This window comes from Pongo abelii, chromosome 13 (genome assembly GCF_028885655.2).
Source record: "Pongo abelii isolate AG06213 chromosome 13, NHGRI_mPonAbe1-v2.0_pri, whole genome shotgun sequence".
Lineage (NCBI taxonomy): Eukaryota > Metazoa > Chordata > Mammalia > Primates > Hominidae > Pongo > Pongo abelii.
In genome coordinates this window covers 42,173,487-42,651,439 of record NC_071998.2, presented here as the reverse complement: position 1 = coordinate 42,651,439, position 477,953 = coordinate 42,173,487, and the positions used below count along the sequence as shown (strand labels likewise).

Here is a 477,953-nt window from a genome sequence, read left to right as displayed (position 1 = left end):
GGCTAATTTTGTATTTTTAGTAGAGACAGGGTTTCTCTATGTTGGTCAGGCTGGTCTCAAACTCCTGACCTCAGGTGATCCACCTGCCTCGGCCTCCCAAAGTGCTGGGATTACAGGTGTGAGCCACTGCGCCTGGCCAGATTAGCCCAATTTTTCAGGGTTCTAGGATTTTTGGAATGGTAAATAAGCACTGGCTTTAACTTAAATTACCAGTTGCATTGGTCCCTAACAAGAGTCAGCCTATTCTTGTAATCTCTGAAGCCAGGCATTCACTTCACCTCTGTAGGGATCATCTTCCGATAGAAGGCTGTTTTCTGTACATTGTAAATCTGTTGTTCAGAATAGTCATCTTCATCAATGATCTTAGCTAGATCTTCTGGATAACTTGTTGCAGCTGCTACATCAGCACTTGTTGGTTTACTTTGCACTTGAATGTTACAAAGAAGGCTTCTTTCTTTAACACTTATGAACCAATTTCTGCTAGCTTCCAACTTTTCTTCTGCAGCTTCTTCACCTCTTTCAACCTTCGCAGAATTTTTTAAGAGAGTTTGGGTCTTACTCTGAATTAAGCTTTGGCCTAATTCAGGGAGTGTTGCTGGTTTGATTTTCTACCTAGACACTACAACTTTCTTCATATCACTAATAAGGCTGTTTCACGTTCTTATAATTTGTGTGTTCACTGGAGTCTCACCCTGTCACCAAGGCTAGACTCAAATTCCTTGCCTCCCATTTTAGCCTCCCAAAGTGCTGGCATTCTCCTGCCTCAGCCTCCCAAAGTGCTGGGATTACAGGCTTGAGCCACCACACCTGGCCTAATTTCCTTCAAGAACTTTTCCTTTGCATTAACACCTTGGCTACCATTTGGCGCAAGAGGCCTAGCTTTCAGCCTGTCTTGGATTTTGACTTGCCTTCCTCACTAAGCTAATCATTTCTAGCTTTAGGTGTGTCTTCCTTTACTTTAACGCTTAGAATTAGAAGTCATTGTAATTTGGGGGACACATTCAAACCATAGCAAATGTGAAACCGCTTAGTATAGTGCTTGGCACATATTATATGTTCAATAATGTTATTTGGTTAAGAGTGGTGGTTCACACCTATAATCCCAGCACTTTGGGAGGCCAAGGTGGGCGGATCACTTGAGATCAGCCTAGGCAACATAATGAAACCCTGTCTCTGAAAATAAAAAACATATAAATTTAAAAAACAAACACAAAATAATATTATCTGGATTTAAATCTTGTATATTAACCTATGTATCTTAATACTTTTAATACAAGCCCATGCCTACCTCTTATTACATTTATTCCCAAACATTTTGTGTTTTCTATTGCTAATGTAGGAACAAGAAGGAAGATTTATTGCAAGGTCAGAAAAAGCAAGGCTGGAAAGGCGGGTAGGGAGATTAGGGCCCTTGACTGACAGCAGAAAATTTGGGTTTTATCCAGGCAGCAATTGAAAAGCCACCAAAAGAAATAATCAGTATAGTAACATAATCAGAGTTATGCTTTAGAAGGATATTTCCGTTTTAGCATATAGAAGGAGCATAGGACCAGAGCCAATGAGAGCAACAATTACGGCAAGGCCTTTCAGTTGTACAAATTGATACGAAGGCAGCATAATAATCAAGAAGCTGTGGGGTGGGGGGTGGGGGGTGGGAGACTAGGGGAGGGATAGCATTAGGAAAAATACCTAATGTAGATGACGGGTTGATGGGTGCAGCAAACCACCATGGCACATGTATAGCTATGTAATAAACCTGCACATTCTGCACATGTACCCCAGAACTTAAAGTATAATTAAAAAAAAATAATAATCAAAACCTGGTATTTAAACCTTCTAGGGGAGGTTACAGAAGGGTCAAAAGAATGTGGTTCATCTGGTGCTTTAAAACTCTGAGGCTCACATATGTACAATCAGTTTATTACACTCCCCTAGTTTCATAAAGATACAGGTGTTCTTAGACCTGCTTTTGATTTTTTTCTATTTTTTTGATCCTCTCTTCTTATATATGCCAGTTTCAAAATGCCCTAGATGTTAATGGTCAACTTCTAAAAATGTCAATAATTTGCACAGAAGGAGAAGGTGAGTGACTTGCATTGGGCCACAAGGAAGGTCTTAATTACGAGTGTCTCAATAGGAAGCAACAAGGAAACAGACAAATGAAGTTGCTTAGTACTAAGTAGGCACAGAAAGAAGACATGAGGTTTAGAGAAAAAGTAGGAATCCTGCATGCAGGAAGTGGGAGCTTGAGAGAGAAAGACGTAAACAAAATTTTTAGGGTTTTTCTTGCCTGGGTGTCTAGGAGATTAGAAGTTGTATAAACAGGTGGAAGAGTAGTTTAGAGGATTCCCACAAGAAGTCAGAAAGATAATTAAAATTTAGTTATATTAAATTAAGTATTGCCAGAAATTAGAGTGGCACTGTTCAAACCGGAGTTAAAAATTCAAAACTAGAGCTCAGGAGAGGTCAGAGATGGATATAAAGAGTTGAATATTGGGGATATGGAGTTCATACTTGCAGGAATGGTGACATCACTGAGGACGCTTATCTGGTACAAATGATGGGAAGGTTGAGGGCAGAAACTGAGAAAATATCACTTTGAGGGGCAGGAAGGGAAGAATGGTTTCCTGAGCAGCAGCAGAAAGTTCAGAGAGTTGGAGAAACAATGGAGTATAGAGTCTCACCTACGCTGGAGAGGCATCTGAGGATCAACATGAGTCAGCAAAGTCAAGGGGTCTCAGATTTGGCAATGAGGTCACTACTGACTTTGGAAGCTATTGGTAGAGTGGTGGGAATGAACAAATCTAATCATATCTCAAAAGGATTGGTAGAAAGGAGAGAAATGAAGTGATGTTGACGCCAAAAGATAAGTGGGTAGGAGAACATCTCTTTATATAGCTTTTCTCAAGTAGTAGCAGCATGTTAAGCAAATAAAAGACAACAGAGAATCTCCACGCATTTCGAAATGGTCTGATTTATTGTGTAATTTTTATATTTTTTCTGCTTAAAACCGTTCATTAGCTTCATTGCTTGATAAACTCCTAAGAATGATTTAGAAATTCCTCTGTGATCTGGGTTCTGCATATTTCTCTATGCAGAAATATTTCTCATCGCTCACACCTCCTTTGCACACACAGCTTTTTCCAGCTTTTCAAATGTCTGGTGCTCGTTCTTGTGCTGGTGTTTGCAGCTTCCACGTCTTCCTTCTAGTTCCTTGTTAGCTTCATAAATCTTTAACGGTCTTCTTAAACTAAAGTTCTTTTCTATGAATCATTTCTGGGTGCTCACGATTGATATCAACATTCCCCTGTATTTCTATCACCTAGCTCCATGTTGGGTACATAGTCTGTATTCTGTAAATGCTGAATGAACAAATAAATGAAAATGGGTCTTCACATCACATCCATTTTTCATTTCAAAAACATACAATATAGTACATAGCATTTATTCTTGCCATACAATATTCACTTTTGTGATTTTGTTAAAACACAAATAAAATTTTTTTTTTTTTTGACATGGAGTCTCGCTCTGTCGCCCAGGCTGGAGTGCAGTGACGCGATCTCGGCTCACTGTAAGCTCCGCCTCCCGGGTTCACGCCATTCTCCTGCCTCAGCCTCCTGAGTAGCTGCAACTACAGGCGCCCGCCACCACGCCCAGCTAATTTTTTTGTATTTTTAGTAGAGACAGGGTTTCACCGTGTTAGCCAGGATGGTCTCGTTCCCCTGACCTCATGATCCGCCCACCTCCGCCTCCCAAAGTGCTGGGATTACAGACGTGAGCCACCGCGCCCGGCCAACACAAATAAAATTTTAAGTAGCTCCAGCTACTCAGGAGGCTGAGGCAGGAGGATGGCTTGAGTCCTGAAGGTCGAGGCTGCGGTGAGGCGTGATTGTGCCACTGTACTCTAGTCTGGGCAACAGAGAACAACCCTGTTTCAAAAAAAAAGAGAAAGAAAAAAAAGAAAATTTAAAAATATTATTTAAAGCTTGTAACATAAAAGTTCTAATCTCATTAGTCAGTTGTAATTTTCCATTTCATTTCTAAACGTTAGAGTGGGCTATTTTTTCCCTTTATTTCCTTTGGAGCAATTGTCCTCTTTATGGATCTAGTAAAAAGAATCAGGGACATCCCTCTGTTTTAGATCTAAATGACTAAAATCAAACCAATTAAGGTTTCAGTGCTACAAGAATCAAGGAGGTTTTAATCTCAATTTGTGTTTGCATTTATGACCGTTGGCTCTTCCAAGGGAGAGAGAAGACTGCCCCTACACCTGTTTTCAGGTTGATTACAATCAACAAGGACCCAGTTTAGTATAGAAGGCTCGTTTTGCATTAAACACCTTTCTGTGCAGAGGAGGTGGTGGTTGTGAAGATAAAAATCTTTGACCAAATCCTGCCAATTTGCATTGTTCTCTGGGAGAAAAGGCTTTCAAAAGTTAAGGAACAAAAGAGGATTTGGTTTTCCAATCTCCCTTAGGCGGCAGCAGATTGTGAAACAGCCACCGGGAGAAACCAAAGTATAAATTATCAATAAGAGGACGGTGTGTGTGTGTGTGTGTGAGAGAGACAGACAGAAAAAGTGAGAGAAGCGAGGAAAGAGATAGGGAACACACATGCTAAGACTCCGAGGCGTTTTCCACGATGTGCCTGGTTATGTAATGTTGATAATGAAACGCACTGCAAGCAGCATCAATGCGTTCTTCCGACCCTGCTCACCACCCCAAGCTAGGATACAGTGGGGACGGGAAGAGAGGACAGGAAGCCCTGTGCAGGCAGAGAGCTGTCCAGAGGTAAACCAGGCAGCTGGGCAGAACCCGAGCCCAGAGAATTTCTCCCCAGGCCCCGGGACCAGCCCACCGTTGCTGTGGCTCTAAAGATGGGCAGAAGAACCAGTTTCAAAAAGCAGGATCTGGGATCCGACCTCTTAGGTTTTTATTCAGCAGGCAGGGAAAAGGGGTTAGAAGCTGGAAATCTGCATTTCCACTCGGCTCTGGCGACTGAGACAGGAACGCGGGCACCTCACGCTGAAAAGCCACAGCAGCGCGTGGGCAGGGCGCACCCTCGCGCGGGGACGCGGAGCTCCTGGAGCGAGAGCGCGTGCGGTCGCGAGCCCGCCGCTCCCCAGCAACGGCGCATGCGCCCGTTCATCCCTCAGCGAAGGCGCGCTGCTTGGCGGGCGGGATCTTCCAATCCGAGCCAGCGTTCTCGGAGTACGTATCCAGGAGCTGCAAGCTGAGGGCTGCGGGAGGCGGGAGGAAAAAGTGGGGCCGGGCCTGATTTGGGCTGACCTGTGAAAGTCTGGGAAGGTCTGCGAGAGAAGCCGAGTGTTTTCAGCTCCGGAAGTGGCAGTTGTAAACTTCACCTCCCGGGGGCTCTTCCCCTTCTGTCCCCCTTTGCTCTTTGTCCCCCTCCTCCCGGGTCCTAGAGTCCGTCGTGTTCCAACAGTTTTTGCTCTTATCCCCGTGGGCTGTCTGGGCCTCCTTCTACCCCTGAGACTTGGAGCGGCCCCTGGGGTCTTGGGTGTGCAGCATGGATCACGCGAGACCCCTGAGGTAACCGCACGGTGTGGGGGCTTCGAGGCGGACGACTTGGGAGGGAGGTGTTGAGAGGGTTGTAGGGGCCCCTGAGTGAGTTTGGGGCGGCCCTGGGGCTGTTGGCCTCGCTTTTGGGGCACGCCTCCCCCTCCCTGGGCTGGGTCTCCCCGCCCACCTGGAGGAAGATCTCCGTGGAGCATCCTAGCCAGAGATCGCTGCGGCTGTACCAGAGCGCCGGATGGGGACCAAAGGAGAGGCGGAGGACCGGGATTTGGAGCTTCTTAGGGTTACTGCTGCGGAGCGCTTTCCTTCCCGAGAATCAGTAAGCCCCTAGAGGATAGGGACCACGTCTTTCTGCGCCCTCTCCCCTTTTTATATGCCGGCCACACACTAGACACTCTACAGATGTTTGATAAACGGGAATGAGTTGTGCTAGACTGTCACCTGCAGCTTCTACCTACCCTCCAAGACTTTGAGAGACTTAGAATCTGAGTCAGCTGCGCGTTTTCCCGAAGCTGTACATTTTCTGCAGAAATGGAGCCGGCTTTTTGAATTTTTTTATTCCATTATGATATTGATCCTAGGAAAATACATATTTCATGTATACATTTTAGGTAAATGAGATAAATACGTCTTTATTTTGTTTATTAGAGTTGGTGTCCAGCTCTTTTGAATACATGACATACCGATGTTTTATGGTTTTCATAATATTGGAGAAAAGAACGTAACGATTTTGTCACTTTTTTTTTTTTTTTGAGATGGAGTCTTGCTCTGTCACCCAGGCTGGAGTGCAGTGGCGCGATCTCGGCTCACTGCAAGCTCCGCCTCCCGGGTTCACGCCATTCTCCTGCCTCAGCCTCCCCAGCAGCCGGGACAACAGGCGCCCGCTACCACGCCCGGCTAATTTTTTTGTATTTTTAGTAGAGACGGGGTTTCACTGTGTTAGCCAGGATGGTCTCGATCTCCTGACCTCGTGATCCGCCTGCCTCGGCCTCCCAAAGTTCTCGGATTACAGGCGTGAGCCACCGCGCCCGGCATGTCACTTATTTTATTTAACTGCTAGTTCCTACTCTCAACAAAACAGTGGTAGAGCAGAAGATGAACATGGTTTTTCATAAAATGCAGAGGAAACAAAGGCAGTGCAACCTGCTAAGAAGAAAGATGAAGGGCATAGTCTTAGTTTGTAGCTTTCTGTGTTAGTCTTGGCTCAGCCATTTATGAGCTGCGTCCCCGCAGGCAAACCACTTAACCTTCCTAGGCGTTAGGTTCCTTATCTGTCAGATAAGGAGGATGGACTTAGTCTCTAAAGTCTCATTTGATTCTAAAACGTTTTGGTTGTCTCAGTCCCTTGGTCTTGGTCTTGTTTGGATGTAAGAACCAAACTTTCCCTTTAAAGGTTGGTTATGTACCTATGCTGAGGAACACTTCCAACACAGGTGTGGTTACTAATGAAGACAGCAGTGTGTAGTGAAAGAGAATGGACTTAGCCAGATGTGGATTTGAATTCTCATTCTCCGGCTGAATATTTTTACACAAATTATTCAACATCTCCAAGCCTCAGTTTTCTTATCTGTGAAATGTGCATAATCTCATAGAGATGTTGGGATTCAATGAGATCAGGAATGCTCATCTCAGTATCTGGCATATAGTAAGTGGCTCAATAATAGGAATTTCTATCTTTTCATCCACCCATCCCTCGTTTTTCCTCTGATCTGTGCAGACACACTGAAAGATGAGTGCATTTGGGATGACCAACTGAAGGACTCAGATGTGAGGTAGAAAAATTTTTTACCAGTAGTGGCTCCGAAATCTAAAGTAGATTTGCCTTTCTGGCTGGCACCTCCTCTCAGGATGTCCGGATCACTGATCCCTTGGCCTCAATTACCCTTTTATCTATTTTTAAAAATGCTTCTCATTGATGAATGATACACATAATATCCCATCATCTATTTTAGTAGAAATGGTGAGATTAGTTCAACTCCACTATCAAAAAAAGATTAATCTATTAATACATTAACATAAAAAGCTAATTTGAACCTTGCGTTTCTTTATCTATTACTGCTACAGGATGGCCTGGTTTTGGTCCAGAACTGTGAAGGTGCTATCTGGATTGAGAATCGACTGAAGGTCTGAGTAATCTTTTGTTGAGAAGGCCATGGCTTGTCAGTTTGGATATGGGGAAAAATGATATTTTTAAGAAATCTCCAGCAAAGAGCAGAAATGCTTCCCTGATAAGTGAGGTCTTACATGCTTCCCTGGCTGGGATGAACTGTGTCTTGAGGGTCAATAGCAAGGCACACAGCAGAGCTCTGGAGTCAGCTAACTTGGGTGTAAATCCTGACCCTGTCACTAGAGATGTGAGAGATGTGACTTTAGTCAAGTGACTGAGTATCTTTTATTTTTATTTCTTTTATTATTATACTTTAAGTTATAGAGTACATGTGCACAACGTGCAGGTTTGTTACATATGTATACATGTGCCATGTTGGTGTGCTGCACCCGTTAACTCGTCATTTACATTAGGTATATCTCCTAATGCTATACCTCCTCCCTTCCCCCACTCCCTGCCAGGCCGCCATGTGTGATGTTCCCCACCCTGTGTCCAAGTATTCTCATTGTTCAATTCCCACCTAAGAGTGAGAACATGTGGTGTTTGGTTTTCTGTCCTTGCGATAGTTTGCTCAGAATGATGATTTCTAGCTTTATCCACGTCCCTACAAAGGATATGAACTCATCCGTTTTGTGGCTGCATAGTATTCCATGGTGTGTATGTGCTACATTTTCTCAATCCAGTCTATCATTGATGGACGTTTGGGTTGGTTCCAAGTCTTTGCTATTGTGAATAGTGCTGCAATAAACATATGTGTGCATGTGTCTTTATAGCAGCATGATTTAGAGTTTCTGCCGAGAGATCCACTGTTAGTCTGATGGGCTTCCCTTTGTGGGTAACCTGACCTTTCTCTCTGGCTGCCAGTGATGGGATGGCTGGGTCAAGTGGTATTTCTAGTTCTAGATCCTTGAGGAATCGCCATACTGTCTTCCACAATGGTTGAACTAGTTTACAGTCCCACCAACAGTGTAAAAGTGTTCCTATTTCTCCACATCCTCTCTAGCACCTGTTGTTTCCTGACTTTCTAATGATCGCCATTCTAACTGGTGTGAGATGGTATCTCATTGTGGTTTTGATTTGCATTTCTCTGATGGCCAGTGATGATGAGCATTTTTTCATGTGTCTGTTGGCTGCATAAATATCTTCTTTTGAGAAGTGTCTGTTCATATCCTTTGCCCACTTTTTGATGGGGTTGTTTGATTTTTTCTTGTAAATTTGTTTAAGTTCTTTATAGATTCTGGATATTAGCCCTTTGTCAGATGGGTAGATTGTAAAAAAATTTTCTCCCATTCTGTAGGTTGCCTATTCACCCTGATAGTAGTTTCTTTTGCTGTGCAGAAGCTCTTTAGTTTAATTAGATCTCATTTGTCAATTTTGGCTTTTGTTGCCATTGCTTTTGGTGTTTTAGTCATGAAGTCCTTGCCCATGCCTATGTCCTGAATGGTATTGCCTAGATTTTCTTCTAGGGTTTTTATGATTTTAGGTCTATCATTTAAGTCTTTAATCCATCTTGAATTAATTTTTTATAAGGTGTATGGAAGGGATCCAGTTTCAGCTTTCTACATATGGCTAGCCAGTTTTCCCAGCACCATTTATTAAATAAGGAATCCTTTCCCCATTTCTTGTTTTTATCAGGTTTGTCAAAGATCAGATGGTTGTAGATGTGTGGTATTATTTCCAAGGGCTCTATTCTGTTCCATTGGTCTATATCTCTGTTTTGGTACCAGTATCATGCTGTTTTTGTTACTGTAGCCTTGTAGTATAGTTTGAAGTCAGGTAGTGTGATGCTTCCAGCTTTGTTCTTTTTGCTTAGGATTGTCTTGGCGATGCGGGCTCTTTTTTGGTTCCATATGAACTTTAAAGTAGTTTTTTCCAATTCTGTGAAGAAAGTCATTGGTAGCTTGATGGGAGTGGCATTGAATCTATAAATTACCTTGGGGAGTATGGCCATTTTCACAATATTAATTCTTCCTATGCATGAGCATGGAATGTTCTTTCATTTGTTTGTGTCCTCTTTTATTTCGTTGAGCAGTGGTTTGTAGTTCTCCTTGAAGAGGTCCTTCACATCCCTTGTAAGTTGGATTCCTAGGTATTTTACTCTCTTTGTAGCAATTGTGAATGGGAATTCACTCATGATTTGGCTCTCTGTTTGTCTGTTATTGGTGTATAGGAATGCTTGTGATTTTTGCGCGTTGATTTTGTATCTTGAGACTTTGCTGAAGTTGCTTATCAGCTTAAGGAGATTTTGGGCTGAGACGATGGGGTTTTCTAAATATACAATCATGTCATCTACAAACAAGGACAATTTGACTTCCTCTTTTCCTAATTGAATACCCTTTATTTCTTTCTCCTGCCTGATTGCCCTGGCCAGAACTTCCAACACTATGTTGAATAGGAATGGTGAGAGAGGGTATCCCTGTCTTGTGCCAGTTTTCAAAGGGAATGTTTCCAGTTTTTGCCCATTCAGTATGATATTGGCTGTGGGTTTGTCATAAAGAGCTCTTATTATTTTGAGATACGTCCCATCAATACCTAGTTTATTGAGAGTTTTTAGCATGAAGTGCTGTTGAGTTCTGTCAGAGGCCTTTTCTGCATCTATTGAGATAATCATGTGGTTTTTGTCTTTGGTTCTGTTTATGTGATGGATTATGTTTATTGATTTGCATATGTTGAACCAGCCTTGCATCCCAGGGATGAAGCCAACTTGATCGTGGTGGATAAGCTTTTTGATGTGCTGTTGGATTCGGTTTGCCAGTATTTTATTGAGGATTTTTGCATCAATGTTCATCAGGGATATTGGTCTAAAATTCTCTTTTTTTGTTGTGTCTCTGCCAGGCTTTGGTATCAGGATGACGTTGGCCTCATAAACTGAATTGGGGAGGATTCCCTCTTTCTATTCATTGGAATAGTTTCAGAAGGAATGGTACCAGCTCCTCTTTGTACCTCTGGTAGAATTCGGCTGTGAATCTGTCTGGTCCTGGACATTTTTTGGTTGGTAGGCTATTAATTATTGCCTCAATTTCAGAGCCTGTTATTGGTCTTTTCAAGGATTCAGCTTCTTCCTGGTTTAGTCTTGGGAGGGTGTATGTGTCGAGGAATTTATCCATTTCTTCTAGATTTTCTACTTTATTTGCATAGAGGTGTTTATAGTATTCTGTGATGGTTGTTTGTATTTCTGTGGGATCGGTGGTGATATCCCCTTTATCATTTTTTATTTCATCTTTGATTCTTCTCTCTTTTCTTCTTTGTTAGTCTTGCTAGCAGTCTATTAATTTTGTTGATCTTTTCCAAAAACCAGCTCCTGGATTCACTGAGTTTTTGAAGGGTTTTTTTGTGTCTCTATCTCCTTCAGTTCTGCTCTGATCTTAGTTATTTCTTGCCTTCTACTAGCTTTTGAATGTGTTTGCTGTTGCTTCTCTAGTTCTTTTAATTGTGGTGTTATAGTGTGAATTTTAGATCTTTCCTGCTTTCTCTTGTGGGCATTTAGTGCTGTAAATTTCCCTCTACACACTGCTTTAAATGTGTCCCAGAGATTCTGGTATGTTGTATCTTTGCTCTCATTGGTTTCAAAAAACATCTTTATTTCTGCCTTCATTTCGTTATGTACCCAGTAGTCATTCAGGAGCAGGTTGTTCAGTTTCCATGTAGTTGAGCGGTTTTTATTGAGTTTCTGAATCCTGAGTTCTAGTTTGGTTGCACTGTGGTCTGAGAGACAGTTTGTTATAAGTTCCGTTCTCTTACATTTGCTGAGGAGTGCTTTACTTCCAACTATGTGGTCAGTTTTGGACTAAGTGGGATGTGGTGCTGAGAAGAACGTATATTGGGGTGGAGAGTTCTGTAGATATCTGTTAGGTCTGCTTGGTGCAGAGCTGAGTTCAATTCCTGCATATCCTTGTTAACTTTCTGTCTCGTTGATCTGTCTAATGTTGACAGTGGAGTGTTAAAGTCTCCCATTATTATTGTGTGGGTGTCTAAGTCTCTTTGTAGGTCTCTAAGACTTGCTTTATGAATCTGGGTGCTCCTGTATTGGGTGCATATATATTTAGGATAGTTAGCTCTTCTTGTTGAACTGATCCCTTTACCATTGTGTAATGGCCTTCTTTGTCTCTTTTGATCTTTGTTGGTTTAAAGTCTGTCTTATGAGAGATTAGGATTGCAACCCCTGCTTTTTTTTGTTTTCCATTTGCATGGCAGATCTTACTCCATCCCTTTATTTTAAGCCTATGTGTTTCTGCTCATGAGGTGGGTCTCCTGAATACAGCACACTGATGGGTCTTGACTGTTTATCCAATTTGCCAGTCTGTGTCTTTTAATTGGAGCATTTAGCCCATTTACATTTAAAGTTAATATTGTTATGTGTGAATTTGATCCTGTCATTATGATGTTAGCTGGTTATTTTGCTCGTTAGTTGATGCAGTTTTTTCCTAGCATCGATGGTCTTTACAATTTGGCATGTTTTTGCAGTGGCTGGTACCGGTTGTTCCTTTCCATGTTTAGTGCTTGCTTCAGGAGCTCTTGTAAGGCAGGCCTGGTGGTGACAAAATCTCTCAGCATTTGTGTGTCTGAAAAGGATTTTATTTCTCCTTCACTTATGAAGCTTAGTTTGGCTGGATATGAAATTCTGGGTTGAAAATTCTTTTCTTTAAGCATGTTGAATATTGGCCCCCACTCTCTTCTGGCTTGTAGAGTTTCTGCTGAGAGATCTGCTGTTAGTCTGATGGGCTTCCTTTTGTGGGTAACCTGACCTTTCTGGCTGCCTGTAACATTTTTTCCTTCATTTCAACTTTGGTGAATCTGACAATTATGTGTCTTGGAGTTGCTCTTCTCGAGGAGTATCTTTGTGGCGTTCTCTGTATTTCCTGAATTTGAATGTTGGCCTGCCTCGCTAGGTTGGGGAAGTTCTCCTGTATAATATCCTGAAGAGTGTTTTCCACTGGGTTCCATTCTCCCCATCACTTTCAGGTACACCAATCAGATGTAGATTTGGTCTTTTCACATAGTCCCATATTTCTTGGAGGCTTTGTTCATTTCTTTTTACTCTTTTTTCTCTAAATTTCTCTTCTCGTTTCATTTCATTCATTTATTCTTCAATCACTGATATCCTTTCTTCCACTTGATCAAATTGGCTACTGAAGCTTGTGCATTCGTCATGTAGTTCTTGTGCCATGGTTTTCAGCTCCGTCAGGTCATTCAGGGACTTCTCTACACTGTTTGTTCTAGTTAGCCATTCATCTAATCTTTTTTCAAGGTTTTTAGCTTCTTTGCGATGGGTTTGAACATCCTTCTTTAGCTCGGAGAAGTTTATTATTACCGATCGTCTGAAGCCTTCTTCTCTTAACTCATCAAAGTCATTCTCTGTCCAGCTTTGTTCCGTTGCTGGTGAGGAGCTGCGTTCTTTTGGGGGAGAAGAGATGCTCTGATTTTTAGAATTTTCAGCTTTTCTCCTCTGGTTTCTCCCATCTTTGTGGTTTTATCTACCTTTGGTCTTTGTTGATGGTGACGTACAGATGAGGTTTTGGTGTGGATGTCCTTTCTGTTTGTTCGTTTTCCTTCTAACAGTCAGGACCCTCAGCTGCAGGTCTGTTGGAGTTTGCTGGAGGTCCCCTCCAGACCCTGTTTGCCTGGGTATCACCAGCGGAAGCTCAGTTGGAAATGCAGAAATCACCCATATTCTGTGTCACTTATGCTGGGAGCTACAGACTGGAACTGTTCCTATTCGGCCATCTTGGAACCTCCTCTTTGACTGCTTATCTTTAAGCCCCAGTTTCCTCATGTATAAAGTATGGATATTAGCATTATCTTCCCTTTGGGGTTGGTGTAGAGTGAAATGAGACAATATGTAGAAAGTTTTTAGTACAGTGCCTGGAGAAGGAACTTTTGTGACAGTTGGAATGATGACAGCAGGGAATGACTTTGTATCATAGAGTTTGTTCACAAGTAATGATCAACTGAATGTTTTCAAATGGAAAGTAATATTTAGAGTTAAACAAATACTGAAGAAGAGAAAGGCTGATTTTGATTTCATGTCATAAGGAATTTTTAATCACTGACATAGTTTGGCCAAATTGTGTATTTTAACTTTGTGGAGTTTCACAGGGAAGTTCCAAGTAAAGCTAGAAATAAATACTCTTTAAGGGTACTGCAGTTCTTTAACTTAACTTCATATTCCATTGACATCTTCACTACTATCCTGTAACTCTGAACTTGACTGTCCTCATCATTCCTTGCCTTTTCACCTGGTGGAAGAAGAGGGAGGAGATTTTACTGCACCTTCTCTGCCATGCTCGACTGCATGGGAATCCCATCATAGTTCAAATTCAGCCACTGCCCGTATCAACTTTGGTCCTTCATTGATTTAGTCTTCTTAAAACACACAGAGAATAAATCCTTGTTCTCTGTGTCATCAGGAGCTGATATCAGCGAGGAAGATGAAGAATATTAAAAAAAAAAAGACTTGATAAAAGACACACAGGCAGAGCTGGTGTGGAAACCCATTTTCCTGTCTTACCGGTCTGTTACTCAAGATTTTTTCACCTTATGTCCAAGATGCTGCCTGCAGTTCTTTGCCATGTGGCCTCTTCCATGGGCAGTTCACAGCATGACATTTTGCTTCTTTTTTTTTTTTTTTTTTTTTTTTTAAGATGGAGTCTCACTCTGTAGCCCAGGCTGGAGTGCAGTGGTGCAGTCTCGGCTCACTGCAGTCTCCGCCTCCTGGGTTCAAGTGATTCTCCTATCTCAACCTCCTGAGTAGCTGGGATTACAGGCGCCCACCACCACACCCAGCTAATTTTCTTTATTTTTAGTAGAGTCGGAGTTTCACCATCTTAGCCAGACTGGTCTCGAGCTCCTGACCTCGTGATCCACCCACCTTGGCCTCCCTAAGTGTTGGGATTACAGGCGTGAGCCACCGCGCCTGGCCTGACACTTTGCTTCTTTAAGGTCAGCAGGAAATTGTCATTCAGTCTGCTAAGATAAAAGTCTTATATAATGTAATCATAAGAGTGGCATCCCTTCATCTTTGCTGTATTCTACTGGTTATATATCAGTGAGCTAGAAGTAGATGAAACTTGCTTCTGAGCTATGGAAGACGCCATCTCTCTAGAGGACCATTCAGATTTGAAGATGTTAGGTGCCAAAATAATGCACTGAAGTATGATGATTCTCTTTAACTTTATTGAAACAACTTTATTAAAAGCTTGGTAACTTCTTCTTCCCACACTTCTCTGCCCAATATACAAAAACATGATTAAGGCCCTAACTATCTGAAATTATTTTCCTAAGAGATAAATAGAAGTCTGTTTACGCCTGTTGTGCCACCTGTGCGTATGTGTATTTAAGCTTTTCAACAAAACAGGAACATTTCATGTATGTGTTTTTGTGCCTTGGACATTACTCTTATATACAGAAGGGTCCATTCCTTCTAGGTTCTAACTCACTTTCATTCTGAAGGAAGTTTTCCTGGGGTCTGACCTTCAGGAGCGTGGTGATAAGGTGACAAGATTTTGGGACAATATCTGAAGAGCTTGATAGAGACTCCTTGGTGCCCCCCACTTAATAGCTGAATGGCTTTGGGCAAGACAGTTGAGGCTCTCTCAATCAGATGAGTTTTCTTATAAAGTGAGGATAATAACCCTCAGGTAAGATAACTTATAGTTCAGCTTTATGTGTCATCAGTGGCCTTGTAGAAAGAACTTGGACTTCAGTGTCAGAGAGTTATGAATTGGAATCTTGGTTCTGTAACTATGTGACTTTTCCAAGTTACTTCTTTTTTTTTTTTTTTTTTTTTTGAGACGGAGTTTCTCTCTTGTTGGCCAGGCTTGAGTGCAGCGGTGCGATCTTGGCTCACTGCAACCTCTGCCTCCCAGGTTCAAGCAATTCTTCCGCCTCAGCCTCCTGAGTAGCTGGGATTACAGGCATGTGCCACCACGCCTGGCTAATTTTATATTTTTAGTAGAGACGGGGTTTCTCTATGTTGGTCAGGCTGGTTTAGAACTCCCGATCTCAGGTGATCTGCCTGCCTCCGCCTCCCAAAGTGCTGGGATTATAGGCGTGAGCCGCCACACCCGGCTCAAGTTACTTTTAATCTCAGTCTTGGTTTTCTTGGTAGAAAAATGGGATAATCCTTACATTGCAGTGTTGTAAGGGTCGCAATGCTATATATAAAATACCAGGTACAGTGCTTGACCCTGTAGTAGGTGCTCAGTAGATGAATGACGGTGGTATTCATTTGTCTACCACTATTTCCAACCTAGTCTTTCATGTCCCTGGAGAGATGGGATCTCCCCATTCCCACATCATCTTGGCCAAAATTTCAACCTCTGTCCTAGGTGAGACTGTTCAGTTAGCCACGTGAATCACTGTTGTAGAGATCATTTGGATCTATATGTAGGAGCTGTTAGTCAGTTCTCAGCACTGAGATACAGTCTCCATCTCAGTCTGCTTATTTGAGTTCGTTTTCTTTTGGTGATCTCCCTGAGGTCTAGGTATCTCTATACACCTACAATTTCACTTATCAATTATTACATCTTTCCCAAATAAGCCAAAAAACAAGAAAAATCTCCAATAGTATCAGGACTCAAACTGCTATTGTATCATTTACTGTTTTAACAGACCTCAAATCATCTAATCTGAAGCCATAGACATCTTGGGCAATTTTAATCATCAAGAAAGAAATATGTCATTAAGAAACAGGAGGGTATTTTGAAAGAGTTGGAAAACATCATGAATTTGAATACTTCAAGTAATGGTACTGGTGATACCCAAAGGTAAGCCTCTAGCTCTTCTTTTAGTTGATGAACGTTTTTAGTTGCAAGGAACAGGGAGAAGTCAGTGGTTGCAGAGCTAACTGTAAGAATTCTCATGGGATGGTAAGGGGAGTAGAAATTCTGTGGGACTGAAGGAGCATGAATGAAGCCTCGTAAGAAGTGGAACTGATTCTAGAGACTTTATGGGGATTTTGTGCTTCTGTGTTAATTTGGACCATAAAAGTCTGTGTGTCGGAACTTCGTTCTGTTACTAGAGACTTGCTTGTTCTTTTCCACTACTTTAAATCTTTCCCTTGTATTTTTTCTTATTTATATTTCTGTTTTGTTTTCTTTAACCTCTGTGGCTTTAATTCCTCTTTCTTCATTGGCCCAGCTCTAATTCATGGCTACTGTTTAAGCATTCATTTAGTCTTAGCTCCTGTTGCTGTTTCGCTTCCTTACTTGGTATCTCTCAGTTTACCTTCCAAGAAGTAACACCTAATTGCTGTTGCTCATCTTTTTCGTACCATTGATTTCTGCCTTTGGGTGTGGCGCCTACCTTTAGTTCATTCACCTTTGGTGGGTGGAGTCTATAATATAAAACTGGACCACATAGGGCAGTGCCACTCTCTCCTAAGTGTGCTTTACAAAGAAATAAGTACTGAAATTAAAAGTAAATGTTTAGAAACTTTTATAGTCATGTAACAGAGTAATATTCTGTCTGCTGAATCTAAGAATAAAACATTTGGGGTTGTATTGTCTGTTTTTAAAATTTCTTTAAAAATAATGCATTAAATATATTTTACAAAATCATCATGGGATGGGGTGAAGATAGTCCTTCCTCATATTTAGTTTGAGAAGGACTGATCTAGACTGCCTTTTCAGCAAGGACGTGTGGGTGGGACAAGTACCAAGACTAACATGTAATTTACCCGTAAATTTGCTATACAGATGTTTTCCACTTAGCTTTTGAAGCTACCCACCCCCCACTTTTTTTTTTTTTTTGAGACAGAGTCTTGCTCTGTCGCCCAGATTGGAGTGCAGTGGCATGATCTTGGTTCCCTGCAACGTCCGCCTCCTGAGTTCAAGTGATTCTCCTGCTTCAGCCTCCTAAGTAGCTGGGATTATAGGTGCCTGCCGCCACGCCTGGCTAATTTAAAATACGTATTTACAAATTAGAATATTTCACCTTATTTAGTATCCTGCTTTTTCAATTTTGGGGAAACTTCTTACCACATCAATATATCATAGTTTTAAAATTTTTCTTTAGTGGGGTCTTGTTATGTTGCCCAGGCTGTCTGAGAACTCCTGGCCTCAGGCAATCCTCCTGCATCAGCCTCCCAAGTAGCTGGAACTGTAGGCACACACCATTGCCCCGGCTTGTCATCATTTTTAATAGCTAAATTACTTTTTATAATTATAGAATCTGGATACAGTTATTTAAAATCTACTACTAATCTACTTTCTGTTTCTATAGATTTGCCTTTTCTGAACAATTCATGTGAATCGAATCACATAATAGATGGTCTTTTGTGGCTTCTTTTACAGGGCATATTCCTGAGGTTTGTCAAGTTGTAGCACGTAGCAGCACTTTGTTTCTTTTTATTGCTGATAGTATTCCATTGTATGGATATGCCACATTATGCCCATCTACCAGTTGACAGACATTTGAGTTGTTTCCACTTTTTGAGTACTATGAATAATGCTGCTGTGCACATTTGCATATGTCTTTGTGTTGACATATGTTTTTGTTTCCCTTAGGTAGATTCTTAGGAGCAGCAATGCTGTATCATATAGTAAATTTATGTTAAAATTTTCAAGAAACTGCCAAATTGTGTTCTAAAGTGGCTGGGTCATTTTATATTATCACTAGCAATAATTGAGGGTTTTAATTTCTCCATATCCTGACCAGTACTGGTTTTTATCTGACTATTTCAATTTAGCCATTTTGGTGAGTGTAAAGTTGTATGTTATTGTGGTTATAATTTGAATTTTCCTAATGATTAATGATTTGAACATCTTTGCATGTGCTTTTTGGTAATTCATGTATCTTCATTGGTGAAATGTCTCTTCAGATCTGTTTATTTTTAAATTGTGTTATTTATTTTGATGTTATTGAGCTTTAAGAGTGTTTGTATATTTGGAATGCAAGTCCTTTATCAGATACATGATTTGCTGGCCTGGTGGGCTGAGGTGGGTGGATTGCTTGAGCCCAGGAGTTCGAGACCAGCCTGGCCAACATGGCGAAACCCCATCTCTACAAAAAAATACAAAAATTAGCCAGGCGTGGTGGTGTGCCTGTGTGGTCCCAGCTACTCCAGAGGCTGAGGCACGAGAATTGTTTGAAGCTGGGAGGTGGAGATTGCAGTGAGCCAAGATCATGCCACTGTACTTGAGCCAGGGTCACAGACCGAGACCTTGTCTCAACAACAACAACAACAAAAAATAAGATATATGATATGCAAACATTTTTCTCCTGTTTAGTGGCTTGACTTTTCTTTTTCTTAATAATGTCTTTGGAAATGCACAAGTTTTTAACTTTGATGAAGTCCAGTTTATCAGTGCTTTTCCTATAGTTGTGCTTTTGGTTTTGCATATAAGAAATCTCTGACTAACTTAAGGTCATGAAGATTTTTCTTCTATGTTTTCTTCTAGAAGTTTTATAATTTTAGCTCTTATATTTAGTGCTCTATTTTAAGTTACTTTTTGTATGGGGTAAGGGTCTAAATTTGTCTCTTTGCATGTGCATAGCCAGTTGTTCCAGCAGCGTTGTTGATAAGAGTAACCTTTCCCCCTTGAATTGCCTTGGTACTTCTGTTGAAAATTACTTAACCATTTAAGTATAGGTTTATTTCTAGAGTCTTAACTCTGATACATTGATCTACATGTCTGTTCTTTTTTTTTTTTTTTTTTTTTGAGGCAGTCTCACTCTATTGTCAAGGCTGGAGTGCAGTGGCGTGATCTCACTGCAACCTCTGCCCCCCGGGTTCAGGTGATTCTCCTGCCTCAGCCTCCCGAGTAGCTGGGATTACAGGCACCTGTCACTGTGCCCAGCTAATTTTTGTATTTTTAGTAGAGACGGGGTTTCACCATCTTGGGCAGGCTGGTCTTGAACTCCTGACCTTGTGGTACACCGGCCTCAGCCTCCCACAGTGCTGGGGTTACAGGCATACATGTCTGTTCTTAATCCAATATCACATTGTCTTGATTACTGTAGCTTTATAGTAAGTTTTGAAATTAGGAATCAAAAGTTTTCCCATTTGTTCTTCAAGATTGTTTTGGCTATTTTGAATTCTTTGTCTTTCCATATGAATTTTAGGATCAGCTTTTCAGTTTCTGCAAAAATGTCTGTTGGGGTTTTAATAGAGATCATACTGAATATGTAGAATAATTTGGGGAGAATTGCCATTTTAATAATATTGAGTTTTCCTTACATGAATGTGAATAGTGGAATGTCTTTCCATTTGTTTAGCTTTTCAACTTCTTTGAACAACATTTTGTATTTTTCAGTGTAAAAATCTTTCACTTTTTTTTTTTTTGAGACAAGGTCTTGCTCTGTTGCCTAGGCTAGAGTACAGTGGCATGATCTTAGCTCACTGTGGCCTCAACTCCTGAGCTCAAGTGATCCTCCTGCCTCAGCCTCCTGAGTAGCTAGGACTACAGGCATGTACCACCATGCCTGGCCAATTTTTTTTATTTTTGTAGAGACAAGATCTTGCTATGTTTCTCAGGCTGGTCTTGAACTCCTGGCCTCAAGTGATCCTCCTGCCTTGGCTTCCCAAAGTGCTGGAATCAGGCATGAGCCACCACCCCTGGCCTTGCATTCCTTTTGTTAAATTTATTTTATTCCTTTTGATGCTGTTATAAATGGAATTGTTTTCTTAATTTTGTTTTTGGATTGTTCATTGCTAGTATATAGAAGTATAATTGATTTTTGTATATTGATCTTGTATTCTGTGACCTTGCTGAAATTGATTTTAGTTCTAGTCTGTTTTTTCTCAGTGGATTTCTAGAATTTTCTTTCAGAATCGTATCCTTTGTAATTAAAAAGTTTTACTTCTTCTTTTACAGTATGCATGCCTTTTATTTCTTTTGTGTTGCATGATTGCACCATCTACATCTCCAATACATTTTTTTTTTTTTTTTGAGGCGGAGTCTCGCTCTGTTGCCCAGGCTGGAGTACAGTGGCGCGATCTCGGCTCAGTGCAAGCTCCGCCTCCCGCGCTTACGCCATTCTCCTGCCTCAGCCTCTGGAGTAGCTGGGACTACAGGTGCCCGCCACCACGCCCGGAAAATTTTTTGTGTTTTTAGTAGAGACAGGGTTTCACCGTGTTAGCCAGAATGGTCTCGATCTCCTGACCTCGTGATCCACCCGCCTCGGCCTCTCAAAGTGCTGGGATTACAGGCGTGAGCCACCGCGCCTGGCCTTATTTTTTGACTTTTTAATAATGGCCTTTCTGACTGGTGTGAGACGGTATCTCATTGTGGTTTTGATTTGCGTTTCTCTAATGATCACTGATACTGAGCTTTGTTTCATATGCTTGTTGGCTGCGTGTATGTCTTCTCTTAAAAAGTGTCTTTTTATGTCCTTTGCCCACTTTTTAATGTTTTTTTTTTCTTGTAAATTTAAGTTGCTTATAGATGCTGGATATTAGACCTTTGTCAGTTGTATAATTTGCAAATTTTTTTTCCCATTCTCTAGGCTGTTTACACTGTTGATAGTTTCTTTTGCCATGAAGAAGCTCTTAAGTTTAATTAGATCCCATTTGTCAATTTTTGCTTTTGTTGTGATTGCTTTAGGCATCTTCATCATGACGTCTTTGCCCGTTCCTGTGTCCAGGATGGTATTGCCTAGATTGTCTTTCAGGGATTTTTATAGTCAAATATATTTCTTAGGCTTTTGTATGAAACCTATTTATTTCTCTCTAGACTTTGGAGGAACTACTTTTTTGTTCGTTGTTTTCTAAAATTTTCATGCATTTAATCTGGGCTCTTTTAATAGGCCCTTTCGGTTTGAAACTTACATCCTTCAGAATCTGCCTATTTCCATGGATTTGTTTCTATAATAGTTTCCTTCCCTTCAGAGAGACATTGTAGTGCAGTGGTTAAGAGGATATATCATGGAGCCAGGCTTTCAGGGTTTGAATTTCAGCTCTGCCCCTCACTAGCCCTGTGAACTTGGGTAATAGGGGGTCATAATAGTACCAATCTCATGAGATTATTGTGAAGAATAAATAAGTTTATATCTGTAAAATGCTTAGAACAATGCTTACAAAATAATAAGACTATTTAATGTTATAAATTTATTTTTTCTCATTCTGCACCTTTATTTAGATTTTGAACTTCTTGGTCAGTCTTCTAATTTAAAAATTTTTCTATTTTTAATCTCCATCTCTTTTTTTGCTTTATTTTCTGGGAGATTTTTTTTTTTAATTTTTATTTATTTAGTTTTTCGTTTTCTTAGTTTATGTTTTTGATTTCTTTTCTTTTCTTTTTTTTGAGATGGAGTTTTGCTCTTGTTGCCCAGGGTAGAGTGCAATGGTGTGATCTCTGCCCACTGCAACCTCTGCTTCCCGGGTTCACGGATTCTCCTGCCTTTGCCTCCCAAGTAGCTGGGATTACAAGCATGAGCCACCACACCCAGCTAATTTTTTGTATTTTTAGTAGAGGCAGGATTTCACTATGTTGGCCAGGCTGGTCTTGAACTCCTGGCCTCAAGTGATCTGCCCGCCACAGCCTCCCAAAGTGCTTGGAGGCCAGGCGTGAGCCACTGCACCCGGCTGTGTTTTTGATTTTTAAGAGCTGTTTTTTTTTTTCTCTGAATATTTCATTTCTTATTGCAGTCATGGATGTGACATATGGATGATATACTCTCTCCTGTTTTTTTTAGGAGACAATGTTAGGTTTTTTTTTTTTCCCCTCTTCTAAGTTGTCATCTTTCTGCATAGTCTTTCAAGGCATGCTTCTTTCCATGCACCATATTTTTGGTCTCTGTTTATCATATTAGATGCTTATTAAACTTTTGGTGATTGTTGGCTGTCTGCTTATATTGAGAAGTAGGGGCTTAACCTAAAAAGATGACTGGAAGCTCAGTGTGTGAGGCTTTGTGTTTGTAGTGTGCTCTGTGGGGTTATATGGTTAAGCTGTTTTGCTAGAGAACCACTGGCATCAGTATCTTTAGGTATTTTTCACCTGGTTGCTTAGGTTCTGTAGGGAAGACACTTCCAATCTCTGCTTGACTGCCATCTTTCTGGCAAGAACATTCTGGCAAGACAAGTAGTGTTAAAACTCTAGAGCACTCTTTCATTATGTAACTTTTAACTCAAGCTTCTTGTGTATAGTATGAAAAACTTAGGTCATTTATATCTAATGTCTTCTGATCCAGAGACCCTCTGTTTTATCCTCTCCAGGGAATAAACCCCTAGTGTTTTTCTGCCAGACTGGGAAAGAGATAGGTACCCAGTTGTGTGGTATAGGGGATAGGGGATCTGAGGATGTAATTATTTTGTTGGCAGACTTTCAAATAATTCTCCTGTTTTCTGCTGTACTTTTACCTCCATTTTCAAAGGTGTTGCCAATTACTGAGCTTTTGGGGGTTATCAGTTACCACTTGTCCACATGCATTTCAGCTTCCAGTAATTTGTTGCTATTATCTCATCTTTTGTGTTCTTTCTCTTGTGAGTTTATACCTCTAAATTCTGTTTGCTGTTATTTTAATTTTTAATTTTTATTTTTGGGAGAGAGTAGTGTGCTTTAGTCTGACATTTTTCTTTTTGTATTATGTATTACATTTGCAGTAAACAAAATGTATTATTTACAAAGAAAAAAACTGAGAGAACCCAGTCTCTTCCAAAATTACCCAGCTTGTGATATGATCAGACAGTTTAAGTAGCAATCTTGAATAATGTGGTAGTTTCCCATTAGACAGTGGTTTGTTGCTAGGTATCTGTCTTTATATACTACTTTGTATTTCTACATAGCTTTTGCAATGGACATCTTTTACTAGATTGTGAACTCTAAGTCAAGAAGCATGTCATGTTCTCTTTGTTTTTCGAAAAATAAGTTATGAGAAATATCAGAAATGCTCTGAAATGTGCTTTATGAGAAGCATATACATTTTACTGTAATCTCATTTTATAGGTTGAAGAGTGCCTCATTGGATGTAAAACAAGTACTTAAAAATGAAACAGAGTTGGATATTACTGCTGATCTCAGGAAGAAACTCCATCAGGCTAAAAAAGAAAAATTAGAAATAACAACCAAACACAATGCAGAGGTACGATTTATTTTCCTCTCAAATAATGTTAAAAGTTGAGTTTGATTTTTTAGATTTATTTCATATGAAAAACTCCATGTTTAACCTTTATAACTATACCATTCTTTGTCTTAAAAAGGAAATTGTAATAAAGAAAACATGATTTTAAAATGTAGTGTAATTGCATAAGTGTTAAAGTAGAACTTTAATGAATTATGTTTATTTGTATGTTATCTTAGATTTATTTTAATTAATGGGTTCAATTGATTAAAATTATTAATTTATGAACATGTTTGATGATTAAAGGATTTGTAAATCAGACATTTTTGAAATCATAATGTAGGTTCCTTTAAGGTCTCGATTATGGAGCAATCTCTGAAGTAAATTTGAGTATGGAATTTTCAATCATAGTTCAATTCATAAATTGTCTTAGTTTATAAGTCATTATTTCTTTTATTAGTATGTATGTGTGTGTATGTATATTTCATATGTATATGTATATATTCCAAGATAGTTTTCTTTCCCTTCTAAGATAATTCATGAGTCATATCTTTATGCCTCTTCTCTCTGCTGTGTTTTTTCTCGCTAAATCTTATTTATTCTTAAAACTCAGTTTAGGCCACCTGGTGTAGTGGGAAGAATATCAAATTACACAGAGCTCAATTCATTCCTGGCCTTTCCATTTACAAGATGCGTCATTTTCGGCTACTTATTTATCCTGTACACCATTGGTTTCTCATTGTGAAACCAAAGGGTTGTTGTGATAATTAAGTGAAATAAAATTTGGAAAGTGCTTGTGTACTGTAATAGTAGCTGTAATTTATTGACAGTTAAGTGTAAACAGTATGTTTTTCTTCCCTTGTTGCTAAGTTCTGCAGTTCTTATGTTGGGAAACCTTTTAATGTCTCTCTAAGTGAAACCAGCTACTACTTTGTTCTTCCACAACATGTTGCTGTTACAGATATTTTAGAACTAAAACATTTATATCATGCTTACCTGCTCTTCTTTAGTTTGTAAACCCCCTGAGAGCTGAAAACAGTGATCACACTTTGTCTCCATATAGCTCATGTTTACTGGCACATAGTAGGCCGTCAGTAGTTGTGTATTGAATAAATGTATGAAAAGGTCCAGGTGTGGTGGCTCATGCCTATAATCCAAGCACTTTGGGAGGCCAAGGTGGGTGGATCACTTGAAGTCAGGAGTTCAAGATCAGCCTGGCCAACATGGTGAAACCCCATTTCTACTAAAAATACAAAAATTAGCTGGGCGTAGTGGTGCACACCTGTAATCTCAGCTACTTGGGAGGCTGAGGCAGGAGAATCGCTTGAACCCTGGAGCTGGAAGGTTGCAGTGAGCTGAGATCGTGCCACTGCACTCCAGCCTGGGCAACAGAGGAGAGTATGAAAAGATGATTTTTTTCAGGGTATCTAAGGAGCAGTGGTATTGCTGATTGAAATAACAAGAGATGAATACATAATCATTCTCTTTGTATTTTTTAGTAGCAATTGAGGTAATATTATAATTTTTCTTTTTTTGAGACGAAGTCTCCCTCTGTCACCCAGGCTGGAGTCAGTGGAGTGATCTCGGCTCACTGCAACCACTGCCTCCAGGTTCAAGTGACTGTAGAATCACTTGCCTCAGCCTCCGCAGTAGCTGGGACTACAGGCACGTGCCACCATGCCTGGCTAATTTTTGTAGTTTTAGTAGAGATGGGGTTTTACCATGTTGGCTAGGCTGGTCTTGAACTCCTCACCTCAGGTGATCTGCCCACCTTGGCCTCCCAAAGTGCTGAGATTACAGGCATGAGCCACTGTGCCCAGCCCAATTGAGGTAATTTTTAAGTGATAATTGAAGTAATTGCTTCTATTTACATTGTAATAATCCATATAAAATGGTATGTGTTAAATATATGCTAATTATTTATAAATTCTAAAACTTATTTTTTAAAACCAAATGTACATTTCACTTGAGAGTATTAGTGTGATGATAATCATTCCTCTATTAAATAAATTCTCTCACAGCCAGGTGTGGTGGCTCATGCCTGTAATCCCAGCACTTTGGGAGGCCAAGGCAGGAGGATTGCTTGTGCCCAGGAGTTTGCGACCAGCCTGGGCAACAGAGTGAGACCCTGTATCTACAAAAAATAAAATAAAAATAAATATATTCTTTCATAATATGTTTATAGTTATCATTAGATTTCTCAGCAGAACACACTGTTCTCTTTTATTTGATCAAAATGTTTTGCAGTATATGTTCACATTAAAGAGACAGGAAATTATCTTAGGAAAGGAAGACAGTTTTCTTAAAACAGGAAATTATAATTGGTTCAACTCCAGATTTATGTTACTAATTATTATTATGTTTTCAATTATTTCTTTTCTTTTTCTTTTTCTTTTTTTTTTTTTTTTTTTGAGACAGAGTTTCACTCAGTCTGTTGTCAAGGCTGGAGTACAATGGTGCTATCTTGGCTCACTGCAACCTCTGCCTCCCAGGTTCAAGCGTTTCTCCTGCTTCAGCCTCCTGAGTAGCTGGGATTATAGGTGCCTGCCACTGTGCCTGGCTAATTTTTGTATTTTTAGTGGAGACGGGGTTTCACCATCTTGGCCAGGCTGGTCTTGAACTCCTGACTTTGTGATCCACCCGCCTTGGCCTCCCAAAGTACTGGGATTATAGGTGTGAGCCACCGCGCCTGGCCAAATTTTTGTATTTTTAGTGGAGACGGGGTTTTACCATGTTGGCCAGGCTGGTCTTGAACTCCTGACCTCAAGTGATCCACCTGCCTCGACCTCCCAAAGTGCTGGGATTACAGGTGTGAGCCAGTGAGCCACTGTGTCTGGCCTTCAATTATTTCTTTAGGTAATCATACTTGTATTATGTAGTTAAATTTTTTAGCCATATAATCTCCAAGTGTACCCATCAGGAAGCAAGGCAGAGAGGAATGCAGTGATCTAAAAACTAAGGCCATATTTGCCTTATCAGGTATTCCTAATGCGAACACAAATCATGCACGGTGATTGGCACAAAATATCTTTAAAGACTTCTCTAGGAGTTTTATTGTTGGGGGATCTTGGGCAAGTTAATTCATTTTTCTGAGCTACAGGTTTCTTTGATAGGTATTCAAATAATAGATTACTGTTGAAAGGATTTATTAATAGACATAGCATACGGGGAGAAGAATTGCTTATAGACTCATACGTTCCAGATGAGACTAAGTTGCATTGATGTAGATGATTGGGATGGGAAAATACTGTAAGGTTTTTAGAATCATTTGAGCGTAACAATAAAGTTGTGGAAAATAGGACAAGAAGCCTGTGAGGCTATTCAGATATCTCATTGGCCCAGATATTGATGATGGAGCAAGAAAATCCAGATAAATTAGAAAGAGAGAGGGTAAAGGAGAGTGACATAACTACTTTTTTTTTTTTTTTTTTGGAAACAGGGTCTTGCTCTGTCACCCAGGTTGGAGTGCAGTAGTGTGATCTTGGCTCACTGCAGCCTGGTCTTGAACTCCTGGACTCAAGTGATCTCCTACATCAGCCTCCTGAGGAGCTGGGACTACAGGCACGCACGTGCCACCATGCTTGGCTAATCTTTTTGTATTTTTATAGAGGTGTGGTTTTGCCATGTTGTCCAGGCTGGTCTTGAACTTCTGGGCTCAAGTGATCCACCCGCCTTGGCCTCCCAAAGTTCTGGAACAACAGGTGTGAGCCACTGTATCCGGCTGACATAACTTCTTTTAGCCAAAAGATACTGGAAACTTAGGACTAATCAGTAGGCTTTATGGCCTGAAGATATTGTCTGACCCAGCCAGTACTCTTGAGAGCAGGGATTCTTAAGCTGGAGTCCTCAGAAAGAGAAATCAGGGAATCTGTGAACATAGATGGGGAAAACTTAAAATTTTATTTTTATTAACCTCTAACTGATATTAAGCATTTCCTTCAGTTCTGAAGGGCTTGACCCAGCCATTTTAACAAGTCATAGTAGTGTTAGCAGTACTCTTCTGAGTATCATCAGTAGAAATCACAGATACATATCACATTTTAGAAATTATAGTTACAGGACAGGTGCCATGGCTCACGCCTGTAATCCCAGCACTTTAGAAGGCTGAGGTGGGCGAATCACTTGAGGTCAGGAGTTTGAGACCAGCCTGGCCAACATGGCGAAACCCTGTCTCTACTAAAAATGCAAAAATTAGCTGGGCATGGTGGTGCGCACCTATAATCCCAGCTACTTGGGTGGCTGAGGTGGGAGACTCACTTGAACCTGGGAGGCCGAGGTTGCAGTGAGCTGAGATCATGCCACTCCAGCTTGGGCAACAGAGCAAGACTCTGTCTCAAAAAAAAAAAAAATTATAGCTACATATCATATATCATATTTCAGTTATTGTGTGTGTGTGTGTGTGTGTGTGTGTGTGTGTATACATGTATATATATTTGTTGTTTTAAATCTTTTTTTTAGAGACAGGGTCTTGCTCTGTTGCCCAGGCTTGCGTGCAGTGATGTGATCATTGCTCCCTACAGCCTGGAACTCCTGGGCTCAAGTGATTTTATGCTGCAGCTTCCCAAGTAGCCAGGACTGTAGGTGTGTGCCATCACACCTGGCTAATTTATTATTATTATTATTTGTAGACATGGGGTCTTGCTTTGTTGCTCAGGTTGGTCTCAAACTCCTAGCCTCAAGCAACCCTCCCTCATCAGCCTCTCAAAGTGCTGGGATTGCAGGAGTGAGCCACCGCACCTGGCCAGCATTTTAATTTTAAGTAATGTACTTTGTGGCCTTGAAGAGGATGTAGTCAAGGAAAAGGGAGGCTTTGGTTTGCACAAAACTACTCCCATGTTCTTAAGTCTCTGTATTATGCCAGGGAAGTACTAGTATTTTGACCTTATGAAATGATTGTAGGCTAATGTCGAATTCAATTTTCAGTCAACCATCCAAGCAAAACTGTTAAGAGTTAACTTACGAAATCCACATCGGTCTTGTACATGTTCTCCAAGTTCCTGTGAATACCAGATTAGCAAGAGCTTTCAGTTCTTCTGCTATATAAGCTATTTCCTCCTGGAGCAGACTGCATTTTTCCTTCTGTAGCATACTGAGATCTGAGTCAATCTGTGGTGAACAGAGCGGTGTAGGTGGCTCTTGCAAATCCTCCTGCAAGGCAGCTGCTTCAGGTGTGGTCATTACTAAATCTTTCAGCAAGGAAAGGCTGGTTACCTCAGTCAGAGAGGAGAGGCTGCTTTTTTTTTTTGGTAAGGAATGTTCAAGGGGGAATTTGAGAGTTCATAGTTTTTAGGTTTGTTTAATTCTGAGAGTCCTCATCCTATGTTCTTCCTACTTAATATCCAGCTGATACCATCTTAACAGAAGAAACTTGGTGAAACTCTTCATTGAACTTGTAATTTTGCATTTCCCATAATTAGATTTTCAGGTTTGTTCATAACCTTATCTGCCCTGGGGCTGTACTAAATAAGCAATTATTTTAAAGTCACCATAAAAACGCTCTGGTTTTTCTGACTGTCTTGAACTGAGATTCTAAAGCTCTGAGATTATCATTTTGTTTTTGTAAATTCTCTAGTATAGTGAGATTTAGCCTTTCTATCCCTCAGGCCTTACAGTAAATCAATACTGGCATCATAGTTAAGTGCGTTCATTACTTCGTTTTCCGAAGGCTTGTTTTCAACTGGTACTTCATTCTAAACAACTGCACACCATAATTTAAAGAACTGTGATCCCACTGTATGCTGTAGATCACTAGAATCCCATTTCTACCTGCAAAGAGGCTTTCACTGTGTTCAGGCTTAAATATGTTAGCCATCCAATATTATAAACCCATCTTGAGACAGTTTCTGATACCAAGAGCAATATTACTGGGTGTTCAGTTAGGAAAACAGAAACCATTCTAAGTCTTACAACAAAGGGACATTAGTAGCGGGTATTAGTTACACAGGTACTAGAAAAGCGGAAAAGACAACTAGAGGAGATTAAGACAACCCAACATTAAGAACTGCTTCTATTCCCAAGGTTGATTAGAGCTAGAACTAGACAAAGCAAGGCCCATGGAAGGAGGGACTATCCATAAGGATTTGCAGCCACAGACAAGAGAGGGATAACTGCTCGAGGTAGATCTAGAAAGGCAGAAATAACTTGGCATCTTCACTTCTCCTGCCGTCAGTCATTCTACACGTGCCTCTCATTGATCAAGCCTATTGAGAAGCCAGTTGTCTCTGACCTTCTGTCATGCTACTTCAGAAGGATGACAAATTCGATATTCATTCATTTAAATCCCTGCAAAATTGGCACTTTTATTACTTTATGATCAGTGATATCATAATCAAGAGATAATCAGACAATATTTATTAAACTATACTTGATGCAATTTGTTTATTGGTTTCATTTAGAGAATAGAAGGAGGAGAAGAAAGAATGAATTTTTAAGTGCTTAGTATGTATCATGCATTTTTTTTTTGTTTTTTAGGTATGAATATTTTCTTTTCTTTCTTTTTCTTTTTTTTAGATGGTCTTGCTCTGTCCTTCAGGATGGAGTGCAGTGGCATGGTCTCTGCTCACTGCAACCTCTGCCTCCCAGGCTCAAGCAATCCTTCCATCTCAGCCTCCTGAATAGCTGGGACTACAGGCACACACCACCATGCCTGGTTAATTTTTGTATTATTGTTATTATTATTATTATTTTTATAGAGACAGGGTCTCCCCATGTGGCCCGGGCTGGTCTTGAACTCCTGGGCTTAAGTGATCCTCCTGCCTTGACCTCCCAAAGTGCTGGGATTACAGGAGTGAGCCACCGTGCCTGGCCAAGGTGTGACTATTTCTGATTAAAACATGTAATTTATCTTTAATTTTATAAAAAGTTCTTATAAGATTTTTTTTTGTTATTTTTTTTCCTCTAGTGGATTCTCTAAAATAAAAAACATAATGAGTGTCATTTTGTAAGGTAGTGCTTTCTTTCCAGTGATTCAGAATATATAAATTTATAAATTTTTGCCTTGTATGTATTATGGAAACAAGTTCCTCTAAGAAACTTAAATGTTTGGGTGTATCATCTCATAATCTTTGGACACATATTGATATCAGGAATCTGTTTTTAGCTGGCAAGCTATGAGAGCCAGATTGCCAAGCTACGGTCCGAGGTTGAAAAGGGAGAAGCATTGCGACAAAGTCTGGAATATGACCTAGCTGTTGCTAGAAAGGAAGCTGGTCTTGGAAGACGGGCTGCTGAACAAAGATTAGCCGAGGCACATAGGATCCAGGAAAAGCTCTGTGGTAAGACTGTTTGTATTTCTTCCCAAGTTTAGGGTTGTAACCTGATTGTATATCACTCCTCACTGTTGTGTGTACATCCCATACAGGGTCAGAGGTAAGATTTTGGTTCATTGACTGACTTTTGATGTACAGACTTAGCTGGGTATGTATAAAAAGTCTCCTGGCAATTTTGTGAACATTTATCTACTTTACATTAATTTTTTTATGCTGTGCATATATGGAAAAAGGAGTTCAGAATTCTCTTAGTCACTTTTTAGAAGCACTTCTTCCATGAATAATCAACAGAATCACAAAGGGATTTTTGTTTGTCTTAAACATATACTCCAGGCTCCCCATTACATATAATCTGAATCCAAATCTCTAGCTTGAGAATCTATATGTTCAAGAAGCACTGCCTCTTTCATTATTTTGCCAGGTTTAGAAATCACTGGGCTAGAGTGTGGTGCCTGGAAAAGAAAAAGTCACTGGATTTAATCTTCAAAAGCTATCTGTTATATAGCTCTTGGACTTAAATAAACCTGTCTATTTACATATAATATATAAAAACAAATGTGCCTAGATAGCTATATCACTCATAACAAGCACTCAGATCACGGAACAGAAAATGATCAAAAGCCCTTCTACATGGATAACTACTATACTGGTTTTTAATAGTGTAGATTAATTTTGCCACTTTTTTGTACTTTATATGAATGGAATCATGAAGTATATATTCTTTTGTTTCTGGCTTCTTTCCTCCAACATTATGTTTTTGAAATTCATGCATATTGTATGAGAGCTTTGTATTGATGTATAGTATTGTGTAAACATTCCACACTTATATTTATCCATTTATTATTGATGGGCATTTGAGAAGTGTCCAGTTTTTGATTATTAAAAATAATGTTGCTATGAACATTTTTGTACACAGCAGGTTTTAATTAAGAGAACACTGAATGTGAATTCAGATTTAGATTTAGGTCCTGGCTCCACATGGTACTGGTATAAAAATAGGCATGTAGACCGATGGAACAGAATAGAGTACCCAGAAATAAAGACAAATACTTACAGCCAACTGATCTTTGAGAAAGCAAACAAAAACATAAAGTGGGGAAAGGACTCCCTATTCACCAGTAGTGCTGGGATACTTGGCAAGCCACATGTAGAAGAGTGAAGCTGGATCCTTATCTCTTACCTTATATAAAAATCAATTTAAGATCAAAGACTTAAATCTAAGTCCTGAAACCATAAAAATTCTAGAAGATAACATTGAAAAAACTATTCTAGACATTGGCTTAGGCAAAGAGTTCATAACCAAGATCCCAAAAGCAAATGCAATAAAAACAAAGATAAATAGATCTTTAAACTAAAATTAAACTAAAAAACTAATTAAACTAAAAAGCTTTTGCACAGCAAAAGAATAGTCAGCAGAGTAAACAGACAACACACAGACTGGGAGAAAATATTCACAAACTATGCTGACAAAGGAGTAATATCCAGAATCTACGAGGAACTCAAATCAGCAAGAAAAAAACAAATAATCCCATCAAAAACTGGGCAAAGGACATGTATAGACAATTCTCAAAAGAAGATATACAAATGACCAAAAAACGTATGAAAAAATGTTCAATATCACTAATTATCAGGGACATGCAAGTCAAAACCGCAATGAGATACCACCTTACTCCTGCAAGAATGGCCATAATTTAAAAATAAAAAAATAACAGATGTTGCATGGATGTGGTAAAAAGGGAACACTTTTACACTGCTGGTGGGAATGTAAACTAGTACAATCACTATGGACAATAGTATGGAGATTCCTTAAAGAACTAAAACTGGAAGCATTCCCTTTGAAAACCGGCACAAGACAAGGGTGCCCTCTCTCACCACTCCTATTCAACATAGTATTGGAAGTTCTGGCCAGGGCAATCAGGCAAGAGAAAGAAATAAAGGGTATTCAAATAGGAAAAGAGGAAGTTACATTGTCTCTGTTTGCAGATAACATGATTGTATATTTAGAAAACCCCATTGTTTCAGCCCAAAATCTCCTTAAGGTGTTAAGCAACTTCAGCAAAGCCTCAGGATACAAAATCAGTGTGCAAAAATCGCAAGCATTCCTATACACCAATAACAGAGAGCTAAATCATGAGTTAACTCCCATTCACAATTGCTACAAACAGAATAAAATACCTAGAAATCAACTTACAAGGGATGTGAAGGACCTTTTCAAGGAGAACTACAAATCACTGCTCAAGGAAATAAGAGAGGACACAAGCAAATGGAAAAACATTTCATGCTCATGGATAGGAAGAATCAGTATTGTGAAAATGGCCATACTGCCCAAAGTAATTTATAGATTGAATGCTGTCCCCATCAAGCTACCACTGGCTTTCTTCACAGAATTGGAAAAAACTACTTTCAAGTTCATATGGAACCAAAAAAGAGCCCGCATTGTCAAGACATTCCTAAGCAAAAAGAACAAAGCTGGAGGTATCACGGTACCTGACTTCAAACTATACTACAAGAATACAGTAACCAAAACAGCATGGTACTGATACCAAAACAGATATATAGACCAATGGAACAGAACAGAGCCCTCAGAAATAACACCACACATCTACAACCATGTGATCTCTGACAAACCTGACAAAAACAAGCAATGGGGAAAGGATTCCCTATTTAATAAATGGTGTTGGGAAAACTGGCTAGCCATATGAAGAAAGCTGAAACTGGATCCCTTCCTTACACCTTATACAAAAATTAACTCAAGATGGATTAAAGACTTAAACATAAGACCTAAAACCATAAAAACGCTAGTAGAAAACCTAGGCAAAAGCATTCAGGATATAGGCATGGGCAAAGACTTCATGACTAACACACCAAAAGCAATGGCAACAAAAGCCAAAATAGACAAATGGGATCTAATTAAACTAAAGAGCTTCTGCACAGCAAAAGAAACTATCATCAGAGTGAACAGGGAACCTACAGAATGGGAGAAAACTTTTGCAATCTATCCATCTGACAAAGGGCTAATATCCAGAATCTACAAAGAACTTAAACAAATTTACAAGAAAAAAACAATCCCATCAAAAAGTGGGCAAAGGATATGAACAGACACTTCTCAAAAGAAGACAGTTATGCAGCCAAAAGACACATGAAAAAATGGTCATCATCACTGGTCATTAGAGAAATGCAAATCAAAACCACAATGAGTTATCATCTCACACCAGTTAGAATGGTGATTGTTAAAATGTCAGGAAACAACAGATGCTGGAGAGGATGTGGAGAAATAGCAACGCTTTTACACTGTTGGTGGGAGTGTAAATTAGTTAAACCGTTGTGGAAGACAGTGTGGCGATTCTTCAAGGATCTAGAACTAGAAATACCATTTGACCCAGCCATCCCATTACTGGGTATATACCCAAAGGACTATAAATCATGCTGCTGTAAAGACAAATGCACACGTATGTTTATTGTGGCACTGTTCACAATAGCAAAGACTTGGAACCAACCCAAATGGCCATCAATGATTGATTGGATAAAGAAAATATGGCACATATACACCATGGAATACTATGCAGCCATAAAAAAGGATGAGTTCATGTCCTTTGCAGGGACATGGATGAAGCTGGAAACCATCATTCTCCACAAACTAACACAAGAACAGAAAACCAAACACTGCATGTTCTCACTCGTAAGTGGGAGTTGAACAATGAGAACACATGGACACAGGGAGGGGAACATCACACACTGGGGCCTGGCAGGGGTTGGGGGCTGGGGGAGGGATAGCATCAGGAGAAATACTTAATGTAGATGATGGGTTGATGGGTGCAGCAAACCACCATGGCACATGTATACCTATGTAACAAACCTGCACATTCTGCACATGTATCTCGGAACTTAAAGTATTAAAAAAAAAAAACAAAACTAAAAGTAGAACTACCACTTGATCCTGCATTCCCACTACTGGGTATCTTCCCAGAGGAAAAGAAGTCATTGTATGAAAAAGACACATACACACGCATGTTTACAGCAGCACAATTCACAATTGCAAAAATATGGAACCAGCGTAGAAGCCCATCAGCCAAGGAGTGGATAAAGAAAGTGTGGTATAGGCTGGGTGCAGTGGCTCATGCCTGTAATCCCAGCACTTTGGGAGGCTGAGGAGGGCAGATCACCAGGTCAAGAGATTGAGACCATCCTGGCCAAGGTGGTGGAACCCCGTCTCTGCTAAAAATACAAAAATTAGCTGGGTGTGGTGGTGCACGCCTTTAGTCCCAGCTACCTGGGAGGCTGAGGCAGGAGAATAGCTTGAACCCTGGAGGCAGAGGTTTCAGTGAGCCAAAATCGTGCCACTGCAGTCCAGTCTGGTGACAGCGAGACTCCATCTCAGGAAAAAAAAAAAAAAAAAAAAGAAAATGTGGTATATATACACCAAGGAATAGTACTGAGCCGTAAAAAGAACGAAATAGTGGCATTTGCAGCAAGCTGGATCGAGTTGGAGGCCATTCTAATTGAAGTAACTCAGGAATAGAAAACCACTTATAAGTGGGAGCTAAGCTATGAGGATGCAAAGACATAAGAATGATATAATGGACTTTGGGGACTCTGGGGAAAGGACAGGATGGGGGTGAGGGATAAAAGACTACACATTGGTTACAGCGTACACTGCTTGGGTGATGAGTGCACCAGAATCTCAGAAATCACTACTAATGAACTTTTGCCTGCAACCGAACACCATCTGTTCCCCAAACTATTGAAATAAAAAATAAAATGTGAAAAAAATTGTCCTTGATCAAAAAAAAAAAAAAAAAAAGAAAGTACTTTGTTAACTTCATGGGGCTAAAGAAATGTTGAGATAATTTTCTTTTTTTTTTTTTTTTTTGAGATGTAGTCTCCCTCTTTTGCCCAGGCTGGAGTGCAGTGGTGCGATCTCAGCTCACTGCAGCCTCCGCCTCCCGAGTTCAAGCAATTCTCTGCCTCAGCCTCCCGAGTGCCTGGGATTACAGGCACCCACCATCACGCCCGGCTAATTTTTTTGTATTTTTAGTGGAGACGGGGTTTCACCACCTTGGCCAGGCTGGTCTTGAACTCCTGACCTTGTGATCCACCCGCCTCAGCCTCCCAAAGTGCTGGGATTACAGGCATGAGCCACCGCGCCTGGCATGTTAAGGTATAATTATTGTAACTGTTAAGATCCTTAGTTTTGTTCAGCTGTCTGGGGTTATTGACATTGGTCAGAAGTATTTTTGATTATGTAGAGAAGAAAAAGTAGTATCTTTTACTCACCCATGCAAGGTTTACAACTGACAACCCTGTAACAAAACACAGGTTAACAAGAGAAAAGCGTAACAAATTTATTTAACAAAGTTTTAGATGACATGGAGCCTCCAGAAATATGGTTTCCAGGGGAAACCATATTTTTGTGTTAAGTATGATGAAAGAAGTGGATAGTTGTGGAGAAATATGACTGGACAAAAGGATATGTTCCAATGTAATAAACTGAGTGGGAAACCCAGCAAGCCTGTTTGTTCAGTAGCATTTCTTTCTTCCAGGTGATAGATCACCTGAGGGCCCCATGACCTACTTTCAGAGGTAGTAGGTCAGAGAGGCGACCTTTCTAGATTTTATGTCTTGCTTTGGGGAGAAAGGGAGAAAGAGGGGTAGAAGACAGGAAGTCAGAGTAACCTTCCTTCTGAGGCCCTCCTGTCTTCTGCAGGTGAAAAATATTCAGCATACCAAGGCACCATAATTGGGGGTATTGTGTTCTGAGCCCCAGTAATTACCTTTGGTGTTTAATAATAGTTACACCACTACCTGGAATTTAGGAATATAAGAATTGGAAGGCACTAGATATGAAAGTTCATGACTTTCATTTAACTATGAGGAAAGTGAAATCCTGGAAAGATGGAAAGTTACTTGCTCAGCGTCAAACAATTTCAACAGACATTCTACAGAGTAAGATAAAGAGATGACTATTAATCACAGGAAAAATGCGTAACCTCACTTATTGTCAGGGAAATGCAAATGAAAACCATAGTAGATGTTATTAAACACCTATCAGATGGCTCTAATTGAAAAGATTGTCAATACCAAATATTGGTGAGGATATAGAGCAACAGGGACTCATACTTTTTGTTAATGGGAGTGTAAAATGATACAACCACTTTGGAAAAAAACCTGGCAGTTTCTTTTAAAATAAACATGCATTTATCTTATGAGCCAGCAGTTTCACTCTTTATTATTTCCCCATGAGAAAGAAAAACATTTGTCCAAAAAAGACTTGTAAAAGAATTTCATAGCAAATTTGGTGGTCCAAAGTTGGGGAAAAAGATATTCATTAACAAGGGAATGAAGAAACAATTTGTGTTATATAATGAAATGCTACTCAGCAATAAGAAGGAACCAACCACTAACGTATGCAGTAACATGAATGAATCTCCAAAACATGCTTAGTGAGAGAAACTTTACCCTCAAGAGGACATCCTATATGGTTCCATTAACATAAAGTTCTAGGATAGGAAAAACTAATCATTGGTGAAAAAAGAATCTAAACAGTGATTACCTCTGCAGGGTGGGTTGGCAGTGGATTTGACTGGGAGAGAGTATGAGGGTACTTTTTGGGTTGAAGGAAATGTTCTGTATTTTGATAGGTGTTTGGGTTACATGAATGTATTTATTCATAAAATCTCTTTGAACATTGGCTCACACCTGTAATCCCAGCACTTTGGGAGGTGGAGGTGGGTGGATCGCTTGAACCCAGGAGTTCAAGACCATCCTGGCCAACATAGTGAAACCCAGTCTCTACTAAAAACAAAAACTAGCCAGGCGTGGTGGTGCATGCCTGTAATCTCAGCTACTCAGGAGGCTGAGGCAGAAGGATCACTTGAACCCAGGAGACAGAGGTTGCAGTGAGCTGAAATCGTACTACTGCACTCTAGCATGGGTGACAGAGTGAGACCCTGTCTCAAAAAAACAAAACAAAAAACTCCTTGAACAGTACACTAAAGATTTGTGCATTCTACTAGATGTAAATTTTATCTGTAAAAAAATAAAACTATCCAGAATCTACAATGAACTCCAACAAATTTACAAGAAAAAAACAAACAACCCCATCAAAAAGTGGGCAAAGGCTATGAACAGACACTTCTCAAAAGAAGACATTTATGCAGCCAAAAGACACATGAAAAAATGCTCATCATCACTGGCCATCAGAGAAATGCAAATCAAAACCACAATGAGATACCATCTCATACCAGTTAGAATGGCAATCATTAAGAAGTCAGGAAACAACAGGTGCTGGAGAGGATGTGGAGAAATAGGAACACTTTTACACTGTTGGTGGGACTGTAAACTAGTTCAACCATTGTGGAAGTCAGTGTGGCGATTCCTCAGGGATCTAGAACTAGAAATACCATTTGACCCAACCATCCCATTACTGGGTATATACCCAAAGGACTATAAATCATGCTGCTATAAAGACACATGCACATGTATGTTTATTGAGGCACTATTCACAATAGCAAAGACTTGGAACCAACCCAAATGTCCAACAATGATAGACTGGATTCAGAAAATGTGGCACATATACACCATGGAATACTATGCAGCCATAAAAAATGATGAGTTTATGTCCTTTGTAGGGACATGGATGAAATTGGAAATCATCATTCTCAGTAAACTATCGCAAGGACAAAAAACCAAACACCACATGTTCTCACTCATAGATGGGAATTGAACAGTGAGAACACATGGGCACAGGAAGGGGAACATCACATTCTGGGGACTGTTGGGGGTGGGGGAAGGGGGGAGGGATAGCATTAGGAGATATACCTAATGCTAAATGACGAGTTAATGGGTGCAGCACACCAGCATGGCACATGTATACGTATGTAACTAACCTGCACTTTGTGCACATGTACCCTAAAACTTAAAGTATAATAAAAAATAAAAATAAAACTATATTAAATTCTAATTAATGATATACATGCTGAACTATTTAGGAGTGAAATGTCCTGGTGTTTGCAACTTGCTTTGAAATGCATAAAATGTATGATGGACTGCTGGGTGGATAAATGAATGCATGCATTGAAGGATGGATGAATATCTGATAAAGCAAATATGGCAAAATGTTAACAATCCTAGAGTCCAGGTTGTGGATATATGGGTGTTCACTGCACAATACTTTCAACTTTCTGTGTTTTTAAAATTTGTGTAATGAAATGTTGAGGGTAGTGTAAAAAGCCTAATGCAGTTATGAGATAATCCCATAACAATGGAGAGAATATGGGATGTGACAAGAGAGAAAATTTTGGAAGCTGGAAAGCAAATGGATGAGGAACAACTGAGCTAGAGAGACATTAAAATCCTAAGTCAGGAGTGGGGAAAACTGAAAGAGAAATTCTTAGTCAAAGGGCTTATAAACTGGAAGCACCAGATACCATTGGAATTTTGTATGGGAGTAGCAGTAGTGAGTAAAATAAGGAGGGTTAGATGAAAGCTATTTGAGAGGCAGATAGGTCCTTAGATTTCCTTCCAAGAGCATGCTATTCTGGGATTACTTAAGAATTGCTAGTGGAAGTCAGGAGGTTTAATCCCTGGAGATGGCGAAATAGAGAGTCTTTTGACTGGCAAAACCAGGAAGATTCTGAATGCTGCGTATTGAGGAGCCATTCCTTCCAGCTTCCCTTTAATTAATTAATTTATTATTATTATTATTTTTAGAGACAGAGTATCACTTTGTTACCCAGGCTGGAGGGCAGTGGTGTGGTCATAGCTCAGTGCAGCCTTGAACTCCTGGGCTTAAGCCATCCTCCCACCTCAGCCTCCTGAGTAGCTAGGACTATAGGTGTATGCCACCATACCTGACTAATTAAAAAAATTTTTTTTTTGTAGAGACTAGGACTTTCCATGTTGACTAGGCTGGTGTCAAACCCTTGGCCACAAGCAATCCTCCAAGCTTGGCCTCCCAAAATGCTGGGATTACACGTATGAGCCACCATGCTCAGCCCCCAGCTTCCTTTATATATTGACTTCCCCAAAAGCTAACACCTGGATTTCTACACTCTATGCCGGATGTTGGAGGACTCTTTTGTGTTATCACCTGACCAAGCTGATATAGTTTGGCTCTGTGTCCCCTCCCAAATGTCATCTTGTAACTCTCATAATTCCCATGTGTTATGGGAGGGACCCAGTGGGAGATGATTGAATCACTGGGGTGGGTCTTTCCCATGCTGTTCTTGTGATATGGGTCTCACGAGATCTGATGGTTTTAAAAATGAGAGTTGCTCTACACAAGCTCTCTTTTTGCCTGCTGCCATGCAGGTAAGATATGACTTGCTTCTCCTTGCCTTCCGCCATGATTGTGAGGCCTCCCCAGCCATGTGAAACTGTAAGTCCAATAAACCTCTTTCTTTTGTAAATTGCCCAGTCTCAGGTATGTCTTTATCAAAAAAACAGACTAATACAAAGCTAGGAGGAAGAACCTAATGATACTGATGTTGGAGATTTCCCAATAAATGAGCCATCCAGATCCTTCTCCAGTAAAAGTTGTTAACGTCCACCTTGAAGCTCAGGTTCTAGGTGGTGGGTATATTAATGTATAAACTGTATTATATTTATAGTTTCTCACTTTTAATGAGAGTAGACAACCAAGAGTTACCAGATATATGAGGAAACCCTCTAAAATGGAGAGAAGAAATCAACTTAGAAGAAACAGAGGCTCTGCAGGGAGAACATTTAAAACAAGTAACATTAATTTCCTCAGATCTGAAAGAATATATTTCATCTATGAAGTAAGAACCAGATGTTATAAAAGATGAAATCTCTTAGAAATTAAAAATATGAGGCCAGGCGCAGTGGCTCATGCCTGTAATCCCAGCACTTTGGGAGGCCGAGGCGGGTGGATCACGAGGTCAGAAGTTCAAGACCAGCCTGACCGATATGGTGAAACCCTGTCTCTACTAAAAATACAAAAATTAGCCACGCGTGGTGGCAAGTGCCTGTAATCCCAGCTACTTGGGAGGCTGAGGCAGGAGAATCGCTTGAACCTGGGCGGCAGAGGTTGCAGTGAGCCGAGATTGCACCACTGTACTCCAGCCTGGGTGACAGAGTGAGACTCTGTCTCAAAGAAATGAAAAATATAGAAGCAGCATGAAGAGGCAGGAAGGATCCCTGGTCTGATCAAAGCCCACACGCCATTGCATCCCTGCATCTGGTGCTACGTCTTACCAGCATCACCACCATGCCCAAGAGAAAGCCTGAAGGGGATGCTACAGGAGATAAAGCCAAGCTTCAGAGAAGATCCGCAAGGTTGTCTGCTAAACCTGCTCCTTCAAAGCCGGAGTGCAAGCCCGTAAAGCCTTCTTTGCCCCTGCAAAGAAGGGAGAAAAGGTACCCAAAGGGAAAAGCTGACGCTTACAAGCAGGGGAAGAATCCTGCAGGAAATGGAGATGCCAAAACAGACCAAGCACAAGAAGTTCAGGGTGCTGGAGACGCCAAGTGAAATGTATGCATTTTGATAACTGTGCACTTTTGGTGACTATACAGTTTGAAATATTTTTCAACCAAGTTTTATGAAAATGCAGACTTTTTTTTTTTTTTTTTAATGAGAGTCTCACTCTGTTGCCCAGGCTGGAGTGCAGTGGCATGACCTCGGCTCACTGCAAGCTCCACCTCCTGGGTTCACATCATTCTCCTGCCTCAGCCTCCTGAGTAGCTGGGACTACAGGCGCCCACCACCGTGCCCGGCTAATTTTTTGTATTTTTTTTTAGTAGAGACGGGGTTTCACCGTGTTAGCCAGGATGGTCTCGATCTCCTGACCTCATGATCCGCCCGCCTTGGCTTCCCAAAGTGCTAGGATTACAGCCGTGAGCCACTGTGCCCAGCTGTGTTTTCTTTTTAAAGTTATGTTGTTGAGCCACAGAAAACGTCGTTGTTTTTTGGGGAAGGGACATGTGTTACTACTAGAATGTCTCTGAAGTGGATTGATGGGGGGGAAAACACCTTTCCCTTCTAGTTTTGAGAGACTTCTTCTTGGCTCCCAGGAGGAGAGATTCCCTGATATTGACACACATAGCCACCTTGGCACAAACACCTTGTGGTGTGGAAAAACAAATTTGTTTTTATGTCCTCTTCTCCCTTCCACCCTCAGCATAGACTTAACTCCGTTAAGCCCAGACATCTCTTGGGATTGACTCCCGGTAATTGGTTGCCAGTGTATCAGGCAATCTGGACTTTCCAGTGACACCACTGAGATGGCACTCCTCAAAATAGCAGCGCTTCTGTTTCTAGATTGTAGATCTTTAGATAAATCCTGCCATTTTCATTTCACTTCCAAAAAGTCAGAGTCGGCTTGTGAAAAGTTGTTAAACAACATGTTAATGTGAAATGTCAACCCCCACTCTAAACTCCCTGTTCAGAACATCAAATGAGGACTTCATTGGGTTTATAGTGGCTTTCTGATTTTGGTAGTCCTTTGAAGAAGGGGGTTTGAAAGTTGTATACTGTTAACTGAAATACCTGCCTACAATACCATTATTGTTTGTGAAAAATATGGTTAATAAAGTTGGATACAGTTTGGCTTAAAAAAATTAACAAATTAAAAATATGAAGGCAGAAATGAAAAATGTCCCTAGAAGCACTGGAAGATGAAGATGGAAGAAACCTCCCAGAAATTAGAATTAAAAAGACAGAGGTAGAAAAATAGGAGAGAGGAGATGAAAAAATTTGAGGACCAATTTAAATAATAGGGAATAGTGAAAGATGTACGAGAGAAAACAGAAATGTATGATAAATCATCAATGAAAATAACTCAAGATAACATCTCAGAACTAAAGGACATGAATTGCCAGATTGAAAGAGTCTATTGAATATTTACCATTATGGAAAGAAGTAGACCTACTGCAGGCATAGCATTATGAAATTTCAGAAAAAGACAAAGAGAAGATTCTAAAGCTTTCACGAGAAAAGAAAAATAGGTCAAATGCAAAGAATCAGGAGTCAAAATGGCCTCAAACTACTTTCCTGCAATGCTGGATGAGAGACAATGGAAGAATGTCTTCTGGAGATGGCAGCTGAATGGGAGGGGGACTTTTAATGTATTTCCTTTTGTACCTTTTATACGTTTGTATTTTGAACGTTTTGAATGTATGATTGATTCAAAATGCAAAGAAATATAATTTAGAAATACTGCTAATGTAGCTGTGGCATCTTTTAACACGTGTTTTTATTGACATTTCCTCATTTTATCTTCACAAAAACTTAACTAGGGACATTCTTATTCCTAGTGAGAATCAGAGAATCAGGGAGGTTTAATAAGGTGGCAGGTGTTGGAGCCAGACCTGGGAGTATTTCCTTCTTTTCTAGGTGCTGAAACAGAGCAGCGGTGTGTGTTGATAGGTGTTGGTTATTGTTGAGGTAATAGGGTAGGAGGTGAGTTGCACCTAAATCTGGCAAAGTAAATAGCTACAGTTCTAAGGGTTGGGGTAGTGGTTTCCAGCCTCAGCTTTGTGACACTTGTGTAAGATGTGTTACAACTAGTGTTGTCAGTAGTCAAATATAAAAATTTGTAATCTACTGTTTTTAAAAACTTGCCCTATATATCACAGTCTTAAAAATTGATTTTTCTTTCTTCTTCTCCTTTTTCTTTCTTTCTTTCTTTCTTTTTTTTTTTTTTTTAATCTGAGAGGAGGTCTCCCTATGTTGCTCAGGCTGGTCTTGAACTCCTAGGCTCAAGTGATCCTCCCACCTCAGCCTCCAGAGTAGCTGGGATTACAGGTGTGCACCACCACACTCAGCTGGTTTGTTTTCTTGAATAGGACAAAAACCGATAGAGTTGCAGCTGGTGCTAGAAGTGCACCTAAACTTGGCTATGCCTTCAGAAATATGTCACACTATTTCATAGCAAAATCATCATTGTCTGAAGGGGAAGAAGAGATTGAAAATTATAGAATAGATTGGTTTAGAGACTGTGAGCTTTTCAAGAGTTTACTGGACTGGAAAGGTTTTCAAGAGTTTACTTTAATGGAAAAGTTAAATGTTTTATCCTAGGATCATGCTGTAAATGATGTCAACTCCAATGTCTAGGTTTTGGGGCTCCTTGTTACTTAATTCATGGTTGTAAATGTACCTATTATTCTATTCTTAATAGCACAGAATTCAGAACTTCAAGCAAAGACAAATGAGACTGAGAAAGCATTTCAGACTTCTCAGCAAAAATGGAAAGAAGAATGCAGAAGATTTGAACATGATTTGGAGGAAAGAGACAATATGATCCAAAATTGCAATCGAGAATATGATTTACTTATGAAAGAAAAAAGCAGACTAGAGAAAACTCTACAGGTAAAATAGTTTTTATAAAGGAATTTTCCAATATGTAATATTCACCGAGATGTGTTGTACATTACTTGAAGTTATCCTGGATTTCCTTCCTTCCTTTTTCCTTCCTCCTTCCTTCCTCCCTCCCATTTTTTCTTTTTTAGGGGCGTATTTGCTGGTCTCTTTTGGAGTATATTAATAGGTATACTTTTTGGGGTGAAAAATGGTTTGTGGTCACTAATCAAAATGTTAAAAGCCAACAAAGCACTTATATGGGCATATTGTAAGAAGGTAAGAATCTACAGCTCTTTTTGTCTAGCAATATGAAAATTTGGAATTTTAGAAATATGGGCCCTGGAGTTTGATCTGAATATACAATAAATATAGAAAAATATTTGTATGTTTGATGTGAGCTTCACTGTCTATGTAGAGCATGTTCTGTATAGACATGATATGTAACACATTTAACTTCTCCTAAAATTGCGAGCTATTTATTCCCTCATTTTTTGTTCCCTTTTTACTCCCTAAAGTAAAAGTGGTATAAGGTTGAAGTTGCCATTGACTTAAAAGGTAGATTTTGAGTTGTCTATATTTGCCATTTTTTTTTAAGTAACAGTTTAAATGAAAAAAAAAAAAATCATGACAAAGCCAGGTATGGTGGTGCACGCCTGTAGTTCCAGCTAGTAGGGAGGTTGAGGTGGGAGGATCACTTGAGGCCAGAAGTTTGAGGCCGCAGTGTACCATGATTGGGTCTATGAATAGCCACTGTACTCCAGCCTGAGCAATATAGTAAGACCCTGTCTCCCCGCAAAAAACAAAACAAAGAAAAAAAAACGGTGATAAAAATGTTCTACCTTTACCATTGGTGTAAATGGCTTTTTTGAATTCTGGAAATGTTTCTTTACTAAAAATTAATTACACAAAAGCATTTACAAACTGTAGAAGTTTTTGCACAGTCGTTCCCAGATGTTGTCTTTGTCAGCAAATTTACTTTTGATTTCTTCCACATCAGTAGTCATATATTGTTTCTTTTGTTTACTACTGTATTCTTAGACCCTGGAACAGTAGCTGGCATGCGGAAGGGCTCCATTAGTGTGTGAATGGGGGAGGTTTCCGTGGTAGCTGATATTACAAGTTCTTGGATGGGCCTGTATAACCTTCCCCACATAAAATGTTTTGGAGTTATGTGGAGAGGAGGGCGATGGTGGCAGTATTTCTTCAGCCAATCAGCTTGCACCTGAAGGTAGAAGATTTTGATCTGATCTCAATTAGCTGCTTAGGAGAATTGTGCTTTAATTTTAGGCTATTGGCTTTAAACTAATCTGCACAGAGACCCTTGGGACAGTTTGGAGTTGAATCTGAGTCACTATTTAGCCCTTGGGGGAAAAAAAGCCTCAAGGCTCTTTCTGAAAGCTTTCTTTCTATAAGTTAGGAGGGTAATATTTGTTATACAGATCTATGCTACCATTATGTGGACATGGGAGGCTTTCTTTCTCTCGCATGTAAACCGTAGACTTTTTCTTCTGTTAATGGGAACTTAATTTTAAACCCTATAGTTAGAAAATTGGGCTTCTCAGCAAATTGCATTTTATGTTTTTAAGATATTAAACCAAATTAGATCTTGCAGTACACCTCAGAAAACCCAAAAGGAAATGCATTTTTTCAAGTATTGTTTATCTATAGAACTAGAAATTAAAGTCCATACTTAAATTTTTTGTTTTTTGCTTTTCAAATTTTTAACATTCTAGAGTTTCCTTATCCTAATTTGTTGCACAGAATTCTTTTCTTTGCCCCTTTTTCCCTTTTGGAAATACATTGTTCTGTGTCAAATTTATATATAAATTATCAGGGATAATCCAAACATTTTGATCACAGGTAGAGATTTCCATATTAAATGGAATCTACTTTGTTTATATCTATCATATGATATCATATATTGATATTTTGTTCAAACCTCTGAAGTTACATTTTTCAGAAAAATTGGATCAAATATATCCCTATATAATCAGGTATATACAACCTGTTGCTTATATATACTTATATATAGGTAATAGGTAAATATATGCCTATATAAACAAGGTATAATCTGTTGTTTAAATAAACATAGTTTCTTACTCAGATCTACATTCTGTTGATCAAATTATAGTTTTATTAATGATTTTAACATGAATTATGATGAGTTTTAACATCTATAGGTAAGGAGAGCCTCTTTGTACATTTAAACTGGGGATGAAGGAAGAAAGATAACTTTTATTGATCTAATAGTAAAGCAAGATTTTATTTATATAAAGGAAGTGTTGGAAAAACATCAACAGGAGAAGAATGAGATGGAGTCTCATATCAGGGAGACAGCACTGGAGGATTTTAGATTACAAGAAGAACAATGGGAAGCAGAAAGAAGAGAATTACAATTTATAGTACAGGTATTTTAAAAATAATAATTCAGTTCCTTAAATATATATTTTTAGTGCTTATGATATTCAAAATTACATTAGTGGGATAATTGACTCTCTCAAAGGGAAAATAATTTCTAGTTTTGATTCTGGAAGGCCACATTTCATTTGCTGTTACATGACAATAGGGCAACTGTTACCCACAGATACCATTAGTGTTTAGAGTTCAGTGATTTCCATTGCATACCTTATGTGATTTTTAAGAAGGATGTATATATATTTGGTATTTTATTTTTCCAATTTAAAATTTGAGACTAATAGCTGTTTTGAATAGGAAAAATAAATAGAATAATAGGATTCTGGATGTTAAAGAATCCTTACAAATCATATAGTGTAGTAATTTTTGAACTCTTTTTAAGAAGTACGAATTCTTAATTATCCACTATTCCTCCACCCCTGAAACACGCAGAATCCCTGAGGCTTCTATAGTCCAATTTGAAAATTACTGATTACATCTAATCCCCTTTATACATGAGCAGTTGGAGATTTGGAAGTTACTGACTTAGGTTATAGACTGAATGATTAATCTGGGAAAAGGCTGCAGGCCTCTGGATTCTCACTCCAGTGTACTTTGCATTTTTTCAGGAGATTATATGTATTTATTTTGAAGGAGAGGTAGGAGAAACTCAAACTAGTGTGTTATTTTGTGTTTTAAAGGAAATTTGTGAAGGTAATCCTCTTTACCCATGAAAAAACTAACCATGAATCAACTAACCCATGAAAAAAAACCCGTGAATCAACTAACTTAAAACTTCAAATACATTTTCATCACTTCTTCTAGTTATTTTGTGATAACACAATGTGTTTTATGTATTTTTTCTACGCAGAATGACAAATTGAAATAACCTTTATATAGATGTAAAAGATATGCATTTTTCACAAGAATGAAAAATATCCACATATAATACATTTTGGAGTAATTGTGTGTCACAAACAACTTTGCAACACAGAAGTTGACCAAAAATATGCAGAGAATAGAAGCCACTTAATTTTTTGTTATTATACTTTAAGTTTTAGGGTACATGTGCACAACGTGCAGGTTTGTTACATATGTATACATGTGCCATGTTGGTGTGCTGCACCCATTCACTCGTCATTTAACGTTAGGTATATCCCCTAATGCTATCCCTCCCCGCTCCCCTGACCCCACAACAGGCCCTGGTGTGTGATATTCCCCTTCCTGTGCCCATGTGTTCTCATTGTTCAGTTCCCACCTATGAGTGAGAACATGCAGTGTTTGGTTTTTCTCCTTGTGATAGTTTGCTGACAATGATGGTTTCCAGCTTCATCCATGTCCCTACAGAGGACATGAAATTATCATTTTTTATGGCTGCATAGTATTCCATGGTGTATATGTGCCACATTTTCTTAATCCAGTCGATCATTGTTGGACATTTGGGTTGGTTCCAAGTCTTTGCTATTGAGAATAGTGCCACCATAAACATGTGTGCATGTGTCTTTATAGCAGCATGTTTTATAATCCTTTGGGTATATACCCAGTAATGGGATGGCTGGGTCAAATGGTATTTCTAGTTCTAGATCCCTGAGGAATCGCCACACTGACTTCCACAATGGTTGAACTAGTTTACAGTCCCACCAACAGTGTAAAAGTGTTTCTGTTTCTCCACATCCTCTCCAGCACCTGTTGTTTCCTGACTTTTTAGTGATTGCCATTCTAACTGGTGTGAGATGCTATCTCATTGTGGTTTTCATTTGCATTTCTTTGATGGCCAGTGATGATGAACATTTTTTTATGTGTCTTTTGGCTGCATAAATGTCTTCTTTTGAGAAGTGTCTATTCATATCCTTCGCCCACTTGTTGATGGGGTTGTTTGTTTTTTTCTTGTAAATTTGTTTGAGTTCTTTGTAGATTCTGGATATTAGCCCTTTGTCAGATGAGTAGATTGCAAAAATTTTCTCCCATTCTGTAGGTTGCCTGTTCACTCTGAGGGTAGTTTCTTTTGCTGTGCAGAAGCTCTTTAGTTTAATGAGATCCCATTTGTCAATTTTTGCTTTTGTTGCCATTGCTTTTGGTGTTTTAGACATGAAGTCCTTGCCCATGCCTGTGTCCTGAATGGTATTGCCTAGGTTTTCTTCTAGGGTTGTTATGGTTTCAGGTCTAACATGTAAGTCTTTAATCCATCTTGAATTAATTTTTGTATGAGGTGTAAGGAAGGGATCCAGTTTCAGCTTTCTACATATGGCTAGCCAGTTTTCCCAGCACCATTTATTAAATAGGGAATCCTTGCCCCATTTCTTGTTTTTGTCAGGTTTGTCAAAGATCAGATAGTTGTAGATATGTGGCATTATTTCTGAGGGCTCTGTTCTGTTCCATTGGTCTATATCTCTATTTTGGTACCAGTACCATGCTGTTTTGGTTACTGTACCCTTGTATTATAGTTTGAAGCCAGGTAGCGTGATGCCTCCAGCTTTGTTCTTTTGGCTTAGGATTGACTTGGCAAGGTGGGCTCTTTTTTGGTTCCATATAAACTTGAAAGTAGTTTTTTCCAATTCTGTGAAGAAAGTCATTGGTAGCTTGATGGGGATGGCATTGAATCTATAAATTACCCTGGGCAGTATGGCCAATTTCATGATATTGATTCTTCCTACCCATGAACATGGAATGTTCTTCCCTTTGTTTGTATCCTCTTTTATTTCGTTGAGCAGCGGTTTGTAGTTCTCCTTGAAGAGGTCCTTCACATCGCTTGTAAGTTGGATTCCTAGGTATTTTATTCTCTTTGAAGCAATTGTGAATGGGAGTTCACTCATGATTTGGCTCTCTGTCTGTTCTTGGTGTATATGAATGCTTGTGATTTTTGCACATTGATTTTGTATCCTGAGACTTTGCTGAAGTTGCTTATCAGCTTAAGGAGATTTTGGGCTGAGACAATGGGGTTTTCTAGATATACAATCATGTCGTCTGCAAACAGGGACAATTTTACTTCCTCTTTTCCTAATTAAATACCCTTGATTTCCTTCTCCTGCCTGACTGCCCTGGCCAGAACTTCCAACACTATGTTGTATAGGAGTGGTGAGAGGGGGCATCCCTGTCTTGTGCCAGTTTTCAAAGGGAATGCTTCTAGTTTTTGCCCATTGAGTATGATATTGGCTGTGGGTTTGTCATAAAGAGCTCTTATTATTTTGAGATACGTCCCATCAATACCTAGTTTATTGAGAGTTTTTAGCAGGAAGGAGTTGTTGAATTTTGTCAAAGTCCTTTTCTGCATCTATTGAGATAATATGTGGTCTTTGTCTTTGGTTCTGTTTATATGCTGGATTACGTTTATTGATTTGCATATGTTGAACCGGCCTTGCATCCCAGGGATGGAGCCCACTTGATCATGGTGGATAAGCTTTTTGGTGTGCTGCTGGATTCTGTTTGCCAGTATTTTATTGAGGATTTTTGCATCGATGTTCATCAAGGATATTGGTCTAAAATTCTCTTTTTTTTGTTGTGTCTCTGCCAGGCTTTGGTATCAGGATGACGCTGGCCTCATAAAATGAGTTAGGGAGGATTCTCTCTTTTTCTATTGATTGTAATAGTTTCAGAAGGAATGGTACCTGCCCCTCCTTGTACCTCTGGTAGAATTTGGCTGTGAATCCATCTGGTCCTGAACTTTTTTTGGTTGGTAAGCTATTAATTATTGCCTCAATTTCAGAGCCTGTTATTGGTCTATTCAGAGATTCAGCTTCTTCCTGGTTTAGTCATGGGAGGGTGTATGTGTCCAGGAATTTATCCATTTCTTCTAGATTTTCTAGTTTATTTGCGCAGAGGTGTTTATAGTATTTTCTGATGGTAGTTTGTATTTCTGTGGGATTGGTGGTGATATCCCCTTTATCATTTTTTATTGTGTCTATTTGATTCTTCTCTCTTTTCTTCTTTATTAGTCTTGCTAGTGGTCTATCAATTTTGTTGATCTTTTCAAAAAACCAGCTCCTGGATTCATTGATTTTTTGAAGGGTTTTTTTGTGTTTCTGTCTCCTTCGGTTCTGCTCTGATCTTAGTTATTTCTTGCCTTCTGCTAGCTTTTGAATGTGTTTGCTCTTGCTTCTCTAGTTCTTTTAATTGTGATGTTAGGGTGTCAATTTTAGATCTTTCCTGCTTTCTCTTGTGGGCATTTAGTGCTATAAATTTCCCTCTACACACTGCTTTGAATGTGTCCCAGAGATTCTGGTATGTTGTGTCTTTTTTATCATTGGTTTCAAAGAACATCTTTATTTCTGTCTTCATTTTGTTATGTACCCAGTAGTCATTCAGGAGCAGGTTGTTCAGTTTCCATGTAGTTGAGCGGTTTTGAGTGAGTTTCTTAATCCTGAGTTCTAGTTTGATTGCACTGTGGTCTGAGAGACAGTTTGTTATAATTTCTGTTCTCTTATATTTGCTGAGGAGTGCTTTACTTCCAACTGTGTGGTCAGTTTTGGAATAGGTGTGGTGTGGTGCTGAAAAGAATTTGTATTCTGTTGATTTGGGGTGGAGAGTTCTGTAGATGTCTATTAGGTCCACTTGGTGCAGAGCTGAGTTCAGTTCCTGGATATCCTTGTTAACTTTCTGTCTCGTTGATCTGTCTAATGTTGACAGCGGGGTGTTGAAGTCTCCCATTATTATTGTGTGGGAGTCTAAGTCTCTTTGTGGATCTCTAAGAGCTTGCTTTATGAATCTGGGTGCTCCTGTATTGGGTGCATATATATTTAGGATAGTTAGCTCTTCTTGTTGAATTGATCCCTTTACCATTATGTAATGGCCTTTTTTGTCTCTTTTGATCTTTGTTGATTTAAAGTCTGTTTTATCAGAGACTAGGATTGCAACCCCTGCCTTTTTTTGTTTTCCATTTGCTTGGTGGATCTTCCTCCATCCCTTTATTTTGTGCCTATGTGTGTCTCTGTACGTGAGATGGGTCTCCTGAATACAGCACACTGATGGGTCTTGACTCTTTATCCAGTTTGCCAGTCTGTGTCTCTTAATTGGAGCGTTTAACCCATTTACATTTAAGGTTAATATTATTATGTGTGAATTTGATCCTGTCATTGTGATGTTAGCTGGTTATTTTGCTCATTAGTTGATGCAGTTTCTTCCTAGGCTTGATGGTCTTTACAATTTGGCATGTTTTTGCAGTGGCTGGTACCGGTTGTTCCTTTCCATGTTTAGAGCTTCTTTCAGGAGCTCTTGCAGGGCAGGCCTGGTGGTGACAAAATCTCTCAGCATTTGCTGGTCTCTAAAGTATTTTATTTCTCCTTCACTTATGAAGCTTAGTTTGGCTGGATATGAAATTCTGGGTTGAAAATTCTTTTCTTCAAGAATGTTGAATATTGGCCCCCACTCTCTCCTGGCTTGTAGAGTTTCTGCTGAGAGATCCACTGTTAGTATGATGGGCTTTCCTTTGTGGGTAACCCGACCTTTCTCTCTGGCTGCCCTTAACATTTTTTCCTTCATTTTAACTTTGGTGAATCTGACAATTATGTGCCTTGGGAGTTGCTCTTCTCGGGGAGTATCTTTGTGGAGTTCTCTGTATTTCCTGAATCTGAATGTTGGCCTGCCTCGCTAGATTGGGGAAGTTCTCCTGGATAATATCCTGCAGAGTGTTTTCCACTTGGTTCCATTCTCCCCGTCACTTTCAGGTACAACATTCAGACGTATATTTGGTCTTTTCACATGGTCCCATATTTCTTGGAGACTTTGTTCATTTCTTTTTACTCTTTTTTCTCTTAACTTCTCTTCTCACTTCATTTCATTCATTTCATCTTCCATCACTGATACCCTTTCTTCCAGTTGATCGAATCGGCTACTGAAGCTTGTGCATTCATCTCGTAGTTCTCGTGCTGTGGTTTTCAGCTCCATCAGGTCCTTTAAGGACTTCTCTGCGTTGGTTATTCTAGTTAGCCATTCGTCTAATCTTTTTCAACTTCTTTGCCATGGGTTCTAACTTCCTCCTTTAGCTCAGAGTAGTTTGATTGTCTGAAGCCTTCTTCTCTCCACTCGTCAAAGTTATTCTCTGTCCAGGTTTGGTCCATTGATGGTGAGGAGCTGTGTTCCTTTAGAGGGGGAGAGGCACTCTGATTTTTAGAGTTTCCAGTGTTTCTGCTCTGTTTTTTCCCCATCTTTGTGGTTTTATCTACCTTTGGTCTTTGATGATGGTGACGTACAGATGGGGTTTTGGTGTAGATGTCCTTTTTATTTGTTAGTTTTCCTTCTAACAGGACACTCAGCTGAAGGTCTGTTGGTGTTTGCTGGAAGTGCACTCCAGACCCTGTTTGCCTGGGTATCAGAAGTGGAGGCTGCAGAACAGCGGATATTGGTGAACAGCCAATGTTGCTGCCTGATCGTTCCTCTGGAAGTTTTGTCTCACAGGAGTACCCGGCCGTGTGAGGTGTCAGTCTGCCCCTACTGGGGGATGCCTCCCAGTTAGGCTACTTGGGGGTCAGGGACCCACTTGAGGAGGCAGTCTGTCCATTCTCAGATCTCCAGCTGCCTGCTAGGAGAACCACTACTCTCTTCAAAGCTGTGAGACAGGGACATTTAAGTCTGCAGAGGTTTCTGCTGCCTTTTGTTTCGCTATGCCCTGCCCCCAGAAGTGGAGTCTACAGAGGCAGGCAGGCCTCCTTGAGCTGCGGTGGGCTCCACCCAGTTCGAGCTTCCTGGCCGCTTTGTTTACCTACTGAAGCCTCGGCAATGGCGGGCGCCCCTCCCCCAGCCTCGCTACTGTCTTGCAGTTTGATCTCAGACTGCTGTGCTAGCAATGAGGGAGGCTCTGTGGGTGTAGGACCCTCTGAGCCAGGCGCGGGATACAGTCTCCTGGCGTGCCGTTTGCTAAGACCATTGGAAAAGCACAGTATTAGGGTAGGAGTGACCTGATTTACAGGTGCTGTCTGTCACCCCTTTCCTTGGCTAGGAAAGGGAATTCCCTGACCCCTTGTGCTTCCTGGGTGAGGCGATGCCTCAGCCTGCTTTGGCTCACGCTTAGTGCGCTGTACCCACTGTCCTGCACCCACTGTCCGACAATCCCCAGTGAGATGAACCTGGTACCTCAGTTGGAAATGCTGAAATCATTCGTCTTCTGCGTCACTCACGCTGGGAGCTGTAGACTGGAGCTGTTCCTATTCGGCCATCTTGGCTCCACCGCCACTTAATTTTTTTTAAGAGTAAAAGCTGGTAGTGAACAGTAGAAATTCTGAATTTGTTATATATGTCAGTATTGAAAATACCAATGAAACCACAGCTTTTCTAAACCTTCGGTCTTTGTGCAGTGCTTTTCTCTGCATTCACCTCTTCTGTAGAATCTGGAAGGACAGTACAACCATGCTTTAGACCTCTTGTATTCTGTTTGTAGTTTGTGTAGTTTATTAGTTCATTAGTTCATTTGCTCGTTCATTCATTCTCTAAGTACTTACTGAGTTACTGCTCTGGATACTGAGGCTGTAAAACTGATTAAGACCTGTTTTCTGTCCTCGAAGATATTTCAGCGCAGAGACATGTAAAGAGAGAAAATATTGTTTGATAAAATTTTAAATAAAATGCTGTAGTACCACAAAAGAGAAGTTGATTAGCTGTCTGGGAGACTAAGGAAGACTTCACAGAGCACATGATATTTAAGTTGTTGATAAGTGTCTTAAAGGAATATACAAGCAAAATTAAGTAAATTAAAATAGCTCTTTTATTTCTAAACACTCAGCCAAAGGTCTAAATTTATAAAATATAATTCAAAGGCCTGTGTATAAATATGTGGATGATGTGATTTTGGTCTCATTTCCAGATCAGTCCTGTAAATCCTAAATGAAACATTGTGGTTATACCAAAGTTTATATATAAAGTACTAAAAGAATTTAAAATTAGGCATCTGTCTTTCATTGTGAGGTGTACAGAAAAATGCGGGAATATGCTCTCTAGTTACTGTGAGCAGTATCTTGCTTTGCTGCTTTTGTAAGGTAAATTTTATTGTATTTTGTAACTGGAATGTTTAGAACTCTGTTTCTCAATTTCTTGTCCTTTTTTTAATTAACAAAAGAAAATAGCTTTTCCTTTTATACATCAGTCTTAAGAAACTATTGTGACTTTATGTTAAAAAAAAGTTTTTTAAAAACAACCTGAAGGATGGAGTGAAATTTTCTTCTCTGTTGGCTGTTGATGGGTTTAGTTTTACATACTATAATTAGGTGTTAGTATCTTATAGTGATCTCTTTGTGTAGCTCTCTAAGAGAATTCAGTTTTTTAAATAAGTTTTTTTAATCCTTCTCAGTGAAACCTCATCTTTAATAGACAAAACTTGTTATAATATTTCTCTCATCTGGGCTTTAGAATTCAGACCCACTGTAAAAAGAAAATCTCAATTTTATGCCATATTCTTTTTCTTTCTCGGAGATTGGAGCACTAAATAGAGGTGTCCTCTGGAATATTAACATGAGTGAATTCTTATTGGTGTTACCCAAAAAGTTACCTCATTTTAAGATAGTGTTTCTCATTTCTTTTTTTTTTTTTTTTTTTGAGAGAGAGTCTCGCTCTGTTGTCCAGGCTGGAGTGCAGTGATGCGATCTCGGCTCACTGCAACCTCCATCTCCCGGGTTCAAGCGATTCTCCTGCCTCAGTCTCCTGAGTAGCTGGGATTACAGGCACGCACCACCAAGCCCACATAATTTTTGTATTTTTAGTAGAGATGGAGTTTTGCCAGGTTGGCAAGGCTGGTTTCAAACTCCGGACCTCAGGTGATCCGCCCGCCTCGGCCTCCCAAAGTGCTGAGATTACAGGCGTGAGCCATCCCGCCCAGCTTTATTTAATTTTTTAAATTTTTATTTATTTATTTATTTTTTTGAGATAGAGTCTCGCTCTGTCACCCAGACCAGAGTGCAGTGGCGCGATCTCGGCTCACTGCAACCTCCACCTCCCGGGTTCATGCCATTCTCCTGCCTCAGCCTCCCGAGTGGCTGGGACTACAGGCGCCCGTCACCACGCCCAGCTAAGTTTTTTTTTTTATTTTAGTAGAGACAGGGTTTCACCGTGTTAGCCAGGATGGTCTCGATCTCCTGACCTCCTGATCTTCCCGCCACAGCCTCCCAAAGTGCTGGGATTTATTTTAAGTTTTTGGGTACATATGCAGGATGTGCAGGTTAGTTACATAGGTACACATGTGCCATGGTGGTTCGCTGCTCCTGTCAACCCATCACCTAGGTATTAAGCTCAGCATGCATAGCTGTTTTTCCTAATGCTCTGCCTCCCCTCACTCCACCCCTGACAGGCCCCAGTGTGTGTTGTTCCCCTCTCTGTGTCCATGTGTTCTCACTGTTCAGTTCCCACTTACAAGTGAGAACACGCAGTGTTTGGTTTTCTGTCCCTGCATTAGTTTGCTGAGGATAATGGCTTCCAGCTCTATCCATGTGCCTGCAAAAGACATGATTTCGTTCATTTATGGCTGCGTAGTATTCTATGGTGTATATATACCACATTTTCTTTATCCAGCCTATCATTGATGGGCATTTGGGTTGATTCCATCTCTTTGCTATTGTGAATAGTGCTGCAGTGAGCATACATGTGCATGTGTCTTTATAGTAGAATGATTTATATTCCTTTGGGTATATACCTAGTAATGGGATTGCTGGGTCAATGGTATTTCTGGTTCTAGATCTTTGAGGAATTGCCACACTGTCTTCCACAATGGTTGAATTAATTTACATTCCCACCAACACTGTAAAAGCATTCCTCTTTCACTGCAACCTTGCCAGCATCTGTTGTTTCTTGGCTTTTTAATAATTGCCATTCTGACTGGCCTGAGATGGTATCTCATTGTGATTTTGACTTGCATTTCTTTGATGATCAGTGATGTTGAGCTTTTTTTCATGTTTGTTGGCTGCATGAATGTCTTTTTTCTGAGAAGTGTCTGTTCATGTCCTTTGCCCACTTTTTGATGGGGTTGTTTTTTTTCTTGTAGATTTGTTTAATTTCCTTGTAGATTCTGGATGTTAGACCTTTGTCAGATGGATAGATTGCAAAAATTTTCTCCCATTCTGTAGGTTGCCTGTTTGCTCTGATGATAGTTTATTTTGCTGTGCAGAAGCTCTTAAGTTTTTAATTAGATCCCATTTGTCAATTTTTGCTTCTGTTGCAATTGCTTATGGCGATATCATCATGAAATCTTTGCCCTGCCACAAGCTTTTCTATTGTGGGACAGGCGGTGGTAAAGCTTTGTTTCTAAACTATCATGCCCCTTCTTTGTCATTTTTCCAGTTAATTTCACTGTATACTTTATCAGTGGGATTGAAAACATTTAGAAGATGAATATATATGTTTTCATATTTATTTCATTTCCAAAATTGTATACCTTAACCAGGGAATACAGTTATCCTTTCCTTATTCATTGACTAAATTTGGTGTATGTATCTAGTGGTTGAAGCATGCGGGAGTTTGTGACGGTATGGGAAGTGTAGCTTGAAAATAATTCCATGAACTATAGAAAGAGGAGGAAGAGTAGGGAGGCAGTGAAGAAAGTTATCAGACCAGCCTTAGTAGGCGTGCTCTGATAGGCCTTAAGAGAATCTAGGGATTGGGGTGCAACATATCAAAAGCTGACCCAGTAAGTATGATTGTGATGTAGTGACAACTTGGAGGAAGTTACGTGAAAAGAAAGTGTTTTTAGGAATATCCACATAACAGAATACTATGCAAAGACACACAGAAATAAGATATGAACATAAACAGATGGATGTAAAATATTAGGAATATAATTTTATTTTGTTTTATTATTTTATATTTTTGAGACAAGGTCTCGCTCTGTTGCCCAGGTTGGAGTGCAGCGGGACTATTACAGCTCACTGCAGCTTTTACCTACCTCAGCCTCCTTTGTATCTGGGACCATAAGCATGTGCCATGAAGCCTGGTTAATTTTTAAAATTTTTGTAGAGATGGGGGTCTTCCTTTGTTGTCCAGGCTGGTCTTGAATTCCTGGGCTCAAGTGATCCTTCTGCCTCAGTCTCCCAAAGTATTGAGATTACAGAATTGAGCCACCACACCTGGCTTATAATTTTATTTATGTAACACATTAACATATGTTAACATGTATGACAGGTAAACACCTTAAGGAAGTTTACCTTAAATAATCAAAGGCAGCAAGGAGCATTTCTTTTCTTCTGGAAAACTATGTACTGGTATCCTATTAACAAATGGCATAGAAAAGGACTCTTGACACTGATAACTTTGTTATAAAAACGCCCCTAATTTGGCCGGGCGGAGTGGCTCATGCCTGTAATCCCAGCACTTTGGGAGGCTGAGGCGGGCAGATCATGAGGTCAGGAGATTGAGACCATCCTGGCTAACACCATGAAACCCCGTCTCTCCTTAAAAAAAAAAAAAAAAAAAAAAAAAAATTAGCCGGGTGTGGTGGCACGCACCTGTAATCCCAGCTACTCAGGAGGCTGAGGCAAGAGAATCGCTTGAACCCAGGAGGTGGAGGTGGCAGTGAGCCAAGGTCGCACCACTGCACTCCAGCCTGGGTGACAGAGTGAGACTCTGTCAAAAAAAAAAAAAAAAAAAAGTCCCTAATTTAGGGAAATTTAAAAGCAAGAAAGTAAGGGTCTTCCCCCTTTCACCTCTGATTTCACTCCTCATGTCAGGATATAGAAGCATTATGTTTTTACATAAATAAAATGATACACCTCAATAATATTTTGCATCCATCTTTTGATGTTCATACCTTATTCTTTTAGTATTTGCATGGCATTCTGTCATGTGGATTTTCCTAACATACTGTAGTCTCTCCCTTACCTATGGGGCATATGTTACATGACACCAGTGGATGCCTGAAACTGCAGATATGCTGTGTTTTTTTCTATACACACACATACCTATGATAAAGTTTAATTTATAAATTAGGCACAGTAAGAGATTAACAATGTAACTAATAATAGAACAATCATAACAAGATACTATAATAAAAGTAATGTGAGTGTGGTCTTTCTCGCACTCTAAATATCTTATTATACTGTATTCACTTATTTTTGGACCTCGGTTGACTCAGGGTAACTGAAAGGGTAGATGAAACCGCAGATAAGAGGGAATATTGTATTTCAGCAATCTCTTATTGATGCACATTTTATTTCTTTCAAAAGTTTTAGCTCTAATTAATGATTCACTAACATTCTTGTCCATATCTTTGAGCAGTCATACAAATGATTCTTCTATGTAAATGCCTAGAAATGTAATTGTTGCGTTTTCAAGCTTATGGATTCACAATTATGATACATGTTATACAAAGCACCAGTTTATACTGTACAGCAACAACACTTTGTAATTGTAGAACTTTGCTGGCCTTGGGGACTTAGAGAGGAGGAACTTGTTCTGGGTCTTTCAGGAGATAATAATGTAATAGATTAAGGTTGTAGTTAGCTATATTGATTTATTTTATAAGCTAGAAAAGAGGAGTACATTTAGCTCTGATACTTTTCTAACCAGTGTAATTCTTCAGAATTGGAACGGAACCGTATTTTGGATTCTGAGAAATGTTGTTTATATGAGTGTATATAAAGAATTATCCTTTTTGGGCTATGTTTCTGGAAGATGTGGAAAGAAAGCAATTATTTTCTAACAGCCAAATGTAGTTTCCTGTGATGTTAAATGTCAGTTCAAAAACAAGCCTCATTTTAAAATATTTTAAGTTCAACAACCCCCTCTAGTGGAAAAAAGAAGAAACTCCCTCAATTTCCAATGTCCTTAATATGATTTTATTTCACACACACAGACACACATAATAAAGATGCAGGTAGCTTTTGGTGTGATTAGAAAATATGTTCTGTAACAAAAATTTTTTTTTTTTTCTTTTATTATTATTATTATTATTATTATTATACTTTAGGTTTTATGGTACATGTGCGCAATGTGCAGGTAAGTTACATATGTATACATGTGCCATGCTGGTGCGCTGCACCCACCAACTTGTCATCTAGCATTAGGTATATCTCCCAATGCTATCCCTCCCCCCTCCCCCCACCCCACAACAGTCCCCAGAGTGTGATGTTCCCCTTCCTGTGTCCATCTGTTCTCATTGTTCAGTTCCCACCTATGAGTGAGAATATGTGGTGTTTGGTTTTTTGTTCTTGCGATAGTTTACTGAGAATGATGATTTCCAATTTTAAAGTTACATTTATTTGGGATGAGGGCAAGTTTTTCTGTAAATTGCATGAGGTATTTTTGTCGATTTTTTTTTGGATTTTCTTGTGTGTTACATTGCGTCTCAGAATTGGATGATACTGATAAAACCATAAACTTAAAGCAAATATTTGAACATACAACCCCCCCCAGGGATTTATATATACTCAATGCCCAATATAACCCAGCAATACCATTAATGTAACAAATGCTACCTAGATTATGTTAGTGTGTGTTATGTTTACTGGAACTGGAAACAAACAGTAAATTGTTATATTGTTGAAGACAATTCTGAATCACTTCCCCATCCTGCCACCACTTCAGCCCCAAAAGAATAACTGCCATTCTGAAGTTGGTGTTTAATTTTCTGTCTGTATACATTGACAGTATATTGTATTATTTTAGTATTTTTGTTTTAGGATATACATTAGAATATCATACAGGATGCTTCTTTGTCCAACTTATATTTTTCACTTTTTTTTTTCTTTTAGACAGGGTCTCACTCTGTCACCCAGGCTGGAGTGCAGTGGCACGATCTTGGTTCACTGCACCCTCTGCCTCCTGGGCTCAAGCAGTCCTCCCACCTCAGCCTCCTGAGTAGCTGAGACCACAGGCATGTGTCACCACACCTGGCTAATTTTTGCATTTTTAGTAGAGACAGGGTTTCGCCATGTTGGCCAATCTATTCTCGAACTCCTGAGTTCCAGTGATCCACCCGCCTTGGCCTATCAAAGTGCTGGTATTGCAAGTGTGAGCCACCACGCCTGGCCTACTTGTATTTTTGAGGTTTCTTAAAGTTAATAAAATAGCTTCTGTTCATTCAGTTTAACTGCTGTATAGTATTTTATCTTGTGCATGTGCCATAATTTACTCATTACCTGACTGCCTTGTCCATTTTCTGTTGTTTATAACAGAATATATGAAGCTGGTTAATTTATAAAGAAAAGGAATTTATTCTTGCAGTTCTGGAGGCTGAGACATCTAATGTCAAGGGACTGCATCTGATGAGGGCCTTCTTGCTGATGGGAACTCTGCAGAGGTCCAAGGTTGAACAGGGCATTGCATGCTGGTGGGCTGCGCGTGCCAGCTCAGGTCTCTCTTTATCTTCTTGTAAAGCCACCAGTTCTACTGCCATGATAACCCATTAATACATTAATCCATGATTGGATTAACCCATTCACGAGGGCAGAGCTGTCATGACCCAGTCCTCTCTTAAAGGCCCCACTTCTCAATACTGTCACATGGGGGATTACATTTCAACGTGAGTTTTGGAAGGGACATACATTCAAACCATAACACTGACACTGAGATTTAAGTTCTTTCCAAGTTTAAATTATTACAGACAGTGATTCCATGAACATCAGATCTTTTTATGTGGGTATGTGTTTAGTGTGTATAAAATATGTGCCAAATTGTTCTCTTAAGTGGGTATAGCAATTTCAAAGAAGAGTTTCTCTTCCTTTACAGCCTCTTGGTATTTTTCAGATTTAATTTCTTTTGAAATAGGGTATGTGTGAAATTGTATCTCATTCTTGCTTAAACTTCCACTTCCTTGACATTGACCATGTTATGTTTATTGGCCATTCATATTTCTTTTTTGTGAAGTGCCAGTTTATATTTTTTGCCTTTTTTCTTTTGGATTTTTGGGTATATTTTTACTGATTAATAGGCGCTTTTGGCTGGGGGTGGTGGCTCCTGCCTGTACTCCCAGCACTTTAGGAGTCTGAGGTGGGAGAATTGCTTGAGCCCAGGAGTTCGAGACCAGCCTGGGCAACAGAGACACTGTCTCTATGAAAAAAAAAAAAAAAAAAAAAAAATATATATATATATATATATATATATATATATGTGTGTATATATATATATATAAACCAGGCGTAGTTACATATACCTGTGATCCCGGCTACTAGGGAGGCTGAGGTAAGAGGATTGCTTGAGCCTGGGAGGTCAAGGCTGCATTGTCCTATGATCACAGCCTGGGCTACAGAGCAAGACCCTGTCTAAAATAAATAAATAAATAAATAAACAAACAAACAAAAGAGCTTTTTTTTTTTTAAATATATTTAGTAACTAACCCTTGGTTATGTATATTCCTTTTGCAAACATCTTTTTCTTCTTTGTAGAGACAGAGAGGCAGTTTACATTGTGTATGATGAACAGTTTAAAATTTTTTTTTTTTGGACACGGAGTCTCGCTCTGTCACCTAGGCTGGAGTGCAGTGGTGTGATCTTGGCTCACTGCAACCTCCGCCTCCTGGGTTCAAGCGATTCTCCTGCCTAAGCCTCCCGAGTAGCTGGGATTACAGGTGCCTGCTACCATGCCCAGCTAATTTTTTTTTGTATTTTTAGTAGAGACGGGGTTTCACCATGTTGGCCAGGCTGGTCTTGAACTCCTGACCTCAGGTGATCCACCCGCCTTGGCCTCCCAAAGTGCTGGGATTACAGGCGTGAGCCACCGCACTTGGCCTAGTTTTAAATTTCGATGTAGTTGAATGTATCAGTATATTTCTTTATAGTTGTGATTGTTTTGTCTTATATAACCCAAAATCATAAAGATAATATGTATATAGCATGAGATGGGATCTAATTTTGTTTTTCCAAATAGATAGCCAAGTGTCCCTGTACTAGTTATTCAATTGTCTGTTCTTTTACCACATATTGATTTATAATGTCATTTCCATTATACATCAAGTTCTTTCATATCTAAGACTTTGTTCTTGGGTACTCTGTTCTGTTTCACTTACATGTTTGTTTCTGCATCAGTACTAAATTGTTTTATTCACTATACCTTTAGAATAAGTCTTGATATCTGGTAGAGAACGTTCCTCTGTCTTTATTCTTAATATTTTTTAGGGGTGAGGGAGGGGTTATTCTTGGCCTTTTACTTCCCTATGTGAGTTTCAGGAATGGCTTATTATATTCCATCAAGAGACCTTCCTGTAATTTTGATTAAAATTGGATTGCATTTATAGATCATTTTGACATAAAGTTGACATCCTTATAATGCTTATCTCTTCTATTGTCCATCTTTTTATATTTTTACTCTTATTTTCTGAGAGATTTTCTCAATTTTATATTGCAGCCTTTCTATTACATTTTATTTCATCTTTTGGGTTTTTAATTTCTAAGCTCATTCTTGTTATTTGATGATACCTTTCTTAGTATATTCTCCTTGTTTCATGTTTGTAATGTCTTAATTTAACTCTTTGAGGCTATAAGTCATACTTATTTTGAAGGTGTTTTTCCCCCCACCCCTCCCTTGATGGTCTGGTCTTCTTTTCTTTTCTTTCTTCTTGTTTTTGAGACTGGATCTTGCTCTGCTGCATAGGCTGGAAATGCAGTGGCTCAATCATGGCTCACTGCAGCTTAAACCTCCTGGGCTCGGCTGGGTGTGGTGGCTCATGCCTGTAATCCCAGCACTTTGGGAGGCCAAGGCGGGTGGATCACCTGAGGTCAGGAGTTCAAGACCAGCCTGGCCAACATGGTGAAACCCCATCTCAACTAAAAATACAAAAAAAAAAAAAAAAAAAAAGCTAGGCGTGGTGGCAGGGGCCTGTAATCCCAGCTACTTCGGGAGGCTGAGGCAGGAGAATCACTTGAACCTGGGAGGTGGAGGTTGCAGTGAGCCGAGATGGTGCCATTGCACTCCAGCCTGGGTGACAAGAGTGAAACGCTGTCTAAAAAAAAAAACAAAAAACCTCCTGGGCTCAAGCCGTCTTCCCACCTCAGCCTCTCGAGTACCTGGGACTACAGGTGTGCACTACCGTACCTGGCTAATTTTTTCTGTTCTTTGTAGACACAGGGTCTCACTGTGTTGCCCAGTCTGGTCTTGAACTCCTGGACCCAAGTGGTCATCCCACCTTGGCCTCCCAAAATGCTGGGATTACAGGTGTGAGCCACTGTGCCCGGCGTGGTCTTTATTTTCTCTGAGTGTTTGGCTTCATTTTGTAGTAGCCTCTGAGTTTCACATGAGAAGTGATATAGTTTGGATATGTGTCTCTGCCCAAATCTCATATTGAAATGTAATCACCAGTGTTGGAAATAGGGCCTGGTGGGAGGAGATCACGGGGGCAGATTTCTCATGAATGGTTTAGCACCATTCCTCTTTGTACTATCCTTATAGTAGTGAATGAGCTCTCATGAGATCTGGTCATTTAAAAGTGTGTAGCGCCTCCTTCCTCTTGCTCTTGATCTGGCCATGTGACGTGCCTGCTCCCCCTTCACCTTCTACCATGATTGTAAGTTTCCTGAGGCCTCCCCAGAAGCCAAGCGATGCCAGCGTCATGCTTCCTGTACAGCCTGCAGAACTGTGAGCCAATTAAACCTCTTTTCTTTATAAATTACCCATTCTCACGTATTTCTTTATAGCCATGCAGGAACAGCCTAATACAAGAACCTTTCCGCAAATGTCCAGTGATTCTAGACTGTGTGTTTATATTTAAGAATGAGGCACTAAAAAGATGAGAAGAAGCTCTTTGGATGTGGAACTCTTGCATTGAATTGGGGAACCTTACGATGTCTTTTTTCTTGGCCTGGTAGTTTCCCTAGAAAGAAATCTTTTAGTCTCCTCCCTATATTGCTATGAGTGTAGGAGTCAGTGTTCAGGGCGCTGTGAGGTCTAACTGCCCACTATGCAGATGTTGCTTAATCTCCTTATTTTTAATAAGGTGTCTTACCCCGACCCCCAGTTGTGTTTGCTTTTCATGTCCTCAGAACCTCTTTTGATCAACCTCTAGTTTGTAAACTCCTTCCCTTTTACCAGGATATGGAGGGGGATTTTTCAGAGAGTGTAAAGTGCTGGTTATAGCGGCTTCCAACAATGCTCCTGTATTCATTTTTACTATATAGCTTGGCTTCAGGGGTAGCTGTTTTGCTAGGGTCTGGATGTTTGTGTCCCTCCTAAATTTGTATGTTGAAACCTAATCACCATTGTGACGGTATTAGGTGGTGGGGTCTTCAGGAAATTGTTTGGTCTTGATGGTGGAAACCTTAAGTAGAATTGGTGCCTTTATAAGGGACTGAAGAACCAGAGTTCTTCCCTTCCACCATGTTAGGACACAGCTAGAAAGCATCCTCTATAAACTAGAAAGTAGGCTCTTGCCAGACATTGAATCTGCCAACACCTTGATCTTGTATTTCCCATCTTCCAAACTGTGAGAAATACATTTCTGTTTTTTATAAACTACGTAGTTTATGGTATCTTGTTATGGCAGGCTGGATGGACTAAGACATTGTGCCTCCAATTTCTGAGCTTTTGTGGCTGTAAATCAGCTTGCTACTAGGCTTCTCCCTTTTTACACATTTAGAAAAGGTGAAAAAGCTGAAACCTAAGTCATTATCACTTGTCAGTTTGCTTTCTGTCTTCCAAATTTGCTTCTGACATCTTTTGTTGGCTGTCATTTTCTCCACCATTCATTGTTTCTGCCATTTGTTTTTATTTTTTACTTTCATTTAAGTGGCGTTTTAGGAGAGGTGATTAGCTATGTTTAATCAAATCTGTTTAGTGGTCCCCTGTTGGTGTTCTTTTTAACTTATGATCTTCTGATAGAACTGCAGTCTCACTTTTCATCTCATATTTGAATTCTGGTTTTACCAAGTGTTTTTAGTATTGAAAGTATTTTATAGGGTGAAACTGTTGTGTTGAATGTGCCCCTGTTCTTGAGTTTTGACTGTTTTCTTGGTTGGGCATGTTGTCTTTTGTGTGCTTTGTTCATTTCTACTTTTGTTATTTTTTCTTTTTCTTACTTTGGAATAGTTTGCATATTTGCATAGTTTCTATGCCATTCTTTGCAGTTCCTGATACTTCGGTGGCTTTATTTTGATCTTCTATTTATAAAAAGAGTTGGAGTTCTTACCTGTCTTACTAGTTTGTTTTTCCCACTGAACATCTGTTTGAGGACTGAACTTCTGTATTTCTTAACACTTCTGCAGGTTTATGTAATGGTGACAGGATGGTAGATGCTCAACTGATGTAGTGGGTGGTCCTAGGCTCTGTCGCCTATTGGAGATTCATTAAATGCCATAGAATATTTTGTTGGGGGTTCTATATACAAATTTTTGTGTTGACATAGATTTTCTGTTCTTTTGGGTATATACTCAGTATTAGAATTTCTGGGTCAAATAGTAACTTTATGGTTAGCTTTTTGAGGAACTGACGGACTGTTTTCTAATGCTGCTGAATGACAGTATGAGTAATGTTTGAGAGTTCCAGTTTCTCTACGTCTTTGCCATCACCTGTTATCATCAGTCTTTTTGATGATAACCATCTTAGTGGCATGAAATAGAAGTTCTCATTTAACATCATTCATAGGTTCTTGGGAATTGTGACTTTAAGTGAATGATGTAGAATGAAACCAGTTTTAGCATAGGTTAATTGATATAAATAAGTTAAGTTCTTGGAGCATATTTCTGGTAAAAAAAATCACTAAACTTCTAAACAAAGACTCAAAACACTCATATTAAACTGAAATAAATGTTGTCTATACATACATTTAAGAAAGCTTAATAAAAACAAGTGGTTTTGATGTGCATTTTTCTTTTTTTCTTTTCTTTTTTTTTCTTTTTTTCAGATGGAGTCTCGCTCTGTCGCCAGGCTGGAGTGCAGTGGCATGGTCTTGGCTAACTGCAGCCTCTGCCTCCTGGGTTCAAGCGGTTCTCCTGCCTCAGCCTCCCAAGTAGCTGGGATTACAGGCATGCACCACCATGCCCGGCTAATTTTTTTGTATATTTAGAGACGGGGTTTCACCATGTTGGCTAGGCTGGTCTTGAACTCCTGACCTCGTGATCTGCCCGCCTCGGCCTCCCAAAGTGCTGGGATTACAGGCATGAGCCACCGTGCCTGGACCTTGATTTGCATTTTTCTAATGACTAATGATGTGAATACCTTTTTATATTGTTGATTGTGACTTTTCTTTCTAAATCTATAAAGTGTGTATTCTTTGTCATGTGTGGCCAGTGAAATCTCTACTTGGTTTGTAGATGGTCAGCTAATGAATGACAGAAGATTTTCTTAAATGCTGTGAACAAATAAGTCTTCTAGCCTTTGCTGAGTGGTTCATTCTTTATGTTGGAGTATGCATTCAATGCTTTTGTGGGCTGATTAAAACTCTGCCTTAGCCTTTGCTTCCTACTTGCACAGAGCCTTAAGGTCAGCCAGAGATGAGAGACTGGGGCCTTCTCAGGGACTAGGCATATATATAGCCTTGCACTTGCATGGTTTTCTGGATGCCAGGAACATGTCAGAGCTTTTCAAAGGCTATATATATGCCTGGTTCTCTGTGGCTGGGGCTTTTGGGGAGCTCCAACCCTGTTCTTCTCTCCTTCCCCACAATGCTGGCTAGGCTGCTGGATTCCATAAACTACTACTATTCTGAGGCAGTTGATTTTTGAAGCTATCAGGAGCTGGTGGGGAGGGGATGAGAATAGTACAAGTTAAAATGCCACACATCTCACTATTCTTACTGAGATTCAATTGATTTCCCTGAATAAATGCTTTTTGGATTACTGCAAGTTTTTGGTTAAAGAGTTAATGAGAAATTAGATTCAGATAATTTTTGTGAGTGTTCTTGTTGCTTTTATGAAGGAAAGGATTTTTGGTGCTACCCTATTCTGGAGCTGCTTATGTTCTTTGAGGATATTTTGAAGTTTTCTTGTTTTTAAATATCTGTTTCTCTTAGGTTGCCCCTCCCCCTTTACCATTATTTGATTTAGATTTTATCTTCATGTTGGTTAATTTTTAAAAATATCATGTTTTCTCATTTTAAGAGTGAAGGACTAAAAAGTTTCCTAGAAACTTTGAGTGTCTGGGTGAGGCTTTTCAGCCATGATCTTTACTATAGGATTGTTTGGCTAGATATAATCCTTCCCCCTTCCCCATCTAACTTAAGAAGTAGAAAATAGAAAAGGTGAATAGTATGGTAATCATTAAATAGATTGAGTCAGTGTCAAAATTGCTGGCCCATATTGTTTTACCAATGAATAAAAAGAAACATTAAAGGAGCTAATAATTCTAGTTTTATGTAAACTCCTCTAGAGAATGGAAACATCTTGATAACATAATATTGATACCAAACTGACAAGGATATAAGAAAAGATAATTATAGCTAATCTCAGTTATGAATATATATGCAAAAATATTATACAAAATATTAGCTAACCAAATGTAGCAAGATTTTAAAAAGATAAAATATAAAAGACTTTATACAATTAATGTCAGGCGGGTTTAACATTAGAAAATCAATCAATGTAATTCTAACTCAATCAGTTAATTAATGTAATATAACTTTTCTTCATATAGAATTTCTAAGTATCTCTACTCTTGAGTAGAATTCCTAAACATCTCTACTATTTTAGGAAAACATCTTTTTCCATGAAAACATGTTTGTGTGTTTGTATGTGTCTATATCTGTATGTGTATTTATATTCATATGGAAGAATACAATAGAAATTATCATATAATATTAAGTGACTACCAGACCTCTGCATTGAAAATGTGATTGTTAGGTCAGAATTTTATCTAAATCTTGAAATACTGTTAAATAAAAGCTATTTGGCAAGTAATATTAAATATAGATCAACTATCATAGCAGTAATATAGTAATATATCACCAAAATAAACATCATAAGCCCTAACTGATTGGCCTTTGATTTTCCAGGTTCTTTTTTTAAAAAAAGGATTAAATTTAAACTTCGTGGAATAGTGGGCATATTATTTGTTTATTGTAATGGGATTTAAATGATTATGTGTTGTCTTTCTACACGATTTGTCAGTAGAATGGGAATCACGTGTGATTTTTTTTTTTTTTTTTCTTGAGACAGGGTCTCACTCTGTCACCCAGGCTGGAGTGCAGTGGCATGATCTCAGCTTGCTGCAGCCTCTGCCTCCTAGGCGCAAGTGATCCTCCCACCTCAGCCCTCCAAGTACTGGGGGACCACAGGCATGTGCCACAACACCAGCTAATTTTTGTTTATTTATTTATTATTTTGAGATGGAGTCTTGCTCTGTCGCCCAGGTTGGAGTGCAGTTGTGTGATCTTGGCTCACTGTAACCTCTGCCTTCTGGGTTCAAGCAATTCTCCTGCCTCAGCCTCGCGAATAGCCAGGATTACAGGTGTGTGCCACCACACCTGGCTAACTTTTGTACTTTCAGTAGAGACAAGTTTTCACCATGTTGGCCAGGTTGGTCTCGAACTCCTGACCTCAAGTGATCTGCCCCCCTTGGCCTCCCAAAGTGCTGGGATTACAGGTGTGAGCCACCATGCCCAGCCATTTTTGTTTATTTTTTAGGGATGATGTTTTGCCATGTTGCCCAGTGTGGTCTTGAACTCTTGAGTTCAAGGGATCTACCCACCTTGGCCTCCAAGTGCTGGGATTACAGGTGTGAGTCACTGTGCCTGGCCTATGATTTTCTTTTATAAATAAATCTCATGAGACTTCCTAAATAATTTATTTTACTATTTTATTTATTTTACTATATAAAATACTATATAAAATAGTTTCAATCAACTAGGATATAAGCATCTTTTGGTTATAGACTCCATTTTGTTATTATTTCAAATTATGTTTATGGTTAACCATGTAAATTGCTATTTATTTACTTTAAAGTAGACAAGTATCTAAGTCAATGACTGAAAGTTGGAGGTTATGTATTTGTAATTTAAGAAGGCATATAATTTAACAGTAACTGAATTAATACTGCTATTGAGTGATTGAAAGAGGAGGACCTATCATATAGAATAATAGTCTTTTATACTTGTGTAGTATAGTGCATAATGTTCTTAAAAGTGCTTTCATATATGAAAGTACTCTTATGAAAAAATGAGATTACATAAGGTTGTTCATAATACTATTTGTATTTGGCCGTTCTCACATTGCTATGAAGAAATACTTGAGACTGGGTAATTTATAAAGGAAAGAGATTTAATTAATTGGCTTATCATTCTGCATGCTTTACAGGAAGCACAGTGCTAACATCTGTTCGGCTTCTGGGGAGGCCTCAGGAAGCTTAAAATCATGGTGGAAGGCACAGGGGAAGCAGGCATGTCACATGGAATTTATGTTCCTCTCTATGCTGGTTATTCTAGTTAGCAGTTCCTGTAATAACCTTTTATCAACGTTCTTAGCTTCTTTGCGTTGTGTTAGAACATGTTCCTTTAGCTCAGAGGAGTTTGTTATTACCTACCTTCTGAAGCCTACTTCTGTCAATTCCTCAATCTCATTCTCCATCCAGTTTTGTGCCCTTGCTGGAGAGGTGTTGTGATCATTTGGAGGAGAAAAGTCATTCTGGCTTTTGGAATTTTCAGCATTTTTGTGCTGACTTTTCCTTATCTTCGTGGATTTATCTACCTTTGATCTTTGAGGCTGATGACCGTTGGATGGGGTTTTTGTCGGGGGGGCGGATTTTGAGATGGAGTCTTGCTCTGTCACCCAGGCTGGAGTGCAGTGGCGTGATCTCGGCTCACTGCAAGCTCTGCCTCCTGGGTTCATGCCATTCTCCTGCCTCAGCCTCCCGAGTAGCTGGCACTACAGGCGCCCGCCACCACACCCGCCTAATTTTTTGTATTTTTAGTAGAGACGGGGTTTCACCATATTAGCCAGGATAGTCTCGATCTCCTGACCTCCTGATCCACCTGCCTAGGCCTCCAAAAGTGCTGGGATTACAGGCGTGAGCCACCACGCCCGGCCTGTGGTGGGGGTTCTTGATGTTGATGTTGATGTTGTTGCTTTCTGTTTGTTAGTTTTTTTTCTAACAGGCCCCTCTTCTGATGGTCTGCTGCAGTTTGCTGGACTTCTGCAGGTCTGCTGCAGTTTGTAGAACCTGTTTGCCTGGGTATCACTAGTGGAGGCTGGAGAACGGCAAAGATTGCTTCCTGCTCCTTCCTCCGGAAGCTTTGTCCCAGAGGGGCACCAGCCTGATGCCAGCTGGAGCTCTCTTATATGAGGTGTCTGTCAACCCCTATTGGGAGGTCTCTCCCAGTCAGGAGGCAGGGGGGGTCAGGGACCCACTTGAGGAGGCAGTCTGTCCTTTAGCAGAGCTGGTGCCCTGTGCTGGGAGAATCCCCCTTGTCAGGATCAGCCGCTGTCTTCAGAGCTGACAGGCAGGAAAGATTTAAGTCCACTGAAGCTGCGACTGCAGCCGCCCCTTCCCCCAGGTGCTCTGTCCTACCAGGATGAGAGTTTTATCTGTAAGCTCCTGACTGAACTGCAGCATATCCTGCAGAGATGCCCTGCCCAGTGAGGAGGAATCCAGAGAAGCAGTCTGGCCACAGCCATTTTGCTGTGCTGTGGTGACTGTGCCCAGTCCAAACCTCCCAGTCTCCTTAGCACTATCAGGGGAAAACCACCTACGAAAGCCTCAGTAATGGCGGTCGCTGCTTCCCCCACCAAGCTCGATCATCCCATGTCGACTCCAGACTGCTGTGCTGACAGCAAGAATTTCAAGCCAGTGGTTCTTAGCTTACTAGACTTCGTGGGAGTGGGACCTGCTGAGCTAGACTTCTTGGGTTCCTGGCTTCAGCCCCCTTTCCAGAGGAGTGGACGGTTGTCCTTTCTCACTGGAGTTCCGGGTGCCACTGGCATACGAAAAAACTCCTGCAGCTCGGTGTTTGCCCAAACAGCCGCCCAGTTTTGTGCTTGAAACCCAGGGCCCTGGTGGTGTAGGGTCACGAGGGAATCTCCTGATCTGTGGATTGCAAAAATCCATGGGAAAAGCGTAGTACTCAGGGCGGGTAGCACAGTCCCTCCCCACTTCCCCTGGCTGGCAGGGAGAGGGCGTTCCCCCGGCTCCTTGCACTTCCAGGGTGAAGTGACGCCCCACCCTGCTTCTGCTTGCTCTCCGTGGGTTGCATCCAGTGCCTAACCAGTCCCAATGAGATGAACTGTGTACCTCAGTTGGAAATGCAGAAATCACCCACCTTCTGCGTTGGTCTCGCTGGGAGCTGCAGACTGCAGCTGTTTCTATTTGGCCATCTTGGCCCCTAACCCACCCTGGTCCAGTGGTCTTTATGTTACTGCTGCTATTGTAATTGTTTTGGGGCACCGTCAACCATGCCTGCATAAGGTGGTGATGTACTTAATTTATAAATGTATGTGTTCTCACTACTCCTCTGTCCAACCGTTCTTCCAACTCTCCCTCTCCTCTGGCCTCCCTACTCCTTGAGACACAACAATGTTGAAATGAGGCCAGTTAACTCTACAATGTCCTCTAAGTATTCAAGGGAAAGGAAGGCTCACACCTGTTTCATTTTAAATCAAAAGCTAGAAATGATTAAGCTTAGTGAGGAAGGAATGTTGAAAACCAGGACAGGCCAAACGCTATGTCTTTAGTGCCGAACAGCCAAGTTGTGAATGCAAAGGAAAAGTTCTTAAAGGAAATAAAAAGCGCTACTTCAGTGAACACGTAAGTGATAAGAGAGCCAGCCATTCTTATTGCTGACATGGAGAAAGTTGTAGTGGTCTGGATAGATCAAACCAGCCACAACATTCCCTTAAGCCAAATCCTAATTTAGAACAAGACCCTAACTCTCTTCAATTTGATGAAGGCTGAGAGAGGTGAGGAATTTGGAGAAGAAAAGTTGGAGGCTAGGAGAGATTGGTTCATGACGTTTAGGAAAATAAGACTTCTACATAACATAAAAATGCAAGGTGAAAGAAGTGCTGGTGTAGAAGCTGCAGCAAGTAATCCCAAAGATCTAGCTAAAATAATCGATGAAGGTGGCTACACTAAACAACAGATTTTCATTGCAGACAAAACAGTCTTCTATTGGAAGGTGTCATCTAGGTGTTTCAGAGCTAGAGAGGAGAAGTCAGTGCCCAGCTTTAATGCTTCAAAGGACAGGATGACTCTCTCGTTAGGGGCTAATATTGCTGGTGAGTTTAAGTTGAAGCCATTGCTCATTTACCATTCTCCAAATCCTAGGGCCCTTAAGAATTATGCTACATATACTCTGCCTGTGCTCTATAAATGGGACAACAAAGCCCAGATGACAGCTCATCTCTTTACAGAATATTTAACTGAGTATTTAAGCCCACTGTACCTGCTGCTCAGAAAAAAAAGATTCTTCTCAAAATATTATTGTTCGTTGACAATGCACTTGGTTACTGAAGAACTCTGATGGTTATGTACAAGCAAGTTAATGTTGTTTTCATCCTTGCTAACACAACATCCATTCTGCAGCACATGCGTCAATGAAGAATTTTGACTTTCAAGTCTTATTACTTAAGAAATACATTTCATAAGGCTATAGCTGACATCGATAGTGACTCCTCTGATGGATCTAGGCAAATTAAATTGAAAACTTTCTGGAAAGGATTTGCCATTCTAGATGCCCTTAAGACCGTTTGTGATTCATGTGAGGAGGTCAAAATGTCATCATTAACAGGAGTTTGGAGGAAGTTGGTTCCAGTCCTTATGGATAACTTCGGGGGGGTGGGGGCGAGTTTAGACTTCAGTGGAATAAGTTACTGTAGGTTGGAAATAGCAAGATAACTAGAATTAGAAGTGGAGCCTGAAGATGTGACTGAATTGCTGCAATCTCATGCATTCGTAAAACTTGAATGGGTGAGGAGTTGCTTCTTATAGATGACCAAAGAAAATAGTTTCTTGAGATGGAAACTTTCCTCCTGGATGCTGTGAACATTACTGAAATGACAGCAAAAGATTTAGAATATTACATAAACTTAGTTGCTAAAGCAGCCATAGGGTTTCAGTTTTGAAAGAGGTCTACTGCTGGTAAAATGCTATCAAGCAGCATTGCATGCTACAGAGAAACCTTTTTGAAGAAAGAGTCAACCAATGTAGCAAACTTCTTTGTTGCCTTATTTTAAGAAACTGCCACTGACCGCCCAGCCTTCAGCCACTACCACCCTCATCAGTCAACAGTCATCAACAAACATTGAGTTAGGACCTTCCACCATTAAAGATGATGACTTTCTGAAGGGCCAGATGATGGTTGGCATTTTTTTTTAGCAATAAAGTATTTTAATTTTATTTATATATTTTTGAGACAGAGTCTCGCTCTGTCGCCCAGGCTGGAGTGCAGTGGCGTGATCTCGACTCACTGCAATCTCTGCTTCTTGGGTTCAAGCGATTCTCCTGCCTCAGCCTCCCGGAGTAGCTGGGATTTCAGACGTGCGCCACCATACCTGGCTATGTTTTGTATTTTTAGTAGAGATTGGGTTTTGCCATGTTGGCCAGGCTTGTCTCGGACTCCTGGGCTCAAGTGATCCATCCGCCTTGGCCTCCCAAAGTTCCGGGATTACAGGCGTCAGCCGCTGTGCCTGACCTCAATAAAGTATTTTTAAATTAAAATAAATACGTTTTTATATATAATGCTATTGCACACTTAATAGATTACACTATAGTGCAAACATTACTTTTATTTGCAATTTTTTGGAAACCAAAAATTGATGTGACTCACTTTATTGCAATATTTGCTTTATGGCAGTGTTCAGGAACTGAACCAGCCATATCTCTAAGGTATGCCTATATTAAGAAGCCTATTACCTGAAGAAAGTAATTATTAAGAGTTCATGTATAGCCTGCTATAGAATAGTAATCTTATGAATAAGGGGATTCATAAGAATAAGAATAAGGAATTGGAATCTCAGACCAGTCAGAATGGCTATTATTAAAAAGTCAAAAAATAACAGATGCTGGCGGGGTTGTGGAGAAAAGGGAACACTTATGCATTATTGGTGGGAGTGTAAGTTCATTCAACCATTGTGGAAAACAATGTGGCGATTCCTTAAAGAACTAAAAACAGAACTATCTTTTGATCCAGCAATCCCATTTCTGGGTATATACTCAAAGGAAGAGAAATTGTCCTACCACAAAGACACATGGCATGCATATGTTCATTGCAGCACTATTCACAATAGCAAAGACATGGAGTCAACCTAAATGCTTATCAGTGTTAGACTAGATAAAGAAAATGTGGTATATATACACCATTAGATACTATGCAGCCATAAAAAAGAATGAGGTAATATCCTTTGCAGGAACATGGATGGAACTGGAGGCCATTATCCTTAGCAAACTAACACAGGAACAGAAAACCAAATACCACATGTTCTCACTTCTAAGTGGGAACCAAACAATGAGAACACATGGACACAAAGAGGGGAACAACATACACTGGGTCCTGCCTGAGGGTGGAGAGTGGGAGAAGGAAGAGGATCAGAAAAAATAACTTTGGGTTCTAGGCTTAGTACCTGGGTGATGAAATAATCTGTGCAACACAACCCTGTGACATGAGTTTACCTATATAACAAACCTACACATGTACCCATGAACCTAAAACAAAAGTTAAAAAAATAGAAATAAGAAATTGGAGATATGAAATAAAAATTGAATTGAAAATGTTTCCTCATCTCTTCACTGTGGACTTACGATGCTGGGTGTTTTTCAAACTAGAATCTTTGATAGAGAATTATATTTGATGTTTGCAACATACTCAGATTCTAATGGTATCTTTTGAGTGGCTAGGTATTGTTGGAAGCATATATAAATATTCATGTGTGTTTGTCCATGAATAACATTACTCTGGTGAGGGAAATGTGGGAAAGAGGGCTTTGTTAAAGGCCTTAAATGACAACAGTGAATCTAGATTAGTTACTGTGGAGAATGCTTTTGATATATGTGTTAACTTTATGTTTGAACTTTTTCAATAAAATTCAACTCCCATTTCTGTGTTTAGTTGGGAAAGGGTATTGAGAGATTTTAGTATAAGACTACCTGAAGTTATTTCTTTGTCAATAGCCAAGCAAAGATTTGAAAGCTTTTTGAAAATCTAAGAGGAAATGAAACACAGCCATCTAGTGGATGCAATTTTAAAAGCTGTAAGCATGTAATTTAAGTACCGTGAGCTCATGTAAGCATTATCAACATTACTAGGCATTCAAGTTAATCATTTCTTATTACACAAAGGGCAATATATATTTAAAAATTTTAATGGGAAAGGGAAACATTATATATGATAGTTGAACTACAGCATTATATAAATACCTTCAGAGGTCAGTTAAACTAATGTAACTTCCTCATATGCTATAACATTTTCCATTGTAATATTAATCAGAGTTTTTGAATTCTAAAACTTCAGTATTGCTTTTTAAACACATGGTCATTCTGAAACATTGATGGAAAATATCTAGGCCTGTATTGCCTATATAAATTAACCTATTATTATGGTTGAAGCACAGATTTAGTTACTCACTGTCTTCTATTGGAGTGACTCTTAGTCATTGATGGCTTATAAACTTTATTGATGCACAAATGAATTATTTTCCAGGAGCAAGATACTGCTGTGCAAAATATGCATAAGAAAGTAGAAAAATTAGAAACAGAACATATGGACTGCTCTGACCTTTTACGGCGACAAACAAGCGAACTTGAATTTAGCACTCAACGAGAGGAACGCCTTAGAAAGGAATTTGAGGTACATTTTCTCATTCGTTTATAATATATATGCATACAAACTTTCACACACACATACACACACACACACACACACACACACACACATAAAACCCATTCCGTGATTTAAGATTGGAGAGTTTTACTCTGTGATAATATGTAAAACTAATTTTAGGGGCACTTATTTATAATGTATATTTGGCTTCTTTGAAAATTTTTGTATCTGAATATTTTCTGTTTTGCCCTAGTTTAAAAAAATCTGTTCACTTTTGAACAATTAACTGTAATGGAATATTTGGGAAGTTTGAGAGTAATTGTTTACATTATTAGGTTGAGTAAGCAATACAGGAAAAGTTTTGATGTACGTAGGTTCTAAATCATAAAAGTAATATTACATTTTAATTTTGTAATTTGAATCATGTATGGTTTTGTGGAAGGCTTTTCAGATGAGACTTTACTTGGGAAAGGAGCATCAATTTACAGATGAAAAATAGGATTTTTATTCGTGAATGATACTGAAAATAACTTTAATCTTAAATCTAATTGATTTGTTAGTTCATCTTTTTAAAATTTCTCTTTGCTTTGTGGAAAATGAAATATTTAAACAGATAAAGAAGTTTTGTCCTAAACATAATTTGTAATCTTTATTAGGCAAATAAATACTTACGAAGAGTATTTAATAGTAAAGTGCTAGAGTTAACACTTATTAAACTCACTCTGTCACTTAACATTGTTAAGAACAGCAATAAGGATTATAACCTTTGGGAGGGCTCGAGGAGCCAAGATGGCCGAATAGGAACAGCTCCGGTCTACAGCTCCCAGCGTGAGCGACGCAGAAGACGGGTGATTTCTGCGTTTCCATCGGAGGTACCGTGTTCATCTCACTAGGGAGTGCCAGACAGTGGGCACAGGTCAGTGGGTGAGTGCACCGTGCGCCAGCCGAAGCAGGAGCAAGACATTGCCTCACTCGGGAAGCGCAAGGGGTCAGGGAGTTCCCTTTCCAGGGGTGACAGACGGCACCTGGAAAATCGGGCCACTCCCACCCGAATACTGTGCTTTTCCCACGGGCTTAGGAAACGGTGCCCCAGGAGATTATAGCCCGCACCTGGCTCAGAGGGTCCTACGCCCACGGAGTCTCGCTGATTGCTAGCACAGCAGTCTGAGATCAAACAGCAAGTCGGCAGCGAGGCTGGGGGAGGGGCGCCCACCATTGCCCAGGCTGGCTTAGGTAAACAAAGCAGCCGGGAAGCTTGAACTGGGTGGAGCCCACCACAGCTCAAGGAGGCCTGCCTGCCTCTGTAGGCTCCACTTCTGGGGGCAGGGCACAAACAAAAAGACAGCAGTAACCTCTGCAGACTTAAATGTCCCTGTCTGACAGCTTTGAGGAGAGCAGTGGTTCTCCCAGCACGCAGCTGGAGATCTGAGAACGGGCAGACTGCCTCCTCAAGTGGGTCCCTGACCCGTGACTCCCGAGCAGCCTAACTGGGAGGCAACCCCCAGCAGGGGCAGACTGACACCTCACATGGCCGGCCAGGTACTCCAACAGACCTGCAGCTGAGGGTCCTGTCTGTTAGAAGGAAAACTAACAGAAAGGACATCCACACCAAAAACCCATCTGTACATCACCATCATCAAAGACCAAAAGTAGATAAAACCACAAAGATGGGGAAAAAACAGAGCAGAAAAACTGGAAACTCTAAAAAGCAGAGTACCTCTCCTCCTCCAAAGGAACACAGTTCCTCACCAACAACGGCACAAAGCTGGATGGAGAATGACTTTGACGAGCTGAGAGAAGAAGGCTTCAGATGATCAAATTACTCTGAGCTACGGGAGGATATTCAAACCAAAGGCAAAGAAGTTGAAAACTTTGAAAAAAATTTAGAAGAATGTATAACTAGAATAACCAATACAGAGAAGTGCTTAAAGGAGCTGATGGAGCTGAAAACCAAGGCTCGAGAACTATGTGAAGAATGCAGAAGCCTCAGGAGCTGATGCGATCAAATGGAAGAAAGGATATCAGCCCTGGAAGATCAAATGAATGAAATGAAGCGAGAAGGGAAGTTTAGAGAAAAAAGAATAAAAAGAAATGAGCAAAGCCTCCAAGAAATATGGGACTATGTAAAAAGATCAAATCTACGTCTGATTGGTGTACCTGAAAGTGACGGGGAGAATGGAACCAAGTTGGAAAACACTCTGCAGGATATTATCCAGGAGAACTTCCCCAGTCTAGCAAGGCAGGCCAACATTCAGATTCAGGAAATACAGAGAACGCCACAAAGATACTCCTCGAGAAGAGCAACTCCAAGACACATAATTGTCAGATTCACCAAAGTTGAAATGAAGGAAAAAATGTTAAGGGCAGCCAGAGAGAAAGGTCGGGTTACCATCAAAGGGAAGCCCATCAGACTAACAGCGGATCTCTCGGCAGAAACCCTACAAGCCAGAAGAGAGTGGGGGCCAATATTCAACATTCTTAAAGAAAAGAATTTTCAACCCAGAATTTCATATCCAGCCAAACTAAGCTTCATAAGTGAAGGAGAAATAAAATCCTTTACAGACAAGCAAATGCTGAGAGATTTTGTCACCACCAGGCCTGCCCTGCAAGAGCTCCTGAAGGAAGTGCTAAACATGGAAAGGAACACCCGGTACCAGCCACTGCAAAATCATGCCAAAATGTAAAGACCATCGAGACTAGGAAGAGACTGCATCAACTAACGAGCAAAATAACCAGCTGACATCATAATGACAGGATCAAATTCACACATAACAATATTAAGTTTAAATGTAAATGGACTAAATGCTCCAATTAAAAGACACAGACTGGCAAATTGGATAAAGACTCAAGACCCATCAGTGTGCTGTATTCAGGAAACCCATCTCACGTGCAGAGACACACATAGGCTCACAATAAGAGGATGGAGGAAGATCCACCAAGCAAATGGAAAACAAAAAAAGGTAGGGGTTGCAATCCTAGTCTCTGATAAAACAGACTTTAAACCAACAAAGATCAAAAGAGACAAAGAAGGCCATTACATAATGGTAAAGGGATTAATTCAACAAGAAGAGCTAACTATCCTAAATATATATGCACCCAATACAGGAGCACCCAGATTCATAAAGCAAGTCCTGAGTGACCTACAAAGAGACTTAGACTCCCACACAATAATAATGGGAGACTTTAACACCCCACTGTCAACATCAGACAGATCAATGAGACAGAAAGTCAACAAGGATACCCAGGAATTGAACTCAGCTCTGCACCAAGCAGACCTAATAGACATCTACAGAACTCTCCACCCCAAATCAACAGAATATACATTTTTTTCAGCACCATACCACACCTATTCCAAAATTGACCACATACTTGGAAGTAAAGCTCTCCTCAATAAATGTAAAAGAACAGAAATTATAACAGACTATCTCTCAGATCACAGTGCAATCAAGCTAGAACTCAGGATTAAGAATCTCACTCAAAACCGCTCAACTACATGGAAACTGAACAACCTGCTCCTGAATGACTACTGGGTACATAACGAAATGAAGGCAGAAATAAAGATGTTCTTTGAAACCAACGAGAACCAAGACACAACATACCAGAATCTCTGGGATGCATTCAAAGCAGTGTGTAGAGGGAAATTTATAGCACTAAATGCCCACAAGAGAAAGCAGGAAAGATCCAAAATTGACACCCTAACATCACAATTAAAAGAACTAGAAAAGCAAGAGCAAACACATTCAAAAGCTAGCAGAAGGGAAGAAATAACTAAGATCAGAGCAGAACTGAAGGAAATAGAGACACAAAAAACCCTTCAAAAAATTAATGAATCCAGGAGCTGGTTTTTTGAAAGGATCAACAAAATTGATAGACTGCTAGCAAGATTAATAAAGAAAAAAAGAGAGAAGAATCAAATAGATGCAATAAAAAATGATAAAGGGGATATCACCACTGATCCCACAGAAATACAAACTACCATCAGAGAATACTACAAACACCTCTACGCAAATAAACTAGAAAATCTAGAAGAAATGGATAAATTCCTCAACACATACACCCTGCCAAGACTAAACCAGGAAGAAGTTGAATCTCTGAATAGACCAATAACAGGCTCTGAAATTGAGGCAATAATCAATAGCTTACCAACCAAAAAAAGTCCAGTACCAGATGGGTTCACAGCCGAATTCTACCAGAGGTACAAGGAGGAACTGGTACCATTCCTTCTGAAACTATTCCAATCAATAGAAAAAGAGGGAATCCTCCCTAACTCATTTTATGAGGCCAGCATCATCCTGATACCAAAGCCTGGCAGAGACACAACAAAAAAAGAGAATTTTAGACCAATATCCTTGATGAACATTGATGCAAAAATCCTCAATAAAATACTGGCAAACAGAATCCAGCAGCACATCAAAAAGCTTATCCACCATGATCAAGTGGGCTTCATCCCTGGGATGCAAGGCTGGTTCAATATACGCAAATCAATAAATGTAATGCAGCATATAAACAGAACCAAAGACAAAAACCACATGATTATCTCAATAGATGCAGAAAAGGCCTTTGACAAAATTCAACAACCCTTCATGCTAAAAACTCTCAATAAATTAGGTATTGATGGGACGTATCTCAAAATAATAAGAGCTATCTATGACAAACCCACAGCCAATATCATACTGAATGGGCAAAAACTGGAAGCATTCCCTTTGAAAACTGGCACAAGAGAGGGATGCCCTCTCTCACCACTTCTATTCAACATAGTGTTGGAAGTTCTGGCCAGGGCAATTAGGCAGGAGAAGGAAATAAAGGGTATTCAATTAGGAAAAGAGAAAGTCAAATTGTCCCTGTTTGCAGATGACATGATTGTATATCTAGAAAACCCCATTGTCTCAGCCCAAAATCTCCTTAAGCTGATAAGCAACTTCAGCAAAGTCTCAGGATACAAAATCAATGTGCAAAAATCACAAGCATTCTTATACACCAATAACAGACAAACAGAGAGCCAAATCATGAGTGAACTCCCATTCACAATTGCTTCAAAGAGAATAAAATACCTAGGAATCCAACTTACAAGGGAAGTGAAGGACCTCTTCAAGGAGAACTACAAACCACTGCTCAAGGAAATAAAAGAGGATACAAACAAATGGAAGAGCATTCCATGCTCATGGGTAGGAAGAATCAATATCGTGAAAATGGCCATCCTTCCCAAAGTAGTTTACAGATTCAATGCCATCCCCATCAAGCTACCAATGACTTTCTTCACAGAATTGGAAAAAACTACTTTAAAGTTCATATGGAACCAAAAAAGAGCCCGCATCGCCAAGTCAATCCTAAGCCAAAAGAACAAAGCTGGAGACATCACACTACCTGACTTCAAACTATACTACAAGGCTACAGTAACCAAAACAGCATGGTACTGGTACCAAAACAGAGATATAGATCAATGGAACAGAACAGAGCCCTCAGAAATAATGCCACATATCTACAACTATCTGATCTTTGACCAACCTGAGAAAAACAAGAAATGGGGAAAGGATTCCCTATTTAATAAATGGTGCTGGGAAAACTGGCTAGCCATATGTAGAAAGCTGAAACTGGATCCCTTCCTTACACCTTATACAAAAATCAATTCAAGATGGATTAAAGACTTAAATGTTAGACCTAAAACCATAAAAACCCTAGAAGAAAACCTAGGCATTACCATTCAGGACATAGGCATGGGCAAGGACTTCATGTCTAAAACACCAAAAGCAATGGCCACAAAAGCCAAAATTGACAAATGAGATCTAATTAAACTAAAGAGCTCCTGCACAGCAAAAGAAACTACCATCAGGGCTCCCTCTCCCTCTCGCTCTCCCTCTCCCCCTCCCCCTCCCCCTCCCTCTCCCCTTCCCCCTCCCCCTCCCCCTCCCCCTCCCCGTCCCCCTCCCCCTCCCCCTCCCCGTCTCCCTTCTTTGGTCTCCGTCTCCTTGTTTTTTCGGTCTCCCTCTGTTGCCGAAGCTGGACTGTGCTGCCGTGATGTCGGCTCGCTGCAACCTCCCTGCCTTGGGCTCCTGTGACTCTCCTGCCTCGGCCTGCCAAGTGCCTGGGATTGCAGGTGCGCGCCGCCACGCCTGAATGGTTTTTGTGTTTTTGGTGGAGACAGGGTTTCGCCGTGTTGCCTGGGCTGGTCTCCAGCTCCTGGCCTCGAGTGATCTGCCTGCCTCGGCCTCCCCAGGTGCTGGGATTGCAGACGGAGTCTCGCTTACTCAATGCTCAGTGGTGCTCAGGCTGGAGTGCAGTGGCGTGATCTCGGCTCGCTACAACCTCCACCTACCGGCCTCCTGCCTTGGCCTCTTAAAGTGCTAAGATTACAGCCTCTGCCCCGCCGCCACCCAGTCTAGGAAGTGAGGAGCGTCTCTGCCTGGCCGCCCATCGTCTGGGATGTGAGGAGCCCCTCTGCCCGGCCGCCCCATCTGGGAAGTGAGGAGTGCCTCTGCCCGGCCGCCATCCCATATGGGAAGTGAGGAACATCTCTGCCCGGCTGCCCATCGTCTGGGATGTGAGGAGCGCCTCTGCCTGGCTGCTCCGTCTGGGAAGTGAGGAGCGCCTCTGCCCAGTCGCCCAACGTCTGGGAAGTGAGGAGCGCCTCTGCCCGGCCGCCCCATCTGGGAGGTGAGGAGCGCCTCTGCCCGGCTGCCCCGTCTGGGAAGTGAGGAGTGCCTCTGCCCGGCCGTCCCCTCTGGGAGGTGAGGAGTGCCTCTACTCAGCTGCCACCCCGTCTGGGAGGAAGTGAGGAGCACCTCTGCCCGGCTGCCCCGTCTGGGAGATGAGGAGCACCTCTGCCCTGCCGCCCCATCTGGGAGATGAGGAGCACCTCTGCCCGGCTGCCCCATCTGGGAGATGAGGTGCACCTCTGCCCTGCCGCCCCGTCTGGGAGATGAGGAGCACCTCTGCCCGGCCGCCCCGTCTGGGAGGTGAGGAGCGCCTCTGCCTGGCCGCCACCCCGTATGGGAAGTGAGGAGCGCCTCTGCCCGGCCGCCCCGTCTGTGAAGTAAGGAGCACCTCTGCCTGGCCGCCGCATCTGGGAGGTGAGGGGTGCCTCTGCCCGGCTGCCACCCCGTCTGGGAGGAAGTGAGGAGCACCTCTGCCCGGCTGCCCCGTCTGGGAGATGAGGAGCACCTCTGCCTGGCCGCCCCATCTGGGAGGTGAGGAGTGCCTCTGCCTGGCCGCCACCCCGTCTGGGAGGAAGTGAGGAGCGCCTCTGCCTGGCTGCCCCATCTGAAAAGTGAGGAGCGCCTCTGCCCGGCCGCCACCCCATATGGGAAGTGAGGAGCACCTCTGCCTGGCCACCCCGTCTGGGAGGTGAGGAGTGCCTCTGCCCAGCCGCCACCCTGTCTGGGAGGAAATGAGGAGCACCTCTGCCCAGCTGCCCCGTCTGGGAGATGAGGAGCACCTCTGCCTGGCCGCCCCGTCTGGGAGGTGAGGAGCGCCTCTGCCTGGCCGCCACCCCGTCTGGGAGGAAGTGAGGAGCGCCTCTGCCCGGCTTCCCCATCTGGGAAGTGAGGAGGGCCTCTGCCTGGCCGCCACCCCGTATGGGAAGTGAGGAGCGCCTGTGCCTGGCCACCCCGTCTGGGAGGTGAGAAGCGCCTCTGCCCTGCCGCCCCGTCTGGGAGGTGAGGAGTGCCTCTGCCCGGCCGCCACCCCGTCTGGGAGGAAGTGAGGAGCACCTCTGCCCGGCCGCCCCTTCTGGGAAGTGAGGAGCGCCTCTGCCCGGCCACCCTGTCTGGGAAGTGAGGAGTGTCTCTGCCTGGCCGCCACCCCGTCTGGGAGGAAGTGAGGAGCGCCTCTGCCTGGCTGCCCCATCTGGGAAGTGAGGAGCGCCTCTGCGCAGCCGCCACACCGTCTGGGAAGTGAGGAGCGCCTCTGCCTGGCCGCCCCGTCTGGGAGGTGAGGAGCGCCACTGCCCGGCCGCCCAGTCTGGGAAGTGAGGAGTGCCTCTGCCCGGCTGCCCTGTCTGGGAGGTGAGGAGCGCCTCTGCCTGGCCACCACCCCGTCTGGGAGGAAGTGAGGAGCATCTCTGCCCGGCCGCCCCGTCTGGGAAGTGAGGAGTGCCTCTGCCCGGCCGCCCGGTCTGGGAAGTGAGGAGCGCCTCTGCCCGGCCGCCCCCTCTGGGAAGTGAGGAGCGCCTCTGCCCGGCCACCCCGTCTGGGAGGTGAGGAGCGCCTCTGCCTGGCTGCCACCCCGTCTGGGAGGAAGTGAGGAGTGTCTCTGCCCGGCCGCCCCGTCTGGGAAGTGAGGAGCGCCTCTGCCCGGCGGCCCCATCTGGGAAGTGAGGAGCGCCTCTGCCCGGCCGCCCTGTCTGGGAGGTGAGGAGCGCCTCTGCCCGGCTGCCCTGTCTGGGAGGTGTACCCAACAGCTCCGAAGAGACAGCGACCATCGGGAGCGGGCCATGAGGACGATGGTGGTTTTGTTGAAAAGAAGGGGGGGAAGTGTGGGGAAAGGAGGGAGAGATCAGATTGTTAATGTGTCTGTGTAGAAAGAGGTGGGCATAGGAGACTCCATTTTGTTCTGACTAGGAGAAATTCTTCTGCCTTGGGATGCTGTTGATCTATGGCCTTTCCCCCAGCCCCGTGCTCTCTGAAACATGTGCTGTGTCAACTCAGGGTTAAATGGATTAAGGGCGGTGCAAGATGTGCTTTGTTAAACAGATGCTTGAAGGCAGCATGCTCTTTAAGAGTCATCACCACTCCCTAATCTCAAGTGCCCAGGGGCACAAACACTGCAGAAGGCCGCAGGGACCTCTGCCTAGGAAAACCAGAGACCTTTGTTCATGTGTTAATCTGCTGACCTTCTCTCCACTATCATCCTATGACCCTGCCATATCCCCCTCTCCGAGAAACACCCAAGAATGATCAATAAATACTTCATAAATACAAAAAAAAAAAAAAAAAAAAAAAAGAAAGTACCATCAGAGTGAACAGGCAACCTACAAAATGGGAGAAAATTTTCGCAACCTACTCATCTGACAAAGGGCTAATATCCAGAATCTACAATGAACTCAAACAAATTTACAAGAAAAAAACAAACAACCCCATCAAAAAGTGGGCAAAGGACATGAACAGACATTTCTCAAAAGAAGACATTTATGCAGCCAAAAAACACATGAAAAAATGCTCACCATCACTGGCCATCAGAGAAATGCAAATCAAAACCACAATGAGATACCATCTCACACCAGTTAGAATGGCAATCATTAAAAAGTCAGGAAACAACAGGTGCTGGAGAGGATGTGGAGAAATAGGAACACTTTTACACTGTTGGTGGGACTGTAAACTAGTTCAACCCTTGTGGAAGTCAGTGTGGCGATTCCTCAGGGATCTAGAACTAGAAATTCCATTCGACCCAGCCATCCCATTACTGGGTATATACCCAAAGGACTATAAATCATGCTGCTGTAAAGACAAATGCACACGTATGTTTATTGCGGCATTATTCACAATAGCAAAGACTTGGAACCAACCCAAATGTCCAACAATGATAGACTGGATTAAGAAAATGTGGCACATATACACCATGGAATACTATGCAGCCATAAAAAATGATGAGTTCATGTCCTTTGTAGGGACATGGATGAAATTGGAAATCATCATTCTCAGTAAACTATCGCAAGAACAAAAAACCAAACACCGCATATTCTCACTCATAGGTGGGAATTGAACAATGAGAACACATGGACACAGGAAGGGGAACATCACACTTCGGGGACTGCTGTGAAGTGGGGGTAGCAGGCAGGGATAGCATTGGGAGATATAGCTAATGCTGGATGACGAGTTAGTGGGTGCAGTGCACCAGCATGGCACATGTATACATATGTAACTTACCTGGACATTGTGCACATGTACCATAAAACCTAAAGTATAATAATAATAAAAAACAAAACAAAAAAACTTTTGGGAGGAAGCAAGTGTGATTCCTAATATTTTTAGATGATGTGTAAATAAAATGAATAGTAAAATCAACCTTAAAATTATTGACACTAGTAAAAACATTCAATAAGGAGGCTAGACAGAAAATAATGTATGACAATTTTTTAAAATTATTTTTTATTATACTTTAAGTTCTAGGGTACATGTGCACAACATTCAGGCTTGTTACATATGTATACATGTGCCATGTTGGTGTGCTGCACCCATTAACTCATCATTTACATTAGGTATATCTCCTAATGCTATCCCTCCCCCCTCCCCCACCCCATGACAGGCCCCAGTGTGTGATGTTCCCCATCCTGTGTCCAAGTGTTCTCATTGTTCAATTCCCACCTATGAGTGAGAACATGCGGTGTTTGGTTTTATGTCCTTGCGATAGTTTGCTCAGAATGATGGTTTCCAGCTTCATCCATGTCCCTACAGAGGACATGAACTCATCATTTTTTATGGCTGCATAGTATTCCGTGGTGTATATGTGCCACATTTTCTTAATCCAGTCTATCATTGTTGGACATTTGGGTTGGTTCCAAGTCTTTTCTATTGTGAATAGTGCCACAATAAACATACGTGTGCATGTGTCTTTATAGTAGCATGATTTATAATCCTTTGGGTATATGCCCAGTAATGGGATGGCTGGGTCAAACAGTATTTCTAGTTCTAGATCCTTGAGGAATCGCCACACTGTCTTCCACAATGGTTAAACTAGTTTACACTCCCACCAAAAGTGTCAACACTCCCACCAAAAGTGTTCCTATTTCTTCACATCCTCTCCAGCACCTGTTGTTTCTTGACTTTTTAATGATCGCCATTCTAACTGGTGTGAGATGGTATCTCATTGTGGTTTTGATTTGCATTTCTTTGATGGCCAGTGATGATGAGCATTTTTTCATGTGTCTTTTGGCTGCATAAATGTCTTCTTTTGAGAAGTGTCTGTTCATATCCTTTGCCCACTTTTTGATGGAGTTGTTTGATTTTTTCTTGTAAATTTGTTTAAGTTCTTTGTAGATTCTGGATATTAGCCCTTTGTCAGATGGGTAGATTGTAAAAATCTTTTCCCTATTATAGATTGCCTGTTCACTCTGATGGTAGTTTCTTTTGCTGTGCAGGAGCTCTTTAGTTTAATTAGATCCTATTTGTCAATTTTGGCTTTTGTTGCCGTTGCTTTTGGTGTTTTAGTCATGAAGTCCTTGCCCATGCCTGTGTCCTGAATGGTATTGCCTAGATTTTCTTCTAGGGTTTTTATGATTTTAGGTCTAACATTTAAGTCTGTAATCCATCTTGAATTGATTTTTGTGTAAGGTTTAAGGAAGGGATCCAGTTTCAGCTTTCTACATATGGCTAGCCAGTTTTCCCAACACCATTTATTAAACAGGGAGTCCTTTCCCCATTTCTTGTTTTTGTCAGGTTTGTCAAAGATCAGATGGTTGTAGATGTGTGCCATTATTTCTGAGGGCTCTGTTCTGTTTCATTGGTCTATATCTCTGTTTTCGTACCAGTACTACCAGTACTATGCTGTTTTTGTTACTGTAGCCTTGTAGTATAGTTTGAAGTCAGGTAACGTAATGCCTCTAGCTTTGTTCTTTTTGCTTAGGATTGTCTTGGCAATGAGGGCTCTGTTTTGATTTCATATGAAACTTAAAGTAGTTTTTTTCCAATTCTGTGAAGAAAGTCATTGGTAGCTTGATGGGGATGGCATTGAATCTATAAATTACCTTGGACAGTATGGCCATTTTCATGATATTGCTTCTTCCTAACCATGAGCATGGAATGTTCTTCCATTTGTTTGTGTCCTCTTTTATTTTGTTGAGCAGTGGTTTGTAGCTCTCCTTGAAGAGGTCCTTCACATCCCTTGTAAGTTGGATTGCTAGGTATTTTATTCTCTTTGTAGCCACCATGAATGGGAGTTCCACTCATGATTTGGCTCTCTGTTTGTCTGTTGTTGGTGTATACGAATGCTTGTGATTTTTGCACATTGATTTTGTATCCTGAGACTTTGCTGAAGTTGCTTATCAGTTTAAGGAGATTTTGGGCTGAGACGATGGGGTTTTCTAAATATACAATCATGTCATCTGCAAACGGGACAATTTGATTTCCTCTTTTCCTAATTGAATACCCTTTATTTCTTTTCCTGCCTGATTGCCCTGGCCAGAACTTCCAACACTATGTTGAATAGGAGTGGTGAGAGAGGGCATCCCTGTTTTGTGCCAGTTTTCAAAGGGAATGCGTCCAGTTTTTGCCCATTCAGTATGATATTGGCTGTGGGTTTGTCATAGATAGCTCTTATTATTTTGAGATACGTCCCATCAATACCTAGTTTATTGAGAGTTTTTAGCATGAAGGGCTGTTGAATTTTGTCAAAGGCCTTTTCTGCATCTATTGAGATAATCATGTGGTTTTTGTCTTTGGGTCTGTTTATATAATATATTTTATTGATTTGTGTATGTTGAACCAGCTTTGCATCCCAGGGATGAAGCCCACTTGATCATGGTGGATAAGCTTTTTGATGTGCTGCTGGATTTGGTTTGCCAGTATTTTATTGAGGATTTTTGTGTCGATGTTCATCAGGGATATTGGTCTAAAATTCTGTTTTTTTTTTGTTGTGTCTCTGCCAGGCTTGGGTATCAGGATGATGCTGGCCTCATAAAATGAGTTAGGGAGAGTTCCCTCTTTTTCTATTGATTGAAATAGTTTCAGAAGGAATGGTACCAGCTCCTCTTTGTACCTCTGGTAGAATTTGGCTGTGAATCCATCTGGTCCTGGAGATTTTTTGGTTGGTAGGCTATTAATTACTGCCTCAGTTTTAGAGCCTGTTATTGGTCTATTTTGGGATTCAACTTCTTCCTGGTTTAGTCTTGGGAGGGTGTATGTGTCCAGGAATTTATCCATTTCTTCTAGATTTTCTAGTTTATTTGCATAGAGGTGTTTATGGTATTCTCTGATGGTTGTTTGTATTTCTGTGGGATTGGTGGTGATATCCCCTTTATCATTTTTTATTGCATCTATTTGATTCTTCTCTCTTTTCTTCTTTATAAGTCTTGCCAGCAGTCTGTGAATTTTGTTGATCTTTTCCAAAAACCAGCTCCTGGATTCATTGATTTTTTTCAAGGGTTTTTTGTGTCTGTATCTCTTTTAGTTCCGCTCTGATCTTAATTATTTCTTGCCTTCTGCTAGCTTTTGAATGTGTTTGCTCTTGCTTCTCTAGTTCTTTTAATTGTGATGTTATGGTGTCAATTTTAGATCTTTCCTGTTTTCTCTTGTGGGCATTTAGTGCTATAAATTTCCCTCTACACACTGCTTTGAATATGTCCCAGAGATTCTGGTATGTTGTGTCTTTGTTCTCATTGGTTTCAAAGAACATCTTTATTTCTGTCTTCATTTTGTTATGTACCCAGTAGTCATTCAGGAGCAGGTTGTTTAGTTTCCATGTAATTGAGCGGTTTTGAGTGAGTTTCTGAATCCTGAGTTCTAGTTTGAATGCACCATGGTCTGAGAGACAGTTTGTTGTAATTTCTGTTCTTTTATATTTGCTGAGGAGTGCTTTACTTCCAACTATGTGGTCAATTTTGGAATAAGTGTGATGTGGTGCTGTGAAGAATGTATTTTCTGTTGATTTGGGGTGGAGAGTTCTGTAGATGTCTATTAGGTCTGCTTGGTGCAGAGCTGAGTTCAAGTCCTGGATATCCTTGTTAACTTTCTCTCTAGTTGATCTGTCTAATGTTGACAGTGGAGTGTTAAAGTCTCCCATTATTATTGTGTAGGAGTCTAACTCTCTTTGTACGTCTCTAAGAGCTTGCTTTATGAATCTGGGTGCTCCTGTATTGGGTTCATATATATTTAGGATAGTTAGCTCTTCTTGTTGAATTGATCCCTTTACTATTATGTGATGGCCTTCTTTGTCTCTTTTGATCTTTGTTGGTTTAAAGTCAGTTTTATCAGAGACTAGGATTGCAACCCCTGCTTTTTTTGTTTTCCATTTGCTTGATAGATCTTCCTCCATCCCTTTATTTTGAGCCTGGGTGTGTCTCTGCACGTGAGATGGGTCTACTGAATACAGCACACCAATGGGCCTTGACTCTTTCTCCAATTTGCCAGTCTGTGTCTTTTAATTGGAGCATTTAGCCCATTTACATTTAAGGTTACTATTTTTATGTGTGAATTTGATCCCGCCATGACAATGTTAGCTGGTTATTTTGCTCGTTAGTTGATGCAGTTTCTTCCTAGCATCGATGGTCTTTACAATTTGCCATATTTTTGCAGTCGCTGGTACTGGTTGTTCCTTTCCATGTTTAGTGGTTCTTTCAGGAGCTCTTGTAAGGCAGACCTGGTGGTGACAAAATCTCTCAGCATTTGCTTGTCTCTAAAGGATTTTATTTCTCCTTCACTTATGAAGCTTAGTTTGGCTAGATAAGAAATTCTTGGTTGAATATTCTTTTCTTTAAGCATGTTGAATATTGGCCCCCACTCTCTTCTGGCTTGCAGAGTTCTGCCGAGTGATCTGCTGTTAGTCATCTAGATCTGCTGTTAGGGCTTTCCTTTGTGGGTAACCTGACCTTTTTCTCTGGCTGCCCTTGACATTTTTTCCTTCATTTCAACTTTGGTGAATCTGCCAATTATGTTTCTTGGAGTTGCTCTTCTCGAGGAGTATCTTTGTGGCGTTTCTGTATTTCCTGAATTTGAATGTTGGCCTGCCTTGCTAGGTTGGGGAAGCTCTCCTGGATAATATCCTGCAGAGTGTTTTCCAACTTGGTTCCATTCTCCCCATCACTTTCAGGTGCACCAATCAGACGTAGATTTGGTCTTTTCACATAGTCCCATTTTTCTTGGAGGCTTTGTTCGTTTCTTTTTACCTTTTTTCTCTAAACTCCTCTTCTCACTTCATTTCATTCGTTTGATCTTCAATCACTGATACCCTTTCTTCCACTTGTTCAAATCAGCTACTGAAGCTTGTGCATGCATCACATAGTTCTCGTGGCATGGTTTTCAGCTCCATCAGTTCTTTTAAGTTCTTCTTTTTGCTGTTTATTCTAGTTAGCCATTCGTCTAATCTTTTTTCAAGGTTTTTAGCTTCTTTGCGATGGGTTCGAACATCCTCCTTTAGCTCGGAGAAGTTTGTTATTACTGATCGTCTGAAGCCTTCTTCTCTCAACTTGTCAAAGTCATTCTCCGTCTAGCTTTGTTCCATTGCTGGTGAGGAGCTGTGTTCCTTTGGAGAGGAGGGGTTCTGATTTTCAGAATTTTCAGCTTTTCTCCTCTGGTTTCTCCCCATCTTTGTGGTTTTATCTACCTTTGGTCTTTGTTGATAATGACATACAGATGGGGTTTTGGTGTGGACGTCCTTTTTGTTTGTTAGTTTTCCTTCTAACAGTCAGGACCCTCAGCTGCAGATCTGTTGGGAGTTTGCTGGAGGTCCACTCCAGACCCTTTTTGCCTGGGTATCACCAGCGGAGGCTGTAGAACAGCAAGTATTGCAGAATGGCAAATGTTGCTACCTGCTCCTTCCTCTGGAAGCTTTGTCTCAGAGGGACACCTGGTTGTATGAGGTGTCAGTCGGCTCCTACTGGGAGATCAGGGACTCACTTGAGGAGGCAGTCTGTCCTTTCTCAGATCTCAAACTCTGTGCTGGGAGAACCACTACTCTCTTCAGAGCTGTCAGACAGGGTCGTTTAAGTCTGCAGAAGTTTCTGCTGCCTTTTGTTCAGCTATGCTCAAAATGTTCTCTGCCCCCAGAGGTGGAGTCTACAGAGGCAGGCAGGCCTCTTTGAGCTGTGGTGGGCTCCACCCAGTTCAAGCTTCCCAGCTGCTTTGTTTATCTACTCAAGCCTCAGCAATGGCGGGTGCCCCTCCCCCAGTCTTGCTGCTGCCTTGCAGTTGGATCTCAGGCTGCTGTGCTAGCAGTGAGTGAGGCTCTGTGGGCATGGGACCCTCTGAGCCAGGTGCGGGATATAATCTCCTGGTGTGCCGTTTGCTAAGACTGTTGGAAAAGCGCAGTATTAGGGTGGAGTGTCCTGATTTTCCAGGTACCATCTGTCACAGCTTCCCTTGGCTAGGAAAGGGAATTCCCCAACCCCTTGCACTTCCCGCGTGAGGCGATGCCCTGCTCTGCTTTGGCTCATGCTCTGTGGGCTGCATCTACTGTCCAACAAGCCCCAGTGAGATGAACTTTGTACCTCAGTTGGAAATGCGGAAATCACCTGTCTTCTGTGTCGCTCACGCTGGGAGCTGTAGACTGGAGCTGTTCCTATTCATCCATCTTGGAACCTCCCCAATGTATGACAATTATGTTTATATTCTTACATACCAGCGATAATCAGATAATATAATACTGAAAGATTTTCTTTACCACAGTAACAAAATACGAATAAAATTAACAAATACATCAAAGTTACGAAATTTAACTGAAGGTCTTAAAAGAACATGGTGCGATATTATAGGAACACTTAACACTGTAAACATATACATATTCCCTAGATTATATTATGGATTAAAGCAGTTCCAAGCCAAAATTCCATGGAATTATTTTGGGAAATAGAGTCTAAAATTCATGCAGAATACTAAAGTAACCAGGTGAGAGTATCTAAAATATTTTGATATGAGTAATAGGTAGTTTTTTTTTTTTCTACCAGAATACATATTATAAAGCTTCAGCAGGGCATCAATTGTCATTCTTTGGTTGCATTGCAACAGAGACCAACTTTGGTTAACTTAAACAGGGACTTCAGTATGGGAATCATATTCACAGAATCAGAAGGAAGGCTGAGGATTCAAGCTGAGCAAGCATATGGTTCACAGAGTCTCTTCAGAGGCCTTGGGAGCAGAATTGATGCCTGAAGTTGGGGTGAACTGGTACCAGTTATTTTCATTTTTATAACTGTGTTGAGGATTCAAATCCCAGGTAGAGGACGTTTGGTTGAAAGAGGTAATTCACCCCCAATAAATCCCTCCCAATTCTACCAAAATTAAAACCCCAAAAAAGAGTTATTGTAAGGAGTCCAGTATGCTGGTAACCAAAAAGTACAATAACTCTAAGACAAGACTGTATTAGTACTGTATTAGAATTAATATAGATATAGATATAGATATAGATATATGGGAGGAGATTATTAGGGAAACTGGTTTGTGCAGTTATGGAGGCTAAAAGTCATGACAGGCCATCTGTAAACTGGAGACTCTGGGATGCCAGTAGCATGGCTTAGTTCAAGTCTGAAAAACTCAGAACCAGGGGAGTCAGTGGTGTAATTTTCAGCCTGAGGTAGAAGGCTTGAGAACCCTGGTTGCCACTGGTGTAAGACCTGGAGCCTTAAGGCCAGAGATACTTGAGTTCTGATGTCCAAGGACAGGAGGAGGAGAGTGTCTGTGCTCCAGGGGAGAGAGGTGAGGAAAGAAGGAGAGAGAGAGGAGGAGAGAGAGGAAGAGGTGGGAAGATAGAAGGGGAGAGAGAGTGAGAAAATTATTTTCTCTCCTTTTTTGTTCTATCCTGGCCCCCAACCAATTGGATGGTGCTTGCCTATGTTAAGGGCAGATCTTCCCCACTAAGTTCACCAGCCCAGATGCCAGTCTTCTCTGGAAACACCCTCACAGATACACCCAGAAGTAATGGAAAGAATGCCTTATCAGTTCTTTAGGTATTCCTTAATCTAGTCAGATTGATACCTAAAATTAACTGTTGCTACAGACTTTTAACGAAACTGAATTGAAAAGCCAGGAGTAGGCTTGTAGATATTATATAACAATTTAACATATTAAGGTATCTTTTTTAATCAGTAAGGATAGGAAATATTATTCCAGTGACCTAGAGGGCCCCCGCCGTCCACCCCCTCGAGTTGTCCTGCCTTTCTGTACTGCACCAGTGTACATTTTACATGTATTGATTGATGTCTTATGTCTCCCTAAAATGTATAAAACCAAGCTATAGCCTGACACCTACATGGCACATGTTCTCAGGATCTCCTGGGGCTGTCATAGGCCACTGGTCACTCATATTTGGCTTACAATAAATCTCTTCAAATATTTTACAGAGTTTGACTCTTTTTGTTGACAGTATTAGGGTAGATGTAATTGGGCTGAATGTAGATTTTTAGGTTGAAAGTCATTTTCTCTTAGAATTCGAAGGCCTTGTCTCACTGGTTTCTATTTTCTTCTGTTGTTATTGTGAGGCCTGATGCTATTCTGTTTTGTATTCTTTGTTTGTGATCCTTTTCTCACTCTCTTCCTCTCCAAAAATGTTCTTGATCCCCTTTTTTTTAGAAAATATTTTCATTATGGAAAACTTTAAATATATTTAAAAGTAGACAGAATAATATAATGAACCTGTTATTCATCACCAGCTTCAACAGTGATCAATTTATGAACAATCTTGTATCATTATATGCCTGCTTACTTTTCCTCATCCCATATTATACTGAAACAAATCTCTAGCCATCATATCACTTTAACCTTAATTTTTTATTGATTTCCAAAAATAAAGGGTCTTTTATTTAAAGTTGCATTATCAATATCACACATAAATTGTTTAATGATAATTACTGAATATAGTCAAGTAACCAGGCATTATTCAAATTTTAAATTGTCTCATAAATGGCATAAATGTTGTGTATGTTTACAGTTTGATTCTGAATCTCAATTAGGTCTACATATCTATATGTCTCTTAAGTCTCTTTTAATCTACAAGTTCTCCATCTATATCTTTCTTTTCTTCCTTATACTATGTTTTTGAACACACCAAATTATCTGTGCTATACAGTTCCCCCTGGTTGTGAAATTTCAGAACATCAGAGATAACAATGTTCCTTAGAATGGATCTTTTTTATTCAGTGTGCAGGACACGCGGTGGCCGTTTTAGCCAGGAAACTCGTGTCCTTCATTTTCAGGAATTCTCTTGTGTTATTTCTTCACCATGTCCTCCTCAGTCTTTTTTTCTGTTCTTTATTTCTGAGACTTTTATTATTCAAGCGTTAGACCACTGAATTGGTATTTTACTCTTTTCTTAACTTTCTCCTTTCTCTTTATCTTTTTGTTGTTGTTGATGCTTCTTGGGAGATGTGTTTAACTTCACTTTCTAATCTTCTAATTGAATGTTTCCTTTTTTCTTTTTAATTTCTGAGAGCTTGTTTTCTCTACCATTTTTGTACTATCCCGTTCCTATATTATGACTGCAGTATTCATTTGTTCAGTAAATATTTATTGGAGTGGCAGGCACATTTCTGGGTCATAGAGGCATAGCAGAGAACAAAGAAAAGCCTCTTTCTTCTTCTTCTTTTTTTCTTTTTTTTTGAGACAGAGTCTCGCTTTGTCACCCAGGCTGGAGTGCAGTGGCGATCTCGGCTCACTGTAACCTCCAGTTCAAGTGATTTTCCTGCTTCAGCCTCCTGAGTAGGTGGAATTACAGGCGTGCGCCACCACGCCTGGCTAATTTTTTGTATTTTTAGTAGAGACAGGGTTTTGCCGTGTTACCCAGGCCGGTCTTGAGCTCCTGGCCTCAAGTGATCAGCCCACCTTGGCCCCCAAAGTGGTGGGATTACAGGCGTGAACCACTGCACTCAGCCAAAAAGCATCTTCCTTCTTGAAGTTGACATTCCAGTCAGGAGGAATCAATGTGTAGTGTGTTAGCTGGCGATAATTCTGTGAAGAATAATAAAGCAGTCCAGGGGAAGTTAATGAGTAATAGGGTAGGATGGTTACCTGTTTATATTGGTGGTCATGGAAGGCTAACTTGATAAGGTGGCATTTGAGCTGATACCTGAAGGAAGGAAGGGATTGAGCCGTATGGATATCCCAAGGAAGAGCATTCTAGGTAGAAAGAATAGAAAGTGCAAGACTGTGAGTTGCAAGTGTACTTTTAATATTTGAGGAACAGCAAGTAGGCCTTTGTGACTGGAATAGAATGAGCAAGAGAGAGACTAGTAGGAGATATAGAATGGTAGACAGACCATGCAGAATTTTGAAGGTCTTTTGTAGTTCATTGTAAGAACTTTGGTTTTTGGGAAAGCTTTTGGAAAGTTTCGAGCTGAGGAATGATATGCCTTTTCTCATTTATGTTTTAAAAGCATTATTCTGGACACTCTTTGGATAATAGATTATAAAAGACAATTTTGGAGACTATTAAAAATAATCTAGTTGACAGATTATAGTGTTTTAGACAAGGTAGTAGTAGAGGAGGGTCTGTCTTGCAAAAATATATCCAAATTTAACCATCTCCTCTACTACTACCTTGTAGTAGGTGATGTAGTAGAGATGGTCAAATTTGTATATATTTTTGCAAGATAGAACCCACAGAAATTGCTGATTAATTGGACCTGGATTATGAGAGAAAAAGAGGGAGTAAAGGATAATGCCAAAGGTTTTGGCTTGAGCAGACAAGTGAATGGCATTTCCATTTATGGAACTCATAAATAATACAAGTGGAGTAAGTTTGGGAGAGGTCAGGAGTTTGGTTTTAGATATGTTAAATTTGACATTCCTTTTAGACATTCAAGGGGAGAAGTGGGGTAGGCATTTGAATATATGAATCTTGGGTTTAGGGAAGCCTTATTGTGTAGGGTGATAAGGAAATGTTAAAAAGTTTCATTGGAAAATTTTGAAACATTAAAATCTATAGGTCTTTTCTCTGTATTTCTTTTATTTCTACAAAGGGATATCTGCTAGTTTCAGATTTGATGGTTATAAAATGGAAGAAGGAAATAGAGGAAGAATCTGGTTATCATGCTGTTTAGTATGCAGACATCCCCCTGGTTTTGGTCTGGTGCACCCCTCTCCCTCTCTCTCTGTGTGTATTTCTGTGTTCAGCTTCTGGTTCAGATTCTTCAGATAATAAACCTTTGTGTGAGGGCTAGGGTAGGGTATTTGTTTGGCTACTTGGGGTAAGGGTGGATACCTTGAGGTCTAACTTCTTACAGCGATGAGTAAAAAAACCACTTTATTGAGATGTAATTTGCATATTATAAATTTGTCCATTTAAAGTGTACAATTCAATGGTTTTTAGTGTATTCACAGCGTTGTGCAACCATCACTATAATCCATTTTGGAACATTTTCATCACACAATAAGAAACCCTGCTCATTAGCCATCACTTTCCTTTTCCCCTTTCCTCTCATCCCTAAGCAACCACTACTTTCTGTCTTTATAGATTTGCCTATTCTAGACATTCCTTACAAGTGGAACTACAATATATGGTCTTTTATGACTGACTTCTTTCACTTAGCATAATGTTTTCAAGGTTTATCCATGTTGCAGTATGTATTAGTGCTTCATTCTTTTTTATGCCTGAATGATATTCTGTTGTGTAATATATATTTTGTGTCCCTGTCCGTCAGTTGATGGACATTTGTGTTTGTATTTGTCAGGGTTCTCTAAAGGGATGGAACTAATAGTATATATGTATATGTGAAGGGGAGTTTGTTAGGAGAATTGACTTACACGATCACAAGTTGAAGTCCCACAATAGGCCATCTGCAAGCTGAGGAGCAAGGAAGTCAGTCCAAGTCTCAAAATCTCAAAAGTAGATAAGCCAGCAGTGCAGCCTTCAGTCTGTGGTCAAAGGCCTGAGAGCCCCTTTTTATCATTTTATATGCTTATTAGCCATTCATATATCTTCTTTGGAGAAATAGCTATTTACACCCTTGTCCTTTTTAAAAATGGATTATTTGTACTGTATATATATATATATATCACGGTGTAAGTCCAAGAGTGTAAAAATGGAAGAACTTGGAGTCTGATGTTCCAGGGCAGGAAGCATCCAGCACGGAGAAAGATGAGGGCTGGAACACTCAGCAAGTCTCCTCATTCCACTTTCTTCTGCCTGCTTTATTCTAGCCATGCTGGCAGCTGATTAGATGGTGCCCACCCAGTGTGAGGGTGGGTCTGCCTCTCCCACTGCACTGACTCGAATGTTAATTTCCTTTGGCAGCACCCTCACAGACACACCTAGGAACGTGACATCCTTTAATCCAATCAAGTTGACACTCAGTATTAACCATCACAGTGTTACTTTTTCAGCCATAATGAATAATGCCATCATGAACATTCATGTACAGGTTTTTGTGTGGATATGTTTTCAGTTGTCTTTATTATATATCTAGGAGAGGAATTGCTGGGTCACATGGTAACTATATGGTTAACATTTTGAGGAACTGTCAGATTGTTTTGTACAGTGGCAGCACCATTTTACATTCCCACCAGCAAGGTATAAGGGTTCCAGTTTCTCTAAATCCTCACCAGCAGCTGTTATTGTCATTCTTTTATATTACAACCACTGTAGTAGGTGTGAAATGGTACCTCATTGTGGTTTTGATTTGCATTTCTCTGATGATTGATGATGTTGAATATCATTTTATGTGCTTATTAGCCATTCATGTATCTTCTTTGGAGAAATAGCTATTTAGACCCTTCTCCTTTTAAAAAATAGATTATTTGTACTGTATATCTATATCTATATCTATATATCTATAAGATGCTAACAGTGGAGGAAACTGGGTATGGAGTATGTAGATGGACTTACCAACAGAAATGCCAAATATGAACTTGGCAAAGGTAAAATTCCTCATACTCTAACCACACATGGTTTATTTTTTACAAGATTAGAGAAGGAATAAAAATATGAAATTATGTTTGAAATAGTATTTTAACTTACGTTGTCTTGTGCTGAACATCTTTTTAGGCCAATAAATTTAGGAATTCATTATATTTTATATCATCATTTTTAATACTATGGTTTGTAGATGGCTTACTAAAAAAGGATTAAAGGCCAGGAGCTGTGGCTCATGCCTGTAATCCCAGCACTTTGGGAGACAGAGATGGGCAGATCACTTGAGACCAGGAGTTCAAGACCAGCCTGGGCAACATGGTGAAATATCATCCCTACAAAAAATACAAAAGTTAGCCGAACGTGGTGGAATGTGCCTGTAGTCCCAGCTGCTTGGGAGGCTGAGGTGGGAGGATCACTTGAGCCTAGGGAGGTTGAGGCTGCAGTGAGCTGTGATCGTGCTACTGTACTCTAGCCTGGGCAGCAAAGTGAGATCCTGCCTCAAAAAAAAAAAAAAGGTTTAGGATAGAGTTAATGTTCTGAATATTAGAATTTAAAAGATCACTTAGAAGTCACTTAAGGATGCTAGAAAACTCTATCATCACTAAAAACATTTTATTAATTGTGTTATAGTTGTGAGGCTGTACTATGTAATAACGACTTCTTTTTTGTTGGTAGGGTTCTTGGTAAGGCAATTTTGACTTGTTAAGAAAATATCGGCTGGGTGTTGTGGCTCATGCCTGTAATCCCAGCACTTTGGGAGGCTGAGGTGGGCCTATCACTTGAGGTCAGCAGTTTGAGACCAGCCTGGCCAACATAGTGAAACCCCATCTCTATTAAAAATACAAAAATTAACCAGGCATGGTGGCGCTTGCCTGTAATCCCAGCTGCTCTGGAGGCTGAGACAGGAAAATCACTTGAACCTGGGAGGTGGAGGCTGCACTGAGCCGAGATTGTGCCACTGCACTCCAGCCTGGGCGACAGAGCAAGACTCTATCTCAAAAACAAAACAAAACAAAAAACAATAAAACACACACAAAAAAGAAAATATCTAATACCTAAACTTTAAGGTGTAGTTGTGCACAACCCGGTATTGACTTTTTTCTGTAAAATACTTAATTTCCTCAATATCTGTTTTTATTGGTTGATGCTATAGGTATAATATTATTATAGACTGGTTTTATTTTTACTTTTTTTTTTCTTCACTGCTGTGTAAATACTTTTGATAATACCAGGTCTCTGCTTTTGGAGAACTTGAAGCTTTGAAGGTAGTCTAGATAGTCTTTATTTTTCTTCTATTTATAAGAATTTTACAAGTGGAGAGATTTAGTCTTCTAACTTACCTATGATTTCTCATACTTAGATTCTTTTTAAAAGCTTTGCTTTATATTATATATCATATGTTGTATGTTAGTTAGTATATTTTATATTGGCTGTTTGACCACATAGTGACATAACGAACAAGAAGTTAAATTTCTGGAGAGCATTTTATGTTAGTTTTACACTAAATTGCAGAGACAATCACTACCAGTAGGTCCTTAAGTAATTGTTAGTGGTATTTTTAAAAGAATTAAGCTAAGATGGGATAATAATAAAGAAGAAAGTTGTTAAAATTTTAATTTAATAAAGTACATTATTTAATATCAGCAATATCAAACTAAAGCAACTAATAAAATAGACATTTAGCCTAATGAATGTTTTAAATTCTAGTGAAGCTTTTTAACAGTTGCATTTCTTGGAAGGTGATTTTTTTATGTGCCTGAGCCAAAGAAGTTTTTATATATATGAAACATATATATAAAAGAATTTTAAAATCTTATAAGCTTTATATCACTGTGTCTTAATCATCTTAACATGGATCAATGCTTTCTTAGATTAAAAAAAGAAAAAACTCCCAATCCAATTTTATAAATGCAGTACTGGATACCATAGAATCAAGGGAAAAGTGAACTGGAAAAAGAAATATCCATGGCTTTTATAAACCTCTTTACAACTAGGGGAGTTTATTATCATGGGAAATAAGCTTAACTCAATAAGAAAAGAGAAAAGAGAAGATGCAAACCTAATTCTGAGGGAACTGAAGAATCTTCTGAAGATTATGGTAGAGAGAGAACAGTCTTTGCAAATAAATTCTGAATTGCTTCTGTCAGTCATATTCTATATTATAGTAACATAAAAAAGGGTAGAAGGTAGCATCTTTCTCTAAATGTGTACTATCTTCAAGTGAAAAAGGAAAAGAAAGTTTATTTTACCTTTCATAATTGTTGATAAAGACCACCTTGTATGATTCATCTTTTTAAAGCCATCACGTGTTTGTAGGAATCATTTTCAAAGGTCCATTTGCATAGGTTACTAACTATAAAATAGGTAAATGATGAAATCACCTGTGTTATACAGTCATAGGTATTACACATTTAAATGCAGCATTTTATGTTCATAATAAATTTTAAGATTGGAACTTCAGTTAAAAATTTGGTAAATACTCAAGTTTTTGTTGCCAGAAAAGGTAGAGATTTTTCAAGAAGGTAAATTAGTTTATTATCATGTTAGTCAGAATTTGCGACCACAAATTCTGTTCCTGATATTTCTTATTTTTATTATTTGTGGGTTTTTCGATTATACCTAGAAGTAATAAAACTTTTTCTTCATTAAACTCTTTTATAATCTGAATGGTATACTTCATTTCTTGCTGAATAAAAAAATTACAGTGTTCTCCAGTTTATTTCTATTGTCAGCCTATTGTCCTCATATATCCCTTCTGAAACCATTAAGGCTCTGTTACCATCCTCAGTGACTTTAACTTTGAATTTTCTACCTTCAGAAGTGCATAGTTAATCATGATCAAGATGACTGGCACAGAGAACTCTGAATCTTTCTGTGTTCTGCTATGCTTTATATGAGCCTGTTTATGTAAAATAATCTAGGGGATTCTGGAAAACAAGTATGTTTTGGCCATTAATAAAACAGTTACAGATGAATTGCAGTTCAGAGAAGTAAGTAGAAGGAATATCCTTTAGTGACAAATCAGTTTTTGTCTACAACACAGGTCTTTTGCTTACTTATAATGGAAATACTTATAGATGTGTCAGGACTCATTTTGGCCTTTGGGCCAAGGACCTAGTATGGCATCTGGCATATAGTAGGTACTCTATAAGTGTTCCATTCTGCTTTTTAGTTGACCTATATAGTAAAATAAGTATTAATGAGATCATCATGAAAAGTTATAAACCTATTCATTTGTTTTTAATAATCTTTTGTTTTTATGCAGTCACATTTGTTTAATGGGATTGAATATAAATGTAAAATGTTTGGACTTCTGTGAGGGTAGAATAAAGTGGATAGGACTTCCTGACCAATTCACTTCCAAGACCAGTTGGACTTCCTTCCTGTTCTCTTTTACATGGCAGTTCCCGTGTTCTGAGTCACAAAGCAGCATTAATTTTGCCTCTTGAGTTGTTTTTCTAATGTACTGTGCTGGCCACATGGAAAGTAGGAGAGCTACTTAAAAAAAAACACCACCTTCAAATTAGAATGCCTTATTAAGATTTAAAATATTATGTATCATATGAGGCCTCTTTTGTAAAATATATCATGTTATTGTAAAAGTCAAATGAGAAAATACACGAGACTTCTTTGAAAACTGTAGCATATTAATATTTAACTCTAGGCATAATCTCCTCAGTGACATTAATGTAAATACACTCTCTCATGTAGAAGTGACATTAGAAATATAAATGCTTACATTTAAAAAGCCAACATTAAAGGTCAGACTAATTGAATAATATTATTGTTTCTTAACATGTTTGATTAGAACAAGGATGATACATAGTAAAGGGCTTATAGACAGTTCTTAATTATGACCCTTCAATATATGACTCCAGTGATTAAGTGATATAATACTGTGATGCCTGTTTTACAAACACTTATTAAATACTTGGAGACTCTGACCCTCTGAGGCATCTTTTTTGGTAATAAAAATCCTTTGAGACCTTCTGTTTAAGTGCTCAAAAGATAGTATTAACAAGTATGCCCCCCTTCCCTGCCCAGGTAAAGAATAAGTGTTATAGTTAAATATTAACATGCATATAATAAAATATTAACAGCTATTAAAATGTAACAATAAAATACACTTAGCATTAAAATAAACATTGTAGAATTAGTCTATGATGATTCAGTCCCTTGGAATCACCTTTTTGTAGGAGGATTATTACTATGTTTATTACTTATGAAAACATCTATTAATGGGAATTATCAGGTGATAACATCTGGAAAAATAAACAATCATTTTCTGTTTACACAAGTTATTGATACATTTGGGGTAAACTTTGTGCAACTAATTAGGAAACTGTAACATACAACACACTCCTGAGGAAATCATTAACTAGTACTTACTCATGTGATAATTCATCCCATTTTTCTTGATGTCTATTTTAGTGGACTAAATTTCATATCTCACTTTTTCTGCTTGACTAATTATTTTAAGTTCATCAAATCCTCTAAGCTGGTTGTATTTGGGGATAAAAGAATGTAGTAGAAACTGTTTTGTTTACTCAATCTTTCAGCACATTCATTGTACACATATGTTTTCATAACTTTTGAAAAACTTTTGGAAGAGGCCCCTGGAAACCATAGAACCAAATGTGACATGGAGAACATCTGGATATGTTTGGTTAGTTCTGCTGCTGAACTGGAGTCTTCAGCTCATGCCTGGTAACATGTATAAAAGTAACATGTATCAAAGGGTTGGATAGGAGACATTCTTCTCTATATTGCCCTCTTCAAAGACTGAAAACCCACTTTTCTTAAGTGTACTAGATGATCTAATTGGGCTTAATATGATTTAGTGAGATATAAATTACACCAAAAAAGAGGTAGAGTAACACCTTCTATTTACTAAAATAAAAATCTCTTGGCAGTACATTGCTGTAGGAAAGGACATGGCAGTCAGCTTATAAATGACAAAATATGTGATAACTTTGTGTTACATACATAACTGTTGTTTGGCTAGACGTAATGGCTCACGCCTGTAATCCCAGCACTTTGGGAGGCCAAGGTGGGTGGATCACTTGAGGTCAAGAGTTCGAGATCAGCCTGGCCAACATGGCGAAATCCCATCTCTACCAAAAATACAAAAAGTAGCTGGGCATGGTGGTGTGTGCTTGTGGTCCCAGCTACTCAGGAGGCTGAGGCAGGATAATCGCTTGAAACCAGGAGGTGGAGGTTGCAGTGAGCTGAGATTGCACCACTGCACTCTAGCCTGGGCGACAGAGTGAGATTCTGTCTGAAAAAAAAAAAGGACTGTTGTTCGTAGTGTATAGTACATAGTACAGTGTAATACCTGTATTATAGGCAAAGCTGTATATAGTTGAATTAACCTGTAGTATGTATATGAACATATATATGCGTGTGTGTGTGTGTGTGTGTGTGTGTGTGTGTATGCATTTTAACCAGAATTTTGTTCCGCTTTCTGCCCTTTCTTTGTTGATTACATTAGGATTGGATGCCTATGAAACAGTTTATGAATGTTACACTAGTTCTCCTAGGTGGTATTGGAAAAAAATTTTTTGAGCAGCATGTTGATGTTCCTCTAGCACCCTCTGCTGGATTTGAGAATTAATTCATTGGACTAGAAGATTTAAAAAAATTATTAAGAAGGCTTAAATTTAATTATGTCTGTCAACAAACCCTATTCTTGGAAGGAGTTTCTTTAAAGATTTGAAGATTTTTTGCTGTCCTTACTGAGTAATTGATAGTTTCAGTAATAATAAGCACGTTATAATTTTCTGAGATTTCATTTAAAATGAGAAGTTGTGAAAATAAAGACATGATCTCCAGTTTATTATTTCAAACCCCTGTGTTTTGCTCTAAGCAGGAAAAACAGAACCTCTTTTTGATTTTTGGAGTGAAAACTAGATCATTAATTAACTAATTAATATATATACAAGAAGTGAAAACTTTAATTGTTGATTCATTATAGAATCACTGAATATTCTTCATTTAACAAAATATATGACTATCATTTTGATAGAGAAACATATATGCTTTTTGGAATCTGAGAAAATATTTTAAAATTGTTAGCCTGGTTTTTTTCTCTCTGTGCCCTTTATTTGCTTTTTTAAAAAAAATTTATTTCCATAGGTTTTTGGGAAACAGGTGGTGTTTGGTTACATGAGTAAGTTCTTTAGTGGTGGTTTGTGAGATTTTGGTCCTTTGCTAGCTTTTAAAATCATTTATTCTCAATCCTATGGGCTATTTCCTTGTGACTGGCTAGACTTTTTTTTGACTTACAGAAAGTAAAATGAGTATACTGGGTACTGAGAAAACTGACTTCAGTTCTTTAAGGGCAAGAACTTTATCCTTTATACTTTTTTAAAGAAAAAATTAGCATTGGGCCCACCTGGGATAATGCTCATTCTGGTGTGGGCTAAACATAAGAATTTCTCTGCTACAGTATGCATCATGCTTTATACCTACAACCTCTGGGGGACCCTTGTTCTAAGGCTTCAAAGTCAGCATTTAGAAATAACTTTTTTTCCACAATGAGAATCAGAAGTTTAAGTTAGGTGGCTATCATTTCTTGACATTCCAATCAGGGATTCTTTATTTTTTAATTGAGATATACTTCACATATCATAAAACTCACCCTTTCAAAGTATACAATTCAATGCTTTCAATATATTCACTACACTGTGCATCTATTACCACTATCTAATTCCAGAGCATTTTCATCACCCCACTAAGAAATTTCATATTCATTAGCAGCCACTGCCCTTTCCATTCTCTCCTTCTCCCCTATCCTCCTGCAACCACTTAATATACTTTTTGTCTCTGGATTTGCCTATTCTGGACAATTGTTATAAATGAAATCATACAGGATGTGGTCTTTTGTATTTGACTTCTTTTACTTTTTTATATATGTTTTCAAGGTTAATCCATGGGATCACATTTATTGGCACTTCATTCCATTTTCTTGCTGGATAATATTCCATTCTATGGATTCACAACATCTTGTTTATTCATTCATCGGTTGATGGACATTTGGGTGCATTACATCTTTGGCTATTATGAAAAATGCTGCTATAAACTTTTGTGCATAATTTTTTGAAGCTGTTTTCATTTCTCTTGGGTAAATACATAGGAATGGAATTGCTGGGTCATATGGTAACTCTATGTTTAATTTTTTGAGCAGCTACCAAGCTGTTTTCCACAGCAGCCAAACCATTTTACATTCCTATCAGTAAGGTATGAGGTTTCTAATTTTTCCAATTTTTTTCCAGTATTTTCTGTTATTTAAATTATAGCCATCTGGTTTTTGTCCAAGATGGCCAAATAGGAACAGCTCCAGTCTACAGCTCCCAGCGTGAGCGATGCAGAAGATGAGTGATTTCTGCATTTCCAACTGAGGTACTGGGTTCATCTCACTGGGGCTTGTCAGACGGTGGGTGCAGGACAGTGGGTACAGTGCACCGAGCGTGAGCCAAAGCAGGCCGAGGCATTGCCTCACCCAGGAAGCACAAGGGGTCAGGGAATTCCCTTTCCTAGCCAAGGAAAGGGGTGACAGACAGCACCTGTAAATCGGGTCACTCCTACCCTAATACTGCACTTTTCCAATGGTCTTAGCAAACGACACACCAGGAGACTGTATCCTGCGCCTGGCTCAGAGGGTCCTACGCCCAGGGATCCTCGCTCGTTGCTAGCACAGCAGTCTGAGATCAAACTGCAAGACAGTAGCGAGGCTGGGGGAGGGGCGCCTGCCATTGCGGAGGCTTCAGTAGGTAAACAAAGCGGCCGGGAAGCTCGGACTGGGTGGAGCCCACCGCAGCTAAAGGAGGCCAGCCTGCCTCTGTAGACACCACCTCTGGGGGCAGGGCATAGCCAGACAAAAGGCAGCAGAAACCTCTGTAGACTTAAATGTCCCTGTCTGACAGCTTTGAAGAGAGTAGTGGTTCTCCCAGCATGGAGTTAGAGATCTGAGAACAAACAGACTGCCTCTTCAAGAGGGTCCCTGACCCCTGAGTAGCCTAACTGGGAGGCACCCCCTAGTAGGGGCAGACTGACACCTCCCACAGATGGATACCCCTCTGTGACAAAGCTTCCAGAGGAACGATCAGGCAGCAACATTGGCTGTTCAGCAATATTTGCTGTTCTCCAGCCTCTGCTGCTGATACCCAGGCAAACAGGGTCTGGAGTGACCTCCAGCAAACTCCAACAGACCTTCAGCTGAGGGTCCTGTTAGAAGGAAAACTAATAAAAAGAAAGGACATTCACACCAAAACCCCATCTGTATGTCACTATCATCAAAGACCAAAGGTAGATAAAACCACAAAGATGGGGAAAAAACAGAGCAGAAAAGCTGAAAATTTTAAAAATCAGGGCACCTCTACCCCACCAAAGGAACTCAGCTCCTCCCCAGCAACGGAACAAAGCTGGATGGAGAATGACTTTGAGGAGTTGAGAGAAGAAGGCTTCAGATGATTGGTAATAACAAACTTCTCTGAGCTAAAGGAGGATGTTCGAACCCATTGCAGAGAAGCTAAAAACCTTGAAAAAAGGTTGGACGAATGGCTAACTAGAATAAACAGTGTAGAGAAGTCCTTAAATGACCTGATTGAGCTGAAAACCATGGCACTAGTACTGCGTGATGCATGCACAAGCTTCAGTAGCCGATTTGAACAAGTGGAAGAAAGGGTATCAGTGATTGAAGATCAAATGAATGAAATGAAGTGATAAGAGAAGTTTAGGGAAAAAAGAGTAAAAAGAAACAAATGAAGCCTCCAAGAAATATGGGACTATGTGAAAAGACCAAATCTACGTCTGATTGGTGTACCTGAAAGTGATGGGGAGAATGGAACCGAGTAGGAAAACACTCTTCAGGATATTATCCAGGAGAATTTCCCCAACCTAGCGAGGCAGGCCAACATTCAAATTCAGGAAATACAGAGAAAGCCACAAAGATACTCCTCGAGAAGAGCAATTCCAAGACACATAATTGTCAGATTCACCAAAGTTAAAATGAAGATAAAAATGTTAAGGGCAGCCAGACAGAAAGGTCAGGTTACCCACAAAGGGAAGCCCATCAGACTAACAGCGGATGTCTTTGCAGAAACTCTAAAAGCCAGAAGAGAGTGGGGGCCAATATTCAACATTCTTAAAGAAAAGAATTTTCAACCCAGAATTTCTTATCCAGCCAAACTAACCTTCATATGTGAAGGAGAAATAAAATCCTTTACAGATAAGCAAATGCTGAGAGATTTTGTCACCACCAGGCCTGCCCTGCAAGAGCTCCTGAAGGAAGCTCTAAACATGGAAAGGAACAACCGGTACGAGCCACTGCAAAAATATGCCAAATTGTAAAGACCGTCAGTGCTATGAAGGAAGAAACTGCATCAGCTAACGAGCAAAATAACCAGCTAACATCATAATGACAGGATCAAATTCACACATAACAGTATTAACCTAAAATGTAAATGGGCTAAATGCTCCAATTAAAAGACACAGACTGGCAAATTGGATAAAGAGTCAAGACCCATCAGTGTGCTGTATTCAGGAGACCCATCTCATGTGCAGAGACACATATAGGCTTAAAATAAAGGGATGGAGGAAGATCTACCAAGCAAATGAAAAAGAAAAAAAAGCAGGGATTGCAATCCTAGTCTCTGATAAAACAGACTTTAAACCAACAAAGATCAAAAGAGACAAAGAAGGCCATTACATAATGGTAAAGGGATCAATTCAACAAGAAGAGCTAACTATCCTAAATATATATGCACCCAATACAGGAGCACCCAGATTCATAAAGCAAATCCTTAGAGACCTAGAAAGAGACTTAGACTCCCACACAATAATAATGGGAGACTTTAACACCCCACTGTCAACATTAGACAGATCAACTAGAGAGAAAGTTAACAAGGATATCCAGGAATTGAACTCAGCTCTGCACCAAGAGGACCTAACAGACATCTACAGAACTCTCCACCCCAAATCAACAGAATATACATTCTTCACAGCACCACATCACACTTATTCCAAAATTGACCACATAGTTGGAAGTAAAGCACTCCTCAGCAAATATAAAAGAACAGAAATTATAACAAACTGTCTCTCAGACCACAGTGCAATCAAACTAGAACTCAGGATTAAGAAACTCACTCAAAACCGCTCAACTATATGGAAACTGAACAACCGGCTCCTGAATGACTACTGGGTACATAACAAAATGAAAGCAGAAATAAAGATGTTCTTTGAAACCAATGAGAACAAAGACACAACATACCAGAATCTCTGGGACACATACAAAGCAGTGTGTAGAGGGAAATTTACAACACTAAATGCCCACAAGAGAAAGCAAGAAAGATCTAAAATTGACACCCTAATTTCACAATTAGAAGAACTAGAGAAGCAAGAGCAAACACATTCAAAAGCTTGCAGAAGGCAAGAAATAACTAAGATCAGAGCAGAACTGAAGGAGATAGAGACACAAAAAACCCTTCAGAAAAATCAATGAATCTAGCAGCAGGTTTTTTGAAAAGATCAGCAAAATTGATAGACTGCTAACAAGACTAATAAAGAAGAAAAGAGAAAAGAATCAAATAGATGCAATAAAAAATGATAAAGGGGATATCACCACTGATCCCACAGAAATACAAACTACCATCAGAGAATACTACAAACACCTCTACGCAAATAAACTAGAAAATCTAGAAGAAATGGATAAATTCCTGGACACATGCACCCTCCGAAGACTATACCAGGAAGAAGTTGAATCACAAAATAGACCAATAACAGGCTCTGAAATTGAGGCAATAATCAATAGCCTAACCAACCAAAAAAAGTCCAGTACCAGACGGATTCACAGCCGAATGCTACCAGAGGTACAAGTAGGAGCTGGTACCGTTCCTTCTGAAACTATTCCAATTAATAGAAAAAGAGGGAATCCTCCCTAACTCATTTTATGAGGCCAGCATCATCCTGATACCAAAGCCTGGCAGAAATGCAACAAAAAAAAGAGAATTTTAGGCTAATATCCCTGATGAACATTGATGCGAAAATCCTCAATAAAATACTGGCAAACCGAATCCAGCAGCACATCAAAAAGCTTATCCACCATGATCAAGTGGGCTTCATCCCTGGGATGCAAGGCTGGTTCAACATATGCAAATCAATAACGTAATCCATCACATAAACAGAACCAAAGACAAAAACCACTTGATTATCTCGATAGATGCAGAAAAGGCCTTTGACAAAATTCAACAGCCCTTCATGCTAAAAACTCTCAGTAAATTAGGTATTCATGGGACGTATCTCAAAATAATAAGAGCTCTTTATGAGAAACCCACAGCCAATATCATACTGAATGGGCAAAAACTGGAAGCATTCCCTTTGAAAACTGGCACAAAACAGGGATGCTCTCTCTCACCATTCCTATTCAACGTAGTGTTGGAAGTTCTGGCCAGGGCAATCAAGCAGGAGAAGGAAATAAAGGATATTCAATGAGGAAAAGAGGAAGTCAAATTGTCCCTATTTGTAGATGACATGATTGTATGTTTAGAAAACCCCATTGTCTCAGCCCAAAATCTCCTTAAGCTGATAAGCAATTTCAGCAAAGTCTCAGGATACAAAATCAATGTGCAAAAATCACAAGCATTCTTATACACCAATAACAGACAAACAGAGAGCCAAATCATGAGTGAACTCCCATTCACAATTGCTACAAACAGAATAAAATACCTAGGAATCAACTTACAAGGGATGTGAAAAACTTCAAGGAGAACTACAAACCACTGCTCATCAAAATAAAAGAGGACACAAACAAATGGAAGAACATTCCATGCTCATGGATAGGAAGAATCAATATCGTGAAAATGGCCATACTGCCCAAGGTAATTTATAGATTCAATGCCATCCCCATCAACCTACCAATGACTTTCTTCACAGAATTGGAAAAAATTACTTTAAAGTTCATATGAAACCAAAAAAGAGCCCGCATTGCCAAGACAATCCTAAGCCGAAAGAACAAAGCTAGAGACATCATGCTACCTGACTTCAAACTATTCTACAAGGCTACAGTAACAAAAACAGCATGATACTGGTACCAAAACAGAGACGTAGACCGATGGAACAGAACAGAGCTCTGAGAAATAATACCACACACCTACAACCATCTGATCTTTGACAAACCTGACAAAAGCAAGAAATGGGCAATGGATTCCCTATTTAATAAATGGTGCTTGGAAAACTGGCTAGCCATATGTAGAAAGCTGAAACTGGATCCCTTCCTTACACCTTATACAAAAATTAATTCAAGATGGATTAAAGACTTAAATGTTAGACCTAAAACCATAAAAACCCTAGAAGAAAACCTAGGCAATACCATTCAGGACATAGGCATGGGCAAGGACTTCATGACTAAAACACCAAAAGCAATGGCAACAAAAGCCAAAATTGACAAATGGGATCTAATTAAACTAAAGAGCTCCTACACAGCAAAATAAGCTACCATCAGAGTGAACAGGCAACCTACAGAATGGGAGAAAATTTTTGCAATCTATTCATCTGACAAATGGCTAATATCCAGAATCTACAATGAACTCCAACAAATTTACAAGAAAAAAACAAACAATCCCATCCAAAACTGGGTGAAGAATATGAACAGACACTTCTCAAAAGAAGACATTTATGCAGCCAACAGACACGTGAAAAAATGCTCATCATCAATGGCCATCAGAGATGCAAATCAAAACCACAATGAGATACCCATCTCACACCAGTTAGATTGGCGATCATTAAAAAGTCAGGAAACAACAGGTGCTAGAGAGGATGTGGAGAAATAGGAACACTTTTACACTGTTGGAAGGACTGTAAACTAATTTAACCATTGTTTAAGACAATGTGGCGATTCCTCAAGGATCTAGAACTAGAAATGTGGTTTGACCCAGCCATCCCATTACTGGGTGTATACCCAAAGGATTATAAATCATGCTTCTATAAAGACACATGCACACGTATGTTTATTGCGGCACTATTCACAATAGCAAAGACTTGGAACCAACCCAAATGTCCAACAATGATAGACTGGATTAGGAAAATATGGCACATATACACCGTGGAATACTATGCAGCTATAAAAAAGGATGAGTTCATGTCCTTTGTAGGGACATGGATGAAGCTGGAAACCATCATTCTGAGCAAACTCTTGCAGGGACAAAAAACCAAACACCGCATGTTCTCACTCATAGGTGGGAATTGAACAATGAGAACACTTGGACACAGGAAGGGGAACATCACACAATGGGGCCTGTCGTGTGGTGGAGGGATGGGGGAGGGATAACATTAAGAGATATACCTAATGTAAATGATGAGTTAATGGGTACAGCACACCAACATGGCACATGTATACATATGTAACAAACCTTCACGTTGTGCACATGTACCCTAGAACTTAAAGTATAATAAAAAAGAAAAAAATAAATTATAGCCATCTAGTGGGTGTGAAGGTATCTCTTCGTGTTTTTAGTTTTCATTTCCCCAGTGACTAATAGTGTTGAGTATCATTTCATGTAGTTATTGGTCATTTACATATCTTTTTTAGACAAATGTCTAAGTCCTGTACTCATATTTTGAGTTGTCTTTTTATTGTATGATTTCTTTTGTTATTCTGGATACTAGACCATGCTCAGATATATGATTTTTAAGTATTTTCTCTCATTCTTTAGGTTATCTTTTCATTTTCCTAATAAAGCCCTTTGATACATGTTTTTTTCTTTTAGTTTTAATTTCGTATTGTTACATAAAATTTATACATATTTATGGTGTACATGTGATTTTTTTAATGTGCATAGAATGAAATTTTCAAGTCAGTAGTTAGGCTATCCATCATCTTGAACATTGATCATTTCTATGTGTTAGGAATGTTTCAAGATCTCTCTTCCAGCTATTTTGAAATATACAATACATTGTTAACTATAGTCACTCTACTCTGCTATCTAACATTAGAACTTATTCCTTCTAACTCTGTTTGTACCCATCAGTCAATCTGTCTGCCCTGCCACCCACACCCTGACACCCTTTCCAGCCTCTGATAACTACCCTAACTGTCATTGTACTCTCTACCTCCTTGAGATTAACTTTTTTTTATTTTTATTTTTTAATTTTTCAGAATTTTTTTTTTTTTTTTTTAGATGAAGTCTCACTCTGTCACCCAGGCTGGAGTGCAGTGTGCAATCGCCACTCACTGCAACTTCCACCTCCCGGTTTCAAGTGATTCTCCTGCCTCAGCCTCCTGAGTAGCTGGGATTACAGGCACCCGCCATGACACCTAGGTAATTTTTGTATTTTTATTAGAGACGGGGTTTCGCCATGTTGGCCAGCCTGGTCTTGAACTCCTGACCTCAGGTGATCTGCCCGCCTTGGCCTCCCAAAGTACCGGGATTACAGGCGTGAGCCACCGTGCCTGGCCTATAATTTTTTTTTTTTAATAGAGATGAGGTCTCACTTTTTTATAGAGATTTTGCTCAGACTAGTCTTGAACTCCTGAGCTCAAGCAATCCTCTCACCTCAGCCTTCCAAAGTGCTAGGATTACAGGCATGAGCCACCATGCGCAGCCGAGATTAACATTTTTAGCTCTCACATATGAGTGAGAACACGTGATATTTGTCTTTTTATGCCTGGCTTATTTTACTTAATATAATGACCTCTAGTTCCATTCATATTGCTGCAAATGACAGGATTTCATTCTTTTTTTTATGGCCAAGTAGTGTTCCATTGTGTATGTATAACCCACTTTCTTTATTCATTTGTTGATGGACACCTAGGTTGATACATATCTTTGCTATTGTGAATAGTGTTGTAATAAGTTTTTAATTTTTATGAAGTTGTTTGTTTGTTTGTTTATTTATGCTTGTGCTTTTGCTATCTAAGAATCCATTGCCAAATCTAAGGTCATGAAGATTTTTGGTTTTTTTTGAGACAGGGTCTTGCTCTGTTGCCCAGGCTGGAGTGCAGTGGCATGATTTCAGCTCACTGAAGTCTCAACCTCCTAGGCCCAAGCCGTCCTTTCCACTTTAGCCTCCCAAGTAGCTGGGACCATAAGTGCGCCTCACCACACCCGGCTAATTTAATTTTTTTGTAGAGACCAGGTTTCACTATGTTGCCTAGACTATGAAGATTTACCCCTATGTTTTCTTCTAAGAGTTTTATGGTTTTTAGCTCATATATTAGGTCATTGATCCATGTAGAATTTATTTTTTTATATGATATGAGGTATGGGATCCAAATTTATTCTTTTGCCTATTTATATCCAATTGTCTCAGCATCATTTAATGAAAAGATGAATCTTTTCCATTGAGTGGTGATGGCACCATTGTCAAAAATAAATTGACCACCCATTCGTGGGTTTATTTCTGGACTGTCAGTTCCTTTCTGTGGATCTATATGAATCTATATGTGTATCTTTTTGCTGGTACCACATTGTTTTGATTATTGTAGCTTTTTTTTTTTTTTTCTGAGACAGAGTCTGGCTCTGTCACCTGGCTGAATCTTTGCTTACTGCAACCTCTGCCTCCCAGGCTCAAGCCATTCTCTCACCTTAGCCTCCCTTGTAGCTGGGATTACAGGTGGCCACCACCACACTTGGCTAATTTTTGTTTTTTGTTTTTGTTTGATAGAGACAGGTTTTTACCATGTTGCCCAGGCTGGTCTTGAACTCCTGGGCTCAAACTGTCCGCCTGTCTCAGCCTCCCAAAGTGCTGGGATTACAGGCGTGAGCCACCATGCTCGGCTGATCACTGTAGCTTTGTAGTGAGTTTTGCAATTTGACATATGTCTTCCATCTTTATTCTTCTTTTTCAAGATTGTCATGTTAACGTTTTGATAAGTCTTTAGTAAAGAAAATTGTTTGGCTTAATTTTGTGTTTCTCACATGCTTCTGATGATGAAATTGCTTTTTTATATAATAGCTAACAACATCCTATGGGACTGGTATTCTGTGGAAACATTTTTTGAGAAGGGTGGGAAAAAAGTGACTATGTGGGGAATATTTTCTTTGCCTTATCTTATCACGTCAGCAATGTATGTAGGAATAGTTTGAGTTAAACTCTCCCTTCCCATTTACTTTTTCTGTATAGTCATGAAAGTCTTAATTCATTCTAATGGTTTTTTGTTGTTATCATTGTCAAAATATATACCTATATTTTTTTAGACGGGGTCTCGTTCCCGTTGCCTAGGTTGGAGTGCAGTAGCACAATGACAGCTCACTGCAGCCTTGACTTCCTAGGCTCAAGTGATCCTCCCACCTCAGCCTCCCAAGTAGCTGGGACTACAGGTGTGCACCACCATGCCTGGCTAATTTTTGTATTATTTTTGTAGACTTGGTGCTTCACCATGTTGCCCAGGCTGGCCAGGGACTCCTGGGCTCAAGTGATCTGCCCGAGTTGGCCTTCCAAAGTGCAGGGATTACAAGTGTGAGCCACTGTGCCTGGCCTAATTTTGTTAATTGGGTAAATAATGATACCATTGCCATACTTCCCCCTTAACTTTAATAACTTTGCTTTTGTTGTTTAAAAAATGTTTCTCAATATGGAAAATTTCACACATACATGAAAGTAGAAAGAATATTACAATGAACCCCCATGTACCTATGATTTAGCTTCAACAGTTATCAGCTTATGACCAATCTTATTTTATGAACACCAACCCCCACTCCTTCCCAGTTTGATTATTTTAAACCATATCTAGACATTATATAGTTTCATCCCTGAACACTGCAGTATGTATTTTTTAAAAGGTAAGGGTTTATTTTATTTATTAATAAAAAAATTTACTTAGTTAATTCTTTTATAGAGATGCGGTCTTTCTCTGTTGCCCAGGCTGGTCTCCCAGGCTGGTCTCAAACTCTTGGCCCCAAGCAGTCCTCTCACCTCAGCTTCCCAAAGTGAAGGGGGCCACTGTGCCTGGCCCAAAGATTGGGGTTTAAAAAAATACTAATCATTATCACACCTAAAAAGTAATAATAATTCCTTAGTTACATCAGATATCCAAATGTCCTCACTTCTTGATTTTCAGAGTGTTTTGAGTCTTCAGACAAAACTGTGAATATTTACTAGTTTCACCTTTCAGCAGAATGCCTGTTATTTTTAAACACTCTAGTAGTATAAATTATAAATGTCAGATTTTACTCAAAGTATTATTTCATCCTTTGGATTTAAATTACCTTGAGACCCAAAAGGATCGTATTTGGATTTATTGCTTTCTGTAAAAACAAAAAACAAAACTATTTTCTCGTGTAATAACTCATTAAGAAATATTTTCAATAGGGTTGTAGAATCTAAATAAAGCAAACAATTCATTGTAAAAGAATATTTTGTGAATTTCATGTTTGGAAAACACAGAGTGATTATATCCTGAAGCAGGATTACTCCATGACTGTGAAGGCCATCAGAACTAGGTGCATCTACAAAGGCCTCTAGAGAAGAAGGGATGTTTGTGTTTATGCTCTTCACTATGATAATCATTATGGGAATGATTTGGCCAGAAAGAAATATAGTCATTTCTTAGTTATTCACAGACTGCTTGATTAGTTTGTGGATTATTCAGTTTTTATTTATATTTCTTTTCATTGTGATCCATTACCGTGTTTGTAAACAAAAAGAAATGGTGGGAGAGAAGGAAAGTCAGATTAATCAAGTTGAACATTAATAAAAACTTGGCTAAGCGGGTGGAGCCAAGATGGCCGAATAGGAACAGCTCCAGTCTATAGCTCCCAGTGCAAGCGACGCAGAAGGCAGAAGACGGGTGATTTCTGCATTTCCAACTCAGGTACTGGGTTCATCTCACTGAGGAGTGTTGGAAAGTGGGTGCAGGACAGTGGGTGCAGTGCACCGAGCATGAGCTGAAGCAGGGCAAGGCATCGCGTCACCCAGGAAGTGCAGGGGTCAGGGGATTCTCTTTCCTAGTCAAAGAAAGGGGTGACAGACGGCACCTGGAAAATCAGGTCACTCCTACCCTAATACTGCGCTTTTCCAACGGTCTTAGCAAACAGCCCACCAGGAGATTATATGCTGCACCTGGCTTGGAGAGTCCTACGCCCACAGAGCCTCGCTCATTGCTAGCACAGCAGTCTGAGATCAAACTGCAAGGCGGCAGCGAGGCTAGAGGAGAGGCACCTGCCATTGCCGAGGCTTGAGTGGGTAAAAAAAAGTGGCAGGGAAGCTGGAACTGGGTGGAGCCCACCGCAGCTCAAGGAGGCCTGCCTGCCTCTGTAGACTCCACCTCTGGGGGCAGGGCATAGCCAAACAAAAGGCTTCAGAAACCTCTGCAGACTTAAATGTCCCTGTCTCACAGCTTTGAAGAGAGTAGTGGTTCTCCCAGCATGCAGCTGGAGATCTGAGAACAGACAGACTGCCTCCTCAAGTGGATCTGTGACCCCTGAGTAGCCTAACTGGGAGGCACCCCCCCAGTAGGGGCAGACTGACACCTCACATGGCCGGGTACTCCTCTGAGACAAAACTTCCAGAGGAGCGATCAGGCAGCAACATTGGCTGTTCACCAATATCCGCTGTTCTGCAGCCTCCGCCGTTGATACCCAGGCAAACAGACTCTGGAGTGGACCTCCAGCAAACTCCAGCAGACCTTCAGCTGAAGGTCCTGACTGTTAGAAGGAAAACTAACAAACAGAAAGGACATCTACACCAAAACCTCATCTGTACGTCACCATCATCAAAGACCAAAGGTAGATAAAACCACAAAGATGGGGAAAAAACAGAGCAGAAAAACTGGAAACTCTAAAAATCAGAGCGCCTCTCCTCCTCCAAAGGAACTCAGCTCCTCACCAGCAATGGAACAAAGCTGGACAGAGAATGACTTTGACGAGTTGAGAAAAGAAGGCTTCAGACGATCAAACTACTCTGAGCTAAAGGAGGAAGTTCGAACCCATCGCAAAGAAGTTAAAAACCTTGAAAAAAAATTAGGTGAATGGCTAACTAGAATAACCAATGCAGAGAAGTCCTTGAAGGACCTGATGGAGCTGAAAACCACGGCATGAGAAGTACGTGACAAATGCACAAGCCTCAGTAGCCGACTCGATCAACTGGAAGAAAGAGTATCAGTGATGGAAGATCAAATGAATGAAATGAAGCAAGAAGAGAAGTTTAGAGAAAACAGAATAAAAAGAAATGAACAAAGCCACCAAGAAATATGGGACTATGTGAAAAGACCAAATCTACGCCTGGTTGGTGTACTTGAAAGTGATGGGGAGAATGGAACCGAGTTGGAAAACACTCTGCAGGATATTATCCAGGAGAACTTCCCCAGTCTAGCAAGGCAGGCCAACATTCAAATTCAGGAAATACAGAGAACGCCACAAAGATACTCCTCGAAAAGAGCAACTCCAAGACACATAATTGTCAGATTCACCAAAGTTGAAATGAAGATAAAAATGTTAAGGGCAGCCAGAGAGAAAGGTTAGGTTACCCACAAAGGGAAGCCCATCAGATTAACAGCAGATCTCTTGGCAGAAACTCTACAAGCCAGAAGAGAGTGGGGGCCAATATTCAACATTCTTAAAGAAAAGAATTTTCAACCCAGAATTTCATATCCAGCCAAACTAAGCTTCATAAGTGAAGGAGAAATAAAATCCTTTACAGATAAGCAAATGTTGAGAGATTTTGTCACCACCAGGCCTGCCCTGCAAGAGCTCCTGAAGGAAGCACTAAACATGGAAAGGAACAACTGGTACCAGCCGCTGCAAAAACATATCAAATTGTAAAGACCATCAAGGCTAGGAAGAAACTGCATCAACTAACAAGCAAAGCAACCAGCTAACATCATGACAGGATCAAATTCACACATAAAATATTAACCTTAAATGTAAATGGGCTAAATGCTCCAATTAAAAGACACAGACTGGCAAATTGGATAAAGAGTCAAGACCCATCAGTGTGCTGTATTCAGGAAACCCATCTCACGTGCAGAGACATACATAGGTTCAAAATAAAGGGATGTTAGCAAAATAACCAGCTAACATCATAATGACAGGATCAAATTTACACATAACAATATTAACTTAAAATGTAAATGGGTTAAATGCTCCAATTAAAAGACACAGACTGGCAAATTGGATAAAGAGTCAAGACCCATCAGTGTGCTGTATTCAGCAAACCGATCTCACGTGCAGAGACACCTATAGGCTCAAAATAAAGGGATGGAGGAAGATCTACCAAGCAAATGGAAAACAAAAAAAGGCAGGGGTTGCAATCCTAGTCTCTGATAAAACAGACTTTAAACCAACAAAGATCAAAAGAGACAAAGAAGGCCATTACATAATGGTAAAGGGATCAATTCAACAAGAAGAGCTAACTATCCTAAATATATATGCACCCAATACAGGAGCACCCAGATTCATAAAGCAAGTCCTTAGAGACCTACAAAGAGACTTAGGCTCCCACACAATAATAATGGGAGACTTTAACACCCCACTGTCAACATTAGACAGATCAACTAGAGAGAAAGTTAACAAGGATATCCAGGAATTGAACTCAGCTCTGCACCAAGTGGACGTAATAGACATCTACAGAACTCTCCATGCCAAATCAACAGAATATACATTCTTTTCAGCACCACACCACACCACACTTACTCCAAAATTGACCACATAGTTGGAGTAAAGCATTCCTCAGCAAATGTAAAAGAACAGAAATTATAACAAACTGTCTCTCAGACCACAGTGCAATCAAACTGGAACTCAGGATTAAGAAACTCACTCAAAACCGCTCAACTACATGGAAACTGAACAACCTGCTCCTGAATGACTACTGGGGACATAACAAAATGAAGGCAGAAATAAAGATGTTCCTTGAAACCAATGAGAACCAAGACACAACATACCAGAATCTCTGGGACACATTCAAAGCAGTGTGTAGAGGGAAATTTATAGCACTAAATGCCCACAAGAGAAAGCAGGAAAGATCTAAAATTGACACCCTAACATCACAATTAAAAGAACTAGAGAAGCAAGAGCAAACACATTCAAAAGCTAGCAGAAGGCAAGAAATAACTAAGATCGGAGCGGAACTGAGGGAAATAGAGACACAAAAAATCCTTCAAAAAATCCATGAATCCAGGAGCTGGTCTTTTGAAAAGATCAACAAAATTGGTAGACTGCTAGCAAGACTAATAAAGAAGAAAAGAGAGAAGAATCAAATAGGCACAATTAAAAATGATACAGGGGATATCACCACCGATCCCACAGAAATACAAACTACCATCAGAGAACAGTATAAACACCTCTGCGCAAATAAACTAGAAAATCTAGAAGAAATGGATAAATTCCTGGACACATACACCCTCCCAAGACTAAACCAGGAAGAATTTGAATCTCTGAATAGACCAATAACAGGCTCTGAAATTGAGGCAATAATTAATAGCTTACCAACCAAAAAAAGTCCAGGACCAGATGGATTCACAGAGGTACAAGGAGGAGTTGGTATCATTCCTTCTGAAACTATTCCAATCAATAGAAAAGAGGGAATCCTCCCTAACTCATTTTATGAGGCCAGCATCATCCTGATACCAAAGCCTGGCAGAGACACAACAAAAAAAGAGAATTTTAGACCAATATCCCTGATGAACATCGATGAAGAAATCCTCAATAAAATACTGGCAAACCGAATCCAGCAGCACATCAAAAAGCTTATCCACCGTGATCAAGTGGGCTTTATCCCTGGGATGCAAGGCTGGTTCAACATGCGCAAATCAATAAATGTAATCCAGTATATAAACAAAACCAATGGCAAAAACCACCTGATTATCTCAATAGATGCAGAAAAGGCCTTTGACAAAATTCAACAACACTTCATGCTAAAAACTCTCAATAAATTAGGTATTCATGGGACGTATCTCAAAATAAGAAGAGCTATTTATGACAAACCCACAGCCAATATCATACTGAATGGGCAAAAACTGGAAGCATTCCCTTTGAAAACTGGCACAAGTCAGGGATGCCCTCTCTCGCCATTCTTATTCAACATAGTGTTGGAAGTCCTGGCCAGGGCGATCAGGCAGGAGAAGGAAATAAAGGATACTCAATGAGGAAAAGAGGAAGTCCAATTGTCCCTGTTTGCAGATGACATGATTGTATATCTAGAAAACCCCATCGTCTCAGCCCCAAATCTCTTTAAACAGATAAGCAACTTCAGCAAAGTCTCAGGATACAAAATCAATGTGCAAAAATCACAAGCATTCTTATACACCAATAACAGAGAAACAGAGATTCAAATCATGAGTGAACTCCCGTTCACAATTGCTTCAAAGAGAATAAAATACTTAGGAATCCAACTTACAAGGGATGTGAAGGACCTCTTCAAGGAGAACTACAAACCACTGCTCAATGAAATAAAAGAGGATACAAACAAATGGAAGAACATTCCATGCTCATAGGTAGGAAGAATCAATATCGTGAAAATGACCATACTGCCCAAGGTAATTTATAGATTCAATGCCATCCCCATCAAGGTACTAATGACTTTCTTCACAGAATTGGAAAAAAACTACTTTAAAGTTCATAATGAACCAAAAAAGAGCCTGCATTACCAAGTCAATCCTAAGCCAAAAGAACAAAGCTCTAGGCGTCACGCTACCTGACTTCAAACTATACTACAAGGCTACAGTAACCAAAACAGCATGGTACTGATACCAAAACAGAGATATAGACCAATGGAACAGAACAGAGCCCTCGGAAATAATGCTGCATATCTACAACCATCTGATCTTTGACAAACCTGACAAAAACAAGAAATGGGGAAAGGATTCCCTATGTAATAAATGGTGCTGGGAGAACTGGCTAGCCATATGTAGAAAGCTGAAACTGGATCCCTTCCTTACACCTGGTACAAAAATTAATTCAAGATGGATTACAGACTTAAATGTTAGACCTAAAACCATAAAAACTCTAGAAGAAAACCTAGGCAATACCATTCAGGACATAGGCATGGGCAAGGACTTCATGTCTAAAACACCAAAAGCAATGGCAACAAAAGCCAAAATTGACAAATGGGATCTAATTAAACTAAAGAGCTTCTGCACAGCAAAAGAAACTACCATCAGAGTGAACAAGTAACCTACAGAATGGGAGAAAATTTTTGCAATCTGCTCATCTGACAAATGGCTAACATCCAGAATCTACAAAGAACTGAAACAAATTTACAAGAAAAAAACAACCCCATCAACAAGGGGGGTGAAGGATATGAACAGACACTTCTCAAAAGAAGACATTTATGCAGCCAACAGACACATGAAAAAATGCTCATCATCACTGGCCATCAGAGAAATGCAAATCAAAACCACAATGAGATACCATCTCACAGCAGTTAGAATGGTGATCATTAAAAAGTCAGGAAACAACAGGTGCTATAGAGGATGTGAAGAAATAGAAACACTTTTTCACTGTTGGTGGGACTGTAAACTAGTTCAACCATTGTGGAAGTCAGTGTGGCGATTCCTCAGGGATCTAGAACTAGAAATACCATTTGACCCAGCCATCCCATTACTGGGTATATACCCAAAGGATTATAAATCATGCTGCTGTAAAGACACATGCACACGTATGTTTATTGCGGCACTATTCACAATAGCAAAGACTTGGAACCAACCCAAATGTCCAACAATGATAGACTGGATTAAGAAAATGTGACACATATATACAATGGAATACTATGCAGCCATAAAAAAGGATGAGTTCATGTCCTTTGTAGGGACATGGATGAAGCTGGAAACCATCATTCTGAGCAAACTATTGCAAGGACAAAAAACCAAACACTGCATGTTCTCACTCTCAGGTGGGAATTGAACAGTGAGAACACATGGACACATGAAGGGGAACATCACACACACTGGGGCCTGTTGTGTGGTCAGGGGAGTGGGGAGGGATAGCATTAGCAGATATACCTAGTGTTAAATGACGAGTTAATGGGTGCAGCACACCAACATGACACACGTATACATATATAACTAACCTGCACATTGTACACATGCACCGTCGAACAAAGTATAGAAAAAAAAAACTTGGCTTAGGGTAAATCGTTTAGTAAATATAATGAATATATTAATTAATTTTTTCACCAAATTTCATCTAGGAAGGGAAATCAAATTAGTAATGCCTTTTTCTGTCCCTATTGAATGACCCCATTGACAGACAGGACTCTAGGCATGGCTTTTCTTTGCTACTGTTATGTTGAGACATGCTGGGTGTTCCCATAGTTCTATTTTTCTGTCCCCAACAGATTTTTGGTCATGACCAATTCCCTCTTTGGGACTAGTAATCTGCTACTTCCCAGGGTTGCATTTTTGAACAAAAATTGTATTCTCAAATAAAGATCTTGACTTCTGCCTCTGTCCAGAAACTGACTCTTGCCTGAAAAACTGATAAATTAGACTTCATCATAATGAAAAGTTTTGCTTTGCAAGTGATACTGTTAAGAGAATGAGAAGACAGGATGTAGACTGGGAGAAAATATTTGCAAATCATGTATCTAACAAAGGACTTGTTTTCAGATTGTATAATGAACTTTTAAAGCTCAGTAATATGAAAATAAACAGCCCAATTAAAAAATGGTGAAAATATTTGAACATACACTTCATCAAAGAAGATATACAGTTGGCAAATAGGTACATGAAAAGATGCTCAGTGTCATTAGTCATTGGGGCAACGCAAATTAAAACTAAAATGAGATAACCGCTACATGCGTATTTGATTGTCTGTAAAACTTCAAGAAACCAAAAACAAAAAATGACCGTACCAAGTGTTGGTGAGGATGTGGAACAATGGAACATTTCATACATTGCTGTTAGGAATGTAAATTGTCACCATCGCTTTGGAAAACAGTGTGGCATTTTCTTAAAATATTCAATATGGCTGGGTGCGGTGGCTCACGCCTGTAATCCTAGTACTTTGGGAGGCCGAGGCGGGAGGATCACAAGATCAGGAGATCAAGACCATCCTGGCTAGTACGGTGAAATCTCGTCTCTACTAAAAATACAAAAAATTAGCTGGGCATGGTGGCCGGTGCCTGTAGTCCCAGCTACTTGGGAGGCTGAGGCAGGACAATGGTGTGAACCCGCGAGGTAGAGCTTGCAGTGAGCCTAGATGGCGCCACTGCACTCCAGCCTGGGTGACAGAGCAAGACTCTGTCTCAAAAAAAAAAAAAATCAATATGTACCTATCATCTCACCCATTCATTCCATTCTTCCCTATTTACCCCAGAGAAATGAAAGTGTGTGTCTCTACAAAGTCTTGCACACAAATGCTCATAGCAGCTTTATTTGTAATTGCCTAAACTGGAAACAACTCAAATGTCCATCAGTAGGTGAACAGATAAACCAGTTGTGGTGTATTAATAAAGTGGAACACTATTTAACAATGAAAATGAATGAACTGTTGATGCATGCAACCACATGGATGGGTCTCAAAATAATTATGTAAGGGAAAAGAAGCCTGGCAATAAAAAGCATAATATATGATTCAATTTATATACAACTCCAGAAAATACTAACTGCTCTATAGTGACAAAAAGCAGATTCGTGATTACTTGGGTATGTGGTGGAGTGGTGAGGGCTGGAGGAAGGCATTACTAAGAGACATAAGGAATCTTTTAAGGGTGATGGAAGTGTTTCCTATATTGATTGTGGCAGTGATTTAATGGGTGTGTACGTGTTTGTGTGTGTGTGTGTGTATAAAAATTTATCAAAAAGTATATTTTCACTGTGTAGGTTACTATATATAAGTTATACCTCTATAAAGTGTAAAGAAAAAAAAAAGCAAGCTCTGGGAGCATTCTTCCTGAGCATGAATTTTACATTCCATTCTTGCAAAGAAAAAAAAAAATGAGGCTGCAGGTCGACTAACGTAAAGTGTTAGTTATAATTCTGGACTGTGGTGATCCATATCTTCTTTAAATACCAATGTTTGTGAATTTAAACTTTTAATTTGTTTTCAGGCAACTACTCTAAGAGTGAGGAAATTAGAAGAAAACATTGAAGCCGAAAGAGCAGCGCATTTGGAATCAAAATTTAATTCTGAAATTATTCAGGTAAAATGTAAATGAATATTTTGGTCTGCATTTTCTTAGTTTGTGTTATAACAGCTGGGAAAAACAGCATTATGTTCAGAGAACAAAGGTGTGCATTGAAAATGGGTAACATATTGTTATGACACTCATTATTGTGTATAAGGTTAGGATGCAGTTGAGATATGCTACCTTAGTGGAGGAGTTGGCACACTATAGCCTACAGGCCAGGTCTCACCCACTGTCTGTTCTTGTGAAGTTTTGTCTTGTCCATAGCTGCTTTTGTGGCAGAGTGGAGTAGTTGTGACAGAGAACTTACCTGGCAGTCTACAAAGAAATTTGCAAATTAGAGTGTTCTTTTTTCCTACAGCTGTGGGATGGATTTCTTTTTGAGAACATTGAAAAAATGTGCATGTTATTTATTGAGTGCATATCCTATACATATCACTATATTAAGAGCTGAAGGTGTAAAGATGAATGAGCTCCTTTTGTAACTTACATTTCATTATCCGAGATACTATAGATGTATCTCCAGATATATAGATGCTTACATAGATGTACAAAATACTGAAATACAATGGAAATATAATAAAGAAAAGGATTAAATCTGGGAGGGGAATTAAATGGAGGCCTCCTAAGGAAATTATCCTTTTTGCTATGCCTTAGAGAATGAGAAGGAATTTCTAAGAAAAGTGAGAGCAGAGCATTTTATTAGGGGTTGGCACACTACTGCCCATGGGCCAAGTCTGTTTATGGCTGCTTGTCGAGACAGATCTTATGGTCCACAAAACTACAATACTTACTCTGTGGCCCTTTGCAGAAAATGTTTACTGACCACTGTTCTAAACAACTGCTTGGATAAAGCCACTAAATAAAATGTACTTGTTTCTTTTTGAGGAGTACTTGGCAGTGTTGAGTGGTAGAGCTTAAGGAAAAGTTTGAAGATAATGGTGGAAAGGCATGATGAAGACTAATTATGAAAGTCCTTTTTCGTGCTAAGAAACTTAGACTTATTTTGAAAGCAATGGAAAGCCACTGCAGCTTTTGAGACAGACAGATATGAAATCTAAGTTTAAGAAAATAACTCTGGTGCCATATTGGTAGATAAAGGAAGGGAGTGAAGATAGAAGGCTGGGTGAAGAGATGATGAACGCCTGAATCAAGGCAACAACTGTAGCAATGGAAAAGAGGGCTCCTGTGTCAGAATAACAGTCCCTCAAATATATCCACATCTATCCTTATCCTCAGAACCTGTGAATATATTACCTTACATGGCAAATGGGACTTTGCAGATGTGATTTATTTGAGGATCTTGAGATGGGAGTTTGTCCCAGTTTATCTAGTTTAGACTGATGTAATCATAAGAGTCCTTATAAGAGGGAGGCAGGAGGGTCACAGTCAGAGACAGAGATGTGATGACAGAAGCAGAGGTCAGAGTAGGTCACCGTGAGCCCAGGAATGTGGGTGGCCTCCATAAGTTAGAAAAGGCAAGATGAGATTTCTTCTCTAGAGTCTCCAGAAGGAATGGAGTCTTGCTGACACTGTGACTTTAGCCCCAGAAGACCCATTTCAGACTTTTGACCTCTACAACTGTAAGATAATACATTTATGTTGTTTTAAATTGCCAATTTGTGGTAATTGGTAATAGCAGTGATTGGAAAGATACAGGGGACAAACTGAGAATTCATGATTTTAGGTAACTAATTTGCAGTGTGAGGGGAGGGAAGGAGCAGTAGAAGAGAACACCAAGGTTTGCAGTATGTGTGAAAGTGGGCAGATGCAGTTGACTGTCAAAACTCTGAAGTCTGAAGAGAGACAGTGGTGAGTTTTGAACACGTTGACTTTGAGGAGCAGTTTAAGAGGTTCATAGTGCCCTTTGAGGATATGGTCATGCAAAGTTACCTGAACAATGTACATTTACTCTTGTCATCCTGCTTTGTGTGAACAGTTCCTTTCTTTATATTCTCTCAAGCACCTGACAGTAGCTTATCTTGGATCAGCCAGTTTCCCAGGTGTTAGGAAAGTTAAGGAAATTGTGTAGGAGGAGATTTGTTGGACCTGTTACTTTCTTGATTTTAATATTTTATAGACAGTTATGACTTTTTGCTTAAATGTTTTCTCAGCATTTTGATAATATGCTTTAAAATCTAATAAGTATGGTATTTGTTATGCTTCTGTTAAAGATATTAATGAAGATTGTATACCTATAATAGTATTTTTGTTTGCTTAAATCTAGGAAGGTAGAAAGTATCTTTATGAACTTAGATTCTCAGTATAAACTGTTAAGATGTTCTTATTTCATGTTATTTAGCTGGTCAGTTATTATGTTTGAGCACTACTTTGTGAACAAATGTAATAGACTGTATGAAAATAAAATATATGCACTTATTTCCAGAAGAAAAAGTAGTTTTAAGCTTATTTGGCTTTAGCAAGTTTGAAAATCATCTCAGTTTATTTGTGCTCTTGAATTTCATATCAAGTAGGATGGTGGGATTGCCAAAATCAGTAAATGAAAAGTAGCTATAAGCAGATAGATTAAAACTAGTTTAGACTAAAAAAAGTTATTGCCTTGATTTAGGTGTTTATTATCTCTTCACCCAACCTCCTATCACCACTCCCTTACTTTATTTGCCAATGTTAGTTACCAGAATTATTTTTCTAAAACTTAGATCCGATATCTACATCAAAAGCTACTTATATTAAAAGCTACTGCTTTTAATATGTCTAAATTTCTTAATTTAATTTATATTTTTAAAGACTTAGACTTTTTTCCTATCTTGTTTTAATTAATGGAATTTATAGTGTTTTACCTTATTTTTTAAATAACTCCTAATATAAGATGCAACTGTATTTGTAAAGATTTTGTATTAAAATTTATGTTTTTACTTTTGACTTTAATGAAATGTTCTTTTTACCTAAAAATTCTCAGATCCCTATATTTGAGCATGTCTGTTTGTTAAAGCCAACTTGCATACTTTTCTTTAAGATCGGGTCACCAAAATGGCATCAATAAGTAATAAGACTGAAGTTTTCTTTTTCTTTTCTTTTCTTTGTTTCCTTTTATGATTTCAGCTTTTATTTTAGATTCTGGGGGTACATGTGTAGTTTGTTACCTGGGTATATTGCCTGATGCTGAGGTTTGGGGCATGATTGATTTTGTCACCCAGGTATTCAGCATAGCACCCAATCGTTAATTTTTCAACTCTTGCCCCCTTCCCGCCCTCTTCCCTCTAGTAGTCCCCAGTGTGTATTGCTGTCATCTTTATGTCCACAAGTATCCAGTATTTGGCTTCTACTTGTAAGTGAGAACATGTGGTGTTTGGTTTTCTGTTCCTCTGTTAATTTGCTTAGGATAAGGGCTTCCAGCTGCATCCATGTTGTAGCATAGGACATGATTTTGTTCTTTTTTATGGCTGCATAGTAATCCATGGTGTATATGTACCACATTTTCTTTATCCAATCCATCATTGATTGATGAGCACCTGTGTTGATTCCATGTCTTTGCTATTGTGAATAGTGCTGTGATGAACATAAAAGTGCATGCATTTTTTTGGTAGAATGATTCATTTTCTTTTGGATACATACCCAGTAATGGGGTTGCTGGATCAAATGGTAGTTCTGAGTTCTTTGAGAAATCTCCACTCCACTTTCCACAGTGGCTGAACTAATTTACATTCTCACCAACAATATATAAACATTTCCTTTTCTCAGCAGCCTCACCAGCATCTTAACATGCTGTTTTTTGACTTTTTAGAAATAGGCTGAAGTTTTAAATTCATGAAAAAAATGTAATTTCAAAATTAGGTTTTTCATTGTAGTTGTGATACATCCCTGGGAATATATAGTTGATTACTATAACTATAAGAAAATTATTACCTATTGTTTACTTATATGGTTTAAAATTAATATTTGATATCTCAGTGCTATGACTTAGAAAAAATGAAAAGTTTATATTTGAGTCATAAATCTATAAATATTTACAAGTATTTTCAGTGAGGTACATCTACTACCATTCAGTTTCAGAGTAGTTTAATGGAAAGTAGAATACTAAGTAGCTGTAACTAATCACCATCTTATAAACTACTGTTGAATATGTATTTGAAATGTGTTATTAAGTTTGTTTGTATATTTTGGCATAAAAATAAGAAAGCAGACTTAAAAGAGCTGACTCAAATTTGTTCTTTTGTAGTCTATTTTTCTTTCAATTGATTGGTTTACCATTTGTGATTGAGTGTGCTTATTTTCTAAAAGAAGGTAGCAATGTAGACAAGAAGAAAATATTTCCCAGATTTACTATTTGACTTACAAACATTGGATTTAGACAAAATAACAAAGAAAAATAGAGTTTAAGAGGTACAATTAAAAAATTTAAATCTAGTTGTATGTACGTATCTATTTTACTCTGTTACTTTAGTGTAAGAATAAACATTTCATGCCAGGTGTAGTGGCTCACACCTGTAATCCCAGCACTTTGGGAGGCTGAGGTGGGCAGATCACTTGAGGCCAGGAGTTCCAGACCAGTCTGGCCAATGTGGCGAAACCCCATCTCTGCTAAAAATACTAAAGTTAGCTGGGTGTGGTGGCGCATGCCTGTAGTCCCAGCTACTCTGGAGGCTGAGGCATGAGAATTGCTTGAGCCTAGCAGGTGGAGGTTGCAGTGAGCCGAGATCGTGCCACTGCACTCCAACCTGGGTGACCGAGTGAGACTCTGTCCCCATCCCCCCTCCTCCCCAAAAAAGAATAAACATTTCAATTATTCCAGAAATTTTGGATAATTAAAAATAATTCTGGTGATTATCATTTTTATGGATTAATGTTGAAACATTTTCATAGTGTCTTAGGCTTTGTTTCCTGGTGAGTTTATCTTTCCTAACTCAGGTTGTGTGTTGCCATTCCTGTAAGGCTTGCCTCACACAGAGTTCCATAACTTTTCTTTGAATTCAGGACCTTTGTGCATGCCTCTGTCACAGGAAGGATATACCATATCATTTTGCAGTCTATGTTCTCTTAAAGCCTATGAGCTCCTCAGGAGCTAAGACTGTGTATTTTCATTAATGTATGTATCTTGAGCATTAGGATATTGACTGGCATATATTAAGTACTTAATAAATATTGATTAAATAAACATTGCCAGTTGGGTACGGTGGCTCACGCCAGAAATCCCAGCACTTTGGGAGGCTGAGGTGGGCAAATCACTGGAGGTCAGGAGTTTGGGACCAGCCTGGCCAACATGGTGAAACCCCGTCTCTACTAAAAAAAATACAAAAATTAGCTGGGTGTGGTGGCAGGCACCTGTAATCCCAGCTACTCAGGAGGCTGAGGCAGGGGAATCGCTTGAACCCAGGGGGTGGAGATTGCAGTGAGCCGAGATCGCACCACTGCACTCCAGCCTGGGGGACACGACGAGACTCCATCTCAACAACAACAACAACAACAACAACAACAACAAATTGCCTGATTAGATCCTTGTAGCCACCCCGCAAAGTAGATAGTCTAGATGACATTATTATTATTCACTATTTATAGATGAGAAGCCTCAAATATTTGGAGTTTTGGTAATATGCCCAAAGTCGCATTAGTTAATTTTGTAGATCTGGGATTCAGCCTGAGTTTTCTGGGTTTGTTTGTTTTATTCTAGTATCTGTCATGTTTGGGCAGTGTCAAACCCAAGTTTTATGGTTCTAAAGCCAATTTTCTGTCTAATGTGAAGCATTTTTTTTCTATCCCCACCCCCTCTTTAAACTATTTTCTTTTTTTTTTTTTTTTTAATTTATGAAGTATTTATTGATGATTCTTGGGTGTTTCTCGGAGAGGGGGATATGGGAGGGTCATAGGATAATAGTGGAGAGAAGGTCAGCAGATAAACACATGAACAAAGGTCTCTGGTTTTCCTAGGCAGAGGACCCTGCGGCCTTCTGCAGTGTTTGTGCCCCTGGGTACTTGAGATTAGGGAGTGGTGATGACTCTTAAAGAGCATGCTGCCTTCAAGCACCTGTTTAACAAAGCACATCTTGCACCGCCCTTAATCCATTTAACCCTGAGTTGACACAGCACATGTTTCAGAGAGCACGGGGCTGGGGGAAAGGCCGGAGATCAACAGCATCCCAAGGCAGAAGAACTTCTCCTAGTCAGAACAAAATGGAGTCTCCTATGCCCACCCCTTTCTACACAGACACAGCAACAATCTGATCTCTCCTTCCTTTCCCCACACTTCCTCCCCTTCTCTTCAACAAAACCGCCATCATCCTCATGGCCCGCTCCCGATGGTCGCTGTCTCTTCGGAGCTGTTGGGTACACCTCCCAGACAGGGCAGCCGGGCAGAGGCGCTCCTCTCCTCCCAGACGGCGCGGCCGGGCAGAGGCGCTCCTCACTTCCCCGACGGAGCCGCCCGGGCAGAGGCGCTCCTCACTTCCCAGACGGGGCCGCCCGGGCAGAGGCGCTCCTCACTTCCCAGACGGGGCGGCCGGGCAGAGACGCTCCTCACTTCCTCCCAGACGGGGTGGCGGCCAGGCAGAGGCGCTCCTCACCTCCCAGACAGGGCGGCTGGGCAGAGGCGCTCCTCACTTCCCAGACAGGGCGGCTGGGCAGAGGCGCTCCTCACTTCCCAGACTGGGCGGCCGGGCAGAGGCGCTCCTCACGTCCTAGACGGGGTGGCCAGGCAGAGGCGCTCCTCACTTCCCAGACGGTGTGGCGGCTGGGCAGAGGCGCTCCTCACTTCCCAGATGGGGCAGCCAGGCAGAGGCGCTCCTCACTTCCTCCCAGACGGGGTGGCGGCCAGGCAGAGGCGCTCCTCACTTCCCAGACGGGGCGGCCGGGCAGAGGTGCTCCTCACTTCCACCCAGACGGGGTGGCGGCCGGGCAGAGGCGCTCCTCACCTCCCAGACGGGGCGGCCGGGCAGAGGCGCTCCTCCCTTCCCAGACGGAGTGGCCAGGCAGAGGCGCTCCTCACCTCCCAGAGTGGGCGGCCGGGCAGAGGCGCTCCTCACTTCCCAGATGGGGCAGCCAGGCAGAGGCGCTCCTCACTTCCTCCCAGACGGGGTGGCGGCCAGGCAGAGGTGCTCCTCACCTCCCAGACGGGGCGGCCGGGCAGAGGTGCTCCTCACTTCCTCCCAGATGGGGTGACGGCCGGGCAGAGGCGCGCCTCACCTCCCAGACGGGGCGGCCGGGCAGAGGCGCTCCTCCCTTCCCAGACGGAGAGGCCAGGCAGAGGCCCTCCTCACCTCCCAGAGTGGGCGGCCGGGCAGAGGCGCTCCTCACTTCCCAGAGTGGGCGGCCGGGCAGAGGCGCCCCTCACTTCCCAGAGTGGGCGGCTGGGCAGAGGCGCTCCTCACTTCCCATAGTGGGTGGCAGCCGGGCAGAGGCGCTCCTCACTTCCCAGATGGGGCAGCTGGGCAGAGGTGCTCCTCACTTCCTCCCAGACGGGGCGGCCAGGCAGAGGCGCTCCTCACTTCCCAGATGGGGCAGCCGGGCAGAGGCGCTCCTCACTTCCTCCCAGACGGGGTGGCAGCCAGGCAGAGGCGCTCCTCACTTCCCAGACGGGGCGGCCGGGCAGAGGCGCTCCTCACTTCCTCCCAGATGGGGTGGCGGCCGGGCAGAGGCGCTCCTCACCTCCCAGACGGGGTGGCCGGGCAGAGGCGCTCCTCCCTTCCCAGACGGAGTGGCCAGGCAGAAGCCCTCCTCACCTCCCAGACGGGGCGGCCGGGCAGAGGCGCTCCTCCCTTCCCAGACGGGGCGGCCGGGCAGAGGCACTCCTCACCTCCCAGAGTGGGCGGCCGGGCAGAGGCGCTCCTCACTTCCCAGAGTGGGCGGCTGGGCAGAGGCGCTCCTCACTTCCCATAGTGGGTGGCAGCCGGGCAGAGGCGCTCCTCACTTCCCAGATGGGGCAGCTGGGCAGAGGTGCTCCTCACTTCCTCCCAGACGGGGTGGCGGCCAGGCAGAGGCGCTCCTCACCTCCCAGACGGGGCGGCCGGGCAGAGGTGCTCCTCATCTCCCAGACGGGGCAGCCGGGCAGAGGCGCTCCTCACTTCCTCCCAGACGGGGTGGCAGCCGGGCAGAGGCACTCCTCACCTCCCAGACGGGGCAGCTGGGCAGAGGCGCTCCTCACCTCCCAGAAGGGGCGGCTGGGCAGAGGCGCTCCTCACTTCCCATATGGGGTGGCAGCCGGGCAGAGGCGCTCCTCACTTCTCAGACGGGGTGGCGGCCAGGCAGAGGCGCTCCTCACTTCCCAGATGGGGCAACCGGGCAGAGGCACTCCTCACTTCCTCCCAGACGGGGTGGCGGCCAGGCAGAGGCGCTCCTCACCTCCCATACGGGGCGGCCGGGCAGAGGTGCTCCTCATCTCCCAGACGGGGCGGCCGGGCAGAGGCGCTCCTCACTTCCTCCCAGACGGGGTGGCAGCCGGGCAGAGGCGCTCCTCACATCCCAGATGATGGGCGGCCGGGCAGAGGCGCTCCTCACTTCCCAGATAGGGCGGCCGGGCAGAGGGGCTCCTCACATCCCAGACGATGGGCGGCCAGGCAGAGATGCTCCTCACTTCCTAGACGGGGTGGCGGCGGGGCAGAGGCTGTAATCTTAGCACTTTAAGAGGCCAAGGCAGGAGGCTGGTAGGTGGAGGTTGCAGCGAGCCGAGATCACACCACTGCACTCCAGCCTGAGCACCATTGAGCATTGAGTTAGCGAGACTCCGTCTGCAATCCCAGCACCTCGGGAGGCCGAGGCAGGCAGATCACTCGAGGCCAGGAGCTGGAGACCAGCCCGGTCAACACGGCGAAACCCCGTCTCCACCAAAAATACAAAAACCATTCAGGCGTGGCGGCGCGCGCCTGCAATCCCAGGCACTCGGCAGGCCGAGGCAGGAGAGTCACAGGAGCCCGAGGCAGGGAGGTTGCAGCAAGCCGAGATCATGGCAGTACAGTCCAGCTTCGATAATAGTGGGAGACCAAAAAAAGAAGGAGAGAGAGACCGAAGAAAGGGGAGGGGGAGAGGGAGAGGGAGAGGGAGAGGGAGAGGGAGAGGGAGAGGGAGAGGGAGAGGGAGAGGGAGCACTATTTTCTAAAAAGAAACTATTTTTCTTTTAAACTTTATTTTCTGAAAAGGTAAACTGTCTACAGAGTTCAAAAATTAAAACAATATTAGATTGAGAGTTCTTGCTTTATTCCTGTCCCTCCCATTCCTCTACTCTCCTGCCTGCTTATTTTTATTATTTTCACTTATTTACCCCAAATGTAGCATGCTATATACACTGATGTGAAACCTGCTATATTCAACATATATTAGCAATACATTGTTCTTGAACACTATGTGGAGAACTACATAGAGAATTTTCTTTTTTTTTTTTTTTGGAGAGGGAGTCTTGCTCTGTCACCCAGGCTGGAGTGCAGTGGCGCGATCTTGGCTCACTGCAAGCTCCGCCTCCCGGGTTCATGCCATTCTCCTGCCTCAGCCTCCTGAGTAGCTGGGACTACAGGCGCCCACCACCACACCCAGCTAATTTTTTTGTACTTTTAGTAGAGACGAGGTTTTACCGTGTTAGCCAGGATGGTCTCGATCTCCTAACCTCGGGATCCGCCCGCCTCGGCCTCCCAAAGTGCCGGGATTACATGCGTGAGCCACCGCACCCAGCTGAGAATTTTCTTTTTAATAGTTTTTAAAATTTTTTTTTTGAGACGGAGTCTCGCTCTGTCGCCCAGTCTGGAGTGCAGTGGCGCCGATCTTGGCTCACTGCAAGCTCTGCCTCCCGGGTTCACGCCATTCTCCTGCCTCAGCCTCCTGAGTAGCTGGGACTACGGGCGCCCGCTACCACGCCCGGCTAATTTTTTGTATTTTTAGTAGAGACGGGGTTTCACGTGTTAGCCAGGATGGTCTCGATCTCCTGACCTCGTGGATCCGCCCGCCTCTGCCTCCCAAAGTGCTGGGATTACAGGGGTGAGCCACCACTCCCGGCCTTAATAGTTGTTTTGGAAAAAGAATAAACTCATGTATTTTACAGCAACATGGATGGAACTGGAGGTCATTATCTTAAGCGAAACAACTCAGAAACAGTCAAATACCACATGATCTCACTTAGAATTGGGAGCTAAATAATGTGTATATATGGACATAGAGTGTAGATTAATAGTCACTGGAGACTCAAAAGGGTAGGAGGCTGGAAATGGGGTTGAGGGCTGAGCTATTACTTAATGGGTACAGTGTAAACTATTGGGTGTTGGTTACACTAAAAATCCAGACTTCACTGCTATGCAATATATCCAGGTAACAAAACTACACTTTTACACCTTAATTTATTTATTTTTGAGACAGGGTCTTGCTCTGTCACCCAGGCTGGGGTGCAGTGTTGCAATCTTGGCTCACTACCGCCTTGACTTCCCCAGCTCAAGTGATCTGCCCGCCTCTGTCCCCCAAGTAGCCGGCATTACAAGCACGTGACACCACGCCCAGCTAATTTTTGTATTTTTTGTAGAGACGGGGTTTCACCATATTTCCCAGGCTGGTCTCAATCTCTTGAGCTCAAATGATCTGCTCGCCTCGCCTCCCTGAGTGTTGGGATTACAGGCATGAGCCACTGCGCTTGGCCTGTAGGCCCTTAAATTTATACACACACACACACACACACACTCACACGAGTTGTTTTGTAGCCTTTTTACAGCTACATATAATTATTTTGTTGGAATGCACTTCTTTATTCATCCTATGGTTGGTGGACACAGGGAATATAGTTTTTTTTTTTTTTTTGAGGTAGGGTTTCACTCTTGTTTCTCAGGCTGGGGTGCAATGGCGCGATCTTGGCTCACCGCAACCTTCGCTTCCCAGGTTCAAGTGATTCTCCTGCCTCAGCCTCCCTAGTGGCTGGGATTACAGGCATACACCACCATGCCTGGCTCATTTTGTATGTTTTAGTAGAGACGGGGTTTCTCCATGTTGGTCAGGCTAGTCTCGAACTCCCGACCTCAGGTGATTTGCCCACCTTGGCCTGGGAATATAGTTTTAAAATGTCTTTTTATGTAGAATTTCAAATATATGCAAAAGTAAAATAGTAAAATGAACTTCCCGCATACCCATCACCCAGCTTCAATACTTTCCTCACATCAGTGGTGTTTTATCTCTTACCTCCTAGAACTCTCCCAGTTTCAGACTTAAAAATTTTTTTTTAAATTTTTTATTTTGAGGGAAGGTCTCACTGTTAATCAGGCTGGAGTGCAGTGGTGCAATCACAGCCCACTGCAGCTTCTGACTCCCTGGCTCAAACGATCCTCCCTCCTTAGCCTGCTAAGTAGCTGGGACTACAGGCACTGGCTGCCTCCAGACTATTTTGAAGTAAATCCCAGATATCAAATCACTATAACCATAAATATTTCAGTCAAATAGTATTGTTTGACAATAAGAACATCACTTTTCTTTAGTAAGAAATCTCAGGAATAAAAAGATCTATTAAATTTCTTAGGCTTATAAAGATACTCATGTAATAATGTTTCTTGTAAGAGAGGAAGAATACTTCCCTTTAGTTTTCAAAAACCAGGCCAGGAGCAGTGGCGCATGTCTGTAATCTCAGTGCTTTGGGAGGCTTAGGTGGGAGGATCACTTGAAGCTAGCAGTTCAAGACCAGCCTGGGCAAGATAGCAAAACCCCATCTCTACAAAAAATAAAACAATTAGCTGGGTATGGTGGTGTGCACCTGTAGTCCCAGCTACTTGAGAAGCTGAGGTGGGAGGATCACTTGAGCCCAGGAATTCAAGGCTGCAGTGAGCTATGATCACCCTACTGCACTTCAGTCTGGGTGACAAAGTGAGACCTTGTCTCTTAAAAAACCCAAACATTTAATTTATTATGTTTTATAAAAGAAGTATCTGAATGGATTAGTAGGTAAAAATTTGAAACTTTGAAAATTTAAATTGAGTTGTATCTATATATCTATTTTTCTTTGATAGAATGGGTTATATTGTACCAGCCTATCTAACACAGTTAACTCTTCTCTTCATTCTTCTACTCTTTCTCCTTTCATTTAAACATATTGAGAAAGGGAATAAACTGTCTTTTATTTGTTTATTTTTCTTTTTTAAGCCAAAGCAGGAAGAAAGAAGTGGTTGGATGAATGATAATCTGTTACTGACAAAGTATTCTACTCAATTTAAGATTGTTGCTAGCATTTCTTAGCTTGATTTAATTACTTGTCTGTCATCTGGTAGTTACGGATTCGAGACCTTGAAGGAGCTTTGCAAGTAGAAAAGGCCAGTCAAGCAGAAGCTGTTGCTGATTTGGAAATTATCAGGAATGAATTCAAAGAAGTTGAAAGTGCATATGAGCGAGAAAAGCATAATGCGCAAGAGAGCTTTGCAAAATTAAATTTGTAAGTATTCTACTATAAAATTCTCTAAATTAACATAAAGATTTTATAAAAGCTATATAAAATATGAATGTATACTATGTATTTTAGATATAGCTCCCATTAATGTCAGTGGTAGACTGGGGTAAGTGACTTCATAAAACATAACTATACTTGCCTGTATAGGGAAAAATGGATATGCTCTTGGATATTGAAGTACATTCCAAATAGCCCAAGAAATTGAGTAATAAACTAGAAAGTAAATACATTAATGTAGTTTGTATTATATGACTGATGTAATGCAATATCTTTAAGTATCAAGACCAGCTTGGGCAACATAGACTTTGTCTCTACAAAAAAATAAAAAAATTAGCTGGGTATAGTGGTGTGCACCTGTAGTCCCAGCTACTTGAGAGGCTGAGGTGGGAGGATCACCTGAGCCCAGGAGTTCAAGGCTAAAGTGAGCTATGATCTAAGGCTAAGATCTGGGGCTAAGATTTCTAAGTCATGTAAAATGGTCTATATGAAGACGGATAATATTTGACATTTTCTCAAACTACAGAAATAATAATAATAGCAGTAACACTACTACTAGTGGCCAGCATGCATTGTGGCTCACTACATACATAGCATTGCGTAGTTTCATTTGTCTAACACCCTATGAGGAAGGTACTTTAAAAAATCTCTTTTACAGATGTGGAAATTGAGGCTTAGCAAGAGTAAGGACATACAGCTCCTAAGTGGGAGAATTAGAATCTTTCTGACTCCTAATGATTTTAACCTTTTTCAGTTTAAAAGCCTTTCATCTTCAAAATTCTGTGAAATGCTTTAAGAAGTTTATAATGCATTAATATGTTTCCAAAAATAAGTCAATAGTAGACATTTTAAACCATTTCCCCCAGAGGGTGAAATTCATACTACCGTTAGTGCGTGGCATGATAATACATTGGCATATTAGAATTACATTTTAATCTTAGTTTCTATTTATGGCAAGTAGATAACGGTTTTCCATTTATAGCCACGATATAAAGATCCCTTTTAAAATGCTTTATTGGCTGGGCACGGTGACTTACATCTGTAATCCCAGTACTTTGGGAGGCCGACGTGGGTAGATCACCTGAGTTCAGGAGTTTGAGACCAGCCTGGCTAACATGGTGAAACCCTGTCTCTACTAAAAATAAAAAAATTAGCCAGGTGTGGTGGCAGGCACCAGTAATCCCACCTACCTGGGAGGCTGAGGCAGGAGAATCACCTGAACCCGGGAGGCAGAGGATGCAGTGAGCTGAGATCGCACCATTGCACTCCAGCCTGGGCAACAGAGGGAGACTGTGTCTCAGAAAAAAAAAAAAAAGAAACGCTTCATTTATTATAGGAAGTGAGTTAATTTAAGTGAAAGTGTTACTTAAATAGTGGTAATTTTTGTGAGTGTGACAAAAATCATGAAGATTGCACCAGAAAGACTGAAAAAATTTGAAACTCTTAAAATGTTCATTTCTTTAATTAATAATGCTTATAATATTTTAAACCAATAATTCTTAACTGAATTTTCTTGCTTCCTCTAGTATGACTTAAATGACATTCTGTGAATGTTATTCTAAGGACTTATTTCTCCTTTATGTTCTTTGAACCATTGCTTGAATGCGCACATTTAATATATTTGAATGTATTCAAGTATTATTCAAATATGTATTCAAATATTCTTCTGCATATAAATCTATTTGAAAGGCTTTTATGTAGAATATAGTGCAGATTTCTTTACTTTTGCTTTAAGGTAATGATTAGGACCTACAAGTAAAACTGTAAGAAGTCAGAGTGAGCTCCCAATAATTAAAGCTTTCTAGCAGTGAAATAATAGGCATCTTTCAGGGAACTAGTGAGTTCCCTGCCTTGGGAAATTCAAAACGCAGAGTGGGTGATTCTCTGTCATGGATGTTGAAGAAGAGAGTCTCATAAAGATTGGACTGGAGGAATTTTAACCTACTTGCTAACATTTAAGGTCTGAGTCTAACCTATATACTTTCCTAATTGGACCCCAAAGCAGTTTTTTTCCTTAAGTTTTGTTTTGTTGTTATTTGTATTTTGGTACTTGAAAATTTTTACTCAAGTTTAGTATTCCAGTAAGCACCAACTGACAATTCTAAACATTAGTTACATATTCCAGCTAGGCACTAGCTAACTAACACTCCTAATACTTTAACATGATGTCCCTTATCTCTTCTTCATCTGTATGTAACTGTCATAATAATGCAAGTTAAATAATAATAAATAAATAATGACAAGTAATAATTAAAGCCCAATAATCATTGAAAATTTCTGTGACTTTCCTTTTCCCATCCCATCTTCCTTTTCCGTGTATGTGGAATGAAAGCTACTTCCATCCCTACTATCTGTAGTATAAGTTGGAATGATGTGACTTGAGGGATCTACGTGTACTACCATTTTCCATTTTCTGCCTGTACTTCTGACTATACTTCAGAATCGTCTTTAAAAAACCTTTTTTAAAGACGATTCTGAATTTCTTAAATATTTTTTAAAGAAGATTCTGAATTTCTGAAAAAAATTCTGTTGTTTCAAAGTAGTTCTAACTTTTGGTTAATGTATTCCAAATAGACAATTGATAGATTTTAGGTCTTTAAGGTAAATAATACCTTTAACTTACAACTTTGAGAATGTGGAGTTTTGGAGCAGAATATTGTTTTACCTGTTGTGAACTGATGTAGCAGTTCATCATGCTTGAACCTGCCATTGGTTAAGGTTCTTAAGCTTCTGTTCCTTGCCAGGCAGACCTCTCGGCAGGATCTCACTAAAAGGCAGGAGAAAAAAAGCTGTGTATATACTGCAGAGTTATAGTTTTGGTCCATAGTTTCATAACAGTAGACATTCCTGCATGAAATTATTTTAGATGGAATGTATATATTCCGTAATTCTATAATCAAAATTTCTTAGTATAAATTTTTTTTCCATCTAAAACTTGCAGTATGAAACTAAAGCTTTTCAATAATCTTTTGTTTTCTTTTTAAACATTTTTTATTTTTAATTATGGGTAAATAATAGTTGTACATATTTATGGGGTACGTGTGATGTTTTTATACAAGGATACAATGTGTGATGATCAAATCAGGGTAATTGGGCTATCCATTAACTCAGGCATTTATCATTTATTTATGTTAGGAACATTCCAATTCCACTTTTTTAGTTATTTTGAAATATGTAATAAATTATTGTTAACTATAGTTGCCCTGTTGTGCCACCAAACACTAGATCCTGTTCCTTCCATCTAACTGTATTTTTGTACTCATTAACCATCTGAATTTTCAAATATAGTAAAGTCTTCATTAGCTATGATAACTGATTGCTGGGCAATAGTAGGGAAGAAGAGATCATAGTGATCCTTAGGTATAGTAGAAATATAAATTTAATTTGAAACATCATTAGTCAAATATATCATGCTGAATGGACTGCATCTAAATTTATTTCTTAGACTCAATATTTAGGAATTTATTTTTCTAAACATATCACCCAAAAGGATAAACATATCAACAGTATTGTAACTTAGTAGCACTATTTTTTGTTTACATTATATGTAAAACATAGTCCAAAGATGGCTATTTGTTAAAATAGCCTGTTATTGTCAAATTCTTAGCTGAAGTCTTAAAAAAAAAAAAAAAAGAATGGGACTCCAGTAGGAAAGAAGGGATCCTAGCTACAGACTTACTTCTCCTCTCTTCCCTTTCTTGCCTAAATCCTCCACCTTTTAAGTCCTGGCCCTTTCCCATCAGAATTCAGAGATGAGGCACCTCCTTAACCTGCCCTGCTCTTGCTCCACTTACTCCCTCTCGGTCCGGAGTTTAGCAGCATGGTAGGAGCCAGCTTTTTTGTCCGCCAGAATGCTCAACAGCAAGGTGTGTTCCCCCATTTCAGTGGACACAGTTTGGCCTTCATTTATAAAATAGTACCAAAAAAAAAAAAAAGCTGTGTGTATATTGTGTGTGTAATGACAGATGCACTTAATTGTATATTTTTTGAGTAATAGTAATTTTTAACTAAAATATTGATTTTATCAAATTAATACATGTACACAGTCTAATGAATAAAATGGTACTGTTAGGCTCATGAAAAACAGTAGTTTCATGCCCCATTGCTCTCCACTATCAGTTTCTACTCCTTTGATGCATCTACTTTAAAATCTTATTGCTGTTTCTTCTTATATTTCATTTCATATTTCTAAATAACAGGCATCGTATGCCATTTTTTCAGTTTCTACCTTTAGATACCTATTGGCTTCTACTTATATATCTCTATTATATGCTTCTCCCACACCACAGACACTTACTCCTTCCCTCTTCCCATCCTTTCCATAGAGTTATATTTTTGGGTTCAGCATACTTTATTTTTTCTACAGTTTAATTTTTGTTAACCCATCTTTTTTTATAGCACATTTTATTGTGTTCTTTGTTATTTATTATCTGTCTTATGTAACAAGAAACTTTGTTTATTGCTGTCTGTCAGTGCCTAGAAAGGTGCATCAGAGCTGCTAAATAAAGATTTATGGAATTGGGCTGGATGTGGTGGCTCATACCTGTAATCCCAGCACTTTGGGAGGCTGTGGTGGGAGGATTGCTGGAGGCCGAGGTGGGGGAGGATTGCTTGTGGTGGTGCATGTTTGTAGTCCCAGCTACTTGGGAGGCTGAGGTATAAGGATTGCTTATGCTGAGTGGTTCGAGGCTGCAGTGAGCTATGATCATGCCACTGTACTTCAGCGTGGGCGACCAAGTGAGATGCTGTCTAAAAACCAAAACAAAACAGAAAATATTTGCAGAATCAACAGATGAGAATAGTTAACAATTGCCTCATTTTAAACTCTATTAGTTTATGTGATTAACCAATCACTTATTAAATTATTTGTAAACACTAACAGAACCGAAAGTCTCTCATGTTCCTACACCTCAGAGACGCTATCATTTTAAATTTCTTCTAAGAGATGTTCCTCCTGGACTCTTCTGTTTACTTTTTCCAGTCTGGAAAAGTATTTTTTTTAAATTTATTTTTATTTTTTTTTAGGCTTTAAGTTCTAGGATACATGTATACAACGTGCAGATTTGTTACATAGGTATACATGTGCCATGTTGGTTTGCTGCATCCATCAACTCACTTACATTAGGTCTTCACATTAGGTCTTTCTCCTAATGTTATCCCTCCCCCAGCCCCCTACCCCCCACCAGGCCCCAGTGTGTGATGTTCCCTGCCCTGGGTATATGTGTTCTCATTGTTCAATTCCCACCTATGAGTGACAACATGCGGTGTTTGGTTTTCTGCCCTTGAGATAGTTTGCTCAGAATGATGGTTTCCAGCTTCATCCATGTCCCTGCAAAGGACATGAACTCATCCTTTTTTATGGCTGCATAGTATTCCATAGTGTATATGTGCCACATTTTCTTAATCCAGTCTATCATTGATGGACATTTGAGTTGGTTCCAAGTCTTTGTGAATAGTGCTGCAATAAACATACATGTGCATGTGTCTTTATAGCAGCATGATTTATAATCCTTTGGGTATATACCCAGTAACGGGATCGCTGGGTCAAGCGGTATTTCTAGTTCTAGATCCTTGAGGAATTGCCACACTGTCTTCCACAATGGTTGAACTAATTTACACTCCCACCAACAGTGTCAAAGCCTTCCTATTTCTCCACATCCTCTCCAGCATCTGTTGTTTCCCGACTTTTTAATGATCGCCATTCTAACTGGTGTGAGATGGTATCTCATTGTGGTTTTGATTTGCATTTCTCTGATGACCAGTGATGATGAGCATTTTTTCATATGCCTGTTGGCTGCATAAATATCTTCTTTTGAGAAGTGTCTGTTCATATCCTTTGCCTACTTTTGGATGGGGTTGTTTGTTTTTTTCTTGTAAATTTGTTTAAGTTCTTTGTAGATTCTGGGTATTAGCCCTTTGTCAGATGGATAAATTGCAAAAATTTTCTCCCATTCTCTAGGTTGCCTGTTTACTCTGATGATACTTTCTTTTGCTGTGCAGAAGCTCTTTAGTTTAATTCAATCCCATTTTGTCTATTTTGACTTTTGTTGCCATTGCTTTTGGTGTTTTAGTCATGAAGTCTTTGCCCATGCCTATGCCCTGAATGGTTTTGCGTAGGTTTTCTTCTAGGGTTTTTATGGTTTTAGGTCTTACATTTAAGTCTTTAATCCATCTTGAGTTAATTTTTGTATAAGGTGTAAGGAATGGATCCAGTTTCAGCTTTCTGCATATGGCTAGCCAGTTTCTGAACACCGTTTATTAAATAGGGAATCCTTTCCCCATTTCTTGTTTTTGTCAGGTTTGTTAAAGATCAGATGGTTGTAGATGTGTGGTGTTATTTCTGAGGCCTCTGTTCTGTTCTATTGGTTTATATATCTGTTTTGGTACCAGTACCATGCTGTTTTGGTTATTGTAGCCTTGTAGTATAGTTTAAAGTCAGATAGCATGATGCCTCCAGCTTGCTTTGTTCTTTTTGCTTAGGATTGTCTTGGCTATGTGGGCTCTTTATTGGTTCCATATGAACTTGAAAATAGTTTTTTCCAATTCTGTGAAGAAAGTCATTGGTAGCTTGATGGGGATGGTACTGAATCTGTAAATTACCTTGAGCAGTATGGCCATTTTCATGATATTGATTCTTCGTATCCATGAGCATGGGATATTCTTCCATTTGTTTGTGTCCTCTTTTATTTCCTTGAGCAGTGGTTTGTAGTTCTCCTTGAAGAGGTCCTTCACATCCCTTGTAAGTTGGATTCCTAGGTATTTTATTCTGTTTGTAGCAATTGTGAATGGGATTTCACTCATGAGTTGCTTCTGTCTGTTATTGGTGTATAAGAATGTTTGTGATTTTTGCACATTGATTTTGTATCCTGAGACTTGGCTGGAGTTGCTTATCAGCTTAAGGAGATTTTGGGCTGAGACGATGGGGTTTTCTAGATATACAATCATGTCATCTGCAAACAGGGATAATTTGACTTCCTCTTTTCCTAATTGTATACCCTTTATTTCTTTCTCTTGACTGATTGCCCTGGCCAGAAGTTCCAACACTATGTTGAATAGGAGTGGTGAGAGAGGGTATCCTTGTCTTGTACTGGTTTTCAAAGGGAATGCTTCCAGTTTTTGCCCATTCAGTATGATATTGGCTGTAGGTTTGTCATAAAGAGCTCTTACTCTTTTGAGATACGTTCCATCAATACCTAGTTCATTGAGAGTTTTTAGCATGAAGGGCTGTTGAATTCTGTCAAAGGCCTTTTATGCATCTATTGAGATAATCATGTCATTTTTGTTGTTGGTTCTGTTTATGTGATGGATTACATTTATTGATTTGCATATGTGGAACCAGCCTTGCATCCCAGGGATGAAGCCCACTTGATCGTGGTGGATAAGCTTTTTGATGTGCTGCTGGATTCAGTTTGCCAGTATTTTATTGAGGATTTTCGCATGGATGTTCATCATGGATATTGGTCTAAAATTCTCTCTTTTTGTTGTGTCTCTGCCAGGCTTTGGCATCTGGATGATGCTGGCCTCATAAAATGAGTTAAGGAGGATTCCCTCTTTTTCTATTGATTGAAATAGTTTCAGAAGGAATGGTACCAGCTCCTCTTTGTACCTCTGGTAGAATTTGGCTGTGAATCTGTGCAGTGCTGGGCTTTTTTTTGGTTGATAGGCTATTTATTTTTGCCTCAATTTCAGCTCCTGTTATTGGTCTATTCAGAGATTCGACTTCTTCCTGGTTTAGTCTTGGGAGGGTGTATGTGTCCAGGAAGTCATCCATTTCTTCTAGATTTTCTAGTTTATCTGCATAGAGGTGTTTATAGGTGTTTATAGTATTCTCTGATAGTAGTTTGTATTTCTGTGGGATTGGTGGTGAGATCCCCTTTATCATTTTTTATTGCGTCTATTTGATTCTTCTCTCTTTTCTTCTTTATTAGTATTGCTAGCAGTCTTATCTATTTTGTTGATCTTTTCAGAAAACCAGCTCCTGGATTCATTGACTTTTTGAAGGGTTTTTTGTGTCTCTATCTCCTTCAGTTCTCCTCTGATCTTAGCTATTTTTTGCCTTCTGCTAGATTTTGAATTTGATTGCTCTTGCTTCTGTAATTCTTTTAATTGTGATGTTAGGGTGTCGATTTTAGATCTTTCTTGCTTTCTCTTGTGGGCATTTAGTGCTATAAATTTCCCTCTACACACTTCCTTAACTATGTCCCAGAGATTCTGGTATGTTGTGTCTTTGTTCTCATTGGTTTCAAATAACATCTTTATTTTTGCTTTCATTTTGTAATTTACTGAGTAGTCATTCAGGAGCAAGTTGTTCAGTTTCCATGTAGTTGAGCGGTTTTGAGTGAGTTTCTTAATCCTGAGTTCTAATTTGATTGCACTGTGGTCTGTGAGACAGTTTGTTGTGATTTCTGTTCTTTTACATTTGCTGAGGAGTATTTTATTTCCAATTATGTGGTCAATTGTAGAATAAGTGCAATGTGGTGTTGAGAAGAATGTATATTCTGTTGATTTGGGCTGGAGAGTTCTGTAGATGTCTGTTAGGTCTGCTTGGTGTAGAGCTGAGTTCAAGTCCTGGATACCCTTGTTAACCTTCCGTCTCGTTGATCTGTCTAATATTGACAGTGGGGTTTTAAAGTCTCCCATTATTATTGTATGGGAGTCTAAGTCTCTTTGTAGGTCTCTAAGAACTTGCTTTATGAATGTTGGTGCTCCTGTATTGGGTGCATATATATTTAGGACAGTTAGTTTTTCTTTTTGAATTGATCCCTTTACCATTATGTAATGGCCTTCTTTGTGTCTTTTGATCTTTGTTGATTTAAAGTCTGTTTTATCAGAGGCTAGGATTGCAACTCCTGCTTTTTTTTTTTTTTTTTTCTGCTTTCCATTTTCTTGGTAGATCTTCCTCCATCCCTTTATTTTGAGCCTCTGTGTGTCTGTGCATGTGAGGTGGGTCTCCTGAATAAGCACACCGATGGGTTTTGACTCTTTATCCAATTTGCCAGTCTGTGTCTTTTACCTGGGGTATTTAGCCCATTTACATTTAAGGTTAATATTGTTATGTGTGAATTTGATCCTGTCATTATGATGTTAGCTGGTTATTTTGCCTGTTAATTGATGCAGTTTCTTCCTAGCCTCGATGGTCTTTACAATTTGGCATGTTTTTGCAGTGGCTGGTACCAGTTGTTCCTTTCCATGTTTAGTGCTTCCTTCAGGAGCTCTTGTAAGGCAGGCCTGGTGGTGACAAAATCTCTCATCGTTTGCTTGTCTGTAAAGGATTTTATTTCTCCTTCACTTGTGAAGTTTAATTTGGCTGGATATGAAATTCTGGGTTGAAAATTCTTTTCTTTAAGAATGTTGAATATTGGCCCTCACTCTCTTCTGGCTTGTAGGGTTTCTGCCAGGAGATCCGCTGTTGGTCTGTTGGGCTTCCCTTTGTGGGTAACCTGACCTTTCTCTCTGGCTGCCCTTAACATTTTTTCCTTCATTTCAATCTTGGTGATTCTGACAATTGTGCATCTTGGGGTTGTTCTTCTCGAGGAGTATCTTTGTGGTGTTCTCTGTATTTCCTGAATTTGAATGTTGTCCTGTCTTGCTAGGTTGGAGAAGTTCTCCTGGATAATATCCTGAAGAGTGTTTTCTAACTTGGTTCCATTCTCCCCGTCACTTTCAGGTACACCAATCAAACGCAGGTTTGGTCTTTTCACATAGTCCCAGACTTCTTGGAGGCCTTGTTCATTTCTTTTCACTCTTTTTTTCTCTAATCTTGTCTTCTCACTTCATTTCATTCATTTGATCTTCAGTCACTGATATCCTTTCTTCCACTTGATGGAATAGGCTATTGAAGCTTGTGCATGCATCATGAAGTTCTCGTGCTGTGTTTTTCAGCTGCATCAGGTCATTTCAGTTCTTCTCTACACTGTTTAATTCTATTTAGCCGTTCGTCTAACCTTTTTGCAAGGTTTTTAGCTTCCTTGTGATGGGATAGAACATGCTCCTTTAGCTCAGAGAAGTTTGTTATTACCGACCTTCTGAAGCCTACTTCTGTCAACTCGTCAAACTCATTCTCCATCCAGTTTTGTTCTTTTGGTGGCGAGGAGCTGTGATCCTTAGTTGGAAATGCAGAGATTACCCATCTTCTGCGTTGATCTCCGTGGGAGCTGCAGACTGGAGCTGTTCCTATTCGGCCATCTTGGAAGCACTTGAGCTGGACAAGTTGTTTTTTAGGTTCCCTGTACAGAGTCACCCAAGGACTTCCCTTTAACATCATCCTTGGAATTATGTCTCATTCTCTTGTATTTTGAATCTCTTTTTTGATAATCTTGTGCCTTCTTCTCTATTTGGTTTTCTCCATTGGAAAGTAGCTATTTGAGAAATTATTTATCAGAGGAAAATTTAAAACTTGCGTTCTGAAAGTTTTTGATCTTTATCCTTTTTCATAGTTCAGCTGGCCGTTCATTCAGTTTTGGTGTTTTAGAAGTCTGAAGTCAGTTGAATCCTGATCTTTTGTATGTAGTCCACATTTTCCTCTGGCAACTTAACGAAGAGTGACCATCAAGTCTGGAATCTTTAGGTGATTATATATGAAATGGTTTACTTATGTTACATTATTATACATGATAAAATAATAATACGTGTGTTTCCATACTTGATGGGCACTCTGTAGAATCTTTTTTGTTCCCAGTGTTCTGAAATTTCATGAAGATGGGCCTGACATGGATCGTTTTTCTTTCATTTTGCTAGGTACTTGTCGAGCTCTTTCAATTTTAGAGACTGGAGTAATTAATTTCTGGGAAATTCTCATTGCTTTGTTTATTCTTTGCACCTTATTCATCTTCTGTCTCTGGACTTCTTTATACGTTGGGACTCCTGGATTGATTTTCTTATCTTTTCTCTACTTAGACTCATTTTTACAGTTTAGTTCTACTTTGAGAGATTTACATAAACGTAGCATCCAATCCTTTTATACATGTTTATTTTAAATTCAAGCTACTCTGCCTTGGAATATTCTTAATCTAAAGGAGAATATACACCTCATGCCCCCATGAGGAACACAGACAATTAACACTAGAATTGTCTGTGTTCCACCCCAGAGAGAATAATGTTGATTGCTCAGAGTAAGTTCATGTGCTACTCAAAAATTACCTCTTTATTTGATTATAGTAGTAATTTAGACTTCATGATACTGAGCCACCCTGTCTCCTGCATTATAATTTAATCAGGGGAAACAGGTCTACTACATTTTTAGGAAGATCTCAGATTTAAAACAGTGACAACATTTTAATTTGAATTAAAATTATCCCTTTGGTAGATTATCTATAGAAAATTTTAAATGAAAATACTTCCAAGCTACCTTTTATTATATGTTCATACAGAATGTAAACACAGTTTAATACTAACCTGAACAATATATATATATATTTTTCTCTCATATATATGTGGGTGTGTATTTATATATCTATATGTGTGTGTGTGTATATACCCCATCTCATATATATATACACACACACATGCACACACACAAATGGCTTTGTGTGTGTATATATATATATGTGTGTGTGTCTTATATATATATAAAAGATGGAGTCTTACTCTGTTACCTAGACTGGAATGCAGTGGCACAATCATAGCTCACTGCATCCTTGAACTCCTGGGCTCAAGCAATCCTCCTGCCTCAGCCTCCTGAGTATCTGGGACTACAGACACACACCACTGTGCTCGGCTGATATTTAAATTATTTTGTAGAGATGGAGTCTTGTTTTGTTGCCCAGGCTAGTCTTAAACTCCTGGCTTCAATTGATCTTCCTGCTATGGACTGCCAAAGTGCTGGGATTACAGGTATGAGCTGCTGCACCTGGCCTATCTGAGCAAAATTTAAATAGGAAGGCGAATCCTTTGAAAGGAAATTCGTATGTCTTCAAAATGAATGTGAATTATTTTTGATTATTTTTCCTTTTGGATTTTCCATGCCACCACACTGGTTCTACTTGCATGGACATTCAGATGTGAGACATTTGTTCCATTTCTAATGTCGTATTTTAATTTTAAAGTTGGTTGGTAGTACTGTTTTCTCAGTCTTGAGATAGTCTCTGAGCTAATTGAACTATGGTAGGTGGGTTTTGCTCATCAAAAATGGTGGTGAAACCAAATCAACAGTAACCAAATCTATTTTGCTTATAGCCTTGGGCATACTACAAATACCTACTATCAAAGGGGAAGTAATATTGCTTTGAAGTTTTTCATTTAAGAATATGCAGTACTTTTTGTTCGAAAAAGGAAAGTTAGCCTTAAAAAGTCTTTTAGCACAAACACATGATATGTAGTACATCTGCCATATGTCTTAAAGGTGTGTAATATCAGTTGATGTAAGCATGTTTGAAAAACCTGCTCTGACACTTTAACTTTTCAGATTAGAAAGAGAGTATTTCTCCAAAAATAAGAAACTAAATGAAGAGATCGAGGAACAGAAGAAAGTAATTATAGACCTTTCAAAGAGACTCCAGTATAATGAAAAAAGTTGCAGTGAATTACAGGAAGAACTAGTAATGGTAAGGATAAAAAAGAAAACCCTATGGCAATCACTTTATTAGGTCATATTTGATGTATAGCAGGGTTTTTCCTCACCACATTCCATGAGATAATAGTATGAAAGTTATTTTAGTGACATTGATAACAAAATTTCCAAAACTGAAAATGCTGATTACATCAAAGATATACATAATGAAACCTCTCTGATATGGAATAATTGGGGGAAACTAACTGGACTAGTAAAAACTCTGAATTATAGAATTTTCAAAAATGTATTCAAATGTTTTTATTTTTTTATCATGCATAAAATAGTATTACTTAGATTAAGGGTGATTAGGGTTTGTAATTAATACATCTGATGATTTCAGAGACTTCCTTTTGTAATTGTTTTGTACCTGATCACTCTCTCTCCATTCCCCAGTAATCTAGCTTTTACACCATAACCAAATTTATCTTTGTAAAATATTGATCTGTTTTTGTCAACCTCTCTTTATTCAAAACTCATAAGCATTTCAATGTCTCCTTGTTGTTTTCGGAATAACGGCCAACTTCTTGTTGTATAATCTCAGGACCCTTTCCTTTTGTCTTCATATTAACTTTTCTACCCTCTTCTTTTGCCTTTGCCCTCTATCTATCTTGCTTTAGCCACATTAGAGTGCTCCTTGTTTTCTACACACACCTTTTCTTTTCTTTTTAAAGATGGGGTTTCACTCTGTTGCCCAGGCTAGAGTGCAGTGTTGCAACCCTAGCTCACTGAAATCTGCAACTCCTGGGCTCAAGCAATCCTCTTGCCTCAGCCCCCTGAGTAGCTGAGACTGCAGATGTGTGCCACCTTGCTTGGCTAGTTTAAAAATTTTTTTACAGAGATGAGGTCTCGCCATGTTGGCTAGGCTGGCACCAAACAAGTGGCCTCAGGTGGTCCCCCCGTCTTGGCCTCCCAAAGTGCTGGGATTAAGGCATGAACCACTGCATTGACCTAAACATACCTTTCATATATTCTTATTTTTATTCAGGTTATTCATTTCTTTTACTTGCAGTGACTAAAATGCTCCTTTTCTTTTCCATTAACATATTTCTTTACATCCTGTGATGCCCAGCTCTGATATCTTGCAATCTGTGAAGCTTTCTGTGATTCTGTCTTCTCCACTCTGATCCACCTTAAGTTAAAATTTTGTGCCTCCTCAACAGTATTTCTTTAGTACTTAGTTCAGCATCTTTATCATATGATACTCACCGAAATTTGATGTGTATTATGTCTCCCAAGAGGATATGAATGCATTGAGGTTAGCTTACTTCATTTTACATACCTAGATTCCACTATACTACTTGGCTCAATAAACATTTGTTCGATGGATTTATTTGGTTGATGCAGAATCCTCTTCTCTGCAGTTTGCTGGGGACCCCACCAGGGAGGGTGTAAAGTTTATGGTAATACTGTATTACTTCTTTGTTTTGTTCTACACATACATACTTTCCTCAGAGGCTTGACTACTTCACTTTCAGTTATATTCCAAAAGTTTTAGTGATTTAGTTATTGAGGACAATGGATATTATTCTCCTCAAAAAAGGTGGACCCTGGATTATACTCGGAATTTGTCACCAAATCAGTGCTGCCCAGATCGAAAGCTAATAATAGGATATAGTTAAAACTCTTCAGTGTTTTTTCAGATGATCCAATATTATATACATTTTCCATTTATCTCAAGGTATTTGCTGTGTTCTAATTCAGGAAACTGATATCATTGCTTGTTCTAGAAATCAGTTTGCAGTTTGATATTTTGAATGTGATGTTTTAGAAAGTTAAGAGCCCTCTGTGTAGTCTACTGTAGCATCTGTTCACTGTAATGTTATCTTAAATTTCATGGGCTGTTTTAACTCTTACCTCCTAGTTCAGGAGGTTGAATCAGTAGTGGAGAAAAATATGTCAGGGTTGTTGAGCTGAGTACTGCATTTGGTTTGCTTGCTTATTAGATATTGTACTCAGTAGTTTGGAAAATAAGCCAGGGCTATAACTAAAAATGCAAGAGTTAAGACATAATCACCAATATAGGTTGCATGAATTTTCCTAATTCTGGTTTTCTAGCACTTTAGTGAGTAGATACAAAATAAAATGAGACTGGTTTAACTCACCACAGAGCATATTCATATTTAGTGATTAAAAAATTTTACTTGGTACCAACAGATTTTTTTTCTAAAACTTTTACAGAGTGATATGTGGCCTAAAATAATGCAAGTGGCAGCTCACCAGCAACCTTTGTTTTCCTGTTGGGACCATCTGCACTCATTGTATTCATTGTATTAACCCATTAAATACTACTGTTCTGATAATGATGCTGAAAATTGTAGGCTAATTGTTTCTTCAAAGCTTGATGAATTGCTAAAAGCAGTTGCAGATCTGTGAATAATGTGATAGTTCCTTGCCGAATGGGATGTTCGAAAAACTTACTCAGGTTGCCAGATTAAGTGATGTACAGTTTATGTGGCTCAGACTGTTAATATCTTCCTCTTAATTTTTTCATCTCTCTTAAACTCATAGCTTTGCGTCTTATTTTCTTCCATCTTTCTCTTCTTTCTTCTGCCCTATTAGCTTTCTTTTAACTTTTTCTGTTTTATGCTTATTAGAGCTGCTGTTCTCTATTTCTTTACCTGACCGTAACATGAAATTTAAGACCTGTTTAATGAAAATGTCTTTAAATAGTAAGTACAATGTTTTTCTTTTTATAAATTACTATTCTATCATTTTTCCTAAATGTATTTTTTTCTTGTACATATTCCTTTATTGACTTTTCTCAGTAGATTAGTGGCCTTTGGGGGAAAGAAGGCTTGAAAAATTTCTCTTGAAAGATGTTTCTCCCAAATTAAAATTTTAAGCCATAAGAAATGAAGTTTTTCTAGTTCTGCATTCACAGTCTGGCTGTTAGTTGTGCTTTGAATTCATAATTGTTGTTGACTGAAGAGAGAATGACTTATGAGGAAGATTTTGCCTTTTGCTTTTGGAAATGAAATTGTTTTAATGACATGCCATGATTTTAAGTACCCTAGTGTGTCTTTTCCACAGTTATAGTTCTTTTCAGCATAATAGTTTCAGTATTTTACAGACTATGGATGGGAAGCATAAATTACCGACAGGTAATTTTTCTTCCCCTTTGAGGTACCAGCTTGTTTTCTAGTTTAGGTCATGTTCATGGTCATTATTTAAGTCTTGGTCTTTATTTTCTCTGTTACATTGGAAAAGAAAGTTAAAGTCACTATCCTCTATAAGTTTACTCGTGAGATCAAGGTGTTATTAATAAGATACAAAGACTTGAGCAAATTTTGAGACTTACAAATAACTTTGTATGTGTTAGTACAGCATAGCCTTATGCTGTATCCTGGGCTAGATACAGCAGCAGAGCTGTTAGAGGCTTTAGAGATCATCTAGCCCAGGATACAGAAAGTCTTAATAAACCAGTTGGAAAGTGATAGCTCCCTTGTTTTGAGAGAGATATTATATAAATATAAAACATAATTTTGGAAAAGTCTAAACTGAGTATGTTGTCTTTTATGGGTATTTAATAAATATAAACCAGCTAACTTTAATTGTACTTTATTTATTTTTATTGGCACAAAATAATTGTATTAATACATATTTATAGGGTACACTGTGATGTTTTGATATATACAACATAAAGTGATCAGATCTGGGTAACTACTATCTCAAACATTTATCATTTCTTTTTATTCTAATTATACTTTTATATTAATGAAATTACTTCTATTCAATGTATAGATTTAAAAGATATAACTAATAAATTAATGGTATATTATTATTATTTTGAATGTCATAGAATCAGTAGGATTTCAACATAGGACATCCAAGGACTTAACAAATTTATTTTCATGTTTACATGAAGATGTGAACACAGAATATGAAACTTAACAGAATTTGACTATAAAAAGTTTTGATTGGAAATTGAGCTTTTAGTTTCAAAATCTATGAATTTAATAATGATTTAATCAACTACTAAATAAAACTGAATTTCTAGTTTAAGGTGCTTAGTGATCATGCTTATTAAAGTCCATCTGAGGCTCAACAGATCCAGCTGGGTCTTTTAGACATTACTGTGAGTTTTTATATCTGCTTCTCTTGAAGCAGGGGAGCTTTCATTTTCAAATTGGTATTATTAGAACTTGCTCTGTGCTTTCTTCAATGAAATTTTCTTAAGTCCGTCATTTCTTGAGATTTGTTTTTCTGCCACTCAGTAATATTTAGTTACAGCTCTAGGAGAGACTTTATATTGAAAAGGGAATTCTAGTTCTCATGAGGTTTTGCTCAAAGAATGTTTTATTCTCTAAAGAACTTGTGATTGAAAATGGTCAAGTGTATATTTTTTCCCAATACTTTTGGGGGTTTAACTGATTATATAATAATAATGATTGCTAGCATTAAATATGATTTTAGAAAGTGCTTTGATGGTTATGCTTTGTGGTGAAGGTAATATTTCTTGATAATATTTTTACTTCCAATGAACTATTAGGTTTGCTTTAGAAGAACATGTTTCTGATTTTGTAGGAGGTTTTCAAAACTAATGGGCTAATAAATATTCTATTCTGAATTTTTACTAAAAAAATGATTGATTCTTGTTTTTCACCAAGAATAGGAGTAGTATTTAAACATGGGCATTGTTTTTGCTAATATAAATATCACTTTCCATTTCTCTTAGTGGCCCTTAAATTTTAATTCTGGTAAATAATGTTCATCGCTTAAGTGTCTTTGTGTATTTAAATATTCCTTTTAGGAGGCTGACTTCCTAAATTTATGGTATAGGCATAAAGCTTTTGCATTAAGCCTTTTGAAATTTATATCTATGCAAATTAGTAAATTTTGAAAATCCAAATCTCATTTTTCACCTGGGAAAAATAAAATGGTATTGTGTATGTATGTGTGTGAGAGAGACAGAGAGCAAGAGATTGCGAGAGAGATGTTTATATGTTAAGGCCCATATTCGGATTGAAAGGTAGCATCTACTGAAAAATAAACTGATTGTCAAAGCTAAGTAAAGAAGGGTAACATTTCATTATGTGAGATAAGCAAGTGGGATCATGGAATACTGACATCCATGGAAGTGGCATAGGTAAACAAGGTGGTAGGGAACTAAGAGACTAGCTATCATTAATATGATTAGGGAAAAGCTGCTGATGGTGATGGTAACAAAAGCTACTCAGACCTCCTTAAGCCCATACAAATGCATTGTGCATATAATGGTAACTAGGTACAAGATATGATGAAAAGGTGAGCTGTGAGGGTAAAAGTATGTAATGAAGATTATAGGCTCTGATGCTTCCTCGTTTTTACTTAGAATTTCTTCCTAATTGTTTAACATACATTTAAATAAAAAACAAAAGTTTTACTTGAGTTCAAAAATGTTCAGAAATTATAAGAACTATATATTAGTTGCAAAAGTTCAACCTATGTTTAAAATGCTTATTTCATTAAAAAACCGATTGACTAAAGGCTTTTTTAAAACCTATTTGTTTTTTCTGTTATTTTTAACCTTATTAAAATTGCCCATCATTGTTTTTATTGTTATTTATGACTTGAGTCAACTTTTTCCATAGCAGATCAGCAAGACCCATTTACCAATTTTTAGATATAGATATTTATATATAGTTTTTATATGTTTCTTCAAGGGCTCGCAATTGAAATTTTTATTTACATGCCTTTCTATTTGTGATACTCACGTTGAGTGAGCAAAAAAGTGAGGGATGAGGTTTTGAAGGATCATAGAGAAGATGATTATGAAACAAACAAAAAAGAATGACATGTTAGATTAAGCCAGAAATGCATTCAGTTCAGCAGTGCGAGAGGTATAGTATCCTAAGTTACATGTAAAGGTAGTTTGTTATCTCATTTTTCTTTCTGGTTAAAGATATTTTTTAACCAACATTGACTCTTCTTTCATAATACATTAAGATTTGTCAATCACAACATTTTCTGAACTTTCTTTGAATATTTTGATATTTTTAGTCCCCTGTTTACACTGGTTGTAGATTCATCACAGCATCTAAAGTAGTTCTTGGGTCATGTTGGGTTATGAATAAATGTTCATCTAAACATCATCTGGTTAGCCAACATAGCATTAAGGGACCTTTAATCCTAGGGCAACAAATTCCATATCTGAGTTTTGTCTGAGGCAAATAAGTGAGTCCCTTTATCCTACAATTCTTTTTTTTTTTTTTTTTTTTTATCCTACAATTCTTTTAAATTTCTGGGGATGTTTAGAATTACAGCGTTTGTTGAGTCAACAATTTATCATTAACCTAAACTTATTCTTTATGTCACATGACAAAATATGTTAATAAAAAATTAGAAACAATATTTTATCTTCAGTTAGTACTTTGTTTTCAGCTAAACAGTTTTGTTTGTTTAGCTAATGGATTCTGTTTTCATTCTCACATTCCTTGTATATTAAAAGATTGTTAAGAGAACTAGCAGCTTTGGGAACAAAATTTGAATATAAGCATAGACCAGATATGGTGGCTGACACCTATAATCTCAGGACTTTGAGAGTTTGAAGCGGGAGGACCATTGAGCCCAGGAGTTTGAGACCAGCCTGAGCAACAAATGTAGTGAGACTCCCATATCTACAAAAAAATTTAAAAAAATGAGCTGTGCGTGGTGATGTGTGCCTGTAGTTCTAGCTACTTGGGAGGCTGAGATGGGAGAATCAGTTGAGTCTGGGAGGTTGAGGCTGCAGTGAGCCATAATTACGCCAAGGCATGCTAGCCTGGGGCACAAAGTGAGACCCTGTCTCAAAAAAAAAAAAAAAAAAAAAAAGATAAATACAACCACAATCCAGCATTTAAAAAACAAAACAAAATCCTGACACTTTTACTGTATGAATGAAGGGTGGAAGCTTCATGAATAAAACTGAAACAATTTGTTAGGAAAAAAAACTTGTCAACTGTAAAACAAGTTAATAATATAATTATTAAATTTCAGCTCACTTTCTACTGGCTGTATTATTTGTAAGACTATTAGCCAGACATCTCTGTAGAATGATGTGAAAATTATAATATTAATACTTACAAATGTAATAGTAATTTTCAGGCAGATGAACATTAGCTTCTTTTTCAGCCTCATGAGTGAGTAAATCTCTTTTTTGCCCTTTGAAAAATTTTACACTATTCAATCTTTTCTGCCTAATTTGACCCTAATTTTGATCTCATATTGTAATAGTTTGGAAATATTAGCTCATATTTTAGTTAAGATTGAGCTTTATACTTGAAAGAGAATTATTTTTGAACTAGGAATTTAATTGAACCTTGATATTAAGCTCACTCCAAGTATGCAGTTGATCTGGCTTTCTATACATATATTCCTGTAAATTTTTATACCTTGATATTAATGGGGACTTCAGTCAGCTGGCATAATAGAAGCAACATAAATTTTGGAGGCATATTGATCTGGGTTTTAATCCCAGGTCTATCTCATTTTAGTTGTGTGACTTTAGTGATATTCTTCCTCTGGATCCATTTGCTCATTTGTAAAATGGTGCTAACAATCTTGGTCATGCAAGGTTTTTGATGAGCATTAAAGATAATATATGTATCAGGAGAATGGCGTGAACCTGGGAGGCAGAGCTTGCAGTGAGCTGAGATTGCGCCACTGCACTCCAGCCTGGGCGACAGAGTGAGACTCTGTCTCAAAAAAAAAAATAAAAAAATAAAAAAAAGATAATATATGTATCAAAATAGCAGAAGATGGAAAAAATATACCATGCACCCAATAAAAAAAAAACTAGAGTGGATATACCGATGACAGACAAAATAGACTTTAGAATAAAAATGTTACTAGAGATAAAGAGGGACATCTCATGTTGTTAAAAGGGTCAATCCACCAGAACAATGTAACATTTATGAACATGTATATGCGTAACAACAGACCTCCAAACTATTTGAAGCAAAACCTGACATAAATGAAGGGAGAAATAGACAACAATAATATTTCGGGGCTTCAGTACCCCACTTTCAGTGATGGGTAGAACAATGAGGAAGACTATCAACAAATAAATAGAAGACTCAACAGTACTGTAAACAAATTAGACCTTACAGATATCTATAGAACACCACACCCATTAGCAAAAGAACATACATTCTTCTCAAGTGTACATGAAATATTCTTGTGGATAGATCATATGCTAGGCCATGAAACAAGCCTCAATAAATTTGAAAGGATTGAAATCATACAAAGTGTCTTCTCTGACCATAATGAAATTAAATTAGAAATTAATAACAGAAGGCAACAGAGGAAAAGTTCACAAATATGTGAAAATTAGATAACACACTCCTAAATAACCAGCAAGTCTAAAAGAAATCACAAAGGAATTAGAAAACACTTTGAGATGAGTGAAATAAAAAGACAACATACCAAACTTTGTGGGATGCAGCTAACACTATGCTTAAGAGGGAAACCTACAACCATAGTCACCTATATTAAAAAAAAATAGTGGGGCATGGTGGTCCATGCCTGTAGTTCCTAGCTACTTGGAAGGCTGAGGTGGGAGGATTTTTTGAGTCCAAGAGTTTGAGGTCAGCCTGGGCAACATAGCAAGACCTCATCTCCTAAAAAAAAAAATCCTCAAATCAGTAACCTAACATTTCACGGTAAGAAAAGAGAAAAAGAAGAGCAAACTAAACCCAAAACAAGTGGAAGAAAAGAAACAGTAAAGACTAACAAGGAAATAAGAGAAATAGAGAATTAAAAAAAAACAGAGGAAATCAGTGAAACCAAAATTTGATTCTTTGAAGAGATAACTAAATTGATAACTTTAGCTACACTCATCAAAAAAAGAGAAGAGATTCAAATTACTGGAGTCATGAATGAAAGGGGGATATAACTACTGACCATACAGAAATAGAAATAATTGTAAGAGAATACTCTGAAAAACTATATGCCAACAAATAGATAATTTAAAATGGACCAATTTCTAGAAAGACACAAATTACCAAAACTGGTTAAGAAGAAATATAAAATCGGCTGGGTGCAGTGGCTCGTGCCTGTAATCCTAACACTTGGGAGGCCAAGGTGGGCAGATCATGAGGTTAGGAGTTTGCGACCAGCCTGGCCAACATAGTGAAACCCCGTCTCTACTGAAAATACAAAAATTAGCTGGGCATGGTGGTGCATGCCTGTAGTCCCAGCTACTCGGGAGGCGGAGGTAGGACAATCGCTTGAACCTGGGAGGTGTAGGTTGTGGTGAGCTGAGATGGCGCCATTGCACTCCAGCCTGGGCAACAGAGCGAGACTCCATCTCAGAAAAAAAAAAAAAAAAAAAAGAAAGAAAGAAAGAAATAGAAAATCCATGCGATAGCAGGATGTCTTAGAATATCAAAATACAAAATAAATCAAAAGAGATTGGATTAGTAATCAAAAAAACTCCCACAAAGAAAAGCCCAGGCTTAGATAGCTTCACTGGTAAATTTATTTAAATGTTTAAGAACAATTACCACCAATTCTTCATAAATTCTTTCAAAAATAGAAGAGGAGATAACACTTCCCATATCATTCTGTGAAGTCAGTATTATTACCTTGATACAAAAACCAAATATACTGAAAGAAAAGAAAACTACAGACTAGCCTCCCTTTTGAACATAGATGCTAAAATTCTCAAAACTATACTAGCAAGCTGAATCCAGCAAGATATAAAAAAGATATTACACCATGATCAAGTGGGATTTATCTCAGGAATGTAATACTAGTTTAACACCTGAAAATCAGCTAATGTAATAAATGACGGAAGCCTAATGATTATCTCAATAGACACAGAAAAACATTTGATAAAATGCAGCATCCTTTTATGATAAAAATGCTCAACAAACTAAGAATACAAGGAAACTTCCTCTTCAACCTCATGAAGAGCATCTATGGAAAACCTACATCTGACATCACATTTAATGGTAAAAGACTGAATACTTTCACCATAAGATTAGGAATAATACAAGGATGTACACTCTCACCGTGTCTGTTCAACATTTTACTGGCGGTTCTAGCCAATGGTATTAGGCAAGAAAAAGAAATAAAAGGCATCAGTTTTGGAAAGGAAGAAGTAAATTATCTATTTGCTGATGACATAATCCTGTATATATTAGAAAATCCTAAGAAATCCACACATACAGAGAAAATTATTAGAGCTAATAAATTAGTTTAGCAGAGTTGTAGGATACAATACAAGATCCATTTAGGAAAGCAGTTGTATTTCTGTAACTAGCAATGAGCATTCCAAAAATAAAATTAAGGAAACAATTCTGTTGACAATAAAATAATAAAGAATATAATACTTAGGAATAATTTGACAAAAGAAGCATAAAACTTGTCTGCTGAAAACTGCAATTTATCACGGAAAGAAATTAAACAAGGTCAAAATAAATGGAGAAATATTTCATGTTCATGTAATAGTTAATACTGGTAAGATGTTAGTACTCCCCAAATTGATGGTTTAATGCAATCTCCATCAAAATCTCAGTTGACTTTTTGGAAGACAGCTATGCTTACCACTGTACCACCAATGAACTTTTAGTTGTCTTTTTGCAGAAATTGACAAGCAGATCCTTAAACACATATGGAAATATAAGGAGGCCCAGCACAGTGGCTCATGCCTGTAATCCCAGCACTTTGGGAGGCCAAGGCAGGCAGATCACTTGCGGTTTGGAGTTCGAGACAAGCCTGGCCAACATGATGAAACCTCGTCTCTACTAAAAATATAAAAATTAGCCAGGTGTGATGGCACGTATCTGTAGTTCCAGCTATTCAGGAGGCTGAGGCGTGAGAATCACTTGTATCCAGGAGCCGGATGTTGCAATGAGCCAAAATCACACTACTGCACTCTAGGCTGGGTGATGGAGTAAGACTCAGTCTTAAAAGAAATACAAGGGACTATGAATATCCAAAATAATCTTGAAAAAGAAGAATAAAGTTGGAGTAGTAACACGTTCCAATTTTAAAGCTAACTACAAAGCTACAGTAGTCAAGATAGTGTGGTACTAGCATAATGATTTACATGTGTATCAATGGACCAGAATTGAGAATCTAGAAAAAAATCCCTCATGATTATGTTTAGTTGATTTTCAAAAAGGGTGTTAAGTCAATTCAGTGGGGGAAAGAATAATATTTTTCAACAAATGGTGCTGAGGGAACTGGATATCCACATCCAAACACCAAAGAATGAATTGACCTCAGCCTGGGCGACAGAGGGAAACTCCATCTAAAAACAACAAAAACAAAAAGAAATGAGAATGGTGATTCTTTAGGCCTTGGGGGTAGTGGTGGGAGAATGGTGAGTGAGAGCCAGTGGGTGTGACACATCTTTTAGGTGGGACAACACTGTTCTAAATCTAGATTGTGGTTATGCTTGTACAACCCCGTGAAAATACTAAAAACATTAAACACTTTAATTGGGTGAGCTGTATGTTATGTCAATTATGTTTCATTCAAGTTTAAAAAAAATGTAAAGTTACCACAATTAAGAGTTTGGTACTGACAAAATAATGGAGAAAGCAATGAAACAGTAAGGAGTTCAAAAATGGCTATCAATATGTATGAAAATTTAGTATATGATAATATTTGTATGCCAAATCAATGTTTAGAGATAGATTATCTCACAAATAGTTTTTAGACAACTTGTTATATTATAATGATAAGTAATATGACTAAATCCCTGACGCATTGCTTATACTAAACAAATTTTAGATTGATCAAAGAGCCATAAAAGAGGAAAATGAAAAAGCACTGGAAGAAAAATGGAATTGTTTTGTCATCTTGGAGTAAAAGGAAAATATGACATAAAACTCAGAAGTCCTAAAGCATACTGTTGATTTGCACACTTGTTCACTTGAAAAATATAATTTTGTTTAAGAATATATTATAGTCAGATGGCCAATAGAAATGAGAAAAAATGATTTGCAACATGTAGCAAAAAGAGATTGCTTTTATAATTTATGGAGCACTTTTATAAATCATTAAGGAAGAAACAAATGATGCAATATAAAAATGGGCACATGATATGAACAGGCAACGCACAGAAAAAAATACAGATGGCTAGTGAACATGAAAGGATGCTAATCTTAATTAAAATGAAGTAAATGCACATTAAATAAGTTGATAATGCCTACTATTGGATTGATATTGGGAAATGGGTGCTCATACCATTCATGGTAGTATACACTGGTATAACTTATTAGAGAGTAATTTGTTAACAATTGTCTGAAAACAATGTGTTTCCTTTTGCCTCATCAAATCTATTTCTAGGAATTTATTGAGTAGATATACTTAACGTACATGCAAAATATAAAAAGAACATATATAAGATTGTATATTGTAGTGTCGTCACTAATAGCAAAAAAACTGCCAGAAACCTAAAAAATATTAACAGTAGGGGGGACTGGTTAAGTTAATTTATGGTACATCTGACCAATGGAGTACTATACAGCTAAAAAAGTTTCTGACGTGGAGAGATGTGAAACATACTATGAGTGGAAAATAAAGTAATATAATAGTATGTATTTTATGATCCTATTTGAATTAAAAAATTATAGATAGATATTTCCTATAATTATAAAACACATTGTGAATAAAACTTACCAGTGAGAATTGAGTTACCTTTTATTTTTCTCTATTTTTTTTTTACTCTGAGCATAATATACTCAAAGAATTTAATAGACTATTTAAATACTTAATAATTAAAAATACCTATAAATATGTTTTATTTAGAGAGAGAGATATATATATACACAAACTTGGTGCTCTATAAATACTATGTTTTTTAAGGTAAACTTTGATTGCCATTAGCAAGAATATATTTTATTTAGACTTATTTATGTTGTATTGTATTTATCTTATTTTATTTTATTTATTTTTTATTTTTTTCTGTTTTTTAATTTTATTTTTATTTTTATTTTATTATTATACTTTAAGTTTTAGGGTACATGTGCACAATGTGCAGGTTAGTTACATATGTATACATGTGCCATGCTGATGTGCTGCACCCATTAACTCGTCATTTAGCATTAGGTATATCTCCGAAAGCTATCCCTCCCCCCTCCGCCCACCCCACAACAATCCCCAGAGTGTGATGTTCCCCTTCCTGTGTCCATGTGTTCTCATTGTTCAGTTCCCACCTATGAGTGAGAACATGCGGTGTTTGGTTTTTTGTTCTTGCGATAGTTTACTGAGAATGATGATTTCCAATTTCATCCATGTCCCTACAAAGGACATGAACTGGTTATTTTTTATGGCTGCATAGTATTCCATGGTGTATATGTGCCACATTTTCTTAATCCAGTCTATCATTGTTGGACATTTGGATTGGTTCCAAGTCTTTGCTATTGTGAATAGTGCCTCAATAAACATACGTGTGCATGTGTCTTTATAGCAGCATGATTTATAGTCCTTTGGGTATATACGCAGTAATGGGATGGCTGGGTGAAATGGTATTTCTAGTTCTAGATCCCTGAGGAATCGCCACACTGACTTCCACAATGGTTGAACTAGTTTACAATCCCACCAACAGTGTAAAACTGTTCCTATTTCTCCACATACTCTCCAGCTCCTGTTGTTTCCTGACTTTTTAATGATCGCCATTCTAACTGGTGTGAGATGGTATCTCATTGTGGTTTTGATTTGCATTTCTCTGATGGCCAGTGATGGTGAGCATTTTTTCATGTGTTTTTTGGCTGCATAAATGTCTTCTTTTGAGAAATGTCTGTTCATATCCTTCGCTCACTTTTTGATGGGGTTGTTTGTTTTTTTCTTGTAAATTTGTTGGAGTTCATTGTAGATTGTGGATATTAGCCCTTTGTCAGATGAGTAGGTTGCGAAAATTTTCTCCCATTTTGTAGGTTGCCTGTTCACTCTGGTGGTAGTTTCTTTTGCTGTGCAGAAGCTCTTTAGTTTAATTAGATCCCATTTGTCAATTTCGGCTTTTGTTGCCATTGCTTTTGGTGTTTTAGACATGAAGTCCTTGCCCATGCCTATGTCCTGAATGGTAATGCCTAGGTTTTCTTCTAGGGTTTTTATGGTTTTAGGTCTAACATTTAAGTCTGTAATCCATCTTGAATTAATTTTTGTACCAGGTGTAAGGAAGGGATCCAGTTTCAGCTGTCTACATATGGCTAACCAGTTTTCCCAGCACCATTTATTAAATAGGGAATCCTTTCCCCATTTCTTGTTTTTCTCAGGTTTGTCAAAGATCAGATAGTTGTAGATATGCGGCGTTATTTCTGAGGGCTCTCTTCTCTTCCATTGGTCTATATCTCTGTTTTGGTACCAGTACCATGCTGTTTTGGTTACTGTAGCCTTGTAGTATAGTTTGAAGTCAGGTAGTGTGATGCCTCCAGCTTTGTTCTTTTGGCTTAGGATTGACTTGGTGATGCGGGCTCTTTTTTGGTGCCATATGAACTTTAAAGTAGTTTTTTCCAATTCTGTGAAGAAAGTCATTGGTAGCTTGATGGGGATGGCATTGAATCTATAAATGACCTTGGGCAGTATGGCCATTTTCATGATATTGATTCTTCCTACCCATGAGCATGGAATGTTCTTCCATTTGTTTGTATCCTCTTTTATTTCCTTGAGCAGTGGTTTGTAGTTCTCCTTGAAGAGGTCCTTCACATCCCTTGTAAGTTGGATTCCTAAGTATTTTATTCTCTTTGTAGCAATCGTGAATGGGAGTTCACTCATGATTTGGCTCTCTGTTTGTCTGTTATTGGTGTATAAGAATGCTTGTGATTTTTGTACATTGATTTTGTATCCTGAGACTTTGCTGAAGTTGCTTATCAGCTTAAGGAGATTTTGGGCTGAGACAATGGGGTTTTCTAGATACATAATCATGTCATCTGGAAGCAGGGACAATTTGATTTCCTCTTTTCCTAATTGAATACCCTTTATTTCCTTCTCTTGCCTAATTGCCCTGGCCAGAACTTCCAACATTATGTTGAATAGGAGTGGTGAGAGAGGGTATCCCTGTCTTGTGCCAGTTTTCAAAGGGAATGCTTCCAGTTTTTGCCCATTCAGTATGATATTGGTTGTGAGTTTGTCATAAAGAGCTCTTATTATTTTGAGATACGTCCCATGAATACCTAATTTATTGAGAGTTTTTAGCATGAAGGGTTGTTGAATTTTGTCAAAGGCCTTTTCTGCATCTATTGAGATAATCATGTGGTTTTTGTCTTTGGTTCTGTTTATATGCTGGATTATGTTTATTGATTTGCATATATTGAACCAGCCTTGCATCCCAGGGTGAAGCCCACTTGATCATGGTGGATAAGCTTTTTGATGTGCTGCTGGATTCGGTTTGCCAATATTTTATTGAGGATTTTTGTATCGATGTTCATCAGGGATATTGGTCTAAAATTCTCTTTTTTTTTGTTGTGTCTCTGCCAGGCTTTGGTATCAGGATGATGCTGGCCTCATAAAATGAGTTAGGGAGGATTCCCTCTTTTTCTATTAATTGGAATAGTTTCAGAAGGAACGGTACCAGCTCCTACTTGTACCTCTGGTAGCATTCGGCTCTGAATCCGTCTGGTACTGGACTTTTTTTTGGTTGGTTAGGCTATTGATTATTGCCTCAATTTCAGAGCCTGTTATTGGTCTATTTTGTGATTCAACTTCTTCCTGGTATAGTCTTGGGAGGGTGCATGTGTCCAGGAATTTATCCATTTCTTCTAGATTTTCTAGTTTATTTGCGTAGAGATGTTTGTAATATTCTCTGATGATAGTTTGTATTTCTGTGGGATCAGTGGTGATATCCCCTTTATCATTTTTTATTGCATCTATTTGATTCTTCTCTCTTTTTTTCTTTATTAGTCTTGCTAGCGGTCTATCAATTTTGTTGATCCTTTCAAAAAACCAGCTCCTGGATTCATTAATTTTTTGAAGGATTTTTTTTGTCTCTATTTCCTTCAGTTCTGCTCTGATCTTAGTTATTTCTTCCCTTCTGCTAGCTTTTGAATGTGTTTGCTCTTGCTTTTCTAGTTCTTTTAATTGTGATGTTAGGGTGTCAATTTTGGATCTTTCCTGCTTTCTCTTGTGGGCATTTAGTACTATAAATTTCCCTCTACACACTGCTTTGAATGTGTCCCAGAGATTCTGGTATGTTGTGTCTTTGTTCTCGTTGGTTTCAAAGAACATCTTTATTTCTGTCTTCATTTCGTTATGTACCCAGTAGTCATTCAGGAGCAGGTTGTTCAGTTTCCATGTAGTTGAGCGGTTTTGAGTGAGTTTCTTAATCCTGAGTTCTAGTTTGATTGCACTGTGGTCTGAGAGACAGTTTGTTATAATTTCTGTTCTTTTACATTTGCTGAGGAGAGCTTTACTTCCAACTATGTGGGCAATTTTGGAATAAGTGTGGTGTGGTGCTGAAAAAAATGTATATTCTGTTGATTTGGGGCCGAGAGTTCTATAGATGTCTATTAGGTCTGCTTGGTGCAGAGCTGAGTTCAAGTCCTGGATATCCTTGTTAACTTTCTGTCTCGTTGATCTGTCTAATGTTGACAGTTGGGTGTTAAAGTCTCCCATTATTATTGTGTGGGAGTCTAAGTCTCTCTATAGGTCACTCAGGACTTGCTTTATGAATCTGGGTGCTCCTGTATTGGGTGTATATATATTTAGGATAGTTAGCTCTTCTTGTTGAATTAATCCCTTTACCATTATGTAATGGCCTTCTTTGTGTCTTTTGATCTTTGTTGGTTTGAAGTCTGTTTTATCAGAGACTAGGATTGCAACCCCTGCCTTTTTTTGTTTTCCATTTGCTTGGTAAATCTTCCTCCATCCTTTTATTTTGAGCCTATGTGTGTTTCTGCTCGTGAGATGGGTTTCCTGAATACAGCACACTGATGGGTCTTGAGTCTTTATCCAATTTGCCAGTCTGTGTCTTTTAATTGGAGCATTTAGCCCATTTACATTTAAAGTTAATATTGTTATGTGTGAATTTGATCCTGTCATTATGATGTTAGCTGGTGATTTTGCTCATTAGTTGATGCAGTTTCTTCCTAGTCTCGATGGTCTTTACATTTTGGCATGATTTTGCAGCGGCTGGTACCGGTTGTGCCTTTCCATGTTTAGCGCTTCCTTCAGGAGCTCTTGCAGGGCAGGCCTGGTGGTGACAAAATCTCTCAGCATTTGCTTATCTGTAAAGTATTTTATTTCTCCTTCACTTATGAAGCTTAGTTTGGCTGGATGCGAAATTCTGGGTTGAAAATTCTTTTCTTTAAGAATGTTGAATATTGGCCCCCACTCTCTTCTGGCTTGTAGAGTTTCTGCTGAGAGATCCGCTGTTAGTCTGATGGGCTTCCCTTTGTGGGTATCCCGACCTTTCTCTCTGGCTGCCCTTAACATTTTTATCTTCATTTCAACTTTGGTGAATCTGACAATTATGTGTCTTGGAGTTGCTCTTCTCAAGGAGTATCTTTGTGGTGTTCTCTGTGTTTCCTGAATGTGAATGTTGGCCGGCCTTGCTAGGTTGGGGAAGTTCTCCTGGATAATATCCTGAAGAGTGTTTTCCAACTTGGTTCCATTCTCCCTGTCACTTTCAAGTACACCAGTCAGATGCAGATTTGATCTTTTCACATAGTCCCATATTTCTTGGAGGCTTTGTTCATTTCTTTTTATTGTTTTTTCTCTAAACTTCCCTTCTCGCTTCATTTCATTCATTTCATCTTCCATCACTGATATCCTTTCTTCCATTTGATTGCATCGGCTCCTGAGGCTTCTGCATTCTTCACGTAGTTCTCGAGCCTTGGTTTTCATCTCCTTCAGCTCCTTTAAGCACTTCTCTGTATTGGTTATTCTAGTTATACATTCTTCTAAAGTTTTTTCAAAGTTTTCGACTTCTTCGCCTTTGGTTTGAATTTCCTCCTGTAGCTCGGAGTAGTTTGATCGTCTGAAGCCTTCTTCTCTCAACTCGTCAAAGTCATTCTCCGTCCAGCTTTGTTCCGTTGCTGGTGAGGAGCTGCGTTCCTTTGGAGGAGGAGAGGCGCTCTGCTTTTTAGTGTTTCCAGTTTTTCTACTCTGTTTTTTCCCCTTCTTTGTGGTTTTATCTACTTTTGGTCTTTGATGATGGTGATGCACAGATGGGTTTTTGGTGTGGATGTCCTTTCTGTTTGTTAGTTTTCCTTCTAACAGACAGGACCCTCAGCTGCATGTCTGTTGGTGTTTGCTGGAGGTCCACTCCAGACCCTGTTTGCCTGGGTATCAGCAGCGGTGTCTGCAGAACCGTGGATTTTCGTGATCTGTGAATGCTGCTGTCTGATCATTCCTCTGGAAGTTTTGTCTCAGAGGAGTACCCGTCCGTGTGAGGTGTCAGTCTGCCCCTACTGGGGGGTGCCTCCCAGTTAGGCTGCTCAGGGGTCAGGGGTCAGGGACCCACCTGAGGAGGCAGTCTGCCCGTTCTGAGATCTCCAGCTGCGTGCTGGGAGAACCACTGTTCTCCTCAAAGCTGTCAGACAGGGACATTTAAGTCCGCAGAGGTTACTGCTGTCTTTTTGTTTGTCTGTGCCCTGCCCCCAGAGGTGGAGTCTACAGAGGCAGGCAGGCCTGCTTGAGCTGTGGTGGGCTCCACCCAGTTCGAGCTTCTGTGCTGCTTTGTTTACCTAAGCTAGCCTGGGCAATGGCGGGCGCCCCTACCCCAGCCTCGCTGCTGCCTTGCAGTTTGATCTCAGACTGCTGTGCTAGCAATCAGTGAGACTCTGTGGGCTTAGGACCCTCCGAGCCAGGTGCGGGATATAATCTCCTGGTGCTCCGTTTCCTAAGCCCATTGGAAAAGCGCAGTATTAGGGTGGGAGTGGCCCGATTTTCCAGGTGCCGTCTGTCACCCCTTTCCTTGACCAGGAAAGGGAACTCCCTGACCCCTTGTGCTTCCCGAGTGAGGCAATGCCTCGCCCTGCTTCGGCTGGTGCAAGGTGCGCTGCACCCACTGTCCTGTGCCTACTGTCTGGCAATCCCTAGTGAGATGAACCTGGTACCTCAGATGGAAATGCAGAAATCACCTGTCTTCTGTGTCGCTCACGCTGGGAGCTGTAGACCGGATCTGTTCCTATTTGGCCATCTTGACTCCACCTCTTATTTTTTTCTTGAGACAAGGTGGTGCTCTGTTGCCCGGGCCGGAGTGCAGTGGCGCAGTCATGCTCACTGCAGCTTTGACTTTTTGGACTCAAGCAATCTTCCCACCTCAGCCTCCTGAGTAACTGGGACCTACAGGCATGTGCCACCATGGCTGTCTGATTTTTCATTTTTTTGTAGAGATGGGATCTCACTATGTTGCCCAGGCTCACCTTGAACTCCTGGGCTTTATTGTCTTGCCTTGGCCTCCCAAAGTGCTGGGATTGAGCCATTGCACCCAGCCTTACACTAACCTGTGAGTCTGTGCTTTGCTAATTTCCAGAAGTCTCCATGTGGACTTCTTGAGTATTTTATAACACAGCAACAACCTGCATGTATATCTGCTATGGAAAGGTGATTTTTCGGCCCAGTGTGGTGGCTCACGCCTGTAATCTCAACGCTTTGGGAGACCAAGGTGGGTGGATCACTTGAGGCCAGGAGTTCGAGACCAGCGTAGCCAATATGGTGAAACCCTGTCTCTACCAAAAACGCAAAAATTACCTGGGCATGGTGGCAGACATTTGTAGTCTCAGCTATTCAGGAGGCTGAGGCATGAGAATCACTTGAACCCAAGTGGTGGAGGTTGCACTGAGCCGAGATTGTTCTACAATCTGGGTGACAGAGCAAGGCTCTGTGTCTAAAAAAAAAAAGAGAAGTCATTTTTTTTTGTTGGCTTATTTACTTTTTGCTCTTTTTTAAAAATCTGACTTTTTGATGATAGAAAAAGGTTTTACAATGAAAAATGAAATCTCTCTCTTAATCACCCAGATTCTCTTCTCAGAGACAACCATAATTATTACTTTTTTTTTTTTTGAGACAGTCTCACTCTGTTTCCCAGGCTGGAGTGCAGTGGCATGATGTCGGCTCACTGCAAGCTCTGCCCCCTGGGTTCACGCCATTCTCCTGCCTCAGCCTCCTGAGTAGCTGGGACTACAGGCACCCGCCACCATGCCCGGCTAATTTTTTGTATATTTAGTAGAGACGGGGTTTCACTGTGTTAGCCTGGATGGTCTGAATCTCCTGCCCTCGTGATCCACCCGCCTCGGCCTCCCAAAGTGCTGGGATTACAGGCATGAGCCACCGCGCCCGGCCATAATTACTACTTTTAAAAATGATTCTGGGCCGGGCATGGTGGCTCACCCATGTAATCCCAGCACTTTGGGAGGCCGAGGCGGGTGGATCACTTGAGGTCAGGAGTTCAAGACCAGCCTGGTCAACGTGGTGAAACCCCTTCTCTACTAGAAATACAAAAATTAGTCGGGTGTGGTGGTGGGTGCCTGTACTTCCAGCTACTTGGGAGGCTGAGGCAGGAGAATCAGTTGAACCTGGGAGGTGGAGGTTGCGGTGAGCTGAGATCGCACCACTGCACTCCCGCCTGGGTGACAGAGCGAGACTCCGTCTCAAAATGAAACAAAACAAAACACCAAAAAACAGATTCTGTGTAGAGATTCTCTTTGCATTTACAAATAGGTACACACACACACGCACACACACACTTCACGCATATGGCAGTATATTAAACATATTGTCAACCCACTTCCCTTTTTGTTTTTAGCTGAACAAGATAACTTAGATATCTTTTCATTGATGAAGAGCATCCTCCTATTTAAAGTCTGTGTGGATGAATCCTAATTGATTTTTCTGTTGATAACATGCTATAATTAACTTAACTACTTAACACTTATTTTAGAAACTAAGTATTGCCTGGGGAAACACTGGGGATACACTGGTGAGGACAAAAAAAATGAGACATTTACTCCCTTCATGGAGCTTAAATTCTATGAGATGGACACATTAATAAAAGACCAACTCAAATAAAAGTGAATCATAATTGTGATAAGTGCTGAGATGAATGTGATAGAGAATTGATATAGTCAGGGAGGTAAAGGACAGTTTTTCTGGGGAAGTGATAATTGAGCTGACATGTAAACAAACCGAATAATTTTACATATTTTAAGGATGTAAGTTTGTCTTATAATATCTGTTCTTCCATTTTATCTGTATCTATAGACATACCTTTAACGTCAGCCTTTAAATGTGCTTAAGTTTCTCATATATTAAATAAAAACAAAACTCTTCTCTGACCCTTCCCTCCTTTCCACCTACTGCCCTTTATCTCACCTTCCTTCTTACCAAGAGAGTTGTCTAAACTTCCTGTTTCTATTTACTCATCTCTCACTCAGAAAAAAGATTCAGGCTTACTCCTTCTTTAACCTATTCCAGTCTGTGTTACAATTATTATAACACAGTGAAACATCTCACCAAGGTCACCAATGACTTCCAAACCCAGGAGAGACTTTTTAGTCTCCATTTTGCTTGAATTGGCATGATTGACAACTCTTTTATTGAACTACTTGAAATGTTCCCATATCTTGTATCCCCTCTGTTTTTCTTCTCCTTTTTTTAGTTTTGTTTACTGACTTCTTTTCTAACTATTAAATTGCTGGAGTTCCATAAGACTTGTCCTGGGCTCTTTTCATTTCCCATCAAACACTTTAAGGCAAGTTTCAGACAGTATCTATAGATGATTCCCAAACCTATACCTGACCCTGCTTCTGAGATTTACACCAGTTATATTCAGCCACCTCCCATATTTTTATACTTTATTTGTCAATTGTTCATTCAAATATATTTATTTGGGACCTGTTATTTGACAGGCATTGTGCTGGTGCAGAGTGTCTTAGGTGTGTCTAGTGGAATATGATTAAAACAGAATTCATGATTGATACCTACTGCCAAAAAGAAGGAAGCAAGTAAACAAACAAAAATGGCCAAAACAAGACCCTCTCTACCATCATTATTCTGATTCAACTACTGAAATCCACCCAGTTCATCTAACTTAAATCTTGGGATCAGTCTCAACTCTTCTTTTTCTGAGTACTTCCCTTATCCTCATGCAATCCAATCCAGTTCAATCCAGTCCAATCAGTGTGGTCTAACCCAATGCAATTTTACTGAAGTCTGGCCATTCTACCGTCTCAGCCTCTGTCCAGTGCTTCCATTCCCTACCCCTTCTTCCCCTTTCACTGTCAATACCCTAGACCAAACTACTATCACTTGACTGCCGCAGGAACTTCAAATTGGTCTTAACTGTCTTTACTTTTGACTGCTGTCTGGCAACTTGCCATATGACTGTAGTCATGATTTTTTAAGTGTTCCATAATTCCTCTGTCTCAGTTTTCTTATCTCTAAAATTGGGATAATAATAACCTTTCCATTATAGGGTTATTGAGAGGATAAAATGAATTACTATATATAAAACACTTAGAATAGTGCCAGGCACTAACTCCTCAGTAAATTGTTAATAAGACCTTGTACAGTGTTACATTAAGCCAAGTAAAAGGTATGATTAAGAGAGAAAGATGGTTTATTAATAATATATTTGAATGGAATCATTATCTTGTTTATACTTAATTGTGTTATATATGTTCACACTAAAAATCTGCAGCTCTTATAATACGTGACCTTATGTGTAATTTTTTTCTTAATTAAAAGGCTAAGAAGCACCAGGCCTTCCTAGTAGAGACATGTGAAAATAACGTGAAAGAATTAGAATCGATCTTGGACAGCTTTACTGTGTCGGGCCAGTGGACATCAGGTTAGTTGAAGGTATAAAATGACAGATGCATCTGTCAATGTTCCAAAGTCACTACATTTTGGGAATTCTGCAGATGCCTCTTATAGTCCCTCATCTCAACATGTTTTGATTTGATGACATGATAAGAGCAGTTCTCACAGCAGTCAGTTGGCCTAGCTGGCTGAGAAAGGGTGACGGAATATGGACCTGCTGTTGTCCTCCCAGAACTTGATTTACAAGTGTTGGGGTCTGTGTGATTGGACAGACAAGGGCTCACTTGCTGTGTTCTGAATCCAACTGAGAAAAAAGTCCTTACAGTATACCTGCAAGGGGAACAGATGTTTCGATCAAACTGAGCCAAATTCTGAGGCAACCTTCAGCAACTTAAAGGTCATGCATTTAAAAGGTTATGTAGGACACAGGCTGTAGCATAGCGCATGTTCTATACTTTCCAAGCCGGTTTTCTAAGCTGGTTTTCATTTCCTACTACCATATACATATATTGTCCAGATAAGAATGCTTAGGTAAAATATTTTAGTTGTAGTTATTAGCCCACTTCATATGATAAAGAGCTATAAAATTATATATTAATTAGGTAGACATATTTTGAGAACTGGCAAAAGCAATGGTTGGCTAATGAATTCTGTTCACTATTTCTACTTTCTTAGTGTTTTGTGTTTATGTTATTATGTGTGCTATAGTAGCTTTGACATAAATACTTTTCCTCCTCAGTTTTCTTTTGCCCTCCTTTCAGCCTTGAATTATTTGGTGGTCTTCTAACACAATTCTATTCTTCAGAAGGCACATAAAATTAAATTTATCACTGTTAAAAATTGAGCTGCAGGACTGTTTTTTAAAAAAACATTTTTAAAAGGAATCTAACAGCAATTTCGCAAATAAGTTCTTTAGAGAGCTCTTAAGTTCAGGAAGTTTTTGTCCTTGAAAACTTGGAACAACCTCATCAAGGTTCATATTTCACCTTGTGGACCTGCAGGTTTCTCAGTTGGTAAGCTATTAGAAATGTAGTGTGCTTTGCTATTGTCTATGTTTTAAGTCTCTGTGTTTTCAGCTTTTATGAAATTAATGTGTAACTATCTTTGTTTTTATGTAAACTTTTCCCAAAAGCATTACTGTATCATAATCATAATTTGTTATCATGGACAAATCAAAGGATATAAAAGTGTCATAAAAGTAGGTATAGGTATCCAGTTTCAATTATATTTGTTACAGCTTTGGAGGAGAAAATTTTCCTTTGCACTGGTACTTTTTTATTATTGAGATGTATCAGTGGTGTTTAATGGTGTTAGGATCTTTAAAAATTGTTAAATATTGTCACAGTATATCATATGCCTCAATATTATTTTAAATATTTCTTCAGAGTTGAATTAGAAAAGCTAAGAATAATGTGGTCATGTCTCGTTTGAGTTTTAAAGTAAAATAGTTGGTAACAAAGCAACTCATAAGTTATTACTAAGCCTACAGAGTTTTCTATTAAAATTTTAATTTTTGTTCTTTTATTAACCATCCTTTTTTTATCTTCCTCATTTTCTGTATAGATGCATACTTTGTGTATTACAGGGAATGTGTTCCTGCGAAAGGACCGTGCACTGAATTAGTGATTTTTGGATTGTTACAGAGTGGTAACATGTTTCCATTTTGTGCTGGTTTTTCTCTCCTTTACACCCTTCTCCCCTTGCTGATCCATTCTCCTCTGTTCTCCGTTTTGCTGTTGCCTTGGGAGGCTGACTTCTGTGGATCTGGGCTCCTTCACCTTCTGGCTTCTGGTTGGGTTTGGACAGTAGGTGCACCCACAGGAGATTAAGGGAATGAGAGAAGAAAGCGGTCAAAGTATTTATTTCCTCTGCTTCCTCTGCTCCACTGCATTTTTGGCAGTGACTTCGTTTTTCAACAGCCACGGTGCCTGTTGGGTGGGCCCTCTTTCATGGCTGTGGCTCTTGTTGGACTGTGGTGACATTCTCTCCACTTGACCTTTTAAGCTAAGACATAATATTCGTTTTCTACTCTTGCTTGCTTTTGGTGCCTCATCATACCTTTTGGGGTCTGTTAACCTGTACACATTTCTGTAGTCTCTTCATTAAATTATCTTGCTGATGACCTCTTCTGAGTATTTAATTTACATCCTGATTGATTTACATAACTGCTTGGGACCTGGTTTCATTCCTCCTATTGGCTTGCATAAAACAGCTCTGTACCTTTATAATGGACTCTGTTTCTGCTCAGATGGGTTTTTGTTACATAAGCAAAAAAGTGAGTCACGAATTTTTTAGCTTCCCAGTATGTTTGAATGTTATGTTTATACTATAGTCCATTAAGTTGTGAGAACATTATGTCAAAAAATCCACATACCTTAATTAAAAAATGCATTATTGCCCAAAAATGCTGATGATCATCTGAGCCTTCAGTGAGTCATAACCTTTTTGCTGGTGGAGAGTCTTGCTTTGATGTTGATGGCTGCTGACTTATCAGGGTGGTGGTGGCTGAAGGTTGGATTAGCTGTGGCAATTTCTTTTTTGTTACCTAAAAAATGGATACAGAATAATTTTACTTACTTTCATACACATTTATGGGGTGCATGTGATATTTTGATACATGCATAAAATATGTGTAATCATCAAATCAGGGTGTTTAAGATACCGGTCACCTTGAACATTTAGCATTTCTTTCTATTGGGAACATTTCAAATCTTCTGGCTATTTTGAAATGTAAAATGTATTGTTGTTAACTGTAGTCACCCTACTGTGCTATTGAACTCTAGAAGTTATTTCTTCTATCTAACTATATGTTAATACCCATTAATCTACCTCTCTTCAATACCATCCTCCACACTGCCACTAGTAACCACTATTCTACTCTCTTCCTCTGTGAGACCTACTTTTTTAGCTCTCACGTGTGAGTAAGAACATAAGGGCCGGGTGCAGTGGCTCATGCCTGTAATCCCAGGACTTTGGGAGGCCGAGGAGGGTGGATCACGAGGTCAGGAGATTGAGACCATCCTGGCTAACACGGTGAAACCCCGTCTCTACTAAAAATACAAAAAATTAGCCAGGCGTGGTGGCGGGCGCCTGTAGTCCCAGCTACTCGGGAGGCTGAGGCAGGAGAATGGCACGAACCCGGGAGGCAGAGCTTGCAGTGAGCTGAGATCGTGCCACTGCACTCCAGCCTGGGCGACAGAGCAAGACCCCATCTCAAAAAAAAAAAAAAAGAACATAGGATATTTGTGTTTCAGTGCCTGGCTTATTTAACTTAACATAATGACCTCCAGTTTTATTTACATTGCTACAAATGACAGGATTTCATTCTTTTTTATGGCTGGATAGTATTCCATTATGTGTCTGTATGTGCGTGTATATGTATATATATACACACACACATCACATACTCTTATTTTTTTAGAGACAGTGTGTTGCTGTGTTGCTCAGGATAGCCTAGAATTCCTGGGCTCAAACAATCCTCCTGCCTCGGCCTCCTAAATAGCTAGGACTTTAGGTATGGTAGCATCTGGCTCATACCACATTTTCTTTATCCATTTATCCATTGCTAGACACTTAGGTTGATTCTATATCTTGGTTATTGTGAATAATACTCTAGTTTATGTGACAGTGCAGGTATCCCTTTGATATACTGATTTTCTTTCCTTTGGATAAATATCAGTAGTGGGATTGCTGGATCATATGGTAGCTTTATTTTTAGTTTTTTTTTTTTTTTTTTTTTTAAGGAGATAGACTCTTGGGATGTTGCCTAGGCTAGTCTTGAACTCTTGGTCTCAAGCAATCTTCCCACTTCATCCTCCTGAGTAGCTGGGACTGCAGGTGCATGCCACCGTGCCTGGCTTATTTTTAGTTTTTTTTGAGAAATCTCCATACTATTTTTCATAATAGCTGTACTAATTTACATTCCCACCAACAATGTGTAAGAGTTCTCTTTTATCCACATCTTCCCCATCATTTGTTATTTTTTTTTTGTCTTTTTGCTACTAGCCATTCTAACTGAGGTGAGATGATATCTCATTGTGCTTTTGATTTGCATTTCCCTGATTTGTGATTTGAGCATTTTATTTTATTTTTCAAGTAAGCTTTTTATGTATTTATTTATTTATTTATTTATTATTATTATACTTTAGGTTTTAGGGTACATGTGCGCAATGTGCAGGTTAGTTACATATGTATACATGTGCCATGCTGGTGCGCTGCACCCACTAACTCGTCATCTAGCATTAGGTATATCTCCCAATGCTATCCCTCCCCCTTCCCCCACCCCACAACAGTTCCCAGAGTGTGATGTTCCCCTCCTGTGTCCATGTGTTCTCATTGTTCAGTTCCCACCAATGAGTGAGAACATGTGGTGTTTGGTTTTTTGTTCTTGCAATAGTTTACTGAGAATGATGATTTCCAATTTCATCCATGTCCCTACAAAGGACATGAACTGGTTATTTTTTATGGCTGCATAGTATTCCATGGTGTATATGTGCCACATTTTCTTAATCCAGTCTATCATTGTTGGACATTTGGATTGGTTCCAAGTCTTTGCTATTGTGAATAATGCCACAATAAACATACGTGTGCATGTGTCTTTATAGCAGCATGATTTATAGTCCTTTGCGTGTATACCCAGTAATGGGATGGCTGGGTCAAATGGAATTTACACGGCCGGCCGGGTACTCCAACAGATCTGCAGCTGAGGGTCCTGTCTGTTAGAAGGAAAACTAACAAACAGAAAGGACATCCACACCAAAAACCCATCTGTACATCACCATCATCAAAGACCAAAAGTAGATAAAACCACAAAGATGGGGAAAAAACAGAGCAGAAAAACTGGAAACTCTAAAAAGCAGAGCACTTCTCCTCCTCCAAAGGAACGCAGTTCCTCACCAGCAACGGAACAAAGCTGGACGGAGAATGACTTTGACGAGCTGAGAGAAGAAGGCTTCAGACGATCAAATTACTCCGAGCTACGGGAGGATATTCAAACCAAAGGCAAAGAAGTTGAAAACTTTGAAAAAACTTTAGAAGAATGTATAACTAGAATAACCAATACAGAGAAGTGCTTAAAGGAGCTGATGGAGCTGAAAACCAAGGCTCGAGAACTACGTGAAGAATGCAGAAGCCTCAGGAGCCGATGCAATCAAATGGAAGAAGGGATATCAGTGATGGAAGATGAAATGAATGAAATGAAGTGAGAAGGGAAGTTTAGAGAAAAAACAATAAAAAGAAATGAACAAAGCCTCCAAGAAATATGGGACTATGTGAAAAGATCAAATCTGCATCTGACTGGTGTACCTGAAAGTGACAGGGAGAATGGAACCAAGTTGGAAAACACTCTTCAGGATATTATCCAGGAGAACTTCCCCAACCTAGCAAGGCCGGCCAACATTCACATTCAGGAAATACAGGGAACGCCACAAAGATACTCCTCGAGAAGAGCAACTCCAAGACACATAATTGTCAGATTTACCAAAATTGAAATGAAGGAAAAAATGTTAAGGGCAGCCAGAGAGAAAGATCGGGTTACCCTCAAAGGGAAGCCCATCAGACTAACAGCGCATCTCTCGGCAGAAACCCTACAAGCCAGAAGAGAGTGGGGGCCAATATTCAACATTCTTAAAGAAAAGAATTTTCAACCCAGAATTTCGTATCCAGCCAAACTAAGCTTCATAAGTGAAGGAGAAATAAAATCCTTTACAGACAAGCAAATGCTGAGAGATTTTGTCACCACCAGGCCTGCCCTAAAAGAGCTCCTGAAGGAAGCACTAAACGTGGAAAGGCACAACCGGTACCAGCTGCTGCAAAATCATGCCAAAATGTAAAGACCATCGAGACTAGGAAGAGACTGCATCAACTAACGAGCATTTTAAAATATACTTGTTGGGCATTAGTATGTCTTCTTTTGAGAAATGTCTACTTATGTCCTTCGCGTACTTTTTATTGGGATCATTTGGGTGTTTTTTTGCTGTTGAGTTGTTTGAGTTCCTTGTATATTCTGGATATTAGTCCCTTGTTTGATGAATAGTTTGTAAGTATTTTCTCCCATTCTACAGGTTGTCTCTTCACTCTGTTGATTGTTTCCTTTGCTGGGCAGAAGCTATATAGTTTAATATAGTCCCATTGGTTTATTTTTGTTTTTGTTGCCTGTGCTTTTGAGGTTTTAGCCATAAAATCTTTGCCTAGATCAGTGTCCTGAAGGATTTCCCATATGTTTTTTCTAGTAGTTTTGTAGTTTCAGGTCTTATGTTTGAGTCTCTACTCCATTTTTAGTTGATTTTTTAATACAGGAAGAGGGGTCTACTTTCATTCTTCTACATATGGATATAATTTCTTAAGATGACAGTGATGAAATTTGCTCCATCAGTTGACTCTTACTTTCATGAAAGAATTCTCTGTACCATGCCATGCTATTTGATACCATTTTACCCTCAGTACAATTCCATTTTTTTTTTTTTTTTGAGACAGAGTCTCGCACTGTTGTCTGGGCTGGAGTGCAGTGGCACGATCTTGGCTCACTGCAACCTCCGCCTCTCCGGAGTATACAATTTCTTTTAAAATTGAGGTCAATTGTCTCAGACTCTGCTGCTGGTTTATCAACTACATTTATGTAATATCCTAAATCCTTTGTTGTCATTTTATAATGAACCCCTCAAAGTCATCCATGAGGATTGGAATCAACTTCTTCCAAGTTCCTGTGACATATTGACTTATTCCCATGAATCACAAGTGTTTCTAATGGCACCTGGAATGGTGAATTCTTTACAGAAGTTGTCAATGTAATTTGCCCAGATCCATCAGAGGAATCACCATCTATGGCAGCTATAGCCTTATGAAATGTATTTATTAAATAATAAGACTTGAAAGTAAAAATTACTTCTTGATCCATGGGCTACAGAATGGATGTTGTGTTATCAGGCTTGAAAACAACATTAATCTCCTTATACATCTCAGAGCTCTTGGGTGACCAAGTACATTGTCAATGAACGATAATGTTTTGGAAGGAATCTTTTTGTGAGTAGTAAGTCTCAACAGTGGGCTTAAAATATTCAGGTAAACATTCTGTGAAGAGAGGAGCTGTCATCCGTATGAGCTGTTCCAACTTGTCATCCAAGTTTAAGCCAGTGCTCATTTACCATTCAAAAATCCTGTGGCCCTTAAGAATTATACTTTATCAACTCTGCCTGTGCCCTTGTAGCTGGTAATGTAGCTTGTCAGTTTAAGTTGAAGCCAATGCTCATTTACCATTCAAAAAATCCTAGGGCCCTTAGGAATTATTCTATATCTACTCTCCTTGTGCTCTATAAATGCATAGGCAGAATAGATAAAGCATAATTCTTAAGGGCCCTAGGATTTTTTGAATGGCAAATGAGCATTGGCTTCAACTTAAAGTCACCAGCAACATTAGCCCCTAACAAGAGAGTCAGCCTGTCTTTGAAGCCTTAAAGCCAGGCATTGACTTCTCCCCTCTAGCTGTGAAAGTCCTAGGTGACATTTTGCAACAAAAGGCTATTTAGTCTACACTGAAAATCTGTTGTTTAGTGTAGCTACCTGCATCGGTGATTTTAGTTAGAACTGCGGATAACTTGCTGCAGCTTCTACATCAGCAGTTGCTGTTTGGTCTTACACTTTTATGTTATGTAGAAGGCTTCTTTCCTTGAACTTCATAAACCAATCTCTCCTAGCTTTCACCTTTTCTTCTGCAGCTTCCTCACCTCTCTCAGCCTTCATCAAATTAAAGAGAGTTAGGGCCTTGGTTTTTGTTTTTTTTTTTCCCTGAGACGGAGTCTCACTCTGTTGCCCAGGCTGGAGTGCAGTGGCGCGATCTCTGCTCACTGCAACCTTCCTCTCCTGGGTTCAAGCGATTCTCCTGCCTCAGCCTCCTGAGTAGCTGGGACTACAGGTGTGTGCCACTACACCCAGCTAATTTTTTTTTAATTTTTAGTGGAGATGGGGTTTCACCATGTTGGCCAGGCTGGTCTCGAACTGCTGACCTTAAGCGATCTGCCCGCCTTGGCCTCCCAAAGTGCTGGGATTACAGGTGTGAGCCACCGCGCCTGGCTGGGCCTTGTTTTTAATTAGGCTTTGGCTTAAGGGAATGTTGTGGCTGGTTTGATCTGTGCAGACCATTCTCCATATCAGTAATAAGGCTGGTTGTCTTTCTTATCATTCATGTGTTCACTGGAGTAGCACGAATGTGAACTAGAAACCTTCTAGAAAGGCGAATCCTTGTTTATACCCATTAATATACCTATCTTCATTACCACCCCACCACCAGCCTCTAGTAACCACCATTCTTCTGTCTACCTCCATGAGATCAATTTTTTTTTAGCTCTCACGTATGAGTGAAAACATGTAGTATTTGTCTTTCTGTGCCAGGCTTATTTCACTTAACATAATGTCCTCCAGTTTCACCCATGTTGCCACAAATGACACGATTCTTTTTCTATGGGTGAGTAATATTTCAATGTGTATATATCCCACTTAAAATATCCCTTTATCCATTGATGGACACTTATGTGGATTCTGTATTTGGCTATTGTGACTAGCACTGCAGTTAACATGGGATTGAAGATATCTCTGCGAGATACTGGTTTCATTTCTTTTGGATGCATACTCAGCAGTGGGATTGCTGGATCATATGCTAGTTCTATTTTTAGTTTTTTGAGAAACCTCCATACTAGAGCATACAACATTTATTGGTTAAGTTCACCATCTTCTGTGGGCATGATTTGTGGTGTCCCAAAACAATTACAATAATAACATTAAAGATCACTGATCATAGATCACCATAATATATATAGTAATCATGAAAAACTTTGAAATACTGCAAGAATTACCAAAATATGACATGGAGACACATAGAGAGCACATGCTGTTGGAAACATGGTGCCAATAGACTTGCTCAAGGTAGGTTGCCACAAACCTGCAGTTTGTAAAAATCGCAATACCTGTGAAGCACTGTAGAATGAAATGCAATAAAACAAGGTATGTTAGGATATCTTTGAGGGAAAAATCTACTTTAAATAGTGACATTTGTGTGTGTGTGTGTTGGTAGCACATTCTTAGAATTTGTAACAAAATTAATTCAGTAGTCAAGTGCTAGGTGTGCACGTATGGTCCCAGCTACTCCCGAGGCTGAAGGAAGAGGATTACTTGAGCCTAGGAGTTCAAGTCCAGATTGGGCAACATAATGAGATCCCATCTTTAACAAATGAATAAATAAATAATTAATTCTGTTATCCTGGGAAGAATTTTCCAGAGATTTTCTCTTTTTTAGCTACGGCAAGAAGGCAGTGGCGCTTTACCTCCTTTTTGTTTCTTGACATACCCTTCAGTTTAATACATGCTTTGTATCTAACCTCTATTTCAGGAAAAGTAATCCATGGTAGAAATTTATAGGGACAGTAGCAAAATTGTTTTTTGGGCTTGCTTTTCAAAATGAAATGAATGAAAACTATTTTCTTGAATTAATCTTAATTTAGAGCTGGCAGTAATTCTCAGGTTTTCGATTCACTGTCTCCTTCAGATTTTGTAGTTTTCTACATTAAGAAACTTTCCGATGCACATGTCCCACCAGCTTATATTCAGGTAGCAGATAAGCCAAATTTCAGTTAGTCCAGGTGTTCCAGAAGTTATTTACCGAGAGGATTTAACTTGATCTCCTCACCTGTGGTCAGTGTAACAGTTTACGCCTTGTTTCCTAATGCATCTAACCCTGGCCTTCTTGTGACTAATGGGTCTCTTTGCTTCCACCTTTGCTCCCCTCAGTCTGTTTTCTCTGTAGCTACCAGAAGGACCGTTTATGAGCTTAAGTTACAGACTTACAGGTGTAGAGTAAGTTCTGGGGATCTAATGTACAACATGGTGACTATAGTTAATAATACTGAAATAATACTGTTTACTTGAAATTTGCTAATAGATCTTAAGTATCCTTACAACACACACACACACACGCAGATAACTAAGTGTGGTGATGGATGTGTTAATTAACTTGGTTGTGGTAATCATTTCATAGTGTATATGGATATCAAATATTCAAGTTTTGCACTTTGAATGTATATAATCTTTTTTGGCAATTATACTTCCGTAAAGCTGGACGGAAACTACAGCAACAAAAAACCTAAGTTAGAGTATGTCATTCCTTTGCTCTAAACCTTGTAGGGTCCTGTGCTTTACTTAGAAGCCAAAATGGTATCAATGGCTTGCTTGTTTTTCATTGCTTCTTTGGCCTCACCTCCCACTACTCTCCCCTCCTTCCCTGTGTTTGGGCCACTCTAGTCTCTTGCCATTTCTTGAATATGCCAAGCATGCTTTTGCCTTAGATGCCTTTGTACTGACCATTCCTTCTACCCAGAAAGCTTTTTACCTAGTGTATCTGCATAGCTCTCTTTCTTGTCTTCCTTAGGCCTGTGCTCAGATCTCACCTTGTCTATGAAGCTTGCTTACTTCCCATTCCTATGTTATTTGGGGTCACTATGTCTCTTCCTTGCATGCGCTACTTTTTTCCCCCATAGCACCTATTGCAGTCAAACATTTCTATCATAGTATATGGAACATTTATTATTATATTTCAGTTCCATGAGGATAAGAATCTTTGTCTCCTTTAATCATCAGTGTATTTTAAGCAGCTGGAATAGTACTTGGCACAAAACAGTCACTCAAAAAGTATTTGTTGAATATGAATAAAAATATGAATGAATTAATATCAGGTTGAAGGTCTATTTTACATTTTAAGTTTTGAAGTTATAAAGGTGATCATGGAATCTCTTTCTAAATTATAGCAGCTCTTTGGGTAGCATCCATAAGAAGTCACCAGAAAGATTGACCTCCAGTGGAACAGATGTACAATCTTTCATGGATCGTAGAAATGTCATCTTGATTGCCTCTATCATTAGGGACATTTATTTCCTATTTCTGCTTTCTACTATCAACTAAAATTGAAGCACTACAGTTGCTCCTGTCTCATTTCTTTTCAGGTAGAAATTCTTATAGTAGGATGTGTGTGGGGAAATCCTTTTCTACTTTGAACCCACGTAGTCTTCCTTCCTTCCTTCCTTCCTTCCTTTCTTCCTTCCTTTCTTTCTTTCTCCGCATCTTTTCTTTTCTTGGCAGGATCTCACTCTGTTGGTCGGTCTGGAGTGCAGTGGTGCAGTCATGGCTCACTGCAGTCTCAACCTTCTGGGCTCAAGTGATCCTCCCACCTCACCTCCCAAGTAGCTGGGACTACAGCACATGCTATCATGCTTGGCTAAATTTTGTATTTTTTATAGAGATGGGATTTCAGCATGTTGCCCAGGCTGGTCTCAAACTCCTGAGTTTAAGCAATCCTCCCACCCCAGCCTCCCAAAGTGCAGCGATTATAGGTGTAAGCCACTGTGCCCAGCCCCATGTAGTATTTTTGCTGTGAGTATTTCTTCTAATAGTTTCACTTATGCCTGAGGGTGTCAGCAAACATCAAGAATGTGACTTTTTCTTCTTAGGATTCATGAAAGAAAGTCTTCCTTGTGGCTCAGTCTTGAATTTTTTTAGGGTGGTTGACTTTCATGTTCACTGAGACTCCAACTTTCTTCAGTTTTCCTTGACGAAATCATTTGTAATACTCTAGAGGTGTTCTTTTCCTTTTTACCTAGAGAGGCTGAAGGATCCCAGGAAATAAAAGCAGTAGCATTTGATTCCTTTGGGCATGTATGTGTCACCTAGGAATTGGGCAGTCTCAGGGAGTGCTCTTGGGAAAATCAAGACAACAAATTGGATTTTTCCTCCCCCCTCTCCTGCTTTACTTCTTTCATAAAGGAATATTGCCTACACCTAGTATGCTCTTGAGAATTTTTAATTGTTCTTGTGAACCTTGTAGCTGGTATCTTTTTAACTAGAGTCTCATGGGTGGTTGAGAAGCAGAGGATGGCTATAGGAGCAGCACACAGTTTCCTCTGTTGTCATTTGCAGATTTCTTCTCTCTTGCTTCCGTTATCTCCTAATTCACTGAGGTTTACAAACCGAACTTGCTGTACTTCATTATACTCATAGTTTCAGTTTATGAAATCCAAGGGAGTAGCTTTACTGAGCACTCAACATTTTGTAATGAGGTCATTAATATATGCCAGTGTACATTTTTTGACTTTTCTTAATGCAAAGAATGCTTGTAAATGTCAGAATATTTTGTTTCAGGCATAGTTACTTTGGTTACGATTTGATAACAATAGAAACTCATTTCTATTTTGCTTAATCTATTCAGAGTATGTTAAAGATAGTTGATAGTTGGAATAAAGTGAAACTATGCCATTTAACTTTATGCTAATCACTACTCATTTCCAACCATCTTTTATAGTCTGCTTGTTCTCTTCTCTTTGGGTTTTCTGCCTTCTTTTTATTTATCCACTTTCTCCCTTCCTTACTTTACAGTTATATCTCAACTTCATAGGCTTTCCTGGAAATGGGGTGTTATCATTCATCCCACAGTTTAAAAGCATACTATTATTCTCCCTCTCTTTCCTACTTTTTCTGGAGACGTGAATTTTAAATGACTGAACTGAAACAATTCATTGTGTTTCATCTTGTTATCCTTATTTCTCTTTAAGTTTTAAATTGTTTGTAGAGAGTATAGTATTGTATAAAGAAAACATTCAGATAATTAAAAATACTGATTATTAATATTATTATTTTGAGATGGAGTCTTGCTCTGTCGCCCAGGCTGAGGTGCAGTGGCATGATCTTGGCTCACTGCAACCTCCACCTCCTGGATTTAAGCAATTCTCCAGCCTCAGCCTCCCAGGTAGCTGGGATTACAGGCGTCCAGCGCTACGCCCGGCTAATTTTTGTACTTTTAGTAGAGATGGGGTTTCACCATGTTGGCCAGGCTGGTCTTGAACTCCTGACCTCAGGTGATCTGCCTGTCTTGGCCTCCCAAAGTGTTGGGATTACAGGCATGAGCCACTGCACCCCCAAAATACTGATTATTAAGCATTGCTTCGTGCCTACGTTGTTATTTATGATTTGTCAAACAATCAAGTTTAAAGTGTCAACAGCCTGGTAGCCTCCTATAAAATAGTTCCGCACTTTCATACTAATGATTGCACAGAAATGTTGAAAACACATAGTAATGCTGGAAATCAAATAAATATTCACCCTCCCTTGGGGAGAGTATATATAATACACAGTCAATAGAACTGGAATGAAAGTACAATCAACTTCCCTTTGACTTATCCTATGACAGTAGACAGACATTTTGTTTTCCTGCCACGGTATCCTCCCTCTTTTGAAAATGGAGGGTCTGTACCAACTATAACATTGGGAAGCTATCTTTCTACTGTGTAGGTGCTGCTTTCTGAGGCAATAAGAGTATTTTCCCCATCTTTCTTTCAACTCCCATACCATCTCCTTGTAACTCCCAGAATACAGCCAGCCAGGAATGACCCACGGATTGGAGGTAAAGTTCTGAGAAGTCTCCTTTGTATTGTCTCTAGGAATCAAGACAAAAAAACATTGGTAGCAGTTCATACTAGAGATAAAATTTTCCCTATAGTCAAACTATATGTGCCAGAAGTCCAGGGAGTAGATTGGGAGATGATACCACCTAAGTTCAGGGATTGCTACTTGCTGAAAAATATAATAGGAACCGTGTATACTCACGTAGCTTCAGATATTGATCTTAGAGGGAGTTTTATCACCATGTAATTGATTTAGAGTAGAACTTTGGAGAATTTATACATACAGTCTTTTTTCAAACTTTCTAAATATTGTTAGGGTTTTACTCTTTTTTTTCATTTAAAAATTAAGGAAAACTAAATAGAATTTGTGAAAAACTAAGCACCACAAAACAAGTGGAAAGGAGCAGTACCTGGTACATTTAGAACAGAGTGGTGAAATGATTCACCATGGAAATCGGAATAAAATTTAGAAGCTATTTGGCGTCCACAGTAGGCTACAAAAAGAAATGACCTTTTTCAAATGGGATTAATATGGAAAGAATAGGCTGAAATAGAAAAAGGTTGATTTTCCTTCTACTCCGAAAAAACCCAATAAGATTAACAGGGGAAGGAATGACATAAGGAAGGAGTCTAAGGAAACTAAAAATAGGATAGTAGATTAAAAAATTGTGAGTAGCTATGACAGAATTGACATTAGAAAATCTACAATCTACAATTAACATTTTAGATTGGTGATTTGGAGGACAAAATGTAGAAAAAAGAACACAGATAAAATGCAGAGGAAAAGAACAAAGAAAACAGATAAGGAAAGAAAAACAAAGGGAAAAGATGATAATATGGAGTACCAATGAAAAGATTGTACGTCTTTCTAAGGCAAAAACTAGAGTAAATGAAACAAATGTAATAACTGAAGACATAATTCCAAAACACTTGTTTGAGATAAAAAAGATTGTAGCATGCCAGATGAGATCACTGCTTTACAAGGAAAAATAATCAAATAACACCTGCATTTAAATACATTTTTGAATTTTTTAAAATTATAAGAATAAAGGAAAAATGTGTTACCTATAAGAGCAGAAATATGTATAATGAACATGTTTTTTTTTTACTCCCAAGAGAAACCTCAATAAAGTTTACTTTAAAAAAGATAAGATTCTCCTATGATCTTTCTTCCTTCAAATTCATCCAGTAATTAATTGCATATCTTTTTTTATGAAAAATTTCAAATATGTACAAAAGGAGGCAGAATAGTATAACAAAATCTGTTGCCCTCACTGCTCAGATCAACATTTATCAACTTAAGAACCAATCTTGTTTCATCTACTTACCTTCTGCTGTATTATATTGAAAGCATATCCCAGCTATTTCTGTATTATATATCTGTATAATACAGGTATCTGCTGTACTATATTGAAAACATGTTCCAGATATGTTTAATTTTATTCATAAATATTTAAGTTTGACTCTCTAAAAAATGAAGTCTTTTTAAAAATATAAATATAAGATCATTATCATATTAAAAAGTTAAAAATTTCTTAGTATCATAAATTTCAAAGTTTCTTGTATATCTCATATAATATCAGTTTGTTTAAATTAGTATGCAGAGAAGGTCTAGATATTATGGTTGGCTGATTTTAAAAAATCTGTAGGTTCCTCTCCTCTTCTGTCTGTCTCTCTCTTTCTTTTTTGAGATGGAGCCTCTGTCACCCAGGCTGGAGTGGTGCCATCTTGGCTCACTGCAAGCTCCACCTCCCAGGTTCACGCCACTCTCCTGCCTCAGCCTCCCGGGTAGCTGGGACTACAGGTGCCCGCCACCATGCCCCGCTAATTTTTTTGTGTTTTTAGTAGACGGGGTTTCACCATGTTAGCCAGGATGGTCTCAATCTCCTGACCTCATGATCCGCCCTCCTCAGCCTCCCAAAGTGCTGGGATTACAGGCGTGAGCCACTGCGCCCAGCCCTGTTTCTTTTTTTTGAGATGGAGTCTCACTCTTCTCCAGGCTGGAGTACGGCGGCGCAATCTCAGCTCACTGCAACCTCTGTCTCCCAGGTTCAAGTGATTCTCCTGCCTCATCCTCCCGAGTACCTGAGACTACAGGTGTGCACCAACACGTACAGCTAATTTTTGTATTATTTAGTAGAGATGGGGTTTTGCCATGTTGACCAGGATGGTCTTGAACTCCGGACCTCAAGTGATCCACCTGCCTCGGCCTCCCAAAGCGCTGAGATTACAGGTGTGAGCCACTGTACCCGGCCTTCTGTCTCTTTTTATTTATCGTTTTTATTTGAAATTTATTTGTTAAAAAACTGTTTCATTTGTTCTAGGAGTTTCACAGCCTGCATTTTTCTGATTGCATCCCATTGTATAGTTTAACATGTTTTTTTGTTCTGTAGATTTTCTCTAAACTGGTAATGGAATCTGCAGTAATGGAAATGCTCTGTATCTGTTGTTCTAATATAGTAGACTCTAGCCACATGTGGCTATTAAGTGCTTTTAATATTACTATCATGACTAAGGAATTGAAAATTTAATTTTAACTAATTTAAATATGAATATGAATAATCACTGTTAAATAAATTTTACTATCCACAGATTGGACAGTACAGAATTGAAGGCTTGATTAAGGCTTGGCCTCTGATTTTCTTTAAAATTGTATATTTTTAAAAATTCACTTTAAATTCTTTGTCTTGTACACTTCTTTTTTGAGTTCTATGAGTCTTTGACCTATAGCAGTTTGAATTTTCAATTTTTATTTCTCAATTCATATCCTGTTTAACACTGTCATATTTGTTATGATAGGTGTAATTACATTTTGCCTTTACTAGCCTTGTTCTTATTATTTCTCTTTAGGAGAAATTGTAGACATTTTTTTCGATTTTAGTCGTAGAATATTAAGAATTATAAATATAAGAGGTAACTGTGAAGATCAAGTGTGCGTTATAAGATAAGAACATGTAAAGCTAGAGTTTGATTGGGTAGTCAGAATCAAATCAAAATACTGTAGTATTTTTGAATAAGGAATTTATTGTAAGAATTAGACCTTATGCAATTGTGGGAGGAGCTGGGAAAGTAAGATCAGATAAACCCATTGTAAGTCGAGGAGCATATTGAATGTGTATTGCTTTTGCACTGTTGTAAAGTTGAGAAATCTTAAGTTGAATCATTGTAAGTTGAGGCTGTCTGTACTCTGTACTTAGTCCTTCTTTTTCTATCTGGTCACATGTAACTGGTATTTTTAACTTCGTTTACTACCCATACCCTATTGCTTTGCTGTCAGCAAGCATCTCAGCTGGATATGGTTCCATCTCTGGTGAAGTGGTCCACACCTGTATTCCAGGAGGGTCTATTATCCAGGAGAGCTGTGGTATGGTTCTAGTCTGAGTTTGAAGTCCTGAGAACTGGGAGAGCTGATGATGTAAGCTCTGGTGGGAGTCTGAGCCTGAAAGCAAGAGAAGATTGATGTTGCAGCTCAAAGACAGCAAGGCAGAGAGAAAGCATTCTTTCTTACTCAGGCTTTTATTCTCTTCAGACCTTCAACAGATTGGATGAAGCCCACTCAAGTTAGGGAGGGCAATCTGCCAATTCAGATATTAATCTCCCTCGCAGACATACCCAGAAATAGTGTTTAACCACATATTTGGGCACCGAATGACCCAGTCGGGCTGATAAAAAATTCACCATCACATCCCCTTTTCTCCTTCCTCCTTGTCCCTGGTAACCTCCATTCTACTTTCTTTTCTATGAATTTGACCACTTTAGATACCTTATATTAAGTGGAATCATACAGTGTTTGTGTTTTTGTGATGAGAAACATAGTAAGACCAGTGAATCCTATGGAAACAATCTTATTTCCATACTTCATTTGCTGTAAAATGCATTCTCTGATCAGAAGCAATGCCATTTGGAATACATGATGGTGAATTAAAGTATTTTGTGTACACATGGATGGTGGTTTGGTCAGAAACGTTATGGTTAGGGAAGGAAAATCTGTATTCAGAGTAAGTGTCTATCTTAGTAAGAATAAAGCATTGCCCATTCCATGATGAAAGTTACTCAGTGTGATCAACCTGCCACCGAGTTGCTATCTCATCCTCCCAGAGAATGGTGTCATATCATGGTCTCAGTGTTTGTTTTTGCTATTGGTGAATTTGGCACTCAACAGGAGTTGTAACCCAATCAGCTTTGGTGAATGGAAGTTCATATTGCTGAGCCTGTGTATTACCTCTTTTGCTATGACTCTTTTGTTCAATTTTGTAAAGACAAAGATGGCTAGGAAAAAACATTGGTTGATATCCATAGAATACTTCATTTTGCCCTCCTGATTATTAAGATCCTTGTCTACTGAAGTTGATCTGGGCACAGTGCCCATTTGAAGAAGTCTGTCCATATATTCTTCCCCAGACAACCTTGTTACCAATTTTCTATTCACACTCTTTCCAAGTCCCTAACCATTCAGCCAAACGGTTAGATACCACACATGAATTGGTGTATATTTGTATCTTTGGTCATCTCTCATTCTAGGAAGAATGATAATCACATCCACTACTTGAAGTTCTGCTTACTGGAAGGATTCTTTTTACCACTGTTCTCCCGAGCCACCCTTGAGTGCGGCTGTAGTGCTGCTGCAGCTGCCTATTTTTGAATCATGTCACTGTAACATACAGAACCATCTATAAACCAAGCCCATTTTTTTTTTTCTATTTGTCAGCTGGTCATAGAGAACTCTCCATGCATCCAAGGTGTGGGTTAAGAGAGAAAGCAATGTAACAGGAGTAGAGCCCATGGGAATCTGGACTACTTGCTCATACAACTTACTTGTGCCTTCAGAACTTATATATCACTTTCATTTGATGAAAGAGTGCTCTTGTGTATGCCAAAATTTATGGATCGGTAGATCACACAGTAACCATTTTATGATGGGCAACCTCTAGTCACATGGTGAATTGTTGGCCATGTATTCAGTATCTGCTGAGGACCAGTAGCAAGTCCAAAGCCCATTTTCAAAAGGAGAATAGTTATCTGTAGTGGATGCCTTGCTTTGCTTCTAACTCCTAAAAGTTTACACTATGATCCACTTATGAGGACCTGTGAAATGCTACATACATCTTGAATTTGAGTAGTTGCTACTTTCTGTTCATCAGGTCCATTCAGAATGATGCCATCAATTTAGTAGAGAATGAAGTGGAGCATGTGAGATCTTCGGTAATGGAGAGTTGATTAAGATTTGTACATACTAGATTGTGATAGAGAGCCAGAGTCGATATGGCTCTGTGGTAGGGCGGCAACAAAGGTATATTGCTGGTCCTGCTAGATGAAAAAAACTGGTTTTGGTGGTCTTTACTAAAGGGGTAGAATGAATAGCTTCATTCCAATTGCCAGAAAATATGTTGATTTGTTTCACAATGAAACTGCATATTTAATTGCAGCAGCAATTGGAGTCATACTGATTAATTCACTGTCATTCTGTAAGATCCATCTGTATTCTGCAGCAGCCCAGTTAGGTGAGTTGAATGCTGATGTGGTAGGAATCACCATGCCTTTATCTTTCAATCCTTTAAAAGGCAGTAATCTCTACAGTCTTGCCAGGAGTGTGGCATTACTTTCAATTTGTATTTTGGTAGGTAAAAGTTCCAGTGATTTCCTTTTGGCTTTTCCACTTGGTTTTCCTCTGTAATGTCCCTCACTCTATAGGTCAGGTGACCACTGTGGACATTGTGCCAGTTGCTGCATTTGTCCTTTCTAACTATGTGTTCCAAACTCAGAGAATAACTATGGGGTGGGTTCGGGTACCTACTGGACCCACTAGAGAGAGGCCTCAGTTAAAACTCAGTTAATTACCTGACCTCTGTAAGCTCCTACCCTGACTACAGAAACCACAATAGCACATTTTATGTCTCCCTGAATTAATGGCAGTTCAGATCCAGTGTCCAGTTATCCCTGATAAGTGTAGTTAATTCCTCTCCCCCAGTACAGTTACCGTGTTAGATGGTTGCATGTTTCTTTGAGGAAGGTTAGGAGGAAGATTTACAGTATTTTTTGGCACTATGTCAGGATTGCTCACAGAGACCCATCCTCTTTATTCACAGGTCCCTAGGTCTGTGAATTAGCTCAAGTCTGAGAAGTATTTGAGGACTAATTCTTCCTTTTTTGTTTACTTAAGTCCTGCTTCTGCTAATCAGACCTAGGACTTTTCTACTTATACAAACCAAATGAGACTTAACTATGCTGCCCATTTATTTTGGTTCTAGGAACACCATGATCAGTTAGCCAATGTCAGTGATCTCTGTAGGTCAAACCATTTTGTTTATTGCTTTGGCTCCACTACCCATTATGTTAAACATGTCCACTTTGTCTCTGGAAGTTAATTGCTACCATTTGGTCTCTGTTACCCAAGATCCAATCACTCACACTAAATTTAGGGAACCCATTTTGATGGCATCAGTGTTTGCTGTTATTCTTTGCCTTCTAGCCACATGGAGCTTATCAAGCTACACAGAGCTCATCAACGAAGCAGGGACTTCCGTTACTAATATATTTCTCAAGCTTTGGTAAAGGAAGTGTTTTTTGAATTTTCCCAAGACACATAGTTAGAGAGTGAGAAGGACTTACATAATAAATACTTTCCATATGTTAGAAAAGTTATGAACCATTTTCCCTAAGCACTCTAGAATGGGCACTAATGTTTGCAAGATAATGAAAGATGTTTATTTATAAACTTAGTGATTAAGACAATATACAGTGTTGTGGTCTGAGTTTAAAAAAAGTCTAACTGCCAATAAAATGTTTGTATTAGTGCTTTTAAAATGAAAACAGAATTTTGTTAGTTATCAGTACATTATATATTAAATGTTTGGATTTTATCAGGTGAAAACAAAACTCATTTGAACATTATTTTCTGTTTTCTACTACAAGATCAAAAATCAACACTAAGCAACAGAGTTCAGTTTGAAACATGAACGTGACTACTCATATTCTATATTGATAGCTGTATAAAAAAAGCTCTGTCTTTTGTCTATACTTGCCTTCCATTATTTCTTACTAATTCTCCCTTCTTGAGATCTTGTAGAAAAATGAAGTAGGTAACAAGATGATTAAGAAGATAGAGAAGATAGACTCCATTCACGAAAAGTTACTGTTTTTTTCTGTAGAACTATAGATTGCTGAAATAATGATGCCAGCTTGAAAAATAATGATTTATATGAGTTATGAAAAATTATTTAGTTTTTGAGATTGTCTAAAAGGAAATGTGTAAATAGAGGGCTTGGAAACTTTTTTCTACTCCACCTCCCCCTGTGGGCTACTAATTCAAGAAAAGATTTGCCAAAGTACAGCCAGAGTTGAAACCTACTTAAAAGTGAGAGGGAGAGATCGAAACAGGGTGTGGTGAGTGAAAGTAACCCACATATTTGGGCACCCAGTGACCCAGTCAGGTTGATAAAAAATTCACCATCACATCCCCTTTTCTCCTTCCCCCTTGTCCCAGGTAACCTCCATTCTACTTTCTTTTCTATGAATTTGACCACTTTAGATACCTTATATTAAGTACAAGTATAGACAGAGGGAGAGGGAAGCTCAGGATTTTGAGTTGATGTCGTTCAAGTATAAAGTGTTCCTGATATATTCTATTCTTCATTTGGAATTTGACTTTTGAAAAGCTAATTATGATCACTGTTCAGATCTTTTTTGCTACTCTTTATTTGTGAGTTTTTAAACCTTTCTTTGATAGGATATCTTTTATAGTTCATTGTTTTTTGGGCCATACTGCAGTGATTAGAAGATTATTAGGTTAAGTCAAATCACTCAATAAGGTCCTTGGTTTAGGGTGACCCTTTTGTTTTTATTTGTAAGCATTTTGTCAGGTTAAGGGACCAGTAAGTGTCTCTTTTTATAATAAATTTGGGTGGGATATTGTCTTAGTTCCTTTTGTGCTGCTATAACAGAATGCCTGAGACTGGGTAATTAATAAAGAAAGGAGATTCATTTCTTACAGTTCTGGAGGCTGGGAAATCCAAGATTGAGGGGCCAACATCTGGTGAGGGCCCTTATGCTACATCATCTCATGGTAGAAGATGAAAGGGCAAGACAGAGCAAGAGTTGGGGAGAACTCACTTTTATAACAAACCTACTTCTAAGATAATAAACCCATTCCTGTGATGATATTAATTCATTCATGAGGGTAAAGCCCTCATAACCCAATAACCTCTCAAAGATTCCACTTCTCAACACTGCATTGGGGATTAAGTTTCCAACACGTGAACTTTGGAGGACATATTCAAATCGTAGCAGCTGGAGGCTGAGCAAGATGGCTGAATAGAAGCCTCCAGTGATCATCACCCCCACAGGAATACCAAATTTAACAGTTACCTAGGCAAAAAAAAAGCACCTTCATAAGAACCGAAAATCAGATGAGCAGTCACAGTACCTGTTTGAAACTTCATATCACTGAAAGAGGCATGGAAGATGGTTGAAAGACAGTCTTGAATTGCTGACACCACCCCACTTCCATGCTCCAGCAGCGGCTATGTGGTGGGGGGAGTCTATGCACTTTGGGGAGGGAGAGCACAGTGATTGTGGGACTTTGCATTGAAGCTCAGTGCTGCCCTGTCACAGTGGAAAGCAACACTGAGAATAAGCCAGTGCTCACGGAGGGAACATTTAGACTAGTCCTAGCCAGAGGGGAATTGTCCATCCTAGCAGTTGGAATTTGAGCTCTGGCAAGCCTTGCCACTGTGGACTAAAGTGCTCAGGGTCCTAAATAAACTTGAAAGACAATCTAGGCCACAAGGATTGCAACTCCTAGGCAAGTCCTAGTGCTGTGCTGGGCTCAAAGTCAGTGGACTTAGAGGGTATGTGACCTAGTGAGGCACCAGCGGGGGCAGCAAAGGGAGTGCTTGCAGTACCCCACCTCCAAATTCAGGCAGCACAGCTCACAGCTCTGAAAGAGACCCCTTCTTTCTGCTTAAGAGGTGAGGGAAGAGTAAAGAGAACCTTTTCTTGCAACTTGGACACCAGCTCAGCCACAGAAGGATAGGGTACAAGGCAGTCCCGAGACACTCATTCCAGGCCTTGGCTCCCAGATGACATTTCTAGACACACCCTTGGCCAGACGGGAATCCACTGCCTTGAAGTGAAGGGCCCAATCCTGGCAGGATTCATCACCTACTGACTAAAGAGCCTCTGGGGCCTGAATAATCAGCAGCAATACCCATGTAGTATACACCATGGACCTTTGGTGAGACTCTCAGATCTGCTGGTTTGAAGTGTGGCCCAGAACATTCACAGCTATAGTGGCTATGGCAAGAGATTCTTTCTGCTTGAGAACAGCAGAGAGAATAATAAAGGGGACTTTGTCTTGCAGCTAAGTTAGCTTGGCCACAGGGTGGTAGAGCACCAAGTGGGTTCTTGGGGTCCTTGATTCCAGGCCTTGGCTCTTCGATGGCATTTGTCGACCTGCCCTTGGCCAAAGGGGAGTCTGCTGCCCTGAAGGATGATTCCCAGACCTGGCAGCATTCACCACAAACTGACTGAAGAGCTCTTGGACCTTCAGTGAGCATTGGCAGTAGCCTGGAAGTACTCCTTGTGGGTCTGTGGCAGTGGTGGCCAGGGGGAGAGACGCCTCTGCTATGGAAATGGGAGGGAAGACTGGGAAGGACTTTGTCTTGTGCCAGTTCAGCCTCAGTAGAATAGAGTACTAGGTAGATTCCTGAGGTTTCCAATTCCAGGCCTTGGCTTCTGGACAGCATCTCTGGATCTTCCCAGGACCCGGGGGAGCTTGCCATCTTGAGGAGAAGGACACAATCCTGGCTAGCTTCACTACCTGCTTATTGTAGAGCCCTAGGGCCTTGAGCAAACATAGGCAGTCGCCAGTTAATGGTTACAGCAGGTCTTGGGTGATGCTCAGTGCTGTGCTGGCTTCAGGTTTGACCTAGTGCAGTCCTACTGGTGGTGGCCACAGGGGTGCTTGTGTCACTTCTCCCCCAGTTTTAGCTCAGCACAGAGAGAGACTGTTTGGGAGAAAGTAAGAGAAGACAACAAGAGTCTCTATGTAGTAATCTAGAGAATTCTTCTGGATTTTATCAAGACCACAGAGGTGGTGCCTCTGTGAGTCTGCAGGAGCCACAGTGTTATTGGGCTTGGGGTGCCCCCTAATGCAGATATAGCTACAGTGGCCAAAAACTTAGATCACAACACCTAAAGACCTTTAAATACTGGGAAAGCCTTCTCAGGAAGGACAGGTACTAATAAGTCCAGACTGCATAGACTAAAATAAATAAATAACTCGTCAATGCCCAGACACTGAAGAACATCCGCAAGCATCAAAACCATCCCAGAAAACATGACTTCAGCAAACAAACTAAATAAGGGACCAGAAACCAACCCTGGAGATACAGAGATATATGACCTTTCAGATAGAGAATTCAAAACAACTGTTTTGAGGAAACTCAAAGAAATTTAATATAACACAGAGAAGTAATTCAAAATCCTGTCAGATAAATTTAACAAAGAGACTGAAATAAAAAGAATCAAGCAGAAATTCTGGAGTTGAAAAATGCAGTTGACATAATGAAGACTGTGTCAAAGTCTCTTAATAGTAGAATTGATTAAGCAAAAGAAAGAATTAGTGAGCTTGAAGACAGGTATTCGAAAATACACCGTCAGAGGAGACAAAAGAAAACAATAAAAAAGAATGAAGCACTCCTACAGGATTTAGAAAATAGTCTCAAAAGGGCAAATCTAAGAGTTATTGGCCTTCAAGGCAGGGGGGGTGGGGGGCGGGGCGGGGGAAAGAGAGAGAGAGAGAAGGAAAGTTTATTCAAATGGATAATAATAGAGAACTTTCCAAAGCTAGAGAAATATATCATTATTCAAGTACAAGAAGGTTATAGAACACCAAGCAGATTTAACCCAAAGAAGACTCCCTCAAGGCATTTAATAATCTAGCCATAGCAGACATAAAGCTTACTTTGTACTTCAACTAAAGCTTTATTATATAAACATTTTCAGGAAAGAAAACTTTATTTTATGTAGAATATAAGAATGTTCATAGGTCAGTAAGGAGAGAGCATTTTGTCCCATTACTCTTCAGCACTCATATTAAGATGATTTTATTCTTCTGAATTTCTAAGAGGAAGTTTTCTGCGTTATTGTAAAAACGCAGATTTCCCGAGTGTCCTTGAATGATTTATTCATGGTCTACTTGTGTAGTAGCAAAAGAAAAGAATTATACATTACATTTTTTTTATCTTATGCAAGAGAGGAATTTAAAAATATATATTTGGTAAGACCTTTAATAAAGTTTTTAATGAGTTGTCTTTCCAACTCATAGTCATTACAAAGAGTACTGTCTCCTCTATCATCGTGGCTCAGAACAGTGTATTTCTTTTCCTAGCTGTCATATGTGTTGTTTCCACATTACTTTTGGTTTTTAAGTTAAATGTTCCTCTTCTGTTAAAGAAAAACCAAGTTGTACCCATATATAAGTTGGTGCTTAAATTATACCTTGATAAATGTCATAAATATATTAATAACATTTTCTCCAAGATTTAAACATGAGATATCACCAATACTCTGAGCTGAATAAAGTTGCTCTATCATTAACTAAGAATTTTTCGCTTCTTCCTTCTTTATTACTGCCTTCCCCCACTTCTCCATAAGTTCTAATAATAGAATATTTGAAGAATGGATAAATGATGTCATATAATTTTTTATTTACTATCTTTCTCTCATTAAACCTTAAATTCTATAAAGACAGAGGCTATACCTTTCTTGTTTATCTTCGTATGCTTAATGCCTGATTAGTATGTAGTAGGAATTCAGTAAATTAGTTGAATGAATGAATAGTAGGACGTATAATATGAATGCTGCCTTAAAATTTATCTTCGTTGAAAATCTGTTTCATGTATATTGAAATATTTATATTATAAAGTATGATGAGAAGAAATAACAAGAAAAGAAAAATATTTTCAATGTGAATATTTTAAAACTGAATTTGCTACTTGCTTTTTAACACTTAAAGAATAGTGCAATCAGCAATCAATTTTTTAAATATATTTTTTTATTATACTTTAAGTTCTAGGGTACATGTGCACCACGTGCAGGTTTGTTACATATGTATGCATGTGCCATTTTGGTGTGCTGCACCCATTAACTCGTCATTTACATTAGGTATATCTCCTAATGCTATCCCTCCCCCCTCCCCCACCCCACAACGGCCCGGTGGGTGATGTTCCCTTTCCTGTGTCAAGTATTCTCATTGTTCAATTCCCACCTATGAGAACATGCAGTGTTTGGTTTTTTGTCCTTGTGATAGTTTGAATCAACAATCAATTTAAAGTAGTTTTTGAAACTCAACTTTTTGGATTAATACTTGGAGCTGAATTTGATCATGTGACCTTTATTAGCTCAACTAACATAATTTATGGCCCAACTAAATTAAAGTAGTTTGAGGGCATAACATGGAAATGCTCATATTTTTACCATGAGTATCAGTTTTAAGGGTTTTAATTAAAACATGATGTAGGCTATGTAGATAATAGCATTTTTATTGTTTATTTCAAATTGTAACTTGAGAATTTTAAGGATTGAAGAATATTTCCAAGTATAACAGAAAATTATATACTCTTGGGTTCAGAAATTATTATTTAAGAAAAATAGTGCAGTATAAAAGGCCTGACTAATCAGAAACACAAGGACCACAGTAAGTGTACATAACTCCCCCAAACAATGGTAGTGTAGACTTCATTTAATTGTTGGATAAAAGGTATGTACAAACACTGCCGTTACTTAGGAGACATGAAAAAAAAAACAAAGACAAAAACAAAGCTAACTACCATGTGGGTCTTGATAAGGTAGAAAGTAGTCATAAATTTAAATTTGATATATTATGAACTTTAATTTGGCCACTTGTTTAGAAAGGCTATTAATACTTGGCCATACAGCAGTATACTTGGAGAATAAAATTCTACTCAAGGTTTCATAATGTCTTTTCAGCTCTACCTAATTGTAGTATCTCTGTTACTATTTGCCTAAGTTTTGTCCCTTTGTGACTTTAAGGGTATATTTTCATCCTATATTTTTCTCTAGGCATCCACAAGGACAAAGATAAACCTCCCAGCTTCTCTGTTGTCCTTGAGACGTTGAGGCGTACCTTGACAGATTACCAGAACAAGCTGGAAGATGCATCTAATGAGGTAACACTTGCACTGTTTGGCTCCACATATATAGCCTTTGGCCTGTACCAGTACGTATTCCTTGCTTGTTACAAAGGTCAAAAAGATTGGGAATGTTGAACTGACAGCTTCACAGGTACAAAAAATAATAAATTATCTTTCGCCGTTCTTTCTTTAAGTGTGGCCTAAAGTCATGTCTCACGTTTTTGTAACTCTTCAGTCACACTATTATTTTCAAAGTTATAAAGACTCTATCACTTCTTGATCTTCATAATTTATATGTTTTAACTTAATGAAAACACTATGCGAATAGTTTAAGTTAATATGTACTGTATTTAAATGTTAATGTGTTTTTATGACATTTGGTATAGCTACTGGAAATTTAGATTTTGTCAGTGTTTTAGGTTAAGATTTCTACAAACTGTGGAAGTCTCAATAAAAAAGAGAGAAATTAGTTTTCATTCTCTAAAGGCAGTAAAGTGTTGTTAGAAGTTTTTAAAAAACAAATATCTGTTTGATGTAGCCTGGGAGCTTTTAGTTTGCTGATTGAAAAAGCTCATGCTTCTATTTATCATCTCATTTGTATTGTTTAATATGTGGGTTGATAATTTTCTTGGGTATTAAAATGTTTTATGAATTTGTGCTTTAAAAATTGAAGAGTTTGTCTAGTTACATCTTGTCAAATTAGCATATGAAGTAATTACATTAAATACAATTAGTTAGCAAAGCAACAAACAGATTGTTGGAGTCAAAGACAAGTCACATAGCATGGAATTTGGAGTTTATCCTTGTGTTTGTCTCTTTTTTCATATAATATAAATGCCATAAAACGGTTACATTTCACATTTCATATGCGGCTTATTTCATTTTAGCTTGCTAAGATGAACAAAGAAGGAAAAGTGAGTCTTTTTAATACCCTGGGTAATTGTTCAAAAGGCATAAAAGAAAATGACCATCGAAATAATTAAATTTCTATGAAGAACAAATATTACGAAGTCTTTCCCAGTGAGACAAGACAACCTGTATTGTTAGTAGTTTATGAAACTCTTCTGAGGCCTAGGTCTGGAAGCTGCAGGGTAACTAGGAACATATTACCCACAGCGAATTGTTATTTGGGAGGATGAATGTCACATGATCCTCAGCACAGTTGAAAAGTCGACTCAGCAGGCTTTGGCTTAGTAATGCGCTTTGTTGTGAACCAGTGCCAGAGACAGCAGTGGGGAGACCAAGGGGGTGGCTGCAAAGAAAGCAAAAAGAGCAGTCTGACAGAAGGAAGAATGAACTGTCAGAGAAAATAAATCACAAGCGGTGCAGGACCAACTGATGACCTGCCACAAGCCTTCCCAGTAGGACTGCATGTGACCGACCCTGAAGTTGTCATATGGAGTGAGAGACCAGTGAATACCCTCATGATGTATAGAAAGAACAGTCTTCTGCTCTGTTCTTTTTTATTTACTTATAGATGCCCCTGCTTCTGGCATTTTGGTCCAGTAGGATTTTAAGAATAAAGTTGTATTTGTTTACAATAAGAATGAAATCCTTTATCTGGACGTGTGGTAAAAGTACAGTAACATAAGTGATATTTTAAGCTTGAATGCTTTCTTTTCTTTTTAGCCACATGAACTTGTGACAGAAGCTGTATAGCATTTAACCAAAAGAAATAATTTTTTAAAGACTCTTAATTACTATTGAAAAATTTATATTTAAGTAATTGCATAAAAAGCACTTAAAGATTAACTTTTGAGTTACCCATCCCTGAAAAATGTGAAAAAGTTACTTACATTTTCTTTCATCAGCTAAACAGCATGAATGATGCTAAGGAAAAGGCATGTAATGAACTTGATTCTACGAAACAGAAGATAGACTCTCACACTAAAAATATAAAGGTATTATTTAGAATAACTTTTACCTTTTGTATTAAGAAACAAATATAGTTATCTAGGGAATATTTTAAAGTAGAGATATTGAGGTACCTGAAAATATATATTTCTATTTTTTAAAGTATGTATGGATAGAATTTTAATTTTTTCTTGTCGATTAAGAGTAACAAGAATTTTTTTTTCATTTAAAAAATTAAAACTTGATTGGAAATTGTTTTGGTTAAAGGAAAATTTATTTCCCAGATTTAATTATAATACCTTATGAGATTCAAATAATTATTTAAGATGAAATGTCCAGCCTTAGGTACATATTAAACATATTTTACATAAGCACATCATATTTGGAGTCAGTTTTTATCATTTTAGGGTGGAGCCATTGTTTTCAGTACATCATGTCTGTTAATGGGCTGAGACCACACCTGGCTAAGGCCCAGGACTATAGTTTATTTTAGTTTCTGTGCTGGTTTTATGTACTACATCTTTGCAAAATTATACTGAGTCAACTCTCAGAAGTTTCCCAGTATTGCTGGAATTTTATTATGTTGTTTCATGTTGGGTTTGTCATGGACACACTTCAAAAGAATTTGTTAGGTTTAAGGAATAAACAGTTCAGCAGAATTTTGTGCCACATATTTGAGATTTCTATAAGTGGTTGGGATGTCATTGGAAAGTAAATGTTCTTATATTAAATGTAAGAAATTTATTTTAAAATATTTAAAAATTTTTGAACTACAACGTTGTTTTAAAAAAAAATAGGTTGAAAGGAAACTCCCTTGAAAGAACTTTTTGGAATAAGCCATTATATGAACATTTTATGTAAATGTTTAAACATAACAAATGTTCTAATTTTTGAGCTAAGATATTATATTTAGAAAATACATTCAGTAAAATATTTTAATGTAAACAAATGCTTGCCTGCCTTTGTGATTCTTTTATTTTAAAGCTTTGAAAATTTTCAATATGTGTTTTACACTAGTGTCCCCTCACCCCTTGTTGGCTGGCCTTTCTACAATCTCTTTATTTGGTATCTATGACAGGAACTTCAGGATAAACTGGCTGATGTTAATAAAGAGTTAAGTCATTTACGCACTAAATGTGCAGACCGAGAGGCTTTAATAAGCACCTTAAAAGTGGAACTACAAAATGTGCTGCACTGTTGGGAGAAAGAAAAGGCTCAGGCAGCCCAGTCTGAAAGTGAACTGCAGAAGCTTTCCCAGGCTTTCCATAAGGATGCAGAGGTATTACCTGAGACTCAATGACTGTCAGGAAGGGCCTTTCACTAATCTCAGTGTTATACATAAAGTGACTATTTTTACTTGTATTTAATTAAGAAAATTGTTCTGAGCATAGTATTTTGAAATGTTTGTGACAGCTGCAAAATCACTCCATTACTCTTGTGTCATTCTCTTTTGTGAGAGAAGTACTATAACTTGCACAACTAATTTTTTTGATTATCATTTGTACAACTATCTTTTTTGACTTTTAGAACATTGTAACTCAAGTAACTATGCTCCTAACAGTCCTTTGAAGGTTCCTGTTTGCCAATGACAAAATTATTTTTTATTTCAGTAGCTTGGTAGATTGATGGTGGAAAGAATAAGTATTTTATAATCAGATAGACCTGAACTTGGATGCTGATACTTCTGTTTATAAATGATGTGGCTGTGGACAAGCTATATAGCTTAGCCTCTCCACATCTTAGTTTCCTTTTTTTTTTTTTTTTCTTTTTTGAAACAAAGTCTTGCTCTGTTGCCCAGGCTGGAGTGCAGTGGCGCGATCTGGGCTCATTGCAACCTCCACCTCCCAGGTTCAAGTGATTCTCCTGCCCCAGCCTCCTGAGTAGCTGGGATTACAGGTGTCCACCACCATGCCCGGCTAATTTTTGTATTTTTAGTAGAGATGGCGTTTCACCATGTTAGCCAGGCTTGTCTCGAACTCCTGACCTCAGGTGATCCACCCACCTTGGCCTCCTAAAGTACTGGGATTACAGGCCTGAGCCACTGTACCTGGCCTAGTTTCCTTATTTGTAAAACAGTAATAATATCTACTTGAACAGATAGCCTCCTTACTCTGTATAATTATAGGATGTTAATAAAAATTTAGAAAAATAAAAGTCCCATAAAATTAAAACTTTTCATTTAGACACCCTGGAGAGTTGCCTATCCATTATTAATGACTTATAAAAATATTATGACACAAATTTCATGTTTTGTTTAAGCCTCTGTGAATGGAATTATCTTCTAGTTCTTTTTACCCTATGGGTTATAGAGCTAGTCTAGCTAGTGGAACTGGTTTATCTAAGTCATCCTGCATATTGAATTCATTACTCCAACAAATATGAACATGAATGCCAAGAGAGTAAAAAGGAAACATTCTTTCCACTCTTTTTACAGTCTGGGATTTAAATTGTGTCCACATGAAGGGGTTGGAATTGCTCTACACATCAGATAATGATTAAAGTAAAGGAAACTAGAAGCCTGACTGTATTGTAAAGTCAGCATGTCTACAGCACTGTGGTTGGGTTCAACATGTGTGAATTGATTTTGGATTTTGGAGTCTCTTTTCATGCTAAATGGATGATTATCATGCTTGGTTTATCACAGCCCAAGCAAAAAGGACATAGTAGCGACACAATGAATTATCCTTGAGGATGAACTTCCTTGAGAACAAACGTGATCAGTAGGCAAAACACAGGAGGAAGATTTTTATGTATTTGTTAAGTTATATTTAATAAGACTTTTAAACATTTTGACCTCGTTAAATAATGCAAAAGTCATCATTAACTGCTTATGAAAAGGTATAGCATATTTGTGAAAAAATCTGATTTCTTAAATTTGTTGTTTTAACTACATTTTCAAATTTTTTGATTTTTAAATTATTGCATTTGGAAAAAAAGTAAGGTGGCATACATAGTGAACTGAAGATTTACATTTTGATATTTGTAAGAAAATGTTCTCTATAATTTCTAATTATAAAACTTTTACATATGCTATATTCAGTTTTTATAAAATCTATAATGGACTTTCTAAATTTTTCTTTTTAAATTTGTCTCTTTTAAAAGTTTTCTTCCTGCTGATCTATTAAAAAATCTTGAGGGAACTTATTTTATCTACATAAAATAAAAATAGTCATTTTGCAGCTTTACAATTACCTTGTCTTAGAGTTCCATGCTTTGGTACTTTATAGATGAAACACCTTATAAAGAGAGCTATATGACATTATAGTAAGTAAACCCTCCTCATGTGTTCAAATGTGATCTGCTTTATATGAATTCTGCAGCATAGTAAGTGTTCCTAAGTCATTCAGCAATGGATAGTTTAATTACTGAAGTGGTAATATAATTTTAAAGGACTTTTAAAAAACATATTTCTAATTGGACATTTTCGAAAGTATGTCTTGAGCAGCTATATCCATTTTTTTTGCTGTTACTTTATAATATTTAAACACCTACAAATGCCCAGTGTGCCAAATACTATATGAACTTATAAGTGGGGAAAACAAATGAGCCCATCTTCCATATCTTTCATATCACTATCTGCTTTGCCTAAGGGGCTTGGGATAGATTTCCTATAAGTAGTAAGTAAACTGGAATCTCTGGAGGAAGAAGAAAGCTGAGTAATTGTATCCATGTAAAGTACAGATATTGGTATAACTTTTTTTCATAAGAGTTGAATAACACCTTTTTTCTGTATTGTTTTTTGACAAGTAGTATCTATTTTGGCAAATGTAACTATTAAATTATAGAATTACTATACTGAGTTACAGTTAGATAGGCTTATAAACAATGAGTCCAATCCATATGCTTCGTGTGATAGCTAAGGAAACTTAGGCCTGAGCAGGTGTTTACTCAAATCACAACCATCAGTAGCAGAGCTGGGGATGAATCTTGGTCTTCTGGCTTCCAGACTTCAGATTTTGATTTTGAATACCAAGTGTAAGCAATTCCAAATGTTTTATCTGGTGCTTAGTTTTGAATATAAAAAAACTCATTAAAATATTCTGAGACTTGAGTATTGTAATTCCTTTTCAGGTTTTTGAAATTAACTCTTCACCATTAGTATTATGTATTTTACTTCTTACAATGTTTATATACAGCAATTAATTTTTCTTTTTTTTTTTTTCCTGCAGGAGAAGCTAACCTTCCTTCACACCTTGTATCAGCACTTGATAGCAGGCTGTGTGCTCATAAAACAACCAGAAGGCATGCTGGATAAATTCTCTTGGTGTGAGCTTTGTGCAGTCTTACAGGAGAATGTTGATGCCCTGATTGCAGACCTCAACAGGGCTAATGAGAAGGTAACTGTCCTCAGGCACCAGATACCTCTATTAAATTCAGTGACATTTGTCCACATCACAGTATCATTAAGAGGGGCTGACATTCATCTTATTTCAAAAAGAATTTGGATGTTAATAATTCAATACCATTAATTATGGCTTGTCTACAACTCGGTTTGATGCCATTGCTGTGGGCATGTAAATGTGACTGAAGTCTGTATGAAGTCTCTAAGCTCCACTTTCTGTGCAGGACATGCTAATACTACTAGCCAGTATTAGCCACAGGGACCTAATTAAAAGAAAATAAATTAATCTTACTGATGAAGCAATTCAAAGAACTTAGTCATTTACATTAATAAACCAACTCTTTATGTTAGCATAAAATAGAAACAGGATATAGTTATTCAAAAACATGATCTTAAAATTCTTTGCTTAGGAAATATAAGGTGTTATTTTTAAAAGCTTAAACATTTTAAATTATATGCTTACGATTTGCATCTTGAAATACAACAAAGTGTATATTAGAAAACTCACTCCATGCTTTAGACTGCAAAAAGTGTATTTTATAGGAGAATATAGTAGACCTTTATGGTGACATTACTATCTCACAAGTCTAGGAAATCAGTCTCCAACAAATGTTTAAAAACCTGCTTTTGGTCATAGAAAATTACAGTGGCTTAGCAGATCAACATATGCCACCATTAAAGACACATTGGTTCTTATCCTGGGTCTATTGAACTGGTCAGTACTGTGTTTATGTGGTTTAGTTTCCAGGTCTTAGTTGCAATGACATTTGCTCTTGAGGGACAAGAAGAGAAAAACTGTCCCATAAGTTAAAAAAAAATTCTGTTGAAGTAAAAAAACAGCATATTGACCTAATTTCAGGGTGATATTTTTTATTATTGAGCATTTTATCTTGGTCCTATTGACAAACACAACCATAGACACTGAGATGTAGGGCTAAGAAATGAGGGAATAAATTGTGAGAGGCACAGATGCTATTCTTGATTGTGAATGTGTACATGATGGATTTGAAAATTAAAGATAATTAAAATGAATGTGTTTTAACCCTATGAGATGGTATTATATTTTTAATAGTTTTCATTGTTTCAAAACATCCTTAATAGTCATACATTTTAGAAAATGAGGATTTTCTTTCCAGAGTTTGAATGTGAAACAAAAAATGGTTAGAACATTGTGCTTTATTTCATGTAAACTGCTTGCAGATTTTTAAATCTTATTTACTTTCGTTCCCATGGAGATATTTGAATAGCTTGAGCCTTGGTTCCAGAAGTAACAGTATCCTTCTCAATCTCAATCAAATTAATTATAGAATAAGTAACTTCATTAGAAAGAGCAGATGAAAAATTTGCCATCTAAGTATACAAGTAACACAATTTTCTGCTAACGTGTGGCAGTTTACACTGCTATTTTCTTTTTTTAAATTTATTTACATTTTATGTTAAAATTTTTATATGATCTTAAGGAATAAAATATATTAGGACATTTTGGGTGTTTTATTGGGGGAGATGACACAAAGAAATAGCTTGTGAGCATATTTCCTTCTCTGTTGCATCTCCCTGTATAGATAAACCATCTAGAGTATATCTGTAAAAACAAGTCTGACACGATGAGAGAGCTTCAGCAGACTCAGGAAGACACCTTTACCAAAGTGGCAGAACAGATCAAAGCCCAAGAGAGCTGCTGGCACAAACAAAAGAAGGAACTAGAGCTGCAGTATTCTGAACTCCTCCTGGAGGTGCAGAAGAGGGCACAGGTATGCTACCTTTTCAAAGAGCTTTAAAAAATGGGTTACTCAGTGTAACCATTAGAAACTTTTTTTTTTTTTCAGAAGCAGTGCTAAATCAGTTTAAACTTCTTAAGAACTTCATAGAACTTGTTTAGATGCACATACATATGTTTAGATACACACACATATGTGTGTGTGTATGGGTGTGTATATTAAGGATTGTCTTTCATGTAAGTTTGGAAATATATGGGTTTCTGATTAAAATATCCCAAAATGCATTGATCAGTTAATTAAATGCTAAAATTATATTTCCTTTATTTATTTTTAAAATAAAAGATTACAGTATTTGGTAATATATTGTCAGTTTTAGCGTAGGTATTCCTTTATCTGGTTTACTTAATTTGTGGAGGTTCCTATGTGAACCATCATTTAAATTTATTTGGGGTTAAAATCTCTTATGCCTGCTGATATTATATAAGAACTAGGTTATAGTTGTAGGCCGTGTAGCAAAAGTAATTCACTATGAGTTGTATTATGTATTATATCTTGATTGAGAGTAGAAGTTACGGGTTGTTGACATAACCATGTATTTTTTCTACACAAATTATCATCAACATTATTTATATTGTTAACTATCATCTTCACCTAATCAGGAATAACATGATGATAGGGTATACTTTTTTGGCATTGAATTTATTAATAGGTCACTTTTGTTCCTAAGTTAGGATACTTAGGAACCAGAAGGTTGTATATTCTTCCCATGGTTGATTTGGTATTTAACCTCTTTATTTGATCCATTCATGCTTTATTGGCAAGTCTAATTAAAAATAACCAAACTATATAAATATATATACACACATATATAAATAAAATTATTATTATTATATTAAATAAGGCCATTCTGTATCCCCAAATTTAAAGGTCGTATATGAACTTATGCCTTTCTGTATGAATTTGAATGAATCAACAAACGTGCCATCTAAAAGTAGTAATTTTTTCGTTGTATGCAGACTACTATATTATATGCTCTGCATTTTCTAATATTGAAGTAAAAGAGCTAAACAATTTATTTTAATTTTGTAGAGGTAGCATTGATATACAGTGACATGCACAGATCTTAAGTGTATAATTTGATGTTTTTAAAAAGTATTTATTTGATATGTAATATTTGTACATATTTATGGGGTACATGTGATATTTTGATACAGGCATAGAATGTGTAATGCTCAAGCCGGAGTAAGATATCTATCACCTTGAGCATTTTTCATTTCTTTGTGTTGGGAACATTTCAGATCTTCTCTTCTTGCTATTGTGAAATACACAATATATTGTTAATAAAGTCACCTTACTGTGCTTTTGAACACTAGACCTTATTCCTTCTATCTAACTGTATGATTGTGCCCTTTAACCTACCTCTCTCCATCCCTTTCCTCCCCCAACACACCCTTCCTAGACTGTAGTAACTACAATTTGATGTTTTGATCAACATAAACACCCATGTGATCATTACCCCATTTAAGACTTCAAACATTTTCATTACCCTAGAGTGTTCTCGTGTTCTCTCTTCCAGTCAGTTTTACGCCTCATAGGCAACCATTGTTCTGATGCCTGTCATCGTAGATTAGTTTTCACCTGTTCTTGAATTTCATGTAAGTGGAATCATTCAATAGTCTGGTGATTGACTAATTTCACTCAATATTAATGTTCTGAGCATAATGTCATTTATGTTGTTTTGTGAATCAGTACTTCATTCTTCTTTATGGTCACTAGCGTTCCATTTTATCACAGCACCACTATTTGATGGATTGTGGGTTGATGGATATTTGAGTTGTTTCTGTTTTTTAGATATTGTAAGTAAAATTGCCACAAACATTATTGTGCAAGTCTTTTGTCAACATATGGTTTTATTTCTCTTGCTTAATTACTAAAGTGCAGTTGCCAGGTCATGGGATATATGTGTGTTCATAAGAAACTGTCAAAAGTTTCTAAAAAATGCTTGTGTCATTTGTTATTCCCACCAGCAACATATGTAAGTTTCCATTGTTCTACATCCTCTGCAGCACTTGGTATTGTCAGTCTTTTAAATTTTAGTCCTTATAGTGGTTTTAAAATGGAGTTTCATTGTGGTTTAAAGTTGCATTTTTTTGGTGATTCATGATGCTGAGCACTTTTCATATATTTATTGGCTATTCACATATCTTCATTTGTAAAGTGTCTCTTCTACTGTTTTCTCATTTAAAAAACAGAGATATTTGTGTTTTTATTATTGATTTCTAAGAGTTCTTTAGATATGCTGGATACATATCCTTTGTCATGTATATATGCATCACAATATTTTCTCTGAATCTCTTGCTTGCCTTTTCAGTGTTTCTTTTGATGATCATAAGTTTTAAAATTTTGATGAAGTCCAACTTATAAATCTTTTTCTCTTTTGTCTATTAATTTATATATGTGAAATGATTGTTCTTTACTTCAAGGTTGGGAAGATAATCTCTTGTTTCTTCTAGAAGTTTCATAGTTTTAGCTTTTACGTCTAAGTTTGTGATCCCTCTCAAATTAATTTTTGTGTGTGATGTTAGGTAGAGTTTCATTTTTCCCTCTTCATTTATTGTTCCCACATCACTTGTTCAGCACTTTCCTAGCTGAATAGCCTTGGTACCATTGTGAAAAAACAGTTGGCCATATTTAGAAACCACAGACTTATCCATCTATATAGTTTTGTCTGCTCCAGAATGTCATATAAGTGGACTCATACAGTATGTAGTCTTTTGGGTCTGGTTACTTTCACTTAGCAAAATATATTTGAGATTCAGTCACACTGTTGCATATATCAGTAGTTCATTCCTTTTTACTGCTGAATAATGTCCCATTGTATGGCTGTAAAATTTTATCCAAATACTTGCTGATGGGCCTTTGGATTGCTTTTATTTTTTTGGCAATTATGAGTAAAGATGCTTTAAACATCGATGGAAAGGTTTTTGTGTGATCATAAATTTTCATTTCTCTTGGGTACTTAAGAGTTTGATTTCTAGATTATATGGTAAGTGTATATTTATATGGTTATATGGTAAGTGTAACTTAAGCAACTATTAAGTTGTTTTTCCAAGTGACTATATCATTTTGCACTCTCACTAGCAATGTAAGAGATTTTGATTTGCTCTGCACCTGTGCCAACGTATGGCTTCATCATTTTTTTCTTTTGAATTTTAGCCATTATAATAGGTGTGTAATGCCATGTCGTTGTGATTTCGATTTACAGTTTCCCTACTGCCTAATAAATTAATCATTTATTTATGTGTTTATTTGCTATCATCTTTTTTGGTGAATTATCTGTTCAGATATTTTGCTCAGTTTTTAATTGGATTGTGTGTTTTCTTATCGTCAAATTTTGAGAGTCATTTACCTACCGGAGGTTCGAGTCATTTTTCAGATACGTGATTTGTAAATGTTTTCTACTATTCTCTTAGCAGTACTTTTGCAAAGCAAATGTTTCAAATTTTTATGACCCATTTATCAATTTTTTTATTGATTATACTTTTGATGTTACATGTAAGAACTCTTTGCTTAAGATTATAGGCACCAAGATTTTCTCCATTTTTTCCCCTATATGTTTTATAGTTTTAGGTTTTACATCTAGGTCTATGATCAATTTTGAGTTAGTTTCTGTAAAGGTGTGAGGTATGGATTAAGGTCAGTTTTTTTTTTTTTGCGTATTCATGTCCATTCCAGTAACATTTGTTGAAATCACTGTCCTTTATTGAATTGCCCTTGCACCTTTATCAAAAATCAGTTCACTGTTTGTGTCAATCTATCTCTAGACTTTCTTGTCTGTTCCATTTATTTATGTATCTAATTCTTTTTTTCTTTCAATACTATACTGATTTAATCACTCCAACCTTTTACTAATCTTAAAATCAGGTAGTGTGAGTCTTCCAACTTCTTTTTTCATCAATGTCCTGAACTCTTTGAAATCTAAAAGAAGGTGTGGCAATTCGCTTTTTTCTCTTTTTGAGACAGACTTTCACCCTGTTGCCCAGGCTTGAGTATGGTGGCACAGTCACGGCTCACTGCAGCCTTAACCTCCTGTGCTCAAGTGGTCCTCTCACCTCAGCCTCCCAAGTAGCTGGGACTGTAGGCATGCACTACCATGCCCAACTAATTTTATTTTTAAAATTTTTTTGTAGAGATGAGGTCTCACTATGTTGCCCAGGCTGGTCTCCAACTCCTGGCCTCAAGTGATCCTCTTTCCTTGGTCTCCCTAAGTGTTGTGATTATAAGCGTGAGCCACTGTACCCAGCTGCAGTTCACTTTTTGAAGTAAAAGAATCAGTCATTACAAATGCTAATGTTTTAGGAGAAGCTCTCACTCAAGACTTTTCTCTGAAGAATTTGTAATACCTTAGTCTTTGACCCATTTGTCTACAAATGGAAATGATCATTTTAATTATCTCTAAAAGTACATTACTATTATAAATTGGAGGCTGAGTGTGGTGGCTCCTGCCTGTAATCCCAGCACTTTGGGAGGCCAAGGCAAGTGGATCACCTTGAGGTCAGGAGTTTGAGACCAACCTGATCAACATGGAGAAACCCCATCTCTACTAAAAATACAAAAAATTAGCCAGGCGTGGGGGGGCATGCCTGTAATCCCAGCTACTTGGGAGGCTGAGGCAGGAGAATCACTTGAACCCAGGAGGCAGAGGTTGCCATAAGCTGAGATCGCGCCATTGCACTCCAGCCTGGGCAACAAGAGCGAAACTCCATTTCAAAAATAAATAAATAAATAAATTGGCATATATTCTGTATTATTTATGTACATATTTGCTTTTTTATCAAATATAATTGAATACACTGCAGCAGTTTATTTTGGTATTATATTTCATAAACTGTTATTATAATACATATTATAGGACCTGTACATTTTATTTTAGGAAATTTTGTTATGATTAATTCTATATCTTTTACCACCAAAAGTGCAATGCAAATAACAAATTTTCATTTTACATTACTTAATACATTTTCAAAAATTATGTTGATAAGGACATGAGGGGAAAAAATCTGCAGTTGTTATATAGGATTGTGAGTTATAGAGGATGTTTGGTGTTAGATGAGCATAACTATAAGTATATTCCATCTGCTGGGAAACAAATGACCTATTCTTAGAGTCTTATGTTTAATGCTTGGCCATTGTAAAGAAGTGATTAGTAAAAGACACTAAAGTAAAGTAAAAAACAATATTTGGATTTGATTGCTTTTATCTGAAAAAATGTAGTAGATGTTAGAAAAGTAGTGTTTGTAAGAATCTAATATTTCGAAGACTTTTTTAATGTCTAAGCTTTAAAACAGTTAGTGTAAATGCTACTAGAAAAATGAAATTTGTAGAGAAGGCAGCCTGGTTTTACTATCACAGCATGTCTTTAGCATTGGGTAAAGTTTGCTAGCCACATGTTGGGTAATTCTTGAATTTAAATATGTTGAGCCATCCTGTAAATATATCTCAAGTGTCTATGCCTCCTAAAGTATCTGGGCCCAGTGCCACATACCATTCCATTTACTAACTTTGTTTTTGTAATCTTAGTATTTATGTTCTTGTTTCTTTTCTGTTTGAAAAAGATAGTTATTGGAACAAGAACTTCCTTTCTAGAAGTAAAGTTTTTTTTACTGTCAGTTAAGTAAAGGTTACCCTTGATGTAATGTTTATTGTAAACACTTTAGATTTATTTGACGTTTTAGTAAAATCAAGTGAGTTTAGAATGGAGAACAAAACTCAGGGAGATTCAGGTTCATCATGCTATATTGCATTTTATTCCTCTTTTACCATGGTATTGAGAATGTATTTGGCAAGGAACCCAGGTGAGTCATAAAAGTGTTATTAGATGTTGAAACTTTTTTCTTCATAATTGAACTCCAAGAATATTCAGAGATAAAGTGGAGCTTATTGATATTGTTGGAGGTGATAATTCCTTAAGGTATACATGCCAGCCTGCAATGATTCAGAGAGTTAGATACAATCATGTGTACACTGTGTTCTGATAGACTGTGAGTCCATGGGAATGGATACCTCTAATGAAATTTTGGAAGAGACTTCTGACTACTTTTCAAATAATTGCTTTATAAATTGTTTTTGTTAATTATGATATTAGCAGTTGAATTTGCATGGTGCTTGATATAATTTTCAATGCTTTTGCATATTTTCCATGTCTCTTCTTATGTAAGCCCCACCACAGGCATATGAGGTAGGTCATTTAAGTATCATTTCTATTTTACAAGCGAGGAATCTAAGGTTCAGACAACTGATACTACTTACTTGTGTAGTAATGAAGTTCTTGGGACAGGATTAGAATAAACATAACCATATGTAAAATGTCTAGCCCATTGCTTGGCATTTAGAAATGACAAAGTGAATGTTATGGACTGTTTTAGTACATTATTACCATCCTTATCTTCCAGTCCCTTTTGCATTATATTGTAATACTGCTTCTTTTAGAAATATATGCTGTTTTTATATATAAAGCAGTATCTGAAAATAGGTATAGTGACATCTCAGTTTCATATTTATGGAACTCATATTCCTTTTTTTTTAGGAGCTAGTATCTCACTACGTTGCCTAGGCTAGAGGGCAGTCGTGCGATCATAGCTCACTGCAGCCTCAACCTTCCAGGCTTAAGAGATTCCCCCACCTCAGCCTCCCAAGTAACTGGGACTACAGGGCATGCCACCATGCTCTGCTAATTTTTGTATTTTTTAAGTAGAGACGGGGTTTTGCCGTGTTGTCCAGGCTGGCCCTGAACTCCTGGGCTCAAGCCATACACCTGCTTAGACCTCCCAAAGTGTTGGGATTACAGGCGTGAGCCATGGTGCCCAGCTCACATTTCTTTTTCTTTTTTTCTTTTTTTTTTTTTTTGAAACAGGGTCTCACTCTGTTACCCAGGTGGAGTGCAGTGCTGCAGTCTTGGATCACTGCAGCCTTGACCTCCTGGGCTCAGGTGATCCTCCCACTTCAGCCTCCTGAGTAGCTGAGACTATAGGCATGCACCGCCACACCTGGCTAATTTTTTGTATTTTTTTGTAGAGATGGGGTTTTGCCATATTTTCACAAGCCATCTGCCTGTCTTGGCCTCTAAAAGTGCTGGGATTACAGGCGTGAACTACTGTGCCTGGCCAGAACTCACATTTTTAAGTGATTCTTGATGAATGTTTAAACATGATAATGTATGAAAAATCTAAATAGTGCTACATTGTCAGCCACCCACAAATGGTAGTTCTCTTAATTTGTATTTCTCAGAGTTTTTTTTTCTGAGAAACTGAAGTTTTAATATACTATATCATAAATTGCAACTGTAGATAAGAATATCAAGATAATTTTTACATAATTTAGTTAATATTAATAAAAAACTATATATGTTATATACCAAATATATAGCACACTGTGTTTCATGCTGTGGTAGTAACAAAGAGGTATACTATATAGTTTTTTCCTCAAAAAGTGTAAAATATAATTGGGGAGATACATGAAAAAGTAAATAATACAAGGTTTATCATAGGCTGTACATAATTAGTTGCCAAAAGAATGCTATAAATTTAGAAGAGGAGATAGATGGTCGAAGTTTGAGGAGGCTTAGCAGAGGAGACTGGAGCCAACCTGGGCCCTGTTGCCAGGATCTGAAAGCACAGAAAGAAGGGAAATATGGGACACATCAGAATTTAGAAATAATATTGCTAATTTTCCACAGTCAGATGTAATATCTCTTAATAATAAGCAAACCAGACATCTTGCGTGTATTGACATATTTATTCCCAGTCTTCCGATAAAATAACTCTGTTCTTTTGAGGGTATGGCTTATCCAAAGGGTATTTTATAATTTACAGTGCTTTAGAAACAAAACAATAAACACAGGCACATACCATTTTTGGCATATATTTTCGATGTGTTAAATTTACATAATGAAAATAGTGTTTTAAAATTAAATAACCATTATGGGGCTTGAGAATGTGTGTCTGTATATGAAGACTAGATAATAGGATTGCTAGATCATATGATAATTGTATGTTTAACTTTTTGAGGAACTGCCAAACTGTTTTTGAAAATAGCTGCACTATTTTACAATCCCATCGGCAATGTCTGAGAGTTCTAATTTCCCTACAAAGTGTCCTTATTTTTTAACAGAGAAACATTTACATAGTAGAGAAAGCAGGTGAATTTATGTTTGTTATATTTTTAAATATTACCATAGCTTAAAAAGGCAAGATATGAAACTTACAAAAATAAGACACTTTAAATGAAGTCCTTTGATGTCTATATGTCATCGAATGTCCAGTTTGCAATTTGCCTTTTTGCCAACATAAAGAGCAAGAACTCAGCGAGCAAGAGTGATAGAAAAGAATTTTACTCCCTAGGGAAGTGTCTAATTTCTGGCCCACAGTCTCAAAGTTCACAGAGTGCTGTAAGCCAGTAAGGCGTCCCTCAAAGCTCATGTATTTCAGGAAGTAAGTCCATGATTCATTAAGGAAAAAAGCTGTCCTTTTTCCACATTATGGATGCACTTTGAATTTATTAGAGAGTAAAGGAAAACTGGTGAAATTATGTAGTATTTTTGTTATGCTATTGAATTTTGTGTAAAAGGTATGCATTCTTTCTATATTTTTAGGTTTTTTTCTTCACGATCGCAATGTTTTTATGGGGGAATTTGAGAATATTATTTTTTGAAATTAAACGCACTGAGGAGCAGGTTATTTCAGTACTAGGAATGCTTTTGTCCCATATGAAAGCGATGTTCCTTATGTTTGTTTTAAAAATACTGGCCTTTAATCTCCTTGGGTGGAAAACATTCGATTTTTTTTAAAAGCAAATTTGCTCTATAGCTGTTTCCACCCTTACAATCAAACAGGCTTTGTTCTTCAAGAATAATTCACAGTAAATAATGCAATACCTCTGAAAGTAGTTCCCTATGGAAAGTCAGAATTAATTTAAACCAGAATTCTGACATGTAGATAAGTTCCAAATTACATTTGGAAATTTTGTTTTTTTAAATTATAGTTTTCTTTTTTCTAAGCCTTTACATTGTAAAGCTTTTTTCATTAATTGGGCATTTATTCAGTGTTTATTATGGGCAAAACACTGTGCTAAGCAAAATCAGGGATGATTTTATAAAGGGTTATTTAATTCCTTCAATATTTATTAAATACCTACAGAGTATAGAGCACTGTGACAGACACCATAGTAAATAATTCCTAACCTCTAGGAACTAGCAATCTTGTATTTGAGGGAGAGTAGATATACACACATGAAATAAATAAGTAGTGTAGAAGTTAAATGCCTGAGTGACCCTTACTTAAGTTCAGAGGTCAAGATCAGTGTGAAGGAAAATGATAGTAAAATGAGTCATAGAATAGACAGAACCTGAAATGGGCTCTGAAGAGTGTTAGTATTCGAATAGTGTTAGGGGAGATGGAAGGCAAAGGACCCGGGTGTTCTACAGAACATGTTAAATTGTGAAAAGTAGTGGTGAGGCTAATGCCTGTATACTAAAGGAAGAGATCAACTTCTTGTTCATCAGGTTGAGGATAGTGGGAGAAGGTGAATTCTTTACTGGGGAAGACGTGGGGATGTTGGTACCTGAGGGGAGAACCTTAGTTCAGTAAAGACAAAAAAGTTAGGTAATAGAATTAGATAAACCTAGCTGAAGGAGTGTGCGCAAATAGTGTAACTTCTCTAAACCTCGATTTTATTATCAGTAAAACTGTGCCAACCTCATAGTTCAGTGTAAGGATTTAAAAAAATATATGTAAAGCATTTAGAACAATGCCTGGAATATGAATAAGCACTGTAATATTCAAACTATTCCCATTAAAATAGAGAAATAATAGGCCTCACAGTATCCACTGAGATTTGGGTTCTAGTAGGAGTGAATTGGAAACTTTGAGACAAAATTATTTATGTAATACCAATTTTTTTTTTTTTTTTTTGATACCAAGTCTCGCTCTGTCGCCCAGGCTGGAGTGCAGTGGCACGATCTTGGCTCACTGCAACCTCTGCCTTCTGGGTTCAAGTGATTCTCCTGCCTCAGCCTCCTGAGTTACTGGGACTACAGGCACGTGCCACCACGCCTGGCTAATTTTTTGTATTTTTAGTAGAAATGGGGTTTCACTGTGTTAGCCAGGATGGTCTTGATCTCCTGATCTTGTGATCCACCTGCCTTGGCCTCCCAAAGTGCTGGGATTACAGGTTTGAGCCACCGTGCCTGGCCCTCCAATGTGTATTTTTTAATCTGTTAATTGATCTTTTCTTTTTATGCATCTGGATTTTTAGTTTTAGCAATCCTATCTTTATAACAAGATTAAGTAATTTGCCTGTATTTTCTTCTAATATTTCTGTGGTTTCATTTTTTTTACATATAGATTTATGGTCTATTTGGAATTTACTTATGTATAAAATGTCAGGTATAGATCAACTTTTATATTTTTTTCCAGAAGGCCATCCAGTTATTTCACCACCATTTAGTCTATCTTTTTCCCACTGCTTTGAATTGCTACCTTTATCATTGAAGTTTTTTTCTGCTTAGATCTGTTTCTAGCTGTTCTGTTCCATTGGTCTTTTTTTTTCATGTACAAATAACATGATTTTTTAAATAGAGGTTTTTGTGTGTGTGCGTGTGTGTGTGTGACAGAGTCTTGCTCTGTCACCCAAGCTAGAGTGCAGTGGCGTGATCTTGGGTTGCTGCAACCTCTGTTTTTCAGGTTCATGCAGTTCTCCTGCCTCAGCTTCCTGAGTAGCTGGGATTACAGGCCTGTGCCATCATGACTGGCTAATTGTTTTTTTGTATTTTTAGTAGAGACAAGGTTTCACCATATTGGCCAGGCTGGTTTAGAACTCCTGATCTCAGGTGATCCACCCGCCTTGGCCTCTCAAAGTGCTGGGATTACAGGCGTGAGCCAGTGTGCCCGGCCTTAATTAGAGGTTTTGTTGGTGTTTCAATATGTGGTGGGGCTGTTCCCCTCTCATTCCTCTTCTTTTTCAGGGTTAAACTCAACTTGCCTAGCTCCAGAAAACAAACTGGTTTGCTTTTTAGTGGAATTGTACTACATTTATCAATTTACTTAGGAATAATTGATCTTTGTGATGAGTTAGGCTGTTGAAGTTTGAATTATTATTTTGTGTCTTTCAACCATATTTAAAACTTTTCCTCATATAGATTTTTTACATTGCAGGCTACATTGATTCCTAAATTATTCTATCTTTTTTATTATGGAATTCTAAATGGAGTTTTCTCTTCCATTATTTTCTTTTTTGTTTATCTGTATATATTAAGGATATTGATATTTTAAATTGTGGTAAAATATGCATGACGTAACATTGACCATTTTGATCCTTTTAAAGTATACAGTTCAGTGGCATTAAGTGTGCTCACAGTATTGCACAACCATCACCACTATTTAGCTCCTGAACTTTTCATCACTCCAAACAGAAACGCTGAACTCGTTAAGCAGTCACTCCTTGTTCCTTCTTCTCCTCAGCCCCTGGTGACCAAAAATGTGTTTTCTGTGTCTATAACTTTTCCTAGTGTGTATATTTTGTATAACTGGAGTCATACAAATGTGGCCTTTTGTGTCTGGTTTCTTTCTCTTAGCGTAGTGTTTCAATTTATGTTGTACCATGTATTAGTACTTCATTCCTTTTTATGGCTGAATAATATTCTGTTGAGTGGATAAACAAAATATCCACTCAACATTTTGTTTATTCATTTTGTTTATTCATTCATCCTCTGTTAGGCATTTGTGTTTTTTCCTACCTTTTGGCTATTGTGAATAACGTTGCTGTGAACAAGAAGCTATTGATTTTTTTGTATGTTAATTTAATATATTTTATTTAACCTTACTGACTTTTTTTTCTGTTTGAATTCTGTCATTGAATCTTTTGCTATTTCTAGATTTATGATCAAATTTTCTACAAATAGAGATAGTTTTACTTCTTCTTGGCCGATCCTTATGTCTCTACTTGCTTTTCGTTGCCTAGTTGCACTGGCTAATAACACACCAAATACAATGTTAAATACTAGTGGAGATAGTGGGTGTTCTTGCCTTGCTCCGGAACTTGGTAAAAATGCTTTAGGTTTTTCTCCATTATTAAGATACTGACTTTAGGATACAGTGTCTCTATCTCTACCTGTATCTACATGCACAATTTTTATTGTAATTTTATGTGTAATTTTTGTTGAAAACACTTTTGCCTGAGACACTGAGGTTCACTTTTATTTTCACTTACCTAAGTATTGCTAGTTTGCCTCTTGTATTTTCTAGGTTTTCTGTAATTTTCTTTTTTTTCTATAATTGAACAGATGAAATTGATTTTGAAGAGAATATGGAATCAACCTTTGTGATTTCCATTTGTTCCCCTCATCCTACTCCCAACTGCTGCAACTCTACTGCTAACCCTGGCCATCTTTATTATGTTTCTGATTCTCACATCCCTTTACTAAGAATAGGGACAGTTCCAGGATTTTATGGCTTCTCATACCTCTCTAGATAAAGTTAAGTTTCTTAGTGTAGCACATAAGGTACTCAGTCCTCTGTTATCTGTGTACTTTTCAAATTTCCATCCTTTCTCTCATTTCTTCAGGTATTCTGAATTATTTGCATCCTTAGAGCATACTATGCTGTTTTCTGGCTCTTCCTTTTCCACATGCTAGTCTTCCTGCTTTAATCTAGCTATAAGCCAAGTGTCAAGTTTTATTTTTCCTTGAAGTGTTCCTGCTTTAAGAGGGTTGTCGCACATCCTCTTGCAAGCAGTCTGTGCAGCTACTGATTCTCAGAGTTCCTTGCTTCTTTTAGCACTCCCTGTGGGCCACCACTTGCTTTACTAGTGGTCTTTGTATGGAGTTCTGGGACATAGTCCCATTGATAGAATATGGCTGCCAAAGTTTGTTTAAGTACCCTTTTGTACTCCTCTGGCAACCTGGAATATTTCCATCATAGCATTATACCACACTAGTTGATTTACTTGTCTCTTTTCCAAGTACATGTGATTTAGTAACTAATCAATACTTTTTTTTTTTTTGATAGAGACAGGGTCTTGCACTGTCACCTAGGCTGGTCTCAAATTCCTGGACTAAAGAGATCCTCCCACCTTCACCCTCTTGAGTAGCTAGAACTATACACATACCACCCTACTTGGCTGATATTTTTTAATTTTTTTTTTTGTAGAGACAGGGTCTTAGTCTGTTGCCCAGGTTGGTCCCAAACTCCTGCCCTCAAGCGATCCTCTCACCTTGGCCTCCAAAAGTGCTGGGATCATAGGTGTGAGCCCTTGTGCCTGGCCCCAATAAATGTTTATTGAATAATAAGTGAATAGTAAAGGAAATTGGGATCTGTTACCTTCTTTTTTTTTTTTTTAGTGAGACAGTGTCTTGCCCTGTTACCCAGGCTGGAGTGCAGTGGCATGATCATGGCTCACTGCAGCCTCAGCCTCCTGGATTCAATTGATTCTCTGACCTCAGCCTCCTGAGTAGCTGTAACTATAGGTGTGCACCACCATTCCTGTCTTAATTTTTTTTATTTTTTATTTGTGGAGATGGGGTCTTGCTGTGTTGCCCAGGATGGTCTCAAACTCTTGAGCTCAAGCAATCCTCTTGCCTCAGCCTCCCAAACACTGGGATTACAGGCGTGAGCCATTGTGCCTGTCCCTTCTTAATTTTACTCTTTCTTTCAAGATTCCTTACTGATTAGGTTAAGATTTCATAGAGAGAGCCAATTTATTTTCTAGTGATTAATTGTGGTTCTTACAGTTAAATTTCTTTTTATTTCAAATTAAGTTTTGGATTGTAAGCAACTTGATTAGGCAAAAAGGAGCAGAGGGCTGCTGAGGCCCAGCTCACAATTAGTATTTCCTGTCACCACTGGAGATGCACTGTGTATAGCTTTCTGTCATGGAGAGGTAAGACAGAAACTGAAATAAGTGAGTATCCTTGAGAGACAGTGCCTTCTCATGCAGTAAATGGTAGACCATGCTACTTGTTATATCATTGATTGAACCGGTTGCTTATTTTGGTAAAAAGTAAAGTCTTTTTTACACCTAGGAAACCCTCTATTGGCAGTGTCATTTCTGTTTAAAAGTAGAAATGAAGAATTAGTGAGGAGTGGAAGAAGAGAAACTATACAGAGAAAGCATATTTTTCTTTTCTAAATTTGTGTGTTTATGTATAAGTCTACAGGAAATTTATGAAATAGTCTTAAATTTATGTGTTCTACTTTATGTAAAGCTTCTATGTGAGAGGATTTAAAAATCAGTGTGCACATTCAGATCTAAGCTGTTTGGCTCACTGTTGCCCTGTCTATCTTATTTATGTTTTGGATATTTTAGCACATGTATCTTTTAAAGAGGAAGAAGTGGTTGTCAGCAAAAGTTTGTTTTCTTTGCGTAAAGGGAAATTAATATAATGCCTGTTTGTTTCATGATCAAATATATTTTTTGACTTCTTCCATAGAAATTTCAAGAAATTGCTGAAAAAAATATGGAAAAATTGAACCATATTGAGAAGTCACATGAACAGTTGGTTCTTGAAAATTCGCACTTCAAAAAACTGTTATCACAGACTCAAAGGGAACAGATGTCCTTGCTGGCAGCCTGTGCATTAATGGCTGGTGCCTTATATCCCCTCTATAGCCGATCATGTGCCTTGTCTACACAGAGAGATTTTCTCCAGGAGCAGGTCAACACCTTTGAGTTGTTCAAACTGGAAGTTAGAACTCTAGCCCAGGCTTTGTCAACTGTAGAGGAAAAGAAGCAAGAGGAAGCCAAGATGAAAAAGAAAACATTCAAAGGATTAATACGTATATTTCGGAAAGGTGTTATTGCAATTTTGGCAGCAAACAGACTCAAGATTTTGGGCCAATCATGTGCCTCTCTTTTTACCTGGATGGAGAGTTTCAAAGAAGGCATAGGCATGTTAGTGTGCACAGGAGAGCCTAAAGACAAGCATAAATTTCCAAGTAAGATAATTTGTGCTTTTAAAAATATAAGTTGCATTTAAGTGAAATACAGTGTGACTATACCTGGCTATTATGGAAAAACTTTAAAAAAATCATGTAATATGCCAAATAATATAACATAGTCTCCATATGTATGTATATGTGTGTATGGATAAGTGAATATTTTTGTATAAATTAGGCTGTGATTTTTTGTTTTAAACAGATTAGAATATTAGGTGGCAAATATATATAATTTCAACTTTGTCTTGTTTTAGATTTGAATCCTCTGCAGTAAAGTGGAGAGTTTATACAGTGATTTTTCAGTTATGTCAATCAAAAACTGCCCTGTTTCAAATTACCAGTATAATTTATTTTCAGTTTCTATGAATAAGTATGAAATGGGTTAAAAATATATTGAAGAATTGTATGAAAATGAGACAAATGTAAATTTTCCAGTTGTTTTTTGAATGCTTATTTTGAAGAAACAATTTAAGTTTTAATTTTTAAAAAGCAGACTGTTAAGTAATCTAAGAAAAACTAAAGAAAATTTGTTTTTTTTCTGTTTATTTGGTGTCATTTACAGTTATTTGTAAGTTAGGTCAAGCTAATCTAACATTTAATAGATTTTTCCACATTAGGCAATGTTCACAATAGGGTTTTATCTGTTTCTTAAATAGGTGAACACTGCTATGAATTTTAAATATAAATTTTAATAAAGTTTTGTAGAATTTTATGATGGATTTTTTCAATTTTATAGAACATCAAAAGGAGCAGTTGCGTTGTTTACAAGCACTCAGTTGGCTCACCAGTTCTGACCTTCTTGCTGCAATAATCAGTTCTATGGCTGAATTACAAGACGTCATTGGTAAAACAGGTATGGTTCCTTCTTTTATGTCCTTGCAAAATACATTTAAGAACAAATATCCAGAAATTCTTTATGTCACAAATTCTAATAAACCATATAGGGAGAAAATATATTTGTTTTTATCTTTATTTTATTCAGTCACAGAGATTGTTAACTCTGTACTTAATGATGTAAATTAATATAAATTTTGTCTCTATGGGGAAATGACATTTCTTGGTGAATGTGTCTACCTTTTTTTTTTCTATCTGTTTTTCATATGGAAAGCTCATCATTAGCTTTTTATTAAGTAATACTGGCAATGTTTGTTCATATGTTTTGGCCTTGTTTCACTTCTACTTCTGGCTGTAAATTTCATAAGCTTGAGTAATATGAGAGCCAGTAGAAAATTTTTCTCTCTTGTTTTGTGATATATTTTTTTACTTTTTTAGTTTATTTTAGATAGAATTAATTTGGATAGTCTGCTCCTTTCCACCTGGTGTGGAACCACCTATTATCAGCAATTTACGAAGATTTAAAGTGCAAGTTTTTTTTTATGATTCAGATTGCATGATATTTTGTCTGACAGGTTCAATGAAAACTGATTGGACTAATTATGGTCATTTCAGACACATTAATTGTTAAAATTGTATAATGGACTTGTTAAGATTTGTCTGTTTAATGAAATGTAAGCCTATATGTAATGATAATTTGGGATTTAGTTCTTAGACAATTCCACTGTGCAAATATAGATTATTGATTGTGATTTCACATATCTAAACCTAGACTTTTGTAGTAGGAAACTTAAAGATTATTTTTAAGTTGTGGCCATTGATGTTGGTAAGCAATGTGCATATTTAATGTATTGGCAGAACCTCAAGACACTGGGTTTGAAGTCTGAAATAAAAGTCTAAACTAAATGTATTTTAAGAATTTTGGTATTATAACTTCAAAGCAAAACTGAACATTCTTGAAAGAGCTTAGAAATAGTTTTTAGATTTGGTTTAAGAAACAGGTGATTTGAGTGCTTCCAAGATGGCCAAATAGGAACAGTTCCGGTCTGCAACTCCAGCGAGATTGATGCAGAAGACGGGTGATTTCTGCATTTCCAACTGAGGTACCTTGTTCATCTCATTGAGACTGGTTGGACAGTGGGTGCAGCCCACGGAGGGCAAGCTGAAGCAGGGCAGGGTGTCACCTCACCTGGGAAGCACAAGAGGTCAGGGGATTTTCCTTTGCTAGCCAAGGGAAGCTGTGAGAGACTGTACCGGGAGGAATGGTACACTTCCGCTCAAATACTCCACTTTTCCCACAGTCTTCACAACTGGCAGACCAGGAGATTCTCTCCAGTGCCTGGCTCGGCGGGTCCCATGCCCACAGAGCCCAGCAAGCTAAGATCCATTGGCTTGAAATCCTTGCTGCTAGCACAGCAGTCTGAGAATGACCTGGGATGCTAGAGTTTGGCGGGGGGAGGGTGTCTGCCATTGCCAAGGCTTGAGTAGGTGGTTTTATGCTCACAGTGTAAACCAAGTTGCCGGGAAGCTCAAACTGAGCGGAGCTCACCGCAGCTCAGCAAGGCTGACTGCCTCTCTAGATTCCAGCTCTGTGGACACGGCATATCTGATCAAAAGGCAGCAGCCTCAGTCAGGGACTTATAGATAAAACCCTCATCTTCCTGGGACAGAGCCCCTGGGGGAAGGGGCAGCTGTGGGCACAGCTTCTGCAGACTTAAACATCCATCTGCCTGACAGCTCTGAAGAGAGCAGTGGTTCTCCCAGCACGGCGTTCGAGCTCGAATAACGGGCAGACTGCCTCCTCAAGTGGGTCCCTGACCCTCGTGTAGCCTGACTGGGAGACACCTCCCAGTAGGGGCCAACAGACACCTCTTACAGGAGAGCTCTGGCTGGCATCTGGCAGGTGCTCCTCTGGGACGAAGCTTCCAGAGGAAGGATCAGGCAGCAATACTTGCTATTTTGCAGCCTCTGCTGGTGATACCCAGGCACACAGGGTCTGGACTGGACATCCAGCAAACTCCAACAGATCTGCAGCTGAGGGGCCTGTTAGAAGGAAAACTAACAAACAGAAAGGAATAGCATCAACATCAACAAAAAGGACATCCACACCAAAACCTCATCTGTAAGTCACCAACATCAAAGACCAAAGGTAGATAAAACCACAAAACGGGGAGAAACCAGAGCAGAAAGCCTGAAAATTCCAAAAACCAGAACACCTCTTCTCCTCCGAAAGATCACAACTCCTCACCAGCAAGGGAACAAAATTGGATGGAGAATGACTTTGACGAGCTGACAGAAGTAGGCTTCAGAAGATGAGTAATAACAAACTTCTCCAAGCTAAAGGAGCGTGTTCTAACCCATTGCAAGGAAGCTAAAAACCTTGAAAAAAGGTTAGACGAGTGGCTAACTAGAATAACTAATGTAGAGAAGAACATAAATGACCTGATGCAGCTGAAAAACACAGCACAAGAAATTCACGAAGCATACACAAGCTTCAGTAGCCAATTTGATCAAGCGGAAGAAAGTATATCCGTGATTGAAGATCAAACTAATGAAATAAAATGAGAAGACAAGATTAGAGAAAAAAGAGTAAAAAAAATGAACAAAGCCTCCAAGAAATATGGGACTATGTGAAAAGACCAAATCTACGTTTGATTGGTGTACCTGAAAGTGACGAGGAGAATGGAACCAAGTTAGAAAACACTTTCAGGATATTATCAAGGAGAACTTCCCCAACACAGGCCAACATTCAAATTCAGGAAGTACAGAGAACACCACAAAGATATTCCTCGAGAAGAGCAACCCCAAGACACATAATCGACAGATTCACCAAAGTTGAAATGAAGGAAAAAATGTTAAGGGCAGCCAGAGAGAAAGGTCGGGTTACCCACAAATGGAATCCCATCAGACTAACAGCGGATCTCTTGGCAGAAACCCTACAGCCAGAAGAGAGTGGGGGCCAATATTCAACATTCTTAAAGAAAAGAATTTTCAACTCAGCATTTCATATCCAGCCAAACTAAGCTTCATAAGTGAAGGAGAAATAAAATCTTTTACAGACAAGCAAATGCTGAGAGATTTTGTCACCACCAGGCCTGCCTTACAAGAGCTCCTGAAGGAAGCACTAAACATGGAAAGGAACAACTGGTACCAGCCACTGCAAAAACATGCCAAATTGTAAAGATGCTATGAAGAAACTGCATCAAATAATGGGCAAAATAACCAGCTAGCATCATAATGACAGGATCAAATTCACATATAACAATATTAACCTTAAATGTAAATGGGCTAAATGCTCCAGTTAAAAGACTCAGACTGGTAAACTGGATAAAGAGTCAACACCCATTGGTGTGCTGTATTCAGGAGAACCGTCTCACATGCAAAGACACACATAGGCTCAAAATAAAGGAATGGAGGAAGATCTACCAAGAAAATGGAAAGCAAAAAAAGGCAGGGGTTGCTATTCTAGTCTCTGATACAACAGACTTTAAACCAACAAAGATCGAAAGAGTCAAAGAAGGCCATTACATAATGGTAAAGGGATCAATTCAACAAGAAGAGCTAACTATCCTAAATATATATGCACCCAATACAGGAGCACCCAGATTGATAAAGCAAGTTCTTAGAGACCTACAAAGAGACTTAGACTCCCACACAATAATAATGGGAGACTTTAACACTCCACTGTCAATATTAGACAGATCAACGAGACAGAAAATTAACAGGGATAGCCAGGACTTGAACTGAGCTCTGGACCAAGCGGACCTAATAGACATCTACAGAACTCTCCACCCCAAATCAAAGGAATATACATTCTTCTCAGCACCACATTGCACTTATTCTAAAATTGACCACATAATTGGAAGTAAAACACTCCTCAGCAAATGTAAAAGAACAGAAATCACAACAAACTGTCTCTTAGACCACAGTGCAATCAAATTAGAACTCAGCATTAAGAAATTCACTCAAAACCGCTCAACTACATGGAAACTGAACAACCTGCTCCTGAATGACTACTGGGTAAATAACAAAATGAAGGCAGAAATAAAGATGTTCTTTGAAACCAATGAGAACAAAGACACAACATACCAGAATCTCTGGGACACATTTAAAGCAGTGTGTAGAGGGGAATTTATAGTACTAAATGCCCACAAGAGAAAGCAGGAAAGATCAAAATCAACACCCTAACATCACAATTAAAAGAACTAGAGAAGCAAGAGCACACAGATTCAAAAGCTAGCAGAAGACAAGAAATAACTATGATCAGAGCAGAACTGAAGGAGATAGAGATACAAAAAACCCTTCAAAAAAAATCAGTGAATCCAGGAGCTGTTTTTTTTGAAAAGATCAACAAAATAGACCGCTAACAAGACTAATAAAGAAGAAAAGAGAGAAGAATCAAATAGGCGCAATAAAAAATGATAAAGGGGATATCACTACTGATCCCATACAAATACAAACTACCATCAGAGAATGCTATAAACAACTCTACGCAAATAAACTAGAAAATCTAGAAGAAATGGATAAATTCCTCGACACATACACCCTCCCAAGACTAAACCAGGAAGAAGTCGAATCTCTGAATAGACCAATAACAGGTTCTGAAATTGAGGCAATAATTAATAGCCTACTCACCAAAAAAAGCCCAGGACCAGATGGATTCACAGCCGAATTCTACCAGAGGTACAAAGAGGAGCTGGTACCATTCCTTCTGAAACTATCCCAATCAATAGAAAAAGAGAGAATCCTACCTAACTCCTTTTATGAGGCCAGCATCATCCTGATACCAAAGCCTGGCAGAAATGCAACAAAAAAAAAGAGAATTTTAGGCTAATATCCCTGATGAACATTGATGCGAAAATCCTCAATAAAATACTGGCAAACCGAATCCAGCAGCACATCAAAAAGCTTATCCACCACGATCACATCGGCTTCATCCCTGGGATGCAAGGCTGGTTCAACATATGCAAATTGATAAACATAATCCGTCACAGAAACAGAACCAACGACAAAAACCACATGATGATCTCAATGGATGCAGAAAAGGCCTTCGACAAAATTCAACAGCCCTTCATGCTAAAAACTCTCAATAAACTAGGTATTGATGGAACGTATCTCATAATAATAAGAGCTATTTATGACAAACCCACAGCCAATATCATACCGAATAGGCAAAAGCTGGAAGCATTCCCTTTGAAAACCAGCACAAGACAAGGATGCCCTATCTCACCACTCCTATTCAACACAGTATTGGAAGTTCTGGCCAGGAAAATCAGGCAAGAGAAAGAAAGGGTATTCAGTTAGGAGAAGAGGAAGTCAAATGGTCTCTGTTGGCAGGTGAGATGATTGTATATTTAGAAAACCCCATCGTCTCAGCCCAAAATCTCCTTAAGCTGATAAGCAACTTCAGCAAAGTCTCAGGATACAAAATCAATGTGCAAAAATCACAAGCATTCCTATACACCAATAACAGTCCAACAGAGAGCCAAATCATGAGTGATCTCCCATGCACTTCCAGTTGCTACAAAGAGAATAAAATACCTAGGAATCCAACTTACAAGGGATGTGAAGGACCTCTTCAAGGAGAACTACAAACCACTGCTCAATGAAATAAAAGAGGACACAAATGGCAGAACATTCCATGCTCATGGGTAGGAAGAATCAATATCGTGAAAATGGCCATACTGCCCAAAATAATTTATAGATTCAGTGCTATCCTCATCAAGCTGCCACTGACTTTCTTCACAGAATTTGAAAAAACTACTTTAAATTTCATATGGAACCAAGAAGAGCCCACATAGCCAAGGCAATCCTAAGCAAAAAGAACAAAGCTGGAGGCATCAGGCTGCCTAACTTCAAAACAGTAATCAAAACAGCATCGTACTGGTACCAAAACATATATAGACCAATGCAACAGAACAGAGGCCTCAGAAATAACACCACACATCTACAACCATCTGGTCTTTGACAAGCCTGACAAAAACAAGCAATGGGGAAAGCATTCCCTATTTAATGAATGGTGCTGGGACAACTGGCTAGTCATATGTATAAGGCTGAAACTGGATCCCTTCCTTACACCTTATACAAAAATTAACTCAAGATGGACTAAAGACTTAAATGTAAGACCTAAAACCATAAAAACCCTATAAGAAAACCTGGGCAATACCATTCAGGACATTGGCATGGGCAAAGACTTCATGACTATAACACCAAAAGCAATGGCAACAAAAGCTAAAATAGACAAATGGAATCTAATTAAACTGAGGAGCTTCTGCACAGCAGAAGAAACTATCTTGAGAGTGAACAGGCAACCTACTGAATGGGAGAAAATTATTACAATCTATCCATCTGACAAAGGGCTAATATCCAGAATCTACAAAGAACTTAAACAAATTTACAGGAAACAAACAACCCCATCAAAAAGTGAGCAAAGGATATGAACAGGCACTTCTCAGAAGAAGACATTTATGCAACCAACAAACATGAAAAAATGCTCATCGTTACTGGTCATCAGAGAAATGCAAATCAAAACCACAATGAGTTATCATCTCACACCAGTTAGAATGGCGATCATGAAAATGTCAGGAAACAACAGATGCCGGAGAGGATGTGGAGAAATAGGAACGCTGTTACAGTTTTGGTGGGAGTGTAAATTAGTTCAACCATTGTAGAAGACAGTGTGGCAATTCCTCAAGGATCTAGAACTAGAAATACCATTTGACCCAAGCAATTCCACTTAACTGGTATATACCCAAAGGATTGTAAATCATGCTACTATAAAGACACATGCACACATATGTTTATTGTGGCACTATTCACAATAGCAAACACTTGGAACCAACCCTAATGTCCATCAATAATAGACTGGATAAAGAAAATGTGGCATATATACACCATGGAATACTATGCAGCCACAAAAAGGGATGAGTTCATGTCCTTTGCAGGGTCATGGATGAAGCTGGAAACCATCATTCTCAGCAAACTATCACAAGGACAGAAAACCAAACAGCGCATGTTCTCAGTCATAAGTGGGAGTTGAACAGTGAGAACACACGGACACAGGGAGGAGAACATCACCCACCAGGGCTTGTTGGGGGTGTGGGCTGGGAGAGGGATAGCATTAGGAGAAATACCTAATGTAAATGATGAATTGATGGGTGCAGCAAACCAACATGGCACATGTATACCTATATAACAAACCTGCACATTGTGCACATGTACCCCAGAACTTAAAGTATATATATAAAAAAAGAAACAGGTGATTTATGTTACTAATATTCTTGGTAAGTATGACGCTTAAAAGTAGATTGGTTTCTTAAGCTATCTTCTTGTTTATGTTATTAATTTATTTAATGTATTTTTTCTTGTTACTGTGTTACGTATATATTCTAGGAGATAAAATAAAAATGTGTGAATTGGTCTGACGCTAATATGCACAGTTGTTAGAGAACAAGAATGACAACTCATGAGCGACTTCAAGCAGAATGTAATTAAGGATGAGATGAAGAGATACAGGCTTTTAATGCTACAAGAATCTACAGAAGGTGCTGCTCAGTGTGGGCTTATGAGTATAGGGAAGACTTCAGGGAGGAACTTGTGGTTTAGCTAGGCTTAGAATGATGGCAAGTTAGAGAGGAGAGATGGCATTCAGATGAAGGGCATGGTTAAGCAGAGATGCAGATGTGGGAATAAACATAGAATGGAAGGAACAGACATTAAAAGGATGAGAATGAAAATCCATGCCTAGCAGACCTGGCTTATAGATAGTGATTAATAAAGGATATTTTCCTTTATTCATGTTGGAAGAAAGATGTATCATTGGCATGGGGTCAAATTACAGAGGTTTTATAAAACTAGGCAGTAATTTCCTCTGAGCACATTCCAAAAGTGGCCCCTTACAACACTTTCAATGTTAAAATATTGACACAATATTTAAGACCCTGATAAAGATATACATAGGTAAGATTTATCAAGTAGAAGATGGTGTCTTTACATGCTTGCCTAAGTCTAGGAGCAGAGGTGCCTTTGATATTAGATCTGGCTGCGCCTCTAACAGCTAGAGGAAATAGCAAGTTCAGGAAAACTTTTTTTAGGGTAAGTTTTAAGTGTTTGTTGGCTAAGAAACACGACTTTGAGAAGAGTAAGTGATTGTTAATTAAAGCGAGAGAATTATTGATGTATCACAGTCATGAGGAATATTGGAAGGAATATGGTCCATACAGGTAGATAATGGAATATTATTGGACTAACACAAAATTATCAGTGTCGACCCTCTCTGGATATAACTTGACCATCTGAGCTTTTAGAATAATTTCTTCAAACATGATGAGGGGTTTGTTTATATAATATTTTTCCAGGGTCATGTGTTTTCATTTTAAGTTATATTTTTGTAGTAGAAATTTCAGGTATTTTGGCAGAAAGGATGGGAACATATTTTCAGAAAGTTAAAGCGTATGAGTAGTTATGAAGAGATAATAATGAGAGTAATAAATATAAAACCGTAAGAGCTTATATAGTCATGTGGAGTTTCCAATTTAGCATATGAATAACCTAAACAGGTAAACATTATTGTATGGTATAGAGAGCATTAGCTTTAAACAAAGCAGATTTGATTTTGTATCCAAATGTAGTTGTCAGTTATCTAGTTATCAGTTGTGTGAAACTGGACACGTTATTTAACTTTACTGGGTCTCAGATTCTTTGCCTGTAAATGAAGATATTATCTTCCTCCTGGCTGTTACGAGGATTTAGTGAGATAATACTTGTTGAGCATTCTGTATAATACCTGGCATTTGGTGGGTGGTAAAAAAATAGTTGTCACCTTATTACTCATCTCACTGTGAATGTAGAGCATAACATAAATGAGCACGCATGCGCATACACACACACACACCCCTTTATACATTTTCAGGCTACTAATTATTAATCTTCTATCCTAAAATTGCTAAGCTGCTCTACAGGGGAGGCAATACTTTAGGGTTAAGCAGGAATTCTGCCTGACTTTGAATACTGGTTCTGACACTAGCTATGTGACCTTGGGCAAGTTATTTAAATCCTGTGTGCATCAATTTGTTTATATATAAAATGGGGAAAGTAGTTTTACCTATCTCATAGAGTTATTTAGAAGACTAAATGAATACATTTTTAAAGGGCTTAGCAGAGTCTTTGATTACTGGTTTGCTTACTTTGCTTAGTTCATATATTGGTCGTTATTAATATTTATTGCATTAACAGAATAATAAATTTTATAAAAAATAAGGTCAAATGAAAATACATTGGTTTATCTTAGAATTTCAAGGTAATTTAAATATTATATGTAGCTATAAATTTTAAAAAGATGGTTCTGTTATAAATTAGTATATAAAGATCAAGAAGTTTATTCTCTGAATAGAATGACATTGTATGTTTGAAAGAGGTTTGCCTTCTTTGTAATTATTGGATGACCCTACTTAAAATACCTTAATCAAATAGGAATTTTTCCTCCCAAATAATAGGAAGTCTAGAGGTAAATAGAAATCTAGACTGGTTCTTTCTTCTCTGCTATCCTTAACATGTTCATGATTGTGCCTCTTAGTTTTAAGCTGGCTACTCTACTTTCAGGCATCAGGATTGTGTTTTTGCAAGAAGAAAAAGGGAAGGGCAAAATGTGAAGGCATTCATACATTATTGGTAGGAATGAAAAGGATACAGATGCTTTGGAAAAGAGTCTGGAAGTTCCTTAAAAAGTTAAGCATAGAGTTATATGAGCCAGCAATTCACTCCTAGGAATGTATCCAAGAGAAAGAGAAAGGAAAACATACATTCATACAAACACAAACCAATTCAAGTGTTTGTGAATTGGATACATTTACAAATGTTCATAGCATCAGTACGTGTGAGTCAAAAAGTGAAAAGAAAACCCAGATGTCTATCAACTGATAAATGGATAGATATCTAAATGATGAAATATTATTAGTTCATAAAAAGGAATAAAGTACTGCTACATGCTATAACATGAATGATCCCTGAAGACATTATGCAAAGTGAAAGAGGATGGTGACAGAAGATCACATATTGCATGATTCCATTTATTTGAAATGTCCAGAGTAGACACATCTAGAGATAGGAAGTAGATTAGTGGTTGCCCAAGGCTGGAGTGAGGGTTAAGGGAGTATGGGAAGTGACTGCTAATGGATATAGAGTTTCTTTTGGGGTTGATAAAAATGTTTTAAAATTGGTTCTGGTTATAGTTGCATAATTCTGTGAGTATACTAAAAAACATTGATTTGTATACTTTAAATGGGCAAACTGTATGATGTTTAATTGTGTCTCAAGAAAGCTCTTACAGATGTGAAGGGATGTGGCTGCTGAATATATTCCTTTATGTCAGGAAGGCAAAAGCTTTCCCATAAGCTTACCCAGAAGTCTTCTCTTCTTGTTTCATTGACCTGAACCTGAATCACATGGTTATTCCTGGCTGGCTAGCTAGAAGGTGGCAACAGAGAAGGGATATTTTGTACATGGATCCACTAATCAACAAACTCAACATAGAGAGGATTTACTTTCTAAAAAGCAAATATCACTTATTACCTCCACATCTACTGCCCCACCTTACCATTACAAAGGAAAACTGGTCAATTCAGAAAACTTGAAAAAAATAAATTAGAAAAGAATAAAAATAACAGAAACAAAAAATATTTTTCTATCAGCTCACACAAGAATGGTTACTGTTATTTTTTCTTTTTTAATAATTTCAACTTTTATTTTAGATCAGGGAATAATACATGTGCAAATTTGTTACGTGGGTATATTGTGTGATGCTGAGGTTTGGGATACGAATGATTCTGTCACCCAGGTAGTGAGCATAGTACCCAATAGGTAGTTTTTCATCCCTTTCCCACCTCTTTCACGCCCTGCTCTAGTAGTCCCCAGTGTCTGTTCCCATCTTTTTGTCCATGTATACCCAATGCTTAGCTCCCACTTATAAGTAAAAACATGCAGTATTTGCTTTTCTGTTCCTGTGTTAATTTGCTTAGGATAATGGCTAATAATGGTTTGGCTCTATGTCCCCACCCAAATCTCATCCCGAACTGTACTCCCATAATTCCGGCGTGTTGTGGGAGAGACCTGGTGGGAGATAATTTAATCATGGGGGTGGTTTCCCACATACTGTTCTCATGGCAGTGAATAGGTCTTACAAGATCTGATGGTTTGATAAGGGGAAACCCATTCTGCTTCATTCTCCCTCTCTTTCTTTCTGCCACCATGTGAGACGTGCCTTTCACCTTCCACTGTAATTGTAAGGCCTCCTCAGCCATGTGGAACTATAAATCCAATAAACCTCTTTGTTTTGTAAATCGCTCAGTCTCGGGTATGTCTTTATCAGCAGTGTGAAAATGAACTAATACAGTAAATTGGTACCAGTAGAGTGGGGCGTTGCTGAAAAGATACCTGAAAATGTGGAAAGATACCTGAAAATGTTTAAGCGACTTTGGAACTGGGTAACAGGCAGGGGTTGAAACAGTTTGGAGGGCTCAGAAGAAGACACGAAAATGTGGGAAAATTTGGAACTTCTTAGAGACTTACTGAATGGCTTTGCCCAAAAGTCTGATAGATATATGGACAATAAGGTCCAGGCTGAGGTGGTCTCAGATGGAGATGAGGAACTTGTAGGGTATTGGAGCAGAGGTGACTCTTGTTATGTTTTAGCAAATAGACTGGCGGCGTTTTGCCCCTGCCCTAGAGATTTGTGGAACTTTGAACTTGAGGGAGATGATTTAAGGTATCTGGTGGAAGAAATTTCTAAGCAGCAAAAGAGGTGACTTGGGTACTGTTAAAGGCATTTAGTTTTATAAGAGAAGCAGAGTATAAAAGTTCAGAGAATGTGCAGCCTGACAGTGTGATAGACAGAAAAACCAATTTTCTGAGGAGAAATTCAAGTGGGCTGCAGAAATTTGCATAAGTAACGATTAGCTGAATCCCCAAGACAATGGGGAAATGTCTCCAGGTCATGTCAGAGGTCTTCATGGAAGCCCTTCCCATCACAGGCTCGGAGTCTTAGGAGAAAATGGTTTCATTGTCCAGTCCCAGGGTCCCCCGTGCTGTAGTCAGCCTAGGGGCTTGATGCCCTGCATCCCAGCTGCTCCAGCTGTGGGGCTGAAAGGGGCCAACGTAGAGCTTGGTCCATGGCTTCAGAGGTGCAAGCCCCAAGCCTTGGCAACTTCCACGTGGTGTTGAGCCTACGAGTGGACAGAAGTCAAGAATTAGGGTTTGGGAACCTCTGCCTAGATTTCAGAAGATGTATGGAAATGCCAGGATGCCCAGGCAGAAGTTTGCTCCAGGGGTGGGGCTCTTATAGAGAACCTCTGCTAGGGTAGTGTGGAAGGGAAATATGGAGTAGGAGCCCCCACACAGAGTCCCTCCTGGGGCATCTGCCTAGTGGAGCTGTGAGAAGAGGGCCACCATCCGCCAGACCCCAGAATGGTAGATCCACTGACAGCTCGCACCGTTCACTTGGAAAAGCCACAGACACTCAATGCCAGCCCTTAAAAACAGCTAGAGGAAGGCTGTACCTTGCAAAGCCACAGGGGTGGAGCTGCCCAAGACCATGGGAACCCACTTCTTGTATCAGTGTGACCTGGATATGAGACCTGGAGTCAAAGGAGATCATTTTGGAGCTTTAACATTTCACTACCCTGCTGGATTTTGGACTTGGGTGGGGCCTGTAGCCCCTTTGTTTTGGCCAATTCCTCCCATTTGGAATGTCTGTATTTACCCAACGCCTGTACCTCCACTGTATCTAGGAAGTGACTAACTTGCTTTTGATTTTACGGGCTCATAGGTGGAAGGGACTTGCCTTGTCTCAGATAAGACTTTGGACTGTGGACTTTTGAGTTAATGCCGAAATGAGTTAAGACTTTGGGGGACGGTTGGGAAGGCATGATTGGTTTTGAAATGTGAGGACATGAGATTTGGAAAGAGAGTCAGGGTGGAATGATATGGATTGGCTGTGTCCCCACCCATATCTCTGAATTGTACTCCCATAATTCCCATGTGTTGTGGGAGGGACCCAGTGGGAGATAATTGAATCATGAGGTTAGTTTCTGTCTTAACTGTTCTCATGGTAGTGAATAAGTCTCACAAGATTTGATGGTTTGATAAGGGGAAACCTGTTTTGCTTGAGTCTCATTTTCTCTCTTGCCATTGCCATGTGAGATATGCCTTTCATCTTCCACCATGATTGTGAGGCTTCCCCAGTCATGTGGAACTGTAAGTCCAATAAACCTCTTTCTTTTGTAAATTGCCCAGTCTCGGGTATGTCTTTATCAGCAGTGTGAAAACAGGCTAATACAGTGGCCTCCAGCTGCATCCATGTTGCTGCAAAGGATATGATTTCATTCTTTTTCATTGCTGTGTAGTAGGAATAGTTACTGTTAACATTTGAATATGTTCTTCCAATGTATTTCCCCTCCCTCCCTCCCTCCAGCCTTCCTTCTCTCCTCCTATCCATCCACTAATAGACTAACAAGTGATATTGATAATATCAAAGAGTATATAGGTTTATATCTTCATTTAAAATTTGATATAACATAAAACTTACAGAAAAGTGGCAAGTACATAAGAAAGAACTTTTCTTTTTGCTGAACAGTTTGAGAGCAGGTTGATAGTATGATGCTGTGTCACTCCCTCTTGTTTTAGTATGCATTTCAAAGACTACATATTTTAGTGTGTATTTCACAGTTGCATTCTGGTTATTCTCCTGTATAACCAGAATGCAACTGTCAACATCAGGAAATCAACATGGATACATTACTGTCATTCAGATCCCATTAAACTTTCCCTAGTTGTCCCAACTATGTTCTTTATATAGCAAAAGGATCTAGTTTAGAATTATGTGTTGCATTTAGTCATGTTTTTTTAGTCTCCAATATGGAAGAGTTCCTCAGTCTTTTCTTGGCCATGATCTTGGCATTCTTGAAGATTGCAGGCCAGTTATTTGTAGAATATCCCTTACTTTTGATTTGTCTGGTGTTTCCTCATGATTAGATTCAGCTTGTGCATCTTTTGCAAGAAAACTCACAGAAGTGATACTGTACTTTGCTTATGATACAGTGTCATAACTTCATCTTTAAAAAAGCTTTAGTTTTTGAGGGTTTTTCCATTTCTATTAATATTCTTTTAGAGAATGATTTTTAATTTCTGAGTAATATTTAATTATTTGTGTATTCCGTAATTTAACCGATTCATAATAGGATATTTTCATCATAGGACAGGTAGCAGGAATATCAGTTTAGCTTTGATTTGTAATCGACTCATTGTCCTTTGAATCATGTTAAATTATGAGCAGTATCTTAATTATTTTAGCCAAGTAGGAAATTGAATGACAGAATCTTGGGGAAATCTATTTAGTAACTATTCTGAAAATTCTGAAGTGAAAGAAGATGTTTGTATGAGGCAGAAGTATGTTTTTATCTTTTTGTACTTCTTGTTTTTTGTTTTTGAGAACTTGCTAAAAATTTAAGCCATTTTAAATATTGGGATTACAAATTAATAGCATCACTGACCCCTTTTCTTCTTAGCCCCAGGAAAACTGTGGTGCATGTATGCCAGTACTAAGCTTTTAATAATAACTCTATGGCTTTTCATATTATCTTTGTTCTAAGGTAAAAAACATTCAGTCTTTTTAAAGAGTAGGTTTTTATCTATTTAGAGTAAGTTCTGAATTATATGCATACTATTAATTAGAAAAGAAAATTTACTGTAAAACATGTTGGATATACATTAAAGTATTGGTTAAGAACTTGGACTCTAGATTTGAATCTGGGTACCATTGCTTACTATTTGTGTGTTATTGGGCAAATTACTTAATCTCGTTTCAGCCTCAGTATCCTAATCTGTAAAATTTGGCTAATAAAATTTCCTAGCTTTTCTTTACATTAAGAAGAAATGTAACTTGCCTAGTATTTGTAAATGTCCTGTAAATGTTCATTGTTTTATTTCTTTCTTGTGCACTGATGTCTTAAATGGGACCCGCCTATTACTTTTTACCTTTTCATGAAACAGGAAGTTCAATAACGATAACTCGAATTCAATGCATAGAAAGTGCTAAAGGTGGCTGCCCCTGCTACCTTCCTAAACTTTGATGATGAACTTACAGGCAGTGGGCAAAGACCCCAGTTTTCATGTTGCCTCTGTAAATACTGGACAGGTGGCAACCTTCTTGCTTTCATTATAGTGTTTGCCCACTTGAGATAAATTACCTCTTCTCGGTATCCAAATGGTGTGCCTGCAAGAGATCATTTACCTCAAACAGGGGAGAATGTTACTTCCACTGAAGGGTTAGGATATCAATCATTATGGGAATGGACTAAAGAATTCTTTAGATAGCTGAACTTTTTGATATGACTGGTCCAGACTAAAATTCTCAAGATAGAAACAAATGTGCTGATTTGCTTTGAAATATCTCTGAACGAACACAGGAGTAGATGGACATAAGTAGAATGTTAACACATTTTGTCACACATTTCCTCAGTAATTACATCTTAATTATCTAGAAGATAGATGACCCAAATATACCCCTGCTAGTACAACTCAGAACTTTTTTTTATTGCGTACTTTGAGTTAACTTTCTAGAGGTCATAGCGACCCTTTCAAGCAAACTAAGCCTAGGTTGTGTTCAACTCAACATTGAGATTTCATACTAAGGAAGTTCAAAGTGATAAGAAAAGATACTGGTATTGATAAGCAGCTATTGGCATATATTTAAAAGTGCTGAGGCTTTATTGAATCTTAAAAAAATTATAAAAAGAATCTTGCTACTCCAAGTGTGGTCCATGGACCAAGAGCATTGGCATCAACTGGGAATGTGATACAAATGCATAATCTCAGACTCCACTCCAGACCTAATGTGCATTTTAACAAGATCCTCAGGTGACTAATATGTACAGTGAAGTTTGAGAAGAGACTTAGGGGATTTTATTATTTTGTTATTTAAAAAAAATTTTTGTGTATGGGATTTTGTTATTTATATAACTTCACTCATATCTGGAACTGAAACAAGCACAATCTGACTGAGTATCGTTTCTGGTGCTTCAGCTGCTAGTGTCTATTTTGGGGAGCCACAATTTAACTTACAGATTTTTAAAAATTTTGTGATTTCTTATATTATTACTTTCACATTTTGCCATATTTTTTCAAACATTTTATGAAAAAGTATAAGCATGCAGGAAAGTTGAAAGAGTTTTACAGTGAACAGATATTTTGTATTTTACATTGAAATTTTATTTGCCTGTCAATTTTTAAGAGCAATTTTCAAATGGATAATTCGTCCTTGAAAGTGTTCACAACTATGCAAAATCTTACTTTCATGTCTTTTATAGAATATATTTTATAATGCAGATCTAAAATAATATACAAAATCAAAATAATTTTAGGAAGCATAGATGAGGCTTGAACACATTTTGTAGTTTATGGGTAATTTCTGGGCAACTTCTAAGAGCCTGAAGCTTTTTTTTTTTTTTTTTAAGAAAGCTAAGTTGGATATCCAGATATATCTAACAAAGCCACATAGTTATCTTTTCAGGTTTTTGTAAAAGAGCAAAAAAAATTTTCCTTAAAATCTGTACTAAAATATTACAGATATATTTAGAAAAATTTTTTACCTCCTTTTCCAGAAAAAATATGGCAGCTTATAGGTATTTGCAAAATATAACATAATATTCGTTAAAACCTAAGCAGAAAAAGGAGCAAATTCAAGCCAGGAATGACATTGAAAAAGTCAACTATGATGGCCTACACACTTGTGTTCACATTTTGGTCTGAGGATTCAGTTGCCAATTATGTTATTAAAGAAAAATCACAATTTAGGAAAAAATACAAATGTTCCTTGGGCTAAGAGTAGATAGGAAACTGTTCTGCAGCTCTTAATAAAAAGGGATATCAAGTGATAAAATGAACAACATTCTCAGTAATATCAGACATAGGACTTTTTCTTTTAAGCCAAATGTATTGTGATATAATTTACATGCAATAAAATGTGCTTATTTAACTGTAAAATTTGACTAGTTGTGAAAAATGTATACACTAGAAAGTATACAAGAAAATGTATAGCACATTCTTTTCACCTGTTTTGGAGTCAGTCACCCCTGCTCCTACCTGGTCTAAGGCAACCACTGGTGTCTTCTCTGTCCCTTTAGTTTTTCCTGTTCAAGAATTTCATAAATTTTATAAAAATGGAGTCATACAGTGCAAAGGAGTGTAGCTGAACTGCACAGGTGGAGGGAACAGTTCCCAAAGGCTGTCCTCACTTCTGACACCACAAATTCAGGGGTCCCCAGGGCCACCCTCACTTCAGGCTAGCTGGCTACAAATTCGGGGTCCACATGGATTCCTTCAGGTGAGACAGTTTTCTAGAACAACTCATAGAACTCAGGAAACTGTTATATTTAGGATTACAGTTTTATTATAACAGAAGGAAACAAATTAGAATCAGCCAAAGGAAGAGACATATAGGGTGAAGTCTGGGATGGCTCCAAATGCGAAGCTTCTGTTGTCCTCAGGATGTGTTACCTTCCCAGTATTGATGTATGATAATATGCATGGAGTATGACCAACCCAGGAAGCTCACTGGAGCCTTGATGTCCAGAGTTCTTAATTGAAGCTTTATTAGATAAGCATGATTGAATGGATCACGCTCCACATTGTTGACCTTAATATTTAGTTCTTTTCCTCTTGAAGATTGGGGTGATATCATATGACTCAAAGCCCCAACTTGCTAATCATATGGTTGGTGTTTCAGGCACGGCCAGCCCTTATCCAGAGTTAGCATAAACTATCAGATGCTCAACATGAGTCATATCGTTACAAACTATCAGGTGTGGTCCGGGGCCACCACGAATACAAAACACACTCTAATCACTCCAGAAATGCCGAGGTTTTAGAGGTTATCTCCCAGGAGCTGGGAAAATGGCCATACTTCTCCATAGGTGAGGCCAAATTTCTTACTACCCATACAATATATATTCTTATATATCTGGATTCATCTACTTAGCATAATGTTTTTGATATTCACTTGTATTACCTGTGACTGTAGTTTGTTCTTTTTCATTGCTGAGTAATATTTCATTCTATGGTTATACCAAAATTTGTTCATTCATTAACTTATTGATGGGCATTAGAGTTGTTTCTACTTTAGAGTATTATGAATAAATCTGATGTGAATATTCATATACATGTCTCAAAGGAAATATGTTTTTATTTCCTTTGAGTAGGTACTCAAAGGCTTGGAATTCTTGGGTTGTAAGCCTGTGTTTTGCTTGAAGAAATGAGCCATGCAAGTATCTGAGGGGAAACGGTGGTAGTTGGGGAAAGGACATTCTAAGCAGAGGAAATTGAAGTGCAGAAACCCTAACAAAGGAGTGTGCTTGATATTTTTAGGAATGGCAAGGAGGCCCAAGTGGCTGAACCAGAGTCAATAGTGGCAGAAAGGTGGAAGATGATGTCAGAGAGATAGCAAGGGCAGGGATAACACCTGCACCCACATTATGCAAATCCTTGTAAACTATGGTAAGAACTTTAGATTTTATTCAGATTGAGATGGGATACCATCGGAAAGTTTTGAGTGGAAGAATGCTGATTTAACCTTTTAAAGGATTATCTCTGACTTCTATCAGTAGTTAAAGGTGTAGGTAGTAAGAGTGCAGTGTTCTAAGATGAGGAACAATGGTAGCTTGGAATAGTATAACATCATTGGACTTGGTTATTGGCTAGAGTCTGGAAATATTTTGAAGATAGAGCTGATAGGGTTTGCTGATGTATGTTGAATGTGAGGTGTGAAAGAAAGATAGGAATCAAGAATGGCTTCAAGGCGTTTGTCTTGGGCAAATGGTAAATTGAAGCAAGAGTTACTGAAATGGGGAGATTAGAGAAGGAACAAGTAGGAAGAGAAAATGAAGAGTTTTTTTTGACATGTTACGTCTGAGAAATATATTAGACTCGTAAGTGTCAAGTAGGTGGCTGGATATCTGAATTTGAGAAAAATGTCAAGACAGATAAAATTGTAAGTGCTGTCAGTATAAATGTTATTTAAAGTCATGCTGTTGGATGAAGTCATGTAAGGTAGTGATTTTAACCCTGGTTGTACATTAGAATTACCTGTGGAGCTTTTTAAAAATAGTGAAACCTGCATTCCACCCAGATTTTGGCTGGGGTGGGACATAACTGCTTTGGGGAGTGAGTATAGCTAGAAGAGCTCTGAGGATTTGTGGACCTTTCAACATTTAAAGGTTAGGAAATGAGAAGGATATAGCAACGGATTCTGAAGAATAGCCATTGAGCTAGTTGGTGAACCCTGATGGTAACCTTTAAGCCAAATAAAGTGTTTTACAAGTAGGAGTGTAATTAATCATTTGGAATGCTGCTGCTAAGGTGAATATGATGAGGATTGAGGAATGACTCCAAATTTGGCAAGATGGAGATTACTGATGACCTTGAAGGGACTGTTTTGATGGAGTAGTTGAGACAAAGTCCGACTGCAGTCTGTTAAAGAGAAAGTGAGTTGTGTTACAGACAGTTTTTATGAAAGGCAGGCAGGTACATTGGGTTGGAGCAGGAGCAATATTTAGGGGTCAAGGGAAGTTTTTGTTTTAAGATGAGAGGTAATTCAATGTGTTTGTGTGGTAAGGGGAATGATTAAATGAATGAAAGAAAAAAAATCTTGATACATGAGGGAAGGCAGAATTGGCAGATGTAAAGTCTCTGAGTTGATGAAAGGGATGGGATCCAATGCACAAAAGTGGGGAGGAAGGTTGGCACAAACAGTTCAGGCATTGTAACAGGAGGGAAGGCAGAGTATATGGGTACAGATGCAGGTAGGTTGGTAGATTTGGTAGTAGATGTATGTAAAAATTATTTTCTGCTTGCTACTATTTAGTGAAATAAGCAAGACTATCAATTGAGATGGAGGAAGGTGAGAAGATACTAGTTATTGGAGAAGCGGAGAAAGTGAGAAATAGTCATTCAGGTGAGTGGGAGATTAAGTTCATCAGATGATCAGCTGCTTGGGTGTCAGGGCATAGGAGGTTTTTATTTAATCAGGGTGGGAGTTTGCCAGGTAAATACAATGGAAAGAAAGAGCAGCAAGGAACTTGAAAGTATATGCAAGAGTATAGTTATAGTTGTTGGGAGAAAATTCTCCATAGGTCTTGTGTTTTTGCATATTTTGTGAGCAGAGGCACTGACAGCTTTCTTATTTATTTATTTATTAGCTATTTTTTCAGGGAAGTTTATGTAGCAAGCAGCCTTGGAAAATAAAGACAGTACCTCCCTCCAGAGCGGAGGACACGTTTGTTTACTTTCCAGTATAATGAAAATAATGTTTCCCTTGGGGAAAAGATCGGGCAGGTTTGTTTTCAGCCTATTATAAAAGATTTGGGCTTCCTAAGTTCTGGATTCCTCAGCTATGACACAAACCCATTACATGCACAGCATTAGCCTAGGTCACTCTATGTCACCTCCATGGGACTTGGGGAGAAAGAGGAACTGTAGTGCATATGAAGCTCCTGTGCCATGTAGTGCATATGTTTCCTGTGCCATGAGTGTTAAAGCCCCTTTTCTCTCACCCAGGAGTCTTGTGTTTTTTGCCAACGTTCCTGAAATTTGTTAGCTTGAAAATAAGGTGACCTCAAACTCCTGGGCTCAAGAGATCCTCCTGCCTCAGCCTCCTGTGTAGCTGGGATTATAGGTGTATACCACCATGCTTGGCTTCAATTTTAATTTTTATTTTTATATATATATACTTTTTATTTTAGAAAATTATGATAGGATAGTAAGTTCCATATTGCAATAAATTAAGTAGCAGAAGGGCAATGGAAATATGAGATATTGGGGAAAACAAATGAGGCAGAATTTCTGATTGTTAAGGAAGAACTTGTTCATGTATTTTAAAAAGGTATTATGGTAAGGGCCAACTCTTCCTGACATTTAGATTCTCTTGGTTACATTTATTTTTATTTTATTTTATATTTTTTGAGATAAGGGCTCTCTGTCTCTGTCACCCAGGCTGGAGTACAGTGGTGTAATCATAGCTCACTGCAGCTTCAAATTCCCAGGCCCAAGGGATCCTCCTGCCTGAGCCTCCCGAATATCTAGGACTACAGATGTGTGCTACCACACTCAGCTGATTTCTAAGGTTTGTTTTTTGTAGAGATGGGAGTCTTACTATGTTGTCCAGAGTAGTCTCAAACTCCCAGCCTCAAGCAATCCTTTTGCCTTGGCCTCACAAAGTACTAGGATTACAGGTGTGAGCCACTGCACCTGGTCTCTACTGGTTATATTTAAAGGAGGGATGTGTCAGTTTTTTAAAAAAATGCCAAAATTTACAGCATACCAGGAATGATATGTTTTATAACTGGTTAAAAATACATGATGAAAGGTTTTTTAGATGTCAACTTAAAAATATGGGAGGGCATACATATCAGGTTCCTATTATTGGGCTAACAAATTGTCACAATCTGTGGCTAAAGACCACACGAATTTATTGTCAGATATTTCTGGAGATCAGATGTCTGAAATAGGTCTTATTGGACCAAAATCAAGGTGTTGGCAGGGCTGTATTCCTTCTGGAGGCTGTAAGGGTGAATCTGATTCTTTTTGCAGCTTTTAGAAGCCATCTGCTTTCCTTAGTTTATAGCCCTTTATTCCATCTTCAAAGCCAGCAGCATCGCATCTGCAAATCTCTCTCTGACTCTGACCTCCTCTTCTGTGTACCACTTTAAAGGACTCTTGTAATTATGTTGGGTCTACTTGAATAATCCAAGATAATCTTTTTATTTTAAAGTCCACTGATTAGCAAACTTCATTCCATCTACACCCTTAATTCTCTCTTGCTGTGTAACGTAACACAGTCACAGGTTCCAGGGATTAGGATGTGGACATCTTCAGTGAGGTCATTATTCTTCCTACCACAGCATACATAGTTAAAAAAAATTACAGAATACGTTAGTGAGGACAGTTAAAGACCACTGTCCTGCCTCTGGTATTTGACATTGCTGATCACTTCCTTCTTCCAGATTCTTTTGATGTCCATGATATTACTCCTGTTTCTCCTCCTTTCATGTCCTTGGGCCTTTCTGTTCAGTGTGTGTGTGCCCCATGGGCTCTTTTTCTTTTCTCTTTTCTTTTCTTTCCCTCCCTCCCTCCCTCCCTTCCTTCCTGTCCTTTCTTGCCCTTCCCCTTCCCCTTCCGCTTCCCCTTCCCCTTCCCCTTCCGCTTCCGCTTCCCCTTCCCCTCCCCTCCCCTCCCCTCCCCTTCCCTTCCCTTCTTGGAGTAGGACTTTGACTATGGGTCTTTTCTTAGCCATTAAAATTTTTTTTTTATTTTTAGTAGAGAAGGGGTTTCTCCATGTTGCCCAGGCTGGTCTTGAACTCCTGAGCTTAGGCAGTGCACCCACCTTGGTCTCCCAAAGTGCTAGCATTCTAGGGGTGAGCCACTGCGCCCAGCCACTTAGCTATGTTTTTATTCCTTGTTGTCCCGAGCAGTCCCATGTATAGCCAGGGCTTTATTTACCGTCTATGTGCTGATGGCTCCCAAATATTATGTGTAACCTAGACCTCATTCCTGAACTGAAAGCTTGTATACTTAGCTTCCTATGAGTTTCCTAAAAAAAACCCCTAAAATTCAGCATATTCAAATTTTTACCCATTTTCTTAGGCCCAAAACTTCCTTCTGAAAACTGTCTTTGTAATTGACATGACCATCTGCCAAATAGTATCTAAAATAGAAACCTGGCAGTCACTGTAACATACTTTTATTCTTACTCTTATTCTCCATATTCTACATTTCTTATTGGGTTATTTTTTTTTTTTATCCCAGCCCCATTGCTGTGGTCTTAGCTCATTTTTTACATGTGTTACTAACCTGCTAGTGGGTATCCATGATTCCACTCTTAGACTGACCCACCCTTTCTCCCTGTCTCCCAGCATTCCTTCATTTAGCAAAGTGATCATTTGGATGAGGGTTATTGAAATAATAAAGAAGTAGCATCAGTATCTTGTAGAATATTATAAAACATATAAAAGTATATAAGGAAGTAAATTTAAACCTCATGTAATCTCCTTATTAGAGAATATTAGTATTTAATTAGTATTTATATCAAGTTGTTTTTTGGATATTTCAGTGTAATGGGGTCATTCTATAGATACATTATTTTAATTATTCTTTCCCCCTCACTTATTATTTTAAATTGTTATAATAATGATATCATTTCATGGGGTTATAATGATGGTTAAATCGGTTAATGCATGTAAGCAGTGCTTGATCTGTCACATATCTTTGTCCTCAGTATCAGCAGCAATATTGTTCCTTGTTTCTTATTGCATGAATTAACACTTTAGCTAGATAAACAACACCCTTCATGACCAGATTCTCATCTATTTGTACAGTCTCACCTCCCAGTGCTGTCCATAATAAACCTGCAATTTAAGCAAATGGAACTGCTTATTATTCTTCAGAAGTGAGATGCTCTCTTATGTCTCCAAACATATGAGAAGTAACTTTTCCTGTCACTAAACTTTAAAAGGAATTTGTTACATGGATTATCATATTAGAAATATTGAATAACATTGCAGTTTCTGTCTTTAAATGCAATTTCATAGAAGATGCAGAAGTTTTTTCTTGTCAGTAAAACTGAGAGCATAATATTATATTGTCATTCTCTGACTGAAGTAGTCCAGGTATGTAGCTTTCTTGTTAATTTAAGCTGACAGAGAGAGAGGGTCAAGAATATAGATTTATGATTGGGTAGTATATTCCTTAGATAAGGGATCTCTTAACCAGGGGTTCATAGACCTCTTCTCAAAAGGGTCCATGGGTAGAATTCAGGAGAGCCGGGGGAACTTGAGCCGGCAAGAATTCAGGAGAGCTGGGGTCTGTGGGCTTGAATGAGAAAAAAATTACATCTTGTTTCACTATCTGCTAACAGAATTTTGACAGTTCCTTCAATTATGAATGTTAACGATAGACCATGATAATATTAGCAGCATAGTGACTTTGGTACTAATACAAATATAGTGACTTTGGTACTAACAGATATTTTTATATTGTAATACAGTTACTGCAGCTATCTCACATGTAGTTTATGCTCATCTTAACTAATCAGTAATCATGAGAGTCATCACTTACATGGCAAGTAATCATAGTCTCCCCCGTACCAACGGATGCTGGTGCAGTGCAGCTGGCCAAGTGAAAGGACAACTCTGCATTTAGTTGTTCATCCATCAAAGTGAGGTTCTGTGTACTCTTTGTTTATGTGGCTTTTCAGTATTCTCTAAATACAAAATTCTCTGTTATTTTCTTTGAAATAGCAGCCTTAAGCCCTTGGAAAGACTTCAGAACTCTTTAAAAAGAGTTACTGAAGTTACTTCTATCTAAATAGCATAAAATTTGAACCATGGATTCATAGTTCTTTCCTTTCCAATACAAATTGCATTGAATATGTTGACCTAGCCAAAGATGAACTCATTGACTTTAGGACAAAAAACTTACCACACTAGATTTTGGATTTAAAAGCCTTGGAGAATTCTGGTATTTTTTGTGAGAAGCCCTCCACTATGTTGTAAAATGAACTATCGAAGCTTTAATTATATTTGTAGCAGTAAATACTATATTTGTGAATCAGGACTTTTATCACTTTTAAATATATAAAAAAAACTTGATGTCCAACATGACGTGTGATGCCTTGTTGAAGACCGCCCAAAAAGTTCAATGTTCTTATTTGGTTTATGCAAAAACTTTCACTATGTTATGTCTTCTAAAAAACTATCTTTATCTATATTTTAAATGTACTGTCTTGTACTTAATGGATTAATAATCAAACTTAAAATATTTTGAAAACTGTATTACAGAAAAATTAGTTTCCTTTGTAATCCCACATCTCTTGATTTATGGATTTAAAATGATTATTCTGAGAAGGGGAGCCATAGGTTCCACCAGACTGCCAAAGGTGTCTGCAGTACAAATGAATCATTTGTCTAAAATGATAACAGAAGTATCATTTGTCTAAATCAGAATATGTTTCTGGATATTCTTATTTGGGGGCATTTGTATAATAATAAATAATACAATATAAATGGGAATTATTGATTCTTAATCAGTGTTACACATCCCCTCTCTCCATTGTCCAACACAGTTCCCTTATACATATGAGCTATTCTATAGCTAGCTGTTTAATGAATGAATGAGTAAGGTAGTGCATGGTGCTTTTAAAAATAGTTTTGTTATTTCTGTGAAAATGCTTATGCCCAGCGTAAAACCTTCACACAATACAGAAACCTGCACAGAAAGTAAAAATCACTCAAAGGGTCACCTCCAACCATTCTTAACATTTTGATGATCTCTACCAGTATCCCATACATGTGTACAAATATAATCAGACACACACAGTTTTACATGAGGGAATCATATAATCATGCTTCATTGTAATTATTTTTACCCCCACTCAATGGATAATGAATATCTTTTAATATCAATAAAATAAATCTATATCATTAATTGTATTTAGTTACATACTAGTTGCACTGTATATATCTACTGTAATTTACTCAGCAAATTTTCTTTTGATGGGTATTTATTTTTTCTTATTTTTTTCGCCATTTTAAGCAATATTGTAATCAGCCATACTATAGTTAATATGCTTGTTTATAAAATCATTTTATACTTGTGCAGTTATTTCTTGGGCTAAATTAATAAGAAAGGGGATTGTATATTTTACATTTAGAAAGTACTATCAGTATTCTTTACATTGTTCTTTCATGAACAGTGTTGACCATTCTGGTTTTCTCATAATACCTTTGGCATGCAAAATTTTGATAATCTCTTTGACCTTTATCAATGTAAAAGGCAAAAGACATTATATTATTACTTATTTGTATTCTTTGATTGGTAGTTAGGTTGCACATCTTTTCATTTGTTATAAGCCCATTCATATTCTACAAATGATCATACTGTGATCATATTTGGGGGTGTGTGTGTCTTATGGAATTATAAAAACTCCTTGTGTATCATGTATATTAACACTATCATAGTGCAAATAATTTTGCAGCTTGTGTTTTAATTTTGCTTGTGATATTTTAATGTAGTTTAAAAATTATTAATCATTTATTTCTGTTTTTTGTTATGGTAAGTTACTGAGAAAGGCTAGTCTTACCTCAAGGTAGTATTGCTCATATTTTAGTAGAATACTTTAGATACATTAAATCTTGAGTTTATCTGGAATTATTTTTCCTGTAAATAGTGAATAAATGATTAAACTATTTTTGCAGCCAGATGACCAGGTAGCTTTTTTCGGGGGGCGGGGGGGCAGAGTCTCTCTCTTGCCCAGGCTAGAGTGCTGTGGCCAGTCTCAGTTCACTGCAACCTCTGCCTCCCGGGTTCAAGTGATTATTGTGCCTCAGCCTCCCGAGTAGCTGGGATTACAGGCACGTGCCACCACATTCAGCTAATTTTTTGTATTTTTAGTAGTGACGGGGTTTCTCTGTGTTGGCCAGGCTGGTGTCCAACTCCTGGCCTCAAGTGATCTGCCAGCCTTGGCCTCCCAAAGTGCAGGGATTACAGGCATAATTCACCATGCCTGGCCTACACCAGTATTTTTAAATTCTGTAATCCATCTTTTCCCTGATTAAGATATGCCATTTATAACACGTTAAATTATTGTTTAAGTTCGTGGATCGATCTATTTCCTGTATTTCCAGTTTACTCCATTAGTTTCCACCTCTCTTCTAGTACCAGTATCATACTGCGTTTTTCATGAGTGTATATCTGTGTGTTTTACAATAAGACAAATTCGCTTACTACTTTTTTTTTTTGTAGTTTTCTGGGCTGTTTTGCCCAGTGATTTTTAGATAAAACATTGCTTTGAAGCAAACATCTTACTATAATGTTTGCCTCCCAAGTTTGAAAAATGATGTCCACATTCACGTTTCTCAAATTATTAGCAGTTTGGAACACAAGCATAATTTTTACTCAGAGGGAATGCTTTAAGATTGTGATATACTGGGGTCACTTAAAAGGAGTTGCATATAAAGAAAGTTGCATATAAATAGTGAAAGATGTTCCTCTGAAAGTAGTAGGGACCAGATGTGTAGGACTTTTGAGCCATGTTTTAAGGAGTTTAAAATCCATTCTTAGATTAGAAGAAAGTCATTGAGGCATAAAAGCAGGCAGTGTGATGAGATCCTAGTTGTGCGTTACGAGTTATTCTATCTACTATGTGGAGAATGGATTGAAGAAGGGGAAGACTAGAGAAGACTGTGTCTTAGATATGGCCATGACTACAGAGAAAATGGAATAAATTGGAGAAATACTAAGAACAAGAAATGGGAATATGGCAAGGGAAATGGAGATGTCAGGGTTGACAAAATGTTACCAAGTGTGTAGAACTGAGGTGGAATTAAATTTAGTTAACAATACTCATTATTAATATTATTAACATTATTATTAACATTACTCATTATTACAATATTATTAATTATTTTTGCTACTATTATACTCATTACTAACATTATTTTAAACATTACTAATTATTACCTTTTTTGGTTAAAGGAATATTTCTCAATCTTTGAGTATGAGGACTTCATTTTAATAAGAAAAAATGTTGTAGATTGCTCTCTCTTCCACATAATAGATGTATTTTGAGTAGCAGTTGATTTATGTAATGTTTTCAAGGGACTTTTAATTTTATTACTCACAATATCATTATTATTCACGCATATATTTTGTTAGGGCTAAATAAAGATCAAAATGCACAATGGTTACTGCAGTACTGCAGCTAAAAGTAGTGGAACTCTTGCAATAACTTTGCAATGTCCTTCCTTCCCCACCTCATCAAGATCTGCAGCCCACAGATTTAGAACTACAGGTCGAAACAATTCTTTATGAATTTGTTTTGAAGATTTTAGCCCTAGATGTACATTTTTTCCCCTTCTTTTGGAAAAAGTAATTTCAGAATATAGGGTTCGCTGCTTTCATTAAAGACACATTTTATTAAATAGGAAGAAAGTGATTAACTAATGTATTTAACATAAGAATTTGTTAAATGTAGCAAGCCAAACATTTACAACAGTCTAGACAAGTACACATGAGGAACTTCAGTGACTTTATTTTTTTCCTCTTATTTCTGTATTATTATATAAATAATTTTACAACTGTATCACTAGAGGATTTTTTTTTGTTTTTTTCATTTATTTAATATAGAATTAATTGCACTCTGACCCAAAAGAAATGCAACAAAAACAAAGATAAATAGAGGGGGCATAATTAAACTAAAAAGCTTCTGCACAGTCAAAGAAATAAGCAGCAGAGTTAATAGACAACCCACAGAGTGGGGGAAAAATCTTCACAATCTCTACATCTGACAAAGGACTAATATCCAGAATCTACAAAGAACTCAAACAAGTCAGCAAGAACAAAACAATCTGATTAGGCCAGGTGTGGTGGCTCATGCCTGTAATCCCAGCACTTTGGGAGGCTGAGGTGGGTGGATCACTTGAGGTCAGGATTTCAAGACCAGTCTAGTCAACGTGGTGAAACCCTGTCTCTACTAAAAATATAAAAATTAGCTGGGTGTGGTGGTGGGCACCTGTAACCCCAGCTACTTGGGAGGCTGAAGTGAGAGAATCACTTGAACCCGGGTGGCATAGGTTGCAGTGAGCCGAAATCTCATCATTGTACTCTAGCCTGGGTGACAGAGCAAGATGCTGTCTAAAAAAAAAAAAAAAAAGAAAAAAAAAGTCATCAGAAAGTAGGCTAAGGACATGAATAGACAATTCTCAAAAGATATACAAATAGCCAATAAGCACATGGAAAAGTGCTCAACATCGCTAAGATCGGGAAATGTAAATCAAAACCATGATGCCATACCGCCTCACTCCTGCAAGAATGGCCATAATAAAAAAAAAAAAAAAATAGATGTTGGCATGGATGCAGTGAAAAGGGAACACTTTACACTGTTTATGGGAATGTAAACTAGTACAACCACTATGGAAAACAGTGTGGAGATTCATTAAAGAACTAAAAGTAAATCTACAGTTTGATCCAGCAATCTCAATACTAGGTATCTACTCAGAGGAAAAGATGTCGTTATACAAAAAAGATACTTGCACACGCATGTTGATAGCAGCACAATTTGCAATTGCAAAAGTGTGGAACCAGCTCAGATGCCCATCAATCAACAAGTGGATAAAGAAAATTGGTATCTATATACCATGGAATACTACTCAGCCACAAAAAGGAACGAAATAATGGCGTTTGTAGCAACCTGTATTGAATTGGAGACCATTATTCTAAGTGAAGTAACTCAGGAATGGAAAACCAAACATGGTATGTTCTCACTCATGTGTGGGAGCTAAGCTATGAGGATGCAAAGGCATAAGAATGACACATTGTACTTTGGGGACTCAGGGGAAAGGGTGAGGGGTGACGAGGGATAAAAGACGACATATTGGGTACAGTGTACACTGCTTGGGTGATGGGTGCAGCAGAATTTCGGAAATCACCACTAAAATATTTATTCATGTAACCAAACACCACCTGTTCCTCCAAAACCTATTGAAATAAAAAAAAAAATTGCCCTCTGTACTGTATAATGTGACCTGTATTATAAAAACACTTCTTATTATAGCATACATTATTTAGTGCTCTTACTGTAATTCATTGAGAGTCAGCAGTTAGGAACTTAGAGCATATGACTTTCACTTCTTAAAAATTTAGAAGAATGCATTGCAGAATTATATTGTCATTTAGTATCACCCTTCAGATCAGTCAGTGTCTACACAAACATTTCTGTGACAAAGTAAAAAACCTTATTTGTTTGTTTATTTATTTATTCCTTTTTTAAGACAGTCTCGCTCTGTTGCCCTCCCGAGTTCAAGCGATTCTCCTGCCTCAGCCTCCTGAGTAGCTAGGATTACAGGCACGTGCCACCATGCCCGGCTAATTTTTTGTATTTTTAGTAGAGACGGGGTTTCACCGTTTTAGCCAGGATGGTCTTGATCTCCTGACCTCGTGATCTGCACGCCTCAGCTTCCCAAAGTGCTGGGATTACAGGCGTGAGCCACTGTGACCGGCCTATTTATTAAAATTTAATTACAATTAATTTGTGCTTTTAAAGGCTCTTTATCTGTGAAAAATTTTTTTGTATCCTGAAATTTCCTAAAATAATGAACTTTTATATTGTTTATTTAAAAACAAGAACCTTTGACATATAAGAGTTAACATTAATTTCTCTTGGTATTCTTGTGTTCAGCATTGTTGCAGTAGCTATGGAAATAAAAAGAAATATAATTTAACAAACATGTAAAAAATACCCATGTATGCTGGGCTGGCACAGTGAAGATAAAAAGAGTTCATTAAGATGAAAAAAGACACAGCTAAATAATTGCAAGGTAGTTGGAGAAACAGGGAATACATATATATATTAGGTATTGAAATGGTGTATTAAATTGAATATTATAGACAAAATAAATTTTACTGTTCTTTCATTCAGCAGTGGCCTATTTAATTCATATAGTACTTTAGTAAATTCCTTTAACTCAGCGTTCTGTATTATATGTTGATTGCCATATAAAGCTACTTAATTCTTTTTCATCCATTATTTATTTAAGGAATATGATTGTTAACAAAAGGACTGTGTATTTTCATTATACTTTGTCTTTTTTCCATGGAACTGTCACAGAGTATGTTTATAATGAGTGGCATATAGAATTAAACTTATATTATCGTATATTTATATTCCTAGAAGTTGATGCATCAATAACTGATAGAAATAAATTTTACCTGGAGGATATTATGCTTTTATTCACTTTATTTCCAATTTATGTATAACTCCTAAGCAAGATCATTTTCAAATTCCGACTGCTACATAGATTTTAAAATTTGTCTGTCCTTTAAACATTGAGGAATAAAATAAGTAGAATGAAGCTCAAATTTTATAACAATGTCTCCATGAGACAGTACTTTATGCCATAGAAAACCATTGGTTGATTACCGTCTCAGTCAATGTTGCTCTTCAGTGTTGAATTATATGTATTCTTATAAGGATAACACATTTTTAATTTGGTAAGACTAGCTAAATTTGCTTTTTGTGCTTATGATGTAAAGACAAGATTTAAATTAACACCAACAGCAGAGGCTCTTAAAAATGTAGAATGTTATACTATGAATTTGAATAATCTTTCTGTGCTTGTCATTTTACATGGATAGTATCATAAGACAAGTAATGACAGATTAAGACCTACCTAGCAGAGGGAAAACTAAATTACATGGCTTTATTAAGGCATAAATAAACCTATTAACCATTATCTGGAATACCAATTAGTAGAAAGAGCACTGACAATTTTATTTATCAACATTAAACACAATTATTAATTACAGACCTGATGAATCTAGCAGTAAGCAGGCCATGTTGGATATGCTGGGACCTTAAGTCCATTATATGAGAAGGATGATTACCAAAATCCTGTGGGGAAATAAGTAATTGTAGTTGTAAAATTTTAATTGCCTCGGAATAAGGCAAATTATATTTTCTGGTCTGAGAATATAAATAGTATATCATGAAGGTAACAAGCTTTGGTAGTTGTAAATAGAAAATGGATTTATGTGAGGTTTTAAAACAAAGAAAAGAGTGATGAATTTTTAGTGTCATGCTATTCCATGTGAATGGCGTACTGTAAATACATGCAGATTTTTTTTGATATATTCTTTAGTAGGTGAGCTATTCTCTGAATTCCTTTTTTTATAGTGAAAATAATGTGAGAAGGAACTTTTTGAATGAATTACTGCAGGTGAATGGGAATTATATAATTAAAAAATATTTTCCTTATGTGATTAGCAGTGTTGTGAAATGAACAAGAGACAATTCACATTTTTGTGCCTTTTTTTCTTTTTCTTTGAAGATCCAAATTCCAGAATTTGTGGACATTTACTCATAGGTGCAGCCAAGAATTCTTTTGCAAAACTCATGGATAAAATTAGTCTGGTAATGGAATGTATACCTCTGCACAGTAGCAGGAGTATTACATATGTAGAAAAAGATTCCCTGGTTCAAAGGCTGGCCCATGGACTTCATAAAGTAAACACACTGGCCCTGAAATATGGTTTGCGTGGCCATGTGCCCATTATGGTATGTATACACTTTCATTTATTAGTAACCTAAGAACCTGTAGGTTTAATTTTGAATTAGCCTAATTTGTAGTTTAAATTATTAGTTGTACATGAATCTATCTGGATTTTCTTTATAGTTCATGTAAAATTTTAATACAGTAAATAAAAGTACTTCCAAATAAGTGTCCAAAATATCAAAATGCAAAAATCACTGGCCAGGCGTGGTGGCTGATGCCTGTAATCCCAGTACTTTGGGAGGCCAAGGCAGGTGGATCACCTGAGGTCAGGAGTTTAAGAACAGCCTGGCCAACATGGTGAAACCCCGCCTCTACCAAAAATACAAAAATGAGCCGGGGGTGGTGGTGGCTGCCTCATGCCTCTAATCCCAGCTACTCAGGAGGTTGAGGCATGAGAATCGCTTGAACTTGGGAGGTGGAGGTTGTAGTGAGACGAGATTGTGCCACTCTACTCCAGCCTGGCCTACAGAGTGAGACTGTCTCAAAAAAAAAAAAAAAAAAGGCATGACATTAGTGCTATAAATTTAATGTTCTCTATAAATGCACTGCAACAGAATTGTATGAGACCTAAACAGCTGTCAATTTCATTTTTAGCTATCTAGGTTATTTCTTTTCTCCAGATTTTTTTTCATAAACCAAATTATTAGTCACATAAAAAATAAAGTTTTCACCTCTATGTTTCTGTAATAGCTAGCACTGGTTTTTGGATAATCTAAGTTACATTTAATTTAGTAAAATGGTTATTGCTATTGTTAGTAAATCTGTAGTTACTGTTTATAAAATTGCTCTTGTTTAACAACAGAAAAGCACAGCATCGTTGCAGAAGCAAATATTTGGATTTACACAAAGACTGCATGCTGCAGAAGTGGAGCGCCGCTCACTACGCTTAGAGGTCACAGAATTCAAACGAAGTGTGAATGAAATGAAAAAGGAGCTTGACAAAGCCCAGGGTCTGCAAATGCAATTAAATGAATTTAAGCAGTCTGTAAGTATATATCATTTAAGAAACTGTTGCTTTGGTGATATATATTTCTTTATCTCTATATCCTTTTTTCCTTAACTTTTGTTATGTTTGGTTTTTCAAATAATTCAAAACCCTATTAATAACATTTCTTTTTCTTCAGAAAACTTCCCGTGTAAAATGCCTCTAATTGCTGATGTTGGTGGCAGGCAGGGGAGTGGGGAGAGAGATTTCCTCTCTTCTTTTTTTTTGAGATGGAGTCTCACTCTGTTGCCCAGGCTGGAGTGCAGTGGTGCAATCTCAGCTCACTGCAACCTGTGCCTCCCGGGTTCAAGTGATTCTCCTGCCTCAGCCTCCCAAGCAGCTGGGATTACAGGTGGCTGCCACCATGCCTGGCTAATTTTTGTATTTTTAGTAGAGATGGAATTTCTCCATGTTGGCCGGGGTGTTCTCGAACTCCTGACCTCAGCTGATCTGCCCACCTCAGCCTCCCAAAGTGCTGGGATTATAGGTGTGAGCTACTGCACCTGGCCTCTTCCCTTCTTATATTGAATATTTTGAGTAAATTAGATTATTTCGTATGAACTCAAATTGCTTTTCCAAAGAAATGTTCAATTTATCTAACGTCCATCAATGACTTATATGTATTATTTTAAAAAGCAGAAAATAGCTGAAAGAGCAAGGCCGTATGCCAAATACCATTAGATCAAGAACAAAATGTCTAACTGTGTGAAGCACAATATAATGCAGACATCCACATATTCTGTTTGCAGTTGGGATAGTTATTAACATTGCTGTTTTTAATGTGGATATGAGAACATAGAGTTAAAAGATTACCCTGAAACTTCAAGACTATACAACTTAAAACAGCTACTATAACTTCAGTTTAAATGTGCTTTTATCTTTTGATTAATTTGGAATTTACAGTTTTAACATTTGCAGTAACAGAGGCATCAGCAGGTGTAGTAGTTTAGTTATTAATCCTATGATAATGTAATTGTGCTAGTGTTAATTATTATTTCAAGTAGATACACCTTCAAAGGGCAAAGAGTTCCTATGAATTAGGCAGGTCAAGTAATCATGAATTACTCTTAAGCCATAGGTTTCTTTTCAGTAAATGTCTAAAGACACCATAATTTTTCCTTCTCTTAGTTTTTTGCTCAGAGAAGGAATATTTAAGAGTTGAGCTGCTTCAACTTTTTTTTTCTAATTATAAAAGTTATACATGACAACCGTAAGTAAAAATAGAAGAAAGTATTAAGAAGAAAGTTTAGACTGGGTATGGTGGCTCATGCCCATAATCCCAGTGCTTTGGGAAGCCAAGGTAGGAAGGTTACTAGAGGCCAGGAATTCAAGACCAACCTGGGCAACATAGTGAGACCCCATCTCTACAAAAAAAAATTATATTTATTTTAAAAATGAGGAAAGTTAAAATCATTTTAATCTTACCACCCAGAACCAATCACTGTTGAAATGTGGATGCATTTTGTTCTCCACATTTCTTGTGTATATATGTGCCTGTGCATGCCTTTATGCACAGTTGTAGTTTGGAATAATTTTGTATGTACAGTTTGCATCCTGACTTATATAAATATATGTATACATGTATGCACTTAAAGTACTGTAATCATTTTCCTCTGTCATTTAATTATTAATTTCATTTTAGTTAAATGAATACTAGTGTGTCATATGAATGTATCAAAATTTGAGTATTTCCCTTTTCTTAGATATGTGATTTTTTTCCATTTTTTGCCATTTTACTTAAATAATAAAGAGATGTTTATACTTTTAAAAACGAATTCTTTGAAAGAATGTCTCTCCTTCTGTTTGATTTGCTTCTGTATCATAGAAATAGTTGAATTTGGGATATTGAGATAGTCTACCACAATGGACACAGACAGTCATTTATGCAATTTTTGAGATTTAGAGTATAGTCAACTGTATTTAGATTTAGATAATAATGGCTTTTGTAAAAATTGGAAAATTCCTTACATATGTTGCTCCCTGGAATATATACGAAGAATTCTAAATATTCTACACAATTTGATTTCCTAGTCCATAGTTAAGTATTAAGAAAACAAGTTTGCATCTTTGATTAGTTTAGAAGTAGTCAGGACTTAATTTCCAGAATCTAGAGAGAAGATTAGAGTTTGAGGGAAGGTTAGTGGAAGGTGACAGAATCCTCTTGTAAGGGCTTTGAATAACTGGCTTGCAGTAATTAAGAGTATGTTTGAGGAAGTGCTTAGTGTGAATTGCTTCCTCTGAAGTGTAGAAATAAAAATAGGATAATAATTGAGGGAAGAGGTACTTAATTTTTACTTTATTTTACCTTATTTTTTGAGATGGAGTCTCTCTCTGTCACCCAGGCTGGAGTGCAGAGGTGCAATCTCAGCTCACCACAGCCTCCGCCTCCCAGGTTCAAGGAATTCTCCTGCCTCAGCAGGAGTTGGCGTTACAGGCGCCCACCATCACGCTCAGCTAATTTTTTGTATTTTTAGTAGAGACAGGGTTTCACCATGTTGGCCAGGCTGATCTCAAACTCCTGACCTCAGGTTATCTGCCTACCTCAGCCTGCCAAAACGCTGGGATTACAGATGTGAGCCACCACACCTGGCCAGTACTTGATTTTTAGATATTGTCCTATAATTATAAGTTATGAAGTACGTGACGATTTCTAACATTTAGTGATCATGTTGACCATGTATCAGACACTGACCCTAAGCACGTTACAGGCGTTGACTCATTTGGTCCTTATAATTAGCTCACATGCTATTATTATTTCTAATTTACAGATGGGGATTTTGGAGCAGATAGAAACTAAGTAACTTGCCTGGAGTCATATAGTTATTAATGGAAATGACAGACTTTGAACTTGGTTCATGTGGCTCTAAATCTCATGCTTTTATCCACTTCATTACAGTGGTTAATGTTGATACCTAGGTGTGTTAATAAAGGGTTGTTATATTAAAAACATAATAGATGAAGAAAAGATGCTATTTTCCTCTAAGAAAATTGGAGAGAGTGCCTGCAACCATTTGTCTCTCACTCATTTCAGAAAAAGTGTATTGGAGAGAATAAAATAGCTTCTTTATAGTTGGTCTAAAATTATGAAGGGAAACATCCTGCTCACCAAAAGCTATTTAGTACTTTAATGGTTTTGGAATACTGTGTCCATCTACTGACAGTCGTTCTTTAACAGCTAACTTCCCCAGTCTCGTGATCTTTGTTTATTAGCTCCTTACACTTGCTTTCACACACCATCTCTTTCTTATTCTGCATTGATATACTTGCTTGATTTTATTTACTTTACAGAGGAATAAACAGAATCGAGCCAGTCTCTGGGAGGGATGGATGGACAAGAGAGGCTAAAATTACCTGAGTTTTTAGGTAAAGGGGAAATTTTGGAGGATTGTGAAGGGAACACACGTTCTGTTAAGACAAGGAAGTCCTGCAAAATGGTGGGGATGTTGATGGAAAGATCTTTATTCACTTGATGGTCAAGTAGATTGAAAAGGACAGAATGGTCTCATGGCAAGGAGTGGTAATTTAAAACAACACATTAAAGATAGAAGAGGTACAAAAATATATGTTCACGAGACCCAGCGCATAGGGGGATGTTAATAAATAGAAATAGAACTGGAGTGCTGAGAGGAGACTGTCAGATTTGATGTTTTGAAAGCTGAGGGTTTGGTTGTAATAGCACAATGTGGAGAGTTCGGCAGCTGTTAAACAGCGACTAAAAAGTTGAGTGTTCTGTATAATCCCAGCACTATACAAGTATCAGTGACATATTAGATATACCTTTTACTGGGTGACTCTCTGAAAATGAGGCAACTTTCCTGTGTGCCTTGTGATCATTCTCATTAATTTATATTAACATGGGTAAGTCATTAGACATCTGTTTTTATGCTACACTATTGGCTTTTAAAATTTCTTCATTGTTGAGAAATGCACTCTTAAATTTTTGAGGAATGCACCCTTAAAAAGAGAAATGAGTTTTAAAAGACAGTTGCTTCATGGAAGTGGCAGGCAGGGTACCTGGTGCCAAAATAAAACTGAGTGCTTATGTATTATGATATAGAAGGACCTATGTAATTGATTTATCCTAAAACTTAGTTTCAGCAAAAGTCTTTCTCTTTATATGAATTGCATGCTTGCTGTTGGCCCACGAGGAAACTGTGACTATGCACATTTCTATTTTTGTCTTACTTGTCAGAAAAATAAAAGACAAAGCCTATATTCAGTTACAATAGTTACTAGATACTTAGAATCAGAAGGATTTTTTTCCTGTTTTTCCTCCCAGATTTTTTGAAATTTCAAATCAACCTGCTTTATATTTGTGGCGAATGATATTAATCCACCTCACATCCTTTTTTACAGTGGGAAAGTTAAAATTTTTAAATAGATACATGTGTAACTTGTGTATTTAAGTGGCCTGAATCGTTCCTTTGAGTTTTCCATATATATTTCTCAAGTTATCTACCTTTTGTGAAACCTTCCTCTTTTTTATACTTCACGATGTCTCTGTTGTTTGTTGTATCTAGGTTTCATTTGTTTAAATGTTTTGAGCAGGAGATAATACAAGCTTGTCTTGCCTTGGATTCTCCATCCCTGTCTAGAACTGTCATTAGTTATTCCAGAGCAGAGTACTGTGCCCTCCAAAGCAGTCATGATATTGTAAAAACCATGTTGTGTATTATGGTGTAGATTTTGTTGGCAGATGTTTATATATGAATATTATTTCATTCAACAAATATTGAACACTCACTGAGTGCCAGGCACTCTTCTCTATGTTGGATGAAAAGCTAAATGAAGTCCCTGCTTTGGGGATGCTACACCTTTATATGTGTGGTTGGTGGCAGGGTGTGGACAGGCAATAAAAAAAGTGAGGTGAATTTAGATAATGACAATGGCTGTGAAGAAAATAAAACAAGATGGTATAATAGAGTGAGTGGGAGTTGGAGAGGTGTAGTCATGTAAGACCTGCCTAGGAGAAGACATTTGACCGGGGAGACCTGAATAATAACACACTGAACACAGACTTCTAGGTGATCACTTAAAAGCCAAGGAATTTGTTAAAGGTTTTAATTCCCACAGTCATAATCTTTATAAAAAGTGCTCATGTATGAAAATTTAAACTGAGCATCATGGATTTATATGGAATTTAAAATGAGTTTTCTAAGATTTTATTTGACTGAAAATAACTAAGTGTGGCTGTAGTGCTTTAAAAATCACAGTAGTATTTTTATCTTGACTTATGCAATTAAGAAAAGCTAATTGTATTTTTTTAATGTATCAAGTGCCTAGAAATGTTTGTATTATATTCCTTTACTTTTGAAGATGAAATGATACAACAATGCAGTTAGCTTTGTAGCTGATTCTCCCCCCTCCCGCTTTTTACAGAAATTGATCACCCATGAGAAGTTTGAAAGTGCATGTGAAGAACTAAATAATGCTCTGCTTCGGGAACAGCAGGCACAAATGCTGTTGAATGAACAGGCACAACAACTACAGGAATTGAATTATAGACTTGAATTGCACTCCAGTGAGGAAGCTGACAAAAACCAAACTCTTGGAGAAGCTGTTAAGGTAACAGAATAAAGTGATATTTGCATAAAGGGATATTTTATCTATGTGTGGATCTTAGAGGGAATTATGATATCTCCTGAATAGGAATAGATCCCAAGATGTAGAATTTTATTCTATGAGGATAGAATGAAACATGTTTCTGAGACCTCAGTTATAAGCCTGCATTCACATGTATCGAGAAGATGAAAGTAGGCTTTACTTGCTAGTTGAAAACAAAGTGAAGATCTTTTCCAGTAATAACAATTATTATTAACAATAAAATTAACAATAAATTTTTGTTTCTTTTATCTTCCTTATTTCTTCCTCTCTTCAGAATTTTCCTTTTCTTGTTTTGTACCCAATGGACTTTGGAAACTTCACACATCTTTTGGATTCTGGAAGGTTTTGGTCTGGGTCTGATTCTTATATAAGTACATATTTGGGGAGAAGGGAGGTTTAGTTAGAAAGAGTTGTTCTCTCTGTCATATATTTGTGGTAAAGGTATTTCAAAGGAAAAAGAGAAGCTATCATTTAAAAGTTGTCACTGAGAAAATTTCATTAATGGGTTTAAATGTTCCCTACAAAGTATAATAGAATTCTAGTTTTTGATTATAAAACTTGTGGATTTTTCACTAGTGAGATTATATACGTTGGAATGGAACTAAATCCAGGGAAACAAAAATGATATCGCCTCTATATAGGATATCATACTTAATACAATTAATCAACACAGAGTTGGTATTAACTTATACAAATAATATCTATTTATTCTGATAGCTTAATAATACTATTATGATCAATGATAAAATAGCCAAAATTTATTGTTAACTTCCTGTTTTACCAGGCACTATGCTAACTACTTTAAAACACTGATGTACTCCTCACACAAACTGTATTGGATTATAAAACACTTAGGTACTCCTCACACAAACTGTATGGGATTATTCCTGTTTTATAAATGAGAAAACAGATACAGAGAGGTGACATAACTTACACATTTCTTAGTAAGTAATATATCTAGGGAGTCAGATTTCACATCTGTCTTCCTAACCACCACATCATATGTTCCACTGATCGACAGCGTACATTTGCCAGGCTCTGTGTTACTGTCTCTACATGAATTACTCATTTTAAGCTACCTCTGTGAGGTAGGTACTATTATTATCATTTTGATTTTTTTTTGTTTAAATTTAGAGACTTCAGTAAACTTGCCCAGGGTATCCTGTAAATGTTGAAACTGGGATTTAGTTTTCAGGAAAATTAGAAAATTTTGAAATCTAAAGCAGGAAAATACACGTGAATTTAAAGAGGAAAATATAGATGTCCTTTACGAAGAGGAAAAAATGACCAGGATGGTATTAGTATTTTAGAGTATATTTTTCCAAATATATGTATTAAATTGAACCATTTGAAATTGCTGTTTTTATAAGTGAAAACTAGACAAATGCCAGCAATTTCAAATGGCTCAACCTAATGCATATTATTTTTCTTACATAAATGAGAATGTACTTATATACTGTTTTGAAACTTACTTGTATTACTTAGTAATAGATTGTGAGCATTCTTGCTTACCAACCGATATGACTGTGAATTTTTTTCACTTTTTTACGCATGTAATAAATATTCATTGCGGAAAAATAAGAAAATATAGATGAAGAAAAATTAAAATAATCTCAAATCATATCACCTGATATATCTACCATCAACATTTTGATATATATATTCCAGACTTTATGTTTTAAAAATATAGAAATATAACTGAATATAGGTTAATAAAAATACAATCATACTATTATATATATTGTTTTTACTTACTTTCTTCAAACACCATGTCAAGGATTCTTTCTATGCTAATAAGTATAGTGGTATCTGTCAGGCCTCTGAGCTGAAGCTCAGCCATTGTAACATCTGTGACCTGCACATATATGTCCAGATGGCCTGTAGGAGCCAAGAAGTCTGGAGCAGCCGAAAAATCACAAAAGAAGTGAAACAGCCAGTTCCTGCCTTAACTGATAACCCACCTTACGACATTCCACCATTATGACTTGTTCCTGCCCTACCCTAACTGATCAATCAACCTTATGACATTCTTCTCCACGACAATGGATTTCGTGATCTCCCCACCATGCACCTTTTGACCCCTCCCCTGCTGACAACAGATAACCACCTTCAACTGTAACTTTCCACTGCCTACCCGAGTCCTGCAAAGCTGCCCCTCTCCTATCTCCCTTCGCTGATTCTCTTTTCGGACTCAGACCACTTGCACCCAAGTGGATAAACAGCCTTGTTGCTTACACAAAGCCTGTTTAGGTGGTCTTCTATATGGACACGCGTGACAGTATCATCATTTCCTGGCTGGTTGAATTCTTTTGGATGTATATATATATTTTTCTTTTTAACTGACAAATAATTGCATACATTTAGGGTGTATTTTGATGTTTTGCTACATGTATGCATTGTGGAATGATCAAATCAGGCTAACATTCATCTTTTCACATACTTATCATTTCTTTGTGGTGATAATCCACTTTTTTTTTTTTTTACCATTTTGAAATATACATTATTATTAACTGTACTCACCTTGCTGTACAATAGATCACCAAAATTTATTCTTTCTGTCTAGCTGAAACTTTGTACCCTTTGATTAACATTTGCCCATCCCCACTCGCAGCTTCTGTTAATCACTTCAATGTACTGTACATAATTTATTAACCTAATTTAATACTATAGACTTAGATTTATCCCAGCTTCTTCCTCCTCCTTCTCCTCCACCTCCTCTTCCTTCTCTCACTCCTTTCCCTCCTCTTCTTCCTTTTTTTCTCTTCTGCTTCTCCATCTCCTTTTGCTATTATAAGTAATTATCAAGATGAACAACCTGGTATCTAAATGTTACGCACATATCTGCGATTATTTCATCAGGATGAATTCCTAGATGAGGAATTACTAGGTCAGAAACCACATACATTAAAAAATGTACATATTATCAGTTGGCCTACAGCAAGTTTCTACTGATTACATTCTCTCCTAAGATATATGAGAATTGCAACTTTGGCCCTACTTGGCTATTACTATTTAAAACATTTTTGACAATTTGGTAGATATGTCCTTGTTACTTTAATTTGTATTTCTTTTATTATTAGTGGAGTTGAAAATTTTTATAAGCATATTGGTCATTAACATTTTTATGCTTCATGTCCTATTAATAGATAATGTAATGAACTGTGCTTTGGAAAAGCATCTTTGTCATATTGAAGTCTTTTTCTCTGTTATAGTTTGTGTTTAGGTATAATATCTTTAAGCAGATAAAGAGCTGTTCATGTTAATTTTTTTAAATTGCCAGTAGCTTAAATATTGTTGTCAGGAGTGGAGAATTGTTTAATTACTATCTCTTAATTAGAACTAGCAGGTGGTAATGTGAAAATGCTCTCTTGTGGGAGGCAACATGGTTCAATGGAAAAAGCACTGGCCTTGGAACCAGTATTCCTGAATTCAAATCCCAGCTCTGTTGCTTGGGCAAATTACTTAACCTTCTGAGCCTCAGTTTCCTCTTCTGCAGAAATAAGGATAATGATACTTAAGTTACAGGATGTTTATGAGAATGAATTAAGATTCTATTTGAAAAGCAAGTGTATACTTGTTAAATATTCTGTTGTGTTTTCAGTAATGCTTTAAAAAATAGTTTTTTTAAAAATATGTCCTGTGCATAACTTCTTTTAAAAAACAAAGTGTATTGTTTCTTCTTTTTAAAAACAAAATAAGATCATGAGTAGAAGATATGGATACAGAAGAAAAAACAAGTTATCTATGATTTATAATCTGAAAGCAACCACTTAACATTTTGGGAATTTTGTTTTAAATCATATCTTTTTTTTTGTTAAAGACAGGGCCTCACTCTGTTGCCCAGGCCACGACCTCCTAGGCTTAAGTAATTCTCCTGCCTCACCCTATCAAGAAGCTGAGTCTACAGGCACATGCCGCCACACCCAGCTAATTAAAAACATTTCTTTTGTAGAGATGGAAACTGCCTATGTTGCCCAGTCCTGGTCTCAAACTCCTGAGTTCAAGCGATCCCCTTGTCTTGGCCTCCCAAAGTGCTGGGATTACAGGTGTGAGCCACTGTGCCCAGCCTAAATCATTCCTTTATATGTAATAGTTTTTATAAATAATAATTTAGACTGGATTCTCAGAATGGCCTTTTGTTTTAATACAGCTAAATCTTGGATTAGACATTCCCTGCAATAAATGCAGCGCATTATGACGTAAAGGAAATCTCCAAGGACAAAAATAAAACAAATGACAATATTGTCAAACGTCAGTATGTGGAAATCAAAGTTAACACCATGAGTAGATGCTAAGTTTGTCCTGGAGGCAGATACAGGTTGAGCATCACTAATTTGAAAATCCAAAATCCAAAATGCTCTAAAATCAAACTTTTTGAGCACTGACATGACACTCAAAGTAAATGCTCATTGGAGCATTTTGGATTTCAGATTATCAGATTTGGGATGCTCAACCAGTAAGTATATAAATAATACAAACATTCCAAAATGCAAAAATATTCAAAATCTGAAATACTTCTGGTCCTGAGCATTTTACATAAGGGATGCTCAACCTATACCAATATTAATCCTGGAAATAGGAGATTAAGCTTTGGGTTCCACCAGCAGATAGGAGCTTGAACCTAAAGCTCCCACATTAAGAAATTGCTTAATAACCTGAAAGGGATAATCAATAGTATTCCATTGTTCTAGGCAAAAGCTAAGGCAAAAGTCTTATCTGGAAAAAGGCTTGCCTAATCTAGTTCCTTCAGAAGCCCACAAAGAGTAAGATCAACGAAGTAACTGACACATGAATAGATAGATATATTAATCTTTTTTAAATTATACTCTAAGTTCTAGGGTACATGTGCACAACGTGCAGGGTTGTTACATATGTATTCATGTGCCATGTTGATGTGCTGCACTCATTAACTCGTCATTTACATTAGGTATATCTCCTAATGCTATTCCTCCCCCCTCCCCCCACCCTATGACAGGCCCTGGTGTGTGATGTTCCCCTTCCTGTGTCCAAGTGTTCTCATTGTTCAGTTCCCACCTATGAATGAGAACATGCGGTGTTTGGTTTTTTGTCCCTGCAATAGTTTGCTGAGAATGATGGTTTCCAGCTTCATCCATGTCCCTATAAGGGACATGAACTCATCCTTTTTATGGCTGCATAGTATTCCATGGTGTATATGTGCCACATTTTTTTAATCCAGTCTATCTTGATGGACATTTGGGTTGGTTCCAAGTCTTTGCTATTGTGAATAGTGCCACAGTAAACATACGTGTGCATGTGTGTTTATAGCAGCATGATTTATAATCCTTTGGGTATATACCCAGTAATGGGATGGCTGGGTCGAATGGTATTTCTAGTTCTAGATCCTTGAGGAATCGCCACACTGTCTTCCACAATGGTTGAACTAGTTTACAATCCCACCAGCAGTGTAAAAGTGTTCCTGTTTCTCCACATCGTCTTCAGCACCTGTTGTTTCCTGACTTTTTAATGATCGCCATTCTAACTGGTGTGAAATGGTATCTCATTGTGGTTTTGATTTGCATTTCTCTAATGGCCAGTGATGATGAGCATTTTTTCATGTGTCTATTGGCTGCATAAATGTCTTCTTTTGAGAAGTGTCTGTTCAAATCCTTTGCCCACTTTTTGATGGGGTTGTTTGTTTTTTTCTTGTAAATTTGTTTGAGTTCTTTGTAGATTCTGGATATTAGCCCTTTGTCAGATGAGTAGATTGCAAAAATTTTCTCCCATTCTATAGGTTGCCTGTTCACTCTGATGGTAGTTTCTTTTGCTGTGCAGAAGCTTTTTAGTTTAATTAGATCCCATTTGTCAATTTTGGCTTTTGTTGCCATTGCCTTTGGTGTTTTAGACGTGAAGTCCTTCCCCATGCCTGTGTCCTGAATGGTATTACCTAGGTTTTCTTCTAGGGTTTTTATGGGTTTAGGTCTATCATTTAAGTCTTTAATCCATCTTGAATTAATTTTTTATAAGGTGTAAGGAAGGGATCCAGTTTCAGCTTTCTACATATGGCTAGCCAGTTTTCCCAGCACCATTTATTAAACAGGGAATCCTTTCTCCATTTCTTGTTTTTGTCAGGTTTGTCAAAGATCAGATGGTTGTAGATGTGTGGTATTATTTCTGAGGGCTCTGTTCTCTTCCATTGGTCTATATCTCTGTTTTGGTACCAGTACCATGCTGTTTTGGTTACTGTAGCCTTGTATTATAGTTTGAAGTCAGGTAGTGTGATGCCTCCAGCTTTGTTCTTTTGGCTTAGGATTGACTTGGCAATGTGGGCTCTTTTTTGGTTCCATATGAACTTTAAAGTAGTTTTTTCCAATTCTGTGAAGAAAGTCATTGGTAGCTTGATGTGGATGGCATTGAATGTATAAATTACCTTGGGCAGTATGGCCATTTTCACGATATTGATTCTTCCTACCCATAAGCATGGAATGTTCTTCCATTTGTTTGTGTCCTCTTTTATTTCCTTAAGCAGTGGTTTGTAGTTCTCCTTGAAGAGGTCCTTCATGTCCCTTGTAAGTTGTATTCCTAGGTATTTTATTCTCTTTGAAGCAATTGTGAAAGAAGTTCACTCATGATTTGGCTCTCTGTTTGTCTGTTATTGGTGTATAAGAATGCTTGTGATTTTTGCACATTGATTTTGTATCCTGAGACTTTGCTGAAGTTGCTTATCAGCTTAAGGAGATTTGGGGCTGGGACGATGGGGTTTTCTAGATATACAATCATGTCATCTGCAAACAGTGACAATTTGACTATCTCTTTTCCTAATTGAATACCCTTTATTTCTTTCTCCTGCCTGATTGCCCTGGCCAGAACTTCCAACACTATGTTCAATAGGAGTGGTGAGAGAGGGCATCCCTGTCTTGTGCCAGTTTTCAAAGGGAACTCCGCTGCTGATACCTAGGCAAACAGGGTCTGGAGTGGACCTTCAGCAAACTCCAACAGACCTGCAGCTGAGGGTCCTGACTGTTAGAAGGAAAACTAACAAACAAAAAGGACACCCACACCAAAACCTCATCTGTACATCACCATCATCAAAGACCAAAGGTAGATAAAACCACAAAGATAGGGAAAAAACAGAGCAGAAAAGCTGAAAATTCTAAAAATCAGAGCACCTCTCCCCCTCCAAAAGAATACAGCTCCTCACCAGCAATGGAACAAAGCTGGACGGAGAATGACTTTGACAAGTTGAGAGAAGAAGGATTCAGATGATCAAACTTCTCCGAGCTAAAGGAGGAGGTTGGAACCCATCGCAAATAAGCTAAAAACCTTGAAAAAAGATTGGACGAATGGCTAACTAGAATAATCAATGCAGAGAAGTCCTTAAATGACCGAATGGAGCTGAAAACCACGGCACGAGAACTATGTGACGAATGCACAAGCTTCAGTAGCTGATTTGATCAACTGGAAGAAAGGGTATCAGTGATTGAAGATCAAATGAATGAAATGAAGTGAGAAGAGAAGTTTAGAGAAAACAGAGTAAAAAGAAATGAACAAAGCCTCCAAGAAATATGGGACTATATGAAAAGACCAGATCTACGTCTGTTTGGTGTACCTGAAAGTGACGGGGAGAATGGAACCGAGTTGGAAAACACTCTTCAGGATATTATCCAGGAGAACTTCCCCAACCTAGCAAGGCAGGCCAACATTCAAATTCAGGAAATACAGAGAACACCACAAAGATATTCCTTGAGAAGAGCAACTCGAAGACACATAATTGTCAGATTCACAAAAGTTGAAATGAAGGAAAAAATGTTAAGGGCAGCCAGAGAGAAAGGTCAGGTTACCCACAAAGGGAAGCCCATCAGACTAACAGCAGATCTCTCGGCAGAAACTCTACAAGCCAGAAGAGAGTGGGGGCCAATGTTCAACATTCTTAAAGAAAAGAATTTTCAACCCAGAATTTCTTATCCAGCCAAACTAAGCTTCATAAGTGAAGGAGAAATAAAATCCTTTACAGACAAGGGAATGCTGAAAGATTTTGTCACCACCAGGCCTGCCCTAAAAGAGCTCCTGAAGGAAGCACTAAACATGGAAAGGAACAACCAGTACCAGCCACTGCAAAAACATGCCAAATTGTAAAGCCCATCAAGGCTAGGAAGAAACTGCATCAACTAACGAGCAAAATAACCAGCTAACATCATAATGACAGGATCAAATTCACACATAACAATATTAACCTTAAATGTAAATGGGCTAAATGCTCCAGTTAAAAGACTCAGACTGGCCAACTGGAGAAAGAGTCAAGACCCATCAGTGTGCTATATTCAGGAGACCTACCTCATGTGCAGAGACACACATAGGCTCAAAATAAAGGGATGGAGGAAGATCTACCAAGCAAATGGAAAACAAAAAAAGACAGGGCTTGCAATCCTAGTCTCTGATAAAACAGACTTTAAACCAACAAGGATCAAAAGAGACAAAGAAGGGCATTACATAATAGTAAAGGGATCAATTCAACAAGAAGAACTAACTATCCTAAATATATATGCACCCAATACAGGAGCACCCAGATTCATAAAGCAAGTCCTTAGAGACCTACAAAGAGACTTAGACTCCCACACAATAATAATGGGAGACTTTAACACCCCACTGTCAGCGTTAGATCAATGAGACAGAAAGTTAAAAAGGATATCCAGGAATTGAACTAAGCTCTGCACCAAGCGGACCTAATAGACCTCTACAGAACTCTCCACCCAAAATCAACAGAATATACATTCTTCTCAGCACCACATCACACTTATTCCAATTTTTTTTTTTTTTTTTTTTTGAGACAGAGTCCCACTTTCTTCCCAGGCTGGATTGCAGTGGCTGGATCTCAGCTCACTGCAAGCTCTACTTTCCAGATTCAAGTGATTCTTCTTCCTCAGCCTCCCAAGTAGCTTGGACTACAGGCACACACCACAACACCTGGCTAAGTTTTGTATTTTTAGTAGAGACAGTGTTTCACCATATTGGCTAGGATGGTCTCGATCTCCTCACCTCGTGATCTGCCTGCCTTGGCCTCCCAAAGTGCTGGGATTATAGATGTGACAGATATATTAATCTTATATGCAGCCACATTGCTGAACTCTCTTGTCATTTCTAATATTTTATCTATACTCTCTAGGGCATAGACAGTAATATTTATTCTATAATGATAGTTTTGTTTTTTGTTTTCAAACGTTATTCCTTTAGGTTTTTTTTTCTCCTGCTTTACTGTACTGGCTAGGATACGTGTTGGGTGGAGGTGGAGGTGGTAGGCATCCTTATCTTGTTTCCAGTCTTAAAGAAAATCTTTCTAAGATTTCTCCATTAAGAAGGAAGTTTGATACAGGTTTTTAGTTGATAATCCTTGTTGGGTTAGGGAAGTTATCTGCCTGCATTATGCATAATTTAAAAATCATGGGCTGGGCATGGTGGCCCACACCTGTAATCCCAGCACTTTTGGAGGCTTAGGTGGGCAGATCACCTGAGGTCAGGAGTTCAAAACCAGCGTGGCCAACATGATGAAACCCCGTCTCTACTAAAAATACAAAAATTAGCCAGGCGTGTTGGTGGGCACCTGCAATCCCAGCTACTTGGGAGGCTGAGGCAGGAGAATCATTTGAACCCGGGAGGCAGAGGTTGCAGTGAGCCAAGATGGTGCCATTGCACTCCAGCTGGGTGACAGAGTGAGATTCTGTCCCCGCACCCCCCCCTCCCAAAAAAAGAAAAATCATGAATGGATGTTGGATATTATGAAATACAGTTTATGCATCTATTTAGGTAATCATATGAGTTTTCCCACTTATTCTGTTGGCATGTTGAATTATATCAGGTAATAGCAAACTATGGTTTGTGTTTATACAGCCTGTGAGCTAAGAGTGGTTTTTAGAGTTTTAAGGGATTATAAAAAATAAAACCAAAGAACAACATGTGATACAGATGGCATGTGGTACACAAAGCCTAAAATATTTCCTATCAGAAGTTTGCTGACCCTTGGGTTGTATTTTAGTATTCTAATGTTAAACCAGCCTTGTATTCCTGAAGTAAACCTAATGTAGTCGTGATGATTTTTTAAAAATATATTGCTGCACCCAATTTCTTAATTTTTCACTTGGGACTTTTAGATCTGTAGTCTTAATTGGAATTGTCTTGTAATGTATGTTTCTCCTACTGTCATCACTTTCTTGAAGTCAGGATTTTGCTAACATGATAGGACTTCTCTTCCCACTCCAAACACAGAGAGTGGTGTCTTAGTGCATTTTGTGTTGCTATGACAGAATAGCACAGATGGAGTAATTAAATAACAGTAGAAATCTATTTCTCAAGGTTCTGGAGCCTGGTACCAATATCAAGTTCTGGCATCTGGTGAGGACCTTCTTTATGTGTCATCCCATGGCAGAAGGCAGAAGGGCAGAGGGCACTCTCTGGGGGAAGGAAGTAGGGAAGGGGACCAAACCCATCCTTTTATAAGAAACCCTATTTCATCGGTTAATTTATAACTAACTCACTCCCATGATAACTGTATTAATTCATTTATGATGGCAGAGCCCTGATGACCTAATCACCTCTTAAAGGTCTCACCTCTCAGCACTGTTGCATTGGGGATTAAGAATTTAACACATGAACTTTGGGAAACACATTCAAACCATAGCAAGTGGAAACGAGAAAAAATATAACTAATGAATTTTGGGGTATATAGCCAAGCTTAAAGAGAGCAAAATATTCAGGTTCTAGAAATAAAGAGGACCAAAACACCAAATGATGAGGACTCAACACCAAATGATAAGAAGCAGCTGAAGTCTAATTAGCTAACTGAGGTGTGCAAACCTAGCTGGAGGCCAGAGATGATGATAATAATGTTAGGGAAATCCAGGCTTTAAGCCTCAGAGACTAGGAGAGATCTACTTGTGTGAAGCTAGGCATCTGGAAGGGCTGCCCTACTATGAAATGTGGATGAGAAAATCTCTGCCTAGCAGCTACATGAGAATTTGACATCTACTCAGGACTGTGGGTAGGAAAAGTTACTAAGGAAACTGGAACCTAGGCCTGTACCACACACACATACAGGGTCTTAGTTTACACCTTAATGATCCAAGGACTGTTTAGTTGAGATTTAATCTTTAAAATGGTACAGTCCAGTCACCAGTGTGACCTTGTAGAAGGAAAAGTGAAAATGTTCAAGTAGGGATATTTCTGCATCTCAAAGAATACACTCAAGACTTTTATAAAAAAATTCAATATTTGATAATAGAATTCAATATTACAAATCACACAAAAATGAATTGCACATCAAATGAGAAAATTTACACTTTAGGTGGTAGAAATACTAGAAGAATTGAAATCAGCTAAACAGATACTTTAAGTGTTTTTTCTAGCATTCTAAGAGATAAGGTATTAATAGAAGTTATAAGACATGAAAATATAGTCATGGAGATGATGAACTCAGTGAACATTGGGTAGACATTGATGAAATATATTAGCAAATTGGAAGAAAGCTGAGAAAATAACACATAATGCTCTCCAGGGGGACAAAATGATGGATAATAAGAAATTAAGAGGAAAGAAAAAGAGAATGAAACAGATTTAATAAAAGAATGAAAGTAGAGTACCATAAGCACCTATAAACATAGTAATGAGATGACAGAATAACAAAGACAAGAGGAAGTCTTTAAAGTTATGGGAGAAAAAGGATTACTTGGAGAAGAATAACAATTAGATCCTAAGAGTAATGACTTAATTCAAAATAACTTCATTGAGGTATAATTATAACAATATAATGTACACTTTAAATATATATAGCTCAGTGCCTTTTGACAAATGTATACATTGTTTAACTGCCACTACAGCAGTCTGAGCTCCCTCCTCAACCCTGTGGTTGGGGAGGACCAACGTGCGGTTGGCAGGGTGCAAGATGGGCCAAGTCAGACCTGGCAAGTATGCCCTCAGGCAATAGGCACATTTGTGGAGTGCACAGTGGTCTGAGCTCCCTCCTCAGCCCTGGGGTTGGGGAGGAGTGTTGGCAGGGTGCAAGATGGGCCAAATCAGACCTGGCAAGTACAGCCTACAGCCTATAGGAGAGCCTACAGGTTCCCCTATAGCAGACTCAAGCACCAGTGCTAAGGGAGAAACCAGTGGGTGACTAGCAAGCACCCAGAGGTATACCTAGGTTGTATAGTAAGTGTGAGTTTTTAAGAAACTGCCGAAATCTTTTTCAAAATTGGTTGCGTGATTTTACATTTCCATCAGCACTGTATGAAAGTTCCATTTGCTTCACATCCTGGTGAATACTTGGCACTGTCTTTAATTTTATCTGTTATAATGGGTGTATATGGTATGTTTTTTGCATTTATTTTGCATTTACCTGATGATTAATTATGTTAATCATCTTTTAGTGTACTTAGTCATTCATATATGTTCTTTGTAAAATATCTGTTCAAACCATTTGATATTTGATTGATTGACTGATTTTTTTGAGACAAGGTCTCCCTTTGTCACCCAGGCTGGAGTGCAGTGGCGCTATCATGGGTCACTGCAACCTCTGCCTCCTGGGCTCAACTAATCCTCCCATCTCAGCCTCTCAAGTAGCTAGGACTACAGGCGCATGCCGCCATGCCAGCTAGTTTTTGTATTTTTTGTAGAGACGGGGTTTCTCCATGTTGCCCAGGCTGGTCTCGAGCTCCTGGGCTCAAGCAATCCACCTGCCTCAGGCTCCCAAATTGCTGGGAATACAGGCATGAGCCACTGTGCTTGGCCAACATTTAATATTTTAAACTTTGGGTTGTTTGTCTTATTCGTTGTAAAAATTCTTTCTATATTCTCTATATAGATTCTTTTTTCACATATATTAATAATATTATCTTTTAGTCTTTGGTTTGCTTTTTCATTTTCTTAACAGTATCTTTCAAATAAAAGTTTTACATTTTGATGAAGTATCCGTATTCTAACTTTTATTGTTGTAGTTGATCCATTTTATATTTCATCTAAGAAATGTTTGCCTACTATGATGTGAAAAAGATTTTACCTTTTTGACAATTATATAAGTTAATTTTTATACATGGTGTGGTGTAAGGGTTGAAGTTTATTTTTTTTCCAAATAAATATTAAGTTATTCCTGTGCTGTTTAAAAAATATGGTCCTTTTTCTATTGAATTACCTTGGCCCCTATATTAAATCCTCTGTGTATGTATGTGTGTGTTTATTTCTTTATTACTGGACTCTGTCTCTGTTTCATTGATCTATATGTCTTCCTTTTTGCTAATTCCACATTGTTTTAATTGCTGTGCCTTTATAGGATGCCTTGGAATTCGTATTTTTAAGGTGCTGTAAGTTCTTTAAATTTGCTCTTTTTTTGAAACTGTATTTGCTATTTAGATCCATTGAATTTCTATACAAGTTTTAGAATCAGATTGTCATTTTCTTGTAAGACATTAAGTTTATTGATACAGAGAGGCTTTATAACATTCCATTATTATATTTTTAATGCTTGTTGGATCTGTTGTGATAATTCCTCTTTCAGTCCTCATACTGGTAATTCATATTTTCTCTTTTCTCTAGTTAGGAGTTTATTAATTTTGTTGTTCATTTCAAAAAAAATAAGCTTTGGATTTGCTAACTTATTCTATTTTTTTTTTTGCTTTTTTTTTTATTATTATTACTATTATTATTATTATACTTTAGGCTCTATGGTACATGTGCGCAACGTGCAGGTAAGTTCCATTTTTTTTAGTTTTTTAAAATTTTACTTTAAGTTCTGGGATACATGTGCAGAACTTGCAGGTTTGTTACATAAGTGTACATTTGCCATGGTGGTTTGCTGTACTTATCAATCTGTCACATTTTAGGTTAGTTTAGCCCTTCTTTTTCTAGTTGTTAAGGGTTTAGCCTATTAGATCAGGAATCAGCAAAATGTGACCCACAGGTCAAATGTAGCCCACTGTCCATATATAAAGTTTTGCTGAAATGCTACTATGCCCGTTTATTAAAATATTGTCTGTGGCTGCTTTCTTACTACAATGATAGATTTAAGTAGTTGCAACAGTGACCATGAGGCTCACAATGCCCGAAATATTTACTATGTAGTTTTTACAGGTATTGGATATTTTTTAGAACTTTATAAAGTCTCTGCTATTGGCTTATTAGGTATTTCTCTTTTTTACTTTTAGGGGCTGCTGTAGTGTTTATAATATACCTATTTCACGTATCACAGTCTATTTTAAAATAATATTATACGACTTTATGTATAATACAAAAATCTTACAACAGTATACTTCCATTTCTTCTCTTTCATTCTCTTTGTGTTGTTGTCATAGATTTCAATTTTACATGTATTCTAAACTCCATACTATATTGTTATCATTTCAGCTTTTAATAGAAAATTAGATTTTAAAGAAATTTAAAAAATAAGAAAACAATTGTCTTTCATCATTGCCATATATATATGTATATATACCATTTTGATGCACATTTCCTTTATATAGACCCGTTTTTCCATCTAATGTGATTTTCCTTCTGCTTGAGCAACTCCCTTTAACATTTCTTGTGATACTTGTCTTTATTTTCGAAAGGTGTTCAGTATAGATGTCTATGTTGACAGTTTCTTTTAGCACTTTAAATATGTTGTTCCCTTTTCTTCTGGTTTGCATTGTTTCTGACAAGAAATATGTGTTCATTTTACCTTTGTTTGTCTCTATGTAATGTGTCTTTTTTTCCCCTCAGGTTTTGTAAAGGTTTTCTTTACAAATTTTAATTTTTAATTTTTAATGTTTGTGGAAACATAATAGGGTATGTATATATATTTATGGGGTACATGAGATATTTTTATACAGACATTCAATGTGTAATAACCACATCATGGTAAATGGGGTATCCCCTGCAACTGTTTATCCTTTGTGTTGCAAACAATCCAATTATACTCTTTTAGTTATTTTTAAATGTATAATTAAATTGTTATTGACTGTAGCCACCTGTTGTGCCGTCAAATACTAGGTCTTATTCAATCTGTCTCTCTGTTTTTTTTGCACCCATTAACCATCCCGACCTTCCCACACATTCCCCACTACTCTTCTCTGCCTCTGGTAACCATCCTTCTACTGTCTATCTCCATGAGTTCAATTGTTTGGATTTTTATCTCCTCCGAGTAAGTAAGAACATGCAATGTTTGTCTTTCTGTACCTGGCTTATTTCACTTAACATAATGACCTCCAGTTCCATCTATGTTGTTGCAAATGACAAGATCTCATTCTTTCTTATGGCTGTGTAGTACTCTATTGTGTATAAGTACCACATTTTCTTTATCTGTTGATGGCCACTTAGGTTGCTTCTAAATCTTGGCTATTGTGAACAGAGCTGTGACAAATGTGGGAGTGCAGATATCTCTTCAATATACCAATTTCCCTTCTTTTGGGTATATACCCAGCAGTGGGATTGCTGGATCATATGGTAGCTCTGTTTTTAGTTTTTTGAGGAGCTTCCAAACTGTTCTCCATAGTGGTTGTACTAATTTACATTCCCACCAACAGCATACAAAGGTTCTTTTTTCTCTCTTGTGCATCCATTTGTTACTCCCTGTCTTTAGGATAAAAGCCACTTTAACTGGAGTAAGATGATACCTCATTGTAATTTTGATTTGCATTTCTCTGATGATCAATGATGTTGAGCACCTTTTCAAATTTGTTTGCTATTTGTATGTCTTCTTTTAAAAAATGTCAATTTACATCTTTTGCCCATTTTAAAATCAGATTATTAGATTTTTTTGCTATAGGGTTGTTTGAGCTCCTTGTATATTCTGGTTATTAATCCCTTGTCAGATGGATAGTTTGCAAATATTTTCTCCCATTCAGTGGGTTGTGTCTTCACTTTGTTGATTGTTTCTTTTGCTGTGCAGAAGCTTTTTAACTTGATGTGGTCCCATTTGTCTATTTTTTCTTTGGTTATCTGTGCTTGTGCGATATTTCTTAAGAATTTTTTGCCCAAACCAATTTCCTAGAGAGTTTCCCCAGTGTTTTCTTGTAGTAGTTTTATAGTTTGAGCTGTTAGATTTAAGTCTTTAATCCATTGTGGTTTTATTTTTGTGTATGACAAGAGATAAGGGTCTAGTTTCATTCTTCTGCATATGGATGTTCAGTTTTCCCAACACTATTTATTGAAGAAACTATCTTTTCCCAAGTTTGTGTTCTTAGCACCTTTGTCACTGTAGGTGTGTGGATTTGTTTCTGGGCTCTCTATTGATTCCATTGGTCTATATGTCTGTTTTTAAGCCAGTACCATGCTGTTTTGGTTGCTGTAAATTCTGTAGTATAATTTGAAGACAGGTAATAGGATTCCTCCAGTTTTGTTCTTTTTGCTCAGGATAGATTTGGCTATTCTGGGTCTTTTGTGATTCCATGTAAATTTTAGGATTTTTTTTTTCTATTTGTATGAAGAATGTTATTGGTATTTTTATAGGGATTGCATTGAATTTGTAGATTCCTTTGGGTAGCATGGACATTTTAACAATATTGATTCTTTCAATCCATGAACATGGAATATCTTTCCATTATTTTTGCACCCTTTTCCATTCTTTCAATCATTGTTTTATAGTTTTCATTGTAGAGATCATTAACTTATTTGATTAAGTTAGTTCCTAGGCATTTTATTTTATTTATGGCTATGGTAAATGGGATTACTTTTTTATTGTTTTTTTCAGATTGTTTACTTTTGGCATATGGAAATACTACTGAATTTTGAATGCTGATTTTGTATCCTGCAGCTTTAGTGAATTTGTTTATCAGTTCTAATAGTTTTTTGATGGAGTTTTTAGGTTTTTCCAAATATAAGATCATATCATCTGCAAACAAAGATAATTTGACTTCTTCCTTTCTAATTTGGTGGCCCTTTATTTCTTTCTCTTGTTTGATTGCTCGAGCTAGGACTTCCAGTACTATGTCATGTAACAGTGGTGAAAGTAGGCATCCTTGCCATGTTCAGATCTTAGAGGAAAGGGTTTCAGTTTTTTCCTTATTCAGTGTGATACTAGCTGTGGGTCTGTCATATATGGCTTTTATTATGTTGATGTATGTTCCTTATATCCCCATTTTTTTGAGGGTTTTTTAAAATCATGAAGGGATGTTGAATTTTATCAAATACTTCTTTCAGCATCAATTGAAATGATTATATGGTTTTTGTCCTTAATTCTGTTTATATGATGTATCACATTTATTTGCATATGTTGAACCATCCTTGCATCCCTGGGATAAATCCCACTTGGTCATGTTGAATGATCTTTTTAATGGATTATTGAATTTGGTTTGCTAATATTCTGTTGAGGATTTTTGCCTCAATATTCATAATAAATATTGGCTTGTAGTTTTCTTTTTTTGATTTGTCTTTGTCTGATTTTGATAAGGTTTCCTTTTTATTATTGGTTTCTGGAAGTTTGATTATGACAAATGTTGGTGTGGTTTCTTTGTGTTTTTCCTACTGGGGGTTTATTGAGCTTTATTTATTTATTTATTTTTAAATTTATTTGTAAAATTTAATTAATTTTTTATTTTCAACTTTTAAGTTTAGGGGGTACATGTGCGGGATGTGCAGATTTGTTACCTACATACATGTGTGCCATTGTGGTTTGCTGTACAGATCATCCTATCACCCAGGTATTAAGCCCTGCATCCATTAGCTATCATTTTTGATCCTCTCCCTCCTCCCAGCCTGCATCCTCTGATAGACCACAGTGTGTATTTTTCCCCACTGTGTGTCCATGTGTTCTCATTTAGCTCCCACTTATAAGTGAGAACATGTGGTATTTGGTTTTCTGTTCCTGTATTAGTTTGCTAAGGATAAGGGTCTCCAGCTCCATCTATGTCCCTGCAAAGGATATGATCCCATTCCTTTTTATGGCTGCATGGTATTCCATGGTTTATATGTTTGACATTTTCTTTATGCGGTCTATCACTGATGGGCATTTGGGTTGATTCCATGTCTTTGCTATTGTAAATAGTGCTGCAGTGAACATATGCATGCATGTGCCTTTATAATAGAACAATTTATATTCCTTTGGGTATATACCCAGTAATGAGACTGCTGGGTTAAATGGTATTTCTGGTTCTTGGTCTTTGAGGAATCGCCACACTGTCTTCCACATGGTCAAACTAATTTGCACTCCCACCAATGTATAAAAATGTTCCTTTTTCTCAACAACCTTGCCAGCATCTGTTGTTTTTTGAGTTTTTAGTAATAGCCACTCTGACTGGTATGAGATGGTATCTCATTGTTGTTTTGATTTGCATTTCTCTAATGATCAGTGATGTTGAGCTTATTTTCATTTGTTTGTTTGCCACATGAATGTTTTCTTTTGAGAAGTGTCTGTTCGTGTCCTTTGACCACTTTTTAACAGGGTTGGTTGTTTGTTTGTTTTGTAAATTTAAGTTCCTTATAAATGCTGGATATTAGACCTTTGTCAGATGCATAGAATTGCAAAAATTTCTCCCATTCTTAGGTTGTCTATTTACTCCATTGATAGTTTCTTTTGCTGTGCAGAAGCTCTTTAGTTCAGTTAGATCCCATTTGTTAATTTTGCTTTTGTTGCCATTGCTTTCGGTGTTTTTGTCATGAAATCTTTGCCCATGCCTATGTCCTGAATGGTATTGCCTAGGTTTTTTTCTAGGGTTTTTTTTATGGTTTTGTGTTTTATATTTAAGTCTTTAATCCATCTTGAGTTGATTTTTGTATATGGTGTAAGGAAGAGGTCCAGTTTCAATTTTCTGCATATGGCTAGCCAGTTCTCCCAGCACCATTTATTAAATAGGGAATCCTTTCCCCATTGCTTGTTTTTGTCAGGTTTGTCAAAGATCAGATGGTTGTAGATGTGTGATTTTACTTCTGTGTTCTTTATTCTGTTCCATTGGTCTATGTGTCTGTTCTTGTACCAGTACCATGCTGTTTTGATTACAGTAGCCCTGTAGTATAGTTTGAAGTCAGGTAGCCTGATACCTCCAGTTTTCTTTTTTGTTGTTGTTTAGGACTGCCTAGGCTATTTGAGCTCTTTTTTGGTTCTGTATGAATTTTAAAATATTTTTTTCTCATTCTGTGAAGAATGTCAATGATAGTTTAATGGAATGGCATCGAATCTATAAATCGCTTTGGGCAGTATGGCTGTTACACAATATTGATTTTTCCTATCTGTGAGCATGGAATGTCTTTACATTTGTTTATAGTTCTCCTTGAATTGGTCCTTCACTTCCCTTGTTAGCTGTATTCCTAGGAATTTTATTCTTTTTGTGGCAGTTGTGAATGGGAGTTCATTCATGATTTGGCTCTCTACTTGCCTGTTGGTGTATAGGAATGCTAGTGATTTTTGCACATTGATTTTGTATCCTGAGACTTTGCTGAAGTTGCTTATCAGCTTGAGAAGCTTTTGGGTTGTGATGTTGGGGTTTTCTAGATATAGAATTATGTCATCTGCAAACAAAGATAGTTTGACTTCCTCTCTTTCTATTTGTGTACTTATTTATTTCTTTGTCTTGCCTGATTGCCCTGGCCAGACTTTCAATACTATGTTAAATAGGAGTGGTGAGAGAAGGCAACCTTGTCTTCTGTTGGTTTTCAAGAGGGAATGCTTCCAGCTTTTGCTCATACAGTATGATATTGGCTGTGTTTTTATCATATATGGTTCTCATTATTTGAGGTATTTTCCTTCAATACCTAGTTTATTGAATCTTTAACATGAAGAGATGTTGAATTTTATTGAAGGCCTTTTTTTTTTTGCATCTGTTGAGATGATCATATGGTTTTTGTTTTGGGTTCGGCTTATGTGATGAATCAGATTTATTGATTTGAGTACAGTGAACCAACCTTGCATCCTGGGGATGAAGCCTACATGTTTGTGGTGGATAAGCTTTTTGATGTGCTGCTGGATTCAGTTTGCTAGTGTTTTGTTGAGGATTTTTGCATTGATGTTCATTAAGAATATTAGCCTGGAGTTGTCTTGTTTTGTGTATCTCTGTCAGTTATTGGTATCAGGATAATGCTGGCCTCATAGAATTAGTTTGGTTGGTAAGCTGTTTATTACTGGGAGGAATCTCTCCTCCTCAATTTTTGGAATAGTTTCAGTGGGAATGGTACTGGCTCTTCTTTGTACCCTTGGTAGAATTCAGCTGTGAATCTGTCTGGTCTTGGGCTTTTTTTTGGTTGGTAGGCTATTTATTACTGCCTCAATTTCAGAACTCATTATAGGTCTATTCAGGGATTCAATTTCTTCCTGTTTCAGTCTTGGGAGGGTATATGTGTCAAGGAATTTATCCATTTCTTCTAGATTTTCTAGTTTATGTACAGAGAGGAGTTTCTAATAGTCTGTGATGGTTGTTTGTATTTCTGTGGGGTCAGTGGTAATATCCTCCTTATTTCTGATTGTGTTTATTTGAATCTTCTCTCTTCTTTATTAGTCTACCTAGTAGTCTATTTTGTTAAGTTTTTCAAAAAGCCAACTCCTGTATTTGTTGATCTTTTGCATGGTTTTTCCTGTCTCTATCTCCTTCAGTTAAACTCTGATCTTGGGTTATTTCTTGTCTTTTGCTAGCTTTGGGGTTTGTTTACTCTTGGTTCTCTAGTTCTTTTAGTTGTGATGTTAGGTTGTTGACTCGAGATCTTTGTAGCTTTTTAATGTGGGCATTTAGTGCCATAAAGTTCCCTTTTAACACTGCTTTAGCTGCATCCCAGAGATTTTGGTACATTTTATCTTTGTTCTCATTAGTTTCAAAGAACTTCTTGATTTCTGCCTTAATTTCATTATTTACCCAAAAATCATTCAGGAGCAGGTTGTTCAATTTCCATGTAATTGTGTGTTTTCCAGTGAATTTTTTTAATACTGAGTTCTAATTTGATAACACTGTAGTCTGAGAGACTGTTTGTTATGATTTCAGTTCTTTTGCACTTGCATTTGCTGAGCAGTGTTTTACTTTTCATTATGTGATCAATTTTAAGTAAGTGCTGTGTGGAGATGGGAAGACTGTATATTCTGTTGTTTTTGGGTGAAGAGTTCTGTAGACATCTCTCAGGTCCACTTGATCCTGAGCAAAGTTCAAGTCCTGAATATCTTTGTTAATTTTCTGTCTGATAATCTGTCTAATATTGTCAGTGGGGTATTAAAGTCTCCCAGTATTATTGTGTATTATTGTCTGGGAGACTAAGTCTCTTTGAAGGTCTCTAAGAACGTGCTTTATGAATCTAGATGCTCCTTTATTGTGTGTATATATATTTAGTATAGTTAGCTCTTCTTATTTAATGTCTTTCTTTGTCTTTTTTGATCTTTGTTGGTCTAAAGTCTGTTTCCTCAGAAACTAGTATTGCAACCCCTGCTTTGTTCTGTTTTGCATTTACTTGGTAAACGTTTCTCCATCCCTTTATTTTGAGCCTACATGTGTCTTTGCATGTGAGATGAGTCTCTTGAAGACAGCATACTGATGGGTCTTGGTTCTTTATCTAGCTTGCCACTCTGTGTCTTTCAATTGGGGCATTTAGCCCATTTACATTTAAGGTTAGTATTGTTATGTATAGATGTGGTCCTGTCATAATGATGCTAGATGGTTATTTTTCAGACTCGTTTATGTGGTTGCTTCATAGTGGCATTGGTCTGTGTACTCTAGTGTGTTTTTGAAGTTGCTGGTAATGGTTTTTCTTTTCCATATTTAGTGCTTTCTTCAGGAGCTCTTGTAACGCAGGTCTGATGGTAATGAATTCCCTCAGCATTTGCTTGTCTGAAAAGAATCTTATTTCTCCTTCACTTATGAAGCATAGTTTGGCTGGATATGAAATTCTTGGTTCAAGATGTTTTTCTTTAAGAACATTGAATATAGGCCTCCAATCTGTTCTGGCTTGTACAGTTTCTGTTGAGGAGTTCACTGTTAGACTGATGAGGTGTTCTTTATAGGTGGCCTGCCCTTTTTCTCTATCTACCTTTAACATTCTTTCTTTCATTTCAATCTTGGAAAATCTGATGATTATGTGTCTTGGGATGCTCTTGTGTAGAATCTTGCAGGGGTTCTCTGTATTTCTTGAATTTGACTCTTGGCCTCTATATAGCAAGTTTGGGGACATTTTCATTGACAATATCTTGAAATATGTTTTCCAACTTGTTTGCTTTCTCTCCATCCCTTTGAGGGATGCCAGTAATTTGTAGATTTTGCTTCTTTACGTAATCCCATGTTTCTCAGAGGCTTTGTTTGTTCTTTTCATTCATTTTTCTGTGTTTTTAATCTGTCTCATTTCAGAGAGCCAGTCTTCAAGTTCCAAGATTCTCTTCTCAGCTTGGTTTATTCTGCTGTTATTATTGTCATTGCATTGTGAAATTCTTGTAGTGTGTTTTTCCCTTCTGTCAGATCACATAGTTCTTCTTTGTAGCTATTTCATTTGTCAGCTCCTGTATGGTTTTATTGCAATTCTTAGTTTCCTTGGATTGCTTATACCATTTTCTTCAGTCTCAATGATCTTTGTTCCTATCCATATTCTGAATTCTATTTCTGTCATTTTAGCCAACTCAGTCTGGTAAGGAACACTTGTTGTAGAACTAGTGTACTCATTTGGAGGATGTAAGACACTCTGGCCATTTGATTTCCCAGAGTTCTTGCATTGGCTCTTGCCATGACTTGTAATTTTTTATTGATTGCTGGGCATTGTGTTGCTTCTTTTATAGAGTATTGGACTTTATTCAGATAAGCAGTTATTTGTTGTTTAATTTTATCCTTTTGAGGTTTGTAAGGATGGGTATAGAATAACCTTTACTCAGGGATGGTTAAGCCTTACTACAGAGGTATGGTCCTTCTGGGATCTCTAGCGAATGACACATATGATAAATGTAGACTCACCACATGTCTTGAGGGGACTTGAGTGATTCTCAGCCTTGGCGATCTCTCTGGAAATTGCTTACTGCTTTGCTCTCTAGTTGCTCAATTGCCTTACCTTATGGATTTTTTTACTCTGCACATTCACATCTTATTGTTCAAGCAAAGACACAGGACACTTTAAGCTGGAATTCTAGATTTATTTTTTAGGGTAATTTCTTCCTCTCCAGAACTCTGTACTATACCTTTTAGCCATCTCAGGCACCTAGGTATCTGATCTCTGTCTTCTCATCTGAGCAAGATTGCCATTTCTGCTTGGAATCTTCCTCCTTGCTCCATGGTCCAAAATATGCCTCCAGGAAGAAAGCCAGATGATTTTATGGCTCCTATCATATCTTTCTCTTATTAGGTTTTATTGTCCTATGCTACTGGTTGTTCAGTATCTGAAAACAGTTGTTTTACATATTTTGTCCAGTTTTATCATTGTTTAAGGTGGAAGGGTTAATCTGGTTCCTGTTATTTCATCATGTCCAGAAGTGAAAGTCTCCTCCACTTAAAAAGAAATCCATTTCTCTTTGATGCCACTTTTTCCTTTGTGAGGCAGGCAAACTCATATACTCTGAGTGAGGGGGCATTTGGAGGGAAAAGGCAGCTGGAGAGTAGAGAAGATTTGAAATAGTCACTTTAGAGAGAAGGAGAGCAAGTCAACAGTAGAAATATAACTGGAATGCTAGATAGAAATACAAGTGGAGGGATCTTTTGAGAATTTATGGTAATACTAATTTGCCTAAGGCATTTGAATGCTTAGATGTATGCCCTCAAACATGAGTTCGCATTGTTTTTCAGGGATTGGGATTTGTTAGATATATTAGACAAGAAGACAGAGGGGCAAGGGATGATAGAGTCCAAACAAGAGTACTATTGAATGAATCAATCATTGGATGTAAGCTGGATTAAAAGAGAAGTGAAGAAAGGAGAGGGCTAGTAGACTGGGTGATCAATGAATGGTCATATAATTTATTGTTGAACAATAAATCTGAAAGAATCATTGCTTGCTTTCAGAGAGCAGCGTGCTTGATTTCAGAGAGCAGGGTGCCTCAGTGATTTTGGAAGCAGAATAAGGTTAGGATATCACAGGCGTAAAGTTGGAGTATGGAATGGAATTGAGCAGGTGAGATGAAGAGGTCAGGGAAATGGAGAGGTCAGATTTTTTGATGGGCTGTCTGTATTGTCTTTCAAGTTACCCAGAATGATAGGATGTTGCCTTAGTCTATTTGGGCTGCTGTACCAAAATACAGTAAACTGGATAGCTTATAAACAGCAGAAATTTATTTCTCACAGTGCTGGTTATTGAGAAGTCTAAGATCAAGGCACTAGTAGATTTGGTGTCTGGTGAGGGCCTGCTTCCTCATAGATGGCACCTTCTTGCTGTGTCTTCACATGGTGGAAAGTGGCAAGGCAGCTCTAGGGAGCTCTTTGGGGCCTTATTTATATAAGGGTACTAATCTCAATTTTGAGTGCTCATCCATGATGGTTTAGTCATCTCCCCAAAGCCCCACCTTTTATTGCCATCACCTTGGGAGTTAGGATTTCAATATATAAATTTTTTGGGAACATAAACATTCAAACCATAGCAAGTGGGTATTGGAATTAGATAATAGTTGTGAGCCAGGCACATGTGGCTGAGAATTAGCATGAGTGTATTTGCAATGAATAGTATTTTCAGTGTATGTAGTGGAGTCTAGTGTCTACAGCAGCACTGTCCAATATGGTAACCACTAGCCATGTGTGGCTATTGAAATTTAAATTAATTAAAGTGAAATGAGATAATAAATTCAATTCCTCATTCTCACTGTGTCCGAAATGGGTAGGTTCTTGGTCTCACTGACTTCAAGAATGAAGCCGCAGACCCTTGTGGTGAGTGTTACAGTTCTTAAAGATGGTGTGTCTGGAGTTCGTTCGTTCTGATGTTTGGATGTGTTTAGAGTTATCTTCCTTCTGGTGGGTTCATGGTCTTGCTAGCTTCAGGAATGGAGCTGCAGACCTTTACGGTGAGTGTTACAGCTCTTAAGGCAGCACATCTGGAGTTGTTCGTTCTTCCTGTCCGGAGTTGTTCATTCTTCCTGGTGGGTTCATGGTCTCACTGGCCTCAGGAGTAAGGCAGCAGACCATCGCAGTGAGTGTTACAGCTCATAAAGGCAGTGTGGACCCAAAGAGTAAGCAGCAGCAAGATTTATTGCAAAGAGCAAAAGAACAAAGCTTCCACAATGTGGTAGGGAACCCAAGCGGGTTGCCGGTGCTGGCTGGGCAGCCTGCTTTTATTCCCTTATCTGGCCCCACCCACATCCTGCTGATTGGTTCATTTTACAGAGAGCTGATTGGTCCATTTTACAGAGAGCTGATTGGTCCATTTTACAGAGAGCTGATTGGTCCATTTTACAGAGAGCTGATTGGTCCATTTTATAGAGAGCTGGTTGGTCCGTTTTGACAGGGTGCTGATTGGTGCATTTATAAACCTTTAGCTAGACACAAAAGTTCTCCAAGTCCCCACTAGATGAGCTAGACACAGAGCACTGGTTGGTGTATCTACTAACCCCGAGCTAGACACAGAGTGCTGATTGGTGCATTTACAATCCCTGAGCTAGACACAGAGTGCTGATTGGTGCATTTACAATCCTCTAGCTAGATACAAAGTTCTCCAAGTCCCTACCAGATTAGCTAGATACAGAGTGCTGATTGGTGCATCCACCAACCCTGAGCTAGACACAGGGTGCTGATTGGTGCAAATACAATCCTCTGGCTAGACATAAAAGTTCTCCAAGTCCCCACCCGACTCAGGAGCCCAGCTGGCTTCGCCTAGTGGATCCCACACTAGGGCCACTGGCAGAGCTGCCTGCCAGTCTCACACTGCGTGCCTGAACTCCTCAGCCCTTGGGAGGTTGATGGGACCCGGCACTGTGGAGCAGGGGGCGGTGCCTGTTGGGGAGGCTAGGGCCACGCGGGAGCCCACCATGGGGTGAGGGGGGGCTCGGGCATGGTGGGCTGCAGGTCCTGAACCCTGTCCTGTGGGGAGGTGGCTGAGGCCCGGTGAGAATTTGAGCACGGTGCAGGCGGGCCGGCAGTGCTGGGGTATCTGGTGCACCCTCCGCAGCTGCTGGCCTGGGTGCTAAGCCCCTCACTGCCTGGGGCCAGCAGCGACCGCTGGCTGCTCCAAGTGCAGGCCCTGCCGAGCCCACGCCCACCGGGAACTCGCGCTGGCCTGTAAGTGCCACATGCAGCCCTGGTTCCCGCCTGCGCCTCTCCCTTCACACCTCCCTGCAAGGAGAGGGAGCTGGCTTCAGCATCAGCCAGCCCAGAGAAGGGCTCCCACAGTGCAATGGCAGGCTGAAGGGTTCCTCAAGCATGACCAGAGCAGACGCTGAGGCCGAGGAGGCGCTGAGAGCGAGCCAGGGCTACTAGCACATTGTCACCTCTCATCACTAGCCACATGGCAAGTGCTCACTAGTTTCATGTGGCTAGTAACTGTCATATCAGCAGCACGAATATAGGAAATGTTTATCATTACGGAAAATTCTATTGTACAGTGCTGGTCGAGAGGACAGGTGTCATGTGAAGTATCTAGGCTTGTAGCAGACCTGTTGGGCTTGGAAAGAGAAACTTACCTGCAATATTCTTCATTTAGGCAGAAACCTTTTGGAACCAGAGGGCTTGAAAAGCAAGATCTTTCTTTTGCTGATATTGAGCTAATGGGAACTTGTTGAATAGTTATCAAATTCTCTAACAACCATTATGTCAGTGAAGGAAAAGTCCGTTGAAGGCAAAAACTATAATTAGATACAGCATACCTCTCTGTTATTGGAAATATTACACAAATAAATATGGAAAATGTAGTATAGAAAAAAGTGGAACAAATTAAAGGCTTGGGTTTTTTTCTTTTTTTCCCCACCCCTGTACTCTGTTCTTGAGATGTTTCATATTGTTGACCTGGTCTGTAATATCTTTAGTGGTACCAGACCTCTGAGACTGTTATGTTAGGTATCATTACTTTATTTGGTGTAGTTTAGAAGACAATGAAAGCTGCATATGCAATGTATTTTATTTTTTTCTTTAACCTTACTAACTTTAAGTAAGTGTGGATTTAAATTTAGTTACTGTTTCTACTAATGATTTTTTTCTTGAGTCCTGTCTTACATATTTTGATCCTTAGGAGACCTCAGATTCTGTTTGGTGGTAGGCACCCCATGTTAGTGGAAGATGTGGAAGAATGATTAAAATACATAGTTACTTGGATGATGGAGTCTACCTATAGGTAAAATACATGAGTGAATACAGAAATTTTTACCTTAAGATGTGTTCCTGCTGTAACCAGTACCTAAAGTGTGAGGCACTGGCTTAGAGATCAAGCAGTTTGTGGTGGAGAAACTGATATCAGGGCTGGAAAGCTGGAGATTTATGTTAAGTTGTTGGAAAACATTTGATAAAACTGTACTTGGGTTAATTTAGGAGGCAGACTATGTATCTAATGATCCTACACTTCTAGGGGAAATGGTTGGAAACAATAATATGTGTTGGCTTTGGCACTGTGGTTTGAACAAGGTATTAAAAAAAGAGAAGTGAGCTCAGGAAAGGATTAGTCAGTTTGTGACCAAAATAAAAGGGACAAGAGAGAGTCTAGAAATCTGGAGCTTAGAAGGAGTCCATTAAGACTTAGCTCCATGGCAAAGAAACTAAGGGCATAGCTTTCTTATTCAAACCTGTTATCTTAGATGGCTTCAAGGAAACCACCATTAAGTTCAAGTTCACATGCTACGCCTACTGCACACTCATATACATACACATAGGTATATAGAAACAGGGAAACTGGTAGTGAGGGTAATCTTCAAGGAGTCTAGGTATATTGATTGGCACATGCACTGATTGGAAGCAAACAGATTGAAAATCAACTTTTTGAGGCAACTGTGTGCTAAAAACCCCACAAGTCTGGACTAAAATTGCCTTATAGTCTTTTAACCTTAAACAAAATTTGGGCCCTCAAATATTTGAAAGTAAGAAAAGGAATGCAAAAATCGTATCAGCCACAAAAAGTTACTGTCCTCAATGTTCATTTCATATATGGCCATGGAAGACAAAGGATAAAGAAGAACCTCCCAGAAGGCAGAGCAAGCGACTATGGAGAGCAGTAGAGACAGATTCTTCCAGAATTAGGGACTAATTAAGGAATTTATCCTGCTGTCAGGATAGAAGGATCTCTTGAGTTTTTGTCCAACAAGATTTCATTATTACTGTAGACCAATGACTGCTACTTATTGCCCATTCTTCCTTTCTCTGAATGGGAGTATTTGCTGTGCATTCCCTATCCCCATTAAATCTGTGTATATTGGGTTGAGCATGGGTTTAAATTATCTTTCAGTTAGTAGGTTGCTGTACTATGAGGACCTACATTTGGACCTCATGGTAACTACTGAGCACTATCAGATGATCCTAGAGTTTGAGCTGGATGCAATGACTAGATGGGAATTTAGGTTGTCCTCTTTGGGGAGAGAGTGTGCAAATAAGGGTGAACAGAACACTGAAATGGGTATTTGGTGGCCAAAAACGCAGCCTATGGGCAGAGACTGGCTAACTGTTCTTCAAGCCTATTTCCTTCTCCTTTGGGGCTTGCTAGCATGGGATTGAGTTTTGGCTAATGGAATGTGAACAAAGTAATGTTTCTTACTTACATATTGGTTATATGGTTATGGAAATTTCCCATGTACAATAACTCTATATTGTTTTACCTTTCTGGCATAATGCCAGACAAGTAAGGTGACTTTGGAAGCCGTGTATTAAAGACAGTGGAACTACAAGACGGAACATGTGGGTCTTGCAATCACCATTTAGGTGACAACTAAACACCAGTCAGGACCATCTATTTCGGAATTTATGTGATCAAAACTCTGGACATTATCATGTTTGAGCCATCATACATTTTTGTTTGTTTTTTGGCTATAGCATCTAACTAATATAGGGGTAAAGTTCCCTTTGACCACAACCAACAGTTTTCGTTGCTTTTTTCCTCCCCAGAAGTAATTAATATTATAAGTCTGTGTTTCTTTCTAGACATTTTACATACTTTTACATGTATTTCTCCGTGTGTGTATCTATATATTAAACTATATGTTAATATTGTATATTGTGTCTTTTTGTTCCAGAACATGGGCTAGAGATCTACCTATTTATTATTTTAATTGATGTACAGAATTCTATACTGTAAATAAGTCATTGTTTATTTAGCTATTCATCTGCTGATTGGCATTAGGTTTTTGTCAATTTTTAAAATACTGTAGTTTTGAATAAGGAGGCCAAATGCCTTATGCAGCCATGGTAGATCTAGTTCTGGTGCATATACAATAATTTTTAAATTTAATTTAGTTGAGTAATAGGATCACTTTGTATTTGCATATAAGGTGAAATAAGAAGAGGTCAGGATAATTAAATTTTAGAATAGGGACCTGTGATTTGCAGTTTCAGTAAATGGAAGGCCTTGGGAATACCATGACCCCTTGACACTTGTGGGGTTCCTTTGGAAAGGGATAATTTTGCTAGTCTTAATTAATTTTGTCAGTTATAGAGAAATATTGGAAAACAAAGCATCTGAAATAGCCCATTGATTTCCCAGAATATTTTTGGTATTTGTAGCTAGTACCAGCCTTGGGCTGGGTCATCTTCTGAAAATCCATTCCATTGTCCCAAAGTGAGTTGATTTCTCCCAGTTACTCTACAAATCATAATTTAATGACATGCTTCTTTGACTTGGTATATATTTCATGTTTGTTTCATCGGTTAAAAACAAGATTTTGGCCCATAGATAATATGAGGATGGGGTTGGGGAACAGGAGTAAATTAGGCTCTTATAAATGAAAATTTAGGAAATGATAGTAATTTGTGAATTTTTAGCAAACAATGGGAATAGTACAGAAACTGTTACTTCCTTGAAATGACATTGCTTATATGAATTTTTTTTAAATGTTGCTCTCTGCTTACTAAGTTTGAGATTAAGAATGACTGAATCATTTGGGATTGAAATACAATTGTAGCTAAAAGTTTTCTTTTTTTTTCTGAGAAAAGTTAGATATCTTACATTGTTATAACTTTCAATTGCATATGAAACACACTAGCTATTTTTATTATATATAGAAAATTTAAAAATATTTTTGTATTTGTAGAATCATCTAATGAAGCAAAGAGTCTTTTGTAAAATTACAAATCTACTGATTTGTCTTTCTGAAAAAACAAATCTTCATCATGCAATTAATACACATATTTGAGCCTCTACTATGTAAAAAGTGTAGTACTTGGCTTCACGAATAATATGTATTGAAAGTAATTAGAATATTGACATCCTAATGGTTGGTGAGATTTTGATATGACAATGAATGACAGCTTCTGAAGCTGGAGTATTATAAAATCTTACATTCTGTGAATTGGTCAAGTCTGTCCATGAAAAATCTTAGACATTGGTCAAGTGAGACTGGCTTAGGGGGAAAAAATAAAGATTTATTCACAGTAAGAGTCCCAGATAGTTCTTTTGTGTAACCTTGATCCAGCTCTTATTCACACACCCCTTTTCATCATTGTTTTGTGTCATCTGCTTACTTCTGCTATCTTGTCTTTCATCCCATCAAGCTGTTAGCAGCCTCACAGGGGTCTCAAGACTTACGCCTCTTGCTAGCTGCCTGTATCATTCCTTGCCTTCCTGTAGCTGCTTTGGGTTTTTCTCTCCCGTGTCTCATTTTTAATAGAATGTGAACTCTGTGCTTTATTGTTCTTCATTCTCAAAAGTTAATTACATTTAGACCATGCATGGAGAAGAAGAGTTACTTCTTCTTTTTACAAAGAATATGTTTTTACTTCTTTTTACTTCTTTTACTTTTTTTTTTTTTTTTACAAAAAATATGTGTTTAAAAATTTCAAATGGAGTAATCATTATACTAATTCTGGCAGAGGGTAACATTTTGTGATTATTTACCTCCTTCTTATTTTAAATGTGTCCCAACATTTATATTATTAATAAAATTATTTGCCCTACTCTGAGGGTACAGAATGAAAATGTTGCATAAAGTAATATAGTCACTTAATTTTAAATAACCATATTTTCTCTGGTAAACCTTTAAACAAAAGAACTCCAACACTCATTTTCTTTAAAAAATGTAAAGATCTCTTAGTTGCCAAACCTTTGTTATAATAATAATTAACATCTATCATATAACCCATTTTCATAAAGTAGGATTATTAGCATCATTACTTAATTTAAAAGTCTTATCACTTTTTACTTTAATCCCATATATTTTTATCTTCCTAATGATTTATACCATTGAGACCTATAAGACAGTCAATTATATTTCAAGGTCAGAGGAAAAGAATTAAGAAAACAACAGCTCTCAGACCACTTTTTAAAAATAATAATTTTAACAGAGAAGATTCAAGATAGAAGGTAGAAGATTCATAAAAAGTTGTCATTTTCATTTTTGTTAGCCTGAACAACAGAAAATATGTAATAATGTAAAACATTCATGTTTTCTGTTTATTATGATGTCCTATTATGATATGATAATTTCCTTTTTTCAAAGTGTATGTTCTCATACATAATTTTAAAAACGTTTTTTCATGTTCAAATTTGTCCTCAATGAGTCATAATTTGAAATTAGAGTTTTTGCGAGTACTAACCTTTGATTAGATCGTATTTTAAAATTAAAATATTTGAATCATACAGTTCAACTTTGTATAAACTTTTTTACAAACATTATATTAGTTTTTTAAATTAAACCTGCTTAAGTAAGAAAAATATTAAAAACATGGACTAAACAAAATAATTTGTATGTAATCTCATTATCACTCACATATAAACATTATTAATATTTTGGCAAATAAAACTGGAAATATGCTATACATAGTTTTGTATCTTGTTTTTGGGGCATGCAGTGACATTATTTTTACTTATATTTTCGAAGAATCATTCTAACATCTATTGAAGTATAGACTATAGATATGCAAAACTGGAAACAGAGGCCAGTTAGGAGGCTAACAGTATAATCCAGTTCAGTTCTAAGACGAGTGGCTTAGGACAGGGTGGTAGGAGGAAAGAGAGGTTAGATTCTGCGTGTACTTGCATTTTTAATGTAATGCTTATGTAATTTTCTAATGGATCAGATATGAATGTCAGAGAGATGAATCAAGGACAATCCTGAGCCACTGGGTGAATGGAATTGCTATTTATTGAGCAGTTATTAAGATAATTTAAAAACTGTTTTAATGAACCATATAATATTCTGTCTCATGAATGTGCTAAAATATATTTAACTGTTTTCCTGTTGTTGGATATTCAGATTGTATTCCTTTTTCACTATTAAAAATTAAGATGAACATCTTGTAATTACATCTTTGACTACATAGCTGATTATATTCTCAGGATAGAGCTCAAGAAGCAGGCTGAGTCAAAAGATAAAAGAAGTTTTAAAATTATGTGTGTGTGTGTATTTCTTGAAGGCAGTGGATGTTCTGGTGTTTTTCTGAGAGGATGTGTAAACGCGCTTGTCTAATTCCATTCTCATTGGCATTGGCTATCATTAGGTGTTACCATTAAAACACCAATAACAACAAATCAAAACCAAGAACCTTTGCCAGTGTGACAGATAAGAAAAGGTATAGAGTGGGGTGGAGCCAAGATGGCCGAATAGGAACAGCTCCAGTCTATAGCTCCCAGCTTGAGTGACACAGAAGATGGGTGATTTCTGCATTTCCAACTGAGGTACCGGGTTCATCTCACTGGGGAGTGCCGGACAGTGGGTGCAGGACAGTGGGTGCAGCGCAGCAAGCGTGAGCCAAAGCAGGGCGAGGCATCGCCTCACCTGAGAAGCACAAGGGATCAGGGAATTCCCTTTCCTAGTCAAAGAAAGGGGTGACAGACGGCACCTGGAAAATTGGGTCACTCCCACCCTAATACTGCGCTTTTCTAACGGGCTTAACAAACAGCACACCAGGAGATTGTATCCTGCACCTGACTCGGAGGGTCTTACACCCACGGAGCCTCGCTCATTGCTAGCACAGCAGTCTGAGATCAAACTGCAAGGTGGCAGCGAGGCTGGGGTAGGGGCACCCGCCATTGCTGAGGCTTGAGTAGGTAAGCAAAGCAACCAGAAAGCTCAAACTGGGTGGAGCCCACCACAGCTCAAGGAGGCCTGCCTGCCTCTGTAGGCTCTACCTCTGGGGGCAGGGCACAGACAAATAAAAGGCAGCAATAACCTCTGCAGACTTAAATGTCCCTGTCTGACAGCTCTGAAGAGAGTAGTGGTTCTCCCAGCAAACAGCTTGAGATCTGAGAACGGGCAGACTGCCTCCTCAAGAGAGTCCCTGACCCCTGAGTAACCTACCTGGGAGGCACCCCCAGTAGGGGCAGACTGACACCTCACACGGCCAGGTACTCCTCTGAGACAAAACTTCCAGAGGAACGATCAGGCAGCAGCATTTGCAGTTCACCAACATCCTCTGTTCTGCAGCCACCACTGCTGATACCCAGGCAAACAGGGTCTGGAGTGGACCTCCAGCAAACTCCAACAGACCTTCAGCTGAGGGTCCTGACGGTTAGAAGGAAAACTAACAAAGAGAAGGGACACGCACACCAAAAACCCATCTGTACGTCACCATCATCAAAGACCAAAGGTAGATAAAACCACAAAGATAGGAAAAAAACAGCAGAAATACTGGAAACTCTAAAAAACAGAGTGCCTCTCCTCCTCCAAAGGAACGCAGCTCCTCACCAGCAATGGACCAAAGCTGGATGGAGAATGACTTTGACGAGTTGAGAGAAGAAGGTTTCAGAAGATCAAACTACTCCGAGCTAAATGAGGAAGTTCGAACCAATGGCAAAGACTTTAAAAACCTTGAAAAAAGAAAATTAGATGAATGGCTAACTAGAATAACCAATGCAGAGAAGTCCTTAAAGGACCTGATGGAGCTGAAAACCGTGGCACGAGAACTACGTGACGAATGCACAAGCCTCAGTAGCTGATTCGATCAACTGGAAGAAAGAGTATCAGCGATGGAAGACGAAATGAATGAAATGAAGTGAGAAGAGAAGTTTAGAGAAAAAAGAATAAAAAAAAAACGAACAAATCCTCCAAGAAATATGGGACTATGTGAAAAGACCAAATCTACGTCTGATTGGTGTACCTGAAAGTGACAGGGAGAATGGAACCAAGTTGGAAAACACTCTGCAGGATATTATCCAGGAGAACTTCCCCAACCTAGCAAGGCAGGCCAACATTCAAATTCAGGAAATACAGAGAACGCCACAAAGATACTCCTCGAGAAGAGCAACTCGAAGACACATAATTGTCAGATTCACCAAAGTTGGAATGAAGGAAAAAATGTTAAGGGCAGCCAGAGAGAAAGGTCGGGTTACCCACAAAGGGAAGCCCATCAGATTAACAGCGGATCTCTCAGCAGAAACTCTACAAGCCAGAAGAGAGGGGTGCCAATATTCAACATTCTTAAAGAAAAGAATTTTCAACCCAGAATTTCATATCCAGCCAAACTAAGCTTCATAAGTGAAGGAGAAATAAAATCCTTTACAGACAAGCAAATGCTGAGAGATTTTGTCACCACCAGGCCTGCCCTGCAAGAGCTCCTGAAGGAAGCACTAAACATGGAAAGGAACAACCAGTACCAGCCACTGCAAAAACATGCCAAAATGTAAAGACCATCGAGGCTAGGAAGAAACTGCATCAACTAATGAGCAAAATAACCAGCTAACATCATAATGACAGGATCAAATTCACACATAACAATGCTGACCTTAAATGTAAATGGGCTAAATGCTCCAATTAAAAGACACAGATGGGCAAATTGGATAGAGTCAAGACCCATCAGTGTGCTGTATTCAGGAAACCCATCTCACGTGCAGGGACACCCATAGGCTCAAAATAATGGGATGGAGAAAGATCTACCAAGCAAATGGAAAACAAAAAAAGGCATGGGTTGCCATCCTAGTCTCTGATAAACCAGACTTTAAATCAACAAAGATCAAAAGAGACAAAGAAGGCCATTACATAATGGTAAAGGGATTAATTCAACAAGAAGAGCTAACTATCCTAAATATATATGCACCCAATAAAGGAGCACCCAGATTCATAAAGCAAGTCCTTAGAGACCTACAAAGAGACTCAGACTCCCACACAATAATAATGGGAGACTTTAAAACCCCATTGTCAATATTAGACAGATCAACGAGACAGAAAGTTAACAAGGATATCCAGGAATTGAACTCAGCTCTACACCAAGAGGATCTAATAGACATCTACAGAACTCTGCACCCCAAATCAACAGAATACACATTCTTTTCAGCACCTCACCACACCTATTCCAAAATTGACCACATAGTTGGAAGTAAAGCACTCCTCAGCAAATGTAAAAGAACAGAAATTATAACAAACTGTCTCTCAGACTGCAGTGCAATCAAACTAGAACTCAGGATTAAGAAACTCACTCAAAACCGCTCAACTACATGGAAACTGAACAACCTGCTCCTGAATGACTACTGGGTACGTAACAAAATGAAGGCAGAAATAAAGATGTTCTTTGAAACCGACAAGAACAAAGACACAACATACCAGAATCTCTGGGACACATTCAAAGCAGTGTGTAGAGGGAAATTTATAGCACTAAATGCCCACAAGAGAAAGCAGGAAAGATCCAAAATTGACACGCTAACATCACAATTAGAAGAACTAGAGAAGCAAGAGCAAACACATTCAAAAGCTAGCAGAAGGCAAGAAGTAACTAAGATCAGAGGAGAACTGAAGGAAATAGAGACACAAAAAACCCTTCAAAAAATCAATGAATCCAGGAGCTGGTTTTTTGAAAAGATCAACAAAATTGATAGACCACTAGCAAGACTAATAAAGAAGAAAAGAGAGAAGAATCAAATAGACGCAATAAAAAATGACAAAGGGGATATCACCACTGATCCCACAGAAATACAAACTACCATCAGAGACTACTATACACATCTCTATGCAAATAAACTAGAAAATCTAGAAGAAATAGATAAATTCCTCGACACATACACCCTCCCAAGACTAAACAAGGAAGAATTTGAATCTCTGAATAGACCAATAACAAGCTCTGAAATTGAGGCAATAATTAATAGCTTACCAACCAAAAAAAGTCCAGGACCAGATGGATTCACAGCTGAGTTCTACCAGGGGTACAAGGAGGAGCTGGTACCATTCCTTCCGAAACTATTCCAATCAATAGATTAAGAGGGAATTCTCCCTAACTCATTTTATGAGGCCAGCATCATCCTGATACCAAAGCCTGGCAGAGACATAACAAAAAAAGAGAATTTTAGACCAATATCCTTGATGAACATTGATGGAAAAATCTTCAATAAAATACTGGCAAACCAAATCCAGCAACACATCTAAAAGCTTATCCACCATGATCAAGTGGGCTTCATCCCTGGGATGCAAGGCTGGTTCAACATACGAAAATCAGTAAACATAATCCAGCATATAAACAGAACCAAAGACAAAAACCACATGATTATCTCAATAGATGCAGAAAAGGCCTTTGACAAAATTCAACAACCCTTCATGCTAAAAACTCTCAATAAATTAGGTATCGATGGGACGTATCTCAAAATAATAAGAGCTATCTATGACAAACCCACAGCCAGTATCATACTGAATGGACAAAAACTGGAAGCATTCCTTTTGAAAACTGGCACAAGACAGGGATGCCCTCTCTCACCACTCCTATTCAACATAGTGTTGGAAGTTCTGGCCAGGGCAATCAGGCAGGAGAAGGAAATAAAGGGCATTCAGTTAGGAAAAGAGGAAGTCCAATTGTCCCTGTTTGCAGATGACATGATTGTATATCTAGAAAACCCCATCATCTCAGCCCAAAATCTCCTTGAGCTGATGAGCAACTTCAGCAAAATCTCAAGATACAAAATCAACGTGCAAAAATCACAAGCATTCCTATACACCAGTAACAGACAAACAGAGAGCCAAATCATGAGTGAACTCCCATTCACAATTGCTTCAAAGAGAATGAAATACCGAGGAATCCAACTTACAAGGGACATGAAGGACCTCTTCAAGGAGAACTACAAACCACTGCTCAGTGAAATAAAAGAGGATACAAACAAATGGAAGAACATTCCATACTCATGGGTAGGAAGAATCAATATCATGAAAATGGCCATACTGCCCAAGGTTAATTTATAGATTCAATGCCATCCACATCAAGCTACCAATGACTTTCTTCACAGAATTGGAAAAAGCTACTTTCAAGTTTATATGGAACCAAAAAAGAGCCTGCATTGTCAAGTCAATCCTAAGCCAAAAGAACAAAGCTGGAAGCATCACGCTACCTGACTTCAAACTATACAACAAGGCTACAGTAACCAAAACACCATGGTACTGGTACCAAAACAGAGATGTAGACCAATGGAACAGAACAGAGCCCTCAGAAATAATGCCACATATCTACAACTATCTGATCTTTGACAAACCTGAGAAAAACAAGCAATGGGGAAAGGATTCCCTATTTAATAAATGGTGCTGGGAAAACTGGCTAGCCATATGTAGAAAGCTGAAACTGGATCCCTTCCTTACACCTTATACAAAAATTAATTCAAGATGGATTAAAGACTTAAATGTTAGACCTAAAACCATAAAAACCCTAGAAGAAAACCTAGGCATTACCATTCAGGACATAGGCATAGTCTATCTAACTTAGACTTACATGTTAGACCTAAAACCATAAAAACCCTAGAAGAAAACCTAGGCATTACCATTCAGGACATAGGCATAGGATTTCATGTCTAAAACACTAAAGGCAATGGCAACAAAAGCCAAAATTGACAAATGGGATCTAATTAAACTCAAGAGCTTCTGCACAGCAAAAGAAACTACCATCAGAGTGAACAGGCAACCTACAGAATGGGAGAAAATTTTTGCAACCTACTCATCTGACAAAGGGCTAATATCCAGAATCTACAATGAACTCAAACAAATTTACAAGAAAAGAAACAAACAACTGCATCAAAAAGTGGGCAAAGGATATGAACAGACATTTCTCAAAAGAAGATATTTATGCAGCCAAAAAACATATGAAAAAATGCTCATCATCACTGGCCATCAGAGAAATGCAAATCAAAAGCACAATGAGATACCATCTCACACCAGTTAGAATGGCGATCATTAAAAAGTCAGGAAACAACAGGTGTTGGAGAAGATGTGGAGAAATAGGAACACTTTTACACTGTTGGTGGGACTGTAAACTAGTTCAACCATTGTGGAAGTCAGTGTGGCGATTCCTCAAGGATCTAGAACTAGAAATACCATTCGACCCAGCCATCCCATTACTGGGTATATACCCAAAGGATTATAAATCATGCTGCTGTAAAGACACATGCACATGTATGTTTATTGTGGCACTATTCACAATAGCAAAGACTTGGAACCAACCCAAATGTCCAACAGTGATAGACTAGATTAGGAAAATGTGGCACATATACACCATGGAACACTATGCAGCCATAAAAAATGATGAGTTCATGTCCTTTACAGGGACATGGGTGAAGCTGGAAACCATCATTCTCAGCAAACTATCACAAGGAGGAAAAACCAAACACCGCATGTTCTCACTCGTAGGTGGGAATTGAACAATGAAAACACATGGACAGAGGAAGGGGAAAATCACACACTGGGTCTGTTGTGGCGTGCGGGGATGGGGGGAGGGATAGCATTAGGAGATACACCTAATGTTAAATGACGAGTTACTGGGTGCAGTACACCAACATGGCACATGTATACATATGTAACAAACCTGCATGTTGTGCACATGTACCCTAAAACTGAAAGTATAATAATAATAAAATTTGAAAAAAGAAAAGATATATTGTCTTGCCTTGCATTAAGCATAAAAAGGAATAATAAATTTTTTTCACAGGTGTTTTCTGTTCATATACTTTACGTAAAATTAATTTGTTATTTGTAGTGTAGTTTGAGAAATGAGAGCTAAGATTACTGAGCACATATACTTTGGTTAGGTACACTGCAAGGCACTTCATATTATTTTACTTAACAGTCACAACATGTTAAGATACATAATATTGCTTACATTCTATAAACGAAGAAAGAAATATAATTGCAAAGAACTTGACAATACACATGAGGACACGGCTTTATAGAAAAGCTAAATATATTTGTAATGTTGCATGAAAGGCTTGATTCCCTCTGGGCCCTTCACAGTTTTAAAGAGTGTTACTGTTGAAAATTCTAATTTTAATTTGTCATAGCAGGAGATTTTTGTATTTTATATTGAAAAAAATAAAATGCTTTACACATATTTAAAGAGAAAGTTGATAATATGATGTTTTCTTTGTATATTAGAAGAAGATTTACATGACAGAGAAAAAAATTATTTGCCTTTTCACAAAATCATTTTTAGGTAAGTTTTAGAATAGACATTGCTAGACTTGAAAATATGCATTCTTGTTACCTTTCATATGTTGCCTACTTGAAGAAACTTAATAGCATTGAATTTGATTTTCCCCTATCAAGCCAGTTAGTCATATTCTGAATTAATCAGGCTACACAGTGGAGAAAATTTTTTTCTGAGCTTTACAAGAAGAAATTGTACCATTTATTATCAAAATTCTCATTTTATTAAATGAAAAAACATGACATATTGGCTTTTCACTTCTCAAATCATGTATCTATGTTTATCTGTATACAGATCCACATACTCAGTATATGTATATACATACACTCTACAGTTTATATAAATGAATTATGGTTTTCAAGTATATGTCTATATACAATATAAAATAAAATTTATATACTACACACATTTTTATAAATATACATTTACATATGTATTAATTTTATATGTTTATATATGTGTATATATATGTGTGTCATGATGTTTATTGTTAGAAATACATTCTGTGATGTGTTTTGGGTGTGGTTTTTGTCATTTGTGTGTTCAGTCTTTGGCGCTTTGCTCTTAGGTCTCTTCCAACAGTTAGTGGCATGCTGCCCCCAGGTGTTGGCAAGCACTTTGATTCACATGATCTCGTGGTCTGAATTTACAAAGCCTGTTTTAGCTCAGGTCTAGATTATGACTTTCACAGAATTCCTTTTGTAGTTAAAAACATCTTTTATTAAAATAGATGAACAGAGCAATGTATACACGGGAAGTTGGCTAATTTCTATCCTGTGAACTCTTTAAGAAACAAGTATCTTTGAACAATGTGGTACCTTTCTATTAATCTTTTACTGTTGTCTATCCCTAGATTTATCATAGTACTTTGATTAGAATGGTCCCTTCTGATTTACTCTCACAGCCTCTGGTGGTCAAGTAGTTGCCTGGATTCCAACGTGGTTCACGGTACTATTATGAAGTGGTCGTTATCTACATGGCTTTAGATGTCAGGCCAGTTTGCTGTTAAAATGGTTCCTTTCCTCTTGGATTCTCAGACTTGGATGATGGTGATGCGTTTATTTTACTTAGAGAAGTAATATTATTGAAGAGATGGAAGGAGTTTTTACTTTTCTCCTGCTCTAACTCTCCCAAAGTTCCTCTTGTGGTATGGAAGCAGAATAGAAAAAAAGAGAGTCAACCTCAGAGTTTCTTCTTCATCCACCTATGACTAAATTTCAGATGAGAATATTTTTCTAGTTTACACTATTAGAAATAGAACCTATTAATTTGCCTTGTGTTTGTAGAATTTAGATTGCTATAGTCTCCTGCATTAAAGACACCAACCACATGATTGATAACTAAAAATATAGACAAGGAGCAGATGAGATCAGACAATGCATAGACCAATATTAGTTGAGAGAATGTTTCTTTGATGATGTAGGTAGAAGGGAAATAGGGCTATCACATCTTTGGATTCTCATGAGGATCCTGAGTTATGCTAATACTGTAACCACTATGAAGTTGTTGTCTGCAATCCTCTAATTTCCTGGAAATAAAAAATAAATATAAATTACAAATAGAAAGTTAATTAAGGATTAGAGTTTTAATAAATTGGTCCAATGTCACATATTAGAAAGTTTTGGAGTCAGAACTTGAAGTCAGTTCCTGGTGGTTTAGTGGCTAGGGAGAAAAAGAACTTGAACTCGATTGCCCAACTTCATTACCCTCCCTATTTCCAATACAGGATTTTCTTTCAAGTTTGGGGCATTTTCTCTCTAGGAGAGATTTTTTTAAAGAAGAAAATTGGTTAAAATATTTTGGAAAGGAAATTGGAATAATTCTAGAAGCGTCTTAATCTGCAGCTAATAGCAGCTAGTTAGCTGTCAAATGATTTATTTCAAGTGAGTATGATTTAGACTACTTGAAGTTCAGTTCAGTATTGGTGGTAGGAGGGCACCAAAATGTGTAGACACTAAGCTTCCAGAGGATTAACATTTTCACTTTGTGAAATAATACTCCATAGACTCTTCAAAATTAAATTTCATTTTCTTGTTTTTGGTTTTCTCTTTTCTCTTTCTGGAACATCTATTAGTCTGTCAGAAGTTGAATATCCTGGTTCTATCCTCTATGGCTCTTATATTTTAAAAATATTTCTATCTTCTTATTTTACATTCTGGTAGCTTCTCTTCACTCTTTGTATTGAAATGCTTTATATTGTAGTCATATCTTAATTTCTAAGAATTGCTTTTAATTTCTCATTCTCTTTTCATGGCATCCTTTTTGAAGTTTCTGTGTTTTCTTATAGTTTTTAAAACTGGTGTTTAACAAGCAAATAATAATAAACAATTATTTAAGTTCTCTGAATTCTCTTTCTTTCTTCTGAGATCTTCATATTTTTTTTCATTTGTTGATCCTTTTTTTTTATGCTGAAGGCCGTGGAAGATTATATTTTCCAAAAATGGCCATAGCAATATTTCTGATCCCACAAGTGCTTCTAGAACCTTGCTACTCCCATATCAAGATGTGGAGTCTATTTCCCTCTTTTTGAAATTGAATGGGCCTTTGTGAAGTGACAGTGCATAGCTTTTGAGACTATGTCATAAAGACATGGCTTCTGCCTGATTTTCTTTCTCTCTCTCAATTTTCTCTGTTGGAAACCAGCCATCATTCTCTGGGAAAGTCTGGGTCACATGGTGAACTAGGGATAATATGCTCGGCTAACAGCTCAGCTAGGGTGTCATGCAACAAGCTAGCATCTCATGCAACAAGCTAGCATCAAATGCCAGACCTGTGTGAATGAGCCTTCAGATGACTTCATACACCAGCCTTCAGCTGAGGCTCCAGATAATAGGGAACAGAGACTAGCAGTCCCTGCAGTGCCATACTCCATTTCCTGATCCATGGAATCCATGAGTCTAATCACAGTAGTTTGACACCATTATGTTTTAGATTAATTTGTCATATGTAACCCTGGAACATATGACAGATTGTTCTAAATTGTAATTGGAACAAAGGCTTTCATCAAATTTATGAAAAGCTTCGTTTGGTCATTCACATTTAAGAATGAAGAAAAAAATGCTAACTAGGAGCTCTTTGTATATAGTTAAGAGTTGGTGGCTGGTTGGCTTTCCTTGAGGATGGATGGGCTATGAGCTTGCTTTTAGGCTGGGCAATCCTCAAATTAATGTGCTGGTCCTTGCTTTTTGGCACCACCACTCATAGCTAGTTGCCTATTTCTCCCTTAGAGATCTCATTCAATTTTTATTTGGTTGTAGTTTGATTTATGAAATAAATACCTTCTTTTTTCTCCCTTGCAGGTAAATGTCTGCTGACAGTTTTGTATGATTATGTGTGTGTGGATGGGCGGACATGTGGGTGTGGTTGGTTATTCCAAGTATAGTCTTTTAATTAATTTCTATCTTCTACAGCTTGATTTACTCCCGCCTTGTATTGTAGTGGTTTTACAACTTGAGCCTCTTCTAGGTTGTAGAGCATTACTCCTCTTTTCTGTATACATCTCCTACATATACTCTAGGTTGAAGATTGAAGCTTTCACTGCTTTCTAAAATGGAATTTTGCCAGAGAGAAGTGTCATCTTGAACTAGACTTTAGACCTTCTTGAGTCTGTTGCTTGTTTATTTTCGTAGAAATCTTTTATTTTATTCAAGTTTGAAAGTGTTTCATATACACCTAGGGGAATGCCATATCTTTCCTTATAATTATTAAAAGTTTCCATGTATCTGATATTGTCACCTGTTTTTTATTCCTAATTTTGCGTATTTGTCCTTTTAATCTGATTAAGCTAGCTTGTGAGGGTGCCCTAGATTATGTTTCTTTTAGATTGATTAGGCCACTTGAGTTCAAAGACCTTGTGATTTTTGAGCCTTTAGTTTGTTGTAGCTGAATAAGCTTTTCTGCTTCTAAGTAATTTTTTTGTGTGTCTGAGCAACTCATGTTAGAATTCTCCATACCCGATCTGCTTTCCTCTGGGTCAGAATGAAGGAAAAGGATTAATCTTGTTATTTCTTAGAATCCATTTTTAAAATCTGAGGTGAGGACCTTTCTTTCTTAGAAGTCTTCAATAGTAGGATTTCATGACAGAGTAAATGTAGAGGATATAGGAATAGAAAGGAATAAAAGACGAATTAATATTTTACACTGTAAGATTAATAGTACTGCTAACAACAAAGAGATAGGGCAGGGGAATCAGTTTGGGGAAGGTGAAAAAGATGATTTCAGCTTTTCGTTTTGTTTTATTTCGAGATGATCATAAATTCTAGTGAGGAAATGCATAGTTGTTGGTTGTAGTAAAGTGTTAAAGATTTAAAAAGTAGATGAAACATCTTGAAAGCATGAAAGGAAGAGCAAACAAATGTAGGAAAGATCTAAATTTGGAAGGCAGAAGGTAAAAGAGGAGATACAGAAAAAAAAACAGGACTTAGAAAAGTCATATGTGAAGAATTTTATTGAGAAAGTGTTCAGTAACATCAAATGCCCATACATATTAGGTGTTTAGTTTGAATCTATTTTGAAAACTTGTTTAAAATAATTTTGCTTATTGTATATTTTTAGATTTATATGTAGGAACTCCTTAAAAGAAGATAGCTTTCAAAAGAAAGATTTATTTAGCAAGTAGCTATTCCTGGGTCAAAACACATTTCATCTTGTACTGGAAGAAACAGATATGCATAGATTTAAGTGCAATACAGAATAGAGAGGACCATCATTCTGTATAGGGTGCTACAGAAGCCTGAATATTATGTGTAAAAGCTGTAGGTTGTCAGAGAATGAAAACTATTTTTTCAAACTACAATGAAAATGATTTTTCTCTGTAATATTTTTCAGAGAAAACAGAATGAAAACTATTTTTTCGAACTGTAATGAAAACGATTTTCTCTGTAATATTTTTCTCTTTTCTAAAAATAGGTCAGAAAATAGCTTATCTTGATGGAAAAAATAATCAGGGTTTTTGCATCTTTAGTTCATAAGTGAGCTTTCTCCTTCTTGACTGGCATTTGGAAGACTGGGAACTGTACACTGGCATGTTGAGTCCTGTCTCTGCTAGGAGAATGGTGAGTCCAAAGGCCAGATTTCACACGGCAAAGAATGGCAAGCATATTTATTGAGTGTTTACTATATGTTTGGCTCTCTGATCAATACTTCAAATACATTGTTACATTCAGTCCTCACAGCAACCTATAGTATAGACACCAAAATTTCCTTTTACAGATTAGAAAATTAATGCTCAGGGATGTTAGTAATTTGACCAAATTTCCTCAGGTAGTAAATATTATAGCAGGAATCTGTATTTCAATCTATTGGCTCTTTTATTACATCTAATGTGTGGATGGGAAGGGAAAGTAGTAGATATAAGTTTTTACCTTTGAGGGATTAGCAAAGGCAGAAAGAAAAGCTGATACATGATAACTTGAAGGAAGATGATGGCTAAGTGAAATTTACAGAAATGAGGACCACTTAAATGTGTCTAAAATGAAAGCCTTGATTCTGAAAACGTGTAAAGATGAGAAGAGGGAGATGTGAAGAAAGATAGAAAGACTTGGGATTGGATAAACAGAGATGTGAAAGTTAGTAATTTTAGTGTCTAAAGCATCTAAAATTTAAGGTGATATAAGTCTGATTCCCATGTGTTTTCCCTCTTTAGTGAAAATACTCTGCAAAACTTGCTATGCAAGAGATTCATATTATATATGCTAAAAGAACTATGTAGGCTGGGCATGGTGGCTCACACCTGTAATCCCAGCACTTTGGGAGGCCGAAGTGGGAGGATTGCTTGAGCCCAGGAGTTAAAGACCAGTCTGGACAACATGGCAAATCCCCATCTCTACTAAAAAAATAAAAAATTAGCCAGGTGTGGTTATGTGTGCCTATAGTCCCAGATACTCAAGAAACAGAGGCGGGAGGATCACCTGAGTCCAGTAGATTGAGGCTGCAGTGAACCATGATTGTGCCACTGCACTCCAGCCTGGACAACAGAGTGAGACCCTGCTCAAAAAAATGTGCAATAATGGTAGCAAATATGGTATTTGCTATAATTATAGCATAATAGTAGGCTTGTTGCTGAATAAATGAGATTACTACTGATAATCTGTCTTCTTCAGTAGCGAAGTTGGTGTGACTGTGATTTGTTGAGATTCATGTCAGTGTTCCTCAAGCAGTGACAACAACTGGTAGTACCCAGAAAGATCCTTGCTGGAATGCTGTTTGAGATAGCTTTGTATTTTCCTAAGTTACTAAGGCATCAATGGAATATTTAGTTTAAATTAAATATTCTTATGAGAAAGTGTTTTTGTTTGTTTTTATGGTGGTGGAAACTTTTAGGAAGTAAGACATGAAAGACTCATCTGATCTAGATGACCTATTGAGATTTATTTTAGTTTTAAATGTTATAACCAGCAGAGGTTTCACAAATAACCTCTGTAGTATTATAATTCATATCTTATTCCAGTTACAGAAGAAAGCAGGATATTCATTTTCTAACTTTTGTGTTACTATATGCTTATTACAAGGAAAGCATATTAAGAAACAGACATCCCCCCAAACAAACAAAACCCTAAAACAGCTGCCTGGCCTTTTCAATTGATTCTAATGGTAGTAAAGTCCCTAATAATAGGAAGTTCAGACATTGAGAATTAGATATTCTCATTTAATGCAATCCTCTTAACCATGTGGAACAATGCACCCACAGTCTTTAACCATAATGTCAAAAAGGAGATAGGAAAACTCTTTTTCTTTGAAATACTGATTGTTCATTATTGAGAGTAGAAAGTAAAGCGATTGGATATTGAAGGATAATCAAGAATCTATTGGTATTATGCATATTTACAGTTCTGTAGAGATAGATTTCAAACACTGGTTAAGAGTGGTTAGAATCTTAATTGCTTAAGAATTGTTAGAATCTTAAATATTTAGAAATTGAACATAGAGACCTTGTTGAAGAATGCCTGTAAAGTTGAATAATTCATTATATTATAAATGAGTTCCTTTTGGTTGTTCAGCAATTTTGGCTTTTTCTATCTCTTTTCTTATGGCCATATCTTAATTTTTTTTTTTTGAGATGGAGTCTCGCTCTGCCACCCAGGCTGGAGCGCAGTGGCACGATCTCAGCTCACTGCAAGCTCCACCTCCCAGGTTCGCACCATTCTCCTGCCTCAGCCTCCCGAGTAGCTGGGACTACAGGTGCCCACCACCACGCCTGGCTAATTTTTTTTTTTTTTTGTATTTTTAGTAGAGACGGGGTTTCACCATGTTAGCCAGGATGGTCTCGAACTCCTAACCTTGTGATCCGGCTGCCTCGGCCTCCCAAAGTGCTAGGATTACAGGCGTGAGCCACCACACCTGGCCCTTAATTTTTATAACAAAACTGTACTTTGTAAGTGCTTAAAAAAATGTTAGCAACTTCAAAGATAAAATGCAAACAAAACTAAAAATTAGATCATGTAATAAAAGAGCACCACATTAGGAATCTTTAGAGCTGAAGAATTTAAACACACCTGACACTTTCTTAATCTTCTTATTCTATTAATGTGTGAAACCTAGAACTGGAAGCTTACTGGTATTTTTTCTACATTGTAATTATACTAATAAACATCTTTGACTGTGACCTTGGAATTTACAGTGCAATAGGAAAGATTTATTATAAGTCAATGCTTTAGAAGAAAAATGGGATTATTGCACAAGTGGATTGCATGTTAAGCACATGTACTCGCATACCATTTGTTCCAGTTAGTTTTGAGCTTTAACTTGTCTTTAGGTTTTCTTTAAAAAACAGAGAGGGTTCTTATTAAATTCAGACTCCTGACAGATCTTTGTAATATTATTGAGTCAACTACAAAGTAACTACTTTACCTTGAAATGTGCAAAAGGAATCAATAGGCTTACAAAACTGCCTTTTAAAAAATGTTTGTAATCATATTTTTCCTGGTAGCCTGAATATCAGTGTGTATGACCTTTCTTGGTTTCTTTCTTTCTTTGGTTTTGTTGCAATATTAAAGTCCCTTATAGTTAGAGGGTGTTTGAGTATTTTGGTTTTGATTTCTTTTTTGTCCCCTCCGCCAGCGTCTTTTTTGTCTTTTTTGTTTGTTTGTTTGTTTTGGTAAAGAAGTACTACTTACAAGGAATTTTCCTTAGGGTGTCTTTATTTTTCAACTCAATCAACTTTTCCCATGATCTTCTTTTTCTTTTTGTTAAAGTCTATAAAGAATTTTATTTTTTAAACTTTTGGTGTGAAATGCCATAGAAATGCCAAATAAATCTACAGTGGACATTCAAATGGTGAGATACAAGTCAAATCCCTTTCTCCTTTAATTTGACCTTATCCAGCTGTGGTTGACATTTGAGCTCTTTGTGTGCCTTCCTTAAATAAGGTTACATTTTCATTTGAAATACAGTCATGTGTCATTTAAGGATGGGGCTGTGCTCTGAGAAATGTATCAGACAATTTTGTTGTACAAACATCATATAATGTACTTACACAGACCTACATAGTATAGCCTTCTACACACATAGGCTCTATGGTAAAGCCTGTTGCTTCTAGGCTACAAACCTGTACAGAATGTTACTATACTGAATGCTGTAGGCAATTGTAACACAGTGGTAAGGATTTGTGTTATGTGAACATAGAAAAAAATACAATAGAAATATGGTATAGAAGATAAAAATCATATACCTGTGTAGGGCACTTACCATGAATGGGGCTTGAGGAACTGGAAGTTGCTCTGAGTGACTCAGTGAATGAGTGGTGAGTAAATGTGAAGATGTAGGACATTACTGTATACTGCTGTCGACTTTATAAGCACTGTATACTTTTTGACTCCTTTACAACACTTAGCTTAAAGCACAAACACGTTGTAAAGCTGTACAAAAATATTTTCTTTATATTCTTATTCAGTAAGTGTTTTTCTCTTTAAAATCCTTTTTTTAACGTTTTAAAACTTTTTTGGCAAAAAGTAAGACATGAATACACATGTTAGCCTAGCTCTACACAGGGTCAGGATCATCAAGACATTAGTAGGTGATAGGAAATTTTCAGCTTCATTATAAACTTTTTTTTTTTTTTGAGATGGAGTCCTGCTCTGTTGCCTAGGCTGGAGTGCAGTGGCGGGATTTCTGCTCACTGCAACCTCCACCTCCCTGGTTCAAGTGATTCTCCTGCCTCAGCCTCCTGAGTAGCTGGGATTACAGGCACACACCATCATGTCTGGCTAATTGTTTTTGTACTTTTTAGTAGAGACAGGGTTTCGCCATGTTGGCCAGGCTGGTCTCGAACTCCTAACCTCAGGTGATCTGCCCACCTCGGCCTCCCAAAGTGCTGGGATTACAGGCATGAACCACCACACCCGGCCTCATTATAATCTCATGAGAGTACTGTAGTATACATGGTCCAATGTTGACCAAAACCTTATGTGGTACATGACTTTATACATTTCCATCTGGAAACTGAAGTGTTGAAATATACGTAAACTATTTGGAATTTTGTAAATGATATTCATTTATGTTGTGCCACTTAAAATCTGTGAGTGAAGTTGATTTTTGCCATTGTTGAATAAGTCTTTCATTTCTTTAAGTAGTTTTCTCTGTAATTAGTTGAATTGGTAATATGCCAAAATACTTTATTAATACAAATATGCAATTTTATTATCTTATGACTTGTATTTGCTTTAGTGGTTTGTTTTATTATTAACTACAGTGAGGATTCTTTGTAAACTTATAAACCTCCAATGTGGAGGCTTAAGGGACTATGTAAATTTTGTTAGCATTTGTCCTTGCATTAGATAAAAATAGCTAGGATTTATTTCCTTGCCACTTGGCTAAATAATTTGCAGATAATAATTTCTCATCTAACTTTTAAAACAATTTTTAAGATAAATATTATTACCCATCATTTGCAGATGAGGAAACAAAGGCACAGAGGATTTAACTTAGCACAAGTTGCAGAGCTAGTAATTAGTGTAGCAAGGACCTGAACCCAGAGATGTTTATTGAGAATGACAATACTGTAGTAAGACTTTCTCTCTTAGAAAAATTATTTTCTTTGAATGCACTACAAAAATGACCCAGACTGTATAGTATAATTACAGATATTCCAAGGTTAACTATGAAAATACTTGTTGTTTCAGTGGACCCAATTTTAAATTAATAAACAGTACATTGTAACCTAAAGGACTAATTAAAATTTATTCACTTTTTGATTGTGATTATTTTAGTTCTCATTAATCTGAGACTCAGCAATGGTTTTGTTTCAGAAATATTTAATTTAATTGTCATCAATCATAGTAACCAACTTTAGAATATTACATTTGTAGTGGAATGAGGATAAATTTAAATGTCTCAGTCTTTGGAGGTAATTAGCTAATTATATGTTCATATTTCTAGCATGATTAAGTAGCAATGTTTAATTCATTTTAGAGGTAATTTTACCCCATGTGGGGATATGTATTCTAAACCATTATACCTTTCTGTTTATAGAAAACATTTAATTAACATACTCAAGTTTCATTTGGAAGTTTAGTAATATTGCACTGTTACATCACTACTTAAGATGTTCTTCCAGAAAACACCATTATTTATTAATCTTAACAAATTGCATTTTATTTTAGTATATTCACGATTAAGAGGCTACCCAATGAATATGACTTTATAATGCTTTGATCTTATGGAGTGCTGGCGAGTATTATTTTCTGTGTTTTAGTTCAGAAAATGTATAAAGTAGTATTAACCTTGATAAAATTAGAATGCCTGAAACTGCAAAGGGTAAAGCATATTTGTCAGTTTTATCTTGTGCTAGCAAAAGCCTGGCCAATTGCCAAAATGTGGTTAGGGATGTATATGCACTCTACAAGGATTATTGTTAAGGGTATCAACAAGGAAAATCACTGTGATAGATGAAACAGGATGCTACTTTATGGTGGTTTTATCTTATTTTAGGAGTAAAATCAGAGTATCAAAGCAAACCAAAATCATCAAAATCATTTCTGTGATGGAAATAGAATTCATCTGTTTTTCTGATCTATGTCCTGTGACACAGAACATAGAGTCCTTGTGGAATTTAGAAAATCATTTATCTGTGAAGAATGTTGATTTGGGGTTTCTAAGTTGTGTCATGGCTAAAAGTCTGAAAAACAGGCAACTTTAATTGGGGAGAGGGTTTGACAAAATCCTGGGAATCAGATGGATATGTATTATGATGTGACTATTAGCTTAAGAAATACTAAGGCCCTGTTTATTCCCTAGAGGGAAACAGGTCATTGAAATATTTCCCCCTCAAAGAGTTGAATAAATTATAATGATTAAATTTAGTTGCATATTACATGTATTTGTATTTATTTACCATTTGATAAAATGTTATATAACTGAGCAATTTCCTATCTTTGTTTACTAGAGCACATTAAAAATCAGTTTTAATTACTATTATGATATCCTGTGTCTAAATTTAAGATTTTGTGATGAAAGTTGAGCTTATGAAGATTGTATCAATTACATTTTTTTCTTTCGAGTTGGAGTTTCGCTTTTATTGCCCAGGCTGGAGTACAATGGCGTGATCTCGGCTCACTGCAACCTCTGGCTCCCTGGTTTAAGCAATTCTCCTGCCCCAGCCTCCCAGGTAGCTGGGATTACAGGTGTGCGCCACCACGCCTGGCTAATTTTGTATTTTTAGTAGAGACAGGGTTTCACCATGTTGGTCAGGCTGGTCTCGAACTCCTGACCTCAAGTGATCCACCCGCCTTGGCCTCCCAAGGTGCTGGGGTTACAGGCATGAGCCACTGCACCTGGCTGTCAGTTGCATTTTTAATTACATAAAGTTTATACATATTATATTGAAAGTAATAAAAACACTAAGAAGAAAAAAGTGTTGTCATTACTATTTTGGTTTATGCCTTTCATATTTTTAAGTGTACCTATTTACATATATACATGCATATTAGTAATTTATCATATGTATATTAAAAATAGTATGTTTTACAGTATTGTACCCCTCTTTATTTTGTTGTTGTCTTCAATTTTTAATTATTAAATTATTTTTCTGTAATATCCTTATATTTACATACTCACCTAAGTCTCATATGACTTGCTGTGATTTTAATATTTAATTAAACTTCATATCTTCCCCCAATGATCCAATATTAAATGAGCCTAGACACTGATTTTCTAAAGTATCTTCTGATGACTTCATAGTTATATAAATATTAAATTGCCAAATGTAGAAAAATGGGTTAAGATACCCTCTCCTATGTTGCAGTGACAAATAACTCTAAACAGTGACCTTACAACCACAAGTGATTTCTCACACAGTATGCATATTCATCATGGGTTAGCTGTGTGCTTCTGCTTCATATGTCCATACCCCATGATTGAGGCTGATAGAGTGTTCTTTATCTGGAACGCTGTTGGTCTTGTTTTATTTTATTTATTTATTTTTATTTTTATTTTTTGAGATGGAGTCTCACTCTCTCGCCCAGGTTGGAGTGCAGTGGCGCGATCTCGGCTCACTGCAAGATCCGCCTCCCGGGTTCATGCCATTCTCCTGCCTCAGCCTCCTGAGTAGCTGGGACACCGCGTCCGGCTAATTTTTTGTATTTTTAGTAGAGACGAGGTTTCACCGTGTTAGCCAGGATGGTCTCGATCTCCTGACCTCGTGATCCGCCCGCCTCGGCCTCCCAAAGTCCTGGGATTACAGGCGTGAGCCACCGCGCCCGGCCGGTCTTGTTTTAAAGGTGTCTACATGTGACATTGCTGTCCTTTTCTCCGATAGGAATTGACATTTTACTTCTAGTCACATTTCATTGGCCAAAGCAAGTAACTTGACCATTCCTGATTTTGACAGGACAGGGAATATATAATCTTCTTTCCAGAAAGGACACCACCGATTTACGTCGTCAAAGTTGGTATCAGTGGAACAGGAGAATACACCTTCCCCTCTGGGAGAAGGAACAAATAGTTTGACCAATAATAAAATCTACTACGGTAACTTATCTTTTTCATTATATAATGTATAGAAATAATTAATCTGCTTTCTAGTTAGCCACATTGGCCAAATTTGGTGTAACTTTACATTTTAACATCTGCAACCCTCTTCCCTAGTTTGGTCAGTAGGGTTGAAAATAGTTATCTCCGGGAGTCATATGTCTGGTTGATGCTTTTCTCTCTCGTTCTAGAGGTTTTTTAAGTATAAAAGAAAAAGATTATTCCGTGTATTATGTTGTTTGTTGTTTAAGAAAATTTGAATGTTCTAGAATATGTACTCAGTGTCCACCACATTCCACAGAGCATTTTCTAGGCTCCAGAAGCCATATTCCTGACATTTTAAAGCATCACCACTAGATGGCGATCTCGCTCATTTAGAAGGTTAGAACAACTATGTTTTTCTTCAGGTGAATGGGTTAGTTACAGAGGGATCAGAAGTATAAATTATACTAATTTTATAGGAAGCTCTTTGTAACCAAAATGGTACTATTTACTGCGTATGTATATATTCATGTACATATATACACATATACCCTTATACAGGAAAATTCCATTTGAAGCAAACCTATAAAATGCTATGTTTTGCTATGTTACTTCCCCAGAATATATATTTTTCAACTATTACTGCCTGAACAAATACAGGGGTTTTCATAAGCACACTTCCTCAAGAAATTGCCCAGAGGCTTGAGTCCATCCCTCTGCCTTGTCCCAGCAGTACTTTGAATATGCTTCCAACTGTTGCTGAAACTGGTTGTTTTAGTTGTGAGCCTTCATCTTTGTTTTAACAACTCTGTATTAGTCAGCTTCACTCTCTTTTTCTTTAATTAATACAAGTGAAGAGTGGTTAAAAATTATATATTTCACTCAGATATGTTAGAAAATAACTTTCATGGTTTATTGCACGATGGGAAAGCCGGTACCAACCCTTTTAGAAACCCTTTTAGAAATCTCACTCAGTGGTTATTGCCAGTGGTAACTTTGTTCTACCCTCTTTTACTTCAAAACAACACAACATAATAACCGAAAACATTTTAAAACCGTAGCCGAAATAGTGTAGTTCTCCTTAGAAAACAATTACTAGTTCAATTGTTAATCCTCTTTTTGGTGTTCCTAAAATAATATTCTTTCCATCATATATTTCTGCTATGACGTAGGATTTATGGCTCTCTATCATATAATTCAAATACCTTGTAGGATTTAATAATTAATGGAAATAGAAAATATATGGCTAGAATGTACGTTTATAGGAAGTAAATATTTAATATATACTCTGAGTAATGTAAAAGTAAGTTTTGATATAATACTCTAGCATATTAAGGAAAACTATTATAAGCCAGTTCTTTTAAAATCATTTTTAACGTAGTATATCATTGTATCTTTTACTCACAGGTGAAATCATATTAAACCTTGGTTAGAATTTCACTGAAGATTTAAATGAGCTATGATGATATAGCCAGAATGACCTCTTGTATTTCTTTAATTAGACAGTTATAGTTTATGTATATGATTCCCAAACAGATCAAAGAGGGCTACTTCACAGCCTAGAATCCTTCAGAAGCTTCCCATGGCCTTCTATTACAATAGTTGGCAAGTATATTTAGCCAAAGAACCCTTTCTTTAAACAAAATCTTACACAAATTTCATAGAAAACATTAAAGCAAATTCCAGTTTAAAGAAGGATGGGAGTTGGGAGTCCACTAATTCAAGCATCCTCTTCAAATTTTGCCCAGGCTGGTCTTGAACTCCTGGCCTCAAGCAGTCTGCCCACCTCAGCCGCCCAAAGTGCTGAGATTACAGGCATTCACCACCACGCCTGGCTGGATACCAGTTTTTTAAAGATGACATTTTTGATTTAAATTAGGCACATAAGTGTCTTCTTACATAGCAGCTAAGATCTCCCTAACTAGGAAGAGGTAGCTACAGATGCTGTATTATTGAGCTTGGTATCTTGATGTACTGTTGTGATAGGGTGGGTTGCTGTTACAAATATTAAAAAGGTGATACTATGCTAGGCAGTCAAATTTTAAGATCTACAGGGAAAGTTAAGTGCTGTTGTTGCTAACTTATAAAGGAAAGGTAAATAAGTCCATTGCTTTTTGAAAGGTTAAAAAAAGCAACAGCCCAATGTGTCTTGAGTTCTATAAAATTCTACACTACAATGGAGTGCTATACAATTCATCATTTCTTTACAAATATTTATTTTTTATTAGTACATTTAATAAGTGATGACAGTGATCCTACTTTCACACAAGGGATCTTGAGTTGTGCATTCTTCAATGTTTGATGTTGAAAGTGTATCCTTAAATAATACTGAAGCTCTTATTGGACTTTAATATAAGTAGAAAGTAACCATTTAAATATATTAAAGTACCTTACTAACTTTATGGAGTTTGATAAATAAGAGAAATATTGGTTTTACATTTTCATGGTGATTTCCCAGTTAGTAGATTTTATGGAAAATCTGAAGACATTGTTACTAATACTACTGTAGTACAGAGTTTAGAAGAAGGTTTTAGATTCAGAAGAAGGGCTCACATTTTGACATAAACCTATGTATTAGTTTCATGACTTTAGGGAAATAACTTCTTTGATTCTTAGTTTTCTCGTGTAAAACAGGAATGGTAATACTACATACCTCACTGGATTATAAAGAATCAAATGAACTAATGTAATTATAATATGCTTGAGTTATAATGATAATAATGATACTTAGTTGTTAACTCAAGTAATTTTTCCCCCTAGTGATTATAGGGGAAATAACAACAGCAGTTATAATGGCCAGCATTTGTTGAATACTTACAATATGAGAGGCACTGTTCTGTGTGTACAAGAAAATATGTGGAACACTCCCCATAGTGAAAGTCAGCAAACATTTGCTGTCTAGAATTTTTTCCCCCATGAACGTACTTCTAAAATTAAGATAGAAATCAGTAGTAAAATACTTAATGCATGAAAAATCATCCAGTGAATAAACTTTTAAGAAAAAACTCAAAACTTTATTTACATTTAAGTCTAAAATAACCTAAATTTATTTTCCCAATTTTAAATTTGACCTTCAAATTCTCTTAAATAATTGAATTTTATTGAGTTGGTATTTGATTTACTTTTATTAAAAGTAGTTAATATATAACATATTCACGTTAAATAATGGCCATTTAAATTCTGTAGTACAGTGAAAATATTAATGTAAGAGTATTTTAATTATTAATAGGCTTATTTACCCTATTATTCACTTCTATCACCAAAACAATTCTCGAAGTTGAAAGATTTTTTTCAACAAAATTTTTTATTTAAATGTTAGAAACCCAACTATATGAAGCCCTTTATAAATTATTCACATTTTTTCAAATTCTTTTCAGACATTTGTTTTAGGTAATTCTCAAATGATTTTAAAACAGCATTTAAATTCTAAATGATAGTTTTTTACAACTTAATTCATAGCTCGACTCATTTAAAATATTGCCAGGGAATTCAGCAATTTTTTGGACCTCCACATAGCTGGGGTTGTCACCTCTGCGAAGTTTTTGAGTATGCTATAGCTGATAAGGTCCAACAGAAGAGCCCATGTGTATTCTGTCCCCTTGTATTTCTTAGGTATTTGCCAAGAGAATGTAGAGGTCATATAAGAGCTGATTTTCTTATAGCAGCATCATGATGGTTGTCATCTGCAGGTAGTTTCTCTCTCATGAGGTCTGCAGTGCAGCCAAACTGTTTGCTTTATACTCAGAAAAATTACTGCCACATTACTGCTTACATGTCGTGTGTCACAATAAATCTAGCTACCACTTTTCTATTTTGTACTTTTCTGAGTATATTTTCCAGTTGAGAGGGTTTTTGTGGTTCTCTTTACTATCCTCCTTTTTTTGGTCATTTAAAATGTGTTTTAACTATTTCTTTTCCACTTTACTTCACTGTTATCTAATACATTTAGTCTATCCCAAAGAGTTTTGTGCTTTATATGCGAGGCTTAGAACAAATAGCATTCAATATATTTTTAATACTCTTATGAAGTTCCTTTTTATTCCATTATATTTTATTATTGATCACTTTCAGTTAGTTTACTGGGAAGAATTAGCTTTTCTATTTTATATTGACACCATTTAGGAAGACATTTTCAAAGGCATATGTGAGAATATGGTACAGATAATCATGAGGCATTATACAACAAAATCTTATAGCATACTTGGAAATTTTTAAGGTGAATTTTCGTTACTCATTTGCCCCATTTGTTGTTAATCATCTGTCACATGGCCTATTTATAAAAGTAGTGTATTTTACACTCTTCTTTGTTAATTTCCTTTTATCTTTTTCAAGTGTGATAAAATAATTTTAAAAATTATACATATTTGTATGTATGTATAAGTAAATAAATGAGGCAGAAATAATATAGGCACTCATAAGTCGTCATATATAGGTGGAGATTTAAAGAACAGTCTGTAATGACATTACATGTAGAAGTGTAATTATTAATCCTGCCTTTTACATTTATGTAGTCTTTTACAGTTTGTAGGATACCTTAACATCTGTTGTCTTACTAGACATGTGAGTTCTAACTAAGACTGCCATTTATTTAACCCTGAAAGTGGGTAAGTTATTTGAGTTTCAGCTTCAGTTTATAAATATGTCACCTACCTTCTGTGTAGGTATTACTAGAAAACAATAAAAGATAGTATCCCTAAGGAAGATTAATTTAAATTACATAACTTTATATTTAAATTCCTCATATAAAATATAAGATACCAAGATCGAAATTTATTCAGATATAAACTGTACTATATACCAACATCTTTTATTGTTGTATTTTTATTGTAAATTATCTAATTGTTTATCTTACAGATTTTCTGGCTTTATTATAAAATATATTATTCTTTAGTTTCATTCCTAACTTGCTTACCCAGCCCTATTGTAAATTTGGTTGTTGTATCATTTTTTTGTTTATAGTTTCTGTGACAACCTGTACAGTTTGATCCACCTAGCAAGTATTTAATTAATTCTTGATTAATATAATTTTTTAGTTGTTACATAACAGCAGGGCTGAAGACAGCCTTATTTCCTTTTCAAACACTAATTTTACTAAGCTTTTTAACCAAATTTATTGCAATCTACAGCTGTTTAAAGGAACAGTCAGGCAGCAATAAATTTATTTTTCTTTAAATGTTATATTTTTTCCCCCTGCAAGGAAATGTACCCTAGTTCTTATAACACTTGTGTTGTTGTCTTGCCTTTCATTTTGTATGACTAACTTTTTATACCAAATTGAATAAGCCATTAGCTTTTAGTGTGTAGGAATGTAGATCCATAGATATTTCCCATTAGACAAAAGAAAATCTATAAAAGCAATATCCCCTGGGGCTTGGTCTTCTTAGCGCCCTAATGGTCTAAAGCACTGCTATACTGTACCCTTATGAGAAAGAACTATGTTGGGTGATTCGCTTGGCATCCAGAAATATTAGTTGAAGAGATATGCATACCCTTTAAGATAACTTTAACGTTTGTACTGTACCACATTTATTAATTAAATATTCCAATTCAGGGAATTCATTCATAAATTTTTTATTTCAAAAATCATTTCTAAACAGAATGATACACTTTGTATATCTTATGCAGTTTTCAACTAGAGTTTGCTGAAACTGAGAGATAATATTATTTAGATAGCCACATTGTTTTGATAAGGTTTTTTTCCTAAGGAATTTTACTTCAAAAAAGACCTCTATTGGTGATAGTTGTAAAACTCTGTGAATACGTACTGAATTGTACACCTTAAAAGAGTGAATTGTTTAGTATGTGGATTACATCTCAATAAAGCTGTTATTTAAAAATATTTTCATTGCACAAAATATTTTCATAGGTGTGAGGTAATAGAATTTCAATTTATTTTATAATTAATTAAAAATTATTAGCCTTAATAAACATTTGAAGCTTTAGAAATATAATATTATGTATGACTTAAAATAATTTTTGCTGTTATTCACTAGTAATACATGGCTTATTATAGAAACTTCAGGAACTATGGATAAGAAAAAATACATTGAAAAAATGTGTGGGTCATTTAATATTCACATTTACCATGTATTCTATTCCTAAGCTTTTCCTATACTTCACTACTTCCTTTGTATCCATACTTTTCCTGCCAGCTTTCATTAATAGTAAATAGCATTTCATGATCATTTCTGGAAACAATCAAATGTAAGTATTTTCTTATAGGAGTAGTTAAGTGAAAGCATTGGTTTTTTCTTCCTTAACAGAGAAAATGAAGGTAAGCAACGACATCATTATCTAAAAAGAAATGCAATAAAGATATTATATAATAGCTTTTGAAATACAGTCATTTTGGGATACCATTGTAAAAATTTGCTTTAAAACATTTTGGATTTAAAATGAAAACTGGAAATCGTTGATAATATTGTGACATTGGTTCTTGTGTAGTTAGAGTATTTTTTTCTGCTCTTTAAAAGACTCTTGTTATCATATGTAGCCTTAACTTTCTAACAGCTAAAATTGTTCACAACACTGTTTAAAGATAAATTCAGTATCAGGCTTTGAATTTTTTTTTCTTGGTAAATATTAAGACCTGAGTACAAAATGAGGGCTGTATTGTGGATTAAGTGAAATATCTCAAGGCTGTGCTGTTCTGATAACTGAACCTGAAGTGACCTTTCTCAGACACAATTACAGAGCTGTATGTTTTTCCTTTAATTTCATCAGGGGTTTAATTAGTATACAAATAAAACTTCCCTTATCTTCCTTTCTACCTAATTGGCTTGTCTTCACTTATATATGAAGTATGTGAAAGTGGGCTGTAATTAGGGTGACCGTGTTAACCTTTTTTCCTCAAATGTACTGTTGCTTAAGGGCCTCAAGGCCTAAAAACAGTGCTTTGGATTATTGCTTTGCAATCACTATGGCTGTCCCATAGGTTTTCTCATGAGCAGAAGGGCTTTGGGTGCTGCAGGTTCCCACTGCTTAACAGGATCTTCATTCTTCTCCCCACTAAATGTTTATTGATTATCTCGCTGTTCCAGGCTCAGCCTCCAACAACTTAATATCAGGTGACAGTCAGGAGAGTTCTCCAAGTAATTAGAGTTGAGCATTGGGGGAACAATTAGGAGCGGAGTTATTAAACTTGATTTATCCTATTCTCTCCTGAACAGTTTCTTGGATATCAGAACATCACACTTTCACAATCTACCCTGGTTGAGAAATTAGTGGCTAACCTGCTGCTTATCATTGTTGCCTTGTTGCCTAGAGGCGCACCCTCTTGGTTTCAGTCATTCAGTTGGAAATATTAGAGTCCATAAAGTTTATCATGGGTTTTAATTAGATCAGTCTGAACAGGAGAAAAGAAAAGCTGAATTTAAAATTATATGTGATATATGGATATATATTTATAAATATATATGTGATGTGTATATATATGTAAATATATATACACAAATATATTTTTCTTTAAAGCTCAGTGTTAGGATTTTTAAATATTCTGTTTTTGTTATTTAAAAAACGTTAAGTATTAGGGAAAAGACTTATTCTTGAATCACGGTTTATGTCTTGGTGTTTTACACACATCCCCATCAATCTTAGGACCCACTGATGTATTTTATGATATCATTCTCCTCTTTTCAAATGAGAATTCTATGTCTATAAGTTATAAAACTGTGATCTTTTTTTCCAAAAAAACTATATTTTTGTTTTCATACTCAAGGAAGTATGAATTATATCACTTTGTTTATACCACTTTTTGTTTCTTTTCTATGCCCCTGAAATAGTATAAGCTTTAGAAGAGTTTGATGACTCCTGTCGTTGCCCCGAGACATGAAAATGAAAGAATGGAAATGAGAAGATTTAGCTATGTAGTAGAAATTCTAATGTTATGAGTTATATCTTCTTTGAAAGTATATGATAGGATTGTTGAAAAGTCAAGTGTGGGTTTATGATAATTTCAAAGTCATGGATTCCCTGAGATTGGATCAGCAAGCTTCAGTCTGGATAAGGTTAGAGATGATATACTGAATGCTGGATAGTCCCCTCACCAATATGCACCTCTAGTCATAAGAGTTATTGAGCAGAAGAATTTGAATGGACTGGCACAAATGTATTGTTTTTGTTGGAAGAATTCAAGCTTTATCCATAACTGGTGTTGGATCATTAGTTTGATCTTCATATTTGACAAATTGATTTTTTTGTAGCTTGAAAGATGTCAGAAATGCTGACTTTAAAAGGAACTCAAAAGGATTTTACTTTTTTAAATAAAGAAACCTTATAATGCTTTAGTGTCTTTATCTTAGCATTGGCACAAAATTAGTAGGTTTAGCATGGTTTTAAAAATTTATTCTTTGCCATCTTTTTAAAGTTGGTTTGAATCAGTGACTATTTCTGTGGTGGAACGTTTGTGAAGATCTGTTAATAGTGAAGATTTAAAACAAAATACAATGTCTCATAAGTAGTCATAGTTTGTTTAATTTTTTGATTTATATTTGTTTGACAGTAACTCGACTATTTGAAAAGTGAATGACTGAATTTTAAAACTTTCAACATTTAAAAATACCTGGTTTGACTGATGATGGCTTTCAATTCACCAGCATTTAGAGGGAATTAATTGGTTTAACATGTACACAGCTTAAGTTTTTTATACTATTCTTTTTTTTATACTACTCATTGTGAATGCACTAAAAGAATACTGTTAGAAGAGTTACACATGAAATTATAACATTTTTGTTTATTCTTTACTAGATATTTGAAGCACAGTGTGGATGTTAATGTGTGGCTAAACTGAGCAAGAAAAAAACATTATGTGTATGCACTCAATTATTTAGCTCACCATCCAACAAATTTAATAAAAAACTGTTTGATGAGCTTATTCTAGAAATTTTTTAGGCAAAGGAGTAAGAAGATTTTTAGTGCTAAGCGATCCTCTGATCCCTGTACTATTTTGTATCCTAGAATTTTAAGTGAGGTCTAGAAAATACTTCTCTCAATTGTGAGCTTCTGATTCTAAGCCTTCAATATAAAGTTGCACAATTGCATCTTGAAATTTTTGCGTTAAGTAAATATTTCAGATTAAAGTCGATAGAAAATATAAATCAACAGATCTTGTACTTCTGTGACTAAGAAAATATTTACAGAACACAAATAATTCTGAATGCAAGTATTATTTATAACTTTATTAGTTAAAAGATGTTGATCCTATTTGTGTTGCTATCCTTGACATGAGAGTTATTTACTGGGAAGCAAGTAAATTTTATTTTAGAGTCCAATTTGTTTGTTTGCTGAAATGTGTATAGCCACCTAACTATATATTTATAAAGACAGTAGTGGTACTCTTTCATCTTGGGTTTACCATTTTCTTATAGATATCCTGGTCTATCATTTTCTCAATCACATGCATAGTTTGGGCATATGATAGTTCTTAACTCTAGTTCTATTTGGAATAAAATTGACTCTAAATTTCATGTGCTTTCTACCCTGAAATCTTTATTTTTCATCATTAAAAGAAAGTACAACTTGAGATTTTTATAATCAGATTATTTTTAGTAAGAATACAATTTATTTGCCTTGCAGTACTTAAAAAAATAAAATGGAACTGTATTTTGTAACCAAACATTTTCCAAAACCTTATCAGTTCTATCATTTCTAATTAGAAAGTATATAAAATTTTTGCAGAAAATTTGTTAAACTTTGATGTGTAATGACTCAAGTCTACTTCTCAGTCAGTCTGTATTCTTCTTTGTTTAATAGCCTATGGCATAAATTGAAGTTAATTATCAGGGCTGACAAGTAACTCTGTTTTCTGTCTGCTTGCAGAGTCTCTCCGAGGCAAAGATGGAGCTGAGAAGAAAAGATCAATCTCTGCGTCAGCTCAATAGACATCTTACCCAGCTGGAGCAGGACAAGCGTCGACTGGAGGAGAACATCCATGATGCAGAGAGTGCCCTCCGCATGGCAGCCAAGTGAGCATTTGGACCTTGGGGAGATCACTTAAAACAGACAAAAGATCAATTCTTACTTTCATGCTCCGGGTTTTAGCCCTGGATAATACAGTGTTAGAAAACAAAAGTACAGCTGTCTTTCTTTGAAATTCTCTGATATATCCTCAAAAAAGAAAAACTCTTAACATACTAAATGTATATTTTATTGAGAAACCTCAGAAAAGTATAAGCTTCTATATAACCTCTAACTATGCTTATTTTGGGCTCTGTTGTAGTCTTACATGTTAGAAACTATGTTTTATTAATGTGAAATGTAAGACTCTATTTAATAAAGTTTTGTATAGTATCTTCTGTTATACATTCCTATTCTCTTCGCTCCACTGTCTCCAAAATTTTGTTCTGCATATATTATTATATAGTAATATTGCGAGTAATATTTCCATAAAGAAATGTTAGCATACAATCAGCATGTATATCATAGCATTTAAAAAATACAATAAAACATATTGACCATGGAAAACTCATTTAATTTTTATAGCTGTATATTCTCATATTTTAAGTAGAAAAATATACAGTTTTCAGAGTAGACCACTATGTAAATGTGATGAAAGTGTTTTTCCTTTTTTATTTTGAACCAGGTAATCAAGTTGACATACATTGTGAAGTTCACGTTGAACAGTTCTCTTGGGCATTTTTATTTGTTCCTCATATCAAATTTCATGGAATACTTTAAAGACAGTTCTTTGTACAACAGCATGGCTTAAAGAAAATCTATTTTCAAGGAGTAAAGAAACATCTAATTTTGATAAACTCAGTGTTTTCTAAATTTAGAATTCTGAATTTCTTTACTTGCAAAAATATACGTTAAATATTTTTTGAGACAAACTCTTAAGCATAAAATATCATCAGATATGAATATAGTCTGTAAACTGCAGAATGTATATAAATCACTGAACAAGGAATCCACAATCTTAGGATATTCATAAGCTTTGCCACAGGGTTTGTGACATTGCTCAAACATAATGAAAACATGAATTGACACAAGGCCAAAATGTTGGCATGTTTGAATAACCACTGGTAGTTTTTTGGAAAATTGTAAAGCTATGTAACATTGCACCACCATCTGAGGTGTATGTTTTTGTCATTTTTTAAAATATAAGTTTGACTAAATCAGTTTTTGTTGTTACTGTTCACTCCCAGTTTCATCATGTCAAATGAGAGGCTTAGCCCGGGTAATTTCCAGTGAGTCTTATAGCACTGAGAAAATTCTGAGACGAATGAAAATAGGCTTATAAGACCTCCAGATTCAAATTGTGTTTTCAAAACATTGCTGTTAATTCAGTATTTTGACATGTCTATGATCTGTGACCACGGGCACATGTTTTTATAAAACTAAAGAAAGCTAATTTGAAATCTGGAGACTAATACATTATTTACAGTTTTAAATTTCAATTTACAATTAGATTTTTATCTTCAGTATTTTCATTCAAACTTTTTATTTCATTATGAAGGCTACATTCAATATACTAGGCTGATAGGAGAAACTAGTAACTTTGCATATTCCTAGACAAGTCACGGAGGAGTTTTCTGTGTAATTATTATAGCATAAAAAGACTGTGTGGAAAGGAAAATACTATTTTGCATAGTATGGTCATTTATTATATATCCCCATCCCTAAGATTTTTAAAGTCTTTTTCATTAGAAATAAAAGAATAAAGCTTTACCGTTTACAGCACATTTTAAATGATCAATAATGTAATTGTGATTTTTTTCTTTGTTTTTCACTTTTTTACCTTTTTATTCTCCCCTACCCCGATTTAGGACAGGCAATAAAATTTAAGATATTAGTTAAATGTGGAAATATATCAGTGAATATGGTTAGTTTTTATAGTTTTAAAAGGAGAACAATGAATTAAAAAATTAAAAGTTAAAATAAATTAAAAAAATAAAAGGAGAACAGTGATATCAGACCCTTATTTTTTAATACCAGTGACTTAAATGTGTAACAGTTGTAGTAAGGTTTGAGTTTTACTAACACTTAATCTTTTATTTTTTCTAGAGACAAAGAATGTGTTGCTAATCACATGAGAGCAGTAGAAAATACGCTTCACAAGGTACTGTTATTTTTCTTTAATATTGTTCAATTTGTGTCATGACACCTAGTCATTATTTTTATTAGCCACAAAGTACTTTCATTGATTTTGAAACTTAAAAAAATAAATTAACAAAAAGATGCTTTGTAGATGACTGGAAATTTCCATTACATAGTGCTATATTGCATGCTTTTTTCAGAATTCACTTTATATATCTATAAAACTATGAAAATAGTGGTTTCCCCAAACTGGTGTAATTGCACTAGGAATTATTTGCGGTCTTTGCTGAACAAAGCAGAGGTCGTTAAGATCCTTATATGTCTCATAATGATAAAATGTTTGACCACAGTGTCTAACCTCTTACCACTCTTAAACCAACGGTCCTATATATATATGTATAGAGAGAAACATGTATTTTATTTAGTAATACTCATATATATAAACTAGGTAGTAATGTTATTCAAATTGAAATTTTCTTTCTTGTAAGAATATATTCTTAAAGTAGAAATTTAATTATTTAATATATTCTATTGTTTTCAAATTTGATCACTCCTGTATGATAAACTCTGAGTTTTAATTTGTAGTGATGAACAGCATAATAAAAGTATTATGATACTAGTAAAAACATATTTATTGACCATGTATTTTGTTAGCACTCCACTCTGCATTGAAAGATGTGTTCATTATTTCATCATTCAAAAGTAGAGAAACATTGTTTATATGTTTCTGCTACTGCCTGATAGGCAAATTATTAGAAATGCAAACATTAAGTACTTTAAAGATACATGGAATTTATGAATGAATCATATTTAGAATAACCTTGTGAATCAATTTTTTATATAATATCATTTTATAAGTCACTTAAAATACCCTAAAACTAACCTTTTGAAGGGCGTATTAAATAAAATTAGCAAACTAATAGTTAATGCATTTTAACATTTTAAAAACAATGGACCCCTGTATTCTTTTATATTTTGACAGTGACCAGCATTATTTTATGTCAACAAAAGTATTTTGAAAAAAAAAAAAAAATCTGAGTGCTATTTCCTAAGCTTCTTTGAAATTATGATTTCTCCCCCTTCCCATTTAAAAAAGTTTAGCTAGTCAGTATAGTTTAAATATAGTCACATTAACGTCATATGTGCCACAAATCTGAAATTTAGATTTGCAGTGAAAGAGACATCTTTGGTATGTTTTTTTGAACTTGGTGGATAGAAAAGTCAATTACGTCATATACATGGCATACCCTTTTATATAGTTAATGTTGACTTTGAAATCCAGTTGGTTTTTCATCATCCCAGTTGGAGAAAACAAAAGTTAGATAGCAGCTAACTTGGGGAATGAACTTTGACATCAGGGAAAAACCATCACCAATATGAAATGTAAATGTTGTACCTTCTTCTTTTCTTATGAAAATGGCAAAATGTATCGTTTAAATATAATAAAGACTGACTGCAACAGGATGATGATAATCATACAGTTCTTCAGTTGTAGTTCATCTTTTGATTTTTGTGTCATATGGAAAGAAAGCTGTCTGTAAATCTGGTCTATAGCCATTGTAGATTTGCATTTGCTTTATGGCTTTTCCTCTCTTCAGATTTAGTGGTTAATTATTTTGATTTATGTCTTTAGAAAATTCTATTAATATAGTGGTTTTAAAGTTATAAATTACTTTTCAAGCTTGAAGTGAAAACTTAGGAAAGATAATTGGGGATAATTCTGTTTTCTGTGAGGTATGAGTGAGAATGAATGAGTGATAAGGAGGTGGCCCAGAGAGTCCTCTGAAGGTCTCAGGAAGATGCAGGCCCACCTGTCTTCATGCCAGAGTTCAATGGGTTTATTTTTCTGGCCACCTTGGACTTTCCATTGGCATTTTGCTGTCTTTGATGAAACAAAGAGTAGTATGGAAGGAGGGTCCAGGCTCTTTCATGGGATGGTAAAAATGGATATGGATACATCCAAACTCTTTAGCAAAGTTTACTGTGCACGGTAAAATAGTATGACTATTTATATTTCTTACTGTTTTAAACACGTGTGTTTTCAAGGTTTGTACCATTCATTCTAGAATAAAACTAAGTCTTACCCGCTGAGTTGAATTTTAATACTAACTTCTGACATAATAATCAAATAGAAGAAAGAACTTGTTTTCCTGCAGATGTTATTTCTTTTCTTGGATGTTAAGGAACTTAACCTGAGCATATTTGTTTTTAGGAAAAACAATTACATTTTATTTATACTTGTTAGTTTTTAAGCAACATATTTCATTCAACTTTTCAAATACTACAACTATATTACACAGAACAGTTGATTAGATATTATTTTCAAAATTCCATTTGGGACTGATAACTACTATTTAATAAGGAAGGTCAGTCATTTCAGTTAAAAACATATAGTTTTTTTTTCAAAGAAATGTAAATTTTATATTAATTTCATTTAGATATATATTTTTATTTATGCCAGTTTTTAATGTAGGTCAGAAGTTAATTTTAAAAGACACTCTTTTGGGGGAGCAGTTTCAAGTTATTGGAGATAAGAAAAATAAGAACGAGAAGAAACAAAATCATCATAACTTTTCATGAGGTGCATTTTTTAAAACACACCCTTCTCTCTTGAGTTGAAATTTCGGCTGCTTTTTATTTTTTTTGAAAATCCAAAACTGTTGAACTTGTTTTGAAAAAAACTCACCAGTTTAACCATTTTAAAGTGCACAATTCAGTGGTTTTCAGTATGTGCACCCATCACAACTAATTCCGGAACATTTACATCACTGCAAAAGAAACCCAGTACCCAAGAAGCAATTATTTCTTATATCCCTTTCCCCTACATCCTGGCAAACACTGACTTGCCTTCTGTCTCTATGGATTTTCCTGTTCTGGACATTTAATGTAAATGGAATAATACAATACGTGGTTTTAGATGTCTGGCTTCTTTCATTTAGCATAATTTATTCAAGGGTCATTCATCTTGTGGCATGTATTGATACGTCATACCCTTTTATGGCTGAATAATATGCCATTGTATAGTTATGCCACATTTTGTTTATGCATTCATCAGCTGATAGACACTGGGTTGTTTCCACTTCTTGGTTATTATGAATAGTGAATGCTGCTGTGAAATTTTGTGTAAAAATTTTTGTTTGAAGGTCTCTTTTCACTTCTCTTGGGTATGTAGCTAGAAGTGGAACTGCTGGATCATATAATAATACCATGATAACTTTTTGAGGAACCACAACTGTTATCCACAGTTGCTGCACCATTTTAAATCTCCACCATTATGGATAAGCATTGTAATTTTTCCACATCCTTGCTCACACTTGTTAGTTTCAATTTTTGTTAATGGCCATCCTAGTGACTACTATGTAGTATCTCACTGTGGTTTTGATTTGTATTTTCCTGATGACTAACAATGTTGAACATGTTTTCATGTGATTATTGATTATTTGTTTGTCTTCTTTGGAGAAATGTCTCTTCACATCCTTTGCCCATTTTTAAATTGGGTTGATTGTCTTTTTGTTGTTGAGTTTTAAGAGTTCTTTGCATATTCTGGATACTAGAATCTTATTATATATATGATTTGAAAACATTTTCTCCCATCCTGTAGGTTGTCTTTTAGCTTCTATTTAAATAGTGTCCTTTGATGAACAGAAGTTTTACAATTTGATGAAATCTAATTTTTTTTCTTGCTGCTGCTTGTGTGTTTGGCCTCATATCTAATAATCCATGTCCAAATGCAAAGTCATGAAGCTTTCCCCTCTGTTTTCTTCTAAGAATTGTATAGTTTTAGCTCTTATATTTAGGTCTTTAGTCCATATAGAATTGATTTTGTATATTCTATCATGTAAAGGCCCAACTTCATTTTTTTATATGGCAATCCAATTATTCCAGCACCATTTGTTGAAAAGGATGTTCTTTTCCCATTGAATGATCATGTTGAATCATTCATACTCCTGTTGAAAATCAGTTGACTATAGATGTATAGGTTTATTTCTGGACTCTCAATTCTGTTCCATTGAATTGTATGTCTCTCTTCATATCAGTACCACAAGTTTTGATGACGATGTTTTCTATTAAGTTTTGAAATTGAGAAATGTGAGATTTCTAGATCTCAAGATTGTTTTTGACTATTCAAGTTCTCTCATAAAATTCCATGTGAATTTTGGGATCAGCTTGTCCATTTTTGCAAAAGAAGGCAATGGAATTTTGAAAGCCGCTATGTTGAATTTGTAGATCAATTTGGGGAGTATTGTCATCTTAACAATATTAAGTCTTGCAATTCATGAACATAGAATGCCTTTCTACTTATTTAGATCTTCTTTAATTTCTCTCAAAAAATGTTTTGTGGTTTTCAGTATATAAGTTAGGCATCTTCTTGGTTAAGTTTATTCTTAAGTATTTTATAATTTGCAATGCTATTTTAAATGGAACTGTTTTCTGAAGTCTAATTTTTTATTCTTAATTGCTGGTGTGCAGAAAAGTACAACTGATTTTTGTATGTTTATCTTTTTGTATGTTCATCTTTTCTCCTGTAACTGCTGAATTTATTAGCTGTAGTAGTTTTTGTGTGCATGTATAGCTTCTTTAGGATTTTCTACATGTAAGATTATGTTATCTATGAATATAGTTTTACTTAGTTCTTTCTAATTTGGATGCCTTTAGTTTCTTTTTCTTATCTAATTATCTGGCTAGAACATCCAGTATGGTGTTGAATAGACATGTTGAGAGCAGACATCTTTGTTTTCTTCTTAATCCTAAGGGGAAAGTTTTTGGTCTTACACCATTAAGCATGATATTAGCTGTGGGTTTTTTCATAGATCCTCTTTATCAGTTTGAGAAAGTGCTCTTCCTTTCCTAGTTTTTTGAGTGTTTTTATCATGAAAAGGCATTCAGTTTTGTCAAATGCTTTTCTTTTTCTGCATCAGTTGAGATGATCATGTTGTGCCTCCCCTCCTTCATCCTACTGATGTTTTGTACTACCTAACATGATTTATGTATGTTGAACACCATTGTGTTCCTGGGATAAATCTCACTTGGTTATGGTGTATGATCTTTTGAATATGCTGCTAGGTTTGGTTTGCGGTTTGGTTTGCTAGTTTTTTTTTTTTTGAGGGTTATTGCATCTAAATTCATAGGACATACTGGTCTGTAGTTTTCTTGTGATATCTTTGTCAGGCTTTAGGATCAGAGTAATACTGACCTCATAGAATAGGTTAGGAAATGCTCCCTTCTCTTCATTTTTTTTCAAGAATTTGAGAGAGATTGGTGTTAATTCTTTAAACATTTGGCAGAATTCATCAGTGAAACTTTCTGGGCCTGGACTTTTTTTATCTGGAAGTTTTTTGATACTGATTCATTCTTTTCTCGTTATAGATTTCAGATTTTCTGTTTCTTTTTCAGTCAGTTTTGGTAGTTTGTGTGTTTCTAGGAATTTGTCTATTTTATCTAAGTTATGTGACTTGTTGATATCCCATTGCTCATTTTCTTATAATTGTTTTTATTTCTGTAAGGTTAGTAGTAATGTCCCAATTTTTATTTCTGATTTTAGTTAATTTAGTAACTTTTCTCTTGGTCAGTCTAGGTAAGGCATGCCAATATTATTTGTCTTTTTAAGGGTCCAACTTTTGGTTTCCTTGATTTGCTCCATTGTTTTTCTGTTCTCTATTTTGTATTATCTCTGCTCTAAAACATTATTATTTCTCCCTTCTGTTTGCTTTGGGTTTAGTTTGCGCTCTCTGTCTCTCTCTTAACTGCTCCAAGCTGGAAGGTTAGGTTATTGATTTGAGATCTTTCTTCTTTTTTAATGTAGACATTTACAGCTATAGATTTCTGTCTGATGCAGCTTACACTGCATTCCAGAAGTTTTGGTTATTTTTTTATATTCATCTATTTCAAAGTATTTTCTAATTTCTATGATTTCTTCATTCACTTATTATTTAAGAGTGAGCTGATAATTTCTGAATATTTGGAAATTTTCCACACTTTATTTTTGCTATTGAGTTATACTTTAATTTTATATGGATTAAATACTTCGTTTGGTTTCTATTCTTTTTAAGTTTGTTAAAGTTTGTTGTATGGTCCAGAATATGGTCTGTCTTGCTGAATGTTAAATGTGCATTTTAAAAGAATATGTATTCTTTTGTTAGGTAGAGTGTTCTATATATGTCTGTTATGTCTAGTGGGTTTATGGTGTTCAAGTCTTCTAAATCCTTGATTGTCTTTTGTCTGGGTGTCCTATTCATTAGTGAAAGTATGATGTCAAAGTCTCCAAATGTTATTGTTGAACTCTTTTTCCTCTTCAATTTGGTCAGTTTTGCTTCATATATTTTGAGATTATGTGGAAATTGTTATATCTTCTTGATGGATTGACTCTTTTATCATTATATGGTGTCTTTGTTTCTTGCAATAATTGTGATCTTAAAGTCTTTTGTCTGATATTAGTGTAGGCGCTCCAGCTCTCTTGGTTACTGTTTGCGTGGGCTACCTTTTTCTGTCTTTTCACTTTTAACCTATTTGTGTCTTTGTATCTAAGATGAATCTTTTATAGACAGTGTAAAATGAATCATGTTTTGAAAAACATTCATTTTGCTAACTTCTGACTTTCAATTGGATATTTAAATCAATTTACATTTAACGTAATTGTGATAAGGAAGGACTTCTGCCATTTTTTTCTACATGTGTTATGTCTGTTTTGTTCCTCAGTTCCTCTACGATTCCTTCTTGTCTGCATTAGATAGATCTTTGGTAGTATACCATTTTTTTTATTCCCTTCTCTTTTATTTTACTATACATTTTTAGTTGTTTTCTTAGCGTTACCCTTGGTGATTACAATTAACATCTTAATTCAAAACAATCTTGTTTGAATTAATGCCAACGTAGTGCCAATTATGTTAAAAAAATTTTGCTCTTATATAGCTTCATCCTTTCTCTTCATGTTGTTACAAATTACATTCTTATATATTGTGTGCCCGTCAACATAGTTTATAATGATTGTTTTATATAGTTATCTTTTAAATCTATAGAAGAAAAAGAGGAATTACAAACCAAACATACATTAATACTGACTTTTATATTTCCCTACTTAGTTAGCTTTGCTGGCGTTCCTTATTTTTTCATGTGAATTTGAGTTACTGTCTAGTATCCTTTCATTTCAGGACTCCCTTTAGCATTTCTTATTGGGCAGATCTAGTGGCAACTCCCTTAGCTTCTGTTTATCTTGGAATGTCTGAATTTCTCCTTCGTTAGAAAAAATTTTAATTTTATTGCGGTAAGAACACTTAATCTAAGATCTAGCCTCTTAATGGGTTTTTCGTATGCAATACAATATTGTTAACCACAGGTACAATGTTATAAAGCAGACTTTCAGAACTTACCCATCTTGCATAATTGAAGCTTTATACCTATTTATTAACAACTCCCCACTTCTCCCTCCCCCACCCCAGCCCCTGGTAACTACCATTCTACTCTCTGTTTCCATGAGTTTGACTATTTTAGATATGTCATGTAAGTGGAATTATGTAGTATTTGTTCTGTGAATGGTTTATTTCACTTAGTATAATGTCCTCAAGGTTCATCCATTTTGTTGTATATCATAGGATTTCCTTCTTTTAAAAGGCTGATTATTTCCTTCCTTTGAAAAGCTGAGTAATATTTTATTGTATGTATATACCATATTTTATGTATCCATTTATCTCTCAATAGACATTTAGGTTGTTTCTAGATCTTGGCTATTATAAATAGTACTGAAGTGAACTTGGGAGTGTATATATTTCTTAGAGATTCTTATTGCAATTCTTTTAGATAAATACCCAGAAGTGGTTGCTGAATCATATGTGGTAGTTCTAATTTTAACTTTTTGTGAAATCTCCATACTTTTTTTCCAGAGCATCTGCACCATTTTACATTCCTTTGCTGTTGTGTACATGGGTTCCAGTTTCTCCACATCTTTGCCAACACTTGTCTTTTTTAAAATTTTTTTGTAATAGTCATCCTAATAGGTATGAGGTGATACCTCATTGTGGTTTTGATTTTTATTTCCTTGATGATAGTGACACTGAGGATGTTTTCATATACCTGTTTGACCATTTGTATGTCTTCTTTGGATAAATGTCTATTCAAGTTCTTAGCCCATTTTAAAATGAGGTTATTAGTTTCTTTTTGCTATTAAGTTGTATAGAGTTTAGAAATTAACGTCTTATATTTTAGAAATTAAAACCCTTATGTTGTTTGCAAGCATTTTCTCTTATCCCACAGGTTGCCTTTTCATTATGTTGATTATTATTATTATTATTTTTTGCTATGCAGAAGCTTTTTCATTTGATGTAGTTTCACTTGTCTGTTTTCATTTTTGTTTCTTGTGCTTTTAGTGTCATATCCATGAAATCATTGCAAAGACTAATGTCATGAAGTTTCTCCTCTATGTCTTGTTCTAGGAAATTTATAGTTGTAAGTCTTATGTTTAAGTCTTTAATCCATTTTAAATAGATTTTTTTTTAAATATAGTGTAAGGTAGGCTCCGTTTTTTTTTTTTCTTTAGACAAAGTTCTGCTCTGTCACTAAGGCTGGAGTGCAGTGGTGTGATCTCGGCTCACTGCAACCTCTGCCTCCTGGGTTCAAGTGATTCTCGTTCCTCAGCCTCCTAAGTAGCTGGAACTACAGTAATATACCACCATGACCAGCTGATTTTTATATTTTTAATAGAGGTGGGGTTTCACCATGTTGGCCAGGCTGGTCTTGAACTCCTGGCCTCAAGCTACCCACTCACCTCAGCCTCACAAAGTGCTGAGATTACAGGCATGAGCCACCATGCCTGGCCCAGTTTCATTCTTTAGCAAGTGATATCCAGTTTTCCCAACACTCTTCGTTGAAGGAAACTATCCTTTCCCCATTGTGTCTTCTTTGCATTCTTGTCAAGGATCAACTGACCATATATGTGTGGATTTATTTCTGGGCTTTCTGTTTTGTTCCATAGAACTCTATGTCTGTTTCTCTGCCAATACCATACTGTTTTAATTACTATAGTTTTGATATATATATATGTATATATGTATATATATGCATATGTGTGTATATATATGTATATGTGTATATATATATGTATATGTGTATATATGTATATATATATTTTTATTTTTATTTTTGAGAGGGAGTCTTACGCTTTTGCCCGGGCTGGAGTGCAGTGGCATGATCTTGGCTCACTGTAGCCTTCGCCTCCTGGGTTCAATCAATTCTCCTGCCTCAGCCTGCTGAGTAGCTGGGACTATAGGCGCACACCACCATGCCTAGCTAAATTTTTGGATTTTTAGTAGAGATGGGGTTTCACCATGTTGGCCAGGCTGGTCTCAAACTCCTGAGCACAGGTGATCCACCCACCTTGGCCTCCCAAAGTGCTGGGATTACAGGCGTGAGCCACTGCATCCAACCATCTTTGTAATGTATTTTGAAATCAGAAAGTGTGAGGCCTCCAGCTTGGCCCTTATTTTTCAAGCTCTTTTTGGCTATTTGAGGCAGTTTCTGGTTGCATATGAAGTTTAGAATTGCTTTTTCTATTTCTGCAAAAATGCCACTGGGATTCTGATAGGGATTACATTGAATCTGTAAATAACTTTGGGTAGGATGAACATTTTAACAATAATAAGTCTTCTAATTCATGAACACAGAATGTTTTTTCATTTGTTGTATTTTTAATTTCTTTTGCCAGTGTTTTGTACTTTTTAGTGTACAAGTCTTTCACCTCTGTAGTTAATTTGTAAGTATTTTATTCTTTTTGATGTGGTTATAAGTGTGATTTTTTTTTAGTGTTTACCTTGGTGCTTACAATTAACATCTTAATTCATAACAATCTAGCTTGAATTAATACTGAACTAGGATATTCCATACGTAAGGAATACTCATATATTCTAAAGGGGTTTCTGTGTAGAAGATCATGTCATCTGTAATCAGGGACAGTTTTACTTCTTCCTTTTCTATTTGGATGCCTATTACTTATTTTTCTTGCCAAATCACGCTTGCTAGGACATTCAATGGTACGTTGAATACAAGTGGTAAAAGCAGACATCCTTACCTTGTTCGTGATTTTAGAGGAAAAGCTTTAAGTTTTTAATCATTGAGTATGATATTAGCTGTGAACTCTACATATATGGCCTTTGGTGTGTTCAGGTACTTTTCTTCTATTCCTAGTTTGTTGAGAATTTTTATCATGAAAGGCTATTGAATTTTTATCAATTTTATCAAATGCTTTTTATGCATCTGTTGAGATGATTGTGTGAATTTTGTCCTTCATTCTGTTAATGTTGTGTGTCATAATTGATTTTTGTATGTTGAACCATTCTTACATCCCAGGGATAAATCCCACTTTGTAATGGCGCCTAATCCTTTAATTGTGCTTTTGAATTCAGTTGCTAATATTTTGTTGAGGATTTTTAGATCTATATTCATCAGGGATATTGGCCTGTAGCTTTTTTTTCTTGTGATGTCTTTGTCTGGCTTTGGTATCAGGAAAATGCTGGTCTCATAAAATATATTTTGAAGTTTTCCCTCCTTTTCAAATTTTTTGGAGGAGTTTGAAAATCATTAACATTAATTATTTAATTGTTTTATAGAATTCATCAGTAAAGCCACCTAGTCCTGGGCTTTTCTTTGTCAGAAGATTTTTGATTACTCCTTACTATTGTTCAAGATTTTCCCTCCCTCCCTTCCTCTCTTTCTTCCTTTCACCCTTTGCCCCCACCCCACCCCCATCTTTCTGTCTTTCTTTTTCTTTTTTTTTTTTGAGACAGTGTCTTGCTCTGTTGCCTAGATTATAGTGGTGCAGTGGCATACTCATAGCTCACTGCAGCCTCAAACCCCTGGGCTCAAGAGATCCTCCTACCTCAGTCTCCTAAGTAGCTGTGCCTACAGGCATATGCCACCAAATCCTGCTAATTTTTAAATTATTATTATGTTTTGAAGAGATAGCATCTCATTATGTTGCCCAGGCTGTCTTGAACTCCTAGCCTCAAGCACTCCTCCCACCTTGGCCACCAAAGTGCTGGGATTATAGGGATAAGCCACCACACCCAACCTCTGTTCAAGACTTTCTATTTTTTTTTTTAATCATTCAGTCTTGTTAGGTGCATGTTTCTTAGAATTTATCCGTTTCTTCTAGATTATCTACTATATTGCGTATAATTGTTCATAGTAGTCTGTCATGATTCTTTTTATTTCTGTGGTATCAGTTATAATTTCTCCTTTTTGTGTTTTTTTTTTTTTTAGTTTTATCTTTTTTGCTTAGTCTTACTAAAGGTTTGTAAATTTCATCTTTTCAAAATATAAACTCTTAGTTTTACTGATTTTCTCTATTGTGTTTTTCTGTTCTTTATTCTTTTCCTGTTCTAATCTTTATTATTTCCTTCCTTCTGCTAATTTTGGGTTTAGTTTGTTCTTCTTCTCGTTCCTTGAGGTGCCAAATTAAATCGTTTATGTGACATCTTTTTTTTAAATGTAGGTGTTTACTGCTGTATGTTTCCCCTTACTACTGCTTTCACTGAGTCTCTTAAGTTTTGATATGTTGTATTTCATTTTCATTTTACTGTGTCTCAAGATATTTTCTAACTTTCCTAATGATTTCTTTCTTATGCCGCTGGTTGTTCAAAAATTTATTTCTATATATTGTGAATTTTCCAGTTTTTCTTCTATACTTTATTTCTGGTTTCATTTCATTATAGTCAGAAAAGAAACTTGGTATGATTTTAATATTCTTAAATCTATTAAGACTTATTTTGACACCTAACATATAATATATCCTGGAAAATGATGTGTGTACACTTGAGAAGAATGCGTGTTCTGCTGCTGTATACTGGAACGGTCTACGTATGTTCATTAGGTTCATTTGGTCTATAGTGTTGTTTGTGTTTGCTATTTCTTTTTCTGAATGGTTGTTCTCCCCGTTATTGGAAGTGGGGTAATGAAGTCTCCTACTATTATTGTGTTGCTGTCTATATTCCCTTCAGTTCTGCCAATGTTTGTTTTATATATTTAGGTGCTCTGCTGTTAGGTGTGTGTGTGTGTGTGTGTGTGTGTGTGTGTATGTGATAATTGTTAAAATTGTTATATGTTCCTGGAGACTGCACTCTTATATCATTATATAATGTTATTCTTTGTCTCTCCTGACAGTTTTTGGCTTCTAATCTATTTTGTATGATATAAATATATTCACTCCTACTCTTTTTTGGTTACCAAATGGTAACTAATGGAATATCTATTTCCAACACTTTACTTTCAGTCTATGCACATCCTTAAATCTAAAATGAGTTTCTCATAGACAGTGTATAGTTGGATCTTTTTTTTTTTTTTTTTAAATCCATTCAGCCACTCTGTGTCTCTTTATTGGAAGTTAAATCTATTTATTTATCGGAAGTTAAATCTATTTACATTTGAAGTAATTACTGATAGGAAATTATTTATTACTGCCATTTTGTTAATCATTTTCTGTTTGTCTTATAGTTCATTTGTTTTTGGAGTTCCAGAGCTTTTGGAGTTCCTTAGTGCACAGTTCTTAGTTCATTTTTCTCCCTTGCTCTCATCCTTTGTGTTTCATTGATTTTTTTGTATTGATAAGCTTTTATTAATTTCTTTTTTACTTTTGTGTAACTTATATGGGTATTTTGTTTCCAGTTACCGTGGGGCTTATATAAAATATGGTTATGACAGTTTAAGTTGATAACAACTTAACTTTAATCACATGCAAAAACTCTACAGTTTTACTCCTCCTCCCTTCACATTTTGTTATTGATGTCACAATTTACTATATGGTGTATTCATTCACATACTTTTTACTTATAGTTGTTTTTAATACTTTTGTGTTTTAACTTTTACATTAGAAATAAAAGTGATTTACCCACCACCATTAGAGTAATAAAGCATTCTGTATATCTATATATTTACCTTTGAGTTCTATACTTTCTTAAGGTATCATGTTGCTGTTTAGCATTCTATTATTTCTACTTGAAGAACTGCCTTTAGCGCTCCTTGTAAGGCAAGTCTGTTAGTGATGAACTTCCTCAGTTTTTGTCAGGGAAGTTTTTATGTTTCCTTCATTTTTAAAGGGCAGTTTTGCCAGGTATAGTGTTCTTAGATAGCATTCTTTTTCCCTTTCATCTCTTTGAATACGTCATGTTACTCCCTTCTGGCTTGCAAAGTTTGAGCTGAAAAAGTCAGTTGATAGTTTAATAGGGATTCCCTTGTTTGTAATGAGTCATTTTCTTCTTGCTGCTTTCAAAATTCTCTTTGTCTGAAAATTTGATTATAATGTGTTTTGGTGTGAATTTCTTTAGTTTCATCTTATTAGGGATTCATTAAGCTTCCTGGATTTGGATGTTCATTTTCTTCTCCAGATTTGGGAAATTATCAGTCATTATTTTTTTGAATAAACTTTCTAGTTTTTTTTCTTTTTCTTTTTTTTCTCTGACTCCTGTAATCCATATATTGGTCTGCTTGACAATTTTCTGTAAGTCCCTTAAGCTGTCTTTATTCTTTATTACTATTATTATTTTCTTCCTCTGACTGGATGATTTCACATGGCCTATCTTCAAGTTCACCAATTTTTTTTTTTTCTGCTGGTTTTAGTCTGCTGTTGAACCTCTCTTGAATTTTTAGTTGAGTTATTATATTCTTCTGCCCTAATATTTGTTCCTCTTAAATTTTCTTATTACTGAAATTCTCACTTTGTTCATGTATTATTTTTCTGAGCTTATCGATCATTTTTATGACAGTATTTTGAATTCTCTTTCAGATAATTAATATATCTCCATTTCATTAGTATTGGTTTCCGGAGTTTTATCTTGTTCCTTTTTTGGATTATGTTTCTCTGTTTTTTCATTTTCCTTGACTCTTTGTGTTGGTATCTATGCATTAAGAAAAAAAAAAAAAAAGAACCTACCATCTCTCTCAGACTTCAAGGATTGGCTTTGTACCAGAGAAGACCTTCACCAATAAACTTGGCCAGAGCTTCTATGGGGCTCTTGAACTTCTGTGTTAGTCCAAACTGTCATCTTCTTAAAGGCTCCAGGGTTCTAGAGTATGCTATGCCTCATCAGTGCTTTGAGACAGGCAAGACAAAAGATAGAAATATTACCCTCTGGTAATACTTGGAAAAGTTGGAATGTTATATGTATGGCCCAATTCTTTTCCTCCCAAGGTAGAAGCTGAGAGCTGGGGATTTTTTTTCACTGGTCCTTTCTGTGCCAAGCCAGGGGAGAGCTGTTATGAATATCTGTGCTCTAGTCCAAACCACCACCTTTTTTCTCTGTGGGTCTGGTGTATGTTGGGTCATGTCAGTACTCAAACACAGGTGAGACAAAAGCCAGTCCTTTAGGTAGAACTCTGAAGAGTGGGACATTGTATGCACAGTCCAATTCCTTTCCTTCTCATAAAGAGTTGGGAGCTGAGAGTTCCCTCCTGATAATAATGATGCTGTGCTGGGAGTGGGGATTACGATTAGAGAGTGTCTTCAGTTTTCCAGTGGTTTCAGTGTGACTGATTTCTTGTTGCCCAGGTTGCAGGAGCCTCTCAGCTACTTTCTGGAATTTCCATAAAGGGAATTGATATGTGCCATTGAATCAATGTGTCCATGGGGGTAGGAGAGTCCAGGGTTTCCTATTCCACCATCTGGCTGCTATCATTCTCCTTCGTTTTTAAGGACACTTTTGTCACAAATAGAATTCTTGGTTGACAGGTTTTTTTTTTTTTTCTAACTAGCCCCACCCCACCACCAAATTTTGAATGTGTCAACTTCAAAATTTATATTTTGCTTCTTTTTATTTTCATTTACATTTTCTATTTTGGAAGACATTGTTATCATGGTTTCTTTTAGTTCCTTGTACATGGTTTTCTATAACTTTATATGCACATTTAAAATAATTGATTTAAAGTACTTATGTGGTAAGGTCAATGTTTAGACTTCCTCAAGGACAGTTCCTGTTCATTTCTGTTTTTATTGGAAATGAGCTATACTTTCTTTTTTCCTGGCATACACAATTTTTTGTTGAAAAGTAGATATTTTGAAAATTATAATCTGATAACTCTGGAAATAAGATTCTCCCCATCTCCAGGGTTGTTGCTGCTTGCTCTAGTCGTTGTTTTGTATTTAGTGACTGATTGTATAAAGTCTGAACTGATTTTGTAAAGGCTGTCTTTCTGAACTCATTTTGTAAAGTCGTATCCTTTGTCATATATAGCCACTGAAGTCTCTGTTGGCTTAGTAGTCAACCACTGTTTTGACAGAGTTCCTTAAATACTGAGATTCAGATTTTTTTCTTGGTTAAGCTTTTACCTGGTTACTGTAAACTTTCAGTTAGCTTCTCGAGTTCTGAGAAAAGCTAATTCTGACATTTTTTGCCAGTTTATTTGCTACTTTTATGGAAGGACTAGCTTTTGGAGTTCCTTAGTCCATCATTTTTGCCAACATCAATCTCTAAAAGCATATACTTTTGTTTTTTAATAGCTCTACCAGTAGGCTTTCAGTTTTACTGATAATACAGGAATTATTATTTCTTTTTTTTAATTATACTTTAAGTTCTAGGGTACATGTGCACCATGTGCAGGTTTGTTACATATGTATACATGTGCCATGCTGGTGTGTTGCGCCCATTAACTTCTCATTTACATTAGGTATATCTCCTAATGCTATCCCTCCCCGCTCCCCCCACCCCATGACAGGCCCCGGTGTGTGATGTTCCTCTTCCTGTGTCCGAGTGTTCTCATTGTTCAGTTCCCACCTATGAGTGAGAACATGCGGTGTTTGGTTTTTTGTCTTTGCGATAGTTTAATTAGAGCCTCTCCAAATGTGCCTAAGTATTTCTATTGTGTGGGGTAAAGGGAAATTACAACAATTATATTAAAATAATTTCAGGATAGGATAATGCCTAGATGGGTAGGATAATGTCTGGATTGTTTAGGATTAGATATGATAAAAATAAGTATTTATTAGATACTAACCAAGTGCCTAATAGAGAGAGATCTCAGTTTACTGCAGCTAAGAGTAAAAGTAAGAAAACTTAGGTAAAATCGGAATGTGAAGAAGCAGCTAATAATTTTGTAGTCATGTTTGTTGTTGAATGAGTAGAATGGCTACATTCTTGAGGCTTTTGAGATAGCATGAGTCCCACAAGTTTGGAAAGATTAACTGAAATGTTCCCTATGTACGGCCATAACATACAGGCTTTAAAAGTACCAGAGAATATTCACTGAGAAATGTTAGATGCTTTTTTCGTAAATCATCTAAAAGATAAAACAGGAAATGACAATCCGGAAATTGTAAAAACTCCATAAGACCTCGCGTCTATAAATCCTTTAAATTTATCGGACTGAAATGACACTGGAACAATATTTAGGAAGTCACAGGAGTTTTTGCTGACATCTTTTTAGATTTGCTTCTTCAGAAAAGTTATTTAAAACCTAGAACCCATCATGAAACACAACATTTATAATAATTAAGTTCTACATATACATTTTTAGTGCATATAATGTTCCAGAAACTTTAGTAGCCTCTGGGGAAACAAACATACATACATACGTACATATATATACACACACACATATATATGTATGTATATTTGTCATATTTGTGTGTGTGTGTATGTATGCATATAAAGTTGACCCTTGAACACATGGGTTTGAATTGTGTGGGTCCATTTATACGTGGATCTTCTTCCAACTCTGCCATCCATGAGACAGCAAGACCAACCCCTCCTCTTCCTTCTCCTCCTCAGTCTATTCAACATGAAGATTATGAGGATGAAGACTTTTATGATGATCCACTTCCACTTAATGCATAGTAAATATATTTTCTCTTCCTTATGATTTTCTTAATAACATTTTCTTTTTTCTAGCTTTATTATAAGAATATAGTATATAATACACATAACACAAAATATGTGTTAATCAGCTGTTTATGTTATCAGTAAGGCTTCCAATAGTAGACTGTTTGTAGTTAAGTTTTGGGGGAGTCAGAAGTTACACATGGATTTTCAACTCTGTGGGGGTTGGCACCCCTAACCCACATGTTGTTCAAAGTTCAACTCTGTGCGTGTGTGTGTGTGTGTGTGTGTGTGTATCACAGTTCTATATAGATAGTTATGCTCATATGTAGCATACTTAGAAAACTCAGGGATTGCCTGGAGATTTCTTAGAAGAAAACTAATGCCTGGGTGGGGCCTCAAAATGTGAGGAAGATGGGAAAAGTATGCTAGCAAAGAGAGTGGCATGAGCAACAAGTTCATGGAAACATGACTGACTAAATATTCTAAGTTCAATATTAGATGCAAAAAGAGTAAAAGAGATGAAGCTCAATGAGGCAGGCAGGTAGTAGCTAGGTCATGGAAGGACTTTTTTGCCATGCTAAGAACCTTGGGTCATATAATGGAAGTGGGGAGCAAACTAGGGTTTAAGCTAGGGGTTGATGTGGTTGGATTTTCTTATAAAATTTGAGCTCTAGAGAGCACATTTTGCAAACTGGATATAGTGAGTAATAGAAGTGGTTTTAAGAGCCACAAGTCTGAATAGACAGCTCTATTAGGAAGCTGTAGTAGGCTAGATGGGGGCTGAGAACGGTTGAACCAGAAGAGTGATGGTAGGTGGTGTCAGAAGAAAGGGTGTGAAACTTATTCAGCAAAGTGGCATATGATGATAAGAAAGAGGCAGGGGAGTTTGATTCCCCTGATGGGGCAAAGGATGCTGGGAATACAGAAAGCAGCCTTTTTGCTTAAATTATTTTTATTTTTATTAAGTAGGGAGAAGGGAGACAATGATGAGTTTTGTTTTGGAAATACTGAATTTAAGGTAATGTGGAATAATCAGCAGGATGTGTGAGTCTGAACCTCAAGGGAAAGTCAGGGCTAAAGATAAAGGTTTGAGATTGATTAACATAATACTCTGGCAAAGAAAGAAGGCAGTATAGCAATTGACAGGAGAAACAAGACATTATAGATAAATGGGAAGCTAGAAAATGCATTTCAAGAGATTAATTATGCTACTGGAGTTTGAAGTCCTTGAGGGATGGAATTCTGTCTCCTTAATTTTTATATTCTCGGCATCTATCACTGTGCCTGGTGCCCAGTAGGCACTTAATGAATGTTTGTGGAATGAGTCAAATTCTACCACCATATAGTCTCTAAATATAACATAAGCCATCTCTAGATTCTAATGGAAGTTTTGCTGATATTGTCACCTGTTTTGTTTATTTGATTACTAAAAATAGCATCTGTATTTCACTTTGCCTAATCAAGACCTAGAGGAGAAAGCCTAAATTCAATTATCAGAATATCTCTTGGAAAGAGATGTGCTAACAATGAATTTGCAGGTAATGTAATGACTAGTTTGATTCCTATGAGATAGAAAGATGATTACTTCTATGCTTAGAGTGGATTGTGGAATGGAATAGTGTCAAACAGGATATGATAGATGAAGACACTGTATAACCAAATATTTAAATATAATTTTATAATTTTACATTAACAGTGATTAACCTGAGTAAATAATAATATAGTTATTTTTGATTTTTAGTTTTCAGTGCATTTATAAGGAGTACAAAGAATAATTTTTAATTTATGAAACTGACAGTATTTTAAAGTTGAAACATGATCCTCTGCCTCTAAAAAACCCAATTTTTAGTGGCTTGTCAATGACTCTCTAAATGTTACTTATGGTCTTTGAACTCTATTCTCAGTTTCTTGATCTTGGTTCCTGAAGATCAGCTGTGCAGGACACACAGGTGTTAACACAGCTGGCTTGCTGATGCCAACTCTGTCCATATAGCTGTCTTGTGTGTCATTATTCATATTGTTCAGTGTCATTCTGACCTAGCCAAGCTAAAAATGATACTCCAGCTCAAGAGGGATTTTAAAACCTTGACAAACTAAAGATAAGACACTACAGAATATCATGTACATGTGCTTGGCAGTTTTTAGCTTAAACACATCTAAGAACTAATTTCAGCATGTATCTGTCGTTATCCTTTAAAATAATTTGTCTTCGGAATGAAAATGTATCTGTGTGGATGAGTGTTATCAATTCTATTCTCAAGTATGGTTTTTTGTTTGTTTGTTTAAATAGCTCAAGGTCAAAGCACTCTGTAAGGTGCATTCTATAGTATATAGCCTATGCTACAGATTTATCATGTTATCTAGTGACTTTATAAGATGTCCATGATTAAATCACCCTATTTTCCAGCGTGATAATTTGATTTGAATAGTCAGTTTTTTAGATCTTTAATTGGGATGTAGCCAGATTGATAATTTGATTCAAGAGATCAGTTTCTTTATTTCCATAATTGGGATGTAACTATAATGTGTGGTGTGGTTGTGGTGGTGGATTTTGCCCTCTTTTCTGGTGACAGAAGCTGGCAGTCATGGGAGAGTTCTGGCTTTGCTCCAGAGTTGTAGATTAAGTTAAATAACCTGCCAGCAAAAGAGGGCTAGTTGCTTACCTCCCACTTTTCAAATTATGAGTTTCTATGCTTGCTGCAGTGTCAATGGAATGCCTGCTTCTGCTGAGAGAGTATCAAGGTCTTTTTCCAGTAGATGTGGAGTGCAGCTGGAACTGTTGCTTATATCCTGGGACATTGTGGTTTGGGGATCCTCCATTATGACATGGTGATCATTGTATAAGGATGATTGCTACACAGGTAACTTGTTTCTTAGTGTAATAATTGTGTGCATATGTGTGCACATGTGTGTGTGTGTGTATGTGAGAGAGAGAGAGAGAAGATATGAATGAATGAGAATGCCCACAGGTGCAAGGAAACTATTGAGGAAAATAAAGATGTTCAATATTCATTGATTATCACAAAACCCCTTTTATGAAACAACCAGTGTTGCTAAGATTGCCAGACAATAGATATAAAGAAAAAAAATAGGGAAATGGAAGTACCAAAATCTTAAGTAATTTCTTCAACTGTTAATTATTCATATATAGATATTAAAATGCATTATTGTTTGGCACTAAGAGCACTAGACTTAGTATCCTCATATTAGAGATGGCAATAACGATTTCACAAGGTGGACAGCAGAATCAAGTGATGTAGTGTGGAGAGTACGGTTGTCCCTTGGTTTCCTTGGGGATTGGTTCCCAAACCTTCTGTGGATACCAAAATCCACGATATTGAAGTTCCTGATATAAAATGGTGTAGTATTTGCATATAATCTATGCGCTTCCTTCCATACACTTTAAATCACTTCTAGATTTATTTATAGTACCTAATACAATGTAAGTGCTATCTAAATTATACTGTATTGTTTGGGGAATAATGAAAAGGAAAAAAAGTTTGTACATGTTCAGGACAGATGCAGCTTAAAATATATACTTTCAATTCATGGTTGAATCCATGGATATGGAACCCACAAATATGGAGGACCAACTGAACTTTGAAAAGTATGAAGTACTTTTAGAGGTACTAATTGTATTATTACTAATAGAAGTAGTATTGTTATCTGTCTGTCCATTTGATTAAATAGTTAAAGGTTAAAGAAGGAGGAAAGTATCCATTTAGATATAACCATCCTATCCCTGAATATCATTTTCATTGCATTGACACACTTTGATGCTTCCTCCTATCACTGGGTACATATCAGAGTCTTGGAACTGTCTAATTATGTTTTTTTAAATTATTTTCTCTTTCTTCTACATTGTAGAATTCATGAGTTTAGAATGGTGTTCTTACCTGATCATACTTACTAAGAGCCTCTGAAAGCATAGTTGTTTTTTGTTTTTGTTTTTGTTTTTGTTTTTTGCTACTGTGTATTACAGAGTATATGGTTAACTCGGACTAGTTCCCTTCTGTTTGTATTTACAAAAGACTCTCCAGTATGCCTCTTCTACTTGTTTAACCAGAATTTCTGTTAATTAGGTATTAGAATAAGTGGTCAGTAGTTGTGACCAGGAAAGTTAGCTGTGGTCAGGAAAGTTAGGACCAGTCAAGTTGTGTGCTAGACTATATAAAACTTGAAAATGTATCAGGAGATGGTACACAGATTTCTGGAAAAATTGAAGAAACAGAAAGTGCCTTTGAGATGGCACCCTGTATTGGCAATATAAACTTGACTCACTAGAAATTGTTTGTAGATTCTCTGGTGAGAGATAGTCGTTTAAAAAAAACCTTTATAGATGATAAAAAATATTATCTTTCTTCTATATCTCCAGAGCAGGGGATGACCAACTTTTTCTGTAAAGGCCAGATAGTAAATATCTTAGGCTTGGTGAGCCATATGGTCTTTGTCTCAACTGCTCAGCTCTGTCATTGTAACAGGAAAGCAGCCATGGACAATAGGCAAATGAATGGGTATAGCTCTAATAAAACTTTATTTATAATAACAGACAGTGGGCTGGATTTGGTTCCCAGGCTGTAGTGTGCTGACTGTACACTGCTCTTTGGTGCATAGGCTGAAAAATAGTATGTAGGCTGTTGTAGTGCATAGAATGAAAAATAAAAGGAAGACAGGGGAGCAGTAAGGAATCAGTGGGAATGGAAGGAAGTACAAGGGAGGGAGTAGGACAAAGGAGGGCAAGAAAATGGAGGCAAAGTACAACGTGAACACAGGATAATGAGAATGGAGATTATAAGAAATATTATAGAGGTCTGTTTTCATATGGGAATATATCTGGGTAAAAAGGTTTATTTTGAAGCATTGGAGGCCATAATAGATTGGAGTAAATAAAATTGAAGCAGATTAAAAGTATGACATGAAGCCCTAATATCAGTTGCCTTTCCCAGGCATTCAGGATTCAGGCAATGTATACATCTTCTTACATGTGTTTTTAAGTCAACCTCAGTTTTTATGTATACCTTGGGGTCTTCTGGCTTGTATCCTATTGGTAAAAATACAGCTAGTAAATCATTTCATGAGTGTTTTTTTTAAATTGGAATATAGAGTCCAGAAGGATTTATAGCTGTGCATGATAAAAGATGGAGGGAGTTGAGCAATTTTTCTAGAAATGACTAATTTAATTTCATAGTTGATATCTAGCAGAAATAGCTTTTGTTTTGTTTTGGTAGGAGCATAAAAATTAGAAAACAGATTGTTTACTTGTGAGTAAAGGGTAATCAGAAATAGGAATAGTATAGTATGGATCTTGTGGATCACTGAAAATCTAGAACTGGATTATTATAGAAAATATATTTTAAAGATAGATATATTTATCTTGAAATAAATATATTTCATGGCACTGTTTTGACTTTTTAGAAAGTTTTGTTTATTTTCTTCTCCTGTTTTTTATGATATGTCTATTAGAAATATCTCCTTTCTGAGAGTATGTAATAAGAAAGGGAGAAAGTAAACTGTTCTTTCTAAAAATCAAAATTTTAGAGTAGAAGTAATATAGGTTTTAAAAATTATTCTAAAATATGATACTGCATGATTTTAAAGAACATTGTGGAATGTATAACATTTGATAACTGAGATTTATATTGGGAAATTCTATATGTTAAAAATGAGCTGTTAGGCATTTTGAAGAAGAAAAACATTTGTATACATGTATTAGTCATATTGACAAATAAATGAGAATAAAAAGGCATAGAATCTTGATTATAGGATGAATAATAATGTATTATAAACATAATTAAAGATTGACTTTTGATATTATAATTTAATCTACAGACAGGTGACTGCTGGTGAATTTTATTCCTAATTCACACTAAGCTCTGTACTTTAAAAGATAAACTTTTCCTTTTAGGAAAAAAATAATTTGAGTATTCTAATATTACTTCAAAACTTTTTTGACAGTAACTAATTTGCTTTAGATCCTCATTCTTGAAAATAATAGTTTTGTATCCAATAAGCTGTATTTCCTAAACAAATTCCAAATTATTTCTCTTTTAATATGTTAGTTACTTTGTTCTCAGCCTGCCTGTTTCTTTTCATGAATGAACTTAATGCAACAAGGTAAGAGTCCTTTCTTACTGTTCTATGTTGAATCTCCCTGTTCACACCTTGAAATTCAGACTTGCCTTCTGCATTCTTTCTGAAGTCTCTTCCTTCTACCCTTTATTTCTCCTGTTTCTTGTCATCTTTCTTTTCTTCTCATTTGCTGCATGATTGTATTTTTGCTTGTCTTAGTGTCACTGTTTTGTATTCTTTCAACATGATGCTTTCGCTCCCTTTACTCATTAAAATAAAATAATTTATAGATAATTCTTTCACAAGACTTTTCTAAAAACTTTTCCTAGAAATATTTGAGAACATTTTAGATACTTACTCTCAAAGTTCCAGTTTAATTTAAAAGTGGAAAAGACTCTTAAAATTCTAGCAGTATTTGTGATATTGCATCTATTATATATCATGGGTCTCTCACTCTTGATGGCACTGTCAAGTTGATTCAACAGATAATTTGTAATTTAATACTTTCATTTAATAATGAAAGTATTAAAGCATGCCATATTATTCAAATGATTATGATGTTCATCATTTGGTGTAGCAAAAATAGCTGCATTTTGCAAGTTTTTTAATTCAATATAAATAATTATTTAATTTGGCTAATGAAGTAATGTTATACCAAAAATATTGAGATGGCAATAAATCAGTTTTAAATGCAAGATGCCACAGCTTAACAATGCTCATAAAGTTTATTTAGAGAATATAAAATGTGGCTTACTGTTCACTGTATGTCAAGCTTCATGGATGAAGTATGGTGCCTGATGCTAATCAGGTTAAAGGACCTCCAGTGCTTGAACTGTGTTGTGGATTATACTTAGATTGCTTATGGTTTTTTTTGCCCCCCTCTTTTTGCCCGTATTAGCAATCTGCTTTTGTACTTTGACATCCAGGATTTCCCTAGTGAATTTTGTCACAGAAAAAAGAGAATCATCAATATCGCAGTTAAACTTGACTTTCAAAGCTAATAGTATCTCATTTGGGGGCTCAAATTTAATAAATTTTCTTTGATTCTGGGTGAGTTTTTAAACATCAAACAATGAATTGGCCAGGGTGCAGTAAAATATTTAGATCTATTGACTGTGGTTCAGAAGGGTAGAAGGCAAAACACTAGTGGTTTGATGTTGATAAATCCTCAGAACCTTAATCCACATTAATGTTTTCTTTTATCTGAGTGCACATTGGTGACAAAAAAAGCAAGAGAAGGTATTCACACATTTAAAATATAAAACCTAAAACAAATGTATTTGTAAAATACGATTTATTTTGTTATGCTAAGTAAGTTTAACAGATTCTTATCCTGAATGAAGACTCAGGAGAGTGTTTGTTGCAGATAAATATACATTGTGAATTGAGACTCCAGCATGCATGTGGTACTCACATCCTTATAAAAATTACATCATAGTGTATGTTTTACAGCATACACTTTGACATTCTCTTATTGACAGAAAGTCTTCAGATCAGCTTGGGACATATAAGGATTTTTATGCCCATAGATTAGCGTGAACAGTTAAAGATGCTGTTATATGTTTGTGTGTGTTTGCTGGCTTAAAGAAACTCAATAGAGTTTGATAGTTTTGTGAAATGTATATATATATATATCCTAAGGAACTAATGAACATAATAAAAATAATTCAAATAGTTTTACAAGCTTCCCGAGTAGACTAGAAAAGTGAAGGAGAAATTTTCTGTCTTACATTGTTGCCAAGTTATATTTGAAGTTGCTTGGATAAAACTAGAGATAGAAATATATTTATTTGAGAAATTAATGCAATTTTTATAGTTAACCTTGTTTTTGACCTTTGCTACCTGATAAAAAAACTTTTTGTTCTGTGGCATTGAGCTAATTGTATAATATTTATTAAGTATATGGTAGCAAATAGATAAAATTTTAAAACCTATTCCAAGCATAAGGAAAGTTAGAAAATATGCCTATGTATTGAAAACTCCTATTATTAAACTATATGATTAAAATGAGAGCTTATTGTTCTTAAATGCAAACGAAACTATGGAATTCTTAAGGCTTTTACTACGTTTGGAAATTAAAAACCAAAATATCTGTTTCTGAATGTTTCCATTTCTATTATGTAAGCAATATTTTCTCATTTGTCCAGAAGGTGGCAGTGTGATATCAACTGCATGTGATTCCATGCTGACTAGAGAATTGGTGTTTTTCCCATATCGGTGATGTGTTTGTATTGTTGCTTTCCGAATACTTAAAATAGAGTACAGATACTACTGATTTTGTCTGTTGTATTGTTTAGAAATTGTGTGACTGTGTTGGTTTATGTGTATTTAATCATTAAGACTCAAGTTTAATAAAATCCTGCAATTCTAGAAGAGTGAAAAGGGCAAACAAACCGCTTACTTGTATATTTTTAAGTCTCCTTTTGTGTTGAGTATATTTGTTTTGATTCTAGAGTACATGTTATTGAAGTTTTCAAAGACTGGTACCTAATAACTATCTTGTCCAATATGTATCAGTTCATATCAGTTAAACACCACATGTTACTAAGCAGGTGATAATGATTAGGAGATGGCTGTTGTTTTTGATTTTGTGAATGTTTTTTCTTTTCTTCCTTTTTAGGGTGGAACTGTGAAAAAATAATTCAAAACCTCTTGATCAGAAGAGCTCCAGTGACTCTTCTTCCCCTCCCTCATTTCAAGCAGGAGGATGCTTTTTCTTCTTAACATTCTCCCCCAGCACTCTGAATTAGAGATTTATTTGCAACGAAAAATCAATTAGTCCTAAATTTATTCATGGATTTCAGGTCCAGCGATCAATGCAAGTCCACTCAGTGGGCTCAAGGGGACCCAGTTCATCCCAGTTAATGTGTCTGAAGGGGAATTACCATTGATGCTGTTTTTTTCCCTTTAGGTCAGAGATGAGATCTCGCTGTCATGGTCTGCGGCAAGTAGGAATGACTTCACCCTGCAGCTACCCAAACTGCACCTGGAGACCTTTGCAATGGAGGGGCTCAAGGGCGGGCCAGAGGTGGTAGCATGCCAGGTTAGAGTCTAAATAACATTGTTTGCTACTGAGACACATAGAAAAATAAATTGCACTAACCGGAGAGAATGAAAGCCTCAAAATATTGTTAATAATTTAAAGGAGATGCAAATAGATGCTTCTTCATTTTTCTTCTATCATGTAACAATATCTTTACAAAATATTGTTTTTTTCTTTAAAGCCTAGAACTAGCATATTAAAATAATCCAGAAAAGTGTTTTTACCAAGGAAAAATGTGTTTTATGGCAAAGTACAGTATTAAAAGAAATACTTTCCTATCAGCAGAGGACAATAAGACACTAGGCTGTTATCTCTTTAAGCAAGTCTCAATTTGTTGCTCTTATTGTTTGAAAATAAGTAATTTTAGAAAAAAATAAAAAATAAAATAATAAATCACTTTAGATGTAAACATCAAGAGATACCTGAAATATCTCAATATTAATTCCAAAATATATCCAACATTTCTTATGAGGTAATTTAATTTCAGCAAAGCTTAAACTTATCTGTGTTTTCTATTGAAGAGTATTTTACCCTTTAATATTTAGTTTTAATGAACATTGTAAGATGTGCAAATTGGGTCATTTCATTTATAAAACTTAAAATACCAAATCATAAGACCTCAAATAACTTTAAAGTACACTAATAAACTTATTTTTAGAAACATTCATTTTCGGATGCTGTAGGTATCCTTCTATTTTATGTCACTATTGTATTAATATTATTGTGATCAATTTTTTCCTTAAGGTTATTTTTCTTAATCTTACAAAATGAAATTCAGTGTGTCCTTTTAATGCCCAAAACCTTCATTAAAAAAAGAAAACTATCAACATTATGTAAATTATAGGAAGCATGATATTTCAAAAGAGACTGTCCTTGTTCAATAGCACTCTATTTTTTAGTGTATTTAAAAGGAGAAATATCTCTTAAAACTTAGTGTGTCTTTCACATGTTGAGATTTAAAATAACCTTTTTCATTCTTTAGTTTATGACCCTGTGGAATTTTAATTTTATAGAAAATTAATGTCAGTGTGTGTGGAGCAATGTTAATTTTTTATATGCTCCATATCCTAATTTAATTTGTTATTAGTACCAAATTAATGCTCTATAAGGAAAAAAATACTCATTGCTTCTTTCATTAGATTGTCCAATATATCTAAAATATATATAATTATAAAAGTAAGCATAAAATATTTTTCTTTTCTGTTATAGGGTGGAATGCTGTACTGTTATTTAAGATGAGATTTAAAATGTGTATTTTAAATTTGATTGTCAGTATTTATGAATTCATCATAACTATGAATACAGTCTGATTTGAGATTTTTCTAGTGGTTGTAAAATAATCCTTTACTTGGCTATTTCAATTCAGAATCTGACAAGGCTTAATATTTGTCATAATTTACAAATAAAGACTTGCTCAAAACTAGATGTTGGTGATTTGGAAAGAGGTTCATTCCCCAAAATGCCCTTTTTGGGGGTTATGATATCTGGGAACAGCAAGAAGGAAATGTAGAGACCCATAGTTTAAACTACTGTCTTTTCCAGGTTCTAATAAAAATAGTTACATACATTCCCACCTGGATAAGTTCCATTGACATGCTGTAATATATATTGTAGTTTAGTAGTATACATCATAGTTGGAAAATTAGGAGACATTAGTGGTAATAATAGTACCTACAATTTCAGCGAACACTTAACTATGTACCAGGTACCATGCTTAGCTCTTTGAATATATCATCTTAATTCTCACAACGAGCCTGTCAAATAAATGGCACTATCTCCATTTTACACTTCACCACCGCCACCACAACAAACACAACGGGTAACTCCTCAGATCAACAGCAAGGAAAAGGCAGAGCCAAGAGCCTGGATTTAAGTCTAATAGTATTTGACTGCTAAGCTGAACTAATAAATCTGATACTAAAAAATGTAGACACATATGTTACATGGTAAGAGTAAAACCTTAGATATCTATAATGGAATTTTTCTTCCATTTATAAAAAATTATGCATCTATGTATGATATAGATCATAGTTTATGCTGTATTGTAGACTAATTATAGCCTAATAGTATGAAACTCTAATTTCACCTTTTTTTTTGCAGTATAAAAATGTGTGCATTTGTGCTAAGTGTGGCTACTTACTTGGGAATTCAGTGGTTGTTTAACTTTGTACTCTGACTCTGTACTGATGAAGTGGACTATTCAGAGTTCTCAACCTTTGATTATGAAGAGAGGATCACTCAGCAGGGTGTGGTGGTACATGAACCATTTGCCCAACTTACTCAGCTGTCATTTATAGAAGTAGGAGCTGAAGTTTTCTGTCTTTTTCAATGGGGGCAAACTTTATTATAGGTGTAATCCTGAATGGAAAGAGACCAGTGAGCATTATTACTGAGTGAAGAGGGTGAGTAGAGTACCTGTGTTCTCTGAACCTGGAAGAGCACGTGACTGATGCTTTTCTATGGAGAAAAACGCAGTTCAACTTGTTTCTGAGATCTGCTAGCTTTCCCCTCCAATTTCCTTAGCTGAAAAAAAAAAAAAAAAAAAAAAAGTAATGCTACTGATCCCCGAGGCTTGCAGTAGGATCGAATACAGCAATGGATGTAAAGTGTAGTACAGTGCCTAGCCTAGAGAAAGCAGACAATGCAGGGTGGCTGTTGTTATTGCAGCCGTTATAAGGCCCTTGTAAAGATGAAGTAAGCAACAGTAGCTTGTTTTCATTACTTTTAAGGTGTGTGTATGTTTTATTTTGAGGAATCGTTATTTAAGATCTTTTTTTTTTTCTGTATCTTTCCATTTAGTTTCTTCACCCTTTCCTGTTTCTTCAAAAACTTTAAATAATTTTGATCAAGCACAGCCTACCATAGCTTCGTATTTACTTTTCCATGGCATATGATGTTCCAATGAGGCCATGTCTCCAGTGAAACCTTTTGTTTAAGTTCCTGTAGCAAATTTAAACCTATACTAGTGTTTTATCTTCCAAATAGCAGCAAATAGGCTTTCATTATAATAGTGAGAAGAATAAAAGCACCCCTATTAGACCAATTAGCTTTAAATGAAAAGTCCAGTGTAGTGTGAATGCAGAGAACTTTACAATAAAAAAGATTCTACTTATACTTTATAAAGATAATACCTATTATTCATTATCTTATACGCTGAATTACATTTTTTCAATAATTATGATATGTACTATTGGTAATAACTGGCAAATATTAGCAGGCAGCCAGTAAATATTTGTGTTTCCATTTTGATTCAGTAGTAAACAATAAATAATAATTAAACAGTAACAATAGCTAACAAAAATCAATCCAAGATGGATAAAAGACTTAAATGTAAAACCCAAAACTATAAAAACCCTGGAAGCCAACCTAGGCAATACTATTCTGGACATAGGAACCAGCAAAGATTTCATGATGAAGATGCCAAAAGCAATTGTAACAAAGACAGAAAATGACAAATGGGATCTAATTAAATTTAAGAGCTTCTGTACAGCAAAAGAAACTATCAACAGAGTAAACAGACAACCTACAGAATGGGGAAAAATATTGCAAACTGTGCATCTGATGAAGGTTTAATGTCCAGCACCTATAAGGAACTTAAATTTACGAGAAAAAACCAACCCCATTAAAAAGTGGGCACAGGATATGAACACATACTTTTCAAAAGAAGACATACACACAAGTTAACAAGCATATGAAAAAAAAAAGCTCAACAACATTGCTGATCATTAGAGAAATGCAAATCAAAACCACAATGAGATACCATCTCATACCAGTCAAAATGGCTATTATTAAAAAGTCAAAAAATAACAGATGCTGATGAGGTTGTGGAGAAAAAGGAATGCTTATACACTGTTGGTGGGAGTGTAAATTAGTTCAGCCCTAGTGGAAAGCAGTGTGGCAATTCCTCAAAAAGCTGAAAACAGAACTACCATTTGACCTAGCACTCCCATTACTGAGTATGTACCCAAAGGAATACAAATTGTTCTACCATAAAGACACATGCAGGCATATGTTCACTGTAGCACTATTCACAATAGCAAAACATGGAATCAACCTAAATGTCCATCCATGGTAGAATGGTTAAAGAAAATATGGTACATATACACCACGGAATACTATACAACCATAAAAAGAACGAGATCATGTTTTTTGTGGGAACATGGATAAAGCTGGAGGTGATCATCCTCAGCAATCTAACACAGGAACAGAAAACCAAACACCACATGTTCTTGTAAGTGGGAGCTAAATGAAGAGAACACATGGACACAAAGAGGGGAACAATTGGGGCCTTGAGGCTGGAGGGTGTGGGAGAAGGGAGAGGATCAGAAAAAATAACTATTGAGAACTAGGCTTAGTACCTGGGTGACAAAGTAATCTGTACAACAAACCATTGTGACATGAGTTTACCTATATAACAAACCTGCACATTTACCTCTAAACCTAAAATAAAAGTTAAAAAAAATCATTTGAAATTCTGCCATTCAGACACAACCAATGTTAACATTTTGGTATATATTCTTCTAGTTATTTTTTAGCCATAAATACGAACTCACATGCACATATTATTTATATTTAATACACCTATATGTATTTAAACAATAATTGGGCCATACAGTTTTTTTCACTTTTTTTCCTTTTTATTGGTATGTAATAGTTGTACATGTTTTGGAGGCACATGTGATATTTTGATACCTGTATACAATGTGCAATGATCAATCAGGGTAATTTGGTTATCTATCCCCTCGAATGTTTTTCTTTATGTTGGGCATATTACAATTCTTCTCTTTTAGCTATTTTGAAATATACAATAAAGTATTGTTAATTATAATTTCCCTATTATACTATTGAATATTAGAACTTATACCTTCTAGCTAACTATTTTTGTACTCCTTAACCAACTTCTCTTGGGCCATACTATTTGTATGCATTTTTTTAAACCTAATAACATGATATCTTTCTTGGCAGTAAATACAGATTTATGTAATTATTTTTGATGGCTGAGTTGTGCTCTGCTACATGGCTCTACCACAGTATATTTTATCAGTTTTCTGTTGATGGATATTTGAAGTTATTTCAAGTTTTTGGTTATTATCAATAAGATGGTAATTAATATACTCTTGCATACATCTTTTCATTATTCTCGCTTTTCCCCTGGAATAAATTAGTAGAATGATTGCATCAAATGTTATGTATACTCTAAGGCTTTTAATACACGTTCTCCAATTGCCCCTGAAAAAGATAAGATGGTTCCACTTTACCCCCTACAAGACTTCTATTAGCCCTTTAATTTTCTTTTTAAAGTGTGGTTCTTTATTTTTTGATAATAGAAGCAAATTTTTTTCTCTTTTTGTAATTTTGGTCTTCCCTGAATTTTCAGACATCCATTCTCACTAGGTCCTTATTTTACACAGAGTTGCTAGGTTTTAGTCTAAGAGATTCTCCTTGGTGAAGTAAAGAGGATATATTTTGTGGCAGCTGCTTGTCTCACAGATTTTCTTTTTCATTGCTTTCTAAGTCCATGACTGTGCTTTGAATGTTTGAGATTATTGGAATTGGTAAGTGATATCATTTTAATAGTAAGTTATCAAAAAGATTTTGGATTATCCAAAGTTGTTGTCTATAGGAGTTTGTGCAATTCTCTTTATTCTTTTAAATTTTTTACTTGCCAATTGATAAATTGTAGTTATGTATATTTACATGGTACAGAGAGATCTTATGGCTTATGAATACAATGTGCAATAATTCAATCATGCTAATGAACATATCTGTCACTTCCAATTCTCTCTCTCTCTCTTTTTCTTTTTGAGACGGAGTCTCTATGTTGCCCAGGCTGGAGTGCAGTGGCGTGATCTCGGCTCACTCCAGCCTCCCGCTCCCGGGTTCAAGCAAATTTCCTGCCTCAGACTCCTGAGTAGGTGGGACTGCAGGCATGTGCCACCATGCCCGCCTAATTGTTTTTCTTTTTTTTGTAATTTTAGCAGAGAGGAGGTTCCACCGTGTTGGCCAGGCTGGTCTCGAACTCCTGACCTCAAGTGATTCACCCGCCTCAGCCTCCCAAAGTGCTGGGATTACAGGCATGAGCCACCACACCCAGCCCAAAATAAAAACATCTTTTACATTGAAAAATATAAAATAATTTTATAATTGGGTTGTGGAATCGAAAATAATGTTGGAATGTCACCTTCTTCAAAGGTTTGTAAATACTTCCCAGAGAAGAGCTATTTGTTAGGGAAATACAATTAGCTCGCAAAGTCACATAGTTCATCTGAGAATAAACTGATTTCATGGAAAAATAGTATCCTTTGTCTCATCTAGCTACTTGACAGGTATAGACTCTAGTTTTTCAGAAGTAAATTGTGCCAATGAGCAATCTAAATGTCCTAGGTTTGGGGCCTAACTTGAATGTGAATATAAGAAGTAGTGAATTTTGGTGCTTTTTTTGGTTGTTGTTGACAGTAGGAAGAGTTTGCTACTTGGTAGTTGAAATTTTAGAATTCTACTCTGAAGATTTCATATTGCACAAGTAGAACTAAAATTTCTTCAAAATTTCCCTAGTAGAGCTCTAAGCAGTGCTAAACAAAACGAAGTATTACAAGAAATGAAATGCTAAGGTGTGTAGAAGAACTTATTATTTTTCTCTTTTTGTTTCTTTTTCTCATTAAGAAATTTGATGCATAATAGATGTACATGGTTTTAGGGTACATGTGATAATTTAATACATTCATATAATTTGTAAAGTTCAAATCAGTGTGCTTGGGATATAGATCCATCACCTTAAATATTTGTCTTTTCTTTATATTAGAACCATTCAAATTCTTCTAGCTATTTAAAAATACAAAATAGATTATTGTAAACTGTAGTTACCCTACTGATCTAACACTAGGTCTTATTATTTCTATCACACCATATATTTGTACCCGTTAATCAGCTTCTCTTCATCCCCTTCTCAACCACTACCCTTCCTGGCCTCTGGTAACCACCAATCTATATATCTTCATGAGAGTCACCTTTTTAGCTCCCACATATGAGTCAGAACATGCAATATTTGTCTTTCTGTACTTGGCTTATTTCATTTAATGACCTGCGGTTCTATCTGTGTTGCTGCAAATGATAAGATTTCATTCCTAATTCATTGTGTATATCTATATCGCATTTTCTTTATTCATTTATTAATGGCTACTTAGGCTAGTTCCGCATTTTGGCTGTTGTGAATAATGCTGCAGTAAAAATAGGAGTACAGATGCCTTGTGATGTATTTCTTTCTTTTGTACATATACCCAGTAGTGGAGTTACTGGATCATATGGTAGTTCTATTTTTAGTTTTTTGAGGAAACTCCATACTGTTCTCCATAGTGCCTAACTAATATACATTCTCCCTAATAGTGTGGAAGGATTCTCCTTTCTCCATATTTTTACTGGCATCCATTATTGCCTGTCTTTTTAGTATAAATTTTAATCGGGGTGAGATGATAGCTCATTGTGGTTTTGATTTGCATTTCTGTGATGGTTAATGATGTTGAGTATTCTTTTCATATACCTGTTGACCATTTGTATGTTTTCTTTTGAGAAATATCTATTCAGATCTTTTGGCCACTTTTAAATTAAATTATTTGTTATTTTGCTATTGAGTTGTTTGAGCTCCTTGCATATTCTGGTTATTAATCCCTTGTCAGATGGACAATTTGCAAGTATATTCTCCCATGCTGTGGGTTGTCTCTTCACTTTGTTGATTGCTTCCTTTGCTGTGCAGAAGCTTTTTAACTTGATGTAATCCCATTTTTCTGTTTTTGGCTTGGTTGTCTGTGTTTTTAAAGTCTTACAAAAAAAAAATCTTTGCCCAGATCAGTGTCCTGGAGTGTTTCCTCAATGTTTAGAAAAACTTATTTTAAGGGCTTGTTGCAAAGTGAGATAACAATAATGATCTTAGTTTTAATTCAATATCAATATAAATAGCATTTAAACGTTGGTTGTAGTCATTGTGAGTTATGCCTTGTCATCCTCAATCTGTATCTTCTCCTAAGATTTTAGTGTTTCATGACTGGGAAAACTGCTTGATAATTAGCTTTGCATATCAGCTATTACTAGAGCAGTTTTGGTATTATCCCATAAGTCTTTTCACCGTCCTTTTCTCCCATTATTCCTCCTTCTCTTTCTGTGCCTGTTGTCTGATTTCTAGGTTTTTTATTTGTTTGGTTGATGGTGGTGGAGGGGGAATGCATCAGATTTTTAGGACAGAATCTTGAGGGTAAAAATATAAAATTATACTCTTTTTGTTCAGATATTTTACCAGCCGATAAAAGCCAGCCTGCCTGCCTGCCTTCCTTCCTTCCTGGCTGCCTTCCTCCCCTCCCCTCCCCTCCCCTCCCCTCCCTTTTTTTTTGAGACAGGATCTTGCTCTATTGCTCAGGTTAGAGTGCAGTGGTGTGATCATAGCTCACTGCAGTCTCAAATGCCAGGGCTCAAGCAATCTTCCTGCCTCAGCCTACTGAGTGCCTAGGACCACAGGTGCGTACCACCATGCCCAGGTAATATTTTTAATTTTTTGTAGATAATATTTTATTTTTAAATTTTTTTGTAGAAACACAGTCTCTCTATGCTGCCCAGACTGGTCTGAAACTCCTGGCCTTAAGCTGTCCTCCCATCTCAGCCTCCCAAAGTGTTGGGATTACAGGCATTAGCCACCATGGCTGGCTCTTTTATTTTAAAAGATTTATTGTAATAAGGTATTTTCTGTATATCCATTATTAAAACATAGTCTTGCACACTAAGGTAGTGCCTTCTATCTCTCAACTCCTTCTGATAGGTAGAAGGAGTTCTATAAAGTTTTCTTTTTAATACTAGCAGATGAGATATCTTACATCTTGCATCCTGGGTTGTATTTCAGACCAGTGGGTTTGTTTCTTGTTTTTTCTTGTTGAGATTTTTATCTCTCTTTGCCTTTTAAAAAGGACAAGATGACATTTAAGGGCAAGTAATTGCATCCGTGTAAAGCTTCTGCCACAGTTTTAAAGAATCTTCTAACTTTGTACTCCTTAATTCAGCTTAATGTATGTATGAATTATATACCTTGAGGGAATGATCTGGTATAACTGATCTGAACTGAGATTAAGGAAAATCTGGTAGGACTTCTTTAAAAACAAGGTAGATTTATAAATTCATTTTTCTAGTTTTGTTGTTTATTATTCCTTTTCTTAATAGGAAAGAATAATTAGGAAGGAAATAAAATCATAGCAGAATCAGTATTACAGAAGGTTGAAGCAGTTATGCAACTTTGCTAGAAAGTAGTAGGACTGGCAATAAAGCAGTTGAAATCCTTCCCCCTGTAGACACAAATTACACCAGTAGCAGGGATTCTCATTATTTTATACAATTGTTTTCTTTTTGTGTGTATGTGGAATACAACATTGTCCTTTCTTGTGAAGGATGAATATGTATGACAATTCTTGTGGTAGCACTGGATAGAATTCCAGTGCTACTGGAGTTCTATCCTAGAATCACTATTTTCTGTGACCCCTTGACCCTGAATTCTTCCAGCATGTCAGTTTCCTCATCAGTAAAATGGAGGTGATATTACCTGGTCTGGTGCATCTTTGGGTGATTATGAGGATCCTATAACATGTATGAAAGAACTTAGAAAATTAAATAGCACTAATAAATGTTTTTGAAATAATTTTTCTTTAAATATTTGGCATATAAACATCCCTTGGTCAGGTATATATAGATTGCTTAGTTTTCAATTTCAGGTTGATATTTTTACCCCTTTAAAAGACAAGAAAGTAAATCAGATTATATGGAAATTGGCAACCATAAGTCTGTGCAATTTACTGTATGTCATTGAGTTATGTTGATTAGAATGGGAATTACTTTCTTAACAGCATAGTATTTGGAAAAGTTAAAATAATTTCATTTTCTGGGGAAGGAGTCAGCAGGGTAGTATTAGAAAAAGCCTGTGTGGAGAGTCAGAATGCCTGGATTGAAGTTCTGGCCCTGTAATTTAACCACCTTGGTAAGTCGCTCAACAGCACAGAGCCACTGTTCTCTCATCTGTAAAAGGTGACAGTGACACCAGTCTTGCTTTTGCTCACAGGATTGTAGGGAGATCAGATGAGATAATGTGCATGTGAAGGTGATTTTCACATTAAAAAATGCTATATTAATAAAAGCTAAGTTGGACTGAACTATAAAAGGCCTAAGGTCAGGAACGGTGACCCAACCATATTGAGAAATGTTTTAGTGTTTTGACTTTTGGAGGTTTTTGATTGATGACCTGTTCAACATGTGCCTTCAAAAAAATAATATGTTCAACAACTTTAGTGTTTCCTTCCAGTTAAGTATACAGCCATTGCCAAGACCCAGGTGGTAAATTCATGCCATATACTACTATTTAAATAATCATATAAAGTAATGCAAACATTACTACTGTTTCCATATTTTGAAACATTTTGTCACCTTTGTTTACACCGTTTAATTGTGGGATGATTTCAAATTCCAACTCTGTGAAGTGGTGACAGTATTTGCTTTTATGTGAAATGTTTGAGATGCAATTAGTAAAAAACAAAAATGACAAAACATATCAAAGTACAGTACAGAATTTTTTTTTTGTTACAACTCTCAGTTCTAGGTGGCCCTAAGTAGAAAAGCTGCTGAAATGATGTGAACATAATTTCTTTGTCATTAATGTTAAGAGGCAAAAACTAAATTCTAAACTTAATGCTTTATCTTTTTGTTCATTTTAAGGCCCCTTTTTAAATATAACTAGAACTATTACATCTTTTAATACTTATTATTGCGAGACCGAAGCCTGTGAGCAGTTGAACTTTCAAGTGCTATAGCCAGAATTGCTATTCATTTTAGATACTTGGACAAAAAACAGTGTTTGATGGACTGCCTAGGTGAAGACCTGGAAAAGGAAGGGTTATCTACAAATTGAGTGAGTTTATTATGGCTTAGTGATTTGCTGATTGATTTCATTTGCTGTCAGTTAAGGCTCTCTTAATGTCAGTTTTCTTTGCATAATGCCTTGAAATAAAGACTGATGAAGTTCTTCAAATTGATGCCGCTTATATAAACTGACCCCGATTTGCCCTATTCTGCATGACAACTTAAGTGACAGCAGTTAGAAGGAAATACAGCAATGAATATGCAACTTAAGGATTAAGGAAGATGCAGTAAATCATTCAGTCTAAAACTAGGTACAATGATAATTTCTTGTAATAATGCCACAGATGCCTTACATTTGTTAAAGAGACTGTTATTACTCTCAAATATATGTTTTCATTATATACATGTATTTGAATTGAAGAAGAGAACTAAAAGTTATTCCAACAGGGATCCTAATTATTTTCCCTCTTATTTAAACTTGGAATTATCAAAATCACAGTTTTAAAAATATTTTATTTAGGATATCCACATGCAAAAGAATGAAATTGGACCTTGGTCTTACAACATGCACAAAAATCAACTCAAAATGGAGTACACAATGTTTAAAAAGACCTAATGCCAAAAAACAAAGGAAACAACAAAATGGAACGGCAACCTGTGGAATAGGAGAAACTATTTATAAACTGTATATCCAGTAAGGAGTTTAATATCCAAAATATATAAGGAACTCATACAAACACAATAACTTTTTTAAAAAATGGACAAAGGACCTAAAAAGACATTTTTCCAAAGAACACGTGCAAGTGGCCAGTAAGTAAAAAGGTGTTCAACACCGCTAACCCTCCGGGAAATGAAAATCAAAACCACAATGAGGTATCACATCACAACTGTTAGGATGGCTATTACCAGAAAGTCAAAAGACAACAAGTGTTGGCAAGGATGTAGAGAAAAGGGAACCTTTGTGCACTATTGGTGGAAATGTAAATTGGTATAGCTATTATGGAAAACAGTATGGAATTTCCTCAAAAAATAAAAATAGAACTACCATATGATCCAGCAATCCTACTTCTGGGTATATATCCAAAGGAAATGAAACCATTGTCTTGAAGACATGTCTACACTTCCATGTTCATTGTAGCATTATTCACAATAGCCAAGATATAGAAACAACCTGAGTGTCCTCTGATGGATGAATGGACAAAGGAAATGTTTATACACACACACACACAAACACAGAGAGAGAGGAAAATTCAGCTTTAAAAAATAAAGGAAATCCTGCAATGTGCAACAACATATATGAACATGGAGGACATTATGCTAAGCGAAATAAGCCAGACGCAGAAAGAAAAATACTGCATGATTCCACTTATACGTAGAATTTTTAAAAATCTAACTCATAGAAACAGAGTAGAAGGTGGTTACCTGAGGTTGGGGGTGGTTGGGGGAATGAGGAGATAATTGGTTAAAGGGTAAAAACTTTCAGTTATAAGATGAATAATCTCTGGAGATCATGGTACAGCATTATATAATGCATTGTGTACTTGAAATTTGCTAAGAGAGTAAATCTTCAGTATTCTCACCACATACACAAAAGAGGGTAACTATGTGAGGTGATATATATGTTTATTAGCTTGATTGTGGTAATAATTTCACAAAGTATATATATATTAAATAATCACATTATAGCCTTTAAATATATACAATCTTTATTTGTCAAAAAATATTTTATTTGAGTTTGCATAGTACTGTATATTAAGTAACCAGTGAAATGTAGAGTAATTTTAGAAATGGTTTAGAAAGTACTTTTCAGTTTTGGAGCCTCCTAGTAACAGTAGTAGGTTTTTTCCCCCTTTTCCCACTGAAAGTCTCATAGTGCTGACTAAAAGGAGGCATAAGTTTTTGAGGGAAGACTAACTTAAGAAGTAGCTCACTGAAGAAACCATTAAATGGTAAACTGTGGCATATAAAATTTTAAGGTATTAGTTTGAGTGAACAGCAATTCATGAGTTGTGCAGCTCCAGGCCAGAAGTAGTTTGGAGGTCCTGTTGAGAGAACACACTCAAATTTCTACACTTTTGTAGACACTAAGCCAAAACCCAAATCAACTCTTTATCTGAAATAAAAGATTGTTGCTTAATTCATTTATTTTCAAAGGAAAAATAAAAATAAAAAATTAAATAAATTCTCATAATAATTTCATTTAGAAATAGTATTCTTAATTTTCTTAACAAAGTACCCTTAAAAAAAAAACTCAAAAGACTTGCGAATACTAGCCAATCAAATCCTTCCTTCAATTTTAGAAAACAGGAATTGTATGTAAACAAGTCTGGGCCAACTCTTAGAACCTGCTTTCTATATCCTCCTCCTCTGTTCTCCATCTTTCCTAGTTCTTTCAGCCCCAGTGGTCAGGCTGAGCTGAGTATGAGAGAGGGCCCTCGAGAGGCCCTGGAAGCACATTCCCTCAGCTCCTAAGTGAAGTCTCCATAAAGTGATCCTAGGAGACTGTGCAGAATGACCGGCCCCTTGTTTTATCCCAGACTCTTTTCCAGGTAGAAACACTTATCTCTATGGAGATATTTGCTCTGAACAACATGTTTCTTTTCTTGCTGATTATTAGTATGGACTTTAAAAAATAAGAGAAGTTAACACATTTTTAAAGGAATACTACTTAACTTTTAAAACTTGATGTGATTTTCACATCCTGACTTAATTTTTTTTGGTTGCAATAATTAGAAGAATAATTGGAAGCCATACATATATCTTTTGATTGATGGCCTGTTAAACATGTGCCTTCAAAAAAATAAAATGTTCATCAACTTTAGTGTTTCATTCCGGTTAAGTATATAGCCATTCCAAGACCCAGGTGGTAAATTCATGCCATATACTACTATTTAAATAATTATATAAAGTAATGCAAACATTTCTACTGTTTCCATATTTTGAAACATTTTGTCACCTTTATTTACACCATTTAATTTTGGAATGATTTCAAATTCCAACTGTATATGTTGATTTGTAGCTCCTCTGAAACTAGCAGAATATCATACCAGAAATTTACACAATGAATTGTTAAACAATTTAGTAGAATTGTTTTGCTTATTATACAGATTTGTATATGCTCTAGTAAAATATGACCCTATAGACTTAAGTATATATTGCAACAACTCCAAATGATATAATTTTGTTATAACACAGGAGTTATTTTTCATCATTCAGACCCAAATCCCACATCTGAAATTCCACACTCCAGAATGCTCTGAAAACTGGTAACTTGAAGGCAAAACCTGACCTGCCCTAATTTTGTGGCAAAACCTGAGAAATATGTTTTTGATTAGAGGGTGCTATTCCAGATCTTGATGAGCTTGATGAGAGTGTTATTTAATATATGGTATACGCCTCATTTTTCTTTTCTTTTTTTTTTTTTTTTTGAGACAGGGTCTCACTTCTGTCACCCAGGCTGGAGTGCAGTGGTGCAATCTCAGCTCACTGCAACCTCCGCCTCCCAGGTTTAAGCGACTCTCCTGCCTCAGCCTCCACAATAACTGGGACCACAGGTGCGTGCCACCACGCCTGGCTAATTTTTGTATTTTTTTTTTTTTATGGAGACAGAGTTTTACTGTGTCGGCCAGGGTGGTCTCAAACTTCTAACCTCAAATGATCCGCCTGCCTTGGCCTCCCAAAGTACTGGGATTACAGCCCACATTTCTAAAATAGGAAAAATCCTGAACTGAGAAACACATTGGTTCCAAGGGTTTCAGATAAAGGAAGGTGAGAATTGTACTAGCATTATAAAACAGGTTCTATGCAAAGGACATATACTGTTGTTTCTATGCATTGTGTCAATGCAATCAAACAAAGGTTTTTTTCTTATAGAGAAGCACATTCAGTCTGTGGGATGGTATACTTGAGTGAACTTTTGCTATGTACTCTCTCTTGCATCTTGTTTTGAGTCATAAAGGAATTGTGTAGTATTTTATGCCACTTGAAAACTCGAAAGACTTCAACATTTGTGTTATATGCAAATCAGATAAGGCTCTAATAGGCTTTATCTTGCTTGTGTATAGTACCTGTTTGCAAACTAAAGGCACATTTTCACTCCATGCCAGTAGGAATTCTCTGAGGCATTATTTTTTGGGCCCCTCCCACTTTATGTACTGAAAGCAGAATGGATGAAATGCCTTGACACATAACTTACTTTTCTTACTCAACATTCTAATGTGTTCTCACTGGTAAAGGAATGCAGATTTTTTGAAGGATCTGGAGAAGCCAGACTCTGCTGGTATTCAGACAATTACTCTAGATAGAGAGAGGAGGTCCTCTTGTTGTGAGTCCAGTGGCTTGGTGGTTCGTATCCTGGACTCCTGGTAGTCCATAGGAGCAACAGGGACTAGAATGGCTTTGTTTCAAAGTTCTCTAGTTATTCTAGAGAGGAAATAAAAATATCGCTTAATAGTATTTAGAGACCAGTGTGAACTAAGATACTGGCTTTAAACCAAAATGGCCAGCTCTGTTGATCATATAGATTTGGATATGGCTAACATCATTCAGTGATGTACTGAGAACCTACCAAATGTAAGGCATTGCACTGTACTCTGGGACACAAAGGTAACTCAAACTTTTTTTTTTTTTTTGAGGGGAAAGAGAGAATGTGAAATTTAATATGAAAGTTGAGACTGATATGAAATGAAAGACATGGTTGCATAGGAGAGGCATAGATAAAAGTACCAGTGCTTGCCCTTTAGAGACGAATGAAATTTGTTCTTGCTGGGTGATTAGGAGAGGCTTCGTAGAGGAGGTAGCATTTGAGTGGACCTTGAAGTTTATGTGGCTACAAATTCCTTTTCCTATAAAATGTTATTATCAGGAAATACAAATAGGAAATATCTGGAGTTTGAGTCTCATCCACTAGGTAGCTTTGCAGCAGTGAAGTCTATAGGACGACTTTTAATCTGCAAAATGAGGATTGAACTGGAGGATTGGTAAGGTTTTTTTTTTTTCCAGCTATTGAAACCCTGTGATACTGCAAATAAACTATGGTCTTAGGAGAATTTCATGGCACTCTTATTATTTATTCCTTCACAATGTACAAAAAGTAAACTCATTGCTTTAGTTGAAAATCAGAAGGCACCTGGGAATCAATTTGTCCTTAAAACAAAATGGCTATTTATTAAATATGTGCAATTCTTTGTTTATTAATTATACCTCAATAAACCTGTTTTAAAAACTAAAATGGTAACAATATTTTTTTCAGAGTGATATAGTTTAACATACTTCAATGAATTTTGTTATAGAATAGAGATTATAGGGATTATTGAAGTAGATGATAACCCTGGCTGAAGCATGCAAATTCCCAAACCAATTTGCTATATTATATCAGAATCAGAGTGGAATCATGGTGATAAAAGGACTGGCTCTTAATAAAAGCATAAAATGTTTTCTCTCTTTCTCTCTTTGCCAATTTGCTTTTCTTCAGGTATATTGAAAATTGTTCATATTATATTTAAGTAAACCACAAACAAGTACATCAAATTCTTATAATTCTAGCTAAATGTGTTTTTAGCACCTCTGTCCGAATTAATATAAAGAAATCAATTATGGATGTACTTTGCTGAAATTCATAAATAAAACTAACAGTTTGATGTGAAAAGAGGAAAGATAAGGCAGTCAAAAAGGTGTGGATGTGTGGATGTATTTACTCTGAGTCAGTGGGTTAAATGCACTTTCTGAGGAGCTGTTTGTTTCAAGATAATGGACTGAGCAGTTTTTCTTTGGTAGTGAACAACTAGCTCTCAACCCTGCAAGCTATTTATTTCTGTAGCTTTTCTTTTTGCACTAACACTACTCTTTAAGACAATTTACATATTGAACCCCAAAAGGTCAGAATTAGGATGTGTCTTTGGTCCATTGTCAGATCTGATCAAAGCAGTTGGATCTTTGTAGGTCGATTATGGAACAGACACACGGGAGGTGCTGGTTATCACTTTGTTTAGTCTGCAAAAACTGTAAATCAGAAAGAGATAATTGAGATAGAAAGTGCCTTTATTAAGCCCCAAATATCTTTTGAAGGGGTTAAATAGGCACTTCAAATATAATCCACATTATTAATGAAATTGAAAGGCTCACTAACTATAATGAAGAACCGTACCAATATTTTATAATCTTAATTTAATCAAGTGGAATAAGTATGTATGGAACTCCTCTTCTTTATTTAACCCTGTGCTTAATAGGTGACTGGGTGAGATGACAGAGAATGAACAAGCATGCAGGGAGGATGAATTAAAAAGAAAGAACCTCAGTGTTACCATTCTTAATTACAAGGAGAACAAAACAAGCACTAATACGGGAATCACTGAGTACCAGCATGTATGCTGTGAGCCTTTGGGACGCATGAAGATGGGAAAGGGCCTGAATAGATCACTAACCTTGTTTTGGACCTTCCCTCCATCCCCCATCTTTTTCTTACTAGCAAGAGGTATTTGGCTTTTAAAAAGGAATAATCTTTATTAGTGTTTTATCCACTGCGTTTCAATATGAAATTTTAAAATGTTTTATTTCCCCAACTTGAAAAATGTGAATCAGATATAGGATCATGTCTTCTGCAAACAAAGATAATTTGACTTTCTCTCTTTCTATTTGAATAGCCTTTATTTCTTTCTCTTGCCTGATTGCCTTAGCCAGAACTTCCAATACTATGTTAAATAGGCATGGTGAGAGAGGGCAGCCTTGACTTGTGCCAGTTGTCAAGGGGAATGCTTCCAGCTTTTGCCAATTCAGTATGATATTGGCTGTGGGTTTGTTATATATGGCTCTTATTATTTTGAGGTGTGTTCCTTCAATACCTAGTTTATTGTGAGTTTTTAACATGCAGGGATGTTGAATTTTATCGAAGGCCTTTTCTGCATCTATTGAGATAATCATGTTTTTTTTTCTTTAGTTGTTTAGTTTATGTGATGAATCACATTTATTGATTTGTGTTTGTTGAAGCAACCTGGCATCCTGGGGATGAAGCCAACTTAATCTCAGACCAAACCTTCTTAAGCAACTTCAGCAAAGTCTCAGAATACAAAATCGGTGTGCAAAAATCACTATTTCTATACACCAACAACAGGCAAGCCGAGAGTCAAATCATGAATGAATATCCATTCACAGTTGCTGCAAAAAACAAACAAACAAACAAACAAAACCCAGGAATACAGCTAACAAGGGAAGTGAAGGACCTCTTGAAGGAAAACTACAAACCACTGCCCAAAGAAATCAGAAAGGACACAAACAAATGGAAAAATATTCCATGCTCAAAGATAAGAAGAATCAATATTGTGAAAATGGCCTTACTGCCCAAAATAATTATAGATTCCCAATGCTGTTAGCATTAAACTACCATTGACATTCTTCACAGAATTAGAAAAAACTATTTTAAAATTAATATAGAACCTGAATAGCTAAGACAATCCTAAGCAAAAAGAACAAAGCTTGAGACATCATGCTATCTGACTTCAAACTATATTACAAAGCTACAGTAATCAAAACAGCATGGTACTTGTATAAGCACAGATACATAGACTAATGGAACAGAATAGATAATCCAGAAATAAGACCACACACCTGCAACATCTGACCTTTGACAGACCTGACAAAAACAAGCAATGGGGAAAAATTCCCTGTTTAGTAAATGGTTCTGGAAGAACTGGCTAGCCATATGCAAAATATTGAAACTGGAACCCTTCTTTACACCTTATACAAAAATTAACTCAAGATGGATTAAAGACTTAAATGTAAAACCCAAAACTATAAAAACCTTAGAAGAAAATCTAGGTAGTACCACTCAGGACGTAGGCATGGGTACAGATTTCATGATGAAAATGCCAAAAGCAATTGGAACCGAAGCAAAAATTGACAAATGGTATCTAATTAAACTAAAGAGCTTCTGCACACCAAAAGAAGCTATCATCAGATTGAGCAGACAACCTACAGAACAAGAGAAAATCTTTGCAATACATCTGACAAAGGTCTAATATCCAGAGTCTACAAGCAACTTAAACCAATTTACAAGAAAAAACAAACAACCCCATCAAAAAGTGGGCAAAGAACATGAACAGACACTTCTCAAAAGGAGACATACATGCGGCCAACAAACATATGAAAAAAATCTCAACATCAGTGATGATTAGAGAAATGCAAACTAAAACCACAGTGAGATGCCATCTCGTGCCAGTTAGAATGGCTATTATTAAAAAGTAAAAAAACACAGATGCTGGTGAGGTCGTGGAGAAAAAGGAACACTTTTACACTGTTGGTAGGAGTGTAAGTTCAACCATTGTGGAAGACAGCGTGGCGATTCCTCAAAGACCTAGAGGCAGAAATACCATTTGACACAGCAATCCCATTACTGGGTATATACCAAAGATGTATAAATAAATCATTGTTATAACGATACATGCACACATATGTTCGTTGCAGCACTGTTCACAATAGTGAAGACATGAAATCAACCCAAATGCCCATCAATGGTAGACTGGATAAAGAAAATGTGGTACATACACACCATGGAATACTGCGCAGTTGTAAAACAGAACGAGGTCATGTTCTTTGTGGGAACATGGATGGAGCTGGAAGCCATTATCCTTAACATACTAACATAGAAACAGAAAACCAAATACTGCATGTTCTTACTTATAAGTGGGAACTGAATGATGAGAACACATGTACACATGAAGAAGAACAACACATACTGGGGCTTGTTGGGGGCGAGTTGGGGGAGGAAGAGCATCAGGAAGGACAGCTAATGGATGCTGAGCTTAATACCTAGGTGATGGGATGATCTGCGCAGCAAACCACCATGGCACACATTTACCTATGTAACAAACCTGCACATCCTGAACATGTAACCCTAAACTTAAAAGATAAAAAAAGAAAAATATGAATCATTTTTGCCATTCTTCCCTTCTTATACAGCTAAATGGCTTCCCATCACCCTTAAAATGAACTTCAAACTTCTCATTTTGGCCTTGGGCTCTTCATGATCTGGGCCCTGCTGCTCTCCAACTCCATCACCTTAACATTCTCCATCTCATTCACTGAACTATAGTGACACTGACCTTTTTCCTGTAACTTGAGCACAGTGCACATAGGCCCATTTTAGAGGCTTTGTGCTTGGTGGTCCCTTTACTTGGTATCCCTTTCTCTCAAATTTCCACAAGGCTCACTCCTTCACTTCATTTATGTCTTTGCATAAATATCACCTCATAGAAGCCTTCTCTCATTCCTCACTAAAATAACCTCCCTTCTCCCTGCATACTTTATAGCCCTGACATAATATGTTTGGCTATTACGTATTTCTCACCAAAAGGTAAGAGCCAAGAGGGCAGGGCTTTATCTACTTTACCACAGTATCTTCAGCACCTAGAACATAATAGGTACTCAATAATATTTGTTGAATATGTTAATGAATGAACCAGGATTTTCTCCCTTGTGGCCTTTTTGAGAGGCAGAACTGCATGCAAATTAAGGAAAAAAGTAGGAGGTTTGAAATCAAATGGACCTCTTATTTCCAGCCATGTCACTTTTTAGCAATGTGCCCATAAGAAAGTTATTTATGAACCCTGAGCCTTGGGATCTTTATATCTAAAATATTGCTAAATAATTCCTGTTTTTCAAGGACTGTGTAAAAAGTAAGAGATTATGTATGCCATCACAGAAAACAGACTATGTTCCTATTTGCATATGCTTTATTTAATAGGATCAGAGAATGGCCGCCTTTTGAGTGAGGAGCCTAATCATTCTGCACAGGTATATCTGTTACTTGCTAAGTGTTAGAGAAAGTCAAAGTAACTGTGATCTCCAAGGAGTGTACTCTTAGATATCAAAAATTCATACGAACATTTCCACTTATTGAGGCCAGATGTCATGATTTTGACATTTGAGCAGAGGTGGACTGCCTGAATTGTAGCTGACACCATTGCAACAGAATCCAAATATTCACCTGTATACTCACACCACCATACTCTGTCTTATCTATATGTCAATAGACTCCAAAGTCTCCAAAGCAGCTCTAATAATCTTCATTGTAAAACTCCTAATGATGTCAAGACAGAGAAGGTGCTGAAGAGATGATAACCATAATAATATATTTTTGTGTGTGATAGAGAACTAAAGTAATGAAGTTAAACTTCTTGTTTTCCTATGGCCCACAATTCTGCTTTAGTCACTAACCAAGCAACTTTCAGTTTATCAGACCTTGTTTTGCAACACATTAATAAACCCAGTGGCAATTCTGTAATTTACCAATATGACAAGTGTTTTGCAGGCTGCTTAAATTTCTAAGTCCTTAAAGTAAGGCAATTTATTAGTATTGGTGTTATTATCACTGATCTAGTAGTATCTTCTGAGAAACTCATTCCTCTGACTTTTTCTAAGATTATTGTTGCCTTTTATGGTTTTCATGTCCATATGCAATGGTTTTCAATAGGAACTTTTCTCATTCTCTGATTATTTTGATGACCTCTTTTCCATATTTTTGTAGGAAACCATGCTGGTTTTTTTCTATATGTCATTGTCCCTTTGCTCTTTCTTTACAATAATCTTTAGCGTAATAAGGGCAATAATCACCATCAATCTAGAAGCTGCATTTGCCCTTAGAATTAGCCTTGATTCAGTTCTAGTTGGAAGCAACATATTTGAAAAAGTATTGGTCTTGTTTTTGGCACATTTAGTTGTATATGCCATGGTTGGGTGGAAGCCAGAAAAAAGTTTAGAGTCTAAACAAGATACAAAGAAAACATCATTTAAAAAAAGTCTGCTGCAAAAGTGTTCTGAAACTCTGCTGAATATGGTTTCCCATGAGACTCCTTCTCATACCTGAAAAGCTATTATATTTACATCCTTCAAAGATGGTGCCAGTAAAAACTTTGGGTGATGGGATAAGTCAAGTCCAGGGCCATTTCAAATGCCAAAAAAGGAAAATGAGCTTGGATTCTCTTTTTCTTATATAAAATAACACCAACAAAACAGCTGAACTACATGCAGCATCACATCAAGTCAGTTTACAATTTTGCCTTCAGTTGTGCTTGACTAAGGAGGTTGCATATTTGCAACAAAATTTTTTCTCTTCTACTGACCTGATATATTTGCTATCCTTATCATTGTCACCATTATCACTAAAAAGCCCTTCAGTATCTGTGTATACACTGCATTCAGTATCTAGTTACACACTGTTTTTACCATAGCCTGTAATAGTCATATACAATTTTAGCTGGACAGTGGTGGCCCAGACCAGTCTATAAAGGAATAAAATTCTTGTATATGTACACAAACCCTAATACATGTAGGACCGAATATGGGCTATCCAGAAAACTTCTTATAAATAACGAAGGGGGAGGAACTTGGTTCACTAAAATCTTAGTTTTTATATAAAAGAAAGGTCTTTTTTTTTCTGTCAGGTAATTTTCCGGGCAGCGCACGATGAAACCCTTCCCCATCTTAGTAGTTAAAATGGAAATGAAATATAATGTCTCTGAGTCCCATTCCTTCTATACATATATCCAGCATGTATAGATCTCATTCAGAATTAGAATTTATGAGTTAGATGAGCTAATCCTATGTGGGCAGGATTTGGGATATCACTGTCTTGGTATTTTGCTTGTCAAGTCCTTTACTGATGCTAACAGGTCCTTATAGTCAGGCTGCTAAGAGATACATAGCACATTATCATTTTACATGTATAAGTTAATCGAGTATACCAGAAGTTGTTTTCCTTTTTTTCAAAGTAATCTATTGTGTGGATAATAGATGATTTGCTATAATTTCTAAGCTTAATTTTTTCCCATTAAAAAAATTGAAGTCTTCTTTCAAATTATATATGTTTTTAGAATCAAAAGATGTTTTGAGGGAAGTGTGGAAGTTATATGGCATGCTTTCATAGAATAGAGATTCATTATTTTGTTACAAAGGTTTATTGAACAACTACAGAATGAATGAAGTTCCCAAGAAAATATCATTTGAAGTTCTTTTATTTGAAATATTTATTTACATAAACAAAAATCTGTAGCTCAGAGTCAATGCAGAGTAATACTTATTAATGATTGTGAGATCTTTGAAAGTCCTGGCGTCATAGCAAAATTCAAAAGGGGTTTGCTTTGTATCTTTTTCAGCTAATAAAGGAGAGAACATGGGTCAATAAAAGAGAGAATATGGATTCAATTCTTGTTATATGTATGTTGTAATAAGTTAGCTGTGCACTTTATGAAACTTGGAAAGCCTGGATTAAGTCTACTGATTTCACTGAGAAACAAACAAATAAACAAACATCAACCAATCCAAATCAAACCAGGAAACTTGAAACACATTGAGTGAACATGGGCTTTGGAAATGGACAGGCATGGATTTGAATCCCAATTCTACTCTTTATTAACTGGGTGACACTGGACAAGGTACTTAGCATCACTGAACCACAGTTTCTTAGTCTATAAAGATAATATGAGTCTTACAGGATTATTGGAAGGCAGCTATAATCCTGGTGTAACACCATACACCTACAGGATTATTGTCAGAATTAGAAAAAATATGCAAAGCTTATAACGTGGTGTCTGGCCTGTAGTAGCTATTGTTATAACCAGGGTCCAGGCAAACCCTGGAACATGGGAACTACAGAGGAAGCTAGAAAACCTTTGAGCAAAGATTTGGTAAGAGCATAGGCTTTATTGACTTCCATACGTTCTAACTTATTTGGCAATTCCTGATTGTAGAGTGTGGGGTTCACCTCCTTTGGGGCTTACATGAGTTTACCTTTGAGTGGAGAATTGAGCTGAGTGCATATACCTCTCAGATTACATTGACTCTTTTGAGGCAACAGGCTGCAGAGGGTCTCAGAATAGCTGGTGTTGCTATGACAGTCAGTGAGCAAATATAGACGGGTATCTGATAACCTCTCATGTTGAGTGTGATGAGCAAAATGCTAGGTCGTTTTATTCAAGAATCTGCATAAGAAGTTATGTGCAGAAGACTGGTTGGTCTAGTCCATGCCTTTGCCAGCTAAATCAGTATCATTAAAAAAAAAATTTAATGTTTTATTCTCTTCTTGTTTATTTGTTTCTAAAATAAATATAGACATGTCTATAAATTTGTATATCTTCCCTTTTAAATTAAATGTTAGAATGCTATATATTTACTTTTTTACCTTTTTATTTTGAAATAATTATAGATTCACAGAAAAGTACAAAAATAGCACAGGGAGGTCCCTGTGTATGCTTTATCCAGCTTTCCCCAGTGTTACATCTTACATCACTTTAGGAAAATGTCAAAACCAGAAAATTGGCATTAGTACAATGGGTAAATACAGTTTTGTGGCATTTTTTCATGTGTGTATTTGTATAGACACTACCACAATCAAGATACAGAAAGGTACCAACAAAATTCTCTCTCAACTAACCAGTTTATGGACATATCACCCCCTATCCTGCCATCATCCCTAACTCGTAGCAGCCACTAAAGTTTCCATTTCTATAACTTTGTCATTTCAATAATGTAATATAAATGCAGTCATACAGAGTGTGACTTTTTGAGTTGGCTTTTTCACTCAGTGTAATGCTCTTGAGATCCATCCAAGTTTTTGCATATATCAATAGTTTATTCCTTTATTTGTCAATATTGATTAATAGTTTATTGGTGACTTGTATTCATGGTATGAATGTATCACAGTTTGTTTAGCCATTCATTCACTGAAGGATATTTTGTTGTTTCTGGATTTCGGCTATTACCTATAAAGTTGCATTGAACATTTTTATGCAAGTTTCTGTTTGGGCACAAGTTTTCATTTTTTTAGGATAAGTACTGAGGAATGTGATTGCCTAGCTATATGTAAGTTACATTTAATTTTTAAAAAATTGTCCAACTGTTTCCAGAATGACTGCCATTTTTTTCATTCTCACCATGAATCTTTAAGAGATCCAGTTTCTCTGCTTCCTCACCAGCACTTGGTGTTATCCCACTTTTTTTCTGTTAGCCATTCTGATAGGTGTAGTGATATCTTACTATGGTTTTAAGTTTGCATTTCCCTAATGCTTAGTGATTTTTGAAAATATCTTTATGTGCCTATTTGCTATTTGTATATTCTCTTTTGATAAAATTTGCTATTTGTATATTCTCTTTGGTAAAATGTATCTTAGTGCCTTTTGCTCATTTTCTAATGGAATTGTCTTTTTACTGTTGAGTTTTGAGAGTTGTTTATGTATTCTAGAAACTATCAGATGTGTGGTTTGCAAATATTTTTTCTCTGTCATTTACTCTTTGTAACAGAACTTTTTTTCACAGGGCAATAATTTTTAATGAACAGTTTCTGATGAAGTTCAGTTTATTGTTTTTTTCTTTCATTGATCACACTTTTGATTTTGTGTCTAAGAACTCTTTACCAAGCTCGAGATCCCAAAGATTTTTTTCATATATTTTCTTCTAAAAGTTTCATAGCTTTATGTTTTATATTTAAATCTGTGATCAATTTTGAGTTAGTTTTGGTATAAGGAGTGTTTTAGGCTGCAGTAATCAGAATTCTAAGATGACCCCTTTGTCCTTCGCCATGTTGTACATCTGCTATAAAATTAGTCTTCTCCCCTCGATGGTGGGCGATGCCAGTAAATGTAATGGATACCACTCCTGTGATTAGGTTACTCATCAAAAGAGATTGTCCTGGATGGGCCTGACCTAATCAGGTGACTCCTTTCAAGAAGCCAAGGTGTCTGAGAGATGTTCTTTTGCTGGACTGGAGGAAAGCAAACAGCCATGTTGAAAGAGGTGGTGCCATTTGGCAAGGAGCTGAGTATGCCCTTTAGGAGCAGAGAGTGATCCTGGGTGACAGCCAGCAAGAAAATGGGGACTTCTGATACACAATGGCAAGTAAGTGAATTCTGCCAACTTAAATGAGCTTGGAAGAGGACCCTCCTTCTCAGATGAGATCACAGCTCCAGATGATACCTTGATTTCAGCCTGCTGAGATCCTGAGCAGAGGACCCCACTAACCTATGCTGGACTCCTGGCCCATGGAAATTAAGAAATAATAAATTTGTGTTGTTCTAAGCCATTAAGTTTGTGGTAATTTGTTATGAAGCATGCAATACAGATTTCAATACCCTAGAGTGAGGTGCTGCTTTTATGCTTCTTTGTAGATGAAGATTTTGATTATTAGAGCTTACATCTGGGTGTGAGGGAAAGAAGTAGGACATACATGCTGTGAGATACAGTGAATAGATAGACTGTCCTCTGGGTTTGGAAGCTTCCTTAGGCTCTGCTCTGCTTTCCTGATTCTAGGGTCCTTACTCATGGTTTTTGTTTCTGGGGACAAACCCAGCTGTTCCACCCTGCACAGCCCTAAGTACGGGAAGAGTCAACTAGCTCGGTTGCTTCCAGTGTACTTCTACAGTTAGTCACCTGATGCCACAGAGGAGTAGTCTCCAAACTTTTTCATTGCACACTCTTATTTTTAAGCCAGCTTCCCTAACATATATACATTTATTCCTTAATAACTTATATATGTGTTGTTATTAAATATGCTCCATAACATAGAAAAAGAAAATTTTAAAGGTATGATTTTTAAAGGTTTTAAGAGAAAGATTAAAAAGTAATTATAAAAACTATTGAGAAAATGAAAAAGATCAGTGGTTGCCAGGAGTTAGAGGGGAGCGAGGGATGAATCTGCAGAACACCAGATTTTTAGAGCAGTGAGTCTATTTTGTATGATACTAATAATAGTGAATACATGTCACTATACATAGAATGTCCAACACCAATAGCTGTAATGTAAACTGTGGACTTTGGGTGATAGTGATGTGTCAGCATAGGTTCATTTCTGTTGCAATAAATGTACCACTTTGTAGGAGGGTATTGATATGGAAGAGGCTTTATGTGTGTAGGGGCAGAGCATGTATGGGAACTCTCTGTGCTTCCTGCTCAACTTTTCTGTGAACCTAAAATTGCTCTAAAAATAGTCTATTTAAAAAGTAAATATACAATAAAATCTATTTGTGGACATCCTATAATTTTTTTTATTTTAACTGACTTTGTTGACTATAAATACATGCCATTAATTATACAAGATAATAAATTCTACCTTATTTATAAAGTAAGAAATAACATATATATTCTTTACTATAGATTGGCACTGATGTCTTCACTTGGTCTATTTGTTAAACATTAATGTGTCCTGTAAGGTACGTTAAAGGAAGAGCGGAAGGCTTTTGCAATGTAGAGGGGCTGAAAGTGGCATCATTACTCATTTATTTACTTTTGTGTTTCAACGTGAAAATATGTATGTAACTGTTAAGTGAATCTATATATTAAATTATTTTACATAGTACAGTCTTTATAATAGTTTATAATGAGATGAGAGATAGACTTTAAAATCTCTGTAAAGTTCACTGTTGTGACAACATGCTTCAAAGTACTCTTGAACCTGTGTAAGAATTACGCAGTTTTCTTTCAAAAAAGACGAGGGTTACAAATCTGTAGAACTTTTCTTTGATGGCAAGTGGCTAACAGAAACATTCTAGCTAGAAGATATTAAACACATACTCTGTCACTTCAAGGTAAAGTGACATTTGTAAAAAAAAAAACCAACTGCTCTGAGTTTTGCAGAGAAAACATTGTAAAATAGTTGTTTGGAAATATTTCTGGAATTATGGACTTTTTTTTCTCAAAATGATATAAAGCTATAAAATTCATATATATATATATATATATATATATATATACACACACACACACACACACACACATAAAAATTTCAGAAATGTAATTTTCTAGCCACAGGGTCTTTTGAACATTTGTTACAAATATAAAAAGTATTTAATATAAAATGTTTTTGTGAAAGAATAATTGATTAATTCATGGAAGTTGGAAATTTTCTAGGAAAAATTTAAATTACAACTTTTGTTTGACTGATAGATAGTATTGAAACATGAATTCCCTGATTTAGTAAACACAGCTGTATTAGGCCATTCTTGCATTGCTATAAAGAAATAACTCAGGTGGAGCCAAGATGGCTGAATAGGAACAGCTCCAGTCTATAGCTCCGAGCATGAGCAATGCAGAAGACGGGTGATTTCTGCATTTCCAACTGAGGTACCGGGTTCATCACACAGGGGAGTGTCGGCAAGTGGGTGCAGGACAGTGGGTGCAGCACACCGAGTGTGAGCTGAAGCAGGGCGAGGCATCACCTCACCCGGGAAGCACAAGGGGTCAGGGAATTCCCTTTCCTAGTCAAAAAAAGGGGTGACAGGGGGCACCTGGAAAATTGGGTCACTCCCACCTTAATACTGCACTTTTCCAATGGTCTTAGCAAACGGCACACCAGGAGATTATATCCTGTGCCTGGCTCAGAGGGTCCTACACCCACGGAGCCTTGCTCATTGCTAGCAGAGCAGTCTGAGATCAAACTGCAAGGCAGCAGCGAGCTGGGTGAGGGGCGCCCACCATTGCCTAGGCTTGAGTAGGTAAACAAAGCAGCCAGGAAGCTGGAACTGGGTGGAGCCCACTGCAGCTCAAGAAAGCCTCCCTGCCTCTCTAGACACTACCTCTGGGGGTAGGGCATTGCCAGACAAAAGGCAGCAGAATCCTCTGCAGACTTAAATGTCCCTATCTGACAGCTTTGAAAAGAGTAGTGGTTCTCCCAGCATGGAGTTTGAGATCTGAGAACAGACAGACTGCCTCCTTAAGTGGGTCCCTGACCCCTGAGTAGCCTAACTGGCAGGCACCCCCCAAGTAGGGGCAGACTGACACCTCACACAGCCAGGTACTCCTCTGAGACAAAACTTCCAGAGGAACGATCAGGCAGCAACATTTGCTGTTCACCAGTATCCGCTGTTCTGCAGCCTCCACTGCTGATACCCAGGCAAACAGGGTCTGGAGTGGACCTCCAGCAAACTCCAACAGACCTTCAGCTGAGGGTCCTGACTGTTAGAAGGAAAACTAACAAACAGAAAGGACATCCACACCAAAACCCCATCTGTACGTCACCATCATCAAAGACCAAAGGCAGATAAAACCACAAAGATGGGGAAAAAACAGAACATAAAAACTGGAAACTCTAAAAATCAGAGTGCCTCTCCTCCTCCAAAGGAACGCAGCTCCTCACCAGCAACAGAACAAAGCTGGACGGAGAATGACTTTGACAAGTTGAGAGAAGAACGCTTCAGATGATCAAACTACTCTGAGCTAAAGGAGGAAGTTTGAACCCATGGCAAAGAAGTTAAAAACCTTGAAAAAAGATTAGACGAATGCTAACTAGAATAACCAATGCAGAGAAATCCTTAATGGACCTGATGGAGCTGAAAACCAAGGCATGAGAAGTATGTGATGAATGCATAAGCCTCAGTAGCTGATTCGATCAACTGTAAGAAAGGGTATCATTGATGGAAGATCAAATGAATGAAATGAAGCGAGAAGAGAAGTTTAGAGAAAAAAGAATAAAAAGAAACAAACAAAGCCTCCAAGAAATATGGGACTATGTGAAAAGACCAAATCTACGTCTCATTGTTGTACCTGAAAGTGACGGGGAGAATGGAACCAAGTTGGAAAACACTCTGCAGGATATTATACAGGAGAACCTCCCCAATCTAGCAAGACAGGCCAACATTCAGATTCAGGAAATACAGAGAATGCCACAAAGATACTCCTTAAGAAGAGCAACTCCAAGACACATAATTGTCAGATTCACCAAAGTTGAAATGAAGGAAAAAATGTTAAGGGAGCCAGAGAGAAAGGCCAGGTTACCCACAAAGGGAAGCCCATCAGACTAACAGTGGATCTCTCAGCAGAAACTCTACAAGCCAGAAGAGAGTGGGGGCCAATATTCAGCATTCTTAAAGAAAAGAATTTTCAACCCAGAATTTCATATCCAGCCAAACTAAGCTTCATAAGTGAAGGAGAAATAAAATACTTTACAGACAAGCAAATGCTGAGAGATTTTGTCACCACCAGGCCTGCCCTAAAAGAGCTCCTGAAGGAAGCACTAAACATGGAAAGGAACAACCAGTACCAGCCACTGCAAAAACATGCCAAATTGTAAAGACCATCGAGGCTGGGAAGAAACTGCATCAACCAACGAGCAAAATAACCAGCTAACATCATAATGACAGGATCAAATTTACACATAACAATACTAACTTAAAATGTAAATGGGTTAAATGCTCCAATTAAAAGACACAGACTGGCAAATTGGATAAAGAGTCAAGACCCATCAGTGTGCTGTATTCAGCAAACCGATCTCACGTGCAGAGACACCTATAGGCTCAAAATAATGGGATGGAGGAAGATCTACCAAGCAAATGGAAAACAAAAAAAGGCAGGGGTTGCAATCCTAGTCTCTGATAAACCAGACTTTAAACCAACAAAGATCAAAAGAGACAAAGAAGGCCATTACATAATGGTAAAGGGATCAATTCAACAAGAAGAGCTAACTATCCTAAATATATATGCACCCAATACAGGAGCACTCAGATTCGTAAAGCAAGTCCGTTGAGACCTACAAAGAGACTTAGACTCCCACACAATAATAATGGGAGACTTTAACACCCCACTGTCAACATTAGACAGACCAACGAGATAGAAAGTTAACAAGGATATCCAGGAATTGAACTGAGCTCTGCACCAAGCAGACCTAATAGACTTCTGCAGAACTCTCCACCCCAAATCAACAGAATATACATTCTTTTCAGCACCACACTGCACTTATTCCAAAATTGACCACATAGTTGGAAGTAAAGCACTCCTCAGCAAGTGTAAAAGAACAGAAATTATAACAAACTGTCTCCCAGACCACAGTGCAATCAAACTAGAACTCAGGATTCAGAAGCTCACTCAAAACCGCTCAACTACATGGAAACTGAACAACTGGCTCCTGAATGACTACTGGATGCATAATGAAATGAAGGCAGAAATAAAGATGTTCTTTGAAACCGACAAGAACAAAGACAAAACATACCAGAATCTCTGGGACACATTCAAAGCAGTGTGTAGAGGGAAATTTATAGCATTAAAAGCCCACAAGAGAAAGCAGGAAATATCTAAAATTGACACCCTAACATCACAATTAAAAGAACTAGAGAAGCAAGAGCAACCACATTGAAAAGCTAGCAGAAGCCAAGAAATAACTAAGATCAGAGCAGAACTGAAGGAGACAGAGACACAAAAAACCCTTCAAAAAATAAATGAATCCAGGAGCTGGTTTTTTGAAAAGATCAACAAGACTGATAGACTGCTAGCAAGATTAATAATGAAGAAAAGAGAGAAGAATCAAAAAGACACAATAAAAAATGATAAAGGAGATATCACCACCAATCCCACAGAAATACAAACTACCATCAGAGAATACTATAAACACCTCTATGCAAATAAACTAGAAAATCTAGAAGAAATGGATAAATTCCTGGACATATACACCCTCCCAAGACTAAACCAGGAAGAAGTTGAATCTCTGAATAGACCAATAACAGGCTCTGAAATTGAGGCAATAATTAATAGCTTACCAACCAGAAAAAGTCCAGGACCAGATGGATTCACAGCCGAATTCTACCAGAGGTAGAAGGAGGAGCTGTTACCATTCCTTCTGAAACTATTCCAATCAATAGAAGAAGAGGGAATCCTCCCTAACTCATTTTATGAGGCCAGCATCATCCTGATACCAAAGCCTGGCAGAGACACAACCAAAAAAGAGGATTTTAGACCAATATCCCTGATGAACATCGATGCAAAAATCCTCAATAAAATACTGGCAAACCAAATCCAGCAGCACACCAAAAAGCTTATCCACCATGATTAAGTGGGCTTCATCCCTGGAATGCAAGGCTGGTTCAACATACGAAAATCAATAAACATAATCCAGCATATAAAAGAACCAAAAACAAAAACCATATAATTATCTCAATAGATGCAGAAGAGGCCTTTGACAAAATTGAACAACACTTCATGCTAAAAACTCTCAATAAATTAGGTATTGATGGGACTTATCTCAACATAATAAGAGCTATCTATGACAAATCCACAGCCAATATCATACTGAATGGGAAAAAACTGGAACCAATCACTTTGAAAACTGGCACAAGACAGGGATGCCCTCTCTCACCACTCCTATTCAACATAGTGTTGGAAGTTCTGGCCAGGGCAATCAGGCAGGAGAAGGAAATAAATGGTATTCAATGAGGAAAAGAGGAAGTCCAATTGTCCCTGTTTGCAGATGACATGATTGTATATGTAGAAAACCCCATTGTCTCAGCTCAAAATCTCCTTAAGCTGATAAGCAACTTCAGCAAAATCTCAGGATACAAAATCAATGTGCAAAAATCACAAGCATTCTTATACACCAATAACAGACAAACAGAGATTCAAATAATGAGTGAACTCCCATTCACAATTGCTTCAAAGAGAATAAAATACCTAGGAATCCAACTTACAAGGGACGTGAAGGACCTCTTCAAGGAGAAATACAAATCACTGCTCAATGAAATAAAAGAGGATACAAACAAATGGAAGAACATTCCATGCTCATAGGTAGGAAGAATCAATATCATGAAAATGGCCATACTGCCCAAGGTAATTTATAGATTCAATGCCATCCCCATCAAGCTACCAATGACTTTCTTCACAGAATTGGAAAAAACTACTTTAAAGTTCATATGGAACCAAAAAAGAGCCTGCATTGCCAAGTCAATCCTAAGCCAAAAGAACAAAGCTAGAGACATCAGGCTACCTGACTTTAAACTATACTACAAGGCTGCAGTAGACAAAACAGCATGGTACTGATACCAAAATAGAGATATAGACCAATGGAACAGAACAGAGCCCTCAGAAATAATGCTGCATATCTACAACCATCTGATCTTTGACAAACCTGACAAAAACAAGCAATGGGGAAAGGATTCCCTATTTAATAAATGGTGCTGGGAAAATTGGCTAGCCATATGTAGAAAGCTGAAACTGGATCCCTTCCTTACACCTCATACAAAAATTAATTCGAGATGGATTAAAGACTTAAATGTTAGACCTAAAACCATAAAAACCCTAGAAGAAAACCTAGGCAATACCATTCAGGACATAGGCATGGGCAAGGACTTCATGTCTAAAACACCAAAAGCAATGACAACAAAAGCCAAAATTGACAAATGGGATCTAATTAAACTGAAGAGCTTCTGCACAGCAAAAGAAACTACCATCAGAGTGAACAGGCAACCTACAGAATGGGAGAAAGTTTTTGCAATCTAGTCATCTGACAAAGGGCTAATATCCAGAATCTACAATGAAGTCAAACAAATTTACAAGAAAAAAACAAACAACCCCATCAAAAAGTGGGCGAAGGATATGAACAGACACTTCTCAAAAGAAGACACTTATGCAGCCAAAAGACACATGAAAAAATGCTCATCATCACTGGCCATCAGAGAAATGCAAATCAAAATCACAATGAGATACCATCTCACACCAGTTAGAATGGCGATCATTAAAAAGTTAGGAAACGACAGGTGCTGGAGAGGATGTGGAGAAATAGGAACACTTTTACACTGTTGGTGGGACTGTAAACTAGTTCAACCATTGTGGAAGTCAATGTGGCGATTCCTCAAGGATCTAGAACTAGAAATACCATTTGACCCAGCCATCCCATTACTGGGTATATACCCAAAGGATTATAAATCATGCTGCTATAAAGACACATGCACACGTATGTTTACTGCGGCAGTATTCAGAATAGCCAAGACTTGGAACCAACCCAAATGTCCAACAATGATCGACTGGATTATGAAAATGTGGCACATATACACCATGGAGTACTATGCAGCCATAAAAGTGATGAGTTCATGTCCTTTGTAGAGACATGGATGAAGCTGGAAACCATCCTTCTCAGCAAACTGTCGCAAGGACAAAAAACCAAACACCGCATGTTGTCACTCATAGGTGGGAATTGAACAATGAGAACACATGGACACAGGAAGGGGAACATCACACACTGGGGCCTGTTGTGGGGTGGGAGGAGGGGGGAGGGATAGCATTTGGAGATATACCTAATGTTAAATGACGAGTTACTAGGTGCAGCACACCAACATGGCACATGTATACATATGTAACTAACCTGCACGTTGTGCACATGTACCCTAAAAGTTAAAGTATATATATAAAAAAAGAAATATCTGAGACTGGATAATTTATAAAGAAAAGAAGTTTAATTGACTCATGGTTCTGTAGGCTTCTAGGGAAGCTTCAGGAAGCTTAAGATACTGGCAGAAGGTGAATGGGTAGCAGGCACATCACATGGCAAAAGTAGGAGCAAGTGATGTGTTGGGGAGAGGGAGGTGCCACATGGTTTTAAAGCACTAAGCCATGAGGGATCTGCCCTCATGATCCAAATACCTCCCACCAGGTCCCGCTTCCAGCATTGGAGATTACAATTCAACATGAGATTAGGGCGGAGACATATATCCAAACTATATCAACAACCAACTGTGCACTTCTTCCATTTGCATTTACCTGTTTAACCATGTATCACCAATGGGTGATGGGCATGGGGAATCAGAAGTATGCTTCCAATTGGGTATATCACAGAGAGTTACACAAGTCTTTAAAAATAATAAATCCTATCTGATCATATTTCTTTCACTATGCAACAACTTTTTGTTGAGAGTAAATGGTTTAGGGCTATTAATAAACCAAGGCTAAGGCCTTCTCCCACATCTCCTACCTGTTTACGCTGAGCTTCAAGCCTAACTGTAGTTGGTGTTACCATTGTAGAAGTATTCTCTTATTTTAAATAGGGTTTCTCTAAAATTTTGTTTGTGATCCTTTCTACTTTCTATTCCTTATTGCTTAATCAGGATTCTTCTCTGCTGATAGCATTTTTAGCAGCTTTTATGCATTCATGTACATGTGCTTACACACACACACACACACACACACAGACACGTGCACATAATTCCATTGGCAAAGCGAGGAGGTGGTTGGCAGTCTGACATCCTGATACAGCCCTTCTTACACAACTTTTTACTGGAATAGAATGTCCTGGCGAAACAAGTATTTGTGGGCAGGACCAGAAACCAAACATCAAACTAGAGTACAATTACACATCTTTGATGGGGATTTTATTGGAGTCACAGTTGCTGTTTGCATGCTATTAGTAATAGGCTGTCTGTATCTCATTCCCTGCTATATCCTTAAAATTTGTAAAATACTATTAAAATATTGGAATGAAAGTAAGTCTAATAAATGAGCAACCTTATCAGAGTAACTTTTTGATAATGAAGAAAATAATGAAATTTCCTTTAATTCCTGGTGCCAATGAAGACACATTTTTTTTCTAATGGTGATCTTTTTATTTTTATTTTTACATATTTAGGAGGTACAAATGCAGATTTCTTACTTGCATATATTGCATAGTGGTGAAGTCTGCTCTTTTAGTATATCCATTATGTGAGTAGTGAACCTGACCACACTCTCACCTTTTGTAATCTCCAATGTCTGTTATTCCACTCTGTACATCAATGTGTAGCCATTGTTTAGCTCCCACTTATAAGTGAGAACATGCAGTATTTGACTGTCTCTGAGTTATTTCACTTATAATGGCCTTAATTATATCCATGTGGCTGCATAAGACATGAGTTTACTTTTTTCAATGCCTGTGTTGTATTCCATGGTAGATGTGTGCACACACACACACACACACACCATATTTTCTTTATCCAATCCTGTGTTGATGGACACTTAGGTTGATTTCATATCTTTGTTATTATGGATAGTGCTACAACAGAGATATGAATGCAGCTGTTGTTTTGGTATAACAATAGGGTATAATTTCCCCGGTGTATGCTTTTATTGACTTAGTCAAAGATCAGTTGGCTGTAGGTATGTGGCTTTATTCCTCAGTTCTCCATTCTGTTCCATTGATCTATATGTCTGTTTTGTGCTAGTACCATGCTATTTTGGTTATGATAGCCTTGTAGTATAATTTGAAGTTAGGTTATGTGATGCCTCTAGCTTTGTTCTTTTTGCTTAGGATTGTTTTGGCTATTAGGGCTCTTTTTTAAATATACTTTAAGTTCTGAGATACGTGTGCAGAATGTGCAGGTTTGTTACGTAGGTATACCTGTGCCATGGTGGTTTGCTACACCCATCAACTCATCATCTACATTAGGTATTTCTCCTAATGCTATCCCTTCCGTAGCCCCCCACCCCACAACAGGCCCCGGTGTGTGATGTTCCCCTCCCTGTGCCCGTATGTTCTCATTATTCAACTCCCACTTACGAGTGAGAACATGGGGTGTTTGGTTTTCTGTCCTTGTGATAGTTTGCTGAGAATGATGGTTTCCAGCTTCATCCATGTCCCTGCAGAGGACATGAACTCATTCTTTTTTATGGCTGCATAGTATTCCATGGTGTATATGTGCCACATTGCCTTTATCCATTCTTCATTGATGGACGTTTGGGTTGGTTCTGGGTCTTTGCTATTGTGAACAGTGCTGCAGTAAACATATGTGTGCATGTGTCTTTATAGTAGCATGATTTATAATCCTTTGGGTATATACTCAGTAATGGGATTGCTGGGTCAAATGGTATTTCTAGTTCTAGATCCTTGAGGAATCACCACACTGTCTTCCACAATGGCTGAAATAATTTACACCCCCACCAATGGTGTAAAAGTGTTCCTATTTCTCCACATCCTCTCCAGGATCTGTTGTTTCCTGACTTTTTAATGACTGCCATTCTAACTGGCGTGAGATGGTATCTCATTGTGGTTTTGATTTGCCTGTCTCTAATGACCAGTGATGGTGAGCTTTTTTTCATACGTTTGTTGGCAATATAAATGTCTTCTTATGAAATGTCTTCTTATGAAAAGTGTCTGCTCAATTTTTGATGGGGTTGTTTGTTTCTTTCTTGTAAATTTGTTTAAGTCCCTTGTAGATTCTGGATATTAACCCTTTGTCAGATGAATAGATTGCAATAATTTTCTCCTATTCTGTAGGTTGCCTGTTCACTCTGATGATAGTTTCTTTTGGTGTGCAGAAGCTCTTTAGTTTAATTAGACCCCATTTGTCAATTTTGGCTTTTGTTGCCATTGCTTTTGGTGTTTTAGTCATGAAGTCTTTGCCCATGCCTATGTCCTGAATGGTATTGCCTAGGTTCTCTTCTCAGATTTTTATGGTTTTAGGTCTTACATTTAAATCTTTAATGCACCTTGAGTTAATTTTTGTATAAGGTGTAAGGAAGGGGGTACAGTTTCAGTTTTCTGCATATGGCTAGCCAGTTTTCCCAACACCATTTATTAAACAGAGAATCCTTTCCCCATTTCTTGTTTTTGTCAGGTTTGTAAAAGATCAGATGGTTGTAGATGTGTGGTGTTATTTCTGAGGCCTCTGTTCTGTTCCATTGGTCTACATACCTGTTTTGGTACCAGTACCATGCTGTTTTGGTTACTATAGCCTTGTGGTATGGTTTGAAGTCAGGTAGCGTGATGCCTCCAGCTTTGTTCTTTTTGCTTCAGATCGTCTTGGCTATACGGGCTCTCTTTTGGTTCCATATGAAATTTAAAGTAGTGTTTTTCTAACTCTGTGAAGGAAGCCAGTGGTAGCTTGATGGGAATAGCATTGAATCTATAAATTACTTTGGGCGGTATAGCCATTTTCATGGTATTGATTCTTCCTATTCGTGAGCATGGAATGTTTTTCCATCTGTTTGTGTCCTCTCTTATTTCCTTGAGCAGTGGTTTGTAGTCCTCCTTGAAGAGGTCCTTCACATCCCTTGTACCTTATATTCCTAGGTATTTTATTCTCTTTGTAGCAATTGTGAATAGGAGTTTGCTCATTATTTGGCTCTCAGTTTGTCTATTATTGTGCATAGGAATGCTTGTGATTTTTGCACATTGATTTTGTATCCAGAGACTTTGCTAAAGTTGCTTATCAGCTTAAGGAGTTTTGGGACTGAGACGATGGGGTTTTTTTTATATACAATCATGTCATCTGCAAACCGAGGTAATTGACTTCTTCTCTTCCTATTTGAATACCTTTTATTTCTTTCTCTTGCCTGATTGCCTTGGCCAGAATTTCCAATACTATGTTGAACAGGAGGGGTGAGAGGGCATCCTTGTCTTGTGCTAGTTTTCAAAGGGAATGCTTCCAGTTTTTGCCCATTCAGTATGATATTGGCTGTGGGTTTGTCATAAATAGCTCTTATTATTTTGAGATAGGTTCCATCAGTACCTAGTTTATTGAGTGTTTTTAGCATGAAAGGGTGTTTAATTTTATTGAAGGCCTTTTCTGCATCTATTGAGATAATCATGTGGTTTTTGTCATTGGTTTTGTTTATGTAATGGATTACAGTTATTGATTTGCATATGATGAACCAGCCTTGCGTCCCAGGGATGAAGCCAACTGGATCATGGTGGATAAGCTTTTTGATGTGCTGCTGGATTCGGTTTGCCAGTATTTTATTGGGGATTTTCACATTGATATTCAGCAGGGATATTGGCCTGAAATTTTCTTTTTTTGTGTGTGTCTCCACCAGGTTTTGATATCAGGATGATACTGGTCTCATAAAATGAGTTAGGGAGGAGTTCCTCTTTTTCTGTTGTTTGGAATAGTTTCAGAAGGAATGGTCCAGCTCCTTTTTGTACCTCTGGTAGAATTCAACCGTGAATCCGTTTGGTCCTGGGCTTTTTTGGTTGGTAATTACTGCCTCAATTTCAGAACTTGTTATTGGTCCATTCAGGGATTCGACTTCTTCCTGGTTTAGTCTTGGGTGGGTATATGTGTCCAGGAATTTATCCATTTTGTCTAGATCTTGTAGTTTATTTGCATGGGGTATTTATAGTATTCTCTGATGGTAGTTTGTATTTCTGTGGGAGCAGTGGTGATCTCCCCTTTATGATTTGTTATTGTGTCTATTTGATTCTTGTCTCTTTTCTTCTTTACTTGTTTGGCTGGCAGTCTATATATTTTGTTAATCTTTACAGAAAACCAGCTCTTGGATTCATTGAGGTTTTGAAGGGTTTTTTGTGTCTCTATCTCCTTCAGTTCTGCTGTGATCTTACTTATTTCTTGTCTTCTGCTAGCTTTTGAATTTGTTTGCTCTTGCTTCTCTAGTTCTTTTAATTGTGATGTTAGGGTGTTGATTTTAGATCTTCCCCACTTTCTCTTTTGGGCATTTAGTGCTATAAATTTTCCCCTAACCACTGCTTTAGCTGTGTCCCAGAGATTCTGATACATTCTGTCTTTGTTCTTGTTGGTTTCAAAGAACTTATTTATTTCTGCCTTAATTTTGTTACTTACCCCGTAGTCATTCAGTAGCAAGTTGTTCAGTTTCCATGTAGTTGTGCGGTTTTGAGTGAGTTTCTTAATCCTGAGTTCTAATTTGATTGCCCTGTGGTCTGAGAGACTTGTTATGATTTCTGTTTTGCATTTGCTGAGGAGTGTTTTACTTCCAATTATGTGGTTGATTTTAGAATAAGTGCTATGTGATTCTGAGAAGAATGTATATTCTGTTGATTTCGGGTGGAGTGTTCTCTAGATGTCTGTTAGTTCTGTTTGGTCTGGAGCTGAGTTAAAGTCCTGAATATCCTTGTTAATTCTCTGTCTTGTTCATCTGTCTAATATTGACAGTGCGGTGTTAAAGTCTCCCACTATTATTGTGTGGGAGTCTAAGTCTCCTTGTATGTCTCTAAGAACTTGCTTTATGAATCTGAGTGCTCTTGTATTGGGTGCGTATATATTTAGGATAGTTAGCTCTTCTTGCTGTATTGATCCCTTTACCATTATGTAATGCCCTTCTTTGTCTTTTTTTGATGTTTGTTGGTGTAAAGTCTGTTTTATCAGAGACCAGGATTACAACCCTGTTTTTTGTTTTTTTTTTTTTTTTTTTTTTTTGCTTTCCATTTGCTTTGTAAATATTCCTCCATCCATTATTTTGAACCTGTGTGTGTCTTTACATGTGAGATGGGTCTCCTGAATACAGCACACCAATAGTTCTTGACTCTTTATCCAATTTGCCAATCTGTGCCTTTTAATTGGGGCATTTAACCTGTTTACATTTAAAGTTAATATTGTTATGTATGAATTTCATCCTGTCATTATGATAACTGGTTATTTTGCCTATTAGTTGATGCAGTTTCTTCATAATGTCAATGGTCTTTACATTTTGGTTTGCATTTGCAGTGGCTGGTACCAGTTTTTCCTTTCCATATTTAGTGCTTCCTTCAGGAGCTCTTGTAAGGCAGGCCTGGTGGTGACAAAATCTCTCAGTATTTGCTTGTCTATAAAGGATTTTATGTTTCCTTTGCTTATGATGCCTAGTTTGGCTGGATATGAAATTCTGGGTTGATAATTATTGTCTTTAATAATATTGAATATTGGCCCCCACTGTCTTCTGGCTTGTAGGGTTTCTGCAGAGAGATATGCTGTTAGGCTGATGGGCTTCCCTTTGTGGGTAACCTGACTTTTCTTTCTAGCTACCTCTAACATTTTTCCTTCATTTCAACCTTGGTGAATCTGACAATTATGTGTCTTGGGGTTGCTCTTCTCAAGGAGTATCTTTGTCGTGTTCTCCATATTTCCTGAATTTGAATGTTGGCCTGTCTTGCTAGGAGAAGTTCTCCTGGATAATATCCCGAAGTGTGTTTTCCAACTTGGTTCCATTCTCCCTGTCACTTTTAGGTACACCAGTCAAACATAGATTTGGTCTTTTCACATAGTCTTATATTTCTTTGAGGCTTTGTTAGTTCCTTTTCATTTTTTTTTCTCCATTCTTGTCTTCACACTTCATTTCATTACGTTGATCTTGAACCTGTGATATCCTTTTTTCTGATTGATCCATTTGGCTACTGATAGTTGTGTATGCTTCACGAAGTTCTTGTGCTGTGTTTTTCAGGTCCATCAGGTCATTTATGTTCTTCTCTAAACTGGTTATTCTAGTTAGCAATTCCTCTAACCTTTTATCAAGGTTCTTAGTTTCCTTGTGTTAGGTTAGAACATGCTCCTTTAGCTCAGAGCAGTTTGTTATTACCTACCTTCTGAAGCCCAATTCTGTCCATTTGTCAAACTCATTCTCCATCCAGTTTTGTTTCCTTGCTGGCGAGGAGTTGTGATCCTTTGGAGGAGAAGAGGGATTCTGGTTTTTGGAATTTTCAGCCTTTTTGAGCTGGTTTTTCCTCATCTTAGTGGATTTGTCTGCCTTTGGTTTTTGCTGTCGGTGACCTTCGGATGGAGTTTTTGCATGCTTTTTCGTTTTGTTGATGTTGATACAGTTGCTTTCTGTTTGTTAGTTTTCCTTCTAACAGTCAGGTCCCTCTTCTGCAGGTCTCCTGGAGTTTTCTGGGATTCCACTCCAGACCCTGTTTGCCTAGGTATCACCAGCAGAGGCTGCAGAACAGCAAAGATTGCTGGCTGCTCCTTCCTCTGGAAGCTTTGTCCCAGAGGGACACCTGCCAGATGCCAGCCGGAGCTCTTGTATATGAGGCGTCTGTCGACCCCTGCTGGGAGATGTCTCCCTGTCAGGATGCATGGGGGTCAGGTACCCCCTTGAGGAGGCAGTCTGTCCCTTAGCAGAGCTCGAGTGCTGTGCTGGGAGATCTGCTGCTCTCTTCAGAGCTGGCAGGCAGGAACGTTTAAGTCCACTGAAGCTGTGCCCACAGCTGCCCCGCTTCCCCCAGGTACTCTGTCCCAGGGAGATGGGAGTTTTATCTATAAGCCCCTACTGGGGCTGCTGCCTTTCTTTCAGAGATGCCCTGCCCAGAGAGGAGGAATCAAGAGAGGCAGTCTGGCTACAGTGGCTTTGCTGAACTGCAGTGGGCTCTGCCCAGTCTGAACTTCCTGGAGGCTTTGTTTACACTGTGAGGGGAAAACTGCCTTCTCAAGCCTCAGTAATGGCAGACATCTCTCCCCCCACCAAGCTTGAGCATCCCAGGTTGACTTCAGACTGCTGTGCTGGCAGCAAGAATTTCAAGCCAGTGGATCTTAGCTTGCTGGGCTCCATGGGGGTGGGATCTTCTGAGCAAGACCACTTGGCTCCCTGGCTTCAGGCCCCTTTCCAGGGGAGTGAACAGTTCTGTCTTGCTGTGTTCCAGGTGCCACTGGGGTATGAAAAAAACTCCTGCAGATAGCTTGGTGTCTGCCCAGATGGCCGCCCAGTTTTGTGCTTGAAACTCAGGGCCCTTGTGATGTAGGCATCCAAGGGAATCTCCTGGTCTGGGTTGTGAAGACTGTGGGAAAAGCGTAGTATCTGTGCCGGATAGCACCATCCCTCACGTCAGGTCCCTCATGGCTTCCCTTGGTTTGGAGAGGGAGTTCCCTGACCCCTTGTGCTTCCCGGGTGAGGCGATGACCCACTCTGCTTCTGCTCACCCTCTGTGGGCTGTACCCACTGTCTAACCAGCCCCAGTGAGATGAACCAGGTACCTCAGTTGGAAATGCAGAAATAACCCACCTTCTGCATTGGTCTTGCTGGGAGCTGCAGACTGGAGCTGTTCCTATTCAGCCATCTTGCCAGGAATCCTCTATTTTTGTTTTATATGAATTTTGGGATTGTTTTTTCTAACTCTTTGAAAAATGACATCGGTAATTTGATAGAGATTGCATTGAATCTGTAGATTGCTTTGGGCAATATGGTCATTTTAATGATATTAATCCTTCCAATTCATGATCATTGGATATTTTTCCAATAGTTTATCTCATCTACAATTTCTTTCATCAGTGTTTTGTAGTTCTACCTATAGATCTTTCCATCTTTCGTTAAATATATTCCTAGTGTTTTTTTTTATAACTATTGTAAATTGGATAGCCTTCTTGATTTTGCCCTCAGGTAGATTATTATGGGTGTATGGAAATGCTGCTGATTTGTGTACATTAATTTTGCATCCTGAAACTTTACTGAATTTATCAAATCTAAGTGTTTTTTGGTGGATTCTTTAGGATTTTCTAGATAGAAGAATATATCATCAGTGAGCAGGGATAATTTAACTTCCTGTTTGCCAATTAAGATACCTGTTATTTTTTCCTCTTGCCTGATTGCTTTGTCAAGGACTTCCAGTACTGTGTTGAATAAAAGTGGCAAACAATGGACGTCCTTTTCTTGTTCCAATTCTTAGAATGCTTTCAACTTTTCTTCATTAAGTATAATGTTGGGTTTGTCATATAGGCCCTTTACTATGTTGAGGCCTCTTCCTTCTCTGCCTAGTTCTTTGAGGATTTTTATCATGATGGTATACTGAATTTTACCAAATGCCTTCTCTGCATCTATTGAGATGATCTTATGGTTTTTGTCCTTAATTCTGTTTATGTGATATATCATGTTTGTTGATTTACATATGTTGAACCATCCTTGCATTCCTGCAGTAAATCTCACCTGATTATAGTGTATTATCTTTTTGATGTGCTGTTGGATTCTATTTGCTAGCATTTTGTTGAGCATAACCATGTTATCATTGTGAGATCTTCTTCCTTAGGAATGACATAATAAATAGTAACTTTTATTATCAAAGAGAAATAAATATTTAAATATTTTATATTTAAAATATTCACATTATGTCTAATAATTTACACCTCTCAGAAATATTGAATCTTTCTTTTATGAGAGAAAATAGTAATTTTCCTATTTGATATCATTATTACAGGTAACATTTACCTGAGCCTTTATTATATGCCAGGTAGTTTAAGCTCATTTCATGTATTAATACTCATTTAATTTCTATAAAATGTTATAAGGTATGAATTTTTATCCTGATTTTGTGAGAATGTATTACATTTCACATATTTAGTATATCTGGCATATGTGTTTTACACAATATATTTACGTAAGATATAGAAATGAAGTATGTTTATAATTATATGAATTAAAGTCGAAGTGTTAGAGGTTTTTGCTTTCCAATTACTCAAAAATGTAGATAAAAGATTTGATATTTTGGCATGTAGGCTTTATGATATTTTCCACTATTTTCTTCTTCTCTTAATATCAGGCCCCCAACTATCCCATTGTTCCTGATGTTCAAATTTGAAGTCAGTCTAAACTACTTAATAATATGTACATAACAAGTAATATAAATGGTGTTCTAGTCTTCAAGTGACATACATCTGTTTGTATCTTATAACTTTTTATATTCTAATGCACATATACTTTTAAAAAATGGATAGATGTGGAATTTTATGTTTGAATTCCCTCGTCTTATTACTGTCAATTATAAACACTATAGATTATGCCTAAAACAGAGGCTATTCTTGTTCAGAAACTGTCTTTTGTTCTTCATATACTAACCAAGTCTCACTGCGATACAGATCTCACTGCATGGTATAGTCAAAATAAGCCCCTGGGGCCAAGGATGACAGCAGGATAAGTTCTCAAATCCTGGACTTGCTGTATATAATATCATGCTGTTTTGTCATTGTTTCCTAATGTAAAATAATGTGATCTTTTAATAAAGGAACAGGGTATGTTGTAGAGGGTTAGACTTTAGGAGATTGATACAGGGGTCGGTAGATGCTTACTCCCTGTTTCTTCTACTCCCTCAGTTAATTCAGACTGTCATTTCCATTTCTTCTGCCAACTTTCTTTTGTATTAAAGAGTTGAATTTTTCATTGGTATGCTTTCCTATATAGTTTGAATCACTTATTAATGCTGGAAGTTAACATTCTTTATTCTTCAAAATATGTGTGGCTTCTTTGAATAATTGCCATTTCAGTGATACTCCTCATACCTTCCAGTTTTGAAGGAGACTTTTGTTTAGAAGAGCATAGTATATTTTATACATATTAGTAACATGAAACCTGCTTTCTGTATTGATCATTGTACCTTGCTGCTCTGAAAAAGTATCATGTGCACTATTATACAAATTTTATTTTGTGTCTCAAATGAAAATACTACTTTAAGAGAGTTGGAATGTTTAAGATTTGAAATCCTAAGAAAAATTGGATTATTATATTCTTTTTAGTGTTATAAAGAAGTAATATGTGGTTTATATTAATATTTCACTGAATATTAGAATTTAGTTATTAAAAGTAGATCAAGGAAGAGTTATCCACTATATAAAATTTCTGACATTACTTCTCAAAAAATTTATTTTTAAAGGCAAATTTGAAGGAATATCGTTTATATTATTTATTCCTTTTAGAATGTCATAAAGATGAAATTCATAAAATGTGTTTCTCCAAGTTTAGAAAATGGGATAACTTTTAAAATGTGGAACTTTTAATCCTAAAATATTAAAGGTCAATTCTCTTGTGACTTACAGTGAAATAATAATCCAGGAGCCTATTACTGATGGAAGGGAACTTTCTTATCATTCAATAAGCATTTATGCAGGTTTCAGCCTTTTGTACATTTTAGGTCCTTAGACAATAAAAGTAGATATCTAAGAACCACATATTTCAGATTGTCTCATTTAGATTTTAGTGGAGAATTTAAAAATAGAACAATAGTAATAATACTACAATGAAATTCAATAGTTTACCATTTTTAGAGTGCTTTCTTATATTAAATGCAATATAGGTGAAGGGTTAAGAGAGTGGGTTTGCATGAGAAATACTTGGATTTGTATCCTGACCATTGTGCAACTAATGGTAAACTCGGACTAGTTATTTAATCCCTCCAAGCTCCTGTGTTTTGCTCTGAAAAACTAGGTTAAAAAAAGTATCTACTCCATGTGGTTACTGTAAAGATAAATGAAATTAAGCATGTAATATGCTACATGGTCCCTGCACTTCAGTAAATCCCTAGTAAACATTAGCTATTTTAATTTTCTGAGCCTTACAACAATTTTGGAAGTAGACAAGAAAACGACTCTTTTTCCCATTTTATAGATGGAGGAGATGGAGGCTCAGAGGGATTATGTGGCATTTCCCAACAACATAGAATTGAATCAAAGTAAGAATCAGAAAAAAAAAAAAAAAAAAAAAAACCCAGGACTTGTGATTTCCGGTCTACTATCTCAGTGGAGAAGATACATGAATTTATAAGAATTGAGAGAGACTTGACATAGGAAAAAACAGATGTAATTCAAGTTTCTGATTTTCACATACTTTTGAGATACAGAGATAGTTTATATTAGTATTAGCTATAAACTTGCCTTGAAATGATTCAAAGGAAGATAGGTTAGGATATGTCAGATATTCCCAGGTAAGAAGTCATATAATGCTTATGTAGTGTTGGTTAATAAATTCACATTTGTGTACTTCACCCTTTTATGCCTGGCCTATAGTTACGCTTCTGCTTTTTTTCAACTTGAACAGAGTATTATTAATAATTTATTCATTAGATTAGGTGTTAAGATTATACTTTCCCAAACATCATCACCCTTTCGTAGAAGGTATTTTATAACAATATATGGTTTCAACTTATGGTTTTTATCTTTTCTAATGTTTCATCCATTCATTCTTCAAAACAGTCATTAATTCAAGCAGTCATTCAAACAAGTACTCACTATCCCTGAAGCTCCAAATATGTACAGGCAGAGTATCTGGCCTTAAGTAGCTCCTCAGTCTAGTAAAGAAGATAAACATGTAAACTAATAAATTTCTACTAAAGCAATAATATGCAACAGTAGAAGCAGGCATGAAGGATCCACAGAAAACCAGGATAGAAGTTAACACTGCCTTTTTTGGGCTCACAAGAGGATTCTTGAAAAAGATCTGAGCTGGTTTTTTGAGTGCAAATAAGAATTTATTAGGCCAAAAGGTCTGAATTTTCTTTCTTTCTTTTTTTTTTTTTGATGTTCAATTAAAATTTTATTTATAGAATCATACAATCACTCAGTAAAACCACTCATTTAAAGTCCAACTGAAATAAATTCTTATTAATAAAATACCTATATTGAAAGTAATATATTGTAAGAACTCTACCTTAAATTGACCATGGGGATGAACTACAATGTCATAAAATATGAGCCAAAATGTTCACTCAATAATTTTAATTACATCACAATTAAGCCCAGAACTATGCCTTTTTTTGTGTAAGGCTGAATAAGGACAAAACTGATGAGAGAAAATTGCTTTCTAAAGCATCATTTACTGCAATAACTTACTTTATGCAATAATCAACATCACAAGACTGCAAATACTGAATAATTATGGTTATTTATGAATAGCATTTATTCACTCCTATATTCTGATAGGAGTGAAATTTTAAGACCAAAATAATAGCTGGGCATGGTGGCACATGCCTGTAATCCCAGCTACTTGGGAGGCTAAGGCAGAAGAATTGCTTGAACCCAGGAGGCGGAGGTTGCAGTGAGCCAAGATCGTGCCATTGCACTCCAGCCTGGGCAACAAGAGTGAAACTCTGTCTAAAAAAAAAAAAAAAAAAGACCAAAATAAGAGATTGCTGAATTTCATGTACCCATACTGAGAAAACAAAAACAAAAACAAACAAAAATTAAGATTTGGAAAAAGAATTAGATTCAAATTTTACCTATTTGTACCACACCTCTGGGCTGACTCACCTGAAAGATGTGCAATGCTTACCTGTCTTGCAGTCGTCATTAGGACTAAATTAATAAATGCAAGACAACAACAAAGCTCCAGTAGGTACTTGGTAAATGGCAGCTATTAGATGTAGCCAGAATTCTTCATTAAAACTTTTTTCAGTCTTTCTGATAATCATTAAGTATTTACACAACGTAAGGTAGAATACTGTATTTTCCTGAATTTTCTTACTCTTACCTGCAAGTAACTAACTTACCTCTGTTTTGCATACATTTACTATATTGTTTCTTACTCTTTGTTCACTAAATTATTTTTCACATGCATTCACAACTGCTCAAATATATAATTTCTCAAAGCTTTCCTAATTCACAACCTTAAGATAGAATGTAATTTGCAAATTCTCAGACTGTCTACCTTTATACTAAGTTGTGGCTGTTGTAGGAACATTTTTCTTGTAAACAATACAATATTACTTTTGAAAATGTCTTTGAAATATGGGATTTATTTTGCTATATTTGAGTTATTTTGAAAGTCTTTTTTAAAAAGACATAATAGTATCCTGGACTTAAAATTCATTACAAATTGCTTTAGAAGAAAAATTCTATAAAATATGATTAAACTGTGATACAATAATTCCCTAAATATGGTACTGTTTAGAGGAGATAATAAGTTACCAGAACTTGCTTATGTTGTTTTATTATGTATAGTCCAATGTGAGGGCATTTCTATGTTACATGAATCAACATAATTATACTTTTCTTACAAAATAGGAATCACATTTACTCTTAAAAATCACAAGATTATTTTAGCTCCTTTTATTTCAAAACATTTGTTTTTTAGGTAGATTAAAAATTTTACTAACTCAGCTTATTTTGAAATATCTTATTTGTATACCCATTAAGATTGCATCTCTCTTAAGATGGAAATTTAGGTCAAATTACACCTTGAATTTAACTTTACTACAGAAAATAACTGTGCCATCTTTTAAAACCGCATTCTAAATTTTAAACACAATAGATCAAAGTACATCTTATTTAAATAAATACTCTGGAATGAAGTCTCAATTATTTTCTCACAAACGTTCTTAAAATAGTCACTGTTCTCAATATAAAATGTGAGGTTTAGCTTTATTATTTTAAAGAAAGATGAAAAGTTGTTTATTTTAAAATTTTAATGATTTTGCTTTCAAATTATGGAAATTCTCCTTTGGGGACATATTTATTTGAATTATATGTGACATTATTTTTATTTCTTAAGGCTATGATTAAAAGTTTCATGGATGTCTACCAACTTGCAAGCACTAGAATCACGACATTAGAGAAGGAAATGACATCTCATCGAAGTCACATTGCGGCCTTGAAATCAGAACTTCACACAGCTTGTTTACGTGAAAATGCAAGTTTACAATCAGTAAGTCCTTGTCTAAGAATATTTTTATAACTTTTTGAATCTTGGGTTACATTTACATTTATGTTTTTAGTGTTCATAAGATCATTTGCCAATATATGTAATTTAGGGTAAATGATCAATCAAGTGACATAAAATTATTTGTGTGGAGAAAAATTTGAAAGAAGAAAAGCAATTTTTTCATTGTATTATGTATAAAGATATGCATATTGTTATCAATGCTAAAACACTACATCAAGATTCCTTTGTGTTTGGCAGTGCAGCTGACAGTTGGATTTGGCAGTATGCATAGTTAAAGCTTGCAACTGTCTGAAGATTCAGTGTGTCCCATTAAGACAGAATATTATTAATTATGCGTATAACCAAAATGGTAATTAGAACATGTGATTATTCTCTGTAGAAAACTAGACTTATCCATAATACATGCCTAACTAAAGATGCATGTTGTGATTCATCTATATGATTAAAATTCAGTTTCAGCAGCTATTTTCATGTCTTAAAATTTTAGCCCATGATGAAGTTTGGGCTCACTTAACCCTAAAAAAAAAAATTTCTCTACTTGAAGTATATGTTTGGGGAGTTTTAAAAAATGAATGTATTGTGACATAAAGGAATAAGTAAACATTTAAACTTTCCCTCAAAAGGCTGATATGTCAACAATAGATTCAGAAGGTTATCAATAATTGGAATGTCTTTTTAATTTTTTTTTTGGTTTGATTACAGTGACTTATAAAGAAAAACAGTATCATTTTGCTATTCCGCTCTTGACCCACTTCAAATGCTGCATTCAACAGAAAAAGAGTTAGCATTAAAACAAATAGATACATGGCTGTGATCTGATTCCTCACCTTCTGGTCTTGGCTCAAGTGCCAGCATCCAAATAAATTCTTTGTAACCAGGGTATTCAAAATCACAACCATCAACCCTCCCTGCCCCATGAAAAACTCTCTGTCTCTCTTTTGCCCCATATTTCCTGTCTACCTTCCACCTTTCTTATTTTATTTTTTTCCCTTTAGCAGTTATCATCAAACTGACATATGGTGCATTTTATTTATTTGCATATTGTTTGTTTGCTCCTTCCTCAGTAGAATGTAGGTTCCATAAAGAAAGGCAGTTTTCAGTGTTTGCTTCATTGCTGTTAAGACTTTCCAGTTCCAAGAGCAGTCTGGCTTATAGTAGGTGCTCAATATTTATTGAGTGAAAAGTATGAGTAATTTATCCAGTAAATGTAAAAAGACAGTTATTTGGGACCAGAGTTGTGAGTTCAGTTTTTAAAATGACTTTGTTAATTTCTTAATGAGAGATTAGTAAATTTGACCTCCAACAAGAGAAATTAAAATGAAGAGGAAACTTTTTAAAATTTTGGAGTATTTGGAATTTATTCTAGCCTTTTTCATATTTCTTCTTGCTGTCTCTGATTTGATTGGTTAATTTTACATTATACTGTTTAAGTTGTATCGGCTTTGTTGGGTTGTACTATTATTACTTTTTACTGTTACTTAATATGAAAACAATTACTTGTATTTTAAGAAGACCAAACTTGGTAAGGTGAGATTGTTTCTCCGTGAGTTCAAAAAATTTTTACCAATTCTTATGCTACTGATATCTTAATGAAAGTGTGTTTAATATACTTCACAATCATACCAAAACTCTACTTTTCAACATTTTTCCCCTTTGAACATATCTACAGGATACATTCATCATTTCATTTAGAAGAGGTGGTTCACTTGGTAGTGATTCTTCATCTATAGAATGCGAAACATTCCCCCAGGTGATTCTGATGTATCCTTTTAGGAGAATGCTGCCCAATTCTGTGTCTCGACAGGATGTGTGCTCTCCTGTCTTTTCCCTTAGTTGAGAATCACTGTTTTAAAAATAATAAACTTGTGTAATGGTTTTTATTTTTTAAAGATATTTGTATATGCATTTACTAACTTGAACTTTTTAAGAACTCTCTAAAGGAAGTAGAAAAACAAACCTTGGTCTTTGTATTTCATAGATGAGAGGCAATATTGTTTGGTGGGTAAGAGCATGGGCTTTGGAGGTATATCCATTAGGAATACTATCAAGTGTAAATAACAGAATATTTGACTAGCACAATTTAAAAAATAGAGGAGTGCACATATCTCTTTGACCTACTGATTTCATTTCCTTTGGATATATACCCAGTTGTGGGATTGCTGGATCACATGATAGTTCTAGTTTTAATTTTTTGAGGAACCTTCATACTGTTTTCCATGACTGTACTAATTTACATTTCTACAACCAGCGTGTGCAAAGATTCCTTTTTCTCCACATCTTCACCAACACTTATCTTTTGTTTTTTGTTAACAGCCATTGTAACAGGAGTGAGGTGATATCTCATTGTGGTTTTCATTTGCATTTCCCCGAAGATTAGTGATATTGAGCATTTTTTCATATACAAGTCCATTTGTATGTCTTCTTTTGAGAAATGTCTATTTAGGTCTTTTGCCCATTTTAAAAATCAAGTTATTTGTTTTCTTGCTATTCTTAGAGGTCCTTACATATTTGGGATATTAATCCCTGTCACATGTATAGCTTACAAATATTTTCTCCCATCCTGTAGGTTGTCTCTTCACTGTGCTGATTGTTTCCTTTGCTGTGCAGGGCTTTTTAGTTTGATTTAATCTCATTTGTCTGTTTTTGGTTGTATTGCATATAATTTTTAAGATCATATCCCAAAAAATCATTGCCAAGAACAATGGCATGGAGTTCCCCCATGCTTTCTTCTAGTAGTTTCAGAGTTGTGATATCTGTGCTCCTATGTTTATCACAGCACTGTTCACAATAGCCAAGATATATAATCAGCCTAAGTGTCCATCAATGGATGGATGGATGAAGGAAATATGGTATATATACATAATAAACACTATTCAGTCTTAAAAAAGAACAAAATCTTGTCATTTACGACAACATGGATGAATCTGTAGGACATTATGTTAAATGAAATAAGCCAGGCATAGACAAATACTGCATCTCACTCATATGTAGAATCTAAACAAGTAATCTCATAGTAGAGAACAGATTGGTGGTTACCAGAGGATGGAGTGGATAGGGGAGAGAGAGCAATGGGGAGTTGTTGGTCAGAGAATATATAATTACAGTTAGGTAGGAGAAATAAGTTCTAGATCTCTATTGTACAACATGGTGACTATAGTTAATAAAGACGTATTCTTGAAAAGTGCAAAGAGTGAATTTTAAGGGTTCCTACCATAAAAACGATACCTATGTGAGGTATTACATTTGTTAATAGCTAGATCTAACAATTTTACAATGTATGTATACTTGAAAACATGTTGTACATGATAAATACATGCAATTTCATCTTTCAATTAAAAAGTAGAGTACTTTTTTTCTCACATTACAGGAAGTCTAGAAGTAGGTGGTTATTGTTATTAGTTTAGTGGCTCAACTTTTCTGTAATTTCTCTGCTTACTCCCTCATTGTCATAAGATTGCAGCCCAGATCTAGAATTTGTAGTAACATTCAAGTCAGAAGGATGGGATAGCCCAACAACAGCTTATATATATATGTGTTACTCAGTTATATATGTTCCTCCAAAGGCATGTATATAGATATATAGATATAGGTATGTAGACAGATCTCTATACACACCTTAAAAGGCTTTTCCTTTTAAAAACATATATTTAATATTTATATATTTCAAAGAAGGGAAAATCTTCTGAAGAAGCTCCAAACAGGTTTCTGCTTATGTTCCAATAGCTGGAAATGGGTCATGTGGCCACACGTAGCTGAAATAAGTTAAGGGACAAGGGAGTTAGGAAGGAGTGGATATTGTGTTAACCAGTTAATAGTGTGTGCCATAGAAGTCAAATAAGTTTGGATTCAGATTCTAGTTCTGTCAGTTGCTAACTATGTGGCTTGCATGTCAGGGCTTTCATCTGTAAAATGGGGATAATGATATTGCTACCTAATAGAGATGTTGGGCAGTCTAGTGAGAAGTGTTAAAGTACTTAGGACCTTGCCTCACACTTAGTAAAAAAAAAAAAAAGTCAGCTATTATTCTAATCATCATTATCTTGATAGAAAGTCATTGGATTATACCACAGGAAAAGATTATTTACTAATCTAACACTTTCAACTACAAATTTCATCATTTTATCCTGCTTCCTACTATAGCCTTGAGCATGTAACTCCTCTTCTTTGATCACCATTAGCATATTCCAGTGACTGAGCTCTCTGCTCCTTTCTGCAGCCTGTTTTCCTCTCCTTTCATTGATACATTCTTAAAAAGTAATCTATACTTGCTTCTGTATACTCACTTTCCATTTATTCTTGAGCTTTGCTACCATCTGACTTTTGAGTCTGTCATTCTGCTGAGACTATTTTTCAAAAGTCACCAATAATTTTATGCTTGCTCTATCCATTAGTTCCTTTCCATCCCTTTCAATTTTTATGCAACATCAGGTCTTTAGCTACTCCTTTCTTCTTTAAACACTCATCTCGTTTGTTTCACATGTCTGCTTTTCCTTTGTTGACTCCCAGGCCTCTGCTTACTTGTGCTCTGCCTTCTTTGTATTATTAATTCTTTTCTTTATCTATTAATTCAAAATTTATTAAGCATGTGCTTTTTGGTGGGCACAGTTCTGTTCTTGGAGATATCATATGAACCAAAACAGACAATCCTTGTTCTCATAAACTTAAAATCTAGAAGTGGAATTATTTTTCATATAATCACACTAAATAATGTGTAATTACTAACCAAGACAATGCACTGAAAGGAAAGAACTTGACTGATTATGAGTTTTTTAAACAATGGGGCTGTCCTAGACTAGGGTATGAGTAAAACATTTTCAGAGTCAGTGATGCTTGAGCTAGTGTCTGAAGATTGGGTAGGAATTATCCAATGATGCAAAAGAACAGTGATCTAGATCAGGAAAAGGGGAGTGGTGACTTCTACAAAGTTTCTGTGATGGAAAGAAGAAACTGAGAAAGACCAGTGTGGCTGGCGGAAGAAAGCAAAGGCGAGAGAGGTCTAATATAAGAATGGTCTGGAGAAAAGGGCAGAGGTCAGACTTTGTTCTTTTTCCTAAGAGCAAAGGAAAACTCACTGAAAAATTTTAAAGGAGGAATGAGCTCAGATTTGCATTTTAAAAAAGATCACTTTGGCTACAGTGTGAGGAACCAGCTAGACATGAAGAACGAGAGAAAATGGTGTGCCTGGGACAATTCCTAGTTTTTTGCTTTTGGAAATGGATCAATGATCTCATTTACTGATAAAGAAAACAGTGGAATGGGGAGAATATTATGAATTTAGTTTCGAGTATGTTGAGTTTGAGTTTCCCTTAATCTAATGTTTTGGAATGTTAATATCCACTGACATAGATGGTTTGAGCATCAGGGACATATAGGTAGTACTTTGTACCATCACCTCTGAAAAGCACTGAATGTGTACTCATTTCCTTTCCTTTGGAACTCACACATCTCTGTGTTCCTTATTGCATAGACCATTTTCTACCTGTATTTAACAATATAGAAATAATCATTAAGTGGACATTATTTGAGATATGGAGACAGAGGTGAATAAGACATGATCTCTGCCCTTGTGAGTTCCTCTTCTAGCTGGGGAAACAGAGACATAAGCCAATCACAAAAATAGGCATATAAAAAATCTGTGGATGCGCAAATGAGAGAAGAGTACATTCTAACATTGTCAGAAGAAAGTGCTGAGAAGATAATGTATGTGTAGGAGTCTCTGAAGATTGTATAGCAATTTGACACCTTGTAAAGTGGGAAGAGCAATCAAAATATATATTTTATGTTGACTTGGGTCTTATGGATAGTACATATGTTTAATGAATGAAATTATCATTTTGTATAATAGGAAATGTATTGTTATTTTAGTTCCATTCCCCTTCTTAATTAAAGCCACCCAACTCACCCAAACAGCCTGTACCCAGTGAGCCCAAGACTGCTTGCAATAGTCATTCCAAACCTTACCTTCCTCAGTTCCCAATCCATTCTTGCACCATCCAATTCCAGCTTTTTACTTTATAATCTGATTTGATTCCACTTCTGACCATTTTGTTCTTGATGCTCTTTCTTGATCTCTCTCATATTTATTTTGGCTACTCTCAAAACTATTAACCAGCTGCCATTTTCCCCTTCTCACAGAAGGCTTTAGAATCAGACGGGCCTGGATGTACATTCTGACACTGTTACTCATTAGCCATTAAAACACTCTAATCATCAGTTTTGATATTTGTAATAAGTAGATGAAAATTCCCACATTGTTGGGTTGTTATGAGGACGAAACAAAGACAGTGTCTGGCATATTAGTAGGTGATCAATAAATATTCTCTTATCTTTGTGTAAAAAGATTTTCTGATATATATATTTCCTACAGCTAAGCTATACTATAATTTTAAGAAATATAAGTTAACTATGAGGAAATCTTTTTATTTTTAGGCAAAAGAACTAAAACAACCCTTATATCAGTGCTTTTAGCATATAATAAGTACTGTGTTACCGTTACCTGTTGTTGTTATGACTTATTTAATGAATCAAGGCAGCCAGTATGTACTCATTACTATCCTATCCAGCAATTTCACCAGATACAAAATAAATATTCATTATTTATCAAAAACATATGTCATGTCATTGTAATGCATATAAAGAGATTGATCATATTGTAGACATGAATAATTATCTTTAAAAACTATCCATCTTTAGGTAACATTTTCAGTTTTTTTAGCAACACAATAATAATGCTAGAGTTCATGTAAGATTTCTCATCAATTGTACACTTGCCAGTACTTTAACTTTTCCAGTATGTTGGTCTTTGGCCCATTAACTTAGGACTGCTCCAGAGCTTTTATCTTGAGTTATAATAACTAGAAAGGGCTTTGAGTAAAGAGCTTTTGAGTTCCATACAGCCCAGTAGAGAACAGTACAGCAGTCACAACCAATTACTTGTGGGTGTTTGGAGACCAGCACACCCACAGCTATGGAGAAACATGATACTTCAGTCTTGAAACACAGAATGCCAAACCCAAATACTTTGCTGTGAGTTATGATGCTGCAAACTATGGTATTGATTTGCTTCATTTCCACTGTATGTTTAAGCAGTATGTTTTTAATTTTATAGGACTTTATTTATGAGTAAATAATAAATTACAGCTCAGAGGACCATTCCATTAGTGTCTTTGGGGGAGAAATATCTTTGCATCATTGTTCAGATTATGTCAGATTTGATACTTGTCAGATGGTATTATATTGTTAATAAAAGTGAATTGTTTAGATATTTTGGTTCAGTTAAGATGAAAAAAAAGGATCCTCTTTCTCTTAAGTTCCAAAATAACATTTCACCACATTTATTTTAATTATACTTTATGGATAGCAGAGGGATCATTTGTTAATATTAGTGTTGTGTAGATAGAGAAACTGACACAGAATTCAAGTATTTTTCTCCAGGTAAGTTGCTTCCACAAACATTCATATACCTTATCTTAGTTGATTATTGATATTCATTATTGAGTTTTTAGCTCTTTAAGAATATTTTTTTGAAACAGCTGTTAGCCTTGACAATTTGTTGAGAGAGGCTATACAGTGCACTTCAGTGGTATAAAGTACAGATTCTGGAGTTCAACTCCCTGGCTTTTAATTAGAAACCAATCAGATTACAAGCCAAGACCTCTGATTCCCTGTCAGGTGCTTTCCGATGAGACTGCAATGTGGAATAAGACAAATCTTTACCATCATGGCACTTCAGATATAGTGGAGAATACAACCATTGTACAAGTAATTAAAAGAGGGCTGTTAAAGTACAAGCATAGGGTGCTTTCAGAGCATGTAACTGAGGGACTTCACTTGGGCTGTGGTGAGGAAAGGCCTGCTTGGGGAATTGAAGTCTCAGTTGAAAAAAATGAAGATTAAGTCGGAGTTGGCATGAGAAAGCATGGCAAGCTCAAGGGATTGAAAGATGTCTAGCATGGTTGAAGCAGAGTGGATTAGATGGAGAATTGTGAGAGATGACACTGGAGAAGGGGCCAGCTGTGTGGCATATAAGCTGTGATAAATTGCACTGTTTGAGAAACTCTCACTGTAATATCTCTGACAACTACATTACAAAATATTTACTCCTTTTACTTTATTTTCCTTACTCCAAATTTCATTTTTTTCCTATTCTCAAAATTCACCTGCATTTTATGTCATAACAGTGCTCATTTTACCCTTTTGCTAAATACTTCTTAGTTAGATTTTCATTAAATTCTCTCATTTTTATTGTGACTGCCAGCTCTGGCTTTTGGATACTAATAGAGCTGAATAAGGAAAACATAAAATATCAAAAACTGGACAGCTCAGTCAACATGCAAACATATTTTTTTTTGATCCTTGGCATATATTTCCAAACTTTTAAAGGTTTCTCATATTCTAGAAACTCAATAGTTGTTTGTATAGGAAACAGGGGCCTGGAGTTATTAATGCGTATTCCAATGGCCTCATACCTTCTTTCTAGAATTTTGTTTTATGTAATGCAGTTTAAGAAGATGCACTTTCATCATGGTGACTAACCCAAATCCTGATAGTGACTTTTGTTACATGATATAAATTTTATATTTATATAAATATAAGTATACATTCATATAATATAAAACATATTAGATATATATTATTTTGCATATCAGTATAAACATTAATATACATTTATATAGTTCTATTCCACAGTGATGAAGTTTTACAAGGATGGAGCAAGAAGTGACAGAATTAAAATTTCAAAGTGATCAGTGTAATTGATTAGTAATTAAGTTGCAGAAAATATGGATAGTAACTGGCAACGTAATGCTCTCATTATTCCTATTAGTTTTTCAAAGAATGGCAACAACTAAATATGCTTCTGAGTGTCTCCCCTACTATTTTATCTTTTTTACCAAATTGAGTTCTTTACGGGTTTCAATTACCTATTAAACATCTGCACTTTGATTTTCTGCAAAAGCCTGAAATTCGCTGAGGTCCCAAACTGAACACTTTTTTCAACACTTCTGTGCCCTGTTTTTCCTAATTCTCCTTTGCCTGCATTGCTTGTCTCTGAAATAACTGTCCACCTTGCAGCCCAAGGAAGATTCCTTAACTTTTGTTCCACTTTCCCTCTACCACCAATATTTAATCTATCGCTAAGCCTTACTGTTTCTACCACCACAGATCTCTTAGACCCATCCTCTTATTTCTATCTGTGTGGTCACATGACCATTTTCCTGGGCTATTGCAATGGTCTTCCAATAAGTTTTCTCATATCTAGTCTTTTTTCTTCTATTCACCCTGCCATATTAGTGCCAGAGTTATCCTTCCAAAACACAGATATGGTCAGGTCATGGCATTACTGAAAACATTTTCAAACTTTTAAAGATTTCTCATATTCTAGAAACTCAAGAGTTGTTTTTTCTCTACAGTTTCCCCATAATAAAGTATGAGTTTTTTACCATTGACATTCTGGCGTATTCTGACTCTTCTGGTTTTTTTCACCATTGTTCAATTGGCAGAAGAAGTAAGAGTTCCTTCGTTCTGATCATTTATCACTGTATTTACATGTCTGGGTTCTGTATAGTAGTCTGACTTATATAACCAATTAGTTGTGTATGTATTAGCATATTGTGAGACTTTGAGGTGATGTCTTAGTCATATTTATAATCCATTATAGTGATCTGACTTTAATAAATGCTGCTTGATTTGAATTGAAATTAATAAGAAGATCACTCATTTCATAATATTTGTTCAATCTATACTTGTTATTGGACCTATACTTTGCACAAACCATGATTCCCTCCGAATTTTTCTTTAATTTCCATCAAACTTTTTTATATTATTCTGTATTAGCACTTAATGAAAATGAGTAGAATAATTTACATATTCTATATATGGTAAAATTTTAAGTAAATACTTTTAAATAATATACATTGGATGTTTCTTCTCACAACTTTTCCTAAAAAAAAAAAAAAAGACAACACAAAATTATTTGCGACAAAGAAGAACATTCTTTTCAACATACCACTTAAATGATTTTCTCAGATATTTTGGCACCCCTACCTCTGTGTGTTTATGTAGAGGTAGACATACATAGACATAAAATAACAATCATAATACCTTTTACTTACATGGTATATACTCAGTAAGTGTTTGTTAGTGACAATGATATACCAAGTTAAAATGAACTCTACTTAGGCCTAGCAAAAAGTAAGAGTTTATGTTATTTCAGAAATGGAGGTCTAATTTACATAAATCAGTAGAAAGTTTGTTTTCAAAAATGTGTTTCCTTGAAGTCTTCCCTCACACTATATACAGAAATTAACTAAAAATGAATCAAAGACCTATTTATAAGAGCTAAAACTATAAAATTCTTTTTAAAAATTATGTTTTGAACTGACACATTATAATTGCACATATATCTGGGGTATAATTTGATGTTTTAATGCATATTTATGTTGTATAATGATCCAGTCAGGGTAGTTAGTGTATCCATAATCTCATGCATTTATCATTTATTTGTGGTGAGAACATTCAAAGCCTCTCTTCTAGCTATTTTCTAATATACAACATTTTACTGTTAACCATAGTCACATCCATGCAATAAACATTGGAGTGCAGCTATCTCTTTGACCTACTGATTCCATTTCCTTTGGATATATACCCAGTAGTGGTATTTCTGGGTCATATTGTAGTTCTATTTTTAACATTTTGAGGAAACTCCATACCGTTTTCCATTAATAGCTGTACTACTTTACAACCCTACCAACAGTGTGTAAATGTTCCCTTTTCTCCACATCCTTACCAACATTTGTTTTCTTTTGCCTTTTTGGTAATAATGATTCTAACTGAAATGAGGTGATATCTCATTGTGGTTTTGATTTGCATTTCCGTGATGATTAGTGATGTTGAGCATTTTTTCATATGCCTGTTATCTACTTGTATGTCTTCTTTTGAGAAATGTCTATTCAGGTCTTTTGCCTATTTTTAAATTGGGTTCTTTCTTTTTTTTTTTGTTTTTTTGCTGTTGTGTTGTTTGAGTTCCTTATATATTCTGGATATTAACCCTTTGAGAGGTGTATAGTTTACATATATTTTCTGCCATTCTGTAGGTTGTCTCTTTACTCTGTCCATCATTTCCTTTGCTGTGCAAAAGCTGTTTAGTTTGATGTAATCACATTTGTCCATTTTTGTTTTTGTTGCCTGTGCTTTTGAGGTCTTACTCAAAAAACTCTTGCCCAACCCAATATCATGAAGCATTTCTCCTATGTTTTCTTCTAGTGCTATCATAGCTTTGCATTTTACATTTAAGCCTATTACCTATTTTGAGTTGATTTTTGGATATGGTAAGAGGTAGGGGGTCTAATGCCATTCTTTTACATGTGGATATTTAGTTTTCCCGATGCCATTTATTGAAGAGATTGTCCTCTCCCCAGTGTGTGTGCTTAGCACCTTAGGTGTATGACTTTATTTCTGGGTTCTCTGTTCTGTTGCATTGGTTTATGTGTCTGTTTTTATGCCAGTACCATGCTGTTTTGCTTACTATAGTTTTGTAGTATATTTTGAAGTCAGGTAGTATGATGCCTGTGGCTGTGTTTTATTTGCTCAGGATTGTTTTGGCTATTCAGGGTTTTTGTGTGTGTATGTGGTTTCACATGTATTTTAGGACTTTTTTTTCTATTTCTGTGAAGAATGTCATTGGTCTTTTGATAGGGACTGCATTACATCTATAGGTCGCTTTGGGCAGTATGGCCATTTTAACAATATTAATTCTTCCAATCCATGAACATGAGATATCTTTTCATTTATTTGTATCCTCTTCACTTTATTTTATTAAAATTTTATAGTGTTCAGTATAGAGATTTTTCACATCTTTGGTCACATTGCTTCATAGATATCTTACTTTTTTATAGCTATTTTAAATGGAATTGTTTTCTTTATTTCTTTTTCAGATAGTTGACTATTTGAACATAAAAATGCTGCTGATTTTTTATATTGATATTATATCCTGAAACTTTACTGAATTCATTTATTACTTGTAACAATTTTTTTGGTGCAGTTTTTGGGGTTTTCTGTGTATAAGATCATGTTTTCTGCAAACAGAGACAACTTGACATCCTCCTTTCCAATTTAGATACCTTTCGTTTCTTTCTTTTGCAGGATTGCTCTGGCTAGGACTTCCAGTACTATGTTGAATAGAAGTGGCGAATGTGGGTGTCCTCGTTTTCTTCCTGATTTTAGGGGAAAAACATCTTTTCCCCATGCAATATGATGTTGGTTATGGGTTTCCCATAGGCCTTTATTGTTCTGAGGTACATACCTACTATTCCTCACTTGTTGAGAGCTTTTATCATGATAGATGTTGAATTTTGTCATCCTTTTTCTGTGTCTATTGAAATGATCATATTTTGTCTTTATGTTAATGTGGTATATCATAGTTATGGATTTGTGTATATTAAACCATCCTTGCATCCCCATGATGAATTCCACTTGATCACAGTGAATAATCTGTTTAATGTGCTGTTGAGTTTTGTTTGATAGTATCTTGTTGAGAAAGTTTGCCTCTATGTTCATCAGGGATATTGGCCTGTAGTTTTTTTTGTCTGCGTGTCCTTGTGCAATTTTGGAGTCAGGATAATGCTGACCTCATAAACTGAATTTAAAAGTATTTTCTCCTCTTCAATTTTCTGGAATAGTTTGAGTAGAATTTTTATTTCTTCTTCTTTGAATGTTAGATAGATTTCAGCAGTAAAGCCATCAGGTCCTGAACTTTTCTTTGACGGAAGATGTTTAATTAAGATGTTCAATTTCCTCACTTGTTTTTGGTCTGTTCAGATTTTCTGTTTCTTCATAATTTAATCTTGGAAGGTTATGATCCTTTATATTTCTGTGGTATCAATTGTGATGTCTTCTTTTTAATCTCTGATATTATTTATTTTTTCTTTCTTTTTCTTAGTCTTGCTAAAGGTTTGTCAATTTTGGTTACTTTTCCAAAAAACGAATGCTTCAGTTTGTTAATCTTTTAAATTATTTTTCTTAGTCTCTACTTCTAAAAATTATTTCCATCCTTCTACCAATTCTGGGCTTAGTTTGTTCTTGTTTTTCTAGTTCCTGGAGGTGTATCATTAGGTTGTTTATTAGAAATCTTTCTTCTTTTTTAATGTAGGTGCTATAAGCTTCCCTGCAAGAATGGCTTTTGCTGTGTCTCGTAGATTTTGGTACGATATGTTTCCATTCTCATTTGTCTCAGGAAATTTAAAATGTCCCTCTTAATTTTCTTTAACCCTTACCATGCACTATATACAAAAATTAAGTCAAAATGGATTAAAAACCTACATAAAAGATCTAAAACTATAAAATGTTTAGTAAAACACATACCAATAAATCTTCATGAGCTTGGATTTGGCAATGGATTCTTATGGATTCTTAGATATGACACCAAAAGGATAAGTGACAAAAGAAAAATAATAAATTGGACTTCTTCAAAATTAAAAGCATGGAAAGACTCTATCGAGACAGTGAAAAGACAACCCATAGAATGGGGGAAAATATTTATAATTATATATCTGATTAATCTCTGATATCCATACTATACAAAGAACTCTTACAACTCAACAACAAAAAGACAATCTAATTTTTAAAAAATCACAGAGGACTTGAACAGCTAATTCTCCATAGAAGATATGCAAATGCTTTGGGAGGCTGAGGCAGGAGGATCACTTGAGGCCAGGGAGACCACCCTGGGTAATGTAGTGAGACCTCATCTCTACGAAAACTAAAAAAGATTAACTGGGTGTGGTGGTATGTGCTTGTAGTCCTGACTACATGAGAGGCCAAGGTGAGAGGACTGCTTGAGCCCAGGAGTTGAAGGCTGCAGTGAGCTATGATCATGCCACTGCACTCCAGCCTGGGCAACAGTGTGAGACCCTGTCTCAAAAAAAAAAAAAAAAGAAAGAAAGAAAAGAAAAAAAGAAAAGGAAATGCAAATGAAAACCACAGAGAGATACCACTTTACACCCATTAGGATGGTCATAATTAAAGGAAGATAACAAGCATTGCAAGGATATGGAGAAATTGGAACCCCTATACATTGCTGGTGGGAATGTAAAGTAGTAAACCACTGTGGAAAATGATTCCTCAATAAGTTAAACTTGGAGTTACCATATGACCCAGCAAATTTACTCCTGCATATGTACCTAAAAGAATTGAAAACAGGTATTCATACAAATAAATACTTGTTACAAATGTTTATAGCAGCACTATTTACAAAGCCAAAAGGTAGAAACAACCCAAAGTCCATCAGTTGATGAATAGGTAAATGCCATACAGCCAAACCATGGACTAATAATAAAATTCAGCAATAAGAAGGGATGAAGCACTGATACGTGTTACAACATGGATGCACTGTGAAATCGTTATGCTAAATGAAAGAAGCCAGACACAAAAGGCCACATTTGTATGATTCCATTTTATATGAAATATCCAGAATAGGCAAATCCATGGAGACAAGAAAGCACATTAGTGATTGACAGAGGCTAGGGGGAGGAGAGGATGGAGAGTGACTGCTTAATGCATATGGAATTTCATTCTGGGGTGATGAAAAAGTTCTGGAACTACATGGTGGTGATGGTGGCACAATGTGAATGTTTCTCATGCCATTGAATTGTACACTTTAAAATTGCAAAACTAGTAAATTTTATGTGTATTTTATCTCATTAAAAAATATTTCTTTGAGTTCTTGGGTGGTGTAGGATAGGCAGGTAGATTGTTGCTTACACAGGATGGCAATATGTTGTAGTGGAAAGAGCATGACAGAGACTCAGAGGAAATTTGGGTTCTAGAGCAAACTTTGCTACTGACTCACCTCAAAGCTTTGGGAAATAAATTGTGCTATCTCCCTGGGTCTTGGTTTTCCTGGCTGTAAAATGAAGGGTTGCTATTTGATGAAATCTAAATTCCCTGTCAGCTTTAAAATTCTTCAACTGAAGTTACAAATACTGATTTTGAATCCAAGATTCTAACTATGTTTTGTCTTGTTCCTGTGTCAGTTTACAACAATAGAATAAGTGTTTCTAAATTTATAATAAAATTATATGTTGAATTTGGTTATATTAACATATAATGTAAATGTAAGTCATTTACAAATGTATACCAGTTATGTGAATCTCACAATGTGACTTGTAACTAGGTAGTCAATAAATCCCCAAAGTAATAAAAAAATGTATTAGCGTATTTGTAAGGAGTATTTCCTTTTTTTATGCAACATTTTTTGATACTTAATATGTTAGGAATGTGAACTTTTAACTCATCAGACTATTGTAACATATTTGAAAATTATAGTAATTTGATTAAAATGTTGCCTATAAGGCAAAAGGCTTAGTTAATAGAATCCATATGTAATTAAAATGCAGAACTAAATGTAATCAGACTCCAGTGACTAGTGCCTTCATACTGATAGTTTTACAATGGCCTCTGGGGTTGAAAGTTTAAATGTTACAGAATGTAACAACCTTGCAGAAAACAACTTAGGCTGGCCATTTAGCTGTTTGAAAGTCATCAACATAGTTACTTGATAAGATGTGACTGTCACATTCTACATTCTCATCATTTTATGAATAGGTACTGTTGGCAGGTGATAGAAGCACAAGACTAGTGTGCCAGTGGAGGACTATGCTCTGCAGCACTGTTATATAAACAGACCCAGATGAAGGTCCCTGCTAGAAGCCAAGCCACGGCCTTCTTTTCTTTTTTCTTTCTTAATAACAGAGTTGCTTAATTTGGGTGAATTCATTTGAATCATATGAAAGTTATAGACACAACACTATGCACTAAGCCACAAAAAAAAGTTAAAAATTTTTTCCTGAACTTAAAAAAATTATTTTCTCTGGACAGTTTTAAGAGTTGACATCCTGTGTTAGAGTTCTCTAATCATCACCCGCACAATTTACAATCAGAACACACAGAGAGCCAGTTCAGACCAGCTCATCTGTTGATCTTGGCAGAGACTCTTCATCTCACTCTGTGCAGCTGCCACTTGAGAGTTGAGGGGACTCAGCAGAGAGCGAGAGGAGGGTGGGATGCAAGGCTGGTCAAGGCATGAACACTTGGGCCTGCTCCATTTCAACAGTTGTATGTTGCTTAAAAAAATAGTCTTTTTTATTATACTGCCTCCCTACCTCCCCTTAACCTGAAGTTAAACGAGGACCTCTCATGAGCCACTGCGCTCCAGGCATAAGAAATTGTAATGTCTGGCTTCCAGAAACTGTCCCGTCAAAATGTGCTTCTGATTAGGTGGCTTAATTACAGCTGTGAAAACAATGTTGATTTAGGCCTCAAGATTCCAGGGCATGTCAGCCGTTATTAGCTAACCTTGGACTGAATCCATCATTTTAAAACTCTGTACCACTAAAGTCACCCTGTTTGACAACTTTTTATTTAGGTGGAAAGATTGCCAGAAGCAACACATTTTATGCAAAATATTGTTCAGTGCACAATTTCAACTGCAGCACCATTAGTGGACATTAAAGAGATAGTTAACTTTGCACTTTATCAAGAACAAGGAAGTGCTGTTTGTAAAAACAGTAAGTTTTGAATAGTATTTTTAAAGAGTTGACTGACATAAGAATTAATTTTAATTCCTTTAATTCAGTTTTATTTCAAATCCAGCATGTTGGTTTAACCACCCAATTTTATTACACCTAAATTTTCCTGACAGTTTCATTTGCTGTTAGGAAATAAAATTGCAATTTTTTTCAACATGGGAAATAATGGCTAGTTTAAAAAATGTTGTGTTTGAAACTTCCTTTCCCTCAAGCTGGTTCAGACACAACCTCAGTTTACTTTTGGAAGGAAATGAACCTCATTAAATAGTTTTTAATATTTTAATATAAGTAAATTTTTTTCATAGTGAGAAAGCTTATTAGACTCATGTATTTACACCTTCCAGAGAAGTAAAAGTTGTAATAATTAGATGATTCCAATACTTTAGAATTTTCTATACAATTGTCACTGGTATAAATATCATAACTATATATTGTAAGTAGTTCCAATTCCATTGTATTTTAGATGTCTAAAATCCCCCTTATATACTATGAATACTTTTTTGTCAGCAGTTTTAAAGTAGACATTATTTTAAAAGACATTACTAAAAAAGCACACTGGGGAGTTGAACAACAAACATAAAGAGTCATAATTCTCATTATAATTTTGGAATAAAGTTTTGCTTGAAAATGCAGAATTTATGCCAAGCTTAATACCTAAGAGAGAGAGCTAAATGATTTCTTTAAAATGAAACCTCCCACACCCAAGACGTTAAATACAGTGATGTGGGTGGTCAAGGCACATCTTTTTCTACTGGGTAAACTCATTGAGTATTTAACTCCCTCACTGTGAATCATGTATGGACAAGGAAGCTTTTGTCCAAGTTCAGTTAAGAGTTAATACATAGATAATTAATTGTGAGGAATGGATGGGTTTAGAGATGGGTTGGTAATACAGTATGTATGTCTTGAAAGGGAAAGATGAGCAACTGATTCAAAATAGAGAACAAATTAGTAATCCCGTAGTCTAAATAATATCAGGAACACCTAATTGCCAGATACTGAAGAGACACTTTACACCTGTATCTACCTCATCTATTATTTAATTTAATCTTTATACCAGTCTTATGAGGGAAATGTTATTTCCTCATATTGCAGATGAGGCATCTCAGTCCCAGAGAGAATATGTAATTTGCTCAATACCGTGCTGTTTGGGTCTAGATTGGAACCCTTATCTGTGTGTCCAAAACCCACACTCTAAACTAAAGATTGGAATAGATTTTCTTTTTGAAAATTAATTCCAGGTTATGAAATAGTGGGGAAAAATTAAGAATGATCAAGTTTACATGGAGTATGCCTTACTCTGTGCATACACTATTAATAGAGAAGAGCATTTAAGCTTAAATAAAAGTTTTACAGTTTTCTATGAAGAAAAACCTAATTTTTTTTCTTTTAAAAAATGACTGTATATAAAGACTGACAAAATCACTGGGTCTATTTTAAGGGCTTTTACCTAGAACAAAAGGGTCTTTCTCTTTCCTTTTGAAGTTACTTTATGCACAGAGAATTGAAAGTGTACATCCTTCCATGTTAGACTGGTTTGAAGTTTGGATATATTGCGTTTGTTCTTAAGATTCTATGTTAGCTGAGAAATTGGGAAGAAATAGCTGTCTTTCCCAGAACTTTGGCTTAGGGCATACTTCGATAGAATCTGAATTCAGCTTATTCTTTTGGATATTCTTTTGTTCTCAATGTTTGCCTGACACCAATTGGAAAGATACTCTTCCAGAATGTAAGGGGCCAGCTAAGGTTACAGGACTTTATTTTTCTAGTCTCTACCACTTTATTTTTGATGAGTTCTAACTGAAAATATGAATTCGTTTGAAAAAAAATGCCATATGGATTGTATACACAATAGATTTTATTTAATTTTTTCATGATAAAATGATTGCTTTGATATATCATTTTGTGGTGACTTATGACTTAATTTTTCACAATCTTTTATTAAATAACATATTAATATTATAGATTCTTATGATTATAATTATGTACACCCTAGCTGGTTTTGCCTCTTCTTGATAATATAACCTTTTTTTTTTTGAGAAAAGAAAATGGCCCAAGAAGGAGTTTTGAAGAATTATATCTACACCTATTTATGTCTATATACTGTGTCTAAATAGATAATATCCATATAGGCATAAATATTCTCACTAATTCATGGTATTATACTATTTTGGCTATGGAGTAATCACTTTTTAATATCTTAGTTCATGTACTTATATATCCTGATTCATATTTATTTGCATACAGAATCCTCCAGTTGTAGAAATATGGTATTTATCCTACACAGGTAAAAAAAAGAAAAGAAAACCCTGCAGAATATTTAAAGTCAGATTATTGAAACAATTCAACTTTTATAATCACATAGTTTGTTTTCTTAATGGCACTGCTAATAAAGGACATCAGGTATATATAATGCTTCTTAGCAGTGATTCAAAAGAGTTTAAGTTGGTCACCATTTCAATAACGAAAGTGCATGAAAAAGTATAGGGTGGTTATTTATTAGAAGCAGCCATTAAATAAGTCTCACAGTCTTGTTTATCTCTATCTCATATGGATACCTCAGGCTGGGAGTGGGAGAGGCCTAGAGAACAGAATTTTTACTTCCACCACTTCCCTGAGCAGAATAACTTTACTTTTATGTCATTTAGAAATTAAATTTTGGCCAGTGATGGTGAGCATTTTTACATGTGTTTTTTGGCTGCATAAATGTCTTCTTTTGAGAAGTGTCTGTTCATGTCCTTCGCCCACTTTTTGATGGGGTTGTTTGTTTTTTTCTTGTAAATTTGTTGGAGTTCATTGTAGATTCTGGATATTAGCCCTTTGTCAGATGAGTAGGTTGCGAAAATTTTCTCCCATTTTGTAGGTTGCCTGTTCACTCTGATGGTAGTTTCCTTTGCTGTGCAGAAGCTCTTTAGTTTAATTAGATCCCATTTGTCAATTTTGGCTTTTGTTGCCATTGCTTTTGGTGTTTTAGACATGAAGTCCTTGCCCATGCCTGTGTCCTGAATGGTAATGCCTAGGTTTTCTTCTAGGGTTTTTATGGTTTTAGGTCTAACATTTAAGTCTTTAATCCATCTTGAATTGATTTTTGTATAAGGTGTAAGGAATGGATCCAGTTTCAGCTTTCTACATACGGCTAGCCAGTTTTCCCAGCACCATTTATTAAATAGGGAATCCTTTCCCCATTTCTTGTTTTTGTCAGGTTTGTCAAAGATCAGATAGTTGTAGATATGTGGCATTACTGGCCATCAGAGAAATGCAAATCAAAACCACAATGAGATACCATCTCACACCAGTTAGAATGGCAATCATTAAAAAGTCAGGAAACAACAGGTGCTGGAGAGGATGTGGAGAAATAGGAACACTTTTACACTGTTGGTGGGACTGTAAACTAGTTCAACCCTTGTGGAAGTCAGTGTGGCGATTCCTCAGGGATCTAGAACTAGAAATTGCATTCGACCCAGCCATCCCATTACTGGGTATATACCCAAAGGACTATAAATCATGCTGCTATAAAGACACATGCACACGTATGTTTATTGCAGCATTATTCACAATAGCAAAGACTTGGAACCAACCCAAATGTCCAACAATGATAGACTGGATTAAGAAAATGTGGCACATATACACCATGGAATACTATGCAGCCATAAAAAATGATGAGTTCATGTCCTTTGTAGGGACATGGATGAAATTGGAAATCATCATTCTCAGTAAACTATCGCAAGAACAAAAAATCAAACACCGCATGTTCTCACTCATAGGTGGGAACTGAACAATGAGAACACATGGACACAGGAAGGGGAACATCACACTTCGGGGACTGTTGTGGGGTGGGGGGTGGGGGGGAGGGGGGAGGGATAGCATTGGGAGATATACCTAATGCTAGATGACGAGTTAGTGGGTGCAGCGCACCAGCATGGCACATGTATACATATGTAACTTACCTGCACATTGCACACATGTACCATAAAACGTAAAGTATAATAATAATAATAATAATAATAATATAATAATAAAGCATCTACAAAAAAAAATTAAATTTTGGAATAAGATTTCATGTAATAAGTGCATTCTGCTACTTAAAAATTTGGAAGCTGTAGTCCACCCTGGAATAACTGATCTGTTAAATAAGTAGTTATTTGAGACACCCCGGAACAACTGATCTGTCAAAAAAGTAGTTAAGTATGTCATAAAGTATCAATTACATACTCAAGGCAAAAAATAATGAAAAAAGAAGGATAATTTCATGATAACTTCTACACTTTGTAAAATTATTTTATTTGTTTCATGACTGCTTGAAAGCTTGAAAATTTAAGACTTGTTTTTGTTTTTTCCAACAAAAATACTTTTGCTTTACTCAATGCGTACACTCTTTTTGGCACTACTTGGTACAAATCTTGATTATTGATGCCACACAACTTTATATCATTTGTTTAGTAGAGAAAAGTAATACACATAATTTTGCTAAAAGTGTAAAATTATCTTTGAAATAATGAAATATATGTAAGTATATGTTTTACAGTCTATATTTCGTATTTGACCTTTATAAACTTAATGAATAAAGACTTTTCATAGTAATATACTGAAGCATGGATTTCCCACCCATAGTATTTGATCTACCTGTAGAACTCAGAATCTTATCTAATTAAGCTGCAAGTCAGTTAAGATCATTTCTCTTTTTCAATGATTGAAGGGAATTTACCAGGGAAAGGAAGGACACTGGTAACTGACTTGACTTCTCAACTTCCCACATAAGGAAAGATATACACAGTAATTTCTTAATGGAAATAAGGGTTCGGTCCCTTTGCACAAAGTCAAACTTGCAGAGCAAATGTGGGAACCAACAAGGATATAAAAAGGTACTATCTATCAAACATCTTGTACTATTTGAGTACAATAAATAATTTTCTCTCTCCATCTCCCTCACCAGAAGTTATACGTATTCACTGTTACTATAGCTTTATCTCCTCAATATTTCTCCCCTTTATTTTTGAGGTACAGAGAAATTGAAGGGATATGCTCCTAATTTTGTGTGGTGGAAAGCAAACTGGACTGTGGAGTCAAGAGCTAAGACCTTGCCTCTAGTCCCAGCTACTCAGGAAGATCAGGAGAATTACTTGAACCTGCGAGTTCAAGAACAACCAAGGGCAACCTAGTGAGACCCTATCTCAACAAAACAAAACACAGAGTTAAGAAGTTAATCTTTGCACTGCCAACATTAGCTATATGATCTTGGGTGATTAACCTCTCTGGTAGTTCCCACGACTGTAAAAGGTGGAGATTGGACTAGACAATCTCTAAGGTGCCTTCTAGTACTAAACAAGTGTTTTCTCATTCACTTTATTATTATTATTTCTGTCATAGCCTTCCATGACACTTAAAGGTGTCCCTCTCAGGGCCTTGTGCCACCTAAGTGTTACCTCACCCAGCCAGCAGACTATTGCAGAGGATTCAGATCATTAACAACAGTAATAGCATATGTTTCAGTTTCTATTTTTTAGAATAACAAACAAAATGAGTATTTAAATATTTAAAGTTTTTCACCTCTGAAATTGAATATTTGGCAGTCTGGAATGCATAGAAAGTTAGTGTATTGGTGAATGGAGCTCACCGGTAGCGATTCAATACCTAGTTAACTTATTACTTTGTTTAACATTTCTGGACACTATTGCGATTTTAACCATTTTCAGTTTAAACTTGTTTTTATTCTTGTTCACATTTAATTTGCACCCATGATATACCATTGGATAGATAGGAAACCTTAAAAAAAACACTGAGTTTGAAATTCAATGATAATAAGGAATCTTAAAAAAGATAATTAGGGAAATTTACCTCAATCTTCAACAGATCCACAAGTTCCATTCATCTCATCAAAATTCTTATACCAATGCTTGGTATTTTTAATGTTTCAAAGCCAGTGTTAAGAAGAGAGAATTGTGATAACTATATTTAGATTGGCTGTACATTTATTGAAAATCAAGTGCTACAATATATAATTTGAAAGAAGTGCTAGACAGTAGCAGCCTGAAACCCTCTCTTTTAACTAGCCATTTAGAAACAGCATACACAATATTATAAAAAAGAAGACCATTCATTTTTAAGCATAAAATGCAAAGAACTAATATAAGGTTACCAGTTAAAAGGGCTACCGATCTATTAATTTGTTTTTTTAAATTGGTTTGTTTTTACTTAAATTCAGTTTTTATTATTTAAAAAAGCACACATTGACCACATTGCTTTTTAACATGTTCAGCCACATTTGAATTCTTTTTCTTTTTAAATATACCACGCTCTCCCCCATGAGCCTTTATGTATATGCTGATTTCTTGCTTGGAATAGTATTTTCAGCCTTTCACCTACTTGATTTTTTCCCAAGTTTTAAATCCCAAGTCTCTCCCCAAACATCCTCTTGTATAATTATAACATTAATTGTATCATATTACAATTGATTTTTAGTTGACTAATCCTATTCTAGAAGTGCTATGTGAGTAGGAGATTGCTCTATTCCTAGATGTCACCACGATACCTAATACTGGTGGATGAGGAATAGTTTGCTAAAAATTCCTTTATAAATTCCAAATTATGTGGCTCAAGTTAAAGTTCATAAGTCTATTTGGAAGTTCAGATATCAAAAAGCAATGGCTGTAATTTGTCTTCCGTCTCTATGGGTCCAGAATTTCTTTATTAATAAGGTCGTCTGGTATGTCAGATTATTACTGAAAATGTCATGTTTCTGTGGTCTCCCTGCCCCTTTCTTAAGGGAAGGAGAAAGGAAAGGAGATAAATTGCTGTTGTGTGGGTTGTATTTGAATCGTTCACCTGAGATCAGGAATTGTGTCTTGTTTTTACCTTATTCAGTGCCTACCATGCTATTGGAGTACAATAAATAAGTAATAATGGTGAGGAATATACTAGTAGACAATCTGTAGCCCTTAAAAATAATGCAAAGAATGGAAGAAATATTCTTTTAAGTTCTAAGTTCAGGTAAAGAGAGTGCTTTGGGATATGTTTTTGAGTTTAGTAGGAATCATAATTTCTGCAACCAATTGTCCTTATGTGTTGACATTCCATATCCTTAAGAAGAAAATACTGAATTATTGTGCTTTCCCAGAAGAAATATAGAGAAAGATATAGGGTATTATAGAAATTTTAAACTATGACCAAATGCTCTTACAACATTAATAGCAAGGTAGAATGGTAAGTTAAAAAAAAGAAAAAGAAAAAGAAACAAAGCAATTCAGGAGGCAGATGGTAAGAATGTCAGCCCACCTGAGAATAGCTCTGAACTCTGAGCTTTAACTGCTGAACCCAAACCAAGCTGTATAAGGAGATGGGTCCTGAGTTAAACTGCTGGCTGTCTTGTCAGCTTTATTTGATGTTACTTTTCCCTTTGAAGATTTTGTGTTTCATATCAAGTTCATGGCAACATAAGAATGGTTCTATATTACATGTGTGTTTCTCAGCATTGTTAACAGCTTTGTCTTTATTGTCACTGATATATTTAATTCAGTGATCCTAGTTCGCATGGTGGCAGTTTGGTATTTTCATCAGTTTAAGAGTGAGAAGAGCAGAGATATTTAAAAGGAAATGTCAAAAGACTTTTTCTTTAGATCTGTGCCAGAAAAAAACACTTATTTATGATTTAGAACTTATGAGATACATAAAGGGTACATTAGACAGAGGATGATAAGAAATTGTGCTTGCTTTTATTTCTGCAAATGGTGGGAACATTGTATGTTTAAAAAGACCAGGTTATTGATATGAAATAATTTAACAATTAAGCATATAATAGCAATGAATTAATACTTGTATGTTTAGAACCAGATGCAGGTCTAAGTATATTTTTGATTTTGCAAAGCTTGGGATCTGGAAGTCAGACATTGTGTATTATTTAACCTTATAGCCTTAGCAGCACCCACACTGTACCTGACTCATTGTCAAGTGCCCAGCGAAGGTTTATTGAATCAATCAATAAATTATCTCCCCTTTTGAAGAGTTCTAAAATCTTTTAGAGCTCTTTCTCTTCCCATCTTTTATGCAGGCAAGGTAGTTGTATCTGCACATGGATTGAATACAAAAAGGCATAATGAAGAGTTGCTGATTTGATGGAACTTATAATCAGTTGGTGAGTCAGGATAGACTCCTATAGTGCAATAAGGTGATAAATGCTCATGGGGTTTGAAAAGATAAATTTATTTGAAATGAGATGGTTAGGGAATATTTTTAAGAAGTTGTATTTGAGCTTGATTTTGAAGGAATAGTAGGGTTTGAACAAGGAATTCCAGGCAGGGAGAACTATGTGAACCGAAACAGGATGCCACTAGCCTGTAAGAGAGTAAGGTTAAACTATGTGTTGTTTTTTCTTTTGCAGTAATGTTGATGTTTTTATTTCTTTCTGCAGTTCTTTACAATTTTTGAAATATACCCATATACATACCCTTTCAGGTTTTTTTTGTGATAAATGTGATATTTGTAAGATTCAGAAAAGTTGGGGGATTTTCTCAGCATCATCTAGTTATTAAACCGAAGAGCTGAGACTGCTGGCTTTTTGTAAACCACTGTGGCTATTGCTTTTCTTTTTGGCCTAAGTCATCTACACTTAATTATTGAAGCCTTCTTGTGACCACTGGAAAGTATCTTTCAGGTAAAGGCATAATCTATGAACATGAAACAGCAGAGGACTTGTCGATATATAGTTTTTGACCCAGAGGGTTGCTAAAGTGCTGTAAAAGGAAAGGATGGGGAGGAGGAGAAGGATTAGCTAACATTTATCTAATACTTTCCTTGTGTGAGACATTGTCAGGGCCTTAAATGTGTTAATGTATTCAATACTTACAACACCCTTATGGGGATATATTATTTTTATGAACTCTTATTATACTGTATTGCTTATTAGGTATTGAAGCAAATATTTGAACACAGGCAGTTCAGCTCAAGAGCCCATTCATAGTAGCTAGGCATGCGGGTTTAAATGAATGGATGCCTGTAAGGTTCCTGTTATTATTGTTAATGCCATTTCCTTTATGTTATAATCAATTGAGGTTAGACATAATTTTTACTTGTTTTCAAAGTAGGAAGGAACTACCAAGGCCACAAAGTAACTCCTTTATTCTAGGCAGAGCATTGTAGTTGGGTTAGAATTCTTATAGTTTTGAATTAGATGCCTTTTGATGGGCATTTTTGTACCTCTGCCTAAGTAAATGTTGTTTAGTTAGGTTTCAAGATATGTTGTTAAATGCTTGATTTATTGATGACAGGGGGAGATAGCACTTTTGTATATAAACACTTTTTTTTCTGAATTACAGGGTTTTGTTGTTTAGGTTGTACAATTAACATTTTATCTGTCTCAGTTTTATTGTATCGTAAGAATCTGTGATAATAAAATTACATTCATTTAAAAACTAAAAAACATGATTCTAACAAGTCAAACTATGTTGGGATTTTAGAAAGACAACAAATACCTATAATATGAATTTGGATAATGGAAGAACAAGTGATGTGTGTCACCATTGTTATAAACCCTTTCTACATATATTTATTAGAAAATTATAGTTGCACATGTATTATAGAAATTCTGAGACCTTAACATTCATAGACATTAAAAACTTATAGGGTGTTTGTGGAATTTATGGATGAAAGCTTATGTTATGACATCACTAAATACACTTTTAAAATACCCTACTTGTATACCCATTAAACAGTAATTTCTCATTTCCCCCATCTCCCTAGATCCTGGCAATCACCATTCTATTTTTTCTCTATTATTTTGATGGCTCTAAGTATTTCATATAAGTAGAATTCTACAGTATTTGTCTTTTCGTGACTGGCCTATTTCACTTAGCATAATGTCCTCAAGGTTAATACATGTTGTAGCATAGTAGCATATATCAGCATTTCCTTCTTTTGTAAGGCTGAATAAGATTCCATTGTATGTATATAGCACATTCTGCTTATTCAGTCATCCTTTGATGGACTTGGGTTGCTTCCTTGTTTTAGCAATTGTGAATAATGTTGCTATGAATGTCGGTATACAAATATCTCTTCAAGACCCTACTTTCAATTCTTTCAGGGTTATACCCAGAAGTGAAATTACTGGATCATTTGGTGATTCTATTTTTAATTTCTTGAGGAGCTACTGTACTGTTTTCTACACTGTTGTACTATTTTACATTTCCACCAACAGAGCAAAGATCCTAATTTCTCCATCTCCCTGCCAACACTTGTGATTATGTTTTTTTTTGTTTTTTTTTTTTTTTTTTTTTTTTAAGTAGCCATTCTAATGGGTAGGAGGTAGTATCTCACTGTAGGTTTGATTTGCATTTCCCTAATGATTAGTGATGTTGAGCATCTTTATATGTGCTTATTGGTTTGTGTATTTTTTGGAGAATGTTGATTTAAGTCCTTTGCCCATTTTTTAAATCAGGCATTTTGTTGTCATTGAGTTTTAGAAGTTTTCTATATATTCTGGATATCAATCCCTTAACAGATACATGATTTGCAAGTATTTTCTCCTGTTCTATGGGTTGCCTTTTTACTCTGTTCATAGTGTCCTTTGACACTATTTTAAAATATAATTTTAAAATTAAAATTTTAAATTAATAATTTTAAAATTAAAATATAATTTTAAAATTAAAATTTTAAGTTAATAATTTTAAAATTAAAATATAATTATACAGGCACACAATGTTAAAATTATCAGGAAGTTCAATTTGTCTATTTTTTTCTTTTGTTGCCTGTGCCTGTGGTGTCAAATTCCACAAATCTTTGCCAAATCCAGGGTTGTAAAGCTTTCACCCTGTGTTTTCTTCTAAAAGTTTTATAATTTTTGGTCTTACATTAGGTCCTCGATCCATTTTGATTTAATTTGTGTACACAGTGTTCTTCATTCTTTCTTCAGTGAACTTCTTCAACTTCATTCTTTTGCATGTGGACATCCAGTTCTCCTAGCACTGTTTGTTGAAAAGACGTTTTTTTCTCCATTAAATGGTGTTGACATCCTTGTCAAAACTCATTTGACCATTATCTGATGCTTTACTTCTGAGCTCTTTATTCTATTCTATTGGTCTCTATATCTCTCTTTATGCCAGTACACACTGTTTTGAATACTGTATCTTAGTAGTAAGTTTTGAAATCAGGACGAGTGAGTCCTCCAACTTTGTTCTCCTTTTTTCAATCTTGTTTTGGGTGTTTCCGGTCCCTTGAGATTATATATGAGTTTTAGGATGGATTTTGCTTTGTTTTTTTAGAGACAGAGTCTTGCTCTGTTGCCCAGGCTGGAGTACAATGGTGTGATCTCAGCTCACTGCAACCTCCGTCTGCTGGGTTCAAATGATTCTCCTGCCTCAGCCTCCCAAGTAGCTGGGACTACAGGCATGCACCACCAAGCCCGGCTAATTTTGTACTTTTAGTTGAGACGGGGTTTCTCCGTGTTGGTCATGCTGGTCTTCAACTCCCGACCTCAGTTGATCTGCCTGCCTTGGCCTCTCAAAGTGCTGGGATTACAGGCATGAGCCACCGCGCCTGGCCAGATTTTGCTATTTCTGCAAAGAATTTCATTGGGATTTTGATAGGGATTGCATTGACTCTGTAGATTGCCTTGGGTGGTATTGACATCTTAAGAATATTAAGTCTTCTAATCCATTAACATGAGATATGTTTCCATTTCTTCATGTTTTTAATGTCTTTCAGCAATGTTTTGTAGTATCCATTATACAAATGTTTCCACCTCCTTGGGTAATTTAATGCCTAGGCATTTTATTCTTTTCGATGCTATTTAAATGGAATTGTTTTTGTAATTTTCTTTTCATATCATTTATTGTTAGGGTATGGAAATGTAACCGATTTTTGTGTGTTGACTTTGTGGCCTCCTACTTTGCTGAATTCATTTATTATTTCTTATAGTATTTTGTGTGGAATCTTTAGGGTTTTCTACATGTAAGAGCATATCATCTGCAAAGAAAGATAATTTCACCTCTTCTTGTCCAATTTGAGTGCCTTTCCTTTTTCTTGCCTAATTTCTCTTGCTAGGACTTCCAGTACTGTGTTGAATGCAAGTGGTGAAAGGAGTCAGGTTTGCCTTGTTCCTGATCTTAAAGAGAAAGCTTTCATTCTTTCACCATTGAGTAAGATATTTGCTCTGGGCCTTTCATATATATGACCTTTATTGTGTTAGGGTAGTTTCCTTCTATTCCTAGTTTGTTGAGAGTTTTAAATCAGGAAGCAGTATTAAATTTAATCAAATGCTTTTAAATGCATCTATCGAGATGATCGTGTGATTTTTAGCCTTCATTCTGTTAATGTGGTATATCACATAAAATGTCTTTTGTATGTTGAGCTCTCCTTGCATCCTGGGGTAAACCCACTTAGTTATTGTGTTTGGTCATTTTATTGTGCTGTTGAATTCAGTTGATTGTATTTTGTTGAGGATTTTTGGATCTATATTCATTGGGGATATTGACCTATAGTTTTCTTGTGATATATTTGTCTGGCTTTAGTAACAGGATAATGCTGGCCTCATAAAATTTATTTGGAAGTGTTCCCTTCTCTTCAATTCTTTTGGAAGAGTTTGAGGAGGACTAATGTTAATTCTTCTTTAAATGTTTGGTAGAATTTATCAGTGAAGCCATTTGGTCCTAGGCTTTTCTTGTTGAAAGGTTTTTGATTACTGAGTCAATCTGTTTACTAGTTATAGATCTTTTCCTTTTTTTTTTTAACTAATTTGTTAGTTAGTCCTGGTAGGTTTTATGTTTCTAGGAAATTGTCTGTTTCATCGAGGGCATTCAATTTGTCAGTACAATTGTTCATAGTACTCTTACAATCCCTTTTTTCCCCCCTGTGCAACTGGTACTAATATCCCCACTTTCTCTTTTGATATTAGCAATTTGAGTTTCTTTTTTTCTTGCCTATCTAGCTAAAAGTTTGTCAATTTTGTTGATCTTTTCAAAGAACCAACTTTTGGTTTCATTGATTTCCTCTATTTTCTTTTTCTTTTTTTTTTTTTTTAGTCTTTATTTTGTTTATCTCTGCTCTTTTTTCCCCTTTCCTTCTGCTAGCTTTCAGTTTAGCTTTTTATTTTCTAGTTTCTTAAGTAGTAAAGTTAGGTTGTTGATTTGAGATCTTTCTTGTTTCTTAATGTAAGCATTTATAGCTATAAATTTCCCCCTTAGCACTGCTTCCACTGCATCTCGTAAGTTTTGATATGTTGTGTTTTCATTTTCATTCATTTCTAAGTATTTTCCAGTTTTCCTCATGATTTCTTCTTTGGACCATTGGTTATTTAAGAGTGTGTTGTTTAAATTCCACAGTTTGGTGAACTTTCCAGTTTTACTTCTGTTATTGGTGTTTAAGCACATTCTTTTCGTTCTAGATCTCCACAATGCATATGCTGCTCTGCTTATTGTTATCCCACAGGTCCCTTAGACTCTGTTCACTTTTCTTCAATCGCTTTTCTTTCTGTATCTCAGCCTCAGTAATTTCTGTGGTCCTGTCTTCATGCTTGTTGATTTTTTTTTTGCCTGCTCAAATTTGCTTTTGAATCACTGTAGTGAATTTTTCATTTCAGTTATTTTAATTTTCAGCTCCAGAATTTCTTTTTTTGTTGTTGTTTGTTTCTTTCTAGGCTTTCTATCTCTTTAATGATATTTCCATTTTGTTCAGACATTGTTTTCTTGATTTTCTTCACATCTTTCTTCAGTTCTCTGAGCATCTGTGAGACAGTTGTTGTAATGTCTTTGTCTCAGAGACCTGCCACCAGATCTTCTTCAGGGATAGTTTTCTATTGATTTATTATTTTCCTTTGAATGAGCCATACTTTCCTGTTTCTCTTTGTGCTTTGTGATTTTGTTTGCTGTTGTTGAAAACTGAACATTTGAATATAATAATATAGTAACTCTGGAAATCAGATTTTCTCCCTTCCCTAGGGTTTTCTGATTTTTTTAAAATTGCTGTAGCTATCTGTGTGTCAAGGATCAGCCTGAGATGTAAACTTATGGTCTTCTCAGGTCTTTTCTGGATATGCACCTTTCCCTGGGCTTGTGTGGTCACTTTCTAATTTTCCTCATATATGTAGTTGCTTTTAAATCTTAGTCCTTAATGTCTGGTCCCAAAGAGGGGAAAAGAGAAAGATGAAGAAGAGGGAAGAAATGATGCTGGCCCTTTAAATTCCCTGGATGTCACTTCAGCTGAGGGGGAGGTGCAATGTGGGAAGGTGCAACAATAATGGTCACCTGCCTTTTGGTACCTCTGTGATCAGAAGCAACAATCAGAGCACAGATCCTGATATTTGGAGAACAAGGTTCTTTTTGCCTACCCTGGCTCCTGCAAGTTACGTGCAAGCTGTTCCAAGAACATTTGCACATGTGTCTGTCATGGGGCTGGAAGTGGGAGATGGAGAGCTACTGCTGTGCTAAGAGCTAAAATTGACTGAAATTAATCATAATTTACTGTCCAAGCCTTCCCCTGGAAGTTGCAAGCCTTCAATAGACTCCAGAATTCCAAAATACTTTCATCAGACAGATTCTGCCAGTGCAATTGTTGTCTAGCTGGTTCCTGGTGCTTACTACTCTCCCATCTTTCCAGAATCCTCTCAAATCCTTGCTGCACTATATTATATTACATTTTTAATAAGATGTGATAAGGTGCTTTCTATCAGGGACTTATAGCTTTAGTGAGGAAATAGACGTGTGTGTATGTGTGTGTGTGTATACTTATAACAAATTATAATAAGGAACATTAAAGTAGTACAAGTAAGAAGTGAGAATTATCTGTGTGAGGACAGTAACAGTGGAGGTAGAAAAGGATTCAATTCTAGATAGATTTAGATGAAAAATGTGGCTGGACTTAATGAATAAAATTGATGCAGGGCAATTTCCTAATTACTTAGTAATTCATTCAAGATCTCTCCCTTCCTTGAACTTCTGGTAAGAAGTGAGCAGCGTTCAATATAGCACATTTGCATTTATGTAAAGAAAGATTTTCTGCAATTCGAAGGCATGTCACGAAAGCACTCCTACTTGGAGACCTGACTTCGAAAGCTTGGAGCATCTTCTCAGATTCATAGAATGGCAAGTTATGGTCTAACTGTGCTTTGCCTAGTGTGAAATAGTGGGAAATATCTGCTGGGATTAGTTCATGATGATGGAGGCTAGGATTCCCCATCTTGTAATTAGTTTTTCAGCTTTGATTACTGATAGGATACTTGGAATTGAAATCATAATCTGTCTTAGTAACTATAAGGATCTGCATTTGGATGTCAGTAACAAAGAGCCCTATCTTTAACGTTTTGTGTGTGGCCTCTTTATCACACAGCTTTACAAATGTAGGTTTCTGAAGGCAGCATAGTTTATATTACTTTTACTTTTCTTTATATAACATTGATTTTTAAAATAACTGAAATTTTCAGAGTGCAAATAAATGAAAACTGATTATATGCTTAGAAATGAACATATTGGGAGGTGAGAAAAAATGTGCAAAATACTTAGATCATTTTTCAAAAAAGGATTAAAATTTTATTTCTTAGCCAAACATATATTCAAGTACAATGTATTTCATCTGAAAGCCTCAGTAACATGACAAAAATTTACAGAATAATTATTGTTGAGTTTGTCCATAAGTGCATGTTTATGAGTAGAGGCTGAATTCCATACTTTTGAATGTGCCTCGACCTTTCCGCTTTTGCTTGTCAGATGCCCCTTTTTTAATGCCAGGTAGTCTTTATACAATACTATTATTAATGATGTAATGGAAAAATTAACTATAAATTCGTTGTTAATATTAAATTTTGGTAGTCTAAAAATCAAATCTTTTCTCTCAGTAGGGCCGAAAGAACTGACTTGAAATTTAACTTTAGTCATCTAGAAATCTGTTTTTTTTTTTTTTTTTGAGCAGCTTAATGTATCACTATAATATTTCCTAGATTCCTGTCTAATTCAATATATGGAATGACTAAACTGTAGCCATGCTAGTTCTGAGCATACAGGCAAGAAGAGAAGTCGTTAAACATCTTGCTGTGTGTGAGCAGTTCGAGGGCAGGCAGACACCATGCACCTTGACCACCTATTATGAAGCTTTTTGCTGCCGTGTCAAGTGAAAGTGAGTTAATTGGGTGAAGCTGTGGAGCATGTTAGGGGCCTGGTAAAGGGTTGCTGTCTGACAGCTGAATGTCAGCAAAAGCCAGTCAAGTGTGGCTGAGAGACAGAGACCTGTCACAAAGTTCCCGCAGACTGGAACACGGTTAGGAAGCTGAAATATGGTTCCGTCTCACTTTCTCCCTCATTGAATCCAAGCACCTTAAAAGATTTTACACTGTATGTGTCAACTCTTGTTCTCTAAGCTGTTTCCCCTAACTGTCCTGCATTCAAATGATTGAACAAAAGATGCTAATGTTTAGCAAAGTGAATGTAAATTCCCTCTTTTCCCCCTTTCTGCCCAAGCAGATAGACATTCAACTCAAAGGCAACTTTGAAGGTTTACATCAAACAATTAGATTTCTTCAAAATTTAGCTTATAATAGAAACTCTTTCTCAAGAGAGTATGAAAATTGACAATTAAAGCAGTAGAATAAGCAATTGCATTTTCCTCTGATATAGAAAATCAAGCTTTAGGGAGCTCGGACTCCTGTCTGAATGTCTTGAGAATGGACACTGGCCAAGATAACTTTCCTCTTATCTTTTGTCATAGGCTTCTTTCTTTCTTTTTCATAGTGGCCTAAGGTAAAATGCAATAATTATAGCCACCAGAAGAATAAAGATTAGCATAGAAAGGAACAGTAAGTTCCCTTCTGAAGCTTGAGACACTTTGAAAGGAGGAATTGAAGAAAGTTGGAATTAAAGAAAATGAAGTTAAACTCTGTGAAATAAAAATATTTGCAGAAAGAGGAGTTTAATATTAAAAGATGCCCATTCATTTTCTTTAGAATATGGACTAGAATAAGTCCATTAACTCACTCATCCATTCATTCATTCATTCCTCAACAGGCAGGTGTATAGAGTACCTGCTCTGTACCTGTCACTGTGCAGGCCACTGGTAATACAGAAACAAGCAAACAAAATAGCCTGTGGCTTCAAGGAATGAACACTCTAAGCCAGCACTATTCATTAGAACTTACTGTGATGATAGAAATATGGCTTTGGGGCACTTGGAATGTGGTTAGTGTGACTGAGGAACTGAACTTTAATCTTTAATTTAATTTTATATTAAATTTTAACTAATGTAAATTGAATAGCTACATGTGGCTACCATATTGAATAGTGCAGGTCTAAGCAAACGTAAGACTGTGATACTGTGCTATTATAAAAGTGTGTATGGGGTGTTATAATAACACGGAGGTGAGGTATTATATTATATTATATTATATTATATTATATTATATTATATTATATTATACAAGGTGACAGAGGCCAGGAAAAGTTTGGGGTAAAGGTGATACCTGAGGTAAGCTTTGACTAACAGTAGGAGTTAACCTGATGAAGAAGCCTCCTTCTAAATAGAAAGGGCAGCATGCAGAAGTGGCTCCAAGACAGGAGAAAGCAGGGCATGCTTCAGGATCGGCATTTTGATTAGTACAGGAGAGCAAAGCTGTTTTATGAGAAATTGTGTTAATGCAATGGTAGTGTCCAAGAAGACTACCAGTCAAGTTATCCAAGAGGTCATAACAGAAGGTGTCACAGACCAAATTAGTATAGTGAAATTACATGGTTTGTGGAATTAAACACACAGCAAAAAGCAAGAAGAGATATAGCAGGGAGCAAGCAGGGGGAAGGATCATAACCTGACTTCTTGGTTATGCAGTGTTCATGTGCCCTGTCTCTCTCTGCTGCATCAGCCTTCTTCACTCTCTGTGAGGTTATGAGGATCAGGGTTGAGGTTTGAAACAGGGGGCTTGGAAGATGGAAGGTGCCTGAGGCCACTTACACACACTTGCTGTCTAGGAGAGATGCAGGGACAAACATGCCTAGCCAATGGCTATAATTTGCCACTGAGGCCGCTGAATAGCTTTGTGTTTTATCTGCAGTTCTAGGGTCAATTTAAGGATGACATTAACTAGAGGTGGCATATCTCTACTTTACGATGTGGCCTTTCCATCCATTTCTATCTATAAAGTAACAGGTCTTACCATATGGATTCTGCCTATGTCCCACAAACTACTTGCTAATTCATTATCTGTGCTTATTAATATTTCTTATGAGTTTCATCTATCCTATTTTTCTAATCTTTAATCTCAAATTTGAATATTTTCAAATAATAAGCAAACATATAATAAAGAAGAGATGAAGTAGGAAACAGCAAAGTCTGAAGAGATGACTTGTTTACAAAAATTAAAAGTACGTTTAGGCCAGAAAAAGTGAAGAGACAAATAACTGATGAAAAATATTTAGCAAAGAGCTTTGAAACCTATGTCAAAATTATTATCTAGTAGACAACCTACTCCAAGCGCAGACTGCATTTCAAACAAGTTTAGGCCTTTTTGAAAAACCAGTGTGCAGACTCTAGAGAGTTAATCTGAATGAGAGCTCTGGCAGTTGGAGAAGGACTAGTGGAGATTTTATGGGCAGGCACCCAGAGAAGGAGATGTGAAGTGGAGAGAACGACCTAATGCCTTTCCTCCATGCAGACCTACGGACTGGCATCTGGACTCTTAGAAAAAGGGCCTACAGGTAGAAGCTGAAAGAAATATTTTGTGACAGACACTGCAAGACGCTGGGTTTCAGTCAGAGTTGTCACAGTTTTCAGATGACAGAAAGGGAAGGATGGGCACCCCAAATTTTTGTTAGAGCTATCACCCATATGACCTAGCAAGCCCTCTAATACATTGAAGGCAGACCCTGATGGAGGGATTGCAGACACCAAGCAGCTCTTGATGGGGAATCCACAGGGGTGTTTGAGGCTTGTACGACCAGGACAGGGAAGGACCAGGGTAACTTGACTCACTTGGGACTTTGTATCCACAGAATAATGAGGACAGGAAACTTCCAGTGCTATTGTGCATCAAAGCTTTTCCTATAAAAATAGCAATTATGTGGTTTCATAGTATTTCAACAGATTATAATTTAAGAAGAACTGGATCAGCATGAAGATTAGTTAAGGTCTAATAAGTAATCCCCAAAACGGGAATTTTTATTTGTTTAATTCACTTTTGTATTCCAGTACCTGGAACAGTATTTGGCACATCATAGGCACTTGATAGATATTTACTGAAAAAATAAATGAATAGAGCTAATTTAGGATACTAAGAGGGGATATGGGTTTAGATATCTTTATGCATTATGCAAGCATAGGGAAAATTTATCATATGGAATTGATAATATAGGGAGTCAATTCCTGAAATAAAGCCTGGGATATATTATTTTGGAATTTTGTGTTTGCTATATTTTACTGTTACATAAGATGTTCTCCCTAGGGATGGATTTGGGTTGAGACTGCTGGAAATGATGTGGTTATATCAGAAATAACATTCCTGACTATCATGTAAAGGAAATGTCATTGCCAGCTAAGTGATTTGTTTTAGAACATATGCCCCAGTGCTTGTTGTGATTTGAAGGCATTCCGCAGATATGACCCCCAGATCACATGATTTGTCTTACATCTGAAGTGCCTTTCTCTCCCTAAGAAATACATTCTTTTAACTGAAGATAGCCATCCCTCCAGAAAGGCCCAGCTATGGAACTGTTCAAAGGGTCCACAACCCTGGGGAGTATAGAGCTTATGCCATGATCAGTGGGGAAGTAAAGGCAGCTTGCAGCATTCCACGAAGAATTGCTAAGGATTTTAGGTGTGATGTAATGGAACAATGAAGGAACATGGCCTAAAACAGCAGTGGAAGGGAGGGGCATGCAAAAAAAAATGGGTTTCAAATTGCAAAATGAGAATTTAATGCTAAGTTTTTTGAGATGTGTGATTGACAGATACTTACATTGTTAGAAAGGTTTAGGAAAGTAATTTCTTTCAAACTACTTTAAATTCGAAATGATTCTTTCCTTCCTCTGCTCTTCTTTACCTGAGTGCCTGCTCAGTAATTCCACTCCTTGAAAAACATATTGCTACGAGGTCTAAGTTTATAGCTTCCAGATTATTACTAAATTTTTGACATTGAATAAAAAAGGTTTATAACTTTAAGAGGAAATTCTTCAGTAATGAAATAGTGGTCAGAAAACTTTTGCCTAATAGTTCCCAGAGAGAGTGTGACATGTGTACATTTTGACCACAGAAGTCGTAATTTGGCAGCTGGAAGTGCTATTTGGAGTAAAATGAAGGCACACAAGTTATAAGTAGCCACTCTGCATAAGGAGTTGCATTTGCGCAGAGTAGAGGAACAAGTTACTCAGTGTCATTATTTGTGTAGGTGTTTACTCAATGTAAAACTGTAAATATGACTTAGATAACTGAAAACATTGAAATGAGAGTGTTCTTTGCTAGATCAAAATCTTTTCAAAACATGCAAAACACTTAAAGACCTATCCTCTGACACCTTTAACTATCCAATTACATTTTCATTTTGACCACACATTTTAGAGCCATAACTATACTAAAATATATAGATGTATTTCAGTATATATAAATATATACAGTTTCATTTTTTAATAAAGGGTTTTTAGCTATAAAAGTAAAACGTACTTACTGTAGGTAATTTGGAAAATACAAATCCTAATCCTAACTCAGAGAATAGAGAAAAAAAATCCCAACAATTCCAAAACCACAAAACAAGCACCGTATGTAATTTTGTGTACTGCTTTTTCATGACATAGTCTAGCCCTAGGGTCAGCAAATCTACATGCCACCTGTTTTTGTATGGCCTGTGAGCTAAGAATGGTTTTAATATTTTAAATAGTTATGGGAAAAAAGCAAAAGAATAATAACATATCATGACACATAAAATTTATGTGAAATTCAGATTTCACTGTCCATAAATAAAGTTATATTGGAACACAGCCATGCTAATTCATTTACGTATCCTCAATGGCCGCTTACATGCTACAGCACAGGGGCTAATGCTTGTAACAGAAAACATATACCCTAGAAAGCATGAGATACTTATCTAGCTCTTTACAAAGGTCTGACCTTTGGTTAGACCCAAGCATTTGTCCGTGTTATCCAAAAGTTTATAACTGTAAATTTTATAGCTACATAATTTTCCACCACATAGCTATAGCCTACTTAACTATGCTTCTGGTTGAATATAAGAGTATTTCTAATTTTTGTCTGTTATTATTAATATAAAGAACCTAATCATAAATGGAATTGTTGGATCAAATGGCATTAAGCATTTAAGACAGTTGCCCAATTATAGATCCAATGGTTCTATCAATTTATACAGTTACTAGCAATTTATGAATGCCTGGTTCACAATGCTTTCACTAACCTTTAGCGTAATTTTTAATATTTAATTTTTACCGGCAATAAATGTCTTATTTTATTTTCCATTTTTGATTACTTGTGGGGGTTACCATGTTTTCCCATTTATTTGTTACTTAGCTGTATTTTTGCTTTTGTGAACTGCCAGTTCATAACTTTCTTTCATGATTCAAATAATTTTAAAGATAAAAAATCATGGCAAGAAAAATTTAACCTTTCAAACCTTTTTTTTCTACCCAAACTCTAATTCAGTTCTTTTTTCCAAAGATTATTAAGTTTCTTTTGGTTTGTTGTGATTCTTTTTTCCAGAAAAAATAGGGATAGATATGCATGTATGTGTGTTTATGCTTATTTTAAAATATATATTACTATTTATATATATGTATATATATACACATAAACACATGTATACATTTTGAACTGTTTTTTTTCACTTGGATATATTTCTCTATCAGCCTTTACATATTTACCTCACGTTTAAAATAGTTGTATTATATGGTTGTCATACTTCACTTAAATAGCCCTCTGTTCATAGACCTCTGGTTTTATTTTTAAAAAGTTTTGTTTAGCACCGCATGTTTTCACTCATAGGTGGGAATTGAACAATGAGAACACATGGACACAGGAAGGGGAACATCACACACCGGGGCCTGTTGTGGGGTGGGGGGAGCAGGGAGGGATAGCATTAGGAGATATACCTAATGTTAAATGATGAGTTACTGGGTGCAGCACACCAGCATGGCACATGTATACATATGTAACTAACCTGCACGTTGTGCACATGTACCCTAAAACTTAAAGTGTGTAAAAAAAAAATCACTTTTAAAGTTGAAAAAAAAAAGTTTTGTTTATCTAAAAAGCTTCAGTGAACATACCTGCATGCTCACCTTGGTGAACTCTTTTGAGTGTAGCCATAGAAGAAATGCGTAGCAGTGGAATTGCTAGGTCAAAGGAAGATACATTTAAATTTTTGTCTTCCAGAAAGGTTGCAACAGCCTGTATCCCTAACTACATGGCGTAAGTTTGCCTGATTCCCTCTTCTCAACGGTGGAGATCATCAGACATCTAAGTTTTTGCCCGTTTGATATATGAAAAGTAATCTTTAATTGGGATGTGTTGCATTGTATTTCTTTACTCATGAATTAAGTTTAGCACATTTTCATATGTTTTTTGGTTATTATACTACTCTCTCCCCCAATCAAACATCTAATCTATACATGAGGCAGAGGCTGGCAGTGGTTTCCTGATATCTGTTTTCTCTTTCTTAGTAATAGAGCCTCTGAATGTTACCTGGGCTGCTCAGGAAACAAACAAACAGACAAACAAGCTACATTTCTCAGACTCTCTCTAAGCTAAATTAGTTATATGACCTGAGTTCTAGTCAATGGGATGTAAGTAAAAGTGTACAATTTTAGAAAGTGTCTGTAAACGGAAGCAGTGCCTCCTTCTTTGGTCCATCCTCCTTTCTTCTCGCTAGAATGCAGACATACTAGCTGGAACTTGAGCAGCCATTTTTGACCATGAGGTAAAAGCCATGTACTGAGCTATGGAGCCCAAGATAGAAGCAGCCTGGATTCTTGATAACTTTATATTGCCCTATCAGAGGGAAATAAACATATCTTATTTAAGCCAATGACATTTAGAGTTTTCTCTTACAACTGAACTCAGTCTTAATAAATATGCTACCCTCAGCCTATTTTCTAATTACATTATTTTAATTGATTTGCATGAGCCTTTTGTAAATTAAGAAAGTTACTTGTATGGGGATTCTATGTGTTGTACATATTTTTACCAGTTTGTCATTTCAGACTTTCAGTGGCATTTTTCTATATGGTATGCTTGTTTTTATTTATTTGGTTTTTGTATCTTTTCATATATTTGAGTGCATAAACTTATTTACATTTTCAATTCTCTCTGAATTGTTTGGAAATGTATGTTTCCAAGACAGAGGGGAAAATGCCTCCTTTGCATTTTCTGGCCATTTCTGGCACTCTCTACCATCAGTTGTGTCAGGATTGTCAGGTCAGCAACAGACTGCAAGCACAAGGGTATGAAGAACACTGGGAAAAGAAAGAACAAAAGCCACTTGGGAGAATTCTTCAACTCTTTTTCTAACCTCAACCACATCAGGAAATCTAAACATCCTGGAGAAGAAGATGGGACTTATTGTCTTGTCAGGCACAAGATATCTTGAAGTAATTTAAAATTAAAGTTTAAATGTTCTAGTGTAATTTAATTAATTAATTATTTTTTGAGACAGAGTCTCACTCTTGTCACCCAGACTGGAGTGCAATGGCGCGATCTCAGCCCACTGCAACCTCGGCCTCCTGGGTTCGAGCGATTCTCCTGCCTCAGCCTCCCGGGTAGCTGGGATTACAGGCACCCACCAGCATGCCTGGCTAATTTTTTGTATTTTTAAGCAGAGACGGGTTTTCACTATGTTGGTCAGGCTTGTCTCAAACTCGTGACTTCAGGTGATCTTCCAGCCTCGGCTTCCCAAAGTGCTGGGATTACAGGCGTGAGCCACCGCACCTGGCCTTAAGTGTTCTAGTGTAAGTTTAAACCTCAGTGCCTCATTTTGTCTCTGAATATAACAACATATAAGCTCCTTTGATGAAAGGGCTATAACTTTCATTTTTGTGTAAGTTCCATAAGATCTATGTATTTACTCCAGTAAGTACCACAGGCATTCAAATGTTGGACCACAACAAAATATGCTATCAAAATATAAACATTTATTTTAGCCTCTAGCACAATCTATGTACTTTTATTTTCTATTTTCAGAGAGGTTTGTTGAGCCCTTATTTTGTTGATGAAATGCCTCTAGATACAAAATAAGCCTGAGGCTAGGCTGTGTCTTCTTTGGGCAACATGGTAAGGTAATGGTCAAGCGTATGAATAGGAGAGTCAGAGGAACCAAGATTCAAATCCCTTTCTACCATTACAAAGCTGTGCAACCTGTGGCAATTAATTCTGCTCTTGTGAGCCCTAGTCTCTTCAACTATAGAATGAAGATAATTGTAGTGCTTTCTGATTGAGTCACTGTGAGAATTCAGATAATGCCTGTAAAACTAAATCTAGCACAGTGCCTGACATAATGCTGAATACATGTTGGCTATAATTGTAAAGTTAGAATTCATATCATTTGAGAAGAGTGAAAAAGAGAAGTGAAGAAGAGGAGTTACTCTATGCTACACATTTTTGTGTATATTATTCCATTTAATCCTCATAGCAGCCTTATGAGGGATTAGTCTTCCTCCTTTACAGATAAGGATACAAGCTCACACAGGTTAAGTAACTTGTCAAGGATCAAATAATTAGTAAATGGCAGAACGAAGTTTAGAACCTTAGTTCTTTCCACCTTCAAAACCTGTATTCTTTCCATTAATCTTTGCTAAATCTAATTGCGACATAATCTGTATATGTGTGAAATAACAAAATAACAATAAAACACCAAGACCATGAAGTAATAATATAAGTCGTTTGTTCATTCACTCATTCAGCATTAAGGAATCTTATTTAGTCCCAGATATTCTGCTAAGTGCTAGGGGTACAAAGTCATGATTCCATCACACTAAGTGCTCATAGTTTTATAGCGGAAATATAAGGATATACAAATAAGTGAAAAAATAGTAAAATAAATGCTCATGAAGGAATGTAAAAATGAGATTGGATGTTACAGTTAGCTGTAGTTGGGGAAGGATGGGAAGAGGATCCAGAAAAGCCTTATGAAAGAGGCAGACCTTGACCAGAGTTTGAAACATGGAGGACTCACCCAACAAAGAGCAGAACTGGACAGACTGGAGGGCGATGTGAACTATGGAATGTCCTATTTGGGGACTCACAAGTTCCATGTACCTGGCTTGCACAGTACAAGTGAGGAAATGGTAGATGAGGCTGGACAGGGAAGCCAAGAGCAAGGGCATAGTTATAGGGAAGCATGAAGAATCGAAACCATTGATCCAATCAATCTTCCACATCAAACAAGTAGCCAAAGCTGAATTAGAACCATATAGAATGCTGAATGTCTGCCTGAGGACAGAGTTGTTGTGATGTGAATCAGGTTTCTTGTTAATACATTCTACCTCTTTTTTTCTGATTTGTTTCTACCTCTATGATTGTCCTTTTTAGATCTCTAGGCACACTGGGCCCTTAGGGTGTGTCCTAATGCAACTTCTTTGCATTTTTTCCATTAACTCACATTTCTTCCCATGCCTTGATGTCAGTAAGATAGTCAAACTAGTCTGTACTAAGGTTTAATAACTTACAGGGAGAAGAATGCATAAAATATTCCTACAAGCTTGTTATTGGTAGCTAAAAGTTAGAACTGGTAACTACTGTATGAGAAATAAATATTGGATGGCTTGATAGCAGATGTGTGTGTGTGTGTATGTATATATGAGTGTGTATATTTATATGATACATATATCAAGTATATGTGTGTGTATATATTTATAAGGTGAATGTATGTTTTTATGTGTATATATATCTCAGATATAAAATTGAGTATTCCACAAGAGAAAACTATGTGATTTTTGCCAACTCTAGCTGTCTGTATAAACTACAGTGTCCTATGAGACCAGCATGAGAACTGGAAAATTGACAGGTAGAATTTGGCTAACTCATCTGAAGTATTTAGAAGAAAGAAAACTTTGTGACACTGGGTATTGAGACTCTGGTGGTAAGAGCACGTTAGGAACCAAAGTAGAAATGAGTATTGAGACTCTGGTGGTAAGAGCACGTTAGGAACCAAAGTAGAAATGAGTATTGAGACTCTGGTGGTAAGAGCACGTTAGGAACCAAAGTAGAAATGGCAAGGGAGCCTCACTGTAACACCCTCTTGTGGGTGCTTTGATTTCTTCATCTGTTTATGTGGAGCTGTGCAGACTACTTAAAAGCAGTCAATAATTTACAGGGCTTAAAACATCATCATGGAGTTTGAAGTAATGAAAAGAGTACTATAGAATTTAATTGAATGAAGTCACATCATCTAAATTGTGGCTAATCTTGTTATCTATTTGGCTTTATTTTAGAACAATGTGCAATGTGCAATATGTATTCTTTCCCCTTAAGAATGGTCTGTCTACATCCTCTCAAGTATTATATTCAGGAAACTGATTTCTGGGTTAATGTCCCTCAAAAAAGTTAGGGTCTATAGTATATGCTGTCATACGTGTAATTATAGCAGACCTGTAGAATTTCAAAGCTGGAAAGAGTCCAGCCCCTCATTTGGATGGACTAGTTTACCTGCCCCAAATGACCCAGTCGGATTGTAAAAGAACTGCGAGGAGAAGCTAGAGTCCGCGGATCTTCAGTCTAGTATTCTTTTAATCACACTATGTGCTTAGCATAATCTCCATGCAATACTACTAAGGCTTACTAAATCACATTTTTCCTCACTTTTTATAATACTAAATTCTAGAAGACTTAACTTGATCATAAATGTTACACAGGAGACAAATGGCTTAGTTTCAGAAGCCTTGGTCGGCAAAAAGGCTTTGACTTACAGACAATTTATTGGGTGGTTATTTTACTATTAGACTAATGCTTTATTTATTTATTTTTGTTTGAAAAACATTTGTAGAAAATTAAGATATTAAAGCCTTCAAAAATGGCTATTGGATATGTCCAATTACTGTATTCCATAAGATTTTTAAAATGTAGAAATTTAGTAGACACATTTTGTATTGTGACTATGTATTTAGCTGATGGAGTATAGCAGTTCAAATAGAATCATTTATAGCTTATTGAGTAAATAAAAGTGCTTCCATAAAGATTCACATGACACCTAGCTTTTATTTCAGGTAACTAATTTCCTTTTGAGAAACTGCCTAAATTTAGATTTACATAAGAGACAGAACACCTCAGCAGTTTTAAAAGTAGTTTATATGACCATGGACTTTTCAGATTTAAAATATAAGACCGGGTGGTGAACACTAACTTTTAACGTTCTCTGACAAAAAGTTATTTAACTGTCCTTTACTCTCTGTGTTACATTAAAATAGTACAAAAGTGTTATGTATTTCTGGATATTATTCTGGATATTTATAACAAGAAAAACAGTTCATATTTACTTGTATTTTAACATCACATTCTCAAATCAAAGTTTCACCAGAATTGTTGCTGGCTTTTTTTTTTTTTTTTTTTTTTTTGAGACAGAGTCTTGCTCTGTTGCCCAGGCTGGAGTGCAGCGTGCAGTGGTGTGATCTTGGCTCACTGCAACCTCTGCCTCTGGATTCAAGCGATTCCCCTGCCTCAGCCTCCTGAGTAGCTGGGATTACAGGCGCACGCCCAACTAATTTTTATATTTTTAGCAGAGACGAGGTTTCACCATGTTGGCCAGGCTGGTCTCCAACTCCTGACCTCAGGTGATCCACCCACCTCGGCCTCCCAAAGTGCTGAGATTACAAGTGTGAGCCACCACCCCCAGCCGGTGGCTTGTTTTTAAGCTTTTAAGTGACTTAAAATCAGACTTTACCTCATTTCATGAAAAAAGTTTTTTTTTTTTTTTAGCAGTACAGCAGATGATCCCAGTAGCAAAAGCAGTCATTTGTTTTCCTTTATACAAAAGTAACTCTGTTTACTTTCTAGAGACTATACTTTTGGGGGTTACAAGACTTTAAGGAAATCTCTCTCTCTCTTTTTCATCTCTGGAGATTTTTTAGATTATTTTCCATGTTTAGGACATAAGATCAGAAAATAGTGTGCAAAAAGTGAAACTAATTTGAAATACTAGGGAAATAATGCCCCATTTCAAGGTTATTTAGTCAAAAATGTTATATTGGATGAGAAGGTGCTTTCAGACGACATAGTGGAAAGTAGACATGTTAGAAAAAGTAGGATGAGAAAAGGCAGAAGAGGGACCTCTTTGTAGGTTACCAAGATCTGTAGAATATTAAAGAGAAATGAGCAGTTAGTAGAGACTTTCCCTAAAGGACTGCCTTCCTAACTTTGTAATGTGTTAGGTTGATGGATTCACAAGAACAAAAAGGGAAACTTTAAGTACAACATATAAGTTTGAGTAAATTATGCGTATCACTAATATTGATAAAACAGGAATGGTTGGTCAATTTGGCATAGTTACCTTTCTCTAAAACATCCAGAAGAAAATACCCCCAGAGGATATCTGACCTTCCTTGGACTGATTCTGCACACCCCTCTATTTTCCATACATAGTTTTCTTAGACCAGAACTTGAAGTATAAAGATGTATCAAAACAAACTTTTGAAGCCTTTTCTGACAATATTCTATTATAATAAAGAATACTATGGCTATAACTATGTTTATTAAGAAGAAAATCAGGCCCCACCATTTCCTGCTCTTCCAGCATTCCCCTAACCCCCAGGCCTGGAAGAATGAGAAGTTAGTAGATGGCACTGTAATGTTTATAGCTGCAAAGTCAATCCAGTAATGACACTGCTAAAAAATGATTCTAGCAGCAGTAAAAATGCAGGTGTGTACACCTCTAGCCTCTGATGTAATGAGATGCCTCTCTTCAGGTTCTGAACTGAGATGATCAGGCCCACCATTAAGGTTCTGCAAGCAAAACCTCATTAATACTACTAATCAGGGCCAACACATGATTTTGGAAGTTGTTTTCCTTCCACTGGGAAACCTTGTCCTTCATAGAGCTATTTCAAGTGACCATTTTAGGTGTTTTCTAACTTCTAGTATAAAAAGAGATGATTTCCGTCAGCTATTGGCCTGCAGTAGAGTATCAAGAAATCAAAAGAACAAAGATCAAAGAAAATTGCTGAACTAGGTGTTAGATGCAGATATTGATTTTTTTCTCCAGTTGTAGTCTTAAAAAAATCCACAAAATTGGTAACACATACAACAGTTGAATTTCTAATATGTTCCTAAAGCCAGTGATATCTTCCCTTTTGTTTTTACATGTAGAAACAGTTTCGTATAACATGACATAATAAAGCAGACCTTATAGTTTACATTATTTTGTTATGAACACTAACTGTAAGAGGATCTACTAAAAAGTTTTTTTTTTTTTAAAAAACCCTGCCGTATAGAGTATGATTTTTAGTGGAGATACTTATAACCAGACTTGTTATTTCAGCAACATTTATTTTGTGGGAATCTGGAAAATTATGTCATACAATTGATCACTATTTTCCTGCCATCTTTAAATGTCGTAATACTTACCTGCTTTACTGCTAAGACTTCTTCATGTTCAATATTAACTACTAGATTCTGACGTCACTTAAGGCTTAAATGAGCAGCTTTATCAAAATATTTAATTCTATTGTCCAGTATTTCATGACTTTGTGGCATTTTTAAGTTTAATTTCCAACAATTCCTGGATACCATCAGTGTTCTCAAATATATGACAAATTATTTTCATTCCCTTATTTTGACATGTGATTTCTAAATACTTATAATGGTCTTTATCAAAACAGGGTGGTATCTTGGACATAAAGATGGAAACAATAGACACTGAGCACCAGGGACTATGAGAGTGGGAGAGGGTTGAAGAACTACCACTCGGGGACTGTGCTCACCACCTGACTGATGGGATCATTTGTACACCATACCTCAGTGACTTAAATCAAGAATTACCCATGTAACAAATCTGCACGTGTACCCCTGAACCTAAAATAATAAAGTTAAAAGAAAAAACAGGGTGGTGGCATTATTATTAAAGTAAAGCCAAAGAGTTCTCATTAGAATTTTGTATCTTAGTATGCCATTTTCTGGAGATCACTGGGATTGGCTTATTTTTCTTTGTGCTGCTTTTGTCAAATAAGTAAAACAGATAGATTTAAAAAACATAAATACTCATAGTTTATTTTCTAAGTAATCTAATCTTCCATATTATATGGCTCTTATTATATAGCATGATGAAATAAATGCTATTCGCATCGGTTTCTGTAAATTGCCAATGGACTGAAGTCAAGGTAAAAATCCCTGATTGTATTGACTCTCTGATATAATAACTTTATAAAAAGTTTTACACAAAGATTTAGTGTTTAGACAAATTCCTGTTGTCTAGAAAAGTTCATAAAAGAGCAAATAAGGGATTCAGTCACACTTGATAAATAATTTACTATTTATATATTCACGTGTAGATTATTGAAATAGTAATTTCCATCTCATTTTATATTATAATGATTATTAGTCTACTTGCCTGTTTATGGTTTTAGGCTCTGTTTGAGAGTTTTCAACTCTATTATTTTTTTCTTTTGTATGTCACAGATAGGATCACGAGACCATTCAAATCTCTCCATTCCTTCAAGAGCTCCTCTTCCTGCTGACACAACTGGTATCGGGGATTTCTTACCATTGAAAGCTGAACTTGATACAACTTACACTTTCTTAAAGGAGACATTTATAAATACTGTGCCCCATGCTCTGACATCATCTCACTCCTCTCCAGTGACTATGTCTGCTAATGCCAACAGACCAACTCAGATTGGATTATGACTTCATGAAATTAAAAAATGGAGGAAGAGTTAACAGTACAATTAAAATAGTTTTGAATGGGAATTTTCTTATCAGTTGACTTTTGTTTCAGCAGAAGTGGCAGTGGATTTAAAAAATTTGTGCGATATCTTGATGTATTCTGGTAGCTCTGTCTCTTTGAATAAGGAGATAGCCAACTTTTTTCTCTCCAAGTTTTATTTATTATCACAGTTGCTCATTTTTATGTAACATATTTTTAAATGTTAAGGAATGACACATTTTGGGTAATTTCCTTCAGACTTAAAAAAATCAATAAGCCATTTTAGTCTCTATCTATCAAAGTTGTTTCATACTTGTCTGTTTTAAAGCAGGACTGCAATGCTTTAATAGGATTGAGAGAGCTATTTGAAATGTATGCCAATGATTCCTGTCATTTCATGGCAGCCCGGCCATGGTTCACTGAGCCCCCTCTTCTCTCTTGTCAGCTCAACTGAAGACAAGCATTTAGTTGCAAACTTTAAGCAGGTTGTGCAAAACAGAAATGATGTGACTGCTTCTCCTCCTGCACAATAATGTCACTCCTGGTCAATGTGAGAAGGTCAGGTTGCTCCTTGTAAAGCTACATGATACCACTTGCCCATTTGAACAAGTTAAGTTAACTGCTGAATCTGGTCCCTGAAGGCGTTGAAAACTCATTCTTTTAGCAAGTCTGCATTTGATAAGAAAGTAGAGCAATTGTGCTGGAGGATTTCTGTGGTATGTTTAGGCACTTCATAAGGACAGTTCCCACACTAGGATAGCAGGTAATATATTTAGTATAAGCTGAAAAACTTCAAGGTAATGGCTGTTTTGACCTTCAAAATAGACTCCTTTTTTGTTTTTGTTGTTGGTAGGACCCAAGAGTGACGCCCATCTTTGATGCTGACAGAATTTAAAACAAGGCCATTGCCCTGCATTTTCTGCCTTGTAGCACACAAAAGTAAAATTGTATGTCAGGCCGAGATGTCGGGGAGCTGACAAGATGCCCCAGTGACATTTCAGCTAGAAAGAGCAAGTGTCTTGCAACCAAGTGGTCAAATATCAAATCATAGGTCAAGCAGGAAGGAGCTGAGTTCTAACCACAAAGAGGTTTCTGGTAACTTACTTGACAAGCTTTTGGGTGCTTTGTGGCTTGACAAAGTGATGTTCTGTTGGGTATCGCTAGACAGACTGTTCTTTATCGCCTTCAGAAGATCAGACATTGACATTGATTAAACTCTTTAACCCTTAAAGGTTAAATCCTTGCAGTTTGCATCATGAAGTGAAGAACAAAAGAATATTTGTAGTAAGAATTTGTTTTTGTATTAATCATTTAACTCCCTAGTGCTATTAACTTCTGATGTGAACTATAGCTTTTGACAAAGAGTCTTGATACAGAATCTATTTTTTATATTATTTTTCATTATGGAATCTTTCATTATGGATACATTAGAACATAACAGTATGTATTACGGAAGTTTTTTTGTCTTATCTTTACAGTGACATTTGATTCAAATATGCCCAACTGCTGAGAATTTTTTTATTGGCCTTGGTAAATAAGATTTTATACTATTTATTAGTAGCCAAATTAGCCAAGTGATTTATGCCATCTGAGGGAACACAGCAGTATTACTGTTGTACTGTGTAACACATCCTATTCTTGTAATACTGAACCACTATAATTAGCTTTATATAAAACTTTAGAAAGCTTATGTGGAGTAAAATTATGTCTTTAACCAAATTTCTCTTAATTCTTTCCTTGGAATTATTTTTAATATGACCTGTGTAACATGACCTGTATGAAATTCAACTTGCAAATTTATTATAACATGGAAGTGCTATTTATTGTTTTTATACAGATCATATAATTTCTGCACATTTCAGAACACCTTTCTCTGCTCTTCCACACAATGATTAGGATATTGTTCATACAGAAATTGATAGACAATTTTTTAGTTCATGTGATATCATTGAGCTTACAATTCTCACTAGAGAAGAACAGTGTTACTATATGTAACCTCTATGTCTGAGTGTTTGTGTGTGTGTATGCTTGTGTTGAATCTGTTTTCAGATCCTACTGATTTTAGAGGAACAAGCAGCTTTGTAAAATGTGCCTTGGAAAGGCCTTGGTCTTCTTGCCTTAATTTTATAATCTGTTAATGGGATAACTCCAAAAATAAATGTGTATGTGTCTCTATATATATGGATATCTAACTTTACAGGTACATTTTGTACAGTGAATTCTGAACCATAAATTCAAAATTCATAAACTATGATTAAATCAAATCAAAGCATGTCACATTTATAAGCAACTAGATGCTAAAGGCCATAGAAACTGAAGGATGAACCTCCTGAGCGATCATTAGTATTCACTACTAAATATAGTAATATTTATACCATATGCTTTTTTCCCAGAAGTCAGACCCAGCAGGAGGAGAAGATTTAATGACATATCCTATGGAGATCTGAGAAACTCTAGACTGCTTCTAAGCACCTTAGTGACCAATTGCTGCATATTTGAGATCTCTGTTGTGTCGGCAAGGACAGTTGCTCTATCAGCTTCTTTATCTTTTTAAGAATGATGTATAGAGTAGACATATCTCAGGATAATGACTTCAAATATTTTTGTAGAGGAAAGGAAGTTTTACTTTACACTTCAGAATGTGGATTTTCTTACTAACTTTCTGTGATCTAGAAACACACCTATATCACCTATCACTGTTAATTCTTAAAGTTATTGTTCTGATACCTGAGTCACACTTACATATTGAGGAGTTGCCAACATTTTTAATACATGTATTTTGAAATGACATAATATAAAAACAAAGAGGTTTAGGATTGCAAAAATTGCCGGTTCAGTGATAACTTAATGACATAAATAAATAACCTTTTAAATAGAATGATCACTTTAATTTACCAAATATCTGACTCTTATTAAACTTAGCAACTCGATTTCCTATTTCACATTTATGACATATGCTATTATTGAATGTTTAATGAGATTATTAGTATTTTCATATTACTTTATTTACCAGTTGTCTGAATTCATTCTGTAGACCATACTGAACAATAGTAAGTTGATCCTATTTCACTGTGCACTTATTCTTTTTTTAAGAGATGGGCTCTCACAATGTTGCCCAGGCCAGTCTTGAACTCCTGGGCTCAAGTGATCCTCCCACCTCAGCCTCCTGAGTACCAGGGACTACAGATGCGCACCACTGTGCCCTCACTGTGCACTTTTTATAGACAAGTTTTCTAACATAAAAGGTGGGAGATAATTAATATTTATCGAGCAACTGTTTTATGCCAGTTATTATAGCAAAACTAGTGATCTCACAACAAACCTCTAGCATAAGTGTTTGCATCACCATTTTAGACATGAATAACTGAGGATCAAAAATGTTAAGCTTTTGGCTACCAAAGATCATACATAACCTAGGAATTAGTGAGCCTAGAGCTGCAATTCCAAAGTCCACATTATTTTGAAACACTGCCAGTCCTGCCTTCCAGAAATAATTAGCACTTTTTAAAGAGAAAAAGAATTTTTTTTTAAATTGTCCTGACCAGTTAGGAATAATTTTGATAAGTATGTTTTGGTTTGAAATCTAGATTTCTTATGAATTGATTAGACAAAACAAAATACGTACATACTAGTACTATTTATGTGAACAGTAACTGTGAAGTTTGTGTCTATCTTTCAAAGGAAACACCACCCTCACTGTGTTGCCCAGTGTCTCTAGCTTGGCCCAAAAGACCACACAGATACTCTCAGAAGCAGAGTCTCTGTTGAGAGGTACTGATGATGAGTCAGCTTGACCATGCTATTACTTCCCAATGGAAAAAAATGACATATGCCAAGTAAAGCTGATCAATAAAGGATTCACTTGTGTAACTCCTAGGATAAAGATTTAAAAATATATTTTCTGGACTAGTGTAGTAGGCTGAATAATGGCCATAATACTAATAACTGGAACCTGTGAATGTTACCGTCTATGGAAAAGGGATTTTGCAGGTGTGATTAAGTTAAGGATCTTGAGATGGGGAGATTATCCTGGATTAGCCGGGTGTGCTCTAAATGCAATAGGAGGTATCTTTGTAAGAGAGGGAGGTGCGGGGGTTAGTTTGACTATGGAGAGGAAAAGGTGATATGATGATGGAAGCCGAGGTTGAAGTGATGTGCTCTGAAGATGGAGGCAGAGTCCAGACTTAAGGCTTTCAAGGGGGTGCTAGAAGCAGACAGAGGCAAGGAAGTGGATTCTCCTCTCAGAGCCTCCAGGATTGTAAGAGAATACATTTGTGCTGTTTTAAGCCACAAGTTTGTGGTAATTTGTGGCAATATGTCACAGCCACCAAAGGAAACTAATACACCAGTAAAATTTTAGTAATTTTTTAAAAAGATTAATATGTTAATCTTTTAATATTAGCAAACAGAGAAAGTGTTCTTTCTTTTAAATTATCCGTAATGGTTGCCTTCATAACTTGAATTTCCAAATTCTTTTCGGTTTCCATTTTATGTTCATGGCTTCTAAATATAATAAACAGTGATTATATTGGGCCAGCATAGAGTCACACTCTATTGCCATCATTTTTGATAATTCTTCAATTAACCTGTGATTTCAATGTGTATTTTAATTCCTACACTTTTAAAAAGATGCCTTAAAGGTATTAAATTTATCTTAAAGATCTACTTTAAATGATTGTTTTTATTTTATTCCATTTTGGTTGGCATATTTTAGTAGCTTTCTTACCAAAGAAATTGAATCTTGAATGAATTTATATTAATCACAGCTTAAAATAATGATAGGGAATTTATGAATTATATAATTTAAATTAAATTATATATTTAAATATATTTAAAAGAAAATGCCAGAGCATTTTCTTTTACTATTTACCCATGAGTTCAGTATGTTCCTGGTCATTTCTCCCTGCCTTTTGTTATAATTGAAGCGAGATAATTTTAATAATTTTATTCAACAAGGAAATCTAAAATTTTTACAATATAATATCTGAATCCATTTTGTCTTTACTTTGGTGAAAACATATAATTTTTCCTGATGGTTTAATTTAATGAGAGAAAGGAGAGCAATTTTAATTGAAATGACTAAGTGTTAAATGTGATCAAACCTAAAATATTGAAGATTTAAACCTAGAGTGTTAAATATTACAAGTACAGCCAGGCAAAGAAAAGAAAAATAAAGCCTCTCATTCTGTAAGAAACCCCTCCATTCCTCCAGTCCTCCTGGTTAAGTGAGACATAAATGTGTAAATTTACATATTAGAAGAGCTCCATCTTTTTTCTTATACCTTAGCAGTTTTATTATGAGACACTTTTCTGGCTGTAGAATGTGTCGATTGACATATCCAGATATCAGATGTCCTGTTAGTTCATACTATGGGTGCCTACATATTTTTTCTGAACCTCCCCCTGCATAATCTTTCTTAGTTGTTGTTTTAAACAAGTCGGAATCTAAAGGTCTCCCTAACTGCATCTTGTGGGCAAATTACATTTCCATGGACGTTGCGATGGGAAAATGTGTTCTTACTCTTTGCAGTAGTGATACCTAATTGATATCACATACTCTAAGTTGTAAAATCTCTGGATACAGTATGGGAAGGAGATAAATCAAAACAGAGTTTTGCTCCTTCCTCTAAATCATCTTCTGTGTAGGTGTGTTTGATGCTTAGGCATATGTTTTTAAAGCGCTGACCTTAATGTTAGGCAGCAGAAGCCCTACAACATATAAAGCTTTGAAAACTACTGGGTTAATGTTATCTGAAGACAGTTTTTTTGTGGTTTAATTGAGTCATGGTTCATTGTCTTTTATTGCATGTTAATGCCAGTGAAATGCTGATTGTTGACAGAGTCCTCCCAGTGAAGCGGCTCCAGAAATGTTGTGTGGCTATAGGAAACTACGTAAAATAGGAAGGCTTATTTAGATCTGAAGAAGACTCATCTGACAGGTTAAGAGCTATCAGATATTCATAAATATTCACCATGACAAGAATATAAGGTGACCTGTCTTCAGTAGATCCCTTCTGTGTTTTGGGTGTCTATATAAGAGGAAAATCTTAAATGTGATCTAGGACGAATGGAATTGTATTGGATGCCTAGTAAAAAGAACTGTAAAAGAAATAATTACAGGCTATATAATAGGACATCTCATTTTTGCCTTTTTCTTCAAACAGTAACCAAAATACATTTTCTTTTTCTAAGTTTACTTCTGGTTTAAAAGTGGAAGGCTTAGGCAGTAAAAATGCACATGGAAAGCTTTGGAACATAGACACTCCCTGCAAATCATTTAGGACCTGAGGTTTAAAGACATCAGTTCATTCTGGTGACTTTGATGTACTACTGATTATTGAACTCATTGTAAATGCTTCTGTGGTTACAGAAGCACCACTTCAGTTTTCCTTGGGCTGAGGAGTATTAGTCTCAATATGTGCTCCGAAGACTATTTAGAGAGATTCCTGTGAAGCCGAGTTCTCATTCACAGTCACAATTAAAATGCTTTCTAATAACGAATGGTGGCGGTGTTCTTATTGAAGTGTTCATGGGTCCAAGAGGGCACAAACTACATCATAATGTGTGTGACTGGTGCACGACAGGTGGGGCTACACAGAAGAGTCCTGGCACATGGAGGTCATCATCAGCTTCAGCGTCCTGCTTGGGCTTTTTGCTCTCTTTAATCTGTGGGGAGGCAGAATCCCTGTTCTTCCTAAGAGACAATTTTGAGGAAGTCCAACATTGATTTTCCTGAATATGAAGTTAATCAGAGTAGAAACCCTGTATCACTGTATGTCTAAATAGCTTTCAGAATTGGCAGTCACCCTTTGACTAGATTTATCTGCTTCACAACAATTCAGATAAGAATTCGAACACCTAGGTTAGAGCACATACATACAATTTTTTAAAAAGTACAGCTTTATTAAAATATAATTCATGTAACATACAATGTATCCTTTTAAGGTATACAATCCACAGTTTTTCACATATTTCACAAAGATGAACAATTATCACCATCTAATTCCAGAACATTTGTATTGCCCCAAAGAAAAGCTCTGTACCCATTGGCAATCACTTTCCATTCCCCAATCCTCTATCCTCTGGTGACCATAATCTACTTTCTATCTCTATGGATTTGCCTATTTTTGTATATGTCATGTAAATAGAACAATATGTATTGCCATTTTTATCTGGCTTCCTTCATTGAGACTTATGTTTCCAGGTTTGTTCATATGGTACCGTATATCTACTTCATTCCTTTTCAAGTGGAATAGTATTCCACTATATGAATAGACCACATTTTGTTTATTCATTCACAGTTTAATTGACTTTTGATTTATTTCCAGCTTTTTAATTCAAATAGTTTTGTTGTGTGAATTTCTTAGTATTTTTCTATAGACAAAGTGGTGTCATCTGCAAATAAACACAGTTTTACTTCTTTTCTAATCTAAATGCCTTTTATTTCTTCTTCTTACCAAATTGTGTCGGCTCTAATCTTCAGTACAATGTTGAGTAGTAGTAGCAAGAGTGAACATACTTGTCATGTTCCTGATCTTAGGGGGAAAGCATTAAGTCTTATACCATGAAGTGTAACATTAGCAATTGGATTTTCATAGATGCCCTTTATCAGGTTGAAGATGTTCCCTTCAATTTTTAGTTTTGTTGGCTGTTTTTATCACAGAAGGGTGTTTCAATTTGTCAGATATTTTTTCTATATCTATTGAGATGATCATGTGGTTTTTGTCCTGTATTCTATTAATATGATGTCTTACATTGATTGATTTTCACACGTTAAACCAATCTTGCCTTCCTGGGATAAATCTCACTTGGTCATGGTGTGGTATGTAATCTTGTTTTTCATGTTTCTGGATTCAGTTTCCTAGGATTTGTTGGAGATTTTGCATCTCTGAAAATAAGGAGTATTGGTTTGAAGTTTTCTTGAGATATCTTTATCTAGTGTTAGGCTAATACTGGGCTCATAGAATGAATTGGGAAATTATCCCTTCTCTTCTATTTTTTAAAAGAGTTTGGGAAGGGTTAATGTTAATTTTTTGAACATACTTAGAATTTATTAGTGAATTCATCTAGGCCTGAGCTTTTCTTTGTGGGAATTTTTTTTTATTATTAAAAAAATCTTTTTAATTGTGGTAAAATATATATAACATAAAATTTACCATTTTAACAGTTTTTGATTGTTTAATCTCTTTACCTAAACAAGGCTGTAGTATTTGGCAAAACTTAATAAGGACTTGAGAATAACTGAAGGGAATTCTATCATAGAGAGTAAAAATATTAAGACTGGAAAGAAAAGAGTTTTAGATATAATAATACAAAGCATCTAATGTTTTTTGGAAATTTTCTGTTTCATATTAGGATCTTGACTTTACCTTTGTAGAACCAAAAGGTTCTGAAGTGGTTTACTGAAGTGGTTTTTCAGAAACAGGAATAATCTGCCCCCGAATTCAAACAACAACTGGACTTTGGAAATTACATGTTATTTGCAAGACTTCAAAGGTCCCAGAACTAATTCTTAAGTTGGACTCAAGTCAGATTTCTTAAGGTCCCCCTAGCCCAAGTGATCTCTCCAGCAAATGGTTCAAAAAGGAGGTTCAGCAGCTCCCCTCCCTCTCAGCACCCTCAGCATCCAAGTTCTATTTCTGAGACAATAGCCTGCATGTATGGCCTCCCTGCTCTCCCCAGGCCCATGCTTTATAATTAGGGTTTTCTCTCAGTGGAGACCTACTTTAATTGATTTCTTAAAAGCCATCTTTCATGGCCCCAAACCATCTGTACAGATCTGTTCTTCAACCCTTTCAAGCTATAGAAGAAGGTCCTTGGCATTTGTCTAAGATTTACCATTCTATAATACCTGGGCATATATTCTGTTATAATGTCATGGTTGATATTCTTGGGTGTTGCTCATTTAGTTTTTTCTTTTAATAAATGTTGCTCATTTAGTTTTTTTTTCAAAGCACCTGCTATGTACTGAATTGTGTCTTCCCAACCCTGCCCTGCCCCCCAATTTGTATATAGAAACCTGTATTAATCTGTTTTCATACTGCTGATAAAGACATACCAGAGACTGGGTAATTTACAAAAGAAAGAGGTTTAATTGGACTTACAGTTCCATGTGGTTCGGAAGCCTCACAATCATGGTGGAAGGCAAGGAAGAGCAAGTCACATCTTACATGGATGGCAGCAGAGAGCTTATGCAGGAAAACCTCCATATAATAACCATCAGATATTGTGAGACTTACTATCACGAGAACAGCCAGGAAAGACGTGCCCCCATGATTCAGTTACCTCCTACAACACATGGGAATTCAAGATGAGATTTGGCTGGGGACACAGCTGAACCATATCAAAACCCTAACCCCCAGTGTGATAATATTTTGATATAGGCTCTTTGGGAGGTACTTCAGATTAGATGAGGTCATGAGGGTCCTCTTGATGGGATTAATGGCTTTATATGCAAAGGAAGAGAGAAAAAGAGAACACTCACTCTTTCTCCACCACATAAGGACACAGTGAGAAGGTGGCTTTCTGTAAGGTAGGAAGGGAGCTCTTGTCAGAAATCAAATCAGCTAGCACTTTGATTTTGGACTTCCCAGCCTCCTGAAATAAATGTTCATTGCTTAAGCAACCCAATCTGTGGTATTTTATTATAGTCTGAGCTGACTGAGCATCTCAACTTCCAGTGAAAGTGGCTAATTAATATAAGCAGTGCTGATTTATGTATGATGAGGATGACAAATAAGTGGAAAGATCTGTCTGGAGTAGACATGTAGAAGGTTTTTAAGTTGTAACTACCTAAACAATGTTAGATGTTCTTTTGTGGATAGAAATATGCAGCTCATTTTAAAGGCCAGAAAAACTGGGAGATTCTTACTACTTCAGAAACAATGTCTTACCTTTTCTTTTCCATAACCCTCTCCCTTCCCTTTTCCACCCCCACCTTTTTCTGGCTCTGTCTGTCTCTTTTCCATATACTCTCAGCATGACTTCCCAAAGGTACAGATTAAATGGCTAGGGTTATTTGAAAAAGCGTCTGAAGTTCTCCTCCCAGCCAGAAGGAATTGTACTATAAAGTAGAATAATTTGAAAGGGAGGAGTTTGTCTTTTTCATGAACAGTAAAAAGCTTTCAATTCTTTTAATAACTGAAAAGGCTTGTACTTCTGTTAGAGTCACTAAGAACCTGTGATAAAGTTCATATTGTAGTTGTAGTTTATTCCGTGAACTGGGAGAATGCAAACTTCTTTTGAGAAGATTCTGGCTCTTTCTGACATACTTCCTCTGTATGGAGCATACTGAAGGCTGATGTATGAGTGCTGCAAATTAAGGTGTTATGTTTATAATTTAATACAGAGGAAGATATCATAGCACAGACATAGCCGTCATGCACTTCTGAGAACTTCTCGGAATTTCAATTAGCAGTAATTGAGCTTGTTTAGTGTTTATGGCCCAGCGTAGTGATATGAGAATTTAGAACCATATTCACTCACCAGCTGTGTGTCCTTAGGCAAGTTATTTAACCTCGTGAACCTCAGATTCCTCTCAGGGAAGAGGGAGATAATGATACCTTCTTTGCGGAGCTCTTGTAAGCATTACGTGACAGAGTATTTAGCACACAGCCAAATGGCACACAGTAGTTACTGTCTCGGATGGGGTAGTTTGATGATGAGGCACCAAATCCCACTCAAAATTATTGGAAGGAAAGAGGGATAATTCATGGAACATGAGGGCTGGAGTGCAGTACAGCCTTTAGAGGAAGCAAGGGATCTCTTTCTTGTAATGCAGCCTCCTCTCCTCTGTTCCTGGGGGTGTCTGCTCTCTGATCTCTGGGCCTTTCTGTGCCTCTGCTTCCTTCCCTTCCTTCTACTGACTGGTTTTCTCAGCCTAATTTCTATATGACCCAGGCATGGCCACTTTAGGTTCTTAAACCGACTAACTTAATTTTCCAGTTTAAGAACCTAAAAGAGTCTTCACGATTCATTTCCCTGCACTCTTCTGTGTCCAGAGAGAAAGGGGTCTATGGGATGCCACCTGTTCAGCAGACACAATGGGAGACCAAGGGGGACATGGGTAGATTCTGCAATAAAGTGATGTAGGGGTGAGATCAAAATAATGGGCATCTCCAGAAAAGTCACTCAGACATTAACATCCATTCTCTCTTAAAGGTCACTTCCTACAAATAAATCCCACTGAAACATGTTCGTTCTTACCCTGGATTTCTTGTGCAGCACTTAACTATGGACTTGTGTTTGCTTCTTGAAGCTCCTATTCTAGCTTTCATAAAAATACATGATCCTGGTTATCCTCCTACTTTTTTAATAGGTCTTTCTCCAGATCTTTTCAGAACCCCCTTCCCCTTTCCTCTTAAATACTGAACATTTTTTAAGGTTATACCCTCCTGCTTAATCTTTTTCCCCAGTTCTCTATCCCTTGATGAAATTCAGCCACAGAGAACTGGAAGCATAATAGTTGACAAGCACATCGGAGTGCTCTTCATTTCTCTTTTTTTCCTGTGTCTTTAATTTTCTAGTAATATCTGTTTTTCTTTTTTAAAAAAACATATTTTACTATTTTAACTTATTTCTCATACTCTCTTTTTAATGTTTTCAGACCTGGCAATATGCAGTATTTCCCATATTTTGTACAGTTATATTGTGGATTTTTGTGATCAGTTGTGTGTGTGTGTGTGTGTGTGTGTGTGTGTGTGTGAGAGAGAGAGAGAAAGAGAGAGAGAATCTCTGAAGCATATGTGGAATATCTAGGCAAGTGGCTAGTAGGTTCTTAGCACCTTTTTAAGGGATCCTCAGTTCTGCTCCCAAAGTCTCACAGGCAGTTGTTCCTGGATAAACAGTTGTGTTTCATACTGTTTGAGAAATCACTTTCACTGCTGCCAGATAATTGTGTAAGGAGTTAAATAATCTGCTCAATGGGATGGATGTGATTGCCTGCAATGAGAATAAATCTATAATAATGCTTTTATTTGTGTTTGTTCATCCCAAGGTAGGGAGGCAAGAGCTAAAGAGAGAGAGAAAGAGTGTGTGTGTGTGTGTTGGCATTTGGAAATCAGCACTACTGTATCAATTTTACCTCCAACTGCTAGATAAGAAATTTAAGTAGATAAAACAGAAACTCTGCTAAAAAACCATCTTCCCACCCAGAACCACTGAGGCAGCATAATAGCCCTTTCCACTCCTCTGCAGAGCAGAGACCAGGAGCATCTGTAGTCCTCTGTATCAGAATAGACTACAGTAAAGTTTCACATCAAGCAAAACTGGTCAGTGTTTCTTTGAAATATAGAGCCCAGGTGGGCAACAAGATAAGAAAGAAGGCAAAGCCACTGAAGCCATGGACCCTGGACCAAATGTGAGGTCTGACAGATAATCTGGAGCCCTAAGGCCTGTTGTGGTCAGTGAGAAAGCATAGACTTCCAGGCCTCAGAAAGCATACCACAGTGGATGCATATAGCTTCATGCCTAATCAGAGAGAACTTAAAAGATGATGCTAACTTTGTGCCGGTAATAGTGTCACTGTGGTTAGGTATGTGGTTAGGTATGTAATTAAGCACAGTCTTTCTGGAAAGCATTTGACCATGTATATATATGAGTGTGTGTGTACATATATATGTGTATATGTATATGTTTATATGTATGTATATACATATATAGTCATAATTATTAAATAAGTGTATTGCCTTTGATCCTAGTTCTAGAAATCTTTCCTGAGGAAATAACTAGAGAGCTAGAGTAAGATTTCTTTGTGTGATATGCGTCGTGGGGTTATTTTAAATACATTAGTAAATAAATTGTCCAGTAAATCTTATATTCATTTAATGGACTATCAGGCAATATTGAGAATCATGGTTTTATAGAATATTTATCAACATTACAAAGTTCTCATGATTTGATATTTGATGAAAAGGATAGGATACAAAATCTACTCTCTAAATTTTCCACTCACAGATTTTCATAGATAGAAACTAAGTCTCACAACAGAGCAGAAATGGGTCAATTCTTCTCAACAAAAACAGATATTGTGCTAAGTTTAAAGTCACTATGGACTTTTGCACAAATGGATCTACATTTCAGAACCCAGTCTGTTGGTAAGTTGAAGTATTTCTATATGAAAATTTTGATGTATTTCTATATTTATACATAGTATAAATATCTATGTTGATACATATATGAGAGAAAAGGCATCAAACATATCTACCAGTGGTAGAATTATGAATAATTTTTATTTTCTTCATATTTTTATAAATTTCTAAATTGCCTACAATGAACATTTATAATTTTATGTTTAGAAGAAAATAAACTCTATAAAGATAGCAGAGGAATATTTCACTGTGTACAAAGAGGCACACAGGAAGGGAGGCTCCATAATTACGTGGCAAATGGAAATAATCTTACTTGAATAATAATGCAGTACACCAAGTGAAAAGGTTTTTTTTGGACCAATCATAAAAATTCCTTTTCTTCCTAAGGTTCAAGTGAGAGATACATTTGCAGGTATGAACACACTAATCCTTTAGTCAGATTACTCCTTTCCATTCAGTTGCTGCCTTATACTTTAATCTGTAAGTCAGCAGCAGTATCATCACTGTTAACAGGGACAGTCCTTCATCTGGGTTTTGAGTTTCTCATTTGTCCTGGTAGCTAGGCTTTGTGCAAAATACATTATTCGGATTATCTCATAATTTCCAAAAATGACTTATTGTTACACTACCTTACAGACAAGGAAGTTAAGACCTACAGAGATTAAGTGACTTTCCCAAATTAGGCAGCAATGGAATGGCAGAATCTTCAACTCTCCAACTTTCGGTATACTAGAAAATAGTGACAATTTAGGAAGAAACAAGTTGTACTGTAATATGTAGAATAACTGACCACCCAAAGATGATAATTCAGTATTTATTTATTTCTGATCTTCCCAGGAGAGGCAGAGATAATTCAGTACTTATTTAAAAGATAGAAAAAATGAATATGAGTCCCTTTGACAGACCTACCTGGAGCTTTGGAATTACTTGATACCATTCATCAAGAAGTGGTCAGACCATTTGAGTTTTGTGTGCAGCTGTTGATGAAGTCAGATAGACTGGTTAATCAATGGAGAATTTGCAGGGCATTCTTTTTCTTCCCATTATTGGCTAGTCATAAACTGTGTACTTGGTTGAAAGGCACAACAGAACCAAGTGATGAACAGGAAGGGATAACTTAGTAAAGGAATGAAAGCAGAATTTTAAGAAACTGCTGATGCTTAGGAAATAAAAGGGCTGATAATAGCAATTAATGACTGTGAAATCTGGGCCTCATTGCTGTGAGTCTTAAAATCAGTTCTAAAACAGAAAAGATTAAAATACATATTGATCTGCTGATAGGCAAAAGGTAAAGTTTAAAAGCAAAGAATTGACCAATATGTATTACGTTGATTAAACCCTTCTCTGCGATGTGAATAAACACAAGCTGATAACTAGTATCTGTGAGTTCCTGAATTGATTCTTCATTGAGTATACTTCAAAGATGCAGGGCCATGTCTGTCTGCAATCACCTTCAGAAAGGCTGTCTTGCTGCAGACAGATGCCATAAGACACTTAAAGTTCTCTTTCCAGCTGATCCCCGAACTTACTTTACTAATGCAGCGGGTGTAACAGCAACGGGCTTTGAAGTGCAAAGCCTTCCTTCAGTTATGCGCTCATTAAAAACTAACATGCTCTTGTAAAAATCCAAGAACTGTAATGGGAAAGATTTTATACGAAGAGGGCAACAAAACCCCAGATTGCCCTAGATCCTTGCCCTTTCACTTGTTTGCCTGGCACCTGCTGGAGATGCAGACCAACTTACTGAATTTTAGACATGGCACTCTGTAAAAGTAACTAGGACCTTGAAGAACTTTCCTGCTGACTTACTCTTAGATGACTATTTCCATTCTGTTGTTTATCTCATTTGTTTGTTCATGTATGGTCATTAACACAGGTTCTATAAGGATTCTAAGGGACTGAGAAATGTAATTAAGTAAAGTACTAATAGAAATATTATGGGAATTTAAGGTGTAATATTTCAAATCAGTGGGGAAAGATGTATCCTTTAATACATGGCATTAGAATTACTTGCATTTGTCCAGGAAAAAAACCTACATTGTTTATGCTGAAATAAACTCCAGAAAATAAAATATTTAAATACTTAAAAATGAGAACTATGAATATACTAGAAATATACATAGGTGATTTGTTTTTCATAATATTGGCATAGAGATGGCATTTCTAGGCAAGACTCCACACCTAAAATCTGTAACAGAAAATATTGAAAAAAACTTACTATATACAAATTTCAAACTTTTATACAGAAAACACAACTAGTCAAAAGATGATGAACAAAGTAGAAAAAAAATTTATAACACACATATAAGAAAATGAACTAATTTCTTTAGCATTTAAAGAACTAAAAATTGGAGGAGGTTGAGGATTGAAAAACTACCTATTGGGTATTATGCTGATTACCTGGATGACAAAATCATCTGTATACCAAACCCTCATGACATAACTTACCTATGTAATAAACCTGCACATGTACCCCTTGAACCTAAAATAAAAGTTGGAAAGAAAAATAAAGCAACAATATTCTAACAAATGTAAAAAAAACAGCATGAAAAAGATAAACGTTTTAATTTAAAAATGGACAGAGATTTGAAACATCAGTTCCCAGAAAAATGAATACAAGATTGACTGCAGCCTTGTTGGCAATAGCCAAATCCTGAAGATAAATGTTCTTCAATGGTGTGACTTGTTAACTAAACTATGATAACAGCTGTTAAAGGAGTGAGATGGAGTTACATATATTGACATGAAAAGTTGTTCATATTTCCAAAATACAGGTTGAGTATCCCTTATCCAAAGTGCTTGGGACCAGAAGTGTTTTAGAATTGGGATTTTTTTTCAAATTTTGGAGTATTTGCATATACATAATGAGATATCTTAGGGATGGGACCCAAGTCTAAACACAAAATTCATTTATGTTTCATATATACATTATACACACAGCCTGAAAGGAATTGTATACAAAATTCTTAATAACTTTGTGCATGAAACAGTTTGTGTACACTGAACCACTGGGAAAAAAGGGTGTCACTGTCTCAGCCACCCATGTGGACGATCTGTGGTTGTTTGGTATAACCTTCATTCCTGACTCTGAATTAATATGCCAGCAGTAAACAATCCTTTTGTTACACTTATTCACACATCAGTACTTAACAATAAAAATATAACATACCATTAATACAGTGAAAAAAATTGTGTTCAGGGTAACTAAGCAGTACAATAACATCACCAGGATACTGTCTCAGCTGTTAAACTACAGCAACAACTAACAAATGGCAGGCTTTCAGTCACCACCTATGAAGCTACGATGCTGTGTTTTGATTAAAAGTCTACTGTACACTGTATTTTGTTTTTTAGATTAGAAGAAACATCAGAAACCCTTGAGGGACCAGGAAGTACATCCTCAAGGGATGACTAGCCATTGTGCTGGACGGCTTTTTAAAATATTTCCTCCAGAATCATTTGTCTCATTATTAACAGTTTTGGTCTTAGAAGTTCCTCTTTCATTTGGAAAAGGCAGTTCCAAGATGGCTGAATAGGAACAGCTCCAGTCTACAGCTCCCAGCTTGAGTGACGCAGAAGACGGGTGATTTCTGCATTTCCAACTGAGGTACTGAGTTCATCTCACTGGGGCTTGTTGGACAGTGGGGGCAGGACAGTGGGTGCAGCACACCCACCGAGCATGAGCCAAAGCAGGGAGAGACATCGCCTCACCCAGGAAGCACAAGGGCTCAGGGAATTCCCTTTCCTAGCCAAGGGAAGCTGTGACAGACGGCACCTGGAAAATTGGGTCACTTCCACCCTAAGACTGCACTTTTCCAATGGTCTTAGCAAACAGCACACTAAGAGATTATATCCTGCAGCTGGCTCGGAGGGTCCCACGCCCATGGAGCCTCACTCATTGCTAGCACAGCAGTCTGAGATCGAACTGCAAAGCGGCAGCGAGGCTGGGGGAGGGACACCCGCCATTGCTGAAGCTTGAGTTCCTAAACAAAGAGGCCGGGAAGCTCCAACTGGGTGGAGCCCACCACGGCTCAAGGAGGCCTGCCTGCCCCTGTAGACTCCACCTCTGGGGGTAGGGCATAGATGAACAAAAGGCAGCAGAAACCTCTGCAGACTTAAATGTCCCTGTCTGACAGTTTTGAAGAGAGTAGTGATTCTCCCAGCACGGAGTTTGAGATCTGAGAATGGACAGACTGCCTCCTCAAGTGAGTCCCTGACCCCCAAGTAGCCTAACTGGGAGGCATCCCCCAGGAGGGGCAGACTGACACACCACACAGCCAGGTACTGCTCTGAGACAAAGCTTCCAGAGGAACGACCAGGCAGCAACATTTACTGTCAGCAATACTCACTGTTCTGCAGCCTCTGCTGCTGATACCCAGGCAAACAGGATCTGGAGTGGACCTCCAGCAAACTCCAACAGACCTGCAGCTGAGGGTCCTGACTGTTAGAAGGAAAACTAACAAACAGAAAGGACATCCACACCAAAACCCCATCTGTACGTCACCATCTTCAAAGACCAAAGGTAGATAAACCCACAGAGATGGGGAAAAAACAGAGCAGAAAAGCTGAAAATTCTAAAAATCAAAGCGCCACTCCCCCTCCAAAGGAATGCAGTTCCTTGCCAGCAACAGAACAAAGCTGGACGGAGAATGACTTTGATGAGTTGAGAGAAGAAGGCTTCAGACGATCCAACTTCTCTGAGCTAAAGGAGGAAGTTCGAACCCATCTCAAAGAAGCTAAAAACCTTGAAAAAAAGATTAGACAAATGGCTAACTAGAATAACCAGTGTAGAGAAGTCCTTAAATGACCTGATGGAGATGAAAACCCTGGCACGAGAAGTAGGTGACAAATGCACAAGCTTCAGTAGCTGATTTGATCAACTGGAAGAAAGGGTATCAGTGATTGAAGATCAAATGAATGAAATGAAGCGAGAAGAGAAGTTTAGAGAAAAAAGAGTAAAAAGAAATGAGCAATGCCTCCAATAAATATGGGACTATGTGAAAAGACCAAATCTATGTCTGATTGGTGTACCTGAAAGTGATGGGGAGAATGGAACCAAGTTGGAAAACGCTCTGCAGGATATTATCCAGGAGAACTTCCCCAACCTAGCAAGGCAGGCCAACCTTCAAATTCAGGAAATACAGAGAACACCACAAAGATACTCCTCAAGAAGAGCAACTCTAAGACACATAATTGTCAGATTAACCAAAGTAGAAATGAAGGAAAAAATGTTAAGGGCAGCCAGAGAGAAAGGTCGGGTTACCCACAAAGGGAAGCCCTTCAGACTAACAGCAGATCTCTTGGCAGAAACTCTACAAGCCAGAAGAGAGTGGGGGCCAATATTCAACATTCTTAAAGAAAAGAATTTTCAACCCAGAATTTCATATCCAGCCAAACTAAGCTTCATAAGTGAAGGAGAAATAAAATCCTTTACAGACAAGCAAATGCTGAGAGACTTTGTCACCATCAAGTCTGCCCTACAAGAGCTCCTGAAGGAAGCACTAAACATGGAAAGGAACAACCGGTACCAGCCACTGCAAAAACATGACAAATTGTAAAGACCATCGATGCTAGGAAGAAACTGCAACAACTAACGAGCAAAATGACCAGCTAACATCATAATGACAGGATCAAATTCACACATAACAATACTAACCTTAAATATAAATGGGCTAAATCCTCCAATTAGAAGACACAGACTGGCAAACTGGATAAAGAGTCAAGACCCATCAGTGTGCTGTATTCAGGAGACCCATCTCACATGAAGAGACACACATAGGCTCAAAATAAAGGGATGCAGGAAGATCTACCAAGCAAATGGAAAACAAAAAAAGGCAGGGGTTGCAATCCTAGTCTCTGATAAAACAGACTTTAAACCAACAAAGATCAAAAGAGACAATGAAAGACATTACTCAATGGTAAAGTGATCAATTCAACAAGAAGAGCTAACTATCCTAAATATATATGCACCCAATACAGGAGCACCCAGATTCATAAAGCAAGTCCTTAGAGACCTACAAAGAGACTTAGACTCCCACACAATAATAATGGGAGACTTTAACACCCCACTGTCAACATTAGACAGGTCAACGAGACAGAAAGTTAAAAAGGATATCCGGGAATTGAACTGAGCTCTGCACCAAGCAGACCTAATAGACATCTACAGAACTCTCCACCCCAAATCAACAGAATATACATTCTTCTCAGCACCACATCACACTTATTCCAAAACTGACCACAGAGTTGGAAGTAAAGCACTCCTCAGCAAATGTAAAAGAACAGAAATTATAACAAACTGTCTCTCAGACCACAGTGCAATCAAACTAGAACTCAGGATTAAGAATCTCACTCAAAACCGCTCAACTACATGGAAACTGAACAACCTGCTCCTGAATAACTACTGGGTATATAATGAAATGAAGGCAGAAATAAAGATGTTATTTGAAACCAATGAGAACAAAGACACAACATACCAGAATCTCTGGGACACTTTCAAAGCAGTGTGTAGAGGGAAATTTATAGCACTAAATGCCCACAAGAGAAAGCAGGAAAGATCTAAAATTGACACCCTAACATCACAATGAAAAGAACTAGAGAAGCAAGAGCAAACACATTCAAAAGCTAGCAGAAGGCAAGAAATAACTAAAATCAGAGCAGAACTGAAGGAAATAGAGACACAAAAAACCCTTCAAAAAATGGATGAATCCAGGAGCTGGTTTTTTGAAAAGATCAACAGAATTGATAGACTGCTAGCAAGACTAATAAAGAAGAAAAGAGAGAAGAATCAAATAGACACAATAAAAAATGATAAAGGAGCTATCACCACCGATCCCACAGAAATACAAACTACCATCAGTGAATACTACAAACACCTCTACGCAAATAAGCTAGAAAATCTAGAAGAAATGGATAAATTCCTCAACACATACACCCTCCCAAGACTAAACCAGGAAGAAGTTGAATCTCTGAATAGACCAATAACAGGCTCTGAAATTGAGGCAATAGTCAATAGCTTACCAACCAAAAAGAGTCCAGGTCCAGACGGATTCACAGCCGAATTCTAGCAGAGGTACAAGGAGGAACTGGTACCATTCCTTCTGAAACTATTCCAATCAATAGAAAAAGAGGGAATCCTCCCTAACTCATTTTATGAGACCAGCATCATCCTGATACCAAAGCCTGGCAGAGACACAACCAAAAACGAGAATTTTAGACCAGTATCCTTGATGAATATGGATGCAAAAATCCTCAATAAAATACTGGCAAACCAAATCCAGCAGCACATCAAAAAGTGTTCCACCATGATCAAGTGGGCTTCATCCCTGGGATGCAAGGCTGGTTCAACATACGAAAATCAATAAATGTAATCCAGCAAATAAACAGACCCAAAGACAAAAACCACATGATTATCTCTTAAGATGCAGAAAAGGCCTTTGACAAAATTCAACAACCCTTCATGCTAAAAACTCTCAATAAATTAGGTATTGATGGGATGTATCTCAAAATAATAAGAGCTATCCATGACAAACCCACAGCCAATATCATACTGAATGGGCAAAAACTGGAAGCATTCCCTTTGAAAACTGGCACAAGACAGGGATGCCCTCTCTCACCACTTCTATTCAACATAGTGTTGGAAGTTCTGGCCAGGGCAGTCAGGCAGGAGAAGGAAATAAAGGGTATTCAATTAGGAAAAGAGGAAGTCAAATTATACCTGTTTGCAGATGACATGATTGTATATCTAGAAAACCCCATTGTCTCAGCCCAAAATCTCCTTAAGCTGATAAGCAACTTCAGCAAAGTCTCAGGATATGAAATCAATGTACAAAAATCACAAGCATTCTTATACACCAATAAGACAAACAGAGAGCCAAATAATGAGTGAACTCCCATTCACAATTGCTTCAAAGACAATAAAATACCTAGGAATCCAACTTACAAGGGACGTAAAGGACCTCTTCAAGGAGACATACAAACCACTGCTCAATGAAATAAAAGAGGATACAAACAAATGGAAGAACATTCCATGCTCATAGGTTGGAAGAGTCAATATCATGAAAATGGCCATACTGCCCAAGGTAATTTATAGATTCAATGCCATCCCCATCAAGCTACCAATGACTTTCTTCACAGAATTGGAAAAAACTACTTTAAAGTTCATATGGAACCAAAAAAGAGCCTGCATCGCCAAGTCAATCCTAAGCCAAAAGAACACAGCTGGAGGCATCACGCTACCTGACTTCAAACTATACTACAAGGCTACAGTAACCAAAACAGCATGGTACTGGTACCAAAACAGAGATATAGATCAATGGAACAGAACAGAGTCCTCAGAAATAATGCCACATATCTACAACTATCTGATCTTTGACAAACCTGACAAAAACAAGCAATGGGGAAAGGATTCCCTATTTAATAAATGGTGCTGGGAAAACTGGCTAGCCATATGTAGAAAGCTGAAACTGGATCCCTTCCTTACACCTCATACAAAATTAATTCCAGATGGATTAAAGACTTAAATGTTAGACCTAAAACCATAAAAACCCTAGAAGAAAACCTAGGCAATACCATTCAGGACATAGGCATGGGCAAGGACTTCATGTCTAAAACACCAAAAGCAACAGCAACAAAAGCCAAAATTGACAAATGGGATCTAATTAAACTAAAGAGCTTCTGCACAGCAAAAGAAACTACCATCAGAGTGAACAGGCAACCTATAAAATGGGAGAAAATTTTCGCAACCTACTCATCTGACAAAGGGCTAATATCCAGAGTCTACAATGAACTCAAACAAATTTACAAGAAAAAAACAAACAACCCCATCAAAAAGTGGGCAAAGAATATGAACAGACACTTCTCAAAAGAAGACATTTATGCAGCCAAAAAACACATGAAAAAATGCTCATCATCACTGGCCATCAGAGAAATGCAAATCAAAACCACAATGAGATACCATCTCACACCAGTTAGAATGGCGATCATTAAAAAGTCAGGAAACAACAGGTGCTGGAGAGGATGTGGAGAAATAGGAACACTTTTACACTGTTGGTGGGACTGTAAACTAGTTCAACCATTGTGGAAGTCAGTGTGGCGATTCCTCAGGGATCTAGAACTAGAAATACCATTTGACCCAGCCATCCCATTACTGGGTATATACCCAAAGGATTATAAATCATGCTGCTATAAAGACACATGCACACGTATGTTTATTGCGGCACTATTCACAATAGCTAAGACTTGGAACCAACCCAAATGTCCAACAACGATAGACTGGATTAAGAAAATGTGGCACATATACACCATGGAATACTATGGAGCCATAAAAAATGATGAGTTCATGTCCTTTGTAGGGACATGTATGAAACTGGAAATTATCATTCTCAGCAAACTATCGCAAGGACGAAAAACCAAACACCGCATGTTCTCACTCATAGGTGGGAATTGAACAACGAGAACACATGGACACAGGAAGGGGAACATCACACTCCGGGGACTGTTGTGGGGTGGGAGAGGGGGGAGGGATAGCATTTGGAGGTATACTTAATGCTAGATGACGAGTTAATGGGTACAGTACACCAACATGGCACATGTATACATATGTAACAAACCTGCACATTGTGCACATGTACCCTGAAACTTAAAGTATAATAATAATAAAAGAAGAAAAAAAACCCCAGTAGTTTATTCTTCTGTTTCTTCAGGTCCTATACAGTGGTCATTCCAACACCGTGCTCTTCTGTAAGATGTTTCACACTTACACTGCTGTCCAGTTTCTCCAACAACTTGACTTTCTGTGCTATAGGTAAACATAAATGATTCCTCTTTTTCTTATTACTTTTCTCTTTTTCTTTTCACTGTTACTCTTCGGGGTATCTGCAGGCCTTTTTGACATTTTAAACAGTTTATTTACACCACAGAGCAGAGAATAAGCAGGAAAACACAGGGATTAATGCACATAGGTCTTGGCCCCATGTGGGACATCGTGGGGAACCTGCTGTTAGTGCGCCTGGCCGGCACAGCTGCCATTTTATTACTTTTTATGGGCAGGCTTGCATGGGGGAATCTGGGCATGCACAGAAAATATATATGGCAGCTGAATGGGGCTAGGAGGCTCTTTTTTTTTTTGCGGAGGGGCGGACATTGGGTTAAACTGTGTATTGTGCACCTGTGTTTTGACTGAAACCCATCACATGAGGTCGGGTGTGGAATTTTCGACTTGTGGCATCATGTCGGCACTCAAAATGTTTTGGATTTTGGAGTATTTAAATTTTTGAATTTTGTATTAGGAATGCTCAACTAAAATAGTTTTAAGTTAAAAATACCCAGCAGGTTGTATAACAATGTTTACTATAATCTCATTTATCTATGGACATGTAAGTCAACCTGGAAGGATATACAAGTATTATTATTAGCTCTGAGAATTAGTACTGAAGTATAAAAGGATAATTTTAGTTCTGTATTGTTTGGATTCTACAGTGTATTATTTTTATAATTATTTAAAATATTACATAAATGAATATGAAGAGAAATTGAGGTAAAGGCTCAAACCAGGTAATGAATATGGCACATAAAAACAGATACATCATGCATTGAGAAACAATAATCAACAGGGCTTTGTCCTGTATTGGTAGAGAGTGTGTGGATTGGTCATTATGTCCTGGACCTCATACTGTTTTATGAGTTGTGTCAGTTTGGGTCATTTGGGAAAGACACTAAAACAGAGTTAGGAGTGATTAAAACATGTTTATTGAAGAGGAGTGCCTGTGAAATATAAAGGGGAAGAAAGAAGGATTGGGGAGCAAAAGCCTTCAGATCATGTGCTGATCTGACATCTACAAAAGTCTTCCTTCCTGTCCATTCCAAGAAGGAGTGGACAGAGAGAGAGACTCAAACCACAGTGCACATAAGGTAAAGCCAAACCAACATGGAGCTCTAGAGCAAAGACTGCCTCTTAGAGAAGTCTTGTTTGGGGCAGAAATGGCCAGACTCTCGTACCCCTACCATGCTCAGCAGTTGGCTGGGGACTGCCCAGAGGAGCATGGCCCCAGCTCCTACACTGTGTAGATCCCAAAGTTGCTGCAGCTATAGGCTGTGAGTTAACGGCACTTTTTGCAGCTAAAAAATAAGTTTTTTCTTGAAGGGAGGTCAGAGTGGTCCACCTGCTTGGCTGCCAGAGTCCAGATCCACTTCTCTGTATAGGTTCGGGGAATAGCCCTTCCAGGATTCCACTGGGCCTTTCTTTCTCAGGGGAAATTTACCAGAGGGAGTTTAGGGAGACAAACTACAGCCCCTGTTGCTGCGTTTGATCTAAGTGCTATAAATGATAGTCACTCTTCTCCACTATCCATTTAAAATTCCTTGCCCTCAGCTGTCACCTCTGCAGGTCTCTGGGAATTACCTGGTGGCAGTACCCCAATCCTCATTTCTGAGGGATTTGAGTCCCTGATGACATACCCTTCTCAGGCCCTTGTTTATTCACTGTCAGAGCTGGGCCAGGAAGTACCAGGGTGTGCCCAAGTGGATCACCCAGGTTTAACACATATCCTTCCCTTGCATATTTACCCCACAGTGGAACAGAATCTCTACCTCCCTCTGATGATCAGCATCAATTACCCCTGCCAAGATGGTGACTCTTCTTGCCTGCTGGAGACCGGACGCAAGGAATTCAAAGTGCTCCTGTGGTAGCTGTAGCTTGTACTTCCGTAGGATCCTTATCATATCTGTTGGTAAGAGTGTGCCCCCTTTGAAGACCAATACCTCTAAGACTTCAGAGCCCTGAGCTGTGGGAATGGGACACACAAAGTTCCCCAGGGAGATCAGAATGATGACAAATGGAGCCACCCCTGCTTCACCCTTGGTTCCCAGACCCATGTGTTCTCTATTTTTGTGAAATGGTGACATACAGAGCTCCCTGATTCAGTATATACTGCATCCTGGAGTACGGTGCCTCATCTTTGCAGAGTATTTCCTCTCAGCTCAGTCTTCAGTAGGTTATTCTGTCACTCTGTTAGGCTGACTTCTTCTGGGTTGTGCAAAAAGAGATATGATCAGTGGATCCCACCACTCCTTCACTGGGAAGTGGATCTCCTAGTCAGATGCTATGTAGTTCCAAGTCTGTGGATCAGGCATTTCATAAGCCCCCAGATAGTGATGTGTGGCTGAAGCTTTGGGGAGGAAAGACAAGTCCATACCAAGATTGTCTATTCCTTTGAGACTAAACTATCAGTCTTTCCAGGATAGCAGAGGATCAATATAGTCGATTTGTCATCAAATAGCCAATTGGTCTTTCACTGTTAGTTTCCGTTGCTGATGGGTTGGACCTTCAGAAGCGGTAGTAACTAGATCAGGCTTGGCAAGTGGTAGTTCACCGTGCTACCCAGGATTGTTCCTTCCTGGAAGGTTTATTCATGCCCTTCTGAAAAAAATTATCTGTGACTAAATGACTTGCATTCATTAAACGCAGAAACTTTAAAGGCAATGGAGGAGAACTCCCTTCCCTCTTTGAAAATTTGAAGAGAGGGACAGTTCTTGCCCCTACTCCTCAGCAAAACTCTACCTCCATCAGAACAGGAAAGATGGTTCTGTACTGTAGCAACTTGAATTTCTCGTTCCCCAAAGCTACATGTGAAAGAGACAACTTTTTCTGAAAACAATCTAAATTTTATTTTGACACTCTATTTCAACATGAGTGCTAAATGTAACCTCTATCATTCAGAGAGACCAGCCTGGGCAGCATAATTTTTTTTTTTTTAACTAGGGCATAGTGGCATGCACTTGTAGTCCCAACTACACAGGATGCTGAGATGGGAGGATTGCTTGAGTCCAGGAGTTTGAGGCTGCCATGAGCTATGATTGCATCACTGCACTCCAGCCTGGGTGACAGAGAGAGACCCTGTCGGAAAAAAAGGAAAAGAGGAAGAAAGAAAGAGAGAGAAAGAGAGAGAGAGGAAAGGAAAGGAAGGAAGGAAGGAAGGAAAGAAAAAGAAAGAAAGAGGAAAGGAAGGAAGGAAGGAAAGAAAAAGAAAGGAAAAGGAGGGAGGGAGGAAGGAAGGAAGGGTGAGCAAGCAGGGAGGGAGGAAGGAAGGAAGGAAGGAAGGAAGGAAAGAAGGAAGGAAGGAAGGAAGGAAGGAAGGAAAGCAAACAGGGAGGAAGGGAGAGAGGTGAAAGAAAACCTGCCGACAGGGCCTGATATAGTGCCATCAGAATAAGGTTGAAGCACCCGCATCTCGGACCTCTCTATCCATCCAAGCAGTCTTTGTCTTCATCCAAGCCATCCCCAGGTCTTCCAATAGTGGTGCAGCATCTGCACTATTGCCACTGTACCAGAAAGCATCCAGCTGTTGCCTCCAAAGACAGGGCTGTAGAGACTCCCTCTATGAGGCTCCTCCAGCCCCTCCATCTGGAGACTTCATGCAGTCTACTGCTCCTACACTATCTTCTCCTTTTATGGGCCTTCCCACCCAGCACCTGGGCACTGTCCTGGGCTGAGACATAGGTCTCTGCTCTTAGATTCCACAACTTATCTGGAGATGGGGGAGAGGAAATGAATCACGTCCCCAGGCTCCTATGACTCAGCTTGGGAACAAGACCTCAGGCTCTTTTCTCAGGAGCACACTAGTATCTAAGCTCTCTTCCTTCTGACTCTTCTCCATCTAGCCATCCTATGAGATTTTTATGTAATTTGGAGGTAAGGTAGCCAGGAGCTGCAACTGTTCTGACAAAATAGAATATTTATGGCAAAAGCATAATGCCCTGAGACCTGCAAGACTTTAAAGAAGCATCTTTTAACTGGATGCTGTAGGCTTTGGGGGCAGGATAATTCTTCATCATGTGAGAGTCACATTGCATGCCCTGCTCCCCAACCTCCAGTCCTCCTCATTGTGAAATCCAAAACATGCACACACATTTCCATATGTCTTCCAGCTAAAATTTGTGAAGCTCAAAAAGTTTGTAAAACTACAAACCCAAAGCCTTTTCCTTCCGTATTATTCTGTATAAAATAAGTTTCAAAAACAAGGGATTGACTTTTTTTGCTTGCTGTTTTTTGTTACCTCTCCCCTTGAGGCAATGTGTCTCTTGAATTGCCCAAATGAGTTGGATCTCTGTGGCAAGGAAGTGTGAGTGAGAACTCTTTAATACTTTAAAAGTTTCTAGGTAGAAAAAAATTTTCATCATCTTTAACACTTTCCATTTTCTAATATGTTGAAGTGAGGTCATCAGCAGACTGAGGTGGGGAGTGATTGTAGAGAATTGAGGAGAGGGAAAAATGTGAAATATTCATCCTCAGAGAATGGGGAGACAGAATTTGAGTGTGAGTGTCCCATATCTTGCCCAGCCAGGTATGGCTGTAGATATCTTTTGACTCCCTATTTCCTTGTGACTTACCAAACCTCTCTGGAAATTTGACCTTCTCGTTAATAAGAAGAGACTTTTTTTTTTTTTTTTTTTTTTGCTTCACCTACAATGTGCAGAAGTGTATGACAACTACTCTCTCTCAACAAATGTTATCTTCCCCTATTTCTTTTCCCTGCTAAAATCCACTTATTCTTAGTATAATTTTAGCCACAATGACATGAGAACGCTGTCTTCAACTGGATCTCACAGAGTTACAGCCTTTGATGGGGGAGGAGGATGGAATGGAGTGGGAAGGGAGGATCATCAGAGTCCAGTGTTTTGTCCTTAGTTTTGCACAGTCTGAAGATGACGATTGGCTCATTCAGAAATGATTGGCTGATTCACAGTAACCAAACTTGCCAAGAGGGTTGTATGTATATATTGGAAAGCTAATGCATTGATTTATAATGACATGCTGAACTTTCTAGTGACTCAGAGAAGGGCCTCACCTTTTCAGGATTCAGTTGCCTAGAAAATCAAGATAGGAATCAATTGACAGGAGGGCATGATCTTGTAGGATATGTTGCCCAGTTTCTCAAAGGGCTGATGGATTATTCATGCCCTTCTGAAAAAATTTATCTGTGACTAAATGACTTGCATTCATTAAATGCAGAGCCTCTCTCTCTTGAAGAAAACAATATGGCACCCTCAACTCAGGCTGTGCAGTTTAATTTCCTCTATACTTTGCCCAAGTAAGGAGGGTTTTCTCATATATATATATATATATATGTGTGTGTGTGTGTGTGTGTGTGTGTGTGTGTGTGTGTGTGTGTGTAGAGAGAGTTTTCTCATATATGTATATAAGTATTTACGGTAGGGTGTGTGTGTGGGCAGGGGTAGGGAGATAAGGGGCATTTTATTAGGTAACCTAGATTCAAAGATTTGCTGATGACTTTGTATTTTGCTATTCCAGTCATGCACTGCATAACAACATTTCAGTCAACCATGAACTGCATATATGATGGTGGTCCCGATGGTGGTCCCATAAGATTACAATACAGCTGAAAAATTCCTGTAGCCTAGTGACATTGTAGCTGTAATAATACAGTAGTACAATGCAACTTGCATGTTTGTGGTGATGCTGGTGTAAACAAACCTGTGCTGCAAGTAATAGAAAAGTCTGGTACTAAAATTATGTATACTACATAATACTTGGTAATAAATGACTATGTTACTGGTTTACGGATTTATTATCTTTTTTTTTTTTTTTTTTGAGACAGTGTCTCACTCTGTCACCCAGGCTGAAGTGTGGGGGTGCAATCATGGCTCACTGCAGCCTTGACCTACTGTGCTCAAACAGTCCTCCCACCTCAGCCTCCAAGTAGCTGGGACTACAGGCAGGAGCCACCATTGCCCATCTGATTTTTTGTAGCGATAGGGTCTCATGATGTTGCCTAGATTGGTCTTGAACTCTGACTCAAGCTATCCTCCCACCTCAGCATCCCAAAATGCTGGAATTACAGGCATGAGCCACCACGCCCAGCCTACTATCATTTTTTTTTTTTTTTGCTGTTATTTTAGAATGTACTCCTTTTACTTTTTTTTTTAAAAAAAGTTAATTGTAAAACAACCTCAGACAGGTCCTTCAGGAGGTCTTGCAGAAGAAGACATTGTTATCATAGGAGATGACAGCTTGATGTGTGTTATTGCTCCTGGAGACCCTCCTATGAAAGTGGAAGACAGTGATACTGATGATCTTCACCCTGTGTGGGCCTAGACTAATGTGTGTGTTTGTGTCTTTGTTTTTTAATAAAAAGGTTCAGAAATTTAAAAAAATTAAAAATTTAAAAATAGAAAAAAACTTACAGAATAAGGATATGAGAAAGAAAATAGTTTTGTACAACTGTACATTGTGTTCGTGTTTTATGCTGTTATTATGAAAGAGTCAAAACGTTTTTTTAAAGATTAAAAGTTTATAAAGTAGAAAAGTTACAGTAAACTAAGGTCAATTTATTATTGAAGAAAGAAAAGTATTTTTATAAATTTATTGTAGCTAAGTGTACAGTGTTTATAAAGTCTACAGTAATGTACAGTAATGTCCTAGGGCCCAGGCCTTCACATTCACTCACCACTGGCTTACTGATAGAGCACCCTCCAGCCCTGCAAGCTCCACTCATGGTAAGTGCCCTCTGTAGTTGTACCGTTTTTTATCTTTTATACCATGTTTGTACTGTACTTTTGCTATGTTTAGATACAGAAATACTGCTGTGTTACAATTGCCTATAGTATTTAGTACAGTACCATGCTGTATAGGTTTGTAGCCTAGAAGCTGTAGGCTACACTACATAGCCTAGATGTAGACAGCTATATCATCTAGGTTTGTGTCTGTACACTCAACATTTGCACAATGATGACATCGCCTCACAATGTGTTTCTTAGAACATATCCTTGTTAAGAGATGGACGACTCTATAATGTTCATACTGCTTACTCACCATGTTGATAACCCCTTACACAATTTCTGCATCTCTGTTAGTGGTTGTAAAAAAGAAAAATCAAAAGGAAAACATCCCAACTTCCCACATCCAGAGTTCTAGTCCTGTCTCTGTCATTACTTTGCTGTGTGACCTTGAGCAAGTCATATATCGTCTTGGTGTCTCTTGAATAATATCCACATTGAAGGTGATGGGACTAGATGATTTCTAAGGTCCCTTCCAGTTCTACAATGCTAAGGATTTTATGACTAAGATCAGAGCTCCTCTTTCAACAATCAAATTATTCCATAACACAATGGCTCCCTTATATTTCCTGGGCACACAGCAAATGGAAATTTGCACTGAATTGATTGGGGAAGTTAGAAAAACAGCAAAAAGGAGATGGGAAAGT

The 477,953-nt window shown here is 37.3% G+C and overlaps 1 protein-coding gene across 18 annotated transcripts; it reads left to right on the top strand.

Annotated features, from left to right (window-relative positions):
• Positions 1 to 5,067: 5,067 nt before the first annotated feature.
• On the top strand, positions 5,068 to 472,627 carry CCDC171 (coiled-coil domain containing 171). 18 transcript variants are annotated; one of them, XM_054519834.2, is made up of 27 exons: positions 5,068 to 5,209; positions 16,254 to 16,408; positions 23,528 to 23,663; positions 30,742 to 30,916; positions 44,047 to 44,237; positions 46,505 to 46,636; positions 76,075 to 76,221; positions 124,660 to 124,752; positions 136,911 to 137,071; positions 149,487 to 149,625; positions 172,230 to 172,332; positions 198,824 to 198,930; positions 200,706 to 200,795; positions 201,827 to 202,027; positions 204,918 to 205,085; positions 206,653 to 206,841; positions 221,291 to 221,795; positions 222,532 to 222,648; positions 254,552 to 254,778; positions 255,579 to 255,761; positions 261,141 to 261,326; positions 323,411 to 323,556; positions 325,595 to 325,649; positions 351,401 to 351,532; positions 400,088 to 400,240; positions 447,041 to 447,101; positions 447,400 to 447,532. In XM_054519834.2, exons 2-26 carry the CDS (start codon positions 16,365 to 16,367, stop codon positions 447,092 to 447,094), a joined length of 3,834 nt encoding a protein of 1,277 aa, XP_054375809.2. In that variant the 5' UTR covers positions 5,068 to 5,209; positions 16,254 to 16,364; the 3' UTR covers positions 447,095 to 447,101; positions 447,400 to 447,532. The 18 variants fall into 18 exon arrangements, with proteins under 18 accessions (XP_054375809.2, XP_054375810.2, XP_054375803.2 ...); XM_054519835.2 differs by lacking the exons at positions 447,041 to 447,101; positions 447,400 to 447,532 and adding an exon at positions 472,304 to 472,627; XM_054519828.2 differs by lacking the exon at positions 447,041 to 447,101 and having other exon boundaries at positions 447,400 to 449,365.
• The last annotated feature ends 5,326 nt before the right edge of the window (positions 472,628 to 477,953 follow it).

Excerpts from the sequence above, each read along its gene's own strand:
- CCDC171 (XM_054519828.2), top strand. The coding sequence starts at position 16,365 with ATGAATTTGAATACTTCAAGTAATGGTACTGGTGATACCCAAAG. Across the intron at positions 202,028-204,917 it reads CTTTCCATAAGGATGCAGAG|GAGAAGCTAACCTTCCTTCA; the intron begins GTATTACCTGAG and ends TTTTTCCTGCAG. Across the intron at positions 222,649-254,551 it reads AGACGTCATTGGTAAAACAG|ATCCAAATTCCAGAATTTGT; the intron begins GTATGGTTCCTT and ends TTTTCTTTGAAG.